This window comes from Microtus oregoni, unplaced genomic scaffold, assembly GCF_018167655.1.
Source record: "Microtus oregoni isolate MIOR12 unplaced genomic scaffold, Mior012 000013F_ref0000133, whole genome shotgun sequence".
Classification (NCBI taxonomy): Eukaryota; Metazoa; Chordata; class Mammalia; order Rodentia; family Cricetidae; genus Microtus; species Microtus oregoni.
Genome location: NW_024543072.1, coordinates 837,193 through 1,367,649, shown reverse-complemented (window position 1 = coordinate 1,367,649; position 530,457 = coordinate 837,193). Strand labels below are relative to the sequence as shown.

The 530,457-nt window shown below is 44.0% G+C and overlaps 5 protein-coding genes and 1 pseudogene across 14 annotated transcripts; 3 read left to right on the top strand and 3 right to left on the bottom strand.

Annotated features, from left to right (window-relative positions):
- Positions 1–22,483: 22,483 nt before the first annotated feature.
- LOC121455080 (UDP-N-acetylhexosamine pyrophosphorylase) lies at positions 22,484–64,932 on the bottom strand. 3 transcript variants are annotated; one of them, XM_041662618.1, is made up of 11 exons: positions 64,793–64,932; positions 58,556–58,878; positions 49,594–49,798; positions 48,300–48,475; positions 46,017–46,189; positions 39,735–39,928; positions 39,103–39,243; positions 38,016–38,204; positions 36,947–36,997; positions 24,726–24,792; positions 22,484–23,067 (listed from the first exon to the last, which is right to left on the bottom strand). In XM_041662618.1, the coding sequence occupies exons 2-11, from the start codon at positions 58,833–58,835 to the stop codon at positions 22,975–22,977; spliced, it is 1,569 nt and encodes a 522-aa protein (XP_041518552.1). In that variant the 5' UTR covers positions 58,836–58,878; positions 64,793–64,932; the 3' UTR covers positions 22,484–22,974. The 3 variants fall into 3 exon arrangements, with proteins under 3 accessions (XP_041518552.1, XP_041518553.1, XP_041518554.1); XM_041662619.1 differs by having other exon boundaries at positions 36,947–36,994; XM_041662620.1 differs by lacking the exon at positions 36,947–36,997.
- A 20,795-nt stretch (positions 64,933–85,727) lies between these two features.
- On the top strand, positions 85,728–86,322 carry LOC121455447 (annotated as a pseudogene).
- A 10,143-nt stretch (positions 86,323–96,465) lies between these two features.
- On the bottom strand, positions 96,466–122,100 carry LOC121455000 (serine/threonine-protein kinase Kist). 3 transcript variants are annotated; one of them, XM_041662463.1, is made up of 8 exons: positions 121,670–122,100; positions 119,530–119,822; positions 118,713–118,904; positions 115,858–115,952; positions 114,368–114,444; positions 114,141–114,239; positions 112,235–112,323; positions 96,466–96,554 (listed from the first exon to the last, which is right to left on the bottom strand). In XM_041662463.1, exons 1-8 carry the CDS (start codon positions 121,935–121,937, stop codon positions 96,489–96,491), a joined length of 1,179 nt encoding a protein of 392 aa, XP_041518397.1. In that variant the 5' UTR covers positions 121,938–122,100; the 3' UTR covers positions 96,466–96,488. The 3 variants fall into 3 exon arrangements, with proteins under 3 accessions (XP_041518397.1, XP_041518396.1, XP_041518398.1); XM_041662462.1 differs by lacking the exon at positions 96,466–96,554 and adding an exon at positions 104,852–108,289; XM_041662464.1 differs by lacking the exon at positions 96,466–96,554 and adding an exon at positions 108,927–109,045.
- A 40,501-nt stretch (positions 122,101–162,601) lies between these two features.
- LOC121455462 (SH2 domain-containing protein 1B-like) lies at positions 162,602–188,378 on the top strand. Its single transcript, XM_041663154.1, has 4 exons — positions 162,602–162,735; positions 182,613–182,676; positions 185,270–185,432; positions 188,341–188,378. Exons 1-4 carry the CDS (start codon positions 162,602–162,604, stop codon positions 188,376–188,378), a joined length of 399 nt encoding a protein of 132 aa, XP_041519088.1.
- A 10,786-nt stretch (positions 188,379–199,164) lies between these two features.
- Positions 199,165–485,978, bottom strand: LOC121454874 (carboxyl-terminal PDZ ligand of neuronal nitric oxide synthase protein-like). 6 transcript variants are annotated; one of them, XM_041662247.1, is made up of 12 exons: positions 485,496–485,978; positions 414,415–414,486; positions 290,429–290,521; positions 276,913–276,986; positions 247,872–247,980; positions 235,733–235,874; positions 228,336–228,496; positions 226,751–226,930; positions 219,620–219,785; positions 218,139–218,291; positions 203,495–203,822; positions 199,165–202,605 (listed from the first exon to the last, which is right to left on the bottom strand). In XM_041662247.1, the coding sequence occupies exons 1-12, from the start codon at positions 485,598–485,600 to the stop codon at positions 202,110–202,112; spliced, it is 2,079 nt and encodes a 692-aa protein (XP_041518181.1). In that variant the 5' UTR covers positions 485,601–485,978; the 3' UTR covers positions 199,165–202,109. The 6 variants fall into 6 exon arrangements, with proteins under 6 accessions (XP_041518181.1, XP_041518182.1, XP_041518184.1 ...); XM_041662248.1 differs by having other exon boundaries at positions 276,913–276,971; XM_041662250.1 differs by lacking the exon at positions 485,496–485,978 and adding an exon at positions 484,163–484,181.
- Positions 209,694–212,550, top strand: LOC121454876 (spermatogenesis-associated protein 46-like). The gene is made up of 2 exons (XM_041662253.1): positions 209,694–209,796; positions 211,811–212,550. Exons 1-2 carry the CDS (start codon positions 209,694–209,696, stop codon positions 212,308–212,310), a joined length of 603 nt encoding a protein of 200 aa, XP_041518187.1. The 3' UTR covers positions 212,311–212,550.
- Positions 485,979–530,457: the final 44,479 nt, after the last annotated feature.

Here is a 530,457-nt window from a genome sequence, read left to right as displayed (position 1 = left end):
GTTTAGGGACTTTACACCATTTTGCTCTTTGGGTGTCTCTCCATCCCGTTGCCCTGAGTTACACCATAAACACCACCTCCTTGCTTCTAATCTATTATGTACTTGACGGCAACAAAGAATTTATAGCATTGGTGTTAATTTTCTGCGTGCACTGCCAGTGTGGATTGTTCAGCAGCACTCAAATTCCCTTTCAGTTTCCGGCTCTATACTTTTAGGAAGGCTCAGATGTTAGACTTACAGATGAAATCAGTATTCTTCAGGGTCCTTCATGTCCAAGATAGAGAATAGTTGCACAAAAAAATGCTTTCTTTTGAACCACTGAAGAGATTTGCTGCTGATAAAATAGGAAAAAAATCAGCAAAGCATCTTGGACCTGTGAGGAATTATGGGAGTGAGTTGAGGGGTATGGTCTCAGTTGTCAACTTGGCTACATCTGGAAGCAACTAAAACAGGAGCAGCTAGGCATCCCTGTAACTGATTTCTCCTGATTTGAGGTCAGAAGACCCACCCTAAATCTGGGCCACACCTTCTGGTGGCAAGCCACATAAAGATAGGAAATCAGGAAACTTTTGCTTTTTGCTTGCTTGCCCTCACTTTTGCTGGCAGCTTCATCTGTCCTGCTGTTGAGGCTTCCCTTCACCATTTCTAGAACCACTTCCTCCGAGTTCCAGCACTGATGAAAGACCAACCGAGATATCCAGCCCCTTAGACTGAACAACTACTGGATTCTTAGCCTTCCCAGAGAGAGACAGCCATTGTTGGACTAGCTGGACTACAGCTGAGGGATCCCTCTAGTTAATCCTCTTTCAACACAGATTCATGAGGGATGGAGTCTGGAGAAAGTCAGCCCATGGGGTGTCAGCAGCATTGGAAAGCTCAGAAAGCTCACATTCTGCTGAGTCGATTGGCAGCCTTCGTTGCTTCGGTGGGATGAAGGTTAGACACAGAGTTAAATTTTCATGAGAACTCTGGGATATGCTTGAGAGTTCTAATGGGGATGGATGGTGGACTGTGTCCCAAGTCTTCAGACCCATGCTCACTAAAGCTGGGGCTCCGGATCCTTGCCTAAAGACTTAGTTCTCCCTCCCACATCTTTTTAGAATCAATCTGAAATGAACATCAAGACCAAACTCTGATCTTGTCTCAAACTCTAAGTGTCATTGTCATTGCTAAGACCAAGCATGACAGATGCCTGAAGGTCTTCATGGTCCACAGTGACGCTGTTATCACCGCAGTCATGCGGGTTGGACGGCTTGGATCTGTGCTTGCATTAGGTAACCTCTACTTCCACGGCCATAACTGAAGGGATCATGACTAGAAATCTATACAAAAAAAAAAAACAGAGCAGAGAAAACCCTCCCCCACTATACATTTGAAAGAGGAGAGATCAACCCTAGAGCCAGAAGTAGAAATATTCCTGTGTCGTATAGACTGTGGGATCAGCCAGAGGAAATAAGACCCCAGAGGGGAGATGAAATAACCTGCAGGAAAATGATACTAATGAGGAGCCTGGCAGTTTCCCAGCTCCCAATCCTAAATCCTCCCCTATAGAGAGCTGCCATCCTGGTTCTAGGATCTACACCACACTCTGAGTCCTTATAACACTGATATAATCCCATTTGCTGCTTAAGCTGTGACAAATGAATTTATGTAATTTGAAGTTAGATGACTTCCAAGACTCTCTCCTGGTGTGTTTGCTAACATTCCAACAGGAATGACAGGAAGGTATTACTGTTTCAATTAAGGATTGCTAAGAGACTCATGGGACTGTTCCCAGTAACTCTGTGACTACCTGCTGACTCCCTTGTTACTCCTGACTACTTTTCCTTAAGTCCAGGAGACAGAGTTCTATGTATTTCTGCATTAGTAAGAATGTACAAAGAGATTACTTTGAAGTTGAGAGTGCTTGCTACTTACTCAGAAGACCCAAGTTTATTCCCAGAACCTGTGTTAGGTGGCTCAGAACCACCTGTAACTCCAGCTCAAAGGGTTCTAATGCCTTCTTCTGACCTCCATGGGCACCAACACATACATGGTACAACACACATACGCACACACATGAGAGAGAGAGAGAGAGAGAGAGAGAGAGAGAGAGAGAAATAATAAAACAATTATTTTTTTTTTTAATTTACCCAGGGAGCCAGAGAGACGGCTCAAGGGTTAAAAGCACTGGCTGCTCTTCCAGAGGACCCACGGGACCCACGTCTGATTCCCAACACTCACATGGCAGCTCACAACCATCTGTAACTCAAGCTTTAGGTTATCCAATGCCCTCGTGTTATTATGGTGAACTGGTCGCACAGCTGCTGGAAGGCTAACCAGGAAATAATACCTTCAGACGAGGAGGGGACACCATGAAACTAGAGCTTGACATCTGAGGAGGTCCCCACATGGATTCTTCTGGCATCGTGAGTTGGCACTTTGAGGGCGACTGGTTCTCCAAACAGGAAAAAAGCTGGAGCTGGAGCGAGCTGCCACAGTAGTGTGAAATGCCACATCTGGAGCAGTGACGCTAACATCAAGGAAGCGACAACGACTTCTTTCTTCCTCCTCTTGACTCTGCCCTCTGCCTCCCCTGGTCACAACCCAAGAGGAAGCCTGTTGCAGAGAGAACCCCTGGGTCTGGTTTGCAAAGAGGAAACCTGTTGCAGAGAGAACCCCTGGGTCTGGTTTGCAAAGAGGAAGCCTGTTGCAGAGAGAACCGCTGGGTCTGGTTTGCAAAGTCCTGGCCGTGTCATCACAGAACAGAGCACAGAAGGACGACTTTAAAGCCGAGACAACAGGCAAATTGCAACCACTCTTTTAGGCCACTTGAATGTACCTTCTCCACCCTTTCCCACCCTCTTCCCAGGCTCCCACCCATATAACCTCCGGCCTTGGAGACCAAGCCTTCCAATGACAATCCCTAAAACAATGCTTCAGATACCATGTTGTCTCACGTCATATTCATAAGCCATAGCCCACCCTGGGGATCTCTATCTTGCTCCAACTAAAAGATAGTTAATATTTCTCAACCCAGAGAGTACAAGCAGATACTTTCCTAAACGATTGCACAACTCAAGTGTCTCTGACAAAAAATGATCCAAAGACAGAAAAGGAGGATCCTTCCTATAGGTCAGGGGGTAGTAACTCCCCAGGATGCATAGTTTTCCCCCATAGATGCACATTTACTCTGGTTCTTCTGTCTTTTATCTATCGTTGGCAGGTTTCATCTCTCCTTCCCCACACCTCTCCATGTTGAAAATTCTAATAAATATTTTCTCTACCCGTCTCTAAGTTTCTTTCTTCTTAATTTTTTTTGTTTTTTTTATTGATTTTATTGACCTATACATTTTTCTCTGCTCCCCTCCTCTTCAACCCTCTCCCATGGTCCCCATACTCCCAATTTACTCAGGAGGTCTTGTGTTTTTCTACTTCCCCTGTAGATTAGATCCATGTATGTCTCTCTTAGGGTCCTCATTGTTGTCTAAGATCTCTGGGATTGTGATTTGTGTACTGGTTTTCTTTGCTTTATGTCTAAAAGCCACTTCTGAGTACATATGATATTTGTCTTTCTGGGTCTGGGTTACCTCACTCAATATGATGTTTTCTAGCTCCATCCGTTTACTTGCAAAGTTCAAGATTGCATTATATTTTTCTGCTGTGTAGTACTCCATGTGTAAATATATCACAATTTCCTTATCCATTCTTTAGTTGAGGGGCATTAAGTTGTTTCCAGGTTCTGGCTATGACAAACAATGCCACTATGAACATAGTTGAGCACATGTCCTTGTGGTATGATTGAGCATCCTTTGGATATATACCCAAAAGTGGTATTGCTGGGAAGGCTATTTCCTAATTTTATGAGAAATCGCCACACTGATATCCAAAGGGGCTGTACCAGCTTGCACTCCCACCAGCAATGCAGGAGTGTTCCCTTTACCCCACAGCCTCTCCAGCATAAGTTGTCATCAGAGTAATGACCCTTTCCAAGAATTTGATCTTGGGAAATCTCAAATCCTTTTGCTTTCCCCTGTTGTTGTAAAATTTTTGCCTCTTCTCTCCAATAACATTTCCAAAGCAGCTGAGGTCTGTCTTCTAGGACCACTGAGATTAACTGAAGCCAATCATGTGATGTAGCCTTACTGTTTGAAACCCATGTTTCCCTAACAAAAGGTGAATGTAATCCATAAATACTATTGCTTGTTTAATTTTTTTTAGATCACTCATACATATTGGTTCCCATGTATATTCTTTGACTACTTTAGGGTACTTTGTACCGGATGGTCTTTCGGTGGAAATTACCAGACAGGCAGTTAAACCTCTGGGTAAGTCAACCCGGAGTCTGGCACTTATTGATGAGACTGAATTCTGTCATTGTACCCTCTGTCTCTGCTCATCAGCTTTGATAATTTCCTCACTCTTTTCAAATCTTTTTTACCACTGCCTTTTGTAAAGTCTGAATCTCCTGTCCAGTGTTCTGTTCTAATGCCCTCACTGAGGATTCCAAGGTATGAAATTTGTCCTGTCTTGGCAGGATGAGATGATTGAGCCTCCGGTGTGTAGTACCATCCATTTCAGGCAGCTGATGAGGTGAAATGCAGTTTTTGCTCTGTGGGTGGCTTTGTTATATCCAAAGGCAAGCCTCCAGAAGGAAGGTCTTCTGCAACCATGCATCTTCTTGAGGAGTTATAGAATGCTGGCGTGTGTTTCTACCATAAGAAGCTCTTTTGTTAAAAGCCATACTCTCAGATCTGTAAAGACACTGGAGAATCAGGGTACCAGAAGATTAGAAGGAATACTTTAAAAGCCAAAGTATATTGGATGTGGACCGATACTCTTAGCAAAGATGGTACTGAGGCTTTTACTTTGACCTCAACCAAAAATGGCAGCTATCACATATTTGTATTTTTTCAGAGCCATTGTTACAAGTTTTACGTATTTTAAAACAAGCACACATACACACATAAAACAAGTATACTGTGGCCACATTATTTACACATATGTATTAACAGACAGAAGAACAAAACTTTTTCCAGGAAACTGTGTCTGCTGACCAACTTAAAGATCCTGGAGTAAGACCCAAAAAAAAACAAATATGGTATGTATTCACTCATAAGTGGATACTAATCATAAACAAAGGGCAACGAGCCTATAGTTCAGGATCCTAGAGAAACTAAATAATAAGGTGAACCCAAAGAAAAACATATATAGACCCACCTGGAAATTGGAATCAGACAAAACTTTGGGAGCAGGAGAGTGGGGGTAGAGAGTGAGGAGAAGGGGGATTGAGGAGAACTTGAAGGGAACGGGATAGTCGAAATGGAGGAAGGACAGATACGAGAGCAAGGAAAGAGATATCTTGATTGAGGGAGGAAGCCATTATGGAGTTAGCAAGAAATCTGCCTCTAGAAAAATACCCAAGAACTCACAGGGATGAACCCAGATGAGACCCTAAGCAATAGAGGGGATGTCTGAACTGACCTTACCCTGTAGTCAGACTGATGATTATCTTAAATATCACCATAGAACCTTCGTCCAACAACAGATGGGAACAGAGGAAATTGCCCATATCAGAGCACTGGACTGAGCTCCCAAGATACAGTTGAAGAGTGGAAAGAGTGAGAATATGAGCAAGGAATTCAAGACCACGAGTGGGTCATCCACTGAGACAGTTTGCTTGAGCTAATGAGAGCTCACCAACTCCAACTGGACTGGGAGTGAACAAGCATGGGAACAACCAAGCCCTTCTGAAGGGGGTTGACAGCTAGGGCAGACTGAGGGGCCACTGCTAGTGACACTGGGATTTGTCTCTACTCAGATACCAGCTTCATGAGATCCTATTCTCTTTGGATGTAAACCTTGCTCAACTTAGATGTAGTAGGGAGGGCCTTGGACTTTCCGCAGGGCAGGGTGCATGGCACTCCCTTAGGGTTGGAGGTGTGGGGAGGAGGGTCTGTGGAGGGAGAGGGAGGTGGACTGGAGGAGGGAAGGGAGTGGGAATTTGGATTGGTATTTTTTTAAGTAATAATAAAAAAGAAAGGGAAAAAATCCTGGAGTATTTGCAGGATCAAGGCGAGCATACAGGTGGTTCCATTGAGGGCCAGATCAGTAGATGCTGTAAGAGAGAACAGAAACATAAGGATGGAGCACCTATGTAGCTCAGAGTAGGAGGACGACGGGGGTTGGGGGCAAGGGGGAAATTGATCCATTGCAGGGAGAATCCCAGAGTGACCAGATCACATGCTAGGAATGCAGACAAACAGCAAACACTGAAAAAGCAGGGAGGGGGTGAGGAGTGGGGGCAGGAGCACAGTATCCAGAAACTATGGGCATATGGGAGTTTTACTAGTTCCCACACCAGCAAAAAGTTTTTAGGCATCAAGGACATACAGTGTCAGATAGCCCCAATTTAAAAGATTTTGTAAAAGGCCACCCAAGGACATTTGGGGATCAATCAGGCTTTGAATTGCAGGTGCCCAGTTCACAAATCTATGTCAGACCCAAAGCCTAGTGCAATGTGTCCACTGTGGTAGATTTGGGGTCAAAAACAAACAAACAAAAACACAGAGGGGTGTGAGAAATTCCCTTGAACAGAATGCCTGCTGAAAAAGTGATCCCACAGAGCAAGGTGCGTCCTTGTCTCAGCAAGAGGTCAGGAACCTGACACAGCTGTATCTTTTGCAGGACAGTCCAAAAATCACAGAAGGTCCTGAGCCTTTAAGGCAATGACTGGAAAGGACAACTTACCCAAATAAAGCCCATCTTAGCCTGGCGGAGAGCAGGTGTCGGGGAGGCTCTGGGCTGAGGAGAAAAACAGTCCCTCGATGGAACCTCCAGATGAAATGTTTCTGCACTCCAATAAGCCTCTCTGCCGACGCAATAATTTGAATCAGACCAAATCAAACTGAATTAGAAAAAGCACTGATTTAATGGATACAAATGCTGCTGGATGGCTTGCCAGCCCACCAGAGAGGGGACAGGAAAGGAAGACTGAAAAACTACATGTTTGTTCTCTGGGGGCAGAGTTTAAATCCCCTGTGCGACTGTTCTTTAGCATCTCTGGGGCAGGGTTTTCATTTGGCGGACTTTCTCAGGGGCAGAGTCTGGAGTGAGGCAGCCCCGGGGGAGGAGGCTTGGACGGGAACCCCCACCCAAACATTTAGGTTGACAACAAGTGGAAGAACAGCAACAGTGTCTACCTCTGGCTAAAGGATGCGGAAGATGGAGAGACAAATGAACCAGGTGCTCTGTTTCTTAAAGAGGATGGAATAGCAGTGGGGGTGTACACCTTTAATCCCAGCACTTGGGAGGCAAGGGAAGGCAGATCTCTGAATTCGAGGCCAGCCTGGTCTACAGGGCAAGTTCCAGGCAGGACAACCAAGGCCACACAAAGAAACCCTGTCTTGAAAAACAAAAAGAGATAAAGAGAGAGACAGAGACAGGAAAAAAGAGAAACAGAGAGAATGGAAACAGGAAGCTTGTTCACAGAACTGAGAAATAAGTGTGGAGAGGAGAAGGGAACTGACTGAAGAATGATATTTTGTTTGATTTTACAGGGAAATGATTTGGGTGCCTGTTGAGCCAGCTGCCTGGCTGTGTTCCTGCCACCCGGCTCCCGGCCGCCTGGCTAGTTTATGCCCCGAAATAACAACACACAAACTGTATTCTTTTAAACACTGCTTGGCCCATTAGCTCTAGCCCTTACTGGCTAATTCTCATATCCCGATCAACTCATCTCTAATAAACTGTGTAGCACCAGTCTTACCGGGAAAGATTCATCATGTGTGACCTGGTGGCTTGCTTCATCGCATCTGCCCTAGAGAAGAGTGGCATGGCGTCTATCTGAGGCGTCTTACCTCCCTTCCTCTTCCTCCCAGCATTCTGTTCTGTTTACTCCACCCACCTATGTTCTGACCTATCAGGGCCAAGCAGTTTCTTTATTAATTAACCAATGACCTTCCTCCATCAGGTGCCAATATGTAACATGAGTTCTAATAGGTGTTAATAATAAAAGCCCAGAGTCAGATACAGGGGGAAATGCTGAGAGATCAGAGAGACAAAGGAGCAAAGCCGCAGTCACCTTACCTACTCAACTTCTCACCCAAAAAGAGATCGGGTTCCTGTCTCCTCCCGCCTTATCATTTCCTCTCTCAGCCCAGCCATATCACTTCCTGTCTTTCTATATAGATCTCCAGACCTCTATAGCTAATGCTAGTGACTAGTTCTGCCCTCTGATCTTCAGGCAAGCTTTATTTGTACAAACAAGAAATCACTTGATCTCCTTTTTTTGTGTAAAAATTTTTTTAAAAAGGTTATAATTAATATAAAAACTTTTTACAACAATTACAATAACTATATATAATATATGCAGGCAATGAATACATCAATAATGTCTAGTCTATTAACAACTGACAAATTCAGAGAAAATATTCCATATCTTTCCTATTGTGGTGAGTCCAAAAGTTGTACCTAACTCACTTTTATTCTAACTCACAGAAAGCTAGTAGTATGATTCTCTGTTAAGAGGAAGCGTAAAGCTGAGTCTTGTGTGTACAGCAGCGTGGTGTCATGGTCACTACCACAATTCCTAGTGAGTATGGATTTTAGTTCAACTGCATGCTGTCAGCTTGATTGTGAGCAAGACTCTCAGTCTCTTTGTGCCTCCTTTCCATGAAGCATGCCCTGAATGGTTGCTGTGAGAGTTAGCTGGGCTCATCAATATTTTGAAATAACTGCAATAACATTGGTATCATAGCGATATAATATACATTGGTAACCACTAAATAAATGCTAACTAGCTATTATGTGGAAAGCAGAGGATATATGTTATACATGTGTGTGTGCATATGTACTCAACGTATACTAAATATCTATAGAAATGCAGAGAATGAGGAATACTCAGGAAATCCAGAAAGCTCCAATACTGGGTAACTTAGGTTTCTATTGCATAATTAGAAAGGTTTCTTTCCTGGACTACAGAAAAACATAAATAACATAAAGAAGGTTTTGAAGCTCTTTGAGTCCAACTCCTCCTTTATCCTCCCTCCACCACTGTCTCTTTCATATCACAGAAGAGGGAACTGAGGTTTGAACAACACGATGGCACAGCCCTGTAGTCCTAGCGCTTGGGAAACTGAGGCACGAGGATGAATAGTTGAGTCCAGGATGGCTAAGTAAGGAAATCTGATCTCAAAACAAAAACAAACAAAAAAAAATTTTTTAAAGGGTGAGAGATTGATAGCTTTAGATTACAGAGCAGAGTAAGGTATCAAACCTAGAGCCTCCTGTATCACACACACACACACACACACACACACACACACACACACACACATCTGCGGCCACAAAATTGATTTTCAATCTAGTGTACAGCAGCCATCTCAGAGAAAACGCCATAAAGATGACCTTGTCAGTTGGTCTGAATCTAAAGTAATTTATGAAATCTGAAATAATTTACCAAGGGGTAATAAAGGAAAATGAGAGGAGACCTCTGATGCTAAGAGTGCAAGGGAACACAGCTACACCACACAGACTCCTGTCTCCCAATCCCAGTTCTCCAACTATTCTATTTCTGCTCTGGAATCAGTTAAAAAGACCATGTTGCTAGACGCAAGCCACAGAATATTTGATTCTGAAACACAATATTGTATAATCAGAATGTTCTCAAAAATGTATATTCAAGGATAAAGAAAAAAACTGCACTTCAAAGAAAAATTTAGAAGTAGAAAAGAAGCAACCACACCCACCCCCCAAAAAAATCTGTGGAATGATAAAAACACAGGCCAAACTTTTAATTTTCCGTTTTGGAACTTTATCAAATGATATAATTTTGGTGTGTCCTATTTTATACTAAATGGTCTCGGTTGTATATGGGAAGCCAGATGAGGTTCCACGAGGACTGGCTGTACTTACTCTCAGATATACTAAACAAAAATTGCTTACCCAGTAGGTCAGATTTTGTTTCTGAATAAACAGCTTGCTGGTTAAATATAGGACTTGAAAGAGTCCAGATCACTGCTGGTTTGCTATTGTTTGGTTCTTCAAAAAGGAGTGATTATTTGGAAGAGAGGGATGGAAGAAATAAACAAAGCCTTTTTTTTTTTGGAATGATATAAAAGAACTTAACTTGTTCTTTTCAGGGAAGAATCCAATGGGAATAAAATTGGTGTTCTGGGTTTGTGGACCTGAACAGACTCAATATTGATGAAAGAAACAAATATTCTAAGGGAATGTGATACTATCATAAAAACTCCAATTGAACATTTGAAAAGCATATTAAGAGGGAAAGTATCTAAAACAGAACTTTTTCACCCAGCTGACTGAAAACTGAGGTATTTGTTCTGCTTGGTTTGTCGGGCTGACAGTGTGGTGGACTTCGGCTCCGTAGTGGGATGGTTTTCTCCCTCGAGAATCTGTTGAATGTTACAAAGAACAGAATATATTAGGAGATTATTTTTTTTTTTGAGTTGCAGAAACTGAAGCCTCTGGGATTCATCTCCCATATTCTTAGAAGGGTGTAAGGCAGCTCTGGCTCCCACATAACCACTCATTACATCCCTTTTGGGTACACTCTGCGAGCCTCAAACAATCACATTTCTTAGATAAGCATTGGTTATATGATTTTGGTCTAAACCATGAAACTCGATGCCTGAGTTTACCCACCAATAAATATAAAACGCCTGTGCGATTCTGTCTTGTTTATGTCTAAGGGGATCGTCAAGAGAAAAACAATGCTTGTACCCTTTAAATTGTTTAAGCAATTGGTATCTGAGTGGGTTGCTTTACACCAGCTGTGTCCCTCCTTAGAAATCAAAGTCGCTGGATCAGCCACAAGATGTGTCCTGTAATAAAGAAAGACACATGTTCACAGGCCTTGAAGCATGTCTATAAGGTAACTTTTCTATACACTGTGTTGTAGCTAGCATTTTAGATGGGAAACATGAAAAAGCTAAGACATTAATTCAACCATTTTCAAGATCATCAACACCCACGTGCTTGTGACCCTACTGCCTGAGAGCACAGTGAGAAGCCAGCAAGCAGGAAGAATCTACAACCGGGCAGTGAGTGCCTCTAAAAACCTGCTCCACAAAACAAGAGTGCCGCAGAGACTGCTAAAATCAACTTTCCAGACTCTTGGAACCATTGAAAGGATGATAACTAAAAGCCTTTAAAATTAGATAAGGAAAATAAACTGTGTGCATTCTTACTTGCCCTGTTCTTACTCTCTGCTGCCCAGCTTGGCAGTAGCCTCATAAACCAGATAGAGAAGTCCATGCCTATCATCTCAGCTTTCAGGAGAAACAGAAGGTCCAGGTTATCCTTGACTTCATAGCACACTCAAGACTAGCCTGGGCTATATGAGACCTTGCATGAATAAAAGAACTGGTGGGATATACTGCTAAAGAGATGGCTCAGTTGGAAAAGTGTTTGCCATAAAAGAATGAGGCCATGAATTCAGGTTCCCAGCATCTGTATAAAAGCTGGCAATGGCAGCATGTAGCTGTAACCTAGAAGATCCTGGCACCTGCTGGCCAGCCAGTCTAGACAGTTGACTAGCTGTAGGTTCAGTGAGACTCTGTGTGGGGGCCCACAGAAGTGGGTCCATCCCACCTTGACCAAAGGTCCAAGAATTCAAGCCTATTCCTGCTCCTCCAAGGATATAACAGGAGGCTTGACCCAGAGAGTTGTTGCCTACAGGATACTTGGTCTAAGGTGTGGTCACTGCACGTCCTGCCTAAACAACAGAATACTTAACTCGGGATATAGTTGCTTGATGCTTCAGGTATTAAAGCAAGTAATTGCTCTGTTTATTCTTTGTATCATGTTAGAGCAGTCTTGCCTTCTTCCCCCCTTTTTGGGTTGGAGTATATAAGCATGTGGATAATAAAGGCAGGCAGATTCAGTATTCACTGGATTGCCCTTCCAGATCTATTCTGCATCTCTGTTCCTTTTCTCGTATCTCTTTTCCTCCTATCGAATATTTCTAACTCAGTCGCCCCTACCCTGGAATGTGTGAATTCCGTTGAGGCTGGACCCCACCAGCCCTGCCTCAAAAAAACAAGGTGGAGACCAATCAAAGAAGACACCCAACATGGATTTCTAGCCTCAACACACAACTGCACACACACACACACACACACACACACACACACGCCTGCTGGTATCCTTGATCTGGGAATATTGCTTAGAGGTAGAGAATTTGCTTAGCATGCACAATGTCCCAAGGGTGCTCCCAAACCACTAAAATGGAAGAGTCAAACTAGCAACCTCAAAACCATACCTGTGAAAAGAACTACCCCCTAGTCTCTAATTCACCCATTAAGACCTCCTGAGACAGCAGGAGGTTTGGAAGGTTTTTAAAAGATACCATCTGTAATCCTTACATTACCATCTGACATTTGTCCGGAAACTCTATATTCTCAAGAGTTGTCTTTATTTGACCTGACTCAGGCTTCACTCCTTGGGAAACTGTATCTTTAACATGTTTATCAAAAAACAGGCAATGGTGTGTGGCCTATAGCATCAATACACATTGAAATAAATAAGAAACTGGTCAAAATACTTAAAAGAAAAAGCTAAAGAATGATGTATCTATAATGATCATTGAAAAATTCTTCCACTATTTTCTTAGGAATCTAAAAGACTCAAAATTGCCAGGCAGTGGTGGCTTATGCTTTTAATCCCAGCACTCAGGGAGGCAAAGACAGGTGGATCTCTGTGAGTTCAAGGCCAGCCTGGTCTACAGAGTGAGCTCCAGGACAGGCAGAGCTTCATAGAACAATTGTGTCTTGAAAAACCAAAAAATAAAAGCTTCAAAATCAAGCCCATAAGTATGCCTGGGAAAGGTGTATCTTCTCAACTCTGGCAAACAATAAAATACTGGGCAAGCAAGAACTGGAAAGAAAAGAAGGTATAAGCCTCTGGACAGTTCATTGAGAGTGTGCCCCAGTTCTCATACAGAATACAGTATCAGAAAGTAGAGAAGCATTTGGTTTAAACTATCTTAAAAAAATTCTCTTATAGCTGGGCACTAAGTCAATCTAACAGAGGCATTAGTGGCCACACATGCTTGAGTAAATGAAGACCATTAAATTAGTAACAATGAGGAAAAAGAAAATGTGATTTTCAGGGTCACTGTGTTGCATTGTATTAATTGTCCAGTATTTTTTAAATGACTTCCACACAACTAAACAAGTAAGTCCATGTTAGAGAAAAAAGATAGTTGATAAAAATAGTCATGAAGGAAGTCAGACTTACTAGTAAAAGACCTTAAAGCAGATATCACAAATCTTATCCATGAAATAAAGAAAAAGAAAACTCAGTCCAGATAGTTAAAGGCAAGTCTGAGAACAATGTCTTACCAAATAAGTCATATAAACAAGAAGCTATTTTTAAAGTAATTAAATAAAGCTTTTAGAAATGAAAGGTACTACAAATAACCAAAATTAAAATTTCATAGGCAAGAAAACTGAGTTTGTAAAATGCTTGCAAAAAGCATGAAGATTTGGATTCGATTCCCCAGAACCCATCTGAAGGGACGTAGGGCATATACATAGATCATATGACGTTATTACCAAAGAACCCACACATTTGGTTGCAGGACATAGGGAAACCAAAGTGGAACTGACCAGGAAGCTCCCTCCTTGGCTAGCTTTCAGAGTACCAGAAGGTGCTATGCAGGCAGCTTGGGAGAGAAGATATGGGTGGTCTCCCTCAGCACTAGACCCTGCAGGCTACAGCCCTGACTTGCGGAGGAAAGCTATGGACACTGTGCAATTGTGGCGTTAGTTACAGAGTAACCAACCACTTTCTGGAGGCCTGCTCTCCAGGAAAGAATTCATCCCCAGAACTGTAACCTGATCAAAACCTCAAGGCTGGGGAGACCATAGGCCCTAGGTGTGGGGAGTCTACTATTGTTGATTTGCTAAATGGTCATGCTATCAAATGTCTTTCTAAATATGTGGTTTTTTTCTACTCACAGACCTGGGCTACTCATAACCTTGGTCAGAGAAGGTTTGGGGTTTTGTCTTAGCGTTTCTATTGCTGTGACAAAACACCACGACCAAAAGGCAAGCTGGGGAGGAAAGGGTTTATTTGGCTGACACTTCAGCATTGCTGTTCATCTCTGAAGGTAGTCAAGACAGGAGCTCAAACAGGACAAGAGAGACCCTAGAGGCAAGAGCTGATGCAGACGCCATGGAGGGGTGCTGCTCACTGGCTTACTTTCCCTGGCTTGCTCAGTCTCCTTTCTAATGGAACCAAGGACCAATAGCCCAACTATGGTACCACCCACAATAGGCTGGGCCCTCTCTCATTGATTGCTAATTGAGAAAATGCCTTACAGCTGGATCTCATGGAGACATTTCTTAAACTGAGGCTAACTTCCTCTCTGATGACTCTACCTTGTGTCAAGTTGACACACAAAACCAGCCTGCACGGGTTTTGCTGTTTGTTCCTTTGTCATAGCTTGCAGCGGTTAACGCAGAGATTTATAACTAGTCAAAATGCGAAGAATAAATGATTGTGAGTGTTTCACTCCCAATGAGACGTCTCTATCACGTCTACACCCAAGGTTCAGGGACCAATGAAGAAGAAAGGGCCGAAAGAATGTAAGAACTGAAGGGGGGATGTGAATGCCTTGAAATGTTGTCTTCTGCACAAGAGATGGTCGTTGTACTCATGAGCTCACGTTAGCCGTGGTTACCCACACAAGATCAAGGCCATCAAAACTCCGTGGCTGGGGTAAAGACAAGGCCTCACCACTAGCTGAGAAGCCATTGGCCAGTAATAGCTGTTGGTGGAGGAGGAGTCATTTTTCACTGTGTGTTTGGCTGCTGGTAAGTGGCACCAGTGGATGGGCTTGAATCTGTGCGCATGCAGACGGCACTAATTGTACTCTGTGGGTTATTTGGTTATTTTTATTTTCAAAGAAAAGGGGGTTGTGAAAAGGCCATAAAGTTGGAAAGGGACCATCTTGAGGGGGGGCCATGAGGAACTAAAGGAAGAAAACAGTGGTGGAATCGTGCTGCCAGATTCAGGGCAGGTCCGGGAATGTCCCTTCTGGTGAAGGTGTGCCTCCTAGGTAATTCCAAAGTGCAATCACATTGACAAAGAAAAGTAACCATCACAAAATCTATATATATTTTAAGTCTCTTAAACCCCAGAGCCAACCCTGGGAGATACCCCTGCTAAGCAGAGCACAATTTCCTGAGAAAGGTTAGTCCTGGGATGCCACCTGTCCTGGAGTGCAGGGATGAGGCTTGGGGCTGAAAAGGAGAATGTTTGGGAAAATGTTTGAGACACACACAGGAGGATTAAACCCTCCTCCTTAGCCCAAGCAGTCAACACCTCCAATTCTACCTGCTCTGCCATAGGAGAACCAGGGCTTCTTGTAAGAATGCCAGCAGATCATATCAGAACTCAGAAGAACGAAGCAGAGAACGGAGCAGGAAAGGGCACTAATTTGAAAACAGTGCTTGGTGGGGAACGTACATTGTTCCTCAAGCACCTCAAAGTCCTGCAGTAAAGTTCACCAGAGCATGAGCCTCACTGCATATACCTTCCTGTTTTTTCTTTGGAGCTATGTCATAAATACAAATAATTACATAAATAAGACAATATCCCGTTCGAGGGCATGTTCCCAATGATGTAACTTCTTTCCCCTAGGCCCTACCTCCTAAAGGTTTCACTGCCTCCCAATAGCACCAAAAGGTGATGATCAAGGCTTCAATGCTTGGCCTTTGAGGGGCATTGAAGAACCAAACTATAATAATACTAAAATAAAAAGCTAAAAGAATTTAAAGGGGGGCCAACATTATGGGTCAGAAGGAAAAAGCACTTGTTGCACAAGGCCAATAACCTGAGTTCAAGCCCAGAACCCACAAAAAGGTAGAGGAAGAGAACCAGCTCTACAAAGTTGTCCTCTGACCTCCACAAGTCTGCCAGGGCACGCGTGTACACACACACACACACACACACACACACACAATGTGGGATTCCCCTCTGTATGCTGTGAATACGGTTGATTAATAAAGAAAACTAGTTTGATCTGATAGGGTAGAACAGAGGTAGGTGGGGAAAACTAAACTGAATGCTGGGAGAAGGAAGTTGGCATGGAGAGAAGCCATGGAGCCGCCGCCAGAGTCAGACATGCCAAAACTTTGCCAGTAAGCCACTACCACGTGGCAATACACAGATTAATGGAGATGGGTTAAATTAATATGTAAGAGTCAGCCAATAAGAAGCTAGAGCTAATGGGCCAAGCAGTGATTTAAATAATACAGTTTTTGTGTGATTATTTCAGGTCTAAGTTAGCTGGGCAGACAGGAACCAACAAGCAGCCTTCCATACTAAACACACACACACACACATTATAATAATAATAGTAATAATAATAATATGATAAGCCAGGCAGTGGTGCACACACTTTTGCAAGGAGATCTCTGAGTTCAAGGCCAGCCTGGTCTACAGAGCAAGTTCCAGGTGAGATTCCAAAGCCACAAAGAGAAAGAAACCCTACCCTAAAACCAAATAATACTTTTTTAAAAAGAATTTAAAGTGGTCAGTCATTTCTAGAGAACAGGACTTTGGGAAAGTTGAGCCTGGGCAAGGCAAAGAATTAGAATTTCTTATATCATCATTTAATTTTCTAGATGCAAGAAAAATAATACATTCAGTGAAATGACAAGTCATATTTTAGCTTTGATTAATTTGCTATAACTTTTGGGGGAGGCTCAAGGCTTCAAACCTGGGGCTGTGCATTCTAGACACTCCACCACTGAGCTACACCACCATTGCCCCTCTTTTAAAAAGGGCTTTTGCTTAAGTTAAATCTAGAGAAGACATACTAAAGGGGAAATGTCACCAGTTTGTATAATCCTTGCTATTGCTATTTCTCTGCTGTAAGCTCTGTCCTTCGTCTTCTCCTATGGTCTCTGCTATTTACACTGTACTCAGAGTTGAATTACTCTCGGTGAACCGTTGGTGCCTAAATCCTGAGCCCAGCTCAGATCTACCATCTTATCTGAACTGTGACACATCCTTTAAGGGAGTCGCTTATTTTAGAACCTCAGTTACTTATGTACAAAACAAAGCGCTCTAACTAACCACTCTGGTCTCCTACAAGTAGGAGAAGTGACACAGACATACCTGTGGGCGGAGGGGGGGACAAGTTGGTTAGGGGTAGGAGGTGGTGACATTAATTGCTCCAGAGCCAAAACCCTGTGGTTCTAGGTCCAAGGCTGAGCGACTATTCATCTAAGCATTTGTTTATACTGCCCTCTGCTGCTCAGACATGGCTCTTCCGCGAAAGCCACAAAGAACCATGGCCTGCCAACAGAACTGGGGCGGAGGGGGTGGAGGAGGACAACACAGCTAACTCACAGGAAACAGTCTATAACACAGTCAGAAGATGTGAAGAACCAAGCCTGCCAAATACATTCTGCTTCAGGACCTCCAATATTACCCTCATATTTTATATTTGTTCATGACAGGGCGGGCTTCATGTATTCAAGTTCGCTCCAAACCCACTGTGTCTTTCAGATCCTCCTGTCTCCATTTCTCAGGGGCTGTAATTACAGGTGGGCACCACCATACTGGGTTTGATACCCTCACATTATTATTAACCTCAAGTTTTCTTTATACTAGTCCTCCTGGCAGCTGGGCATAATAAAAGTAGGTTAAGTCTTGGGGGAAAGACAACAGCTACATTGTAGAGGATTCCAGGCAATTTTTTTTTAAGCCCCATACACAGATGCGTCCAATCTTATGGACATTAAGACATGATATTATCATCTACAAAGTTCATATTTAAGAACCAAAGAATCAAATTACAAGCACCTCGTCATAGCTTTCAATTGATAAATGCTATTGAAAGAGTACGTTTAACCTTTAATTGGATCTCAATTGAATATGCAAATCTTTGAGTTGAGAAGGAGCCAAGAAGCAAGGCAGCTAGTCTCTCAAGAGTCTTATTTTCAAAGGTAGTCAGTTTTCCCCTGCAACCGAAACACAAATTATAGGCTTTTTCTTCCAGTCTCCTATATTTGAGCTAACAAGATTGCTCAATGAATGGGATTGGGTGGGATCGTGTGCTCTCAGGTCCTCTCTTCTGCAGTGACCTTATCTGATGTGTGTCAAACTCAGGCTGCCATGTGAACTACTCTTCAGGGTATCTCTTATGAGCAGGTGGACATGTGCTAAGAATGTAGGAACCCTTCCCCTGAAACAATTAGATTCACCTAAATATATAGCCTGATTCCCTCAAATGTTATTAATTATTCCCAGAAGTGCTCTGCTGTTATACACACACACACACACACACACACACACACACACACACCCCTTCCTAATAACAAGGAAATGTCACCAAGCCCAGGAATAACTGACCTTCAGCTGATGTTGTATATACCTTGTCAAGATTCCTACTACTTCACAGTAGCCCAAGTATATGGCCCGGGGGCAGCCATCTGGCCACATAGTCTGGCCCTTTTCTTGTGTTATAATCCATCCCAACTAAGACCGAAGGTCAAAGCTTGCCAACTCGCCTTTTCCTCGAACTAATGATAGTGAAGTTCACCCTTCTTTCTATCTTGACTTTCCCATTTCCTCTTGAGCACACAGAGCTTAACTCTTGTAAAACACAATTGATTCCTCCTATTCTTTGAAAGGCTTTAGATTGTACTCAACATTTTCTGAAAGCTATTTGGATTGGACTGTGTGGCAAGATTTTAGAGTCAGAAGACTTGTGTTTTAATCTCTACTCTTCCGTATACTAGTAATGAAATTTGACTCCATCTTTGATCAATGAATTAGAATGCATGAAAGAAAAATGCATGAGAAGATGCTTTTCTTCTTAATTGAGGCATAGCTTCAAAGAATAAGCACAAATATTAACTGTTTGGCTTTAGGATTTGATTTTTTTTTTCTGTGCATGTCTCCATGACCACTGCCTGAGTACAGAGTATTTATAAAACCCGGAAAGTTCCCTGTGCTCCTTGTCAGCTGATATCCCTTTATAGGACTTTGCTCCTCTGCTTTTTCTACCATGAATTCATTTTGCCAATTCTTGATCACTGTATATTTGGAATAATGTCATTGTAAAGAGATAAAGATTTCTCCTTAGTTCTCTCAAATGAGAGAATTCAGTCAAAATTTGGAGACAATTTAAACATAAACTTATCTAAGTGGCACTAGTACATCCCAGAGTATGGAGCAGGCTGGCACAGAGGCATTAGCATCCCACTAACCTGTGTTGTAAACTTTAAAGTTCATATGTAGTTCATACATAGCAGGTGCCAGACATTTACTTTCTTGTTAGAACTTAATGCTCTAAGCCCAACTTATTAAGCATCTATGTTCCCACAGTGATGAGTGGATGCTAATTTTGTGTCAACTTTATTAGGCTACAGAAAGCCTAGAGAGCTGGTCAAATATTCTTTCCCAGTGTCTCTAAAGATGCTCGGGGAGGTGAGGGAAGGAGGAATGGAAGGCATTAGCATCTGAAACTCTGAATCAGTACACAGTAAAGATCTCTCTCATTCATGTGGGAACTACGGAGGGTATGACGGGACAAAAAGGCTGAGGAAGCATGCATTTACTATTTGAGGTGGAACAGCCATCTTCTCTGGTCCAGGTCATTGGCATTCCCTGTTCTCAACTCCTCACATCATGGGTTTTCCAGCTTGGCTTTGGATTGGAATTATAGCACTGGCTTTCTCAGACTTCAAGCTTACAGTCAGCAGGTCACAGAAGTTAGCTTCCACATCCTCATGAGCTGATTTGTCAGGAGACATCCCTATATAACTCTTGACAGCCCATCCCCCTCCTCTCTTGTCAGTCTCCTCTGAGTGGTTTCTGAAGAATTCTTGCTGCTAAACTCCAGTTGATGATGATCAATCACTTCGCTCTAGTTGAACTTTCTTCTAGCACTGAGTTATCTATCTTTCTAGGTATTACTTGAATTTTCTTTTCTTTTTTTTTTTTTTTGGTTTTTTCGAGACAGGATTTCTCTGTGGTTTTGGAGCCTGTCCTGGAACTAGCTCTTGTAGACCAGGCTGGTCTCGAACTCACAGAGATTCGCCTGCCTCTGCCTCCCGAGTGCTGGGATTAAAGGCGTGCACCACCACCCCCGGCCTTGAATTTTTTTTCAATTAAATGAAAACTGGGATGGTTTTTCTGTTGTTGTCTCTGTGTAGCTCTAGCTGTCCTGGGAGCTGGGATTAAAGGTGTATACCATCCACCACTGCCCAAAAAAATGAACACAGTTCAAGAATGGACTCTGTACTGTATTTTTTTTATGCCTCTGTAGTGCTAGATGTGATGGGCACTTACACCTCATTGACTGATGCATGCATCAATGCTCGGGGTGCTTTTCCTAAAAATAAATAAATAAATAAATAAATAAAATGGGGCTGCAAGTCAGGCCATAGTGACGCATGCCTTTAATCCCAGCATTCAGGAGGCAGAGGCAGACAGATCTCTGTCAAAGGTCAGCCTTCTCTACAGAGTGAATTCCAGGATAGCCGGAACTATAACATAAAAAAACCATGTCTCAAAAAATAAAAATAAGAAATAAATAAAAATGGAGCTGCAGAGGTGTGAACAAGAATCCCGAGAAAGCCAGCTGAGCAGCCAAAGTTGGTGGGCTAATTAGAATTTCAGTGGTGTGGAAGCGTTGGAATGGTACAGGTCATGGCATTACAACTTTCTTATCTATCTTGCAGATGGCCATTCCTCACCCACCTGTTTCAGGTCTAACATCCCGTGACTAACAGATTTTTTTAAAAAATACCTTTGGGATCTATTAACCTAACAAAACCCTACTCTTACCAAACAAGAGGATGGATGATGCATGCAGCTCACAACTGAGATTTCTGATTCATTTTCATCTTCAGAGTATTTGAAAGGCACCTTGATTTACAACTGTCTTTATTGTTACAATAAAAACCTCATAAATACTTCCACATTGGAACATGGAATTTGGGGTAATCTAAATCTGTATTTCCGAGATGCGATCACTCATATTCGGCTCCAGAATAAACTGTCTTAAGACCTTTGAAGTAGAAGTTGTCTTACATCAACAGACTGAATTGCAAAACCACCCATCTCAGGCAGCAGAAAATCAGAATCCAGAGCTAGTGCGACGGCTGTATTTCAGTTACTCTTATGCTATGCATGTTTTTCCCGCCTCACCAGCAGAACCGAGGCCAGACTCTGCAGCAATTGAGTCATTAGGAAGAAATGCTAGGATAAGCTGGGGCTAGAAATAATACCTCCCAAAGCTAGGAACTTATCTTCAGGCCTAGCAATGGAGATCAGGATTGGCAATCCTTCTGTTGTCTTCCACTGGATGCATGGAACACACCCACAAGCTTCATTTGTGCACTGTTACTACCAACCAAGTTATCATAGTGTGATCTAAGTGGTCTATTTAAGTAACTATTAAGTCTCATGTAAATTCTGTGCTATTGCCAAATGATTCCAATTCTCAGCCCACAAATCTCTTGAAAAACTGAATAGACCGGTGTTGTTGAAACAGGAAATATGCTAGATATGCTATTTGGGCCTTAGTTTAAAAAAAAAAAAAAGCATAGGCTCTGTAAAAAAAAAAAATGACATTTAACGCTGGGTGGTGGTGGCGCACACCTTTAACCCCAGCACTTGGGAGGCAGAGGCAGGTGGATCTCAGTGAGTCTGAGGCCAGCCTGGTCTACAGAATTAAGTTCTAGAACAGCCAGAGCTGTTACACAAATAAACCCTGTCTTGAAAACAAAAACATTTAAGGGTTCACATGGGGGGTCCATCTTATGATAGCTTATTGGAAAATAAAATGCGTTGGTCTCTAAATAGAATTTCTAGATGTTAATTTTTGTTTGAGACAGGGTTTCTCTCTGTAACAGCTTTGTAGCCCCACCTGCCACTGCTTCCCGAGGGCTGGGACGGAAAGTGTGCATCACCACTGCCTGGATGACGCTCAGTACGTTCATGCACGGTGAACTTTTAGACACGAAGACCCTTTCTTTATCAGCAACAATGACTTACTGCAGATTCACGTTTGCCTTTATTGTTCAGTCCTCTAACTTAATAAAATCAGAACCGCAGTGAGGAGCTTGCTAAGTTTTATGTGCTACAGAATACTGAGGGACAATAAAGTGAAGAACGTGTGTCTCAAACTTGAATATGGCATGCTGGCTGGACGAGCTGTGGCTGTGGGAACCTAGTCATCAGTTATCAATGGATCTACTTGATATGTTAGTACTACCCATCCCACCTGCCCAGCCAGGTACCAAAAAGGTCTCCTGACATGGCCATGTGCCCTTTGCAGTGGGTGGGGCAAAGAACATCTTTGTAGGGAGAAACTCTAAAGTGACAGAAGACAGAGTCCACAGTCAGCTGCCTGCTCAGCAAAGCTCCTTCTGAATCTGTTTGTATTTATGCATTATCTCCAAAGTTCAGCCAAGATTTGTATTTTGCTAATAGAAAGTTCAAGTACAAATAACTCTCCAGAGACAAAAAGATAATTTTATTTTGCTGTCCAGTTATTTTCTTAAAAAACTTTAATGTCTGGTAAAATAAAACAAAATTTTAGTACCATAGAAACCTTTTGAAATGTACAATGACTTATTATCACTATGTACAACTTCAAACAAATGCTTCCTGATCCAAGTGAAGTCATGCTCAACATCCGAAATAGAGTCAAGCTGAGGAAGCTTCCTGGATGGCCAATGTAAGACTTGGCTTGGAAGAACTTAACAGCTTATAGAGTTACAAAGTATAAATAAGACCTTCAATGAGTTGAGAATCATAACAATGCTGTCTGAAGTCCAGACAGCTGGTCTGGGAAGTTTGTATTGTTTACCAGATACCAGCAAGCAAAATGAAACTCTATGAATAATGTCCAAACTTCAGCCTTCCAGGAGAGGGAGGTCCCGCACGTTCACAGTTGGTCTATTAATAATAAAGGTTCCCATATGACAGAGCTCACTTTAGGATTCATATGCCATTTTTCACCAGCTCATGAACTCCATTTTCATCGATGACTAAAGGTGCATGGAACTCTTTATCTGCCACATAACCTTCTAGCCCCTAAAAGGATTGAAAAGAAGCATAGTCAGAACAGTAGCAGGTGTTGCAGAATATTGCTTTAACTATGTAAATATGTGTTGCATTTGTTTATGTTGCAGAATACTGCTTTAACTATTTAAAGGTATGTTGCATTTGTTATGTAAAGATGTGTTGCTGTTTTACCTTGCCTGCCTAAGGCACCTGATTGGTCTAATAAAAAGCTGAACAGCCAATAGCAAGGCAGTAGAGGGATAGGTGGGGCTGGAGGGCAGAGAAAATAAGTAGGAGGAGCAAGGATAAGTAGGAGAAGGAAACTAAGAGGGAGGAAGAAGAGAACAAGGGAGGGAGAAAGAGGGAGAAGCTCAGGCCAGCCAGACACTGAGGAAGCAGTAAGAGTAGGACATACAGAATGAAAGAAAGGCAAAACATAGATGAAGAGAAACAAGTTAAGTTATAGGAGTTAGTGGGACAAGTATAAGCTAAGGCTGAGCACTGATAACTAGTAATAAGTCTCCGTGTCATGATTTGAGAGCTGGTTGGTGGCCCAGAAGAAAGCCTGCTACAAGTGGTCTTTGCCTCACGGCACTGGCCCGGTAGGTGCACTATAGAGTTAAAGTATGAATCCCAAAAGTTGGCTGGAGAGAAAAAAATTAGAAGTCCACTTCACATACTTTCTAGACTAGATATAATACCTGATAGATGGAAGCATAAGGTAAATACCCAAAAAATGTATTCAAATTTCTTTATATTTGGTTTGTGTTGTTTTGCTTTGTTTGTTTGCTTCACTAGTATGGCTGAAACCCAGAGCCTACACATACTTTCCAAGTGATTATAATGCAAGTTCTACATTTACTAAGATGTTAATCATTCATCCCACAATCATCAGTAAAAACAGTTAATTTTCTAAGCAAGATGGTTATAAGAAACTCCAGGAAATTTATGCAACCAGAACAAGAGGGAACTTCAACCCCACAGGTCGGTAAGGTAGCAGTGCTAAGTGTATGAACAAAGCTGATAGGTATCTGGGGGAAGAAAACCGTAGACTGCATTTAAAAAGCAGCCAGGTGATTATAAAACACTTACTTTATTTTTAAAAGCCCACATAGGCATTAATGGGCAGGTAAAAAATATTATATGTTATAGATTTCTGTTAATGGTAAGTAGTTCATTTATGGTATAGATCAGTGGTTCTCAACCTTCCTAAGGCTGTGACCCTCTAATCCAGTTACTCATGTTATTCTGTCACTACTTCATAACTGTAATCTTGCTGTTGTGAATAGTAATGTAAGCATCTGATCTGCAACATATGTGATATGTGATCCTCAAAGGGATCATGACCCACAGATAGAGACCACAGCAGAAGTTACCAAGCATTCAGAACAGACACAGGTCCTCCTGCTCCTTCCCTGGAGGAGTCCTCAGGAAAACACTACATTCTCGGAAATAACTCTACTGCAACCTAGGGCAACACTAGATCCCTGCTTTTGTGAGGTTTTTTAAACTGGTAATAATACGTATTCACAGGGTACTAGCATGTGCCGTGGCATGATCCACATGAGCTAATTAACATATAGACCTCTTCAAATACTCTTTCCACTTCTTGCTGGTGAAAACGTTTAGCTATCTGGAGAAACACAGTACTTTGTAAAAGAACAGAAGGAAAAGTGAAGTCAACTTACTTCTCCAGCATAGGAGATGAGAGGAGAGATTTCACACTGGATTGGCACATCGTTGGCATCTTTCAAGCTAAGAAAAAATACACATGCATGTTAAAGATTCTACTTCCCATGTTACTTGCTAGTATGAAAATAAGACCATAGCTTTCCTCTGAGAAGCTTGCAAGTCACAAAATTCTTGTTAAAGAATGAAACCCAGCCCTTGCTCCACTCATCCTGTTGGCCCTGGATCATTGGGCTACCGGCGGCCCTGTTTAGTTGCTGAGGAATCCCATCAGGACGGGTGAGTGTGCGCTATCCAGGGGCGGACTGTCCCGGAAGAGAGCACAAACCCCCTCCCCCAGCTCCTTCTGCAGGGCTGTCTTTCTTTCGCACGACCCAGCCCCCCCAGCACCCCTCCCCAACCCTGCCCTGCTGTATTCTAGGACCAGTGCTCAAGTACAGTTTCAAGCTCCTAAACTAAGGCGACCCACCCAGAGCGGTGAGTGCCTGCCTACCGGGCAGGCCTCAGGGTCCCCTGTAAGGAAGCCGGGCACCTTCAGCTCCGGCGCCAGGCTTCCTGCGCGCTTCTGGATACCACCACCACCACCCCCCTTGCTCCATTCATCCTGTTGGCCCTGGATCATTGGGCTACCGGCGGCCCTGTTTATTTGCTGAGGAATCCCATTGGGACAGGAACGGTTCCTGCTTCTACACTGAAGAGATATACCCAGAGAGTCAATCACAGCAAAGACTGGACCAAGAGACCAGGCCTCTCCTGGCTCCATTTGAAGGAAGAGATGGGAAGGCGCCAATACAAGAATTCCTCCAACAACCTGAAAGGCAACATGACACCACCAGAAACCAGGGATCCCGAAATAAGAAGAATTGTACACCCTACTCCTGAAGAAATAGAAGAAATCGACTCAAAAGTGAACTATATGAAAATAATAGAGGACCTTAAACAGGAGGTGAAAAACTGCCATAAACAATTAGAGATTACAAACAAAAAGGTAGAGGAAATGAATAAATCGCTCAAAGACACGCAAGAAAACCAAGAGAAACAAGAAAAAGCAATCAAACAGGTTAGGGAAGCGGTTCAAGACATGAAGAATGAAATGGAAGCAATGAAGAAAGCACAAACCGAGGGAAGAATGGAGATGGAAAATCTGGGTAAACGAACAGGAACGACAGAGACAAGTACTAACAACAGATTACAAGAGATAGAAGAGAGAATATCAGACACTGAAGATACCATAGAGAAAATAAACACACTGATCAAAGAAAACAGCAAAACCAACAAATTCTCATCACAAAACATTCAGGAAATTTGGGACACAATAAAAAGACCAAACCTAAGAATAATTGGAGTAGAAGAAGGAGAAGAAGTGCAGCTCAACGGTACAGAAAATATACTTAATAAAATTATAGAAGAAAACTTTCCCAACCTGAAGAAAGAGGTACCTATGAAGGTCCAAGAAGCATACAGAACACCAAATAGGCTGGATCAAAAAAAAACATCCCCTCGCCATATAATAATCAAAACACAAAACATACAGAATAAAGAAAGAATATTAAGAGCCGCAAAGGAAAAAGGCCAAGTTACTTATAAAGGTAAACCTATCAGACTTACACCTGACTTCTCTATGGAAACCATGAAAGCCAGAAGGTCCTGGATAGATGTACTGCAAAAACTAAGAGATCATGGATGCAAGCCCAGACTACTATATCCAGCCAAGCTTTCGTTCACTATAAATGGAGAAAACAAAATTTTCCAGGATAAAAACAAATTTAAACAATACGTAGCCACAAATCCAGCCTTACAGAAAATTATAGAAGGAAAATCACTAACCAAGGAGTCCAACAATGCCCACAATAACTCAGTCATCTAGAGACCTTTCACCAGCGCAACTCAAAGAAGGGAAACACACAAACCCTACTACTAAAAAAGTGACCGGAGTTAACAACCACTGGTCATTAATATCACTTAATGTCAATGGGCTCAACTCACCTATAAAAAGGCACAGGCTAAGAGATTGGATACGAAAACAGGATCCAACATTCTGCTGTCTACAAGAAACACACCTCAACCAGAAAGACAGGCACCTACTCAGAGTAAAGGGCTGGGAAAAGGCTTATCAAGCAAATGGACCTAAGAAACAAGCAGGTGTGGCCATACTAATTTCTAACAAAGTTGACTTCAAACTTAAATCAATCAGAAGAGATGGAGAGGGACATTTTATACTCATAACAGGAACAATTCATCAGGATGAAGTCTCAATCCTGAATATCTACGCCCCTAATATAAAAGCGCCCACGTATGTAAAAGAAACATTACTAAAACTCAAGGCAGCCATCAAACCACACACACTAATAGTAGGAGACTTCAACACTCCTCTCTCACCAATGGACAGGTCAATCAAACAGAAACCTAACAGAGAAATTAGAGAATTAATGGAGGTAATGAAGCAAATGGACTTAACAGACATCTATAGATTATTCCACCCGAAGAGGAAAGAATATACCTTCTTCTCTGCAGCTCATGGAACCTTCTCGAAAATTGACCACATACTCGGTAGCAAAGCTAACTTACACAGTTACAAAAAAATATTAGTAACCACCTGCGTCTTATCAGATCACCATGGATTAAAGTTAGAATTCAACAACAATGCTACCCCCAGAAAGCCTACAAACTCATGGAAACTGAACAGTCAACTACTGAACCATACCTGGATTAAGGAAGAAATAAAGAAAGAAATTAAAGTCTTCCTTGAATTCAATGAAAATAAACAACATACTCGAACTTATGGGACACTATGAAAGCAGTCCTAAGAGGAAAGTTCATAGCACTAAGTGCCCACTTAAAGAAAACAGAGAAAGCTTGTATTGAAGACTTAACAGCCCACCTGAAAGCTCTAGAAAAAAAAGAAGCAGACTCACCTAGGAGGAGTAGAAGATTGGAAATAATCAAATTGAGGGCTGAAATCAACAAAATAGAAACACAGAAAACAATCCAAAGAATCAATGAAACAAAAAGCTGGTTCCTGGAGAAAAATCAACAAGATTGATAAACCCCTATCCAAACTAATCAAACAGCAGAGAGAGAATACGCAAATTAATAAGATCAGAAATGAAAAGGGGGACATAACCACAGACACAGAGGAAATTCAGAGAATCATCAGATCTTATTACAAAAGCCTGTATAACACGAAACTGGAAAATGTAAAAGAAATGGACACTTTTTTAGATAAATACCATATACCAAAGTTACACCAGGACCAGGTGAACAATCTAAACAGACCTGTTGGTCGCGAAGAATTAGAAGCTGTTATCAAAAACCTCCCTACCAAAAAAAGCCCAGGACCAGATGGTTTCAATGCGGAATTCTACCAGAACTTCCAAGAAGAGCTAATACCTATACTCCTTAATGTATTCCACAATATAGAAACAGAAGGGTCATTACCTAATTCCTTTTATGAAGCTACAGTTACTCTGATACCAAAACCACACAAAGACTCAACCAGGAAAGAGAATTACAGGCCAATCTCACTCATGAACATTGACGCAAAAATCCTCAACAAAATACTGGCAAACCGAATCCAAGAACACATCTGAAATATTATCCATTATGATCAAGTAGGCTTCGTTCCTGAGATGCAGGGCTGGTTCAACATACGAAAATCTATCAATGTAATCCAGCATATAAATAAACTGAAAGAAAATAACCATATGATCATCTCATTAGATGCTGAAAAAGCATTCGACAAAATTCAACATCCATTTATGTTAAAAGTCTTGGAGAGATTAGGGATACAAGGGTCATACCTAAATATAATAAAAGCTATATACAGCAAGCCGACAGCTAACATCAAATTAAACGGAGAGAAACTCAAAGCCATCCCGCTTAACTCAGGAACACGACAAGGATGTCCACTCTCGCCATACCTCTTCAATATAGTACTTGAAGTTCTAGCAATAGCAATAAGACAACATAATGGGATCAAGGGGATTCGAATTGGAAAGGAAGAAGTTAAACTTTCGTTATTCGCAGATGATATGATAGTGTACTTAAGCGACCCCCAAAACTCCACCAAAGAACTTTTACAGCTGATAAACAGCTTTAGTAATGTGGCAGGATACAAGATCAACTCCAAAAAATCAGTCGCCCTCTTATACACAAAGGATAGGGAAGCAGAGAGGGAAATCAGAGAAGCTTCACCATTCACGATAGCCACAAACAGCATTAAATATCTTGGGGTAAATCTAACCAAGGAAGTGAAAGATCTATTTGACAAGAACTTTAAGGCATTGAAGAAATTGAAGAGGATACCAAAAAATGGATGGATCTACCTTGCTCTTGGATTGGGAGGATCAACATAGTAAAAATGGCAATTCTACCTAAGGCAATTTATAGATTCAATGCAATCCCCATCAAGATCCCATCAAAATTCTTCACAGATCTGGAGAGGACAATAATCAACTTTATATGGAAAAACAAAAAACCCAGGATAGCCAAAACAATCCTATACAATAAAGGATCTTCTGGAGGCATTACCATCCCTGACTTCAAACTCTATTACAGAGCTACAGTAATGAAAACAGTGTGGTACTGGCATAAAAACAGAGAAGTCGACCAATGGAAGCGTAGAGAAGACCCGGATTTTAACCCACAAAACTATGAACACCTCATTTTTGATAAAGGAGCTAAAAGTATACAATGGAAGAAAGAAAGCATCTTCAACAAATGGTGCTGGCACAACTGGATGTCAACCTGTAGAAGAATGAAAATAGACCCACATCTTTCACCGTGCACAAAACTCAAGTCCAAATGGATTAAAGACCTCAATATCAGCCCGAACACACTGAACCTGATAGAAGAGAAAGTGGGAAATACCCTACAACAGATGGGCACAGGAGATCGCTTCCTATGTATAACCCCAGAAGCACAGACATTAAGAGCAACATTGAATAAATGGGACCTACTAAAACTGAGAAGCTTCTGCAAAGCAAAGGACACTGTCACTAAGACACAAAGGCAACCTACTGACTGGGAGAAGATCTTCACCAACCCCGCAACAGACAAAGGTCTGATCTCCAAAATATATAGAGAACTCAAGAAACTAGACTTTAAAATGCTAATTAACCCAATTAAAAAATGGGGCACTGATCTAAACAGAGAATTCTCAACAGAAGAAGTTCAAATGGCCAAAAGACACTTAAGGTCATGCTCAACTTCCTTGGCAATCAGGGAAATGCAAATCAAAACAACTTTGAGATATCATCTTACACCTGTCAGAATGGCTAAAGTCAAAAACACCAACGATAACCTTTGCTGGAGAGGCTGTGGAGGAACAGGTACCCTCATCCATTGCTGGTGGGAATGCAATCTTGTGCAACCACTATGGAAGTCAGTGTTTCGGTTTCTCAGGAAATTCGGGATCAACCTAGCCCTGGACCCAGCAATACCACTCCTGGGAATATACCCAAGAGATGCCCTATCATATGACAAAAGCATTTGTTCAACTATGTTCATAGCAGTATTATTTGTAATAGCCAGAACCTGGAAACAACCTAGATGCCCTTCAATGGAAGAATGGATGAAGAAAGTATGGAATATATACACGCTAGAGTACTACGCTGCGGTAAAAAACAATGACTTCTCGAATTTTGCATGCAAATGGATGGAAATAGAAAACACTATCCTGAGTGAGGTATCCCAGACCCAAAAAGATGAACATGGGATGTACTCACTCATAATTGGTTTCTAGCCATAAATAAGGGTCACGGAGTCTACAATAGGTGAATCTAAAGAAGCTAAGTAAGAAGGGGAACCCAAGGAAAAACATATAGTTATCCTCTTGGCTAAGGGAAGTAGACAAAATTGCCAGGGAGAAAACTGGGATCTTGGGGGTGGGGTGGGATGGGGGTAAGGGGAGATGGGGAGAGAAAAGTTAGAAGGGAAGGAGGTCGGGCCTTGGGAAAACAGGTGGATTGGGATAAAGGAAGGTTGGACAGGGGAGCACGGAACCACAATTCTTAGTTAAGGGAGCCACTTTAGGGTTGGCAAGAGACCTGACCCTAGAGGGGCTCCCAGGTGCCCAAGCTGAGGTCCCCAGTTAGTTCCTTGGGCAGTTGAGGATAGGGAACCTGAAATGACCCTATCCTAGAGCAATACTGACGAATACCTTACATATCATCATAGAACCTTCATCTGGTGATGGATGGAGATAGAGACAGAGACCCACACAGGAGCACTGGATTGAGCTCCCAAGGTCCCAATGAGGAGCAGAAGGAGGGAGAACATGAGCAAAGAAGTCGGGACCACGAGGGATGCACCCACCCACTGAGACAGTGGAGCTGATCTATTGAGAGCTCACCAAGACCAGCTGGACTGTGACTGAAAAAGCATGGGATAAAACTGGACTCTCTGAACATGGTGAACAATGAGGGCTGATGAGACGCAAAGGACAATGGCACGGGGGTTTGATCCTACGTAATGTGATGGCTTTGTGGGAGCCTAGCCAGTTTGGATGTTCACCTTCCTAGATATGGACGGAGGTGGGAGGTCCTAGGTCTTACCACAGGGCAGAAAACCCTGACTGCTCTTTGGACTGGAGAGGGAGGGGGAAAGGAGTGGGGGGAGGGGGAGAAGGGTGGGAGGAGGGGGCGTAGGGTGGGAGGAGGGGGAGGGAAATGGGAGGCTGGGAGGAGGTGGAAACTTGTCTTTTTTTTTTCTCCTTTTCTCAATAAAAAAAGGAAAAAAAAATGAAACCCACCCTAAATTCCCCTAAGGTTAACACATTCTCATGGTCAGATACAAAATACTTGACCAAGTACCTATAATTCCTTCCAGCTCTTTATATATGACCCTCTTACACAATCTCATTTCCAGTTTCAGAAAGGTCGTTAAGAAAGGACTGCTGATAGACACATCTAAGTGCCAGGTGCACTGCTAGGTCTCTTAAGCCCTTCACATTTATTTTAATTCTCACAAAGCAAACTTGCAAGTCAGATCCTAATGCTAACAAACACTCTAGAGTTGCACGGTCCACACAGTTGGCCACAGAGCTACTTAAAATGAAAATATTCAAATTAGTGAGAATTTCAAACTTCAGTTTTTCAGTCATAATAATCCCATTTCAAGCACTCAGGAGCCACAAGTAGGTAATGACAACCAAATTGGACAGCACAGTTAGAAAACATTTCATTCCTTGTTCCATGGCTTTCCAGGACAAGATTTTCTCATACAATCTAAGTCTCCTGTATTAGCTCAGTTCATTTACTGATATGTCTAAAAATACTTGTGTTACCAAAAATCCCTTTTAAAGTACTGAGCAGAAGAAAGTGTCAAGGCAAAGTCATCATCGGTCAATTCTCAGTCTGGTATCTACAGACATTTGTAATTCAGAATTCCTAGATAATCTAAGGTAAGTCAAGAGTGTTTTCCTTATAGTCAGTCCTTGGAGAGCTGTGCTATTTGTTATCAAGAATCTTGCCAACAGTAGGTTCAGAATGTAGCTCAGCTGGTAGACTGCTTGCCTACCATGCGTGAGGCTCTGGGTTCAATCCCAGCACTGCATAAATCAAGCACCGGTACTACAGGTTTGCAATCCCAGCACTCGGGAGGTAGAGGAAGGAGATCCAGAAGGAGGCCAGTCTGGACCACAGAAGGATGTGATAATGGTAACCAGCAGTTCCCTAACTTGCCTGATCATCTGCTTACCAGGGGAAAACTACACCTGGTACTGGAAATTCAGCCAAACACCATCTAACACAGGGTAGTGAGGATGTGGAGCTTAGAGGAGAGCCAACCACCATTCTCTAAACACCACATTCCTAACTATATTCTAAACATCCACCCTTGTGCTCACAGGCAAGTACAGCTCTCAACCTCACCAAAGACCCTCTCTGTGCAACAGAAGGAAAGCACCACAGGGCACAACTCCGAGAAAAGAGAAGTGATGGTGGGGTGTCCTGCCGCACTTAATACATCTACAATAGGGCTCCAATACAAAGGAACACCTCGGAAGATGGGGCAGAAAGACTGTAAGAGCCAGACAAACAGGAAAAGTGCTATGAGATTGTCTCCTAGAAATGACAGGGAAGCTTCACACGTGATACCTCAACAACATGACTGCCTAAACACAAGCTGAAGAAGGAAGAAGTACACTACGCTAGCATGGAGGGGAGAAATCTCACCTGGCCCCACTCCTAGACCAGGAACTACAGGCAACAAAGGGATGCTGAGAGCTGGAGAAAAGTCTTCCCCAATACCAATACCAAGTGGTTGGCCCTGAAACCATATACACACAGGAGACACCAACAGACAGGGATAGAGCAGGTTGTATTTAGATTTAGATTATTTACATACATATATTAACAAGAGGCCATGATTTTGAGAGAAATCAAATGGGTATTGGGTATGAGGAAAGGGCTGAAGAGGGGAAAGGGAAGAGGAAAATGATGCAAGTATATTTTAATTTTAAAAATATAAAAACTTTTTTTCTTTTTGATTTTTTGATACAGAGTTTCTTTGTAGCTTTGGAGTCTGTCCTGAAACGCCCTCTGTAGACCAGTCTGGCATCAAATTCACAAAGATCCACCTGTCTCTGTCTCCCCAAGTGCTGGGATTAAAAGCTTGCACCACCACTGCCCGGCAATAAAATAATTTTTAAAAAAGAGGTTTGAAAAAGAGAGGAAAGAGGGAGTGAGGGAGAGAGGGAGGAGGGAAGGAAGCCATATGAAACATGCTTGTAATCTCAGCACTTGAAGAAGCCAAGGGAAGTAGATCACTGAGTTGGAGGCCAACAAGGGCTGTACGGCAAGAGCTTCTCTCTTAAAAACAGAAAAGAGTCAGCCAACAGGAGACAGCACAAGCTACAGATCTCTCCTCTTCCAAGAATGAATTCTTGAGCCAGGCGGTGGTGGCGCATGCCTTTAATCCCAGCACTCGGGAGGCAGAGACAGGTGGATCTCTGTGAGTTCGAGGCCAGCCTGGTCTACAAGAGCTAGTTCCGGGACAGGCTCCAAAGCTACAGAGAAACCCTGTCTCGAAAAACAAACAAACAAACAAACAAACAAAAAAAAAGAATGAATTCTCAAACTGTGGAAACATCAATAAAATCAGAGAGCTCCTAAGGCTAGTTGAGACCAGTCTTTCTCCAAGTAGGTCAACTGAGTATACCCCAGGCACTGTCTATTCCAATGCCCTGTATCCTGCTACTTCCACACAGAACAAGGTGCTATAGAATAATGGATTAATCCAAGTTATCCCAACTATGGTCCATCTGATCATACCCATCCTCAACAGTTTAGCCCAGGCCTCAACATCCCCTTGCCATCTCTACTCATTTCAGAGCGACTGCTGCTATTCATTGATAAACTAAATGAATTAGATACCTAGCGATCCCAAGACTAACGATGACTTAGGCCACATGGTCAGATCATAATCTCGTACTGCTGATAACATCTCTATATTTCTATGGATATGGGCCATGAATTCCAATAGGCTGTCAGAAATGACTATTTCTCCTGCATATGATGCTTCAGAACCTAGGAGACTGACAGCAGCTGCAGGCTGAACTTGCTGGACATATGACTAAACCAACTCCAAAGGTAAACGACAGTCTAGAAAAGAGACACAGCCCCCCACATATGTGTCACAATCTTATGACAAGAGGACTAGCTCTGACCCTCTGGGGAAGCTCAGCCATACTAACCAAGTGGGGAAATGCAGGCCTATCACACTGATAAGATGCATAGAGCCAGTTTCATTTCATCCCCTGGAGTATTCAGTTATGATGAGAACGTGGTTGGAACCCAAGAAACAAATACATAATGGGTCTGAATATATAACTTCTGTTCTAGACCTGCAGTGGTAGCCCTTGCATCCAAATGGGACAAAACCAAGAAATTGGACTTCAACAGCTAAGGAGGAAAGACAGAAGTGGTCATCACCAAATATAGACTCCCAGCTTATAGGTGAAGCGGCCCAATTAACAAACTGGTCCCTAATTCTCTCACTAAGCAACCTCTTAGTAGCTAATAGTAAGTTAAGATGAAAAGTAAAAACATCTCTTCTGTCAGCTCTACAACCCTGCTTCCTTTCTTCCTAGTCTCTCCAAGCTGTTTCTTCTCTCTCCCACATGAAGTATTTCCTTTTACTATCTCACTCTTTTCTTAACTTTTGTATCTATCACAGGGTTGTGTGTGCGCACCTCTATGTGTGTACATGTGCACGGACAGGCTTCCCACAGTGCATATGTGGTGGTCAGAGGACAACAACTTTGTGGAACCCTTTATGTGGGTTAGGACATAAGACTTAGTGGCAAGTGCCTTTACCCACCCAGCCATCTCGATGGCCTTTTACATCTCATTTTCAAATAATCTTTCTGAACTCTCTGTAGGCATCTTTGGTACTAAAGATTTTTAGTAGTATTTTCTTATGAGCCCATGATGTCATTTGGTTTGATTATTCTAAAAAGAAAGAAAGAAAGGAAGGGAGGGAGGGAGGGAGGGAGGGAGGGAGAGAGAGAGAGAGAGAGAGAGAGAAAAGGCAATGGAAAGAAACACTTTTAAAAAAATCCAAATAAGTTAATAATGTTGCTTTTAGCTACATCATTACAAAACTGTTTTTGTTTGGTTTGGTTATTTTGTTTTGTTTTTGTTTGGCTTGGTTTGCTTTTTCAAGACAGGGTTTCTCTGTGTAACAGCCCTGGCTGTCCTGGAACTAGTTCTTGTAGACCAAGCTGGCCTCAAATTCACAGAGCTCCACCTGCCTTCCAAGTGCTGGGATTAATGATATGGTGCCACCACCACCAGGCAAAACTGTTTCAGTTTTAAAGTAACACTATAGTTCAATAAGGAAACGCAGAGCAAAGCTATATTTCCTAAATTATGAAAGCAGTTTGTTTACATATTAAAAATAAAGGATGTGGCAGAACATGATAAAGGACTCTGTGCCCCAACTCCCACGGTGTAAGTGGCAACAGTCATCTATGACTCCCGGAAGAAACTAGACAGGTGTATAAGCTGAGATCCCTTTCTTGTCTACAGGGTCAGAGGCACAAGGCTCAGAGCCTTGCCCCCTGGGAAAACGAGTAGCAGGACGAGAGGCACCTGGCTGGGGAGCGTCCTCAAGAGTGGTCTGCTTCTGAGCCAGTGGCTCTGCTTCCACCTCCAGATTCTTTGCCCTGGACGTTGTTCTAAAACTACCTAAAAATCTTAAAATTCAAACCAAATCTAGCAACTTTTAAACATTTATTTTTTTTAGTTTGTACTTTATGTGTATAGGTAGTTTGTCTGCATAGATGTCTGTGCACCACGTGCTTGCCTGGTGCCCAGTGCTCAAGGAGCCTAGAAGGAGGTCTAAGACTCCTGGAGCTGTAGTTACAGAGAGTTCTGTACTGCTGAGAAATGAACCTGGGTTCTCTGTAAGAACAATCAGTGCTCTTAACCACTGAGCCATTTCTCCAGCCTCTAAATCTAATTAAAGGGCAGTAATAATACCAGCTGACCTTTTAGCTACAAAGATAATGGCAAAAATAATACAAAAACAAAAAAATCTCTTTAGTAACCAGATGAGAGGTTATATATACTAAGCTATAAAATGGACTGCTGATACTGAAAAAAAGATACATGATTTAGAATCAAAATAACTCACAATGATGAAAGCACAATTAGTATGTGGCCATAATCCCAGCACTTGAAGGCAGATAGAACAGACTTCTAGGCCAGCCTTGGCTATAAACCAAGACCCTTTCTCAAAACAATAACAAAGACAAAACGTGTGCAAATAAAATAAAAGAGGTCCCCTCCATATTAGAAGCTGTTGAACATCAGGAGCAGTCAGTCACCCTCCATATTGAAAGCGTATGTATTCAATTCAGGATAAAATCACTGCACAATGCTATTTTCACACAGCTTATGCTACTGGGCTCCAACTTTGTTCGCCCTGCCTGTCACCTGTCCTGGATCCCAACACCTGTAAACATGTCACTATGGGCTCAAACACCCGTGCTCAGATTCTTTAGTAAAGCATGCTCCCCACTTCCTGCATGCACCGATTCTGAGTTAGTGTTATCCAGATAGATACCTGCCACCAGGAAAGCAGCGCGCCCACACCAGAGCTTCAATCATCCCCCCTCCAGAACCCCAAAAGACAGAACACTAAACTACGATGCCAGTTAGTATGGAGAGAAGCACAGCCCCATCACCATGCACTGCAGGCAGGCTGGTATATTTACTTGTGATTGACATCAGCTGTGATGGTCTCAGACTTTCCATTTGTAGCACTGCTATGTAGGAATAAAAAGCATTAATGGGAATGGAAACAAATAATAACAATGAAATGGAGGTGCAAAATACACTTAACCAAATGGCATGCCCTTATGGTAAATCATAAATTGGGCTCTATAAACAGTCAAAAAATTAAATTAAAAAACCAAACTCAGTAATCAAAGATGAGCATGAGAATAATGTGACATGTCACAGAGCAAGCTTATTAACAAGGCAGACCTGCTGTAAGTGGCCTTGACTAAGAGACAACCAGGACCATTCCTTCTAGTAGATTCTGTAAGGGGACAGTGCACACCACTGCCCAGTGGCCCAATGTTTGAGGCTTTCTAACACTTTGGTGCATGCAGCAAGGATTTTACCTTTTATAAAAAAATTAAATGGCAAGATAACTCACCTAAATACAAAAACACAAAAGGTTTATAAAGGGATATTGTAGGTGCCAATGAGTTCTATTGTAAGATAAAGGATTTAGACTAAAAATGCTTTATATAAAATTGGAAAAGCTCCAAGTGCCTTTTTTCTTAGCCTCTGAAACCCACAACATTTCTAAAGCTTGTGTATCACTGAATGTAACTGGCATTTACTTCCCTTCACGGCACCTTCTCTAGTGTCACGGTAAGAGAATGCTGCAGACAGCCTGTAGTTGAGAAAGTTTTTGGTAAGTCTCAAAAATAGACAGGGCAGCAGAAACAACTTCTGTGACCCAGAATCAGCTATGTGACATAAAAAATACTATTGTCTGACCATTATTTAGTGGCAATTATTTCACTGATACAATGAGGACGCTTCAAAGTAGACAGACAAGATACTGAGAGCTCTCCAAGAGCTTCCTCTTAAGGAGAAATGAAGCTGACCTTCCCTTTGTAAAGGGGCAAAGCAGTGGTCACTTTTCGTCAGTAACTACCCACACAAAGGTATTTTAAAAATAAATAAACAAGAAAAGATCTTGGGATACATCAGGCAGGAGAAAGAAGTTCAAAGCAGTACACACATACAAAAGCAAAGACCGTAACTTACCGAGGAATTGCTGGGAGGCGAGAGCCATTTTCATCTATGAAATGTCCCCCAGCATTGAGGACCCAGCAATGATGAAGGGACATCAAAGCATGCCTTGCAGTTGTTGGGTTGTCCTTCCCATTCTGACTGTCTGCATTCTTGAGCGGAGAGAACTCATCTTCCCGTAACACTTCATACACCACAAACTTCCTAGAGTGGAGCCACGAGACTTCATTCATAGGAAATCAAACTACCCACACAGCCTGACTCCTCCCAGCATCCCAAGGCCTTCAGTGACTAGATTTCCAGTGATCGCAAACAGTGCTCATCACTAATAAAAAGAGAAATGGAACCTTTCTTTTCCACCGCAGAACGGAAACTCCTTTCCACAACACTCATTTTACATGAGATAGAAAAAAAATATGTAATGTCCAAGATCACATTAATTTCTATTTGGGGCAGATGAAAAGGGCCTTAGTAAAGCATATGGAAGCAGGAGGCTCACTCATAACCCAGCATTCAGGAGTAGAGATACAAAGACCTGGAGTTCAAGCACACCCTGGCTAGTACCCTGGCCTACATGAACCCTGTCTGCAAACAGAGGAAAAAGGGAAAGGAAAGGAAGGCACATGGTTGTATAAGAATGATCTTATACAACTAACTGTTTCAGCATTTTCATATTGGCCAAATTCTGAAACATATACCTCATTATGCAATGTGATCTTTATCTAGTCTAAAGAGTTCACTGAACACACACTTACAGGTGGACTTGGTGAAACAAAATTAGTCAACTATTTATATTACCCTCTTTCATCTCTGAGTAAAAAACAAACAGCTTTAACAACTTTGCAACAGATTTAGATAGTATACTTGATTATTGTTAATATTGTGCTTTCCGGCCACTCAGACCACAGCACACCTGGACAGTGGCGTTAGACTGGAGAGTGATAAGGAATTTAGACTACACGCTTGTGATCAAGACGTCTGGAGGAAATAGACACTCTCGGGGGGGGGGGGGGGGGTGGTCCTGGGCATAGCTTCTTAGCTAACAGGAAAAAGAGGCATTTCAAGGCATATATTTGGTCTTACGGTGCTATTCAAAGCATACTTTGCAAACTGGAAGATGTCAAAGACAAATTTTTCCATCTTTATTCCATTTGGCTTGTCTGGCTTAATTAAGTGCCCCTGGGAATCCACATATGGAATCTTCTTTTGAGCCACATGGTGCTGCAACTGAGGTTCATAAACACTGAGAAATAAAAGAAAGAAAAAGATATAATCACTTTAAAATCCAATTTAAAAGAGATAAAAATCTGAAAATACTCAGGCACAAGTGTATCAATAAGTAACCCTGAGGTTTTCAGAGTGAAGAACATTTATTAAGTTTCAGTTCATATGTAAAAACCATAACTGGAATCCCCAGTTATATTCAAATGATTTTTACATTAAAGAAAACAAAAGCAAAGCTAGCCATGGCAGTGCACATCCAGCCCCAGTCCTAGCATTGGAGGCAGGAGGCTCCCTTGGTGGCAGGGGGATGATGCACAGGGAACAGCCTACACCCAGCACCTGAAACAGTTGGGGAGAAGCAGTCACAAGTGAGGCGTTTTCTGAGAACACAGATTCTCAAGAAAATGAGTTCTGTGGAGTGGAACTTGGAGTTTCTGCCGATCTCCCCAAAGGTTCAGTCTCTAAAAACAACTAAAACAGACAAGTTGAGGGTCCCTATTCTGTTCTTACTTGACAACATCTTTCAAGAACGGGACAGTGAAGAAATGGTTGGCAATGTTCCCTGCGTTGAACAGCAGGCGTCCATCCGAGCTCCGCTTCTGAGCTGTTGCCAGAGAAATCTCACTGTACTCTACCACCTGGTAGACTCCATCCACTCGGCAAACCACCCCAACTGGCTCTGTGGGGTTTGTTTTCTCTACCACCTGCCCATCAAGGAAAGGCAAAAGCAAAGGAAAAATTAATTAAAGGTTCTTTTGGAGACATGCACACGAAAGGCTAACTTTACATTTTACATATGCCATTTTTAAATACAACCCAAGAGAAAGCTTAAGCTTTAAAAGAATTCCAACCAGAAATCAGAGACAGTGTCCTTCCTACTTACCAGAGCAAAAGCACCACTACCTACGTCCGGCCAGAGGAAACCAGGACGGGGATAACTAGATGAAGAACTGATTTCCCCAAACAAGGAAGGGAATAATTAGATGAAGAGCTGACTTCCCCAAACACCTTGCATTTCTAATTTAATTCATCCTTAACCACACTTAAGTACTTGGAAAATAAATTAATTTCTCTGGGAATCTGACCACAACAGATGCAGGGAAGGCATTCTCTCTCACTTTAAGATGCCCAGATTACTTCATTTGAATTCTGTTTCTTGAATTTTCAGTCAACAATTAAGTCTTTTCCTTATTTTTCAGAAACCTGGATAGGAACTAGGAAGGTAAAAGCAGGAGGAAACCTGGCTCCACCAACTCCAATCTGAAGACGACTCAGCCCACACTTACCCACTTTGTGCTGGACCTCACTTGAACTACAGGAGTCTAGGCCTTTACATTATATGAAAACCAGTGATTTGCTCATTTGGCTCTAAGCTGACAGAGGAACTGAGGAAGTGTCTATCAAATCCAAGGACAAAGATAAGAACATGCAATTCTCAAAATCCCTCAGATGAGCCTGACCTATTACTACTCTAGGTCTCAACATGACCCAGACACACACCTGGAAACTATGGATCAACTCCACATTGCACTAACATAAAATCAACATTCCAAACTGACTTGTGGTGGGTTATACCGCTGTAATAGAAGCTGAGGCAGAGGGACTGTAAGGTGATAATTAGTTATAATTAAATGTTCAGATGAGGTGATGAATAGCCCGTACAAGAATCAAGTAAGAATTATTTGACGGCCTTGTTTTGTGTGTAGCAGAATGAGTTGTTTCTTTTGTTTTGTTTCTCAAGACAGGCTTTCTCTGTGTATCAGTCCTTGCTGTCCTGGAACTCACTTTGTAGACCAGGCTGGCCTAGAACTCTATTGCCTCCACAGTGCTGGGATTAAAGGCATGCAGCACCACTACCGCTTGCCGGCAGAGTTTTTAAAAACCTGTCCCAGTCTGAAAAGTATACCCTAAGTCTATATGAAATATTACCAGTAAGCGTGAGCCTCTACTTCAGATATTGACTCCTTAAAATACACAAGACCAGTCCTGATCTCTGGCAAGGAACTAAAGTCACCATTGAGGACCTCATTTACACAGCAATTAGAGGCAGGGGCAGAGTCTGGCTGCACCAAGAGGGTCCTGTACATGGAAGTGTCTGTGTAGTCAACTGTCTGCTGTAGTGAATCAAGGCTGTTTGTAATTCCTGTCAATCAACCTCTCGCCGCCCTCACTCCCCGCACTCTACAACAGATGCCTTACTAGGCGGAGAATTTCCAGTTTTTAAATGCATGTGAGGTTTATTTTCCAGTCACCACAATGCACCCTCATATCCAACCAGCCATGAGAGATAAAAATAATCATTCTTTTACATTGTTCACATTATTAGTATAAAACTCTAAATTACAAAATTGTTTGTCAACTGCGTCATATTGAAAGACAGCTGTACTATACAGAAAATCTCTATTTAATTTATAAAAACTAAGAGAGCTGGCCAGGCAGTGGTGGCGTACACCTTTAATCCCAGCACTCAGGAGGCAGAGGCAGTCAGATCTCTGTGAGTTCGAGGCCACCCTGGTCTACAAGAGTTCCAGGACAGCTAGGGCTGTTACACAGAGAAACCCTCTCTCTAAAAAAATTAAAAATAAAAATTAAGAGAGTTGATCAATTGTTTATAATGTTCTGAAAAGCAAGAGTCTAAGATAACACAATTACTGTAATTATTTCACAAAATAGCATTCATTAATAATGGTTCCTATCTTTCTGTATTTGTGCTTTTTTTTTTCAAAGATTTATTTATTTATTGTGTACACAGTGTTCAGCCTCCTTGTATGCCTGCACGCCAGAAGAGGGTACCAGATCTCATTACAGATGGTTGTGAGCCACCATGTGGTTGCTGGGAATTGAACTCAGGACCTCCTGAAAATCAGCCAATGTTCTTAACCTCTGAGCCATCTCTCCAGCCCGTATTTGTGCTTTTTTATAAACTACCTCAGTCTTCAAGTTTGCCACTCCATAAAAGAATATTTAATGCATCAAGATAAAGAAAGAAGCTACAAAATACTATAAATAAATTTACTACCATATGCTAGGGCAATGGTGGCACAGAGCTCTTGGGAGTAACCAACCAATAACTGATTTGACTTAAGGACCAATCTACAAGATGTAACCCATAATCAACACTGCGGGAGTGACCAAGAACCTGAAATTAGATAGTGCAAGGACCTAGGGTAATACCAAATGCTACAAAAGGAGAGAGAGAGAGAGAGAGAGAGAGAGAGAGAGAGAGAGAGAGAAATAAATGTAGTGATAAAGTGACTCCTAATGAGATTCTGCTATACTCATAGATCAGTGACTTGCTCAGCCATCAGAGAGACTTTCTCCTGCAGCAGATGAACAAAATGACCCACGGGCAGACCTCTGGACACTCAACCATAAATGAGATGCCTCTATCAAATTCTTCCCCTCATAGCTCAGGCAACCCTGCGTATGAGGAGGCAGGAGGAGTGTAAGAGCCAGAGAGACTGAGGCAGTGTGCACAGAGCCTGCATGGGTCCGCACTAGGACCTTTGCATATGTTATGGCTTCCAGCTTAGTGTTTTTACAGGATTCCTGAGTGTGCAAACAAGTGAGTCTCTGATTCTTGTGTCTTCTTTTGGGTTCTTTTCCTTCTGTGGGTTTGTCTTTTCCAACTTCAATGTGACAGTTTGTCCTATTATATTTTGTTATATGCATAAAAAAATGAATGAGTGGATGGATGGATGGATGGATGGATGAGAGAATGCAGCCACTAGGGTAAAGGTTAACAAATGAACTGTCATTTATGCCTCCTGGAGAGGGAAGGTCAGTTTTCTCCAATGGAGTGACACTGGGTATACCAACTACTCCAAGGTTAATACTCAGGCTCAGGGGTAGTTGACCAACATATAATGGATTTCACAGGGGCTTTGGGGGGGGTGCTTTTATTTGATTACAGGCCGATGGCTTTTTTTTGTTTGTATTCTTTTTGAGTGGTATTTTATTTTGTTTTCTTGATTTTGGGAGTTTTGTTGTATTTTTTTTTAAAGAAAGAACTTAAACTTGGGTATGTAGGGAGGAGAGGTTCTGGAAGGACTTGAGAGAGAGGAGGAATATGATCAAAATATATTTAAAATTAAAACCTATTTAAATAGCAAAAACATAACAAAAAGAAAAGAATATGTCAAAATATATTTTAATACCTTAATTGTCTTATTAAAAGAAAAGGCTAGCCAAGTGGCATATATCTATAATCCCTGCACCTGGAAATCAGAGGTGAACTTACACCTCAAAATACAAAGCTAGGGAAAGCAGTATTTGCTAGCATTTCTAAAAACCTTAGAGCTATGTCAGTCTAGCCTTAGCTTTACTCCTTCTGAATTCTTTTCCGTTCCCTGAATGATGATAGTCTTAGATGACAGACCTGAACAAGTGGTGAGTGTACAGAAGACACAGCTGGACTCTGGCCGCAGGCACAGCTAACAGACAAGTGGCATTCCCATCTCTGTGTGACACTCACAAAGTCAGCACACAAGTCCACAATTCCTAAGCTGCCAGGAAACACAGGCGACTCTCCACATGGGCTTGTGGAATGGAAGTGAGCGTAGGGGTTGGGAAACATGGATTTCTAGCCCTGCTTCTGCAGACACCATTAAAGACCCTGAATCTGGGACTTGGAGAGTGTCTGAACAAAGACTGACAATGTCTTGGATCAAATAGGCTAAGGAGATCACCTCGGATGCCCCTTCTACGTCTACTCTGGTAGTGTAATCTTTCCACTAACAGAAGAGTACAGCAGTAGAAATTACATTTCTATTTCAGAGAGAAGAGTGACACTAAGTGGAACAAAGTCAGAAAGACACTGTTTGGCTTTGATGGTTCTCAAGCTTGGTAGCTACTTAAATCAATAATGCTGTTTCAATTACGACTCAGTAGCTATAGCACATAGCATGTGCTACTGAGTATCTGATTAGACAGATGCCTTAAATAGATTAACTACATCAATTATTCTCTTCAGAGCCAGAGAGTCTTGTGTGGTTCTGTACCTATAATTCCAGCCCCTTAGGAAGGTAAGTCTCAGCTGACAGCAATACCCTATCTCAAAGAAGGAAGTCAATCTCCCAAGCCCTGTTTTGCTAAATTGAGGACTTCAGCTTCTGAATATGACTTATTATACTTTTAAACTAATGTGGTGAGAAATGACTTTTAGTAATAGAAAATCCTTTAACCAAGATTATGGTATGTCTCTGAGGTCTCCATTTCTAACAAACATTTCAAATTCATATGTGATTCACTTTTGGTCAGAGCATGTGTCTCTACTTTTACATCAAAATCACACACACTCTACATTTTAACATCTTTATAGTTTAACATTTATATTTAATTACATGTCTTTTGGGGGGTGATTTTTGAAGGAGAGAGGAGTTTTACTTAACCAGTTTCCTCATTCTACAATTTGAAATGCTCTATTTTTTCAATTTGCTTCATTTTAAAATTATTTTTAAATTTTTAAAATTATTATGATTATAATATAGTATAATTCAATAACTATATATGTGTAATGGTCAAATTGGGGTTATTAGAATTGCCACCTCTTTGTTATTACTTTATAGTCAGCCTAGTTAAGATGTATATCATCAAAAAAAAGAAAAAGTGATATATAGAAAGGGTAACGTTTAAAAAAAATCTATTTTATTTTGTTTTTTTTTTCTTTTAACCTGATTTTTTTAAATTTATTTATTTATTAAGGATTTCTGCCTCCTCCCCGCAACCGCTTCCCATTTCCCTCCCCCTCCCCCGATCAAGTCCCCCTCCCTCATCTGCTCGAAGAGCAATCAGGGTTCCCAAGGACCGCCCACCTCTATCCAGGTCTAGTAAGGTGAGCATCCAAACTGCCTATGGATGTTTTGCCTGCAGGTTTGTATGCATTCCCCACAGAGGCCAGAAGAGGGCACTGGATCCTCAGGAACTGGAGTCATAGACAGCTGTGAGCTGACAGACAGGTGAGTTCTGAAAAGGGAATCCAGGTCCACTGGAAGAACAGCGAGTACTCATAACCACAAGCTATCTCTCTAGGGCCTAGAAAGGAAACTCTTACACACTGTTGGCAGAAACATAAATTCTGCACAGAAACTATGCAAAGCAATATGAAATTCCTTATAAAAACCACAAGTGTACTCATCATGTGCTCCAGCTCTAGCGCCACTGCATACAGGTCCAAAAGAACTGCAGTCAGCGTCTCAAGGTTATTCTGTGTTCCTGTGTTATTGCTGCACTGTTCATGACAGCTAAAATATAGATCAACCCAGATACTCTCCAGTGGGTGAACAGAGCAAATGCTAGCCGTACACACACCACATTAGTAGATCACACGTAAAACGAAAAACCTATCATTTGCACCAAAACAGATGGCTCTGCAGGACATGTTAAGTGAACCTGTGTTTTATCTTGACCGTCTTCCCATGTTTATTCCAAACTTTTCAATCATTTCGTCAGTCTCCATGGGATTTAACATGATCGTATTATACTTTATTTGCTGAGAATAGAAGCTTTAAACCCTTTCAGATAAAAAGTGTTTATATCAATATATTTTTTTTTTTGGATTTTTCGAGACAGGGTTTCTCTGTAGCTTTTGGTTCCTGTCCTGGAACTAGCTCTTGTAGACCAGGCTGGCCTTGAACTCACAGAGATCCGCCTGCCTTTGCTGGGATTAAAGGCGTGTGCCACCACCGCCCGGCTATATCAATATTTTTAAATCTCCTGAAATCTTCAGGTCTCTTCTGACTGTCTTATTCCTACCCTCATCTATGACTGACAGAGAATGGCCATTCGCATTACCTTTGCCCCACAGTCTGCTCCTTTCTGAATGCAGAATCCAATGAACCGTGGGTCTGCCACTTTTACCAGTATGTTGTCCACACAATAGACATGAATACTCCAGATGCCTCTTTGCTCCATGTCCTCCACAATGTTTTGGGCTGCAAGAGCCCGGTAGAGACCACCATTCCCATCTGAAAAAGAAAATAGCCCACTAGTAGCATACCATGACCCACTGTGAAGGGAACCAGAAGATTTACTGGAATGGCTTTCATAACAGTTTTAAAAAATTAAAAACTGAATAAGCACTGAGTTCAGGTATCAAAAGTTACAGCACAAAGCTATTTTGAAGGCTTTTTAGTATAATTATGCATAGAGTAACATCAATAATATAAGTCCAGCAAACCTCAAACAATAATTTAGCCTATAATATATAGGACAATATAACACTTATCAAGCAATGATTATTTCAGACCATTTTAAGTTTTATTAATATTTATGATTCAAATCAGTCCAGTATGTATATCCCAAACGAACTTAACTACAGTGATACTTTGTTTATGATCTATCAAATAAAGCTTACCTGAAGATAAGTATGCAAAGCTATAGCCTCACTAGTCAGTCATAAGAGGTCAGGCAGTGGTGGCACACACCTTTATTCCCAGCAGCCACACTAGTTAGCCACAGAAGTTGGGCGGTGGTGGTGCATACCTTTAATATCAGGACTAGAGAGGAATTATCAGGCAGGAAGACGGCACAGAGGTAAGAGCCCTCTAGTGGCTGGCTGCTTTGCTTTTCTGATCTTTCAGCTTGAACCTTAATTTCTATCTCTGGGTTTTTATTATTTGTGCTACACTTAATTATCTCAAAATAAAACTATTTAAGCATTTTATACTAATTCACTTGTTAAGAAGCCAGATTTATACAAAAACCTATTGAGATTTAAACTAAATGTAAGTAAAAGACTTTTTCTGTTTTCATTGCTGTTTTAATATATTTCTTTCAACAATCTTGACCATTATTTAAACAATAATGAAAAAGTTCCCAAAACAGCTAAGAATATCAGTAAACTCTTCTACAGAGAGAGAAATGTAGGGACTGGGAACGCAGTTCAGTTGGTAGCCTAGCATGCATGAAGCTCTGGACTTGGTCTCCAGTACCTTCTAAAACAGAGTATGGCTACACACACCTGTAATTCCCGCACTTAGGAAGTAGGGGAAGGAAGATCAGGAGTTTAAAGTCCCATCAGCTACATGATTGCAGACCAGCCTGGGTTACATGAAATCTTCCCTCAAAACAATAATATTCTTCTGAAAATAGAAATGCAGATGAAATAGAGGCCCACACATGGCGAAGGTCACCAGTTTACTATCTATTGATTTCAGTCCTTCCGCCAAGTACAGACTCACATAGATGCAGGTCTCACAGTTGAACTCACACTCCGGGTCACTTACTGTGTGTGGCTATATAAGCAGTACTTTTAGTGGAACTGAAAAGCCATCAACAAACGGTGACATACGTATACTAACTTCATATATACAAGCCAGAGACCCTACTCAGCGTATACAGTTCTGCATTGTACTCTCTTAATGTATCAAGATTTCTCTTAGACATTTAACGTCTCTAAGCAATTACCTCTACACGATTGAAGAGCTAAAGTCATTTGTAAACTACCATTTAGCCTCTGCTATTTTGAAGCTTTGTTTTGTTTTTCATTGTTGGCATGTGAACCAGAACCTTGTGCACACCAGGCAAGCAATGTAGCCTTGCTCCACTAGCCACGTCTCCTACTTACTAAATACTGAGGCTTTCCAGTTTTTCACTACAGTAAATAGTGTGCTGAAGACATTGTTGTATATATGAGGGAATATATATGCGCGCACACACACACACACACACACACACACACACACACACACACACACAGAGGAAGAAAATGAATATCCAGAAAGCTGCTCAGGGGTACAATCACTGGATCCATCCATTTCAACTTTTTTTTTTTTTTTTTTTTTTGAGACGGGGTTTCTCCATAGCTTTTGGTTCCTGTCCTGGAACTAGCTCTTGTAGACCAGGCTGGCCTCAAACTCACAGAGATCTGCCTGCCTCTGCCTCCCGAGTGCTGGGATTAAAGGCGTGCGCCACCACCGCCCGGCTCATTTCAACTTTTTAAATCACTCTCAATTTGAAGGGGTGGGAGAACCTGATATTTTTAACAGCCAAATCAATACATAAAAAAAAAAAATCAAAAGTTAATGGTTTGTTCCTTTACTATCAAGAAATCATCAAATATAGATGATAACAAACCTGGAGCCATAGAGACTTTGTTTTTCTCTTCCAAAATAATTTTCCCATCAAAACTCATAGCAGGCAGCATTCCCTGCTGAAAAAAGACCACATTCTCCTTTTTTAAACCAAAGTACTTGTGCTTTGTGAAGAACTCCTTTGTAGACTCCATTGTTCTACCGCTGGTCATTATATACCTAAGAAAAGAAAAGCCAGTTTTCTAAGCAATGGTATTGTGTGAGTTAGGCGAAGGAAAGCGGGCCCACTTCCTAAGCTACACAGTCTGCGAGAGCGCCTGCTTCTTCCTCATTTGACTCACCTCATCTTTTTTTCTATAAGGCACATTAATTAGCTGCTAAATTTCTTCCAGAAATGTTATCAATCCTTATGCACAAAATCAGCCTCTAACAATATCAGACATGCTTCCAGAAGCCTATATCTAGCGGTGTAAGTAAGAATTTAGAACTCTGTGGAGATGCATGCTAAAGTTAAAAGCTTTATTCTAAACAGAGGGGGAAAGATAACATCAATACTGCAGGCTAATGTTCTCTTGCAGTTCTTAATAAAATCTGAACTAGACCCCAGACTTTGATCACCATCCCAGTATAATCACATAAGTAAAATTATACATTTTATTGCCACAAGACTTTAATTCAGGGTCTTGAGAGATGGCTCAACAGTTAAGACCACTCTCTGCTCTTCCAGAGGACAGTGCCCGAGTCTCAGCATCCACATGGTGGCTCATAACTATCTCTAACCCTAGTTCTAGGAATGGAGTGCCTCTTCCTGTCTCCCTGGGCATTGGGCACACATAAAAGTGCTCAAACATATATGCAGGCAAAACACTTATACAAATCAAAAAAATATGCAAATCCCTTTTTTTAAATTTTTTTCAGCTGAACTCATGATAGAATGGCAAAGGAAAAAAAAAAACCCTATCTAAAAATTACAATTAGAAACTGTAGTGGTTCAGGATCTTACTAGAATATAATCTGCATAAATGTTGGAATTTTTGCTTCAGTTAGTGATTAACACTTAGCACTTAGGAACAGTACCTCAGTTAATAATCACTGAATAAATGAATTGATAAAGAAGGGGCTGGAGAGATGACTCATAGGTTAAGAGTACGTGCTCTTCCAGAGGGCCCAGGTTTGCTTCCCAGCACTCACTAGGTAGTTAACCGCTGTAACTCCATTTCCAGAGGATCTGAGGCCCTCCTCTGGCCTCTGCAAGTACTGCAAGCATGTAGAGAACATGTACTTCTGTACATTTTGAAGGTTATGGAGCAGATGTTTCCACATGAGACTTGGCTTACCATGGGATGACACACTTGTTGCCATAGCGTTTTTCAGCTAACTGCTGTAGTTTCAGAATGCGTTCTGCTTGAATCTGAAAAAGGGTCTTGTGGGATGGCAAGCCAACATCATACATGCCCTTCGGATATGCAACTCCAAGTCTTGTCCCCTGACCACCAGCTAGAAGAAGAACTGCTACTTTGTTCTGAGAAATCTGGGAAAGTCCTGGAAAAGAAATCATTTGTATCACAAAACTTCCATAATCAACATACAGAATAAAGCTTAGACAATGCATTCAAACACCTAAAAACTAGACAGAGGCTTCAAGGAACACATTAAAGTAGGTTTCTAGGGCTGGAACATTGGCTCAGCTATTAAGAACTGTTCTTCTAGGACTGGAGAAATGGCTCAGAGGTTAAGAGCATTGCCTGCTCTTCCAAAGGTCCTGAGTTCTATTCCCAGCAACCACATGATGGCTCATAACCATCTATAATGAGGTCTGGTGCCCTCTTCTGGCCTTCAGGCATACATGTAGACAGAATATTGTAAACATAATAAATAAATAAATATTAAAAAAGAAAAAAAAAGAACTGTTCTTCTAGCTGGGCGGAGGTGACGCACGCCTTTAATCCCAGCAGAGACAGGTGGATCTTTGTGAGTTCGAGGCCAGCCTGGTCTACAAGAGCTAGTTCCAGGACAGGCTTCAAAGCTACAGAGAAATCCTGTCTCAGACCAAGCAAGGAGAAGGACATATGTAGGTATATGCAGAAACAGTATCATTTTACATAAGGGACATAAATATCCACACATTTTAGAATGGAAGTGAGAATGAACCACCCAAGAATACCAATGGATGATTACATCATTGCTTTCAAATTCATATGTAGCAAGCTTTCTAATTTGCTAACTTTACATTTCATATATTTTGTATATTAGGTTTTCAAAAAGATAATATACTAGGTAGAGCAAGAATTTAAACATTGATACCTCTATAAAACAGGAGTACTCTCCAGTTCTGAGTCCACATTTTTCTTAATAACCATAGTCCAAGGACCTCCTTTAGCAACACCAGCTATTTTTTAATTATATATTTAAAGCATATTGTGTTTCCACAACTTTCACCCTTATAGTAGCCTTAGCTAGCTGAGATTTAATTTTCTTTCTTGCTTTTTATTATTATTTCTATATAATTTAATTGTACCTTATAAGAAGCCAAAATTAAGAAAACTAAATGGGGTAACTTAAGTGGAGAAAGTTCACCCCACTTAAAGTTTATTAGGTCAGACTTTATGACCGATCAGAACTGAAGACAGAGGACTGCAGTCTGGACCTCCGCAGGTGTCCAGAACCAGACATACTTCTGAACATCTTTTCCACACACACATTCCAGACAAAGGCTTTGCTTTCTAAACTACGTATTCTCCACACATTTTTGGTTGTCTTACTGTTAATGTGTCTTTTTCTATCTTTCCTAAGTTTCTCATTGTCCATTTTCAGTATGTAAGAACATTACTTTCCTCAGCTATTCCACTCCAAAGCCAGCGCCCAGCAGGCAGCTCCATGCTTTAAACACCAGCTTACCTAATGCCATCAACACCACTTCAATGCTTTCTTCAGCTGCAACCAGCCATCAAAATATCCCTATGAAGTCCTTCCCCCGACCATGTCCCTAAACTGCTGCTTTACTCCAGCTTCCCAAGCGAATCAGCTTTGATGTTTGCACAGTAACCTCATCCTTTACTCAAGTGATCAGCATTTGTTTCCTAGACCCAGCTTGTCACTCTTGCTCGGTTCTTTCCATCTGTGGCTGTGTACCCAGTCTGGTCATCCCAAGAGGGACAACTGGGATTGTGCCCAGCAGCTGCACATTCCAGATTGAAATATTTTTATGTCTGTCTTGCCTCCATTTAACAACCACTATTATTATATATAGTTATAATATAATCTATATATATTGCAATTTAATAAAAAGGTTTTCTGTGGACCTAAGAGAATTTACTCTGTATGCAGAAAGGCCTGAATTCAAATCTCTAGCACACACATTAAAAGTTAGGTATCATTGCATGCCTGTAACCCCAGCACTGGAGGAGACAGATGGATCCCAAGAGCTCACTGGCCAACCAGCCTAGCCAGCCAGCCTACCTGGTAGAAAAGGTGAACTTCATTAACGAACTCCGTCTCAAGGCAGTAAGGGGGAGAGCATTAGCAGGAGACACCTGGGTGTCCTGGCCTCTGCCTGTGCATGCAACAGTTCACACACTCACATACTTATGAGCATATACCACACACATACAAAATACACACGCGCAAAAGGTTTCTATATTCTTGACTCTAGCCTATGAGTGGACAAAGAAAAACGAAAGGAGAAAGGCAGTCTATGGAGAATCAAGCCCAGGACAGTTCAAAATCAAATGTTTTCATATAGTTCATATAGTTGTTCACAGAACCCAAGGGTGGGTACCCAGCTGTGTAACTACAGCATGCTTCAGTGCTTACCATTAGTATGCAGTGCTAAAATCAGTGTCTGTCTTATAATGACAGATAAGATACCGCTGGAAATCAAGTAGTCAAAAAATTCAGTGACTTTTTCCAGGTATGAAACAATGATACATTATTTCAAACTCTATGGTAGCAGCATATATTTCAGACAGGGAGCACTGACAAAAAGCTAACTAACCATAAATGTACTTGGCTGAATAAGAGTTAAGAAACTACAAACTTCATATCCTAAAGCAGTCTGGGCATGGTTTTTCACACTTGTAATCCCAGCACTTGGAGGTAGAAACAGTTCAAGACCAGCTCAGTCGTCACAGCAAAACCTCGTGTCAAAATTTCTTAAATATATATGTGTGTGTGTACTATATATATGTATTACATATGTCTCAAGAGTCTTCAGAAATATGAAAGTCTGAATAATCACACCCCTTTATCCCTTTTCACCTCTTCATAATAGGACCCAGTTAGACTTTCTTACAGGAAGGATTTTAACACAGAGAAAAATGGTAAGCAAGAGACAGATCCAGGTCTAGAGAAAATCTCTTTAAAGATCCGCGCACTGTGAGCCCAGAAGGCCCGGAAGGTTTACAGTGGCCCTGTTAAAGGTCAAACACTTCCTGCAGGACGTCCTGGCTGGACTAGTTCCTCTCCAGTGCTTTAACTTGGACAGGTGCCTAAACAAGGATGGTCTCACCAGTACTTCTGAACAGAGCGCAATGGAACTTCCATTTAAATTGTGAGCACTCCAGGACAAGCCAAGGGGCATCAACAGGCGATTTGACGAGCGGAAATAAAGGAAAATTATCCAAGCCAGCTCGTCAGAAATAATACTGAAACACGAGGGGTTTGGCTTTTTGAGACAAGGTCTCACATAGCTCATGCTGGCCTCAAACTCCCTTTACAGGCAAAAATGGACTTGAACTACTACTGATCCCCCTGCCTCCACATCTACGCACTGGGACTATAGGCATGTACCACCACACCCACCTTAAGTCTTTACATTTTAATCACGTTACAATGGAAACTGCTTCCCAGAATGCTGAGCCCAAAAAAGTAGACTAGTCAAGGACACTTCTGTCTATCTGAACTACCTCTATAAACTAAGGCCTTACCATAAATTCCCCTAGGCATTAAACACGAAGTGCCTGTGATTAGTGTGGGCTGGAAAGACCACATTTGGCATTGTATACATATTTAAAATCATATATTGAACTATGATGACAAAAACAAAATAGTTGGGATTTGCCTTAAAATACAGCAAAGAAAAAAGGGAACAAAAGGAAGAACACATGAATCAAAAAGAAAAAGTAATTTTTTGTCAAAGCACCATATGTAGGCATTCATTATACCATATTTGTCTCAAAATATAATCATAATATACTTCTACTATTTCATTAAAAGTCCATATAACATATATACTGTGTGTGTACATAAAAAAATACTACAAAAGATTACTAGTGGTTATTTTCCTCTGGATTATGGAACAACAGAAATTTATATTTTTTTCCCATTGACATTTTTAGTATTTTCTAGTTTCCTTAAGATATACTAGATTTAAGAAAAATTAGGAGATAATGCTATGAGTACATTTCTTCTGCACAAGACAGTTCCTTTCCTACCCTACAGTACTATAAAGTCAAGAAACACCCCTGCATGTACTAGCCGGGCACTAGCACCCAGGAACATTACAAATCCTAGGAATATACCTCATGGCAAGAAAAGGGGAAGCCTGAAAAGTTATTAGCATAATAGTGGGAGATTAACTTTTATTTAATTAAATATGCATTTTAAATAAAGAATGATATTTTATATTAACCAATCATATTTTCCTAATTTATCTTTACTAAAATGCCATTCTTCCCAAAACTTCTAATTCCTTCTCTTTCAAGCTCTCAACAGTTCCCCACTATTCTTTTTTTTAAAAAAATTTTTTTATTATGCGTACATGTCTGTGTATACGCCTGCAGGCCAGAAGAGGGCACCAGACCCCATTACAGATGGTTGTGAGCCACCATGTGGTTGCCGGGAATTGAACTCATGACCTTTGGAAGAGCAGGCAATGCTCTTAACCTCTGAGCCATCTCTCCAGCCCCCCACTATTCTATATGTAGCCAGAACACTTTAAAACTCAAATTAAAGCCAGGCGGTGGTGGCGCACGCCTTTAATCCCAGCACTCGGGAGGCAGAGGCAGGCGGATCTCTGTGAGTTCGAGGCCAGCCTGATCTACAAAAGCTAGTTCCAGGACAGGAACCAAAAGCTACGGAGAAACCCTGTCTCGAAAAAAAAAAAAAAAAAAAAAAACTCAAATTAAAGTAAGATCTCTCGTCAACAAAGAGATTACATAGTAACCCCTAAGAGACAACTTTCTACCCTTGGTTTCAAATGTTCATTATCATTTCAATAAACAGGCATTTTGAAACTACTACAAAATACTTTTTCCACCATCAGGAAAAAAACAGAGTTGTCCTTGAGACATTATGAGATTCCTCACAGTCTTCACAATGGCGATCTCTCTCCTCCAATTAACTGCAGAAACTTCTTTTACTATGAATGTGCAAACACACAGCAGTTTCTGGCTAAGTGAGAAGGATACAAAGTCAGCTACAAAACAAACCTCCACCCTACTGTTAAGCCACAAATAAATACTGTTCCCAGACACTGAGCCAAAAGGAAGTTTGCTTTGCTCCCTCTTGGGCCATACTTGGTCCTAACAACTGTGGATATAAATGTAGACAATAAACATAGATTAGTTCTACAGAGCCCATTAAAAGCTAAAGAAGACTCAAACTGAATGATGTCCTGCTTGTTGCTTGTGGCCATTTCACAAGATTCCTGGGGTGTTAATGCTAAGACTCCACCCTCCTCAAATGCTAAGGAGAACCAGTGGGCAGCTGGGACACAGGTTGGAAGAAGCCCAAGTGACTTCTGGTTTGGAGGAGAAGGCTTTTGAAAGCCAGGAGGAAGGCAGGGTTAGTGATTCCAAAGTCAGTATAAGTCAGGGCATCACCCAAACTCTCCTCTTGCTCCTTACTGGTCCTACCCAATTCTCAATAGGAGGCTAGGAGGATAGGTTAGCCATGCCTGAGCACTTCAGATCTGAAAGGCATCCTCTGAAGAAACCAATCTTTCCCAATCTTTAACCATTGAATACTCTTGAATAAAGCCTCATAGAATGACTAAATACACAGAACAGAAGGGAGTAGAAATATGACAGATGTGAAAGGTTAGAGACCTGCCTAGTTAGAATCTACTTCCTCTTCCCTAAATGAAACAGTTGTCTTAGACTGAACTCCCTGGAGCTCTTGAGAACAGTTTAAAAATCAATAACTCTGTCAGTCCAGAGGGAGACAGAGGTACAGAGCATGCCAATGGTGCCAGTTATCTTCCTTTTTCAATGAGCAAGAGATGGGATGACAAAAAGTCAAAGACAAAACTAGTCACCAATATAAAACTGTAGCTATAAAATTATTCACATCTATAAAGTAAACATGTGGGGCTGGAGAGATGGCTCAGCAGTGAAGAGCACTGGCTGATCTTCTGGAGGACCTGTGTTCAATTCCCAGCAACTACATGGCCACTCACAACTGTCTGACTCCAGTTCCAGAGGATCCGATATCCTTACACAGACATACATGAAGGCCAAAACACCAATGTATATAAAATAAAAATCAACTATTTTTAAAAAGTAAACATATATATAACTAGGTAATACAAGAAAATAAAAATAAACCAGGTGGTGGTAATGCACACCACCTTTAATCCCATCACTTGGGAGGCAGAGGCAGGTGGATATCTGTGAGTTCAAGGCTAGCCTGGTCTACAAGAGCTAGTTCCACGACAGGCTCCAAAGCTACATAGAGAAGCCGTGTCTTGAAAAACCAAAAAAGAAAAAAGAAGAAAAAGAAAATAGATCTAGAGCTGGGTGGTGGTGGTGCACACCTTTAATCCCAGCACTCGGGAGGCAGAGACAGGCGGATCTTTGTGAGTTCAAAGCCAGCCTGGTCTACAAGAGCTAGTTCCAGGACAGGCTCCAAAGGAGGGAAAATAGATCTAGGTCTGATATAGTTACAGGCAATTTCTGATATTTTGATATTCATTTCTGTGATAAAGTAGATTAGTTTCATTTGTTCACTCAGTTCAGAAAATGAGGCAAATTTAACAAGAAGTGTAGACAAACATTCAAAGGTTCTGTTGAACTGTTCTGGAATAGAATATTTGATTAACAATGTAAAAATGTGTTGCATCTGTTTGTGTTGCGGAATTGTTTAACTATGTAAAGATGTGTTGCTGTTCTACCTTGCCTGCCTAAGGCACCTGACTGGCCTAATAAAAATCTGAATGGCCAATAGCTAGGCAGTAAAGGGATAAGCAGGGCTGGAAGGCAGAGAGAATAACTAGGAGGAAGATTCTAGGCTAGAGAGAGAATGAGGGAGAAAAGGAAGCAGCAGCCAGGGGTTGGCCTGCCAGACAGACAGACACAGAGGAAGCAGGAAAGTAGGACATACAGAATGAAAGAAAAGGTAAAAAGCTCTGAGGCAAAATGTAGATGAAGAGAAACAGGTTAATTTAAGTTTTTTTAAAAAAAAGTTAGCTAGTCAGAAACAAGCCTAACCTAAGGCTGAGCATTAATAATGAATAATAAGTCTCCATGTCATGATTTGGGAGCTGGCAGTCTGAGAAAACCTGCCACATTGATCTGTCTTCACTGTCAACCTGACTCATCTAGAATCACCTAGGAGACCAGTAAGACCCATTTCTGGGTATATCCAGGAAGTATTTCCAGGGAAGATTAAATAAAGGAAAAGAAGCCCCACTGTGCATGAAGATGACATCATCCTATGTGTGGGAGTCCCAATAGAATCAAAGGGGGAAAGAAGGAGCCAGTGAAACAGTGGCATTCTTCTTTCCTTCCAGGTCAGCCATGATGTATGTGAACTGCTCTGCTCCAACATGCCTTCCCAATCAGGACGGAGGGAACTCTCTGAAACTGTGACCCAAAATACATGTTTCTTCCTTTAAGCTGATTTGTCTGGTAATTCGTCAGAGCTATGCATAGATCTAGGGTATAATATGTAGCAAACTTCTTATTACAGAAGAGTACTTACTAAATTTTAAAACAACAAAATTTTCAACTCTACCAAAAAGCTACAATTGAGCTATTCTGCCATTCTCAAATTACAAATTAGTACTAGACATGAGACTAAATTATAGTTGTAAACAAGAAATCTTTGGAAAAAAATAACACACAATACTGATCAATGTATAAGTGCAAATTTTCCTTCTAACTGATGTCTGACATGCACAGACAATCAGAACACACACTGCTCTTCAAAAGTGTATGACATAATGAGGGAGACAAATGCAAACAGCTATTACTAAAGGTGGAATCAAATGCAAGCATAAACAACTAAATCCAACTTGGGACACTTAAGAAAGCACTAAAAATAGCAAATATGGTGAATCTTAAAGAATGAATAGAAGAAAGCCAGAGTGAAGGCTCAGTGGTTTAGAGTACTGACTGCTCTTAGAGAGGTCCTGAGTTCAATTCCCTACACCTACACAGTAACTCACAGTCATCTGTAACTTCAGTCTCTGGGGATCTGACACCCTCCTCTGGCCTCGAGGGCACTGCACACAACTGGTATGCAGGCATACATGAAGGCAAAACATTCATATATATATAAAATAAAATGAAGGAAAAAATTTAAAGGAAAATGAATGTAAGAGTTGGGTATGTAACTCCAGCTACTTAGGAGGCTGAGGCAGAAGGGCTGCAAATTCAGTCTTCCTGGCCTTCAGAGCGAGCACAAAACCAGCAGGCAACTACCAAGACCCTGTCTAGATCTATAGCTCAGCGCAGTGTACTTTCCTGCATGCAGAAAGCCCTGGGTTCAAGCTCTAGTACCTCACAAACAAAACTAAGAATGCCAGTTCACAGCAACAGAACCATTGCCTGCACAACTCCATGACCTTCAAGGTGACCCATTAAGCAAAGGCACAGGCCAGACTAAGCTAAAGATAAACATAAACACAGGAGAAAATGCATAACAGAACACCTCAGCTAAAACAAGTGCAGCAATAGGAAGGGGAGCAGTAATGCAGAAGAAAACAAAACTGAAATACAGGCATGGGCCAGCTTAAGGCCGTGCAGATGAAAGCAGCTTAAACTGGAACATTTACTTTGTGCCACAAAACTTCAGGGAAAGTAACCTAGCAAAGGTATGGAATTTAAAGACAAAAAGAGACTGGGGCCAAATAAAGACCAGCATGAGAAGAGCTTTGAAGCCAGGCATCAATAATTCAAGCAAAGCACAGATCAGCAATGGTAGACACTGCAGCTACCTTGGCAAGGCTGTTTGTCACTTCTAGTGGGTCACTTGGTTTCTAGTATGACAGGCACAGTGTTAGCTATATGATCCAGCAACTTGAATGATTTCAGCATATCTCACAATATGCTGTGTAAGACATGAGCCCGTGCTCAGTACCTTCATTCTCCCAGGCCTGCAGCTGGTCTTGATCTCTGGTGGCACTGCCCAGCACCTCTCGGGGCACAGGCTCCATTCGTGTATCCACCTTTTCTTGATGAGAGGAATGATCAAATCCTCCAATGGCCTTCTGGAAAAATAAGTTCAGCTCTTCAAAGTTCATGGCCTGGAGCTCCATATAAAGGTCTGCCTGTTGGGCTTCCTCCAGCTCATTCCAAAACTGCAGTAGGTGCTCTTGTCCAGCTTTGGACAACCTGAGTTTGAGGTCATTAACATTCATCGTGCGCTGGTAGCAAGACTTTGTAGAAGCAGAGTTGTGAGAGCTGTGAACCAAAAAGAGAAAAGGAACTAAAAACAGGCAGAAGTCTAGCTCCAACCGGATGGGATTTTCCTTACTAAGAAATCATGCACAGCACAATGACATTTTGGTCAACAAGACTATTTATTTGACAGAGGTCCCATGAGATTGTATCACCCCATCCTAACTACCTAACTACACAATATGCTGTGACGCCTGCGCAGTAATGAAATAGCCTGGTGACACTTCTCTCACAACATAACCCCATCATTAAGCTATGTATGACAATAGTTTTTTGTGTTTTTTTTTTTTTTTTGGTTTTTTTCAAGATAGGGTTTCTCTGTGGCTTTGGAGCCTGTCCTGGAACTAGCTCTGTAGACCAGGCTGGTCTCGAACTCACAGAGATCCGCCTGCCTCTGCCTCCCGAGTGCTGGGATTAAAGTTTTAAAAGCTCAACATTTAGAAATGAGCTTCTGCCTTTCTGACACTCACTGTTTGTGAAAGCGTATACTCAGAAGACAGTAATTAGCACTGTGAGCCAGCACCATATGAAACATTTTACTCACAGGCCTTGTCGAACTTTCTAGCCTTTCTGTCCCCTGTAATTGTCATCACTACTCATATCATGGAGACTCTAGCACAAACTCAGCAGTGTGGCCAGCAGTGTGGCGCAGGCTGCACTACTCCTCTGAACGCTAAGCTGCCACTTCATATTTCAACTGCTCTCCTTTTGCCATTTTTAAGCACTGTTGTATACAGAGCACAACAATCTTCAGTAGGATAGGACCACGTATAACCATGAAAACTATATTTCAATAAATAGCAACTTTACAGGAAAACAAGTGAGATCACATGATTATCTCTACTCACTAAAAACACAGACCCTAATCGGGTGGTGGTGGTGCACACCTTTAATCCTAGCTCTAGGGAAGCAGAGGCAAGCAGATCTCTGTGAGTTCAAGGCCAACCTGGTCTACAAACCAAGTTCCTTCACAAAACAGAAACCCAGTCTTGAAAAACAAAAACAAACAAAAAGCCCACAGACCCTAACTGAAAAGAAAATAGTAAGCACACATAATAGTCAGAGATGAAGACCTGTTAGTCACAAACACGAGTATTCTATGATCACAAATCAAAATCTTAAACCACACAATGCTAAAAGGTAAGAGAATGAAGAAATATTTAGTTTACCACACACCTAGTATTGATAAATGCAAGATCTGAGATAGGCACTGGCTGGCAAAAGTTCACAATCTAGCTCTATCTACAGGGTCGAGCAGACTACACAGAGGAGAGTAGGAAACAAGGAGATCTTGATGGCCCTGGGGTATGAGCGGGAAGAAGAGAAGTAGCAGTCAGAAAGTGACTAGATACAGTGTAGGGCAGGGCTATCCCATGAAAACCAGGTAACGGGTCAGAGATCAAAGAGTAAGCAATAGGAAGCCAACAGTGGAATGCTACACAGGGCACTGTCACCATGTAAAAGATGAGAGAAAGAGCCCAGCAGTGGTGGTACATGCTTTAAATCCCAGCATTCAAGAGGCAGAGGCAGATGGAACTCTGACTTTGAGGCCAGCCTGGTCTACAAAATCTACAAAGTGAGTTCCAGGACAGCCAGAACTGTTTCACAGAAACTCTATCCTGACAAACAAACAAAAGAGAGAGAGACCAAGAGAGAGAGAAAGGAAGCAGTGATACAGAATATATGGTAAAGATAGCTAGAAGAAGGAAAGCAAGCTAAAACACAAATGTGGGTATGAAAAACCAAGGGGATCCAACTAGAATGGCTATTATCAAAAAAGCAAACACTTGTAAGACAGCTCAGCAGGTAAAGGCACTTGCCTCCAAGTCTGAGGATCTGAGGTCTATCCCCAGAACTCACATAGTGAAAAAAGAGAGCTGACTTTAGCCTCTACACATTCACTGTGGCGTGTGTGGCATGTGTGTACACACACGCACACACACACACGCACACACACAGACACTGAAACTGTAAAAAGTAAAACTTTAAAAACAATGAAAAAAATGCTGGTAAAGATGCAAAAGGAAAGGAACCCTTGCATGACATGATGCTATAGAACTCAGGATGAAGGTTACTCAAATACTAAAAGTAGAACTACCATAGATCTAGCTATCACCACCTCTGGGTATCTAAGTCAGCATCCAGGGATAGCTACCTGCACATTCACAGTTCTTGCGCACAATCAGAATAGCCAATACACAGAACCATCTTAGACACCTATCAGCATATAAACTGAGAAAGAAAATATGCTACCTAGACCAATGGGATTTTATTCAGTCATAAAGACTGCAATGTCATTTTCCAGAAAATGGGTAGAACTAGTAGTGAAGAAAGCCAAATTCAGACAAATATTTCATTTTTCTCTCATATGCAGAACCTACACTTAAAAAACACATACATACAGGTCTAAAGTGAGTAGAATGAGGAATGAACAGACCAAACGTATGTCTCTTATATGCAATCTAGACTTAACTACAGATACCCTTTATACATATGTATGACATGAATACAGAAGAAAGACTACTTGGAAAAGGGGACTAAGAAGGCAAATAAAACAAATACGAACCAGGTAAAATGATACATGTCTAAAAATGCCATAATCGCCCAGCGATGGTGGCGCACGCCTTTAATCCCAGCACTTGGGAGGCAGAGGCAGGCAGATCTCTGTGAGTTCAAGACCAGCCTGGTCTACAGAGCTAGTTCCAGGACAGGCTCCAAAGCCACAGCAAAACCCTGTCTCGAAAAACCAAAAATAAATAAATAAATAAAAATGCCATAATGAAACCCATTATTTTGCACGCTAACTAAAAAAGAAAAAAAATAGAGAAAAAGACAAGGGCATGAGCCAGACTAGTTGGGGTGAGGGGCTCATTTGAGGCTCACTAAAGAAACCTCATTGCATTCCAACTGCTTAGAACAGGAGCTAAGGAGAAGATACCAAACAAGCAACCTATTCTTCTCCTTATACAGAATGGTACAAAGTGGTACAGGGTATCAACACTCCATCTGCATTCCTGCAGTTCCCCATGCCTCAGGTCCATTTCCTATGAAATGAGACACCCAACAGTTCCTACCTCATCACAACCATTCAGCACCCAACAGTTTACAAGGATGAGAGCCTACACCTGGTGTCCACCAAGGCACTATGGCTTTTGCGACCAAAGGCAGCAGGTGCAGGCTCATCCACTGCCATACCAGACACAGAAAGGCAAAGGGTCTACCCCACAGGAAAAAGGTGGCAGCCACCGGGGAGAACCAGGTCACCTCCTGCTCCCATAAGAAGTCTTGCATGGAGAACGGACTGTGCTGCAGCACCCATCTCTTCCTAGACTTTAGACTTATGTAGGGCTCCAGAAGTTGTCAGGCTTGGGAACAAAATTCCCCTAATTTCATTGTCTATACCAAGTCATAAATACTTCCAATACTCGAGTCTATAAATGGGAATAAAGTTTTCATTCAATGCTGAGGTCTAACTTAAATAATTTTCACAACCAATGAGAAAATGAGGCTGAAAGACCCTAAGCAACTTGCCTCGGGCTACATTAATTACTAGTACCTAGAAAGAAGGGAATTTTTCTTTTGTTTTTGAGAAAAGGTTTCTCTGTGTAGCAGCTCTGGTTGCCCTGGAACTAGCTTTATAGACCAGGCTGGCCTTGAACTCACTGAGATCCTTGCCTACCTTGTAGGGATTAAATGGGTGGACCACCACACCCAGTAGCTGATGTGTATCTGACTCCAAGTCTATCCTCTTTCCCTGTCCTCACAAAAGCAGGGGAAATACAAAGAATCCAAGGAGAGGTCTCACTTAAATACAGGCAGGATAATTAGATGGCAACCTTCACTCAACTTTAGAATCAGACGAGGCAGGTTCCTACGTCAACTCTACTCCAATACAAGTTTATGATTTTAACTCTTCAATGCCCTAATTTCTTTTCCTTTCTGTTTTTTTTGGGGGGGTGGTGTTTTTGTTTTTCCAGACAGAATTTCTCTGTAGCTTTTGGAGCCTGTCCTGGCACTCAATCTGTAGACCAGGCTGGCCGCCTGTCCCTGCCTCCCGAGTGCTGGGATTCAAGGCCTGCGCCACCACCACCTGGGCAGTAGAACTCTTCCTTAAACAGCCATTTAGAGCTGGGCCAGCCTTTAATCCCAGGCTGATCTCTGGGAGGCTGAGGCTAGCCTGATCTACAGTAGGGCAAGTTCCAGGACAGCCAAGGCTCCACAGAAACCCTGTCTTGATAGTCTTGATAACAACAGAGTCATTCAATACCCTTCCCCTTTAGGCACTTGAGAAAACATTATTTGTGCAAATAGAACAATTCATGGTAAACTTTGATATCTGGGCCCAGAAAACCAACAGTCTACAAAGGTTACCAAAATCCTATCAGCTCATTCACATGTTATGTAACACTCATAATAATCATGACTTGTATTTACTTGACACAGCTATAACCATCAGTATAGTACCATATTTCATACTAATACTGGCAAGGAAGCTATATGGAAGTAAATGGTATATAGCAACAGAGAAAAGAATTAAAGACATGAATTTTTATACTGACAACAAAAAAATCTAAGAGCTAAAAATCTGCACTAGAAATTATGACTAAATTTGATGTAACCTAACACATCAGAATCAATACAAATGGCAAGCCATTATCAAACATGCCTTTATTAGATTTTTTGTTTTGTTTTTTTCGAGACAACATTTCTCTGTAGCTTTGGTGCCTGTACTGGAACTAGCTCTTGTAGACCAGGCTGGTCTCGAACTCACAGAGATCCACCTGCCTCTGCCTCCCCAGTGCTGGGATTACAGGTGTGCGCCTGGCTGCCTTTATTAGAATTTAAATGCCAAATTAATGATGTTCAATATTTCCCATTTCCTCCTCCCCCACCTCTGCTGTTATATGTCCTCAAAAGAAAAAAAAAATTGGGGTTAGTAAACTCCTTTTGAAAACAGGTACCAAGTCAACGGTGGTGATACATGCCTTTAATTCCAGCATTTGGGAGGCAGAGGCAGGTGGATCTCTGTAAAACTCGAAGCCAGCCTGATCTACAGAGTGAGTTCCAGGACAGCCAGCGTTACACGAGGGGGGGGGGGGGGGGTGTGGTAAAAGAAAAACCGGTACAGAGACTGAACCTAACCACTAACTGACAGCACAGACTAGACTATTAAGTCTTTTCCCCCAAGCCAAGTGAGTCAACTAACAGTGAAATAGACAAATGTCTTCAGTTCCCTGAAAACCCTTGGGTCCATTCCCAGTGAACTTCACCTCCAACTCCCTAAACTACTTTTGCCTCACATAAATACATATTAGCATAATCACTACCACCCGATTTCAGATTTCATCAGGCCAAACTTTAAAAAATCTTCAAGAGCATATGTATGCTCTCAGCCCTCCAGGCCTATCCTTCTACCAGACCAATAGAGGGGGAAACCCTGAAATTTGAACGCTCTCCCTTTATCAATAGCAAGCGAGGCAGGGAAGTGGCAAGCCGGCTGGGTGCTAGCCACATCCCCCATTGGGATCCCCTGTCCTCTGAAGCTCTCAATTTTTACTCTCGTGCTTCCAAAACGCCCCCAACTCTTTGCCTTGACAACTCCAGAGACCGCTTATTCCCACCGGGGACCCCCAGATATGGCACAACTATTCCCGATCCCTGACTTGAGACCCTCATGGTTCCTCTTCCCCATCCAGGTGAGAGCCCACTCGCAACAGCGCTGACTCGAGTCGGGGACTCCATCACCGACCCAGCCTCCTCTCCCGGGTCTCCCAAGTCCTTCCGCGCGTCCCAGCCCCGCCGTGACAGAGCCCACGCCCCTCGGGAGCACCGGGCAGCTGGCGCGGTGGTCGGTGCGGCTACGCGTGGCCCGGTCCGCGCGCTTGGCACGGGAGCGCGCGGTGGAGGGGGCCCCTACCTCCCTCGGCGTTCCCCCGGCTCCGCCTGGCTCCGGCTCCTGCGGCTTGACTACTCGCCGGCGTCCCGCGCCCTCCTGGAATATATACCGTCATCCGGGGAGGGGGGGTGCCGGGGCGGTGGGGCGGGCCGCAAGCAGCAGCCGAGAGGAGCGTGGGCCCCGGCCACCCCGCCCCTCTCGCCGTGGTGAGCGCCTGCGGCCGCGGGGCGGAGCGGAAGGCTGCCGGTCCGACACGTCAACCTCCCGGAGCGGCCAAAGGGGCGGGCGCCTGCGAGGGGAAGGCGCGGTCGCTCGCGTCACTCAGATTTCTGTCCAATGGGATGGCTCGCGGTCCCGTCAGTCTGCGGCACCGCCCCCTCACGCACTGGCGGGGGCGGGGCCCTTTGCGCGCGCTGCCCGGGGGAGGGTGAGACCGGAGGGAGGCGCCACCTTGAGGACAAGCGGCCAAGCGGGGCTTCGGGGTCATCCGGGGAGGGTCGTTGTGCCCCGTGCTGGAGAGGAGCGCGGGCAGTGACTTGGGGCGACGGATTTCCGAACACCCACGGGTGTGGTTGGGAAAGACCCGCCGATTTCTGGGCAGAGATCCCTCTGAGGCGGGGCTGTGACCTTAGGCTAGCTGGTCTGGTCTCTGATTCTCCAGATACCTGCCTGCTACTGCCTCCGGCTTCCTCTGTCATTGTCTTCCAGGATCGTGGGTGCGAAGCCAGCCGGGTTGCCTTTGGCACAGTCACAAGTGAAAGAAGAAATCAAGTAAAAGGGGCTGGATAACCCGAGGTCGTGCTGAGTGTGCCAGTGACAATGAGTCCAGGGTGCGGGATTTAGCTCAGAGTATGTGGACTTTACCTCGCTCGGAGGGAAGAGCCAATGTGCAGCTGTCCTGTGACACCATCAGCAGCGGGTGTGCACATGCAGGCTGTATTCTCAGTGTTATGAAGTTGCATTTATATTTAAAGTTATGTTGAGTTTTTCAGATTCTGAAAGAGAGTCCCAATTTGTTGAGCTGTCAGAAGCACCTAAATTTAGCATATCTGGTAGACAGGCTTCCTCAGTTAGATTTTCAACGGTTTCCTTAGTCGTTCTTGGATATTCATTTTCATTCAGACTTTACTATCAATCGATGTCATTTAGAGATTTTATTATTTAGCAAGGGGTGCTATTTGTAAATTAAAAGATAATTTTCTATTCGTTAAGGAACTGTTGTGGCTTTGCAGTATTTAGACGACTGCCCAGACACATAAGAAAATCTTTACCCTCCAGAGGTTAAGTGGCTGGATGAATGGGGGTCAGAGAGTTAAACACAGTTGGTGGAAAAGGATCAAGGACAGAGGTGTAATATGTTAGCAGTATTTGCTTGGCCTTGGTCTGGCATGCCTTCTGGTATCCTGTTTATATGCCACGTCAACTGAGAAACTGTAAATGCCAGGCGTGCCTTCTTGGAGCGAGAATAACAATAGGGGAGTGTTCTCTGGTGTTCATACTTCGTTTTGAAAACACTGAGTCTTCAATGTAGAATATAGAACCTGGCACAGTGGGGATGGCCCAGAATCCCTTGATCTTTGCATATGCATGTCTCTGGGGTTGAACTATTCTCTTGAGAAAACCCAGCGGCTACAGCAGTCAATGAAGAGCAGATTGTTCAAAATGCATTTGTTGAGTTATTCTCTGTTAGACCTTATGATAGATACCACGGGGGATCAAGAGTCTGTTTCTTCCAGGAGTTTCTAGTACAGTAAGAGGCAAAGGAGAGAAATGCTTCTTTTTCAAAACGAAGGGCATGAGTACAACAGCAAATACTCAAATAAAGGCCCTCAGAGCTCAGAGGGAGCAAAGGGATACCGTTTCCCTCCAAAATAGGCCTATTGAGGGACCACCTCATGCTTCTGAGGGCTGCCCTTTGGTACTCAGCCTCTGTGATAGAGGCTTTGTTGTATCTTTCCACGGGCAACTTCAGTACCTTTACCAACTCCTATTACCTCCCGATACTAATAATTTTTTTAAGACCAGGAAATTTGTCCATAGATTTTTTTTTAATTGGGAAGGGAAATATCTACCTAAGAGCTGCTATTTAAAAAAAAAAGGGGGGGGGGCTGGAGAGATGGCTCAGTGGTTAAGAGCATTGCCTGCTCTTCCAAAGGTCCTGAGTTCAATTCCCAGCAACCACATGGTGGCTCACAATCATCTGTAAAGACGTCTGGCGCCCTCAACTGGCCTTCAGGCATACAGACAGAACATTGTATACATAATAAGTAAATAAATATTTTAAAAAAAAATTAAAAAAAAACTAAAAAAAAAATAAAAAAATAAAAAAAAAGTTGGGCAGTGATGGCATTCACCTTTAATCCCAGCACTCAGGAGACAGAGGAAGATAGATCTTTGTGAGCTCGAAGCCAGCCTGGTCTACAGAGTGAGTTCGAGGCCAGCCAAGGCTATTATTGCACAGAAAATATCTGTCTTGAATGCCTCCACCCCCCAAAAAAAGGAATACTAGCTAAAAGTTACATATTTTAAGTAATAGGAGCTCAACCCAGTAATAACAAATGGGTAATACTATCGTCTATTAGGTAGATGGGTGGACAGATGAATGGGTGGACAGATAGTTAGATATTCTGAGATCTGAAAAGATCAGCTGGGCGGTGGTGGCGCACGCCTTTAATCCCAGCACTCGGGAGGCAGAGGCAGGCGGATCTCTGTGAGTTCGAGACCAGCCTGGTCTACAAGAGCTAGTTCGAGGACAGGCTCCAAAGCCACAGAGAAACCCTGTCTCGAAAAAAAAAAATCACCCTGAACTTCAATTCACACAAAAAGCTTTATAGAGTTGGAAAGGGAAAAGAGAAAGTGCTGGCCTACAGGCCTACAGTAGTTAGATAATAATGTTAACTAGGAAAAGGATAAAGGGAAAAGGAAAAGAGAAGTAGGCTGGTTGTGTGGGAAAACTCCAGAAGGGACTAAGGCTGGGGATAGAGCTCACTAAGAGCAGTCACCTAGGGTGGATAAGCTGAAGCCCCAGAAACACACAGAAAAAAGTAATGTTGGGGGGCTGGAGAGATGGCTCAGAGGTTAAGAGCATTGCCTGCTCTTCCAAAGGTCCTGAGTTCAATTCCCAGCAACCACATGGTGGCTCACAACCATCTGTAATGAGATCTGGTGCCCTCTTCTGGCCTGCAAACATACACACAGACAGAATATTGTATACATACATACATAAATAAATAAATATTTTAAAAAAAAGTAATGTTGGGATGTGAGATGCTTTATTTTTTATTATAATTGCTAATGTATATTTGTTACTTATATTAATGAATTCACTGTGATTTTCCATATATAGATAAAGGTGTGTGTGTATATGTGTGTGTGTGTGTAGCTACCCTCCTTACTACCTTCTGAGAAAATATGCTTTAGATGAACCATTATTGTGAAACAATTTAAAAATTTTTAAATGTCATATATTATTAATAATAGATTTTATGTTTTTTCTACACAGACAATGAAATTATGGTCATTTTATATTATTTTGGGTGGACATATTTTGCTAAATTGTAAATTATTTTAATCTTGTGAAATGTTACTTAACATAAACAGCCACTTGGCTTGACTGATTTCCCCAGTGATGTGTCACGCATGTGCCAGTCTGCCCAGATTTTCTTGTTTCTCATCATCCATTATGACCCACCTATTTTTTTCTAAGTGTACCAGTACTTGGGGCTGCCACACCAGAGGAGTCTTCCCTCCATTGTCTGACCATGACAGCCTCAGCTGGTTCATGGAGCTTTTTGCCAGGAGGTTCACAATGCACCAGCAGAGTCTGGTTCGGCTCAGATGGGTCAGGGCAAAGCCTGAGCACCTATGACGTCACTGTTTCCAAGAGCGTGCAGACATGCGGATGGTGAACAGATTAGCGTTTTGACTTTCTTATGACAGTTGCCTCGGACGCAAGGAATTTCTTCCCTTGGGAGATGACACAGGTTTAGCTCACTGCTCCTCCCACACTTCAGTTTTCCGTAGTTCAGGGTGTGTTTTGGAATATTGTGAAATGAAGAAAACACCCTGTTAAATGTCAGAGTTCTCACTCAGTTTTCTATGCCTTCCTAACGTTTATACAGTCCTTTAGAGGATTCTGAGCTAGACAGTTTATCTAGGATGTGTGGGATGCCAGGAGTGATACACAAGAATGGGTAAATGTATAGCCTTCCTTCCTTCACCACTGACTCTCACCTAAGAGGCACTTAAGTCACTGAATGAAATGAACTAGAAAGTAAAGGAGTGTGTTGGTCTGTGAGGACTCCAGGGAGTGCAAAGCTATAGAACTCACAGGGAGGCAAGCTTTGATAGCTTGAGACTCTGCATTCCATCCCGGTGGGGTTGGCGAGACACGGTCTGGTCTGCCCCTTAATAAAGAAACAGCTTTGTCAAAAGTGAAGTGATTTACTTAAGGACAAAATTGATAGGAAGGCATAAAAGCAAGATTCAAAGCCAAGCTATCACTATATAGCAGCATTTCTTCGCAAGTAATGACTGTGAAAATAATCCAATAATTAAAAAGTTCAATGATAATAAACTTCTCTGATATTGTAAACGGAGCCTTGTCTCCCACCTGTCTGTTTCCAAATTTCCAGCAACCACTTCCCAAATTACCACAGAGAAGCTTATATTAATTATAAGGGTTTGGACAATTACTCAGACTTATTAATAACTAGCTCTTACATTTAAATTAACCCATTTCTATTCATCTATGTATTCCCACATGGCCATGGCTTTACTAGTTCTTGGGCAATTGGCTCAAGTCTCCCCAACTCCGCCCTTCTTTCTACTTGTATCTGTTTGGCTTTCCCACCTGCCTTTATTCTGCCTGACTATAGGCCAAATCAGTTTTTATTATCAACCAGTGAGGGCAACACATATTCACAGAGTACAAAAAGATCAACCCACAGCATATTTTTTTCCTCTTAAAACTAAACGGCTCATACTGTGATAGTTATTCTTCATTGTTAACTTGACAAGATTCAGAATAACCATGGAAACAAATATCTGGGCATTTTTAATGAGGGATTTTTTAGATTAAGTTGAAAGACTCATCCTAAGTGTAGGCAACACTATTCCATAGGCCATGATGCACCTGAAAAAAAAAGGATGAGGGAGCCAAAAAGCAGCTTGTATCCTTCTCTGCTTCCTAACTATGGACATAAATGATGAGCTACCTGCTGCTCCTGCCTTCCACACCTTCCCTGCCTTGACAGACTGCATTCCCACGAACTGTGAGCCAAGACAGATCCTTCCTTTAAACTGCTTGTACCAAGTGTTTTATCTTAGCAATGAGACAAGTGACTAAGACATCACCATTGTGAATTCTAGGTCAAATATTGAATGTGTCTGCTGGGGAAGCTGTTGTCTGGAACTTCTAATGCAGACAGCCTCGTAGTGATGTGGTCTCCAGGGGATGACATTTGCCCTACGGATGAAACTAGAATAGAGATATATTTTCTTCCAAACCTGCCTTCCTACAGATGTAGTGACTGTTGAACCTCTCACCTCTGTTTTGCTACACAACTGCCCATAATACTGTCTCTCAGATGTAAATGTTTCTCAAAATGTAATTTGGATTTATTGTACATTTTACCTTGGAGGCATCTCAGCTCAGCATGAATAATGTACATAAGGCTATCACAAGTTATTTTTGTTGGAGATATCACTTAGTCTCATAGTTTGCCCTTAGGTAGACCTACATATTAATATTGCTTTATATTGTCTCATGTGATATCTCTTTAAATTAATTTATTTTCTGTGTATGTGTGCTTTTTTCTGCATTCATGTCTATGCACCATTTTCATGCCTGGTGCCTGCAGAGGCCAGAAGAGGACATCAGATGCCCTGAGACTCGAGTCGCAGGTATTTGTAAGCTATTGTTTGTACACTAGGAATTGAACTCAGGTCCTTTGGAACAGTACCTGTGCTCTTACTGCTGAGCCATCTCCCTGGCCCCTGTAGGTAATATATTTAAATAAAGAAAGGATTTTAAAACAAACAAACAAACAAACAAACCTGTTCTGCCCTCTACAAAATCTCAGACATAGCAAGAAAATTCCTGAGCATTTTGTTCTAGCCCCCATGTCTTCCCTTGGTCTGGGTCACTTAGTATTAATTAGGGCAGATAGGACCTGTGTCCCAATGAAAGTCTCAAGCAATGCCTGTTGGCTTTACATCAGAATTAAACTATAGAACTATGGTCTTAAAGCTTACTGTGAAGGAAAATAATTCCAGGAGTCAGGAGTATCTCATGTTCCAGACCAGACTGGCTTCATAAACAATATATAGAAAAACGGGAGGAAAGCCAGGTGGTGGTGGCGCACGCCTTTAATCCCAGCACTCGGGAGGCAGAGGCAGAGGCAGGCAGATCTCTGTGAGTTCGAGGCCAGCCTGGTCTACAAGAGCTAGTTCCAGGACCAGAACCAAAAAAGCTACGGAGAAAACCTGTCTCGAAAAGAAAGAAAAACAGAAGGAGGGGAAGATTTACTTGGATTCTCAGTGTCATTGTCAAGTTAGTTTCTATGTCCCCACAGCATTGGCTTGTTCACTTAATTTGTTCAACTCAGCATAATAGATGAGAACGTGAACTCCAATGCCAGACAACGTGAGTTTGAATTGTGGCTCTGTCTGCAGTCACTACTTTAATGCCATTAACAAGTTTCTTAATATCTTTGGGCGCCATCAGGGATAATAATAAGACCAACCTATTAGGGTTGCTGTGAGGATTATTGTTTTCATAATACTTCAGAGTAATTTTTTTTTTTGTTTTGGTTTTTCGAGACAGGGTTTCTCTGTGGCTTTGGAGCCTGTCCTGGAACTAGCTCTGTAGACCAGGCTGGTCTCGAACTCACAGAGATCTGCCTGCCTCTGCCTCCCGAGTGCTGGGATTAAAGGCGTGCGCCACCATCGCCGGGCCTTTCAGAGTAATTTCTAACACATACTACTCTAAAGTAATTTGTGCAAATCGTTGCTTGAAAAATAATATTTGCTAAACTTAACTAGGTGTCAGGAAATAAGGCATGAGTTTGAAAAGAGTTTATTTACTCCCCTCTCCTGGAGTTTGGGCAGGATTCTTTCCTAATTAATACAGTTTACAAAAGGTGATGAGATGTTGTTATGGTTTCAATGTTCCCACCAAAACTCATTGAAATTTAATCTCCCTTGTAAAGTATTAAACAATAAACGGAAAGGGGCTGGTGAGATGGCACAGTGGTTAAAAGCACTGGCTGTTCTTCAAGGGACCCGGGTTCGATTACCAGCACTTATGTGGTGGCTCACAACCTTCTGGAACTCCAGTTCCAGGAAATCCAGTGCCCTTTCTGACATCCATGGGCAAAAAGGCATGGATGTGTTGCAGAAGAAATAAATAAATTTAGGCAAAACACCCACAAACTTAAATGTTTCTAAATAAGTAAATTTTTTAAAAAAGAAACAAACTAAATGGGACATAGAAGAGTTAATTAGATCGGGAGGACTCCCTGGACGTGGTGGCATATGCCTTTATTCCCAGCAGGGAGGCAGAGGCAGGCAGAACTCAGTGAGTTTGAGGTCATCCTGATCTACAAAGTAATTTCTCAGACAGCCAGGGCTGTTACACAGAGAAACCCTGTGTCCAAAAGTCACACACACACACACATACACACACACACACACACAAGCACAAGCACACACACACACACACAAAGTTAGATCATGAGAACTCAGGAATGGTTTAATAAGCTAGTTTAATGGTAATGGATTAGTTTTAGAACAGGTCTGTTATAAAATGTTTGGTTCTGCTCTTCTGCATACACTTCTTGCTTTGCAATGCTCTCTGTGCCTGGGGACTCTGGAGAGTTCCCACCCATTGATCTTGGAGCTACCAGCCTCTAGAATCGTGAGCTAAAATCCCTCTATTTATATTTATAAACAACCCAGTCTGCAATATTAAATTATAGCAATAGAAAATTGTGTGATATGGCAAAGGGGTTGAACATCCCATTTGAGAACATATTCTATTGTGCTAGACTCCTTCCTAGTGTACTTACCTTCATTATTCTGCTAGCCTTGAAGGGAAACAACCTGCCATGTTGCCAATGGTTATGGATTGAACTACATGGCAAAGAATTCTTTGTAGCTTCTAGATGCTGAGAGTAGCCTTCAGACAACAAAAATATAAATAAGGTGCAAGCATGCTGGCACATTCTATAATCCCAGCACACAGAGAAAAGATCACAAGATTCAGTTCCAGTCTGGGCTACATAGTAGGATGCTAACTCAAGACAACAATACTATCAGTGAAAATATAAACAAGCTTGTAGCTTTCAATAGTGAAACACAAGGAAACAGTTGGATAGTGCCTTTGTCTCTGGTGGCATCTCCAAGGTAGGAAGCCTCAGATCTGATCCCTGATTGCAGCCTTCTGAGAGAGCTTCAAAGAGTAGCTACAAGAGTAGACTGGAGGGGCTGGAGAGATGGCTCAGTGGTTAAGAGCATTGCCTGCTCTTCCAAAGGTCCTGAGTTCAATTCCCAGCAACCACATAGTGGCTCACAACCATCTGTAAAGAGGTCTGGCGCCCTCTTCTGGCCTTCAGGCATACCGACAGAATATTGTATACATAATAAATAAATAAATAAATAAATATTTAAAAAAAAAAAGAGTAGACTGGAGAAAACCATACAACCATGCTGTCTGGTCTGACTTTCTGACTTTAAATTCACAGCTGAGACAGCATGGTGTTTCATTAGGTAAAGTGCTTGCCACCAAGCCTGACAACCTGAGTTCAATTTCCAGGTCACACGTGGTGGAAAGGCATAACTGACTTCCGAAGAGTGGTCCCTGTCGTGCTGCCATGCGCGTGCGCACATAAAAATAAATAAATAGACAGACAGATAGTGGGATGTTTGTATACTGTGTGATTGGTGTAATGAAAAGCCGACTGGCCAATAGCTAGCTAGACAGGAGGCATAGGTGGAACGTCCTGGCAGAGAGAGGAAGAAGTGGGCAAAAATCTAGTACATGAGAGAGATGCCAGGAGTCATGGAGGAAGCAGAATGGGTGGTTTGTAACAGACCATAGATTAACAGAAATGGGTTAATTAAAGTTATATGAGCTAGTTAAAAACAAGCCTAAGATATGGCCAAGCTTTCATAATTAGTAAGTCTCTGTGTTGTTATTTGTGAGCTAGTGGCCCAAAGAAAAATCTGACTACATTTGGCATCCAACATATGGCCCATACCCAGAGCCCACTGCTCACAGCATACAGAGGCCCAACTTGTTTTAAGAGGCCCTAAGGCTCATTTAAGAGGCCCTGCTATGAACAGCCAACAAGCTACTCTGTAGCAGGAAACTTGACAGAAACGCCGGCTCCAGTGCTGGGGTACTGCAGCTTCCCAGAGCTGGGACAGTTAAGTGAAGATGGAAAGATTATGCAGACCTGAAGGGGGTGGAGCCAACAACCAGTGCCATAAGCCAAAACAAGGCAGCAGAAGGCCTAGGCAAACAGTTTAAGATTTCTCTCACATGGTCAGAGAATACCAAAGGTGTTTAGTAAAGTCAGGTATAGACTGAAAAAATATCTGAACAGATACAATGTATCTGAATAGGTTTAGTTGCTACAGAAAAAAAGGAGGAAAAAAATGGGTATAGACAGTCATAGAAAAAATAGTTTAAAAATAATAAAGTGCTTAAATAAAAACTAATATAAAAAGATTAAGTCACATAAAGATGGGAAATACACAGGGTGTCTGGATCCTGTATGATGCTTTGTTGACTTTGAATTTTTTAAATGCTAGTAAACAAAAAACAATAGGTGCTGAGACATTGGATTATATTAACTGCTAAATTAAACCAACCTATATATTTTTAAAATGTCTTAACTTCAGAATGAACATCATAAAATAAGTTGCACTGCTAGCCTCAAATATTTTACATTGGTATGGATTTTTGTATACAGGTGTGGGAAGTTCTTCTGTCTATGCGTTGCTTTTATTGGTTAATGAATAAAGAAGCTACTTTGGCCTGTAATAGGGCAGAATAGAGCTAAGCAGGGGTGAGGGGACCTAAACTGAATGCTGGGAGAAAGAAGATGGAGTCAGAGAGAAGCTGTGTATCCCCTCAGGAGACAGACGCCAGATGGAACTTTACCAGGTAAGCCACAACCATGTGCTGATACACAGATTAATAGAAATGGGTTAATTTAAGATATAAGAGTAAGAGAGAAATACACTTAAGATATTGACCAAACATTATTATTATTATTATTAATTTTATTGCAAATAATATAATTTCTGTTTGATTATTTCGGGTCTGGACAGCCGGGAACAAATGAGCACTTTCCCAACAGTATAGTGATACAAATTTAAAGTTGTTTTTGTTATACTGTATATATGTTTAAGCTATTATATACTCTTGTTTAAGGTATTGTACCTATTCAGCTCATTTAACAATGTAATGTAATTTTCTAGTCCTTGAAAGCTATTATTACAAACTATATAGGATAATTAAGAAATACAGGTTAGTAATTAGTCATCTATAATAGTCAAACTTGTCATGTTAGGTATGTTGTCAACTTCAAACAGATTGTGGATAGACAGGTGGTCTTCAAACACTTCAAAGACCTATAGAATATGGTATTTATAATGTTTTACTAACATAGGTTTATAATTCATGACAGGGAGATACTTCTGCTCCTGGCAACATCAATTTACTTCATAAAAGGATGCTGCGCATTGAAGAACCTACATATGGAGTTTGCTTTTACTATGCAAAGTTAACCACTGGGCAAGAAACTTCCCTTGCCTTGACTGCTTGACAGTATGTTGTCCAAATTGGACAAATAGGCACAAAAGAAAGCTTCTGCCAAATTTCACCAAGACAAGGTAGGACAGTCCTTCAAAATTCATGTTTCACACAAAAGTCTGTCATATATTCTTGGCCTGTAGGCTGAAGATGGATGCCCCAGAATTGCAGAGAAACCAGGCATCCAGATATCAGTGGTTTCTTAATTTTGGGAATTGCTTGCTCTGTACTTCCTGTTTAATCATGTAATATTATATCCTTCTCATGTCTCTGATAGGGTTGAAGACAAGACAGCTATAGTTTTACAGTTTTTCCTCTTACTAAATTCTGAAAAGAAACTCACAAGAGTTGTAAAGCTTAAGTTGTTTATCTAAGAAAATGTTTTGAAATCTAAAAAGATAGTTTTGGGTTGGTAATACAAGTTAGGATAAAAAATAAATTAGATATAAAACTTTAGACTCACCAAGATAGGTTAGATAATGGATTTTTTGTGAGATTGCCAAATATAGAGAGAATATAATGTAATTCTTACCTGATAATTGTTCTCATTATATAATTTTACTATGTTAGAATTAAAACCTTTCTTTTAATTTTGACAAAAAGGGGGAAATGCTGTGAGATATTTATACACTGTGTAAAAGCATATTTCTTTGATTGGTATATAAAAAGCTGAATGGCCAATAGTTAGGCAGGACTTCCTAGCAGAGAGAGGAGAAGTAGGAAGCAGAATCTAGCCACATGAGAGAGATACAAAGACACACAGAGGGAGCAGGATGGGCAGTATGTGACAGACTATAGATTAATAGAAATGAGTTAATTTAAGTTATAAGAGATAGTTAAAAACAAGCCTAAGCTAAGACCAAGCTTTAATAATTAATAAGTTTCCATATTGTTATTTGTGAGCTGGCAGCTCAAAGAAAAATCTGATTACATAAATAAGCAGACAAGTATGAGTTAAAATTAAATCCATAACTATTGCAATACCACAAACTTCTCTAGTCTCCTCATATTGCCATTCTCTTTGGTAATTCCTATATTTTCCCGAGACTCCTATTATTTCCCATATACTTACTTACTCTTAACAGATAACCTTGTTCCTTTCATTGAGACATGGTCAGAAGAGAACTTTCACAGACCCCATACAAGCAAATCCACCCAATTACTGTATCAGTGCCAGTTTTTTATTCAAATACTCATGATAAAATGCCCATGGTCCAATCCCACTACCTGTGTATGAATATTCGTGCAGAGGTCAGCGAACAACCTCAGGCGTCATCCTCAGGACCACCTTCCACCTCTCTCCTAGGTCTGGAACTCACCAATCAGGCTAGATTGACTGCCAGTGAGCCCCAAGGATGCTCCTGTCTCCATTTTCCCAGTGCTAGGATTACGAGACCATACTATTATGCTGACTCCTTTTAAATCTATTTTTGTTTTTATGTGTTTGAGTGTTTTGTCTACAGGTATATGTATGTATACCATGTGTGTACTTGGTGCTCAAAGAGCCCAGAAGAGGGTGTTTGAGCCTCAGGTATGGGTGTTTAAATTGGTTGTGAGCTGCCACGTGGGTAATGGGAATAGGACCCCTGCCTCTGCAAGAGCAGCAAATGTTCTTAACCACGGAGCCAACCTTCCATCCCCATACCTGACTTTTTGTCTGAGTTCTGGGGATTGAATTTACAATCTCATGCTTTCAAGGTAAGGATTTTATCATCTAAGCTAACCCAGAGGCTTTAATAGAAGATTTTTTTTTTTGGTTTTGATTTGTTTGGAATTATTTTTGCAGGAGGGAGGTTTGAAGCATAGCCTCACTATGTAGTCCTGGCTGTTCTGGAACTTACTAGATAGACCAAGTGACCTTGAATTTGGGGTGAACTCCTGCCTCTACCTCCCAAGTACTGAGATTACAGGCATGTATCACCATGACAGGTCTTAGAGTCTTTGGTATTTGTTTCGTTTTGTTTTTTGTGTTTGTTTGTTTGTTTTCTCAAGACAGGGTTTTTATGTGTGTCTTTGGTTGTCCTGAAACTCCTCTGTAGACCAGGCTGGCCTCGAACTCACAGAGATCCGCCTGCTTTGGCCTCCTGAGTGCTGGGATTAAAGGTGTGCACCACCAAGCCAGGCTAGATATTTTTTTTATTTACATAAGCATTCTAAACATAGAACTTTAAATATATAAAAGGGAAAAGAAGAGGGAAGAAAGAAAATAAGGGAAACACCCTCTGGGTCTACCACACATAAGAATTTGTGTGAACACTTCAGTTTCTTTCCTTACAGGCTAGAAATTCTAAATACTTAAGTACTTTTAAAAAAAGTATTTACAGATCATTTGTAGCATTCTACCCCTCCCTGTCTTCCCCTGAGGAATGAAAGGAACAATTTGTTTTTTTGAAAACCTGACTTGGTGTTTACAAACCACACCCTGACCCAGCTGAGCTCATCTCCAGCCAACAGGCTTAAGAAAAGACTACTGAGAGCTGCTTTGTCTGTGAGCCCTGTCCCTTCCCAGAACCACACAGAAGTCATTTCTCTTTTTCTTTCTTTCTTTCTTTCTTTCTTTTCTTTTCTTTCTTTTTTTTTGTTTAGTTTTGTTTTGTTTTTTGAAACAGAGTTTCTCTGTAGCTTTGGAGCCTGGCCTGGAACTCGCTCTATACACCAGGCTGGCCTGGAGTTTATAGAGATCTGCCTGCCTCTGCCTCCCAAGTGCTAGGATTAAAGGCTGTGTGCGCCACCACGGCTCAGCTTCACAGAGTCATTTCTGACAAGGCTTTCTCAACCATGAGGCTGTCCAGATTGTTGCTCTGAAAGGGAAAGAAATTTTGGCCCTCAGGCAAGTGCCTGAATGTTAAAGGGCCCCATGTGACCCACTTGTGTACCTGTATAGTTCCATCCACGTATGACTCAGCTAAACCCTTATGAGCATGCATGAGCCCATCATTTGCATATGACGTAGTCATGCCAACCCCCTGTGCTAGGCAGCTTTTAAAAGCCGGACGCGCCATCTCCCTCTCTCTGCACACAGATTCCCCCTCTAATAAACTCCTAAGCGGGTTTGTTGCATGTTCCGAGTTTCCTTCTCGCTCATACCAGGTAACTTCACTTTCATTGAAAGGGAGGTACAAACCAGGTACGATGTCATTTGCAGGTGGGAAGGCTGAGGCAGGAAGAGGGAAGCTTGAAGGATAGGCTGAGCTAGTTCCTGTACCAAGATAGAGGGGAAGAAGGGTGGGATGGAGATAGGGGGAGGTAACACAAGAACCCTCATTAAATTACAGTGTGAGGAGTTTCACGCTTAATCTGTTTTTATAAATCCCAGTGTGCCTTTTAATGTTTGTTTTTGTTTTGTTTGGGGGGGGGAGTACGTGTTTTGTTTTGTTCTTTCTTTTCCCAATAGAAACTGTTCTATTGTGTCAGGTTTTATTTGATTCTACTAAAAAGGGGACTTTTTTTTTATAGATTTAGTTTCAAATCCGGGACAAATGGCTAAGATGCCTATTTAACATACCAAAGCAGACCTGGCCACCAGGTTCTCCCAGCATCCCTCAGTCCCTACCTGGTACAGGGTATGACTGGTTTACCTCACCCCCTACCCTGAACTCTCTAGCTCACTGGCTGGGCTGCCCTTCCCCCCAGAGGGTCTTCCCTCTATTATCCAGACATCTTAGTTACCACCCCTTTTGTACCTTTGTCCTGGCTGCGGTTCCACTCTCCCTTCCTCTTCCCCTCCCTCACCCTCCAAGTGTCAGGACCACTCTGGACTCTCCCAGATGCCCCGCCTCTGACTAAGCTCTCCCACATCCTTATAACAAACTTTCTCCTCCACCATGCCAAGAACAGTCATGTCCTATCAGTTCTATTGATTTTTTCATTCATAGATGATCACTTATTTAAGTAAGTATTTTAAAATTATTTGTTATTGACTTTAAAAAGGAAGGAACTGGAATCCACAATTTAACAGACAGAAGTAGTAATTTCCTCGTAAGTTACTAATAGATCTAAAAACACAAATGCAGCTTTTCACGTGCAGCTGGAGGCTGGCACAGCGTATGCGAAAATGATGGCCTTTGTGTTACGGGAGACGGTAGACAATGTGCTTGAGTGTTATTACCATGAAAGTTGAAATCAAAAGGAAAAAAGAAAATACCATGTTCTAGTAATCAATTGATCGTATTTCATCACTCCATCTCCACACCGTCCATCAGTAAGCTGCATCCTAAATGTAATTTACTGCTATGGGATGGGAAGAGTTCCAGAGTCCCATCATTAATTACATCAACTTGCCATTTGTTAAGCACAGAAAAATACTTTTGGAATCTTTTTTAAAAAGATTTATTTTTATTTTATTCCAGAATTGGCTGAATTGATATGTATCTATTATTTCCTAGACACATGTTATGAGACACTGAGTCCAATCCTAAGTGTGCTAACAAAGCTAAAGAGACTTTTCAGTGATTCTCAAGAAGCACAATGTGGGTGCTGGGTCCATCCGGGGCTCAGGTCATTAAAGTACTTGCTGTCCCAGCAAAGCAGCTGTAGTTAAAACAGGTCATGTGGCACAGGCGGTTGAGACAGGCAGATCCTACGGCTCAGTGGCCAACCAGCCTAGCTTCATCAGCAAGCCCCAGGTCACAGTGAGAGACCCTACCTCAAAATTCCTAGTAGATGAGCTTGGTGCACTTGGGAGGCAGAGACAGGCAGATCTCAGTGACTTTGAGGCCAGCCTGGTCTACAAAGTGGTTCCAGGACAGCCAGGAATATTACACAGAAAAACTCTGTCTCGAAAAACAAACAAAGAATCCAAGAGGAAGGACATTCAAGGATGACTTCCTACCTACACACAAACACACAGGTTAGGGGGTTGTGAAGAAGGAGGAGGGAGGAGAAAGAAGAGGTACGAGATGAGAAATAGATGGCATGATGTTTACAGGGAAAAAAATATGAGAATTGTAAAACAAATCTACATCTAAAATAAACACCTGGCACTTCAACATCCTATTGACAAGTAGTCAATAATCATTTAGTGAATATAAAATTTGTTTTTGTTATTTTGCTTGTTTGTTTTTGTTTTGTTTTGGTTTTTCGAGACAGGGTTTCTCTGTGGCTTTGGAGCCTATCCTGGAATAGTTCTGTAGACCAGGCTGGTCTCGAACTCACAGAGATCCGCCTACCTCTGCCTCCCGAGTTTTTGTTTGTTTTTTTAAAGACTTAGTTAGTTCATTAGTTATGTATACAACATTCTGCCTGCATATATATATATGCTCACATATATATGTAACATCTCATTATAGATGGTTGTAAGCCACCATGTGGTTGCTGGGAATTGAACTCAGGACCTCTGGAAGAGCAGCCAGTGCTCTTAACCACTGAGCCATCTCTCCAGCCCTTGTTTTGTTTTCTGAGACAGGGTTTCTCTGTAGCTTTGGAGCCTGTCCTGGAACTAGCTCTTGAAGACCAGTTTGGCCTCAAACTGACAGAGATCCACCTGCCTATGCCTCCTGAGTGCTGGGATTAAAGGCGTGGGCCACCACCGCCTGACTCATGAATTTGGAATTTGGCAAAGCTCAAGCAAACCAGTTTTAAGTGGGGTCTGAATCTAGAGGAAGAACAGTCTATATATTTATTCCATTTCCTCTCCATGAGCTTCAGAGAATCTTCAAGGATAACCCCTAGCACTGCATAATTGGGGTGTGGTGGTGCTTACCGTAATCCCAGCTCCCAGGCACAGACCTAGGATTACTGTAATCCAAGCCCCCAGGCACAGACCTAGGAGGTTATGGAAGATCAAGGTCATCCATTGCTACACAGGGAGGAAACACTGAGCCTAAGATACCTGCGACTGTGTCTCAAAAACAAGTAAATAGAAATGAAGAGATGAAAACCCGTTTCTCAGCCTTCTGTGTCTCAAAAACAAGTAAATAGAAATGAAGAGATGAAAACCCATTTCTCAGCCTTATTTATACACATAGTTACCATTTCTGGGACTCTGGATTTTCCTCTTATGGCCTAAAATGCCATCTGGGCCACTTCCTTCAGCCTAAAACACTTCCCTCGCTGTAATGGTCTGTCCTGTCCCTTTAAGATACAAACCCCGCCCACCCAACCCCCTCTGCCCAGGCAAACTGATCTTCAGCTTCCAGACTGAGCCCTTCCTTTCCAGCTCTCCCCCAAAGATGCTGCTTCTGCCTCTCTCCCTTCTCCCCACTTCTTCCCACCCCCTTGCTTTTCTCTCTCTCTCCTTCTCTCTCTCCCTCTCTGTTCTTCCCCTTTCTCACCTTCCCTTCCATAGCCCACTAAATAAATATCTAACCTCACTCTGCATGGCGTGCCTATTCATGTCTCTGTCTCTCACCTACCGCATGGCTCCCTGCATGGGACCGGCTGCCTGCCACCACTGGGAGACCTGCAGCATGGTCTCATGGCACCATTTAGGAACCTACAGCGTTTCTGCCGCTGCGCCCCTCAGGGAACAGAGCTGATTTTACTTAAACCATAACACTCAGTGTTTCTTGAAAGCAAGCTTGCTGCAAAGAGTTTTCTCACACATGTCTAAACCCGGGAATATATTTAGCTTGCCTTCATTATTTAAAGCATAGCTTTCCAGAATATAAAGGTCACCCGTTTCTTTCTGATAAATTTTCATATTTTTGCTGAAACATGTTTCTCACTTTCCACCCAAATAAGCCAGAACCTGCCAACAGGGAAGCTTGTGTTCTGTACTGTGAGTCCTGCAAGGGTGTGTGTGCACGCATGTATGGCGGGAAACACACACACACACACACACACACGTAGTAGAAGAAGGGGAGGTGGGAGCGCACCTGGTAAGAACACCACAGGCTCCACACTCAGACAGAAGTGCATCCCTTTCTCAGATTAAATGCTTTTAAATTTGCTGTTTGCTTTTGGTGTTTGCCTCAAGCTTGTAAACAATTCTTCTCCTTAACCGCAGGTGTGATTTTAGAGCAGTCTGGGAGGAAGGACTTCCCACCATCACACTGCTCTGGCATATACAGATTAAGTGTGTGCAAAAGCTTGGATCCTTAGAACAGCAGCCTGCAGCTTGAGAACACTTGGTTGTATGAGTTGCTTGGCTCCATCACGGAAGCCTAGCCCTCTGGAGTATGTCACTTTAGGGTTTTTTTTTTTCTTGTTGGAAACTAGAAAAAAATTATCTTTTCATAGGGGATCACGGGGGACTCAGATGTCCTGAGTGTCTGCTGGGTTTCTAGTGTGACATGTTATTCATGTACCATTGCTCTCAAAAATAGAAATTTGGAAGCCTCAAGTCACGGATCGTGCTTGTAATCTCAGCACCTAGGAGACTGAAATGGTAGACGAACCATGAGTTCCAGGCTAGCCTGGGCTACAGAGTGAGAGCTGATTCAAAGACCCAGATGATGTTGATGACAATAATGATGAAAAACTAGGGCTTTTTTTTTAATTTTAGAAAGTTTTAAAAAGCACAGGAAAAATTCACCTTCAGAAATGTTTTCAATTGCTACCACTCCAGAGAAAAGTTTACATGTTTAATATTTGAGTCTATTTTAGACTGCCACCAAGAGGAAGATATACTAAACATATGTAGCATATTGCCTGTTCCCTCGTTTCTCTCCATCCCTTCCCATAGCAGTAGCCTGTGTTTGTGTGCGTGCGTGCGTGCGTGCATGTGTGTAGACATGGTCTGTTATGTAACCATGGGTATCCTAGAACTTGCTGTGACCCCAGACTTGTAGTGCTCCCCCTGCCTCTGCTCCCAGACGCTGAGGTTACAGAGATGCACCATCATGCTCTGTTTAAAGATTATTGCTGCTAGTAGGATCGATTTCCATCAGAACAAACTTGGAACAAAAAAGAAAAGAATTTTAATTTTAGTTCATACTTCCCCTTCTTTATGAGAAGAGCTAGGATATAATTTATAGAAGATGAGCCTAGGAAAGACCAAATGCTTCAATAGCCAGAACTCTCACTTTGCAAGGACAGCCACACAGAGAGCGATATTTAATGTGGGTTTTGTTTCTTTAGCCTCTGTCCCCACAGGGGTGTAGGGTTGGGCGCGGTAATTATTCTTTTCCGTCTGGGCTTCTGCTCATTTTTTGGAGTGAAGTCGGTGAGAAGTCATTGGCAGGAGGAGTGCTGAACTGGGAACGGAGTGCCCACCCTCCTCCGTCACTTTCCCAAAAAGAGGAGGATCCATCCCCTCAGGAGCTGACACAGACTGGGAAGAAGGGACCACCACTGCCAGAACCTGAGTCATTTCCCTCAGTGCTTAGGCAAACCCTGAAGAGCATTTCCTTCTCCAGCATTTGGGACTGAAATCTCATCATGGCTAAGAGTTTGGAGTCAGGGAAAGGAAAGAACAGAGCCTGAAGGCAGAAAAGTTGAGAGGGAAGAGAGATTAGTTAGCTGGACTCTAAGTCCCATTTGGCAGCCAAGGGCAGGATCTGCTCTTGACTCAATCCTAGAAGTTACTGTTCTCAAATGTACATGGGTACCAGTCCTGAGTTCAAAACTACATAAAAACACAACTTGAACCCCAGATGTGCCCAGGTGGGGTTTTGTTGTTCCTGAGAGCGTCATAGGTTATTTATCTAAATAAATAAAATAATCTTTGTGCCATGGCCTTGGGGTCCCCACAAGGAGAATAATCAAGAAATCATTTAACATTCTCTGTCTGCAAGTAAGAGAATCCTGTGTTCATGTGTGTGTGTTTGTGCGCACGTGCATGTGTGTCTGCGGTGGTGGTGGTGGCACCCAAGGTTTCATGAATGTTAGGAACCTACCACTAAACTTCCACAACTTCTAGAAGTTACTTGGTCTTTGCCATATCTATGCCCTAGTCTATGTATCTGTCTTTTCATAATCCAAAGGCCCACTGAATTGTTTCCTCCAAACAAACGCTAACTAATTCTCTTTAGAGTTATAAAGTAAAGTTTGCAAAATTATAGTGTTTTGCAATCTGTGGCTGCTATCCAAAACCCATTTTAAAATGACTGAAAATTTCCTGGCTTCTTGTTCAAAGTTTGTCTTTAGGCTCTAGGATCTTAATTTTCCCATCGAGAATATTTTCTTCTTTCTGTTTATTTTTTATTTTTGACATGGGTTTTTACCCTAGCTTAGGCGGACACTGAGTTCACCATGTAGGCCAGGTTGGTCCTGGGTTTGAATTGACAGCACTTCCTGTCTTGGCCTCCTGTGTGCTAGGATTATAAACAACCACTGTGTCCATCTGAGAATATTTTCTTTTAAAAAAAATACTCTTCTTATAATGAACAATGTCGTTGGATAGGAAAAACATCTACGCATTCATCATACAAATCCCTAGGCGAGAGTCACGTGATCCGGCTATTTGGGTATGGACTTTCAGTTGTGCTGCCTGTCCGGTGTGGTAGGGAGAACCCACCTTTTTCCACTCACAGGCTTCTCAGTGTTCATCTGGATTGTTCTAGCAAAGGTCACAATTGCCATAGTTAATATTTGACTAAGACTATATTTTTTATAAAGAGGGTGTTGCTTCAAGCTAGTTAAAAAAAAACAAGCTTCAGAAAGATTTAAGGTGGAGTGTTTCAAGAAAAAGAAAGGCTTGTGAACTCAGACAACTAGAAAACTGAGATGTGCTCAAATCATATTCAATTCATAACCTTTGAGATTAGTCTTTATTAGCTTTAATAACAGAAAATTAATTTTTTTGCTATTGTGTGATCAGTTTACAATTGCTATGACCAAAATACTTGACGGGCTGGGCGGTGATGCTCGCCTTTACTCCCAGCACTCCAGAGGCAGAGGCAGGCAGATCTCTGTGAGTTCAAGGCCAGCCTGAACTCTACAGAGTAGAGTAAGTTCCAGGACATCCAGGGCTGTTACACAGAGTCACCTTGTCTTAAAAAAAAAAAATACCTGATCCACCCTCCACCTCCTCCCCTGCTGCTGCTGCTGCTGCTGCTGCTGCTGCTGCTGCTGCTGCTGCTGGGCTCGCCATGCTCCAGCTGAGTCCTGAGTAGCAGCAGGACCAGGGCCAGGACTGACTCCAGTCCTTGGACTTAGGACACTGCAGCGCCTTCCCTTACGTGCCTGACTCAGTCACATATCCTTTCCGTTTATGCCTGGGGTGGGGAGAAAAATTCCAAACCAGCCGTGTAAATGAGTATGGAAGATTATGATTTCCTGTTCAAAATTGTTTTAATTGGCAATGCTGGAGTGGGGAAGACGTGCCTAGTCCGACGATTCACTCAGGTCAAGGAGCCACAATTGGAGTGGATTTCATGATTAAGACAGTGGAGATTAATGGTGAAAAAGTAAAGTTACAGATCTGGGACACTGCGGGCCAAGAGAGATTTTGTTCAATTACCCGAAGTTATTACCGAAGCGCCAATGCCTTGATTCTTACCTATGACATCACCTGTGAGGAATCCTTCCGTTGCCTTCCTGAGTGGTTGCGAGAGATAGAACAGTATGCTAGCCATGAGGTCATCACTGGGCTAGTGGGCAGCAAGATTGACCTGGCTGAAAGGAGAGGGGTCTCCCAGCAGAGGCAGAGGAATTCTCAGAGGCTCAGAATGTGTATGTATTCCCTGGAGACTTCAGCCAAGAAATCTGATAATGTGGAGAAACCCTTCCTTGATTTAGCATGCCAGCTCCTCAGTGAAGCAAGACAGAACACACTGGTGAACCATGGATCTTCTCCCTTACCCAGAGAGGGGAAAGCACCAGCTATTTGACTTGTAATTTCAGCTAAAGGCTGAGGCAAAGAGAATCAAGGGAATCAGTGGTTGCATTGGTGGGCCGTATGTTGCTAGGGAATCTGGACCTTCTGACTCCTGTAGGCTCCAGAACTTACAAAGCATGCAGGCCAAGGGCCTCGACTGCAGGCCAGCAACATCAGCAGAACACATAATGGTTTCAGCCTTTTGCAGTCTGGCATTGGAGCAAGGAGAAAATTGCAGTAAGCGCTCCACGATCTGCAGAGCATGTTGCTTTCGTTTTTAAAAAAGCAATTAAAATGCATTCCTGAACACAGTGGAGGGGATCACGTACTGTGGGAATTTCTCCTGTGTGTCAGCGGGTGCGTGTGGGGCTGCTCTTTAGACTTCAGTGGTTATCTGGTGCCCATGGTTTTCTCGTCTACCAGGTAAACCAAAACTGGAAAGGCCAAGGACTTATGGATAAGTACCACTCTTTGTGGTACTTATCGATAACCCCATGGAGACTTTGAAAAGTGCTGTTTCGGGGCTGGAGAGATGGCTCAGAGGTTAAGAGCACTGACTGCTCTTCCAAAGGTCCTGAGTTCAATTCCCAGCAACCACATGGGGACTCCAAACCATTTGTAGTGAGATTTGGGACCCTCTTCTGATGCTGTAAGCAGAATACTGTACACATAATAAATAAATAAAGAAATATTTAAAAAAAAAAAAAGAAAAGAAAAGTGCTGTTTCTTCTGTCCACAAGCACCTCCAAAACCTTTGGGCTGTAAAAACAGAAACCCTTCTCATGACCAACAGTAAAAATTATTGTTTAATAACATATACAAGCTCCATGACTCCTTTTGGTGCTAATCATTATGGTATTTCACAGACCAAATGTTTTACTACATTGATACCCTTAGATGTATTACCTACAAATAAAAAGAAAACGGAGGGAAAAAAACAATACCTAACAGAAATGAGGTAGGATTTCCTTATGATCATGGCTTCAGCAGGGAGTGGTGGAGAGGGCATGGTGGAAAGGGCAGGGTGGGCAGGACATGGTGGGCAGGGCAAGGCAGACAGGACATGGTGGGTAGGATGGAAAAGGCATGATGGAAAGGACAGGGCAGAGTGGACAGGGTGGAGTGGACAGGGCATGGTGGGCAAAGATCAGTACAGCAACACAGCTCACATAATTGTAGGCCAGGAGGCAGAGTGAGAGAGATAGGGATTGTTGATATTCTCAGCTGGCTTTCCTTTCCCCCTTCTTGTATATCTGGACTCCCAACCCATGGGATGGTGCTGCCCATGTTGAGGGTGGATTTTCCCTAGCAATTGATCCTCTCTGGAAATACCCTTACAAACACACTTATCAATTAATCCTCTCTGGAGAACCCGCCATGAGTGTCACAGGAAACTGCCAGGTGAAGCGGTGAACAGACACTTAAATCCCACACCTGCTCAGAATAGAGAAATAGGTAGTTATTTATTTAGAGGTAAACTCACAAATCAGAATCCTCTGCTTGACCGGTTGAATCACGTGATCCAAAAGGAGCAGCCGGCAGAAAGGAGCAAGGGGAAGGAGAAAAGGGACAGACCCAGATTTTTCATCCGTGTATATAGTATAAGAGGCCATGCCGTGCGTCAGTGGCACACACTTTTAATCCCAGTACTCGGGAGGCAGAGGCAGGCAGATCTCTGTGAGTTCGAAACCAGCCTGGTCTATAAGAGCTAGTTCCAGGACAGGCTCCAAAGCTACAGAGAAACCCAGTCTTGAAAAATAAAAAATAAATTAAAAAAAAAAGAGGCCACGCCCCAGTAGGTGGGTGCTTACAAGCTTCAGGTCTTTCTCAGCAGGAAATATCCTTACAAACACACCTATCAATCTCCTAGATAAGACTAAATGCAGTCGTCAGTGAAGATTAACCAGTTCATAGTCACGTTCCTAGAGCATGAATGTGAGCAATGAATGTGAGTGTGAAGTGTGCCAATGATAGAAATGGTCTGCAGAAGCACACTCACGGGGCACACATTCAGAATCATGAAGCTAAGTGTGAAAAGCACAATTAAAGAGAGACTTAAGCTTTGACATTCTGCCTACACAGAGAATAAAGTCTCTGAATTAATCTTTCTAACCTTGTTCCTGACATTAAACAAACACACTGACAAGCTACTGGCTCACACAGATCAGTACCTACATGAACTGTAAAATGTCTTTTGTGAATTAATAAACGCCCATGACCAAGATTTTCATCCAAGCGACGAGTTCATACTGCTGTTGGATATAATATATTGCTAGAATCCTCAACAAAACTCCTCACCCAGGTATTTAGACCTGATTTTGAAACTGAATAATTTAAATTCACAGTGGTGGTTTAAATAGGAATGGCCCCATGGGCTAATATATTAGGATGCTTAGTTATTAGGAAATGGCGCTACTTGAAAGAGGTTAGGAGGTGTGACCTTGTTGGAGAAAAGTGTGTCCTAGGATTTTGGGGTTTCAGAAGTCCAGGCCAGGGCAGTGATATTCGTGATATTCATTCTCTCTCTCTCTCTCTCTCTCTCTCTCTCTCTCTCTCTCTCTCTCTTCCGGTTGCCTGCAGATCCAGATATAGAAATAAATCTCAGCTAGCCGGGCAATGGTGGCACACGCCTTTAATCCCAGCACTTGGGAGGCAGAGGCAGGCAGAACTCTGTGAGTTCGAGACCAGCCTGGTCTACAGAGCTAGTTCCAGGACAGGCGCCAAAGCCACAGAGAAACCCTGTCTCGAAAAACCAAAAAAAAAAAAAAAAAAAGAAAAAAAAAAGAAATCTCAGCTACTTCTCCAGTATCATATCTGCCTGCATGCTGCCGGGTTCCTGGCCTGATGACAATAGACTAAACCTCTGAAATTGTAAGCCAGCCCCAATTAAATGTTTTACTTTATAAGAGTTGTCATGGTCACGATGTCTCTTCATAGCAACAGAACAATGACTAAGACAGAAGTTGGTACCAGGGACTGCAGTATTGCTGGGATAGGCTTTACCATGCTTTTGTTTGGAGAAATACGGAACACTTTGGGACTTTGGACTAGAAAAGAAATGAGACCTTTTAAGCCAGACTTAATGAGCAATCCTAGTAGGAGCATGGAAGACAGTGATATTGAAGGTAATTTGAACTGTGGGGGCCTGGATCAAGAGGTTTCAGAAGAGGAGAATGTTAGTGTGTTGGCGAGAGATCATTCTTGTGAAGAATGTGGCTGCTTTTTACCCTTGTCCAAAGAGTCTACCTGAGGCTAGCATGAAGAGATCTGGATTAATTCTGTTGACAGAAGAAATCTCAAAATAGCCTAGTAAGATTCTGTTTTGTGGTCATTAGTGGTCACTCTTATGTGGATCTATAATGAAAAAGAATGAGCTGAGCAAGGAAAACTACAAAGTGTACAGTTCAAAGATTAAAGGACACCAGGAAGTAGAATGGAGCTAAATTCTGTGTTCAAGTAGAGAAACAGAAAAGAGAAGCCCGATGGGAAGTGAAATAAAGGAGTGGTTATCTCAAGGCAAGATCCCATCCAGCCAAATTTCCTATTTGTAAAAAGGAACTAAAGAAAGGCTTAGAACTGAGTGTGGGGATGCACGCCTTTAATCCCAGCAAAGGCAGAGAGTATCTGTGAGTTAGAGGCCAGCCTAGTCTACAGACGAAGTTTCAGGACAACCCAGCTTAGGCAATGAAGGAAACCATGGAAAAGGGAAAGCTGGTGAAGATGTAATTGAACGAGGGGGCCATGTTCTGTCCCAGCAAGCAGAGCTTGGCAGCTTTGGCCATGCCATTCTGGCTTTAGAGCCAAGGATATAAGATTCTTCCTCTGAAACTAAAGAAAACAGAAGCCAGGTTTGTCAGGGATGTCCTTGTTGGAGGCCCAGAGAGGTCATTGTGTGCAGCTGTGAAGGGGAAGCCTGGGTTGCCCTGAAGACCCCAAGATGTTGGAGATGTCAGAGCCGTGGGATGTCTGACAAGGAGATCTGAAGGGTTCTTTGACATCAGACATAGAGATACAGAGTTTGGAGTTTGCCCTGTTTGGTTTTGGTCTTGCTTTCGTCCAGCATTGACTCACTGTGATTCCTCTTCTTCCTTTTGGAATGGTAATATATGTCCTGTGCTAGTACATATTGGAAATATGGGATCTGCTTTTTGATTTTTATTTTACGAGGAGTTAGAGTTAAGAGATCATCTTGAGTCTCAGAAGTGACTTTGATCTCTGACTTTTAAACAAGTTTGAGGCTGTTCTAGACTGTGTGGACTTTTGAAGATGGACTGAATGCATTTTTGCATTGTAATATGGCTACTAGCCTATGAAGGCCATGGGGTGGAATGTGGTGGTTTGAATAGGAATGCACAGGCTCACGTATTTGAATTCTTGGTCATGAGGTAGTAGGGCTACTTAACAGGGATTAGGAGGTATGTGGTGAGCCCACAAGTATTATACAGTTGTTGTTTTTTGAGACAGGGTTTCTCTGTGAAACAGGCGTGGCTGTCCTGGAACTCTCTCCGTAGACCAGGCTGGCCTTGAACTCTGAGATCCTCCTGCCTCTGCCTCCGAGTGCTCGGATTCAAGGCGTGAGTCACTACCACTTGGCTAAAGAGGGTAATGACTGTAATGACAAAATAAGAGAAAAAGAGCATGAGCAACTATGTTTCTGAATCCATTGCAATGGATGTATTGTACATACTTCTAATTAATGAGTTGTCTAGGAGGCTAGAGAAATGGCTCAGCAATTAGAAGTCTGTACTGCTCTTGCAGAGGACCTGGTTTCAGTTCTCCAAACCAATCATTCATTTGGCAGGGGTTCAATTCCCAGCATACACATGGTAGTTCACAACCATCTGGAACTCCAGACCAGGGGATCTTCTAACCTCTGAGGATACCAGACATACATGTGATGAACAGACATGCATGTGGACAAAACAGCTAAATTAATTAATTAATTGATTGATTAAAAAAAGAAAAGGTCAACCTGAAGCTTGACTGAGAATAGTTAGTACGGTGACAGGAACAAAGCAGGAGAAAATACCTCTGCGGCATTTCCTGTAAATTAGCTTGTGCTGTCCACACTGTCTAATCTTGTAAATTGTATTATCTATATATTATCTCTATGTTACAAAGGAGAACAAGAGGCTTACTGAGGTCAGTTCATGTGTGATCAAAATTGTGAGAGAGAATTAAACAAATTGCCTTATCATTCCACTTTACCTTTCTGTCTTCATCCATGCTACCTCACCTGCCTTGCCTTCAAATCTGTAACTGTGTGTGTGTGTGTCTGTCTGTCTGTCTGTCTGTCTCTCCCCCCCGCCACACACCCCACATTTGGCATCTCATCACCTCACTGTAGTAAGGGTAAGGAGCCCTGGGGAACTGTAAAACAAACAAAACTGGACAGGAGATTGATTACACGGGAAGGCAGTGAGTGACTCGAGGCTAGCCTGGGCTTACCCAGTAACCGAAAGTTACTGAGCAAACATGGTATTAAAAAGGGTCATTTATTTCTTAATCTCTATTTGCATCCCCGTGTGACGACCAAAGGCGTCACATTTCCAGCTCTTGATGGGTCCTCTCTGTCTTACTGACTGGCCAACTAGCTGATTTCCCTAACAGTTTCTTTGGCGAGAAGAAGTTGACTGTGAGCAGGTATGTGAATAAGTGGATTGATGCTATTTTGAATGATAGACTACCAGTTTGCTAAAACCTGGAACAAAAAGCGTAATACACGACTTTCCAGCAGAGCCTACCTCCAGATTCTTTCTTGACTTTGATTCAAAAAGCTGATACACAGGCCCCTGAGTGGGAGGCAATCAGGTAGTGAGTGCTTGACCACAAGCCAGGGGCCACCATGCCTCACGTGCTAATTAATGGTGAACTCTTCACAGCTGGTGCTCCGTGGGGAATGGGCCCCTTTGCAGAGGTGGTCTTGATGGCTCTCCTACCTTCCTCAGGCCTGTTCAGAGGAGTGATACACTGGATCATATGATCAGAGCGTACACAATGTGTGAATCGGGGCTCTGCAGAGAGTCAGAACCGATAGGACATAAAGAGAGGCAGAGACAAATGCATGAGGTGGGATTTTTTAGAATCACGTGAAGGCTATTCTCAGCTGTCAACCTGACAACTGAGAAAGAACTACAACCCAGAAATGGGAGGGCACACTCGTGATCCAGGTCTTGAAGCAAGACAGCACGCCTTTGTTCCAGATCTTGAGACAGGAGGACACGTGCCTTTAATTCAGAGCTTGAGGCTGGAAGGCACCTCTTTAATCTGGGCCACACCTTCTGCGGAAGAAGGAAGTGGGTGTGTTTGTTTTTTGCCTACTTTCCCTCCCCTTGTCAGCTCGTCCGTCCCTTCACTGGCATTGGAGCCTGCTTCTTCCAGATTCTAGCAAACACAGAGCAGCTGAGATCCCAGTCTCTTGGGACTGAGCAACTCTAGATTCTTGGATTTTCTATTGTTGGACTGTAGTCATTCCAATAAATTCCCATACGCATGCGCGCACACACACAACACACACACAGACACACACACACACACACACACAGAGAGAGAGAGAGAGAGAGAGAGAGAGAGAGAGAGAGAGAGATTCATTGCTAAGTTCTGTGACTCTAGAGAACCCTGACTAATAGAAATGGACTGGTATCAGTAATGGACTGATGTCAGTACAGGGATAAGCAGGCGGCCGGTGCCAGAGAATTTGAATTCTGATGTTGGAGAAAGTTGTCCCAACTACACGAGGGACAGCAAACTCACCTTCCCTCTGCTTTGTTGTCCTACTCCGTCCCTTAACTGATCAGAGCCCACCCACACCGAGGACGGACCTTCCCCACTGAGCCCACTGCCACAATGCCAATCCCTCCAAGAACACCCTCACAGCACTCCCAGAAAGAACACTTTACTAGCTATCTGCATCCAGCCACGGTGACATCCAGACATCTTCTCTCTTCTGGTTCTGCAGAAATGTGTGCAGGTAGACTGCTGGTGGGCCTGCAGTCAGCATGCCGTGTCTGTGGCAGGCAGGCTCACCAATTCGGGACTACTTAGAAAACATGTAGCTGCTGCACCTAGGCTGTGTTCTCCACCTGCTCTAGCGGGAGCAAAAGTCATTCGATTCCACAGCTGGACCTCCTCAGGAGGAGCAAAAGAGGCTCTTTTACTTATTGCCTCTTTCATTTATTTACTAACATAAAAAGCATTCAGTTTTGCTATGACATTTTTCCTAATAAAATGGTCTCAAACTCACAGGTCTGTGCGCCCCAAGTGTTGGGATTAAAGGCATGGACCACCACCACCCAGCTGTTTCTTGGGCTGTTTCTCCCTGGCCCTTTCTCCTCCTCTCTCACCCTCTAATCCCCTTCCCCATAACCTTCCTTTTGTTCTCATGTCACAGGTGTCCTTTTGCTCCTCTCCCTTCTTCCTCAACACACTTGGTCCCCTCCTGGGGTCCCCTACCTAGTGTCATATTTATATGCGTTCTCACGTCCCTCATTTACATATATGCAGACATCAACACATCTGCCTATGACAGAGAACATGTGATTTTTATCTTTCTGAGTTTGGATCCTCTCACTTAATATAGTATTTTCCAGATCTGTCCAATTTCCTGCATATTCATAACTTCATTTTTCTTTATAGCTAGGTAACATTCCATTTGTTTAAATTCCACTATACATTTACTTACTGATGGACATGTAGGCGGGTTCCATTTCCTTGCCATCAAGAATATAATGCAGCAGGAGTACAGATGTGTAAGAATCTCTGTGCTAGGATATAAAGTCTATCCATATGGGTCATTTTAGCCTACAGAGTTTCTCTGCATAACTGCCCTGGCTGTACTGGAACTTGTTCTGTAGATCAGGCTGGCCTTGAACTCACAGAGATTCACCTGTCCTGTCTCCAGAGCACTGAGACTAAAGGTGTGCACTACCACCCAGCAATTTTAATTTTTTTTGGTAAATGCCACACTGATTTAGTAATGTCTTATTAGCTTGCATTCCCACCAGCAGTGAATACGAGTTCCCTTTTCTCTACATTCCTTCAAGAAATCACATAGCATTCTGATTGTAAATGTATCCTTTTAGCTGTAAAATAAGCAAGCCATAACCATTGCTCTTAGAGCTCTCATGTACAACGGAAATAAGTAGGGAAATGTTACCAAGTGTGGACATAAACTTGTTGGGACATCAAGGAAGACTAATCGCTGAGTCAGCCTCGGAACCACAGGTCTGCAAACACCTGGCTCATGGCTGGATTCTTAAGTGGCAGTCGTTTCCTAAGCAATGAAAATGGAGGAAAAATTCTCAGCAGACAGCACAGCAATACCCAGGGGAGAGCTGAAGGAGGAGAGGCAGAGCATATAGAAAGTTTGGTAAGCAAATGAGATGTTAAATTAAAACACAAAGTAAGGCTAGCAAGATGGTTGGAGCAAAGGTGCTTGCTGCCTGAGGACCCGTGCGGGCTCCATCCCCAGAACCCACATGATGAGAACAAATGCCTCTATCTTCACAAGCACGCTGGAGCATGCATGTACTCACCCACTCACGCTCTTCTCTCTTACACACACACTAAAATAAACGAAGGCAATAAAGGTTTGCTTTTGCTTTGTTTTGTTTTTCGAGACAGGGTTTCTCTGTAGCTTTGGAGCCTGTCCCAGACTTGCTCTTGTAGACCAGGCTGGCCTCGAACTCCCAGAGATCCACCTGCCTCTGCCTCCCAAGTGCTGGGACTACAGGCGTGCGCCACCACCTCCTGGCTGGTAATAAAGTTTTTAAAAAGCACAAATTAGCAGGCTTTACTATAAGTTTGCCAATTAAACATCTCCAGAACGGTGATCAGAGACTCTGTCAGTCAGCATACCAAGTAATTGCTTTTCTTTTTCTTTCTTCCTTTTTTTTTTTGGTGGGGGTGGGGTGGGGGTGGAATACAGGGGCCTCACTGTGCTACAAAGTTAGTCTAGAATTTAACATCCTTCCATGTCTATAAACCTCCTAAGAGCTGGGATTATAGACACCTATCACCATTCTTGGCTACTGTAACATTGGTCAACACTGCCTAACTGAAAAGTCATTGAAGTGCTTCAAAACCAGGGGAAACTAATCAGGAGAGAAATTTCACTGTGTTGGTGGCATGGAGCCTGAAGTCAGGGAAACCACATTAATAGCAACAGATTCTAACTGCACAATAAGCTGCAATAAGTGCAAGCTTCAGGGGCTACATTTAAAACGCATTTACGGGGCCAGAGAGATGGCTCAGTGGTTAGGAGTATGTACTGCTCTTACAGAGGATCCAGGTTTGATTCCCAGACCTCAGGCAGCTCACAACTGCCTTTAACTCCAGCCCTAGGGAGATTCAAGCCCTCTGTCCTTTGTGGACATCTGCACATACCTACACACAGAGACATAATTAAAAAAAAAATCTTTAAAAAATTTATTTAAGGGCTGGAGAGATGGCTCAGTGGTTAAGAGCACTGCCTCTTCTTCTAGAGGTCCTGAGTTCAATTCCCAGCAACCACATGGTGGCTCACAACCGTCTGTAATGAGATCTGGCGCCCTCTTCTGGCCTGCAGGCATGCTTGCAGGCAGAATACTGTATACATAATAATAAAGAAAACTTTAAAAAATTTTATTTAAGAAGATGGATAAAGACATTTGTTGCATAAATTTGATGACCTGAATTCAATTCCCAGGTGGACGTTGTCTTGAGACCCACCCCTGGCGTGCACGAATTCCTCCCACATATACTTCACACACAATAATAGTAGTAGATACAAATCAATAATATTTGGGGGCATTTAAAGTCTAAGATGTGGGTGACTTATGACTGCATGTTGACAATGAGGAACGGGAGAATGAGAGGATGGCACAGTGGGGTCTTCTTTCTTCTCCTTCTCCTCCTTTTCTTCTCCTCTTCTTCTCTTCTCCTCTTCTTCTTTCTTCGTCTTCTGCTTCTTCTTTTCTTTTTAAAAGATTTATTTATTATGTATATACTGTTCTGCCTGCAGGTATACCAGAAGAGGGCACCAGATCTCATTATGGGTGGCTGTGAACCACCCTGTGGTTGCTGGGAATTGAACTCAGGACCTTTGGAAGAGTAACTAGTACTCTTAACCTCTGAGCCATCTCTCCAGCGCCGCACTGCTATTCTTACACCTGATAAACTCAAGGATCCCGATGGCAGACTTTTGTTAACTGTTCACGTCAGCTAGCATGTCTTTGTGTTGTTGATAGTCGAGGAGGAGAGATGATGAATGGAGACGGAAACAGCTATAAGACACAGAGGTGAAAACATCCGGTCGGGCTTTGACCTATGAGCATGGCACATGGAATGTAACAAGTAGTTGGTATAAAATAAATGTCTGCCTGTGTTTTGTGAATCCTGAAGGAATATGGTCACCTCAAAAGAGCAGAACAAGGGAGCTGGAGAGATGGCTCAGAGGTTAAGAGCGCTGACTGCTCTTCCAGAGGTCCTGAGTTCAACTCCCAGCAAGCACACGGTGGCTCACAATCATCTATAATAAGATCTGGTGCCCTTTTCTGGCATGTAAGCATACATAGAAGGAATGTTGTATACATAATAAATAAATAAATCTTTAAAATAAAAGACCAGAACAAAAGCACAGAAGAAAAATAAATGTAAAGGGAAAAGATAAAAAAATACAACTCAATGGCTCACACCTTTAATCCCAACACTCGAGAGGCAAAGGCAGGTGGATCTCTGTGAGTTCGAGGACAGCCTGGTCTACAAGAGCTAGTTCCAGGACAGGCTCCAAAGCTACAGAGAAACCAAAAAAAAAAAAAAAAAAAAAGGCAACTCACTTAGGACACTAAAATACTTAGGAAGTTAAATGTTTACTTCAGTGAATGTAGAAATGATCTTTTGGTTATCGTGGTAAAAACAGAAATGTCCGTCTTAGGATTATTAAATATGATTAAATCATATAAATAAAATGAAATGTATTAATGAGGAGAAAACGTCTCTCTAGCAACCAAGCATTACATGGCTTTTACTCCAGACGTGTGAAGCATCCACACTCAGTGTTTCCATTTCCGCGTGGGAAAAACCAGCCACTGGTGAGCAACGTCATGATGCCCGTTGGCTTTGCTCAAGAACAGGGGAGTAATTCCTAGGCTTAGCTCAAGGAAGGACTGGAATGCCTGAGTCACACTGAGCCATCCATCAGAAACCACAGCGGGGTGAGATTCTGTCTGGGGTGACTGCCAAACATGTGCTCAGCGTTATTTGTCTTGTAATTTTGTGTAAAAACTTTAAAGTTTATCATTAAATGCTCACTGCACTGGACTAGGGCATTTGTCAAGTATGATAATTCTTTGCCGCATATTTGTTCTTTTTCCTCTTATACTCAGATATTCCTTTAAAAATATACGTGTACATGGGATTTAGTTTTTGAGACGGTATCTCACTATGCAGCCTAAGCTGGACTTGGACCCACCATGCTCCTACCCCAGTCTTCTGAATGGTGTGATTACAGGCAAACTCTACCTTATCCAACTAAAATATATTTCTAAGCACAGCCTCTGAAATAGACGTCATTTCAGCATGCCATTCTCCTGGCACACAGACACAAAATTTCATATTGGCCCACCTGTACACACACACACACATACACACAGGCACACTCACAGAAACACATGCTCTTTCACCTTCCCACATACACAAACACAGGGCACACATGCACACGAACACAACACAAAAGTGCAACACACAAGCGCATGTACAAGCGCACATACATAAACCCTCTAGCACACCCATATAAACACATTCACGTATGTAGAAACATGTGTGCACACACTATCGGGAATAGAAGGTCATAAAGGACAATTAGAGTTTAGATACATGTGCTCATTTGACTATCCAGGATGAGACAAAGATGGCTAACACTGGACAGCCAGAGGGCCAGAGAGCCAGTGACTCTGTTATATAACTACTCCTGGAAAAATGCCACTTATTGTATGATTCTGTTTGAATACAGCCTAGAGAGCAAAAGCTTCAGCTGTCTATCTACTGGCCTGTGTGTCTAATTCTGTGCAGGCTGTGTGATGATGTGTTCTGGGTACCTGCCAGCATCTACCTGTGTTTCAGTAAATAAAGCATATCGAATTTGCCTATGGCTCCTTAGGTCTTTAATTTCCCAATTCCCTGTGACCTTTTTCCTTTTGTGGTATTGGAGCTCAGACCCAACACACACACACACACACACACACACGCACGCATACGCACGTACACAAGTATATATATACAAATACATCATGCAAATACACATGCATAATCACATGCACAATAAAACCACACACATACATAAGCGTATCCACAAACATGTACATAATACATGAAAACATACACACAAAACCAAATATAAATACAATTATGTACCTAAATATATGCACAAATAAATAGGATTCCATCACACAAAAGGTGAGAGGGCAAGGAGCTGAAAGGTGAGAGGGCTAAACCACAGGAACGAATTCGGAATTAGCAGAAATGTGAGTAGTTCCGCATTAGTTGAAGCGTGAAGAACAAGATGGGAAAGACACAGGCATTGAGGTTGGACTGGCAGGCAGGGCTAGATTGTGAAAAGCCTCACTAACAATGTAAGAGGATTAAATCACTAACTAGAAGGCAAATGGGCAAAAACAATGTTTGTTTCCCAACACAGGGTTTTTCTGTGTAGTAGTCTGGCTGTCCTGAAACTCGCTCTGTAGACCAAGCTGGCCTCAAATACAGAGATCCAACTGCCTCTGCCTCCCAAGTGCTGGGATTAAAGGCGTGCACTACCACGCCAGCTAAATGCAATGTATTTAAAAGCAGGAAATAGTGCAGTGCGGCCAGGCTTATTGTTAAATGCAAAGGGGTTGCAGAGATGGCTTGGTGATTAAGTGTACTTGCAGCTCTTGCAGAGGATCCAATTCCAGTTCCTCACACCCACAAGTAGCTCACAGCTGCCTGTACTCCAACTCAAAGGGATTTGATGCTCTCTTCTGGCTTCTGTGGACAAACGTGCGTGCACGCACACACACGTTAAATAAAACTTTTTTTTTTTTAAAGAAGGCAAACAGCAGTGGAGAGCAGAGTGTATAAAACTGGCAGCAGCTGGGCCTTGAAAGCAGCAGTAGAAAGGAGGGTCCAGGGACTGACGTGTTTGCACAGGAAATGGAAAGGCGGATGAGGAAACGGGGTTCTACTGAGCAGTGGTGCAGAGAGCACAGCACGAAGGCTGCCAAGATGGCTCGGCGGTTAAAGCATTTATGCTGTAGGCAAAAGGGCTGGACCTGGGACTCCCTAGGACCCACATAAATGATGGGTGGGTGTGGCAGTTCACCTGTAATTCCAGCCATGGAAGGCAGAGACAAAGGATCTCCAGAACAAGGTGGTTAGCCCAGACTGGTCATATTAACAAGCTTTGGAATTGACCGGGCACCCTTTTCAAAGACTAAGGTGGAAGAGTGATTGAGATAGAGTCCTCAAATCAATCTTAGGCCTTGACACACGTGCGCACACATGCACACCTCCTCTGCACACACAGCCTCACACACACCACACATATACGAGAAAGGAAAAACAAACACATGAGATGTTAGACGTTCACTGTACAGACCAGACCCTAGGTCACGTGAACCCGCTTCAACCATACAATGAAGGCTGGGTGGTGGTGGCACACGCCTTTAATCCCAGCACTCGGGAGGCAGAGGCAAGCGGATCTCTGTGAGTTTGAGGCCAGCCAGGTCTACAAGAGTTAGTTCTAGGTCAGAAATCAAAAGCTACAGAGAAACCCTGTCTTGAAAAACCAAAAGAAAGAAAAGAAAAAATCGAATGAGGAATGAGTACTAGCTATTGCACTCAGAGTTAGAGCAGGTCTAAGATTAAATGGAGGGGAGATATTGCACTTAAAACAACCCAAAAGACCTGTGTGAATGGTTGTTATTGTAGTCTCAAGTGTCAGGGGGTCCTAGGTAGCTTGAGAATTAGTACTGTTTCTGCTTTTTTAGCCTGCAACCAGGGTTGCACTTAGAACAAGGATACAACAGTTTTAAGTGTGGCTCCAGGCAGGCAGTGGCTGTACCTGTGAACAAGTCAGAGATGCAGTCTCAGACCTCGCAGACTAGTTAGGGCAGGGCACAGACTAGTTAGACCTCACACAGACTAGTTAGACCTCATACAGACTAGTTCAGGCAGGGCACAGCAGCGATGTTCTCAAAAGCTCTCTGAACTGACTCTATCGCGTGGTCTATCATGAGAATTGTTGATTTCAACACTGAAATTGCTGATTTCATTCATATTATTATTATTATTGGTTTTTAGAGACAGGGTTTCTCTGTCACAGCCCTAGCTGTTCTGGAACTAACTCTTATAGACCAGGCTGGCCTCGAACTCAGAGATCCGCCTGCCTTTCCCTCCCGAGTGCTAAGATTAAAGGTGTACGCCACCACCACCTAGCCTCAGATTATTTTTTTAAGGTACCAGTATTCCTCCTAAATCATAGAAAACTGGCTCAGTTTCATGAGACATTGAATCTCAGAACATTAAATATGACCCAAACTCTGGAAAATGTGTCTGCCACCTAACTGATATACTCTCACGAATCATTACTATCACGCTATTTCATTCACTCCTCATAAACATACAACTATTGGCAAAATAACATCACTTGATTAAAGCAATCCACTCTGCTAAAACACAGATTAGCATGCAAATCTCCCAACCGTGGATTTTGTTGAACCAGGTTATTTCTGCAATATCATATTTTTCCAAAATTAAAAAGTACAATTTAGTATTGTTAATTTGGGTTCAGTCGTTACTAAAATTAAACATATATAGTTTTTTGTGTGCATTTATTTAGTTGCATGTGTGCACATGCCTGTACATACATGTGCATCAAAGAACATCCTGTGGAGTGTCAGCTCTCCCTCTATCATGATTTGCAGGGAAAGTAGTTATTTACTCCATCACATGTGTGTGTGTGTCTGAGTATGTGTATGTATGCATATACATACATATATGTGGTGTGTGTATGTTTCTGCTGCTTAGAGAAGCCAGGAGGGGGCAGCACACCCTGGAACTGGAGCTATGGAGTTATAAACAATTATGGGAGCCAAATCTGGGTCCTCTAGGGAGCAGCAAATTCTAACCACTGAACAATCTGTCCAGATCTGGGGAAATTTTAATGAGTTAAACCTAGGGTCTTATGCATGCTGGGAAAAATTACTGTCGGAAACCTCTGAAATTAAATTAGGGCAATGACCTGTAATCCCAGGACTTGAGGTGGAGGCAGAAGGATCAGGAGTTCAAGGCCAGCCTCAGCTACATAGTGAATTGAAGGCCAGCTGACCTACATGAAATGCTATCTTATTAAAAAGAAGAAAAAGAAACAAAAGAGCAGTTCTTTTTTTCGTAAGCTTTATTTTTATCACTCTTATCCACCACACATCGGGAAGCTATCAACAGTGCATCGCATGGTGAGTCAGTTCACAACAAAACTCAACAAGGCAATTGTGTTTACAGAGGAGTTTTCAGCAGAAGTCCGCAATGCAGCTCGCTGAAACACAGTGCTCACACTTTATAGGGAGGTGGAGATAAAGTCCTCTGCTATCAGTAAGAAAACAGACGTCTGAAAGAGTGGTATGGAAATCAGAAATTTAGGGATTTGAAAAAAGAACACCTTGGTACTAAAACACATCTATCTACATTTATAGTCCCACTTAGTTCAAACAAACAACAACAAAAGCCCAACCATTCACAAGCAGTAAAACACCATGAAAAACAGAATCATGGCATCAAGAAGTGCCAAGACCAACACACTACTGGCACATGGGGTAGACTGTCAGAGACGGCCCCTCGCTGCGCACTGTCGCGCTCCTGTCTTCTGAGGTGAAGGTAGCCCAGCAGGAGCCAACGCCTTAGAACTGGCTTTGGTTAGGTGATCTTTCACGTGTTTTTAACCAGACCTTCTATGCCCAAAGCATGTTTGCAAGGGAAAGCAGTAGTAGGTTTTCATATTCAGAACCATTCACTCCGGTGCCGACATAGTCTCAAGTTCAGAAACCATGAAAAGGTATTGATAATAAAGGAATTCCTAGGAGTGACAAAAAAGATGGAAAAGATAGAGCCCTTTTTAGGAGGGGAAAAAAAGCCTTCTAGCCCAGATCTGAATCTACTTAAAGGAGATTAAGGAATGTTAAAGTATTTTAAGATTTTTCAAAATAAAGAATGAAGAATGAAAAATAAATTCTGATGGAAAAGATTATATTCTGCTAATTACAGACGTGAAGATTAAGGTTTTTAACATAATAATAAACAGTACTTACACTTCTTTTCACAAGGTGCTGTAACTCTGCAGTTAGTGCATACTAATGCCACTCACTTCCTGTGCAGAAGGAAGACAGATGCTGACCTTCAGCTTCCTTCTGAGTCTCAATTTGCAATAGTAATAAAGCACAAATGCCCAGAGCTGGAATCAAATACTTTACAAAATTAGGACAAACTCAATATGGATATTTAATCTGGCCTCATAACCCTGACAACAATCTGCTGGGGAACAAGGATGAGGAATGTGTCCGAAAGGCAATGTTTTCATGCTACAGGTAATAACCTAGATTTTTAGATTGTGAACTGTATGCGGAAGTTATGTGAACTAACGCAAGTAAGTGAGTCACTTTCTTCTTTTCTCTATCCATATTAATCATTCTCTTCCTTACTCTTAACTCTTGACAGCCTTCTGGTGACCCGCCTAATAAAATAACACAGTAAATGTAATTCAAGTAACTGAAGAGATTCTGAGAGGAGCTGACAGAGAAAAGGAAAGTGATTCCAACCAAGGATTTTATTTTATTTTTTTATGTGCATTGCTGTTTTTGCCTGCAAGTATGTCTGGGTGAGGGTGTTGGATTCCCTGGAACTGGAGTTAGACAGTTGTGAGCTACCGTGTGGATGCTGGGAATTGAACCCAGGTCCTCTAGAAGAGCAGTCGGTGCTCTTAACCCCAGCCCCCCAATGGAGGATCTTGAAGAATTACTAGAGGTACACTCCCTTATAATAGTGGCTGCAGGTGGTAGTAGCCTGTCTACACAAGTTGCTCAGTAAGAAACAAACAAAAAAGTAAACAATTCCAGTTTTCTTCTCAGAATGTAACTTGCTTTCATTATACAGAGAAGTAGAATAAAGCTGTCTTTTGCACAACAGAGAATAATGGTCACTCAGGCAAGTAAGAGCATGTCTTGTTACCTTTTCATTAAACACTAGAAACTCCGTTCACAGAACACACATCAATTTCTCTTCACACTGTTGTGACAGCTACCTAGTTTAATACTCATGCAATTGTTTAATGAGGTTCCCAGGAACGCCAGCATTTAAAATGGTGTTAACAAACACAACTGCCTTGGCTACAACTCTCTGAAAGGCACAAAAACAGCAAATTTAAAGCAATCATTCCTATAAGCAGCACAAGAAGCAGGGAAAGTGCTGAGCTACAGATAATAGTTTATCAGGATAACAAAATTTGTGTAAACTTTTGTGTTTGTCTTATATCCTGAAAAATTCCCTTAATGATCATCTATAAAGTTTCCTACAAGAGTTGGGCATGATGGTGCACACTGTGATAAGCAGCACTTGGGAGGCTGAGACAGGAAGATCCTGAGCTGGAGGCCAGTCTAGGCTACACTGTGAAACCCTGTCTCCAAAAAGCTGTTTATTCTAAATGCTCCCTGGCATATATGTATTTCTTTGACAGCTCATTTCTTCTTAAAGTCATAGCAAAAATAGTCTAAATTGTTTACCTTCTTAAATATCTAGTACCTGCCAGCTGCTGGTCATGGTATGAAGCACTAGTCACCAGACAACTTTAGACATAGTGAACACCATTTTGGGAAGGACAAAAATCATGATCCATCCTGTGGTATCAGGTGAAGAAAGGATCAAAATTCATTACAAATGGGGGGGGGGGGGGGCGGGACTCTAAAAACTAAAATATCCAAGCTTCTCCATGATTAAGAATCTAAAAATCCAAACACACCCAGATGAGCTCCACATGACAGAGACTCAAGATCAGGGTGTTCTTTGAGGAAGTTAGGACACCAGGTGGAAAGACCACAGACCCCTACTCAAAAGAAAGGCGAAAGCTGAGCACCTCAAGAAACAGGATTTCTTTTGAGCTAGCAGTGACCAAGGACTGGTCTGTATGTGACCACAATTTACAAGAAATAGAGAGAGCTGGAGCAATAAGGTTTGAGGAAAGAACCCTAACAAATGGAACGAGATCTCAGAATTCGATGTGCTGGATAACTGACCTTTCCATCCACATGCAATACTGAGATATATCAAGTAGGAATAGTTTTACACATACATACTTTTTAAGTAAGCCAAGGAAATTCTGGACTCACATGACTCAATCCAAGTTATTCCAAGAAAAGTGACAGTGTAGTCGTCACCTGGAGCTTTTGCCCAGATGAGGTTTAATATTCACCAGGAAACACAAGGCACTTGCTCATATGAGCCAGCTACACATCCAACAGATGGAAAGTCACGATGTGATCCTACCTGTACCCTAACCTGAAAAAAAAAAAAGCTAGCCCGTACTCTTTGAGTAAGAGTCGGTAGACCACACGGCTACAAGGGTCTCCCTGACTGATTCCCTCACCCACTATGCTGTTCTATGACGATGCTCATTTTCAAAAACTGCTGAAAAATACAATGCTATGTACAATAGGCCTAAGAAGTCAGAGTGAGAACTACCAAAAATGATAACAAACTGTTCGCCACCTGCCTTTGATCAACAAATTCAAAAGAGCCATGAAACAGTTCTGATGAATAGTCTAACCTGCCTTTAAAGTTACTCCGCAGCTGAAGCCCGTACTTGAGGGAAAGTCCAGTGTAATAAGACACCCGCAATTCTTCTGCACTTCTCTGTGAGGCAGCATGGTTGGTGGCAGGTTAACATATCTCAACACTCTTTAGCAGCTATAGATGAAAGAGAAGGCTGTGCTTCTCTCAATGAAAACAGAGGCAGATGAGTAAAACTATATTAGTCATATGATTCTAAAAGCAGCTGTAAACTTAGCTCAGGAGACAGCACAAAGGGAGATTTCCCAAAGATAGCTGCTGTGCTAATGGCCACAAAGGAAGGAGGGTATCCAGTGCTAATAAACCTCATACTGAGGTGCCCAACACTACTATTCTCTTCTAAATATAGTATTAGAGTTTTTATCATGGCTACTAGCCACCTCCTCCAAATACTTCTCAAGAATGCAAAATTCCCCAGGGGGCAATCACTTTCTATGCCTGATCTGGGACATGTGCCGCAGTAGAGTAGTACCATGGAAGAATAAGGAAGGAAGCGGGAAGGCAAGAGGGATGGAAGCACAAATACTAAAATAGGGAAAGAAAAACTACCTGAGATAAAATTTGCCCCCAGAGAAAGGTGCTTATATGAATCCTTGCCTCTTTACCTTGCCTGGTAAAAGAATTCTAGGTTTTTAATAACTTCAAAGAATTAAGATTTCTGTGCATATATTTATTGTGAAAATTACATCTTTTATAACATTTGGTCCTATTTAAGAAAGTCCTCATGGTATCAGAGGAGGGAGACTATGCAGCTGTCCTCTTTGGTAAATGGGCTAAGAACTAGCAAACAATGGTTTAAATTATAGGAGGGTAGCCTTTGTTTTCAATTTTGTGGCTTCAATATAAAATATTTAATTCAATACATTTACTTGGGCCCACCATTTACTTCCTTAGTTTCCTCAAAATCAAATTAGCATCGTCTGCAGTAAGTCTACAGAGTCAAACACGACACACATTTATAAGTACATTTGCACTGATGAGGATTACAGAAGGCTAAGTGCAGAAATGTTAGCAGCATCCACCCGACAGAGCTTGGAAGCCTATCTGCAGTTTATTTGCAAGGGTCTTTTTTGTGAGACAGGGGAACATATGTCAACCATACTTGCTCTTCCAAAGAACTCACTTGTACCCTGTGACCACAGAAGCAGTCCCTGATGTAAATATTTATGCTCTAGGAAAGCAAAGGGCTTCACAGTACATGCTCTCTAATTCTGACTTGAAAACCACCCAATCAATTCTCAAAGAGCCTTCTATCTAAATAACATATCAGGGACCATGATGTAAGACTATGACATAATCCCCTTAAAACAAATTTAACCTCATAAGAGGGAGCTCTGAATAATTTGATTTTACTAACAAATGTTGGACAATGTATTTTTCAACAGGGTAAAATAACTCATCCTTTAAAATGCAAATTGTAATGGAGCTTTCAGGAGCGTACATGGCTCGGACACGAGAAGACTATATAAGCAGGCTGCTGTCAGGGAAAGACACATGCTCTTTCCTAAGGAAAAATAAATAAATAAAACTTTCATTTAGGTAAGGAGACTGGGAAAATTCCAAACTGGTGTACAGTCTGTGGGTTATTCTGTACTTCCAGTGCTTTACTAAGTTACAGCTTTCAAAGCAACCCACTACAGAATAGGAAGAATCCACGCTCACAATCCTCAAGCCACAGTCCATCTGTGCCCACAAACTCATGACAACAGGCGCCCTCTAAACAAGGACACATCAGATCACTACAGAGCTTTTAGAAACTCAGTTTTGATTCCTTTCTACTTCCACCTCATAATATCCCAACCTTTCTTTACTCCGTTACAGTCAAAAGCCCTCCAGCTGCAGACAGAGGCAAAGGGGACAAGGGATGAAGGTGCAGGGCAGCAGGGAGGACACAGGGAGGAAAGGATCCATGACTACCTTCTTTGCACTTTTCTCTTTTCCCTTCACTATACAACAAACTTTTTTCTGATCCACCTCAATTTCCCATTACAGCAGAAAAAAAAAAACTATATCTGAAGAAATTTTACAATTATCACAAGAGGTTCAGTACAAAACAAGATGAGTTAATCTTGGGTCTAAAGTAGACCAAAGACTGGGATAATTTACATGTACAAAACCTTCTTTGTTCCAGTCACTCGGAAGAGTTTCAGTGTAACCCTGGTCTAGACTCCAGTTTGTTCTGCACTTTTTGTTATTTACATTCTATCAGTCAGACCAACTTTCGAGAAACCTGTTTGTCAAGTCTCACAAGTGTGAAACAGGCAGGAAGAAATGGTTATAGACTGTATTAGCTCACAAAACTCACACTATAAAGTACACTGACTCCAATTTCTCTATTCTTTCACACCTGCACACCCACTCAAGCACACATACTAGACATAAAAATTGTGCAAGATCAAGCATCAGCTTTCTATTGTAAAAGCCTTAATAGTAATTTTAAAAACATTGATAGGCTCACTGCAGTTTCTTCAGAGGAATATTAAGTTCTACAGTACTCCCTTAGAAAAATTCACAACTCATTGTTAAGAACACGGTAGGTAACTGCTGCTTGACAATGACTTAACATTATTAGAGCATCCAGTGCCAGCTAGAATAACAATGAGATACACCTGACAATACAAACAAATAATCTGTGATGTCACCAACCCTAACAAATTTGTTAATAATATTCACTATGACAAATTACTCATCATTGCTTCATCATCACATGAAATGACATCTCTTTAGGTTACATACTAAAGAGCAGCACCTGCCCTACTGCACAAGTTAAGGGTGCCCACATGGGTGCTCTAACCCCCTCAATGTATAGCTGAGAGGTCTTGTCCTACTCAATGCCAATGTTTGCAATGCAGTCACTGTTTGGGCAATGGCTGCACATTAGTAGGATTAAATAAATGTACAAGGTACCCTTTAAAATGGGTAAAGGGGTGCTCCTGCATTCAGCTGTGGAATATCCAAGAAATGGAAGAGGAGAAACAGGAAATAGTCCTTAGGTTACTAATTAAAGCAAGGTTTGATACAGGTATCCCCTCTTGTAGGCACTCAGCGGGTAGAATGTAGCCACAACAAACTTTCCATCAAACATCCTCCCAGTCAGCAATTTCTGAGCAGCTTTGGAATCCCCAGCATTTGCGTACTCAACAAAGACCTGCGGGAGGTTAGAGAAGACAGCATCATTTCACAGCAGTGAGTTCAGATTTCGATCAGTACTTTAATGTCTACCCAGTTACATGATACAGAAAAACATTAATTAAAGACATGTGAGACACTGGTCCTTTAAGATCATAACTGAGTTGGAAATTCATATTGCCTGGTATTTCACTGTACCTTTCTGGCATTTACACCAGTGTTTACCTGTGTATCACAGCTGCCTACAGTATTCAAGCTAGTAATATCCCAGGTTTGTAGGTCAGCAACAACAGACTACAACATGCAGTCTAGGTGTTTTGTAGGCTCTAGCATGCAAGCATAAGTGTGCTGTGTATCAGTTTGCACAACAAAATCACAGAAATACATTTCTCATACCATTTCCTATTATTAAATGACACAAGTGTGTATCACTTGGGGATTTTGTTAAAATACAGACTTTGCTTCTATTAGTTCAAAGTATAGCTTCAGTGTCTGTAATTTTTTTAGAAATTAATTCTCTGTGTGTGTGTGTAAGCCAGAGGATAACTTTCAGGAGACAGTTCTCTCCTGCCACCTTATAGGATCCTGCAATTGAACTTAGGCCATCTAGCCTACCCACAAAAACCTCTACCCCAAGTCATCCTACCTGCCTGTGTCTGCTTCGTCACATTTCTTAACAAGCTCTGATGGCAATGCTGATAATCCACTGAGCACACTTTATAGTAGGTTAAAACACTTCCTTAGAACTCAGCTCAATTCATCAAATTCTTAAGAGCTATCAAAGACAAGTTAGGTGAAAAAGCATACGAGTTTTAGTGAAACTCAAAGGAGTAAGAAGTAGTAGATGACAGAGCCAGGTAAGGATGTAGAGCCCAGAGAGAAACTAACACCACAATAAAGAAATCTACACTCGTAGAAGTACGTGATAGAAAAATATCTGAACAAAGCTACTAGCAACTATGCCTGTCAAAATATTTATACAAACTACAGACTGAAACTATAATAAAGAAGTTCAAACCCAGTGATTTCCTTTCCTGGAGCATCTGAATCCTTCCCAAAAGTAGAGATTGGAACAAGGAACCATGGACATTCTCTTTGCTGCCCTAAGCAAAAGGACAGGGAATGGGAATGATTTGGAACGACTTGTTTTCAGTTATCCCACACATCAGAAAACTAATTAGATTCAAGAACTGCCTCTCTGCTCTCTCTGTCACTTACTCATTATGTCAAGAATTACCACCTGGCGATGGTGGCGCACGCGTTTAATTCCAGCACTCCGGAGGCAGAAGCAGGCAGAACTCTGTGAGTTCAAGGTCAGCTTGATTTACAGAGTGAGTTCCAGGACAGGCTCCAAAGCTAAAGAGAAACCCTGTCTTGAGAGAGAGAGAGAGAGAGAGAGAGAGAGAGAGAGAGAGAGAGAGAGAGAGAATGAGAATTGAGGGAGGGAGGGAAGAAAGGAGGGAGGAAGGGAAGAAGGAAGGAAAAAAGGAAGGAAAGAAGGAAAAAAGAAAGAAAGAAAAGAAGGAAAGCAAGCAAGCAAGCAAACAAAAAAATTCAGAGGCCTTTGAAAGCAATGTGAAAATGGATCCTCACCTTCCAGTTAGGTTCAGACAGGGTCCCAAGTCACCCAAGCTGGCCTAAACATATTTTATGTAGCAAGAAACCTTTCAACTTGTTTTTCTGCTTCTGCCTCTGCTTCTCAAATGCTGGGATGATAGGCATGTGCCACCATGCCTAACTCTTTTATACACGTTCTTCTGTGTTTTCAAACTAATTCACCTACAAATTCAGGCACATTCCCAGTTTTCACCTCTCCCTGTACAGGAACCCTTCTCTCATTAAAAAAAAAAAAAAGAAAGAAAAAAAAAAGCCAAGTTCGCTTCCATGGAGTATAAAAAAACATTTCTAATAGAGCTTCATATGCATGCATGTGTATACGTGTGTGTGTGTGTGTCTGTCTCTGTGCGTGTGCACAGGGGTGCAGGTGCAGGCCAGAGGCTGAGGACAGGTGTCTTCCTCAATCACTTTTCCACCTTTTTTTTTTTTTAAATGACTTATTTCTCACTGTCTAGCTACAATGGATGACCAAAAAACCCCAGGGATTCTCCTGTCTCTGGTTCCTCAGTGCTGGAATTGTAGGTACATGACAACACATTTGGCTTTTTACATTGATATTAGTGATGTAAATGGGTCTTCATGCTTGGACAACAAGTCCTTTCCCCTCTGTGCCATATCCTCAGCCCCTAATACCCAATCTTTTATGGAATATTCCTAGGTGACCTATGATTAGTCATACCATCTCATGCGAGTATTCTGTTAAGCATGGTGTGTGTGTGTGTGTGTGTGTGTGTATACATATTTGTATTTTTGAGATAGGGTTTCTCTGTAGCTTTGGTGCCTGTCCTGGAACTAACTGTTGTAGACCAGGTTGGCCTCGAACTCACAAAGATCCTCCTGCCTCTGCCTCCCTAGTGGTAGGATTAAAGGCGCGCACCACCACCACACGGCTGATGTATAAATTTATACCTAAAGAATTTGGACCTCTGATAGAATTTTCTAAGTTTATATATATATATTGGAAAGTGGAGAGGTGGTACTAATTTTGCTCCTTCAATATAACTATGTTTAAGGTATGCACTGCTCTTGAAGACAAAGCAAAGATTAACCAATAATAACACTAGCCATATATATATATATATCGATGTCTCACTGGTCAAATTACTTGCCCTAAACAGTAAAGGCTGGAGTTTGGATCCCAAGAACCCATGTAAAATGACAGGCAGCCATGCTGCTTTGTCTTAATTTCATCCTCAGAAGGCAGAGGGCCAGAAATCCCTGGAATAAGCCAGTCCAACAAGACTAGCCATATTTGCAAGCTCTGGGTTTAACGGAGAGACCCTGCCACAATAAAGAGGAAAAGAAATGGGGAATGATTCCCAACATCAGACTTAGGCCTCCAAATGTACAAACATGCACGCACACAAACGCACACACACACGAAAATGAAAATAAAAAGTTAGGTAAAATGATACTTGTCAGCTATTCAGAGACCTCATTTCTAAAATATGTTATTAATTGAAATAAAAGCATTTCCAAATGGCCAATGAGCTATAAGATATTATCTTCAATCAGCAGCATGGTGGTGGCATGCGTCTGTAATTCTAGCACTCAGGATGCTGGAACAGGAGGATTTGGTAGAGTACATAGTCAAGTGATGGCACCACTCCAGATGAACATGTCCACTGGGAGACGGTCGGGTAAGAGTGGCAACCGCTGCGCAGAGGCAGGGGCTGCTGCTACACAGTCTACACTCTACAGGGCAGTTCCCTCAAAGTGATATGCCTTGAATGTTAATAGCGACTAGAGGAGAGACCTGAAATGTATTAGAGTAATGTTCCGTTTCTCCAAAAGTAAAAATAACATAAACAAAGCATTTGCATGTTCTTATCCTTTTTTCCTTGTGATTTATTAGAGAGAGACCTTCTAATAAAAATGATGTGATCACAGTTTTCACCCAGACAACTGACTGAGGACGTATGGACCATCACAGGCTGGTCAAACTGAGACACCGCTCAGGAATGAGTCTCCACCCAGCAATGCTGTATTTCTTTAAATCATCACTAATCATTTTTATTGTAGTCAGAACCTAATCCAACTGGTTTTTCAAGTGTACTTAATATGAACAAAATTGAACCAATTAGCTCTCTAATTAAACCTAATCGAAATGAACACACAATTCAGCTTGTGTCACTGTCTACAATGGCTCAAAAGTACATTTTTTAAAAACAGAGTTTAAGTGACTACAAAAGTCAAATATACTGTAAAATTTCTAGATGGGTAAAAAGCCTAAGAAAGTAATTATAATCTATACCGAAAAAAATTCTGTACACCTTCCCACAGAACCCATCTAACACACAATTTTAATAGTCTCCAAATAATTCTGCAATTATAAAAAATGGCTTACTTGTCCTCTGCCAGGATTTTCCTTTGGAACAAGCAGAGAAACCACTGGTCCATATTTCTGACACTCCTCTTTGACATCTTCTACAATATCTGGTGAGAGAACCACATAACAGCAGGCCGGTTGCCACGTGAGAATGCAGGGACACACAGCTAAGTAGGGAAGCTATTTTCCTTACCTTAGGAAAAAAAGCTTAAAATATATAAAGTCAGAGCATTAACAATTTAATAGTCTATATTTAATGTTTTAAACTTCCCAACTGTCATTCTGTTTTTCCTGTTAAAGTCAACCAGCACCATGAAGTTACTACTGTATCTGCCAGAGTGTTATCAGCGCACACAAGCAAATATAATTTTATGTAGTTTAAGGAACAATTTCCACTTTAGTGTTTCTTAAGTATATCTTTGTAGTTTTCTAGATTTTATATTTATTTTAACTTATTACTTAATTTAATTAGTTTATTTAAGTGTTTTAACTGCAGATATACATGTGCAACATGTGACTGCAGAGCCCCTGAGGACAAAGAGGGCACTGGATCCTCTGGAACTGGAGTTATAAGACCACTGTGAGCTGCCATGCGACTGCTGATCCACCTCTCTGGACAGTTTTCCATATTATTAAATGAAATATTCTCATTTGGTTTTATGACTATGTACTTTTGGACAGTTTACTATATTCAAGAAATTACCCAATGTCTCCCAACTGATGACTACTCAACTATTTCAAAAGTTCTTGATATTGTAGACAATACTATTTACAATTAATTTCACTTCATTATTTCTTGCAGCTGATATTCTAGAAATACCATTGCTAGGTCAAAACTGACATAAACTTGCAATGCTGTTACAATTATCAGGCTGTCTTTCCTAAGGGTCTAACATAAACTCTTTTAAGCAGTGTAATCAAAAATTTGTTTTCCTATTCCCTATAGTTTTTGCTGTTTCTGTGCCCAGCAACAAAGACATAGCAGTTTGGATTGAACTGACATAAACTCACACCTTTCTACCATAAATGTTTATTGGGTGCCTACTATGCATTCTTCCAAGCATGCTACAATCCAATTCTTAATCACAGTCATCAAGCCTGTTAGGTATGTGCACATTGGCTACTGTTACAATTTTAACTGTTTTCCACAAGTAAGTTAAGATACAATCATGCCAAGCTGCTGCCCCCTGAACATGGCACACTTTCTACTTGATGTTACTTCTTCCTACCACTCACCTTTTAGGTAACTAATCATTGAGCTCAGCTGTAACCACTTCAGTGAAAGCCCTCACTTATAACTCAAGCTAGGCTGAGCACCCTTTTTCTGTTGTCATTTGTATGTGTTTCTCTTGTATTAAAAACAAGAAATAATCCCATGTGTTTGAATGAAAAGACTGTTAAAAGGCGCAGAGAGAGAGAGAGAGAGACAAAGAGAAGAGAGAGAAAACATAAATGACAGCACAGAGGAGGGACAGAAAACAGATCAGAGACAATCTTATGGGTAAATATTAATTTGGTAAACTAAAATGTCAGAGTCCAAATGACTTTATGAATCTACAAATCACAAATATTTGAGACATCACAGAGTTCAATGGCCTGTTTAAATTTTGTGTTTAGAGGGGGCTGAGAGATGGCTCAGAGGTTAAGAGCACTGCCTGCTCTTCCAAAGGTCCTGAGTTCAATTCCCAGCAACCACACGGTGGCTCACAACCATCTGTAATGAGATCTGGTGCCCTCTTCTGGCCTGCAGGAATACACGCAGACAGAATACTGTATACTTAATAAATAAATATTAAAAAAAAAAGAAAAAAATTTTGTGTTTAGAAAAAAACAGAAGAATCCTATGAATAAAATTCAAATTATACAGACATTGGTCATATTGTGTGTGTAAGAAACACTACAGTGAAATTTGGAAAGCACTAACCTTCATATTCATCTTCATTTTTAAGATAATCATCATCTAGCACATTGAGGAGTCTGAGCACTGGAGTTGGAAGCATCACCAGATCTTCAATATGAGGGGCTGTGAAGGTTCATGACAGTATGGTTAAATGTAATAAACTGAGGACCTGATCAAATAAGGAACCTGAGAATATATACAGATAATTGCCAAAAGACCGGGGAGGGGACATAATGACAGATACAACTTACCAAAAGGGATGCTAAAGAATGGGCTGCACAATGCCATCTCAGCAGGAATCCTTCTGCTTGGGTCATCATGAAGCATGCTGAAACATAACAAGTCATTATGATTACTGCCAGATCTTCTGAAAGTAAAACTATCAGAAAGACAAAACAAACTCAGTGTTCATCTCAGCACCTCCTTTATTCTCGTGGATTACTGAATCATTCCCCCGTGGAGAACAGAAAGATCACCTGAGTAACAAAACCATGAGACATTTCTGACATAGTATCATGCTATGATTTAATGTTTCTAACTAAAAAATGAAACAGGAAAGCAATGCACACGCTATAGCACAGTGGGGCAGGGGCTAGACAAATGTTTGAGATAGCACAAAAAACAAAACAAAACAACAACAACAAAAAAAAACCAGGCAAACAAAAAGCAAAAACAAAAACCAGAAGATAGTAGTAGGGTAATTGAATCTTGCCAAATTCTCCTAATCTTAAAACAATTTTATGTAAAAATTTATAGGCAATAATACCAGAAACGGCCGGGCGATGGTGGCGCACGCCTTTAATCCCAGCACTCGGGAGGCAGAGGCAGGCAGATCTCTGTGAGTTCGAGGCCAGCCTGGTCTACAAGAGCTAGTTCCAGGACAGGCTCCAAAGCCTCAGAGAAACCCTGTCTCGAAAAACCAAAAAAAAAAAAAAAAACCAGAAACAGACTATTGATATATATTTCATTTATAAGAAAGTAGAGAATAACAAAAGAAAGTAAGACAGGAGAACAAAACAACAAGCCAAACAGATATCATTGGGAAGTGCAGCAAGCCAATTTTAAAAAAGCAGATTAAACTACAAGGGACTACTGCACTTATACCAGGTAAATATAAATGAGTCTCTGGGAAATCCTAAGAGCAAGAGTAACCCAGAAACTAGGATTTCCTAAAATAAGCAGCCAAGACACATGGAAAATTCCAGTGAGAAAAAAATATTGGGAAAAGAATTCAAATGATTAAAATGGGGGAAGACAGGAAGACAGACAGAGGGTAAGTAAGATTTATTAGAACAAAACCAAGGAAGAAGAGTCAGATTGCAGGATAGGGAAAAAACACACCTTTTCCCCTCTCTTTTGTGGCTATGAGACAACATCTCACGAGTAGTTTAAGGCAGCCTCAAACTACAGCTCTCCTGCCTCCACCTCCCAAACACTGGGATTACAGACATGCACCATCATGCCTGGCTTTTCTTTAATATTACATAAAAACAGCAGAAGAATGACACTTATATAACTAGAAAGGCTATCTTAATTGCTCTGCTTTGAGACAATGTCTCACTAAGTAGCTCTGGCTGGCCTGGAACTCTCTTTGTAGACCAGGCTGGCCTTGAACTCACAGAGATCCTCCTGCTACTGTCCTGGAGGGATTAAATCAGTAACACAAATACAAATTTAAAAAGGAAAAAAAATACTTTAACTGGTAAAGTCTGAAAAGCAAGTTATACTACGTCTAACATACCTTTTGATAAGGTCTCTGAGGTGATAGGCTGGAATTGCGGCATTCACCACTGCTTTACTGGCAAATATATGATCAATAATAGCAGAACTGTTTGCCTAAAAGAGGGATAAAAGTCTTCCTTAGGTTATTCATCTCAGCTTGCATTTATTGAGCAGTAGCCACGTGGCACTATTCCATGAGTAACATGCGATACCTCTTCCAAGAACTTATAATCTTAATGGAGGAGACTGCATTATAGTGAATTTCTAGAGGCACTAATTAATATAATACCTGGCACTATTAACATCTTCAAAACTCAAGAAATCACATTGAGATGAAATTTTATGAATGACTGTAATAGGTGGGTCATAGTGCCTAATGATGAGTCTTTGTTAGTATTTAGGTGAAATAAACTGTCACTGAGAAAAAGGAGGAAGCATGAGAATGTTGTTGCCTTTGTTACATTATCCACATTCCATTTGTAGCCGATAGATAGCACTTGCTCCTTGAGCACTGTGATGGTTAATCTTCAATGTCAATTTAGAATCACTGAAGACACTGGTAAGGTATACTTCTTGGGTACACCTGATAGTGTATGTCCAGAGATTAACTGAAGGGAGAAGGCCTACACAGCATGTAGGCAGCACTATCTCACGGGCTTGAGTACAGAATTAAGGAAAAAGGGAGACAGCCAACCAGGCACTAGAATGCCCCCTCTCGGCTTCCTAGCCACCAGGATGCAAACTGCCCTGCCACATTGCTACACTCTTCCTGACAGCAGGGACCAATCCCTCTGAAACTGTGATCCAAAATAATTATTTCCACTAGATATAAAAATGTAACTAACAATATGCAGTGAATACTATACTAACTCAGAATGCACAACTGTGTAAATAACAAACATTCAGACATCCACAATAACTAGGATCTACTGGTTACTTTCCATGGACCACACACTATGCTGAAAAACTATGCCAACATTTCTTTTTTAGTTTTAGTACTCTTATAAGATATTATATTCATAGTCTTCTTACATTACAGGAAAGTAAAAGGTTTAATGAACCTAAATAACTTAGTAAGAGTTGAAAGTAATATACAGTTGAGCTTCAGAATCTATGCTCACACAAGCTTGGCAATTTTGCCTCTGCAGAAGGTGATAAAACAGATTATGACACTTTACCTAGAGAGACATACATTTGAGATTCCATTAGTATATGTCATGCCTCCAAATTTCACACAGATTTGAGTGTGACTTATCTCTGACGTGCTCTGGGCCAACTAGATACAGTTCAAAGGGCCTGAACACAGTCTAAGCTAATTTAAATGGCTGACCCATATTCAGATAGACACTAAAGAACACTTGGCTTGTTAGCTATTGGGAAATATCATTAATAGAAAGAAAATAACATTGGTTTTATGCCCATATATGTCATTTTTTGGGCCAATAATAAATTTAAGGTAATCCCACTAGAGAGTTAGTGTATTCTTTCCAAGAATCACTAAACCAGAAATCAGTGACTAGGGTTTAGCACAAATGAAACTATATTATAATGGCCACCTACTATTTGTTAGATGTTTGTTTGTTTATGCTTTTTCAAGACAGCATTTCTCTGTGCAGCCTTGGCTATCCTGGAACCCGCTCTGTAGACCAGGTTGGCCATGAACTCAAAAAACTGTTTGCCTCTGCCTCCTGAGTGCTAGGATTAAAGACATGCACCACCACTGCCTGGCAGCTAGACATTTATTATTAAAATATTTAATTTCAAATACTTATTGCTTAAAACCAGATTCAACGATAATGTCAAAGTATTACATACAGAGATACTGAGAACATCATCATAATAAAACATGACAATACATCTAGAAAACTAATTAGGATGAATTCCTAACTTAGAGACATACAAAAGTTCATTTCAGCCGGGCGGTGGTGGCACACGCCTTTAATCCCAGCACTCGGGAGGCAGAGGCAGGTGGATCTCTGTGAGTTCGAGGCCAGCCTATTCTACAAGAGCTAGTTCTAGGACAGGTTCCAAAAGCTACAGAGAAACCTTGTCTTGAAAAACCAAAAAAAAAAAAAAAAAAATTCATTTCAAAGTCTGAGGTTTGGAATTTAAAACCATGCTCCCGCAATACAACAAAAGCAGTAATCGCTATACCAGTCACATAAGCTAACTAGACAGTGCAGAATGTATAACAGCCTATGGAACAGTAATAAACACAAAGTACTATGGTGCTATGGAAAGCTTCTAGAAAGAGAAGCTAACACATGACCTGGAACCAGCTATATTATACAACTCTAGCAGCCAATAGGACTGTTCAGAAAAGTTAACAAGATTGTGCTATAAAGTACCTTTTAACCGTAAAGCATTATAAAAAGACTATTATTTAAATTAATACCTATAATTTTGCTAGTAATATTTCTAAAGCTAAGATAACTAACTTGATCAACAAAGGAAATTTCTTTTTTGGGGGTGAAGGGGTGTTCAAAACAAGGTTTAGAGCCCTAGTTGTCCTAGAACTAACTAGCTCTGTAGACCAGGCTAGCCTCTAACTCACAGAGATCCACCTGTCTCTGCCTCCCCAGTACTGGGACAAAAGGCGTGTGCCACCATGATCAGGGAATTTCTTTTGCCAGTTTGGGAAAATACATTCAGACATTTCAGCAAATGCTTACTATACCCCAGGACCTAGATGAACAGCTGCGAGGCAGCAAGTCAGTGCATCTGAAGCTGTAGGAATAAGGAGAGGCACTGAAGTACATAGAAAACATGAAGGAGAGGAGGCAATCAGATTCTCTGACCAAAACCAAAGAAAACATCATAAAGCAAATTACTAAACTGATGAAGACCCCAAAGCAAAACCCTCGTGCACTTTACCTTCCATTCCTGAGATCTGACTGTATGTTTCAGTTTCATTCCTGAGAACATTTCCAGTAAAATGATTCCGAGGCTCCACAGATCAACAGCTGAGGTACATTCTGTATCACTCTGCAGGCCAGCCTGGGCTAAGCAATTTTGCAGTTCTGCTTCTGGAGCTCGATACCCGTCTGTCTGAATATACTTTACATCCTACGAAGATGAAGACACACTGCAGCAATAAGAAGGCTCTCACTTTCCATCCTTCTCTATCATTCTTTAAAGGCACAGCAGTGACCGACAAAACCAACACCATAAGCTCTAGTCCTCATCTACCACAATCCTTCAGCTCCTTTTAAGTGAGGTTAGCACAGAAAAGCTGCACGCATTCCATACAGTTGCTCAAAAAGAAGTTGTTTTTTTAAAGACAGTTTCTTACCTATTATGATAAAGACCCTCTGCAAAACCCTGATAAATCATAGAGAAATAGGGATTTGCCTGAATTGTCACATCTGCCATCAGTCATGGATAAGAGTCCCAACACCAAAGAAACAGGAACAGCAACCCGGCAACTCACCTAATGCTGACAGACAGAAAAGCTTTCTATGTGGGCTAAGCAAGCTTATTAATTTCTGAGCTTTCAGGAGACTTACTAACTCCTTCTACCTGACCCAAATTTATGTCCTTGTTTCACAGAGCATCACTGAAGTTCTTTTAATTTCTCTCAGAAGCACCGCGGTACTTTGCAAGTGTCCCTTTAGTCTCTAAACTGCCACTGTTATTAAAAACATTTGGCTTGGATCATCAGAATTTATAATGGAGAAGAAAAGAATCTTACTTGATTGCCTTCTTTGAAGCTAAGTCCAAAGTCAATAAGCTTAAAGCACTCATTCTCTGCACTCCACAGAATGTTTCGTGGTTTGAGGTCTGCGTGGACATAGCCCTCGTGGTGAAGGAAAGCAAGGGCCTCCAGAACATCTCTGGCACAATGCTGTATCATCCACATGGAGCAACCCTGGTGACTGGAATATAAAAGCAATTCCGAAACACTGACATCCAGGAGTTCAAGCAACAGACAGCGTGATGGCACATTTGGAGGTAAGTGTATGGTAAAGACTCCATATAAAGTCACTACAAAAAGAAAAAAATTACAGTACTTTAAACGTCAAATTCATAGTAACTCACTACCAAAGTAGTTACCTCTTCTATATAAAATCTAATTTTTATGTGTGTGTGTGTGTGTGTGTGTGCGCGCACACACACATGTGAGAGCTACTATTATAGTAAAACAATGGAATTTCCCTCTAGGTAGACCTTATTTACCCCCTTAAGAGCTAATCCAGTTGGTGGGTCGATGACGGTCTAAGGGTCTAGCCCTAGCCATGCTAAAGAGGTAGGAGGTATATTAGTCCTTTCATGAGATATTTATTTCCCCAGAATTCCTGCCCCTGTCTCTTGCAAAACAAACCATGCTTTTCTTAATCACTTTCTTAAAGGGACCTCCAGGCTTTGTGGTTGTGTGACCACCCCATCTCCCTACCAAACACGGCTGGCCCCCACACTGGCTCGCCACTGGCAACATGGCTTCTTCTTTTATTTTCATTTTCTCCTCCTCAGAGCAGCTGCTGAGATTTCAGCTTGCCTTCCCTGGGATTTTTCTTTTAAACTCCCAAAGAAATTGTCCTCAAGCATTTCCCCAGTGTCATGTGACCACTGAGGCAGTATGCCCCCAAATCTCCAGCAAGACTGGGAACCGACCTCGGGTCCTCTACAAAAACAGCTGAGCTACCTCTTGCTCCCTCCCAGATAAGGATAACTATGATCAGCAAGAAACTTCCACTATTTTCCAGTGAGTAAACTCTTTGGACAGTGGGGTTATTTAAATTAAATAAAATGCTGTATATGGCAGTAGTGGGTGAATATGCACTTAAGATGTCAAGAAAAAATTATTTAAAGTAAAAACCATAATATTAAGTAACCCTTAAAAACAAATTGATTGGTTGATTCATATCTTAAATAGTAAATAAATAAATCAAGACATTGCAGATAACATTTTTTTGTTTTGTTTTGTTTTGTTTTGTTTTTCGAGACAGGGTTTCTCTGTGGCTTTGGAGCCTCTCCTGGAACTAGCTCTGTAGACCAGGCTGGTCTCGAACTCACAGAGATCCGCCTGCCTCTGCCTCCCGAGTGCTGGGATTAAAGGCGTGTGCCACCACCGCGTGGCTGCAGATAACATTTTAATGTAATCTCGCAGGGAATCAACAAGTAAGGAGGCTTGCACGAATTTTCCCTGACAAACATCAAGGTTATGGTGATACTCCACTTAGCAAGCTTAACAAAAGAAAAACACTAGTATCCGAAAATTCTTCTGCCAACAAAGATGTATTATAAGAAGGTCTTCAATTTATCCATGGATTCTGTATACCACGATGTATAGCCAATACAAGCTTGCATTCTGAATATCTGAGTCACGAAAGTCTTACTGGAGCAAACACAGAGCTCCTAAATTTCACTCTTCCACAACTTGTAGGTAATACGATATCCCCTCTCTCAAATCCACACTAAATATGTAGCATTTGAGTTGCTAGTATGTCATAAGTGGTCACTGATGTCACTGGATGCCACAGTCCTAGAATATTTTCCATTTTCTATTGGAAGGAAAAGATGCAAAAATTTCCACTCAAGACATGACAACCTAGCAAAGGAATGCCTTTCGCTGCCGAAGGCATTTCTCTATATGCTACTAAGTATAGGCTGAAAACCGAAGCACTGCTATGTGATAATCACCTCCACCATACCTCAGAGCGCTGCAAAGGAAAGGCGGAGGGGAAAGGGACCTGCAGCGGGCGATAAACCAGTGAGGCCCAATCCTCTCCTCCCACCTAAAAGGACCAAGGGCCGGAGGGGCGAGGGCGGCGCTGAGGACAGGTATGCTGGGAGCGGGACCTGGGCAAGAGACGGGAGACGGCCACAATTACCGATGTTCCTGTGACCCTGCAACTGCTCCAGCGCTGCCCTCTCTTTGCGGAAACCATACTCTGCGGCCGACGCCGCAGCCCCGGTGGTTCCCGGAGGCAGGAACTGCTTGAGGGCTCCGGGGGGCGAGCCCGGGTTGCCGCAGCAGCGCACCCGGTACACCGAAGCCGACGAGCCGCTGCCTAGGCGGCTCTGAACCTGCCACAGCCGCCCGAAGGCCTCCAGGAAGCGCGGCGGCTCGGCGCCCCAGGCGCAGCCGGACCCCGCCATGGTGTGGGCTGGGGCGAGGACACGCGAGCCGACACGACGCGCCAGGCAGGCCCGCGGCTCCCGCCGTCACATCCCCGCCCGGACCCGCCGCTCCGCAGGGAGGGGCTCGCAGAGCCAGTACCGACTCCCGGGACCTCAGGCCGCCATGACACCGGAAGCGGGAGTGCACTCAGGCCCAACTACCGGAAGTGGGTGAAAAGCCAATCCTAGAGGCTGAAGGAGGCGGGCCTAGGAGGGGCGGGACCTCCACGGGGGAAAAAGCTAATTTGTTTAGCAAAAAATGACTGTGAGATACTAAACTTAATTATTTGTCCTGGGAGTGTAGTGCAGTAGTCGAGTGCTTGCCTAGCATACACAAGGAAGGCCGTGGGTCCAGTACCCAGCAACACATACGTCAATATTTTTTTGGTTTTATTTATTTTATTTGTGAAGATTTATTACATTGAGATTTTTAACTTTGTGTGTTTATGCCACATGTGTGCGAGAAGGCAGAAGATATCATCTCTGGTGCTGGAGATACAGGTGTTTGTGAGCTGCCTTGTTTGGGTGATGGGAACTGAACCCCTTATCCTCGGGAAGAACAGTATATATACTCTTAGTCACTGAACGGTCTGTAAGGCTATCTTTTTTTTCTGCTCGAGACAGGGTTTCACTGTGTAACCCTGGCTGTCTTGGGTCTCACGCTGTAGACCAGGATGGCCTCGAACTCACCAAGATCCACCTGTTTTGCCCTACTGAGTCCTGGGACTAAAGGTGTGCACCACCACACCTGGCCTGTTGGCTATCTTATTTTTTAATTGCCTGTTATTGCAAGCCCAGTGCGACCTACCTGATTGTTAGTCAGCCTGAAATCCATCATCACTATCTTCCTTTCTAATATAACTGTGATTTTTGTTTAGGACAGTGACATGCATAAACGAAATACAAGTACTCCCTCAGAGCCGGCTTTGACCACACCTACAGGTCTGGTCAATTAAACCTTCCCGCATAACTGCCAAGGAATGTTGGAAAGTTTTGCTTGGCTCAGGTAGATATTGTGTTTTCTTCCCCGATGTTTTCTTGTCCATAAATAAATAAATAAATATAAAGTTAAAGACAGATTAGTCATCTTGTGTCCATGCAGCAACTGAAAGAATGAAAGTCAGATACTTACGTATTAACTGTATATAGACCTATTGTTACAAAGAAACCCAAAGTACAGCGTCTTAAACATGGAAACATCTAAATTAGGGTTCTGCCATTTTCTATGGGGCGTCTATCTTTGGGACCTATGTGTTTATTTTGCTTTTCAGCGTTTCATAGTTTTGAGAATGGGGATAGAGACCAGAGAAGCACAAACCTTATCCCATTAGCTAGTGCTTAGCTAGTCATATGACCTTAGCTAGCCAGCAGACAGGCTGGAAAACCCAAGCATAATTCTATTACTAATGGAAAAAGAGAAGAAGGGATGTTTAGGGGAAAAAGCAAGTCTACCTCACTCATGCTCCAGCAGAAATACAGAAGGCTTCTGCATCCTGGACAGTCTTGTAGAAATCCATTCTGCTTCCCATAACCATCCTCCACACATCTTGTTGTGTGTGTGTGCATATAGGAGACTTGGGGGAGGTCTATTGATTTAAGCTTCTTACTATTTTAGCAATTTGTCAAGTTTTTAATGCAGGCAAATATGCGTAGCAAAGCATTTAGCATATTAATAATTTTTAACTATATGGGTGAGCGATATTTGCACATTCACATTGTGTAAACATTACCAACAACCATCCACAGAACGTGTTTCATCCTGTAGAACTTATTAAATAAGTCTCCAATCCCACTTTCTCCAGCCCCTGACAAGCCACCATTTTCTTTTGATTCTCATCCATAGGCCTCCCTGTAGTCTATCTCTTAAATTGGCTCATACGAATCACCATCCAGCATACCACTCGGACTAACACGGACAACCTCTTGAAGACCGAATACAAATACCAGCCCACAAGTCAAGAATTACTAACTGGGCCGGGCGGTGGCGGCATACGCCTTTAATCCCAGCACTCGGGAGGCAGAGGCAGGCGGATCTCTGTGAGTTCGAGACCAGCCCGGTCTACAGAGCTAGTTCCAGGACAGGCTCCAAAGCCACAGAGAAACCCTGTCTCGAAAAACCAAAAAAAAAAAAAAAAAAAAAAGAATTACTAACTGGTGTGTGGTGGCACACACCTTTAATCCCAGCACTCAGGAGACAGAGATAGGCAAGATCTCTGTGAGTTCAAGGCCAGCCTGGTCTACAAAGCAAGTTCCAGGACAGTCAGGGCTGTTGCACAGAGAAACCTTGTCTTAAAAAAAAAATCACTAGCTGACCAAATGGCATGAGAGAAAAGGGAGGGGAACTTCACTTTAGCCTCTACCATGCTCCAGTTTCAGTAGGAAGTAGCCAGAACTGAAACTGATACCTATAAATCCCTGGGCCCCATCTCTCACGACCTCCTCTTCTAGAAAGTCTTTCTTTTTATATATGCAAAACGTAGGAATATCAGATTACAGAAGCACCTCGGTGGAAGAATCAGTCATGCCTTATATTTTCTGTCTAGCATACCCACACACCAAGCTGCTAAATTCTTAGCATGATGCAAGCCCAAGATGGGGTGAAAAAATAGAACTAACTTCCTAAATTATGGATTTTTATTCTTTACTACTCAGAAAACCCCTTCCTTCCAAACTCATAGACCCTTCCTTCTAAAGTCTATAAATGTAAGATAACTAATTCCTTTCTACTGTGTGTTGCTATTAGATTTCTTATCCCACTATCCAAAACTGTGAGTGGCTGGCCTTACTAAAAGATATTCTACCTCAAAGAAAACACAAATGAAGAAACCCTCACTGGGCCTGGTGGCACAGATTTGTAATCCAGTTTCTTAGAAGGAGGATGTAGGAGAATCTCAAATTCAAGATAGGTCTGGACTATTAGAATAGGCTCCAGGCCAGACTGTGAAATTTATCAAGACCCCATTTCATAATATATATATATATATATATATATATATATTTAAAACTTTTATAGTTCTTGAGATACATTGTAACTCAGATTGTAGAATATTTGTAGATTATAAGGAGACTCTAGATTAACTCTTCAGTACCACCAACATCAAAGATCTAAAACTATAAGTAGTTTCGAAATAAAAAATTAAATGCATAGTAATTTTTCTTACTTAACAGTGTCTGTTTCAAAACCAGCAGTTTTTTTTTCTGATTCTGTTTACTCAGTGAAGTAATTCAACATAGCCTGCTTTAAAATATTGTCACTTGGTTTAGGCTGGAGAGATGTCTCAGCAGTTAAGAGATGGCTGCTCACGAGGTCTTGAGTTCACTTCCCAGCAACCACATGATTTCCCAACTATTCTATAATGGGATCTGATGCCCTCTTCTGGCATGAAGACATACATGCAGACAGAGCACTAATAAACATAAAATATATAAATAAATAAACATTTAAAAATTATTGATGGGACGAGGGGGGTGGGTCATTGTGCAATAGCACTTTCTGCACTAATACATGGATCTGAGATCAAGTCTAGAGTACTTATGTAAAAAGCAGACATGGGAGGTATGCCTGACATCAGTGCTAGGGACCCTAGGAGACAGGAGGACAGTTAGGGCTCGCTAGATGCCAACCTGACGCCCTCCTTTGACTTCTGCACGTACATCACTTACCACAGAAAGGATATACAATTTTACTGAAAGTTTTAGTTTTAAGAGTTCTAAATTTAAAATTAAATTTAAATTTAAAAAAATCTAAAAGGTTTTTAAAATCAGAAACAAACAAAAAACCAGGAATAGAAGATGGCAGTGTTTGTTACAAACAGCTAGTGACCACCTGAACATTTAAGGATCTGGAAAGAAGCATTGAGGAATGTTTGAGTCTTTCTGATTAAACCAATCTCGCAGGTTAAAAGCATAGTGGCGAGCCGGACAGTGGTTGTACATGCCTTTAATCCCAGCACTCAGGAGGCAGAGACGGGCAGATCTCAGTGAGTTCAAGGCCAGCCTGGTCTACAAAGTAAGGTTCCAGGCCAGCCAGGGCTGTTACACAGAGAAACCCTGCCTCAAACACAACAACAACAAGCATAGTGACAGTGTTAAAATCAAGATGAACTTGGGAGGAACATTTCAGCTTCATTATCTCTTGAAGGGAAGGAAGAAAATCAAGTCTACCCCAATGCTTCATGCACACTAGCTTGCAAAAGGGCCCAAGATAGCGCTCAGAAACATAAGACAAAAAGGTTTTCCTCAGTTCTCCAGATTCGTTTCTTGTCACGATATAACCTACCCCCTGGCTCTGGTCCTTCCTGACTGAGCCCCTCCCAGGGGTGCCTGGCACCTGCTCAGCATCTTCCTCCAAGATGGAATAGAAGAGATGGCACATCATCACAGGTCCCGACAAGGATGACCTCCTCAACCAATCTCTGTAGGTGTCTGAGGGTGGACTGTCACCGTCACCAGTAATTCAAACTTCAGAAGTGCTTAGTCTGTGACAAGAAGCTGGTACTTCTTTCAGTCTCCATAACAACACAGTAGTTTTTTATAGTAGGAGAGGTGGATACTGAGCCAGAAGTCATTTGCCTAAGGTCACATGCATCATGAAAAAGTCACAAACTTAGGGTTGAAAGCTGGGCAGTCCAACTCCAGAGCCTACGTTCTCTCCTGTGCTTTTGGATAGAAATCACATTCTGTTTTCTATAGACCATATAGTGGTTCACCAGTTAACAAGAAATTCTGTTACCTGTCAGTTCTGCTGAGTTCTGCTGAAGCTTACAGCTGATCTTAGATTAATATTTTAGGCACTAGAGTGACCACTAAATACATCAGTGATACTCTTTTCTTCAGACTGTATTTCCTAATTTATGTGTTTTTCTCTTTAAGAATCCACTAGCCCCAACACTCCCTAGCCTTCCATATACATCTAGGAGAGGCTAGTGGTTTTAGCTAAGGCTTTCTGGCTTCTTGGAGCAGTTCTAAAACTACTAAAGACGTTTTTCTGATTATTAGCAGAAGTTGGAGAAGAAAGCAGGGAGACTGAAAAGTCATTTTCCCCATCACCATGTAGACAGATGGTTGAAAAGTTTGAAAGAGATGATTAAGGTCCCACATTTACTTTCTTCACTCTGCTTTGCCACATTTTAAAAAAATATTTATTTATTTATTTATCAAGTATACAGTATTTATTCTGTCTGCATGTATGCCTGCAGGCCAGAAGAGGGTATCAAGCCCCATTATAGATGGTTGTGAGCCACCATGTGGTTGCTGGGACTTGAACTCAGGACCTCTGGAAGAGCAGGCAATGCTCTTAACCACTGAGCCATCTCTCCAGCCCCTTTGCCACATTTTAAAGGGGTGAAAATCACAGTTCTGCTCTTCTTCATTGGTGTGTGGCATGAGTGGAATACACATCTTTTCTTTACTACACATCAAATTAGTGCCCTTAACAAACTCAGTCATTGCTTTTTGTATGCAGCTCTGACACAGCCATAAAGGGAAAAGACTTCCCACCTTCTCTCTGCACCCAACCCTTCCCCATGGAATAAACACATCAGAAGGTAAGATATTAAAGTATGCTCAGTACTGTAGGCCATGGCAGGGCACAGCTCTAATTTACCCAGCACTGGGGTTTTCCTGATCACCTTTTCAGTGTTTATTAACAGTCCCACCAGAAGGTGGAGATAAGAGCAGGGAGATTAAGAAGTCTATATTGCTCAACCAGTACCCTGGGGGAAGTGGCTTTCCTAAGTCTGAGGGAGAGACTGTAAGCAAAGAAAGCCACGAAAGTGAATCACTTGCTGTGTTTTCCGAGCCCCTTTCCATTGCTGCTTCCTCTCCTTACCTTGCCTTCTCCAAACCCTTCCTATCTTGAATCTGGTATTGTCTTAGTTAGGGTTCCTGTTGCTGTGATGAAACCAAGCAACTTGGGGAGTATGCTAAACAGTTTCATGTCAACTCCACACAAGGTAGTCATCTAAGAGGAGGGAACTCCAATTAAGAAAATGCCTCCACACTGGACTGAGCTCCCAAGGTCCCAATGAGGAGCAGAAGGAGGGAGAACATGAGCAAAGATGTCGGGACCACGAGGGGTGCACCCACCCACTGAGACAGGGGAGCTGATCTACTGGGAGCTCACCAAGGCCAGCAGGACTGTGACTGAAAAAGCATAGGATAAAACTGGACTCTCGGAACATGGCAAACAATGAGGGCTGAAGAGATGCCAAGGACAATGGCACGGGTTTTGATCCTACTTAATGTGCTGGCTATGTGGGAGCCTAGCCAGTTTGGATGTTCACCTTCCTAGATATGGACGGAGGGGGGAGGACCTAGGACTTACCACAGGGCAGGGAACCCTGACTGCTCTTTGGACTGGAGAGGGAGGGGGAAAGGAGTGGGGGGAGGGGGAGAAGGTTGGGAGGAGGGGGAGGGAAATGGGAGGCTGGGAGGAGGTGGAAACTTGTTGTTTTTTTTTTCCTTTTCTCAATAAAAAAAAAATTAAAAAAAAAATGCCTCCATAAGCCCAGGCTGCAGGCAAGCTTGTCGGACATTGTCCTAATTAGTGATTGATGAGGGAGGGCTCAGTCCGTTGTGGGTAGTACCATCCCTGGGTTAGTACATCCCTGAGTTCTATCAGATGGCAGTCTGAGCAAGCCATGTGTAGCAAGCCAGTAAGCAGCACTCCTTTATGGCTTCTGCCTTAGCTCCTGCCTCCAGGTTCCTGATCTGCTTGAGTTCCAGTCCTGATTTCCTTTGATGAAGAACTGTGATGTGGAAATGTAAATCAAATAAACTTTTCCTCCCCAACTGGCCTTTGGTCGTGGTGTTCCATCACACAATAATAATTCTAAAAAAAAAAAAAGAAAAAGATAGGGAGGAAAGAGTGTTCATCATCAAAAGCAACGAAGGCAGGAACTCAAGCAGGGCAGGAACCTGGAGGCAGGAGCTGATGTGGTAACTATGGAGGAGTACTGCTTACTCACTTGCTCCTCGTGGCTTGCTCGGCTTGTGTTCTTACAGAAACCAGACCCAAGCATGAGCCCACCCCAAATGGGCCAGACCCTCCCACATCAATCACTCATTAAGAAAGTGCCCATCAGCCTTGCCTACAGCCCAATCTTTTGGAGACATTTTCTCAACTGGGACTCCCTCCTCTGATGACTCCAGCTGTGTCAAGCTGCTATTAAACTAGCCGGTACAAGTAATGCCTTTAAAAAAGTACAATAAATCTGTAAGAATTCCCCTCTGTCTGTAAGAGATAATGTTTCTACATCAAAGGAAAGGAATTAAAGTTTTTTTTTTGGTTCCTTTTGAAGTCCTTTTAGTCCTACATAAAAAAATCAGGGTCCAAGATTGAGGATCAGAAAAAAGCAAACAAACAGCTAGCCAAAAATCCCCCTGCTTCAGTGAGGACTGTGGTCTCAGGCTCCTCAAGAGGGTCTGGGTCACCCCTTTAGAAGTCACAGAAGAAGCAGTGGCTGGTTAGCTCAGGTGGTTAGAGCCTGGGGCTAATAGAAGTTACGGATGACTCTGCTTGGTCTGGGGAAAAGGAATATAGAAAATTAGACATGGAGCTATTTTAAAAAAGCAAGAATGGATCCCATAGGAAGCGAATACTAAACAACAATCCAACAGACTGTGGGGGTAGCCCAGTCGGTGAAGTGCATGCAGGAGAAGCACAGGAACTCAGCTTCAACCTCCAGAGCCCACACGAAAAAGCCAGGTAGGGTGGTACACACTTGTAATATTAGCCCTGGATGCTGAAGACGTGAGTATCCTTCAGGCTTGCTGACCAGCCAGCCTAAACTAATTGATCAGTCTCAGGCTACTGAGAGATTCTCTCTTGAAAAACAAGGTAGCTCCTGAGGGACAACATCTGAGGCTGACCTCTGGTGTCTGCACCCATGCAGACACAGTATACCACACACCCATCCATGCAACTGCAGGCACACACGCACTTAGAGCCCACTCGGCTGATGGGGGAAGGTCATTGGCTAATAAAGGAACTGCCCTGGCCCATTTTATTGGTTAGGACATAGGTAGGTGGAGTAAACAGATCAAAATGCTGGGAGGAAGAGGAAGTGAGGTCAGACTCCACAGCTCTGCTCTCCTCCTGGGAGCAGACGCCTGAGAGAGACGCCATGCTCCTGGCTCCTGGGCAGACACACGCCATGAAGCAAGCCGCCAGGTTAGACATGCTGAACCTTTCCCGGTAAGACCGGTGCTCACCGATTATTAGAGATGGGTTGATCGGGATAACAGAATTAGCCAGTAAGGGCTAGGGCTAAAGGGCCAAGCAGTGTTTAAAAGAATACAGTGTCCGTGTAATTATTTTGGGGCATAAGCTAGCCGGGCAGGCGGCTGGGGTGTTGGGGACACAGCCCCGCCGCCGCCCTTATTACTACACTCGGCCATACCAAGGAAGTTGGCAGGTACACTATAGCAGTAGTCCTGTACCTGAAGCTTCCCTTAATTTAGGAGAGGATCTGAGAGTGCTGTTTCCAAGGAGCACAGAGGATTTCTCTAGAAACTAAAATTCCCTGTGGACAATGCCATGCCCCTGGTACCCAACCATCCTGCTACATTGTCTGTTGCATGTAGTTTTTACTTGTCTAGGAAATCCTCCTCGGTAGCAAGAAATTGTCGGACTAGCTTTGGATCCCCAGCCCACAAATAATGACACAGAGACTTTTTGATTCGTTTTTTCTTTTCTTTTTGAGACAGGGTTTCTCTGTAGCTTTGATGTTCTTTTGTTGTAATAGGAGTGGCGGGGCTGCATCCCCAGCACCCCGCAGCCCGTACGGCTAGCTTTACCCGAAATAATTACACGGAAACTGTATTCTTTTAAACACTGCTTGGCCCTTTAGCTCTAGCCCTTACTGGCTAATTCTGATATCCCAATCAATACATCTCTAATAATCTGTGAGCACTGGTCTTACCAGGAAGATTCTAGCCTACGTCCATCCTGAGTAGGAGCTTCATTGCCTGTGTCTGCCCAGGAACGTGGCATGGCATCTCTCTGAGGCATCTGCCCCCCGAGAGGAGAGCTGTTGAGTCTCTGAGCTCACTTCCTCTTCCTCCCAGCATTCTGTTCTGTTTACTCCACCCACCTATGTTCTAAGCTATGAGCCCAAGCAGTTTGTTTATTACTTAGCCAATGAAATCAACAGATTGATATATGACACTCCCACATTCTTTTTTTTCTTTTCATTCTTTTTTTTCCTTTTTTAAAAAATTTATTTATTTATTAAAGATTTCTGCCTCCTCCCCGCCACCGCCTCCCATTTCCCTCCCCCTCCCCCGATCAAGTCCCCCTTCCTCATCAGCTCGAAGAGCAATCAGGGTTCCCTGCCCTGTGGGAAGTCCAAGGACCACCCACCTCCATCCAGGTCTAGTAAGGTGAGCATCCAAACTGCCTAGGCTCCCACAAAGCCAGTATGTGCAGTAGGATCAAAAACCCATTGCCATTATTCTTGAGTTCTCAGTAGTCCTCATTGTCCACTATGTTCAGTGAGTTCGGTTTAATCCCATGCTTTTTCAGCTGGCCTTGGTGAGTTCCCGATAGCACATCCCCATTGTCTCAGTGTGTGGGTGCACCCCTCGCGGTCCTGAGTGCCTTGCTCGTGCTCTCTCTCCTTCTGCTCCTGATTTGGACCTTGAGATTTTAGTCCGGTGCTCCAATGTGGGTCTCTGTCTCTGTCTCCTTTCATCGCCTGATGAAGGTTAATATTCAGGAGGATGCCTATAGACTAGTTCTTATAATACTAGTTCTTGTAGAGCAGGCTGGTCTCAAAATCACAGAGATCCACCTGCCTCTGCAGGATCTTGCTGTCGTGCTTGCCTGAGACAAACCCCTTGTTTGTTGTGCTAGAATAGTAAACATCATCTTCTGAACTTTTGGCATAGCCTATGAGGATAGCATGAAGAGTTTGAAATAAGAGAGAGAAGCTACAGAGAAAGACAGCCCAGGAGAAGACAGCCTGACCAGCGAGCTGTGGCAAGAGCAGACAGGAAACCATAGCTTATCCCTCAAAACACGGGAGCTAGAAAAACTCATAATAAATGTCATTTGTTTAGTGTGACTTCGTGAGTACAAGGAAACTGAAGCTGGGTCTGCCTTTGTAATCTGTGGCGTCTAATGAGAGATATTGAGGGGTAGGAAGGATTGGCTGGTGTAGGCAGAAGTTTGCTATACCGCAGTTGCTCACAAACACACTAAGGTTTACATGAATTATAAATGCTTGGTCGTTGTGGGAATTCATTCAGTCAATAGCTTTTGGGGGTACTGGAATCAGGGGCATGGTCTTCTGTTTGTGGATATGATCGCTTTTAAAAGGAGGGACTTGTTCGCTTTCTTAGGTGGTGGTCGGAGATCTGATCACAGCTTCCAGCGCCCACAGAGCAGAGGACTGAGGCAGCTTTCTATCTTGTTGTTAGTGAGTGTTCCCCAATAAATATTTGATAACCCCTTTATCTTGGGCTCTTGTGGATTCATTTACCCACACCTGTATTTGGCCAATAGCTCAAGCTTATTACTAACTAGCTCTTACATTTAATATTAACCCATATTCCTTATTTATGCTCTGCCATGTGGCATACTTTTATTAGCACAGCACATCCATCTCCTGCTCCCTCTGTATCTGACTGGCAACCCCAGAATCTACCCTTCTTCCTCCTCCCAGCATTCTTAGTCTGGCTCTCCTGCCGAACAATAAATTTGTGATTTGAAACCCTGGTTCCTGGTCCTCTGTGCTGGAGCTACAGGAAGCTAATACAAGAAGGAAATAAGAAATTTATCTAGAAAACATTCTAAACCCTCCCAGTCATGTCAGTCGAACAGAGGGGCCACCTTAAAGAAGAGCTATCCATTCCCCAAGACCCTGAAGGAGCCTTCCTAATGTAAGGAGGGGAAGGGAGAGGTGTTCTAGAAGCCAATGACATGGTCTGGGCCCTTCAATAGGACTATACAGCGTGGAGCTTCCAGAGATAGAAACGGGGCAGGTCCGGCAATCTTTCCATAGCCATGTGCTTTGGCTTTTTTTTTTTTTGATATAATGGGGCGAGAAATATAAAACCAAGAAATTAGGTGAGAAGTGGGATTAATGTTCTTATCTGTATAGACGCTGGAAGAAGAGACACCAACTCCTTCAGACTCTTGTCAGCTGAAATTTATTATGAGAAATTAGATTTCCTGTAGCCCAGAAGGGAATTTTCTACGAGAGTTTCTCTATGGCAACTTTCTACCCCCTTCGGCAGGAGGTCAGAGGACTGTCAATAGAGGAGGGATAGGAACATAGATTCACATTGCCATCCTTGGAAGGCATCCCCTATGCTTATAGGAATCCCAGCTCAGGCCAAATCTGGATTCCTGGCTTCAGGGATGGAAGAAATTTCTCAAACTAGCTGGTATTGTAAAGCAGAGTTGAAAATTTTATTAACCACATACCTAATAAATTTATATAATCTTTTTGGGGTTTTTTTTTTTGAGACAGAGTTTCTCTGTGTAACAGCCCTAGCTGTCCCGGAACGAGCTCTGCAGTTCAGACTGGCCTTGAACTCACAAAAATCTGTCTGCCTTTGCCTCCTGAGTGCTTGGATTAAAGGCATGTGCCACCCCAACTGTATTAATTTATATAAATTAAACATATATATTTGGTTTTTCAAGACACGGTTAAACATGAGGGTTAGGAGAAAAAAAGAAAAAGAGGGGATCTGAAAAAGCAAGACACACCCACACCCAAAAGTATGAATGTGGGCTTCTCGAAGAAGTCAAGGAAAGTAAGATGAGCTCAAACGTGGCTATGGGCTTCACCAAGAGAAAATAAGCAATTCGTTGCCCTACCGTTAGCCCTGGGTACCATTTAGTGGCTTGGAGGTAGTGGTTCTCAACTTGTGAGTTGCAACCCTTGGGTCGCATATCAGATATTTACATTACAATTCTTAACAGTAGTAAAACGACAGTTATGAAGTTGCAATGAAACAATGTTATAGTTGTGGGGGTCAGCATAACATGAGGAGCTATATCAAAGGGTCAAAGCACTAGGAAGGTTGTATAAAGGGTCACAGCACTAGGAAGGTTGTATGAAGGGTCACAGCACTAGGAAGGTTGTATAAAGGGTCACAGCACTAGGAAGGTTGTATAAAGGGTTACAGCACTAGGAAGGTTGTATAAAGGGTCACAGCACTAGGAAGGTTGTATAAAGGGTCACAGCACTAGGAAGGTTGTATAAAAGGTCACAGCACTAGGAAGGTTGAGAGCCACTGCATCTCAAAATGTTGCTGAGAAAACTTCTGTTGACACCCTCTTGATGAGAGAGATGTGAGGTGGTTCGAGAGGCCTTACATGGAAGTCTAATATGATGAAATGAAGCCAGGAGCTACTAGGTTGCACAAGGAGTTTAGTATGTTTGTACTTCCCCTATACATGGGGACTCTGGTGCGATTTCTAGAAAACAGCATGTTTATGGCTGGGATGGGAGAAGACCTTGAGCAATTGTTACTGTGCCAGATTGTCCCTTTTCTGCTGGTGAGAAGCATCAGCCAGTTTCCCAAGTGAGGGAATCTTTTTCTTTCTCTCATGTCTCTCCAACTATTCTCTGCCCTTCCTTCCTGCCTCTGATCCTCATAGTGGAGCCGTTAGAAATGCTGGCCATCCACAAATATTTGTGCTTATGCTATAACTGAAGGTAGCCAATAACTGGAAGCTCTGAAGATTCCAGCTCCCATGAAAGCCCAGAAAACATATTTAAAAGTGACAGAGCCAGGAGTGGTGCAGGCTGGTAATCTCAGCATGTGGAAAGTGGAGGCAGGAGGATTAGAAATTCAAAGTCATCTTTGGCAATAGAGTGAATTTGAAGCAAGCAGGCACTGCAGGAGATCCGGTCTCAAAACAGCAACAGTAAACACCATATCAGAGAAGATAAGATCTGATATGAGGTTTAGGAAGTGGAGACCTGTGTGGTTTCCTCATGCTGACCAGGTGGCCCCTTCCTTGATGTTCTTTAGCATCTGAGTACTAACTAGGCCCAGCCATGTTTAGCTTTTGAGATGGGATGAGACGAGACTGGGCACACACAGGGTGCCATGGCCATACATCCCTCTTATTTCTCCTTCTACTTAACCTTGACATTTGCTTCTGCATCCTCTTTTGGTTCTGTTTCTTCCCTCTGTCAGATACCAAGTCTGATAAGCTAACTAATGGTCCTCTACGCTCTGAGCCATGTGGATATGTTTAGTTACTTGACCAAAGAAGAAAATGCCTTCTACTAGGAAGGGAACCACAAGACAGGGAGAGCCAAGAGGTGTGGAGGAAGTGGGTCTGGCAAAAGCATGTGACATGGCAGCAGAAAGGAAGCTACTGGGACAGGGTGCAAAAAGCAACAGGTGGATGGGAGAAAATCAAAACCAAATTTTGTTTGACTGTTCCAAGAGTAAACCTAATACTTTGTATAGTGATCTTAAAACTAGTTTTTAATCTAAAACTATGATAAAAAAATAAGAAAAAGATGCTTTTCAGGAAGAATTGAGGTTTCTAATCAGCCTGTTTAAAATAAGGAGATTATTCCAAATTATCTCAGATATATCCAGGGTGTAAACAGGGATGTTCTTAAAATTGGAGGAAGACAACTTGGTGGTCATGGATATTCGGTTAAGGGGAAGGCAGAGCAAGCATTTGAGTGGGGGTCAAAGGGTCAAAGAAGCTAATTAATCACTGTTATTTTCTCTGAGGATAGAAGAAGGTGATGAGCCAGGAAATGTTGGAAGTGTCAGGTGGTGTGGGAGGTCCTTCTGTCTATATGTTGCTTTTATTCATTAATGAATAAAGAAACTGGTTGGCTTGATAGGGTAGAACTTAAGCAGGCAGGGAAAACTAAACTGAATGCTGAGAGAAAGGAGGCAGAGTCAGGGAGAAGCCATAGAGCCCCCTCTGGAGACAGATGCTAGGAAGTTTACTCGGTAAGCCACAGCCTTGTGGCGATACACAGATTACTAGACATGGGTTAAATTAAGATGTACGAGTTAGTCAATAAGAAGCTAGAGCTAATGGGCCAAGCAGTGATTTAAACAATATAATTTCTGTGTGATTATTTTGGGGCTGAGCAGCTGGGAAGCAACAAGTAGCCTCATTCAACAGTCAGGAAATTGATAATGGTGTGACTGACAGCTAACAATAAAAACCCAACCATTAGAGACTTCCAACTGCAACTGCATGAAATGTGAGTCCACTAAAGACCCCAGTGCACAGAATGAAGGTGTGAGTCACAAACAATGCCACACCAGTTTGGAATTATGATTAATAGGGTGGTATTTATTTAAAGGGGAAAAAACTTACAGATCACTGTCCCAGGCAACAGCCCTCTACGAAACCAGGAAGGGAGTCTAGTCACTGGCAGAGCAGGAAGTGAAGAGAGAGAGGAGAGAGAAGTGGCCGCTTTTTTAAAGGGAGAGAGACCATGCCCCAATGGGCTGGTATCTCAGCAGCTGTAGGCTGGAGGAGCGGGAAGACTTCCCACAACACCTCCCCCTTTTGTTTAAATAAGAGAGTTCTAAACCTACTATGAAATTATATACAATAAGTACAAATATCCTATTCTAACTAGCTTAGGTCTTGTATAATAAATAACTTGACCAAGTCATGAGAGAAAGTAACTACATTTATATAGTCTTCAACCCCATCGAAGATCTGAGAAGGGAAATAATGTTACCTGGGTAATTAGGAAGTTCAGTAGAACAACTTCCAAAACATGCAACAAATCACAGAGACAACCTGGGCAATCACCCAAAGTCACGTTAGCAGCGTTGAAGCAACCAACTTTGGCTAAGGCCTAACATAACTGACATACCATTTTCAAAGGCAAGCAACTTTTCAAAACTATCTTACCCTGACTTGGCAGGATATGACAGTCCTGTTTTATCCATTGATGCATGCTCTGTATCTCTGTCAGTGGTTGAGGTATGGGCATTTCTTTGCCCAAAGGCCAGTTCTGCCTAAAAGAAAAGCTCCAGGTGGAGTGTCTTTGGTGCTCAACATTCTCTCGGGAATAGAGTGGTGTTGCCAGGAGCAATTGTGTCTCACTACCACAAAACTCTGAGTTAGATTAAAGGCCATTTTCTACAGCTCTTTGAAGAAGTTGAAGATTATCTATATATACTGAGTATAATCTCTATATATCTAAAGAACCAGATTAGTCTAATTATAAATGACAAACTTAGATGACTATTAATCTATATAATTCTCAATATTTATCTAACTTAAAGACTAAGAAAATAAATGACTGTGAAACAAATGAGGACAATGACCTCCAAATATAAACAATGTACAAATATACATTGCAGTAGGTAAATATATATCAATACACAAACATTATATAAGTATCTTAATCAGAGGTAGAAATGTACACTGCAATATGGTAAATATATACAATATATATATCAATACAATATATGTCAATACATAAAAAATGTTTTAAACAGAGGTAGAAACATGCATGCATACAATAGTCAATATAATTTAACTTTGTATCAATATACAAGAATCTATACCAATATATTTGTCTAAAAACAGTAACTCACAATTACAAATCTATTATTCCCATCATCCTTTTTTTTTTCAAAATGATCCCTGAGCTTATAAAATTCCTCCCCCAACCCTCAATCGTATACTAATTATAATCAACCCCTAAATGATGTCCCTAAACCCAAGGGCAAACTTTACTGGGAGAGGGGACGTCATCCTCTAGAATTACTTCCAGCTGTCATGGGGGCGACGTTCTTTCTGGGGGATCCTGTGAAAGTAAAATGACGGTTAAATTTCAAGATCAATGTCTTTTAAAATTGCCAATAGTCTCTGAGTATTTTGTGGAGGTCTGGCCAGAATGTTGTACAAGATTTCAGCTAACCAAGTTGGAACTGTCTTGTGCAGCTGGTACCCAAAGCAGGTCTTGTAGTAGCGCTATCGGTATCATGACGTCATATCAACCAGGTGGAGTTGTTGTTATGGGGCCCCATCTTCTTCCTGGAAACTCCAAATGTCACTTCAGGAAAAACTCATTGTTCATTGTGAAAAACTTAAACATTAATCATATAGACATATATAGACATACATATATATATATTCACTGAAAGGCATGACAGATATATTCAGTGAAAAGTATGATAGATATGAAGAAAAGCAAAGATGTTTTCTAAACTCATATTTCTTTCTGTCCCATATCATGGCTCTTGACATGAGACAGAAACTCTGGGTTTTTCTCTTACTAACAGGCTTGGAATTGGAGAGGGACTGAGCCAGAGTCCAACTTCAAAACCAGCTTTATAAATTTAGAAATATGGTTTAATATTACTTACACAACCCATTCAGTTTTCTTGATATTTCCTATTGGGCAGGTATTTTTCCATCTGTCAGTATCCAAACATCCAGGGTCCCTTGAATTTTTCAAAGATGAGTGTTTTCCTGTGGAGATAAGAACAGAACCCTGCCCCCATTCTATATGTTTTTCTTACCACCTGTATGAATATAATCATTGTGGATGAGTTGTCATTTCTCCTTTCCAAGAGGTTTCTCCTCTTCAAATTGAAACTTTATTAATTTTGATGGTATCCACAATTTTTCTTCTCCTGTGGAAACAAGAGCAAAACCCCTTCCCCAACGTAGCACATCTCCTGGCTTCCACTGAGAGGTCAGCACATCTTTGAAATAAATCGGTTGATTTAGTTCAGCAGACTTTTCCATTATCCAATGTCTTTCTACTGCTGTAGTTCCTTTCTCATTAGCATTAAGAAAATTCAAGGTTAATAAAGCATTATGTAATCTATTTCTGGGGGTATTTTTGGTCCTTTCTGTTTGTTCAGCATATCCTTTATAGTACGATTTGATCTTTCTATAACTGCCTGACCTGTAGGATTATTTGGTATACCTGTAATGTGTTTTATATTATAATAATCAAAAAAGCATTTCATTTTCTTAGATACATATGCTGGACCATTATCTGTCTTTATTTGTGCAGGTATTCCCATGATGGCCATAACTTCCAGTAAATGTGTGATTACTGAATCAGCCTTTTCTGAGCTCAGGGCAGTAGCCCATTGAAAACCTGAATACGTGTCTATGGTGTGGTGTACATATTTTAATTTACCAAATTCCATAAAGTGGAACACATCCATCTGCCAGATTTCATTTCTCTTAGTACCCTTTGGGTTACTCCCTGCAGCCAACGGTGTTTGATTATAGAATGAACAAGTAGGACATCTCTTTATAATGTCCTTAGCTTGTTGCCAAGTGATGGAAAATTCTTTCTTTAGGCCTTTACTATTGACATGATGCTTCTTATGAAATTCTGAGGCCTGCAACACACTTCCAATCAATAATTGATCAATCTCAGCGTTGCCTTGGGCTAGAGGACCAGGCAGACCTGTATGGGACCCGATGTGTGTTATGTACATCTGACAAAGCCTGTTCCTGATTATGTCTTGTACCTGGATAAACAATGAAGTCAACTCTGTGTCATCTGGTATAAATTCAGCGGTTTCAATATGCAAGATAACTCTTTCTGCATATTGTGAATCTGTAACTATATTAAGAGGTTCTTTAAAATCCCTTAGCACCATAAGAATGGCATATAATTCTGCCTTCTAGACAGAATTAAAAGGGCTTTGTTCCACCTTACTCAATTCATCTGACTTGTAACCTGCTTTCCCTGATTTATTTGCATCAGTATAGAACGTACAGGCTCCAGTTGTTGGAGCATCACGTACAATTCTAGAAAGAATCCAAGAAGTTCTTTTTATGAGGTTAAGTCTACCACTTTTGGGATAGTTGCTATTAATTTCTCCCAAAAAATTAGCACAATCTCTTTGCCACGGTTCATTGTCTTCCCATAATTTTTTATTTCTTCAGTAGTAAAAGGCACTATAATTTCTGCTGGGTCTATACCTGCTAGTTGACAAAGTCTCAGCTTACCTTTTATAATTAATTCAGAGACTTTTTCCACATAAGTTTTTAATTTTTTACTTGGTTTATTAGGTATAAATATCCACTCTAAAAAATATCTTCCCTCTGCATTAGAATCCCTGTAGGAGAAATTATGGAAGGCAATATGACTAGGATGCAGCTAAGATTTGGGTTCACCCTATCCACATGTGCCTCCTGTAATTTTTCCTCAATCATTGTCAGTTCCTTTTCTGCTTCAGCTGTCAGTTTTCTTGGACTATTCAAATCTTTATCACCATCTAAGGTTTTGTTTAAATGAACTATTAGATCAGGTGTTATCCCAACAGCTGGTTGTAGACTGGAAATGTCTCCTAACAATCTTTGGAAGTCATTAAGAGTCTTTAACCGGTCTCTCCTAATTTGTGCCTTTTGCATTTTAATTTTCTCTAACCCTTTTCTGTAACCTAGGTAATTAATAGAATTTCCTCTTTGAATCTTTTCAGGGGCAATTTGTAATCCCCACCTGGGCAAGACTTTCTTTACTTCTTCAAACATCCTTTCTAAAGTATCTTTATTTGAATCAGATAACAAGATGTCATCCATGTAATGATAAATTATGGACTTGGGGAATTGTTTACGGATTATTTCCAATGGCTTACTTACAAAATATTGGCACAATGTAGGACTATTGAGCATACCCTGTGGGAGGACAGCCCATTGATATCTCCTATTAGGCTGAGAATTATTATAAGTAGGCACTGTGAAGGCAAATTTTTCTCTATCCTTTTCTTGTAACGGTATAGTGAAAAAACAATCTTTCAAATCAATAACTATAAGAGGCCATCCTTTTAGTAACAGAGAAGGCAAAGGAATTCCAGATTGTAGTGGGCCCATAGGTTGAATTACTTTGTTTACAGCTCTTAGATCTGTCACCATTCTCCATTTACCAGATTTCTTTTTACAACAAACACAGGAGAATTCCAAGGGCTGGTTGATTCTTCAATATGGTGAGCATCTAGTTGCTCTTGCACCAGCTGTTCCAATGCCTGTAATTTATCTTCAGCTAGAGGCCACTGTTTGATCCATATTGGCTTCTCAGTTAGCCATTTTAAAGGTAGGGCTGTTGGTACCTCTAAAGTTTTGGTATTTGCTGTATGTTCTTGTACAGCCTGAATGGCTGGTGACCTTTTTCCATAATACCTCATCATATCCTTCCCAGAATTATGAGTTCCTGGAACTACAGGAATGTTAATCTGGGTATTCCATTGCTGTAGCAGGTCACGGCCCCATAAATTTATGGCAATATTAGCTATATATGGTCTTAGTCTTCCTATTTGCCCTTCGGGTCCTATGCATTCAACCCATCTTGTGCTTTGTTTTACACAAGATAGGGTTCCAATTCCCAGGAACTGAACATCTACCTCTTGAAGAGGCCAATTTGGATGCCAAGATTCTGGGGTAATGATACTTACATCCGCACCTGTGTCTAATAAGCCTTCAATAAAAGTGCCATTTATACAGACTCTTAGCTTTGGTCTTTGATCATTAATAGAAGTCTGCCAAAATATATGTTTACTCTGTCCTACTGGGTTTTTTGACTCATCCTCCACACGTAATTCGTCATTTAGACCAGTATTACTTTTTACAGCAGAAATTGGAGCTTTTAATTTTTTTGGTGAGGCATGTTCTCCACTGTGACTGGGAATGACTGGGCCACTGTTGGCTTGGGGGCCTGCGAGAGGCCCCCCAAGGAGTTTCCTGATGATATCGGATTGCCCCATCTGTCTGTTGTTGACCTACATTTGTTGGACCAATGCCGGCCTTTACCGCATCTCCTACATTAACCTGAAGGCCGAGGTCTCCTATTTTTGTCATTCCCAGAAGAGAGATTATTCCTAGAAATTCTTTGCCTGCAATCCCTTTGCAAATGTCCTAATTTACCACAATTAAAACACCTGACAGTTTGATGTCTCCTCATTGCTTTGGAAATCGCTTCTCCTACCCAAGATTCATCATTATAGCTAAACGTTTCAACATTCATCGTATGCTGAATCCATTCATCCATAGGTTCTGATCTAGAGTTTAAAGGCCCAATTATCTTTTTGCATTCTATGTTTGCATTCTCAAAAGCTAGAGATTCAAGAAGTATTCATCTAGCTTCTGGGTCTGTTACCCCTATGTCCAGAGCCTTAATTAATCTTTGCAAAAAGTCAATAATGGGTTCTCTCTGTCCCTGCCTAATTCTGGTATATGATTCAATCCTTTTTGCTGGATCTTGTATCCTATTCCAAGCATTTAAAGCTGCTTGGTGACATAGACACAGTACTTCATCGTCATAAAGAGCTTGGACCTGTGGATCAGCATATTCTCCTGCACCAAGAATTTGATCTTGGGAAACCTCAACACCCTTTCCTCTTCCATATGTTTGGATTCTTCTCTGAAATAAATTCCAAATATCAAGGAAGGTCCATTATCTAAAACTGCAGACACTAACTGATGGAAATCATGGGGGGTAGCTCTAGCATTAGAAGCCCAAGTCCTTATCATTTCCTTTACATATGCATTGTGCAAGCCAAAATTAACAACAGCTTGCTTAATTTCTTTCAGATCATTCATTGCTATTGGCGTCCATATAGCTTCTCTGACTCCCTTTGAGCCTTTAGAAGTTGATGCTTTGTCAGAATTAAGTATAGGGTATGTTGCTAGAACCCTGGGTAAGCCAGTTCTAATAGCTGGTGGAGGCATTGTATCCTGTCCTTGTGCCTCCTTACTCTGTACACCAGCTGCAATAATTTCTCCAATCTTTTCAAATCTTTTTATCATTGTCTCTCTTAAATCCTGAATCTCCTGACCTGTATATTTCCAGTGATTTCACTGAGGCATCAATTTTTTGGTCCCCATTCTGCACCTGTGATTCCAAAGCTTTAATTTTTTCCTTCAAAGATAACATGTCCTCCTTAAGCTTTTCTTGTATATCATGTAGATTCCCATCTTGGAGGTACATTCTGTCTGTTACCTTATCAAAACTTTGTGATAATGTCTGAACGTCAAATTCAACAGCCTGAAATCTTTCAGGTAACTTTCTAATATCCTTGGTTATGGAGTCAATTTTGTCTGTCATAGTATCCACTTGTTCAGATAACCTCTGATTTTCAATAATTTTAATCCTGTCAATTAGTTGTTCATTATTAGTTTGTAAAGATTCTATCGTTCTTAGGAGTGCCATATTCTTCCTTAATGATAGAATATGGAAAAGAAAACTGAAACCTAGTAAGAAGCAAATTAAGGTATCCCCATAATCATATAAACCTTATATGACGTAATCCATTGTATTAGTAAATATAAATTTACTAATCCATTGTATTAGTGAAAACAAAGCAGTAAAATTTGCGTTAGAAACGAAAACTGCCATATTACCTATTATCCAGCAGGTAACGCTGTTGCCGAGTCACGATGAAAACAGGGTCCTGTTTCAGTGCCTTAGTAGATGTTAAAAACTGGAAAATGCAAGTTTCTCAACAAAGTAAATGTAATTAAATCAATTCCAGAGACGGAACCAGAAACCCAGAATCCAGGGGTAGAGAAGAGCAACCTGGAAGCTGCTTATGCCTCCACGTGACAGAGTCACCCTGAGGGGTTGCAGCTTTCAGCAACCACGTGCTCTGGTTCGTGCCACTTAAGAGCTGTGCTTGCAAGGGAGATTTAAAAATGACTCAGAAAAGAGCGAACCACGTGGGCAGAGACTACGCGGGCCTGAGGAGTTTAAATCCACGTGGGGAGGCCAAGGCCACCACTGCAAGGCACAGGCGGAGGCTGAGGAAGGGAGGGCTCCGGCCAAGATGAACTCGTGGCCGGCAGCCGAGCGGGGAAAGGAGAGGTCCTAACACCAAACGTTGGGCGCAAACTGAAGGCGTAAGTCACAAACAATGCCACACCAGTTTGGAATTATGATTAATAGGGTGGTATTTATTTAAAGGGGAAAAAACTTACAGATCACTGTCCCAGGCAACAGCCCTCTACGCAACCAGGAAGGGAGTCTAGTCACTGGTGGAGTAGGAAGTGAAGAGAGAGAGGAGAGGGAAGTGGCTGCTTTTTTAAAGGGAGAGAGACCACGCCCCAATGGGCTGGTATCTCAGCAGCTATAGGCTGGAGGAGTGGGAGGACCTCCCACAACAACAGAAGATGGATTTTTTTTACATAAAACCTCAAAAAAGAACAGTTCTCTGTGAATATCACAATATTTTAAAGAATTATACTACTTTTAATTAAGTGTATGCATGGGAGCAGTACATACACATGAATACATGTGCATGCCCATGAATGCATGTACATGAGGGAGCCAGAGAGGTGTTGTATCTCGTGGAGCTGCAGTTATAGGCATTGTGAGCTGTGTTTCAAACTATACTACAGAGTAATACTAGAAAACAGCATTGTACTGGCATAAAAACAGACACATAGATCAATCACATAGGATTGAGAACCCACACAGAAGTCCACACTCCTATAAGTCAACTGATTTTTTGACAAAGGCCAACGATACACACTGGAGAAAATAATACATCTTCAACAAATATTGCTGATAAACATATAGGTAATTATCTGTAGGAGAAAAAAATCTATCTTTATCTCTTATCTCTCACTTTGCACAAAGCTCAAGTTCAAATAAATCAAGGACCTCAATATAAGACCTGATATCCTGAATATGATAGAGGAGAAAGTTGGAAATCTGCTTGAACTTTTATTGGCACAGGAAAGGACTTGTGAACAGGACTCTGAGAAGCCACCAAGAACAGCTAATAAATGGGACCCAGTGAAATTTTTCAAAAGCTTCTGTATAACAAAGGACACTACAGAGGGAGGGACCAGCCTTCTATAGGTCAGGGAGACTGGGAAAGAAATGCAGAGGAGGAAAGTAAAACCACACAGGTTTCTTTTCTGAGGGATATAAGTTTCTTCTTTTTCTTATTCTTTCTGTCCTTGTTCTATTCTACTATTTTTCAGTTCTGCCCTTTTACCCTGGTGTTTCCCTTCCTTCTCTCTCCTGATGCTTCTTCTCATGACTTCCCCATGTCTTCCTTTTCTCTCTTATTTTTTCCCTTGTAGCCAAAAACCCCAACAGAATCTTTCAAACATTATAAAATTACAATGAGTAAAAAGCAACATGTTTCCCATCTCCCTTTCATGGATAAACACTTTACATATTGCAGGTAAAAAAACAAATTATCCTCAAAAACCCACATGTAGTTAAACATTTATCTTTTAGACTTCTCATAGATCAGAAGCCTTTCAGCCATAATTGTTTACATACGCAACAGATTTTATAATTGCCAGAAAAACAAGTTACTAGTTTCACTTTTCATATTTTAGAGTCCTGTCCAATTATCTTTATTTTTTAATTGATTTTTCTTGAGCTCTACATTTTTCTCTGCTCCCCTCCATGCCTCTCCCCCCCCCCCTTCAACCCTCTCCCAAGGTCCCCATGCTTCCAATTTCCTCAGGAGATCTTGTCTTTTTCTACTACCCATGTAGATTAGATCTATGTATGTCTCTCTTAGGGTCCTCATTGTTGCCTTGGTTCTCTGAGATTATAATTTGTGGGCTTGTTTTCTTTGCTTTATGTTTATAAACCACTTATGAGTGAGTACATATAAAAACTGTCTTTCTGTGTCTGGGTTACCTCACTTAAAATGATGTTTTCTAGCTCCATCCATTTGCCTGCAAATTTCAAGATGTCATTATTTTTTTTTCTGCTCTGTAGTACTCCATTGTGTAAATGTATCACATCATCCATTCTTTGGTTGAGGGGCATTTAGGTTGTTTCCTGGTTCTGGCTATGGCAAACAAAGCTGCTATGAACATAGTTGAGCACATGTCCTTGTGGCACAATTGAGCATCCTTTGGATATATACCCCAAAGTGGTATTATTGGGTCTTGAGGAAGGTTGTTTCCTAATTTTCTGAGAAATCGCCACACTGGCATCCAAAGAGGCTGTACCAGCTTGCATTCCCACCAGCAAAGCAGAAGTGTTCCCTTTTCCCCACAGCCTCTCCAGCATAAGTTGTCATCAGTGTTTTTGATCTTGGCCATTCTTTCAGGTGTAAGATGGAATCTCAGATTTGTTTTGATTTGTATTTCTCTGATGACTAAGGATGTTGAAAATTTCCTTAAGTGCCTTTCAGCCATTTTAGATTACTCTTTTGAGAGTTCTCCGTTTAGGTCTGTACTCCATTTTTTATTGGGTTATTTGTTCTTTTGATGACCAATTTCTTGTGTTTTTTGTATATTTTGGAGATCAGACCTCTGTCTGATATGGGATTAGTGAAGATCTTTTCCCATTCTGTAGGCTGTCGTTTTGTCTTGTTGACTATATCCTTTGCTTTCCAGAAGCATCTCAGTTTCAGGAGGTCCCATTTATTAATTGTTTCTCTCAGTATCTATGCTACTGGGGTTATATTTAAGAAGTGGTCTCCTGTGCCAATGTGTTCAAGTGTACTTGCCCACTTCCTCTTCTATAAGGTTCAGTGTGGCTGGCTTTATGTTGCAGTTAGCCTGGAATTGGCATAAGGACAGGAGGCCCAATGGAACTGAATAGAAGACCAAGATATTAATCCACACACCTTCGAACACCTGATTTTTGACAAAAAAAAAGCAAAAAATATCAAATTGAAAAAAGAAAGCATATTTAACAAATGGTGCTGGCATAACTGGATATCAACATGTAGAATAATGAAAACAGATGTGTACCTATCACCATGCACAAAACTCAAGTCCAAATGGACCAAAGACCTTAACATAAAGCCAGAAGTTCTTTTATTGTACAGGATTGTTTTGGCTATCCTGGGTTTTTTGCTTTTCCATATAAAGTTGAGTACCGTTCTTTTGAGGTCTTTTAAGAATTTTTCTGGAATTATGATAGGCATTGCATTGAATCTGTAGATTGCTTTTGGCAAGATTGCCATTTTTACTATGTTAATTCTGCCTACCCAAGAGCGTGGGAGATCTTTCCACTTTCTGGTGTCTTCTTCAATTTCTTTCTTCAAAGATTTAAAGTTCTTGTCATACAAGTCTTCCACTTGTTTGGTCAGTTACTCCAAGTTATTTTATGCTATTTGTGGCTATTGTGAAGGGCGTTGATTCTCTGATTTCTTCCCCAGCCCATTTATCATCTGTGTACAGGAGGGCTACTGATTTTTTTGAGTTAATCTTGTATCCTGCTACATAAAGTGTTTATGAGTTGTAGAAGTTCCTTGGTAGAATTTTTGGGATATATAAACTATCATATCATCAGCAAATAGTGAGAGTTTGACTTCTTCTTTTCTGAATTGTATCCCCTTGATCTCCCTTTGGTGTCTTATTGCTCTAGCTAGGACCTCAAGAACTATATTGAATAGATATGGAGACAGTGGACAACCTTGCCTTGTTCCTGATTTCAGTGGGATCGCTGGGAGTTTCTCTCCATTTAGTTTGATGTTGGAGGTTGGCTTGCTATATTTTGTCTTTATTATGTTTAGGTATGTTCCTTGTATCCCTGCTATCCCCAAGACCTTTATCATGTAGGGATGTTGTATTTTCTCAAAAGCTTTTTCAACATCTAATGAGATGATCATGTGGTTTTATTTTTCAATTTGTTTATATGGTGGATTACATTGACATGTTTTCATAATTTGAACCATCCCTGCATCTCTGGGATGAAGCCGACTTGATCATGGTGGATGATGGTTTTGATGTGTTCTTGAATTCGATTTGCCAGTGTTTTATTTAATATTTTTTGCATCAATGTTCATGAGTGAGATTGGTCTGTAATTCTCTTTCTTAGTGATGTCTTTCTGTGGTTTGGTATCAGGGTAATTGTAGTTTCATAAAAAGAGTTTGGCAATGTTCCTTCTGTTTCTATTGTGTGGAATAATTTGCGGAGTATTGGTATTAGTTTTTCTTTGAAAATCTTGTAGAATTCTGAGTTGAAACCATCTGGTCCTGGGCTCTTTTTTGGTTGGGAGACTTTTGATGACTGTTTCTATTTCTTCAGCAGTTCTAGGTCTGTTTAATTTGCTTATCTGGTCTTGATTTAATTTTGGTAAATGATATTTATCCAGGAAGATGTCCATTTCCTTTAAGTTTTCAAATTTTGTGGAGTACATGTTTTTAAAATGTGACCTGATGATTCTCTGTATTTCCTCCATATGTTATATCCCCGTTTTCATTTCTGATTTTGTTAATTTGTATATTTTCTCTCTGCCTTTTGGTTAGCTTGGATAAAGGTGTGTCTATTTTGTTGATTTTCTTGAAGAACCAACTCTTTGTCTTATTGATTCTTTGTATTGTTTTCTTTGTTTCTATTTTGTTGATTTCAGCTCTCAATTTGATTATTTCCTGCCATCTAGTTCTCTTAGGTGAGTTTGCTTCTTTTTGTTCTAAAGTTTTCAAATGTTCTGTTAATTCACTAGTGTGGGATTTTTCCAGCTTCTTTATGTAGGCAGTTAGTGCGATGAACTTGCCTCTTAACACTGCTTTCATTGTGTCCCATAAATTTGACCAATCAGCATTTTATTAAAATATAATTGACAGAATAAAAACCATTGTCACATACCACTATATTTCCTGGATATATTGGGTTAAGCTTTTGTTAGATTTAATGTTTTCTTTGACTGATGAGTCTATTTTCTCTATTTTATCTTCAATGCTTGAGAATTCTCTCTTCCATCCCTTGTATTCTGCTGTTTATGCTTGCATTTGTGGTTCCTGATAGTTTTCTCATGATTTCTGTTTCCATAATTCTTTCAGCTTGTGTTTTCTTTATTGTCTCTATTTCAGTTTTCAAGTCTTGAATGGATTACTTTTTCTTGGTTTTCTTTAAGGGATTTGCTGATGTCTTCCAATTTTTTGTTTGTCTTTTCCTCCATTTCCTTGAGGGAAGTCTCATTTCCTCTTTAAGAGTTTCAAACATTCTCCTGAAGTTATTTTTTAGGTCATTTTCTTCTGCTTCATCTATATTTGGTTGTTCAAGTCTTGCTGTTGTAGGGTCTTTAGGTTTTACTGGTGTTGTGTTGCTCTTTGTGGCATTGTGTGTGTTTTTACCTTTTCTACTCATCTTTTCCTCTAATAGGTATGGTTGCTGCTGTCTGTGATTCTGTTGATTAATCTCCTAGGTGCCAGTGAATCCAAGGCTCAGATGGTTGTTCCTTGTGGTACAGTCAGTGCCATGGTTCTAGTTACCCCTTTGGTTACTCTGTGTTCCTGGAGGTCACTCAGTGCTCCTGGGCTTTCTCTACTCCCTTAAAGTTTGCTCTCTCAGGCCTGCTCTAGCCTAGGTTGTCGGCTCAGACCTGTTTCTGCAAATGTCCCTGGTCTGGATCCATTCCTGCAGAGTTCCCTGGCTTGGGATTGATCTTGTAAATGACTCTGGCTCCAATCTACTCTCTCAGAGTTCCCAAGCTCAGGTATGTCCAGATCCTCAAAGGACCTGGCTCAGGCTTACTCCCTCAGAGGTCCCAGACTCAAGCTTGGACCTGCAGAGGTTTCTGGTTCCTGGCTATTCTCTTTGATGTCCCAGACGAATGCCTGAACTCACAGATATCCTGGCTCAGGCTTACTCCATCAGAGGTCCCAGACTCACACCTGGACCCACAGAGATCTCTGGTTCCTGCCTACTCCCTTAAAGATCCCAGATTCACACCCAGACCTGCAGAGATCCTGGCTCAGGCCTAGTTCCTTGGAGGGCCTAGACTCATGCCCAGACCCACAGGGGTCCTGGCTTAGGTCTAGTCCCTTGAAGGTCCCAGACCCGCAACAGTCTTTGGTTCTGGCTCACTCACTCAGCCATTGCTTCCCTGCACCTGTTCCTATGGAGTTCACTGTTTCAGGTCTGCTCTGGCCCAGGTTGCTGGCTCAGTCCTGGTCTGCAAATGACCGTGGTCTAGATCTGCTCCTGCTCTCATGGAGTTCACTGTCTGAGGCCTGCTCTGGTCCAGGTCGGTGGTTGAGTCCCACTCCAGTCCTGTCCAATTATCTTAACTAATCATCTAATTCTTTGTTTTTTTAGTTACATGAAGTCATTACTTAAAGCTTTTTTTTTTTTAGCTATAGTGCACACAGAAACCTATCAACACATTTCCCAATATCAAAAATTACTTGAGTTAACTCCTGGAACTCAATTGTTTTCCTTAATCATTAACCTAAACCATAGCTTCTATGACTCTTCAAGTAAAACTCATAAGTCCTAGCTGTGTGACACTCCTTCGTCCTTATTTTCTATCCTCTGCAGCCCCTGCTTTATGAAGGGCAGGGGCAACCTTATGACCTATCTTTACCTACATTAATTTTCTCACTAAATTAACCTCTATCACAATCCTTTACTACTGTTGTTCCCACATTGAGAGACCCCTCCCCCCAGAGAGGCCACCAGAATCCAGTCAAGTCCAGAAAGCAAAAGTAGGGCCTATTTCTTATGCCAGCTAGCTGGGAGCTCTCCCCAAATGCGATGCAGCACAGTAGGGAGAGCTCCCCCTCCTCTTTTGGGATTGACATATATAGGCAAAAACCACAAGCCAGGGTTATTTATGGTCAAAAGAGTTAGTCTTTGCTAAATGCAGGGTATGAACCATTTCTACATCCCCCTTTCTCCTTTAAGCAGTTACTTCTGCTATTGTGCAAGCCTCCCATCCACTCCTTAAGCAATTATTTCTGCCTCTGTCTGGACCGCAAAGCTAGGTGGCTAGCTGCTTCGGCACTTTTGCAAAGGTTCCTGTTTTCAGCTGACTCTTAATGCTGCAAAGAGTTGTTAGTCAGTGTCTTGACCCGCTCTTGACCAAGCAAAGCTTTTTAAAATTTTATGTCCTTACAACTGCATTTGTTAAACATCCCTTAATCATCAAAATTCTATTTAAACTAAACTATTATTGTATAAAATCATTACTTCAGTTAAACAGTATAGCTTAAGAGGAAATTATCTTCATATAATCCACAGATAAAAAATGCTCAGTAGAACGGGATAATCCATGAGATAATCACACTACATTAAAGGCACTGGGAATCCCCAATGCCCAATTACACCATGCCAGATACCAGAGAAAATTACAGCGGCAAATATGTAAAGGCAGAGAAGTAGCAAGAGACAATCCAGTGCCAAAGCCTATGGGGCCTTGCCTATCCGAGATTCATCCAGCAGTGTCTTGCATTCTGATTGGCTGAACTCCTGAAATCAATTACTACCTGCTGCTATTCTGACATGGCCACCAGCCGGACACCATCATTGGAGTGAAGAGGCAGCCCATAGAATGGGGAAAAACTTTACGATCTATACATCTGACAAAAATATTGGTATCTAGAATGCACAAAGAACTAAAAGAAATTAAAAAAAAAACAACAAAAAAACACCCCTAAACATCAAGAAAAAACAACCTTTTTAAAGAATGGGGTGTAGTAGTACTTTCTTGTTGGGACTTTCAGCTCACAAATAACAGGCTTCTTATTAGTTATGAAGGCTTGGACTTAGCTAAGTCCCAACTAGCTCTTATAACTTAAATTAATCTGCTTCTGTCCGTCTATATTCTGCCACATGTTTCAATTCCCTGTACTGTATGTCTGACCTCTTCAGTGTTTCCCTGGTGTCTCTACCTCTCTTCTTCCCAAAGTCCTCTCTTTCCATGGAAGTCCCGCCTATCCTCTTCTGCCTCGCTATTGGTCATTCAGCTCTGTATTAAACCAATCAGAAGGAGCCTTGACAAAGACACATCTTCAAAGTGTACAAAAAGATTATTCTACAACATTTACCCCCCTTTGTCTAAATAAAAAGGAAAGGTTTTAGCTGTAACACAGTAAAATTGAATACAGTAAGAACAATTTTTAATTAAGAATTATTCACAATGTCCAGTCCATTTGTATTTATTCTTTTAGAGAAAATATTCTTATTATGAATGCGAAGTTTTATACCTAAACCACTTGTTGTCATAACTTATATTGCCAACCTAAAAATATCTTTTTAGACCTTAAGACATTTTTTTTAGATAAAAACGCTTAAACATTTATGTCTCTCAACATTATAACATTATACCTCTTTTGTGAGTTTCTTTTTTGAATTTGGTAAGAAGGGAAATGCTATAACTATTTAGTCTTCAACCCCCATCAGAGACCCAAGAAAGATATAATATTATCTGAGTAAATAGGAAGTACAGAACAAACAACTTCCAAAGCTACAGAAATGACAAAGACAGCTGGCTGCCTGGATAGTTACCCAAAGTTCCTCTGCAATGTTGAGTATCCATCTACCACCCACAGGCCTACAGTATCTGACATGTGGAGGCCCCAAAAATGTAAGCCTATTTCCACCTTGTCTGATGGTCACAGAGTTTGAAGGTTGCTTAAAATTGTTAACAACAACCAGAGTTACACATCTTGACCCAGGATGTGGTTGTTTGGTTCTTTTGACATTAAGATCGTGCATACAGGTAGATCCACTCCATCCTGACAGATGGTCAGAATATGCAAACATACTTCTGCTCCTTTTGTAACAGGAATTTTGATCTAGGGAATGGCTACCTTCAGGATATTTGATCTAGGGTGGCTTCACTGCCTAAACAACAGAATGCTAATAACGTGCTGTCTCAAAGTATTGAAGCAATTAACTGTTCGAGTTGTCCTTTGTATCATGTTAAAGAAGTCACTGTTATCTACTTTCCCCTTTTGAATTGTATGTATGAAAAAAGAAATAAGCTGTATGAAAAATTAAATGAGGGTGATTTCATTATTCACTGGGACTCCCTCCCAATACTATCCTATGTTTCTGTTTTATTATTTTTACTTGTGTCTTCATCCTCTTTACTATTTTTCTGATCCCCATACCTCTACCCTGGCAAGTGTTATTTTTGTTGAAGCTAGTCTCTAACACTGACAAGCTTTTCTGTGAAGCAGGAATTTTAAAGGACTGTCCAACCTTGTCTTTGCAAAGTTTGGCAGTTGCCTTCTTTTGTGTCCTGTTTTTTCCAATTTGAACAACATATTGTCAGCAGTAGAGGCAGGGGCAGTTTCTTGCCCAGTGGTTAAGTTTGTCACAATAAAAGCAAACATCATATGGAGATTCTTCAATGCTCAACATCTTTTTTTTGAAGTATATTGTTGCTGCCAGGGGAAGACATATTTCACTGTCATGAAAAGCCTTATATTATTAAAGCATCTTTTTTTTCTGATTTTTTTTCCAAGACAGTAGCTTTGGAGTTTGCCTTAAACTAGCTCTTGTAGACCAGGCTGGCCTCGAACTAACGGAGATCCACCTGCTTCTGCCCCTGAATGCTAGAATTAAAGGCATGTGCCATCACCACCCAGCAAAAAGTCTTATATTATTAAATCATCTTAAATGCAATATTCTGTAGGCCTTTAAAATACCTATGTGTCTAAAATACATCTCTGTTTGACCTTGAAAACATATATAACATGGTCACAAATTTGATTGTTATATTATAGCTAATCTGTAATTATCCCAAATAGTTTGCTATAATAACTTTTGAGGACAAAAAATTTACATTACATTCTTAAACAAGCTGTATAGTTGTAACACCTTAAGCAAGAGTAGAAACATACATACAGTATAAAAAAATAACCTTAAATTTGTATTGATATACAAAAATCCATAGCAATGTAAAATATTTGAGATTAATAGCTAGGTTTTAGTTTAAAAGTAGATTTAATAATCTACTCTTTTATCCTAGCATTTCTATGTCTCCACTTTTTATCTTTTTAGAAAAAGATCTCTGAATCTAACCTCTGTTTAGTTTCCTCCCTGACCATGATCAATAACAACTTGCAATTAATCTCTCTAAACAGTTACCAATATTCACCAAATGACCAGAAACCATCTACCCTACTTTGGGAATGGGGGTATCATGTTGTCTATATTGCTTCCTATTATCTAGGGTGAAGGCATCTTTAGGAGACCCTGAGAAAATTGGGAAAATGGTCAAGCTCTTGGAGAATTAACTGTATTATTTTTTGTTTAGTCTTTGTGTGGTGGGAAAGGGTAGAGATTATCTGAAGTTCTAGCTCGAGTAGTCTGTGAGGCTTGACCATCTCAGCTAGTAGTTTTGAAGTTGTTCTAAATGTAGAATTTTGAGAAAACTGCAGCAGAGACATTTTGAAAGGCTGGATGACCACGCCTATTCTCTTTATTGATATCTGGCTCTTTTCTCTATAAATATGCAAACTTTTAAGGGAAATACACATATATGCATTAGCACAAGTATGGAATGTGCAATATGCACAAATCAACCAAAGGTAATTCTTTGTTCTATGTTTGAGAAGGTAAAGGAATCTGACAACTTTATAAGTCCATTAGGACTACATAACCAAACTGCAATACAAATTTCCAGCTACACCATATGAAAGGATTCTATGTAATAACAAGTCATGAGTACTCTGTAGCCAACAAGATTTATCATGTTTTATCTAGTCTCAGAGTCATTCCCATGTAGAGAGTCAGCTTAAATGTCACCTGTCTTATAGTTTTCTTGTTTAGCCAAGATTTCATGTCTAGCCAAGATTTTCAGGAGGTCTCCTCCAGTCAATTTGATCTTTATTAATTTTAAATAAATCTATAGCTTTTTGTTTTCTGTGGAAATAAAAGCATAACCTCTCTCCCAATGCAACACAGTTTTTGACTTCCATTGTAAAGTTAAGACATCTTTATGAGATGCCATGTAGCTGCCAAAGGAGTCAGATGTCAGAACCTTACCGGCAGGCCATAGCCTCATGGTGATACATAGATTTATAGAAATAGGTCAATTTAAGATGTAAGAGTTAGCAAGAAATAAGCCTGAGTCATTGGCCAAGCAGTGTTGTAATTAATATAGTTTCTGGGTGATTACTCAAGTCTGGACAGTCAGGAAACCAAGGCTCCTGTTACATAATGATGCTCAATATTTGACAGTGTACATCCACATAAAGCCTAAGAAAGCTTTAAAAAAGTACTTCTAAACCCACAAAAACGAAAGTCAGTTGGAGTTTCTTCATAGCCACATATTTTCAGATAGGCTTTGTTTGCTGGCAGTGAGCAGAGGCATGGTTCCTTTTAAGAGAAGTCTTTCTGATTCAGCATTAGCAGCAAAGACTGCATGGCTACTTTAAGAGCTGGCTTCCTGGTTGGTGCTGGCAGCATGACTAGATCTGGTTCTTTAGGGAGGTTCTGTTACAGAGCACTTAAATGGGGTTTGTGAGCAGAGTTCTACAATTTGCTTAATGGTGACATAGATCAACTGCATCCCTGGAGCTGGAGTTGTAAACATGGCTCACAGAGGTGGTGACCATTCTTCTGTCATGTTGGACTGAGCAGGGCCAACAGACAAAACCACAGTGTTAATCCTAGCTATGCCCGCTTAGCATTTCAAAAACAAAAACAAAAACAACCAAAAAAAAAAAAACAAAACAAAAAATCTCTCCTGGTTAGAAAATGATCACAGATATACAATAAGACAAATTCAAATGAAAAAGACCTCTGAATGGGTTATAGTTATGTATCTATAGTTAGATAAATGTACATGGGCTTAAGAGAAAGAAAAGAAAGAGGAGTACAGATAGTCATAGATTAAAGAAATAAAAAATAACAAAATAAATATTAAAAAGTAATAGAGTAAAACAAATAAGACACATAAAGATCAAATATATACAGTTAGTCTGATTATGCATATTACTGTGTTTTCTTGACAGCAGAGAGACATTTTATTCTGGAACCTGCTAAACTAAACCAGTATAAAGGTATCTTGACTTCAAAATTTGAGTCTAAGAATACGTTACTTTGGAAAAGAGGCTCTGCTTTTGTTTCCACAGAAGATAAGAACCTGTCCTTCTAGGCTATTGTGGTTTGATGGAACAAGACACTGAAAGGTCTCTGTGAACCCTAAGAATACTTGCCCAACAATCATCAGGAAGCAGTTTGGAGAAAACAATGCTGAAATTCCCAAAATGACTGTTTATAAAAGTTTGTTTAAAGGGGGGAAATGGTATAGAAATGAATACTTTGCATTGATATGGATCTTGGTCTATTGATACAAAGCTTAAGGTTGATTTTTGTTACACTATGTATATGAATATTTATACTCTTGTTTAAGGTATAATGCTTATACAACTCATTTTAATATGTAATGTATAATTTAAAATTATAGATTAATAGGTAGTCATTTATAATAGTCAAAATTATAGTCATGTTAGTTAGGTTTTTAGATATACATAAATATTTCACTTAGCTAGATAATCTTCAACACTTCAAATACCTACAGAATATGGCATTTAAAATGTTTTAAGAACTTGGAATTTTTTCAACAGTGAGACATGTCTGTTTCTGGAACCACCAATTGCTTCAGAAGGGTTGATGGGCATTGAAGAAACTTGTTATGGAATTTTCCTTCAATGTGGCAAGGCTAGACATTTAGGCAAGAAACTTCTCTTGCCTGGACTACTTGATGGTATGCTGTATGAACTGGACAGTCAGGACCCACAGAAAAGTGACTGCTAAACTCTCAATCACAAAAGATGGGATTGTTCTTCAGGATTCCTACTTCACAGAGAAAACTGCCAGACATTCTACAGAACCCAGAAGAAAGTGCTTCTTGACAAACTGGCAATATAGACAAAGCAATCTTTCAAATTTCATATTTCATTAAAAAGTCTGCCAAATACTATGGGTCTGTAAACTGAAGATGAATGCCCCAAGATTATAGAAGAACTTTGCGTGACTGTCCAGACAGTGAAATGTCTCTGTCAATTCGAGAATGTTGGAAGTTCCTTGTAATGCACTCCCATTTACTTAGGTAATATTATATCCTTCTGGGGTCTTTGATGGAGTTAAAGACAGATAGTTATAGTTATTATAAAAGATAAATTAGATATAAATATTGGAAGTGTAATTCTTGCTTGATACCTGTTTTGTTATATGTAATTTTGCTATGTTAAAGTTAAAACCTTCCTTTTTATTTAGATAGAAAAGGGGAGATGATGTGGGATTTCTTTCTGTATACTATGAATGTGTTCACTATTACTGGTTAATAATGAAGCTACTTTGGCCTATGGCAAAGTAGAATATAGCTGACAGGAAAACTAAACTGAATGTAAGAAGAAAGAAGTTAGTGTCAGGCAGACATCATGTAGCCGCCAAAGGAAAAAGATGATAGAAGCTTAAAGTAAGCCACAGCCTCATGATACATAGATTTATAGAAATGGGTTAATTTAGAATTTAAGAGCTATCTAGGAAAATGCCTGAGCCATTGATCAAACAGTGTTGTAATCAAACACACACACACACACACACACACACACACACACATCTTTAAAATATGTAGGCTGGTTCAATTTAGCCATTCTTTTCACAATCCATTGTCTCTCAGTAACGGTTGCCTTTTATTCATTGATATTTAAAAAATTTAAAGTCAATAAAACAACATACAGGATCCAGATGCCCTGTGTATCTTCCATCTTTCCACAACTTATTCTTTTTACATTACTTTGCTCTCTCTTTAAAGACTTTACTTTATTATTTTCAAACTATTTATTTTTTCTGTGTCAGTCTATACCCATTTTCTTTTTTTCTTTAGCACCTAACTACATTTTAAAACATATTGTACCTGTTTAGAGGTTTTTATCAGTCTGGACCTGATTGTTTGTATGCCTGTAGCTGTGTACTTTGAGAAGACAAATCTTTTTTTTTTTTTTTTTCTGGAGACAGGGTTTCTCTGTAGCTTTGGACCTAGCTTTTGTTGACCAGGCTGACCTTAAACTCACAGAGATCTGCTTGCCTCTGCCTCCCAAGTGCTGGGATTAAAGGCGTGCATCATCACCACCCAGCCTGAGAACATAAATTTTAAACTGCAGGGCTATACACCGGTGCCTGCCTCCATCCCCTTCAGTTGATGAGAGCAGAGCCTCATGCCTATGGGGACCAACCTGGAGCTGGTCTATCCTCCCCAGCTCTAAGAAATTTCTGGGTCCACTGTGTGGTAGGCATTTTGACCTAGTTTCCCACCATCAAGTAGCGCTACTCGCTGCTCATCAACCTCATTCAAGTGCCTGGTAGCAGAGGCTCTTAATAGATATCTGCCTCTGTACACAATGACTCATCTTCACAGTGTCGAAAAAGATTATTCCACAACAGTGGGGATGGAATTAAGCAGAGAGCTCTCAAACGATGAAATATGAATGGTGGGGAAACATTTTAAAGCGTTTAACGTCTCTAGTTATCGAGAAATGCAAACTAAAAGTACATTTTAGTTTATTCCAGTCAGGGTAGTTAAGATTAAAAACCAATGATGGCAGATGATGTCATGAACATGGGGAAAGAGAAACACTCATTTGTCATGAACATGGGGAAAGAGAAACACTCATTTATTGCTGGTGGGAGCACAACCTGGTGTCACCACTATAAAAAATCAGTGTGAAGGTTCTCTATTTTTTTAAATTTATTTATTAAAGATTTCTGCCTTTTCCCTGCCACTGCCTCCCATTTCCCTCCCCCTCCCCCGGTCAAGTCCCCCTCCCTCATCAGCTCGAAGAGCAATCAGGCAGGGTTCCCTGACCTGTGGGAAGTCCAAGGACCACCCACCTCCATCCAGGTCTAGTAAGGTGAGCATCCAAACTGCCTAGGCTCCCACAAAGCCAGTACGTGCAGTAGGATCAAAAACCCATTGCCATTATTCTTGAGTTCTCAGTAGTCCTCATTGTCCACTATGTTCAGCGAGTTCGGTTTAATCCCATGCTTTTTCAGCTGGCCTTGGTGAGTTCCAGATAGCACACCCCCATTGTCTCAGTGTGTGGGTGCACCCCTCGTGGTCCTGAGTTCCTTGCTCGTGCTCTCTCTCTTTCTGCTCCTGATTTGGACCTTGAGATTTCAGTCCGGTGCTCCAATGTGGGTCTCTGTCTCTGTCTCCTTTCATCGCCTGATGAAGGTTAATATTCAGGAGGATGCCTATATGTTTGTCTTTGGATTCACCTTCTTATTTAGCTTCTCTAGGATTGCGAATTATAGGCTCAATGTCCTTTATTTATGGCTAGAAACCAAATATAAGTGAGTACATCCCATGTTCCTCTTTTTGGGTCTGGCTTACCTCACTCAGGATAGTGTTTTCTCAAAAAGTTAAAAATAAATCTACCACATGCCCAAACAATATAACTATTGGGCATATACCTAAAGGTCCCTATATACTTCTGTAGAGATACTTGCTTATTCATGTTCATTGTTGCTCTGGGTAAACTGAAACATCCTAGATGCCCATAGACTGCAAAACAGATCATGAAAATGTGTTACATTTGCTCAATGAAATATTATTTAGTTGTTAAAAAGAACAAATTATGAAATTCTCAGGAAAATGAATGGACTTGGAAACAATCATTTTTTCCTTTTTTTTTTTTTTGAGATAGAGTTTCTCTGTGTAACATCCTTTGCTAACCTGGTACTCGCTTTGTAGACCAGGCTGGCCTTGAACTCACAGAGATCTACCTGCCTCTCTCTCTGGAGTGCTGTAATTAAAGGAGGAAATAATCATTCTTAATGACATAACCCAGACCCAGAAATACTGAAGTCGTATATTTTCTCTATTTGTGGGTGTTAGCTTTGAAGCTTTACATATGTATGTTATATTTGGAATACCTATAGTGATGAGGAAATTAATAAGGGCCCATGGGTGATATTTCAAGAGAGAGGAACTAGCATGCAGTGTTGTAAGAAAGGGCTAAAAGAAAATAATGGTACAGGAAGGGTTAAGTGAGGAACCGGATAGGAGGGTAGGCTAGAAGAGGGAACACTGAGAGGGACAACTAACACTAAAGGCATTTTGAAAAAGTTCTTTCTACTGTAGAAGTTTTGTGTGTATGTGTGGGTATGTATGTGTGTATACATATATTAAACACTGTGGTGGCATTTCATTTGTGTTTTAATAAATAAAGGTTGCTGGAGGATCAGAAAAGTAAAACAGCCACACTGCTCAGGTGGCAAGGACACACACCTTTAATCCCAGCAGCCACACTAGTTTGCCATAGAAACCAGGCGGTAGTAGTGCACGCCTTTATTCCAGGAACTAGAGAGGATTATAAAACGGGAGGAGACAGCTCTCAGGCTCAGTCTCATTGTCAGATTCCGGGAGGCAGGAACGCCATTTCAGACTGAGGTAGAGGTAAAAGCCAGTGGCTGGCTGTTTTGCTTTTCTGGCCTTCACGTTGAACTCCAGTTTCTGTCTCTGAGTTTTTATTAGTCGTGCTTCAATACACATAAAGAATTAAAATGGCATTACCTGTAATGGTGCACAAGGCCCCGTTAGACAGCACAAGCTAACAACTAAGAATCCTAGTGCCAGGAATGGCTTACTTATTTTGGAGTTGTTGTCCAGTGAGACCCTATCTTAATTATGGTTTCTATTGCTTTGAAGAGACACATAACCATGGCAACTTTTATTAAGGAAAACATTTAATCGGGTGGCTTACAGTTTTAGAAGGTTAGTCCACTATCATCACGGTGTGACATGGTGGCCTGAGGCATAGTGCTAGAGCAGGGCATGAGTGTCTTCACACCTTGAACGGAAGGCAACAAGAAGTATTCTGAGACACTGGGTAGTATCTTTAGCATAGAAGACCTCAAAACCCACCCACACAGGAACACACTTCCTCTAACAAGGCCATACCTACTCCAACAAAGTCATACTTCCTAATAGTGCCACTTCCTCTGGGGGCCATTTTTTCAAACCACCACAGGTCTTCAAATATTATAGGTTACTGTCATTGTTCTTGGTTACTCTCCAGAACTCTATGGTGAGTCCCTGACACTGAAGACATCGTATACTTGAGCCATAAAACACAGAGAAGATAAACTGCCTCTCATCTGGAAGCCTCATTCTTGGCTAGCTTTCCCAGCGCTGTGCATGCTACTAAAGAAGAAAAGTCATCGTTATTTTTACGCAGTTGCCAACTCTATGAGTTAAAATAATGACCAACTGTTAAGATATGTGCACTGGTGCAGTAGCAGCACAAATGTCATAGAACTAACCCACCCAATTTCTGATTGGATTTAAAGTCCACTGCACTAACTGAAGTTATAACATGTACCCGGATACTAGTAGGCCACTCGAGCTTAGCGTACTGATGCCATGATGAAAGTACCACTGAGGCCATAAACCTCAGTATACAGACACTGCCACCTGTCAAAACAGTACTTCCCAACCTTCCTAATGCTGTGATTCTTTAATACAGTTCCTCATATTGTGGTGACTCACAACCGTAAAGTTATTTGGTTGCTACTTCATAACTGTAATTTTGCTACTTTTATGAATCATAATGTTAATATTTGATATGCAGGATATCTGATATGCAACCCCTGTGAGGGTAACAATCCACAGGTTGGGAACCTCTGTGCCCAAAACGAATACAAAGACCTAATCCATCAAAGTGCACAGATCTGGGAAAGTCTCTACAGGTACTAAGCTTGCATTTTAGTTTCTGTAGTCCTGTTCTGGTGGTCCTGGAACTCACTCTGTAGGTCAGGCTGACCTCAAACTCACAGAGATCCCCCTGCCTCTGCCTCCCCAGTGCTGAGATTAACGGTGTGCACCACAACACTCAGTTTAGGCTAACTCTTCGTGATAAGGTTTGTTAAGCCAGGATGTGGTTTTGTGTTTTAAAATTCACCCTGAGAAAGGCTTGGGGTGGCACAGGGATCCTGAGCACCCAAAGTAGTTACTGCTCAGTTAATAAAGACTTTCTATGGGGACCTGTGTCCAAGTAGTCTTCTCTGATGGATACTCCCAAACAGAAACTTGTGCTTAACACTGTTACTGAGGTCAAGAACCTGTGGCTAGAGGGTTCTTGTACCAGGGGGAGACTATGACTTTGTGAAATGGACATGGTATTAAACCAACACCAAATGACTTATTGTATCCGCAGGTCAGTGCAATTCTCAACCTTCATCAGAGCTTACTTTTACATAGATGTTGATGAACACAGAGTATGATCAGAGAAAGCCCAAGAAGAATATGGGTATCCAGTACTGTTGGACACAGTAAAGTTGCGCTATGTAACAGGGCTTACATAGGAAATTATGTAAGAGGAGAGAAAAGGGAAAGAGAAGGGGGCAGAGGCCAGTTCCTGGAAATAAGAGTGGTGGAAGAGAAAGAGAGAGAAGGAGAGGGAGAGGGAGGGAAGGAGGGAGGGAGAGAGAGAGAGAGAGAGAGAGAGAGAGAGAGAGAGAGAAGGGAATGTAGCAAATAGCAAATGTGCCCAGGGGATGCTCTCAGTGACTGCAACTGAGGATATTCTGCTGTCAGGACCCAAGGGCAGGCCAGTACAGATGCCTGAATACTAGCAAGTCCAGCAGGATCAGTAATATGCTCGTTAGAGAGCACAATGCTAGCCAGAAGGGATGAAAACCAGTGGGAGATATGCTGGACCAGGGAGCTTGACTCTAGTGTTGCTGCTGCGGCCACGAACAGCATTGCCTGTGAGCTGGAGGGCACTCACCGCCTTCTGTGAGTCATATTTGAGACACCCACCCCTAGGCTGAAATGCCTTGGTCACTTTATCACCCCTCCCTTCTCATTTCCTGTGTCTGCTAAAGCTGACTGAACCCACAGAGCAATTTCATCTTGTTTGGACAACACTTGAAAAAGGGACATTTCCCTTCCACCACTCTCTCCACTTCCCTCTTCAAAGTCACGGCTTGGCCCAGAGCTGGGTCTCAGGTTGCCAGGACAGTTAAAGCATAACTTAGCCCTCCATGGAGCTGCCTTACTACCACGGCCCGCTAACCAAGCAAGAATGTGAGACCCTGCTCCTCAAGGGCGGGGAGGATGGCAACTTTCTGTTAAGAGACAGCGAGTCTGTGCCAGGAGTCCTGTGTCTCTGCGTCTCGTGAGTAGCCTTGACTTCATGAGTTGAACCCTGATGGCAGCCATATAATCAAGGAGTTGAGTCTAATTCTACTTTGCAGTGCTAAGGAGTCAGACATGGCTAGAAGGCTGTGCCTACCCAGCTTTTTGGCTTTCCTTTCCCTCCCAGCTGTGGATGCTATACGAGCAGACCCTGAGATAGCAGAAGTAGGGATGGTGGAGAAGGAAAATCAGAGGGTGATGGGCAGAAGGAAGAACTGTCTTTTCTCCGTATCTCTTTATTTGATACGGAGAAGTCAAGGGACCTTTTAGAATGCTTCAGGCTGAAAGGCTCTCTGGCTACATTCTCATGCAGTATCTAAAGTGCTAATATTTCATGCTTTGTCTGGTTGGTAAAAGACTTTATAAGCTGCATTTCTTTGTTTCTTTTTATCCTTTTTGTGACCTTTTTGAGGCAAGCAAACATGACTGTCATTTTTATAGATGAAGAAATAGAGAAACAGCGAGTCCTTGATCATGCCTGTTTGAGACATGGAGGAGGACTTTATGGAGGGCCTCCTGAGAGGCGTAGTGATGGATGCAATGGTGATGCCAGTGGGAGAGGGAGAGTGGGCTTAACTCTGAATCTAGAGTGAACAAGTAAGCATTCGTAGCGACGAGCAGGATGGGGGGGGGGTCAGTGCACGGAAAAGTACTAAGAGGAAACTTTTGAGAGAAGAGAAGCGCTGGCTGAAAGGCACCCCGGGTTTTAGCTGAGTGAAGGCCACCATGATTAGATATCATCTGGCAGACGGCGGCAGACGAAAGAAGCCGATGAGATACTGAGGATGCTCAGATAGTACCAGGATCCTCTGATGAAGCTGAATTTTGTAACCAAAATGCGCAGGTGGGTTGGGGAGGTTTAGGAGCTCGGCTGAAGTCTGGGCAGACAAAGGGTTGTTGTCCCTGTAGGAGAGCTCTCTTGTGCTTCTCAGAGAAAGTTTCTTGGAGAAAGCTGAGAGGGCAAAAGTGACTGTCATTGCTAACTGTTATGGGGGGACCTTTGTTTCTTTAAATGGTGCCCGGAGAAACGGGGGTGTGAGAAAGTCAGCATTCAGTCCTTCCCAGCTTCTGAAGCTAAACGTGATTGTCAGGTTGTTTGTGTGTTCATCTGTGGTTCCATGTGTCAGAGTCCTGGTCCCCAGGTAGTAATATTAAGAGATGGAACAAGGGGAGACCATAGGTATTGGAACTATTACCTTTGGAAGGATCTTAGGAGATGCTGGGCTAGTTCTTCCTAAGTGGGCAGTTATAAAAATAGTAAGACTGGCCCTTCCCCTGACCCATGTTCTGGTTTACTGTCTCTCCATGTGATCCTTCCCTCTGCATGATGTCATCTGCCCCTATGTGATACAGCCAAGTGGGCCTTCGCCAGAACTGGGCCATACTGAGCAGATGAGTGGCGAGCGCTGGGATCTGGAACTTCAAAGTGATAACGTGGATAATAAGACCACTACCACAGTTTGAGCCAAATTTAAAGCAAGCTTGATTTTTTTAATGGGGTGCATTGAAGAGCTGGCTAATGACTGCCTCCTAAATTGAGTTAAAGAGAACAGTCCTGAATCCATTTCTTGGGCACCTTTTGAGAAGTAAAATCATGAGTAGTTTTACAGAAGAGAGACAATGGGGCAATAAGGAAATTTAAAAAAATCTCAAAAAAGAAAAATAGAAAAATAAACATCATATGGTTACCATGATGATTGTGGTTACCTGATTAGGGAAGGTTTAGAGAAGGTTCAGGGAGGGTCAGGGAGGGCCAGAGAGGGTCAGGGAGGGTCAGAGAGGGTCAGGGAGGGTCAGGGAGGGCCAGGGAGGGTCAGGAAGGGTCAGAGAGGGTCAGGGAGGGTCAGGGAGGGCCAGGGAGGGTCAGGGAGGGTCAGGAAGGGCCAGGGAGGGTCAGGGTGGGTCAGAGAAGGTCAGGATATTCTTAAAAACAAGTCCAAGTCATGGGTTGGGGACTGTCAGGTTCCTGGAAACAGAGAGCAACTCAGCTTTTACAGTAAATTGAAACTCATGTTTAACAATATAGTACAATGGCTCCTGCCTTCAAAATAGAGCCAGGAAGATTCCTCATTAGTCCTTAAACTAGTGCTACACCATTGCACCTCTGAAGGAAGTGATCAGAACTACTTAAGATGGGGTACATGGCAATAGGAAAAAGTGAGACTGGACCCATCTCAGCCAGGATCCCAGAGCACATGGTCTGCACTGAGATTCTCTTTCAACTCTTAGCTTCCCTGAGGTGTGTCAGCCCAGATCATATATTCATGGAGAGCAAAGGCAACTTAGACTTGTTTAAAAACAACAAAAGTCAAATGAGAAAAGGAATAAATGAATAAATATTTGCTGAGCACCTTCAGAGGATCAAGTGTCACCCTCCTCGCTGCCCAGGTCATGGAAGAAGAGGTCATGTCCTCACCCACGTCAGAGAAGAGCCGATGTCACGTGGGCTCAGACATCAGGTGTAGGTCAAATGACCCTAGTGACCTCATCATAGACTATGATCACCATTATTTTTTTTTATTATATCCTTCCTGGGTCTTATTTATTTATTTATTTATTTATTATGTATACAGTATTCTATCTGTGTGTATGCCTGCAGGCCAGAAGAGGGCACCAGACCTCATTACAGATGGTTGTGAGCCACCATGTGGTTGCTGGGAATTGAACTCAGGACCTTTGGAAGAGCAGGCAATGCTCTTAACCACTGAGCCATCTCTCCAGCCCCTGATCACCATTATTTAAAGTTTCTCACAGGCCAAGCCCTGTGCTATACTCTCGCTGATACCTTCACTACAGGCTTGAGCCTGTATTAGAGGAAATTAAGAAGGCAGTGGACCCTGTGGGGCATGCAATTGGTATGATGATTAGACAGAGTATTGCGGTGCACTGTGGGAGCTGACAGCGAAGAATGACCAATCCCTTGAGGAGCGGAGAGCCTCACGTTGGTGCTGAGCCTTGGAGGATAAACAAAACCTTCTTTTATTCATTCAGCAAGTGTACGCCGAAGTTCTTTAGGTTCCAGGCATAGCTGTAAGCATTGGAATCCAGCAACAAGTAGTGGAGGAAACGCCCCTTTGCCGAGTTCCTTGTAGTAACTAATGTTACCCTATCTTATGAGGGGTAGCAAAACCTTGTTCTTGTTTGTTATTTGTTTTTTGTGATGTGTGTGTGTGTGTGTGTGTGTGTGTGTGTGTGTGTATTTGAGACAGGGTCTCACAAAGTCCAGGTATTCATCACTATGTAGCTCAAACTTATTCCAAAATCACAGAACTCTGCCTGTCTCCACCTCCTAAATGTGATTATAAGTATCCATCATCCAACTGTTTATATAGTATCCTATGTTTCAACTTTACTAATGCCCCCAGAGTCACTGAAATACGTTCAGGGTGGTTATCTCAGAACTAGGCTATAAAGTGCCCAGGGAACTCTGCTATAAAGTGCCCAAGCAGGGGACCTGAGCCCTGACTGTGCCCTCATATCCAGAATCTTGCCATCCTGCTTGCCAGAGACAAACCCCTTCTTTGCTGCACTATATGGACTTCTGGGCTGTTACCAAACCAAACGAGGAAAGCAAGAAAAGTCAGAGATAAAGGAGGGAGGACAGCAGTGGTGGCTCATGCTTGTGGACCTAGCAATTTGGATTGCTAACCTGGCTTATAGAATGAAGCCCTGTCTCAAAATTCCAAAAAGAGAAAGGAAAGAAGGAAGGAAAGCCGGAGGGAGGGAAAGAAGGAGGGAAGGAAGGAACAAAAGAGGAAAAGAAGGAAGGGAATGGAGGGAAGAAAGGGAAGGGAGGGAAGGAAGGAAAAAAGGAAGGGAAGGAAGGAAAGGAAGGGAAGATGGAAGTAAATAAGGAAAAACCATTTAGCCAGGCATGATAATGTATGCCTAGAATCAATTCCAGCCCTTGAGAGGGAGAGGCAAGATCTGGAGTTCGAGGCCAGATTTGGCTGCGTAATAAGTTGAGGCTAGCCTGAACTATACAACATCCTGTTAAAAAATAAATAAAAGGAGGAAGAAGATGAGGCGGATAGGAAGAGGAACTAATGAAAGGCGTGGGAAGCCTCAGAGAACGTCAATCTTGCAGAGAGCTACAGTACATATGGACAGGAAACCGCACCTGGTCACCCAAAGTCATGAAAGCTAGAAAACCTCAATGTGTGAAATGCCTGTGCAGTGCAACTTCATGAAAGGGAGGAAATTGAAACTGGCTCTGCCTTTGTACCTGTAGATTCCAGGCAGGATACACATTAGAGGGTGAAAAGGATTCATCCGAGGAAAGACTCCATCAAGGGAAGGGCAGACTTCCTGTAGCCAGAGAGGCTGCAGGTGTTGTCTGCATTGAGGGGATTGGGGCAATGACTCTCTGTCATCAGAGTTGCAGCTTCCAGATCTTTAAAAAGGGTTCAGAAAGAAAAGCAATAATCTGAACAGCTATATTGTCCTTAAGACATATGCAAAAGCCTTCAAGAAAAACCGAAGGGCTGGTTGAAGTTCACTGGTAAAGGATTAGTCTATCATACACAAGGCTCTGAGTTCAACCATAGTACCAAAATACAATTACTACTACTAATGTAATTCTCAAAATAAAATTTAAAAGAGGGGGGCTGGAGAGATGGCTCAGAGGTTAAGAGCATTGCCTGCTCTTCCAAAGGTCCTGAGTTCAATTCCCAGCAACCACATGGTGGCTCACAACCATCTGTAATGGGGTCTGGTGCCCTCTTCTGGCCTGCAGGCATACACACAATATCAGAATATTGTATACATAATAAATAAATAAATATTTAAAAAAATTTAAAAGAGGGCAATGGTGATTCTTGCCTGGGTTCCCAGTATGTAGGAGGTTGGGGTAAAAATGATGGTCACGAGTTTCAGGCCAGCCTGAGCTACACAGTGAGTTTCAGATCAGTCTGGAATATGGTGTGAAACCTTGTCATAAGGGCAAGAAGAAAAAGAAAAAAAAGAAAGTGGGAGGGAAGAAAGGTAGGAATGAAAGAAAGAAAAGGGGAAAAAAAGAAAGTAGAAAAATAACCATTTACACTTATAAAAAGGGAAAGAAAAGCAGAAATTATTTCCCTCCAAATTCAGAAGTCATTTACATTTCAACCCACATCAGCAAACTTTTTGCCAGCACACATTGCAATTGTATATGTAATAAAGGGCTCTCAACACAAAATAGTTTTGAACCCATTTTTCTCTGAACATGATGTGTGTGTGTTTTTCTGTTTGTGTGTTGCTTTCATTGGTTAATGAATAAAGAAACTGCCTTGGCCTAGTTGAAAGGGCAGAACTTAGGTAGGCAGAGAAAACAGAACTGAATGCTGGGAGGAAGAAGGGCAGAGTCAGAGAAGCCATGAATCCTCTACCAGAGATAGGCGCTGGTTAGAATCTTCCGTAAGCCACTGCCACATGGTGATACACAGATTAATGGAGATGGGTTAAACTAATATGTAAGAGTTAGCCAATAAGAAGTTAGAGCAGTGTTTTAATTAATATAGTTTCTGTGTGGTTTTTCGGGTGTAAGCTAGCCTGGTGGCCAGGACAAACAAGGGGCCCTCTCCCTTGTAATGTGTGTGTGTGTGTGTGTGTGTGTGTGTGTGTGTGTGTGTGTGTCTGTGTGTGGGGGGGAGCAGAGGTCAATGTCAAGCATCTTCCTTAACTGCTCTTCACCTTATTTTTTGCGGTAGGATCTCTCATTGATCCTGGAGCTTACTGATTTGGCCAGACTAGCTTGCCAGCCATCCTCAGTGATCCTCCTGTCTTCTCTTCCTTGGTGCTAGGAATACAGGCACACAATGCCATGCCCAGCTTTCACACGGGTGCTGGGGATCCAAACTCGCTTCCTTATGTTTGCGCGGAAGCGCTTTACTGACTGAGCCATCTCCCCAGTTCAACAAACCTGGCACTACCATCCTCATGACTGAGCAGCATTTTGCTGGCTGCAATTATTATAACTGATGTATCATCAAAAATCTAGGTTATTTCCAATTTTTATTTTGCATTTGATCTGGCGAATTAAATACAATTTGGAACAATTGACAGCTTCGTACTGACATCTTTGAAAATTTGCCTTTCACGGAAGTCTAAACATTTGAGTTTTGTCATGCGCATCAACAAACTGATACAGCACCAGCTTGCACTTACTTATGTTCTAATCAAGGGCAGGAAGATGATGGACAGTCAACAGACTCAGAACATGACTTATAACCTTGGGTTCTCCAGAGTTCCCAGACATGGTGTGCAAGAATGTAATCCACAATTGTTTGACACCATGGGGTCCAGTAGGTTCTATTTCCTTCCACTAATATTTCAAAGTCTGGTTAAAATGAAACGAAAAGGCTGACCACAAACGTGCCTTTCCATAGTACTGGCCACAACTTGGGACAAAATACTCATGAATGAACTGTTCATGAATCAGTTGAGATTTACACGTACTGTTTCATGCTTCAGCACCAAATGACCATTCCCAAGGCTAGCCCATGCTGCAGTGAAACAGTTCAAAATAAATGAAGCTAAGCGAGACTAGCCTTTTCCAAATGTTTTTCTCTTTGATTTTCTTTGTACTAAAGTTTCTTTTCTTCTGTGACACTTATTCTGCTGCTAACCCCATCTGGTATACTCTTCCTTTCGGACTCAGTGGCCTTTTACTTAAGGAAGCTTCATCCATTAATTTTTTTTTGCATCACCATTATCCACACTTTAACTTTTCCTCTTCCCTCCAGATTCTTAAATATCTGGAATAAAATTGTGTTCTTATCTTTTTCTGCTTCTCCTATTATCTGTGTCATTCCTGAGTCTATTTCTATTGATTATCTTATTATGGGTTTACTTCTTCTCATTGTTGGTTTTATTTTCTGTCTTTATTTGTGCTTGGCAAATTTGGATTAGGTGCCAGATACAGCGAATTTTACCTTTATGAGTGTCAAAATTTAGTGTTTCCATGAATGTTCTTGAACTTTGCACTAAGAGGCACTAAGTTACTTGAAATGGCCTCATCTTTTGAGGTTTAACTAGATCCAAGAATAGCTTTGGTTCCAGAGCAACTTCTGTTTCTCTATGGGGTAGAGGTAGGCTATCTTTCTGCATAGCCCACTGATGGATGTACAAGATGGTCTCCTTGTTCCATGAGAAAGAGAACCATTTTCAGACCACAACCTTGGGCTTCTCCTAGCTCTAGTTCCTCTTCACTTTAGGGGAACTGTTCGATGTCCCTGCACTAAGTCACCTCTGTCCTTGCCAGGCCATAGGGTGGAAAAATGTCTTTCAGCCAAAACTAATGTAGCAAGGCCGCACTTCCCCCTTCTCTTGGGGATCAGTGTCCAATGTAGCAAGGCTGCATTTCCCCCTTCTCTCTGGGAATCAGTGTCCAGTATTCAAAGGCCGCAATTTTGTGTATCTTTCCCCAGTCTCTCAGGGTTTTTGAGGAGAAGGGATAATAAGTATGGTCTCATTATTCCATCTTGGCTGGAAGCAGAAGCTATAATTGACGTACTTTTAGTACTTATCATATATATCGCTTTAAAGTTAGAAAAAGCAGCCATCACATATGGAGCATTTACTATGCACCAAGCAACAGGTTCACCACTTAACACAACTATTTTGATCATCAGCTCAATAATATAACTTAGCAGAAAAAATGGAGAATTGAAGGCAGGGGATCATGATGTTTTGATTTATAATAAAAATGAAATATATCCATAATAATTTACATACCTATTTATGTACACAATTGGTGTTCATCCCTTTTTCTAGTATTGATTTCTAAAACTCGTTGGGTCTCTAGGATAACGAGTGGCTTTTATATGTTAACAAAACAATGCCAAAGATAGTCTTGGAACGGAGACTGGCTGCCAGAAAGACCTAGGGTGGATAAACTATTCAAACTTCTCAAGGCATGTGGAGAGAAACAGGATGATGTTGCTGGGTGTGGTGGTGAACACCTTTAATCCTGGGACTTGGGAGACAGAGACAGGTAGATTTCTATGAGTTTGAAGTTACCCTATTCTATGTAGTAAGTTACAGGTCAACCAGAGCTACATAGTAAGATACAGTATCAAATAAACAAATAACGGTTGTACTAATGTATAATATTGTTGAAAGTGTTTATGAAGTACAAAAGGGAGGAAAAGGAAGAGAATACAGAGAGTGCGGAGAGCCACTAGTGGTTTGGGGACCTCTATGAGCAACTGAAATCAGACACACTGAGGAAGGGTGAAAGAAGTCAGCCAATAGAAAGGGAGCAGAAAGAAGCAGAAAGTGAGGTTGAATTTGTGGATTCTGTAGGCCATTGGCTGGTGTGGGAAATCCTTCTGTTTATGTGTTGCTTTCACTGGTTAATGAATAAATTTGTTTTGGCCAGTGGCTTAGCAGAATAGGGCAAGATGGGAGTTCAAAGCAGATAGAGGAGGAGTGAGTAGGTGGAGTCACAAGAAGCCATGGAACTGCCAGAGGAGAAAGAAGCAAGCCGCCAGCCTGAATCTTGCCAGTAGCCTACAAGCCTCATGGTGAAATATAAAATAATAGAAATGGGTTAACCAAAGATTTAAAACCTAGCTAATGATATGCTTAAGCTATTGGCCAAACAGTATTGCAAATAATACAGTTTCTGTGTAATTATTTTTGGTCTAGGTGGCCAGGAAATGAACACGCAGCCTCCCCCAACACTTGGCTACTATCAGGGCTTCTAGTTTTATTATAAAAATAGTAAGAATTGAAAAGGGTTGATATTTGTCTATCATCTATCTATCTATCTATCTATCTATCCATCAATCATCTCTCTATCTGTGTTTACCTATCTATTACTTACACACTGTCTCAGAATATCAGACTTCTGTGGATGTGTGTATGGGTGTGTGTATTGCTTGTGTCTGTGGCTTATCATTTATTTATTTATTTACTTATTTATTTATCTCTTTATTTATTTATTTAGTCTCACACCCTAGTTTAGGCTGACCTCAAATTCATGGCAATACTCCTGCCTTGGCCTTCCAAATACCAGGGTTGTAGGTGTGCCATCATGCCGGGTTTCTGGTGTGCTGTAGACAGGCCTCGGGGCCTCAGGCAAGCACTCTACCCACTGAGCTGAGTTTCTTCTGTTGATCTTACTACTAATTTCACTGACTTGTTCTTTTACTTTTCCTTGCTTGGGGGTTGTTGCCTACACTCTTTCTGGCCCTTCCCTTCTTCCCTCTTCTCTGGACTCCTTCCTTTTTCCCACTCTGCGTCTTTACCTCTATATCTAATTCATAGTTTTAAAATATTATTTAGGATGCTGTGTGTGGAACAGACTGAAAAAAGTTACATATTAACACAGAAAGGTTAGGAGAGACTATTGAAAGAGTCTAAGTCATCAGAAGTTAGTGAAATAAAAATGGAAGCGATGTGATGTAATTCAATCAACATATACCATGAAGGTACTTGGCCAGTATTATATATTATATGACATGAAGATGACTGTGGTCCATTTGTACATGATTATGAGCAAGAAAACAGGCATAATATTTGAGGCAAAATCGTGGCTATTTTCTGATATTTATATCAGATGAAATCAAACAAGTGTTGACTACATTACTGTGAAGAATTTTTAAATGGATGAATATACACATACATATATAAAGAAAACATTTTTTTGCTTGGTCATATGGGATTATTCAGTCTAAAAGAGAATATGAAATTGTGAACTGTAATTATAAATACAGTAATATGGGCTGGAGAGATGGCTCAGCCATTAAAGGATAGGCTCACAACCAAAAAATAAATACAGTAATGTTTAATAAGATTGCAACAATTCATCCACACTCCAAGATATATTTAGATTTTGTGCTAGTCAAAGACTCAAGTAATGTAGTGTTGATGTGAACATCAACACTACACATAGTTCATTTCTTTAAGGTGCTTAGTACAGACAGATATTCTTCCAGAGATGATTTGTATTATGGTCTTAGCAAGTAAAATTGGTGCTTTAGATGGGGTTCAGTCAAAGGGAGACATGTATACACACAGTATATATGTAGAAATAGAATAAGGGTATTCGATCAAGAAGGATGAACTAAATAATAGCTGGAGGTTGTAGTCATCAGAACACAGAGCAGTGTGGAGAAGGTTGAGAAGGGGATGTAGGACACAGAGCATCCAACACAGGGGTCATTTTGGGGTATTCATCACATCAAGTCTAAGAAAAGTCACAGGTATATAAGAGGAGACATGAAATAGACAGAGGGATAAATGAATCTGGGATTCAGGGGCAAGTTGGAGCTAGGAACACAAATTAAAATACAATTCAATAAAAATATTTTACCGGTGGTCCTTCTGTTTAAAAACACTACATCTTTCTTTATTTGATGAACTGTTCTTTCAAAACCTCCTGGTAGCATTTCTTCAAATAGATTTAGCACATTCAGTGTAAGTCAAGAACTGAGTGCTGGGCCTGTATTTAGAGTCAGGCATTGTGCTAGAATGGATAGGTCACACAGAGTGATTCTAAACTTGAGGAACTTACACCTGAGAGTAAACTGTAAATGGATGCATGGCTAATTAAAGTTCAGTATGTTAAGTCCTGGATATGGATAGTAGCGGGTGACCCCCCCCCCTCCAGAAGTCTGTCTCCTTTGCTCTATCTCAAGACTTTTCACTGAGGTTCTCAGTGCCCAGAATCATCAACTCAGCTACGTTGTATCACCAGCTGTCTGCACAGAGCTCTGGGTGGAAAGATAGTGTGTAGACTAGTTATTACGGCATGTTGATTGGTAGTGCCGTGATATCTTTACTGGGATAATAATCATAGTGTGATGGTTGGTCTTAATTGTCAATAAGACACAATCTAGAGTCACCTTGGAAGGGAGTCTTAAGGAAGAATTCTCTAGACCAGGTTGGCCTGTGGGCGTGTCTGTGGGAAATTATGCTGATGGAGTAGGAAGGGTCACCCCCTGTGGAGTCCCGAACTGAGAACAAGCCAGTGCCCATGGAGTTCTTGCTCTTTCCTTCTTGACTGTGGATGTCAGTGTGACTTCCTACAATGATAACTGGAGCCCTGAACGAAGATAAACCCTTTCTCCCTATGTCATTTTATTATGATACTTTATACCCGCAACAGAAATGAAAGACAGTTTTATAAGAAGACACCATGCACCTATCAGCTCCTCTTCTTTCCTCCACAGGAACTACCTCTGACTATCTCGTCCCTGCCCCCACCCCCACCCCCAAACACACAGGGGAAGAAAATTAGGGGTACAGAATCTCTTAGATTGACATTTTAGGTCAGTTTTTTTAAAGGACATAAAGAATTTTTCCCCTGAATGTTGAATAAGATCCACAGCCCCCCTCCCCCAAAGAACTGTTAAATAATAAAAGCATAGCCTGACTCACGCCTTTAGTCCCAGCATTCAGGAGGCTGGAAATCTACACAAAGGCAAATCTTCAGTGGACACCGAAGCCACTGATGAACTCCTCCTTACCCCTTCTTCCTCTCAACATTCCTGCCTGCCTGACTTTCCATCCCTTCATCCCCCCCTTCTGTCCTCCCTAGTGTTTATCTTAAAATCTGCATTTGAATAAAGCCATTTTCTTTCATTTGCTCCATAGTGAACAGCAACTTATTAATGATAAGTATTGAATCCCCAGTTATTGGGTTCCTCTGTCAATGCGATATGCCAAATCAGATCAAATCAATAAATCTGGATTCCATAAACAGAGCAAAGCAACTCCTGGGTGATTCTCAGAAAGGCAGGAGAGAAAAATCCCATGGCAGCTCTACCCTGTAGGCAGTCTTGTGCAGTTCCAGGGGAGGAACCACCACACTTGGGTTTTCTGAGGGGTGGTGTCTGGATTTGGAGGCGGGGAGGGGAGGCATTGGAATTGGAATGGGGGAGAGGGAGACTGGAGTGAAGATCGCCAACAGTTAGGTTTATGGTGTTTTAATCCTTTTTTTTAGTGTGTGTGTGTCTCGGGTGGGGGGATAGGTACACATTTGTGAAGCACAAGGAAGCCTGAAGTTAAAGTAGGGAATCATCTGTTCGTCTGTAATTGTTTTCTCCTTATTCGTTGAGGCAGGTTCTCTCAGTCAAACCCAGAGCTGACAGATGAATCTAGTCTTAATGAAGGGACCATTGCACTGTTGGGTACAGACCACACCCCGACACAATTTCCAACAAAAAGAGATCCCTGATAAAGAGATAGACGGTGGTGGTTGAATCTGAATCAGGCAGAAACAAGTGGCTCAGCAGAAGACAAAATGGAAAACCCCTGCTAGGGCAAGTGACTGGAAAAGTTGGTCAGTGTAGGCAAATAGGGATGTTGATAATTGGACATTGGTGGTCAGCCCCGGGAATGAGGAAATGGCCAAAGAAGGAAGAAGATGGGAAGAGCAGCCTGCCAGCGTTATGTTTGGGTTGGTTAGGGCCATTAGCTTACCAGCTAGCTTGCTCTGGGGATCCCTTCAGAGGCTGGGATTACAGGAAGTCACCCCCACCTGGCGTTTTCAGTCCTCATACTTTCATTGTTAGTGCTTTAACCATGGAGCCATCTTCCTAATCCCTACTGTGGAGTTACTTTAATAATTTAATTTAATCACATTAGAGATAATTATGTAATCTATTACTTTAAGTATTTACTTGGTTTTTATATTCATGAATTTTTAATATTTTATTTTATCTTAAAGATGCACTTATTTTTAGCATTTGGGTTTTTGCACCAGGAGTGTGCATAGTCCCCACAGAAGACAGAAGAGGTAAATTCCCTGAACACCACACGGCTGTGAACTATGTGTGTGCTGGAAACTGAGCCTGGGCCCTTTGTCAGAGCAGCAACTGTTAAGTCATGTCTCCCTTTTAAAGCCCCTTTTCCTTTATTTCTTTTTTCAAGACAGATTTTCTCTGTGTAACAGTCCTAGTTGTCCTGGAACTCATTTTGTAGACCAGGCTGACTTTGAACTCACAGAGATCTGCCTGCCTCTGCCTCTTGAGTGAGCAATCATGCCTGGCCCTTTTAAGTATTTTAAATAAATTAAATATACAGGTTCACCAATCTTTATGCTTTTTCTTTTGTTTGGTTTGGTTTTTCAAGACAGGGTTTGTCTAAACTTTTACTTTTTAATAATCGATAAAATTATTAAAATGACATTATCTACAATGTTGCTAGCTCATAAAATACACATTTTCTAATTTTACTAAATTTTATCAAATTTTTCTCAAAGGCATTATACCCGTGGCATATTAACCTTTCTCTAAGGTGTCATCAGACCTATATTTGGCATTAGTGAGTTCCTCCAGCTCTGCCCGTCTGGTATGAGATGGGTGTGACAGTGTCTGGTATGAGGTGAGGCGTCAGTGCTGCTGAACGTGCATTTCTTTAGCCAGCTGTGGAATGACACATCTTTCACGTGTCTCCAGACATCTCCTTTGTCTCCTTGTCCTCATTGTCTATTAGTGCTGTAATCGACTTCTCCCAGTCTCTGGACGTGTCCACTTGTTGGCTTTAATTAAACAAACGAACAAAGAACAAACACATTACTCTGTTTTGTAGCTTGAAATTTTTACCATTGAAAGAAAAGTCTTTCTTACTTCAAGGTCATTAAGCTGTTCATTTACAGTTATTTCTCCAAAGTTTAATGTTTTGTTTTTTCCAAAACAGAGTCTTTAGAGTATGGAGCAGAGGTCCAAGTTCATGTGTTTCCATGTGGAGATGATGCTACCTGTGGTCTCTCTCTCCCGGCAATCTGCGGTGGCAGAGCTGTTGCCTGTCAAGCCGTCACAGCTGCGTAGCTGTACACCTGAGCTAGCCTGTGTGGTAAACTCCGTTCTCCTTGGAACCAGCTCCTCACTGCGTTCTAAGAATCCTTGGAACCATCGAGACGGGACCTTCTACCGTGCACACACACTCCAATCTTTCGCTTCTCTAAAACTGGTCCGGCTATTCCAAGCTTAGAGTCTGTGTGTGCAGAGGAAGGACATGATCTGGCTCACAGTTTATAAAGGGACCACACAGGCTGTTGAGTAGACTAGTGATGTCAGAGAGAGGGAGCAAAGAATGCCTGGAGCTGTGTCCTTGCAAAGGGAAAATGAGAGGAACTTGATTGGGAGAAGCAAATACACTGCTTGTCTACAGTGACAATGGCGGAGAATTTGAGTTATAGGCTTTGATGGGTGCAAGCACGACAGTGACAGGTGTGATAGTGATGGGTGTGATAGCAATGGGTGTGACAGTGATGGGTGTGACAGTGATAAATGTGATAGTGACAGGTGTGACAGTGATAAATGTGATAGTGACGGGTGTGACAGTGATAAATGTGATAGTGACGGGTGTGACAGTGATGGGTGTGACATTGATAAATGTTATAGTGATGGGTGTGAGAGTGATAAATGTTATAGTGATGGGTGTGACATTGATAAATGTTAGTGACGGGTGTGACAGTGATAAATGTGATAATGATGGGTGTGACATTGATAAATGTGATAGTGACGGGTGTGACAGTGATAAATGTGATAGTGATGGGTGTGACAGTGATAAATGTTATAGTGATGGGTGTGACATTGATAAATGTGATAGTGATGGGTGTGACATTGATAAATGTTATAGTGATGGGTGTGACATTGATAAATGTGATAGTGATGGGTGTGACAGTGATGGGTGTGACAGTGATAAATGTGATAGTGATGGGTGTGACAGTGATAAATGTGATAGTGATGGGTGTGACAGTGATAAATGTGATAGTGATGGGTGTGACAGTGATAAATGTTATAGCGATGGGTGTGACAGTGATGGGTGTGACAGTGATAAATGTGATAGTGATGGGTGTGACAGTGATAAATGTGATAGTGACGGGTGTTACAGTGATGGGTGTGGCAGTCATCTGTGTGGCAGTGGTGGGTGTGACAGTGATGGATGTGATTGACGGGTGTGACATTCATGGGTGTGGCAATATCTGAGAAGCAATATTGGTGAGCACATGGTAGAAGGCTGGGATTCTCTTCTGATTGCTTTCCTTCTCTCCGTTCCCATTTCTCACAGAGAACATAAGAGCAATCAATAAGACTCTCTAAAGAAAAGGAATGTTGTTCCACAAGGAAACAGAAATCATGGTACATTATCTAGCTAGGCTGAAACAGTATTTATAATGTCATCATAATGTTAACATTTAATATTAACTTACTTAAAAATTATGTGATAGCTGAGAAGAGAAAGCAGAGACAGTAAGAAGAGGCAGAAGTGCACAAAAGATAAGCCCTCTAAAATTAGAGACAATATTTTCAAAGAAGGCAGTTAACAAGTCTGTGTACAAGATTTTGAAATAAGGCAAGTACAAAAAGGTACTAAGAGAGACAGGAAGGACTGGGCAAGGAGCAGTGCCTGATACTGAGAATGGAAAAATAGGCAGGAAACTGCCAAATTTGGTTATAAATTTTATAGTTGACTTTTAAACTGCATGCATATATTACCCTGGAAAAATTAAATGTAATTGGAAAGTAAAACCTATAAAGTCTACCACCTTCAAAAATATTTCTCCCTCCACCCAGCAACTGAGAGTACTGGCTATCTTGGCACCAGATATGTATGTGGTACACAAATCAACACACAAGAAAAACATCCATATGCATAAAAAAGGCAGATGATGGATTTAAGGAGAAAAAATAAAGAAGAAAATTGTTTCTGAGGAACATAGGGAAATTATTGATTCTCTGGAACTATTAGGAGTTTAAGTGAGTGGGGTAGGAGACAGAGGCAGGTGGATCTTTGAGTTTTAGGCTAGCCTGGTCTATCTATAAAGTGAGTTCCAGGACAGAGAAACACTGTCTCAAAAAACAAACAAAGAGGGCTGGAGAGATGGCTCAGTGGTTAAGAGCATTGCCTGCTTTTCCAAAGGTCCTGAGTTCAATTCCCAGCAACCACATGGTGGCTCACAACCATCTGTAATGAGGTCTGGTGCCCTCTTCTGGCCTGCAGGCATACACACAAGAGAATATTGTATACATAACTAATAAATAAATAAATAAATAAATAAATAAATATTTTAAAAAAACAAGCAAGCAAACAAAAAGTTATTTTTGTTATACTGTATGTTTTTGTCCTTGTTTAAGGCATTATGCATATGAAGCTCACTTTAAAATGTAATATACAATTAAAAAATGTAGGTTAGTAGTCATCTATAATAATAAAACTTGTCATGTTTTCAAGATCATACAGGGATATATTTTAGATAGATAGGTGATCTTTGAACACTTCAAAGGCCTACAGAATATGCATTTAAGGTGATTGATCACTTAAGATTTTTCATGACAGTAAGACACATCTACTCCCAGCAGCAATAATCTACTTCATAAAAGTATGATGGACCTCAAAGAACCTCCATACGGAGTTTGCTTTCACTGTGGCAAAGCTAGACAATTGGGCAGGAAACTGCTCTTTCCTTGACTGCTGACAGTATGCTGTACATACTGGACAGGCAGGACACAAAGGAAAAAAATACATGGTTGAACTTTGCCAAGACAAAGTAAGGAAGTCCTTCAAAAGTCCTGCTTCATAGAAAAGTCTGCCAGACATTCTGCAAGATACACAGGAAAGTGATTGCTGAACATTGCCAAGACTAGGTGGAATAGTCCTCTAAAATTTCTGCTTCATAGAAGAGTCTGCCAGATATTCTAGGACTGTGGGACTGTGGCTCAAAGATAGATGCCCCAACACTGCTGAGGAACCTTGGGTGATTGCCCAGGCAGCCAGATATCTGCCATTTCTATAGTCTTAGAGGTGGTTTGTACTATACTTCCTGTTTCCTCAGGTAATATTATATCCTTCTGGGGTCTTTGATGAAGACTAGATACTTTTTTTTTAAAGCAGTCTTTTTTTCTTTCTGCTTATTTATTTATTTATTTATTCCAAGACAGAGTTTCTCTGTAGCTTTGGAGCTTATCCTGGAACTAGCTCTTGTAGACTAGGCTGGCCCTGAACTCACAGAGATCTGCCCGCTTCTGCCTCCCAAGTGCTGGGATTAAAGGCATGCACTACCACTGTCCAGCCTGAAGACTAGATACTTATAGCTACAGTTTTCCTTAGTTATGATAGAAAATAATTTAGGTACAAAACTTTGAACTCACCAAGATAAGATAAAAAATACTTCCTTTGAATTTGCCAAACACAAATGGACTCAGTATTATAAATGTAATCCTCACTTGATAATTATTCTTGCTATGTATAGCTTTACTATGTCAAAGTTAAAACCTTTCCTTTTTATTTAGACAAAAGGGGAAATGTTGTAGAATATTTTTTTAATTAGGCAAAGATGTGTTGTTACATTTATGCTGCATTTGTTTAATGATGTAAGGATGGGATGTGTTGTATTTGTTTCACCTTGCCTGCCTAAGGCACTTGATTGATGTAATAAAGAGATGAATGGCCAATAGCTAGGCAGAAGATGGATAGGTGGGGCTGGCAGGCAGAGACAATAAATAGGAGAGAGATCTAGGCTCAAGGAGAAGAGAGAAGGAGAGAAGAACAAGAGATGAGGAGAGGGACATGCCCAGGGCCAAAAGCTAGGCAGTCACCAGTCAACCACACATGAGAAGCACTAAAAGTAAGATATACAGAAGGAAAGAAATGTAAAAACAAAAAACCCCAAAAAAACTGCATTAAAACGTGGATGAAGAGAGACAGATTAAGTTATAAGAGCTATTGGGACAAGCATAAGACAAGGCCAAACTTTCATAACAAGATGTCTCTGTATCACAATTTGGGAGCTGGTTGGTGACCCAAAAGAAAAAGCCTGGTACGAGATGGAAATAGCATATTGATTGAAATTTCAAGATCTGAAGTGTAATTTCTACTGGCATGTTATTTTCATACTACATAAACCAAAGAAATCATAAAGTTGAAGTTTGTAAGCCAAACCATTGTATTAGGCTACACTTCCTTATAAAGTCACATAAATCATTACGTGTGTGTACACATATATACATATATACACACATATATGTGTACACACACACACACATAATTATATATATCACCTGAGTATTAAAGGAAATAGTGATAATGTTAAGTAAATAATCTAAGAAGGATAAATATATTAGCTTGGTTTCTACTGCAGTGATAAATACCATGGCCAAAAGTAACCTTCGGAGAAAATAGTTTATTTGGCTTATATGTCCAGATCTCAGTCCATCACTGAGGGAATTCAGGGCAGGAACTCAAGCAGGAGCAGAGGCAGGAACCATGGAAGGATGCTGCTTACTGATTTGCTCTTTAGTCTCATGTTCAACTACTTTAAAAAAAAATCTGGCATATTCACATGTAAAACAGTGAGTTCACATGAGATATGGAAAAACATGGTTATTATTAGTGATGAGTGGGGTAGGGTGGTAATTTGTGGCTAGAAAAAACTTGCTCCAGGCTATCAAGACTCAGAATATTTCCTACTGACTTGATAATGATGCATGCACGACTCTAAAATAGCCCACCTTTCTCTACTAGGGAACCACAGTGAAATGATGTTCTCCTACAGTGGTAAATATTCAAAGAAGCTATTTTGTAATGCTATTTTTTTTTGAGACCGGATTTCTCTGCGTAGCTTTGGAGCCTGTCCTGGAACTCACTCTGTAGCCCAGGCTGGCCTCGAACTCACAGGGATCCACTGCCTCTGCCTCCCACGTGCTGGGATAAAAGGTGTGTGCCACCACCTCCTTTCTTTGTAATGTTATTTTAAATATTGTGAGACAATATTTGCAACAAAAGAATATGCCCTTGAAAATTTAAAGAGTTTTTATAAAAATATATATCAACATAAGTCAGGGAAATAAAAGTGTTATGGAGTTCAAGACTCCTGGAAAAAGACCACAGAATCAATCTGGATAATAAGGAGTTAAATTTGTGAAAACTGCTAGCAGGAGAACAGTCTCTGAGTCAGCCCTGAGATTGCCATGAGAAGGGAGTGGGGGAGGGTTTTTAAAGTGAAATGACAAGAAAAAGCAGAAGCAGGTTCTAGAAGCCAAAAAAGGCAGTTAGACACATCATAACAAGTAGATGGTCACTGAGCCTGAACATTTTGGGGTAGGGGGTCACTGAGCCAGGGTTCCTGGGAACTATCTTCCAGGGACAGGCATCAGAGACAAGCTAGCCAGGACCAAGATGGATGACCATCGTAAATGGAGCTAGTCAGGACCACGATGGATGGCCAACATAAATGGAGTTTCTTTTGCCATCACAGAAGGAATCATCCTGTTTCTCCTCTGTGTGTTTAAACCAACTGCAGCTATCTTTTTTATATGTAACAGGACCTGCCCAGGGAAGGCACAGCTCATAGTGGGTCTACCCCCCTACATCCATCTTTAATCAAGAAGAGGCCCTACAACTTTCAAACAGGCCAATCTGATAAAAGCATTTTCTCAGTTAAGGTTTCCATTTTTCAGAGGACCCTTGCTGTGCCAAGGTGACCAAAAAATTAACCAGAACAAGCAAGGAAGGAGTTTAGGGCACATAGGTGAGAACAGAGAAGAGAGAAGAAATTGGTGGATTGGAAAATTCATGGGTCAAGAAATTGTGGAATTAGTGAGCTAGAGAAAGAGAGGAGAAACAATAGAAGAGCAGGATTCTCATTATGAAGTAGTTGCACTTTCTGATAAAGATCAAAATGTAAGCAAGGACCTTCAAATCTTCCTCCTCATCCTCTTTGCTAGAGTTCACACTCTGTTATCTCTAAGAGGCTCTGTTTCCAAAGCTTTCTTTCATTCAAATTCAAATGAGAGAGTCTAGGAATGGTCAGTTTCTTTCTTAGGATCTAAGACGGAAAAACACATTGGGTCTGAACTGCATAGACAGCCATCACGGAGTTTTGAATATAAGAACATCAGTATTTACGAACTCATCTTTCCATAGGTTTAGAAAGTTTGTCTACACCTACCGAATCTTCAGAGAGAAATATGGATATTACAAGATACAGGTAAGAATGCATAAGGACTGTCACACAACAGTGTGGGAATTAGGGGAAAGCTGGGGTCATCTCCTGAATCTTTGATGTGACCACGCGGAGATTTTTACAAGCAGGAGTACCACATCAAGTTCAATAAGCAGCGAGTGTCACCTGTCTCTGAGAGAAACAGGCCAGTGCTGGAGTGGAGTTCCACACTTTAGTAATCCTAGCTGTTGCTCCAGACTGTAGAGACAGTCAAGCCACTCCCATCAAGGTCAGTCCCAAGAACCTGGACACCATTGACAACTGCTCTATAAAACTAAACCATATCCCAGGACAGGAATGGGAAGGCAGGTGGCTGGAAGCTCAGATGTTCCAAAGTCAAGCGTATCCGCAGCTGTCTGAAAATAGAATAGGAGCCATTAAGTAGCTGGAAGTTTTAGGGACTCCTTTAGTTTCTCTGGTTCCCTGTGAACTCAACAGGGAAATCTCTTTGCTTCTTTTGAATTTAGTTATGCGCTTTAAGAAATTTAAGTATAACAAATGTAATGGAATTCTTAATTACCACCATAAGATTCTAAAATACATTCTGAGAAATATCTTCAATATGCTCACGTAACTGTGAATATCTGAAAGAGATTAAAACATACAGCGATCCCTAAAATACCTAAGCATCTTTTTTTTTCTTTTTTCTCTTTTTTGCTGTGGAAGACATCCTCGAGGCAATTGATAAAATTTGAATTAGTTTCAAAATTCAAACAAGATTAGTAAGTAGTACTTCATGAAAGTTAATTTTCTGATTTTAATCATTATAATATGGTTATGCAGTGTCTTTGCTTTTTGGACTACTGAAATACTTAGAAGTAGTTAAAGAAATATACCTTCAACTTTTCGAAGGCTTTTGAATATTTTTTTGAGATCATACTTTAATTGCATCATGGTCCCTGCCCTTTCCTCCCTCCAGACCCTTTTTCTCTTTCATGGCCTCTTTTTACATTGTCGTTACACACATACACACACGCACGCACACACACACACACACACACACACACACACACACACACACACACATCACCTAAGCACATAAGTATACCTACTCAGACTGCATTATGTCACTCGTATCCATGAGTTTTCACTGACATGACTGACATCCATATTCAATATGGATGTCACCGATAGAATACTAATGAGGATGGCGGAAAACTCCCGAGGCCTCAACTCTACATAAAGAAATGCAGGCAACCGAAGGATGCCGAGAGTGGGAGAAACAGTCTTCTGAGGAGAAAAATCACACCAGACTGGTTATTGCATACCAAATGGTCAGCCCTGAAAACTATTTTTAAAAAAGAATGTTCATATGTAGACTGGCTGTGGTGGCTCATGTCTGTAATCCTAACACTTAAGAGGTAGAAGGAGGAGGTTCACAAGTTCAAAGTCATCATCAGTTGAGGTCAGCTTGGGCTACATGAAACCTTTTTTTTTTTCAAAAATAGAGCAATATATATATATATATATATATATCCATTTATTTTAGAGAGAATAAAAAGGCAAACAAAATGTTATTATGTAGTATATGAATGGAGAATTTATGGGAATTTTACTTTTACTATTTTTCCAATTTGCCCATGTCTGTCTGCACTTACCTCAAAATAAAATACCTTCTATTAAGTAGACCATTTTGAAAGCCATTTTTCTTTTTTTCTTGTATACATTTGGGAATTCTGGATATTCCCTCAGAACCTGCTTTCTCCCTCTTGTTTATGTTTCTGAACAAACTGGAGAGCTCTCCACGCGGCTCATAACTCGGATCCAGAGAAGCATTTGGCTGAGGGAAGGTTGTACCCTCACAGGCCTGCACAGGCCTTCGAGCTGCAGCGACGCTCACACAGGAACACATGCCGAAGTGTTTGCATCTCTATGGAGGTTAAGCATGTGCTTCAGAAAACCTTCCAGCCCTATCTGTTAGCCAATGCTCGGGCCATAGATCACCACAGTGACGACCAAGGAAACCATACACAAAAGGGCAGGAGAGAAAAACTCTTCTTGTTTTTAAGGTCCTATCAGAAAAGTTGATTTTTTTTTTCCATTCTGGTTGCTAACCGGAAAACGGGTCTGCGATTTCACTAAGTCACGTTGACATCCTACTCTCAATATAAACTGGGACTTGTTTCTCTTTATGTGCGCCCTATGGAGAGCCCACATGCATCTTATAGCTCAATTATTTGGCATTTTCTTCCAGGAGTCCCCTCACTCAGCGAAGGTCAGGAGCACGGCACAGTCTGGTAGGGGACTCCAGTAGGGCTACAATAAGAACCACCCCGGACGAATTGCCAAGGAGGGGGCTCACTCAACACAGTGGCCGAGGATCTTTTAAGTAGATCTCCCCTTTATAAGGGGTTGCTCGGTCACGAGCTTCCTTTCCAGAATGAGGAACCTCTCTGTGAAAGGCCGTTGGTGAGATCACCGGGCCTGACCTGCTAGCCTCTTGCTTTCCACTTGTCAACTCAACTCTCAAAAGCAACCCTAAAAAAAAAAAAAAAAAAAAAAAAACCACTGTTGCAAGAAGTGTCACATTTCACCCACAGCCGCACAGTGACCAGTGACCTTTCTTATGTCTTTGCAGACTGTGGAAGGGGCACCAAAACAGATCTTTCCAAACCTAGAGGAACTAATCTCCAAATTTGAAAAGCCAGGTCAAGGACTGGTGGTTCACCTTTCAAACCCAATAACGAGAAAGAGCTCCTGCCCAAGAGGAAGAAGGATGACGTTAGAGCTGAATGTCTATGGTAAGAGCCCTGACAAAGTGTCAGAACGGACCCCAAACCCCACATCCTCTCATAGGGAGAGGGAAGGCCCTGAGCGAAAAGCTAACGTGGACTTCATTCTGGGGCCATGTGCAGTCCACTCATGGGAATAAATGTACAGATGGGCAGGTTTTCACTGAAAAAAAAATCATATTAAATCACCCACCAAGACTTCTGTTACATTTTGCTCCATTTTTGCTAAGCTTTCATTGTAAAATGATCAGGAACAAATTATTTCATATATATCCCAAAAAGAACGAAGCCATTGTGATACATGGGGTGGGGGCTTCAGTACCTATGAGTAAAGTCTACTCACAGGACTTGCAGATCCTATTCCAAGCTTACCCTCACCTTCGTCATCTGCCCATTGCAGCGCATTTGGAGAGAATCTAGCATCTGCCCGTTCTTGGGAATTTTGAATTAAACACAGACACCCAGAGACATTTTTGGTCCCACCCAGTTCCCCATGACCAAGTGTGTGGCTTCATTCTGTGCCAGAGGGATTGCAGTTGTCTGTGGGTGGCAATGGTAATGACAGCAGGTCTGCTAACTAGGGAAGGGTGAGAGGGCATGAGTTCTCAGGGATCCTGGAAGCATCCCTATCCATGCTATTCTGTGTGAGCATCCCTATCCATGCTATTCCGTGTGAGCATCCCTATCCTTGCTATTCTGTGTGAGCATCTCTAACCATGCTATTCTGTGTGAGCATCCCTATCCATGCTATTCCGTGTGAGCATCCCTATCCATGCTATTCTGTGTGAGCATCCCTAACCATGCTATTCTGTCTGAGCATCCCTATCCATGCTATTCTGTGTGAGCATCCCTATCCATGCTATTCTGTGTGAGCATCCCTATCCATGCTATTCTGTGTGAGCATCCCTATCCATGCTATTCTGTGTGAGCATCCCTATCCATGCTATTCTGTGTGAGCATCCCTAACCATGCTATTCTGTGTGAGCATCCCTATCCATGCTATTCTGTGTGAGCATCCCTATCCATGCTATTCTGTGTGAGCATCCCTATCCATGCTATTCTGTGTGAGCATCCCTATCCATGCTATTCTGTGTGAGCATCCCTAACCATGCTATTCTGTGTGAGCATCCCTATCCATGCTATTCTGTGTGAGCATCCCTATCCATGCTATTCTGTGTGAGCATCCCTAACCATGCTATTCTGTCTGAGCATCCCTATCCATGCTATTCTGTGTGAGCATCCCTATCCATGCTATTCTGTCTGAGCATCCCTAACCATGCTATTCTGTCTGAGCATCCCTAACCATGCTATTCTGTCTGAGCATCCCTATCCATGCTATTCTGTGTGAGCATCCCTATCCATGCTATTCTGTCTGAGCATCCCTAACCATGCTATTCTGTGTGAGCATCCCTATCCATGCTATTCTGTCTGAGCATCCCTATCCATGCTATTCTGTGTGAGCATCCCTGTCCATGCTATTCTGTCTGAGCATCCCTAACCATGCTATTCTGTCTGAGCATCCCTATCCATGCTATTCTGTCTGAGCATCCCTAACCATGCTATTCTGTCTGAGCATCCCTATTCATGCTATTCTGTCTGAACAAAGTCACTCTTTAGGCTGCTGTGATAAGCTTCTCAATTCTCTAAAACGATGAAGCATGGGATTTTAATGATGAAAAGAAAACCTGTCCCATACGATTGTTCCCATACATCCACCTTCATTCGGGGGATTGTGTGATCAGTACAATCTGGTCATTTCCTACAGGCCCAGCCACAGACACAGCCCTACTTCTCTTTTCCACAAAAATTTACAGAATTCAGAAGTATAAAAAGTCTTGAGAAATAGCCTGGTTGGTAAAGTGCTTGCCTTGACTGTGTGAGACCCTGAGTTGGATCCCTACAAGTGATGGTTTTAAAAATCTGGACATGGTGGCACAAGCTTGCCACCCCAAGGCTGAAGAGGCAGACACAGGTAGATCTGTGGAGTGCCCTGACCATCAAACCGGTGAGCTCCAAGCCAGGGGAAGGCTCTGTTTCAAGAGAGAAGGTAGATGGAACCCGAAGAACAACATGTAAGGCTAATCTCTGGCCACACACACAGGCACTCATGTGCATACACACCTGCGTCCATGCATACATACCTGCATACACACCTGCGTCCACACCTGCGTCCATGCATACACACCTGCATACACACCTGTGTCCATGCATACACACCTGCATACACACCTGCGTCCACACCTGCGCCCATGTATACACACCTGCATACACACCTGCGTCCATGCATACACACCTGCGTCCATGCATACACACTTACACACAAAAGTGTTAAGGGGAAGAAGAGGAAAGCATAAATGTGTCAAAGTCAGATGCTAGTGCAAATCAAGATGAGTTGCTGGGGATGGCTGGGATGGTAATAGTATTGCCTAAGCTGTAATAAAATGCTACCAAATCCCTGGAAATTGGTAGAGAATGGGCTTGGGATAGATCTTTCCCAAGAACTGTACAAGGAATTTTTCAAGCGTGATCAGACCTGGTGGAATGTGCTCCAGGTACTTAGCTACCAACGGGGAAATGCCTTCCCATGGCTGGAATTCTTCCTTCCCTTCCTCTTGTCTCCTTAGAATAAGCTCCGTGCAGAGCTACATGGGATTTTCACTGGTGAAGGCAGACATTGAGTATTAGAAACTAAGGCTCCACTTATCAAACAAAACAAAACAAAAACAAAAAAACCCCCAGAAAAACACAAAACCTCTATTTGGCCAGCCAAGTTCCATAGTGCCACTGCAGCCTTTGACGATGTCTCTGTGATGTGGAATTGGCACTACTCTGTGCATGGTGCTCTTTCCCTCGAGTCGGGCTGCCTAGTGGGACTTCTGGGTGTGACATCTCATGGCTGTCCTTTGCTTATCCCCAGAGAACACTAGCGAGGAATACGTGGATGTCTTGCCTTGAAAACAAGAACATAGGAGAAAACAAGCTGACGGAAAGGTGGTAGAGTTCTCCGCCGCCCCCACCTCTGCAAGTGTTGATCGAAAGTGTCAGTTTCTAGCAGGCCTTTGAGACTCCTCTGATCTGGGTAGCAGGATCTTCTCTACTGAAGCCTTGGAGAAGTCCCTCCCCATATCCCGGCCTTCAGGCACACTCATAAAAAGCTCCAAAGCCACGGCTCACCTGTCACTCTCCTATCTTGGGATTGGACAGCCAGAATCCAGTCTCCTGACTGGCTGGTCAGAGGCACCACCACTGATCCTGGCTGGCAACATCTAACAGGACACTGGGAAGGGCTGCTTCATCGAGAGGGAAGAATGTTCTGCAGTGACTCCAGAGTCCCTGTCCCATGGTTGTGTGACTTTGGACAAACCACACTTTCTGGTGTGGTTGAGTGGTTGATACACACTAACCTGGACCCTCTGTTGAGCCTGGTTGTCCCGGGTGGAGCAGGGGTCTGAGCAGAGGAATCAAGATCTAAGGATACTGAAGAAGCAAACATGTCCTCCCCCTGTCTTGGTCTTGATGAGGTCTGTGACCCACCTGTGGTTCCTTTCCCTCCAGTTTGGGCTAGGCTGACTTCCTGCCAGACTTTCCGCTGGCCACAGTTTTTCCCGATTTTTCCCAATTCTATATATACAGCAATCACTTTGCCATCTCTGCCTTCTGATAAACAGGATAAAAATATTTATTTTTTTAAATAATTTTGTTGGTTAGCATACAGAGAAATGGGTTTCATTCTGACCTTTTTATACCTTAAATCATCATTTTTCTTTCTTTTCTTTTTTCTTTTTCTTTTTTCTTTTTTTTTTTTTTGAGACAGAATCTCAGTCTAGCCCAAACTAGCTTCAAACTCAAACTTCCTGTCTCAGCCTCCCAAGTGCTTGGATTACAGGCACACATGATCACATGTGGCCAATACTTCATTCTTGACCTTCCATTGTACTGCCCCCCCCTTTCTCCCTCTGTCCCCTAAAGAGACTCCCTTCTGCATATATTCCTTTGCCTTCTCTGTTTGTGCTTCCATTTTAGACCTCTTCCTCCTGTCTCATAGTCTGATTTCTGAACTTTCATGTCCTCCAAATGTATGTATGTGTTTATTCATATAAATTTAAATCTAGATTTTGCATAGGAGAAAAATGTGGTTTGTCCTTCTGAATCAGATAAATTTCACTTAACATAAATGACCTTCAGGACTGTCCGTTTCTTGGTGTGTGTGTGAATGCTATAAATTCATTGTTCTAATTCCATTGCATGTGTGTATCAATGCATGGTTATTTTACAGATGTTTTCACATGGGTGGTCCTATTCCTGCTTGTGTTCTAAGTGCCATCCAAGTATGGCTGTGCCCCCCTTGTGGGAACATGATGCACAGAGACATGCCTTCCCTGCACACAGGAATTATGGAGGAATGGACACATTTTTCTGAAGGGTTGGATGTGCTGACTTTAAGGCCTCTTGAATTTTTCTGCTGGTTTAAAATGTTAAGCAACAGCTGGACATGTAGCTCAATGGTGAAGCACTTGCTTAGCCTGTGCAAGGCCTCGGTTCAATCACCAGTGCCTATGAAATAAGCAAGCAAGCAAACAAACAAACAAATAAATATTAATTAAGGCCGTGTTAGAAGCCAAGTGTGGGTGCATTTATCTGAAGCCTTAGCCACTGAGGGGGACTGAGAATTTGAGGTCAGCCTGGGCTGCGCAGTGAATGAAAATGAGGCCATGATTGCTCCAAGGTAATGATGAAAGAGAAGGTTTTATTGTAGATATGAGGGAGAGAACAGCTACAGTCATCTGGAAGGGTCAAGGCTGAACCGGGCCAGCAGACTGAAAGGGCCATGGGAGGGGGACAGGCACATGACACGGGGTGGATGGGACAGGACAACCCAAGAGAGGAAGTTTCACTCAGTACTTGTGGTACTTTCCAGTATTTCTCACCCTGCCCCCTACCCTAAACCTCTCCAGCCCAGGGTCTGGGCTTTCTCTCTCCCAGCTTCTCTTTCCCTTGTAAACTTAGCCTTGTGGCTATGGCTCTGGGGTCTCGGTTCCTGGTTTCTCCTTAGTCTCTTGGTTACCATGTGCTCTATTTTTGTTTCCTCTCTCTTCTCTTCTTCCTCTCTTGTGTGCGCAAATGAAATAAAATGAACCTTGAGTCAGGAGGCTGAGTTAACAACTAGTTGGTAGAAAGTAATCAGAGAGCATCAGAGGGCATCTGTGAGAGAGAAAAAGATGTACAGGAAGTAGTAGGGAGGGCTTTTGAGTGGTATAGCCTTTTCTGTTTTGGTAGAGGAGAAGGTTGTGCTTTTGGGGAGATACCAGTAATGAGAGAAGGTTAGCTAGTTGCTACTCAACCTCCCTGAGCTAGCAGGTTTTCACCCCAGCCTTTGAGTCTGGGGTTTTATTTATAAATAGAACAATAGAGATTCTGTTAAAGCTACCTTTATCGGCAGCGGCAAAACCAGGGCATGTGGGAAAAGAATTCGCACCGAGCCACTGCCAGAGAAGCCAGCCGGTACCTGCAGAGTCACAGTGGCTGAAATAGCAGTGGATTAAGGTGCAGCCACTGTGCCAAAGAAGAAACTACAAGTAACAAATTTTACCATACAGGTTTTGTATATTTTATTAATAATTAATTCTCCTTCCTTCCTTCTTTCCTTCCTTCCTTCCTTCTCTCTCTCTCTCTCTCTCTCTCTCTTTCTTTCTTTCCTTCTTTCTGGCATTTCGAGACAGGTTTTCTCTGTGTGGCCTTGGCTGTTCTGGAAATTTGCTTTGTAAACCTTGAACTCAGCGATTCACCTGCTTCTGCCTCCCAAGTGCTGTGGTTAAAAGCATGCACCACCACCACCTGGCCAAGAATTAATTCTTAATTAATGTATTAATCATTTTTAATTGCCATAAATTGCAACTTATATTTTATTACTTTTTACTAGTTTACAATAGTACCAGGATACTTTCTTAGTAGACCTACTAGTTTACCTATTGGCTCTGGGTTTGTACTGTGTAAATTTCTTTCCTCCCCTTTTTTCTTTTCTTTTTTTTTCCTTTTTCTTTTTTTTTCTTTTTGGATTTTTGAGACAGGGTTTCTCTGTGTAACAACCCTAGCTGTCCTGTGATGTGGGAGTCTCCTCTGTGTGCTGTGATTACCATTAACGAATAAAGAAACTGCCTTGGCTTGTTGATAGGGCAGCACTTAGGTAGGCGGGGAGGACTGAACTGAATGCTGGGAAAAAGAAGGGCAGAGTCTGGAGCCACTATGGAGCCACCAGAGATAGACATGCTGGAACTTTGCTGGTAGGCCATGACCTTGTGGTAATATACAGATTAATAGAAATAGATTAAATTAAGATGTAAGAGTTAGCCAATAAGAAGTTAGAGCTAACGGGCCAAGCAGTGATTTAATGAATACGGTTCCTGTGTGGTTATTTCTATTCTGGGCCACGGGGACCAACAAGCAACTCCTCCTACTATACTCCTACTATAGTCTACCTTTGTAGATCAGACTTACCTCGAACTCACAGAGATTCACCTGCCTCTGCCTCCCGAGTACTGGGATTAAAGACCTGCACACCACTGCCCAGCCTATGTAAATTTTTTTGAGGGTGTATTTAATAACATTTTGTTCTCTTTCTTTTCAAAACTGACGTGTCCTCTTTTTGAGTTTATTTCATTGGCTAAGGTTCCTACTATACATTAAGCCCTAGACCAGACTGGCGTTGAAGTCACTGAGAACCACCTGTCTCTGCCTCCCGAGTGCTGAAATTAAAAGTGTGTATTACCATCGTCCAGTGACATTTCATTTTTATTGACACGATACCCTTTTTATTGTGTTAATGCTCCTTTTGCAGCTACAGATGTATCTTCTTCATTACTCTGTATATTAGTTCTGTCTTTCTCTTTTATATTAACCAGTTCTATCTTAGTCCTTTCAAAGCCAGATTTTTGTTTTATTCTTTTTGCTTTTGTTACTGCTCTTAGATTTTTTTTATTGATAGGTTTCCCAACCATTGGGGCACCTAAACTGTCTTCATTATTTGCCGTTTCCTGATTTACTTATTTATGAATTTGTTTTATTTATCTATCCATTCATTTATATTTATTTTGAGTCAGAGTCTTCCTATGTAGCTCTGGTTGATCTAACATTCACTGTGTAGCCCAGGCTAGCCTCAGATTGGTGGCAACTGAGTTTTTACTTCCCCTCCTTTTCTCCTATCTGCTGAGAAGACCAAGTTTATTTCTTTTAATATGAAAGCACTATTAGAGTGTTTTGGTTTACTCATAGCTTATTATGACTTATATTTCTGTTTTTCTCTATAATACTGTAGTATTTTCCTTTTGACCATCACCAATCTTGCCTGGTTTCTTAATATTATCTAAAATGTAGCCAATGTATTTTGTATCCTTTATCACTTAAATGACAGTAAACCTCGAAGCCAATTACCCATTCTTTTCTCTTATGGGATCTCAAAGCACACAATGCCCTTCTAATGTGTTTACTGCAAGGGGACGTTTGTATCCTGGCAAATTTCCAGTGTTCTCATTAAAGCTGATCTTCGAGTGGTGAACCTTCTTTGGTCCTGAACGTTTTCTAATGTCTTTTAGACATTACACTTTTCGACATTGTGATAGTTGAACCAAGAAGCAAATAGCAGATTAAAAGCTTACAAGGTAAAGAGGCGAAGCCACTGTCATCAGCCTCTTTACCTTGGTGCATGGGCATCTTACTGAGAACACACGTCAACGGCATTCTCCTTCACAGCTGAGTTTCCTCCTGGAAATTTAAAGGATGGTTTGTCTTTATGATCTGAGATTTCCATGTGATGTGCCCAATTGTAACATGCTTTAAAAATATTCTCTCCCCCTCTCTGTTTTGTTTTGTTTTTGTTAACGCTACATTGTTGATTCTCAGGATCTCAGAGTTTTGGAGACTCTAGTCTCTGTCAACAGGTCATCACTATGTGGCTGAGGCTGCCCTGGAACTTGCTAGGTAGCCCAAGCTTGCCTCAAACTCCAGATTGCCTGATGCAGGCATTATAGGACAGCATGACCATTCCAGGCCCTACACTTTATTATTCTCTCTCTCCATCTAGAATGTCTAGTTAGGGAGTGTCATCGCGCCTTTATTTTTCTCCACAAACTACTTATGTGACGACAAATGAGCTTAGCATAAATGCAAGCAACTCCAGGCAGAGGGCAGCATTTATCAATGCCATTTTTGTCATGAAAAATGTTCCTTTTGTGGAAGGGATGAGAAACTGCAATCCTAAATCGATCCACAAGGGGTCAGCTGGCCATCGCGAAAATGAGTGCCACAAGGATTTTTGTTTTATTTTGTTTTGTGTCAAGCACTGTTGAGTAACCATGGTAGCTGCAAAACCTGAACGATTTCTTTAGCAGGTATTTGCCAAGCGGGACTCAGCGCCTGGTTGAATAACTCCAGGGTCGATAACCAGATACGTGTGTAAGCCAACCCTCTCCGAGTTTGTAACAGAAGCACCCCTGCCTCTCGATTCCCGCCACTCTTCTGCAAATGGAAACGCTTGCATTTCAGAGTGGATTCTTATTAACCCCCTTAAGAAGGAATGTTTTGGGAGAGATGGCTCAGTAGTTGAGAGCACTGGCTGCTCTTCCAGAGGATAGGGTTCAATTCCCAACACCCACAAGGCAGCTCTGAGATACCTAGAAAACAAGGATAAGGACTATTACTGCTAAGGGTTACTGTGGGGATTGTTTTTGTTTGCTTTGGTTTCTTTTCCTTCCTTCCTTCTTTCCTTCCTTCCTTCCTTCCTTCCCTCCCTCCCTCCCTCCCTCCTCCCTTCCTTCCTTCTTTTTCTTTCTCTCTTTTTTTTGGGGGGGGGTGTTTCAAGGCAGGGTTTCTTTGTGTAACAGCCCTAGCTGTCCTGGAACTCACTCTATAGTCCAGGCTGGCCTCGACCTCACAGAGATCCGCCTGCCTCTGCCTCCCAGTACAGGGATAAAGGCATGCGCCACCACTGCGATTCTTCCTCGCCCTGGTTTCAAAATGCAGTCTGTTGACTCCGCTTCAGGAAAACAAGGGCAGAGGAGAGGGTCTCTAAATTCCCATACTAAATAGAATATTCAGTGTTCAGGGAAATTGCATTTATCCCTAGAAAAGGTCAAACTAAAACAGATTATTTCTGGGCCGTGACTAGTTCCCGGACTTCTTATTCGCTGGTGTGATGGAAGCACACAGCGCTGTGAGTCAGGGAAGGGGAGCAATCCCCCAGTCTGAAAACCTCGGCCTTCGGGACCCATTCTGCTTTTCGTCAGTTGTAAGGTTCATTCTCCCATCCCTCAGTGCTGCTGAAATACCCCTCTCAAGATAGGAGAATTAACAGACTCGTGTGGATTTTTCTGAACATTGTTAAAGAGTACGTGTCTGAAAGCTGGGCTTCCTCAGATTGCCTGTGCAGTGTTCCTGAGAAAAGCGTATGAGATGGTGTGTACAGATTGATCAGAACGATTGCTGGACTCCTCAGAAGCTTTGGAGAATACAATGACTTTCCCACGAGGGCCTAGGATAGCAAAGGGGAGTACTAAGAACTGGAGCTCAGGGGGCAAGCATCTATCTGGCATCAATAGGTGCTAGCATTCCTGCCTTAGCCTGAGTATCAGCATGTTTCTGGGCACCCTGTGGCAAGGTGGCACCCGTCTACCCAGGGAGCAGAGTTAGTAAAGGCTCTGAATGGACATACATGAGCTACTCACTGGCCTATTGGTCAGTTTCCATTTTGAGAATGGCCTCCCATAGTCCACTGCACAGTGACCAACCAGGCCCTGAAAGGCTGCTCTAGACAAAGACACTGAGGAAGACAGCCAGCCCTGCAAACCACGCGGGAGACACATGATCAAAAATGTGGGGTGCTGTGGCGGGGGGGAGAGGGCATGGGGTGTGTTGTGAATGTAAATATTCCCCACATTTAAATATTTGAATATGTGGGTCCCCAGCTATTGGCCCTCTTTGGGAAGATAAAGCTCAGCCTGGCTTGGAACACATCATTTCACATTCAAAGCTCAGCAGGATGTTGTCAGGGCAGGAAGCCTAGCGGAAGGGAAAAGTCCCAGTGGAGATGTGAAGGATGAATTACCACAGCCTGACCAGATCAGAGGAAAGGAAAGTTAAAGCTTAGATGTGGCAGCCGTGGTGGTGAATGCCTATAAGCCCAGCACTTGGGAGGCCAAGGCAGAGTGATGGCAAGTTCAAGTCTAGCCTGGGCTATGCAGTCACGCCCCATCTCAAAAACGAAAACTAAAACAAAGGTAGAGAGGCAATTCTGGGCAATTTGGGGTGCTGGGGTTCTGGGGCAGAGATGGAATGGTGGTACAGGAACCTGGAAGGGGAGTTAGGTTGGGGCCTGGCAGAGAACCATCTGACAGCTCACTGCAGGCTTTACAACAGGGTCCCAGGCCTGGTCGCAGCATTTGCTACCCACAGTCACGGGTTGATCAAGGCCTGGCCGAGGTCCCTGAAGCCCCCTCTTCCCGCTAAGCTGTAATGCACACGGTCACCCCCCACAGACTAAAAGATACAGCTCCCAGACAAACCTCACCAACTACAGAGCATTCTCAAGCTCTGCTGACTCTTCCAGACAGAGGACCAAAGACTGAGCTGGGCCAGCAAGACTGACTGGAACAGAGTTTACCCAGAACCATGAGCTGACTGGGTCTGCCCATTGCAGGAATAGGGAACTCATCAATGGTGCTTGAGTCTCAAGCCCTTCACGGGTCTGGTAGAATTTACTTCCCTTGGCCACAGAAGTCCACGAAGCTCCCTTTGTTATCCTTCAGTGGTTGGGACCATCCTAAACCTCCTGGGAGTTGTGGGTTGGCCCACAGTGTGGGCTGAACACTTGGAGGTGCTCGAACATCAGACTGAGCCAAGTAGAATTACATAAGAAGCACAAGTTTAGGAGGGATAAGGTGGCAAATGGAGGGTTGTTTTAGGAAAGAAGGTAGCTAAGCAGATGGCACTAGAAACAGCTCACTGTTGAAACAGTCCAAAGGGGTGGGGGAGCCACAGTTTGTTGGTAGGTTTCATTTGTAGGCCTTTTGCTTTTCCTATAGCAAAGGAAAACACAAGCCACGTTCCCTGTGCCATGCAACCAACATAAATCTTTAGCAACTCCCACGGGAGAGAATGCGGTCTGCTGTATTCAAGTTGGTCCTTAAATATTTCTTCAGGACTGTTTTCCCTGTCGGTATTAATAACCGAGTTTCCTGGCGGGGGGGTAGAGCTGCCCCAGGCTCCCTTGGGCTGGTCTGTTCATCATGGCAGCAGCTGGGGATAAGCTGGACACAAAGACTTGTGTCTCAGGAGGGTCGGTCCCTAGATACGGAAAGTGGAGGAATTTTCTCATTAGTTTGAAGTCTGGACTTTCATCAGGTGCCCCCTGTGCAGATGGCAGCAGAGAGGAAGGCTCTCTGCGGGGGAGGAGGGACCTCCACAGGGCTTCCACTGGACAACTGGGAGTTTTCAAAGCAAGCTTTCTTGGGAGATGAAGAGCAGACATGCCATTGGTACTTAGGGAGGTAGCGAGTCTGCCCATAGGAGCTATCTGTACTTGTCCCTACTTCCAGGAGCGCCATGGTAGGGGGTGTTCCCCGTGAGGCACCCTAACTCTCGGGGGCAGGGGTGTGTGTGGGGAACACTACTGAGTGAATCTAAGGAATCTCAAGGGCCAAAATCTTAGAGATAATCATTATAGCCAGGCTGGACTGAGAAACCCAGAGGGGTGGGACGGCAGGGAACGAAGGGGCAGTGGAAGCCTACAACTCTCCCGAGCACTCCTAGCACCCCCACACCTCAGGGGGATTCCAAAATTGGTGAACAAACTGACCAAGAAGGAATTCTCTGAGTTTGGGACAGGATCTGGGGCTGTTTAGAAGTGCTAATTCCATTACATTTGAATATCAGCTGAGGTTCCCCACCAGCATTGCACAGACCCTGGGAACAAATAAGAGTTCTTAAGGCCCTCCAGTAGACTACTGGTGTCCCTTCGGAATCGCTGTAAACCTGGAGGAAACGGACATCCCTACAGTGAAATGAACTGGCCTGCTTTGGGTGGCTCTGCCATGCTCTAAGACATCAATGTCTGGATAAAAGTGCAGTCTTTGTCCCTTTAGTTTCTAGACCAGTAGTTCACCTTAGAAGCCAGCACAGAAAAAGAATCACGTGCACATCCACTTCCACACTTAGAATTTCCCCCAAAACCTTTTTTTTTCATAACCATTTCTGCACACTTGTCTATAGGCAAAAACAATAACAAAAAACCCAACCCAAGCCAAAAAAACCCAACTTTGCACAGCAGTGGGAAAGGAGGGCTCGTAACAGGCAAATTTCACACCTGAATTGATGACGGAAGCAGATCCCAAAACCATCCCATGGGAGAGGTCGCCTAAAGAACGGTCACCAGAGCACACGCTTAAAGGCAAATGTTGCTATTGTAAGCATTTCCAATGCATTTCCCCATGCATGGACTACCGCTGGGTCGGTTTTTGTGTTACTCCTGTTTTCTTGGAATAATATAGCCATGCCCCACAGTGGGGCAAGCAAGCTCGCTTAGAAAACCCAGTTTTTCTCTTCTTTGTTCCCTTGGGAAAACACAGTGAGATGCAGAAAAGTTCAGAGCCTTCACTTGATGGAGAGATGCTCCTGACATAGAACCAGGGAGCCTCAACATACTGGGCCATAGACTCCAAACCCAGGTTTAGTCACGGCAGCGAATGAAAGGTCTGGACAAAAAGGCCCCTATCTTTCCCCTCTGGTAATGTGGATGGCTTGTGTGAACGCAGTGGAAGCCCCTTTCCCTCCCTTCCCTTTTCCTCTCTACCATCTTCCTTCTGAGGAAATCAAAGCCTGACTCTCTAGAGCAGTGGTTCCCAATCTTCCTGAGGCTGCTACCCTTTAACACAGTTCCTCATGGGGTGGTGACCCCCAACCATAAAATGATTTTCATTGCTACTTCATAATTCTAACTTATGAATCATACTGTTATGCTACTGCTATGAATCATAATAGAAATACCTGTCTCTCTATTGGTCTTAGGTGACCCCTTGTGAAAGGGGAGTCACGACCAACAGGTTGAGAACTGCTTCTAGAGCGTGAGTCCTCTGGACCTTGAAATCTGACAGCAGTAATGGCAAAGGGACGCCACACCAGTTCTTGTCCATGACGTCAGCAAATGTCACCAAGGGCTGTCCCAGTCCAGAGCAGCTATGGGAAAGCAACTTCCCCCAAGTCGACAGCTTTGAGTATTTCCCTGCTAGTCCCTGATGCTAACTAACTCCTTTCAAGGGAGCTGCTCTGGTCTCTGTGGTAAGTGTGCACACAAACATGTCGCTCCATCCCTCTGTGATGGAAGCAGGCTGAAGAGCCTAGGGTAGGACCTTCAAAGAGGATTCAATGGGCATCTGAGTTTCCTTACAGCTTCCCCCCAAGGAGGGCTGGACATGTATCCATCATGGTGATGGTCCAGAAAGTCACAGGTGGAGACCCTTGCAGCAGTCAGCTAGTCAGTGGCATAAAACACGGTCCATCCTAAATGCATTCTTGTTGCTCTAACAGTGTCAAGTTGGAGGTTTGTTTGCAGTAGCCTCCTTCACCATCTCTTCCAGCTCCCTCATTCCTCCATCTTGCAGGTTTGCAAAGCAAAATTTCATGGTTCTGCACCTACCCAGGGACTCTTGGACTCCAGAATTTTCCACTAGTCAGGAGGAAAAAAAGACAAGCCAGCAAAACACATTACCATTTTATTATGTAATTTCCTTCTACAAGAAAAAAATCTCTAAAAATATAAATATGAACTCTCTAAAAAATACCCAGAATAGAACTATAATCTTGTTCTTCCGAACAGGGACCAACCCTGCTCTGTAAAAGATGATGGATTCGAAACACATGTCTTCATATCTCCCAGATACAGAACATTCACAGATACATTTCTAGAGAGAAGAGTGGGCTGGGACAGGGGAGGGGACACCTTCTCTCCAGGCTTCTAGAAGCTTACTTTGTGATCGCTCTATCACGGTAAAGCTATGGACTGAACAGGGGTATACGATGGGGCTGGAAAGAAGTGGAAGAAAAGGCTCAAAGGTCCCAGCTTCTTTAAACATAGAATTCATATCCTTCATTCCTCTCCATTAGCCTACCCTCACCCCCATGCAGATCAAGCTACGCAAAAAACTAAGCCCCCCAGGGGATCTCGATTCACTGTGAAGGCTGCCGTGCTGCAGTCCAGACTGCTGAGATGGTCAGTGAGCCTGTCGCGGCCCTAGATGGAAGAACTGGTGTGAGTCAAAGCCCTCAAGAGGATTTGTTCCTGCTGGTCCCTGGGAAGCACTTAGCCCCTAGCACCAGGCCATATCTGCAGCATTTAAGAAAAGGCTCAGTCTCAAAGGACCTTCTGAGGTAGCAGCATCACTTCTGTAGCAGGGAGATGGCCAAGACGACATCCATGGCACCTAATTCAACATCAAATGCCATCTAAAGTACTGTAAAGTTTCCTTTACAGGGGTCTTGGGACAATATGGTGGGGTCTCTTGGCAAATCTGGGCCCGAGGGCCAGGACTCCAGCAGTGGCCTGATTGCTTAGGTAAGCCAAGCCTCATGTTATCGGTCTTAGGCAACCTTATCACTCCATCTTTGGGGAGGAACAGCCCCATTGGGCAGCCACTGGCAGAGCTTCCCATTAGAGGAGCAAACCAAGATTCTGGTATGGAGAGCTCAGGTTATACTGGACTTGTTCTCTGGTGCATGCTTAGACTTCCCACCCCACAGCCTGAACTCTCTCTGTTTTGCGTAATCACAAATCATTCTGGGAAAATTCATAGGTCCTCAAAGTCTAGTTCTAAGGACTTCTCCGACTTTAGGGTCAGATGTCACATCTTTGGGATGCTCTTGGAGCAAGGCACATGTGATACATATGTGCTAACAGTCCTGTATACTCCACCAGGGCCTTCAGATGCCTGGCTACACGGGTTCTCATCTGAGAGGGAGAGATAGGACTTTGTAGGGAGCTGGGATGGGTCAGAGGGCAGAGATGGCTGAAGCCATACAGCTGCTTAAACAAGTAAATGAGAAAAGAAACCTCATCCCAGGGATCCTGCTGAGGCCTCCTCTTCTGGTTCTGTAGGAGTTAGCTCAGATGTCTGCTGGTTGGGAGGAGGGCAGCCCATTGGTGATGCTGAACTGGGAAGTGAGACCCGTGAGCCAAGCAAGCAGAAAGGGGAGGACCACAGAGAGTAGAGAAAACTGCTACATGGCCTGCCCTGGCTGGATGTACCATCTCCAGCCTTCTTGTGGGGCTCTGACCTCTTTGTTCAAGAATAGGGATGTCCTCTTCTGGCTACAAAGACCCTTGTGGCTGGGGTCACTACAGAGCCTCCAGGCCACGGGAAGACAGCACGATAGGGCCCCTGGAGGGAGAAAGGAATACAAAGCAAGTTAACCTGGAAGGCAGGGGCTGGTCAAGGGTCGATAAGCCTTGTTGGTTCCTTACACAAATCCTGCGAGCAGAAGCAGAGGAAGATTGCCCTTACCTGGATGAAGGACAGCAGCTTGGGTATCTCTGGGCAGGCCTGGGGCTGCAGGGAATTCAGGCAACCTCAGCACAAGCATAAAGCAGCACACACACACACTCGCCAGCATCTGCTCTGCCTCCACAGCCCTCAGCACATTCCAGTCTCTCACATGCTCCACCCTGGCTCCCACACACTCTTCCCAGGCCCTGGCACTGCCTCCTTCTGGGTGGGGAGTGGCCTGAGAAGCTACCCTGATTCTCAGTGATCCCCTTCTCAGTCCTGACTTCACTCTTCTCTGTGATCTCTGCTCTTGGCTCTTATAGGCCCAGTCCATGTTCCCAAGCTCTCCTTTTGAACATCAGAACACTCTCTGCTGCTTCTGCAGGGGCTTGCCTACCCCCGTCTTCACACACACACACACACACACACACACACACACACACACGAACCCCAGCACAACTGCCCATACCATTTTCCTAAGTGTCTATCCAGAGAGGTAGGGCTACATCTAACTGGATGGGAAAACCCTGGGGACCCTGGTGACAAGGTTCAACCTTTGAGGTAGTCCTCAAGGTCCCAAGCCTGGAAAGAACATCCTCTAGCCCTAACCCAGAAACAGAGGAATGATGGTGGCTCGGGCTCCACGTGGCCTAGAGACTGAAGGAACTATGATCAGGTTGCAGTCAGGCCTTGCCCATTACCAAGCCAAACCTACCAATCTTCCCTAGCAGTACTGCCATCAAGGCAGGGAGTCCTGGCACCATTATGGAGGAAAGGGGCAGAATCAGGGATTGGGGTGGGGAATGAAAGAACAGAGAGCATATGCATCTAATCAGACAGCAAAGAGAATTTCTGCCAGGCCCATCCTCCTAGGCTGGTGGCCCCATAATTCTGTAGGAAGCTGGGACAAGCCTGAGAGTGGATGATGAGTCCCAGCAACAGCCAGAAGATCTTACAGAGAAGTAGGATCCTTTGCCATTCTGCAGACTCCTTAACTGGGACTACTTCTGGCCATCTGGTCCCGCAAATCCCTTAGGTAGAAAAGGGGGGCTCTGCTCTGCCTTCCACAAGGAAGATGAGGGCGTGGCAGAGCTGGGACAAAGGACCTGTGTGCAGTGGAGGACACAGTGAAGAACGTGCTCAGCAGGGAAGACAAGACGCACTACTCGAAGGACAGCAGGTCTGGGTGAAGCCCCTCCTTGTCAAGGCTGCAGGTCCGTGCCTGTGGAGGTGGGCTGTTGTTCTCCAAGGACTCAGCCAGGCTGATGGGGCTCAAGCTGAGTTTGAGGCCATTCCTCTCAATGGGAGCCAGGGAGGAGGTTTTTCTGCACTCATTAGCTTTCAGCTTGGGTTCCTCCTGGTTGCTCTTGTGTATTAGGTCAGGCACCAACAGGGACACCTCCCCATTGGGCAGAGCCTCTTCCCTGTCTCCCACTTCACTGATAGACTCTGGCCGAGAGGTATCTGCAGAGACAGGCGGGGCAGTGGGGGGAGAGTCCTGGGCCTGCTCAGGTGACAATTCCGTCCCGTATTCGAGACTGCTTAGGACAGGCTGTGATGAGATCAGCATGTCCTGGGTGGTCTTCAGAGCCCGAGGGGTTCGCTTCCGGGTTATGGGAGGTGGAGGTTCTAGCAGAGGGAAGGCTTCTTGGACAGACCTGCAAGACCGTGACAATAAACACCCAGGCTTTATGATGGCTGAAACACCGATTTATACACATTCTCGGGTCTCTACTCTGGCTGCTCGTTCAGATTGCCTCTCCTGTCTTTCCCTAGTATCTGCTTCCTCTGTTGAGTGCTCATTCTGGGTTTAGAGTGCAGATTTTAGCAACTTCAGCTCAGTTAGCTACAGGGCTCTTCCCTCCTCATTCAGTGCTCAGAGCGGCAAAGAGTGCTGCCTCTGTGAGGCTGGATAAAGATCCCAGTCCTCGTGGAACCCGAGTACTGGGCCTCGAGAAAGGGCGCATGAGCTCTTGGTATAGGTGTTGGCACCAAGGCCCAGAAAGGAGCTGTTGCGTGGAAATGGAAGTAGTGGTAGCAGCTGGTTTCTCCCTTCCTATTAGGCACTCAGGCTATAGCAACAGTTCTCAGGAATGGCTGGCATCAGAACCCACGTGGGGAGTTTCTGGGCAATACCAGGCTTCAAATTCAGTTCCAAATACTAACTGAGAGGCACAGCTATCTCTCTGAACTGGAGTCACTCGCAAGGGAAAATATATCTACACCTGCCATGGGGGCTCACATCTATAATCCCAAGAAAGCCAAGACAGGAGAACTGCCATGAATTGGAGGTCAGTTTGAGTCAGAAAGTGAGCTTCAGGCTAGCCTGGGTTACAGTGTGAAGCAGAGCTAAGGCCATAACACCCAGTCAGAAAATGCTTTCTCTGGCTATAGAGGCTGAAGTGGGCTCTCAAGAACACAGGTCTATCTCAGTTTTCCTTGCCAACTGCTCATCCCCTCCTTGGGTCTGTTCTCCTCTGAAGACAGTATAATCTGCCCATGTTCCTACCCCTTCAAGTGGGATAACGGGCAACTGAGAGGCCTCACCTTTCATCCTCTAGCCAGGCTCCACAGGCCACATCTTCCCCACCAGCCAGCTGGGCCCCAGCGGTCTTGTTAATCTCCGTCACACCCACACTGCCCAGGCTTGAGGGCTCCTTTCTTCGCAGGAGGTCATTGACCTTGGCCCCCATGGCTTTGCCCAGGTTCTTAAGGTGTTGACTGCTGCCCACCCTCAGTCCTGGTCCTCCTGGTTCTGCAGAGCCAGGGGTGATGGAGTTTGGGGCCATAGTTCTGGACAGGTGCGGGAAGGAACGGCTGGACTGGAGCTTTGGAGTGAGGGCTGTGTTCAGATTCTCAAACATGCTGTGGTCAACTATAAACAAAGAAGAGAGACATGTAAGCAGAGGGGAGGGGCACTCTGGTCTCTGTTACTCAGCTTTCTTTCTTTTATAATACACTCAACATTTATCAACTCACAGAAGTTGGAAGTTTCCCATAAAGATGCCTTTAAACTTTCCAGGGTAGTTTCTTGTGATAGGACATGAGACCAAAAATTCCAGTTGTTCCCCACCCTGGTCAATCAGTAACTGACTCCAGTCATAAAAAGTCAAGTATATTCCTTGAAACCAGCTTCCTTGACTCATGGTTTGACCTCTTTGGCCTCAGGGTCGCCAGACCCTTTGAAACAGAGAGAAAATGAAGATGAGACATGAAAGGCAACCGGGTTGCACTGGGGCGAGCACATGCTGCTCTCTCTCCTCGGGCACTGGGCGCCGATTCTGTGTCGGGAGCTGCCTACTGAAAGACACCTGTGACACATCCTCTCCATGGAATATGGGCCAGCAGCTTCCAAGGTCTCCTGGGGTGAAACTTGGGAGAGTAGGTAAACTTGTAGACACAGAGATCAGGCAGCCAATCAGGGCCTTGCTTCCAGTGAAAGGACAAATGTCCCCATGAAAACCAACTAAAGAAGTTCATTAGACTACGGAGAGGCTCAGAGTGGTCATGGAGGGCCTGATATCACGATACTAGCTATTGATTGGCTGGGATCAGAACTCAGGCCTTCTAATCCAGAGTCTTGGGCTCCGTCCTCTACTTGGGTCATAGAATGGCTATGGAAGATGTTCCTCTTGGGACCTCTGAATGGCTTGAACAATTGGCTTGAGGGTTAGTTTACTGGGCGATAAACACTCCCAAGGCTGAGGCCACACATCATGTATCTTTGCATTTATATCCTTAACACCAAGCGTGGGCCTGGTACACAGCAGGTATTCAGTGCGTATCTCAAATGAACTACCCCAATCCACTTGGCCAGTGAAGCATGAGGAAGGGCAAGAGGCAGCAGCCCTGAGGTCTGTTGTTGAGACAGTTAGAGCTCCAGGCTCGCCTATGCTGCTCACACACTGGGTGCTGTATAATTTTATGTCAATTCGACACAGGCTAGAGCCATCAGAGAGGAGGGAGCCAGCCTCAACTAAGAAAATGTCTCCATAAGGTGACACCCTAAGCAAGCCTGTAATTTGTGACTGATGGAGGAGGGCCCAGCCCATTGTGGGTGGTGCCATCCCTGAGCTGGTGGTCCTGGCCTCTCTAAGAAAAGCAGGCTGAGCAAGCCACAGGGATCAACATAGTCAGCAGCATCCCTCCACAGCCTCTGTATCAGTCCCTGCTTCCAGGTTCCTGCCCTGTTTGAGCTCCTGTTCTGACTTCCTTCAGTGATGGTCTATGGATGTGAAAACGTAAGCTAAATAAACCCTTTCCTCCCCAACTCGCCTTTGGTCATGGTGTTTCATCACAGCAATAGTAACCCAAGGATGCGGTGACTCCTAGGCATTCGTGCAGGTCATTAAAGGAGCCAGACTTGGAGCCTCAGTTATCTGTGACCATTGTTATAGCTTTATTGTCTATCTGGACGAAGAGAGGTTGCATGTGGTCCCTGGACTGTCATTGCCAATAGTTCTGCTAAGGGTCTATCTCAGTAAGGCTTTCCTATGATTGCCTGAGGATACGCCTTCATGTTCTGTCTCATTTGTCCTGAATTGCTGCGTTCCAGATCAGGGGGGGATGCTTTGCTTCCTGTGATTTGAGTTAACAGATCCCCCATTGGATCAGTCACCTAGATTCACTTGTATTTGAAGGGTCCCTGGGTGGCAGGGCAAGTGCGATGGGAAGAAGAGTGGAGTTATCACCCATGGGTGACTTCCATGGTCTTTACCTCTGAGTAGCCTTGACCCATGAACACATTTTCTCATGGAATATGGGCTGGCAGATCCTCAGGGCTCCTAGGATGGAATTACTGTGTGGTGGTAGGGACATGCCAGGGAATTTGGGACAAGTCCCCAGCTGTTTGGACTCCAGATGTGCACCCAGTACACTGGCACAGCTCTCAGCCTACCCCATAGCTGTTCCTGACCATTCTCTAAGAGTGTATCTTACCATATCATACACTTTGGCCTAATTTGCCTATCATGACTTAAATCCTTTCGTTTTATTTACTCAGGTACTCCACAAGCTGGCCAAGGTTATTTGGAAACTAATTTTACTATCCCTCTCCCCCGCCCCCATCCAGAAAATGCAGAGAACAGAAAGGAATTGTATGCAATGGTCTATAGGTGTGTAATAGGAATAGCAAGTTCTCCACTGTTTCCTGGACCTCCTATTTCTCTGGTGGTTTCTATATATTATTAGAGCAAACACACCCAGTTTTTAAGGTGGAAACCCTAAAACTGCCTATCAATGTGATTTGTAAATCAGGAGAGCTTTTGAAGCACACCTTTAACCAACAACTTAGATGATACCTCATCTGGATTTTCTGTACTTCTCTGTGAATATTTTAAACTCAGCAATTTAAAGTGGATCTATTATATGATTTCTTTATCATCACCTCAGTTTTCCTCGAAAATACACCTGGTCTATCTAACAGAATGGGAATGCCCTCGAAAGGGGCTATAGAATCTTAGAGTATTTTCATTATCCACAAGGTCTTGCATAACAACAAGCATTTAATAAATTAGTTTAATTGAATTTGACTTTTATGTGAATTATGAAAAAAGAAAACCCACATGTCAATGATGGGCTGATAAATAGAAGCAGTCACTCAGGCTGGTTCCAGACTTGGGGAGAGTCTCAGGAAGCACTCAAGCCCTCGCTGTGGTGGTGGCTACAAGCACTTGTGAGCGCAGGCTAGGGAACATTATCTTCTCTGTCTAGCTGGCTTCTGTCGTCCCCACCGTGGGCCCCTTTCCTGCTAATGGCCCTCTCACACTCTGTCCCTTCAGCCCCAGTCTTGGTGACTGAGAACAGTGACAATGGTTGGCAGATGACTGGATCCAGCAGGGAGCCCCCCAGTCACACCCCATTACATGCACATACTCAAGCAGGGGTGGGGTATTTGGGAAAATACATCATCCACAAGGAAGAGGGGATCTTACCTGTCCGAGAAAAGGGCTCGAAAGGCAGGTGGGGAACAAATGAGAAAAAGACACATTTATGTAGTGACCAACCACTGTGAGAGAGGTATCTCCTGTTTGAGCCATCAGCAACAACACAGGAACAAGGCTGTGCCACAAACCTTTTTAGCAAACCATGGAAAGTCCAAGTTCCCACAGACTCTCCAGTAGCTAAATCAAAACAGGGTCGTGTTTTCAAAACAACGAAAAGACACTACTACAGCCTTCCCAACTTCCCTCCCGACATATTGGGCCCCCTTTACAAGAATTCTATGTACCTAGTTTGCACTTGAACCCTGTGCAGATAACTCACATCCATGCACCTTTCACATGTAAACTGCTACATTGTATCCAGGAAGACATCCATTCACACACTCTCACTCAGTCTAAAGAAACAGTACAGAAAAGCCAAGTGGCAGAGGCTGCCCACCACAGAGGCAACTGTTGGAAAAGGGGATTCAAAATCATGTAACCTGACCCCAAGACCCATGAGCTTTGCCTTACACCATGGTGACCCAAATGACATGGTCAACAACCTTAGAGCCACCAAAATATTAAAGTTCAGTGTACACTGCCAACATTCTAGCAGCCTTAGCCCACCACGGGGAGAGACAGGAGGGAAATTAGGTTCCCTCATTCCTTCAAATGTTCAGGAAGCTGGGAATAAATGCTCGGAGAGCTTCTACAAGCTGGTCATAGTCGGGAGTTTAGGATGGGACTGTCTTTCTCAGACAGTGCGTAAACATTGCCGTTTATATCCAAACCACTTCTGGGTAGCTAAATTGATGGACTTCGATGATCCAGAATAAGGCACCCGAATCTTCTCTTCCAAGGGTCACAATCATCTTTTACTCTTATTCTACGCCCTGCTAAGGCGCCAAACTGTTATATAGGAAAGGAAAGCAGAGAGATAAAGCGGCCCCGGAGTCCACAGTCTCATCAGCACGCCACCTGTCAATGAGGGAAGTAGGATGCAGGAAGCCACCTGCCCAAAAGAGCACCAGCAGTTAGAAACAATATCTGATCCCTAACCTTAGGAAATATAGGTTGAAGTGTTTAGGTATAAAAGGATATAGCGTAACTTACCTCCAAATAGTTCAAATAAACAAAGCATATTAAGGACTGGGAATGTTGTTCAGTGGTAGGGTGCCTACTCAGCAAATACAAAGCGTTGAGTTTCATTCCCAATCACAAACACACACACACATGCATACACTTCTGCATAATTTGTATACACACAAATTATGACTGGAAGAGGAACTGATAACACAAATGGGATAAAACGTTAAAACAGGAAAATCTACCTACACAGTATATGGATGTTTTTATACTAATTTTAAGTTTTGCAAACTTTAGAAATTAAAATTATTTCCCAAATGTGTATCAAAAAGCATGTTCTAAACAACACAACCAATAGAACAAGACAACAAAAATACTGAATAGAGGGAGAGGCTAGGAAAATAAGAAAGAAGGAAAGCAAGGTGGTCACTCTCAGAGGACGGAGGGTCCTAGATATGGGAACACATGGGGATGTTAACACGAAACGGGGACACGCATAAAGAAAATAGGGGACAAACGACACCACCGTCATGGCTCTACAATTGTCTTCCTTCTGGCTGGGCTCTCTCAGCCAAGATAGGCTACTGAGGAATGACAAAAACTAACAAAACAAACAAAAAACCACCACCACCAACAACAACAACGAAGACAGAAAAATAAAGGAAGAGAAAGAAAGAAGGAAGGAAGGAAGAGAAAGGAAGGAAGGATGGAAGGAAGGAAGGAAAGAAAAAGAAAGAAAGAAAGAAAGAAAGAAAAAAAGAAAGAAACCAAGCTAGCTAGATTCTGGCCAATAGCCCCCACCTGAAGTATGGGTGCCAGAGACTTTCTTCCATCTGTGGATACCTGTTCACTCCATCGAGAGTTTCTTTTGCTATCAGTGGCTTTTTAATTTCATGCAGTTCCATCCTGGGGCTATTTCCTGAGTCCCTGGAGTTCTGCTTAGAAAGCTCTTGACGATAGCTATACTTTGAAGTGTATTTATGTTTCCTCTAGCAATTCCAGCATTTCTGGGTTGTAGTTGTCTCTGATCTACTCTGAAGTCACCTTGGCATGGGAGGAAGGACCGCGGGTCTGACTATATTCTTTTGCAGACGGATGCAGTTTCGCTAGAACCATTTGTCTTTTCCCTGTTGCACGCTTTTGACACCTTTGTCAAAAATTAGGTGGCTACAGCTTTGCCAGTTTATTTCCAGGTCCCCTGTTGAATTAGTCTAGCACCTGTGGAAATTATAATATTAAACAAGGCGGCCCAACTCAGAAAGATTAAAAGCTGGACATCTTTTAAGAGTCAGGGTCGTTAAGGTCCAAAAAAATACTAGAAAAAGAGACCCAGAAATAATAAAAAGAGATGCTAAGGAAAGTGGAAAAGAACATAAGGGCACATGGATGTGAAAACAAGATGATGCTGGGAAGGCTGTGGGGGTTGGGTGGTTAGAGGGGGCAGAGAAGGGAGAAGAATCTACTAAAACACAACTTTGTTCAAAAATTCTATAATGATAACTAATCCTTTGCATAATGATTAAAAATTTTAAGAGGAAAAATGAAAACAAAAAAGTAGTTAAGTTTTTAAAAGGCCAAAGTCTTGCATCCAAGAACACTACATCCATCTTTTAAACTCGTAATGGAATCGTGGGACCTTGTGATGTCAGCTTCATTCAGAATGTTTACTGCCTAGACAATCTGGCTAGCTTCTTGGGAGCATCTGTGTGACCGCCATACCTCGTGGTAGTCAGAACATGGAGAACTTCTCACTTCTCACCATTTCTAGACCTCAAATCTCTTCCTCTGCCCTGAGTGCTTTTCCTGATATCATGTCCTCACTTGCCACCAGCTTGCCAGGTAAATGCTGCAGTCATTAGGACCATAAAGATGTGGGATTCCCTTCATTAAACTCAGTGGAGTTTTGTTTGAAAAACACGATCCTGTCAGATCATGCTATAGGATCATGATTGGTTGAGAAAGCCAAGTAATGTCGGGGGAGAATGTAAGTTTTCAAAAGACTGCATTCCTGGTAAATCTTGCTGATTCATAATCTCTGGCAAGGGACAGACGGCAAAAGCATTTGTGGCCATATTTCTTTCCCTTAGAGGCAGCTTCTATACAAAATCTCAAGTGGGTGATTTGCCTATATAGAGAGCAGGCCCTCCCATTAACTTGGTCTTAAATTGGAGAAAAAAAAAACATTAGTTAGTGGCAAATAGTAGGCTAACTGATGAGCGCAGGGAGGAACAAAGGGAGACACGTGAGAACTTGTCAACTGAAGTGTGATCCTGGCTCTTCAGTGTGAGTATCTTGGAAGCCGAGAAAGGCAGCTTCCCAGGCCTCGATCCCAGATGCAATGATTCAGAACAAGATTCTCTAGGGCTTCCTATGCTCGCTGGAATTGAGCTGTACTGCTGTGGGAGTTCTCCTAAACATCCCTTTGCCTCTACAGAGAAAAGTTTAAACTCTGTCTCCTCAAAGCTCAGCCATTGCCACGGGTTCAAGGCAGAGCCACCTAGTGGAGGTCAAACCCGGAGCCTCATGCACACTTGGCAAGTGTTCTCCCTCTGAGCTAATCCCCAACCCTAGATGACTGTAAACTTTTCTTACTGAATTCCTCATTTGAGATTTAGTAGCAACTTCAGCAAACAAAAGGCAACAAGGGCCCCTACACACCCTCTGAGAAATGCTTCAGTTGGAGAATGTGGCTTGCTTCTCATTCTCACAGGGACCGTGCAACTTGCCTGTGTGGGCTGTGACCAGAGCGTCCATCCTGGAACCTGTGTTCCAGAGTTTTGTGGTTAGGCTACATGTGATAAGCAGGAACATTAGGTGAGGCGTGGGCCAAGGAGAAAAGGTGCCATCTGAGACAAGTCCAGTGATAAAGTTTGAAACCAAGGCTTTAATCATGCTAGACATGATGTTGCCGGCTTGGCCAAATCTTATATTCTGGTTTCCAAAGTATGTTTCTTAGGTCTGAAGAAACGTCCCTATCTTTGACTTCCTGGGACACCACCTAGAACAGGTCAGCTTGTCTGAGTTCAGAGGTCACTGCTTTGCAACAGTTTTCAAATCCCCAAACACAGAGAAGGTGAGCCTCTAAAGTATATCTTGGAAGTTCCCCCAAAAAGGACTGTCAGTCTTGCTCAGTTCACCACTGTTTCTTCTGCAAAGACAGAGGTACCCACTGAGGCGTCTAGCCCAGCTCAGGCCCTGCCACCGCAGTACCATAGCAATGTTTTCTGGCATGGGATGCGCGGTCTCTCCAGGTGAGGCCTTCTCCAATTCAGGACAGGGCCATGTGGGAAGCTACAAAGGGACAGGAGCAGAACCCCAAAGGGAAGGGTGTCTGCAAATCCACTCACCACGTGCTCCCCGTCCCCGCACCTCCTTTAGAAGAGGCCCATAGGCCCATGAAGGCTTCTTACGTCCCCAGTCCTCTCTGCCAAGCTCATGTGGAGAGCCAGCTTCTGTCTCAGCAGTCTATGGATTAGAATGGGTACCGAGACTGGAAAAGTTGGTGGCAAACCATTGGTGGCAGAAAGATTCTAAGATGTCACATATCTGTCTACCTGTCCTTGCCTATCCTTAGAGGTCAGAAGTCAAGTGGTGTCTACACAGGGCGGCAGGGTCTGTCTCCAGCCCAGACACCCAGTGGCTATTTTCCCTAGCAGGAAAAGAATGCAGCAGGAATGGATGTCTTGGGCTGTTCTTCCCATCCCCTCACCACCTGAGGTCTCTCAGCCATCACCAAGGTGGAGCACAGGTCTCCTGAGGTTGTGGCTGCCTGTCTGTCTGCTTTCCCTGACTGCCTCCAGACACTTCAATCTTCCCTCAGCCCCAAACTCAGATCCTGCCCTTTCCTTTGCAGACTTGAGGGACAGCCAGAATGGGGAGCAGCTGAGGCGAAACTGCACCATCTACCGGCCCTGGTTTTCTCCTTACAGCTACTTCGTATGTACAGATAAAGAGAGCCACGTGGAGGCCTATGGGTTCCCAGAGGTGGACTGGGAAGAGGGCAGAGGGGACAACTGCTTTATTGAGGATGTGACTGAGAGTGTCTGCTCATCTTCCTCCTCCCAAGAGAACACATTCCCCAGGGAGGCCAACAGGAAATTCATGCATGGGTTGGAGTCTATTACATCCCAGGATATCCTAATGGCTTCCAAGTGGCACCCGGCCCAACAGAATGGCTACAAGTGTGCGGCCTGCTGCCGCATGTACCCCACTTTGCACTCCCTCAAGAGCCACATCAGGGGGGGCTTCAAGGAGGGTTTCAGCTGCAAGGTGTACTACCGCAAGCTTAAAGCTCTCTGGGGCAAGGAGCAGAAGGCCCGGCCAGGAGACAGGCTCTCCTTGGGTAGTTGCTAGGCCTTCCAGTAGTCTGCTGACACCTTCAGTAAATAGGGATAAAGCCTACTTGTGCCTCTGGAGAGGTAACAATAAATTGATGTTAGTCATAAACTTCTTTGGTCAAGTCTGGTCACCACCATCAGCTCTTCTTGGTACCCAGTGGATCTTCCTCATCTTCAATTAGTGATTGCCTAGCAACACCAGACCCACCTCTGTCCCCACCCCCCTCTAGATAAACACTATATATACTTGAAGTTTGAGAGCACCCTCTAAGCCACCATGAAAGCAAGGTACCCAGACTCGCAGTAGCGGCCTCCTCTGGAAATCAATAAGAGAAACAATTCTTAAATCATGCTCAGACCTACTTGGTCAGAAACTCCAGGGAAAGAGCCTGACCAGCTGTGTCATAACCATCCTCCATGATGACTCTGAAGTGATTCAGATTGAAAGAAACCACTGCTCCAGGGTGCTGGTCTATAGGAACAGTCCTTGCCCACACTGAGGACAAAGGGCAGAGAAAGAATTCCTGTAGTTTGAAAGGTGTCTTAGATATTAACCTTTTGACGGATTTGTACCTCTGAAGAGGAGTATATGACTCTGGGCATAAGTCAGGAAAGAGACAAGGAGTATGGGCTGTCTCCACCCCATGTACCATGACTATGACTCGGAGTGTGTACCTCTTGCTAAAACAGACAGAATTACGCTTATCCCAGGGGATATATTTCTATGGCTGTTTTGAGTCATTTCAAAATAGGTAAGCAACCTTGTGATAACACTGTATTATGTCCCCATACAATGCACCAGCTGGACAGTCCTGACCCTGACTCCATTTCAGGGCCATCCTCTCCGCTAATCTGAAACAGAAAGAAGACTGGGGCACTTCCTTTCGGGGACTGGGTACTAATTGTTTTAGTTTCTTTGTTTTTCCCATGATACACGAAGACCCTTCCTGGAGCCCGACTTTATGGTTCAGCAGCGCGGCTTCTGTGTATAATTGTGTTGTCAAAATATCAGGCATGATTCTTATGTTTCCCCAGCACGAAAAATGCTGTGCTCAAATCCCCATTACACAACATACTGTGAGAGCAACCCTGACTCTTCATCAAGTCCTGTATTTCACGGCTTTTTCTGTGCCCTCCCTTCTCAGCAAGAGTAGAGTCTTGACTGTCAGGCTCAAGAGCTGGGATTTTTAGGCCACAAACCTGGCCACTCAGAAGCCAGGTGGTCTCTAGGCAACCTGACATCACTCCCTGGATACCATCCCCCAAGGTATATATGTAGCTGGTGAGCCTTTCTAGCACCCATGCTGTGTTTCTTAACTGGAAAAGCCACTGAGCGCTGGAAGGTGGCATCTTAACATGTGTGGTTGTACATATATGGCATGTCCCTTTGATAGGGCTCCTTAGCAGGCACAGTGAGAAGCATACACAGGAGAGGCCTCTTGGGTTTACCACGGCCTGGGGAAATGAATGGGACCTCTGCCTTACAAGACCCAAGCAGCCAAGAGGAAGACCGGCCACCGGGACTAGAGAAGGGACCACCCTGTGCTCATTGCTACCTAGGGACAGGAAGGTGCCTTGAACATTTTGCATTTAATATACCGAAAGGCATCATAACTCCATAACCTAGGACCAAGCCCCATGTAGTTTTAGAACATAGAAAAAGGTGCCCAGCAGTTCCTGTACCTACCAGCACAGGTGTGGGAAGGAGGAAGCGCACTAAGATGCTGTACTGTGTCCCCTGGAGTGGTGTTAGCTATCTCTGCTGGGGTCTTTATAATGCAATCTCATATGCTCTCATGAAAGCTGCATAGGGCAGGCACCATCCCAGTGTACGGGTGAGGAAACAGCCCAGTTCACTTCACTGTCAGAGGAGAATAGAGGGCACATAAACCTGGTTAATGGCCTTCCTGGTCTTGCCTCTGGCCTGGGCCTGACAAAGCACCAGACTTAACAGCTGCCTGCCTTCAAAACAGCCAAAAGTCCCAGTTTTTGGAAGTCAGAAAAGTAAAGGCTGCATCGTGAGGCCCATACTCCCACATGCCAGGATTTATCGGTGAATCCTTGTCACTGCAATACTTTTGGGAAGAAATGAGGAGGAGCTTGTTTTGTTCTCTGTATGGCACTTGGTTGGAATGGGCACTTTGGGACAACTACCAAAGAGCAATCTCAGAGTTCGGGAGTCAGTAAAATTGCATAATTTTGATCCTAGATACTGTAGAAACAATGACATAGTGTTTTTGTTTTTTTTTTGTTTTTTTTTTTTTTTTTTTTTTTTTTTTTTTTTTAACAAATTCACTACCTGCATACTCTAATGGTATCTGGAGTCTGAAAAGACCTGGGGTCATAAGAATCTGAAAAACTGGGTAGAGGCTGGGGGATTACAATCTCTGTTTTAATGGCCTTGGACCAGATAATTCTTTGTCAAGGCTCTCCTATGTATGGTAGGATTTCTGATTTCCACCCTCTATATGCCAAAACCATCTATCCCCTAGCTATGAGCAATGAGGAAGCATCACAACACTGTCAAATGTCCCCCAGCAAAATTATTTCCAGTTAACAACAGCAGACTGTCCTACCCTGCAGGGCTGATTCACAGTCCCTGCAACCAAGGATCTACCTGGCTCCTTCCCTCCAGGAAATATGTATTCTTTCTATATTGTGTCCCAGAGCTGACGATACCTAGCTTAGGAAGTGGGTGCGAGGGAAGGGGACAGAGAAGCGGGTTAAATAGAAGAAGCAAGGAGAGACAACGGAAAAGCTTTTAGAAATAAGAAAGGTTTATTTAGCAAAAGCCACTAACTAGTGACAACATCCAGGGAGTAAGTGCACTTACATCAACAGAATCATTTCCCAGAGAGCTGATCCGACAGTTAATGACACACAACGGTTTCAGGAAGCAGAGGGCTAGCGGGGGGGGGGGGGGATGGGAAAGCAGTCAAGCAGAGTCTAAAGAAATACAACTCATAAACAAGGTTAGCTGAGAGGAATGAGGCTCAGAAAGGTTTTTACAGACAGCATCAATATAAGCAGGAAGATAAGGAATATAGTTTTCAGTTCCCATAGGCAGTCCATCCTGTGCAGAGAAATTCTGTCTTGCCTCTGCAGCTGAGAAGCTTTGTACGCCCAAGAGCTTTCTGGCACCTGGGGCAGGCTTCAATAAGGAACCCCTGGTGTCCGTTTGTCCTCCACAAAGAGTATGGGCAGAGTAGAAGGAAGGAGAAAGGCAGAGTTGAGTTAGCAGAGCAAGAAGCAAGGAAGGCGGAGGATGCTGCTGGGAGATCAGATCTGCAGCCTTGCCTGTGCTGTCCATTGGCCTCCATGGAGGGCTGGTGGCTGGTGACCCCACAAGACCACTAGGTCCACTCTTTGTGTCCCATTTCCACATAGCAAGTGTGTACAGGTTTAGTTCTTACCAGGGAGGGTACCAGCACATGAATGAATTCTCCAGAGAAGAAGGGGAGGGTCAAAGAAGGCAGAAACCAAGGGCAAAAGTGTTCCATGAGTCTCAAGTCAGCATCCATCCATTCACAGTCTCTCCAATTCTTCTACTTCTCCCTTTCACAAGCTTTTAAACAACCATCATCTTCCCCACGCACTTCTTCACTCTCCTCTAGCCCTATCCACTCGCAGTCTGTGCACCTCCATTGGTCCCCGATTTCATCCTTGGCCTCTGCTCACAAGGTGGCCCTTGAGGAAACAGAACACCCTCCCGCTCTCTCAGGTATACCAAAGCTTGGATCCAAAGGTCCTAGACTCAAGGGATCCTGGGTTGGGACTGAGTAAGTTAGACAGGCTCAGCCAAACTTGATTCCTGCCAGCTGCTCCTGCAGTTTTGGGAACCTCACATCTCAAATTCTTCCTTCCTTGTGTATCTGGACCTCCTTCTAACGGCTAATTAGAAAATCAACAGAATTTTACCTCTTCAACTAAATGCAGGGTGGGAAAAGGAAACAACGCTATTGTTCATCCCAACACTCTGGAGCTCTTTCTAGTCACGTCTCAAGTTCAAAAGCATGACTTTGCTTCCCTTACACACACACACACACACACACACACACACACACACCACACCCTGATACACTCGGGAGTAATAATGTAAACCTATGCCAATTTCCTTTAACTTGACTGTTTAGTTTAAAAGAAACTTCACTGTAGCTGTAAGAAAGGGCCATGCTTGCATTCAGATACTTCCAAAGCAAAGCTGGGGCTGAAGAACTCCATTTGGGCAACTCCATCCTTATTAACGGTCGGTATGATAACACTGCGGTTCAGCCTACGCTTGTCCAGGATGAAAATGAACGACCCCCCCCCCCAACCCTACTCTCCTACTCCTACCCCTCACCTCCCACTGCCAATCATATGACTTTGAACATGTCTCGGCTATCTTTTCAGGAGTTGGAAAATCTATGAAATCAGTTAAGGTCTTATGGGGGGCAGGTTTCTCATGAGCAAAGCCAGCCCATTACTGAGTGGAGACCCCTAGGCAGGGCCTAGATGGTGAGAGATTAAAGCTGCACTTCTAACACCTGTGCTCAAGGCACACACTCGCAGAGAGATGGGCTGGAGTGCCATGTCTGTGGTCCCTGATCTAAGTGGCAGTGATTCTGAAGGGTAGATAATCTCAGCCATGAGCTTGCATCCGTCACCGCCCCCCCCCCCACACACACAGCTGCACAGTACTGACCACTACAGCCCAGTGGAGGGGACAGGTACAGAGGTAAGGCAAGAGGGCTCTGGGCTCGGAGACTTGCGCAAAGGCATATCACTGTCACAAAGGAGTGTTAGGGTAGTTCTTGGCCTTATGTATATGAGCTGGGCTGCAAGCAGGAAATGGGTTGGGGCAGGGTTTCCAAAGTGAAGAATCAAACCTAAGTGAGCTGCAGCAGCAATGAGCTATCCTCCCCCTGGGCTCTCCCAGCAGGGTCCTGAACTGTCTTAAAACTCCCAGCTTCCTCAGAGGCAACAGCCAACACCCAGCTAGAGAAAACTCCTAGTTAGCCACTCTGACTTGTGACTCCCCTCAACTCCAGACTCAGGCATAGCCTCCCTTTCCCAGGAGCCCAGGGCATCCAGCCTCTATGGTCTCAGCCAGGGCCTGGGGAGGGAATTCTCTTATAGCTCAAGGGAGGGTTAGGCAACTTGTAGCATCCTGATATCCAAAAATAAAGTACCCGAGAAGGTACCGATGGCTTCCCGTACTGATCCGCACCACAGAGACAGGAGCGTGTGAGCGTCACAGGGGAGATTGAGTAGAACCTGACTATAGCAATAGCGGTAGCAGCAGGCCTTCCGGAACTGTGGTTCTGAAGACGGACCTTGTCCCAAGGCCCTAGGTTCTGGGAAGCCCTGCTTCCACCCCTTCAGTCGTTAGCATTATGCAGGCGCTGATTCCTGTCTCTGGGAATCCAATTTCTTCCCCGATTTACCTTCCAAAGCAAAATCCTGACCCTCTTCGGAAGCCCCACACTCTCCGCCATGGGTGTTATTCTCACGCCTTCCCTGGCCATCCCCTGCCACGGAACAGGCAGACTTGACCCCCTTGGCATCATGCTGCCACCTCCGCCAACTCCTTGCCCTGCACCTACACGGCAATCTCATCATCCAAACTGTCACCTAACTCCTGCCGCTGTAGGACATTGAGCAGGCGTGGCAGCTCCTCCTGGGACCATGAGTCACGCTCCTCGCTTTCGTCCGTGTTGGACTCATACTCTGAGGCGATGCCTGACTCTCGGAACTTGATGAGCTCCAGGCCACCCAGGAGCGGCTCACCCTGCGCCATCGGCCGGGTATCCTCAGATGGGAGGAAACGAAAGCACTCCAGCTTCACCAAACAGTCACGCCTACCTAAGGGACTGCCCGCTGGGTGGGCAAAGTCAGCCAAGCCAGCACCAAGCAGCGGCGAGTGTAGGTCTTCTGGCTTAGGGGTGGTGGGTTCACAGAGCACAGGCAGGGCACCTGAGCGGAAGGTGATCTCCAGCAAGCTGTCCTGGGAGCCCACTGAAGGGAGACAAGGGACAAGGAGAGGCAGTGTTAGGCAAGGCTTCAAATGGGAGCTTACTTATTAACCCTTGTGGCTGGGAAAGGCTTGGTTCTGGCAATTACAGTCCCTGAAAGGGTCCTTTGACTGACTCGGCAGCAACCCTGAGAGATTTTACAGCTTAACCCAGCACTTTGTCTCTTCCACCCTTGCAAACATCAGATGCACCTGGCTTCTGGGTGGGATGGGGCTGGGGACAGCTTTCAGAGAGTTGGGGAGGATGCTGAATGCCACATACTGGATTTGTGATGGGGAAAAGGTACCAACCCATCCACATTTCAAGTATGGGGTAATAGTGGAACCTTGCAAGAGAATCTGGACACCAGAGTGGGTTACACACATTTTAGACCCCCAGCCCTTTCTCTGACCACTGATGAGAAGTCCCTATAGGCTGGACTTATGAGATAGCTATGAGCTATTACGAAATAGCTATTAGGAAACCAATGGTAGAGCCAGAAAAACATCAGATTTGCAGTGAAGTCTTAAGTGTGACTAAGTCTCCACTCACTGTAGGCTAATTGTGTGAGCTACTTATTAAACCTCTCTTGAGTGTGTTTCCTCAGTTGTGCAATGGTCAGGATGGCATTTACTACTACAGAGAATAAAGGAACTTACACATTAAAAAATTCGGTCACAGTTCTTTGTGTAATAGCTGATTGGTAGGTATTTGCCAGTGCACAGTCAACACAGGCTTTATGCATGCCTAGAACCCACTCAAAGGCAGGTTTATGACAAAGGCCAGGACCTAGACTGCCTATTGCTTCCCAGTTCAGCTTGGAGGAGTCTGGTATACAGATGGCAAAGCATCTCAGACCAGGGGCTATGCACAGACTCTAGATACAGCCACATTTACTCAGCCGCCTTATCAATTAAGTGGACATCTACATAGTGCAGAGAACCAGCTACTAAAGAGTTTGGGGGAACCCACCGAGTTCATAACATGATACCCCATATGGGCTCAGTATATTTTCCTTGGGAAAATCTCTCTGAGAAAGAAATGGGCTTTCTTGGAATATAAAGTGACCGAGTTTTCTATAAGGAGAGTGGACAGATATGTACTAGTGTCTCCTAGGGATCTTCAAGGTCAAGTCTGGGTAGTGGATAGAAGGCAGCCAATATGGACTCTGGCCCTGTAATTCTATAATTTATGAAATGTACAGACTAGTAACAATGAAGCCTGTGTTCTATTGAACTATAAGGGCGCCATCAAAGCTCTGAGCAAACATCCCCCGGATCGTGGAAATAACTTATTTTATGAAGAGCGAGGCTGGATGGGACCCCAGCTTACTGGCATTCTGTCCTGACAGCTTCAGCTCCAGCTCCTGCACTTGCTTGACCAGCAGAGAGATATGCTGGAGCATGTCTTTGTTCTGCAGCAGGAGCTGGTGCACTCGCGCCTGGGCCTCCAGCCGTGCCGCAGCCTCAGCAGCCAACTGATCCTTCAGCAAGTGAACCTGCAGAGAGTGAAAGGCAGGAAGACAAAGAGAAGGAGGGACAAAGAAAAAGAGAGGGGCATTACTACAAATGACAGTTGCTAATGGATGGAGATGCCCCTATCCACATTCAATTCCAGATGAAGAAACCCTGTATGGAAAAAACTGGGGACCTAGAATTGTACTGTTGGAAAAGTGGCCAAGAGAATATAGGTCCCCAGCCCTGTAGACTTCTCTCTATACTTCAGGCACCACTCTGAGCCCCATGTCAAGTGCAAAAAGTAGGAAAGACATTCTCACTTCCTGCAGTGTCTGTGAAGATAAACTGCCCTCCATTCCTGTTTTAAGAACTTACATAGGCCCCACACAGCACATTTTTTTTTTAACTTCGATTTGTTTGTTTTGAGACAGGGTCTTGCTATATGGCCCTAGGTGGCCTGGAGCTGGCTGTATTGACCAGACTGGCCTTGAACTTGCAGTCACGCTCTTGTATTTCTTCCTCCTTGGTACTAGGACAGTAGGTATGTGACATCACACCCAGCATTACCCATATCTTTTAAAAAAACAAAAGAAGCCCAGTATGGTGGGGTACATGTTGTAATCCTAACATCTGGGAAACAGAAGCAGGAGAATTTTGAGGATAGTCCAGTGTATATAGCAACTTACAGGCAAGTCAGGACTAGCTAGCAAGACTCTGTCTTAAAATCAATAAAAAAAATAAAATATAAAAGTTAATATATTGACCAGACTATCACCATGTGACGCCTCACCCCAGCCCATAATCTTTCTTTCTACTTTCCTGAACATCAGTGCAACAAGACACAGGAAGTAGAACTCCATTGCTGTTAGTGAGCTGGTTGTAATAAAGCTTGGCTTCTCATATCTGGGTACCAGTTTCTCCATCTTTCAATTCTTTTCTTATTCTCAATGGACACCCATAGAATCCCCGATTCTTTCTTGGAAGGGGTTTAATGTTTGTTGAGTGACTAACAGTAGTGCTCTTCTGACAGCCATATAAAGCCAAGGTTGGTGTTCACAGCGGCCACTTCATCTATTCATATCCTTCTTGTGGTACGGGTTCAGCCACGGCACACTCAAAAGTCTAGGCTTATGGTGTTTACATGCTCATCCCTGGTGTGTAACCCTTGAATAGAGGTGAGATCACTGGGGAGAGATGGGGCATATAGCCAGGACGCTAGCTTCAAGAAAATAGTCAGAAGGCCGGGGTTCACGGACACAAGGTTCTTGTACTTAGGAAGGGGATCAGAAGGATTTCGGAAGGCTCTCGAGAAAGGGAATGAATGAGCTTGGTCACTTGGAACCAAGTCAGCGCATAGGAAAGATGGTTTTCTTGGAGACGAACCATGGTGTTGACAAAGAACCTGGGTAGGTGGGATGTGGGGTGGAAGAGGGGAAGCCTCCACTGTTCTCTAGAAATCCCCATGTTGCTGAGGCTGACCAAGGCATCTGCAGGCCTCTGCATCTGCTTTCTCGGGACACAGTACTAAGACGACTGTACTCAGGTGCAGCGGGTGCTTCCCTCTCTGCCCCGTTCCGAAGGCCTGGCTTCGCAGCTGGCTCTGCTTTGAACTGAGCAAGGGCACCAATGAGATTCGCCAATGCTTCCCATTAGTGGATCCTCAAGGTTGGGCTCATCCTCCCCGGGGAGATGAGACTTAATGAATCTAAAGAAAATCTGGCCATTTATAGGACTGCCAAGGACAGAACTCTTGTTTCCATCAGGATGATCCTTTGCTGTTTCAGATTCCCGGGAGAGATTCTCAAGAGGGACGAGACCAGGAAAAGAAGTGTCAGTAACACTGGAGCCTGGGGTTCTGATGGAGCGTGGTTATGAAACCTGCAGCTCCCTGGGAAATAGAGGCACGGGAGAAATTTCACCCAGGAGTCTAATCTAAGAAACAGGGAAATGGCTATGGGAAGCCCCAACCTGCACCCCCACAGGACAGGCAAGCTCAAAACTCTAGCTGCTAGTACTGTTACTTAAATGAAATAAGAGCATCAGGGAAAGGACCCTACCATCTAAGCAATCTCCTTACTAGATCTTTCACTTTCTACTTACTTTGGAATCAAACAGAAATATAAGACTGAAATATGGAAGGTGGCATTTCAGTGGATAAACAGAGAGCACAGAGCCCTGAACACCACTAATTAGCATCTGTTATAGGCTATACACCTGCTACACCCGCAGGTACCAGCATCCCAACAGAATAGACCATTAGGAAGCAAGCATGAGTCTAGCAGCTGGGGTGCTGGCGTCTTCGCTGACTCCTGAGACAACCCACTTTTCCCTGGGCTTCATCTGCCCCATCTGTCACGGGAGAGGACTGGCTAGGGGCTGAGATAGCCGATTCTGCATTCAGACAGTCATAAACACTGGAGGACACTTAAAAAAGTCCTCAGATCCCATGGTGACATCTGAGAATTGGGAGGGAGAACAAAAACAGAGGTTCCTTCTTGCAGAAGTTAGGGGAGTGTTGGAAGCCTCTCTGGCAGGTTTCCAAGTTCCAAAGGTGGAGTGCCATCAACACCCAAGAGACGACCCTTGAATACTATGCTTCTGGTAAAACCCATTGACATTAAGTGCCATGAGCAAACACCCCAGAGAGCGAGTGCCTCTTGTTCCGGATTACATAAGAATTTTACCTCTGCCAGCTCAGAGCGGTATCATTTCGTGTGTTTTTAAGCCCCACGAGCACAGAAACAACGCGCCGCTGTCACTGCCCAAGCCAGCACTAACGAGCCTCCTGCGTCTGCAGTCATCCAAAGTAGAATCAAGCATGAGGCTCAGACCTCTGCCTGCAGCACCCAAACCAGGCCAAGTGAGGACAGCACGGCTTAGAGCTCTTTAAACTCGGACGGGACTGCTCAAATGAGGTAGTGTTATCTTCACCCTTGGCTTGGGCTCTGTTTCTCAAGTAGGACAGGAGTAGAAGGTACCACCCCTACCCCCGACGCCCATGAGTGGCGGACATTTATCTTTCGACACTTTTCTTACAAAGAATTGAACATTTCCCACACAGCTGACCACAGTCCTTTCTGAAAAGGTGACTGTGGAATATCTCCTCTCCAGAGCCATGGCACGTTGAGTATGGACTATTCCATTCAGACTAAGCCAGAGGCACAAACACAGCACTGTGGCATCTAGAGCCACACTTCGTGTTGGCATCCAGCTCTGCATCCCAATCCCAGAACAACACGTATAACACCAACCCTGGCCCCTCCAGCCCTGTACCACTTCCCCAAAGTCTGCACTCACCCTCAACCCACCCAGCCACCTCAGACCATCGCCCCACTCACTCTCCGGCCTACTTGCCTGGACTCCAGCTCCTCCATCAGAAGTGGGGGCAGGGCCAGGCTGAAGTCAGGGAGTGGCAGGCACATGGAAATGGCAGCAGGGATAACCAGAGCAATCCCCCCCCCCCCACTTCCCTATACCAGATAAAGCAGAGGCAGGCAGCGCTGTCTCAGCATGCATTAGGCCAGGGACTTGGGCAAGACTGGGGACTGGGAGAAGCCACAAGAACGAATGCTACGTGGCAGGCCAGGCTGGGGGTGCAGTTTTCAGCGCTGTTTCTCTAACCACAACACACAATATCACAAAGCATAAATAACAAATTACTTGTTCCTAAATAAGCGGAAGTGGCAACAGGCAGAGGAGGTCTTTAAATAGCAACAATGAGCTTCACTACCATTTTCCGAAGAGCTAGGCTAGGGCTTGGCAAACTGTAAACATGTCTGGCCCACTTAACTGTTGTCAATCAGCCACAGTCCTGGAGCCAGGCAGGCCCAGCATGCAGCTATGCAGGCAACAACTACATCCCAGGTACGATTCAAGGTGTGGCTCTGTTTTTCATCCACACCCTTGAACTTCTGGTCCAGGTAAAAGCGAAAGCTAATGCAGCCAGGCGAGCCTCATGCTGGGCTGGGAGAGTCTCCGAGGGACTAGGGTAATTCGCTATTTACGCACTGCAGAATGACCTGGAAACCCTTTGGAGTTGGTTAATACCATCTTTGCTCATACGTGTTTAAGGCCAAAGAAGGCCTGATCAAGATCAGCACTGAAGGAATTGAGGTGAGGCTGGAAGAGGGCTTGAGATCTTAGAAAAAGTCACGACAACATCAAAAAGAACGAACTATGGTCCCGAAGGCAAACAGCCACATCAGCTGGGTGCGTGAGAGCCACGGCAGTGGGGGCCATAAAGAATGCAGTAAGCGGCTTTAAGAGCACACATTATTTGCAAGAAATTGGGGCTTTACCCTTAGATTTTAGACTAAGAAGGAATACAGGAGGGTTTGGGAGCTCAGAGAAAGGGAAACGTTCTCACCCCAAACCCTGAGATGACTGTTAGAACTGCTGAGTTCTGGGGACCACTAGAGTGATTCAATGAGACACCTTGCTGCATGCCAGCAGCTGGCTGAAAGAACAAGAGAAAGTTGACATCCCCCTAGGGAACTAATCGGTCCTGCGGAAGAACCAGGGGTATTGCAGCTGGTCCGTTGCAGGCCCATGGTAGATGCCAGGGTGCCCTGTCATCAGCCTGCTTGCATGCCATACATAACTGCTTAGACCCAAAGATGGGGACAATGACAGAAAGTCCTTTGATCAAATCCTACAGAGGAACGGAGGAACGGCGCTACAGAGGCTGGTTTAAGACTGAACCCACCTGCAAGACGGGGGACAAGGGCCAGCTGAGAGTACAGTTGTACCCTCCTGTGTCCCTGGCAGTAGATATAAGATGAAGATGGAAGGCAGGTGGCCAGAGAGTGACTTAAGGACAATGGCAGGGACAGGGTAGAGGACTATGCTCAAGAAGCCATCAGATGACCTTACGTCGAGTTCGACGGAAAGTTCAAAGGTCTACCGCTCAAAGTCGTCACCTACGGCAGCCTTTTGTCGTATTCCTGCTTGAGCCGAGGGTCCAGCCGCTCACTTGCCAGCTACACCCAATAGATTCTGAGCAAATGAGAGGCTTGGACTGGCCAACCTGGCGAATCGCCTACAACGTAGAGAGAGGCTCACGAAAGGGATCTGGAACACTACACGGTTCCCTTTCCTTAGATCCAACGCCTTCTAGGGGAGAGGCAATTAGAATAGGGCAGGGCAGGGAGGTTTTGTTAAGACAGATACTTGCTATGCCAGAAACCCACTCTTAGGTTTGGCCCTGATGGAGGCTGACCTGTGACAAGTTGTGTGTCTGACTGAGTGTAGGCTGAGTGCTTCCTTCCACTGCCACAACGCCGCTTGTAGATATGACACTTGCAACTGATTTCTCTCTAGCACTCAGCTGAGACTTCAAATTCAGATGCCCTTTGCTAATAAGACAGCATGAATATGCATCAGACCTACTCTTGGGTAAATAATAATTACTTGGGAATTGATATGCTGAAAGAGAATCATTCGGAGAATGGATCCACATTCAGTGGGAAACTTGGGGAAATGCTGAGCCTTGGGATGGGCCGGGGCTGAGATGCACAGGCTTTGCGTTGCTGTCAACCCCCACACTGAGGAGGAGAGTCTCAGAATGCCATGCTGTCATTAGCCAGAGATGGATTCTTTCATTTGACAAAGAACGTTTTCCCCCCTCCAAATATAAGAAGTCATTAATGACATTCCCTTTTCTCTGTCACTGATTTGGGAACACCTGCAAATCCTCCCACCAGCATGGCGTAGCCTTTGATTTCACAGTCATATCTCCCACCCCCATGCCGCCTCCAAGACTCTGTCTGCCACTTGGAGCATCGTCCCACTGGTTCTGCTCTCCTGAAATGTGGAGTCAAAGTGACCCACAAGGCACCAGCCTCAGGGACAGTCAGTGAAGGCTGGATGACAAGAGGGTTCTTTCAGGCCAAGCCTTAGCAGACGGAAGGATCACTCTTCTGGGGGATTTACTTCATCCAGGAGTCAGCGGAAGAGGAAGCAGATCGCACAGAAGGATCAGTAAATTCTCCCTGGAGGAGCCTATTTCCTGTACTGAACACGGAAAATCTCAGCACCTAGTCAAGCCTATCTGATCCAGAACACTGGTACACACAGTAGCCTTTCAAAGACAACTCTCCGACCATCCCATCCCATCCTCCTGACTATCTTCATCTACCCACCTAAGGCCTGATCCTGCCTGGCTCTGGCTTCATACTTCAGCTTTTACACGGAACAGATGCATGTGTCTTCACCATTCTCTGACCTGCCCATCATTGAGAGAAGGCTCAAACTACCAAACTCCAAGGAAGTATGGATGACAACGACCTCCAGTGGAAACCAAACAGAAGGGATTCCTGCTGAAAGCAGCAAGGGCAATCAATTCAATCCTCTCCCCAAAGCAGCAATGATCCAACCAGACTCCAGGGCACAAACTCCATCCAGATGCTAAAAGGTAGCCATTTCTCAAATGGCTCAGATCATCTAGCTGAATTCCCACGAGTTCATTGCTATTATAATGAATTCCTAATCAAATACTGTCTGGAATAAGTAGGTCACGAATGGAGGCTTGAGGACCTGTTCCGGTCAAGAGGGTTGGGATGCCTGAGCAGCAGTCTGTGCAAGGATGCTGGTCACAGATTTACACTTGGAGCTGTTTTAAGAGTTGTCACCCCTGTCCTAACTCCAAAGGCATCCCTTTCCACCCCAAACATGAGGACATAAGGTAGGGAAGGGAGGGTGGGACTGCGTACTTCTTTTTCCTTGGTACATTCAAATCATCATCCAACAACGTTCAGCCAAGCCAGCCAAGCCTAACTCAGAGCGAGGGATACACGGGGGAACCGATGTGTTTTTCCATTTTAACCATAGCTCCCACCTGTCTCCCTCCCCTGTCATCTCCTAGAACCCCAACAAGCAATGATCCAATAGCATGAGCAATTCCTTAGAGCTCCCTAGGTTGTAAACCTGCCCTGAGCCCCTTGCTAGGGAAGGCGCGTCAAGCCCATGAGAGTGGAGCCTGTGAAGAAGGGAGGAGGCTGAGGAGAACCTGGGCCACAGCCACTTGCGTCTGCTGCTGCTGCTGCTGGAGGAGCTGCTGGAGGAGCTGCATCTGGTGGTGAGTGGACAGGGGCGTCCCTGAGCCCAAGCCTGGTGGTTTCGAGGAAGCAGAAGGGAGCAGCATGCGGGGTGAGGCTGTCAGCATGGGCTCCTGAGGACTGGGTGAGACCTGAAGAGAAAAGACAGAACATGGCTCATAGGCAGAAGCCACCTCCGAGGGCCAGTTCCCTCTCACTGGAATGGTCGCGATGGGTACATGGGCAGAACAAAACCCATGTGCTAGAGATGCTGCATCTTGAAGGACAGGAATAGCTCCAGGGAGAAAATACTGGCACACCTGGGCTTGGACCACAGAGCCAGAAAATTCTATCTCCATACCTTGGGAACATCATTTGCCAATAGGGTAGAAGACGGGCAGCTGGCAAAACGTTTTTTTTCTTTTTAACCCCTCATTTCCAATAATATACCTTTCTGAATTGGGGTTTCTAGCTTTAGAATCTATGTTTGTGTACACAGCTTCCTATCACGTTACTATGGCAACAAGAGAGAGACGGTCTCAGCTCTTCCCCGCGCTATCCTTTGCTTCCTATTCTGGGGTCAGATGCTCCATCCTCTCCCATCTCGTCTCACAGTGAAGGAAGAACAGTTGGACATCACATGACCCAGAGGGACTTCGGTTAGCTAGGTAATCACAGCTGCAGTCTCTTTCGCACAAATGGTTCCAGTAAGTCAGAGTTGAACGCCGGGGAGGTAGGTTTTGTTTCCAGTGGCTCTGCTGATCTTCAGACATGCAGGAAGAAGGCACCTGGGGACAAATGCCTATGGCCCCTAGGAGTGAGGTCATGGGGCAGCAGAGAAAACTTTGGCACTGCCCGCCAAAGTACACAGGCGTTTCCTCATGAACTGGACTAATCTGAGTTGGAGGATAGAATGTGCCAGAGAGCTTCCTGGGAACCCAAGGGTCGGGAACTTCCCTTTCAGTTTTTATTTTCCTTAGCTTAGTTGCCTCTAAATTTGAATTTAGTCTTGGGGCTTTCGGGGCTTGTCTCATGGATCGTATCAGAAGCTCCCGATGCCTTAGTTGTCCTACCCGTGGAATGCCGGGCTGGGGTGATGAGGCCCCCCTTAATGTGGTCTCAGTTTCTAACATGCCGTGGGCCAGTTTCCAGACTCAATAGAGCTGTTACACAGGAGTTTTTAAGGCACACAACTGCTGGATGAGGCGAGAGGGCTCAAACAGACTGTTGTTGTTGTTTTTGCTAAGTCATGTGATTATCTGCATCACATGGGTCTGTTGGGTGGGCTCTGCACAAATATCACAAGACGCTGTTGTGTATGGAGAAAGGGACAGAACATTGAAGGGATCCCCCAGGCGGGCAATAAGCTTCAGACACAAGCTCCAAAGCACCCTCACATGTGTGCTGGCCTGTGGATGCTGAACCTGCAGAAGTCAGACCTCTGGGAAAGGTGACAAAATATGCTCTAGCACTGCCACTGGGTGACAGGGCACCTCACTTCTGAAGCTGCAGCCCGGGGAGCCATAAGGCACACAGCTTGCTCAAAGGATCACCTACCGTAGAGTCTATGTCTCCTTCCTTCCCTACAGCATCCAGGTCCGTCACCCCACGACTGAACTTGAGAATGTCATTCCCAGGGAGTGGAATCTCCACAGCATCAATGTCAGTTTCCTCAGCCGCAGCCGTGGAGGCCCTCTCGGCTCCAGGAAGCTGGCGGCCTGCAGAGACAACAGGGCAGGAAACCACGGCATAAGAAACAGTATTTTCGCTTTATTTTGTTAGTCCTCCGTTAGTCAAACCCAGGCGTGCCATGGGCTTCCTCTGACATTTACACGTCCTTTTGTTCAAGTACACAAACACACCTTTTCAACCCCATATGATACTTTTAGTCTTACATCATCGTCAAGTTCAGAAACAAACAAACGTTTGCTCAAGCTGGGTGCAGCACCTCCACAACCTGGAACATTTCGAACAGCAAGGTGTAGAGACGCTAGAAGAAAGGGCGCTGTCATCTCTAACTTCCTCTTAGCTCAAGCCTCAGTTTCCCAACCTGGCACTTACTCTCAAGAGTTCCACAGAGAATATTTCCTTACCCTATATTTGGGATTAGGTTTGTCACTATGTTCTGTTTTGGTGTTTCGAGATGGGGAGGGGGACTTTACTTTATAGCTCAGAATAGTTCACAAGGCCAGCCCCAAACCTATGCCTATCTTCCTGTCTCTGCCTCCTGAGTGCTGGGATTACAGGCATGTGCCACCATGCTCCTCTATGTTCACCACGATTTCTTCAAATACAATTTCCTAATAGCTTTCAGAGACCAAACAGCAACTGGAAAATAGAGTTGGGTGGTGGTAGCGGGGTGCACAGAGTGCTGATTCCCTAACGTTGGAACTAGCCCAGAAAACCAGGTGCCAAGCCCGTGTCTGCTTTGCAGAGCCAGTGGCTGTAAGTCCTTTCTATGCAGATAAACCTGACCACGTAAGGGAGCGAGCTCAATATTTAGAAGTCAATAGGATGCTAGGTTTTCCTCCTAGCTGATCCAGCTTTTTATTTCCTTGTTTGTATTGCGTTTATTTATGCACTTGTATGTCCGTGTATGGGTGAGTATGTGCCATGGCGCACCTGTGGAGGTCAGGAGACAGATGACCTGAATCGCTTCTCTCCTGCAGTGTGGGTTCCAGAGATCAGATTCAGGCTGTCAGTCTTGGCAGCAAACACCTTTACCTGCTGCGCTCTTTTGCTGGCCGCTAGCAGGTTTTATTTGAATAAAGTCCTTCCAAAGGCTTCCCAGTCTATGTACATGCTGGACAGTTGCTACATGGGAGAAGGCATACCTCCAAGGAAATAGATCTCTCCCGGGAAACCCTCCCCAGGGAGAGTCTGAGAGAGGGTAAACTGCACAAACAGGCAATAAAGATTTGAGCAGTGGTCCCACCTTGCTCTGAGCCTTGGGGGTGGCCAGAGGCAGCTGTTGCTAAAAGATATAAAAGGTATACCTCCCCCATAGTACAGGGAACGGGAGAAGAATGAGGGAGACAAGAAAGACAGGCACAGAGCAGGGAAGGAGAGAGGAGGCACTGGGAGGCCTGTAAGTGAGAAGTAACATACCCCCCCCCCCCCCCCCCCCCGCTGAATCCCAGAAGAGAAAGTGCTGACATCAAAGAAGCCAGAACAGCTTCCAGCACTTGCCCTTTTCAATTTCCAAGTGTAAATAAGTTTCCTCTGTACAATGAAGGGCCTGCCATCCCATCACAGGCAGGGCTCCTCTGGAAAGATAAACACTGCATTCAATGAAAAGCTCCCCAACACAGAAGCCAGATCCCCACAGGAAACCATCGGTTTTCCTCTGGACCTTCATAGGAAAATCCTTCTCAGGAGAGCAGATGCGAAAAGAAAAAACAGGTTTGCCAGCAGTTTACACACACTAAGAAGGTGAGTGGGAGGCATAAAGGAAGCGACCAGGAGAAGGCAGTGAGCAGGCTTCCTGAAGAAGAAAGGGTTCCACCTCCAGATCCAAAGGGCACCGACTGCTGACACTCAGATACGCAGCCTCATGGCCACAGGAAAGCCAGATCAACCACTCAGCTCATACCTGCTGTGAATTACAGACCTTTAGAGCATCCCCCCATCCATTCCCTTGTGCATATGTTCCATATGCAGAACCCTAGCTACACGGCTAGCACCAAGAGCTTACAATAAACCCCGTCCTGGGTTCATTCACCTGTGTTCTCCAGCGCCTCAGAGGCGAACTGGTACCCAACACATGGTTTGCTGGAGATCACTGAGTGGGCAAGGGTAGGGTCAGGATGAAAGTCTGACTGCCCTGTGTAGCAAGCCTGCAGCTCCAGTGACCTCTTGTCATGACTTTCTCACTTCCATAGCGGCCAACAGTCTGTGCTAAAGAGCCAGCCACCACAGAACCCAGGCATCTGCCAAAGATTATTCTAGAGCTTGCTGTGGAGTTACTTTTTAAATTGCAATCAATATTTAAAGCCATAGACCTTGTGTGAAGTGGATGCCCGTCTATGGGCAGACTGATCGGATCAGATGGAGGTTCAAACAGAACAAAGACGAATCTCCCACGAAGAACCGGGAATGACAGCAGCAGGTGGCTCTCAGACTCAAACTCAACCTTCCCCAGGTCTCCAACAGCACATTACTGATTTACCAGGCACGAGAAACAATTACTTAAAATGAACCACCCATTAAACACAAACACAGATAGAGATGGGAAGGAGGAAAGAGATTTCTGTGTAGCTATTTCTAGCCAAGTTTAATAGCCGGGGAGAGAAGACTCCTCAGGGGTGGTGTTCTTGATGCAGCTTCCTTTAAATCACCCATGGTCCTGGAGGAACCCCAGTAAACTCACTGGTTTTCCAAGCTAGACTTGGGTGTAATTATTCTTTACCATCAGGGCTTTGTGGGCTGAATGAACATTTGTTCCTGTCTCTGCAGGAGAAGCCACACAACACACACACACACACACACACACACACACACACACACACACACACGATATGTCTTTCTCCCTCACCTTACTATATAACCTCACCTTTGCCAGCAGGTGCCTTCCTCCCTCTCCCCCAGGGATGCCAGTATGAAAGAGTGTGCCAACTTGAGCTTGATTGGTTTTGAAAAGATACAACTAATGTATCTTTGCCATCTTAAACCTCAAAGCAAGCATGCTGGGAGAATTAGTTTGCTTTCGATCGCTGTGCTAAACGTCATGACCAAAAGCAATTTGGGGATGACAGGGCTGGCTTGGCTTATGCATCTCCATCACAGTCCATCACTGAGAGAAGCCAAGGCAGGAACTCAAGCAGAAGCAGCAACAGAAACCATGGAGGAGTGCTACTTATTGGCTTGTTCATCCTGCTTTCTTCTGCAACCAAAGAGGACCTGCCCAGGGATGGCACTGCCACGGTGGACTGGGTCTTCCCACATCAATCATTAATCATGAAAATGCCCTACATGACAATCTGATCTAGGCAATTCCTCAATGGAAGTTATCTCTGTCCAGGTGACTCTAGTTTATGTCAAGATGATACAAACTTACCAGCACACTGGGCTTGACACTACCTGTGGAAGGCCAATTATATAATTACATTCTTTAAGGTAGATAAGAATGCCAAGCAGATGACACCTCATGTATATTAATGCAAATTAAGAAAATTGTCTCTAAAAAGGTAACAGAAAAGGCCAGGTGTGCTGGTGCATGCCTCTAACCCTAGCACTCAGAAGGCAGAGGCAGGTGGATCTCTGTGAGTGTGAAGCCAGCCTGGTCTACATAGCAAGTTCTATACTAGACAGGGCTCCATAAAGAGAGGTAACAGAACAGAGGGATAGTGGTGCCTAGTATGGCTGGAAGGTGGGTGCTGACTTTTATACTACAGCGAGAAGAGAGTAACTATGCCGGACTCTTCAGTAGCCACCGTTTCCACCACTGCCTTCCTGGCAATCCACCGTTCAGCCTTCTGAATTCACTTTGCGTTTACCGCCTCAGTTGTATTAACTCCCCCAGCCGAGGTGTCATCATTCCTCATCAAAGAGGTGGCTTAAAAGTCACTCTGGTTGGAATCTCTTCTCGATCTTCAAGCTCAACTTAGCATGGAATAAGCACTTTATAGATGATTGTTGACAGTGATTAATACACACGCTGTCCCTTGGCCACACTTATTGACTGTTTGTCAGTTTATTCAACAAGTATTTATTGTGTTAGGAGGTCCCTATGCTCCCAAGGTTCGCAGCCCATTGAAGACAGAGGGCAGGCATCCTCTGCCTGGTACTCAGAGGGCTGGATGTTAATGTCAGTGGAATCCTCCAGGAGTGCCGAGAACACAGGCACACAGCAGAAAACAATGTATTCTGAGTTTCTGAAAGGGGAAGGGAAGAGAATGGGAGCTAGGAATCAGGCCCCCCGGAGGAGAACAAGAGCACAGAATGAGGAGGAACTCTGCAGGAAGCAGAGGGCACTGCACCAACAATAAGGTACATGAACTACCCAGAACAGGAAAGGAAGGAGTTTGGAGTACCTGGGGGAAATGAGATTGAAAGCAAGGAATAGGAAGTGATCCCTACTGGGAACTCCAAGGATTCCCCAGAGTCTCTTCCTCAGCATGACAGGAAATCTGTCATCTCCCCCAGCAGATGGCTGCAGGGGGCTGTAGGTGGAAGGACAGCACTGTTCCGATTGCAGGAAAATAAGACCTATTTCTTAGTGTTGCCTGTAAGAAAGGGCACTGGCAGTTCTTGTCAATGGGTCAGTCCAAGACATCCTGACCTCCATGACCAGAGGCTGAGGGACAGATCCAATTAACTACTTAGGAATTACAGTAACCTCCTCGGAGAGGACTTCTGCGGTGACAATGGTCATCTCTTTCACTCTAGGATCAAGCGGTTTCACCAGATCAGTGTCCTCTGCTTTCTGTGTGTGTGTGTGTGTGTGTGTGTGTGTGTGTGTGTGTGTACCAGCTGCCAGTGTGAGCATGGGCTTGAAATCTCTTGAGATTTCGGCTGCCACTCTCTACCAGCAAGATAGCAGGCCATTGGCAAAGTGGTGTTACCAGAGGCTGGGGATATGGCTCAGCCAGCCTATACAGTGCTTTCACGACCATGGCCTGTTATAAACCACAATTGGTCCAGTGCACAAGGGAAAATACAAGGCTCCATCTAGTGATGGTTATTATTAGGGAAGGTTACTGTGATGCTTGCATTAGCCAGAGGCCACCATCAGTTGGCACAAATGAGAGAGCCAAGAAAGAAGCATGATGATCCCCTGTGGTCACAGAGAAACAGGGCTCTAGATGAAATGTCATGTTTTCCTAATTTATGACTAACATGTGTCCAGGGTAGAAAAGTTATCAGTACAGTGGGGGTAAATCTTCTTGCCACCTCAGCCACCTAGCTCCTTTTCACAGAATGATCTATGTTGCCACTTTCTGGTGAATCAAGCTGTGAAGATTCTATGGTAAACTTGCAAGTGCACACACATGTACATACATGTATACCACATGTGTATGCATGAGTATTCCTACGTATTTACAATAAAATGTGATCTCTAGGAACCATAACCACAGTTCTAGAACTTGATTTTTACAAAATGGACAAAATGTCTTAAGATGGAGTCATATCAGTTCACAGATAACTGAGGATTCTTCTTAATCATTGAGCAATAGTCTACTATTTATATTTAAAAGTGACTTCATAGCTAGGCACGATGGTGCGCACCTTTAATCAAGAAGCAGAGGCAGCGGCAGAGGCAGGCTGATCTCTCTAAGTTTAAGGCCAGCTTGGTCTATGGAGTGAGACCAGCACAGTCATGGCTACAGAGCGAGACTCTGCCTCAGAAAGAGAAAAGAAACGAAACTGTCTTTTATAATCCTTTGGCTTTATAACTGATTCCTCACTTATGTAACCATGCAGAAGGTTAACTGTTTCACATGTATGCTCTATCTTTAGAATGCAGTCCTAGAGATACTACGAGCATGATTTAGGAGTCAACTGACATGTAGAATTTTGAGTTCTGCGGGTATTTTCACGTTATTCTCCCCAGGGATCTGCAACATATTAGTGCATGTGCCTGACTCGGGCTCTGGCCTCCTGCTTTGAGCGGTTCAGTTGCTTCACAACAGCACAGCTCTCCCTGGTCGCATCTATGTGGATATTTATTTAAATACAGAGTGTGAATGCTTTGTTACTCACTTTTCCTAGAAACTTTCTGCCCTTATTTAAAAAATTGTCACACATCTGTGCTCAAGTAACAGTAGCTAACATGTATGTATATATAGCTAACATGTATGCATCTATAGCTAACATGTATGTATCTAGGGCTTTCTGTGTGCCAAGCATCAGACTTGACCTTTTAAAATCTATTAGCTCACTGAATTATGTCATGACCCTGAGGCACACACTCTGAGCTATTCTCCAGAAGTAGATACTTAGGCTCAAGGCCGAGTAGAACTAACTTTTGCATGCCTAGAGACCGAGACTGTGCTGTCCCAATGCAAACCAGGAGCCTCTCTGTCCAGCCACGTGACAATACTGCTGTTTAAGCATAATACCTATTTTTGTGATTTTTAAAAAGATTTAATTATTTATTATGTATGGAGTGTTCTGCCTGCATGCCAGAAGAGGGCACCAAATCTCATTATAGATGTTTGTGAGCCACGGTGTGGTTTCTGGGAATTGAACTCAGGACCTCTGGAAGAGCAGTTTTCTTAACCTCTGAGCCATCTCTCCACCCCTATTTTTGGGATTTTTTTTAACCTTTTTCATTTGTTTTTGAGACAAGCTATATGTAGAATGGGTTGGCCTTGAATTCTTCATGATTCTCCTGCCTCTGCCTCCTCTGTTTTCTAACTCTGATGTGAATAATTAGTTCATATGACTTTTAGGATGTTTCATCTGCTAATGGAAATAATTGAATTTTTGCATTTTTCTTTGATTACCATTTTAACTCTTCCACATGAGCTTTTTGGATGTGAGTACCACAGGTTACCAAGATGTCCCCTTTGCTGATAGAAATTTGTGCCATGTCAGACACAGTATTCATGCTTATGACATTTAGGTTTTCCATTCAATACTATGGTATGTTCTTCCATTTCTTAAACTAAATATGTATATCTATCTAATCTTAAATACTTTATCTTGGTTAAACTGTCATATTAATGAACTTCTTTTTCTGCAGAAGAAATCATGTAGATATGGTTTCTGACTAGTTGTTATTGGGACATATTAACACCATCCCTCACTCGGGAAGCTAAGGTAGGAGAAGTCTAAGTTCAAGGTCAGTCTGGGCTACAAAGCAAAAACTTATCTCAAAGCTAAAACAGACAAAAATAGAACAAAAGGAAAAATGTAATCAAAGTAAGTGTAAAATTATTAGAATTAGTTTTTAAGTCACTTAACAGCATGGCCCCCACTGTGTCCTCTCCCTCTGCAGCCACGGTGCCTACCTGGGTCTCCTGAGCCATCGCTGTTCCTCTCACTCTCCCCGTCTTCCTGGCCATCTGCATTCTGCTGGGTGTGCTGCAGGCTCAGCTTGTGGCAGACTTCAAAGGCCTGACCCACCGTCCGCACAATTCTCATAGCTTGACTCTGGGAAGGAAGACGGAAAAGAAAGAGTGAAGGATGCAGAGACTCCACACGGGCACAGCAAGGGGCAGTGTGGCTGAGGATGTGCACGGTGGTCAGCAGCCTACGCAGCCAGAGAAGGAAAGGGGGAAAAATTCAGGATTTCTCAGATACAGACATACTCTAGAAATAGCACCTGTGTTACCATGTCTCTGAAGCAATCGTCAGCTGAAGACAGGCGCCAGAGGCAAGTGTTCCATTTCTGCACTTAGAATTGGACTTGGCCTCATTTGTTCCTTCCAGTATGAAAGTTGTTCTGATCCTTCAGAATCTGTCACCAGCCACTACCAAATGTCCAATGAGCCCATCAAACTAGGAGGGACTGGGCCATCCTTTGACTTCTAATGGCCAAGTTCCCAGGAGCTCCTACAGATGGGTCTCTATGGGGCTGAGAAGACAACGGTTAACTGCAGAACCAGCTGAAGACTGGCAATCTCACAGACCCACAGAGACCAGCAGAAAGGAGAGGCAACTCTTTACCAGTGCTTCTCTAAGACATTGGATACCCAGACCTGTACACACAGTGGGGAGAGTCTCTTCCATCAATGGCATTAGGAAAATGAAATATTTACATGCAGAAGAGTGAAATTAGACTCCCGATTTATACCACATATAGAAATTAACTCAGATCAGAGTCAAAACTGTAAAACTACTAGAAGAAAACAGGGATGAAGCTCCAGGGCACTGGTTCTGGGACATGGTGCAGCTCTTTCCTTGCTTTTATTCTGCTATGTAACTTCTTCCTTTAGGAGCCCAGTGGGTAAGCTCATAGGCTTCCAGGATTCCACCACTTAATAAGGAAAGATAGGGAGGGCAGAGAAGCGATTCCCAGATTGTCTGCAGCAACCCAGCACAGCTGGGCTCCCTAGGCATGGTCTCAAAGGTGTCCCGCCGGTTAGATAACATGATGATTACTTACCTCTCACCCACTTTCAAGTATTGAAAATGAAAGATATGTAAATATACAGTCTCAGAGCCCACAGTGAGGAAAACCAAACATTGCTCCATCGTCAACTCTGGGTTATTTCACTAGACTTTACGTTATGCCCAAGACGAGCACTAGCCATGTTTTCACGATCTGAGTTTGGGAGCGACTGCTACCTAGTGAGACCATATAGTCCATTGATAGTATTCAAGACCCCCAGGGGACATCAGCATGAGGTGGATGACACTGTATTACTACTCTAATATCTAGGGCTCTGACAGACCAAGGGGGTCCTGCTGAGATTACAGTGCGACTCATTTGTACTTCTCATGATGTTGAGATTTGTCTGTATCTCCCATACTACATCCGTGAACTCCTTCCCATTCCTAAAGCATGAGAATCTGCACTTCAGAAGGTATGGAGCCTAAAAAAAACCAATGATGAACACGCCCCAACTTTGTACATCTCTTTTCTATAATGATAATGATAAATCATTTGAGAATTTCATGAATCTCATACAATATATTTTAATCATATTCACCCACACTCCTCCCTTTAACTCTTCCCAGATCCACTTCCAACTGCTTACCCCTCCAAACTTCATGCCTACCTCCTCTTTTTTAATAACCCATAGGCTACAGTTTGTGCTGTTCAGATACTTCTGTGGGGCCATCAGTAGAGTGTGGACACCCTAGCTACTCAGAGATGGGCTCATAAACCACTCCCAACTCTAGAGTACCAACTGGACTGCCTTCTTCAGCAGGCAATTGCAGCTGCCAGGCTGTAAGGACATCCACATCACTTTTGATCATGAGGATGCTCCCTGGTCAGGGCTAGACCAGGAAGCTCCACCCTCAGATAAAAAGACCACTTGCTGTGGCCTCAGTGATGTTCATCTTCTAGTTCCCTCCCCGCTCCTTTCTGAAAAGAGGAGTAGGCTGCCTATGGCTTCTGCATCTTTCGCATCACAGCAAAGCTCATTCCCCAGTCACTGCGTGTGTTACTTTCTTCTGCCTGCCACTGTCCCTTAATGGAAGATTTCACTTCCCCTCCCTCACTAACTTTCACAGATTTTTCTCTCCTAAACATCTTTACATGATGCAGAAAAGCTAAATACTTTAGGTTCGCAAAACCAACAATTGCTAAGACTAAGCTTTTGGGCTTTTGTTTTTTTTTTTTTTTTTTTTTTTGGGTTTTTCGAGACAGGGTTTCTCTGTGGTTTTGGAGCCTGTCCTGGAACTAGCTCTTGTAGACCAGGCTGGTCTCGAACTCACAGAGATCCGCCTGCCTCTGCCTCCCGAGTGCTGGGATTAAAGGCGTGCGCCACCACCGCCCGGCTTTTGTTTTTTTTGTCTGTTTACTTTTGCTTTTGTTTTGTTTCAAGACAGGTTTTCTCGGTGTGGCCTCGCTGTCCTGGAACTCCCGCTGTGGGCTAGACCGGCCTCCAGTTCACAGAGATCCACCCCGGCCTCCAGTTCACAGAGATCCACCCCGGCCTCCAGTTCACAGAGATCCACCCCGGCCTCCAGTTCACAGAGATCCACCCCGGCCTCCAGTTCACAGAGATCCACCCCGGCCTCCAGTTCACAGAGATCCACCCCGGCCTCCAGTTCACAGAGATCCACCCCGGCCTCCAGTTCACAGAGATCCACCGCCTTTGCCACTTGAGTGCTGGGATTAAAGGTGTACACCACTACCACCTAGCTGAGCAATATTTAAATAGCAAAAGTTTAATTCTGTGACTTTCTTATATATAAATTAACCCAGAAATCTCATTCTGAGTAAATATTTTTAAGGAACGGGTGTCAGTTTTCCCCATCACTCCCAGAATAAAGACTCAGTTTCCCCCTTTAAAATGTAGTCAGATAGGAAACAAAACTCATTCCTGAGTGTGTTGCTGTAAAATCTCAACTTTTCCTAAGAAAGACATGGTATAACTTCCATCACCTCTGTAAGTCACAGGTATGTCCTCAGATTACAGGATTGGGCAGGGGCAGAGGAGGATTTATAGGCTTAGTTTTGGATTTATATAAGAGGCTGGGGTGGGAGGGAAAGGCCTTCATAGAAGACTTTCATCTCTCATGTATCCGCAGCTGATAATGGATGCTGGGGGATACTCTCAGAACTGAGTATTTAAAGCCTCTAAATTCTGCCTCAGTCTCTAGTCTTCCACCTTCAACAGGAGCAAAGATGCGGGCGGGCACATCTAAAGGTTCAGCTGTTTAGAAGCCCGCAGTGCTGTATGGAAGTGGACTGGCTTTAATGCTTGGTGCAAGCAGCATTTTTACACTTCAGTGCATCTTCTAGACTCAACAACCGACTCTGAGCTCTATCTGATTCCCCTGAAAATGCAGAAAGGGCTGCTTTCAGTTACTGGTTATGCCTTCCCCCATGTTGGAAGGGGCAAGTCGTCCCCTCAGCCCCTGATGTCCTTCTATCTTCCCTTGGTCACAGTTTCTCTGTTTAAGTTTCTCTAGCTCGCTATGGATGTGAACCAGTAGTGTGTGTCTCTCGCTGCATCTCGTCCACGGCACGGAGGACTGAGGTGTGGGGAACATACACGCTAGCTCCTCCCACAGGGCTCTCATGCAGCAGTGCCCAAGAAATGCTTTACTTTGACAAGTGTGGTATCAGATTTCTGTAATCCTAGTTCTTGGAGGGCAGAGGCAGGAGGATTGGAGTTCAAAGTCAGTCTGGGCTACATATCGAGGCCTTGTCTCAGCTCAGGGGGATGACCTGAGTTTGGTCCCAAAACCCAAATTGTGAAAGGAGAGAACCAACTCTCCCAAGCTGTTTGCTGGCCTCCACATGAATATCATGGCACACACACAAACATGCATACAAGCACACACAAATTAAATAAATAATGCAATAAAAATAAAAACCTCTATTCTGATTAAAAATTTATTGCATCAAAAGGTAATTAAGAAAAATGTAGATCAATTATTTAATTATATTCCTCATACAGTGTCCTACCTGCATCAATACCTGCACACCAGAAGAGGGCACCAGACCTCATTATAGATGGCTGTGGGCCACTATGTGGATACTGGGACTTGAACTCAGGATCTCTGGAAGATCAGCCAGTGCTTTTAACCTTTGAACCATCTTTCCAGCTCCCAAAAAGATAGATCTTGATAGGCTATTTGTGTTTTCTTTATTCAACAGCATGGAACATGAAAAATTTAAGAGAATCTCTTTTTCTTTATATATCCTAAGATCAAAAGGATGATAGCCATTGCCTCCTTCCTATAGCATAAGAGGAAAACCCTTGGGCAAAGGCATCTCAGCTCTGAGCTAGCCCAGCAGCTTCTGTGTGGGAAGACACTGGTGAACTTCTACATTTGCACAGTTGGTGTAAAATGATTTCATTTCAGTTTCTCTTACTCTTTTTAAAATAAAGGCTATGTCTCCATTCACAATAAAGGGGCATAGCGGCATGTTTGATGGACAGCTCTGTGTTCTTGAGGAGGTGACTTGCTACACATCAAACTAGCCTGTCTGTTCTGCAGAATGACTGCATACCCATAAAAGCCTGTCCCTCGCATTCACCACTCTGGGGGTCAAAACCAGCGAGCTAGCTCCTAACACTACTTGCCGACAGCTATATTGCGTCCAGATGCCTTTGACCTTTAAGACTTTCCTTTCATCACCACTGAACATCTTTTTAGAGGACTTTCTAAGAGGACCTTGGGAGGCAACAATTACTGGAAGGCAGGAGCTCATTGTCGCACAGCTGCTCTCTGCACAGCCCAATGGGCTCCTTTCTACAGGTTAACCACACTTGGTGATCCTAGGCAAGAAAACTGGTTCTGCTTGCTGCCTTGAAATGCAGGAGTCATGCAAGCTGGGACCTCCTAGAAGGCCAAGTCTGAACCTAAGAGGGAGAACTCCATTAAAGAGGAGCTCCAAAACGAGCTCTTTCAGAGGTTTCCACGAAGACAGGGTCTCCAGGATCACGTGGAAGCAGCTGCCCGGATCTCATGACACTGGGAAATGAAAGTGGAGGTCTGGAGATTACAGGCATTCACGCACACCGCGGAGCCAGCAAGTGGACTATTAGGAAGACAGCCTTTTCCAGCTTTCAGAGATCTGGCCACTCTCTGGGATTTACTAGGTTGGGAACATCATTATGCCGCATGATTTTTGTACAAATCCAGCTTAGTTTTCCATAATCCTCTGGAAGTGCTGGGTGGCGCATGGACCAAATCTTTCTGTCCAGGAGCCAATTTCTCTTAGCAGCTCGGAGCATGTGTGGCCTCGTGGTTATCAAGATTAGCTTGGATATGGCTGCTTTGATGTTTTCAGAGCTGGAAAGGAATACCTAACCTCAGAGTGGCTCTCAGCTGCAGACGGAGAGCACTGACACTCACTGGAAGTGCCAATTACAGGCAATTTTGTGAAATCATGCCTGGAAGGAAGCTACCCCAGTACCGTATGCCTCTGATCCCACCACAAACAGTGTTGCTTTAAACCATCTCCCTAGCCTCTTGATAGAAGCCCTCTCCCAGCCTACAATCCTTCTCACCTGGTACAGAAAGCAAGACAAGATGGATGAATTAGCTATTCTCCTCATTATGCCTAATGTGGGCTTCAACATAGCAGGTGTCAATAGTTGAAACACTGGTGCAATGAAAATTGCAGGATTCTCTGTGAACATGAGCTGTCTGCTCAAAAGGAGACAAAGGCTGGTGTCTTCGCCCCAGAAGGCAGAAATCAAATGTTGATTCTTGTACTTGATCCGTCCACAGGAAAACCATTTATGACACCATTTCACCTTCTCCATCTGATGAGCCCGTTGCTGGTTGGCTATCTATACTTGGGAATCTTTTCAGGATTGATGATTGCTGGCACTCTTCTGAATCTCACCGCTCTGGACAAAGCTCCTCTCTCCTTTACATCTTGTGGAGATGATTTTAAAACCCTCAGATGAGCAAGGAAAGCAGAGCCCAAAAGCACAACGTGCAAGGCACACAAGAGATGGTGAGAAGATGAAGCTGCCAGTGATGAGAAAAAGGAAGAAGCATGAGGCCTCTCCTGTCAAGAAGTCTTGCTATTGGCCCACCATCCCTTTGCTCTGTGGCTATCCCTCTCCATCTTCTGGGATTTATCTCCCAAGTACTTCAGAGCTCTAGGGAGTTGGCTTCCACCAAGTCAGGTGCGCAAGGACTTTTGTAATTCTCCCCTGCCCACAGCAATAAAGTACAGTGCCTTTATGTTGAGCTCAACTACTGCAGAATCTCACCAAGAATAGAACTGAATGTCATGTTTCTTTAATGTGTCACTTAAAGGCATTTCAGAAAGGAGCCAGGGAGATAGTTCAGCTGGGAGAGTGTTTGCCACACAAGCACAAGGGCCTGAGTTTGATTTTCAGAATATGCAAATACACACACACACACACACACACACACACACACACACACACACACACGGGGCAGGAGAGGTGGGGGAGACAGAGTGTGAGCATGAGGCCTGGTGGCTCAAGTTTATAATTAATCCCAGCATTAGGGAGATAGATACAGGTGTACTTCTGAGGCTTGCTGGCCAGCTAACCTAGCCTAACGAACAATTTCCAGGCCAATGAAGAGATTTTGTTTCAGAAAGCAAGTTGGATGGCACCTGAGGAATGACATCAAGGTTGACCTCTGGCCTCTGCTTGAACACAAACACCCACAATTCATGCAAAATAAATTAAGGGTACCTTCAGTTTGGCGTTGTCAGGGACTACGAGCTGAAGCATGGATATATTTCTATGTGGGCGTAAATATGTGAGGTACTAAAGGCTTGAAATAAATGATAGGTGGGTCAGGATTTTGTCCACTGTGTTGTTGATGGCTTTATTACACAGTTTGGTAGAGGGACCTCCTTGGACAATGAATCATTTGCCCGGTATGGAAAATTTACTTTCAAAGTGGGTCTGACTTGCAACATTGAGGGGAAATAATGGTCATAATCTCAGTGCTGTCAGTATCTAGATAGAGGACAAGGGATGGGTTAACTCACCTTTCCAAGTGTTACTAGACACGTCACTTTTTCAATATTTTTATATCATGTGCACTGGTATTTTGCCTGTGTGTACATCTGTGTGAGGGGTCAGATACCTCTGAAACTAGAGCTGTAGACAATTGCGAGCTACCATGTGGGTGTTGGCAGTCAAACCCGGGTCCTCTATGTGGGTGCTGGCAGTCAAACCCGGGTCCTCTATGTGGGTGCTGGCAGTCAAACCCGGGTCCTCTATGTGGGTGCTGGCAGTCAAACCCGGGTCCTCTGGAAGGGCAGACCGTGCTCTTAGTCTCTGAGTCATCTCTTCAACCTGACACTTGTCATTCTTTAGCACATGATTGTCACCGCCCTTCGAAACCTCCTGTAAACTCTAAAGGACAGCTCGGCTTTGCATCTATGGACCCCAGTTTGCTAGCGTGACAAAAGGAAGCAACTTCTCCTCACCCAACCCAATTGAACTGTGATTGCAGGAAAAAAAGGATGTCGAGGAGTTGACTTTGCGGCTGGTAGAACTCCCTGCCGCTCCCGCTAACCACTAACAACGCCTAGGGAAATGTGCTAATAAGCACAGCTATGTGCATCAGGCATGAGTGCATCCTCCGGGGGATGTGAAAAAAAATGCTAAGAGGGTGACATCCATACCACAGGACAGGTGGAGAGGCCAGGCAAGGGGCTTCCCAAGAGGGGAACAGTCTTGAAATGATACTATCACTATATCCCAGAAGGCGGGAAGCACAGGAGATACCAAGTTGCCAGGAAGTCATCATCAAGAGCTTCCACTGTTTCCTAGCACCAATGGGAAAGGTGCTGGGACCTCTTCATCCCAACCCTGACACGCAGAACTCGATCCTTCAGATCAGAAACACCAGTCCACAGCACACACAGCTAGCATTCCTAACATGCCTCTCGCCTTCTTGGATGACTGGAAGACTCAAGCCCTGAGAGGTTCCTGGGTTTCTCTTCATGCCACAGGGTTAGTGGTAACAGCTCTGGACTGTCAAGGAGGAAGCCTACCTAGTTCTAATTTCAGTGACTTTATCCATTCACTGTGTGACCAGGGGTAATTAACTATCCTGGGCCATTTCTTTTGCTAATTATAAAGTGGGGGCCAAGCACTGTTAACCATATAAGGACACTATGGGACGAATAACTACGTCACAGTGTTGGGGCACTCAGAGTTAAGGAGTTCTTTATAAGCAAGTAGTGATTACAGCAAAAGCCACTACAAATTGGCCTTGGGGACCAAGGCTACACCTTAGGTATATGATTTTCTTTTTCCTTATTTTCTTTTTCTTTCCTTTCTTCTTTCTTTCTTTCTTTCTCTCTCTTTCTTTCTTTCTTTCTTTCTCCTTCCTTCCTTTTCTTTTCTTTCTTTCTTCTTTCTTTCTCTCTCTCTTTTCTCTTTCTTTCTTTCCCTCCCTCCCTCCCTCCCTCCCTCCCTCCCTTCCTTCCTTTTTTTCTTTCTTTTGACAGGGTTTGCCCTGTCTGTCCCGGAACTAGACCAGACTGGCCTCAAACTCAGAGATCAACCCGCTTCTGCCTCTGCCTCCTGAGTGCTGGGATTAAAGGCGTGTGCAGCAATCTGCTGTCTAGCTTCCAGTGAGAACCCAACAGCTGCAAACAAACAGCTGCAAGTTAAACCTCAAGATGAGAAGCACATGGGTCATTCATGTGAATTACTAGAGAAAGATCCAGAGGTACAGAATAATCGTATTGGAAGCTAGGGGTAGGATTCCTTAAAGAGGAAGACCGAGATGTCTGGCCAGTATTCTCCATCAGCAGCAGAGACAACCCATTTTCTATAGCAAGGATGACACTGCATTAGAGGCCCATTATGAGAATTTGTCACCAGCACACAGAGAGACACGGTGTGGAACAGTGGTAACTAAATCTTAGGCACAGCAAGCAAGACACTTACTCAAGACTTTTCTATGCTGTGATCAATCCGAGAACTCGGGAGAGCATTGGGTCTCCTGACTTCCCACCAATGTGTCTCTTAATGGTCCACAACCATCCTTGCAAGATACATTTCCTTAGAGTCTACAGTTCTTTCTCTTAAATATGCCTATGATTTGCCCATTAAAACTCCTTCCCAAGCTGTTATCTCCAGAAACCAGAAGGGCTTTGTAATAAAGTTAAACACTTATTTGGAGGCCAACCAGGATGGCGCGCAAAACCTCCCAGACACATTCTCCACCCCTCCCAAACTGGGTTTCCTTTGCTGAACAACTCCTTGCTCTTTCCTGGCTTGGAAACGGGTCCTCCTGTCTAGAGTTTAACAGCAACAGCGCTCATAGTCCAGGCGGTCTGGAAATAATTCTCCTAGTTGCATGGCTGCAGGCCAGCACAGGGCCCGAGAACCAACCCCACGAAGAGCTACAGACTCAGTAGATAAGGGCAAAAGGGACACAGAAAGCAGGAGAATGAGAAGTAGCTCTGAGAGCTAGGAGGTGTGAAAGAAACCGGGGTGACCCGAAGCAGAGAATGTGTCCTTGGTCAATAGGAACTCGATTCGGTACCTAATTCTAAGACCCAGGTTCTAGGTGGAGGCCATTCTCACACACTGGTTTGGTAGCAGGACACCCCAACCTGCTGTGCCACCAGACTAGATCCCCCAAAAGGATCCAGGATCTCCTTCACCTATGCTTTTTTGCTCAAAATTCTTTTGTTCTGTGTGTCTTCTTGGTTCTAGCCACTGTCCTTCTAGGAGAACCTGGCAAATCACTCAGACTGAGTTTCCACTTACTAATCTAAGAAAATGAGAATAAAAAGCATTTATTTTACCTTCCTCAATACGCATTATAAAGATAAAATGAGATAAACAATGTAAGCAGTCGGTAAATGACTACGTTATCTATAACTCAAATCTCTAAGTTGTACACAGTCTATGTACAAGATTGCAATCACTGCATAGGTAAGAACTCAGCAGAAGGAAGGGCGGTTCACTCTTGGGTGGCACACGAGAGAACACTGCAGACAGTCCAGTAGCTATCCATCACTGAGTCTCTCACTCTCCTGGTCCCTAAACCTGTCCATCCCCAGTGACTAGGGCTTATTCTCTCTCCTTCTTCCTACTCAAGTTCCCTTAAGTTCTAACACACTGCCTAACATGGCCTTACTCACATCTCCTGCCCTTTCAACTGTCATATAGATGGTAAGCCTGGCAATTCATCCACCTTCTCATCTCAGTAAGAAGTTACTGCTCCTTTCCTACCGCTACATGCCTTTCTGGTTCTAGAACTTTCTGGTCCATTCTATGACATATTTCAAAAGGGCCTGAGAGCTGAAGATGGAGCTCAATGAAAGAACAGTTGGGAAAGATCCTAAACTTCATCCGCAGTATAGCTGATCAATCAACCAATCAAACAAACAAACAATACACAAAAGGCCTAAAAATAGTGTGTCTAAGGGCACAGATCTTAGAGGGCATGGTAAGTTAGCAGTGTGTTCCTCCTTCATAGGAAACAAGACATCTATCTGATATGAGTTATGATGATTTGATTTGGCAACTTTTTGACTATTTGATGGCGTAAAAGCTACATATACATATGGATGGATGGATGTATAGTAGAAATTATACTTCAAAATTTGAGTTTTTCCCCCTAGACTAACGGTGTTCAGTAGGAAATACTTGTGGCACTGGACAGTGGCAGCCAGCCACAGCTTCCAGAAATGGCCAGTCCACAGATACTGCGCTGTTGAGCAATAATGGATGCTACATTGGATATATTAAATACATTTTCAGTTTATAATATTTTCAACTTAAGATGGACTAATCATGACATAACCTCCCTCATGTCAAGAAACACATGTATTAGTGAATTTTGACCTTGTCAGGTTTTACTTGTAGTGTCCATTTGATCATGATAAAGGATCCACGAGTCTATGAGTGACATTTTAAGGCACAGGAGGAAATGTGCAGGCAGTGAACTGGAGTCTTATGAGAAGCCAGACTTGATGGTTTCTCTCTGAGAATAGAACTGTAAGGCCTTAGAAACTGCTGGGGTGCTTTCTAAAAACACACACTGCATGGAAAAATCATGGCTATGTAGCAAAATGAGTTTTTGAAATGCTAAACTAAATAAGTTAAGGGGCTTCCTTAACATCAGGGTCTCTCAGAAAATTAAATACAGTAGTTATAACATAGAACACTTTGGGTGATAAATGTTAAAAAATACATTTATTTTTGGAAAATGCTGGTTTTAAGGCATCAGAGAAAGTGGGAAGGGAACAAGGTGGGGTAACTGGAATGAATGTAATTGAAACACAGTATGCACATGTATGAAAATGTCATAAATCTCATTATTATGTATAATTGTATAATTACGATGTGCTAATAAAACATTTTTTTAGAAGAAAATGCTAATTTTGTCTATCCTCAATGTATCTTTAAAGAAGCTGAGACTCAGTGGGGTGGCAATTGACTTAAATCATTATGGACTACAGTAGGAGGGTGAAGTTAATTCTAGGTTTTCTACTCCCCAGGCAGGCATTCCAAATCCTAGTTTTGTATGTCAGGCCCTAGAGGAATGACAGAGAGAAAGGGCACCTCTATGGAAGTGTAAAATTTACATTTACCCAGTGTCAAGGTTGTCATATTAAAATAATTTCCCATGACAACCGATATCATAACCTAAGCTAAATTAGATTCCCCATGTCATGATTTACTAATACAGCTGGACTACTGAGTTACACGCAAGACTGGGGTTTAGGGTCACCTTAGTTAATGCTTCTTTCCTGCAAGCTAAGGTCAGTATCTCTGCTGGTTCTGCCTATCTAGTCCTCTCTCAAAAAATGTATCAAACAGTGGACCCCTCTCTATTGCTATATGTAACTAAGTACAAAGTTCAGATGATGCTACAATCAAAGAGGGTTTCATCGTATTGGAGCAATGACAGGTGACTAACGTGGTATTACCAGTTCTGATATTAAAACATCCACCTTCAAATCTCAATCAGGGAGACAAATTGATGACAGAGACAAGCTGGGCCCATCAGACAAAACTAGCAGACCACTCATGACAGCCCCCTTACCTTCTTTTTGGACTTAAAGACATTACACCTGAAGATATTGCTGGCCCCATCTCGTGCGATATAGCTGAAGATTTTCAAGTCTTGGGAATCATGGGAGACATAGAAGATCCTATGGAAAGAACAACAGGAAAACACACTGAATGTGGCATTCAGTCCAGGGTGTCCACAGGAAGCCTCTGATCACGAAGAGGCGGAAGGCGGAACTCACTGATGCCAAGTCATCAAAGAAAACCCTTTTCCTGTGGGATCCAAAAGCTGCTACGCAGGAGGCTCTACAAACATGGCTGCTCCTGTAAGGGACTTCCAGATTTGGAAGAGCAGGCATGGTAGGGTGTGGAAACCACATTCATATTGATTACATCCCGAGATGGCCAACCTCTGTTGGAAGGGGGAAAAATAGTTCCCATCTTTGCCTGAGCAATAAATCTATATTAAACCCAGGGAAACGTACACAAGTTTTCTGAGACCTGCTCACCTTTATCCCCCAAAAAAGAAGCCATGTTGAGAAATCTAAGACATTTGCATTATTACAGGTCTCCTGGTGACAGGGACTTCATTTCCCACCCCACTCTACACGGGCCAGGTTTCTAACTATTCCTCACGGGTCTTGGAAAGCATGGGCAGCCAGGTGCCATGGCGGCAGCAGGGCGCTGAGTGCTCCTGAGCTCACAAGACTTCTGTGCAGATATCAATACACAAGTAAGATGTGCTACGGTGAAAAATCCGGCAGTGGAAGCGGCAGAGTACGACGGAGGCCGCTGTTTTAGAAAAGATGGCCAAACAACGCACATGGATTCAGAGACCTAGACAACACATGCAAGGCAATCGCGGAGACTGCCAGGAAAAGGCACTTCAGGAAGAGGGAACAGAGGTTACAAGCCAGCCCTACACAGCGCAGAAGGTGCTAGAGGGATATGAAAAACGACCAGTGTGATTCAAGCAAGATCACAGAACTCAAGGTCAGAACACAGAGGAAGTTCAGAGCGTGTATTCTAAGTTGAAGATGAGAGACCACTGGGGGCTCTTGAGCTGACGACTAACTTTTTCATGCTTACACCCAAAAGTTCCCTCTGGCTGCTGGCTTGGGGCTTCAGGAAGGTAGGGACAAAAGTGGAGGCAGAAGTAAAAGGAGGGAAGATTATAAACGACGTCCTGGAGGCTGCGTAACACGGGCTGGTCCAGGGTTCCATCGGAGCATAAGGTGGAACAGTGGAGGCCAGTGGGTCAGCTCTGGGTGGCTGGGGTACAGCTCTTAATGAAGTCCACTGGGGCCTCAAGTTCTTCACAAATCTTTTTTTCCTTTCTCAATAATAACATTGACAACATTGGTAACATTGATAGGTAAGTTTCTTCCTTTCTATGTATCTATCTATGTATCTATCATCTATCTATCTACTATCTATCTATACTTATATCTATCTTTTCCCCCCTTTTTTCGAGACAGGGCTTCTCTGTAGCTTTGGAGCCTGTTCTGGAACTAGCTCTTGTAGACCAGGCTGGCCTTGAACTCACAGAGATCCAACTGCTTCTGCCTCCCAAGTTCTGGGATTAAAGGTGTGTGTTACCACCGCTGGGCGATCTCTATCTATCTTGAGTCAGGGTCTTGTTATGTAGCCCTAAAACTCCTATATAGCCTAGACTGGTCTCAACTCAAGGCTATATCTTCCTGCCTTCGCCTCCTGGGTGCCAGAATTAAAGGTGTATATAGATGGATGCTGCCACTCCTGACAAAAGGCCCATTTAAAAAAAAATAGTGTTAAGGATATGGGCGAAAGGATGGAACTTAGTGTCTATAACTTTATAAGTTTGTTATTTACTGAGCTAGAAGTAATGGAACCATTTAGAAGCTGAAATGTGTTGTCTACAAAGTAGGGCTGATCATAGAAATACCTTGTGTGGTTATCAAGAAGATGAATGTTTAATAACATACCATTTCACTTCTCTTTACCAATTTTGCTGCTAAGTAGTTTAGAAACTGGGACTACTCTTAGAAACTGGTAAACACTAAAAAGAAAAGTGGCCTGAGACTAAGAACACTGCAAAGGACCCTGGGAAGAGAACCACATCTCTTCTGCTAAATTCTTTTTGAGGTATTTTGGTGTGTCTCATCTTCAAATAGACACCATGGCTTCCTAGAGAACTAATCTGAGTTTGCAGGGTGCACAGGATCCCCCTCAGCCTTCTAAATATGTCAAATTATTAATATATTAATAGATATTAATAGCAGAGAAGCAATCAAGCCAACAGTTGGGTCACCGTTTCTACTAACTGAGCTCTAGGTTCATGAAGCAATCCCCTAGACATCCTCCCTCCTGGAGACTCAAGTTTCTCAGCCTTACCTGTCTTCAACCTACAGTCACCATTAGCCCCTCCCTGCCCTTCTCTTCTGCATGGCCTCAATGAGCACAATATCCACTCAAGACCGAAATATAGGGACCGGCCTTGAGTCCTTCCCTCTTCTGTTGCCAGTACCCGTTCCCCATGATCAGGTTCTCAGCACTTCTTCCCAGAGTGTCCCTCATTTGGTTTTCTCATCTCCACAGTCTGCTTTTGTTCGGTTGCAATGCATTCCCCAGGATGCGTCTCTCTGTTTCCTACCTCACTGCCAACTCATTCTTTACAGCGCTAGCACTGATATTTTAAAAAACAGGCTACACTCCACTATTTTTATCCTAAAACCATCTAAAGGCTTCCTACTGTCTGCAGGATAAAGCCCAGCCCCTCTACCTTAGAGTATCTGCCCTGTTTCCATCTCATTCCAGAGCCCTGACCTACCCTGGTCTGCAGAGCCAGCTACACACATCCTCTTGAGTTTGCAATCCCTGGGGACACCCTGCAGATCCTTTAAGACTTGGATCAGAGAAACCTTCTTTCTCCCTCAGCAGTTTGAGCTGCTTAACCCCCTGGGGCTCACTTGTGTCACAGCGTGCATCACACTATGACATTTGCACGGGAGCTCTTTGAAGAAACGAGGACTCCTCTTGGCATTCTCAGGGCCAGTACAGTGACTGGCATGTGGGAGACAGGCATTGCTGCCGTATTAAAGGAGAATCTTTAATGTAATCCGCCCAGCTACTCATTTTCCCCACAGGAAGTCAGGACCAGTTAGTTCAGACGCATCACACATAAAATTCCTTTGATCAAGTTTTTAATTTATTATGTAATGCCCTTAAGGACTGAGAGTTGGATTTAAAACTGACAGAGCAGAGATGAATGCAAAGTATCAAGCCAACAAGACACAGAGATACGGAAAGTATGCAGGGGCAGCGGCGGGCTAAGGTTAATGTAACCTTAATAGACAAAAGCTCCTTTTCAGACCATCTGGTTAACACCTCTGCATGGAAGCTGTCACTCTTTCTGGACTGTAGCTCTCTGGAGACCACTCTGCTTGCTGCATCTAAGTTCAGACATGCCAGGTGTTGTTATAAAAAGTAAGCAATCTCTATGCAGCCAAAAATAATTATTTGGTGAATAGAGACAACATTCTACCAGCAGGACCAAGAGTAGGACTCTTTCCCATGGGGCCTCATTCCTTAGCAAATGACTAAATCCAAAAATTAAAGGCTCAGCTCTAGACTTCTAGATACAGAAATACATACCGAGAACCTTCATTACTTGGTTTTCTGAAAAACTGTGGAAAGGGGGTGGGGTGGGTAGTCAAAACTGGGAGGGAGGAGGACCATATTTCAGGGATTTCCCTCCTCCCTCCTTCTCCCTCTTTCTTTGTCTTTATTCTTAAGATGAGGGTGGTTCTGAACCTGCTTCCAGAAGTGTCCTGGTCAGTCCTCTCACCCCTCACCATAATCATCAAGGGTATAGGGCACTAATGCAGATCAGTAAAGTAGTGATGGTCCTAAGGGTTTGAAAGGCTTTGCTTCCTCTTCAAGTTCAAAGATCTCTTGCTTTCATTTCATAATATGCACAGAATTATAATTTCCCCTTATTTAATAAAACATAACAATGAACCTGTACAGATTCTTACAGCCATATACTTTCCACAAAGAGTGAGAACTTCACAATCTCTTACATAAACTATACTTGGCACTTATCATTATGTTGGAGTTCAGGTGGATAAAGCCATAAAGATCCATAAGACTGTCCAGTAATACCTCTCCCCTGCTTCCTGGACTAGTAATTTACAGGTAAAATTGTGTTTCTGTTGAGGATGGTGGTCATAGAATAAAAATAGAATTTCAGATTAAAACACACACACAAACACACACACACACACACACACACACACACACACACACACCCAACAACCATGAAGACCTCAGGCTTGGAACCCAACATCTCAGTCAGTCAGGGTTTGTCAGTGATAGGCAATTTGTTTCCCGAGAGAGCATCCATTCCCTTTTGGGAAGGTTCTAATTACTTGGAAGCATTCCCTTATGTTGATTGGAAATCCACCCACGGGAATTCAGTGAAGGAAAATGGGTACGAGGACTGGCCTGAGGGTGGGACAGACCTGGATTTCAACAGAGGCTCTGCAGGGATGCTGGACTTAGCCACACCTCCTCCCTGCTCTGCTCCTTGTTCTCTAGTTGTACAAGGGGCGTGGTCATACTGCTGACCCTCATTTACAGGGCAGGGGGTTGACTTAGAGCGAGTGGTTGACAAATGGCAACTTTCCAGACTAGGTCCACCTTCTGTCTCTACTCTGACACCTTAAATAAACCTATTGACAATGATTCAATGTTTGTATCCAACTACTACGTTTGCATTTATTTTGTTAGTTCCCTCTTAGAGACAAATATTTTCTCTTCCTTCAGGAGTTTAATTAACCCATCTCCAGATCTCTTTTTGTTCCAGCAGATTGGCACAGTGGAAAGAATATGAGCTTTGGGATAAGAAAGAACCAGTTCAAGTCATAGGTTTGCTACGTCTTAGCTGTTCGGCTTAAGCAAGGCAGTTAAATGATGTGACCTTTTGTTCCTGCATCTAAAACAGCGCAGAAATGACTTCTATCTGATACCATCTTACACGTTAACATATGTACACAGCATTCAATCTGATGCCTAACACACAATGAGCTGCTTGCTGAGTAAACAGGAGTATCACTTCCCTTTTTAACCTTTTATAACCATGTAAAAACTTGCCATTGACTCCTTTGAAACAAATGCACTTCCACAAAGCAATCTGGAAAGACAGACAATACCTTTTGATGAATATTTTCTATGCCTGGGAGCTGAATTTTCATCAGAGATGTGTTTTCTTCTTTAGTTACAGTGTCTCACTGCTGGCTCGCATTGTGGTCAACTCACAGCTTCAAAGGCTGTTTGCACATTGGCTCTGAGGCAGATTTCCTGCACACACCTGGGTACCCAGCTTCTGGGACTGGCTTCTAATGGTCACTCTGTCCTTTTCCAAGCACTCACCGACCATCTGCTCAACTGTCCTCTAGATTCTGTCTATGGGTAATGATGAATCCACTCTTCTCCAGTTCCTGGACCTAGATGTCCCTTCTTTAAAAGGCTGGATGTCTCCTTATATTCTAATATACACACTTCACAATGTTACAAAGACAACCAAATGGTATTTTGGAATCACACGTTTGAGGATCCAAGGGACTGAGGAGGTCTGGGCACACTGAAAAGAGACACATTACTTTTTTGCTTTTATATTTTACATCTTCTGTTGTTCTACATCACATATGTTCTAGTATTTCTAACTTGAAGATCAGTTCTTTATGTGACAGTGGGGTGGGGGCAAAAAAGAGATGATTGGGAGGTGGGGAGACTTTCTGGTGTCTGGGCTTGGACTGAAACATCAGCTTTTGGGGCTGCAAACTCACCGGCTTTTGGAGTGAAAGTTATACTAGCGATTTTCCTGGTTCTCAGGCCTTCAGACTTGGTCTGGAACCAGACATCACCTTTCCCAGGTCTCCAGTTTCCCAAGTACAAATCTTGGAAATTCTCAAGTCTCCAGAATCACGGGTCAGTTCCTTATAATAAATCCATGTGTGTCTGTGTGTGTGCGCGTGCATGCATGCACATGTGTGAACATATACATCTGTATACATACATACTCATTCTGTTGGCTCTGTTTCCTATAGAACCTTGATTAATACAGCCATTGTCTTTGTTAGGGGTTCTATTGCTGTGAAGAGACACCATGACCATGGCAACTCTTATAAAGGAAAACATTTAATTGTGGTGGCTTGTTTAGAGTTCAGAGGTTCAGTTCATTATCATCATGACAGGAAGCACAGCAGCATGCAGGCAGACACGGTGTTGGAGCTGAGCGTCCTGCATCTTGCAAAAGCGAAAGGAAGTGATCTAAGATACTGGGTGATATCTTGAGCATATATGAGACCCAAAGCCCACCTTCACAGTGACATACTTCCTCCAATGATACCACACCTACTCCAACAAGGCCACACCTAATAGTGCTACTCCATTTGGGGGTCATTTTCTTCAAACTACCACAGCCATAATTTTCTGTGTGTTCACATCCTCCCTCCAATGCCTCTCACCTCCACTAAAACTGTCTGCTGGTTTTAGAACTCCATAGCTGCTGCAAAGAATGTGGAAAATCTTAAGCTCCCTGGAAGGTTTCCTACCAGGTCTGTATTTAAGCTCCTCCCCATTCCAGACTCACAGAGAAGTCTCCATCCTCTTCCTAGTCAACCCCTGCCAGGTCTCACCCAGCCATCCCAACCATGACATAAGTACAGAACCTGAGGTCAGAGGTCTGGACCTGTCAAGGGCCTTTGAGTCAACTCTGTTCCTTGTCTCAGACCTCATTTTTAATCTTAATTCTTAATCTTTGAAGTGATAATAGTAAAAACATTGTTTACTATTACAGAGGAGGCCATAATGTCCATGTTAGCCAATGATGAGGAGTGATAGGCCACATTGTACAAATATTTTAAAACTATAGAAATGAGCCCAGAAATATCAAATGAAATACCAAGAAACATACTCACTGCTCGCCCAATATTACTGTCTTTAGAGATAGGATAAGGTAGTTCTGTGGCTTGAACGTGGAGCTACCTTAGTCTGTTTTTCATTAATACAATGAAATACCCATGGCAATATATTCTAAAACAAAAACGAGTTTGTTTATACAACTCACAGCTTAGAGGCTGTAAGTCTAAACCACATAGCATATGATCTGGTGAGGGTCCCCTCTGGTTGTGTGACGATAGCGGAAAGCATATGGACTTCTACACGTCTTCTGGTCTCTTTCCCTCTCCTTATGAAGCATCATCATGTGCTTAGGGGAGTTCTACTCCAATGGTCTAATCGAATCACTTTCTAAGTCACACTTCTAAACATCATTGTCAGTTAAGTTTTCACTCGATACTGTTTTAATACAGTGTTTTAGGGATCAAACCTGGGCATGCGTTTGGGCTAGGGTGGGTCAACAGCAAACCACATTCAGAGCACAGTAGGCCGGAGACCTCTTTCCTTGAAGTTCTGTAAGACATGGGCATTCCTAACTCAGAAAGGCACCCATAGGATGGAGGAGAATGAAAGCCAAGGGAAAAAAGACAAGAGATGAAGTAACTACAGTTGGTAGGGACAGAATCAAGTCATCTTCTTCTTCTTTTTTTTTTTTTTTTTTTTTTTTTTTTTTTTTTTTGGTTTTTCTAGACAGGGTTTCTCTGTGGTTTTGGAGCCTGTCCTGGAACTAGCTCTTGTAGACCAGGCTGGTCTCGAACTCACAGAGATCCGCCTGCCTCTGCCTCCCAAGTGCTGGGATTAAAGGCATGTGCCACCACCGCCCGGCTTCAAGTCATCTTCTTAAGGGAAATTCCCAGGATATGTGAAGTATTGTGAAAGACTGCAAACCAGAAAACAGCCCCACCCCAGTTGGGTGACACTTGACTACAGAGAGCATGATCCTGACCCTGCACCCAGAAACATGATTCCCCAGATAGCTCAAACAAGTTTGGTGACCGACGCCCCAAATGAGGGGCTATCCCCAGAGGACCCTGGGAAGAGTTTGGAACAGATGCCAGGTCAGAGGGAGGCCAGCGTCCTCTCTGCTTTGCAGAAAGAGTACACAGAAAATCTGCATAGGAAGGAGCGCAGCGACCCTCACGCCCACCCTCCGACACTGCCTGAATACTCGCGTGTCCTTTCCCACTCCCACACCGTGTCATGGCATCAGGACTGTTTCACAGCCTTTCCCGGGTTGTCTCTCACTCTCTTTCCTGCACCACATTTATTTTTAGTCCAATCTTTAGAAAACATTGACCCACCTTGTGTTGATTGGTTTTTTTTCTCTTACTGCTGGCTCGATCTGTTTATCCTTCTCCTTCTCCAGGACTTACAGAGCTCATTATCATTTTGGCTGCTTCTCTTCTATTAGCAGGTACTTTGATTTCCATCTTTCACATCCCTCATGCTCAAAACAGAAGTCTGCTTTCCTCAGATTTCATTTTCTCAAGGCTTTTTGGCACGGAGCATGTGTGCGTGTGTGTGTGTTAGAATAACCCCCAGCAATGGTGCCCTTTAAGTCCCTCGTGGAACTTTCACATGACATGTAGGTATTGTGACACACTGTCCAGTATCTGTTTGTCACAATGAGTGGGATGTATGTCATCTGCCACAGTATGCTGTAAAAGGAAGTCTGGGATCTCAGGGCTGGGAGACACTTTGACAGCCAGGCTCATTTCCCAAACTGCAGGCAAAGGAAAGCAAATACAGGAGCTGGTTTATAAGGTCCTCTGCAGGAACAAATTCATAAATGTCTCCATTACTGCTGCAAAACATCTCCTGTGCACCCACAGAAAGGAATAAACACAACTGAGTTTTAAAATCTGCCGAGAGCTAGACAAATGTATGCTTATTTTTTGAGAGTCTAGTTAGGGCACCCTTGTGGTCTATCTCAGCTGTTAATTTATGTTTTAATTTCACAGCTGTTACCAAGTTCTTTCTTATGTCCCACTAAAATCTCCCCTGCTTTGCTTGAATCAACCACAAAGCATCACACAGCCCTTCCTAAATGCCAAGTGCGTGATAAGTTAATTTCTTCTTGTTCTGTACTTGACAGGCAGGAAAGAAAAGTCAGCATCCCTTAAAAACATAGAAAAATCCTTTTCATATACTTCAAGGCTTTCTTTCACTTCTTTCCAACACTCAGAATGTCTTTAAAATAACTTCACCTGCTGTTGGCTGTCAAGATCCAAATCCATTTATAAAACCTGCTAATTCTCTTTCCTCTAAGACAGAGTTAGAGTTTGGATACGAAGCTTCTTCCAACCATTGCTCAGGTGTTGGGGGCCTGGCCCCAAAGCAGGATTCAGAGGGAACTTGATCACAAGAGTTTGAACCTTATTAAGGATTAGCCCGCTCACGGACTCATACTTAGATGACATTGTGGGGAGAGGACAGAAACTAAGAGGTTGAACCTCGCTAAAAGAAGCAAATTCCTGGGAGCATGCCCTGAAAGGGTATCCTGTCCACAGCCCCTTCCTCGGTTTTCTCCTTCTCTCTCTCTCTCTGTTGCCCCTTTCTTTGCTTCCTGATTGCCCTTCTGCCATGATCTTTCTGCTATGCCCCAGTCCTAAGAGCAATGGAGCCCCTGATCTGGAACTGAAAGCTCGGCCATAGATGTTTGCTCCAAGTATTTCATCATAGAGATATAAATAAATAAATAAATAACAAATAATGCGGTCTATCTACTGAGTTTGCTCACATTTGCCTAGGGCAATCCCTGCTTTTTCTGTACTTCTTAGCGTCCTCTCACTTCCTGAAGACCCTTGTTCAAAGACAGAATTTCCAGCCACAACCAGAAAGCAGAGGGAAAGCCAGTAGTGTTACTCTGTTTGGTATATGTTGGGGCCCTTGCATACAAAACTGCGGCCTCCTCTCCTTTCTTCATGGGCAGTGACCGTGGTCATCAAGCATCCCATGGAGAAAGGCATTAGCGACGGATGTTCCTGGTAAAACCATGCACAGAGATGTATACCTTCCATCCTTGGCTCCCCACAGGCACACTGAGATCTCCCTGTTGTAGAGAAGTAGAACAGACAGAAGAGTCACAGCGCAGGCCACAGAGCGGCTCTACCACGTAAAGCTACTGAACATTCTGAGACTTGGTCTTTTTAACTGCAAAATGGGAGAAGAGGCTCATGGGATTACTCGAAGAGTAAGACTGTGTGGTGGAGACTGGGGGTGTTAGCAACCCAGTCCAGGTCATGAAAGCAACTGCATCCCTTGAGAATTCTGAGGAGAATTAACTGGAACTGTGGGGGGAGGACAGGGCAGAGGATAGGGGCATTGCTGAGGACAGAGCAGGTCCCTGGGCACCCTCAGCACCCTAAGGCGATGAGAACTTTCAGAATCTAAAGAGAGAACACCATAACAAATCCACAAAGGTAGTCTGTAGGTGGGGACCACAGTAGGAAGAGCTGGGGAGAACGTCTGAGGGGGACAATGGAAAGCTGTCAATCACAGAAGCAGAAGGGAGCAGTCGTCAGAGTAGATACTGAATGGGAAAGGCAGAGTCATGAGATGCAGTCCATTCTTGGGCAGGGAGCAGAGGGTATTTCAAGGGCCCACAGGAGCTGGGACCAGACGATTGTCAGGACCAATAGCGGTGAGGCCAACTGCATGCCTCAGACCTCACCTCACGAGCTAAGGGCACTGGTGGGGTTCTGAGCAGGGCAATGTGGTAGCTGAGGTCAGCAGGATAAATGGACTGGAGGAGGGTGGCAATGAAAGGCACGCTACAAGAGGGTGTTGTAACACAGTGTATGGGCACACAGGAGAGCCTGGACCTGGGGCTTGCCAGGTGGAAGGCTACACAGATCCTCTATGCCCAGCTGTGAGACATAGTACATATTTTAACTCTTAGGTTTTGCTTTGTTTTGATTTTTCAATCTATAAGCTCTGGGAATGTCATGATAATTTGAGTTTGTCATGTCAGGTGCCAACCACAGGCTAGGGAGAATGGCGTGCCCTGGTAATGTGCAGAATGCAGTCAGCATAGCTAGACTGAGCAGCTTGAGACAAAGCAAGAGATGCTCAAGTCCTAAGGCAAAGGCTGCAGTCACAAGTCTAAGGAGACAGACTTGGGGCATCCCTGACAGGAAGAGGAAAGAATAGCTGACTGGGTGAATGGCGAGGAGATGGGCTTGGAGCATTCCTCACAGTTAGGAGGAAGATAACTCTGACATGGGACACTTGGTAGAAAGGGACGAAGTGGGAAAAGGAGGCTGGGAAGGCAGAGGGTGGTTGGTGATGGACATGTCAAATTTGAGAGGTGGCAGTGACTTATAGCTGGGATTTCTCACATCTCAGGAAGCAGAGGGAGCTAGACCTGAACTAGGGTTGAGCTATACCTTCAAAAGCCTGCTCTTAGCAACACACCTTCTCTAGCTAGGCCCCACCTCCTAAGAGCTCTATAACCTTGCAACACAGAACCAGTAGCCGGGATCAAGCGAAGGACCCAGAGAAGGATCATCACAGCAATGACAGATTCAGAAAGGGTTGAGAAGGACCGAATGGCCACATAAGAGCTCCCACTGGGTATCAATGGAAAGAGACCTAGTGAGACATCACTGGTGGGTGACCTTGGTAAGGTCCATTTTGGTTGAGTAACTTGGAAGGCCCAGTTAGAAGGAGCTGAAAAGCTCAAGGGAGTTTTGGAAAGACAGACAGCAAATGCAATTAGTTAAAGAGCTTAGCCGCAACAGGCCAAGACTGAGGGACTGAGAGTTAACTTTCTTTTATAAGAGTGTGTTAACAGAAAGAAAGGAGGGAGGGAAGGAAAGAAGGAAGGAAGGACGGAAGGAAGGTAGGAAGGAAGGAAGGAAGGAAGGAAAGAAGTAGTGAATGAGTTTAGACAATAGCTCAGCCAGTAAAGTGATTGAACCTGAGTTAAATGCCAAAAACTCACATGAAAGATACTGGATGCACACAGAGACAGGCATAGAGACAGACAGACAGACACACACAGAAAGGGAGACAGAGGGAGAGAGGGAAACACACACACACACACACACAACACAGAGCCAGCCAGCCAGGCGACATGGACAGGGAGACAGAGAAACACACACACACACACACACAGACAGAGACAGACAGAGACAGACACACACAGAGGAAGACACAGAGAGAAAGAGGGAGAGGGAGACACATAAATACACACACAGAGACAGATGATGTGGATAGAGACAGAAACACACACATAGAGAGACAGACAAACAAACCGAAAAAGGAGAGATACAGAGACAAGGAGACAGAGACACAATTGAAAATAAGTATCAGGACCCAGGGAAATTACACAGTATATGGTGGCTCAAGATTTAGAGGCAGCAGAAGACAGGGTCTAAGTGGACGAGTCACCTCAAGAGGATGATCTGCCACTATGGTGGGGGCTGGCCTGGACTCCTTCTCACTTTCTTAGACAGCTCTCTGGCAGCCTTTTGAAGCAGTCCAGCTTTTCCCTGACAGGGAGCTGGAGCAGTTTGATGTAAAAATCGGAGTTGGGCTGGTGGCAGCGAGGGTCAGCACGGGTTTGAGGACAGTGTCCTGATCAAAGCCATTCACCTGCCCATTACTTAGTTGGCTCTTTTGAGGGTGGGGACAGCTAGCAGAATCGTGACCTGGGTCTGAAGGAAATCAAGAGGAGATGCGTACTGGCTTATCCTGGCACTGAACTCCCAAGGAACCAGGCTTGTGTAAATATGGAGGCTGGATACACCAGGAGGCCAGGCGCCAGGCAAGGTTCTCTTGGGACTTGGCTTCTAAACACTTGGAGTTTCTCTTTTAGAGTTAGCTTGTCAAATTCTTCTTCATCAACTGAGGTGTCTGACAGGCTTAATTATTTCCTTAGGGCTTAGTTTTTCCTTCAGTGAACAAAGGCAATTGGGAAGATTAGGCTTAGCTCTTTTCCTAATAAAGGATTCTTACCATGCAGATGTTCCCACACTGGCATACACCGAAGTTTGGGTACGACAGCAGACTGACCGGAGTACTCTCCTATTGTTTGGATATTGCCCCAAGTACAGGAGGAAATATACCCGTAGCTTCTCCCATCTTCAAAGATTAATTATGAGCTAAAAGTAGACAATGATCCCATGCACACATCAGAACTACTGGGAGCTGTCATTCTGGGGCCTTCCTGCTTATCTCCTCCAAAAGAAAATGTTGTATGAGGGCCATTAATAAGAACAAGAAGAGCCCACTTGCTGGTTTTTATGATTTCATCCTTTCACCTACTCTCCGAACGTCAGGAATTATCAGTGAGATTGTAGCAAACAGAACAGGAGGCGAAGTCAGAGGCCAAGATAACACACAGTCAAGCAGTGATGAATGCACAGTCGGGGGTCTTAGCCGGGCACCCTCCACCAGCGGCAGGAAGGAGCATGGGCATTTTCAAAGGCAGCCTACCTGGCTGTGAATCCCACAGCAGTAAGAGGTGCTGGACAGTCTAAGCAACAGTGAACACGATCATTTGACCCTTGTTTCTCCCTGTTCCCAAATGCAATGTTCTTTGGAATAGTAATTACTCAGTGGCTTGTTTTCTGTTAGGACACACATTTTCTTGGTCTAACATTAGTGTTGGTTTTATTATTCAAATACTTGCATACAGGGGAGAAATTCAGGGTTGAGTGAAAGGTATCATAGGTTGATTGGTGAGCTCATCTATTTATCCAATCTTAGACCAAGGTTTGAAGAAGGATCATTTCTACTTTGGAGGAATTTTGTAAAGATTCAAGAAGAAATCAATTAAATTGGACAAACATGCACTGAGCACTGTCATGTGTAAGAGCTGGAGGTCAAGCAGCCAGGATGATCATTAATTTGCAGTCCAATTTCCCTACAATTTTATTCACCATCGGGGCTGTGCGGAGAGCGAAGCTGGAGGGAGGGCAGGAGAGAGGCAGAGGTATGTGTGATGTGTAGATATATGAAGGTCACAGTACATGTGAGGAGGTCAGATGACAATTTTTGGAGTTAGTTCTCTCTTGCCACTTTGACAGGCATTCTGGGTATCAAACTCAGGTCTTTAGGTTTACACAGCAAGTATTCTTACTGAGCCATCTTGCTGACCCTCAAATGTTGTCCCTACTAAAATGTATTGGACAGATAAACAACTATTACCAAAGAGATTATCTTCAGGGCACTTAAGAGGCTGAGGCAGGGGAATTGCCGCTGAGTTTTGAGGCCAACCTGAGCTATAGAGCAAGTACCAGGCCAACCAAGACTATATAGCAAGAACCTGTCCCAGAAAAACCACAAAGCAAGGGAAGAGATCTCCACTGTGAAGGTAGGATGAAATAAGAAATTCCTGTGGGGTGTGGTATTTAAAATAAACCTTTTGAAAGATGGATAAGAATCCGGCAGGCAGAAATGTTAAGCCAAACACAGAGAATATTTAATTAATCACACTTTGATCTTGACTGCTGCGCAACTTGGAAAAGCCATGACTCTTTAATAGTCAGCCCCTCAAAATTTCTTGATAGAGGACACAGGCCTCGCAGACAAGCCAACTCCTCCTCTTCCCATCTCATCCTCCATCTCATCCCAACTCCCTGTCCATCCCATCCTCCATCCATGCAATTATTCTATCGCATCTCATCCCATCATTCCCTGTCATGTTCCATCTCCTTCCATCATCCCACCCCGTTTAAGGGACTACCAGAAAGAAAACCCAGGGCCACAATCCAGTGATGCTCCCCAAAGTGGTAAGACACAAGAAAGAGCCCACAGAAAGCTTACTAGCCAGGCCAGAAAACGGCACTACTATAGTGTCAGACTGGTTTTCAATGGAAGGTGTCTTAAGTGGCCAATGTGGGCTAAGCAGTGGCACTACTTACTGTCATCCTAGAAGCTGTCTATTAATATTAAAGGTCTGTCTGCAAGGGACTATATGACAAGTCAATGGCTCTTCATTTGCCTTTAATGTTGGTTACACAGTAGCCCTCCTCATGAACTATGATTTTTTTTTTTTTTGTCTCTCGAAGGCAGTAAGCCTTATCATTGTATCACCAAGACATCACCTGCTTTTTAGACCTGTGTGAGACCCAGGCCTTATGCCAACTTCCTCAGAATCCAAAAGATCCCAAGGACATTGAGGACACCATCAAGGCTACCCCTTATGCAAATCTGAGCTTTTAAAGCTATTTGAAACTCAACACAAGATTGGTTTGTTCTGAATAGAGAAACTCCTCTAACAAGCTATAAATGGCTCCTGGACTGGTGAAGGAGGCAGTTATCATTTGAACATTAAATTGTTAAGAAAACTCAATGCTTTGATTTTTGTTTTTGCTTACCAGCTCCTAACCAGTCTGAGAAGTAGGAGAGCTCATGACAAATCTTCTTGGCTTTAAAAGTAAATTTTTAAAGACGACACTGAACCCTTAGTGTCATGAAAGGCTATTCCTTGGGGCTCATGGGTCTGCAGGACAGTAGGTCCCCAAGTTTTCCTAAAATTGAAAATTCTGATTGGGGCATAGTAGCTCATACCTATAATTCCGGCACTTGGAAGGCTGTGGACAGAGAATGGCTGGGAATGTACAAGAGCATTCATCCTCCAGGTCTAGTCAGATTCTCAAAGATACTTATATCCTAGGGAGTATCAAGACCACGCAATGAACACCCAGGACAATGCCTGCCTGGCAGCAGGGAGGGAGGGGTTTTGATTCGCACACACTTTCCCCTCTGAGATTCCTCAGTGCCTCACAAAGCTCTAAATCAATTCTCTTGGCATGTTTAAGGAGAAAATGAAGCGCCGAGTAATAAAAATCATTTCATAGCAGAGCTGGCCCCAACCTGGCTTCCCAATTCCTTGCCTCTTCCTCCACAGAGTAATCCTCTCCCTGGAAGACAATGTTTAATTATGTGACGTTTGCTACCATTGGCCTAATTGGATTTTTCTTCATTAGTGTAAAAGATGCCCTGTAAGGTCAGGCCCAGAGAGGCTGCCGAAGTCTGCTTCAGCTGTCCTCCATGCCCGCCTACTCGCTCTTCAGTGGGCTTTGTGCCACTCTTGGGCTGCTCTTAGGCCACCATGAAGGACAAGGCCACTGTAGTGGTCTGAATGAGACCAACCCCCATGGGCTCATCTATCTGAATGCTTCGTCCCTAGTGGGCAGAGCTGTTCAGGACGGGGTAGGAGGCATGGTCTTGTTGGAGGTGTGTGTCACTGGGGTTGGGCTTTGAGTGTTCAAAATCCCACACCTGCCCCAGTCTCACGTTCTCTCTGCTGCCTACTGATCAGGATACAGGCTCTTGGCTACTGCTCCAACGCCAAGTCTGAGCCATGCACAGCCATGACGGTCATGGACTAACCCTCTGAAGCCGTAGGCAAGCCTCCAGTTAAACGCTTCCTTTTATAAGGTGCTTCCCTTGGTCACAGTGTGTCCTCACAGCACAGGATACTGACGAAGACAGCCACCAAGAGGGTATGTAAGCTTAATGGCCTTTCTGAAACGAACATTTTAAAGATTATATTTCTTAATTCACTTATTTTGATGGTGTTGGGGATCCAACACAGGATCTTTAAAAGAAAATTTTTTTACATTTATTTATTTCATGTGTGCTTTGCCTGCATAATGTTTGGTCTGCATGTCTCTGTATGTATATGAACCACATGTATGCCTGGTGCCTGCAGAGGTCAGAAGAGGGCATTAGATTTCTTGGAACTGGACTTACAGATGGTTGAGCCACCATGTGGGTACTGGGAAATGAACTCATGTCCTCTACAGGAACAGTAAGTGTCCTTGCCCACTGAATAACATAGGATTTTGCACATCCTACCCAAGCACTTTGTTTCTGAGCTAGGACCTCAGCCCTGAAATGAATGTTTTATCATGGCAAAGGAGCAGACCTAGCCTACCCCCGCTTTCATCATGCAGTGATCCTGAATCCCTGTTATATACTAAGGATCCTTCCAGGCACTGGAGACACAGCAGTAGACAAAGCAGGCATGGTCTCTGCCTCCACAGTACTTAAGGCTAAGGGTTGACACAAAGTTCTAGCAGGGAACCCTGATTGCTCTTTGGGCTGAGAAGGGAGGGGGACTTGATTGGGGGAGGGGGGGGAAATGGGAGGCGGTGGCAGGGAAGAGACAGAAATCTTTAATAAATAAATTAATTAAAAAAAAACAAAGTTCTATTTGTTGATCAGGACTGAATTTCCAATGAAGTGGGATGCCACAAGTCAAGAAAGGACAGTTAGGTAAGTATTGAAGTTCCAATGGGAGGTGACTGGATCCTCCTGTCCCTCCTTCATTTAGTCTCTGTACTCAGACATCACTGATCTGGTCCATGACTAGAAGAGCTCATGGGTTGGCGCATTTCTGCTGCTCTCACCTGTTTTGGTCCGACACTGATATCTCCCATTATATTCAGACCACAAGGCAACCTTTCTTGTGTTTATCTTGTTGACCCGACTGTCCACCCATTTATCGTACATTGCTCTCCAAGCCAGGTGAGATTCCCTGCAATGCTGCTTTCACTTTGGCACTTTCAGAGCCAAAGACATCATGGGGAAATTGCAATGTAGAATTATACTGAGCAAAAAAAAAAAAAAAAAAAAAAAAGAATTATACTGAGCTTTGAAAACACCAGAGTAACCATATATTTGCAAATATAGTACCCTAAACAGGGAGGTAAGATGGATACATCATACACATTGATGATACTGGGGGCACCCATAGCTTCCCCCTTAAGAAACTCGTATTTTACTTTATACAACAAATATACATTATTTGGGCATTTAAAAACTTTTTGTCTGAGGGGTGCCCAGATGGCTCAGCAGGTGTCTTAGTTTGCTTTCTATTGCCGTGAAAAAAAAAACATCATGACCAAAAGTAACTTGGGGGAGAAAAGGTTTATTTCAGTTCACAGGCTAGGCTAGGGTTCGTCACGTAGGGGAGTCAGGGCAAGAGCTTGAGGAATGAAAGCAGAGGCCATGGAGGAATGCTCTTGACTGGCTTGCCCCAACGTTTGCTCAGCTTGCTTTTTTATACAGTCCAGAATCACCCATCTCAGGGTGGTACTGCCCATGAGGAGCCTGACCTTGCCACGTTAACCATAGTCAAGAAAATGCCCCTGCAGGCTTGTCTAGAGGCCAATCTGATGAGGGCAATTTCTCAGTCGTGATTCCCTCTCCGCAGATATGTCTACATTTGACCCGTGCAGCAGGTAAAGGCACTTGCTGTGCAAGTCTGGTGGCCTGAGCTGGATCCCAGGAGCCCACATAAAAGTGGAGAGAACCAGCTCCACTAAGTTGTCTCCTGACTTCCATGTGTGTTCCCCCCACATGTAGACACACCATGTACACACACTCCATGATAAATGAGTGTAAAAAAAAACCCTTATATTTGCATCCCATTTCACTAAACATCTGTCTGAAGCCTGTCACAGGGAGTAGGGGCCAGAGCGAAAGCCTGGAGGATAAGTGCTAAGTCCTTTAGTCTTTCAACCCCCATTGTTTTCTATGGAGCAGCATGTCCTGACCGGAAAAGAAGTGATGAAAGCAAAGGAAGGAAGACAGAGGAAAAGAAAGGTCAGACACCTGCCCAATAGAGCACGAGGCTGCAGTTAGTGATTTACAAGTCATCAATCCTTGGCGGAAACTCGGTGGCCATTCTAGGTGTTTACTGAGACTCACCAAGCACCACTAGAATACGGGGACCCTTTCCCACCCTATGAAGAGGAATAAAGACAGTGCAGAACTTGGCCATAAAGAAACGTCAAGACTGCTCACAACTCTGTAGGAACGAGAACAAAAGAGGGAGAGACAAAATAAGCAGAACTAAGAGATAAGCAAGAGAGGCATGTGTGTTGAGATCACAGCTGGAACGATGAGAAGAACCTAGGAGAAATGTCTGTGTATATTGGGCATATTTCATATTTGGACATATGAAGACCATACAAATGAAGACATATGGAGCTGTTTCTATGAAGGATATCAAAGCCAGACAGTGAGGAACTGCCAGGGAGTGGGCTCTGATGAAGACTAAACCATGACGTTGGAAAGGAAGGGGAGTTGACAGAGGACACTCTTGCATGCTGTGTGATATTTTGATTGCATTCTGAAAATTAAGTTTATTTTTAATCAGAGGGCAGAGCTAGCCACTAGCTGACCAAAATTAACCACAGAGGTTTTGGAGGACTGAGGACAGATAGAGAGCCAGAAAGTAGTAAGGCGGGGCTTAAAGAGGATCTCTGCTCTTTTGGAGAGAGGAAGAGAAGAGAAAGGAGGTCACTGGTGGCTTCTCCACAGCTTCTCTGATCTTTTAGGGTTTTACCCCACTATCTGACTCCTGATGTTTTAATGATAAAGAAGAACTAGAGAAACACTTTATTTACATGAGATTACCAGGACTAAAGGTGGTTATTTCAGGGCAGGGGATAGCAGAACATGTGTGAAGAAAGGCAGGGAGCCATTGAGTTGAGAAAAGAAAAGACAGGAGCTGAAGCTGACCACGAGTGAGGGTGGGGCCCAGAACAGACACAGCTGGCAGTGGTATGAGGATGCTTTAAGGGACAAGGGAATCTCATCGGGGAGGGGTCTCCCACAGGCAGTAAGGGTGTAGGGTTGACAAGCAATAGAAGATGAAAAGGGCGGGGACATTAGTGAGGATTTCTACCAGAGTGAACAAGGGATCACAGGGCAGCTGTGGGAGGTAACCGAAGCCAGACAAAATGAATGCTCCCCCCCCTCCCAACCTCTCGGTTCTTTTCATAATGTTCTCCATGCAGAAAATTGGGTGAGTTATTCTTGCTCATGCATATGTATGAGATACTGTCAAGGAAAGGTCTCAAAGCTGGGAGAAATAAAAACATCAACTCTTCATGAAGCATTACTCATGGTTAGAGTGATAGAACAATTATATCTGTCAAATGAGCTGTCCAGAAATGACACAGGAGAGTTAGGGAGAGATCCCTCGGCCGGGTGGCTTTCATACTCCTGATAGCAGCGTTTCCAGTTTAGCAGAGGCCCCATAAGAACCTAGATAATAGGAGGTAAAAGCAGGAGGAGGGAAAGGCGTTCATCTAGAAACAGTCCAGGACTCTGCAAATAGCAACACTCATTTAGAAGATGACATAAGCAAGGGCTGGCTCAGGCTCCAGGTCTACACCTCCATCCCTGACCTTTTAGGGCTTTCTGTAGCCTGGGTTCCTTCCAGAGTCCAGTGGAAATGAACTGCACGCCAGGATTTAAGTTGGCTTGTGGTGGCTTAGAGGAAGGTACTATGGTTTGGCTGTGCCCTCCACAGTTCATTTGTAAAGCCATGGTCCTTACTTAGTGTGGTACCTGGTTGGTGACAGTCTTTGGGAATTGGGGTCTTATAGGAGACTCCACAGGTCACTAGAAATGTCCCCCAAAAGGAGACTATGGAATCCATACCCATGTTCTCTCTTCCTTTTCCCTGGCTCAAGATGTGTCCACTGACTCCGGTATGTGCTTCAGTCATAAGCAACCTTCACGAGAGGTTCAAACCAACAGAAACACCTGAACTGAGAGCCACAATAAAAATAACCTGGGTTGAGTATTTTTCTATTGTGGCAAGAAGCTGACTAATAGAGACAGGATTCTCCAGAGCAGAATCCTCCCTGATTCTAGAGAGGCAGTCTGAATTCTGGAGCATTCTAAAGGTTTTCTTTGTCTTCACGAAAACAACAGAGTGGCTGAGGATTAGTCCACCCACCATCTCTCACAACTAGCTATCTGAGGTCTGAGTTGTGTGTCATTACATGCCTAAACATAGGAGCACTCCAAAGTTGTCTGTACTTTACAGACCGCCAATCTTTCTTTGTCCCCTGCGAACTGCTCCTCTTCCCTTTGTGACCATATTACTATCTCTTCTTCTGCTCCACCTCATCATCAAGTTACAGTCCATTACATCATGATACCTCCTTCCGCTGCCAAGTAACTGAAAGATTCTACCCACACCCCTTGCTGAAGGAGCTTCTTTGACCATCAGATGCCCTCACATCATCTTTCCTTCTGTCTTAACTCTTTGGCCCAAACTCATCCTTTCAGGATGGATGCTCTCTTATTTCTAAGCCTCTCCACTAAGGTTACCTAGGATTTTTTTTCCTGCTTGATTTTCACGATTAAAATGTTTTAAGGAGCTCTTTCTAAGCTTCAGCACTTGACAGGTACTTAACTTAGCACATTCTTAATAATAATTCACTGTTTTCTGTCTCTATTCTCCTAAAAAATATGTTTCTTTCCAGCTGTTCTAGTTTCTTTTCTGTTCCTGCAATAAAATACCCTGACCAAGAGCAACTGCAGTGAGAACGGGTATATTTGGCTTACAACCTCACGTTATGACCATGACTTTCGGAAATCACTGTGGCAGGAATTTGGAATAGCTGGTCACATCACAACCACAGGCGAGAACAGACACAAATACACCCATGCTGCTCATGTGCTATTCATCTCTCTTCTTCTACTCAGACGAGATCAAAGAAGACCCCATGCCTAGGGAGTGGTGCTGCCCACAGTGGGCTGGGACTTCACACATGAATTATCAAGCAAAACCATTCCCCACTGACACACCCACAGGATGTGTTCTAGACACATCCTCAGTTAAGACTTTATTCTTGTCATTGTAGGCTTTCCAAATTGACATTTAAAACTAAGTGGTATAGCAGGCAATAGATTTTTTTCCAAGGCATGCCTAAAAATCTTTGTCCTGTGAATTCTAGAGGTTTATTACTATAAGCTCACAATTTAAGAATAAACTTTCTTTGCTTGAAATTTGGTGTCTTTCCTGAATTTGAGGAAACATACTATGCTGGCTAACTTTATGTCAAATCAACAAGAGCTGTAATTTTGGAAGTGGCAGCTTCACTTGAGAAAATACCCCCACAAAACTGGCCTGTGGACAAACCTGAGGTGCATTTTCTTGATTGATGATTGATGTGGGAAGACCCTGCTTACTATGGGCAGTGTCACTCTTGGGCTGCTGGTCCTCAGTACTATAAGACAGGATGGGCAAGCCACAAGGAACAAGCCAAGTGTCTTCGGTAATAGGATCTTATCAACCAGTTCTGATGGGCAACCAAAAACAGTAGAAATTGCCTGTATTGTTTTGGGGGCTTCAGTTTTGTTCCTAGGACCTTGACTAATAAAATTAACACATATTAATTATACATAATAGTAAATTTTATTAATTCTGACATTTACACAGACCTGATGTATTCTGATGATGTTTACACACATTCCCACTCTTCTATTTTGTTCTCCTTCTCCCCTGAATCCTCTTTTTTCTTAACTAATCCCGATCTTCTACTTACATGTCATTATTTATTTGTTGACTTTTGTGAACCAAAGACTTTCTTTAGGATTGTTACAGGTAGAAGAGTGAGTAAGACTCTGTTTACAGGGGCATGCACACCTTACTAGTGGCTACAACACACTGAAGAAAATGTCTCTCTTTCCAATCAACCATTATCTACATACAAATCTTGAGGGAGGGTTAGGGCACTGTGATGGCTAATTTCAATAGTCAGGTTTGTATTCTCTTTCTTTCTTTCTTTCTTTCTTTCTTTCTTTTTTTTTTTTTTGAGACAGGGTTTCTCTGTATAGCACTAGGTGTCTTGGAACTTGCCCTGTAGACCAGGCTGGGCTCAAATGCACAGAGATCCGCCAGCCTCTGCCTCCTGAGTGCTGGGATTAAAGGCGTGCGCCATCACAGCCCAGCTTTCAATTGTCAATTTGATCAGATCTAAAGCCATCTGAGAGATGACCCCTAAACATGCCAGTGGAGGATTATCTAGACTTGGTTACTTGACGTGGGCAGACTTGGCCACTGTGGGTGATACCTTTCCCTGACTCAGAACCCTAGATACTGCATAAAAGACAACCAAAGCATTCAGCACTCTCTGGCTTTTGACTGTGCCTGTGATGTGACCAGCTGCCTCAAGATCCTGCTGTTGTCACTGCTCTGTCATGGTGGACTGTACCCTTAAACTGTGGCACAAAGTAAACCCATTCTCCCTTGAGTTGCTTTTGTCAGGGTGTTTTATAACAAAGCAACTAAGGCAGCCCTGAAAGCCTCCTCCTCCTCTAAGCCAGGGTGGTGACAGCCCCTGGTCTTTTAGAGATCCTATGGAAGTGATCAGAGATGCTGTGAGTTCAAGAATCCAGCAGCCAGGTCATGTCCAGAAGCCAGGGCTCCACACCCTCCACACCACTACCCCCTTTCTTTGGCTCTAACATTTTTTTCTATCTCTTCTTCTACGATGTTCCCTGAGCCTTGTAGGCAGGATAGAGATGCCCCAGTGTGTCCAGACTTCAACAGTGGTTTATTCTCTGTACTTTGATCAGTTATGGTTTTCTGCAGTCAACACTGATAAAGAGTTTCTCTGACCCAAACTGACTATTCTATGAGCACAGATTAGAAGCCAATTAGACAGGCACACCATATTCATTTAGCAAAGTAGTGACCGTAGCATCCCACTAAGGCCTATCACCACTCCCAGCCATGGACTATAGCCATGCTTACAGCACCGCATGCCCATTCCCTCCTGTGGAATGGGCATCAGAAAGTGGTTGGTTGGTTACTCCTTGTCCTAGCTTTATTTTGTTGCTGTGATAAACACCACGACCAAAAGTAACTTAGGGGAGGAAGACATTTATTGGGCTTACATTGCCAGGTGATAGTCCACCCCTGAGGGACATCAAGGCAGAACCCTTGGAGGGAATGCTGCTTGCTGGCTCATAGCTGTTAGCTTTTCTTATATAGTCCAGGACCACCTTCCCAGGGACGATGCTGCCCGCAGTGGGCAGACACTCCTACATGCTCACAAACCAATCTGATTTAGGCAACCCCTCAACCGAGACTCCCTTCTCAGATGACTCTGCGCTGTGTCAAGTAGACAAAGCCAAGTAGGGCATTCCCATAATAGACTTGCCAGTCTATTGGACCACTGAATTCATCTTGTTTGGTTGTCAATCAACAAGGGTCACAGCTGGTTAGGACTGCAGCTGATTCTCCTCCAGCATCCTGCATAATACCTTCTGGCACTATGGTTGCTACACGGCAGAGAGGAAGCTTCCTGCCCAGTTCTAACTTTCTTTCTCTATGCCCTGTCACCAAGGTATGACGTGTCTTCAGCAATAGGGTCTTATCAGCCAGTTCTGCTGAGTAATTAATAACAGCAGTAATTGCTTGTATTGTCTTGGGAAAGCCAGGGACATTCCTAGTCAACAATTCTTAGGGAATTGACACTGGGATTTCCATTTGATAACCTATTGCTTATGCAAGCAGCTTAATAGCTTAATAATTATTAGAAAACTCGGTTTAAATCGCTATGGTTTCTGCCTCCCGACTGGCCTCAGCATGAAATACCACTGCTTATCCCAGTGTCAAGCAGTTTTCCACGCACTTTTTCCTCCCTCTCCAGGAAGCCCTGAGTAACTGATTTCTCACTTACTCAAGAATTGAAGCATGGATGGAGGATTAAGATCAATACTGGAATACACCTGCCTGACTTCAAATTACCATAGCAGCTGTTTGAATATTAATGCCATTTCTGAGAACTGTCTGGAAGCCTGTTGGGAACAAATCTATATGGTTTGGTCATTGAAAGAACTGGAGAATTACTCTAGTCTGCTTCCCAAAGACTTTGAGTCATATTGATTTACTTCCTTTAGCATTAAGGGGAAAAGAAGTAGGGGGGTTGTTTGTAGTTCAATCTCTAGTAGCAAGGAATATAAATATCACAGGGACGGATGTAGTCAAATATGCTAATTCTGTCTGTGCTCAGTACGAGTAGGAGAGGTGATTTCCAGGCAGTCACACTAAAATTCAAAGGCAATGGTTTCCACCATGTGAAATAAGTAAATACACTATTGAACTTATTTTTATCCTAGGAACTATGTCATTTAAAATAAAAGGTAAAATAAGCATCCTCACAAAGGAAATGAAATCCAAGGTTGCAAAGAGTTGAAAACAAAACAACAATAAAACCCTCATGCTCTTCCTTTTCCAGGCCTATCTTTGCTTTATTCCATGTGTGACTTGAAAGAAGATGTTCTCATTAAAGCCACATACACACACACACACACACACACACACACACACACACACACAAAACTAGGAAGGAGAGTCAGCCTGTTACTAGGTTGCTGTATAAATTCTTACCCAGTGAACTCGACCAAGCTAAACCTATGTGTTCCAGGATCTTCTTCCCCTAAAGACAGACTAGTGAGAAATTTGGATGGTGGAAGAGAAGCAACAGCCGTTCTCTTCTGGAGATCATCAGGGGTTAGAGGGAGCATCTGGGCATCACGGGTCCTTCAAATGATATTTTGGAGCTTGTCCTCACTTTTGTATGTCATGTGTCCAGCTCTCCTTCACAGCTGTCAGCTCTGCTGAATAGCAGGGGCCCAGGTCTGACATCAGAAGCTTTACTGCATTGCCAGGAAGAGCCAGCACCCTCGCATGGACCCTGCACTTGGTCCCCCTGCAGGTGAAATCCAGCAGACTCTAACTCAGGCTCCCGGCTGCTCCCGGCTGCTCTGACTCAGAACCCACAGCAGGCAAGGTGGGTGAAGGATTTTGCTCTGACCCTTTCTGGACCTTCTATTTGCAGCTTCCCCCGAACTGTGCAAGTCTACGTTCCACAGCAAAGTCCTTACCACAGTGATATGTAGACATAGTACCTTCATTTCTGTATTTAGGCTAAGAAAACCATAACACTAAAGAACACAGAAAGGATTCAAAGCAACTACTTTAAATATTCCTAAAAGTCTAGAAACTACCACAAGCTAAGACCTGTCATAGTTAGTTACATAAACAAATAATAACATGATGCAATTTTTAAGAACCATTAAATTCCACATTGTGGAAGTAAATGTATCATCTAGAATAGCCTATCAAATCCTAACACTAAAAAAATATCTGTGTGTGTGTGTATCTGAGAGAAAGGGAGGGAGAGAGGGAAGGAGAGAGGGAGAGAGGAAGGGAGAGAGGGAGAGAGACAGGAGAGACAGAATGTGTGCATGTGTTCTGAAGCAAAGAAATACTCATTTAAAAATTCACTGATGTTCCCCTCTTCAGGGTATATTTTTCTTTCTAAAAATGAATAGATGGGAAAAGATCTACACAAATTGAAGGAAATCTCAGAAATAGAAGAGAGTTGGAGGGTCATTACTATACAATTTCAAGAATCAATATAATTAGATGAACAGAATAGAAACTGACCATAAAGAAATGACTTGCTGATTTCTAATACAGATGCAACAACAGTTGAGTGGAGAAAGAATAACCTTCAACAAACGGGTCAAGACAACTAACTGGCTATCCATGGGTGGTAGACAGCAGTGGACAGAGGACAGTGGACAGAGTAGGGGAGGAGATCGACTTAGTCCACCCCCACACGGAACCAAACTGAACCATCCACATGATCATAAAACCTAAAACTGCCAGGTGGTGGTGGCTCACACCTTTATCCCAGCACTCGGGAGGTAGAGGCAGGAGGATCTCTGTGAGTTTGAGGTCAGCCTGGTCTACAAGAGCTAGATCCAGGACTGGCTCCATAGCTACTGAGAAACCCTGTCTCAAAAAACCTAAATAAATAAATAAATAAATAAATAAGGCCTAAAACTATCATGCCCCAGATGAAAACAGAAAGTCTCTGAGTCAGGGAAAGATTTTATGATAATTTTACTTCCACCAAAATTTGAAACTTAATAGACATAGTAGTGCCCATCTATAACCCCAGTACTTGGCAGTCCAAGGCAGGAGGACTACAGGTGTGAGGCCAGCCTGACCTACATAATGCGACACTGTAAATTAAGTTAAAAAACGTAATTAGAAAAAAAAAACTACTTATGAGATAGGGCTTCTCTGTGTAGTTCTGGCTGTCTTGGAGCCCATTCTGTAGACCAGGCTTTCCTCGAACTCAAAGATCCACCCATCATAAGCATGAAAGGGATTCTATTCAGGAATCTCTCAAAATTTAGTAGTGGAGTGGGGGTCGGCAGAATATGGAGTGGGATGAGGAAGGACTGGAGAGGGCACAAGGTGACTCTGGGGAGTGACACCAATGTCTACTATCTTGGCTAAAGTGATGGTTTCACAAATGGACATACACATCAAAATTTGTCAAGTTATTTGTTTGAAAGATAGTCTCATGTTTTTAAGAAATATCATTCTACCCCAATAAAACTATTTAAAAGTAAACAGTTTGTTTAGAATATATGAAGTGGGAAAGTCCTTCCAACCAAGAATAGGCAAAATTAAAATTCACAAACAAGCCAGGTATGGTTGTACACACCTTTAATCTAAGTACTTGGGAAGGAAGCAGAAGCGCATGGACCTTTGTGAGTTCGAGTCCAGCCTGGTCTATATAGTGAGTTTTGGGACAGTCAAGGCTCCACAAAGACACTGTCTCATTGTTTTATGTACATGGTGCAAGAACAAAAACAAAACAAACAAAAAAACCCCTCTATCTATTAACAAGATGACTCAATGTTCAAAGTACTTGCTGCTCTTCCAGAGAACACAGGACCCAAGTTTACAGCATCTATATCAGACAGTGAGTGTTACTCTAGCTTCAGGTGATGCGGTGCCCTCTTCTGACCTCGATAGCCACCCACGCTCGTGTGGCCTGCACACTCAGATACCACACATTCACAAAAAAACGTTCTTCCTTTACAAAATGCACCGTGTAGTAGTTTGTCTATTTATAGTCTCTAAGCTAATGCGATGTTTCTTAAAGCCTTTCCTCATCAATCAAATAGAAAGTAATTGTTCCCTCTTGTGAATTACCATAACTTATGCTAATTTTCATACTGTAATTTAACGCATTTATCTAACCACTTACTAAGTGTCTCACATGGGCCAGGCACAGGCTTGACACACCATATACAAAGGTTAACAGAGAATAGTTCCTCCCTTAAAGAGCCTTACAGCCTAGTGATGAATTACTTATTCAATTAGCTAACAGGCAAACAAACAAGTTGCAATAATACACTAAAACAACTCTTCCAAGAGCCCTTACCCACGTAGTCACCAAATGCATGGTAATAATCTGAGAGCTGGCAAAGGCCAAGGTGTAAGTCTAGGTCTCCAGACTCTCCTAAGGATAACTCCTTTCCCAGTGGAGAAAACAGGCAGAAGGGAGGAGGTAGATCTGCAGATGCAAGAATGATGCCCACAAGTCAGGGTTATGCCATGGTTCCAGGCACAGCCCTGGGTTTTGTGTTATTGCTACTGATTTTCTCATCCTTAGAGAAAACACATGGGTGGCAGCCATTGGACTTCTACGGGGGTTGTGCCAATCTAATTGTGAAAGCAACTTCTGAGGGTGTGTCAGTTCAAGGTGCTAAAATAGCACACCATAAACCAGATGGTTTGTAACCAACATCGTACTTCTCACAGTCCCTGAGGTTGGAGAGTCCAAGATCAAGGGACTGGCAGGCTCAGTATCTGATGGAGATCTATTTGCTGGTCCAGAGATGGTACCTAAGAGCCCCGTCCTTTTGTGGCGATAGGAGCAAACTAATAACTCTCTAAGACCTCTCTAACCCCAGACATCTACCCTCATGGCCTAGTTCCTTCCATATACCATCCATCCTCATGCTATCAGCTCAAGGGTTAAGTTATCCACAGATAAATCTTGGAGGATCATAAGCATTCAGACCACACATTGTCCTGGGGGTGTCCTTGGGACATTTTGCTTCTTCACATGACCAAAACCTCTTCTCTATGTTGAAATTCTAAGGAGGAAGAAAAGTGGAAGCGACAGCACTGGGGAGTTGGAAGTATGGGAGATGAGCTAACTCAGTTACCTCTCTTCCCATGATCAATATCTATGAAATTACAGAATTCCAAGTAGCACAAAACCCACAAATTGAAAAGGTCTCCAATTTACAATACGGCCATTGAATTAAACAGCAAGTAGAGATCCCTCAAACCCCCCTCAGGGCAATTCATCACCAGGAAAACTTTTAACCTTAAAGATAGTTCCATCTACATGTCTCAGAGGGGAAAGGAATTAGTATTTTATTTAAATTGGTCTGCACCCACCGGCAAAAGAGATGGCTCCAGGAGACAACAAGGGTCCCTGGGGCTCTGCATCCTCCTGAGCACTGGGCTGGGCTCTTACCTGTAGATAGGGTCCTGCATCACCAGCATCTTGCTCTCATCCCATGTCCACTCCTTTTTCTGCAATAAAAGAAGCTGTAAATGAATAAGTTAGGCTTGTCCTCAGGGCAGAACCAGGTCACACATTGTGCTACTAATGCATATGCAAACACACGCATTTGCGCCTGACATTTTCCCTCTAAGAGGCTCAGAGTTGATTGCTTCAAAAGGACAAGTGGAAAATGTCGTGTGTCTGGTCTGATCAGTTTCCTCCAGGCGCTTCAGGAAAGCGTCTCTCCAGGCACAGAGGATGGGAAGGAGCCAAGAAGGCCTCATGGGAGCACACAGGCGGACTCTAAATTTCTTTATAGAAAGTAAGGGGGCAGGGAGAAGGCTATATATCGATCAATCTAGAGGAGTGGAAAAGGGGGAATAAAACAGAGAAGGGGGCAAAGATAAACCTTTAGAATACATGGAGGATGTTGTCCAACCCAAGTGAAATGTAGCCCCAGGCTCCTCTGGGAGGGATAGGGACTGACCCCGTGTGTCAGGTAAGTTGACTAGTACCCTTGCAGTCCCTCATAAAAGGATATTGATGCTGGCTGCCACCAACTTGCTGTGACTACAGAAGAGACTGAGGATAAGAATGGGGATGAGAAAATTCAAACTGAAGCGCTCGAAGAAGTGAGCAGCACCCCAATGTGAGGAGGGAAAGCTCCTGAGATCAGCCACCTTCCCTCAGGCCTGACTTCCAGTGCAGGGACACAGAGAATCCTGCACCACCTTTCCTGGTCTTTGTCTCAGATACATAGTGTTGTCAAGGGAAACTGGGGGAGATTGCATTCGTCTGTGAAAAAGAAAAGACTCAAGAGAGCAGGGAAACACTGCGTTAATAAATGAGGTCTTAGAGAGGTGGAGTTTTCAATAGAAGGCACAGAATGGCTAGACACTCTCCAAGAGATTACAGAAGACCATCGGGCCCAGAGAGTAATATCAGAAGCAAGTAGCTTTACCAAGAGGAAAACACACACACACACACACACACACACACACACACACACACACACACCACACACTTGTTTCCTTTAAATACTTGTTTGAGAATTTCATGCATGCATGCAATGTGTTTTGATCCTTCTTTTCACTTCCTTCCCTACCTAACTACTTTTCCTTCCCAACATCATGAGCTTTTTTTTATTTATATTCACGGAGTCCATTTCATGCAGCCTAGGTGTTCACAGGTATAGGACCATCTATGGGAGCATGAAACTGACTCTCTCCGAGATGCCATCAATTGCCAACAGCTCCTCAGCTGAGGATGGAACTTCACGAGTCCCTATTCCATCACTGTGAGAATTTGGCTGGTGTGATCTTGTGCAAGCAGTTCCAGCCCTTGATAATGTAACATCAAAGCAAAACTAGAGGTAGATTTAGACTGGTTCACAAGTACTCAATATCAATCAATTAAAACAATTTTACAGCCCACAAAACTTCAATTATACCTAAATTGTAACTATTGTTTAAAGAGTCTTTTTCATAATGGCTATTCATTACCCTCTAATGTTCTAAACGGCCTATTTAAAATAGCACAGAATGGGGAGAGTAATTAATTTTCTAAGAACCTCTTCCGAAATGTAAACATAGCAGGTTCAGAACTTCTTTACTAAATAGTTCCAGGGTTTACAAACAGCCCTTACTGGACACATTTTCCAAGCTTTCTGCTATCATGGTTGGCACGTTTTGTACGTACGACACCTGCTCCTGCAACCCTGATTCTCTGAATCCCTTTGACTCTGACTCACCTGTGGTCTGGTCAGCATGGGAGGAAAACATGGCCCTTGCTGTGTTTGGTAAGGACATCACCCTGAACCCATCGGCCTCACCACTTCATCAGCTGCCTCACTACCCCACAGGCATCCATTGGAGCCATTTTCCAGCTGATGAGCAGAAATGTTTTCAAGGTTTAAAGTCCTAATAGCTGGATGGCTATTTCCAACCTACAAAAGTTTACTATATGCACTATTTAAAGAACAATATAAAATACATAAGGTGTGATTTGATTTGGGGGTGGGTGGTGGATTTTTTTATATAACATGAACATTAAATTAAGCCATGTCTGTAGTCATGATCTATTTTGCCTGACCTTTCAACTCAACCAGCAATATTTATAAAGCATCGACTATTCGCTGCTGAGGCCTTCTGGTGAGCTCATTTCAACTGTCAATTTTTTTTTGTTTCTAAGATTTCTATTTAATTCTAATTAGTACTAATTTCTTATGTACCTACTTTGTACTTTTTTATTTGTTCAAAGACAGGAGCCGGACATGGCGACACTTAAACAAACTGAGGCAGGAGGATCACTGACCCCGGGAGTTAAAGAGCAACCTGGGTAATATACTAAGGCATGTTCTCAAAATGAAAATAGAAACAAGAGTCTCTGTGGCTGCTCTAAGAGCATTTTTATGACTACTCTGTTAGAGTCTTTGTCAGGTAGCTTTACCAGAGTGTTTTGTGCTTGCCTTCCATGTATCCTTCACCTGATACTGCATGAAGCCTCATTACTTCATTACTCATTGGTGGGGGTCCAGGAGCCCGCAGGCCTTCACTGACATCACACAGGGAATAAGGTGAGAAGGTGGGAGGAGACATTACCATCTGGCCAGGATGGAAGGCTTTCAGCTTTCTCTGATGGGGTAGGGTGCCTGACTCTAGCCTAGCAGTGGGGAAGTCAGGATTCTACTTAGCCGGGTTGGCCTCACTGGGGATTTAGAGAACAACTATTTTCTAAGCATTTGCCTGGGAGAGCAGTCATGCTCAACTGTGTTCTACCTGGCCAAGGTGATCTTTTTCTTCTCCTTTGGCTAGAGAGCAGGCTGCATGTGCTCCCATGGCAGATCCGGGTTGCCAGCTTCTTTAACTGAGTCTGGCATAGATGAGGCATAAAGAAACTTCAGCCCACAATCCTTTAATTCCTGGTATCCATGGTCCAAGCCCCAGCAATGGCAGATGGTTTCTGTGACCCACATATATTTCTACTCAAAGTGGCTGTGATATTGAGACCGAATCAGAACCTGGATTACATTTCTGGCCTGCCCAGTCTGTTCATCCAATTCAAAGTTAACCCTGGGAAGACTCTTCTTTGCAACTCTAAAGAACGCAACCAACCTCTCCATTAAAAGGAAAGAGTAGAGAGGCAAAACAATGCGAAGCAGCTCTTTCCCTTTTTTGGCGTTCCTGGCAGGAGGATGGCAAGGCCAGGCTCCAGGCATCTTGTATGAGTTTCACGGGAATCAACCAATACTGGCAGAGTCTATTGAAGCCAGAAATTAATTTTAGGAGCAATTCCTGCATCCACAGAGCACATCCTTAGAAGGAAGGAAAACTCTTTGCAATACATTCACCCAATTATTGCCCTTTTTTGAAAAATCCCATTAAAACTTTCTCCTCTTCATTAAAAACCTTGCAGTAAGCCTTGGGTGAATCCAATAAATCTATGAGGAGAGCAAGAAATGAACACAGTAACTCAAAAGGTTTAGGGGAAGGGTAGCCTCTCCAAGGTTTTGATTACCCAAGAATTTAAGGTAAACAGGAATTTTGCTTTTTGTTTTTTCTTTAAACCCAGACTCTTCCATGTGCCAATGATACTCCAAAAGTATCAGGATGGGAAGGTCTGCAGCCCTCAACATTGTCACATACCTGGTGCTCTTCCTGCCCACCTCATCCTCAGAGCTCACCAGAGTAAGGTGTGGCTCCCGGTTTGCAGCCTCTTCAGGAAAAGAACTCAGTCTTCCTGGTTCTAAGAACAATGTTGGCCCCACTGCTGGGGATAATTTAGACACCATGCAGTGTTGGGAACAGCTCAACCCAGGGGAAGCTCCACACATCTCTGCAGTGCCTTAACTGAAGACCATGGTGGGCTTTTGTTTCTGCAGCACAGTGGACGGAACCCAGAGACTCCCGCAGCACCTTGCCACTGAGCTATGTAGACCCCAGCTTAACTGAAGGACTGTTAGATTCTCCTTAGTCCGAAATAATTTCTCATCTCCTCTATTTCACAAGCGTTTGAAAGACAAATAGACAACAACACAAACAAGCCACCTCTTCTCACTTTTCCAGATGGAAATACATTTTTCATGGAAAAGTAGCAAATAATAATAACGAGAGAATGAGATAGGAAGAAAGACTAATAACTGATCTTTACAAGATTATAAATTAAGGTTAGCTTCAAGCTTAGGCTAGAAGGTATAACTGAACAGTTATCATAGCCAAACTGGTTCAACCATCTTCAGCAAGCCCACATAACTCCAAGCTGTATCCAAAGCCAGCCTCCTCTTTTCCCCTCCCCTTCCTTTCTCCTTACATAAATGCTTGAAAATAGGCCTTCAATTCTTGGTAGCTGTGAGGACATTTTTAGTTTTGCTACTCTCCATCCTGGCTCAGCTGGAGTCTCCGAGACAGGCAGGAAATGAAGATGTTTCCAGTCTGGAGTGGAGTGGAAGGATAGAACAGGGGTCCAGGCCTCTAAACCTCAGCAGCACCCCTCTGGGTGCCCTCTGGGGACAGGGTGTCCTTCACCAGCATGGGAAGAGCAGCAGGGCTACCTTCAGTCTCTTTCTACCCCAGACATGTCTCACACGGACCCTCTGGGAGTGCAAGCGTTAACTGTAGAAAGGGGTGGTGGGTAAATTAGCAAAGTCTCCAGCAAGAAAACACTCACCTCCCACCAGCTCTGCAAATATAATATAATGGAATGGAGGCAAGCCACAAGTGTGGAGCTGGTTCCTGGCGAAACACACAAATACCTAGCCTCCAGCCACACCTTGTTCTGCAGCCCTAGGTGTAAGTCCCTTGCTTACCCCCAGGGCCCTACGGAGCCTTTTATGGGTGCTGTGAGCCCAAGTTTAATTAGCCTGACCATCTCTCTAAACATGACTCCCCACTTTCTTTTATAAGTTCTTTATTATAGAGTCTTTTTAATGCTTATTTTATTTATTTAATTCTTTTGAGACAGGGTCTTACTAATGTAGCCAAGGCTGGCCTGGAACTCACTATGTAGACCATATTGGCCTTTAAACTCATAGTGATCTGCCTGCCTTCTTAGTGGTAGGATCAAAGATGAGTATCACTGTTACCTGACTTGCAAAGTAGTTTAAAAAGTCATTTGGAAGGTGTGGGCACAAGAGCATACTGTAATAAGATCCAGAGAGAGTGTTGCTAACCTAGTGCCTGGCTGTTGTACCTTGCAGGCCATCATTACAATCAAGCAGGGATCACACAAGGCTTGGCTGCTCCTAACCCAGTGCTGAGGAGGGAAAGCAGTCCTCCCAGGAATAGTAGGGAGTCTCTGAGGAATGGCCTGCCAGTCCGGAGGTTGCCCGGCAGTCCCAGTGGCTCTAACCAAGCAGCCCCACAGTCTGGCACTCATCAGCCTTTCCTGGCTGCTGCCCCTTTACCCTTTAGGCCTTTGCCTGGCACTAGTGTCTTCTCAGACTAACAGGGCAGGGCAGGAAGGACAAAGAGAGGAAGGGAACTCACCTTTACCTCTTTCAGTTTTTATTTTCAGATGTTTCCTAGTTCCTACGGGAGAAAAACCCATTGGGCGCTTTTTGCTTGTTAAAAAGTTTTTTAGATTTATTTATTTTGCATGTATGAATGTTTTGCTTACAGGTATGTATGTATCTATGTGTACCATATGCACGCCTAGTTACCGTGGAAGTCAGAAGAGGGCATCAGATCTCCTGGAAATGGAGCTACTGATGGTTGTGAGTCACCTAGTGGTTGGGAATGGAACCTGAGTCCTCTGTAAGAGCAACAAGTGCTCTTAACTGCTGAGCCATCTCTCCAATCACCACCCCCCACTGGTTTTTGTTTTGTTTTGAGGCAATATCTCTTGTAGCCAGGGCTAGCCTTGAACTTATACAGGGCTAAGGATGACCTTAAACTTCTAATCCTCTGTCTCCAAAATATTAAGATGATAGGTCTGTAGGCCTACAGCTGGTGTGTATGGTGCTCCATGCATGCTAGGCAAATACGTTACCGATGGAGCTGCACCTCCAGCCCCCACTGATCTACCTAAGCAGGGAATTTCTGCAGAATATTTCCATATTAAAATTGGCCTCCTGTTTTAAAGATGAACACAGAGGCTGTGAGGGCAAATGAGTTCCCGCTAAGGCCCCTTCATCCTGTTGTAAACAGCCAGCCTTATCTGCTGCTAAACCCTATTCTTAAGGTGATGAATACAAATCTTTTCCTCTCCACTGCCAGGGGAGGACTCAGCTTCCAGCAGAAAGAGTGGGGGTGAAGGGCCTGTGTGTGCTTCTCTGAGTCTGATAACAGGGTAAGCACATCCCAGATCCAGAACCTTAATTCCTTTATGTTCCGAGTTCAGGTCAAGTCCTCTATGGAACGGCGTTAGAATATTTTCTGAGATCCGGTTCACAGGTAGGACTAGTTGGACAAGTGAGAGAAAGAATAGAGTGAAGAAGAATTAGCACAGTGTCCCTCTCTCCTTTTGAAAGTCAGGAACGTATATGGCACCTTCGTAGCCCTCTCATAAGAACCCAGAGGTAGTAAAGGAATGTGTACTGAAATTTATTTGCTGACCCTACTGGAGACCAGAGGCAAGCACATTCTAGCCTGAAGTTTTGGTATTATTCACTCACCAGACAGCAATGGCAGCTTATTTTAAAATAAATACAAAAGGCCTAGCAAGGCTCTATAAACCATAGGCTGTATAAACTCAGCTTGACACATTCCCCTGCTTTCAGGTGAACAGTTACTAGCCGGAAAATAAAGCTGTCTTCCACGCACAGGGAAATCAACGGCTCCAGGATAGCACATTTCAAAACTGAAGGGCTAATGAACCCCACACAGTGTGTGTGATTTCTAATGGGATTATTTTAAAACTACTAGGAAATAAAGTCCTACAATCCGATAGGAAGACAAGGTTTGGGCTGCGAATTCACAATCTCTCCCTGTCACTATCTGGTGACCTTGCTCTCATCCGCTCATCCTCTGTGGCCACAGCTAATCAACTTGGGGCAGTGGTAATAAACCGGATCATTTTTGAAGTTCTTCTAAACTCTGGTTCTGTAATTCTGAGGGCCTCCTTTCCTTACCCAGAGAGCTCAGAAAGAACTCTTTGTTTCCATAGTAACACTATCACTTGGAAAATACGGTATTTCCTTGTGCGGTGGTGGCCTTGGTAATAGGAGTTAAATATTAGATTTTGTTGGGGATGCAGGTTAGTGGTAGAATGCTTGCCTGGTGTGTGTAAGGTCCCGAGTTCAAGCCTCAGGTCTGGAACAATAATAAGCAAGGGATGGGAGTGGGGCAGAGTGTGAGAATGGTTTTTACATCCTGGGATACGTGAGGATGCAGAAAATCTGAGTGCACCGTGGACCACTCATTAGAAAGCGTAGGTGCTCAGCAGTGTGCGCTATTATTAGCAGCCGCTCCCATCATCATCTTAGGGTGTAATTACTGCTGTCCCTCGCTCTCTCTCTCCACCTTCCAAAGCAGATGAGATAACAAGTTAGAGAGGACATGCTCCCTTCCCACGAGAGGCTCACACACAGGTGGGGACAGAGATAAATTACTCTAATGTGGGATGGGTCCCTGGGTTCACCCTCCAGCACTCCAAAATACAACAAGATACCTTTAGTGCAGTTTTCCAAGAGCTGTAATGGTCTTCTGTGTAAATGCCATCAGAAGTAGTCAGTCTGGGGCTGGCAAGATAGTTCAGTGGTAAAAGCATTTGCCACCAAGCCTCACACACACACACACACACACACACACACACACACACAAATGTAATAAAAATTATTTTAAGAAACAGCTTTGGGCTGAGACAGTGTCCAAAGTCAAATATGCTGTGGAGGCATAAGGAACTGAATTTGGATTCCTAGTCAGATAACAGACAGATGACAGAAAGGCAGATAACAGACTCATACACACACACATGTAATATTTTTTTAAAAATGAAATAGCTATGTTAAGGCTGTGGAGATGGTTCAGTCAGGACAGTGCCTGCTACACATAAGCATTAAGAACCTGAATTTGGATGCCCAGCACCCGTATAAAAGGCACTGAAAGCACCTGTCTATATATAACATTAGTACTGGGAGGGCAGAGGCAGGGGATCAGCCTAGCAGAACCTGTGAGTTCTAGGAACGGGGAGAAATCATACATACCTCATACCTCAAAAATAAAGTGAAGAATGATAGAAGATACCCAATATGTGATACTCTGCCCTCCCACATGTCCACCTATGAAACATATACATACACTTCTCACTCCCCCACCATCCCCGTGTGTGTGTCCCGACTGTATGTGAGTCTTTCGTGTGAAGAGAGAATGTCTTCTCTAACACGTTATTTCATCTGCTTTGGAAGGTGGAAATAGAGAAAATCAAAAACCAAACCCCCACCGCCACACACACACTTGATTCCTCTATGCTTCCAGCCTATAGTTCCCAGAACTATAGATGGATCCACGGTAAGTATTTGTTCATTAGAATGTTGAAGACTTTCTAATCTGTCACCTTAGGGGATTCCAACAAAGTCAGTGGTTTACAGAAGAAATCTGAAAACACGAAACTGAGCTGTTTAACAGAAAAATTCCTTGGACGAAGTTGAAGGTTAATCTTAGTCGGGATTCTACTCCCAGCAAATGGTGCCATAGTGTGGTTCTAGGATTATAATAAATGAGCATGATTAGCTACACAGAAAAGATAACCGCTTGGGCCTCCTTGAACATTGAAAATGATGTTCTGATTGGAATACATCAAAGCAAAGGCAATTATCTTAGCAACTGAGCTTCTGAAACTAATTCAACTTAAGATTCATTATCTTAAGTTGGCACCAGTTCAGGGAGAGCGCATTCCTAAATGCTTGTTAGCAAACCAAAAAGATGGTTTTTACACAGCAATGGAATGACCATCTCATATCTGGCTATTGTCCTCACTAGTGGAATATGCATGAAGGCTTGTGCCATCTGAAAATCCTACTACTAAACACAGATCTTTCTTTGATAGATGTGTGTGTGTGTGTGTGTGTGTGTGTGTGCGCGTGCATGTGACATGCTTGCACATGTCAGTCCCAGGCGTCCCATTACTCAGGAGTCATCCACCTTGGTTTTTGAGACAAGGTCTCTCCCTGTCCTGGAGCTCAACAAAGAGGCTACATCGGCTGCTGGCAATTCCCAGAGATGCACCTGTCTCCGTCTCCCCTTTGCTGGATTGTACCATGCTCAGCTTTATATGCGGTGAGGTGTGTATACGTGGCATATATGCATGCATGTTTTGTATGTGCATGGGTGAATATGCATTCTATTTACATACCTGCACATGTAAAAGCCCAAAGTTGACCTCTGCAGCTGTCCTCCATCGATTGAGGCAGAGTCTTTCACTGAAACTATAGCTCACTGATTCCAGCTTGTCTAGTTAGCCAGGATCCCTGGTTCCATGTCCCAAGTGTTGGGGTTGCAAAGAGCCCACATGCCTGTCTGGACTTTACCCAGTGCTAGGGATCTTGAACTTCAATCTTTAATTATACCAAGTTATTTGCCTACTGAGCCATCTCTCAAGGCCCTCTGCTCAGTTTCTTTACACTGGTTCCGGGACTGAACTCAGGAACGTCCCAACTCCCTGCTCAGTCCCTTAAACAGACAGTGACAGAAAAGGAAAACGATGCTATGACCAAAAGCAACAGTTAAGACTTCACTGCTAGCCGGGCGGTGGTGGCGCATGCCTTTAATCCCAGCACTCGGGAGGCAGAGGCAGGTGGATCTCTGTGAGTTCGAGACCAGCCTGGTCTACAGAACTAGTTCCAGGACAGGCTCCAAAGCCACAGAGAAACCCTGCCTCGAAAAACCAAAAAAAAAAAAAAAAAAAACTTCACTGCTGATTTCTTTTGGATTTAATGACGCGACCGCATACAAATGACATCCATTCATACAGCTAGCCCACAGCCACAGGGAACGAAAACATTCTAGAAATGTCAGGCCACCCAGGAAAATGTTGAGCTCACAAAGATAGTCCTGGCCTTATAAAGCTCACTAGGCAGCAGGGGTCCCTTTAAAACATGTCTCTTACGGTGGGAAGAACTCCATCACTGATCAGTCATGGACAGATTGAAGACAAAGAGGCTGCCTGATGGCTGGTCTGGGAGGTGTGTGACCTCAGAGTGTCCCTGGAAGACTGAAACTGGCTTCTGAAGTCTGCTTTCTCTGCAGCCAAGTAGGTTGTCAGGGGCCTGAGCACATACATGTGACCTGGATCTACATACAAGCATTAAAAAGCATGGCTTCATGGCTTGTGCTAGGATCTAAATTGAAAAACTTACAGTAATCCTCGTCAAGCCATCTCTTCACTTCGTAGTTAAAAGCTGAAAATGAACTGCTCAGAACATATGTCAGGAAGGGTGGAGCCAGGACCAGCACTAGATCTTCTTGCTTCTGCTGCGGGCTCCTTTCAGCGTGGCACCCCGACCCAGTGAAAACCAACATGCTTCTTGCAGGAGGGAGGACCAGTCAACATCTCACAACCAAGTTACTGAGTACGAGGGAGGAGCGCCAGGCTCAACATAAGCTGTGCTGCTCTGCCCAGGGTTAGGGGGCAAGAGGGCCAGGCCTGAGCCATGGTGGCCTTAACTCCTGGCACTTGCTGACTGCTTCACTTCCTTGTAGAAAACTGAACAGTTACACTGTGGCATGTCACACCCTTCTCAGCCCTATGCGAGGGAGAAAGAGAGGGAGTGTGCCTGACTTTGGTGGCAGCACTCTCAGCTACGGCGACTGTGTGGGAAGCAGACGACAAAAAGGCTGATTGCTTCTAATTCATCTGCCAGAGGTGGCAGAATATGCACACAGTGATTAAAGGCATTATCCACAGCACAGCTCGGGCCCTGAAATGGACACCAGGCGTGGGTGGAGGAAATAAGAAAGGAGGCTCCTCTTTCCCAAGCTGGCATGGGAAGAATCAGATCTAGGACTGACCTGCTACCCTGCCTCCTTCCTGGGGCAGGAGGGCAAATGCTACAGATTACCAAGCATACAGTTTCAGAGTGAGTCACGAGTCCCCAGGACTCCCTCAGGGACATGCTGCCCTAGCTTAGCTTTCATGTACTTAGGGAAAGAGGGGGTGGCTTCTCTCCCAGGTAACACCCCGGCATTCTGCTGCCCTTGTCGGTGTGTGAACCAGCCTGTCTCCCAAGACATGATGGAGATGGCACCACACATAGTACCTGATACAAGGGGGAGCCCTGAGTGAGCTGGGAAATAAGACCATCCTGTAAGGACAAGACCTGAAGCTACTCCATAGTGGACGGTAGCAGAGCTATACTAAGTCATCTAAAGCGGACACAATAGCTCCCAGGGGCCTAACTAGAAGTAATATGCACAAGGAGGGTGGGGTGGAGATTTTAGGAGTGTTAGCCATAGATGAACAGAAGTCAGACCGTCATGCAGAGAAGCTTTGTCCAGGACTAACTAGGTCATTCTGAACATCCAGTGGACCCAACACTCCTAGTGGAGAATAGGCAGAGCAGGCCTGACTGTGTCCACCCAGCAGCCCTGCACTAAATTGCCTTCTCATGTGCTTTGCCTCAGATTGGTAGGATAACCTCTGGTCCAGGAGACAATTCTACTTCAGAGTGGATTAAGAAACTTGTTGGCCCAGTTTATACGTCTTCTGCCTTGAGCTGGTCATGTGACTTAGCGTCCCGGGGATCATAGCTTCAAAACTGTAAGTCTGGATAATATTTCAGGCCAGAGGAATAAGTTTATTATGCATTTTTCTCCTTTTTAATTTTTTGACAAATTTTTACATGTGTACAATGTATTGTGATCATATTTGCCCCCATTGCCTGCTCTTGTTTCCTTCCCATTCCTGCTGACCCCTTCTCCTCCCTAACTAGTCTCCCTCCTGCTGACCCCCTCCTCCTCTCTTACTACTCTTCCCTCCTGCTGACCCCCTCCTCTTCCCTTACTCATCTCCCTGCTGCTGACCCCTCCTCCTCCCTAACTAGTCTCCCTGCTGCTGACCCCTCCCCCCCCCCCAACTAGTCTTCCTCCTACTATCATATCCTGTTGCTTCTTTGTGTAGACCATATGCAGGCAGCCGCAGCTGCAGTGTGCTCATGGTTCCCATACCTCCGGCATATCCAGAGGGCAGATTTTGGAGCACTCTTCCCCATCTTGGTCTCCTATCATCTTCCTGTCCCTCTACAATGCTCCCTGGATTTTGAAGTTTGAAAGACTAATAACTCAGCCCCTGGCAAGGGACAGGGAAAGTCTGTGAAGAGATCACCAGCCAATGACACGGCCACAATGACTGACTGGTGAAGGGCTGTGTAACAACGGGTGTGAAAACATCCCATCACCTGGATAAGCGCTCACAAATGACTTTATCAGTGGAGGATGCTGAGCCACCAATTCCCCTCATGTGAAGACCCGAGGACAGCAATCTAACATACATGATAGAAACCAGTCTCCTTGGACCAAGATCGTGGGTTGGACTGGTTCTGCCAACTCTGAAAAGGTCTTCCTCAAGTTATAAGTTCTTTCTTCACTTATTTCAACCCCAGAGACTTAAGAGGCATCTACGTCCTTCATCATCTCTCTTAGTCAAGAATTTCCCAGAAGAAACTTCAGGTCTACCCCACGCCTATGTGCAGACCTGTGTGGATAGGGAGAAGGCACTGCCCAGGGGCAGCAGCGGCTGTGAAAGAAGGCCACAGGTCACACGGAGTGGGGGCTGCAGAACACTTGGGGTGGGGTTGAGTGGTCCAGGTAGCTGCCTCCTCTCTTGTGCTCCCCCCACCCCTGAAGCTTGTTACTAATTTCAGGTTGACAATCTCTATCCCAAACATTTAACACTAGCAAGTTTCCCATTTCAGAGGACTGGGGGAGGGGATGCTATTCAGGAATGCTTGTGTAGACTTGACCAGTCTGGAAATCTGTAATTTGAAATGGCCCAGCATCTGAAACGTTTGCAGTACTGTCATGATGCCCCAGAAATTTCAATTTTGAAACATTTTGGATTTGAGTTGAGCAATGCTCCATGAGTGTCACTTAATGTGGAAGCATTTCCCATTATGGGACTCAGATAAACCAGGTGTGAGAATATACCTGTCAGCTCAGTGCTCAGGAGGCCAAGGCAGGAGGAATGCAAATTTAGGTTCAGTCTAGGTTACATTATGAGACTCTGTCTACACATACATGCACACACACACACACACACACACACACACACTCACACTCACTCATGCACGTGCACACACACACATATCAAGGGTAAAGATATTCAAATGGAGGAGAGACTTTCAACATGAGGTTTCTGGGAAATGACCCACAGGCTATGAGTTACTGAGACTCATTCTGAGCAATAGGCCCAATGGGTCACAGGCCTCTGCCTCACTATGCTCCAGCTGTGGGTTAGCAACATTACTGCTGGACAAAGCAGAGGCCATTGGATAATGTTCTAGAAGGAAACGATGGCCCATGCCTAGCTTGCCAGTTTCCGGTCCAGAGTCACTCACCTTTTTCTTCTTCTTCAGAATCACTTTCACACCATCCACGGAGACCATGATGCTCACTTTCTTCTTCTTGATGTTCTTGGCTTTAAACTCATACTGCAAAGAGAACAGAGAAATAGATTCCAATTAGACCAGCCTTTCTGCAGTGCCACAGCTGGCCACCAGCCTGGCAGCAAGGGCTGCAATGCTGTGCAGTCCGTAACAAGCAGCTCTGGGGACGAACGAGCATGTGGACAACTCCAGAGAAGACTCTGGGGGAAGGAACCTCCAGGTTAGAACAGGGACCCGAGTAGTCATCAGCTCCCACTTGGCCCTCACCTAGGACCATGTCAGCGGACTTAAACATCCTCAGATGGACCTAAGCCATTCCATGAGATACAAATACAGCCTGCCTTGAAAGTCTCCCCTATATACCAAACCTTCTCTCAATAATTCACCCTGCCGTGTAATGACTCACTGTCAGGCAAGTATTCCTTGTGTCTAACCAAATGCTAATGGCACACCACTCCACCCCCAGGGAAGATTAAGGGCTGGAACCAGGCTTTTTGCATAAGAAAAAAAATTGTAAATTCCAAGCTATGATCCAAGAGTTCCACCTCCAAAGTGCGGGTCAGTCTCCAAACCTACCCACAGTTTAATCCATCTGAACATTGCCAGGCTGGAAGATAGTAGGGTGCGGGAGGAGCTAGACCAATGATACTCATACAGTTTGCATTGGAAGATGGAGGGGAGGAGCTAGACCAGTGATACTCATACAGTTTGCATTGGAAGATGGGGGGAGGAGCTAGATCAATGATACTCATACAGTTTGCATTGGAAGATGGGGGGAGCTAGATCAATGATACTCATACAGTTTGCATTGGAAGATGGAGGGGAGGAGCTAGACCAGAGATACTCATACAGTTTGCATTGGAAGATGAGGGGGAAGTAGATTAATGATATTCATACAGTTTGCATTGGAAGATGAGGGGGGAAGTAGATTAATGATATTCATACAGTTTGCATTGGAAGATGGGGGGAGGAGCTAGACCAGTGATACTCATACAGTTTGCATTGGAAGATGGGGGAAGGAGCTAGATTAATGATACTCATACAGTTTGCATTGGAAGATGGAGGGGAGGAGCTAGACCAATGACACTCATACAGTTTGCATTGGAAGATGGGGGGGAAGTAGATTAATGATATTCATACAGTTTGCATTGGAAGATGGGGGGAGAGCTAGACCAATGACACTCATACAGTTTGCATTGGAAGATGGGGGGAGCTAAATCAATGATACTCATACAGTTTGCATTGGAAGATGGGGGGAGAGCTAGACCAGTGATACTCATACAGTTTGCATTGGAAGATGGGGGAAGGAGCTAGATTAATGATACTCATACAGTTTGCATTGGAAGATGGAGGGGAGGAGCTAGACCAATGACACTCATACAGTTTGCATTGGAAGATGGGGGGGAAGTAGATTAATGATATTCATACAGTTTGCATTGGAAGATGGGGGGAGAGCTAGACCAATGACACTCATACAGTTTGCATTGGAAGATGGGGGGAGCTAAATCAATGATACTCATACAGTTTGCATTGGAAGATGGGGGGAGAGCTAGACCAATGATACTCATACAGTTTGCATTGGAAGATGGGGGGGGGGGAGTAGATTAATGATACTCATACAGTTTGCATTGGAAGATGGGGGCGAAGTAGGTTAATGATACTCATACAGTTTGCATTGGAAGATGGGGGAGGGAGCTAGACCAATGATACTCATACGGCTTACGATGCCTCCACCTCCATGTTTTCAGCTCGCATCTGAAGTCCTGAACAGGACGTTGCGTCATTCTGCCTCGCTGCAGAACACCCACTCAGACTACACCCCAAGTCTTTCCATGAAATTTCCCCAATCACAGCCACTTTATGCCTATACAGATGTTTATTGCCGGCAGTCCAATTCATCATTTTCCTCAATGAACTTCATTCTGAGTACTCCTCACATTTAGCAAAACCATTTTCAAGAGGCTTGATGAGCCATGCCCATAGTTCTAGCATTCGAGAGGCTGGCGAGGGAGGGTTGGCATGAGTTTGTGGCCAGAGTGGTTTACATAGTGAGCTCCTGGCGACATAATGAGACCTTGTCTCAAAAATACAAAACAACAAGAAAACAAAAAGTACTTTCATTTGGTCTCCATTTTAGTATCACCACATTAAAAAAAATATATCTGGAAAGCTCTCAAACATGTATGATACAGACTAAAATAATCAATTGCTTCAGACACAGAGCCAAGACCTCCAGCTACGCCACCGTCCAGTCCCGGTTAAAGGCACCCAGTTCCTCACTTGGCTCCTGAAACGCCACTATTTTGAAATGAGTATGCTGCTAGGAATCACAGGAATCCGTCCCAATAGAAGGAAGAAAACACATTGATAACCTTACCAGAGGCCATAGCCTGACTTTCCTAGCCACGCCCTTCAAGAAGCAGACCTCAAGAGATGCCAAGCTGGTGATGTAGTCCATCTGGAAGAGTGCTTGCTACCGTGTGGAAGGTATGGCGGTACACACCTGTAATTCCAGCACTTGGGAAGTGGAGGCAGGGGGAGCAGAGGCCAAGGGCCATCCTGGGCTAGATAGCAAGCTGAAGTTAGACTGGGTTTGAGGTGTAAAGGCACTTGCCAAGCAAAGCTGCTGATGTGAGTTCCATCCCTGGAACCCACATAAAAGTGGAAGGAGAGGACTGATTCCATGAAGTTGTCCTCTGAGCTCTGTATACATGTAAACACACAAATAATAAACACAAGTAAACAAGCAAGCAAATAGTTTCCTATTGCCCATAGTCTGTCCCTTACACCAAGATTTTTTTATTCTAAGTCATTTTATTTTATAGGAATTTCAAGAGCCATAACATACATGTAAAAGTACATTTAAAATATGGACTGTTTGCTCATTTATTCAGGCCAGTAATAGACAGACAATAGAGTAGGAATTGTGGCATAAAAAACAAAACCTAAACAAATGCGGCACCCTTCTTTAGCGCCTAGACCATTCTCTCTGAATACAGGAGAAAAGGAGAGAGAAAGGAGGGAGATTTGGTAACAAAAGACAATAAAGATTTCACAAGGAATCACTCTTGTCATTACTGGCCAACGCCATTAAGTAGCATTGCAGTTTAGAGCCCCTATGTTTGGGAAAAAAGCCAAGTATCGTCAATAATAAAAATAAATTACATCCATTTTTTGACTTGGGTTGAAGCTGAACTAAAATATAAAGCAAATATTTGGGATTCCATTTTTTTCAGAAATTTGATTCACCGCTATGCAAATAATCTGACATTTCAAAAATGTATTTTCAGTAACATTTGAACCACCAAGAATTTGCTAATCCTCCTTTTCTGCTTACAATGCTCATACCTCTTGGATACCTGCTTCCTAGAGACAAGGACACAGCCTAACAGAGGTCGTATATCCTTCTTTCTATTATCAGCACATGCTGTTGATCACAGCTGAATAATCTCTAGGTGTCAATACCATATATCTCTCAGTCTGATGGCCACACACACACCCCCAGCCTCAATCACAGTACCCTGCCAAAGAAACATCTTATCATGGGGGCTGGAAGAAGGGCAAATCCAGGTAACAATTACAAAGAAAACAGCGAAAGTCTTCCTCATCCAGAATCCAAAGCTAAAGGAGAATTAAAGGGAAGAGGAGGGTGGTGTGTATGGAAAGGTGGGGAAGGGAGTCTGGCTTGGGACAGGAGCTCAGCATCACATCACAGTGCCCTCTAGCTGTGCAGCACCCGCACCCCTGGTGGACAGAACCGGAACTGCTTAGCAGGCACCTGGGGAATGACTCCAACTCAGTTTGTCTCTGGACTGCAGAGTTCCGTTCAGCTGCGGTCTAGATGAACTAACATGACCTTGGGTGAGAAACCAGTCGTGGCAATCTGCAATACAGCTGACTTTGGACTTATTCCGACCAGGAGAGGGGAACCTGCCCTAGTTCCTGACCACACCTTCCTTTACCTCCGCTTACTCGAACTTGAATAAACACACCTTCCAGCTGCACCCCTTTCTGAACAGGCCTTCAAAGTGTAGGCTGCTCCTGCAGTCACACACATGTTCAAGAGGCATGGCAATAAACTCTGGCAGAAGTTACGGGCACAAGAGTTTGGAAAGAGCCAGTGAAGGGCAAAATATGCCCCCACGCAGGGCAGTCTCAACTGCTTTTCTATCTTTGGTTTCTTCAAGGATGCCCCTTTCACATTTTCCTACATATTTCCCTTTTCCCCCTTTATAGCAACAAAATTAAAGCAGATCCATCAGTACCTGCTTCTGCTAGGTACTGTGCCATCTCTTCTACCCTCAATTTTACTGTATTTGGGTGTGTACGGAAGGGGGTGGGTGCCCGTCTGCATGCATGTGAAGAACATCCGTCAACCTCAGGTACCATCCCTCAGGAAAGAACTGCCTTGTTTTTTAGATAATGCCTCCCAGGTAGCTAGACTGGACTGGCTGGCCAGAGAACCACAGGGATCTGCCCTGCTCCATGTCCAAAGTGCTGCGCTTACAAGCACATAATACCACCATGCTCTTCTTTCTTTCTTTCTCTCTCTCTCTCTCTCTCTCTCTCTCTCTCTCTCTCTATCTCTCTCTCTCTCTTTCTGGATCAAAGCCTGGTCCTTAAGCTTTCAAGGCCGTGCACTTTACTGATTGAGCATCTCTCCATCCACAGCCCCAATTTTAGATAACTAATTGCCTGCTAAGCCAAACACAGGTGCCTCCTATTTCGAGACGAATCTTGTAACTGACTGCATCTCTTTCCTATTTGGTCCACTTCTCTGCTGGAGTCACTCTGGGATCAAACATCATGATTCACCGCCTAAACCTAGAAAGATGTCCCCAGCTAGTTCCTTGTGATTCTGAATCTTACCTGTATTTTTACAGTTCCTGTAGAATGGGGTATGGTTGGTGCAGGCCTCTAATCTCAGCACTTGGGAGGTGGGGCAGGCCGATTTCTATGAGTTTTAAGTCATCCTGGTCTACATAAAGAGTTACAGGCCAGCCAGGGTTACATAATGAGGCCCTATCTCAAAGACAATCAAAACAGAACAGAACAATAATAAAAGAATAAAAAAGGCAAAACCCTCCACAAAATCTGGGGTCACTGAGATGACTCAGTGGGTAGGGTACTTGCCACCAAGCCCGGTGACATGAGTTCAATTCCCAGAACCCACATGGTGGAAGAAGAGAATAGACTACTTCAAATTATCCTCTAACCTCTTCACGAGCTTTGTGTCATAAACACACACACACACACACACACACACACACACACACACACAAAACAACAACAAAATTAAAACCACAAAATGGAACTAAACTTTCTTTCAACTGGAAGCACTTTCTGTCTCTATCACCATGCACACGCAGGGCTCTTATAGGTCTGTGGGTGCAACGATTACCAAAAAAGTGAGACACTATTTTCTCCCAGAACTCAGTGACATTGTCAACACAGGTGCCTCTTCTAACAGCTGGCAGAATGCTCTGGAGTGCTTCAAGTTGAAAAGGAATGAGAGACGCAGGACGCAGGCCCCTAGGTCCCATCACACGCAACTGCCAGCACTGCCCACACGCTGCCTGCAAGGGCTCCGAGCTCCATCACACTCTGCATTAATCCACCTGCCTCCTGATGTCCTGACCACTTTCCACCTGCAGAACTGGAATGGAGCTGCAACTCTTCTGGGAACTCCGGACATAAAAGCAAAATGCTGAAATACATTTGCCATTAAGCCATTTCTTTTCAGGGTAATTACCCTCCACTCAGACAACCGTGCTTTCATGCTCACTATGGGGAGAAAAAAGGGAAGGGGCTCCCAGAAAGAAGTCCTCCCTTTTACTGGCTGTTGTTGCTTTGAGGTAGAGTGCTGTTGGGTAAGCGGGCTCGGGAGGAAGCATCTGTGTCCCTCGGGACAAGAATCTTATCTGCTCAGGAGTTGCCAGGGGCTGAAGAACAAATAGAATCGCTGGTGCTACCACTGTGGATCAGGCCAGCAGCAGAGTGTATGCCAAGAGGCCTGGCCCTCCACCCACTGTGGCCAGACTCTTTTGATACATTCACTTTGCTGGCCACATTAAACCGGAGGACTCAACATTTGAGGGAACAAAACAATACAAAGTCCTGGAACACCAACCCCTTGGAATGTCAAAGGGAAACTATGTGAGGTTCATAAAAAGCCTTGGGATCTTGTATTGGAATGAAGGCCATGGAACTCGGTGTGCTGTGCCCGTCAGTGAGGCCCAGGAAAGGGGAGGCTGGCTAGGGGATGCCAAAGGTGTCAGGAGGACGCACTTGAGAAGTGACATGAACAAGAGGATTGGCTAGAAGTCAAAGTTGCGTCCAGACCAGCACTCAGGAGGCAGAGGCAGGTGGATCTCTGTGAGTTTGAGGCCAGCCTGGTCTAAGAGTGAGTTGCAGGACAACCGAGACTACTGAGAAAAAAAAAGAATGCAACACATTTTTCCATCATTAAAACAAATGGTTCACAGTATAAACAAATGTAACACATCTTAAAATAATATTCCACAACAATATGACTCAGTCAAACCCAATGAGGAGGGCAATGAGCTTCTGTTGTCTAGGGTACCCAGCTTCTCTCAGTTCCAGCTCCTGTACATATGAAATAAGAACTTGAAAGACAAAGGCCCTAAAGCAATGGTCCTGACACTGCTGTACCATTCAGTGGCCTGTGGGGTTTAGTTATAAGAAATCTCAAAACCACCATTAAGACCTAAAACAGAGAAGATGCCAGATCTCATCTGCAGAGTCTATGAGGATTCCTGAGAAATTAATTTTTCCTCCATCAGCTTCAATACTCTAGCCATTGGCAGATGACAAAAACTATTCCATGGGCTTGAACTTTGGGCTCAGTCACTAAGAGGCCTTGATTCTACATTTGAAAGATTGACTGGTTTTGATGTAGCAGGGTTTCTAATGGACTAATGAAACATTACAAATTTTATTAGTTTAAGAGAACAAAACTGGATCTAAATAATAATCCATATAATCTGCAAAATCCTTTAAAGAATGTTAACAGAAAAGTTATCTTTAAGAGGATAATTATCAGCCCAGCATGGTGGCATAGGTTGTTAATCTCACCACTGGGGAGGTAGTGGCAGGAGGATCACTATGAGTTCAAGGCCAGCCTGGACTACAGAACTAGTTCTAGGACAGCCAGGGCTACACAGAGAAACTCTGTCTCAAAAAACAAAACAAAAATACGTATTGTTCTCATGACACATGGAACTGCAGCTCTGTTCAGGTTCAGCTCTGTCAACCGAGGAGATCTGGAGTTAAGTTTTAAACTATATATTGCAAATAAACACCCATACCCCCACAACAACAGACAGCACAAAAGATGCCAGACCTAATCAGTGATGCTCATCCAGGGGATCTGGTGGAAAGGCCATTGTTGCTTTTCTTCTTGTTTTTAATGTGAATGGTGGTAAGGCAGGAGGATCCAGTCACGTTGTCTAAAGGACACAGGTTTCCTCTGTAAGTATACCTGACAGGGTTATATAGTGAACGAATGTAAATAAGGTTTCTCTCCTGTTAGAGCTTCAAGTGATGAAAGCTGTCAGGCACAGACTGATCGATCGAATACTGATGCACTGTTCTTCCATGTCTGGCCAACAGACAGCAGACCCAGGTAACTGCCACATACAGAAAGGGACAGTGACAGATCTGAAACTTTGCTGTTATCTTCTCGGTTCCCAAGTCAAAGACTGTAAAAGAGACTTTTGTCATTTCTAAAAGCCCCTGGGCCTATGACAATCACAACTTCAGACCCACTATTTTCACAGAACCCATGATCTAGGCTGATTACAAACTCTGATTGCCTGGGATAGTGGCACATAACTATAACCCGAACACTTGGAGAACCGAGAGAGGAGGATCACAAGTACAAGGTCATCTTGGGTAACACGGCACATTTAAACAGGCTTGAGCATAATAGGAAGACTTTGTCTCAAAAACACAAGGGCCAAGAAGCTGGGTGTGGTGGTGCACAGCTGTGGTGCCAGCATTTGGGAAGCAGAGGGAGGAGGACTGCCTCAAGTTGGAGTCCAGCCTGCATAGACTCAGTCTCAAAAACAAGACAAGCAATAACCAAAGGCTAGAGGAATAGATCAGTGGTAAAACACTATCTTCAAATCCTTGGGTTCAATCCTTAGCAGAAGGGTAGAAAGGAAAGGAAAAAAGTGAACATGAGAAATAAAAACCTGTTGGCAATCTATGGGGACTCCAGTCTAGCCCACTGATAATGCATATGGGGACCACACTTTTGTTTCCTGGCTGCCCAGAACTTAATAATCACACAGAAACTATACTAATTACAACACTATTTGGCCAATGGTTTAGGCATATTCCTAGCTAGCTCTTACATCTTAAATTAACCCATTTCTATTAACCTATGTATCGCCACAAGGCTGTGGCTTACAAATAATGTCCTGGCATTTTTCTCCTTTGGTGGCTACACGGTGTCTTTTCGACTCCACCTACTCACTCTCTCTATCTGTTTGGATTTTTCGCTTGGCTTTACTCTGTCAAGCCATTGGCCAAAACAGCTTTATTCATCAACCAATAAAAGCAGCACATAGACAGGAGGATATCCCACATCACACTGATGTCAGACAAGAGATCTAAACAGTCATTGCTGTCCCAAGGGAACTTGTGTGTTCCAGCTACAAGATTCATCACACTATGATAGGCACCCCACACACCCTGTACTGGCTTCCAGACTGTGCTTCAGCCTTGATGGATTCAGAAGACTTTTAAATGACTCTTCTTATAGCTATTTCAGATGGTCACTCAAGACCTGCCCACAGCTGTCTTCAATAGGTTCAGAAGGATCACTTCCCTTCGCCTGTGACATCCAGTGTGCTTGTATGATTAGATCTATAAGTAAACCTCTTACTCTCAGCACAAAGTGAGAAATGTGCTCCCTGCCATGATGATCAGTTTTGTCTCAGTCCCATAGTAAGGGACCCAGCTGGCCATGGACTGGGATTTCCAAGACCCTGGACCAAAATGAGCCTTTCTTTCTTTAAGGTGTCCCTGTCAGAGGCTTTTATCCTAGTGATGAGAAACTCACTTACCTTAGCACACATAAAAACAATAAAAAGAGTCACCTTAGAATAAAACAATGTGTCAGGATTACAGGTACACTACTTTTTAATATATATTACTGCAACCGTTGAAACACAGATTCTTAAGAAAGGATCATTGTTATTCGCCACCATCCATCTGCTAAACGGAAGGCTGTTAAAACCATATTACTAGCATGCTGGAAGCAGCTTCTGCTAGGTGGTAGGTGTCAAGTCCTGCCCATACACACACACACACACACACACACACACACACACACACACACACAGAGAGAGAGAGAGAGAGAGAGAGAGAGAGAGAGAGAGAGAGAGACTCATACCCTTTGTATGCCTGTATGTTTAACCTCATCAAAAAAGATTTTAGAGGAAACCTGTGTTTGAAACATCTGGATTCACAAATGTTGTCTAAGATTTTTAATCACACAGATGAGAAGCTGGTGCCCAGGGCTGGTAAAAGACTCCCTTCCAGGTCCCTCTGCAGAAAACCCAACCCACATCTCTTGATTCTTAGCTTTGTGATTTTTATGTTGCCTGACATCTGTACTTTTCACTGGCCTCATATCATTGCTCCAGGAAGTCAAATTATTCATTAACATCTCCATTCATTCATGTATGTTTAATGAGTTCTTTGATGTGTACACAACCCTATCTTAAAACAGGAAGCGGGAAGAGGAAGAGGAACTCATTGGAAAACATAGGGTCAGGGACATTTCCAGGGTCTTAGTTGGAAATCTGCAACATCCTCCCCACCAGTGCTTCCCACCCTAATGGCACAACCTGCCCTCATTTCTTTTGCTGCTTCCCACCCTCTCCAACGCTCAGGAACATATGCCAATAACCCGGGGAAAGCACTGAATACCAACAAGGTCAGAAAAACAAGGTCCAAGGACCTGCTGAACGGAGATGGCTTCCAGGCAGGAAGTAGACAAGTCCATTGCTGTCTGAAAGACAGAGAAGGCAGAGGAGAAGTTTGTCCAAACACAGATGCTTTGTGGGTAGGAGGCATTTTCATAGCATCAAGAGACCAGAATGATGGAAGAGGGCAAATTAAAGCGGGCCCTCAGAGGAAAGGCAGTGGCAGCCTCGAGCATAGGCAATTTGGGGCTGTGTTCTCAGGGGAGCGCCAGAATGGCAGCTGTTCCCTGTAGAGAAGACACAAGACATGCCTTGGAATACAGATATTGCTTTTTTTTCCTGGCTGGGAGCATGTTGACAGGTCATGGGGAGCTGAACAGCCATCCCAAATGATTGAGGGCCTGACGGACTGATTTATCAAGCAATGTAAGTACCAGCACTAAAAATAACCCGTTGCTTCCAGGTTGCCTTTCCTTCTAGAAACTCCCACAGCCCATCAGAAACAGGAACAGGCCTCCCTCAGTCTGTGGCGTTGGCCCCCTGATCCACGGCAGATACCCTAAAACCACAAAGGCTGAAGTCCCTTATATAAAACAGCGCACTATACACACATAACCTTCGCACAGCCTCTTGTATATGTTAAATCATCTTTGGGTGACTTACAATCCATTATTTGGTGCAAATTCTATGAAACAGTTGCTGTGCTCCTTTTTGTTAGGGACTAATGAGGAAAAAGTATGTACATGTTCAGGACAGATGTTCAATTTTTCCTCCACGGTTATGTGGCTCACATGTAGTTGGGAAAGCACACTACATTGGAATCTTTCTTTAAGTCCATTCAGAGACGGAGGAGGACCAATCTAAAAATGTAACGCAGTTAACTCAAGTCCAGCCAGTTCTGTCTTTCTCTCTGCTCTCCTCTAACTAGCTCATGTGACTTAGCACACAAGTGGGAGGGCGAGACATCAGACTTGCCGTTCAGAAGCGGGAAAGGCACAACACTGCTCTCAAGGATGGCTCAGACCTACACTCTCACACAGCAGAAAGCTTCCCCAGGATTGAGTAGAGTCACAATTTCAGGTGTTCTTCCTTAAGGAAAAGTGGTTACAAAACAAATGATGGACCCTTTTGTCAGTAATGTTTGACTTCCCTCTCTCTGTGAGGGCGTGTTTCATGGTCCCCAGCACCTCTCAGTGTCCACCACACACATCCCCACCTACCTTAAACAGAAAAACTTCCATGAAGTCCTTTGACAAAGCCACGCTGAACCCCAATGTGAGTTCCATAACAAGCATCTGGATTGCTTTGTGCAACCTGGACAAGTCCTGTGACCTCTCTGGGTATCATTCTCTCTTTTGCACACTGAGTACATTGGTTTAGATTGCATCTGAGAAACTTCCTGGAGAACACAAACTTCAGAACCCTTGTCAGAAAAGGTAGAATGGGCACATTTAAGGAAATAAAATAAACGGACAGAAACAAAGAAATTAAGGAGTTTGGTGACATCAGATGGACCTTAGAAGCAAGGGACAAAGATGGAGAAAGAAAAGGGTGCAGATATAGAGGAAATGTGAAATGGAGCTTTGGGATGTAAGTAGGAGGGCGTCTCAGGCTGAAGGGTTTTTTTTTTTTTTTAAAGAGTGAAAAATAGAGAGGCAGATGTTGAACATGATTTTGGCACCAGCACTGAGAATTCAGAAGGAAAGACACTGGGAATAAGAAATTCAAGAAAGAGCAGGAACATGTATCAAACATTGGGTTACACGAACTTCTTACTTCTGGATGAGATCACTTTATAGGCTGAGAAGCAGGATGAAGAAATGGTCTCTAAATTTCACACCTGGAAAAAGCAGCAATGCATTCGATGAGCACATGAGGGCACAAAGGATGTCCTATGCATCTTGCACCAGAGAACCAGGGAACAAGAGTCAGAGAAAATTTTCAGAGGCCCAGAAGTCATTCACTGGGATCTCCCCCCCCCCCCTTCTTAGGTCCTTGAAACACTGACTCTCGTCTACAACTGAAGGTAAGTAAGAGGTAAGAGACTAGGTTGTGTTCATCTCTTAGGACCTAGAGAGTTCCAGGCATGAGGCAGATGCAGAAACCACAGGAGGAAGAATAGAGGCCTTGGTGAACACCCAGGGTAAAGGGGAAGGCAGGATGAAGGAAGGATTCTAGGGAGATGCTGAAGAAATTATGAGGATGACACTAATAAAACCAGAACTGACCCAGTACACCTTTGATCCCAGCACTCAGGAGGCAGAGGCAGGCAGATCTCTGTGAGTTCAAGGCCAGCCTGGCCTACAAAGTAAATTCTAGGGCATCCAGAGCTACACAGAGATACCCTGAGTCTGCTTGGCTGGCTGGTCAATGAGCTCTGAGGATCCAACTATGTGCCTGTTGCCCCCAGCTCTTCATGTGGGTTCTGGGATCCAAACTGAGATTCTCATTCTTATGCAGCAGACACTTCACTAAGTAAACTGTCTCCTCAACTCCAGGACTTAGTTCTAGCCCCAGCAAAGTATCTATTATAACTCATGCCCAGTACCAGCCACAGCTGTAAGAGTCAATAAGTTTTTTTCTAATCAAGATGTTATTTTATGCTTTGAGGGCCATGGTTTTTTTTCCCCTTTTGGCTATGTAACTCCACCATAGAAACATGTAAGTAACAACAGGCCATTACAGGTAAATATATGCAGTTATGTATCAATAAAACTTTATTTATAAAAATGATCAGATTTGACCCATGAGCCATTATCTGTTGCCCACCTGTGATTCCAGCATTCAGGAAGCTGAGGCAAGGGAATCACAAGTTTGAGGTCAGACTGGACAATATAATAAGACTGTCTCAATTTTTAAACATTTATCATGCAAGAAATGGAAACTATGTAGTTCATACATGATACAGTAAAACTAAAGAAAATTTCAAGTGAATAGTAAAAATTTTAGTAAAAGGATAGAACTATTGATATAAGTATTGGAAAGCATAAATAGATCTCAAAGACATTATGCAGCTGGGTGGGAGTCAGTCTCAACAGATCACATTCTGTTTGATTCTGGCTGCCTGACATTCTCCATAGGGCAGAACTACAGTGAAAGAACAGATCAGCATGGGGCTGGAGTGATAACTCTGTGATTAGAGCACTTCCTGCTCTTGCAGAGGACCAGAGTTTGGCTCCTAGCACCCACATGGTGGCTTACAGCTGCCCATCACTCTAATTTCCAGGGATCCAGTGCCTTTTTCTGACCTCCATGGGCATCAAGGACACACATGCTGCACACGAATGCTTGCAGGCAAAATACTCTGACGCATAAAAATAAATATATAAATCTTTAAATTTGAGATTTGAAGACATACAAAAATAAAACCGAACTAAACAAATATCAGCAGTTGCTAAGGATTAGGGGAAGGAAAAAGAGACTGCCAAGTGACAGCACCAGGGACATTTTAAGGATGATGGAATATTCTTTAGTCTGACAGTGGGGGTGGTTACACAACTCAGAGATTAAAATTTCCCAAACTGCAGCCACAACATCAATTTCACCGTGCTAATTTCCAAAGCAAGGGGAAAATTAGACTGGACCACACGAGGATAGGGAGCACCTTCCCAGCTCTCCCCATTCTTCCAGAAGGTTCCAGACTGCCAATCTTAGCACAGGCCAAAGAGCACCATGCCCTCCACAGCAGAAACTAGAGTGACAATTCTGGACTTGCTGCCTCCAAGGTCAAGGTCAGGGTCTGCAGAGTCTCCCTGAGGAAAACTTCACAGTGACTGAAGAAGATGCGGAGGTTCCCTGATGCTGGGTTCCCTCCAGCACATAGGCAGTCTGTTCAGGTAGAGACAAGATCACCCAGGAGGGCCACAGCATTTTGAGGGTCATTAAAACTTTCTGCTACCAAGTTATAATTACTGCACTCCCTGTGGGAAGCCATCGAGATGCACTATTATCTCAAGGAGTTGCAATCAGATCTGGACACGTCTCTATAGGCGCCAAGATTCCGTATAAAGAACTCTCCCATCTCCATGTATGCAAGTAATTGCCCAGTCTAGTTTTCCTGGTCAGGTGTCTTACCCGCTCCATTCTGTTCATAGCAAGGCTGCCTAGTTGGTTTCTGAACATCTCTGCCTCCTCACGGGGTGTATATCAAACAAGGGCTTACAGAGAGAGAGAGAGAGAGAGAGAGAGAGAGAGAGAGAGAGAGAGAGAGATCCAGCTCAGACACAAGAGCACATGGAATAACAGATGTGTGTCTTGGCAGACAGTGGCAGGAAGGTCCTCGGGGTTGTAGCTGATGAAGTCATCAGGCAATCATAGGTTAGAGAGGAAGGGGACACCATCTCTCCCATTGGCTCTCTCTGCATATGCTTCCCCTACCGAGACATCACGTATCCGCGCGTCCTTCTGTGGAGCTCAGAAGACACACGACCTGTGAGCTGGAGAGAGTCCCAAACTTCAGTCAGCATTCTGGAGCACACAATGCGGAACCGCCTTCCTGTTCTCCACACACCAGAAAAGAAAAGGGGGAAGCAGCTTTTCAGGGCAACAGAGTGTTGTGTTCCTCCAAATTCCTGTCTGTGGCCTAGTTCCAAGGAGGGGGGAAGTTTGGACTATAACTGGGCTGAGATGGGGTACGAGTGAGGGGGCTCCTAAGGATGGGATTGGTGTCCTCCTAAGAACTTGACTGCGAGGCTGGGTGTAGCAGGACATGTTTGTGATCCGATTTTATCACTTGGGAGGCAGAGGCTGTAGGGCTGAAAGTGTAAGGCCAACAGCCCTGGTGTCAGTGAAGAGGAGAGGAAAGGGTAGGAGGAGGAGAAAGGCTTGGCTGAGGGAAAACCATGTGAGGAAACTCTGCAAGAAAGTGGCCACCTGCAAGAGGGCCCTCACCACAGTCAACCATGCTGGCTCCAAAAAGACTTCCTGCCCCCAGGCTATGAGAAATAAATGCCTGCTATTTGGGCAACCCTGCCTATCTCACTTTTTTATCGAGCCCAAGCTGATTAAGACAGAATTGGTGGAGGAAATCATAAAAATTATCAGTACGAGAGGCAACAGAGATGGCGGCCCATGATAACTTATGCAGAACTGAGGTCAAACCCTGGGAACAGGCACAAACAGGGCTGCACTGGGCTCTCCCACTTAAAGGCCACCTGTTCGCCCTCACTCTCTACCGTAATCCCATAATAACTCTCACATAATTTAATCATTGACCCCAATGATCTTTTGTAAACATCAGGGTAACTATCATAACTGTTAGCCTATTTAATATCCTCTTGTACTCATCAACTTGGCCCTTAGTTTCTTCCCATAAATCATTTCAGTCACACTTGCTTGCTTTTCAGTGTGAAAAAGTAGCCACTCTCCCCTTCACCCCTGGGAATATTCCACGGATCATGCTGGGTATCAGAAGAGTGGGTACCTCCTCTCCATCTTCATCTCCTTAAAACACTGTATCTTAGGACCTGACTGAAAACATTTCACGGTACCCCACTGTCTAAACGATGTGATCAAACGGATACTGAACCACCAGACTCAAAACAGTTTTCTCTTTCTCACCAAGCAGCTCCTCACGACGTGTGGCTTCTATGCTGTGTCCTGTATGTGATATGAGGATCTCAGAGACCCCACTGGGGCTGAGACCCCGGCACGGATACCTAGCTCTGCATCCTACTCCTCAACCAAAGCTGCAGTCCTGGCTTTTATATGTAGGCACCCCACATAATGTCTCGTTGAACAAAACCTTTCACTTTAGACAGAAAAACATAAAAACCACTGATTTGCTGCAATGGTTCAAATGCACTATCGCATTCTGTCTATCCTGAGGGTATTTAGTTTTTTTCGACGTCTAAACTTGGACTTGGCATTTACTACCCTAAACTCCCACTCAGTCCCTAGTCCATCTAAAACATCCTACAGTTCTACTACAATTAAGACTTCCTCTGGCTATCACAGCCTGAAAGACAGCAGCAATTAGTACTCAGGGGGCTAGCTTTACAACATATATATACATATATGTTTATATTTATATATAATGTCTTTATATAAAGCATATATTTGAAATATAATAATATATTTATTATTTAAATATAAATATATATAAAACATATATATATATTCTTCCTGCACTTAACACAGCTCTTTATCTTCCTTGCAACCAGAACACTAGCTCTTTAAAAAGAGACATATAAGGGTCTTTGAAGGTAGACGTTATGTAAGGTCAGCCTCTTGCCCTCTTTAGTGCCTATTCATAGAATTTTCGACTAAGAACAAGGAGTTCCTCTGACAATGTAGACGGCTGGCTGGGGCTGCTGTGTTAAGACTGTGAAAAAGCAAAGCACAGAGCAAGGAAGCATTACAGAATCCAGCTGTCCCCAGTGGGGCAGGAAAGGCGTTCACGAACTATAAACCCAGGCTTGCTAGCATTACTCATACCCGAAGAAAGAAGACTCCAGGCAGGAGGGTCTCTGGATAGCCCCTTGTTAGCCACCATTTAATGTGAAGAAAAGCAGCCCACTCCATGTCCTCTTCCGTTTATTTTTAATGTATCTGGCTACTCTAAAGAATACAGCCTAAAATCTCAGCCCTGATGGATCTACGCATTTGATCAGTGGTTGCTCAGTGGCCCCCAGACTCCATGGCCAATGTCATGTTTTCCTGTGCAAAGACCACAGGCTCGGCCTGTGTAGCCTACTGCTCTTTCTCGATGACTTTGAGGTGATGGGGCTACTGCGTGGATCATGGGTAAATGTTTCTCTTTGCTACTTTTTCAAAAGAAAATTGAAAAAGGAAAAAGAATCGTAGTGACAGCGCTTTGAAGATCACTTCTAATGGCCACTTGTTTTGTAGCAATCAGAATACTCTGAGCCCAAATCAAAGATCTTTTATGACTAAGCTCCATAATAATATGCCATTAAACAATTTATTGGTGTGGAATAATTGTGCCAAAAGGAAAACAATTTTCCTCCAGGCTAAAAGGAGCTCAATTTCAACTACTTTTCCCCCAGCTCTATAAAAATGTATAATTAGGAAGATACTCGGTTGCAACCAATCACATTTAGATCACAGCTTAAAAATAAGCCCTTAAAAAAAAAAACAACCTCATTGTGTTTGTCCATTTCCTAAAATGTTGAAAATCACTTCTCAAAAGGTCCCTCATTTCACATCTCCTTATCTCTTACCGGCCTCTCCAGTCACTACTGAGAATAAAGGCGAATCCAATTTAAAGGCAGGGATCTTACATCTGATACTGAGCAGTGCATTCAAGAACCTGTAAGGGGCTTTGCCCTTGAGAAACTGGCGACAAGGTGGCTTACACTGCTCAGACCCAATGAGCTTAATAGGCAGGGCACCCCCAACCCCAGCCTGTTTCTCTGGACATACCTAAGCCTCTTCTAAGTCAGAAAGGACAGCTACCGAGAAATGCTCTAGCACACCAGTGGGGCGGGGGGAGCCCATCTCCGTGGGCCTTTTGCCTAAAGCACCTGGGGTACTTGCTGGGTCCTCTCCATTTGGAACTAGCAATCTGGTAACAGAAAATGTTTTCTCCCATGTTCCCCTGTAACAGCCCTTACCCCACCCCTCCAGGGGCACCTTTTCCTTGTGCTGCTTCGGTATTCGATTAGTCAGATGCTGGGCTTCTCAGATGGACCCAGACTGGCTTCTGGTTCGCATTTCTAGTCTACTCTTGCTGATTTTAGAAAACTGTAGCCATTCTCCTATTTCATTTTTAGTTTGGCTCTCATGGTTTCCATCCATTTCTGGGCATTCTATGATTCATTTTTTTCAGTGTCCCTTTCTTGTTTTAGGAGACAGTGTCTTCTTAATACCAATTTTATTGTCACCACCTCCTCGGTTTCTTTTGTGATTTCTGCTATTTGCTTTTTTTAGTTTAGCTTATCATGTATATATTCAGATAGTTAAATCTATATTTATATCTATCTATCTATCTATCTATCTATCTATCTGCACACACACATACACGTGCACACACGCATGTGTGAGTGTATGTATAACTGTTTCCTTAAATAAGTTGCTTCATGGAGTTTGGCTGCTGACTCAGATTTACAAAGAACAGTCAAAGTGGAAACACTGTGAGGAGATACTTGTTGCTTGGAAGGCTTCACTGATACCAAGCTTTACTGTAAAGTAACCAGAAGATGCACTAGGCTTTTATTTGTAGAAACCTCCATAGATAAAGACCTGGAGGTATTTCCTCTGGAACCATTCAGTAACTTCAGGCATGGGGCAGGGACCTTCCCTGTCAACATTCTAGAAACACAGGAGGTTGAGGATTTGCCAGTTCAATGTGAACACTCCTCCCTCGGGCACCTCAGTCTTGCCTTCTACAGCAATGTGTACCCCAAACATTGAGCCTTACCAGATCGTCTGGTGTCACTCACCTTCCCTGCAATCAACACCTCTTCCTGCAGGCCTTGGGCTGAAAAGGTTTCTCTGTTCCAGTGAGGCCATCAGTATCATCTGCCCCTGCACTCTGTCTTTCAAGCAGTCACAAAACTCTCTTCTTTAAAGTTTTATTATTTTTATATCTTCTTTATTTAAATAACATTTGTCATTTATTTTACATACCAGCAACTTTCCCCTCCCTCCTCTCCTCCTGTCCCCCCTCCTCTTCAGCATCTACCCCCTCCCCATCCACTCCTCTTCCATCTCCAGTCGGAGAGGCATAGGCCTCCCCTGGGTTTGTGCATCAACTTGATGCAGGACAGCTCTTCCCCTTACAGGGAGGAGGGGCCAGGAAATGCAGCATGGGGAGCGGGTTACCAAAAGCCAGCTAAGTTCCAGGCTCTGGTTCTGCTCTCAGTGTTAAAAGCCTTACTAAGTTACTAAGCTACATATTGTCACACCACATGGAGAGGGCCTAGGTTGGTCCCATTTAGGCTCCCTGAGTGTTGTTGGTCCAGCGTTCAAGAGCTCCCACAGCTTAGGTAACCTGTCTCTGTGGGTTCCTCCATCATGACCCCCTTGGCTGGTCCAATACCTCCTCTCTTTCTTCGGCAAGACTCTCCGAGCTCTGCTCACTCCTTGTCTGTGGATCTCTGCCTCTGCTTCCATCAGTTACTGGATAGAGCATCTCTGATGGTAATTAGGGAAGTCACCAATCTGCTTACAGTAGATCACCAGTTCAGGTACACTCTCCACCATTGCTGGGAGTCTTGGTTGGGGTCATACTTGTGGGTTCCTGGGGGTTTCCCTGGCACCAGGTTTCTCCCTAACTCCAAAATGCCCCCTATCAAGACGTCTCTGTCTCTTTTGTTACTCTTCCCCTCCATCCTGCCTCCAACCTGCCTCCTACACCTACCCAACCTGCCTAACCTGCTCCCTCTAGTTCCCATCTCTTCATCCCTCCAACCCCTGCCCCAGTTTATCCAGGAGATCTTTTCTTCTTCCCCTTTCCAAGGAAATCCATACATCTTTCTTTGTGCTCTCCTTGTTACCTAGCCTCTAAGGGGCTGTGGATTGTAGGTTGATTATTGCTATCCTTTACTCCTAATAACCACCTATGAGTGAGTACATACCATGTTTGTCTTTCTGGGTCTGGGTTACCTCACTCAGAATGATTTTTTTCTAGTTCCATCTATTTGACTCCATATTTCATGAGGGCTTTTTTTTTTTTCAACAGATGAGTAGTCCTCCATTGTGTAAATGTACCACATTTTCCTTATCTATTCTTTGGTTGAGGGGCATCTAGGTTGTTTCCAAGTTCTGGCTATGGCAAATAATGCTGCTACGAACACAGCTGAGCAAGTGCCCTTGTGGTATGATTGCACATCATTTGGGTATATGCCTATAATTGGTATAGTTGGGTCTTGAGGAAGATTGATTCCCAATTTTCTAGGAAACCATCATACTGGTTTTCAAAGTGGTTGTACAAATTTGCACTCCCATTTGTGAGGAGTGTTCCCCTTACTCCACATCTTCTCCAACATAATCATGAAAATCTCTTAATTGGCCATTTCTCCTCCCATTTTCTTTGCCTGAATAGTTATTTCAGTAGTGCTTCAGAGATCGAGGATAAATACCCACAGCCAACCCACCAGGTGACCTGACATTATCTAACATTGGTGAGGACCTCTGGGAAAATGGTGGCATAACTACCTATATCAGTCTCAGAGTTGCTAAAATTCTAAAACAGGTGGTCTCTTCTCACCACAGTCATTAAGGGGCAGGGCTGGTAGTGGATACAGGGAGACCAGTCTGATGGTACTGCTGAAGTCCTGTGAACCGAAATGCCTAGGTGGGTGGAGAGGGGCAGAAACAGCTGAGTTTAGTAACTGGTCCAGAAGTAAGGACCAACAGTACCTGTTCCAGATTAGACATGCATAGCAACAAGAAGGTGTGACCAAGAGGGAGGTCTTGGGGTGTGAGCAATTGCCAAGAGTGGTTCCAGGCACCAGATCAGTGTAACTGGAATAGAACTAGACTGCCAGGAGGACAAAGGGCTTGACTTCAGATCAAGCCTGGTGGTGCTGGTTTCATAATGCTGGCACTTGAAAGGCTGCTGAAGGAAGATCTAAAGTTCAAGGCCAGCCAGGGATGCACAGTGAGACACTATCTCAAAAAAAAAGTTTGATTTTGGCACAGGAATTTTGAGATGCCTTGGAGAAATCTAAGAGATGTTACACAGGAAGTGGTTTATATAATTAGAGTTTGGAGTCAGGAAAGAGAGCTAAGCCAGAAATACAATTTCTGGAAGTCTGTGCAAAGTTGAAAATCATCTGAGATTGGGCAGAGTGATTTTAAGAAGAGAACAAAACGATACAAATAATGCATAGACGCCAACAGGCTGGCATGATCCTTTCTGATACAAATAATGTATAGATACCAACAGGCTGGCATGATACTTTCTGATACAAATAATGTATAAATACCAAGAGGCTGACATGATCCTTTATGATACAAATAAGTATATATCCCAACAGGCTGGCATGACCATACTTTATGAAACAGCAGGAAAATGGTATTTTGTAGTATTCAGGGTTGATCACCCCTCCGAAGATTTGAATGTGTCTTCTACAACTGAGGAAGTCAGAAACTTAATCCCCAGTAGAGCCGTGGAGGTTGAGCCTAATAGGATACGTGTAGGCTGCACTAGCATTCAATGGCTTAACGCCATTCTAAAGGGGCTCTCTTGTTTTCTTGTGCTTCCACTGCATGAAGAAACAGCAAGAAGCCCTTCATCAGATGCCAGAACCTTGATCTTGATGTCCCTGACTCCAGAATTGTGAGACATCAATTTCTCTTCTTTATCAATGACCCAGTCTGTGGCACTCTGCTTCAGCAGCACAACACATCCTCAGGCAACCCAACATTTTATCTCAGTTCAAACTCATGGGAGGGATGCCACAGGTGATAAAATTAGGGTGGTGTGACAAATGGGGAAAATTAAAAAAAATCAAAGAGGCAATCAAAATCCATGCTAACAATCTAATCCTGAGAAGCCACTGACAAACATCCTGTAGGGCTGGAGAGAGTGGAGCAGGGCCAACTATTTTATCAAGACTTCCTGTGGCAAAACGATACAGCTAAAAGCCCACTTAAGATGAAAAAGACAAGAAAGGGAATATGAACACAGGAAAAGTAAGCAAGAAGCTTAGTAGCAGTGGGTTTATTTAAGGTCTCAATAGATGGTTCAAATGGTTAAATACAATTTTTATGTTGCGTCTAAGATTACTGGTACCTTTGGGTCTCGGGCCACTTACAATGCTTTGTAGTTAACAACATCCAGCCAATTATTTGGATAGGAATAACTGTTAGGTAGGAAGAAAAGCATTCTAAACCATTGTACATAATTTGTAATTAAAAGGAACTATACATTCCTAGTGAATCAGATGGCCCATTTTCCTCCCATAAAAATGTAAGTTAATCTAAATATGATTCTGTGTTCCTCATTCTCTCATTCTGTAAATTAGCAGAAACTCTCTCGTCAGAATGTTATTGGGCTATTACCATGATAAAGTTCCTCCCCTCAAAAAGAAAAAGTCCATTAAAAGAGATGCTGTTCTGTGACACAATCCACCACCAAACAATTTAATAGGAGAGGTATAAGGGTCTCCAGCGTCTGGGAAAGGAGCTGATTTCAGGGTTACTCCTTCTGAATGAAATGAAAACACAGTGGCCACAGGCTTAATCCTTCAGTAGTTTATATTTTTCATGCCTTTCTTACCCATGAGTGACATTTCAATGTGAAGAGCAAAAAGGAAGGAAGACCTTAGGAACCAACACAGTTCCTGAAGAAAAGGAATTTGTACTCCTTGCTTTGCCTGATATGCCCTTTCCCATCTAGAACTTAATCAGACAAGCAGGCCTCTCTTGACCCCATGGCCACTGTGACTACACACACACACACACACACACACACACACACACACGCATCCCATCAGACATATCAACATGACCTTCCACAAGACAGTCACCTTGCTGTGAATTGCTTCTTGTGTTCATTCATAATTTAGCTTCACGCCCCCAACCCTGGCTTGCAATGGTTAGTTTCCTGTCTTTCCCCAGCCTAGTCTTACAACTGGACCATTTCTATCATAAAGCAAGATCTGAGGACATAATGTTGACTTCTTTCCATTCAGGTCACCTTCCATATAATTGATAACAAGGTTTTCGTGAACAGGTGGCATGCTTCTAACAAACTGAATCAATGTGTTCTCCTGTAGAAAGTAAGAAGAAGGTCAGTGTCTTAGAGTCTTACTGCTACTGTGAAATACCACCACGAAGTTAGTGGTGTAAAACAAGGCAAGTGTAATCTCCTTCAATTCTGAAGGTCAGAGTTTAAAATAGCCAGTATATGGGGAGATAGTCCTGGGGAATCCTAGGGGGAATTCACTCATCTTCTTGACTCTTTTAGCTCCTAGGAGCTTCCTGTATTCTTTGACTCCCAGCTCCTTCCTTCATCCCAAAAGCCAGCAACAGTTTCTAGATCTACATCTGTCATGACAATGTCATATGGCTTTCTGACCTCCTCACTGTCAGGACCTTTCTGATTAACTTGGAACCACCTGGACGATCAACACTAACCCCATCACAAGATTCTTAATCCCACCTTCAAAGTCCTTGTTGCAAGGCAACAAATACCAGAAAATATTTGGTTAAAGGAGAGCATGACATAACAAAATACTTCAATTAAACAAGCATTAATTTTGAAAGCTAAGGCTGATGTTTAAAAGAAGACATTTTATTGTGGTTATATAGAAAGCTGCATTATCTGATGCTAATCTAATATGATATTTATTCTATTTATCAGAGATTTATTTCCATCAAGTGTTCTTAAACTTATGTAACCAAATACATGTTAACCCTCAAAGTAGTCACCTTGGAAATATGATAAATCCTATTGAAATAATTATTGATTAAAACTTAGAAGAAATTTCCCCATAAAAAGGCATTTTTAAACTAATATATAAACAATTGATACAAGTGGCATTGCTTCAAAGCCAAACCTTAGCTTTTTTTTAAAACAAAACAAAAACAAAAAACTAGACTAGCAATAAATCAAAATGATCAAGGCAGGTAACCGTTAGATTTAGCTCAAAATGAATGTTTACCCATCCCCAAGAAAAATATGCATTATCTGCCCCAATTATAATAAAAAGAGTGGGCTACAAGATCTAGATGCTAAGAACAGGGGATCCAATTCTGAAAGAGAAGTGTCCAAAGCAGAGGCCCAATTGCTGCAGCTTCCACAAACAGTACCACACTCCTTAGAAAGAAGTGATGGAATGTCGTTCAATACGATTCTGCCTCCAGTCAAATAGTCTCCATTTATATGGGTCACTCATCAAATTTCATTTATGTATACAGAAATACAAATTCAGGCAAGTTAAACTAGATGATATCTACTTGTAGTAATACCTGCAGATGCCCCCTGACTTTACAAAGCTCCCCTCTGTATTGATGCTGATGTCAGATACCAGGTGTTTCTGAATACCATGACAAACAAACATAAATTTGTCCCCCTTTCCTCCCATAGATGTTAGGGACATGACTTCACAGACTTCGGTTTCTACCCTGCAGACCTGGGAACTGATGCCCTACTGGGGTGTGGGATGGATGCATTTCTGCATCACACACGCATGGCTTCACAAACACACACTCCACATGAACTGCCCAGAATCACTCTACAAATCTCCAAGTTGTACATATTTCAAGTTTCGGACAGCAGACCCCCACTTGCAACTTCATAGGTAAAGCCGGGCTCTATCAGTGGCTTGATATATGGCACTCTTGGTGGTCACTAAAGCCCCATTCATAGCCACGACATCATTGTTTCCATAGAAACAACATCACCACATTTTCAAAGGAGAAAAAACTAGAAGGGATTCTCAGAGAAGACAAAACCCGAACAATTGAACTGGAATAAGTAAGCTATTGCTAATGTGCTCTTTTGAGGGTCTCAGTTTCTTTGGGGAAAAACCATAGATTTTCAAGCATTACAAATAACTAGAAATTGTAACTGCTAAATTTCTTTCAGTAATAAAATTTATTGCACCTTGAATAAGTCAGTTTTATATTAAAAATTTATTCTTCTTAAAATAGGACCCATAATTCTCCTATGCCCATGAATGCTTGAATGCTTCTTAAAAACATTAAATGTTTTAATGTCCCTTTTGACTTTGTATATATGCCATGAATTGAATATAATTGAAGGTATATTTTAGTGAATTTTTGGCAGTTCAACTAGAACTAATCTTACATACAGTTAAATTACATAATAACAGGAAAAAACAGAATCACAATTACAAATACTGAACAACAGAACTATTTTTATGAAGTTTCATACACAGACTGGCAAAGTTAAAGTATTACGTAAACTTCGATCAAAACATTTTCTAAAATAATCATGACTGACAAATCCATAGAAAAGGGAGTCAGCCACCAGCCACATCCTAAGACTGTCTATTCAAACAGAAGAGTGCCTGTCCATATTGTTAGAAATAGACCATTGAGCTTAGAGAGGGAAACCAGCTCATCCTTGCAAGTGTTTATAATTAACAGTCTGATTTACAGCCCCGGAAACATCTTAGGAATGCCTTTCTAAGCGTGGGACCGTCTTTCAACAGTGTGGAAATATTGCTCAAGCCAGTCACCCAAAAGCAATTTAACTTAGAAAAGACAAGAGTGCCACTGGGGTGTGGCCACAGGGAAAATGCCAGTCCAGATGATAATAATCACCACCAGATACCAACAGCCACTCAGAGAGCTCCTTTCCTTGTTGACATCAGCAATGGTGAGGCTAAGCTTCGTGGCTAAAGTTACAGGGAAAGGGTTCTGTATTATGCGGAACTGTCAAGTGTATACATAATTTTAGCCATCACAGTACTTCACAGAAACAGAAAGACACCATTCCATATCCCATGAACCTTCATGACACCCTCTGCCAATCCCAAGATTATGCCTATGTACTAATCTCTGGTATTAAATAACTCCTTCAAAGATCTCATTGTGTAACAGTTTCCCCCACAATTAAAACATTTCATCCTGCAGGAAGATCCTTAAGCACCGAGGTAAACAATTCAAAATCGCTTCAGGAAGGCCCTGAAACCAATCAGATTCACTAGGTCCCTTCCTGCCAGAGTACGCAATAAAAGTTGAGAGCCCTTGTCAGAGAAGAAAAGTTGTGAAGAAGACTCTGAGACAAGTTCCTGGAAGAAGCAGAAGCCAGCCGAGCTGCCTGAGAGAAGTGGAGACCAACGGAGGCTCCTGGAAAGGACACCCTCTAACTTGTGTAGCTGCCTGAAGGCTGTGCAGTGTGCTTCCGGTTGCCAGCTATGTGAGCTGTTACCCATGTTGGGGTGGCCTTTGGTGATTCAGCTGTCTTTGAGTAATTTCTCCTCCTGTAAGGAAGCTTTCACCCATATTCCTGTAAGTAACCCCAACAAAACTCCCTGGTTCACCGAACTGGACTTTGGTGATATCTGTACTTTGGTCTGTAATAGTATCCCTATCTGGGGTGAGTAGAAGTGTGGGTTGCATCTCCCTAGGAAAACTTAGTCACAGAACAAACCTGTCTACTTATCTCAGTGGCAGACTGTTTTGGGAGCACTCTTACCTCCCCTAAAAATGCATCTGTAGTGGGGAAACAGTGACAGACAGCATAGAATGAACATGATGTTCAGAACACCATCCGGTTCTACAACAAGTCAGATAAAGATGGTACCATGATGGATGTCCATGTCAAAGGCTTGATCCTGAGAATACACAAACTCCTGGAGCTTGAAGCTGGGCTAGGGGAGATTAAGATACACAGGACTAGCAGATATTCCTGTGTCACCCGGGGAAATAGAAAGATATAAGGAGAGAACAGAGAGAAGTAGTGGTGGATTCCTTAGAAGTCAAAGATGATAAATTTGTGGTGGGTACCATAGATCCCATTCATATTTACAGTGTAGGACCCATGGGTAAGGAGGCTGCCTATAAAACAAAGCTATATAAAATTATGAAGGCATGGTTCCTGTTCTCACAAAGCTCAGAGACATTCCATTGTTATAATACCATGTCAGGACATAGGCTGACTAGGTGCTTGCCAGAAACAGAAGAATTTGAAGGCTGGAAAAGACTGGGAAGTGAGAATATGTGTAGAAAGCTCTAGATATCCACACAATAGTAAAGAAATGCTAATAGCAATACTCCACAGGAAATCACAGGGGTGTTGCTTGCCTGTGACACGAAACAGTTCATAGACAATGGAGAAATCAAAACAGGGTAATAAATCTGAAATGCTTGATTAAAAGGCAGGAAATACACTCATAGAGATTTGAATTAAAGAGAAATGGCTATGATAATGAAAATCTGGAAAGATGAAGATTAAGCTGAGTCCAGCAACCTCAGGCTACACTCACGGTGATTCACAGCACTAGGATGGTCACCCAGGCATCAAGATGCTACCCGAGCTACAGAAAGTCACTACCCATGACGGAGGTACTGTCTTTATACATGTGTGCTAGACTCGAGACCGGCTTTCTGCCTCCTCTTCAGCTACTTCTAGTAGCACTTAGAAAAATGACAGAGAGACAGCATAGAGAAGCCCACCCTCTTCCACTGTACCCCCAGCATGCCAAATCCTTGGCCTCAGGCAACCTCACTCTCTAAGATACCCTTCCAGCCAGCTGTGCAGAGGGCAAACACCTGTAATTTTCTTTGCATTTTAGAGGCTGAGGCAGGAGGATCCAAATTCAAGTTCAGCCTGGACTCCACAGAAAGACCCTTTATCTAATTAATTGATAAATAACTTAACAATCAATCAGTTCTCCAAACAAAAGGCTATGATTCACTTATGAATTTGAGAGTGACTGGCTGTGTATTAGATTAAAATTTTAATACTCTTTAGGCTCATCTATCTTTCTATACTTTTATTTTCTCTCCATTAGCCATTTTACCTGTAACAGCTTTATCTTCTGATTTATTCTTATAAAATGGCTGAACAAAAGCTAGTTTCATCCAGAAATAATTTGTAGGAAGAAGAAAAGGCCTTTAGCACCCAGAAGACAAAGCTAGGAAGACCACAATTTCAAGACTAGCCTGGGCTCTCTGGAGGGGCTGACTCCAAAACAAAGGGACAGAGGATAGAGACTGCCCCGAATGTGACAAAAGCTTTAGAAGTGTTAAGTAACTGAAGGATTTCAGTTTCATCTAAGAGAAGTGATTAATTAAGGTAAGACACAATCATAAGCAACTCTGGATGTCTGGTTCAAGGTGGCAGGTTCGGGACCAGTGAGATGGCTCAGTAGACCAAGTCACTTGCTATCAACCCTGATAGTCTGAGTTCAATTTCTGGGACTTACATAAAAGGAAGGAATTGACTCCTATAAGTTGTCTTCTAATTTTCATATGTGTACTGTAATATACACACAGATACACACCATGTAAAAGAAAATGTTTAAAAAATAAGATATGGCTAAAAAAAAGTCCTTGGCATGTCAAGTTTCAGACTAAATTCATCAGGGACTCTAGGAATTGATGAAAAATGACTTAGATATCATACCATTCCATTCACTAAAAATATACTTTTTATTTTATTTAATGTGCATGCCTGAGTGTATATATGTGCACCATTTGTGTCAGAAGTCAGAAGAGGCATCAGATCAAATCTCCTAGAACTGGAATTATAGATAGTTGTTAGTGACAGGGGTGCTGAGAACCAAACCATCTCCCTGGTCCCAGCCCTCTATTCTTAGGTACAGGTTACCCTGTTACTCCATCAAACCATATATGTGAGTGTGCATGTGCACATATGAGGGCACGTTTATAAGGAGGAGAGTAGCAATGTGTTTCTAAAACAAGAAGAAGGCAAGTGAATGAGCAGGAGGAAGAGCTGATGTGTCCAGAAGGTGAGTCATGCCAGGGCTCAAGGACAGTTTATTTATAGAGGAAACTACATTCAATAAGGTTCAAAACCAAGGCAGTTTTGGCCAACAACTGGGAATCTCAAGGACTTGTGAGCAACTAGGACTTACAAAGACCTTGGAAGGGGTGTTCAATTCATTAGATTAAATTGAACTCAGTAGCCAAAGAAAGCAGCTGCAGTAAAACCTAGTAGGTATACCAGATGGCAGAAGAATGGAATTCTCGCTCAGATGCACTGCCATGTGCCAGTGTCTTCATGGGCTGGACTGGGTAGATGATGTTTTGTCTGTCTCATTACCACTCCTCCCATTTACCCAATTCCCTTTTTTCTTAGTCCTTCTATAACATCTGGGTCTGCTTGCTCACAGAGAAAATAATCACAGGCATAGCTGTCTGGTTCTCCCATTCCACCCTGCCCTACTGCAGCACATCACATGTGTGCAGTGAGTTTACAAAGCTACAGAAATCATTCCCCAAAGAATTCACTTGACCTTGCTGTGTTCCAGGCCACTGAATACAGCGTTCACCTTGGCTGGGACTCCTGCCCCCATCAGCACCTTATATACAGCAATGGAAATTTGAAAGAGAGGAAATCAAAGAATGTGACTATTGAACACAGAGCAGTTCCTTACCTGTTCTGAAAAGAAAAAAAGGCTGTCTATCAGCAAATAACCCACGTCTGAACCATGTTCCCCATGATACACCTTAGCCCCACAGGTTTCTGGGAATAAAACATTTGGAAGAAGTCATTAGAGAAAGGAACACTGCCTGGGGAAGAGTCTGGGAAGTTGCCTATTTGGGCAAACCCACATGGAACAGGAGAGTGGAGATATTTGCAGTCCTTTGCTTCCTGTGAAAGAGCCATTGTTATCAAAGAAAGTTCTCAGAGGGGAAATGGTTCAGTCGATAAAGTGCTTGGCCATGAAAGCATGAGGACCTGTGTTCAATTCCAATCATTGTGTAAAAAGTTGGGTGTGATGATATGTATCGGTCATCCCTCCACTGGAGAGGCAGAGATATGAGGATTCCTGGAGCTGCTGGCCAGCCAGCCTGGCTGAATCTGCAAGTCTCAAGTCTTAGAGAGCAATCCTGACTTAAAAAGTCAAGGCAAATGACTCCTGGGGAACAACACTGAAGGCTGACTTCTGGCCTCCTCATACATATACCCACAAGAAAGGGAAGGGAGGGGTAGGAAAAGGAGGGGAGAAGAAACAGAAGGCTCCCGGAACTGTTATGATGGGACACAAATTCTAGGCCAGCCTGGACTATATGAAAGACCCTGTCTCAAACGAAGAAACAAACAAACAAAATCAGAGGGTGGCCACTCTGCTACATAAGCCCTGTGTCCTACTTTCATTTCTATTGGGAGAATCAAATACTCTGACCAAAAAGCAACTTGGGAGAGAAGAGTTTTCCTTTAGCTTACCACTCCAGGTCACTGTCCATTCTGGAGAAAAGTCAAGGCAGGAACCTGAACTGATTGCTAGTCCACACAGCCTTACCTTAGCATGGAACTCACCCCACAGCCATAGAAGCAAATCAGAAATCACAAGGATATGGAGGGTACTGCTTGTTGACTGGTTCAACTAGCTTTCTGACTGTGCTCAAAACCATCTGCCTAGGTATGGTGCTGCCCACAGTGGGCAGGGCCCTCCTACATCAATTAACAACCAAGATAACCCCCATGGACATGCCCACAGTCCAATCTGATCTAGGCATCTCCTCAATGAAGGCTTTCCTCTCAGATAACGCTAGGCTGTGTCAAATCGACAGTTAAAGCTATCTAGCAGATTTGGAATGCCTCTCAAAATGAGCTGTTCCTCAAGGTCATCTCTGAGGCCTTGGACTTTAGATCTGCCTGACAAACACCAATTAATTGTCCTAATCCCACAGCCCCAAGCGAGATGGCAAACATGTTAACAGATGAACACAGTCTGCACTACCCTTTCAACCCCAACAGCTTTTTAAAGGGCCCTTTGAAGAAGAGCACTCTACAGCATCATAGAATGCTCACACTGAAACGAATAAGCAAAAGCATAGGTCAGTCATCTACTACTGTGTGGGCCCTGGAAAGTTAGTTATACCCACTTTATCTACAAAAATCCACACGCACCACAAAAAGTATATTGGTAAAATGACATGCTCTTTCCAGTTTATAGTGACCTATGCTTACAGCAAAACTGGTCATGTTCAATAAACTAGAGCATATTATAAAATACTGTAGTTTGCAACAGAGAGACTCCTTTCTTTCTATGCACTCACTAGTCCGATCTTCATGTAATCTAAACATGTCCATGTGCTCCTAAGACCTCATATGTCCCATCATGCTCAGCAAGGTGGCAGCACAGTCCCCTTGTCAGCTTCTCTGCTGGAACCCAAGTTTTCCAAGCGTTCTATCTCCCACTAACAGCCCTATGCTTTTCCCTTGACACATCCTCACCCTGGCCCTCCCTAATTGCCTTCTTGCAGCCCAGTTCATACCCACCGGCCTCCAGAGAATAGGGTATGCTAATATTCACATCTCTCTGCTTATAAATACACCCAGAATGTTATCCCAAGCTATTTGTGGGAAATTCCAGTCCTCTGTCCTGCTGTTATAGAAACAAACTAGCTTCCAATTACAGAGAGCCCATTTAATGGGGATTGGATCTACAGACACTTATAAGGACCTACTATGGCCAAACTTTAGAGACAATATCACACACACACACACACACACACACACACACACACACACACACACCAGAGCGTTAAGATGTAATGTCCATTGTTTAAGGTACAGGTGGGAAGACCAAACTGTCTCATTGCCCAGATCCAGAATCCAGTAATTCTGATTTTTCCTCCACAGGAGCTGACATTGTCTCTCCAAGACGGCTATCATTGCTTCTTTGATACAGGATATGACTGATTGTTTTTCAGCTGTCTCTAGGCCATCCATGCTGTGAGAACCAGAATGAAGTATCAGGACTTTGACTGCAAGAGTCCTGGGGTCACATCCCATGGCTGTCAACAGTTTGTGCAAACTATGGGAACATCTTCAAGTTCTAAGTCTTTGCTTCATATGTAGAAGGCTTTGCTGACTACCATTCATCCTTTATTTCTAGAAGGTGTCCCCAAGAGGTGATATGACCTATCACACATATGAATATCACAGCCCTTCTCCTGGAGAGCAAATCCAGGTCAAATGTTCATACTCATCTGCAATTATCTGGCTAGCCCTCACCTTCCCTACCCCTACCTTCATTTTAGCACAGAAATTAGGCCCATTTCCCCATCACAACTGAATCCAAAACTCCAAGGGAAGACGGTGGTTTCAAATGAAAATGTGTCGAACAATTGAGCGGATGAGCTCATGCATGCAAAAATGATCTGTAGAACACAAAGCAGAGTGGAAATGTTGATGGTTCTTATTTGGTGTGGATGGAGGGAAATAATTCTCTTAACTGCTGGAAACCATTCTGCTCCCATTCAAGTAACAAACTGCTCCATTTGAAAGACTCCAAAAGGAAAGGGACTCTGACATGCTGCCCCACAGTGCCCTATTTCAGGATTCTCTCATGACCATGCCTAAGCTTCCAGCTCATCTGTGTTCAGATAGAATTTTTTTTTATTCTGATCCATAGATGGTCACTGTGGGAGGCTGGGTTGAATTACATGAGTATCCAAAAGAGTGAGATGTCTATTGGCTAAATCGGCAGGGAATCTGGTGCTGGACCAGGGAAAGTGCATTCCGACCATGAACAAGTTCAAGAAAAGCACTCTGGGTCCCTCCGCCCCCCACTTCTGGTTAAATCCAACTCATATCTAAAATGCTGTGCACATCAGGAGCCAAAGGAAACTGTAGTGGCCAAAGCCCGGGAGAGCTTGCTCCCCCATGCTGATCCATTCAAGGAAACAAAGCCCTTCCAAGTTGCGCTGAGCTGGTCTGGAGATGGAAGGCCTTTATGCAGGTTTCCAAGGAGATGAGTCAGATGTTGTTACCATAGAAACTATTGCTACCATTTATTGTCCATCACCCCCTGACAGTAAGGGAAAGGAGGGCAGTGTGTTTTGATGGAGACGGAAACAAGAAGAATTGGATTTAAGTCAAGATGAAGAAGCATATTGAGATAGGTCCCTGAAGACTTCAATGGCGCCAATAACAAAATGTCTAATTTCCAAAGCAAATGATTTAGAGACATGAGTGTTGGTGGTTTGTTGTGATTCGTGTTGATAGAGTTGGGCTGAATAAAGCGGCACGTGAGAATGACCTCTGTCCATCTGTTGGCCCTGTCAACAAGACCCTCCAGCAAACAAAACAAAACAAAACAAAACTAGGGGTGTGAGGCTTTAAGAGCACCACAACCCATGAAAGCGGCGGGGTTAGAAGGAAACTGAGGTAAATTGTCTGCTTAATCCTTATCTTGTTTAAAAAAAAAAGGCATTTTTAGAAGTCCCTTTGATTTTTGCTACTACCAGTACTTTAGAGATAGTATTCTAAGGTAGAAGCAGAAATCAAAGAGACTTCCAGGCCTACAGAGATGGCACAGTGGGTAAAAGTGCTTGCTGTGTAAGCATGAAGACCTGAGTTTGAAACCCCAGCTCCAACATAAGAAGCCAGACACTGCTACACGTGCTTATAACTACAACTTTAAGGGACAGAGACAGGAGGATCCCAAGAGCTTGATGGTCAGACAGCCTAGCCAACATAGCGAGCTTCTGGTTCAGTGAAAATCCTTACCTCTAGCCAATGAGGTGGAGAGAAACATACCCAGCATTCTGCTCTGGCTTCTGCATGATCATACAGGGGCATTCATACCCCACACTTAGTATGAACACAACCAACCAACACACACACACACACACACACACACACACACACACACACACACACCACACACCAAAACAAACTTGCTTTCAGCTTTTTCTCATCTTTTATAAAGACAACCTCCACCTGGAAATTCACCTTATGGCACCTGCACTCAGAAAGCTGCCTGGAGGGACCTGCAGTGCTCAGGGTCTGTTCCAGGAGCGGTTACTCAACCCTGGGCACTCCAGGAGCCAGACAAAGCAAGCATTCAGGTGCCTTGGGATCAGGTAAGGAAAAGAAAACAGTTCAGTCCCTCTGGTTCCTCATTTATGTTTTTCTTTCAAATAACACTGCTGGGCACTGTTGGGATCCTCACTGATCAGAAGCGTCTGTCTCAGGGTTCAGTTCGGAGGGATAATGGAAGAAAGAGGCAGAGAGAGAGCCAGTGCCTTTCCAAACACAGGATTGGAGACATTGACTAATCCTAGATGCCAGGCAGGCAGGAACTAGGACAACTCAAAACACCAGGAGTTGTAGCCCTCCCGTGCACATCCCTTCTGATGACCACTGGAGAGCCAGCAGGAACCCCACCCACACAATTACAGAGAGCTGCTGAGGTCCAGTGGTAGAGGGAGCTAATGCCCTTGCTCCCAGAGAGCTGATATTCATATTCTAATTCAGCTTTGAACAGACTTCCCACAAGAGGACTTGGAGAGACTGACAAAGTGAGTGAGTGTGGTGGTTTGGAAGATGATGGTCCACAAAGAGAGTGGCACTCTTAGGAGGTGTGGCTTTGTTGAAAAAGGTATGACCTTGTTGGAGGAAGTGTGTCACTGTGGGGGTGGGTTTTGAGTGTCTCAGTTCACTTTGGATCAAGATGTAGAATTCTCTAGCACACTGCGTCTGCCTGCACATCTCCATCCTTCCAGCCTCCCATGCTCCCCGCCATGATGATAATGGACTGAACCTCTAAAACTGTAAGCTTCCACCGCAGTTAAAATGTTTTCCTTTATAAGAGCTGCAGTGGTCATGGTGTCTCTCCACAGCAATAGAAAGCCGAAGGAAGACAGAGAGCATTGCAGTTCCTTGGTATCTTCACTGACTCTCACTGTGAAATCACTATTACACTACAATCAACATACAACTGTATACTGATCTCACCTCTCTTTAATTGTATCACAAAGGCTAAGACAGGGAGAATGATAATTTTACCAGTAGTTCTAGATAAAAACCATGCTAGGACATCTAGAAAAAAAAAATACTAAAGTGTTTCCTGGCCCAACCCTACCCATTCTTCATTAGGGATTCAGCCCCTGTCCTCCCCTAGGGGTATCCTCACTATGGCTTTCACCACTCTGCACTGGCCTGTGTGGTCATTCTCTCTGCCGGACTGTAAAGGTTTTTGAAGACAAGACTACATCAAGTCTTGTTTCCTGTGTCTCCATACACTAGGAGCTAAAACATGGACTATAAAAGGATTCTGATCTACACACATCACACAACGTCACAGTGGGAGGTAGTCACATCCCCCCCCCCCCCCCCAGCACACTGCTTGGCTCTTTAGAAAGAATTCAAGCCACAAGATCATCTGGCCTACTTCCCTAATGTTTAATACTGGAATAAATAAAAGGAGTGAGTGGTTGGAATTACATATTTTCTTTTAAAATTTTCATTTTTTAGGAAAAACACAAATCTTGGTCCGGTATTATCCATCAGCAGTAAATAGCTCAACAGGGAGACTCAGGGAAAAGAATTGCCGAGTCCACTGCCAAAGAAAATGCTTATTTTAATGACATTCTGACACACCTCCAAATCCAGCTGATATGTTGGCTCAAACAGATGCTCTCAGTTTGACCCATTTCTATACCAAACCTGACTAGTTGGTGGGATGTCAAGGAATGTCACAAAGGCAGCTGCTGGCAGGCAACTGGCCTGCCTCCTGCCTTCTCCTTTATTGATAAGGCTGCTGTGAACCTCCATGTATGAATCTCTGCATGGGCATATGCCTCCATTTATCTCAGGGAATGGCTGGATCTTACGGGAAGGGAATGTTTAACATTTCAGGGACTGTTAAATTGTTTGTCAAAGTAGCCATTCCACTGTGTATTTTTACCAGTAGGGCATGAGAGTTCCATATCCTCCCCCTGACATTCTCACCTACACCTGATATAATCTGGTTTTTCATCTTTAGCCATCTTATAGTTACGTGTAGGAACTCATTGATTTTCATTTTTCTTAAGACTAATGACATTGAGCACCGTGGCAAGTATTTATTGGTCATCTCTATAACTTCTCCGATGAAGTGTCTTTTCAAAACATTTGTCCATGCAGGTGTGTGCATGGTTTGTAAGGGGTGTGTGTGTGTGTGTGTGTGTGTGTGTGTGTGAGAGAGAGAGAGAGAGAGAGAGAGAGAGAGAGAGAGAGAGAGACTACATGGAGGCCAGAGGCAGGCTAAGCCAGCTGGCTGATCAGTAAGTCCCAGGGACCTTCATCTCCCCAGCACTGGGATTACAAGCATGTGCAACCATACCCAGTTTTTCACCTGGGAGTTAGGGATCAAGTTCAAGTCTTCCTGCTTGCACAACAGGCACTTTATTGAGTGAGGCATCTCTCCAACCCTTCACCCACTCTTAACATCATTTTCTTAGCGTGTTTTAAGGATCATATGTATTTTCCAGTCTAGTCCATAAACAAATATTTATAGCAATCGCTTATAGTACATGAAAACTTAAGCATCCTGCCGGTCTCCTCTCTTCCGTCATCCCACCTTTATCTTCTGCTGCATCAAACCAGAACCACAATCTTAGCGCTAAAGTAAGCAATGCAACAGGAAGATATAATCTTCTCACGTCCCCTGCCACCCTGCAATGACCAGCACCCAATTCTTCCTGTGCAGCCCACAGGGAGCTAACCTAAGTTATCTGTAAACGCTCCTCTACTAGCAAAGATACACAATCCCATGGCTGTTTACTCAAAAGGACACACAGCTCTTAGAGCAGGCACGAGGGTGTCCTTAAGTTGCAATGCTTACAGAGTTTGACAAAACATTCAACAGAATAGCTCTGAGAACATCAGCAAAGCCAAAGCAAAGCAGATGGCCCCAAGCACCTGCCCAGCAGCCTGAAAACCCCACCGGTCAGGCTTTCTCCATCCTCCAGCCTACATACACAAACATGAACTCAGGGGCAAATGTGACTGTCACTGCTGAGCAGGTGCCAACCCTTCGGGGCCTCACAGAGCTGGTTTCCTGACTTGAAAGTGAAAAGCATGGCAACCATGTGGTTGGTCTTTGAAAAGCCAGGTAGAGTTCTCAGAGGAAGAAAGCTGCCTCATGGCAAGATCCTGGGACAACCCTCAGTCAAGAACAGGCTTCATTACAGATGAGTCAATGAGAGCCTTGGATCCTAATCAAGTTTCTGCCACTCGTACCCCCTTTGAGAGGAAGGAGGTCTTTCAACAAAGAACTCTTGTGACAGCTGTTGCGCAGGTTTAATGAGCTGGGGAAAGGCTGCTGTGGGTCCCGGCAAGGAGGAACAGCCAGTTAGCATCTTGGATGGTCCATGAGTAAGGTTCTTTCATTTCAAAAATAACTGAAAATTAGAAGTACTCATAACAGTCACTGGGAATGTCTGCCTCTTGAAAGTGATCCTCCCAGCTATGCCGGGATGGCTACTCCTCCAGACAGCCTCATGACTTCTGCCTGAGTCGATGGAGCAAGGCGGGGAGAAGGCCAGGCCCTGGTGAGGATGATGGGATTTTGCTCCTCAGAGCAGACTGATCTGAAAGGAGATGACTCTGTTTTCCTGCCTCTTCCCAATAAGGTGAGTGTCCATCACTCAGCAGAGCCTTCTCTCTTCCCTGTTTCTCGCCTGTGGAAGAAAAGGAAGACTCCCATCTGCACGCTTCCTGGAAATCAAAGGCTAAGTCTACACAGGTTCCAGAAGTGGATGTTGTAGTCTTTGAGCAGACGTGTTCTTTCTGTGCAACCCCATCCCCGCTGCTCCTCACACTCCCACTTGCTTCTCAGAGGAGCTGGCTTTTCCCCACCAACAATGGAGCGCTCACTCTTCTTACCTACCTAGGCCTTGGCTTGCCACAGTCACCTGCATGTCCCACCCCCAAGCAAGACTACTGCAGACATTAGAAAAAGTTTCACCCACTGAGATGTCAGGTCTAAATCAAGAGCAAGATTCATTACCAGCTTCCAGACCGAGTGCAATTGGTCTCCATGACAGACACAGAAACTTCCTGTTTTTAATCAGATTTCTGTTTTGCCTGATGCATGTGCGGGTGGGTGTGCAGGGGTGCCCAGGAGGGTTGGGGTGTTGAGCCTAGAACACCACGAAAAATCAATTCCTCTCCTTGATAGAATTCTCCTTTTACTTTTCCCTCTCTGCTTTTCCCTGCTTCCTCCTTCCCAGAGACCAATTAAAAGAAAAGTGGGAGGTACGGTCAGAGCTCAGAGCCACGCTGGAAGTCTTGAGCAGTTCTCTCAAAAGTTGAGTCTTTTCTCTACTGAGTCCCGTTAAGCTGCTGCTCCCTTCAGATCGTGGAGCTGAGACTGTGTGTGTGTACATGTATGTGTCATGCATGGTGAGCTAAGCAAGTGCTGCGCTCCAGCCATGACCATTCATTTCACTTCTTTTGAGACCCCAGTTTTCCAACGATAATTTCTATGTAACTCATGGCATCTACAGTCCAAGCTCCATTTTATTTTGTCACACTTGTGGGCTGGAAATATGGAGAGGCTGGGTTGGGCAGATCGCGCTTGGGGTCATCACACCGGCACAGTAGGCTGCTGGCTAGGGCTGCACCATTTGAAGGCTCCACGCAGCTGGGTGTCCAGCATGGCTCACTCACAAGCTAGCGGATGAGGCCGGCTGTCAGCAGAAAGCCCAGCTGGAGCTGCCGCCAGCATGCTGGCACACGGCCTCCCCAGCAAGTCTGTATCCAGCCAATCAATTTCTTAGCAGCTAGTATCCCTCAGAATGAGCAGGGGTAGCCTGGTCATGAGAACAAACCTCAGAAACCACATATTTGAATTTTGCTGGTTGTAAGCCAAGTCACTAAGTTCAGGCTAGATGTAAGGGGAGCAGTCAGAGACCTCACCTTCAATGAGATGGATGTCAAAAACTTATACATTTAAAAATTTTCACACTGACCTGTTTTCGACGATTTAAAAATCCTCACCCATTTGAGGTTAGGAAATCTGTTTATTGTTATTGCTTTCAAGTCTAGCAGAGTTCATATACATACTAGACATGCAACAAACAGATTTTTATTGTTTTTTGTTTGTGTTTTTTTTTTTTCTTGAGACAGGATCTTATGTAGTCCAGGCTGGTCTCAAATTCACCACGTAACCAACGGTGACTTTGAACTCCTGATACTCCTGCCTCTACTGGCTAAGTGTTCCTAGGTTCTGCTCACAGGACTAAACGCTAAGAATCCCAGGCCTCTCAACCAGGCAAGCGTTGTGTCTCAACACAACTGTACGTATCTTCTGACCACACACTGATTCAGGAAGGAGACCTGACCACACACTGAATCGGTGTGGCCCCGTATTTGGGAAGTGGGAAGTAAATGTAGTTCATTAGGGAGTGACCATAAAGCCATCAGAAGACTCATCCGCACTGCTAAAAACACGGGCTCAATAAGTGTGTCAGGTGCAAGGCAAGCAAATGGATACGGCAGCAAGATGCAATTCTGTTTGAAGAGGCACAGACTGAGGCACCGGAATATGGGCTGGGAGCTCTGGGCTTTCCATAATTACATAATGTACCCTTGGCTCTCCATACATGTCCTCAAGGGTTAGCTAGCAATATGGAGGCCTTCCTAATTCCTGGACCTATTTTGAGAAGAAAACCAGACAGATGGAAATGAAAAGAATATGAAAGCAAATCACTCTAGATGCTGCCCCTCCTCGAATCTATGTTTTCTACTAGGATCCTCTCCTGCTACTCTCACCCTTCACAACGGCCACTCCCCCATTTTTTTTCTCTCAGGGGTGCATGACTCCACCAGGCTCATTCCCAGGTGACCCAGGGTCAATAAACACACATCATGGGTTTTCTGGGGTCCTTGGCACACTGAAGACTTGATGAAGACTTGCTTCCTTGAAGATGATCTGAGTTAGTATATGTACGCACACTTACATGTCCTGCATTGGTATATGTGCACACACATACTTGTCCTGCATTGGTGTATGTACACACACATACATGTCCTGCATTGGTGTATGTACACACACATACACGTCCTGCATTGGTATATGTGCACACACATACACGCCCTGCATTGGTATATGTGCACACACATACATGTCCTGCGTTGGTATATGTACACACACATACACGTCCTGTGTTGGTATATGTACACACACACACACACCCTGCGTTGGTATATGTGCACACACATACATGTCCTGCATTGGTATATGTGCACACACATACATGTCCTGCATTGGTATATGTGCACACACATACATGTCCTGTGTTGGTATATGTACACACACATACATGTCCTGTGTTGGTATATGTACACACACATACATGTCCTGTGTTGGTATATGTGCACACACATACATGTCCTGCGTTGGTATATGTGCACACACATACATGTCCTGTGTTGGTATATGTGCACACACATACATGTCCTGTGTTGGTATATGTACACACACATACATGTCCTGTGTTGGTATATGTGCACTCACATACATGTCCTGCGTTGGTATATGTGCACACACATACATGTCCTGCGTTGGCATATGTGCACACACATACATGTCTTACGTTGGTATATGTGCACACACATACATGTCCTGCGTTAGTATATGTGCACACACATACATGTCCTGCGTTGGTATATGTGCACACACATACAAGCCCTGCGTTGGTATATGTGCACACACATACATGTCCTGCGTTGGTATATGTGCACACACATACATGTCCTGTGTTGGTGTATGTACACACACATACATGTCCTGCATTGGTATATGTGCACACACACACATGCTCACTGTAACCATCTTCAGAGGATCAGACCATTGGAAAAACAGATGAATTCCTTTGGTGAACAGAGACCAAAGGGTGGAGTTATTGCTTGTAAATTTTTTCATTGTGCTCAAAATAGAGTTTCAATGCATTGGCTTGTACAGACCATTGAATTCTAAGAATATTTGACATGTTAAAATCTAATCCAATCCAGTAACTGGGGAAAAAAAAGGAGACTTGTACTAAGATAGTACAGTGGCATTTCATTTGTATTTTAATAAAGAAAGCTTGCATGGGGATCAAAGGTAAAACAGCCACAATGGCCAGCCTTACAGACCAGGCAGCAATAACACTCACTTAATCCCAGTAGCCATACTAGTTTGCCATAGAAACCAAGTAGTAGTGGTCACGCCTTTAATTTCAGAACTAGAGAGGATCTTAAAATGGGAGGAGACAACTCTCAGGCTCAGTCTCATTCTGAGGTTTCCTGGAGGCAGGATCACCATTCTGGACTGAGGTAGAGGTAAGAGTCAGTTTAAAGCTAGCTGTTTTGCTTTTATGATCCTCGAGCAAGTTTTATTTATTAAAATAAAAATGAAATGCCGCTACAAAATAGTGTGATCTGTCAATCAGATGGCTCCTTCATGACCTTTCCCCAGATGAACTTCCACAGATCACCCTAGAGGTAGCAGCCCATGTCGAGGGGCCACTCACACCTGAGCTGACTTCAGTGATTTTCTTATAGTGAAATACTTTTTTTAAATCAACACAATCATATATAATATATAATATGTGCACACCTTAAACATTACTAGAAAGCATGAAAACATACATTTGCTCACTGAAATGCTGATTTAGGTTGGACGTCTTCCCTGAAGGTGGAGGTCCACAGAGTAACTTCCCACAATATTCGTTGCACAAATAGAAGGCTGGCTCTGCCTCCGAGTTTTGCGTCTTTCCAAGTGAATTAAGAGCTAACAGCCATTGCTAATAGGCCATCTGAGTGCGGAGCCACTCTATGGTTCCTAGTTTCCCCCCAGTCTTCTTGGTTATTTTCTTCATCCCTAATTCATGAACTAACTGGCAGCGTCTCTTGCAGCAACTCACTCTTACCCACTGTGTTCCAAACACTCATCTTGGTTTTGTAAATGCGGCAAATGGAGGAGAGTATGCGTGAAGCTTCTAGAAGAGCGCCTAGCACCTAGAGAGTGATCAGTGACGGGTAGCGACTCTGCTCGCTCATGAGCCATTCATACGTAATAATTATTCAATTACAAGAGCGAATTTAGCTGACACAAACAGGGTTAGGAACTCACCATTGGCTCTGGGTATGAACTAATCCCTAAAGGGAAACAGGAAGTTCCTGGTGAAGCATCAAGAACAGCAGCACCAGCATGCAGCAGGACTAAGTAATATATAGGTTCACACAGGAATGGAGATAACCAAGTTAGACGGAGGTCACTTTAGAAGAACGTCCTTTCTGCCTCCTTAAGTCCTCCAGACTCCTACCCCACCCCCCACAGTGGACTCCATTCCCACCAGGGCTCATGATAAGCTAGCACAGTTAACAGCCTGACCAAAGGCACTTGGGAAAAGGGCAAGTTAGTCAGGAGTGAAACCTATCCTACATTCCTCTTCTTATTGCACATCCTGGCACGTGGCTACCTCCACAGAAGGAAGAGGCGGCCTTCTCCAGCTCCCACAGCTGTCCTCCCTCCTCTGTGTGCTCGCTCAAGCCCACACTCTAAACCAGTGGCTCTCAACCTGTGGGTCTTGACCATTGCGTGTGTGGGGAGGTGTCGAATGACCATTTCACAGGGGTCACCTAAGACCATAAGAAAACACAGATACTTACAACAGTGGCAAAATTACAGTTATGATGTAACAACGGAAATAATGTCGTGGGGGTCACCACAACATGAGGAACTGTATTAAAGGGTCACAGCATTAGGAAGGTTGAGAAGCACTGATCTAAACAGAATGCAGCTAAGCGGACCTATTAGAACGAGACAGCAGTGTGCTGCAGGGGACACCTCCATTACAAAAAAATAGTCAAAAACACATCTCATTGAAAACAAGAGATCACAGGGAGATGTGATCTCCTTTCGGGCCTGGTCCACTAGACCCGTGGTTCTACCACCAAGCCATCCTACCCCAAGCCTATCTATGGCTGGCCACACACCACACCTGTGTAGCATGGTCCTCTCATTTCATCCCACAGACGGACGAGGAAACTGCAAAGGACTCACATCTCTCTGTGTCCTCGAAAAACCACTTCTATTTCTAGTAAAGACCAAAAATAACAGCGACAAAGGAGTCTTTACTTGTAGCGTACACTTAACGTTTTCAAAGTATTCAGGCAACAATCTCCTTGCTAAGTTTCCCTTTCGGTGATGGAGTGCTGAAATGGCCGCTTTGTGTCCACCCAAGATCCCTTCAGGAATAAAAGACTCATGTGGATGCTTTAATCCTCCAGACCTTATTTTTAGGTTTATTGGCCGATGAACCATCTCCCATGTTAACTTCAGGCAGTGGTAATAAAGTTGATCCCCAGTTATAGGACTGCTAAACTCTAGTTGGAACAGGGCTGGGGGATGAGTTTGCTCTGAACCTACAAGGCCCGTGTGTTAGAGGCACAGTCCCTAGGGTGGCATTAGTAAGATGTGATGGAAGGTCACAGAGTCACTGGAGCCCCTATAGGGGCTAGAGAGTGACCACTTTGGTAGTTCTTGCAAAAGGGTTATCAAAAAGCCTGGACCAATCTCCGTCTAGTTGGTCTGGTTTCCTGATTGGCAGTGTGATTTCTTGCTACTTAGTGTACATGCCCTTGCCACTGCTGTTTGCCATGATGTGGTGTATTAAGAGGGACCCCACTAGAACTGATCAATACAGGTACCTTTGAGCCTCCAGAACTATAAGCTAAGCAAATCTTGCTTTATAAAGTTAGCCTGTCTCAGGTATTTTGTTACAGTAACAGCAAAACTGACTCTACTAATACTACCGGCACCCTCAACAAACCAGTCCTTGAAATAAAACAGGGATGCAACAGTCCTTAGTGCAAACAGCTTGATGCACAATGGGAAAACAGTGACAGAAAGCGGCTGACCGAAGGTCCGGGAATGACTAAGGGACTGGCAGAGGACTGGGAACCAAACTTAAATCTTCCAACCTCTAACCCCAGTAGCTGTTCTACCTTCCCAAACTCCAATTTTACAGCCAAACAGTTTAACGAGAGCGCTGCTATTGGAGGGCAAAGTTGCAAGACATCACATGCCCCCAAAGCAATCTCCAGCCTTCAACTCTGATGAGAATTTGCCCAATTAAAATCCCAACATCAATCTAACCTAAGGGATGTTGGCTTTCAGCCCAAAGCTCTTGAAAACTCTCGACTCAGGAGTTCCTGCCACAAGGAAAGATTTGAGAGTCCTCTAAGGCAAAGGTAAGCTGTCCTCAGCAGTGAGTTTGGAGCAAAGAGGTTTAAATCACCGCCCTCACCAGACTCCAAGATGAACTTCTGTGAGGGCTGGAATTGCCCAGAACTGATGGAGAAGCTACCACCAAGATGGAATCATTTTGACTCTTGAAAAAGTAGCAATTCACTGAGATGAGGTTCTTCTGACTGGGAAAGGCGAGAACAAGTCAGTGAGTCAGCACAATCCTGGGGGTAGCTGACAGGAGGGCTGTCAGTTAGGGGTTCCATTTTACATGGCTCGCACTTCCAGACAACAGAAACGACAAGCAGAATAGAGGAACAATACCCCCCCCCCAAGGCTGGAGAGTTTTCCTTCCTTCCTTCCTTCCTTCCTTCCTTCCTTCCTTCCTTCCTTTCTTTCTTGAAAGCAAAGAAGCAAATATGGCAACCTATAATCCCAGTACTTAAAAAACTGAAGCAAGAAGGTTGCAATTCAAGGCCAGCCTGAGCCAGAGAGAAAGAGAAAGACCCGAATTTTTTTTAAAGGTTGGGTTGGCGGGGCTGGAAAAAATGGCTTAGCAGCCAGATAACCTAAGTTTCATCCAGGGGACCCATGTAAATATGGAAGGTGTCCTCTGACCTCCATGTGCTCCACGGTAAGTATGCCCCTCCCCTCCATGCCACTGAACACACACACACACACTAAATTCATAAATTTTTAAAAAGAGAGGGGTAAATCCCTATGGGAAGCAAGATTAGAAGACAGAGAATGAAAAGATGAGAGAGGAACAAAGGGTAACTCGCTCTGCCCCCACCAGAGATTAATGAGGGAACACACAGGCATTTGCCATTATATTGGGCACACAGGAATGGAAATCCTTGGGCACATTCTCAAGTTATGTCCTTTGACTTTAAATACATGAGTGAACATGAGTGGCAGTCAGGTGTTGGTGGCGCACATCTTTAATCCCAGCACTTGGGAGAGGCGTAGACAAGGGGATCTCTATGAGTTCAAGGTCAGTCTGGTCTACCAACTGAGGTTTAGGACAGCCAGAGCTATTAAACAGAGAAACCCTGTCTTGAAAAAACAAAAACCCTAATTATAATAATAAAAACACATGAGCGGCAAACTGTGAGGACTAAGCCAGCTAACGTCTCCCTTAGGATTAAACGATAACGTTTCCCTAAGACACCTAATATTGATACAAGCACTTATAAGGGGGTCAATATTATAAGCTTCTAAAACTGGCAACCAAGGAAAATGTCCACAGTGCGTAGAACATGGCAGGTATTCAGAACGATTCATTGGTTGTTGAAACTTGGGGGTTATACACAGGAACTGGATTGCCCTAATGCTGAGTTTCAAGGTACAAAGGAATCCAGTAAAGAGGAAGTCAGCAACAAAAGCAAAGACTTTCTTTGACAGTGACTGATTAATAAACAGCTGTGGAGTGGATGGCTGAAAATCTAAATAAGCAATCTGTATTTAACATTCGAAACCTAACTCTATACCAGGACAAGAGAAGTGACATGAAAATTGCCTCTGCTCTTCACCAACTCTCTCAGGGCATCTGTGGGCTTAGTTTCTCTAAGGGGTGGAAAAAACGACCCCTAAGTCCCTTCCTGCTCTCAGACTCTGTATTTCTATGACTCACTCGGCAAACAGGACAGGTGTAGCATCGTATCTGCCCATAGTCTTAGATTCCTAAGTGTTGGCAGGGGTGGGGGTGTGTGCGCGCATAAATATGATGTGACATGAGTGGGTGAGGCAGGCCAGTGCTCTCTGCATACCAGCTGCCTGTGGACCAAACGACAGAATGCCAAGAATCACTCACCCTTACCTTTGTGTGTGTGTGGGTACCTACCCCTCGTCTCTAATCACACTGGCAGGCACAGGAGCCTGATTTTAATTAAGCCAAGCGATGACCGCATCTGTCTACCATCAGAGCTTTGATCTCCCTATGGGGCATGTTTCTGCACTGTTGCCCACACTCCAAAGAGCCTGAAACGAAAGCCAGAGTGCCTTTGACAATTCAGCCTTGACAAAACTCTGAGGGGTCCATCTACAGGTATGAACAACAGTGGGGGACTCTGAGGTACAGAAGCCATGGAGACTGCGGTGCAGTAGGGCAGGGAGGGCTTGTGCTGCAAAGCTCCTAACCCAGAGCCCGAGGAGGATGTGGGGAAGCTTTAAGCACTGTCCCAGCAAGGTAGTGAATTGCCACAGGGTATGACATAATCGTGACAGAGTGGCTGCTGTGGGGGAATGACTAAGTGCAAATTCAGGATCACAAGTCAACCCTTCTATAAGGGAAAAGTCTCTGGGTCACCAGGAAGTAAACATCATAACAACTGATAAACAAATAAAGTCAAAGTTTAATACTAATCATCATCATTATCATCATAAACCCTTTCTCTCTACATCACATCTCTTCCTCCACATAATAAGGGCTCCCAGAAGGAACTCTTAGGTTTAATAAAAAGTACCACCTACAACTACATAGAAAAGTTGACAATGGGACCCGTGAGGACTGCACACAGGCAAGGCAAAGATGGGCTGGAATCAAAATGGAGTTCTGCCTCGTTTGCTACTGGCACAGGCAGCTTGTGGGACCCCAGGAGTAACACGGCTACAACTTCAACATGCACTGCACTTAAGCACAGGAGAGAGGGCTGGGGTTGTAGACAGGTGGTCCTTCTGCGGAGCTCTGGAACATGTCCTGGACCCGTGTGGGAACAATCCGTTCTTCCCACGATGGGAGGAAATCTCTGGGACTGGACGAGAAACATACTGGAGAGCAGGGTGGTGCCATTAGAGAAGGCAGAGTTAGAAAGGACAGGGACATAAAATCATATAAGATTCAGAGAGGAACAGACAGGCCTCTTTGGGAAGGGATTTAGGAGATGGAGGCCCTGGGCCACTTAGAGGAGATGCCAGAATGATCTTGCTAACTTCACAGACAAAAAAGTTCTATTAAAAAGACCTCTTGGAACACAGACTTCACAGGGCTGTTCTCAGATCCAAAATAAATGTTGGATTTGAGCCTGATATGGAGCTAAATGCCTGTAATCTGAGGACTTGATTGTCTAAGGCAAGAGGATTACAAGTTTGAGGCCAGCCTGGGCTACACAGTGAGACTTCATTGACAAACTGACTTTTCCTACTGTCTCAACATGGACACTTAATCTTTGCTTCCTACCCTGTAAGTGCATCATAGTTCCATCTTTAGCTCCATCTCGTTCCCAAGGACAACTCACACCAGGACTCTGTACCTGGAGTCTCCCCAGATCTGGGTGTTGATCCCTCTGCTTATAGCTTTTCCTCATCTTCATCTACTGAGAAAAACACTCATTTTCAAGGTCTGCTTCCAACACCTTCTAATGTAGGAACGAAGTGAGCTTCCCAGGCACCGTGTAGCTCTGTCGCGCTCTGCCTTGGGTTCCGGCCCTCTGCACATAGTCCTTCCTATAGACTTTCCATGACCTGCAGGTAGAGACAGCCTGTTGTGCGGCTTCATAACTTTCCAACAGCAGACAGGAAGCCCCCTCAACGGAGGTGATTAATATATGATAAACAGCTTAGTTCTTAAGGGCACAGATTCTGGAGACAGATTGAACGTTGGAATCATGTGTCAGCCTCCTACAGGCGGTGTGATCTTTAACAAGCTATCAAACCCCTGTGTGTGTTAGTTCACCACATACGAAATAGGGGAAGCCACTGTGTATGATGGGTTATTATGATGCTCATAGGATTTAATTCATGACAAACACTTAGAACAAAATGCTTTTTAAAAAACGCGTAGCCACACTCAGTATTGGCTTCATGTTCTTTCAGCTTCCCTGGGACAAACTAGCAAGAAGATGAGGTACGAAATCAAAGCACAATAGAAAATGCCACAAAACAAGCAAGCTCTCCTGCTGCTGTGCTCAGACCTCCCCACCAATGCACACCCCACCAAAGATCACAGCATTCCCATCTTCAGTGTCCCCAAGGAAAATACAAAAGCATCTTTACTTTTTATGAAAGAGAATAAAATGCTCTATATAGAAGAGGTGAAATAAATCAGTTCTAATAACAGCCTTTTAATCCCCTGGTCCCCAAGGAAGAAAGGAAATGAACAATGCCAAGCATTCCGAGCCCAGCCATCACCGAGCAACTTGCGGCAGGAGCTGAACAGGCTACCATCTTTCCCCCACAAACCCAGAGAGGAGGCTTCTTCCTCCTACTTCAAGGGTCCTACTCATGACTTCAAGCTCAAAACAGCAAGCCTTTCCTTACAAACCTTTTTTCTTAAAACAGTGGAGGCTTGAGGACCTAGACTCCCTCCCTCTCTCTCTCTCCCTCCCTACCTCCCTTTCTCTCTCCCTCCCTCCTCCATAGATAGGGCTCAAACTCAGATCCTCAAGAACTGACCTATCCCTACAACCCGACCTAAGCCTTTAACCAAATTCTTTCAACTTTTTAGAACATCACTTTAAGGTATGCATCATATTCTACCACATGGCATATTATTGCTAATCCTGTGCCTGTTTCCAGTCATTTCCTCTGCACTTCACATCCATGTTTTGCCCTGCTTTCTAACTCTGGCGCTAACCCCTATAAACTGCCCTGAGCCAAATGCGTTACTGGGCAGTTGAAAAACAACATGTATGAAGTAAGCGAGATGTTCTGTAAGTACAAAACACACACCAGATTCTTAGTTACCAATGCAAAATAGTTCATTCATTTATTTTTATTTTAAAATACATTGGGCTAAATATATTCTTGAGATTAAAGCAACAAAATAAAAACAAATAGAAAAATACATCAGAATTTAGAACTTCCATGCAGAGAGCAGAGTGCAGCTCTCTCTCTCTCTCTCTCTCTCTCTCTCTCTCTCTCTCTCTTACACACACACACACACACACACACACACACCACTAAATAAAGTATCCTTAAAAATTTTTCAACATTGTCTGGGTGCTGGTGGTGCACACCTTTAATCCCAGCACTCAGGAGGCAGAGGCAGATGGATCCCTGTGAGTTCAAGGCCAGCCTGGTCTACAAGAGCTAGTTCCAGGACAGCTAAGACTATTACACAGAGAAATCCTGTCTGGAAATACCAAAAAAAAATGTTTTTAAACATTAATAATCAACAGCGAAATGCAAGTCAAAGCTCCAATGGCATGTTACCTGGCATCTATTACGATGGCTGCTATCAAAATTAAATAAAAATAACAAGTCCCAGTGAGCTTGTGGAGAAACTGGGAGACTCGTGCACTGTTGATGGGATGGTAAAATGGTGTATCTGCCACAGCAAGCAGCACGACAGCCTCTCAAGATTAGTGCTAGGGTTGGTATCTGATTTAGCATCTCCACTTCAGAGAACATGTACAGAAGAGCTGGAAAGATGGCCTTAAGGATACATTTATACACCCATACTCATTGCAACATTGTTCACAACAGGCAAATATGGAAGCGACCAAAAAACATACACAAAAGTGCTACACATTTACAAGAATGACATTCAGCCTTCAAAAGAGGAAACTTCAGGCATATGCCACAACAGGATAAAGTAGGGACAATATACTAAGAAACAAAAAGACATCACCATGTGACCCACTTGTATGAGGCTCTTAGAAAATTCAAATTCAGAGAAACAACAGGATGGTTCTTGCTAGGCACTGGTGGGTGCTGATTAATGGTTATAGCTTTAAATCTGTAAGTTGAGAACTTTCTAGAGACCGATTGTATATGAGCTACTAAACCACACATTTAAAACTAGTTAAGACAGAATCGCATGCATTCTTGCACAGTATTTCCAATGGATGAGCTGTTCTAGACATCCCTGCATCACCGGCAGGCACCACCTCAGATCTTGTCAGCAGTTGGAAAGAAGAGGGAAAAAGAGCCTCCCTTCCTGGACCCAGTGCTTCTCGTCTACCTTCTAAGGCACAGGAGGCAACTCCCTGACTCAAGGGAGATCCAAGGCACACACCACTCCAAGTCTGTTGGCACCCTAAGGGACAGCTTCTTGTTTCACAGCCCTGTCCTAAGGTATCCCAGTGAGTTCTCTGCCACTGGTGGGCAATCATCCACTCAGGTCTTCAAGGAACCCCACATCTCAGTTTTGGGGGATCTTCCTTTTCACATTCTTCTTTGGATATGCTTCTTCAGCATGAGAGACAGAAACTGCTAATCTTTGTTAGTTAACATTCCAACACGGTGACAAAAGACCTAACCTAGTCAACGTATTAAGAAAAAAAGGTGCCTTTGACTCACGGTTTTAGAAGTTTAAGTTCACAGTCACTTGGTTCTGTTGCTTTGTGTTTCTGGTGGCACAGTAAAGCATAGCCGGACCACACAGTGGAGGAGATCTGTTTGTGGTATGGTGGCTCGAGATAAACACACAGAAGGGGCCAGGTCACAATACCCTCCTCGAGGACATGGGGTCACTCCACCCGGACTCAACATCTACAAGTTCTACCATATGCCTAGAGTGCCATAGACTGATGTCTTATATGGGCCTTTTGGGGACACTTCTAGACTGTAGCATATATACATACATACACACATATATACATACATACATAGGTGTGTTTGTATACATATGTGCACTTTATAGTTCTCTCTAACCCTTCTTGGGAGTCCATTATCATTTACTGGTTAATAATTACTTATATTAAAATTTCCTCCAAAGCATACATATGAGCCTGTGTAACCCAACATTCAGGAGGCCGAGGCAGGAGTATTACAAGATCCAGGTTATCCTGGGCTACAGAATGAGTACCAAGCTGCCTGAGCTATATAACAACAAGACCCCATGAAGAAAAAAGAAAAGTACAGTTATAGACTGAACTTCACCAGATACAGCTAGAAATGAGGGAAAACAAGTTGCTAAGGGAGCAAGAAACGTGTTTGCAAAGTAACTTTTCTTTCCTCTCAATGATGCTCACCTCCTCTGCTCTAATTTTAATGCCCCCACAGTAACTGTGTTTTCCATGGCATATCTACCACCCTGGGGTTAGCATACATTCAGAAATTTTTTATGGAATCAAATTAATAAGTCAGACGAGAACGATACTTCCTGCCATTCCTTCCATGGGGATTTACTCTCTAATGATGGGAGGGTGAAGCTCTACATGAGGGGAGATGGTAGATGAGGGAAGGGAGAAAACTTGACCTGCAGAAAATAAAATACTAAATGGTAAACAACCAACCAAAAGTAAAATAAACCCAACACCACAACAAGATAACAACATAAGATACACTATAGATGAATTTTCCTAACTACCATGGTGTTGTGGGATTCCCATCTGTATGCTGTGAGTACCATTGTTAATAAAGAAACTGGCTTGGCCTGATAGGGTAGAACAGAGCTAGGCGGGGAAAACTAAAGTAAATACTGGGAGAAAGGAAGCAGAGTCAGGGAGAAGCAATGTAGCCCTGCCAGGGACAGATGCCAGTCGGATTCTTGCCAGTAAGCCACAGCCACGTGGCAATACACAAATTACTAGAAATAGGTTAATTTAAGATGTTAGAGTTAGCCAATAAGAAGTTAGAGCTAATGGGCCAAGCAGTGATTTAATTAATACAGATTCTGTGTGGTTATTTTGTTTCTGGGCGGCCAGAACAAACAAGTGGCCTCCTATAACACCATAGGTATAAAAATTCCCCATAAAACACAGATAGTTCAGCACATGAAAAAGATGATTCACTATGATCAAGTTTGTTTCATACTATGATGCAAGGATAGCTCAATATAAGAAAAACTCATAAATGTAATACTGAACATAAATCCCAGACTCAAGGACAGGAACCATATATCATCTCACCTCCCCTTCACAGTAAAAGTCCTGAAAAACCTTGATGGACACATCTCAACATATCAAAGTCACAAACAGCATGGCAAGCCTGTACCCAACATTATAATAAACAGAGGAAAATCTGAAAACATTTCTCCAAAAATAGGAATGAGAGAGGGTTGTCCACACCCTCCTTTTCTATTCAGTATAGTTTCTGAAGTCTGAACGAGAACACTAAAGGTAAGAGAAAAGATAGAAATGTGAAAATGGAGAAAAGAAGCTAAATTATTTCTAGACCTGATAAATATTTTCACCAAAGCAACAGAGCACAAAATAAAACAAAGTAACAGTTTTACTATATACCAACAATAGTTTTCTGACAAAGAAATCAAGAAAAAAAAGTCACTTCACGTTTTTAAAAAGAGGTGTAAGGCCTCTGCGGTGATAACTTGGAATCACTAAAGGCCTAGAAGAAGCTTCTAGAAGATGGAAAGGCCTCCAAGGCTGAGATGAAAAAAACTAATTATAAAATGGTGATATTACTACAAGCAATCTATAGATTCAATGCAATCTCCATCAAAATTACAAACATTCTTTACAGAAATAGAAAAATAATCCTGAAATTCATATGGAGGCATGAAAGACTCCAGATAACCAAAGCAATCATAACCAGAAAGAGTAATGCTGGAGGCATCACAATTTCTGCTCTCCAATTATACTACAGAAGACAAAGTAACAAAATGCATATCACTGGCCATATAGACAGGCACAGCAGTGGAGCAGAGTAAAGGTCCCGGAAGCTGACCCACACTGTAATCATCATCTGATGTTGACAGAGGTGCCAAAGCATACATTGGAGAAAAGTCTTTTCAACAAACGGTGGTGAGAAAATTAGAGCCTGACACACAGAACAGGGAAACTTCAGCCACATGCCCCACTCTCTGAAAACACCAATTAAAAAAGGGATCAAAGACCTGAAACTTTGAAACAGCTAAAGGAAAACATAAGGGAAATCCTTCATGCCCCCAGGCAAAGGCAAGGACATCTTGAAAAGGAAATACGAGTAGGAAATGACAAATGGGATTTCACAAGACTGAAGAGCTTCTGCACAGCAAGGACAACTGCACAGACTGGGAGAAAATCTTACGCAACCAGAAATCAGACAGTAGGTTGATATCAGGAATGTGTAACTCCAAACGATAAATCCAAAAGAGGAAATAATCCAACCAGCAAGTAGGCAAGTGAACCGAGCAGAAAGTTCTCAAAAGAAGATATATAAATGGCTAATAAATGCCTGGAGGAAAATAGTGTGGTGGTGTACCCCTTTACTCTTTGTCCCTGGGGAACAGAGGCAGGGAGACCAGGCCAGCCTGGTCCGCATAGTAAGATCTTGTCTCAAAGTTTAAAAACAGTAAGTCCACACAATTAAAACTACATGGAATTTTCCATCTCACTCCAGTCAGAACGATTATCATTAAAAGAAGAAAGGGTACATGATGAGGAGGATTCAGGAGGAGAGGATTATGGATTCAGGGGGGAGAGGATTATGGATTCAGGGGGGAAAGGATTATGGATTCAGGGGGGAGAGGATTATAGAAGGGTAAACTAGTTCAGCCACTGTGAGAGTCAGAATGGAGAATCCTCAAAAATTCTAGAAACAGAACTACCACATGACCCAGCAACAGCGCTCCTGGGTGTGCGCCTGAAGGAGTCTAAGTCAGTGCACCACAGAGACAGTCTATCCACAACAGGAGAGAAACTATCCACGCTGCCAAGAGGTAAGGCCAGCCTGACGTCCACCAACTACATACAGATACAGCAGGTGTTTCATTTGGCGGTAAAGAAGAATGAAATGATGTTACTTCCCGGATAATGGATAGAACTGGAGATCATTGTATGAAGACTTGGGCATTCAAATATTGTGTTTTCTTCCAAAAGCAGAATCTCAAATTTAATATTTGATTTTTAGGGGAAAGACTCAGTCATCTGGAGGGGGAAACAAGAGAAAGTAAAGAGACAAAGGGAATATTTGCTTTCCTCTCCTATATATGACATGAAAGCAGGACCAGCAGGGGGTAGTAGAGACAAGAGTAATGGGGAAGGTAAATACAATACTATACACTTATGAAAAGTAATACTTCTTAAATTAACGTAAAGCAGGAAATAAACTACTACTCGTAGTACCCTAACTAACTACAGGAAAGTTCACGAAGCTTCCCTCCCTCCACTCCATGACTTACTAACCAAGGCTTCAGTAGAACCTCACTCAGCAATTCCAGATGCAGTATATGCATACAACCTGTACACACACACACAGCCGGAGCTCGGTCTCCTGGTCCCCATGCTCGCCTCTGCTTCCTTCCTGAATCACAGGCCAGCGGCAAACCCTGAGGACCATCCTGAACAAACAAGAGGCACTGTTCCATCAGCCAGGGTCCCAGCCCAACTCTCACTCCCACCTTTAGTAAAGAAAGGATTAAAATGTTGCCTCTCCTGGGAAAGTGTTTGTGTTAGAATCTCCACGCTATTTCTTTTAGTGGATTCCAATTCCCTGCCGAGTCCTGTCTGGTCCTTGAACTTCTCGACCACATTTGTGTTTGAAATCCATATGGAAGAGTTTCAGTGTATGGGGTTTACCTGAAAGTCTGTCTCATTGGTTTCCTTTGCCTTAGTTTTCAGTTGTTTGGTTTTATCCTCTCAGCAGCTAGTGTTTGATGTCTAATAAGTATTGCATGTGACAACCAGTAGCATCACTGTGAGGTCCTTATTGATGCCATCACCCTCCAGGGAAGGCTTGTGTTTGCTCTAGGCAGGCAGGTGGGATTGAGGAAACAACCTCCATCTTTAGCTGACCAGAAGCCTGCTTGACTTTGCTGAGGACAGCTTTATTTAAGGGTTGTCCTATTCCCAAGAGAGATAGAAATATATTAGATAATAGGCATCCGCAGGGAGATTAAAAGTTTCCTCTATGATATTAGATATATACATTCTGCGATGCTATGTGATAATTATGAGTGTTGAAGCTATGAGGTGATAGATCAGAGTGTATATGTGTGCTATGTATTTATTTCCATGTATATATAATATATTTTCTTAATATCTTAAACATGTACTAATTATTATTGTCCAGGATGCCTTTCTTCTTGAGCCTTCAACCAAAAAAGGGAACAGACATGATTTCGGGCATCAGGATGGGCCAGATATTCTCTCCCACCCCTCCTGTCACAAAAATTGCTCTTTGGGAATTAAAAAAAAAAAAGTGGAGGCATATAAGGTACACTGGAGGGAGAAGCCTCAAGAGCTGAAAGCACAGTCTAGCATCAGAGTTGATTAAAGAGGGGAGAAGCGAAGAGCTCCCCAAGGGGAACGCTAGCTTTAGAAAGCCAGAGTGTGCTAATGGAGGTGTTTATCACTTCTTCCCTAACTAGCTGCTGAGCTTAGGAAGAGATGCAGCCCAGAGTTAGGAAACGTGACTGAAGCGGCCCAAGGGGGAAAGTAAATACAAGTCCAACAGCTCCAATGCTTATTTAGAACCAGAAGCATTTCAGATTAACAAGTGTTTCAGATTTGGTGTTTGTGTAGATGATACCAGTTAAATACCCTAAATCTATACATCTTAAATCTAAAGTGCTCTTTCTTGGTATGGGAGCATTTCAGAACACTATGGGTTAGGGAAGAACAATCTACAGTTTGAAAAACTGGTATTTAAAGGTCAGTTATAGCTTTGCTGGGTCCTCCTGGTATGTGTAAGCTCGATCAGGTAACTGTCAACCTCCCATTGCCCACTTTACTACGTTGCATTGTATTTCAGACCATTGGCAATGTCATACTTCCTGGAGGAACACTTGTTTTAGTATTCAGATCCCTAGTGCCTGTCACTAGAACAGTACCAGAAAACAGTTCTTAACTGAATGTCTGATATAAGCAAAAGTATTTTTATTTGGCTTTATTTTCTCCATTTCTTCTATATTATTCCTTATTCCTAAACAGAGAATATATTTAACCAATCATTTTTACAAAAACACAGTCTATGCTATTAACACTTGATGGCTGGAACAGAAGGGTCTCCCGGGCCCGTCCTATCCTGAAAAGCACCATTAGCAACAATCCAAGGATGGCAAAGATGGAGAAGGGCATGGGGGGTTGTGTGAGCCTCAGGAAGACCAGGTTCCTAAAACCGCACCCCTTTAGATGCATAAAATCTCAGAGGTTTGCAAACTCTCATCTGTAACTTGAATTCCCCAGATCTAGGACAGGGGAAACAGAAGCGGGTACAACACTGGCTGCTCATGAAACGCCTGGTGACACATGGATGGTCTCTGGACAACGGAGCCAAGATCACTCCCGACACAGCAACTACACAAACTAACTGAAGGAAGAGGTGCTGTGGGCGCTTGTAGTAATAAAGGCGACGGCGGGGCTGCGTCCCCAACACCCCAGCCGCCTGCTCAGCTAGCTTATGCCCCGAAATAACAACACACAAACTGTATTCATTTAAACACTGCTTAGCCCATTCTCTTCTAGGCTAATTCTCACATATTAATTTAGCCCATTTCTAATCATCTGTGTATGGCACCCTAAGGTGCGCTTACCAGGAAGATTCTAGCCTATGTCCATCCTGGGTCGGAGCTTCATAGCGTGCGTCTGCCCAGTAGCCAGGAGCATGGCGTCTGCTCCAGAGAGGAGAGCTGTCGCGACTGACCTCACTTCCTCTTCCTCCTGGCATTCTGTTCTGTTTACTTCTCCCACCTAGCCTCTAACCAATAAAATGGGCCAAGGCAGTTCCTTTATTAGCCAATGACCTTCCTCCATCAGACGCTGTTCTCTCTAGTTCGCAGGCAGAAAGCTGAGGTTGTGGAGAGCAAATAGAGCCCTTACTATGGAGGGTTTACGCACCTGTTGTGGCAGAGGAGGCCAGGTCAACAAAACAGGAGCCCTGAGGAGAGGGTGGGAGAGGTGGAGACAGGACACGCCCATGAGTGCTCATGGCTTGTGCCAACGACAGCACTCTGGGCCTTTGGAAGACCAAGACTCTTGAATAAGAAACGAAGAGGAGACCTCAAGTAATCTCACAGGGAGAACCCTGGAGACAGAGGACAGCCATGTTTGCAGGCCTTTCTACCACAGCAGGCTCAGGACTGGCCCTAAAATGTAGCGAGCAGGTGGGGCAAGGTGGGGTGGCCAAACTGCTGAGACTCCAGCATATCACAGGGAAGATAGCCATTTCCAAGCAGAAAACTAACTAGAACTTTCTATTTACTGAGATGCTTTTTGTTGAGGTGGGGGGGTCACATCTTCCCTGTTTAAGACTCCCCAGAGCTGGGCATGGTGGAACATGTCTTAAATTCTAATAGTCAGGTGTTGAGGCAGGAAGAGCACAAGTTTGAGGCCAGCCTGGGTCACACAGTGAGACCCTGGCTCAAACAGACTCTCTAGGGCCCTGCTTTTATTCTATAATCACTCTGTGATAGAGGGGAGGCACTCTGGACTGCAGAAACATCAGCCCTAGCCAAAATGGCAGCGGAAAGTCTAATCTGTCACCCTGGCAACAAGGCAGTCAACTTCCTAATGTCGTCCCAACATTTCTCTTGCTCTCTACCAACGTAGCTCTAGATTAAATTAGGTTTCATAATCCATAGACTATAGATGGTCCATAGCATTTCTTATCCTCTTGTTCAGAAATTTTATTTCATTTTTCATTAGTCAAAACCAGAGTTTCTATCCGAACGATAATCTCTCTCCACATTGCTGTGGCGAGCCTCAATATGGTGCTTATATTTTATGTGCCATTTCCCCAAACTTCTGTGGTTCCAGCTTTAAGATAGATTCTCATCAAGATCTATGACCCTCAAAACTAACAACTCTTGATCCTCTCTACGAAAGTTTCTCATTCTCAGGAAAGTCATGAAGTCATGAAGTAATATACTAAGGTAAGGAGGACCGTGTGGCTGCCAGAAGCAGTAAGGAGGTGCTAAGTCAATTCTAGGTGTGGTGGCATGTGCGGAAACACGGTTGGGGCTACTCCTCGGGAGGCCGAGACAAGAGGGTTCCTAAGACAGGAGAAGAAGGAGAGAGACAAAGAGGGCAAGGGAGAGATGTAAGGGGAGACAGAGAGATGGAGGAAGGGAGGAAGAAAGGAAGAGAGGGAGGGAGGAGGGAAGGATGGAGGAAGCTGTCTTTCTGGTCTCAGATTCCTGTCTACGAACAGCCCAGGTGACACCAGCTCTATCCTGTGAACGGAAGACGTTCTACTCTTTTTTTCCCTCCAAACACTCTTGTGCTCTTGAACAAAGTGTGAGGATGGCAACGATAATTACAAGTTAATGACTCTACAGTCTTTAAACCTGCGAATGAAAACTGCCATCTACCACAAATTAAACAACTCATTATTTACATACGCTTCCTAACAGTGAACTAGACATGGCCCCTAGCAAGATTGTCTGACAGAAAATGCATTACTCCCAGGGCTCGCAGGCAAAAGGGAAGGGAGTTCTTTGGATTCAGAACAAATCTCCCACACACTACACCATCATGCACGGTACTGAAATATTGACGTTCATTTGTCACCCTAAGCTTCAGCCCTTGCCTTCCAAACCATCTACACTGTGAGCTGTGTGCTAGGTGTGCAGAACCACAGGATACCTGGTTCGGCATTTTACTGATTTTCTATATTCCAACTGCAAAATTGATACTATTAAGTTTAAGAATAAATACTGTTGAATTTAACAACAGATGACTAAAAACAAAATCTTTCATGAAAGCAATAACAAATGAAATTGGGAATTTCGCCTTCCAAGTCGCTGAATCACCATTTAACCAGGCTCAGAGTTTAACCTTCAACTTCTTGAAGTTTTCTCTGGGCCTTATCCCTGATACCCCATTCCTAGACCTTCCAGGCATTCAGCTCTGCTTCTCCCACTACCCCCATGCACCCCTGGGTGCTTTTCCTTGAACCATGCCGCCTTAAGCTCCACCCATGCCCTCACTGCTCAGTGTAAAATCTACATACACCATGGCTACATGGGAAGCTTAGGTTTTCATTGTTTTTCTATCCTCAAATGAGTTTCTGGCTTAGTTTCAATACAGAACCTCATAAAAATGTTGAGGAAGGGAGATATGTCATGGGGTTAGGAGAGAGATCTTCAAACTCCACTTCAAAGTCAAAAAACTTTAGAATTCTTAAAATAGGTAGATTCTCTCTAATCTAAGCAAGGTATTTGTTGGGTTCTTTAAAGTCACATAAGCATGGAGAAAAACACAATAGTACTGGATATAATTTAAGAATCTTTTTTCTTTCTTTTTCTGTCGTTTGTTTTAGTTTTTATACACGGTCTTAGCTCTCCTAAGCTTGCTTTCAACTCACTGTGAAACCAAGTCTTAACCCTGATCCTCTTGCCTCTGCTTCTAAGGAGCTAGGAGTAAAGTTTGAATCACCATGCTGGCTTTTAGAACCATTTTCTTCAAGATTCTCATACCATACACTCAATATTTTGAACAAAATGTTAAAATGTCCACAGGGGATATATATCACATACTGCCTTGTAATTGTTGTAGAAGGAGAGGCGGTCTGCGTCCCGCAGCCCAAGAGCAGCACGGACCTTTTGTTCCAGCTGCCCGGCTAGCTTATATCCGAAATAATCACACAAAAAACTGTACTCATTTAAACACTGCCTGGCCCATTATATCTAGCCTCTTCTTGGGCAACTCTCACATCTTGATCTAACCCATTTCTAATAATCTGTGTAGTACCACAAGGTCGTGGCTTACCAGGAAAGATTCTAACCAGCATCAGTCTCAGACAGGAGCTTCATAGCATCTCCCTGTCTCTGCTTTCTTCCTCCCAGAATTCTGTTCTGTCTTCCCCACCTACCTGTGTTCTGCCCTATCAACTAGGCCAAGGCAGTTTCTTTAATAACCAATGAAAGCAACACAAATACAGAAGGGCCTCCTACACCATGTAATGCCTAAGAAAAAGCATCAACAACACTTCAACAGCAGAAGCTCAAATCCTTGCAACTTTTAAAAAGCAATTTGTTAATACCTAACAAAATTGGCATAACCAGGCTGGGGATTCAGTTCAGTGAATAATGTCTTCATTGTTCCAGCATGGGAACCTGAATTGGATCCCAGCAGTCCATATTAAAAAAAAAAAAAAGCCTGGCATAGTGACATGTAACTGTAATCCCAGGCTAGGAGGGTAAAGACGGGTAGGTGATAGATCCCTTGGGGCCACCAGCTAGCCAGTCTAGTCTACTAGGCAAGCTCCAGGCCAATAAAAGACCCTGTCACAAAACAATAAGGTGATCACTCCTAAGACAACTTCTTCCTAACACACACGCATACCCACATACACATGGGTGTACACACACACACACACACACACACACACACACACACACACTGGCATAGTCTCTAATTCCACTATTCCACATCTCAGAATAAGGCTGTAAAAATATAGAGTATCATAACAGACAAGAACATTCATTGTTAAGTTTTTATAGTAGCACAGAATGTTAATGCAAATATTTAGTGGGCAAATGGTTAGATATGTTATAATTGTATTTATAAATCAGAACACTATGAGGCCATTAGAAAAGGATGAAGTGTCTGTATGCATCATCACAGGAAGGTGTCTATGATTTATAACTAAGTAAAGAAAAACAAAGCTATAAATATGTATATATTATGATCCTATTATGCTTAAAAAATCAGAAGCTGACATTCATTAAATCTTCATGTTCCAAACACTATGTTAAAATAGCAACATGAGTTTGAAATTTAATAATTGCTAATGATGCTAAGTTATTTAATGTTCTCCATTTGAAATTGTAAGAAAGTAAGGCTAGGAGAGGAATAGCAATTTGTCACCAGACCAAGAAATCAATGAGCTGTGAAGCCAGGCTTTGATGGACACACACACACACACACACACACACATATACACACACACACACACACACACCAGAGAGAGAGAGAGAGAGAGAGAGAGAGAGAGAGAGAGAGAGAGGAGAGAATATACCAGTCAGCAAGTTTTCATTGTAAATTTCTGAATAGGTTAACACCATGCAATTAACTTAACCACTACCTCCAACATGTAAAATAGTGTTTAAAGGGGTTTTGCTATGTTTTGTTCAGAACAGAACCCTGATCATTAGTTTAACCTATTGGGGATAATAAGATCTATTATCTCATATACATATTCAAATAAAGGACCACACCAGAGTGTTCTACCATTAGCCCAAACATTCTAAAAGCGTATGTTAAAGAAAACCAGCATGCATGTGTAAAATAATATGGCAGTCTTGGGATGGGGCCCCCCAGGGAATGAATGCATTTGCTTGAAGGAAGCCAAGTGTGGAAATTTACAGCTAGATGGAAAAGTCACAGTCCGGGTAACACCGCAAGGCCTGGGAAAGGTCCATTTGATGGACCACTGAGAACCATGGGCCCCACACCCACTCTATATAGCTAGGTTTCCTGGTTACCCAGTGTTGATCATAGAGGCACACCCTTCATCTGTGCAGGGCACCTAGCAACTGCCTCAGATTCTGGCCTATGGAAGGGAAGGAAGAGATGCTGCTGAAGAGAGTCCCTCAGCATCCCTCACTCACACCCACACGATGAAAGCCTCTACTTCGCGTGTCAATATTTACTCTTCCTCAGGGGCACAGCAGATTAAAGCTGCCTCCTGAAAGTGAAGTTACAGGCAACATTTTTCCAAGCCATCAATCTTTCCTTCCAGCAACAGAGCGATCAGTCCAAGTCAGGACGATCACAGACTAGAGCTTAACTCATGATGAGTCCTAGGAGGGCCTGCATCCTTGCTGGCTGACTGGAGGTGAGCAGGGATGCTCTCTCAGCACTCACTGCTCCCCAAGGGGTGATAGATTACTCTGCAAATTAACACTGCCCTTCAGTTATGTGAATGAGTAATTACTACACCCTGTCAATTTCCTGATGAGGCCTGCAGCAGTTCCCCTTTAAAAAGAAAAGGAGGCTGGAGAGATGGCTGATACCTGAGAGGGTAAGGGTGATTGCTGACAAGGCTGATGACCTCGGGTCATCCCCAGAAGCTACCTATATTATATAAGGAGAACAACTTCCTATAAATTGCCTGTCCTCTGACCTCCCTCCATATACAGGCCATAGTACATGTATGTCTTTTCTCTCCTCTTTCTCGCTCTCTCCTCTCTTACACACACACAGATTATATATATATATATATATATATATATATATATATATATGATAGATAGATAGATAGATGGATGGATGATAGAAGGTGATAGATGATAGACAGATAGACAGATAGGCAGATAGACAGACAGACAGAAAGACAGACAGACCGACAGACAGACAGATGAAATGTAGAGAAAGGGAAGAACCTGGATCCACGGCTCCTAGGTAGAGCAACAAATAAAGGACAACTGATTTTGTTTTTTAAACAGAAACAGCTTCTAGGATGAGAGATGAAAGATTGGCAAGCCAAGAGTCAATCCAAGGCCTAAAAAGTCATCAGAGATTTAAGTCTGAGTTCTCATGTCCTTGGAGGCAAACTACTAGTAGAAGCCAATTTTGCCAAGTGCCTATAGAGTAACCAAGAACAACAGCCACTGTCCAGAGCTCCTGATATTCTTCATGGCATGAGAAACAATGAACCAGTGAGATAGGTGAGGAGTTCTCATTCCCACTTTATACGAAAGCCAAAAGTGAAGGAGCTTGCTCGGGGAGGGGCAGCTGATAACAGATTTAGGATCCAGCTGTCACTTAGCACCCATGCTGTCACCTATTCCGTGATCATTTCTCACTGCTAACAGCTGCACCTGAGGTCTTCCTCTAGGCACAGTGGTGAATATCCTAGGACAGCTCAAAACCTGTAACAGAAAGGCTGTTCCAATCCCTAGACATCAACAAATCCTCTGGTGATATCAAGCCAGACATGGGTGGAAGAGACATTCCAAAATAGCTAGAGAAGCGAGGTGGAAGATGTAGCACTTGGAGACACACCTGTCTTCATGTCTAGCATCCATTTTATCGAGATTCGGCTTCTTCATCTGGGCTGTAATTGAATAGAGATGCTCCCCCATAGACTCGTGTGTTTGAAAACATGATGATGCTGTTCTGGAAGGTTGTAGAACCGTTCAGAGGCAGTCTTGGAGGAAACGGGTCACCGCAATTTCACAGTCATGCCCCATTTCCTGTCTGTTTTCTTCCTGACTGCCAACCCAATGTGTCCGGCTGGGTCCCCGGGTGGGTCGTACTTCTGCCACCATGCTTCTCCCCCCTGGTAGACTATATAACTCTTCTTAAGCTGTAAGCCAAAATAACCCCCTTCTCCCTTGGGTTGCTCTTGTCAATTATCGTGACACAGTGGTGAGAAACATGGTCTTAGTAAGGGTAACAGCTGTTCTTCTTACAGCTGGCTATCAGCAAGAAACAAGTGCATGGAAAGTCCCCAGGCACCTGAAACACGGTGCTAACTATTGTTACTATTACCACCCTGCCTGCAGGTTAGAAGGAAGCTGACAGCATTTACCAAACCGGGCAGCAGAGTGGCCAAAGGCTCATTATACAAGCCAACCAGATGGAAAGGGGTAAAGATTCAGGGAAAAGGTGAACAGGTGACTAGTTATAACTAAGGAGTGAAAGTACAGGCTATGGCCTTCATCCTGGCATTACTGAGTCAGTACCATAGGCTCATGTTGCTTCATCGGCACAGATGGTAATCAGGGTACCCGTGCTCATGAGATCACAGCAGTGACTGAGCCAGAAGCTGACAGCACAGGTTTGGGGACACAAATGGGAAGTGGTACAATACAATAAAACAACACCAACTTGGAGCTGGGGAAGTTGGAGTCTTGCCAAGTATACCTCAAAGTTTCAGCTTTTTCAGCTGAAGGAGATAAAGCAAGGATATTATCAAGTTGTGCATCACACAGCGAGACACCAGCTCCCTTCCTTTTTCTGCGTGAGTCACTTGGGACTTTTCTATAAACAGCTGACAGAGGCTGTTGACAAAGGGCCATCAGAGATAATAACAGCAATAATACTTATAGATGTGCTAAGTACTATTACCCCACCTTGCCCATTTGAAAGGAGAGGAATTCCTGGGAAGTGCAATCAGGAAACTCACTCAAAGTGAGCTAGGAATGGCAGCGCCATAATGTGAACTAAGGCTGCTGGCTCCATAGTCAGTACTCCAATATTCTCATGCTGACACACCTATTTTTAATATAATTATTTTTCTCTTACATTCCATGGCATTCCTGGAATGGCAATAGGCTTGGCACACTATTTGCAAACAAATGAATAGGTTTATATTCCCATTTGACAAATGAACAAAGTAAAGCACAGGGGTTAAGTAACTCACCTATAGTATCTAACAGGCTAAGTGGCAGAGAAAAGGCTACAGTTCAAATGCAAGTTGCCAAGATTCCAGCTGTAAGATATCAGATCCACTCTAGAGGGAAAGAATTCAATGATCATCAGTGCACAGATTCAAGTGACTTTAGCCAAACTTGACAGCACACATCTACAATCTCTATTATTCAGGAGGCTGAGGCAGGGTGATCGTGAGTTTAAGGCTAGCCCAGGCAACTTAAGTCCCTGCATTTTTTTTTTGTTTTTTTGTTTAAAAAAAAAAAAGAAAATCAAGAAATCAATTTTACCAACACTTTCCCTATCAGCAGCACCTATTCCCCTGTAACTTTTAGCAGGACAGAGTTTAGCTTGCACAGACCCTGAGTCAAGCCCCAGCCGTAGCCTAGGCTTCCTCTGTCATGTCATTTTAGGTTTTGCCCTTGGCTTGTAAGCCCAGTGAGCAGCCATCAGAGGAAGAACCCAGTTGGGGGGTGGGAGAAAGTAGGAATGGGGGACTGGTGGCTCAGGATGGTGAGCCACCAATGACCAAGCAACCTGGGAAGGCATTTGAGGAATGAGCACAGGGCAGAGGCAAAGGAATGTAAACATCTGTCACCAGGCCCAAGAGTGATGATGGAGAGGGGTATTGGGAGAAAGAAACAGAGGTGCACGAGGGGCTCCAAGCTGGTTCTGCTTGCCATACCACACACTGGCAAACACACCAGAAGCTCCACACACACCATACCACACACACACACACACACACACTCTCTCTCTCTCTCTCACACACACACACACACACTCTCACACACACCAGGGGATGGCCTACAAGCACCTTGGCATAGTTACAGAATGAATACTTGCGTAAGAAGGCTGATGGAAATGCAAACAAAACAAAGATAGTGAGCTGTCATTTCTCCTCTCCTTTGTTTTTCAAATGTTTTCAAAGTGTCTCATGATCATTGCAACTGTCCTTGTTTGAGCCTAGAACACATTTACCAGACGAACCAGGCTGATCTGAGAGTAAGTGAAGGACCCATGGGGCCATTCTGTCAGGAACCATCAAGATGATGGACAGGAGGACCTGTTGGAAGAATCTATTCTTCTGAGGTAAAAAGGGTTGGGTGCTCAAGATTGGGCCAGACACGGGGTGGTTCCAAGCATAACACATCACCTGCCACTCAGACTGCCATCTGATTGGCATTCAGGCTCTCTCATTTGCTTAGGAAAAGACCAAAGAGAGGTATGTCTGAGAAACACAGACAACAATGGCCCTGGGCTCAAGCAATGAATCCACCCAATGCTGCAGGTTAAAGTGACATCATTTTAATAGAGGGCATAACAGGGTCACTACCATCCCAACATGGCAGTTTCAAACAGGACCACAGCAGGGTACAAGGCCCAACTCTGGCAAGTGTCAGAGACAGCAAGTCCCAGGGCCTCTGGGAGGTACATCCTGGAACTTGCTGACTCCGTAGCTGAGAGTACATGCAGGCATTATAGCTGAAGACAGCCTAGATATCTCTCGGTCTTGAGAACACTTGAGGTATCTACCAGGGACATTAAAGAATTCTTGGGAAAACTCTTAAGGAAATCATAAGATTATCATAGTGAACAGGTGCAAAACCAGAATATTTTCTGTTATTAAAGTTTTTCTGGTTTTGGTGTTCCATCCCTGATATGCCCTAGAGTGTGTAGGGGGAGTAACAATCTAAAATAATGTTAAGAATTAAAAACAAAGGTCTATTAGTAATTAAGGCAAGCAACTACAATATGCAAGAGAAACACACAAATCTAAACACAGGGACAGTAATCCCATGGGCTGTCAGCCATTCCTTATAGAAAAAAATAGATAATTCAGATATAAAAATTAAGCAAACTGACAGCTCTGTAAGGTGTTTCCTAAGAACAATGGGAAACAGTAAACATCTGATATCCGATGAGAGGTAAAGGAATACGCCTGGCTAACGTAGATGAGGATTTCACAAAACGAACAAGACCAGCGGGTTGGCAGAAAATGATCCGCCATTTGAATGGTGGGCAGATAAGGTAGCTGTTTTGAACTATTCTGAACCGAAGACAGATTATCAAGGCAAATCAAAACCTCGAAGCAAAGCAGCTTTTCCACCCTAGTTTACACGCTATTTCATTCCTGCAATGACTCCAATGACGGCTCAGCTGCATCCTCACCTCTCTCTTTAACCTCCGGCTAGACTGTGGGCTTGGGGACCAGCTGTATACTCACCTCTCCAGCACCTAGCACAGAGTTTGGCAAAGAAGACACGTTACACTGGCAATGAATGAATGAATGAATGCTTAACAAGCAAGTCCATCCAAAGGGCTGAGCAGAAAGACTCCCTCTGAGAGCTATGGGAAAAGGAAACTCAGTCCATATCGTACACATACACAAACAAAAAAAGGACAACATGTTCACTTGGCATTGAATTAAATCTAACTTAATTCTTTGATGGTTTTGTGTGCATATACTATGCCTCTACCAAGAAGTCTTAGGTCCTAGAGGGCAGGAACTACAAACTTCTACTTCTCTGCCTCCCATTATAGCGCCTGGCACAGCACTAGATCAATGGTCTTAAATAAACATTCATTAAACAGGCTTGAATGAAGAATATGAGAGAGGACGAGTAAAGTTACTTCTAGCAGGAGACTTTCATTTCAATTTCCAGGAGAAACGAGCTGGCTATTTAACAGGCTCCATTGAGACGGGCATTCCTCGGGACAAAGGCAGCCTTTGAGAAGGACAGGAGTGGCAGCGCCTTCTCCAGAGATCCACGCTTGGCATTTCCAAGGGAGAGCTTGGGGTCAATAGTAAAATCTGCTGGCATGAGTACATGCCAGGCAGGTTGGCAAAGCACCTGCCCAAGCTGGGACTGACTCCAGGCATCCTGACCAAAGTCAAGAAAGCTCATAATTCATCCGATGGAGAACCTAAGAACTCTCCAGTTCTCTGGATAGGAGGGTAGACTGGACAACCAGATGTCAACTGGGGGTTGGCACATCCTCGTTCACTAAAGCACACGGTCCAGGTGAAGGTGGAAGGTCTCTGCTTCCTGCTTTTGGAAACTCTAGCTGTGGAATTTGTCAGCAAACATGCCCGCACAGGGTCAATGGGAGACTCCTATGACGCAAAAATTCCGTGAGCGGGTAGCACCCGGTACATCCACCACGGAACAAAAAGGGCAGAACAAAGGAGCTAATTATTAGAGAAGGAAAGGATCTACGCAGGAAATGAAGATGGTTATTATGGCTGGCGCTGTGGATGACTGTTGCCAATCTACTTAAACACTATTTGAACACATTCGGAACTAATCAAGGGGTCATGATCACAAGTTCATTTCCTTTCTGAGGAAATAGGCCAAAGTTTCATGCTATCCCAGACTCCCCAACTGCGTATGGATTCCTGGAAACTGGGATAAGCAGCCAGCCCTGCTGTGATGCCCAGAGATGCCAATCACCTACTTTGCCTAGACAAAATGTCTTGCATTGCCCCATATTGCTCAGAAGAGTCAGAAACGACAGTTACACCGGGCAAGTATTGGTAGCTTGTGGCTTTCAAAGAACAGTCTCCAAACTTCCAGGAACTGTTACGGTCCATGAACTGTACACTGTGTGTTCGTATGATTAAGTGTTCACTAGTTAACAGTCAAAGTCCAGGGAGGAGCCGGGATGGAAGAACCAGCCTGGGTGGGAGCAGAACGGAGACAGGACATTCTTCATGGCCATACCATAAACCATCCTCTCCCTAACCCCACTGCACCTTTCCCAGATCCCCCGTCCATGCTTAGGTCTCCTAAACTGCTCTACCTTACAAGAATTCAAGTTTTCACAGTTACCATCTGGTGTCACCTTGTAGCCCTCTGTTTTGCTACCACTGCCAAATGCACATATGTAACCAGGTTGGCAGGGGAAGATGGGGGACTCAGACTATACCCCAAACCTCAGATGCTCAGAGATTCCCAATCCTATGTGTCAACGAGGATGTGGGTAAGAAGGGTATGGATGCACAGAAGTGGACTATATTTCCTTTTTTTCCTTCATACTTTTTATTACATATACAGTGTTCTGCCTGCGTGTATGCCTGCAGGCCAGAAGAAGGCACCAGATCTCATCATAGATGGTTGTGAGCCACCATGTGATTGCTGGGACTTGAACTCAGGTCCTCTAGAAGAGCAGCCGGTGCTCTTAACCTCTGAGCCATCTCTCCAGCACCTTGCTGTTTTTTTTTTTAATTTTGGGAATTATAATGTAATTACAACATTTCTCCCTTTCCTTCCCTCCCTCTAAGCCCTACCATATACATATATACTCCCACCAATCTCCTTCAAATTCATGGCTCTTCTTTCATTAATTCTTATTGCATGAATATACATACATACATAATACATTCCTAAATATAACCTGCTCAGTCTGTCTAACTTTATTTGTAAGCATGCTTTTCAGGGCTGACCATTTGGCACTGGAAAGCCAACTAGTGCACTCTTAACTGGAGAAGACCACCTCTCCTGTTCCTAGCTTTCCTCAGTTGCTTATAGTTCTTTGTGTAAGGATGAGGCCTTGTGGGCACTACCAGTCCACTTCGGCAAGACCATTGCTGTCACCTGGCTCAGCTTACATTTGGGCAGCCATGTTGGTGAGACTTTATGGGTATAGCTACTGACATTCCTAGGAGAGACAATCTCACAGCATGCTCCCTGCTCCTCTGGCTCTTAAAATCTTCCTCCGACATCTTCTTCAATGTCCCCTGATCCTTGGGTCCAGGACTGTTTTATAGATGTATCCACTGGGATTTGGCTCCGCAACTCCACATTTTCATTAGCTATGACTTTCTGTAGTGGTCTCTGTCTGTTGTAAAGAGAAATTTCCTTGATGAGGGGTGAAGACTACACCTATCTGGGGTATAAGGACAAATATTTATAAATTGTTGTTAAGGATTATGCTGGTTTAGGAAATTAGTGGTTGTAGATTCTTCTCCAATAACCATGACCACACTAGTACTGAGTAGTTAGCTACGTTTCCAGCACCAGGCTTATCTTCCCTCTTGCTGAGCGGGTCTTAATGGATATGTTTCTTGCAAGTGGGGCAAGCTGTCTTTGCTCACCACCACATCTGACCAGGACTGAGGCAAAATATGTACTGTCACCTGAATTAAAAGTAAAATTAATTGTCCACTCAATATAACAGGCACAAACCTTCACGAGACCTGCTCAGACATCTAGCAGTTCTTATGGTGACTAGGAATAGTGACAGTGTCAGCTGACGATGATGGAGACCCAGCTGGGAGATGGACCTCTGGGACTGTCATGTGGGAGACTCCACTGATCACATTCACGATGGAGGAAAGGACCATTTCCTAGGCAGGGTCTGTGAACTGAGAGAGCTAGCTAAGCTCCACCATTCAGACACTTGTTTCTCTCTTCTGAGTGGGAACATCAAGGAGCCAGCTGCTTCAAGTTCATGCCTTTGTGACTTTCCCACTGTCATGGGCTGGGTAGCTTGGAACTGAGAATCAAACAAACCCTTCCTTTGGTCATATTTTATCACTTCAGCAAGATATGAAACTAATACAAACACGGTGGCAAGCTGAAGCAAAGGCCAACAGGTGAAGTGACTCACTGCTCACTGTCCCTTCAAACATAAGGTAGCACAAGGAAGGGGGTGAGTTGTCAATCCATGCAAATCAGCTCTTTCCACAGTTTCCCTAGACGATCACGGCTGTACCATCAACCGGAGGTGAGGAGCTAAGTATTCTCTTTCCAGCCATTTCATCGTTTGAGCCTTTGCTTTTCTTCCTTAAAAACATCATTTTTAAAAGGAGGGAGGTTATAAGGACTGACTTAAAACATAAGCCACTCCTAGGGGGTCAAGGATGACTCAAGACTGGACACTCTTAGTTTAGCTGGCCTTCTTAATGGCAGGACATGTAGAAAAGCTACACCTTTATTGGTTTTCTTAAACCACGAAACAGTCAGCTGTTTTTGACAATAGAATCACATGGGGAAGAAGGAAAGTAGCTTGCTAAACAGAAAAAAATGCCAGGGGAAAAGAGAACCAGGACTCTAACAGGAAGACCCTCACTGAGTTTGTTTGTTTCTTTTGAGCCCTAGAAGGTTGATTGGTTCTTTGGAAGATGAAAACAACAAATGAAATAGACTACATTATGAAAATCCCTGAATCTGTATACTGAAGCATTCATCCTCAGTGTTATCATAGGATTTTAGGAGACAATGATTAAATGAGGCAGGGAAGGTCTTAATCTAACAAGGTTGCAGCCTTATCAGAAAAGGAAGAGAAGGCTTGCAAGATGGCTCCACGGGTAAAGTACTTGCCACATAAGCCTGATGACCTGAGTTTGGTGATAACAAGAACTCTCATAAAAGTGAAAGGACAGAGCTCACTGCACAAAGTTGTCTTGTGACTGCATATCTCCCCTGTCACATAATAGATGCTTTTATTTTATTTTAAGGAACAAGATGAGATTTCTCTCTCTTCCACACCCCCATCTCCCCATGTGTATATGCCTAGGAAAGAACCAATGAGGATAGAGGAAGAAGGCAGCCATGTGCAACACAAAGAGATCGTTCTTATTAGATATCAACCCTACCCAATGCCTTGACGTTACTATCCTCCCCAAACTAGCAGAAAATACTTACTATTCAAGACACTGGTCTATGACAACCCAAGCTAAGACAAGAGAACCAAGTAGCCACTAGCTCTTCCAAGCCTCCAAGGCCACTTACCCTCATTTCCAAGGCTAGACAGGCCTATGGGTTCAACACTCCCACATGAAAATATGTGCTTAGTGGAGATGAAGCATTGAAACAGCAAGACACAATAGGAGTGAAATAGGAGGTGGCGAAGGAAAAGTTGAGAAAGTTCTTCCAAACTTTCCAGGTTTGAGGGCAGCAGTGAAAGTTGGCATCACGACAGGGTGGGACCTGGCAAAGTACGCTGGTGACAGTCAGTTCAGTTGCTGTGCTACAGTGGTCATCTACAACGGAGATAAAATAAAGGAAGTGGGTAGACTGAGAAGATAACAGTGTCACATAGGCATCTGGACGTGTCACCTTCTCCCTAGATTTGAATTAAACTGACCTCCTGTGCCACATTCAGGGAAGCACTGTTTTGAGTGCATAGGCAAAACACTCCTGAGTAGCCACTGCTGCGGCCTGGCAGATGGTGATTACCTTGAAGTAATTACAAGTAGCAAAAAATATGTCTAGTTAATTACAGAGTGGAACAGGTAATCTATGGAGTCCTACAAAAATATGTCCATGAAAACCAAGGACATCACAGGAAAGGGCTGGCCTCTGACGGCTCACAGCTGAGAAAATCGTGACTCCAAAAGAAAGAATGTTCACAGAAAGGAGATTAATTTTGACTCCTGGTGCCGGACACCTCCTATGACAGCTGATTTAGAGCTACAAGGAGACAGACAGTAGATAGCAAGGAAAACAAGTTTGCATGCTGCCCAGTGAGGTAGGTCAGCTCACAGTGAATGAGATGGAGCTGGAGGTTGGCAAGGGGGCAGTCACTGTGCAAATGAAGCTACCAGGCAAGAGTTTACTCAATGTTCCCTTGAGCCCCTATACCTCAGGTTGCTCCCACTCTAAAAGTCTTTTTAAAAGACACTCTACAGGTAAAGCAGAGTACCCACGAGTCTGAGACTCCATAATGGTGCACATCCCTGGAGTAGTAAAGCAAGGATCACCATACCTGCAGTCATAGTTGCTTTTCTCAAAACTTGAACATTAACAGTTATCCCTACAGAGGATTCATCTCCTGGTAGAAAGATCCCTCCCTCACCCTAGAATTGAGATATAACTAAATGTATATATTAATATATAATATTTAAAAATCTCGAGGGCCAGGAAGGGTTTTAAATCAGCTACTCTCATTGCCTCATCATTCACAAGTCTTCATGAGCTCCTACTGCAGCATCTCCAGTGATGAGAAGTGCCCCAACAGTTACTATAGCATCCCCAGTGATGGGAAGTGCCCCAACAGTTACTATGGCATCCCGTCCCGAGTGATGGGAAGTGCCCCAACAGTTACTACAGCATCCCCAGTAATAAAAAGTGCCCCAACAATTCTGATGGCCTGAAAATTATCTTTATATCTATCCAGAAGCTGTATTCTTTTCAACTGGTTCTACTCTCAGCACCTTAGGCTCTTTGCTATATGACAGTCCATCTAGGGCAGAAGATGACTGGTCCTCACGGTGTTAGGGGGACCCTGGTCCAACTCTGCCATCATGTTTTCTTCTAGGAATATCAAAGACATTGTCGTTAGAGTGAATTTTGCATTCACTGAACTTCACAGAGACCATTGCATTTATCCCTCTTCTTTCATGGGTGAGATCCAGTCTCAAAGAGAAAAATCGGCTTAGCCCAAGTCCTCACAGACTTTCCCAGAAGCTTAGCCTCTATACTCTTCCTTTTCAAAGGCAATCTGAACAAGGGCTGTGGGGCTGCCTCATTTCTTTGCAGTGCTGACACTCTTAATGTCAGGGACTCATTCTATAAGAAAAAGCAAAATGACAGCCAGGATATTCTGAGTCAGAGGCTCTCAACCTTCCTCATGCTGTGACCCTTTAATATAGTTACTCATGGTGTGGTTACTCCCAACCATAAAATTATTTTGCTGCTACTTCACAACTGTAATTTTGGCACTGTTATGAAATCACAATGTAAGTATCTGACCCCTGTGAAAGAGTCATTTGTCTGCAAAGGGGTCGAGACCCACAGGTTGAGAACCACTGTTCTGAGGACCTATGTGCTAAGTATGTGCTTAGCCAGAAATTATTGTGTTCTTCCAGGGATCATCTGGCAATGCTGGGAGACATTTATTGATAGTCACAACAGAAACTGCTGCTAGCAGTCAGAGAGCAGAGGGCAGGTGTCAGGGATACTACTGAACATCCTACAAGATGGTTCCTCACATGAAAGAATTTTTTGGTCCAAAATGCAGAAATGAGGGTGAGAAAGCCTAAAGAGAATGTTTAGGGGATGACGGCTCAGCTCAATCAGAATAGATCCATTTCAGTGTTTATTCAGGGTGCATCTGTGTGAATGAAAGATAAACAGGTCTTTTCTCAAGGTTGCAGGAAACCATGGTGAAAACAGAAAATGCAAGGCTAGGAATGTGGCTCAGTTAGTAGAGTGTTTGCTCAGCATGCCAGCATTCAGGAAGTGGGACTGGGAAGATCAGAAGCCCAAGATCATCCTCTTGCTTGGGTACATAACAAATGAGTTCAAGGCCAGCCTGGGATATATGGAACCCACTCTCTCTCCCCGCTGCCTGCCCAAAACAAGATGAAGTGTGACCCAAAGTTAAATCGTACTTTAGGATTTGAGAAATGCATGACAACTTACAGCCAGCATCAGTCAGGAAGAAGGGTCCATGCTTGATCTTGGAATAGAGACAACACTTCAATAGGAAGTCTGGGAAGTGAACAGTCTGAGCTACGTGATATTCACAACATCCCTAACCTTACTAGGGGAATCCATGAAACATAGTGTGGTCCTCCCACACCACAGGGGGCTGGCAGAAGTCAAGGCTGTCCAGAATTAGTATACAGTTTCCTCCCACGTCTGCCCCCATGCCTGAAACAAGAGAGGAACTCAATGAACAGGAAATAGCATAAAATAAAGACTACCATCTACTCAGCATCTATTCCACTCCAAGTATTGAGTAACAGTTCTCCACAGTATCTCACTCAGTCCTTGACCACAACACTGTAGAGGACCTAGAATATGAATGAATGAATGAATGAATGAATGAATGAATGAATCGATCAGTCACAGAGAACCAACCTAAACAGATGAACTTGGCATCTTGCCAGCTCCTAGTGTTCCAGGTGCCCTGCTCCGTTCTTCTGTCCATCCACACATGTGGTGTCTGTCCAGCACCAGCTGTCCACTACAGATGTGTCTAGTAAGTCGGTGTAAAAGCATTTCAAAGGCCATTGTGATACTAGTGCTACACAATACCCAGAACTTGCCAGGGTTTCTGTTGGCCAAAAGCTGTATAACAAAAGACATCAGAGCAAGGACAGCATCTTGGGGCATCCTTGGGGACGAAGTCCAAACCCTGGCCCGTGTTAAAGCCAGGCAGTAGAGTGCATGCAGCTTCTTTTCATTCACACATTAAACACACTCTCTAATTATGTGATAAAAATCCCACTGGCAACTCTTTTCCCAAAGCAGCACATAACCACGATCCAAATATTTCCCAGTCTCTAAATAATAGGGTAGTTTTATAAGGCATGTATTGGCAGCAGCTGCAACTGCACAAATGGGTGCTGGCTAATTCCTTCTATTTATACAGTGCTCCTGCCATTTATAGGAGGCCCTGATGGTCTAACTTCACTAGATCCAAGCAATCGTGCTGCAAGACCCACAGCCTTATCATCATCTTACAGCTAAAGAAATTGAGGCTTGGACCTAAAGAGATGGTTCAGCCAGTAAGAGCACAGCCCGAGCTGAAGGGATGGCTCAGAAGTTGAGAGCACATCCTGCTCTTGCGGAGGACCTGAATTCAGCTGTCAGCACCAACATCAGGTAACTCATGACAACCTTTATGTCCAGCCTCAAGGGACACCACACTCTGACTTCGGAGAGCACCGACACTCATGTTCACACAACCATACACACACATACATTTAGACACACAATAAAAATAAAATTACAATCTTTTAAAGAAGAATTTTAAAATTTATATGTCCATGTATGATCCCATCAGAGTTTGTGTACATGTACCACATACGTATCTAGTACAGGAAGACACTGGATCCCTGAGAACTGGAGTTACAGGTGGTTGTGAATCACTACACGGGTGCTGGGAAGCGAACCTGGATCCTCTGCAAGAGCAGAAAGCACTCTTAACTGCTGAACCATCTCTCCAGCACCTAGCATCTTTTTGTGTTATACTTTAGTGTTTTAGCTTGAATATGTAATTTATGTTATTTCTGAGATGTTGCCTTCTTTGGTTCTCAGGGTTGATATATAAGAGGGGAAAAAACCAGTGATCTTGCAGCATGCTGTTCCTACTGATTCAGCCTTTAGTCAGTCTGATCTCTTCCATCTGCCTTACTGAATCTTCTTAGTCTAATTCATAAATAGTGTTTGGGATATCTAGCAGCAAACATCAGGAATAACAGGAGGAGGTGCAGCAGGGATTCTAATTGTTCTTAATAATAAAAAAAAAAACAGAGTCAGATACTAGAAGGTGAAAGCTAAAAGATCAGAGAAGCAGAGTGGCCAGCCACCAGAGAGACCTTTTACTTCTACTGATGCTCAGACCAAAGGAGCTATCTGGTCCTCAGACTGCCTCCTCAGAGTGTGTCCTCTGACTGACTGCTTCTCACACCTCAGACTGAATTCTCAGACTACATCTGAGCTCTTGTCTCCTCCCACCTATATTCCTCTCTCTGCCCAGCCATATCCCTTCCTGTCTCTACCTCCCAAGTACTGGGATTAAAGGTGTGAGATAATGTAGGAAGTCCTTCTGTATATGTGTTGCTTTTATTAGTTGATGAATAAAGCTGTTTGGGCCAATGGCTTAGCAGAGTAAAGCCAGGTGGGAAATCAGAACGGTGAGAAAGAGAGAGAGAGAGAGAGAGAGAGAGAGAGAGAGAGCAGAGTTGAGAAGATGCCATGTAGCTGCTTAAGGAGAAGGACACCAGAACCTTACCAATAGGTCACACCCTCGTGGCAATACACAGATGAATAGAAATGGGTTAATTTAAGATGTAAAAGTTACTTAATAAGAAGCCTGAGCTAATTGGCCAAAGAGTGTTGTAATTAATATCATTTTTGTGTGATTATTTGGGTCCGAGAGGCCAGGAAATGAACGAGCAATGAGCAATCTCCGCCTACAATGAGCCACCACCACCTGGCCCTAGTGGCTTTAGCTATGCACTCTGGTCTTCAGGCAAGCTTTGTTAAACACAAACAAAATACCACTACAAAGAAGTCTCTCTATTCTGTCTTCGCAGCAGCCCTACTGTTCTAGTTATAAGATAGGATAAATCATTCCATTTCTCTATCAGTCCCTGATCGTCAAAAAGAGTGCATGACACTCTCTAACAGCACTAACTCAGTAAACATTAACGGGCTTAAAATTTTACTCGTATATGGCATTGGGGGAAATTAATGGAGATGCATTCCCAACACAATGGCTTTTCTAAGAATTTTTTCCTTTGCGTATGAAAATCAGTAACTGGTTCCAACAGATAGGTTTACCTTTTCTGTTAGGTTTCATTTCTATTTTTTTTTATTCAGTATATATTTGTTGATAGCCATGTAAAAAGACCTAATTAAATTAATAAAAAATTGAGGCCAGGTGAGTTGGCACACATCTTTAATTCCAGCACTCAGGCAGCAGAGGCAGGTGGATGTATGAGTTCATGGCCAGCCTGGGCTACATAATGAGTTCCAGGCCAGCTGGAGCTATGTAAAGAGACTCTATAATCATCATCATCATCATCAACAACAACAACAACAAAAAGTTGGATTAAAAAGAAGAAAGAACAAAGACAAAAAGGAAGGAAGGGAAGGGAAGAAGGAAGGAAGGGAGGAAGGGAGGGAGGGAGGGAGGGAGGGAGGGAGGAAGGAAGGAAGGAAGGAAGGAATTGAGGCTCAAACAGACAAGGTGCATTGCTCATGCACACACAGCACAATCTTCTCACCACAGTGGCCTTGCCCTGGTAGTGATGCCATGAACCAGCCATGGTAGTGATGTCTTGAACTCTGCAAGGCCCCTGTGTATAGTTTTCACCCCTGTTTTCTTTCCTATTTTATTTTCTACTGATAACAAACAATTTGTACTTGGATGTCTATAAAGATCATCATGAAACATCTGGCTCCTCCTCGTATTCCTATTGTAACAAGGCTTAGCCAGTTTCTCAGGTAGCAAAGTTGAGACCAACTTGGCTTTGCAGGACAGACTGGAGGTATCACAACCACTCGCCTCTACTCTTTGCTGAAAAATCAGTCGCAAACAGGTGTGGATTTGTTGCAAATAAAAATTCATAAACGCGACGAACGAGCACAGATCTTGTGTAGAGGGTTAGCCTGCCAACTCCTGAACTAAATGAGAGGGGTCAGCCCATCCTCTTGCAAACGGAACTGACTTTCAGGAGTCAAATCTACAAAACAGGAGTCTGGAGAATAGGAAACAGTGCCCATCTCATCCGATCCCACCCCCAAATGGTTTTAATGGAAGATTGAGGCCTGGGCTATAGCTGAGTGGTAAGGAAGTTGCCTAATGGAAACAGGTTAAAAATACCTAGGCCATGGCCCTCTTCAGAGTTCCCTGAACTAAACACTTCTTTATCCATTCCAGCAAAGGGCCAAATTATCGTGATGTGTGTGTCTCTCTGTATTTCTGTCTCTCTCTATTCCTCCCTCCCTTCCCTTCCCTCTTTCTTGTTTTCCCACTCTCTGACACACACACAAACACACACACACACACACACACACACACCATTTTCCTTTCCCCCTGTTCTGTCCAATTTCCTCATTTATGGTATAATATTCTCTAGGCAGCTTTCTGGCCCTGCTTGGCCTTTTTAAGTGGGAACAGATGGTTCCCAGGTACTTCCCAGAGGGGTCTTCACTGTATGAACAGGAGCAGCGACTCTGCCGATAGATACAACACAGCCAAATAAAAACCTTTATTACTCCTGACACCAGCAAAGAACCTTAAAGACCTGCAAGGCCCCAGCCGGCCCCCAGAGCAAGGTCTACTTTGCAAGTCGGCTCACACACATGTTAGCAGTTGTAGCAGGGCTGGCCTAGGGCTACAATTCTGTGCCTGTCACCCCTCAACATACTTCTCTGCCCCCCCCCCCTTAATAAAGATCCAACAGGGATGAGGTGGAAGGCTTCCTGGAAAAGCCTCACATCGTTCTGCATAGAAATGCAAATGGTGGGATGAGGGCAGCAGGATGAGGGCGGAGCTTAGATGGAAGGAACCCCTTTAATGTAACCTCCCTTTCTCTGGTCCCCATTCACTTGATGGTCATCATCCACCAATGAACAGATTAGAGGTATGGTGGCTGCCAAGAGGGCCACACTCACTTTCAATACTCTGTCCTGCAAGGCAGTGACACAAGCAAGCCCCACTCTGAACTAAACACACGGCATCTGTAACCAAGCCAAAACACTCCTAAAAGGGAGCACAAATTCATGTAGCACCTGGGAAAAGAGGTGATGTGTACTGAGGTTCAGGCACGCCTGACGAACAGTAACCAACAAATGTTTGCTCAGCTCGTGGATGCATAGCCAGCAGGAACCAACATCCTGTCTGGGACTCAGTCATCTTCTTTACATATCCTAATTTGTTACAAGGCTTTTGTCACTAGGGCCCATTTATTAGCAGTGTGACTTTCAGCCCTTGATCTGTGGGAAATCAAGAATCACAAGGCAGTTCCAATGTTGTTTAGATTCTAGCTGAAGGGAGTGTGGCAATGACAGCATATGCTTGTGAGCCTAGCACAGGGGGCTGAGGCAGGAGAAGTCAAACTAGGCTACACAGTGAGTTTTAGGGCAGCATGGGCTACAGTGTCACACCTTGTCTCACAAAAAGATTTAAGATCAAATAAAACAAATGTTTAGTTTCTAGGTTTTATATATATATAAAATCTGATTCAACAAAATCTGGGATAAATGTGAGTGGCTTTTTCTCAGCCCAACTCCCCCCCCCCCCCAGCAAACAAATCATGATCCATTCGTGTCTCATACACGCAGTCACAGCCACATGTGCCCGCACAGTCTGAAGATAACTGCAGCATCACCAATCAGTGACTCTGTTTCCTAATGGTTTCTAGGAAATCAGAAAGCCCGAGCTTGACAGACCCACTCCTCCCATCCACAGAAGCCACTCGAACAGATGAGTGCAGCTGCAAAGACCAAACGGCTAGGACTTCACGCACAGTGGGGCAAGAGGTTCTAACAGACTGTGCCTAAGGCAGAAAAGCAAAGGATGGTACCCCAACATCTCCATCTGGCCTCCTGTTGTGAAGCAGGCACAGAGCAGCTACACCATCCTGACATCCTCCTGCCAGTTGTTGGACTTGGGTTCCAGGCCAGTGGCCACATGCCCACATCAGCAACAGAACAGCAAATGTCTCCATCAGTGACTCGCTATGCACGGAGAAGTGAAAGACACCATCGGCAAACAAAAACCTGACAGATGACCTACAGCTTCAGGGTTGCAAGAGCTAAGGAAAAGTGGGTGATGTACAGGAAGGCCTGAGGCAGGTGAACTCATAGTGTCGAGAGAGAACAGTGGAGAAGGAAGGGGAAAAACAGGCCAGGTCACTCTCGTGTGCCCTTTGAGGATATGGGAGGAAGTCAGCAGCCCTCGGAGCAATGGGTGATCATTGCAGAGGTGGAGCAGGGCTAGATATTTAGGAGGAATGCTTGGGTAAGCTGTGGAGGAAGCTGAAGAAGTCTAAGCTAGCTATAACCCTACCATTTGGGAGCTGGAAGCAGAAGGACCAGGAGTTTAAGGTCAACCTTAGCTACATAGCAAGTCTGAGGCTAGGCTGAACCACACAGGGCCCTGTCTCAATAAAAATAAATAAAAATAGGAGCCAAGCTCAAGGAGCTGAGTTTGCTCCTGAAGATCCATATGGTGGTGGAAGGAGAGAACCAACTCCTACAAGTTGTCCTCTGCCCTCCCCACAAATGCTGTGGCACATACATGGTGGTACTCACACAGACATACACACACCAGAAATGAAACGTAATTCAGAATGCTTTCTTTTGATTTATTTACTTTGTATGGGTGCATTGTCTGCATGTATGTCTGTGTACTGTTTGCACACCTGGTGCTCCCGTAGACCAGAGAGGGTGTTGGATCATCTGGAACAGGAGATTACAGATGGCTACAGTCCATGATGTGGGTGCTGGGACTCAAACCCAGGTCGTCTGAAAGAGCAACCAGTGGTCTTAATCGCTGAGCCATTGCTCTAGCCCAATTTAAATTTTTTAATGGATTTTTTAAAAAAATGGAGAGGGAATGGGGGAGGAAAGGAGGGAGCATAGAAGGATCTAACTCAGGCTCGGGAACTTGTGGCAACCAAGGGGACAAAGAAAACTCTGCTCTTGTGGCATGCTTTTGTTTTTGCCTTTTGAGACCAGGTCTCACAGGTAGCCCAGGCCAACTTCAAATACACCATCCTTTTGCCTCAGCTTCTGAGCACTGGCATCGCAGGTGTACACCCGTCTGGGTTGTGTGCAGTGGGTTTCCTGTGTCTCGCTGTCTCCCCATGCTGACTCTCAGTGCTGCTAAAATTCATCTTGTGCTTCTTGAAAAAGACCCTCTCTTCTGGGGCCCTGTTGATCAGGTGGGAGAATTCCCTTCAGAAGCAAGACAGAACTGTGTCTTAGAGTTTCTGTGGCTGTGAAGAGACACCATGACCACAGCAACTCCTGTAAAGGAAAACATTTAATTGGGTAGCTTACACTTCAGAGGTTCAATCCTTCATCATCATGGTGAGACATGGCTGAGTGCAGGTAGACATGGTGCTGGAGAAGCAACTGAGAGTTCTAGATCTTGATCACGCAACAGGAAGTGGTCTGAGATACTGGGCATGGTTTGAGCATATATGAGACCTCAAAGCCTGCCTCCACAGTGACACACTCCTCCAGTAAGGCCACACCTCCCAATAGTGTCACTCCCTATGAGCTTATGAGGGCCAATCACATTCAAACTCCCACAAGCCGGATGATCAACACTTAAGAAAAACCTCAAGTCACACACATGGCTGTTTGTCACTTGATCTCCTAAGTGGCATTGGCCCTTTTAAATATTGGAGAAATATTCAGAAAATGCACACAAAGACAGGAGCTAAAGTCAACTAGAGGGAAATGTCAACAAGTCAATTAAAAAACAACAACACACAGATACACACTACTGCACGTATGAAGACTGCCCTGGGCAGTCCTGATACTCCTTTTCTCTACTGCTGTTTGTCATAATGCTGTTGTCTCACCTTTATAAAACTGCTCAGAGGAGACACTTTTCTGGGCATGGTGGCATACACTTGTAATTCCAGTAGTTAGGTAGTTAGAAAGGGAGGGATCAGTGATTCAAGATCATCTTCATCTCTGATTGCTCAGAAAGTTCAAGGCCAGTGTAGAAACTATGAGACTATCTTAGAAGAAGGAAAAGGGAAGGGAGGGTAGAAAGAAGATAGGAATGAAGGAAGGGAAGGAGGGAGGGTGTTGTAATAAGATTGCTTTTTGTTCTCAGCTCCGAAATAATCACATAGACACTATATTATTTAAAACACTGCTTGGTCCATTAGTCTAGCTTCTTATTGGCTAACACTTACATCTTAATTTAACCAATCTCCATTAATTTGTGCATTTACCACGAGGTCGTGGCCTACCAGCAAAGTTTCGATGTGTCTGTCTCCAGTGAGGTTCCATGGCTTCTCTTTGACTCCACCTTCTTTCTCCCAGCATTCAGTTTAGTTTCCCTGCCTACCTAAGTTTTGCCCTATCAATAGGCCGAGGCAGTTTCTTTATTCACCAATGGCATTCACAGCATACAAAGGGGAATCCCATATCAGGAGGGAGGGAGGGAAGGAGAGGGATGGAGGAAAGGAGATAGGAAGTAAAAAAAGGTGGGAGAGAGGGAGGGAAGTAGAGAGAAAGAAAGGGAGGAGGGATATTTTAGAGGACATACTCCAGGAAGAAAACTGTTCCTCTCTATGCTTTGGTCAATGAAATTAAGGCATGGAACAATGAGGGGACCTAGATTAGAACCCACACCTCTACTTCCTGGTCCAGGGCTTCAGTCCATCCTCATGGCTGGACAGATAGAGAAACAAGCTTGAGATGGATAGCCCAACGAACAACACTAGAAGGTCCAGTGTTGCATCTCCTTTAACTCATAGACCTTTGTTCATGTCAAGAAGGCAGACCTAGTAAGCAAAGGAATGAGAATTTCCTCTGATGGAGGAGTCACACTGCATGACTCAGACTGCCTGCTGACTCAAGTTCGGCTACAGTTTCCCTGCACAAGGCCACACGAAGACTCCATACCCAACAAGTCCTTTCTGCATCGGTAAGGGAAGAACAGAATTCTGTCAACATTATTTGAGCCCCTTTATCCAACAACATGGGATGCTTAAACTAGCATTACATCTGCTAATAAAGATAGTATATTCCTGAATTTTTGTTGGGGTTTGGGTTTTATTTGTTAATATTTGAGATAAGGTCTCACTATGTAGTTCAGACTAGCATGAAACCTATGATTCTCTGCCTCAGCTTCCCAAATATTGTGATTATAGAGTGCTGGGAATAGAGGGAAGTAGTGCTCTTTTTATTCAAATGAGATAAAGTTAGGTCTTCTGATTATTTGAAGAAAAGCTGGTTTTAAAGATCTGCTCATTTTTACTTTACATATAAGAGTGGAGTGTTTTGCCTGCATGTTTGTTGTGTGTACCATGTGTGTCCTGGTGCCTGGAGAGGCCAGAAGAGGGCATCGGATCACCTGGGTGCTAGGATTCAAGCCTAGGTCCTCTGGAAGAGCATCCAGTGCTCTTTGCATCCAAGCATCCCCAGCCTCTGGAGGGAAGCATCTAATTAACACAAAACAAAAATTAGGTATTTTTGTGAAACCACGTAGCAATGTATATCAAGAGTTTGAAGTTGTTCTTATACGTTGACCTGTCAACACATTTTATTTGTTCTTGACATGCCTGGACATTCGATTCTAGGACACACTCAAGGAAATATTCTGAAATGCATGCAAAAATGTGTGCATGATAATGTTTACTATAAAAGGACAAAGTGGGACATAGACTTAATGACCCACCTTGGAAGAAATGATTAGATAAAATTACTCCACAGCTTTAGGATAAAATACTAATGAATTTTTTAATGGAACCATTAAAATGTGTGTTTTCCATAAGTGAGTAAATTTAATGTTAAATATTTTGCCTATGATCAGGCATAAAAGGATTCAAAGTGCCTATGTTCTGATTTTAACTTTGTAGGAAAAAAACCACAAAGTACAGAAAACATTGTATCAAAGGAAAGTGGTGGCTGCTTCTATATAGGATATTACAGGTGTTCTGTTTGTCATTATTATTTTTCATTCATCAAATATTTTGTCATGAGTATATAATGCTTTGATTATGAAGAAAAATGAACAATGTATTTCTCAAAATGGAAGAGGCAGTTCTCTTTATATTAAAGACTCTCCCCTGTCCCTAAGGTATTTGGGTTAAAGTCTCATAACTCCACTGCAAGCATCTCTGGTACATTTTCGACATGGATGTACCAATGGCCTTAACCTGATATTAAAATTACTACCCTACCTCTCCCATGCCTGCAGACCAGAATGAGTTCTTCAATTCTTTTCTGAACATGTTCTAATATGTTGTTACCCTCTAAAATATGCTGTTCTGTCTCATTACAATACTTCAAGTGTAAAAAGTAAATTGTATCAAGAAAATGGGAATGTCATCTCTCTTGTTCTAGATAAGCATCTTGATTAATACAGCCTAAGCTTCTATTTCTTCTTCTCAGGAGGGGAAGAGTGCTAATCATGACCTGAGACTCCACCAAAGATACTTTCCTTCTTTTTGGAGACTGCTGATTCTCCACAAGTCATCCTTCCCCACTGGAGGCAGCATCAGTCTGAACTATATACTGCAGCCCTTTTGGAATCTCAGGGCAACAGAAGCCCTATGTTTCAAAGCTCTGTGGAGATAATCTTCTCCGTTCCCCAATGCCAGAGGTCCAGAGTCTCATAAAACACAGGAGTCCTTGGGACAGATTTTCTTTAACGTGCTTTCCTGGGCCCAGGACGGGTGTGGTGGTTTGAACAGGAATAGCCCCACAGACTCATGTGTTTGAATACTTGGCTCATAGGGAGTGGCGCTATTGGGAGATGTGGCCTTGTTGGAGGTGTTGTGTCACTGGGGGTTGGGTTTGCAGTCTCATGTGCTCAAGCTTCACCCAGTGTGCCAACAGCCTTTCCTTCTGCTGCCTGCAGGGCAAGAACTCTCAGCTCCTTCTCCAGCACCACGTCTACCTGCACGCTGCCATGTCCTGCCATGATGATAATAGATTAAACCTCTGAAACTGTAAGCCAGCTCCAATGAAACATTTTCCTTTATAAGAGCTGGTATGGCCAATGGTGACCCTTCACAGCAACAGAAACTTTAACTACAACAAAGGGTGAGTGGTCTTTGGCCCCAGAGTAACAGAGAGTGCCTCTCTTGTTTCTGAACAGTATTATAGGAAGTGAGGTTCTAAGATATGGCAGGGCAATCCTGTGTCCTCATCAGATCCTGAGTAAGGCTCAGGAGATGGCTGTATGCTGCATTCTGGGCCTAGTGAAACACACATGCATGTGCGTGCACACACACACACACACACAGAGCCCAAAAGCGACACACACACATAGACACACACACGAGAGAGAGAGAGAGAGAGAGAGAGAGAGAGGGAGAGAGAGAGAGGGCGCTCTACTCTTTGTGAACACCTCAGCTTGCTAAAGTAGCCCTGGAATGGGGGTGGCAACAGGAGCAGCGTTTCTTCACCCAGTGCACAGATGGAAAAATTGCACAAGTGAGTTGAGTTCCCAAGACCTCACATTGAAAGGCACCCCAGTAACAAGCAGTGCCCATCTTAGAGCATACACTCTGGTTCCACCAGTACCTATTGCGTGGGTATCAACTGCTTTCTGGACATTAGGACTGAAGCATTAACTTGCATTTCACTTACTCTACATTTGCATACAGAATTAATAGTCTCTGATTTCAAGTGGTAAATTAAATAATTAAGTCATGTCCACTGCAGTTGTCATCAAATCCAAAATTATGTGTTTTAACCATAAAATATTAAATGTTAAACTGATTTTGTTTAATTATGCCCCTGGGAATCAGAAATCCCTGGGGGCTGGCTCTTAAGACAGGCTGTTTCTCTGCAATCAGGGTGAATTTACTGGAGAATTTACAAAGATAAACACACACACATACACAGAGGCATGCACACTCACACACATGCATGCACTCATGCACACACACGCACATGCATGCGCATACACCCAGGATCAACTACAGAATCTTCAAAAGCTCCATTGTCCCAAGCAGTCCTTATAGAAACCCTGGGAACTGCTCAAGCCTATGATTTCACCTCCCTGTCCACGTGTTAGGTTGCCAATCAGGGTAGAAAACCTAGGAGAGAAACTTCAGCCAGCTCTGCCTGTTACCTGTTGCTAATTCTCAGCAAAGTAGGGACGACATCATCTACAGAGCCTTCTAAAGGTTAAAAGAGCACATTAAACCCGTGTGGGCAATAACTGGTACAGAGCAGCTCAGCCTAGCACGGTCTATGATCGGTACTAACCCTTCTCCCATCCTTTCTTTAATGATAGCTTTGCAGGTTTCTCTTGGAAGAGTAAAGTCACCCTGTCTCTTGCTTTGAGACACACACAATTCTAGAAACAGAAGGAACTCTGTTGGCCAAATGACAGTTGAAACTGTTATTGGTGAACTAGGGGAAATGGCCAAGTCTTAGGTGCTCAAGGCAGGAAGCCATAAACTTCTCTAAATGATGCTGTAAGGGATATCTGCCATATTTAATTGATGAGTCATTAGTTGTGTGACTATTCTCTGCGGGGCAAGAGGCTAATTCTGCCTTCCAACTGCTTACCTGCCAGCTGAGAAAACATGGCCCCAAATCATGGCCTCTTTGGGGATGACATCTTCCTTTCTGGCCTCAGAGGCTGCATCTAAACAGAGTGGAACTGGCTAGGCAGTGTCCTGCAGGTCCCATGTGAGCTCAGAAAACAGGCAAGGGGTAACCCAAGTCTGTCACAGCTCTTTTAGGGCCCAAGGGTGACATAGGGAAGGGACTCAGCAAGTACCAGGTTAATAAGTGAGTCATTGGAAAAAAAGAAATCCAAGCTAAGTAGGAGAAATACAAACTGGCTTGTGCATTCCCAATGTCTACAAGGAGGAATAAAGTGTCCTCGGCCCCTGGGACCCATTGTCTCAGAAGTCAGGACAACCCATAACCCTGCACTGCTTGCAGATATCTCTTGGGGGGGGGGGGTGACTTTGGGTTGAGTTTCTTAAAAAGCCACCTAGAAATGCCCTAATCAACTCCCTTAGATGTCAGTTACTATACCCGCTCCTTTCGCCCAGGACAGGATCACAAAGGTTAGAATGCAGGCAGCTTCACCACAAACAGATAGTTAAGCCTTAGCTCTAGCTTCTGATTCATATGCAGATACCTCTGGTGACTGGAAAATAAGAAGTATCACAAGAGATTATAGGCTTGACAGCTCATAGTGTGATTAAGATGTCATTCTCACCCTGGCTCCCCTGGTCCCTCCCAAAGCCCCGATATGAGCATCACTCTCTCCCACACTCTTGGCTCATCCTTCTCTCATAGTTTCTTAAAATGCCTTCTAGGTCAAACCTGGAGGAGGTGAGTGCAGAAGCCAGCCACACTGCAGTAGCAGCAGCAGAACTGGGAAACCCTAAGGGCAGCCTGGTGGAGACTCTGTCCCTCTTCACCATGCCCACACAGGCACAAGTCTCCAGGCACAGCCTGGAAGAGTAGCCACCTGGGAACACAAGCTAACCTGCAGACACTGATATGCAAGTGCAATTGGGTCAGGGAAGGATCCAGGAAGGCAAGTGCTTTAGTCCTGGCCTCTGGGGCACACGAGGCCCAGGCATCTCTGCTTGCTCACTTAGACATTGGCAACAGAGCCTGGTAGTGGGATGAGAACTCTACGCAGTATTTCAGCAACCCCAGCCTATGGGCCTGTTGCAGGAGATTTGATCACACTGTGTGAAGATATGTCTGTTTTACCTCCTCTGCCTAAGGCACCTTCTTAATGGATTAATAAAGAGCTAAACAGCCAATAATTAATCAGGAGAGGATAGGCAGGACTTCAGGCAGAGATGGGGACTCTGGGAAGAATCTGAGGCACCCAGGATTCACCAGCTAGACATGGAAGACATCGGGCATATGATACTGAGGAGAGGTAACAAGTCATGTGGCAGAATGCAGATTCATGTAAACGGGCTAATTTAAGTTTTTAAGTGCTAGTTGGGAATAAGCCTAAGCTAAGGCCAAGCTTTCATACTTAGTAAGAAGTCTCTGTGTCTTTATTCGGGAGCTGGCAGTCTAAAGAAAACCCAACTACATGGGCCTGATCCTGAGTGAGCAAAAACAAGCATTTTCCCTCTCCTGGGCCTTAAAAGAGCTGGCTAAGAGGAGCCCCGAGGAGCCTCCCAGCTCATTCGTGTCCAGGTTCTTCCTCCACAGGCTTTCAAGCGAAAGGCGCTTCACTTAGGCCTTACCTTATTCCTTAGACAAGAGCAGGCTCAATTCACTTGTTCACTGCATAGACCCAGACCTGAAAATTCCCAACTGAAATCCACAGTAGGAAACCACCGTGGCCTGTGTGGCCACTGGCAAGAACCTCAGTTCCCACCCCCTCACTGGGAAGGACACACCTGACCCTATATGTATGCCCTCCACTGTACAGGAAAACATTAAAGGGCAAGGTTAAATGTGGCTACACAAAACCAGGAGGTTTTCCCACTGATTCATCAAATTTGGTCCAAACATCATTGTTTAAGCTTGTCTGTGCATGGCCTTTGCCTTGGCCTAAAAACTCTCCCTGAGGGAAGATTGTTTCTTGAGGCTTTGTAAAAAAAATACCCAAGGCAGTGCCACCAGCAGTTAATTATTAAACACATGGACTCTGCCCCCAAACGTTTATTTCTATGTTCTTGTCAGTAAATATCTACATGCAAGGAGCTCTTCAGGCTCTTCCTCCAAAGGAATAGGAGAAGAAAGAGCAGCCCAGAAACTCTATCCTAGCTACTCTGGAAAGTTTTCTGATCACAGAACATGAAAAGTTACTGCCTATACAAGGAGCTGGGGTAGGTACAGCAAAGAAAAGTCAAGACATGGTGGGGCCCCCAACACTGTACCCTAGATTTGCTCATGCAATAAATGTCTCCTTCCCACCTGCTAAGGAACAGGGAGTCTGTTCCCCCAAACTGCTGTTAGTCTATAAAGTTAGTGATTACTTACATGTTGATTTTATAATAGAATATGATAACTGCATGTGTCCATCTTTTCATTTTTATCTTTCCTAGAGTTGACCTTCTACAGCTGACATGGTCACAGGAGGTTCACATAGCATCTCCTGCCTATTTCCTGTCAGGTCACCCTTGAGAGCTGGTACCTTCACCTGTCATCAGATATCCCTCAACCCCATCATATCCCCTGATCCCCCATTACTGCCACACACACACACACACACACACACACACACACACACAAAGAGAGAGAGAGAGAGAGAGAGAGAGAGAGAGAGAGAGAGAGGAACACCTGGTAGTTGAAGGATGGTGATAGGAGCAAAAGCACAAGGGGCTCATGAAAGATTAAACCCTGCACCACGCTCACACAGTCAGGGAAGCGGAGGGAACTAGAACCAGGTATGGTCATGCTAATATAAGCCTATAATCCTAGTACCTGTGTGAAGATATTGTCCTCAATGATGTCCACTTTATTTTCAAAAGAGAGTCTCTCATTAAACTTGACATTCTCTAGTTCTAGACTGCTTGGCCAGCAAGCTTCAGGGCTCTTCCTATCTCCTACTTCCTGGTATTGGGTTTACAGCCACCTACCACTGCATCCAGCAGGCACCACACCAAAAACCTTAGGTATTAACCCAGTGAATTGAAAGAGGACTCTTTGGTTAATTATCCTATACTAATGTGCTAGCCAAGGAAACAGTAATGTTTACCTTCCCCCCCAAAAAAGCACAGAACTTCTGAGCTCAGGGGCAGCCTTCTGAACTCAGTGAACAACACCGTATCTGGCATTTCCTCTACCAGTTGTGTGGAGCACAGAAATCCCAACCCAAACAGACTGCTGAGAGCAATGGGTTCAGCCTGACACTATGCACCCAAGCAATGCTGCAAGCCATGGTCAACAGCCAACTCTTGCTGCAGACAACACGCTCTTTTTTTTTTTTCCTTCAGGACACAGTATGCCAACCCAATTTCAAATACCTCAAGGATAAAAACACAGCTCTGCTTTCTCAAAGCATTCCAGTCCCCCGCCCACCTCCCCTTCTTCTCTTTCTATCCTTGTCCCCAAGGACAGCCAAGGGCTATTGGCAAGACACCATCTCAGTCCTGCAATCCCAGACCAGAGGTAAAGGGAACATGGGCAACCTGGCCAAGCCCTGGGAGCAGTTTTTATGTGATTCTTTTGAAGATCTATGAGATCATTTAAGAAAAAAAAAAGACCATTTTCATTCCTAAGCACCCCCTGGAACACAGTACAAATTCCAAAAGGTTGCAAGGAAATTTTTCCACAGTCACTAAACCAGTAGGGAAGAAGAAAGCACATCACTCTTTGGAAAAGGACTCAAAAGAGGGCACTGAAGGAACTGAGGTTCCTTCAACAGGGGGAAGACTCCTCAGGCGGAGAAGGGCCCACCCAGGGCAAGGCCCAGCCAAGTTCTCAACAACACGTGCCAGACAAAGCAAACCCACAAACCTGCCTGGGCAGCACAGCAGACTCCTCACCCCAGAAACGCGGTAATGGCTGAGTTCTTCACTTTATCAGACGAGAAAGGTCTGGACTAGGTAGGAGACGATCCAGGGAAGTGGTCATTGGGAAATTAAAAAAAATTATGTTTGAGAAACAGAGCCATGGTGGATTACACGTATAAAACCAGAACTTGGGAAGCTGAGGCAGGAGGCTGGCTGCAAGCTCAAGGCCAGTTTGAACTACACAGTGAGTTGCATGCCAATGTAGTCTATAGAAGGATAAGTTGTTGGGGTGGGGAGGCAAAGGGAGAAGATGACAGGGGGATGCTGGGAAGATGGCTCAGTAGAGAGGAGAGCTTGGTGCACAAACCTGAGAACCCAAGTTCAAATTACCAGTACCCATGTAAGTAACTAGGCATGGCAGCAGGTGCATGCCTGTAACCCAAGTGCCGTGGGATGGAGACAGGAAGAGCACTGATGCTGGCCGGCTGCCAGCCTGTCTCAGAGCAAGGGACTAGGGCAGAGAGTGATAGAGCAAGACACTGGATGTCCTCCATGCACACACATGTCACATATGACACATGCACCCTGAAGGAAGAAAGAATGATGCGGGTGGGAGAAGGGAAACAGAACAATATGTCTGGGATTCTCGTTCAAGGCTGCAAGCACCGTGTTATGTGGCACTTGCTGAAGTGTCAGTCCTGGATCTCCGCAGAGCTTGTGAGACAGGCAGCCTTAGAGCTAAGTCACACTCCAGTAAGCTGCCAGCTTTGCCTTGGCTCTCAGGCAAACTCGCCAAAAGCTCAGACAGAAAAGCAATGTCTTAGGAAGGAAGAAAGGAAGGAAGGGAGGGAGGGAGGGAGGGAAAGGAAGGGCAACAAAAGGAGTTTCTAGCAGGTATTAGAGGGTGAGGGAAGGATGACCCCAGGCTGTGGAACAAGGGCATCATTTCTAAGATGCGCCCCTTTCCTCCATTTCCCTTCCAAAAGCAGGTGAGATTCCTTGGGGAGTTATCTGGGAAAGGAACAGACAGCCCAAACAGATACAGATGAAAGCTGTGGGAATTCGCAGTCTTGGCTGCTAGTCAGCAAGACAGACAAACATTTATGAAATGATAAAAAGGAAACAAATTAATATTATCCACAAGCATAGATTCTCCAACACTCTCTCCTCCCTCCACTCCAACTTGATTGCTTGTCTAGTTCCTTCCCAGCCTTCACCCATTCCTCTTTGATCTCTTTTAGGGCTGTTTCAACAGCTCCATGTCCAACAGCTATGAGAGCCAGGGCACATGCACCGATGTAACGTGGCACAGAATCTTATTTCCCATCACTTCGGCTGGCCTCTACTTTATCCTGGAAGAGTCCTCAAATCCATATTAAGCCCATGTACAACAGACAACCGGTTGTTAAAATCAACCTAAAGTGGGGCATCTAAGCCAGATGTTCCAGCACCTAGGAGGGGAAGCAGGAGCATCAAGGGTTCAAGGCCAGCCTCCGCTACCTGTTGATAAGGAAATAAATGTAAAATGGGGGATCTAGCACTCTTGTTATGACAGAACAAGCCACAGGATGCTGGCTAGAGCTCTGTTTGGGCCACTTCAGTATTGTCCCTTAACTTCCTTGGAATCCCAGGGTCATCTTTTTCGGTTACAATTCAAACACTCCCAGGGTTAGAACAATCCTAAAGAGACACTGAGGATTCTCAAAAGGTCAAGTTGAATTCTCAACATACTGATGTTATCAGCTGTGACTAGCTGACTCCTCACACATGGACACCTCCTTGATATCCATAAGTGGTATTTGGAAGGCAGAGAAACCAGGCCAGCTAACTTCAGGGACTGTAGACAATATAAAGACTCAGTTTGCTAGGCCCCAGGACAAGGACACCAGGAATTCTGCTGAGCACCAAGCTAAAAAAGCAAACACAGCAGATACAAAATCACCCAAAAGAAACAGAAAGGTACCCTGGCTGGTAAACACTGGTATTTTAAGATAGACCCACTATCATAGGCCAGTGGCAGGTAGATCCTTGCTGTGGAGGTCAAACTAGTCTTTGAGGTTCCTTCTTCCTCTAGTTGAGCTAACACATCTTACCAACAGTTCTCATCCTGTGGTTCCCAGCAACCCTTTGACTTCTCTTTCTATCCCTTCTGGCCTACTCCACTAGGTCTTTCTCATGCTCTGCTCAAAATGTCACCTTTCCATCCAGCTAACAGCAACAGAGAACCCAAACAAACTCTTGGAGAATTCTCCAGAGCCTTTTCCCATCCAACAGAATCATCTTCAGAGTGCCAACCACCAGGGCTGGGTGGGCTCAGAATATAAAGGTGCTTGCCCCAAAGGCTGACAGTCTACATCCTTGGTCCCCACATGGTGGGAGGAAAGCATGGACTCCCACGAGTGGCCTCCTGACCTCCACAAACATGTCACAGCATATGTCACACGCACAGTAAATAAATGGTTTTAAAAGAATGTCAGCTTTCATACTGGCATTACACAGATCCCCAAACCCCTGTGCACTTAGAAGGGTGAAACAGAAGGATCACAAGGTTGGGGCTAGCCTGAGCTACATAGGAAGAGTCTGTCTCAAAAACAAGAACAAACAAAAATCTCGAAAGAAATCAAGGCAATGACTTAGATGATATAACAAGCAAACATCAGAACCCCTTGAAGGACCTGTTACAACACATCTTGTTAAGTCCCATCTCTGGGGTTTAGGGGATGGCTCAAGAATCTACATATCTAGCAAACTCCCAGGTGAGTCTGACAATGCTAATCTTATACCACACTTAGAACCATTGTGTGTGTGTGTGTGTGTGTGTGTGTGTGCACGCATGCATGTTTTACACATGAAAAGCACGCTACCACTGAGTTACATTCTCAGTTTTTAAAAAAAGCCATTGTTTGAATATCCTTAACTATTCCCTTCAAGAGGACAATCAGCCCCTCCCTGTGAGAAGCAGCAACACAAAATCTATGAGCTGAGCAAAAAACCACAAGCCAGAATCTACACAGACACTTCAGCTTGCATTATCTAATTCCAAACGAATAGGAGAGTGCTGAGTCTAAACGAACGGTGCAATTGCAATGACAATAATTATTATTATCACCATTATTAAAATTAATTGGTCAATAAATCTTGATCAAAAGGATCAAAAGCAGACGACAAACACAAAGAGGTCAATTTCTGAATCAATTTGAGCTCAGCCGTCTCCTGCCCCCAGGCCTCTTTAAGGGGTCAAGTAGAATGGGGGAATGTAGCCAGCTATCTGGGAAAAGGCAGCAAGAATTTCTGGAATCCCTTATCTTCTCTGCCAGGCCAAACACAGATTCCTCAAGCAACTCAGTAACTCAAAGAATACAAACTAACAGTCCCGAGGAGATATAGGACTCCCCCACTACACCTCCTGGCTGGTGCCTTTTCTCTCAACTCACCGTGATAGAGAAGAAACAGAAAGAAAACAAGCTAGCAGCTCCCTTCTCAAATCACTGCAAGGCTAAGATGCTTTCAATCAACTAAGGCACTCCCCTCCCCTCCCCTGCAAAGAGTGTTAGGAGAAGATCTGGAAGACCCAGTACCCTGGGGAAGAGGAGAGCCAGCTTGATGAAGCAGAGGGGTTGCATAGAAAGAGCCACAGAGCAGTTTTCATTATTATCTAATTATTATTATTAGTCTATGCATGTTCATATATGTGTGTGCATGTACATGTGCGTGTGTGCGTGTACGTGTGTGTGTGTGTGTGTGTGTAAAGCAGAATTCAATCTTACATGTCATTTCTCAAATGTTCCTTAGGTGTCATCCATCTTGGGTTTGGTTTGTTTCATTTTGTTCTGTTTTTTGAGACAGTGTCTCTCAGTGGGGTCTGGAGCTTGCTTATGAGGCCAGACTGACTAGCAAGGGAGCAGAAGGAAACCTTTTTCCACCTTCTCAGATCTGAAATTATGAACAAGTTTCACCAAGCCAAATCTAACAATCTAAGTTCAATCCCTGTTACCCATTTGGCAGAAGGAGAGAGCCTCGCCCACCAAATGTCCCCTGACCTCCCTACTTACTGAGGCACATGTGTGTGTGCTCACCTGCATACATTCAAATAAACAATTTTTAAAAAATAAGTTAGTATACCAAAGCCAAAAATAGCAACATATGCCTTTCACCACAGTATTTGGGAGGCAGAAGCAAAAAGATCTAGAGTTCAAGGACATTTTGGCTACACAGTGTTTGAGGTTAGCCTGGGCTTCATGAAATCCTGTCTCGGGAAAAAAAGAAGCAAAAGAATTAGCAGATAGCTAACAAAAATGATACCATTTCTTCCAAAATAAATTATTAGTAAATAAGAACTTTAAATGCTTTCCTGTTTCCAACAAAGCTGGCTTAGATAAGCATGTTATTTTGGTTTTTCATAATGCTGGTTTCAAGTGATAATTACTGGGTAGTTATTAATAGCCAAAATGTTCAGCATGAGAAAGATGAACCTCTAGGTGTTGGGTTTGTTTTAAATTTTTGTTTTTCAGCAATGCTAGGGATGAGCATCAGACCCCCGGGAGGCCAGACATTAGCCTACTACTTGGCTCTACACCTGACCCCAAAGATCATCCTTAAACAAAGGCTTCTGTGGAGATCAGAACTCTGCTTTCCTTTGGCTATGGCATTTGTTTGTCTTAGAGGGGATAAAGAAGCTTTGGAACTCTTTAAAAAAAAACTTTCTAGCATAAGGCCAAAGGTCAGGATGTAAGTATCCTGATACATACATGCCAAGCTGCAAATGCAAACTTTGCATCTCTTCAGAAAATGTGAATTTTAATATCAACCAAGTAATAAAAAGAAAACTGAAGGTTGGCATGGTGACTTAAACTCATCATCTCAGCATTTGAGAAACTAAGGCTAGCCTGGGCTACAGAGGAAGAACTCTTCTTTTAAAAAAAAAAGCAAAATAAAACAAAATGACTCAAAAGAAAAGGGAAATGGAAATATTTATCATACTGGGGCAATTCAACAAAATTTACCGTACTTCTCAGCTGGCATGTAACACTGCCACACAGGCAGCCTATGGTCAAACTTCCTCTGTTCGCTTTTCCCAAAGATTTGAGAGCAAGCTCTCACACTGCATGGCTTGGGCACAGAGCCCATAAACATGATTGCTGGCCCTGCACTCTTAAGAAACCAATCAGTAAAGCTAGCGATCTGGGTCTTATTTGGGACATTAGCAACCGAGCATTAATCAAGTGTTATAAAAATGGCCTATAAAGAGACAGCATGTGAGCCTGTCTCTGGCCTCAGAAACCCGAGGAAGAATTATCTCATTAGACACAGTTTGCGGAGGAGCCCACTGAGCAGTCTCCCAGCAGGCCACAGATAATTTACAAAATGATTACAAAGGGGTTATTTGCTTATGCAAACCAGTACCTTCTATGCGACAAGTGCAGTGTGCCCCTTGACCAGGAGCTATTTCCATGGGTGTCCTAAATGTGAGTGAAAACCGATACCAATTTTACGAGACCAGCCCCTTTCTACACCCAGCAGATGAGAAGTCAGTGGGTGGTTAAACTGGTCACTTTGACTGCTACTGGTTTCTCCTGTGAGGAAAAGACCCCCTCATAGACAGAAAGACAGGGACAATGACCGGAGATGTTTTCCCACTATACCTATGTAGCCCTCAGAACTCCCCAAAGTGCCTTATTTCTGATCTTACATGATTGAGAACGTATCACTGCATCAGGCAAAATCTGGAGCATCACACGGCATCTCAGACACGGGGCAATTCTCAAAGAGTACAGCAAGGAAGTAAGTGGTCACGACTGAAAGGGTCATAGCTCTGGATGTGACCGCAACCACAGGATCCCTGTGACTCAGATTCCCGCTCAGAAAGAATCTGCCTATATCCTCCAATCAGTGATCCACATTGCCATGAATCATCACCATGCTCGGCCAGAATCATGTGTCTCTGCATCCCCCTGCACGGTGGAGAGGGAAGCAGGGACACCCAGAGAACATGATGTGGAGGCAAGGGTATCTCATGCATCAAAAGGCCTAGAATTCTGCAACCCTTTGAATACACGTGCATTTAGAAATATATTCTAAAGAAATAATGGTGAACGTGGTCAGTGATAAACCAGAACGAATATGGTCTGGGATAAACTAGAAACAAGCTAAATGTCGAAAACCTTATACTAAGTAAATTATACTATACCAGCTTAGTAAAACACAACGGGCTGGTGAGATGGCTCAGCAGGCAGAGTGGCTGTGTTAAGAGTCTGGTGATTTCAGTTCAATCCTCAGAATCCATATAAAGTTGAAAAGAAAGACCCAGCTCTGCAAAGTTGTTTTTTTGACATGCACGCACACACACACACACAGACATACACACTCACATGCATATTTCACACACATACTCACACACAGTCACATACACACATCATGGTATGCATATGTGCGTGCATGTGTATGCACATACATGTGTACAAATGTACATGCATAATGATAAATATTTTAAGATATGCTAATAAAGTTATATAGCCATTCAAAATGTTAAAAAAATTAATGATGCTAGAAATAATTATTTAAAGACATAAAATTACTTTATAAAATAGCAAGTGAATAAAGATTATAAAATATTCTGCATGGAAACATCTCGTTTTATTAAAAATACTCCATGTTTTCAAAATCTATTCTAAGCCGGGCGATGGTGGCGCACGCCTTTAATCCCAGCACTTGGGAGGCAGAGGCAGGCAGATCTCTGTGAGTTTGAGACCAGCCTGGTCTACAGAGCTAGTTCCAGGACAGGCTCCAAAGCCACAGAGAAACCCTGTCTCGAAAAACCAAAAAAAAAAAAATCTATCCTATTTTATTTTTGGATTTTGAGACAGTCTTATGTGGCACAAGCTGGTCTCCAACTTCACTGTGTACCTTAGTTACACTTAAACTTCTAACTCTCACAAGTGCTGGGATGCTGGGTTTACAGGCAGGTACCACCACACCCAGCTCCGTTTGCAAAAATTATAAGCTGAAAATATCTGTCTGTTGCTATAACAGAAACCCAGAGACTCCTGGTTTAAACAACAAACACTTCTGAAATTCTGAAGGCTAGAAAAGCCAACATCAAGATGCTGGGAGGTCCAGTGTCTGCTGAGAGCCTGCTTCCCAGTTTCCAGACAACCATCTCCAAACTGTTTCTTCATATAACCAAGAGTTAGCTCTGATCTCTTCAAATTCTTACAAGGCTACCAAGCCCCTCATATGAGCTCTGCCCTGGAGACACTACCTGGACCTGAGTCTCACCTCCTAATACCATTTCACTAGGAACTGGGGTTTCAACACATGAACTGGAGGGAAGGGGACCACAGACATGCAACCCATAGCAAGAAAAATGCACAGTGATAATGTTAGGTCAGGGGAGATCTGCTTTGCTTCTTTCCCATCCCCCCCCCATTTAAAAATAATCTTTTTATGAGAAATGTGATTCAGACTTTGCATCAAAGCAAACAGAAATCGCTGTTTAAAGATAATTAAATGTACCATGGAACATCTCACAGGCTTCCAACGCCCGTGCGTGGGAGACTGTCACAGCAACTCAGGAACAAGTGCACCCGTACTAAGATTTCTGCCCAGCGACAGGCATTAGAACACAGTGCCAACCACAGTGCAGCTTTGCTGCATGCTTCCAGAGCTTAGACAAATGCTGCTGGATAGAGCCCCGTCTTGGTGCCATAATTACCAGTGTTATCTTAACATTCACAAAAAATATGTCAACAAAACGTTAAGAGAAGCAACTAGGGAAAAAAGGAGGAAGATCTGCCCTGGCTCCCCGGCTAAGCTTATCAGATTGACTCCCTTCCTGGGACCTGGCACTGGGGAAACCTGAAGGAACTACAGAAGCTCAGAGTGTACTCAGAAAAGGACAGGAGGTGTCAGGCAAGGGGTCAGAACTGGAATCAGGTTCCAGGAGGAGACGTCCGTGCACATTCTTCTAAGTGTGTGTGTGTGTGTGTGTGTGTGTGCATATGGTTTCATCTCCTCCATCACGAAGCCCATGGCACTCCTCCATATTCTATTTGCTTTTATACTGTGTGCACATGTGTGAAAATGTTCCTTTAGAACATGCATTATAATCTAGAGACTCTAGCAGCTCTGGAGGTGGGCGGGAACGCTCACTCCTACAGAAAATCAGAAGTACAAGCCAACGCAATCTGTCTCACTGCACACGGTGAGCTAACACGAGAGCCCATGCTTAAGGACACAGCTCCGACTCAGTCACCTCCTTACTCCCCTGCCCTTTACCCATACTGGCTACCCAGAAAACCCTGATCAGGACTCTAGAGCCCCTCGAGGCACTAGAGTATTGACCAAAGGCTAAAGTGCTCTGCTGTAGCAATGAGTTTGGGGAAGTAGGGTAGAATTAGTTTAGCACAGAATAAACATGAGGTGCCAACTAATGCCACCAGGCAGAGATAGAGATGCCTGCACCTGCACCATCTCTCTCACAAAGGTGTCCACATGCCGATTCCCAGGACAGTGAACATGTAATCTAACACTATGAAGGGACCTTCATAGATTATGACTGAGTTAAGCGCCTGGAGACAGATTACTTTGTCTGAACCACCACTGGCCAATGTAAATTTCAAAAAGTCTTAGACATGGAAAAAGAGGCAGAAGAGGAGCAGGGGAGACGCGCGCGCGCGCACGCACACACACACACACACACACACACACACGATACAACAGCTCAGGATCTGAAGATGCAGGAGGGGGCCATAAGCCAGGAAGGCTGGTAACCCCTTGAAGCTGGAAAACCCAAGGCAAAAGATTCCCTAGGCGTTGCGGAAAGAAATACAGCTTTGCTGACACCTTTATCTTAGTTCAGCGAGACTGTTAGACCTCTGACATACATAATCTTACAATAAGCTTATTGAATTTCAAAGTTTGCAGTGATTTATTACAGCAGCAATATAAAGCAATATAGATACTAACTTTGTACTAAAATGGGGTTTCTCTCCATGTAGCCCAAGAGGGCCTGGCTCTTGATCCTCCTGCTGTGGCATCTGGAGTACTGTGATTACGAGCATGTACCACCACACCATACTGAACAATTGCTATCACGATTTTTCAATAGCTAGAACCTGGTCCCCACTGCAGCACAATGAACAAAGCTTCTTAATTCAACCCAACACTCTCAGTCAGTCAGTCTCTGGAGCTCCTGTAAATCAAGACTGCTGACTCTGTACAGGCATCCTCTGGGGACCTTGCCAACTGTGCTGGACACAAGATTGATGGAGCAGAAATGACTGTCGGAACGCCACACGATACAAGAGAGAATAAGGTGTCGGAGACAGGTAAAACAGGGCTTAAATGTTGCTTGCTGCGTGGTGAACAGCAAGCAACACACCTAAGTCTACTTTTACTTTTCACCTGAAACAAGGTAAAAATACCAGCTAAACAGTATTGTGACCAACTATAAAGATGCGTATGACAGCCCCCTGCACAGTGCCTGTCAGGGAGTAGACACTCTAAATGGGAGCTGCCATAATCATGGCAATTATTATACTCTCTCTCTCTCTCCACTCCCAGTCAGGGTAAGGAGTGACGTGACCTTGACTCCCTTTCTCCTTTGGTAGATAAAGAAAGCAGACTATCCCCTAACCGCCTTGCTCCGTTCCTCTGTGGATCAAAACAGCAATGGCAGTGGAAGCACTGTAAACAACACAGGCCCAACACAGACATAAAGCAGGAGGATTTTCATTTCTGTACATGAACTTTCCAGAGTCTTCCAGAAGAGCTAGCCTTCTCAGGTCAAGGCCAGAAAAGAAGCTGCACAGCTGTACACCCTCGGTTCTCCTCAGCCCATTGTGGGAAGCCCACCATCCTTTCCTCCTGGTATAAGGGGCACGGCTAATAGAGCTCATGCATTTTCTGAGGTATTGTTCCTCATAGAGGCCACAGATGAAATAAGCTGGCCACTCTGGCCTCTGGCCTCTCCCCGCTCAAGCCCATTCTCTGATTCTGGGCTGTCGGGAAGCATCCACACCCAAAGCGGTACAGGTACACTCTGCTTACCTATTCAGAGGGCCTTGGAAATTGTGGTCCAGAAGCAGCGGGCACCAGAGATGCTCTCAACACAGGAGCTGCCTCCCAGTAAATAATGGAAAAACTGAAAGGAGCTGACAGAGAGGCTTCATCTTTTCAAATGAGAGAATTATGCAAATAAGTTATTTTAAATGGAAATCATTATTTAAAACATGGGACATAGAGATTATATTGAATTTTGCCTAAATTTGTGGACTGGGCTGAGTTAATTAACTATTGATTTATAGTAATTTTTCTGACATAACATGATGACATGACGTCCTTTATTTCACCTCTGACTATGACAACTCTCCTACACAGAGGCAAATCCTCACAAAAAAATTATGTAAGGGCTCCTGCTTTCTCAAAGGTGTGTCTTAAGATCCAAAACTATTCAAATCTTCCTCTTTTGAAGCTGGCTTCTTGTCAGTGCGCCACATGTTTTTCTCACCAATTATGTGTGGCTCTCACCCTGCCTACCTCTCATTTATCTGTGAACAGGTTTGAGCTGTGCCCAGGAACCCTTTTATTGACTACCTATAAGCCTAAGCCTTCCACAAGACTTGCAATTTTACTTTGAAATATATTTTGATGAACTTTGCATTGTATTGCCAGATTCAAAAGCTCAGGCTTGGATAACGGAAGAAAGCAGTTGACAGAGAATGCACAAGAATAGATGCTGTGCCAGGGGAGGGGAGGAACTGCAGAACGGGGACCCCTTTAGTTTCCCACTGACCAATAACCAGTGGCCACCAAACAACAACCTTTGTTCCCTGTCAGTCTCTCTGGGGTCCTTTACTGAGGATCTCACAAGGCTTCCATGGCAGTGTCCACAAGGCTGGGATCCACTGATGAGCCTGGCATCCTCTAAACTGACATGGCTGTTGGCAGAACTCAGTTCCCTGCAGCTACAAGACCACTGTGGTTTGAAGCCCCTACTGGCTCCTATTTTCAACACTTGTTCCCCAGGGCTGGGGCGGTTTTGAGAGACTGTGGAGAGTTAAGAAGATGGGGCCTAACTGAGTGAAGTCGGGAACTCGGCACAAAACCTTTAAAGGTTGTAGCCCAGGCCTTGGATCAGTTTCTGCTCTCTACTTCCTAATCTGCCACAATGTCTTCCCATCACCACAAGCTCCGTAATGTGTTCTATGCTACAATGACCTAGAACCTCCCAACTGTCAGTCAACATAACTCCCCTCCCCCCCCAATAAGTCGATTCAGGCATTTTTTCACAGCCACACAAAGAAACACGGAGGTCACTCTCAGCAACTAGAGACTCCTGCATTTCCTCCCACACATCCCTCTCGCAACATGGCTTTTTAGGTCTCATATTCTGGGATAGTTTTACACTGTGTGAAGATGTATTTGCTATGATTGATGTAATAAAAAGCTGACCAGCTAATAGCTAGGCAGGAAGTATAGGCGGGATTTCCAGGGAGAGAAAGAACAAGGCGGAGAATTTAGGCACACGGGACACACCAGGAGACACGGAGAGGAAATGAGGTACAAGATAGAAGAGAGGTAATGCCACGTATAGGATGAAGATTAATATAAACGGGTGAATTTAGTTATAAGCGCTAGTTAGACTGGCTATAAACGGAACTTTCATAATTAATAAAAATTTTCCATTGTAGTATGATTAATAAAAACCCAGAGACAGAAAAGTCAGAAAAGCAAAACAGCCAGCCACTGGCTCTTATCTCTACCTCAGTCCAAAATGGTGATCCTGCCTCCAGGAATCTCAAAATGAGACTGTTAGGGGGCTGGAGAGATGGCTCAGTGGTTAAGAGCATTGCCTGCTCTTCCAAAGGTCCTGAGTTCAATTCCCAGCAACCACATGGTGGCTCACAACCATCTGTAATGAGGTCTGGTGCCCTCTTCTGGCCTGCAGGCATACACACAGATAGAATACTGTATACATAATAAATAAATAAATATTTAAAAAAAAGAAACAGCAAAAAAAAAAATGAGACTGTTAGTGAGAGCTGTCTCCTCCCATTTTATAATCCTCTCTAGGGCTGGGATTAAAGGCATGCACCACTACCGCCCAGTTTCTACGTCTAACTAGTGTGGCTACCGGGATTAAAGGTGTGTGTCACCACTGCCGGGTTTGTAAGTCTGATTAGTGCAGCTGTTTTACTCTATGAACATTAGACAAGCTTTATTTATTAAAATACAAATGAAATATCACTAAACTCCATGTCATGCCTTGGGAGCTGGCCGGTGGTACAGAAAAAGACTCCTTACCGTCTACACCACCTGCAGGAGCAATAGCAATTCCGGTCTGCTAAAATGGAGTTTTATATTATACAACTGGGAACTTTATGCAGTGGGGTCACTGGCTACTTCTACAGTGACTGTCTCAGGAGTTGACTGTGCTGCTGTTGGGGCCACTCCTGCTTTCCAAAACACAGGATACTTCAGACAGCCACACACAGAAGACCTTCCTAGCCTGGTCCTCTCCTTTCAAAACACAGGATACTTCAGACATCCACAGACAGAAGACCTTCCTAGCCTAGTCCTCTCCCCTCATCTCATCATCCCCATCCTACTCCGGGGCTCTTATTTGGGCCTTGACAGTCTTTCTTTCCTCCTCTGTCCTTGACAGTGTCCAAGAGCCTACAGCTCTCACCATGTTTCTTCTGACAGAAACATCTCAGGAGCCCCTACCATCAGCAGGATAAGCTCAACTTTCAGCACACACGTCAGTACCTCTGTGACCTCATTATCTAAGAGGTTAAACGCCAAGTGCCTCCTTGCCCAGTCTCCCTGTGCTCTATTCTGAAGGCCCAGGATGTGCTGCCCTCTGTCTGGACTCTCCTCTTTGTCACCTGTCCTTAGCTGGAGGACCACAGCCTCTGCGAAGTCTGCCTTGATCTCCCCAGGAGGCTCTATGTGATTGTTCTTCCACTCACTCCCTGTGTGATTAGCTCCTCGCTCCCTCTGCCCTCCATGACAGTGACTGATTTCCAGGGTCTTTTCACCAGACTGGGAACATCTGAAGGGAAACAGCTAGGAACTGTTCTCCTTTCTGCATTTTCCATAGCAATGGCTGCTGAATTTATCATATTTCCAGCCCAGCATAGTGAGCGAGACACAGACTGTGGGAAATGTGTTTGGAGACCATCTTGATCCCCAAGAGCCGTGTTCTATGGCTTAGATAGATTTTGAGTTTCACTCAACACTTCATGTGTTGAAACTTAGTTCCCATTGTGCAGATTTAAGAGATGAAACTTCATCTGACTCTGGTATTGAGAGGTGGAGCTAAGGTGGGGCCCTTAGGAGGTCACTGGGATTGGATAAGGCCCTCAGGGTGGAGTCCCTGCAACTGCATCTATACACACAGATTTGTATATATCTATCCATCTATATCCATGCGCATGCATGTGCATGCATGTACACACACACACACAAAGAGAGAGAGAGAGAGAGAGAGAGCATTTATTGCCATGTGAAGCCCTGTACTACCTCAGGACTCTGCCACAGAGAGCCATATGCAGCCCCTCCAACTCTGACCTCCAAAACCTCCTTCATCATTTATCTGGAGTATAGGACTATGTTCCTGGCAGCAACAACAGCAGAAAAAGGCTAACACACCAAGACGCAGGTCAAATTACTCGCCTTCTTTGTGCCATGGTTTCATCACCCCTAAAATACGAACAGTGTAAAACTAAGCACATTCTTCCCCTAAGACCATAGCCTTACTGTTTATCCAAACGAAATTAAAATGTTTGCCTGCACAACAACCCGCATACAGATGTTTGCAGTAGCTTTTCTCATAATTGCCAAACCTTGGAAGCAGCCAACATGTGCTTCGGGCGGTGAATGGATAAGTAAACTGTGGTGTGTCAAACAATGAAGTAGTAATCACAGCTCAAGAGGCGTGAGTTAGAATGCTTTGAAGAAACACCGGAGCAACCTTAAACATGCCTCCTCCAGAAAGAAGCCAGTCTGAAAGACTATATTCTGTATGATTCCAGAGGCATGACTTTCTGGAAATGTCAAAGATTATGGAGGCAGTGAAAAAGATCAGTAGTTGCCGGGGGGTGGGGGGGTGGGGGGGGAGCAGGCAGAGCAGAGAGGGTTAGCAGGACGGTGAACGTCCTCCACCCAGACCTCCGGCCCTGAACATTCACCACCGTCTGTTTGTCCAAAGCAAGCACGACAGCAAGCGTGAGCCTGACATGACACATGGACTTTGGGTGATAACAATGTGTCACTGTAGGGCCATCGATTGTCACCGCTGTGTCCCTTGAGTACGTGATGGCAGCAGCTGCAGAGATGGAATGTGGGAGTGGAACATGGTTTTCCTCTGTGCTTTCCGTGCAGTGTTTCAAAACTTGTTCTCAAACACTGGTTTATTAATCTTTATAAAGTAGAAAACTTTCCATCTTTATGCAATTAAAATGTGTATAAATAAAAAGCCCCATGAGCGCGCCAAAATAAACAAAAGAGTGGGCAAACTCTGGATGCCAGCATCTGGATCGACAGGGCAGCGACCTGCCGGGAAGTAGAACTGTGAGAAAAGGCAGAGCGGAGGGTGAACTGCCAACCACTCAAACGGCAGACTCCCTTCCAACCTACCTGGAAGGCCTGCTACCACAGCCTGCCCCTGGACCGGAAAGGGTCATATGTGGGCCAGTTCCTCTTCTGAGTCACGCACGGTGAGTCACTCTTGACACAACCACCCCAGGGTTACTGGCCCTTTGGACCAAAGCAAAGGGGAATATGGCTCGCGGGACTGAACTGCTCAACACTAGAATGGTCCTGAGCTCCAAACCCAGAATTACCCTTCTCCTCCACATCACTTCCTGGATTTAAAAGAGAACATTCTCTAGGCCGGCAGAATGGCTGCTGGTCAAGGTGCTGGCAGCCATGACTGACAGCCCGAGTTTAACCCCAGGGACCCCCATGGTGGACTCGAGGAATTATCTCCTACAAGCTGTTCTCTGAGCTCCACACGAGCTATGTGGAACATGCGTGCCCACACACAGCCACACACAAATAAATTAACTTTTTTTTTAGGGTCCTAGTATCCTATTTATTTATTTATTTATTTATTTATTTATTTATTGAGAAAAAGGAAAAAAAAAGTTTCCCCCTCCTCCCAGGCTCCCATTTCCCTCCCCCTCCTCCCACCCTTCTCCCCCTCCCCCAAACTCCTCTCCCCCTTCCTCTCCAGTCCAACGAGCAGTCAGGGTTCCCTGCCCTGTGGAAAGTTCAAGGTCCTCCCCCTCCGTCCATGTCTAGGAAGGTGAACATCCAAACTGGCTAGGCTCCCACAAAGCCAGAACATGAAGTAAGATCAAAACTCCATGCCATTGTCCTTGGCTTCTCAACATCCCTCATTGTTCGCCATGTTCAGAGAGTCCGGTTTTATCCCATGCTTTTTCAGTCATAGTCCAGCTGGCCTTGGTGAGCTCCCAATAGATCAGCTCCACTGTCTCAGTGGGTGGGTGCACCCCTCGTGGTCCTGACTTCCTTGCTCATCTTCTCCCTCCTTCCGCTCCTCATTGAGACCTTGGGAGCTCAGTCCAGTGCTCCAGTGTGGGTCTCTGTCTCTATCTCCATCCATCACCAGATGAAGGTTCTATGGTGATATGCAAGATATTCGTCAGGATTGCTATAGGATAGGGTCATTTCAGGTACCCTATCCTCATCTGCCCAAGGAACTAACTGGGGACATCGCCTTGGGCTCCTGGGAGCCACTCTAGGTTCAAGTCTCTTGCCAGCCCTAAGGTGGCTCCCTTAACTAAGAATTGTGCTTCCGTGCTCCCTTATCCAGCCTTCCTTTATCCCAATCATCCTGTTTCCCCAAGTTCCCCCCATCCTCCCCTTCTCACTTTTCTCTCCCCATCTCCCCTTACCCCCAACCCACCCCACCCCCAAGATCCCACTTTTCTCCCCGGCAATTTTGTCTACTTCCCATAGGCAAGAGGATAACTATATGTTTTTCCTTGGGTTCACCTTCTTATTTAGCTTCTTTAGGTTCACCAATTGTCGACTCCGTGACCCTTATTTATGGCTAGAAACCAATTATGAGTGAGTACATCCCATGTTCATCTTTTTGGGTCTGGGTTACCTCACTCAGGACACTGTCACTAAGACAAAAAGGCAACCTACTGACTGGGAGAAGATCTTTACCAACCCCGCAACAGACAAAGGTCTGATCTCCAAAATATATAAAGAACTCAAGAAACTAGACTTTAAAATGCTAATTAACCCAATTAAAAAATGAGGCACTGAACTGAACAGAGAATTCTCAACAGAAGAAGTTCAAATGGCTAAAAGACACGTAAGGTCATGCTCAACCTCCTTAGCAATCAGGGAAATGCAAATCAAAACAACTTTGAGATATCATCTTACACCTGTCAGAATGGCTAAAATCAAAAACACCAATGATAGCCTTTGCTGGAGAAGCTGTGGAGGAAGGGGTACACTCATCCATTGCTGGTGGGAATGCAATCTTGTGCAACCACTTTGGAAATCAGTGTTTCAGTTTCTCAGGAAATTCGGGATCAACCTACCCCTGGACCCAGCCATACCACTCTTGGGAATATACCCAAGAGATGCCCGATCATATGACAAAAGCATTTGTTCAACTATGTTCATAGCAGTATTATTTGTAATAGCCAGATTCTGGAAACAACCTAGATGTCCTTCAATGGAAGAATGGATGAAGAAAGTGTGGAATATCTACACATTAGAGTACTATGCTGCGGTAAAAAAACAACGACTTCTCGAATTTTGCATGCAAATGGATGGAAATATAAATTAACTTTTAAATAATGGTTTAAAGTTCTCTGACATGAGGACGCTTGCCACTTACAACTGGAAAAGAAAAATCAGTCAATAGGTCAGTATAGAGGCAGGTCAATAGCAAAATCGCCAGTTTTCAGAGTGTGCTGGTATTGCCCTGATAGAATTAGGGGAAAGCAGACATTAAACAAGGAAAAGTCCCTCTATGTGTTTATCTAATTGATTTGAAAACTTGAATCTACATAAAAACCTGCCTAGGAGTGTCTTTATCAATTGTGTTCATAACCATCAAATTCGAGAAGCAACCACAAGGCCTTTCAGTGGGTGACTATATAAACTGTGGGTACATCTGGAATATTATATGGTAACCAAACCAATGAGCTATCATACCACAAAAGAGACATGCACCTCAAGTACATCTTGCTAAACAAAAGAGGCGGCTCTTAAAAAGCTACACACTCTGTGGTTCCAATTACATGACAAAGACAGCACTATGGTGACACTGAACGGACCAGTGTCCCGAAATCTGTAGAGGCATGAGAGATGAAGCACAGAGGCTACTCAGAGCTGTAAGATTACGAACAGCCAGTCCTGCTGCCCTACGCAGGGGTCCCCAGCAAGCCACAGTCCCCCAACCTCCTCCTCGACAGAAAGAGACTTGACGGGTTTGGGCCCTGCATCTCCCCACTCTTGCCCTTTTGATAAAAACATCTCATTTAGAATATCTGGAGTGACCATACTAAGTGGGACAAGAGCCAGGTACAGAAACTCACAATTGCTGTGTCCCTGCCAGCACCAGGAGGGCTTATCGTCTCAATACCTCAGACATACTGCACCTTACTCCAAACGCTTGGTTAAATCCACACCTTCCCTGGAGAATTAGTTCTACCCTCTGAGCAGCCTGCCTCTTCTGTCCCATGATGCTCCTACCTGATCACTGTCCTTTTCCTTCTCCCCTCCCCTTTTCTTGCTTCTATTCCTGCTCCTCTTCATATCCCATCATCAGTACAACTTTTATTTATGCGCATGTGCAGGACAAGTACCTATGATGAAGGATATTACACAGCACAGAGATCGAGAGACTGGAGTCAAAGGCCATGGAGTTCTGGAGGAGCCCCCAGCTCTGCCACTTTAACACACACACACACACACGCACACACGCACATGCACACGCACATGTACACATCCTGTGGCCTTCAGCAAGCTATTCAGTCTGTTCTCGCTACCTTATCAGTCAAACAGCACTGAGCAGAGCGCCTCCCATAGGAGTTTTTATAAAGACGAGCATTGTGAGCACCCATGGAGTCTTGAGAACAGAACACTCGGGAAATCTTAATCACTGCTTCCTGAGCCCTGTGTTAGGAACACACATGAACACAGGATCACCACTGTCAGATACCTCAGTAAGAATAAACAACAATCAGGGCTGGGAATGGAGCTCTGTGGACAGCATGCTTGTCTAGCTTGCCTGAAGTCATGCATTCAATCTTCAGTGCCATACAAACAAGGCATAGTGACACATACCTATAATCCACCAATCTAAGCAAGAGAATCAGAAGTTCAAGGTCATCCTGGTCTACAATGCAAGTTCATGGGCCAGCCTAAGCGGAATAAGACCCTATCTTAAAAGTTAAAACCATAATACAAAGCAGATTGAAATATCTGCAGTACAGAGAGGGTAGCTGTGGTGGTTTGAAAAAATAGTGCCAAAGGGAGTGGCACTATTTAGGAGGTGTAGCCTTGTTAGAGTAGGTGTGGTCTTGTAGGAAGTCTGGAAGCAGGTTTTGAGGTCTCATGTATGCTCAAGCCACGCCTAGTGAGACAGTTTACTTACTATCGCCTCCAGATCAAGGTGTAGCTTCTTCTCCACTCCTAGCTCCTTCTCCAGTACCACATCTGCCTGCACATGGCCATGATGGTAATGGACAAAGCTCTCAAAATTTAAGGCAGCCCAGCAAAATGCTTTCCTCTATAAGAGTTGCCATGGTCATGGTGTCTCTTCGCAGCAATAGAAACCCTAAGACAGTAATAATCTACCAGGTAACTATAGCTGAGAAATTGAAAGACTCAAGCGTGAAGGTTTTTAGTGTTAAGACGGGCTTTGAAGAAAACATACCAGCAGGAACAAAGAGAGAGAGAATTCCAGAGAAAAGTAAAACCACAAAGGTCAAAGAAGGTCAAAGCAAACAGGTCATCCTGGAGGGTTAGTAGGAATTCATTCTGGCCAGAGATCTGGGTACCCATGCGAACATAATGGAAAACGACTTTGAACAGGCACGGTAGCACCAGATCAATGAGCTCCTTATGGCAAAACTATGAGGAACCCCTGAAGGATTTTGAGATGAGACATGACAGAACTAAGGCTTTAGTGGGTGACACAAAGTGGTGTCCTCTGTGGATGAGATGAGCTCCCAGCTTTCCACTGCATGACTGCTCTCTTTGGGGACAGGTAGATGTGCATGCGCCAGGCACAGAGGTCCGTCTTATACAATGTGAAGGGGTTTTCTCACTGCAATTGGGAGGTAGACCCTCTATGGAGCTCTCAGGGTGCCCAGCCATTCAATTAAATGCAGAGAATCTGGGACAGATTTCTTAAGTGAAAATCATAAATCAATACGATCTCTTTCAATAAACAATCTAGCTACTGAATCCCCATCAGCCTCTCAGCGGGATTCGGTTGTTTCGTTTAGAAGCAGCCAAACTCTTACTTAAATTAAGTGTCATCCTCCTAAATGAAGACCAGATGTGTGAGCCAACAGAGACATCTAATCAAGTTTGAAGAAAGGATTGCTGTAAATGAGAAAACCGAGGGAGGCTGGGATCCAACTGAGCAGGGCAGGTGCTAAGGGGGCAGTTGGACCAGGGAAGGTCACTTGGCAAGGGAAGGGTGATGCTGTCCTAAAGCCCAGACAAGAGGGCCTAAGTGGGAAAGCCACCTCTGGTTTTCCTCTAGGCAGCGAGAATTCCAGCACTCTTATAAACCCCAGCCAGGAGGGTCCATCTTTTACTTTCACCTCCAAGTCCACTGAGAACACTGCCCCAGCCGAGTTCCCAAATCAGGTGAGAAATCTTTGCTATAATCGTCACACTAACCCGGGCTAACCTATTCCAGAGAAGGCCTGAACCAAGCCTGATGTATCTTCAGCCTTTTGCTGCCTCAGCCCCTAAAACCTCCCGCTTGGCAGCGAATAACAACTTAGTCCACCACAGAGAAGAAGTGGAGTTTTGAAGACTCCTCGGCTCCTCCTGGACCGAGGTCTTCACCGGGACCTCGTCTTCGTTTTTGTCTTTCTTGTTGGGACAGGCTTTTACAGTGTAGCACAGGCTTGTCTTAAACTCCTGACCATTCTGCCTCCACCTCCTCAGTGGTGGAATAGCAGGCATGAACCACCATGCCTAGCTCGTTTTGTTTTGAGGAAGGAATACTCATGAGCATGTGTCTGTGTGTGTGCATTTGAGGGACCATGCTCACAGTATACATACATACAGGCCAAAAGTGGTCGTTGTCTTCTGTCATCCTCCACCTTATCTGTTTAGTGTTGGTTTAGTGGGTTGTTTTTTTATTTGCTATGTTTTGTTTCAGAGAGGGTCTCCTGTAACCCAAGCAGGCCTTGAACTCACTATGTAGCCAAGGGTATCTTTCCGCAGCTGACCCTCCCAGTTTTGAGTTCCCAAGTGCTAGGATTATAGCTATATGACACAATGCCTAGTTTATCCAGTATTGGGAATCAAACCTGGAGCCTCATGCCTGAGATGTAAGAACTCTACGAAGTGAACTATACCCCCAGCTCCCCACCCTATTTGTGGGACAGAGTTTCTTCACTAAATCGGAATCTTGTTCATAGACTGGCTGACCAGAAAGCTCAAGAGATCTGCCTGTCATTGCCCTGCCCCCTCCCCAGCACGGGGGTGACAGATGTCAACCACACAGAAGCCAGAAATCCAAGCTCAGGCCCTCAAGCTTGCACAGCAATGTCTTTACCCACAAAGTCATATCCCCAGCCCCTCCTTTCGGTTTTTCAATGGAGGAAGGAAAGAGAAGGGAGAGGGTAGAAAAGGTGTGTATCCAGGCCCCCACCAGTTTCTGAGCCCCAGCAAAAGGTCCGGCCCATGGATTTCTAGCCTGACTCTGTCTCCACAGCTGTACCAGCTGATGTCACAAAGCTTGGCTGTGACCCAAGAGGAACAGGTTGTTGTGGAAGTTCATACCTAAGCAGGCCAGCTCAACAAGCAGCCCCGAGAAGTGTGGAGGGCTGAGACTCGTTTCAGCAGGATAGGCCTAATGTGGACCAGTTCTGATTCTATGCAGGACCAAGCCTAGGGAGAGGTCACACCCACACTTGGCAAGAAACACGCACTGACTAAGTAGCAGAGGCTCCCCATGGGGCAACCCAGCAGCTACTTCTATCTGCCTTAGAGGGGCAGCACAGCGGTCAGGAAGCCAAGTTCTAGGTCCCAGATCTGGGCAGTGACCAATAGAGCAATGCTGGGCAGGTTGCTTCTCTTCCAAAGCAACTCTGTAAGTATGGTGAATTTCCTGTGGGAAAACACACAGAGCAGCGCCTCTCCTGTAACACCTGCTGTCAGGGATGTGTGTGGTACCGATGCTTTTTAACTAGATACTTGGATGCTGATATGGCTCAGCAGGTCACCTGGAAGAAAGAAAGCCATGCCAGGAATCATGCAGGGTTCAGGCCTATAATTCTACTACACAAGAGGATGAGGCAAGAAGGTTGCTAAGAGTGCTAGGCCAGCCTACTCTACAAAGTGAGATTCTGATTCAGATATCAATAGATACACATATACAGACAGACAGAGATGATAGATGCATAACACATATTTACATACATACATAAATACATAGAATGTTAGATGGAGAGATATTCATACATACAGAAGACAAAGATGCACATGTGCATATATACATACATAGATACATAGGATGATAGATGGAAACAGATAAGAGGCAGACAGACAGACATAAAAGCATAGATGATAGACAGATAGATACATACATACATACACACATACATACACACACATACATACATACTTGTTCAAAAGAAATCCACCCCCTAGTCTTGCTGTTTCCTGATTTTTCTGTGAAGTGACTTTCAGGCTCATATTTCTAAAATTCAACTCATATATATGCCCACGCTAGTCAACTTCCTCCCCTCCCAGTTCCTCTTGGGCCAGAATAAACAAAGACCCACTTGGCTCCACAAGTGATAGAACAAGGCAAAAGAAGACAAGGTGACAACTGACAAAGATATATGCCAGCAGACTGTGTCTGATCTAATCCCCCTTGCTGGGAGAGGCTGAGGCAGTGGGGGAATATGTGAAATGGAAGGCAGGTGGGGAGGGACAGTGGCCTGGTGGGGGTCTTGGGGGGTCCAGCTTGCCTTTGTAAACAAAACAAAAGTACAACACACTAGCTCTTCCTCAGCCCACAGTCACCCCGCAGTAACCTATCAGGACAAGCGTCTTTGGTAAGCCAAGACCCAAACCACTAATTCCCTGGCCCCCTGCCAGCTCTCCCTGTGATCCAGGCCTGGCGCTCAGCAAGGAAGCTCAGGGGGAAGCTAAGGTCAAGCTCCCTCAATGGCTGTTTTCGGGAGGCCAAAGGCAGGTGAGAGCTCACCTATTTAATTAGCCAGCGGGCATGAGATGAAGGAGAACAAAGAAGGTGCCAGGTCTCATCAGGAGAGTGAGCAGGTGAGGAGGGGCAGGGCACACTGCTAAGGGCACCAACATCACATTAGCAAGGTAACTACCACTGTAGACAACGGGGTTGAGAGGGATGTGGAGAAGCCATTTGTCATTCCACCGCCAACCACCGAGTGGTTAAAAGGCCTCTCCAGGGCTGTAGCTCTCATGGAGCCCAGAGAGCTTGCGGGAACAGCAGCTACTCAGTATTGTTGACACCGATTCAATACCAAGGGGCTGGGTATGCACAAGGTACACCGGGTGGGTCAGCAGTCTCTGCTCGGCAGGCTGTCAGTCTAGACTCGATGGGGCAACAGAGACGAGCCAGGGAAACACTACCAGACGGGGGCGTCCTCCTAGCCAGGGCCCTGAACAAATGGCTTGTGCTGCCAACTCCTATGGCCCTCTGTGCCCAGCCGTCACCTAGCGGTACACACCCCGATGATTCACAAACCCCTCTGTGAGGTCTCTCACCGAACTCCTACCAACCATTCTCAGAAACTATTTCAATATCGGAGACAGCTGGGCAAGGTCACAAGTCTTTACAGAGTGTGGTGTCGACATAAAAGACAAGAAAGCTACTTTGAGGGGTCAAGAGAAACTTGTAGATTTAAAAAAAAAAAAAAAAAAAAAAAGGATACCAGAACTGGGCTCATGGAGAAAGGCAGAAGTTGAACTGGGTCCTGAGGAGACAGGCTTCAGCTACCCAGGAAAAGCTTCCCAGGCAGAAAGGAGGAGAAGGAGGAGGGAGCAGGAATATAAAGATGCTCCGCACCTTTCCTAGGGCCTGAGCTACCAGAAGAAGCTGATGCTCCTTGCTCAGAACTCGGAGTCCAATCAGGAGATGGCAAAGCATCACAAGTAGCTGTTAATGGAACAACGCCAATAGGACTACCCTCAGAGGATAGGCTGGGCAGCAGGGAAAGGATGGGCCAGAGAAGCGATGGTAAGGCACACTGATACAGAGGACCTCTGCAAGGCACACACTTGACCACTTCCTACACCCCAACCACTGCAGACATATGTGCAAAAATAAATAAATAAATAAATAAATAAATAAATAAATAAAAGGACAGGCCTCCCCTTTACTTGTAGAGGGGGAGAGAGATCTACATATTTGAGACGTATTTGTTTAGCAGGCAGTTTGGCATAGTTGGCTCGTGGGAAGACTAGAGATAGAGAAAGAAGGTGAAGACGACCCTGAGCTTGGAAGCTTACATTCTGGGTGGGCAAGATGACTTTCACTGGCATAAGCTGGAATATGTACAAATTCAAGGGAGAAAGTTCAAAGAGGAGAAACTGCTGCAGAAATAATAAATCTGGGTTGTGACACACTAAATTCAAGGTGGCTTTGGAACACAAAGCGGGGAGGTGGTGCCACACAATATATGGATTTCAAGCTCTGAAAAGAAGTTTATAAAAATCAAATAAAATGGCCTTATTTCCATCTAGTGCTATGCACTGCCTGGCAGTGTTCCCAGATGGAAGGCAGACACAATGAGGGACACAGATGACACTGTCTGCCCAGACACTGGGGAATGAGGAGAGTCAGCCTGCTCTTGTAGGATCCCTGAGCCAGATGCCAGTCTTGGTTCCCAGTCACGGCAACACCACGCTCAACCTCTGCCATGAACTTACCAGCTCTGAGCTAGAGCAAGCTATTTAACCATTCTCTGCCTCAGTTTACTCATCTATAAAGTGGGTGATGGTTACACTCACACCCACACAGAGGGGTGGTGATTGACACTTCTGCAGTGCTCTCTGCCTATGGGTCAGATAGAGCAACATGGCACAGTGAAATCTAGACCCATGTCTGCTTAGACTCCACAAGAACAAGAACACGGAGCAGTGACTCCACTCCTATGACCCTTTTCTAAAAACAAACAAAAAAACAAAGCAGCAATACCCACTCCTGGCAGGGTTATTGGAAGCTAAGATAAAATCACAGTAGGAAAAAAAAAAAAACCACCTAAGCCACTGTGGAGAAGAAGGAAACCACAAATGGAGACCTCTCCACACAGGTCAAAAGAATGTGCTTCTCAGAAGCTGAGTCTTCACTGTGGTACCAACGCTATCTCATCAGGTAGCACAGCATCTTTATCCTATGGTGTGTATGATCCCAGGAACACTCTGGCCATATATCAAAACCACTGTCCTATGCTAGGTACAAAGGATCACCAGAGACCAGCCCGGGCTCTCAGAGTCTGGCTCAGAGAAGTCACAAGAGAAAACACTTTCTGGCTAAACACAGGAGTGAATTGCTAATGCATGTTATGACGTAGATGGGCCCTGGAAACATCTCATCCAGTGAACTAAGCAGAAACAGGTGACAACTCTGGCATAAGAGTTCACTTGTGGGAGGTCCCTGGAAGAGATAAATGAAGAGACGAGACCCAGGCCAGAGTTCCAGGCTGGGATGGGGTTACTGATTAATGAGCAGGGTTTATAACAAGGATAATGAAAGGCTCGGGATATTGACAGTGGTAAAGGACACAGAGTATTGTGGTGTATTTAAACCCACTGATATGTATACTTACATATATTTAAAACAAAAATACCTTTATACATGAATGTGTATTTAAGGCCAAAGAGGTCACCAAAGTAAGCATGTACCATGTCACCTGCTGCCAAAGCCAGAAAGTTGAGCGAAGGACCCCTCAAAAGGCTGCTTAGTGTAGCAGCCACTAACTGGCATTCGGTACTTACTCTTTCTACAGCAGACAGACTTTGCCAAAAGGATACCCAAATGCCAGGTTTGGTGTTGTTCACCAATAGTATCAACTACTCAGCAGGCTGAAGCAGGAGGATCATGTGAGCTTATAAGTTCAGAACCAAAGTGAGACCTTGTGTCAAGAAAAACCTCCCGTTCCAAATGAAGCGGCTTATCTAAGAAAGCAGACTGAGCTGGATGCATTCAGGCATTCCTGCGGAAACTCAGAGATAGCCCCGCTTGCTAAATATGTAAGGCTTTAATAGAGCCAGTGCCTTATTTAAAAGCAACTGTATGTTTTGTCTTGACGACTCTGGGCTCTAATAAATCATCTCTGCTCTAGTTATTTTAAAAAACCATTCCTGTGTTGGTATAGTGACTCACATTTAATCCCAGCACTCAGGAGGCAGAGGCAGGCAAATCCCTGGGAGTTCAAGGTCAACCAGATCTACAGAGTGAGTTCTAGGATGGCCAGAGCTACACAGTAAGACCCTGTCTTAAAAACACAAAACAAAACAAACAAAAAATGGAAAATAAATTACTGAATTCCTCATGTTAGAAACATACCTGAATTAAGTGACTTTTTCATTCTGGTTCAAATTTAAGGAAAGATAAGTGTTATTCATGTGCAATCCAGGTACTCAGTAGGCTCTTAGGGAATTAGCTTCTCTTGAGATGTGACTCGCAGGGAAAATTCCTACAAATAACCGCCCATTCCAGCTCAGGTTTCTACGCCGCCATTCATACTTCCCCCCAGGCTGCTCCTTGAACCTAGAAACCTATCCTCTGCTCCAGCGTTTAGTACTTACTGTTCCCTCTGTGGGAAATGTTCTTCCTGCAGAGAACCAGATGGCTCATTCCCTCTCTACCTACTCACATAACCAAGAGGTCTTCCCCAGCTAGCTATACAGAAATGGCACACAGTCTCCCTCCTGGTACTACCTAATCTCATTCTGCAGAGAATTTCCATGTGATTCTGTATGTCTAGTCTCTCCTTCTGTTCTTTCTCAGCCATCAGAATGTAAGCTTCATCCAGGTAGGAACTTCCTTTCTTAAGACTCCAAAGCCTAAAATAATGTTGGCTCAGAAGTGGAAGTCAATATCTCCCTCCCAACGAGTAAGGGAAAAAAAAAAATCAAGGTTGGCTGTCTGTGCATCAGTGCTTCTGTTGATGAAAATGCCTGCCTCAGCATCCCTAGGGATGCCAACTTGTGTCCTTTGGTAGAAAGGAAGACAGCTGTAACATGCTGCTGAAGTGTTTTCTTAAGTTTAAACAAAGCTAAGCCCCTTTCAAAGAGACCCAGAAAGACAAACACCCAGTATTTGATAGACTTGTGTCTAGTACTTCAAAAGTATAGTGTGGAATGCTAGCCAGTAACAAAGAGAAATAAAACGGCGAAGCATGAAAACCCACAGGGGTACTTTGCAAACACTGAAAGGGGCCAGACACAAAAGCCCACATAGTCTCTGAGACCATCAGTAGGAACTGTTCAAACTAGGCAAATCCATTCAGGTAGGAAGTAAATTGGTAGATCCGTGGGGCTGGGAGTTTGGGGAGATTGGGAGATGAGATATCAGAGGTGCAGAGTTGCTAGAAGCAACGGTTCTCTGGTAGAGCACTTGTCCAGAATGAGGGAGGCCCTGAATTTGATCCCCGGTGCTACAAAAGTTTCAAAAATTCAATAGCGGTTCAGAGTTTCCTTTGGGGGGAAAATAAGTTCTATAATAACAGTTGTACAACGCTGCATATGAATATATAGTGGATCCCACTGCTAAAATTGTTTAGTATGTGATGTACAAATTATAATAGCATATGAAATATATCTCAGTAAAGTCATCACCTAAAAAAGTATTGACAAATTATAATATCATTTAAATATGTAAAACATAGTCTAGATATAAACTACTTATGCATACAGGCCTTAATAGATTCATAATTTAAACCCAAGTTATATTATGTAACCAATAAATTCAAATAAGTCAGAGAAAACTTTGCACTGAGATCGCATCACTGCTCTCAGCAGGGATCCACAGCGGATACCTTACCCGAGATCTCTGGAGTCCAGAATAAGCAGACTCCAGACTCAGCAGTGTTACTCAGAATGTCCACCACCAGGACCCCACAGGCACTAACAAGTCAAAAAGCATAGCAAAAGCAACAAAAACAAACACTTAGCAAGCAACCCAAATGGCCATGGCCAGGCGTGGGCTGCTGCCAGTCCTATATACTGCCTACTGTGCCAAGAGCCCACAGATCTGTTTACCTTATGAAAATTCATTACATACAGATGAAGAGCTCTTTTTTGAAAAAAGATTTATTATTTATTATTGTATATACAGTGTTCTGCCTGCAAGTATGCCTGCAGGCCAGAAGAAGGCACCAGATCTCATTACAGATGGTTGTGAGCCACCATGTGATTGCTGGGGACTTTACTCAGAACCATTGGAAGAAGCCAGGCTGTGGTGGCACAGGCACGCCTTTAATCCCAGCACTAGTTGGCAGAGGCAGGAGAATCTCTATGAGTTTGAGGCCAAACTGGTCTACAAGCGCTAGTTCCAGGACAGACTCCAAAGCTACAGGGAAACCCTATCTCAAAAAACCAAACCAGACCTAGGCCAGCTGGCCTTGGTGAGTTCCCGATAGAACATCCCCATTGTCTCAGTGTGTGGGTGCACCCCTCGTGGTCCTGAGTTCCTTGCTCGTGCTCCGTCTCCTTCTGCTCCTGATTTGGACCTTGAGATTTCTGTCCGGTGCTCCAATGTGGGTCTCTGTCTCGGACAATGAGGAATACTGAGAACTCAAGAACAATCGCAGTGGGTTTTTGATCCTACTGCACGTACTGGCTTTGGGGGAGCCTAGGCAGTTTGGATGCTCAATTTACTAGACCTGGATAGAGGTGGGCGGTCCTTGGGCTTCCCACAGGTCAGGGAACCCTGATTGCTCTTCGAGCAGATGAGGGAGGGGGACTTGATCGGGGGAGGGGGAGGGAAATGGGAAGCGGTTGCGGGGAGGAGGCAGAAATCCTTAATAAATAAATAAATTTAAAAAAAAAACAAACCAAACAAACAAACAAAAACTTCAGAACCTTTGGAAGAGTAGTCAATGCTCCTAACCTCTGAGCCATCTCTCCACCAGGCCAGCCTCATACTTAGCGATTCCCCTGCCTGTGCCTTTTAAGCACTGAAATTGCAGGTATGCAAAGGGCAAGGCATTCTGCTGCTGGTGGTTTGTTTTTGCAGAGCAGGGCTACCGTCTTTGTGCATACCAGGCAAGCCTTCTACTATTAAGGTGTAGCTTCTGCCTAGTACTGTCATTTAGGGCACACAAGTTCATGGGTCAGGCACGTCTCTTTGTACTGTGTATGCATTCACATATATCTGGTTAAATCTATCTACTGAAAAGACATCATATAAATTTTATTGATAATTAAACAAAGAATGAGGGGTTGAGTCTGTCCAAAGTCCTATGATCACAAGCAGAAGAAATGGGATATGAATTTCATTCTGCCTCATTTCATACTAGAAAACTTTCACAAGAGGGTGGGACCTTCCCAATGGCTAGAGCCCAATGCTCTAATTCACTGTGATGATAGACAGACTAACACCCCCAGGCCTACAAAGGTGCTACAGTCTAGACAGAATGACTTTGCGGGTGTGATGAGAAGATGAACCTGGCAGAGGAATAAGCTGGGATTCTTGGGGAAAAACAGAAGTGAGACTACAGAATGTGAGGTGATGTACTGATGGGAAGAAGAGGTCACAGGGGCAGGACTGCAGGCTGTGAAGATAGAATGGAGGTACGTGCTAAAGACATGGGCAACCTTTGGGCATACCCAACCTTTTGACATGTGACACCATGCTGTCATCTGAAAAGGTCACATTTGAAAACCACGCAATTAGAACAACAACAATAAAACTCTCGCTGTGTTGTAAGTTTATAACTGCATGTTAGGTCCCTTTCATAGATATCTTCAGCTGAATGTGCTCAAGGGACCACAGGTTGGATCCACTTTCCAGGATGCTGGAACAATATGAAGCAGGCTGTTCTCCAGGTCCTCCAGTAGGAAAGTGGCTCCATCAATGCCTTAGCAGTTCCCCATTTCAGGCTTCCGAGCCCCCAAAATGACAAGATGAGAAGTTGGAGCTATTTTAAGCCGTTGTATATAGAATGACTGGTTACTGTGTCCTCCTATGAAGTGAAAGGGCCAAGCTAACACAACAGTGTGGTACTTAGACTCTGAACTTGCAACAAAAATGAGAGCACTTAGTGACAAAGGAGCCCAGTGCTGACCAAGGCAAGCTACCAGGGAGAAAGATGATAAAGAGGCCACATTAGATCCACTGTCATGGGGAAAGGGACATGTAGACAGGACCCATACCAGTGCTGACCGAGGCAAGCTACCAGGGAGAAAGATGATAAAGAGGCCACACTAGATCCACTGTCATGGGGAAAGGGACATGTAGACAGGACCCATAGATCCAGTCACAGTCCTCAAAGCTACCAGTCCCCCATGAGCACCAAGAATACATCTAACTCAAGCCTTTCAAAGAAAGCACCCATGGTCTTTTATGGTTTTCCATCCTTTGGTTTTCCTTGAGAAAAGTTCTGGGAAAGCTAACAAAAGTGGCCGCTGCAGGGAGAGGTGGAGGACAGGGCCAGTTCCTGGTTATTAAGCCACTGACAACATATCCCACCTATGCAACCACACTAGAGGAAATCAAGGCACATTAGGTAGGAAACATCAATTCCATGTTGCACCATTTTGGAAGCCATTTGCAGTGTGGACCAGAATGCACCTAACCTGTGGTCAAAGTGGCCAATGGGAGCCAGGATCATGTGCTGGACACTAGGAGTGCAGTCATTCCTACGCTACCAGTGACCGGGTATGTGGCAGGAGCCTGAGAGAACAAAATGAGCCACTCAAGATGGCTTCCCTGAGGAAGGAACGCTAGCGCCGACAAGGCTGGCTGTTAAAAGCAGCAGGATGAGGAGCTCAAAACCTCAGGGTATTTATCTGCATGTATGAAATGCTTTGAAACCCAGAGGAAAGGTCTACAAAATGATAGCCATGAATATAAATAGCCCTTTATGGTTTAGAAAGCATTTTTTTCACGCACTATCCCAGATCCAACAATAGCACCAGAGAGACAGGATGAGAAGTAGCTTGCTGTCTTTTATGAACGAGAAAACGGAGATTAACAGCAGACAGCGGCCTTGCCAAGGTCACACATTAACTCAAGGGGAAAACTCCAGCCCAACTCTCATTACTCTTTGTTGAGAGCCCTCTCGACTATACTGAGTACCCTTCCCAAGGAGACTACAGTGAAGTGGTCGAGACTGGTGTTGACATTTGAGAACAAAGGACACAGGAGAGTTGGGCATCATGTTAGACACTGGAAGTTCAAAGGATAGTTGTGACAGGATGTGGTCCCGTCCTGCAGGACCAGACCTCTCGGAGCTGTGACAGCCTCGTCTCAGGGGCCATCTGTCAGCAGCACTTATCACTACTGGCTCATCTCTGTGCGCTCCCACAAAGGCTTTCCTGTCTCCCCCAAATTGGGTGTAATCTTCCTGCTGGACACACACCTTCTGAGCCTCTTTTCCATTTACTAATAATGTCCAGAACACATATTGCTGTGCATCATAGGAGGGAAGGCCAAATGAAACCATTATTGAAAGCATGGCGGAAGTTCCTCCAAGAACAGAGCTACTGCCAGGCACAGTGGCAAGCCTATGGGCCCAGCTACTCAGGAGGCTAAGGCAAGAGGATCACTTACACCCACAAGTTCAAGACCAGCCTAGATACCATAATGAGATGCCAGGTCAAATATTCAATTTGTCATATTCAGAAATTCCTTTTCTGAGTATATAGACTAAAAAATCAAAGTAGGTTCTCAAAGAGGCATTTGCACACCCATGCACACTCGGTACTCTTCACAATAGACGAGAGAGAAGCAAATTCCCATTAGTAGATGAATACCTAAGAAAAACGTGGCCTAACCACACAAATACAAGGAGGCCTTGGGACGGAAGGAAATCCTGACCCTATACCATATGGATGGACCATGAAGAAAGACATCATGCCAACATAAGGGCCAAATACTGCATGGTTCCTTTCTCATGATACCTTCAAAGTAGTCAAAACTGCAGAAATACAAGGTAGAAAGATGGCCACCTAGGGCTGGGGAGAGAAAGGATTGTATTTAATGGTTATAGCATCTCAGCTTCACAAGAAGGAAAAAAAGACTGGAGATCCTAGATGCAACAGTGAGAATACATTTAACTACTAAACTGTCCACCTTAACTGCTGAGCCTTTGAAAACCCTTTGAAGAGCAGAATTTAGTGCTATGCACTTTTACCATCCATTTCTTAGAAGCATATTAAAAAGGGGGGGGGATGTCTATGACCGAAACCATAAATTGTAAAATAATGTGAAGAAGGTGAAAAACCAAATGAGAAATGAACAGAGGGCAGAGGAAGCATGGCAGTCAATGATGAAGTCTGCATGTATTTGACTGCATCCACACTGGGGCATGAGGTTGGAGCTAAGCAAGAATGCATCTACCTACAAGACCTCAGCTCCTAAGAGGACCAGGGACACCATCAGACAGACCCATTCACTCCCTGAATGGATCCTCTGGGAAACATAACAGACTCACAGCCACTTCACAACACAGCTCTCCAGAGAAGACCAGGTGATGAGATCTACAGAGTTTAGCAATGATAGGCATGGTGCCCACACCTGTACCTGAGCACTCGAGAGACAGGCAAGGAGATCTTAAATTCAAGGTCAGACTGAGCTACACAGTGAGATCCTATCTCAAAAATATGAGATGAAATAAAATAAAATGAAGGCCTTGGCAAGGCATCTCACCAGTGAGGCTCTGATTCTTATCAATAGCTGCTCTCATCTCAGGACTACCTACTGCTCTTTGGCCAAGCCCTGAGGCCTGGGACTTCTAAGACCAGCAGAGTACCAGCAACCAAAGCCTGCCGTGTCCGACCCAGCATCAGCCAGGCACCACTCAACATAAAAGGACAGTGTCAGCTGTAGTCCTTTACACAGAAATCCCATGCCCTAGTTCTTGACAGCTGTAATTACAGCCCAAACAGCTTTTGAAAGGCAATGAGAAAGAAGAAAATAGCAGCCTGGACCCAGCAGTGAATTGTGGGGCTTAGGGTGGAAGACACACAATCACAGCTCTTACTTCTAATGGCAGCCAGTCCACACAAGCAACTGGACAGCCAGCCCAAACAACTTTCTAACCAATTAATTTCTCCTCCTAATAAAATGAGCTTGTCATTAAGCTCTGGAAACAGCTCCCACATGGGGGGGCTGGAGGAAGAGGCGTGCGGCTGCCAGAGCTGGCAGGTAATGGGAGAAAAGGAAACTGCCACATTCCAGTCCCAGATGCCTGCAGATCCCATGAACAGCTAGCGCCTCGCCATGTCTGGCTTGCCCCTGCTTCCAGGTAATGTTTTCCTATGCCTCTGCCCATCCTAAGTTGTGCTTCTGCCATGGGCTCCCTTTCTGTTGCAGTTATTTGGTTCCACCCAACTAGGGTCAAGACTCATAATCAGAATTCCAAAGAGCCCTCAGCGGGGAGCTAGGGGCCACGGCACAGTCTTGAGTACGAACCCTTAAGTGTGGAATACTCCCTTATACTGTGTGAATATATGTCGCTGTGATTGGTTTAATAATAAGCTGACTGGACAACAGCTGGACAGGATAAGGTGAGGCAGGAGAACCAAACTAAGGACACTGGGAAGAAGAGTGTAGAAAGAGGAGTCACTAGAAAAACACAAAGAGGAAAAGGATGTACAAGATGAAAGAAAGGTAATGCCAAGTGGTAAAATGTAGATTAATATAAATGGGTTAAGTTGTAAGAGTTGGCTAGTAACAAGCCTGAGCTATTGGCTGGGCATTTATAATTAGTATTAAGTCTCTGTGTAGGTTATTTGGAACTGGCAGCCAGGAAAGGAAGTCCACTTACACCCAAGCTCTTGTCCTCATACACGAAATGTACTAAGAACATTCTCACCTCATCTAAAGTAGCTATAAATAATATATTCAATATCAAAATATCTAAAAATTCACCCCACACAGAAGTAACCGTTACTATTGGGGGAGCTACTGCTTTCACACTGATGGTAATATCAGCAACAGCCATTCCCTCCCTTATCAGTCAAACATAAATAAAAGAGGACTTTGGTGAACACCCAGAGTGCGGGCCGCTCCAGGCCCAATCTTTTGATCATAGCAGCAGTGAACACAACTCAGGGCTTCAGCTTCTATCCAATAGGGGGACAAAGGAGGACTGAGGCTCTGTGCCGCAGATCTGCAGTCAAAGAGGGAGTAAAACTTACAACTTTTCCATGAGACCAAGTGGTAAGTGACAGAATGGCCACTTGCCCATTTCTGGGCCCCCATGACTTCTCATGACACCATCCTCTGATGCTGTGACCATTCAGTAACATCAGATTACTCTCATCAAAGTACTTTAGGTTTCCTAATTACCAAATCCATGAAGACAGCACTGTTGTCTTCAATATAATAATAGTATCAATAAATTCACCTTGGTAAAGAAGAAAAGGCCGAATGACTGGGAGCATCATTGAGCCACACAGAAAGCCAAGGGCAAGCATGTTTACACTCCCCCAGCACTGATGTCATTGCATTGAGGCTTCTGTTGACAGGGTAAAGAACCAGCTCAAAGGAAAACTAACCTATTGTGTTTTTCCTCGTAGGTGAACAGATCATTCCAAAGAACAATGACCCAAACCAGGCTGCACCCGGAGATGGTCAACCCAGCCATGCTAACACCAGCTCCTGTCAGAACACACTCACAATACACCTCAGCTATCCCAAGCCCACCTCCAAACTGCACAGTTCTCTCATTCTGGTGTCCCTTGATTCAGGGAGCAGAGTCAGAAAGCAGTGGGTTGCCATGTGTAGCAAACTCTCCCAGGAGATACAGGAAAGAGTGGCAGGGGGTTGGGCGAGCACAGCATCCAAAAAGGTTGACACATTCTGAAGCCTCAAGCAGCTGACCAAATAAGGTTTGTTGAAATTTCATATCCACTTAAAATTCCAAGCAAACCTTCTATTCTGTGCCACAATCAATTACTTTTAAAAATGTTCTGATCAACTACTAGAAACTCGCTAAAGTTTGTTCAACCTTTTACCATTCTCCTTCACTGCCTAGCCAACCATCACACACACATGGCGGATGGAAGAGCTTCCAGACAAGAGACAGGGAGGATGGTACTGCTCAGACATCACACCTATTCCAACCTTTGGCCCCTATTGCACAAGTCACAATAGTCTCCCAGTGGTGTCGGAATATGGACTCTGGGGCCTGGAAGGGTGCAGCCATCCATTCTGCCTCTCAGCTCTGGCTGAAAAGGCAAGCGGCAAGGAAGCTTGACTCCAGGGTCATACGCAGGGGCCACTCACCCGGATTCTGCGCATGGCAGCCACGATCTCCACCCTGCTGTTGGGTCTCGGCACATCCAAGCTTCCCACGTACTGTGGAGAAGAAGCAAAGAGAGAATGAGAAGGGGAAGGACATTGTCCCCAACCACAGAACGTCAGGAGTTCAAAGACTCTGAGGCCGCACGCTTTATCTCCCCATTTTACAGAAGAGGAAATTAAAAGCCCAACGGGTATCATCTCCTTTGAAATAGTTTCTAGTTTTTAATAAATAAGCAAGTTAACCAGAAATTACTGCTTCCATTTCCATCTTCTTCCCAAGGTAGAAAGGCCCGTGTTGGCTAAGAAGGCATCTGAATAGGAAAGGCTCTTTATAGGGATTCTTGTCAACATCTACATGGCAAAGTAGGTGGCTTTTTCCTTTATCTCCCTTCAATTTCTTCATCTATAAAATCAAATAAATTAACACACACACACACACACACACACACACACCTCTCTTACATAAAAGTGCTTGCAAAAAAATAAAAATAAATGCACTTAGAGAAAAATAAATACTTTTGAAGTTGTTTGTTGTTGTTACAGGTAATTTTTTTTGCTTTGTTTTGTTATTGTTTGTATTTTTACAGGACTTCAGTCTTAAATCTAAGCTGTAGCCTATTATGTAGCCCAGGCTGGCCTGGAGCTCATGTAGCCCAGGCTAGACTGAACTCACAGCACTTCTCCTGTTTCAGCCTCCCAAGGGCTGTGATTGCAGCCTGAGCCCCTATATCTGGCTATTATTTTTAATTATTAGAATTTTACTGAGTTATCCCTAGACATATTGGAGACCTCTGACATTTTGTTAAGCTCCTAAATGGAGAACAAATGGACTACTAAATTTTTTATGTAAAATTTTTTTATCTAATTGTACTTTTATTAACTTTTTTTTCCAAAACAGGATTTCTCTGTGTGGCAATCCTGGCTGTCCTGGAATTCACTTTATAAACCAGGCTGACCTCGAGCCCTCAGAGATTCGCCTGTCTCTACCTCCCTGAATTCTGGGGATTAAAAGCGTGTGCCACCATGCCCCGCCAATTGTACTTTGTATTTATCTTTGGTTTTGGAGACAGACTTATCATCTAACTCAGGCTGACCTAAAAATTGCCTATTCTCCTGTCTCAGCCTCCTGAGTTGGAACTACACACGCACACCCCACACCTGCCCGTGATTATACTTAAAAATTACCCACCAAACCAGACTGTGTTCATGTTAATGTTTAACATGAAATTCCTTGCTAAAAACTAATCAAATAATGCAAAATTAAGGAAAATAAAAAAGTCCCCACTCTCAACAGGTTAGTACCAGTCAGTCTTCTTTTTCTGTTTGCCAATAGGCATAAACTCAAACTATTAGTTCTACAGAAAAAAAAGGTTAGATTATTCATGACTTTAAACACAGCCTAGGTATCTGTCTATGCCCATGCGTACAGGTGGGTCATAAGGAACATAACACCTCTTTTCCCAATGGATCTACCACACGAGATTGCAGCACTTCCCTGAATCATCTCATCTACAGATCCGAGAATTAGCTAAGGAGTCAGCCTTGGATAGCTTGCTATGTACCTAAGCAAAGATTGCATTGATAAAAATAGAAATGTTCAAAAGATAACTCCCGTGGTTTCAAGAAAAGAGAGTTTTACCCAAAACTTGGAGCTAAGGACTGGTTCCAGTTAAGAGAGTTTCACAAATGACACTGGGAACAAGCGGATTTCCCCTAGTATTGACCAACAGCTTCTGTTGACACACTGAAGAATGAAGTTCCCAGCAGCAGATCAGGTGGCTGCAGTCTGGCCCCTGGGGGAGCCCACCAAAGTACACAGGCTAATTGGCACAGGACCTTGCACCTTGCTGAGGCAACAAAGCCCCTAGATCGAATGTGCAGCCATGGCTTCTCTGTGATTAGCAATTCTCCCCAGTGAGCTCTGCTGGAGCTGCCAGGGCAGCAATATGTCAGTGACCTATGCAGCCAGGGATGGCATGACACCATTCATGATTGCCCAATTACAAACGTCCTCCAGGCCAGGGAAAGTGTCCACGATCTCTCTCCTGCCTGTTCCATGCTGCTCTGCCCTGAACCCATAGCAGTCAGAAACATAAACCTTCTGAGGCTCAGTTCCTCCACAATCATATGAAGGCCAAGGCCTCAGCACTCAGCAAGGCCATCCATTGTACAGGAGCCTGAGGGGAAGAGGAGGTACATATCCTTGAATCACTGCCAGCCCAGAAGGGAAGCTGCTAACCACAGCGCCTGGCTACTGTACCCCAGCCCACGTCCTTCCTAGGGAGGGGTGCTGCTGGACTGGTAATACTGGAACAGTGAGGAAACTGGGGGGGGGGGGGGGGATAATGTGGGATACCCTTCTGTATGATGTGTTTATGTTTTATTACCATTAGTTAATAAAGAATCTGCTTTGGCCTATGGCAGAGTAGGATATTGCTAGATGGGAAATCCAAGCAGAGATGAGAGAGAAAGAAGGCAGAGTAGTGGGATTCGCAAGAAGACATGAGAAGCAAGATGTGAGGTAACAAGCCAAGAGCCTCAAGGCAAAATATAGAATAGAAATGGGTTAATTTAATTTATAAGAGCTAGTTAATAATAGCCTTAGCTAATAGGTCAAATGGTTTGTAATTAATACAAGTTTCTGTGTGATTACTCCGGACTGAACAACTAGGAAACAAAAGCGTAGCCTCCAGTTATGGAGGGGGGCACATAGGGGGACACAGCACAGGACAAGGAGATGTAACGTAGAGAGAAGTAGTTCCCCAGCGAGTGTCCCTATTCACACCCATTTTCACACTCCAAGGGCCTGCCTCACTCCACCAGCCCCTACCCAAGCAGCACACACCTACACACGCACTTGCTATACGCATGTGTGTGTGTGCTGACATAACTCTAACACACACCCACTCATACTGCACACCCACTAACTCATCCCAGTCACACCACACGCCCACTCTCTCCTTCCTTGCAAAGAAAAATCACAAATCTGCCTTCCCGAAAGTGGGCCTGCAGGAGCCAGCGCAGCTCCGTCAAGCTGCACCTGAGGGTCCACTGAAGAGATTAGAAGGATACACACGAAGGGGCACGCTAGTCTACCTCTCCCAGATGAAAGCTAAAGATCCACATTAACAATGTCAATCAAAATGAGAGCCATGATGCCAGGGAAGGAGAGAGGTCAGAAAGCCAGCGCCTCAGGCCAAAGCAGAGGGTGTGAGCACCGCAACCACCTTCCTTTCAACCACAGCCAAGTAAATGTACCTGACCTAACCACCATCACCCCCACAGCTAACACTTCTATCCTGAGCAGGTCACGAGACTGTCCACATCTGCCCCACTTGCCTGAGGGTCAGCTCATCCTGCTAATCGCTCATTTTTGGTGGTCAAGTTCACGTCATTTTTAGAAGAAACTGAACTAGGCTAGGACACCCCACCCCCACCACCCCATTCTAGACCAGAAAGGTGATTCCCAGGCTGAGTTAACAAACTGCTGCTCTCCCTTGCTACCTTTCTCTGATGGTTGGGGGAGGGGTTACCAACTTGAAATCTCCTTCCCTTTACCTGCATTTAATGAAGAAGCCTTGTTCAATACCTAGAAATTAAAATCCTTTCCAAAATGGCAACTGTTTTCTTCCCTTCAGCTCCCCACATCACATCCCTCCCATCATCCCCCTCGCCCTCCTCACTCTGGACAGTCAGACAAGGCTGGAACTCAGGCTTCATCCTTGAAGGACTTCTCCCCGATTGTTACAGTTCATGAGTTACTGAGACTTGTTCATCTCTGTCCCTTTGGGGATGGAGAGATGGCTCAGCAGTTAAGAGCAATGGCCACTTTTTCAAGGGACCCAGGCTTGATTTCCACCACCCATGTGATGGATCGTAACCATCCATAACTCTAGTTCCAGATGATCTGATGCTCCCTTCTGGCTCCTGTGGGCACTAGGCATGCACGTGGGACATTAGCATACAGGCAAGATACTTGTACACATAAAATTAATTAAAAAAAAATCTTTAAGAACCTTCCATGATGGCTTGCACCCGCTCTGAAGATGACAAATAGTGGTCTCAATGTGGCCTTATGGTCCATGTGGCCCAGCTTCATGTTACACCAGGGGACTCCAATGACTCCATCCTCACATATACCTTACTTCCTCCTCACATGCTTTTCCCTGCACACGGAACACTCCTGTCTCTGCCTAATTAAACCGGATCCCCACTCTCCATCCCTGACTTCTAAGGAAGCTGAACTCTTACCTTGAAGACTCCATAACACCCTACAACTCTCTTTTGAGGCATCCACACGGGACTGCATACATGTATTCATGGGCTGAACATGCCCATGACTTGTACCTCTGGTCGAGGTGCAAAGAAGATGTCCAAAACTCATCTGCTTGACCGTCATCTCACAAGAACGGATGTCTACTTGTCCCGGATGCTTACGGGAGAATCTCTCTGCTTGGGGGAGAGATGAAGGGAAAGGCCTAAGCACTGGCTTCTGCCTGGAATTCCAACACTGACATCACTGCTCTGCTTCTCAGTATCAGCCACCCCCTTCCATTCTATTGTGGCTTCATAATACACCTGACTGTCATCTAGATGTGTGATGTGGATCAAAGCCAGGTACTCCTGAGTACCATACACGATCCCCAGCTTACCAAAGGACAGTGGTATATTAAACCCTGAAGCGGGTGGGTTTCTAAGCACCTGGCTTTTTATACATCTACAGAATCCTGTGTCCTCCTCCTTCCAGGAATCCCTGCTGCGAAACATGACATGGGGACTCTATTCAGAGCAGCTACCACAGAGCAGAGGGAGGACTCAAGTAAAAGAGTTTAAAAATACCGCAGCTTACAATGTTTTCATTATTATCTAAAATGAAATAAAAAGCCCAAGAACTCCAAAAGAAAAGAATATCAGGTGTGGTAACTCATAGTTTTCAACTTAGCACTCAGTAAGCTGAGGCAGGAGGATGACCATGAGTGTGGGGCCAGCCTGGTCTACTGAATGAGATTTTATCTCAAAGACATTGAAAAAGAAAAGGGAATAATTTAAGGGCAATGCAAACTGGATAAGTAATCGTGATAATGAGGGTGAGACAGGTCTTTTATTTGCAGCTTCAGGTTTCGGGTAAGCAGGAATTAACTTCATAGAAGATTAACAGAGCTTCAAATGCTTTTCTGCAAATTTCTGGATAACTTCAGCCTGGGTACCACACGACTGCCTTGTGAAGTACTTCAATAGTCCTGATCCACCTTATTTCCCAGAGATTCACTCCTGTAGACGGCCAAGAACTGAACTGCCTTGTCTCCTCGCATGTGAGTGATAATGCAAACAGCAAAAAGACAGAACTACTTGTCGTACCCACTCATGGAACGCTCACCACCCACAGATCCCTGTGATGTCTGCCATCACCCTCCCCTGGGGGATCCCTCTGTTGACAGAGCTCACGTCAGATGTCTCCAGAGACGAGGAAGAAAGTTCAGAGCACAAAGATGAACACTGCATGATTCTACTTCTGGTAGAATCGAACCAGCAGGTACCAGACCAAGCCTCGCATAGACACTGGTCTAGGGGAGGTCTGTATAGTGGTCAACTGTGTGTTAATGAGGTGATTAAGAAGAGGGTGTATGGGAACTCTGCTTCAGCCCATGAATTTTCTGGTGTGTGAACCTAAATGGACTTTTAAAATTAACTATTCATTAGAACAGTAATAATTTGATTGTTCTGGAAAATCCAAAACCAAGACGAGACTGGCAGGTCTCCAACTCCAGAGAGGAAGTGTGCTGGGGACACATGAGTTCTGGCCTGACATCACCATCACAAAACGATGGTGATTTGTCTGGAAACAGAGTTAGGGTTAAAGAGCAACCAATTCAACTCTTGAATTGGTTCAAGGAACAAGAAAACATCCAGAAAGCAGGATCTTCCAGCATGATCTGTTTTTTTTTTTTTTTTTTTTTTTAAATCCAGTGGTTGTTCAGCAGAAGCAGGGCCACCCCAGCAGGACACAGCTCCACCAATGAGCCAAACATAAAGGTTCCTGGTGCTGCTGTATTTCCAGTTCTCTTCTCTCTGAAATGTTCTAGAGTCTCAACCCAGTCTCTGCCACGCGGTGCCATAATAGCCTCCTCCCTTTACAGAGAGTCAGCTCTAACAGAGCCAGCCAGTGACAGTAGACAGAAGGTAGCACATCCCTCCCCGGCCTCCAGCTTCTAGTGCAGGACCCGCCCCACTGTATTCCTCAGGAACCTTTCTCTGAGAACTCCAAACCAGGTCTGCTTTCGGTGCTGTGCACCGCCTATCTCCTCTCATCCCTCTGGTCTCCTAGCCACAGCCTGTCCTCTCTCTAACCCACACATACAAAGTCATGTGACAGCCTGCATGTGGCTAGAACTCACCAGCTGGAATGGACCATCTCTGAGTTTCGGGATCTATCCCATGTTCTGACATCCTACAGATGAGCAGAGTCACAGGGAGTTGTAGGAGTCACACCAAGGTTCTTAAAGAAAAGCGTTGAGAACTCACAAGAGTTTAGCTCAGTAGGGTCATCCTGCTGGAGTGAAGGAACACACACTACTGTGACCCCAGCTGAAACCTCTCTTCTTATTACCCTGTTCGCATCTTTCCCCACACGCTCTGCAAGGGGAGTTGTATCTGCTTCGCACGGTTCCTATCTTCCCCAATACAGTGTGAGACCCTATCAGGACCTTGCTCTTATTCTCTACTCCAGTTCTTAGAACAAAGTCTAGAAAAGGAAGCCTCAACTATCCCCTGGGCTGGGCATGGTGACATATACACTTGAGACTGAGACAGGAGTATTACTGTGACTTCAAGGCCAGACTTTGGTAAAGAGTGAAACTAAGCCAGCCTAAGCTACAGTGAGACTCTTGCCCTGACCCCTGTCCCACAGTCAATAAATAAATAAAAATAAAATGCAATAACAATAAGGAATGCTCCACTGAACCAGTGCAGGAGAAAGGGAGCCCACTGGAGTCAAGCACTCAGCCCAAGGACACACTCCTGCAGGCCCGTGGCTCTGCTCCAAAGGGAAAGCCCTTCCTGCCTTCAGATCTGCTCTGTGTGCAGTTGAGTGACCTGCTGAGCTAGACTGCCAATGTGACCTGGGCCACAGTTCTCGCTTCATTTACCATGGAACAAAGCAGCATTAACCACAGCGGCCGGAGCAGCCCAGATTCCAGAGCACACTCAGAGAATGACCTTCTAGTAACTGCTCTGGGGGAGGGGAGGGAAGAGAAAAGATGCTGCACTTAGGGCCCCACTTCCACTTCTGAGGCCTGCAGCATTGGTTCCTGGGTGCTGAGGTGCCAGGGACCTGGGGAGCAATAAGACATACACCACAGTCCTTTCCGCTACAGTCAGGTCCAAGCCTCAGTACCCAAACCTGCCCAACTCTCTGTGCTCACAGGTATGTGCCTGTACACACATACACACGCACACACACACACACACACACACACACACACACACACACTTGCACATACACACCCCGGAAAAGCTTCAAATGCAGCTGTACACCACATCTTTATTTACTTTTAGTCAAATCACTTATCTTTCTTCGTCTCTCCTCTAGTCACTCAAAAAGGCAAGCATTATGTGAAACCGGTCTGATGTGACTGTCACTATTGATTCACAGCAAAACAGTGGGACAAATGAGTATGTCAGAGATCGCCATAGAGTCCTTCTTATTCCTCACATTTGGGGCTGGGTGTATTAACTGTGGTGAGCTGTCTTTAGGCTAATGCTATGCAATCCTCTAAGAGGGACAGAGGCAGGACAGAGCTATCAAGGGACTGTCTCTTAGTCACCATTAATAAAAGCTTAGGAATGCTGGCCTGGTTATTCTTTATGAGGACTTGACAGGTAAAAGCTGTAAGACAGAAACTGCTCTGGATTTTCAGCTACTGGATGGAAGCCTCTGTGCTGCAATTAACATCCCTGGATCTCGTCACAGATGCAGGTATGGGGCAAAGGCCAGGGCAGCATCCTGGGCAGGCAGCACTCTCCACCTGCCCCAAGAGCTGCCTGCCCACCCAGAATTCTCACTTGGTCAGCAGGGAAGAAGAGAACGTTTAGAGCATGGGGAAGAGAAACGCTGACCCAAGCTGCACAAAAGTCAAATTCCCTGTGAAACAACCAGTCAATCGGGAATGCGGACATGAACCAGGAACACTTCAAAGTGACAGAAGCCAGGTCAATAGTGTAGCTTAAATAGCAGCCTGCAACGGCATTTGATCCAACCCTTCATTTTCGTACAGGGGGAGATTGTGACTTAGAGATAGCATAGAACCATAGCTTTTGAGTGGCAGAATCAGAAAACAGTGTGGGTCCCTTCCTCTATCCCATACTCCAACAGGAAATAAAAGCAATCAGGAAGAACATGGCCCAGTGCCCCACTAAGGCCTGATTCACTGCATTGGATGTAAATTAAGCTGGATAAGGATATGTGTGCACAGACATTCACATACTAGTGAGGTCAAAGCCAGTGAGAAACTGCAGAGCACTGAGGTATATGAGCAAAGGGCAAAGGATCCTTATTTGGCCACCTTAGGGGTGGAATGAAGATACTCAGCAACAAATATGGAGTCATGTCACTAAAGGAGAGGAGAGAAGGGGTCCTACTATTACAGAGGAACATAGAACCAAAGGAGGTAAACAATGAGGAGACCCGAGGACAGCACTAAAAACAACCTCTTCTGCAAATAAGAATCAAATATTTAGTTTTGGGAAGGACCAACATTCTAGTCAACCAAAGTCTAAGTTTTCAAGCTTCTGTTTTATCCCTGAAGTACATGCTGGACTTGTCCTAGGAACATCTAGTGTGTGTACCACCAACATGCCAGACCTGTCCTAGGAAAAATTAGACAATACCTGCTGAAGATGGAAGTCGGTGGTAGAGTGCTACAATCAAAGTTACATCATTTATAAAATGCACAATGGTAAGGAGATTTTCATTTTTTAATTGGTTGAGAGGCGAGTCTCCTAAATGTTTTAATCTTATTCACCCCCATAACTCTTTCATCTCCTTACCCCTCCCCTTCCTTATCTACCCAACTTTCTGTCATTTTAGAGGTTATTTTTTTTCTCTTTGGTGTGTGTGGGGGGTTGTTTTTGGTTTTCCTTTCAGGACCAATTTGTGTTGTCCAAAATATTTTTGGATGTGTGGTCTTCCACTACAGAATGGCCAACTTACCAGGAGCTATAGTCTTAGAGAAAGCTGACCACTTCCCTCTTAGCAGCTAGCAATTGCCAGTCACTCCATGGCTAAGGGTGGAATCGTATGTCCAACTCCCTTCTCTGTGCTGATATTTGGTCTAGGCTGGAGGCATTGTTCTTACATTACCATGTCTTTGTCCTGAGCATAACGAGACCGTAAGGACACATAATCTGTGGCTGTAAAGCTCCCTCTTTGAATCAGCATTGACTAATGGGAGCATGGGGCAAAGTGAGCCAAAGTGCCAGAAAAGTGAGCCGAAGGGCAAAGCCAAGACATTAGACTTCACAGAAACACCGTGCATTAACATGGAGTGAGGGAATGGGGTGAAGGATACAAGCAGATAGCATCACCAGTGACCAGACCACACAGATAACTGACAAACGTCCTGACTCACCAACCCTCCTCCTCAGAGAATGACCACATGTGACATCGTTCACAGGACAGACTCAACTGGAGGGAGGCAAGCAGCTTGCCTCCTCTCTGAGCCGTGACAAGAAAAGCTTTCCTAAGACTGGGGATATGGGGACTTCATTGATCAGTCATCAGCCTTGATGCTAAATGAACCCCTGCATCATCCCCAGACAACCAGCAGGTAAAACCGCAGAAACATCAAAGCTTTCTCTATTTTAAGCTCTCTTGATTAGAAGTCTCCCTCAAGTCTATCATGCACTGCCCTAAATTAAGAATTCAATGGACTTCCTCGGGATCAGAGAAACCACTAATTATCCCCTTCCATGTATAAGCCAAAAACACAGTGATGACCCTGTGAGAAACAGCCCCGCCCCACTGCTATACCTTGTTGAGTCTCTGAAGGTGACTTTCAGGATTTTCCTGATACTTTCTTTCCCTCATCGAAATGAAACTTCTACCGTTAGCAATGACTGTCTGAAATCTTCAAGAAAGTACCACCCAAACTAGTCCAGCAACATGTAAACAGGATTATTTACAATTGCCAAGAGGTGTTTATGTCAAGAAGAAAAGGTTTGTTCAATACACATTAAAAATAATAAATCTTCATGGAAGAAAGGACAGAAGATCATGCATGTGCTACTCTCAAAGCGCAATGAAAACGAATTTGACAAAATCCAATATCCTTTCATGATTTTAAAAAAAAAAAACAGGCAATAAACTAGAAACAGAAAGGAAATTTCCCAATCTTAATAAAGGGCATTTATGAAAACTTTATGACACATCTAGTGTGAAAGACTGAACATCTTTTCATTAAGAAGAAAAGGGTGGAGGGGAAGGACAGGAAGAGACTATCCAATGAGAGTATGCACATCTGTGTCCCAGGCACTCAGAGGCACAGGCAGGAGGATCAGGAATTGAGGCCAGCCTGGGCTACATAGTGATTTCAGAACAAGACAACGATGCCCACCTCATCACTTCTATTTGGTACAGGATTGGAAAGATGACTCTGGAAATAAAAATCAAATAATCTATATTTATAGGTAATAATTTCATATGCAGAAAACTCTAAGAATCCACCAAAAGTAAGGTATTGAACAATAAATGAGTAGATTCAAAAAAAATTAAGGATATAACCCCATCTGCTACATTATCAAAAAGGACACAATGTCAGGATTAACTCTATCAAGATTTATACACTGAAAATTATTAAGTGTAATTGAAAGTATAATTGAAAAAGATACAAATCAACAGGAAGACATTCCACGCTCATGAGTTAGATTTAAACCACTAAGATGAGATATTTCCCAAGTAGGTCTACTGAGGAAGGGTAATCCCTAGCAACACCTCACTTGTCTTTCCTGCAAAATTAGCCAGTCAGTTCTAAACCTCATGTGGAAATGTAAGGAACCTAGAACAAAGAAAACAATCTTAACAAGGGACAATGCCAGGGATCCAAAACCTAATTTGACTGGCAATCAACAACACAGTGTGACTTTGCATACAGTCATGAATGCAGGTCGAAAGAGTAGAAGAGTCCAGAAATAAGTCCTCATGGTCATAGCCAGCTCATGTCATCTCACCATGCAGCCCAGGCTGGCTTTAAATTCCTGATTATCCTTGTGATAATAATGCTTTGTCAACTGGACACAAGCTAGAGTCTTTGGAGAGGAAGGAGAGAAAATGTCACCATAAATTCAGCTGTAGGTAAGCCTGTAAGGCATTTTCTTAGTTAGTGATTGATGTGAGAAGATCCAGCCCATTGTAGGTGGGGCCACCCCTGGAATGGTAGTCCTGGGTTCTATAAGAGAGTAAGCTGAGCAAGCCATATGGAGCAAGCGAGTAAGCAGTTGTCCTCCCAGGCCTCTGCATCAGCTCCTGCCTCCAGGTCCCTGCCCTGTTTGAGTTGCTGTCCTGACTTCCTTCAATGATGAACAATGATGGGAAGGGTAAACCACTTTTCCTCCCCAAGTTGTTGCTGGTCATTGTATTTTATCACAGCAGTAGTAATTCCAACTAGAACACTCCTGTCTTCCATATCCTGCGATTACAGACTTGTACCCCCACACCCAGACCATCAATTGACTTCTGACAAGAGAGCCAAGACAAGTTCATTTGTGAAAGAATGGTCTCCTACACTGGTACTTGGAACACTGAATAGTCACATGGGAGAGAATGAAGTTGGACCTCTCCTGTGAACCATGTGCAAAAGCTAATTCAAAATATATCATGCATTTAATTTAACATTCTCAGAAGAACACAGAATCTGAGTGAATGGTTGCCTAGATACAACAATGAACAAAGGAACAAAAGAAGACTTAGCTGAAATGAAAAACACTGCTTTGACAGAGTTTACCAGGACATCAAGAAAATATGGGCTGGGCAACATGGCTCAACAGGTATAGATCACTGTTGCCAAACTGGATGACCTGAGCTGTATTACTGGGAAGTACATAATAAAATAATAGAATCAACACTTTCATGCTGACCTTTACACATGTTCTGTGGCAAGTTTTTACACACACACACACACACACACACACACACACACACACACAGTGAGACAATAATTTAAAATAAGTGGAAAAAATGGAATAGGACAAAAGTTTTAAGTTTTATTTATTTATATTTTTGATGTATGTGAGAAAGAGAGATGTATTTACTTTTCCTTGAGGCCAAAAAGGGGTGTCAAATCCCCCAGAAGCTGGAGTTGTGAGCCCAACATAGGTGCTGGGAACCAAACTCTGGTCCTGTGCCACCTTTCAACTGAGCCATCTCTCTAGCCTCAGGACTAAAGTCTTCACAAATCATATCTCTAAAAAAACAAATACCCAGCTGGGCAATGGTGGTGCACACGCCTTTAATCCCAGCACTCGGGAGGCAGGGGCAGGCGGATCTCTATTAGTATGAGGCCAGCCTCATCTAAAGAGTGAGTTCCAGGACAGGTAGGGCTACACAGGGAAACCATATCTTAAAAAACAAAACAAGCAACAAAAAAATGGGTGTCTTAGTTAGGGTTTCTATTAATGTGAAGAGACACCATGACCATGGCAACTCTTATAAAGGAAAACATTTGATTGGTTGGCTTATAATTTCAGAGGTTCAGTCCATTATCATCATGGCAGGACATGAAGGCATGCAGACAGGCATGGTACTGGAGAAGGAGCTGAGAGTTCTTCATCTTGCAAACGATAGGAAGTGAACTGAGTGTCACAATGAATGAAGCTTGAGCAAAAGAGACCTCAAAGCCTGCCCCCACTGTGGCACACTTCTTCCAACAAGAGCATAATTACTTCAACAAGGCCATACCTCCTAATAGTGCCTTTAGGGACCATTTTCTTTCAAACCAACACAGGGGGACACATATCCAAAATATAATGCAACAATAAAAAAATAAAGAACTACAAAAAAGGAAGAATAAGGATGTAAGAAAGAAAGGATATGAACAACACTTCTCCAAGGAGATACACAAACAATAAGTGATGTCATGTGATCAGTCATTTAGGAAATATAAATCAAAATCATAGAGAGGCCAGGCTCCATGTGCATGCCTGCTACTCACGAAGTCGGGAGATGACCACAAGCTCAAGGGCAGTTGTGGTCCATAGTGAGTAAAAGGCCAGTATAAGCTACATAGCAGGACCTGTCTCAAGGCAGCATTAGAGCTATGATGCACTTCACAGACCCAGTGGAATAATAGCTTCAGACAACAATAATAGAACAATTTAGATAAGCGTTTCACCTAGGTCAGTCCTCTCCCCCTCCTTTCTTTCTTCCACCCTCTTCTTTCCCTTCCTTGCTCCACACCCCCACTCTAGGACATATACAACTGTCCTGTGCTTCACAAACATCCCTCTCTCCCCACCTCCTAATGTCTGTTCTTGAGTCTATATTAAAACCTCTTCTTAATAAACTCCAACTTAAAAATAAAAACCAGAATTCATGAGGCTGTGTGATGTGGGAGTGTCATATATCAATCTGTTGATTTCATTGGTTAAGCAATAAAGAAACTGCTTGGCCCTGATAGGTTAAAACATAGGTGGGAGGAGTAAACAGAACAGAATGCTGGGAGGAAGAGGAAGTGAGCTCAGAGACGCCATGCTCCCAGCTCAAGGACAGACATGATTCAGCTCCGACCCAGGATGGACGTAGGCTAGAATCTCCCTGGTAACAGAGATTATTAGAAATGGGCTAGTCCAGGTGCAAGAGTTAGCCTAGAAGAGACTAGATATAATGGGCCAAGCAGTGTTTAAAAGAATACAGTGTCCGTGTAATTATTTTGAGGCATAAGCTAGCAGGTGGCCGGGGTGCTGGGGACGCAGCCCGCCGCTCCTAATACTACAGCTGTGGAACTAGAATCCTTTCTCATCTACAGGTATGGAAAGTAGTTCAGTCACTTTGGGAAATGGATTAGCAGGTCAAGGCCCGATAATGCTAGATGTTAGAGTTAACATATGAGCCAGAAATTCAACTCATAGTAGATATCCAGGAGAAATGAAGACAGCTGCACAAGAACTTGTAAATAAATGATCTCGTTGCCTTGATTCGAGCAGCTAAGTCATAGACACAATCCAAACACCTATCAAATAAAAAATGGATGGTGTAGAAGGACACATCTTCATGCTCACGGGTAAGCAAAGAGAAACTAGGGTGATCAAGCACACGGGCTGTCTCTTCAACAGAAGGGATGTATGTATACCTGTTTTCCACACACAAGGCTGGGAGCGAATTAGTTAATAGCCTGATGACCTGTGCTATTGGTAGGGCCAGATCACATCTGAATCCCTCAGATTACTGTATTTCTTCCAGACTCTTCCTCCCTAGACCTTTATCTTGAGTGCTGCTTCTCAATCAATAGAACCCTTCTTCCGGGAAATGTCACATGTACTTTATAGCCTCGTGACCTCTATGCATCTCCGTCAGAGACCGTACCAGATCCAAGGTCCTTAAGCTATAGAACCCATCCTCAGGGTAGAGGTCACATGAGCTTTGCAAAAGACTTTCAATGTAGTCACTCCTTAAGCTTTTTTGTGCACAGGTATTAAGATCCTTATTACCGAAAAACTTTTCTTCCAAAATTGTATTATATTTAAATATGTCTAAAATAAACTGCCTGGGGTCAGACTCTAGAAGTTTGAACCGGTTCAGCTAAGCCGTGCTGAACCAGATTTCCTTTCTTGACTCTCATGGTTCATTTTCCTGCTGGCCATCACATTTTAGGGATCCCCACATACGGCTACTTATGAATGATGGGACACCACTCAAACCAGGGAACTGTATACACTTGAAAGGGTAAATGTAATAAGTGAACTCTGTCTCCACAGAGCTATAACATACATGTGCACACAAGCATACATCATGCGCAAGCATGCCCATATAGATGCATGCGTGTTCACATACACACTCTCCTCTCTATCTGGTTTTCTGTGAACTAGTACATACACCTACAATCGAGCTTGGCTTTGCATGAGCTTTTGAAGCGCATTTTTTTCAAGTAAAGGCTATGAGCCTCCATCCATTTTGGCTGCTAACTATCTTTTCTGTGGATTTCTATGATACTGGCTGTCATCTGGATGTTTGAGTTCACTAGATAAATAATTCATGGGAAGCTAAGCTATAACTATACTAAATTTTAGCTCTTCCAGAAGATATATTTTCCTCTCCCAAAGACTATGAGGGTTTTTTTCTTACACTGTAAAAGTATAGCGATCCCATTTCATATACTTACTCCCTGAGGCAGTAAATGGGACAGAAGCTCACAAATGAGATTATTTCTACATCACACTGAAACTTCCAGAACAAATTCTCCAGCCACTGTGCCTTTTCTGGGACTGCCTTAGATGACCCCAAGTGGTTCCATTTCTAGGTCTGCTTCTTACCAGCACCAGTCTTCAGGGACAGAATGCGTTTTTAAAGATTCACTGAGAGGGAATTAAAAACATATTACACATTTTCCAACTCATAAAGCTTAAATATTCAAAAGCAGGGACTGAAGTGAGAGTGTTTCACACTGTGGTAAGAATTCAAAACGGGAAGTATAGCCTCAGGGTTGGAAGAGCCCTTAAGACAACCATGATACCAGGCATTGGGGCACACACATGTCCAACACTTGGGAGGTGAAGGTAGAAGGGTCACAAGTTCAAAGCCATCATGGGCTATAAGACCTTGCCTCAAAAATAAGAAGAAAGAAAAGAAGGAAGGAAGAAAGGAAGGAAGAAAGAAAGAAAAATGAAGGCTAAGATAAAGTATGAAGACTACTACCAGTCTCAGGCTAGCTTGGGCTACATATTGATTTTCAAATAGACCAGACTGGGCTACATTGTGTGACCCTACCTACAAAATTCCTCATATGCAAGCTAAACAAGGTCTCTGTGCATGTGATTTTTTTCTCCCAACTTGGTAACACAGTCTCTTCGCTGCGGTGCCCATGGGCTCTCTTCTGTGCAGGGCAGCCTTCTCCTCTCTAGACCACTTTGTGGACCAGGTTTCATTCTTCTCAAAGGTTATCTGCCCTGCCAAACACGACCACTGCCGTCACTCACGGCAGGCTGAGGCATAGGAGGGCAACAAGGCTTGAAAGCAGGGAACTGAGAGGAAACAATACAAATGGGTGGAGAAAGAAAGTAGCAGAGAAGAACTAAAGAGAGGATGTTTCCTAGCTTCACCTCCATGGCTATGATAAACCAAAGAAACTTACGGGAGTGTATACCATTCTAATTGTGGGTGTGAACCCTGGAGAGCAGGGCCAAAAATTGAGGTGGACTAAATTCTCATGCAATAGCCAACTTTATTCAGAGCGCCAGACAATTTATACTCTGAGGTTAATAAGAATCCCCTGAAAAAGCATACAATCACAGGGACAAGCCACACGTGACAAAAACGTGTTCCTTCCATGGAGCCATATGAATAACAACTGAAGGGCACTCGCTCCTCTTTGCTACACCTTGGAGGAGCACGAAAACACATTCCAAAAACAATTCTGTGTTCTGGAAAAGCTGAGGCCACAAGACTCATGTCTTGTTTTCTAGAAGTTTTCTCACAGGCCCTCGGAATTGTCCTCACACAATTCCATTCTTGGAATGCGTTCCGGCAGGGAGAAAGGGTTGATTTGGTTTAGAACTCCAAGCTGCAGCTGATGGTTTGAGGAAGTAGAGGCAGAGCCTCAAGCACTTAGAGATGATGCATCCATGGTCAAGAGCAATACGGGAGGAGGAGAGGATAAGCAAGCAGCAGTCCTCAGCTACTCATGAATCAGGACTGCCCACAGTGAGCGGCTCACATCAACTAACAATCAAGACAATCCCACAGGCATGCCTAGAGGCCAACTTGACCTACACAATCCCTCAGGAAGAATCTTTTCTCAGGTGATTCTAGGTTATATATAATTGACCTTTAAAACTAACCAGCACAGGGCCCAAGAAGTTACCCTGGATAGAAAACCAGCCCTGGCTCCACCCAGTGACACCCAAACCCCAAGTGCACAAGAATCAATGTACTCTAGGCTCAGCCTGTCCCTGTTATATTTGCCTATTTTTTTGTTTTGTTTTGTTTTGGAAAAAAGGTCTCACTCTATAGCCTAGGCTGACTTTGAGCACCTCAGTTTGGTCCAAACTCTCTTCTACCTCAGACTACTGAATTCTGGGAAATACAGACCCAAACCACCGCACCCAGTTGGTTGACTTGCACTTCACAGAGTAAAGTATCCTCAGAGGCTATTGGTCCTCAGGGTTCCAGCACTGAATGGCGTGTCAGCAGAGAGTGTATGCAGAGACGGAGATGCCAGAGATCACGGCCAGGAAATGATCAAGTGTGATGACAAAATGACTCTTGCACAGAGAACTACGGGGGCTGAGATGAAAGCCTTTTAGGGAGTTAGCGAGGCATGGCCCGAAAGGCCTGGGCTTTGGAATTGGATCTGGACTGAAGTTTGAGCCTTAGTGCCTTCTATAAGACGGGAAGAGCATCATCTCGCTCAGAGAGCCACCCTGGAGTCAAACTGTGGCGAGTGCGAGACAGCTCTTCCCCTTCACAGCTGCTCTTGGCTCTCTGTCTGGGTTAGCATCTGCTTGATTTTGCAATTAAACCGTCTCCCTGCAAACAGAATTCGCTGTCAACTCTAAGGTGTCGCTGTGCACTCCTGTGCCCTGAGCATCTGGTCCAAAGCCTGGCCCATCCTCCAAATGAAAGGTAGCAGTCACTGCTTTTCCTGTTCTTAAGCAAGAACCTTTAAGATATGATCGCATTCTTTTACCTGCCTTCAGGCGGTCCCACACCTCCCACACTCGAAGGACTCCCTGTGTTACCCAACTTCCTACAGCGACCCACCCAGGAGTCCTCATAGCAGAGGTCTTAATCATTCCTATTAACATAACCATCACAAACCAGCACATACTTTTGCAAGGTCTTTTCCATGGGGCAATCCAAGTAACCTATAGGAAAGAGGACGTCAGAGGGCTATTCCTCCCTGCCAAGAAAGATGAAAAGGGAAGGGTTAAGAAAAGGATAATGAAGTCCAATCAAAGGGGAAAGAGGAGCCAGCAAAGGTGAGGGGCACAGTATACTGTGGATGTCTGTCTCCACAGGAAAGGAAGACACCCAGGAAGGCATGTGCTGGCCCAGGTCTCTGGGACTTACCTTTTGCTTTACTCCAAAAGGGTCCAATGCTGATGTCTAAAGAACAAGTGTTTCAGGCAAAGTAGCCCAGCTACAGTCTGTCAGACTGTGATCCAGGGGCACTGCCTCAAAGATAGTGCTCTACAAATACCACACCAGACAGAAAAGAGAGGGTCAGTGCTCCAATCAGGCCCAAAGGAAACTCCAGCTCCCTAAATTCCAAAAGGCAGAAGAGACAAATGGCTATCTGAGGTGCCTGTTAGCCTACCTAGTATCACACTGACCTCCAGGCTCCCTCAGTATCACAAGCAGCTATGATACATCTCACAGTCCCTTAGCATCCTAGCCCTTCTCACCTCCTCCCCTGCCCTAAACTCCCTCCAGCTCCTGCGCTTCCCTTCTCCCAGCTGTTTGTTCTCAATATAACCCTACGATTTTCTCTCTCTCTCTCTCTCTCTCTCTCACACACACACACACACACACACCACACACACACACACACACACACACACATACACACACACACACACACCTATAATAAAAACCTTCCTCTTCCCCATACCACGGAGCAGTCACATCATCCGCTCCATTTCTAGCTCAACTACTTTCAGCTGTTCTGTGAACTCTACAGCGCTACCTCAGTTTCTCACCCATGAAATGGAATGCCATGGTTTTGAGGCTGGATAGAAAGATGGGAAATTTTAAGGAACATTGGAAGGAAAGTAGTTCTTTCGCCCTAAGGATCTGGCTGAGAGTTAAGAATTCTGATACAGCTGTGGACAAGGTAGTGAATGCCTTTAGTCCTAGCATGCAGGAGGCAGAGGCAAGTGGATTTCTGTGAGTTTGAAGTCAGTGCCTACATAGAGAGTTCCAGGACAGCCAGACTACACCAGTTAGACCCTGTCACAAAAATGTAAAAGATTATGATAATAATAATTTTGGCACAGTTGACCAAAACCCCTTCATTGGCCATAGCATCTGCCATCACCACACCACCACTTTCTTTTGGAAAGATATTTCAAGCAGGAATGTTAAAGCATGCTTAGGCCAATATGTGCATGACCTTTCGTTTTTACCTCGTCAACATTCCTTTCTCACCTTTAAATCTCTACTTTTCTAAGTAAATATCATAAACAAGATTACGAGCCATATTCACAGTCAAAACATATCTTGACTTCTTTGTGGCTGTGTGTAGTAAGGCTTCCTTTGACTTTTTCACCTTTTTTTAATCAACAAACTTATCTGTAAACCTTTCAGTACAAAGTACTTTATAAACCATTTTTGTAATCTCATGCACTACAGAAAATTCACTTGATAAAAGTAAATTTCCTGGCTAGTTTTATGTCAACTTGATACAAGCTAGAGTCGTCAGAGAGGAGGAAGCCACCACTGAGAAAAGCCTCCATAAGATCAGGCTGTAGGAAAGCCTATAGGGCATTTTCCTAACTAGTGATTGGCCTGGAGGGCTCAGGCCGTGGTGGGTGGGGCCACGCCTAGGCTGGTGGTCCTGGGTGCTAGGAGAAAACAGATGGAGAAAGCCAGTAACCAGCACTCCTCCTTTGCCTCTGCTACAGCCCAGGTCTCCATGTTCCTGCTGTTTTGAGTTCCTGTCCTGACTTCCTTCAGTGATGGATGACAATGTGGAAGCATAAGCCAAATTAACCAATTCCTCCCCCAACTTGTTCTTGGCCATGGTTCTTTTTTTTTAAAAAAAAATATTTATTTATTTATTATGTATACAATATTCTGTCTGTATGTCTGCAGGCCAGAGAGGGCACCAGACCTCATTCCAGATGGTTGTGAGCCACCATGTGGTTGCCGGGAATTGAACTCAGGACCTTTGGAAGAGCAGGCAATGCTCTTAACCTCTGAGCCATCTCTCCAGCCCTTGGCCATGGTTCTTTATCACAGCGACAGTAACCCTAAAACAGCAATCCACTTCATCTTTTCAATCCCTCAGACGCTGTAACTCAAAATCCACCACAATCCAAACTGAGGGCTAGCAAGATGGTTCAGCACACATGTAAATGCCCAGTAGGTATGGCAGCTTGCCTGTAATCCCAGCACTTGGTGTGTGGAGACAGGATTCTCCAGGGCAAGCTGGCAAGCTAGACTAACCAATTCAGCAAGTTCATCATCCAGAATGAATGGCCCTATCCCAAAATTTAAGTGGACAACAATTAAGACATCTGAGGTCATTCTTTAGTCTCCAGCTACACACACACACACACACACACACACACACACACACACACATTTTTAAAAGCACCAAATATACATTACAGTAATTCTCTCCTTTTGAGAAGCTGGAATTCACCTATCTTGTTCTATACTACCTCCTTTCTTAAGAGTGCGCATATGTCTTCATGTCCTTGACCAAAGGCATAGTGTGAGTTAACTTTTTTCGTGTTAAACAGTACACTCTCCTTTACCTAATAAATCTCAAATTTGCTTTCTATGACTCATTCTGAAATTTTTTCCGTTACATTAATCAAAATTCCAGCCTCACCTAGTCAGAGGTCGGAGAAACTAATTCCTCAGGATGCTACAGCCCATGTGTCAAGTTGTGTTCCTGGCAGTGTTTACATCTAAAATGTCGCCTGAAGCCTGCAGTGTTGGAGGTTCGGTTGGCAAATGATAGACTTTTGGGAAGTCACTGGACCATGAAAGGTCTGGCTTCATTGATGAATTAATTTGATGGAATGATTGGGAAGTGACAGAGACTTATGAGGTCCTGCCAAGATGGAAGAAATAGGTCACTGGGGCCATGCCTTTGAAGGGTATCTCTTGTCCCCTGTCCCTCTCTGCTTCCTGACTGCCAGGAAGTGACCAGCCATCCTGGGCCATACCCCACCATCATGGCACACTGACACCACAGAACCAGAAGCAAGCAATAGACCCAAGTGACTATAAACAGAGGCTGTGAGCCAGAACTGTGTTTTTCCTCCTCTATCTTTCTCAGTTATTTCTAGGAGCAAAAGAAAACTAACACAGAAATTAAGCAACATGCTAGAAAAGCATGCAGTGCCACATAAAACTCCATTTCTTTATGACAAAGTCGCAGAACACTATATATTTGTTGAAGAAAACACAAATATGCATATGCACACATACACACACACACACACACACACACTCAAAGAGAGAGAGAGAGTTGGTGGCTTAGAAATGACAAGAGGACCTTGCATGAGTCAGTAAGAACTGGGCTAAGGAGAAGAATTCCATCCAAGACAGAAGAGGTTCTAGGCAGGAGTCTTCTTTGGGACATAGAGGAATATTGTTGGAAACCTAAGCAGGCTGTACCAGGCCTAGCTTAAAGATGCTCTCAGTGCACGCTGCCTACCTCACACTCCAAGACACCAAGAACCAACAGCAAGGGTCCACACTTGCATTACAGGTTCAAAAAGGAAAATACAGTTTTACGGAGACACTGATATTTTAACAAGAATATTTTATGGGGAGGAGCAGAAGATTCATACTGCTTATAGCAGAACCACACGCCATCTCCATTAGACATCTTTGTTCATCTCCCCAACCAGAAGTCACAACCCATCTTCTCCTCTCCACGAGAGGTCTCAACAGTCACCCTGCACACCCCATACAAGCAAAACTTTAGAAAGGAGTACACCTGAGCATCTACCTGTCCTTACACAGACCAGACAGCTAGCTGCCATGACGTCACTTCCAGTCATAGAACACCTGTCAATCACACAGACAAGGCTTGTCCCTGGAATGGGTGAAAAGAATAGGGAAAAGCTTGCCCTCGCAGACAAACAGGAAGCAAGACACAAAGCTTAGGTTGGCTTCTGGCCCGGTATCAGACAAAAACACAGACCCTTGGTGGTTAGAGCCTGTGGTGTTCAACCGCCTCATCCCTGGAGTTATGGAAGGTTCGCAGAGCAACACTAACAAGGAAGAGATGAGGCCAGAACTCAGGACAGGCACAGGCAACTACTGAGTCAGAGGAAATGCTGCAACATCTCCAAGCAGGGCCCTGGGCCACAGGATGCCTCAGCCACATGCTTGCCTCTCCGGAGTTGGGAAGTTCCTGGGGGCAAGAAGCAGGGGCAAGGACGGTTAGGTGCAGGGCTAAAACAGGAAGCAACATTAGGCACAATTAGATAGAAGAAGCTGTCCAGTTTTCCAGGCCATATCCTGGTTTTAGCCTTGAAAGACCATATGCCAGGAATCCCCAGTCCTAGATAACAGTGGAATAAGGTACCCTCTCCTCCCCACCCTGAGAGCTTCCAATTGCAAAGGGTGAAACACCCCTGGTTAGGTGCCAGGGGTGCCATAGGTGCTGCTAACATCCATATGCGCTAAGCACACACCTTCCTTGTGCTCCACACAGAAATGGGAATAAAAGGGAGATTCTAGGAGGGAAAGAACAGCCCTTTAGGGTGATCTGAAGTAGCTGTACTTTGAAAGTTTGTGCCCAAGATTTATGTGTCAGAAACCTAATCTTCAAAGGTCTGTGTTGGTGGTAGTTGAAGGTAGGGCCTCTGGGAAGTGATGGGGTGGAGAGACTGCGGCCCCTGTGAATGGATTTACCTATTCCTGGGTTAATGAGTGGGTTATTGTGGGAATAGCTTTGTTTTTAAAACTCTTCTGATTTACTTGCTCATCACGGGATGCCCACTACCGTAATGTTGTAACCCTTCAGGAAAGCCCTCACAGGGTGCCCTTGGACTTCTCAGCATTCAGAATACAAACCTAAATAAACTACCTTCCTTTATTAACTATCCAGCCTTGGATATTTTCTTATAACAACAGACAATGGACTACATTGACTGACCTCATGGCCTGGCCGGCCAGGACTACAGGGCTACCCTCTGAAAACTGGCATTCAGTCATACCAGCTTCTCCACCCCCTGCCAAGGTTGGATCTGGTATGTAGAGCAAATGAACAAAATAAAGGATCTAGCACCATAATTATTAACATCAGTGCTTATATTTTTATACACATTCTAAGAACTTTACCCATCTCATCTCTACAAAGCCTTATCCTCTTGGGTCACTGCACCCACATTTACAAAACCTAACCAAAGGAAAACCACACATCCCATCACCACTTGGCCCCATGCACAATAGGGGGACAGACTAAATATAATCTTCCAAGACCTTGAGCAAGAACCACACAGTCACTTTCTTCCTGTAAACCCAACCCATAAAAACTATGAGAATAAATGGATTATAATAACTTCCAGTTGATAAGGTTTTATTATCTCTATTATATCTATTTATTTAGTTAGTAAGTTATGGTGAGGGGCACAGGGTCACAACACAAGTGTAGAGGGGTCAGATGACAATTTATAGAAGTCAGATTCTCACTTTCCATAATGTGGGTTCCAGAAATCAGACTCAGATCATCAGGACTAGGGGCAGACACTTTACCTGTTAATCCATCTTGTTGGCTCTCAACTGATGAGTTTGAGGCAACTGGCTATTAACTCGGAGTATATACTTGCTATAAACTACAGTTCTTCTTCTTCTTCTTCTTCTTCTTCTTCTTCTTCTTCTTCTTCTTCTTCTTCTTCCTCTTCCTCTTCCTCTTCCTCTTCCTCTTCCTCTTCTTCTTCTTCTTCTTCTTCTTCTTCTTCTTTTTCAAGATAGGGTTTCTCTGTAGCTTTGGAGCCTGTCCTGGAAATAGCTCTTGTAGTCCAGGCTGGCCTTCAACTCACAAAGATCTGCCTGCCTCTGCCTCCCGACTGCTGGGATTAAAGGTGTGCACCACCACCGCCTTATTTATCAAATCAACATATTGCATAGTTAAGAGGAAAACAAAGGAGCAGCATAATATAGTCTGTTCCCTGGGTGTGCTCTTAACCTGGACTATAAGGGATGGATAGTGACTTCAAAGACCATTCCAGCATCCCTCTTACATACTAGTCTCTATCACAGATCAACATGTGCTTATGTGCATACTCCAACCCAATCAGAACTGTTGCTTCTTGCTTTCAGTTAAGGAGGGTATTCTGTCTGTGGATTCCCAAATTAATATGCAAGATAGAGATATATATCAGCAACCATAACATTCTACATATATGACAAGACAGCCACACCCAACTACACGTGCAGCTGTACACATGGGTTACTTAAAATGAGACCTAAGTAATCACAGCAGAAGGAGGCAGAGGCTTTTCATTAGCTGGACAGCAGAATGCAGAGCAATCAAAGGGATGTTGGAGAACGTGGGCTTAAAAATGAGTGGGATAAAAACAGAGAACTAGTGGGCAAAAACAGCTCCGTGACTTACTTCTAGGGGTCTTGGAGTTCCCAGACCACCTCAGCTTTAAAGCAAAGAACACAGTAGCAAAACACATTGTGCCGATCCTAGACAGCACTCCTAGAAACCATGGTGATGGGTGTTAACTCAGACCAGCCGATAGGAGGGCTTCCAGAGGCACAGGCCAATCCAATAAACTGCAAGAGCATGGTAGATCAATAGTGTTAGAGAAGTGCAGAGGACAGAGAAACAGCTCTGGGGTGACAAGAGTGGTCCAGAATTCAAATGCGCTCATCAGTGTAGCTAGAAGGATGCCACTGACCATGAGGAGACGGATGGGCGGAAAATGTACGAAACTGACCTTGCTTCCTTCAGAAGGTGGTGGGAAACTGAATCGTGCATTGCTTTCTACATTTCTCTATTAGGGGCATGTGCCAATCACAAAAGTAGAAAGCCCAAGAGTACAGACTCCAAATTTCAACTCTCATCTTCATTACTAAACCTAAACTCTGAGAGGGCTAGAGCCTGCTATCATGAAGGTTCAAGGTCAAGTACTAGGTTGAGCAGAATCTTAGAGAGTCCAGGAGCAAGCCCTGGGGCTTTCACTAGTCACTCATCCCTCAGCGGGCCAGGAGCTGCTGCACTCTAGCCCAACTCAGGTTGGCCTGATAATCTTCATCTCTCAGCATAGCAGGGCATGGCTGGAAGGGCAGTCTTTATCCCAGAAGGGCTAAAGGGGCCTCTCAATAACCAGATATAATAAAGGCATAGAGAGGAATGTATACACTTCTGCAATTGAAACACACACACACTCACACACACCTAGAAAACAGTGGGGAAATGAGCAAACAAGCCCACTGAACAGAATCTCAAATTTTAACTTTATATTCTAATTTCTAAGACCTGTAGCTGGTTCTCTGCTTTTCTACACAATGTAATGATCAATGAGAGTTAAGCTCTATAAGGAAAGGGTGGTGTCTTGCTATTCCTTTCTACCCAGGTATAGTGACTCTACAATGGACAATTAGGCATGAGTAAGGGGATGGGAAGATCGGGAGCCTAGGTTCAGATAATGCAGTACTTGGTTGGGCATGTTGGTTCGTGATCTTGAGTTTGAGGCAAGTCAGAACGACAGAGGAAAGCCCTGTCTCCAAAGGAGGGGGTCTATTTATAACATACCCTTTCCTACACAGACGTAGGAAATTCAAACAGATCAGAGAAAACGTGGTCCACTAAGTTCATTTACTAAGACACCTGCAGTCTTCTCAAAAGTAGGTCTGCCCATTGGCCACTGGTCTTGGAACCAGATACTGTCACTGAGTCTCCAAAGTCAGAAGTGTGCAAGACATTGTCATGCTCTGAGATAGAGCCCCAGATGGCCACAGTAATTGCACTACAAAGTAACCCGTCTCCCTGCACAGACTCTGCTGTACCCTTAGGAGACATGAAGGCTTCTGTTTCTCAAGGTCCAAAGAAAATGCCAGTTTTGTACCCAGAGCAGGTGTCCCCATATCAAGATGACATCTACAAATCCAGGACATTTGTACCAACTGTTCCTGTCCTCCAGTACTGGAAATCTTCCAGAATGAGAGATAAATACATCCTCTCATGATTCCAAGAGCCGATCTTTCATCCTTGCCGTACACTGAAGTTGAAAATCTTTGCGGATTCTCAATATACTGTGTCCTTGAGGATCTGGCAGCTTGACATGACCCAGTCCTTCTTGGAGCCAGCAATGATTGCCACAAAGCAGAGGGAAAAAAGACACTAGTCTTTTAAGTCCTAATAGGACACAAAAGACTGAGAAGAGATTCAACAGTGACATCACACAAGGGTCACAGATATGATAAGGAGATAGCGACAAAGTCCAGCACAAGTTCAGATGGACAAGCACCTAATTCACTTGGGCACTGGTCAAAAGTATCAAAGAGGTAGTTTTTGAACTTGAAGGATGAGTGGTGGCTACTGGGTAGCAACAGAGGAAGGGGCCCAATTCTAAGCAGGTGCACAGCACGCACAGAAACAAAAGCTAGGCCAGCATGATTCACTGATGTGTTTGGGATGCTACCGGCCTTAGACCCACCAGTGTAATGATGCAGAGCAGGTGGACAGAGCAAGGCAGGAGGGTTTCATATCCTTACTGAAACCATGGACAACCAGTTAGGGTTTTGTGCAATAAACTTCGTGGGAGTTGGGTCTTAGCAATCCAACTCAGGTTGTCAAGTCGCCTTTACCCACAGAGCTGGAATACACTTGACTCGGATGTATCTGGCGGCTTTGTGGATGATGGATCAGAGAGGGGACAAAATGAGAGGGACACCGTGAGAGACAAGGAGGATCTAAACCAGCACCAGAGAATCGGGAACAGGATGAGGGGATGTCCAGGAAGTCAGAAAGTCCAACGATGTAGCCACGAGGTAGGGAAAAGAACCCAGCATTCCAGGATTCTTTCCTCTTACAGCACACTCGCTGTTTCCTCAACTCCTTCCTCCTCCCCCACTTAGACCTCTACAGTCTTGCTTTGGATAAGTTATGGGTCGTACCTGGCTTTGCTGTCACTCACACCTCAGATCTGTGTCATTTACCCCAAATGCTGACTGGATGGCTATGCCACCGAATTCCTGTGACCTTTTGAACTGAAGTTCATCATCTTTCCTTGTTAAAAAAAAAATGGTTTTGTAAAAATGTATCCTCTCCCTCATCCTTCCCCACTTAGCCCAAATCACATCAAGTTCACAGGGCAAGAACTGACCTGATTCTATGTTCCCCTTCATGCCAAGCATGTTCTTGGCACCCAGGGAACACTGATTACTTCTACCAGCCACAAAAATAATAATCTATAAATACCTTGGCTTCCTGCAGTTGAGAGGAATTAACCACACTGCAATTAAGAAAAAAAGCTGTAGAAAACATTTAGTTAGCAACTTTCTGATGTAGACAACAAGATTAAGGCAATAAATACCAGCTCCAACATATTTCTTTGGTGACATTCTATAAAACAGTCCATAAAATACTAAGGACTGCCCAATGCCACAGCAGAATGCTTGTAATGTATGAGTCACCCATAAGCTAAAACTGAACAGATTAACCCATCATGTAAAAGACAGAATAATAAGCATCAACAAGTTTTACTAATGCCCAAGAAGAGAGATGTTTCCTCCCCTAAAATCTCATTGATATTTCATACTTTATGCCTCAGTGGGTAAAGGCACTTGCCATAAAGCCTAGCGGCCTGAGTTTCATCTCCACAGCCTATGTGGTAGGAGGACAGAACTGAACTCCTGTTGGCTACCCTCTGATTGCCACATGTATACCATGGCAGGCAGGCAGGTGTGTGTGTGTGTGTGTGTGTGTGTAAAGCAATGTAATAAAAATTTAAACCATACTTTAGAACAGCAGTTCTCAACCCCTTTGGAAAACCTCTATCCCCAAAAATATTTATATTACAATTCCTAACCGTAGCAAAATTATAGTTATAAAGTAGCAATAAAAGTAATTTTAGAGTTGGGAGTCACCACAACATGAGGTATTAGAGGTTCGCAGCATTAGGAAGGTTGAGAACCACTGGTTTAGAACAATAAAACAGTGTTATAGTATGATCTTATTTATATACTTCAAGAGAAGACTATAAATGGCCTCTGGATTCAGGCACAATAGTAACCAGAAAAGGACATGAAATCTACCAGTCTTGGTTCTGGCCAAGAATAGATAAGATAATAATATACACCTAGAAAGAAATGTAGGTCCATAGCTGCTACAGACTGAAGTCAAAAGGACCTTAAGTCATGGACCAGGCATCTAAGGCAACGGGTAATACTATATTACATCAATTACTATCACACTGAACCTCGCTGGCACAAAAGTTTCAAGGACAATCAAAATCTATCACAAAGAAAAGACAAAAACCATACAGCTCAAAGAGAATGGCCAGAGAAACAAGGAACTGAGGATTCAAGGAAGAAGGGAGGGAGTCCCAACAAGAATGGAGCGTCAGGTCTGGAACGAATCTTAAGCCATAACAGCCCCCAGAGCCTCGTAACCAAGGTACACTGAAGGGGTTCAGAGGCACCCTGTGTCACGGGGCTTCAAGACTTGATAGAGATGTGACTTGGGAAATTCTATTCTAAATTTCTGCCATGACTTCAAAAAACCTTTTATCTCAGTAACAAAGCTTCAGAATAAGGTTACCATCACTTTACATGTTACTTTAGTGAGCTGAAACTCAGTTGAATAATTATGAAGTTATCTTATTGAATAATAAGTGTCACATTCCCATGAGCTCATCTCACTGCATAATTAAAGGCAAGTCTCCTAGTTCCATTACACACACGGGCCACTCAGGGAGGACTCTGAATTATCTTGACTATCTCTCTATCAAGGTGTGGTGGTTTGAAAGAAAATGACTCCCATACGGAATGGCACTATTAGGAAGTGTGGCTTTGGTGGGTGGCGTGGAGGAAGTGCATCACTGTGGAGGGTGGGCTTTGAGGTCTCCTATACTCAAGCTATGCTCAGTGTGGGACACAGTTGCTTCTGTTCCTTGTGGATCAAGATGTAGAACTCTCAGCTGCTCCTTCTCCAGCACCATGTCTGCCTGCATGTCTTCATTTCACACCATGCTGGTAATGAACTAGACCTCTGAAACTATAAGCCAGTCCCAATTAAATGTTTTCCTTTATAAGAGTTGCTGTGTAGTGGTGTCTCTTCACAGCAGTAGAAACCCTAACTAAGACATAAGGTGATTTTACCTAAGTTGTGATCAATGAAGATAGAAAATGACTAAACACTAACTCCCTCTGCATCCATCTACCCTACGCTCCCCGGAAGTACCTCTGCCCTCCTGAGTGTCCCTTGCCCAAAGAGGTATAACTGACATGCACTTTCTTTTTCCCCCAAAGTCCAAGATGCCATCACTTTCGGGGAGAAGGAGTAACACATTTGACAGTATTTAACGAAGTCTACCCCATGACCTTCACCTTCCAACAACCACATTTGAAAACTTCCTATAACCCTTCACGACAGTCAAGTGTTTCAGCCCACCTTCCTATGCAGGGCTGAGGGCCACATGTCTAGGATACACATATGTGCCATCACTACTAGACTAGATTTGTTGTGCAGCTTCCACTTTCAAAGTATTTCCGTATTTCCACTGTCATTCCACCCAAGCAACGCTACTGCTTCTAGTTCACATGCTAGCAGCTTAAGGAGTGGAGAAACGCAGACACTTCCCCAAAGTGCCCAAGGATGCACAAAGGACAAAAGCAGATTTCCTCTTCTGTTTATCTTCATCACATCCCAAAGACGCCACCAAACAACACTAGAGCCCACAGAATGACCCAAGAGGCTTGTTGTGTAAAGCTACAAATAAGACTCTAAGACCAGACCCACTGCCTGGAAGAGGTTTAGATCAACTGAGGCACCTGGAGAGGGCACTCTCCAACCTGGTAAGCTGTCTGCAGTCTGTGCTCTGTGCTCCAGGTTCCCAACTTTGTGATCCGTCACCACGCTGGGGTGGGCCTTGATGATGCAGCTGCCTTTGAGTCATTTCTGCTCCTATAAGTAACCCCTCCCCCCATTCCTGTATAACTCATTGGTTCACCAAACTGAACTTTGGTGGCATTCCTACGTCAGTCTATCATGGGCTCCCGATCCGGGGTGAGTAGACATATATGTTGCATCTTCCCAGAAAAAGTTCCATCACACAGCATGCTGCAGAGCTTGGACAGTAGATGAATAGAATCACCTCTGAATATTTTCTAATGGCACAGGGAAATTTCCCTGCAAGGACACTTTGCTTAGATCGGGCTGTTTACAACCATAACCCAAACACAGCTCTCGGTGGGAAGTCAGAGTTCTAACTATCACCTACCTCTGAAGCTAACATGACGAAGACCCTGCTCTCCCTACTGAGCCCACTTCATGCCTTATTGGGCCCTGTCAGCTACTGCACAATCAGCTGCCATCTAAAGGGGATTATGTGCTTATATATCTACTTTTAATTGCACTGTGAGGCCCCAAGACTGAGAAGATTCTGTGCGTTCCCATACTTGACAACGGGGACAGAACACAAGCTGTCACTCAAATGTTCAATCAAATATAAAATATATACAAGTCCTGAATGCTCACATGTCCTATGGTATTCATTGACCTCCACCTTGGAGGAAACCCCTCCAGTTGTAAAAACAGAAGAAAATAGGAAAGCATTTTTGCTTCTTATAAATTTTAGCCACATCCTTTAATCTTAATTTTTTTTCCATTTACAAAATGACAGAGGGGAACTAAAATTCTGACCTATTTGTCCTAAATTAGCAAATCTTAATCTGTTAGGTCTACAGAGAAGTCTAGGGATTGGTCTCATTTTTGTTCAGCCCTCAGGAGACTCTGAGATTAGCAGCCCATTCACCTACTAACTACCATAGCACACACTGCTCAAGATTTTCTCTAATGTATCCAGTGCAGGACCTGCCTAGGGAGGCCAACCACACAGTCAAGTGTGAAGGGTGCCACTCATGGTAGCCTCTCAGGGTTCTCATTCTGCTCAACATAAAGGAAGTTTCTGGAAAGACACTCCCCTGACTTGGCCAATGACTTGCCCTAATGAAAACCACAGCAGAGACATTCTAATGTCCTTATCTGTCCCTCGTGTTCTTGGGAAGTGGGAGCTGAAGACTCGACACCTATGGTCCCAAGGCGGAGATGCTACAAGACTCTGCTGGATGCAGAACACTGGAGGCAAACCACGCACTCCTACACTTGCCAGGGAGGACTGCAGTCCCTAGGATGTATGTAAATTACACTGCTGCCGCTTATGAGCCTTGAGACTTTGGTCCAGTTTCTTAACCTCTTCCTTCCTTTGTTTCCTCATCTGCGCAATGGAGAAAATGCTCCCTCCCCTACAGGCCTAGAGCCACTGTTAGAACAGGGACTCAATGGATGGAAGCCATTGCTGCTGCAATATATTTGACACTAAGAGGGAGACTTGGTGGTGCAGGTGGCTGACGTGGGAGAAACGGGAATTCCAAGTCTAGCATAGCAGTTCTCTACAGAAAGCCATATACTCTACAGCTAAGCCAATGAGTACATGTGAGTCTCAAGCAATTTATTAATCACATTCATTACTGCAGGAGTTAGAAAGGTCCTGGCCTTAAGTGACATACAATTTAGATAGAACTAATATGATAAATCAAATCACAGATACGATCTGCACAGGATCTGTGTTCTGCAGTCACTAGCTCTCCAAACATTGCCTGTGTTTTCAAAGGGAAGAACTTGTACCCGAGAAAAATGTGGATTCATTCATTTTTCAGCACACGTGGAATCCGCAGCATACTTACCAAGAGGGAGAGAAGCCTAATAAAAGATAATGTCCAACCTCAAGGAGCTAGAGGCCGCTCAAACACTGGCATTGGTGTACTGAGGACTCAGAAGGGATGGCACAACTTTGTACGGAGGCTGAGGTCAGAAACAATGGCAGAGATGCAGCATTTGATCTGAGGGGATCAGAAGATACTGGGGTTGGGAAAACATAACAGGCAGAAATGTAGGAAAGGATGCTCTGAGCTCTTGGAGGTGACGAGACTGGCCGGAGCGGCATACGAAGTTTAAACTGTGGGGTAATGGGCTATGATGGGGGGGGGGGGGGTGCTAAAAGGCCAAGGTGGATGGTGTAGAGTCTACCTTTACTTACTGAAGGGAAAGACAGAGGAAGCAGCAATACGATGACGTAAGGTACATGTGACCATAGGACAAATCTGTAGACAGATAACTCCATGGAGGGCAGATACAGAGGGCTAGAATTGTCAGGTGAGGCCTTTAGTGGCATTGGGGAGGAGGCATGAACACAAGAACTGAAGATAACACAGGAGAGAAAGCTTAGCTGGGGGTTCAAAAAGAGCTTGGCATGAGGATGTTCACAGTGGCTAGGCAGCACAGTCTGCTCTGGGATAGCTTGGAGTAAAGCACTGTCTCAGAAAGCATAGTTGGCAGAGATGCTTGCCTAGCATGGAAAAAACCCGAGTGAGACCCCCAGCACTGCATACAACTGACCATAGTGGCACACACCTGTAAATCTAACACTTGAGAGGTGTGGACAAGGATCAAGAATCCAAGGTCATCCTTAGCTAAACAGCAAATTTAAGGCTAGCCTGGCATATTCTAAGATCCTGTCTAAATAAATAAATCAATGAAAATGAAGAAAGGAGCTGGAGAGGTGGCTCAGTGGATAAGAGCACTTTTTCTAACGAAGAACTGGAGTGTGCTTCCCAGTGTCCACAAAGCAGCAGACAACCTCCTCTAACTCCAGTTGAAGGGAATCCAATGTCCTTCTTCGACCTCTGCGGCTATCAGGCACACAAGTGGTATACGTAAAGATGTGCAGAGAAAATGCTCATACACATAAAAGAAATACATCTAAGATTTAATTTTAAATTTCACAAAGAAATGGTAAATTCAGCTTATAAAAATATAACTCATTTAAGTTCTCATGAGTCTCTGTGTGCAGAGAAAAAGGGGGAATCAAGCCAGGGGTTATCAAAGGAAAATGAGACTCCCCAGAGACTGAGAGAAAGAACCAAAGGATTCATCAGACCCACCCTGGACTGACTCAACAGCCACAAAACTGACCAGCCATGGAGAAGTCCCAGGCTGTGTCTGGCTTGCAGCAAATCCCTGGAGGTTCAGAGCATTTCTTCAAACAATGAGAGGAGACAGGGGTCAACCATGGAGCTGAATCTTCCCCTGCTTATACAATCCATGCCCTGTCACTTGCTGACAAATTACCTTGCAAGCAGCAGACATTTAAACATCTGCACTCACAGGACGAGAGAGGGGGAACACCGACTGTAGTGAAAAGGAAGGAAAGCTGGCTCATAGCAAAGGAAGATCAGAGAAACACAGCTAGAATCCAGACATTTGTGTGAGGAGTTCTCATTGAGAGCTGTTGAACAATGATGAAGAAAATTATCAATATTTAATATAACGTTGAATATTTCATCGTGGTATGATGACATTTTTGTAAATATGTATAAGGAATAAGAGTCTGTGATCAGAGTTAAACAATGGCAGACTAGAGACAGCATTTCCAATTCAATTGAATGAGTGTATCCCCGAGGACAATGTAACGTAATAGTATAAAAACCCAAGGTTCATATGGAAACGTGGCGTATAATAAAGTCAGTATTTTCTAAGTGGGAAAAATTAACGTAGCAAATACTATTGGGAAAACTGAATTGCAACTTAGAGAAATATAATTTAGATGGGGGTGTGGTCTGGAGAGACGGCTAAGAGCAGGTACTGCAGAGGACCTCAGTTCAGTTCTCAGCGCCCTACATTAGGATACCTGATGGACTGAACCCTACAGCCGGGAGCCACATGGGTCCTGGGATCAAACTCTGAGCCTTGGGCTTAGCAGCAAGCACCTTTATCTATAAGCCATCTCGCCAGCCCTTGTTAAAGCAAGCAGAAACCTAACTGGTAGGTATTGCATCGCTGTTCATTTCCTCACTTGACAGTGGTGCTCTATGTGAGGAAACACCCTTGTTCTTGGGAATCTGCACAGAAGTACGGATGGATAAAGAAACTCGGGTTAGCAAGTCACTTTCGAATGATTTGGGAAGGGGCTCAGCAGATGGCTCAGAAGTTAATATCTGCTGCTCTTCCAGCAAATCAGAGTCCAATTTCCAGGACCTGCAACAAGGTGGGCTCACACCTACCTGTAACTCCAGATACAGAGGACCTCATTGTCCTCTCCCAACCTCCACAGACACCATACACATGCGGTACATATACACACACTCAGGTTCACACACACACACACACACATACACACACTCAGGCACACAAACACACACATACACACACTCAGGCACACAAACACACACATATACACACACTACACACACGTCCTGTTTTATACTATTGCTATTTTGCTATTATATAGAGGGAAATTCAGTAAATAATCCTGTAAATAATAGTCAACTGGAGCTTTCTATTTAAAAACATCCTGAAATCAATTGTTTAATAAAGGGAGGGGTCACTTTAAATTATGGTACCCACCCAAATTTATGTGCCCATAAATTCTAGCTTTTAAATATGAGGTTGTTCATCTGTGTTACAACAATCTTGCTTCCAATCTCCTTAGCTTCTCATAAATGAGTTAGTCTGCTCTGGCTGCAAACTTTCAATTATGTCTCCATGCTCCCTGTGTGGACATATTAGCTAAGCACTGATCCCACACCTGCAGGGAGGTGAGGTGCTAAATCCTCACCCCGTCCAGACAATGACAACAGAGTTCTTCCTCTGGGGTAGGAAAGGGAAGAGTGAATTCTCGCTCATTTCCACCATAACTGTTGGTTCTTCTGATGACAAAGGGACATAGCGCTGAGGGCCTTGGAGATCGACTTCACTCGACAAACGCACCTACTAAGACCCTGTGCAGCTACACAGCTAACTAAAGGCACCGCACCCCTCTGAAAGTGGGGGTACTGTCCCTGTCACCACTAGCTGCGAGATTTGGGGCAAGTCACATGGCTTCCATTTCTTCATCAGCAAAGATTCAGCTCCATGAATGGATCTGTTGCCGACGAAGGCAGTGTTTCAAGTGAAAAGAGGTGGAAGGCGCTGAGCTTTCAGTAGCAAACCTGATACTCAGGCCTGCACAGCATGGGGAACCCTGCCCCTGCAGCAATGGAGTGAAACGGAAACCCAGTGTAGGTCTCGTGTGTGTGTGTGTGTGTGTGTGTGTGTGTGTGTGTGTGTGTGTGTGTGCAAGCTAGAAATCAGCCTCTGTGCCATCCTCAGAACATACCCCACCTCATATTTTAGGCAAGGTCTCTCATTTGCTAAGCTGGCTGGCCAGTTGAGCCAGCTCTCAAGGTTGGGATTTCAAGCACGCACCACCATGCCTAGCTTTCTTCCATTCACTCTTGCTATGAAAGTCAGACCCACATGCCGGTACAGCAAGCACTTTACCAACTAAGCCATGTCTTCAGCCTGGCATGGCTCTCTTTCAGAATCTGTCTTAGTTAGGGTTTCTGTGGCTGTGAAGAAGCACCATGGCCAAAGCACCTAGGGAGGAAAGAGTTGGTTTCATCCTGCCCTTCCAGGTCACAGTTCATCACTGAGAGCAGTCAGGGCAGGGACCTGCAGGCAGGAGCTGATGCAGAGGCCATGGAGGGGTGCTACTTACTGGCCTGTTTCCCATGGCTTGCTCAACCTGCTTTCTTATAGCACCCAGGACCACCAGCCCAGAGGTGGCACTGCCTACAGTAAGCTGGGCCCCCCTCACATCAATCATCTATCAAGAAAATACCCAACCGGCTTGCCCACAGACTAACCTGGGGGAAGCATTTTCCCAGCTGCGGTTCCCTCTTCTGAAAGGACTCCATCTAGCCTGTGTCACCGTGACACAACACTAGCCAGCACAGTGTCCATATCCATGAGAAACAAGCTCCATGGAGAAGGGGAGGCATCCACACCCTGCATAGCAGCAGACTGCTGGGGAATGCAGTCACGAGAGGGGAAGATTCAGAGACAACACCGGGGAAATGGTACACAGTGCATATAGAGAACATGTCTTTTAAAATGAAAGAGAAAATCTAGAACAATCCTCTGCCTAGTTCCTGGACCAGATTGCCAGTTCTGTCCTTGGTAACTGCCAATCAACTAAACGACTGCACAGATTTCCATCGGCCAAAAGACTTCACTTGCAGAAAAATTCCTAAGTTGTGGACATCCAAGCGGTATTTCCGCTTTCCATTTCCACATTGTTAAAACCATAGGGATGCAACTGTACATGCATAGAGCAGTTGGTCATATCAGGCTTCCTTTAGGGTCGGTTCATCAAGTCATGACAGCATGATTTGATGAAAATAAGAAAGGATGACAGAAGGCAGCACCCCGATGCACATACCTGCATGCGTGCAACCAACACTCACGGCCCACACATACGCGTATGCACCTTTCTTAAGAGGTTAGAGGAAGTCGCACTGCCCCCAGCAGCATCAAGACATCCTGCCGCTCACATCGGATCTCAGTGTCTCCCTTGCGCTGGTGCAGACTGTGGCCACCCATGCCGCCTCCTCCTCACCATCCGTTCCCGGCATGCTGAGCCAATGATCCCTGATATGCCTCGCACTTCCAGTCCCAAGAGGACAATTCCAGGCAATCCCATGTGTCCCTGGAAGTCTCCTTACTCACTAAGAATCCCTGTCCTTGCCCCTGGTACCTTAAGAAACAAGACTGAGGTCCCAGACCTGGAAGCCAAGTGCTCTGGGATTCAGATGGAAGCTGGAGCTGCACAGGAAATTGGGAAGACAATCACAACCCTTTTCACAGAGAAAAAAGCCATGCAGGCAGGTCTCTACTACTTCTTTTGGACCGAGCCCTCTCCGTGTGAGCGACTTTTCAGTGAAATTTCAAAACAAACAACAACAAAAAGAGCAGCGACAACACCAGCTCTCTGCTTACATTTTGCCATTTGTTGTTTTTGTTGTGTTCTCTTTTGTGGGATGTAGAGGACCCAGAAGAGATTTCACTTTTAAACAGAAGCTGGGAGCAGAGACACGCCAGTCCCCAGGGAAACACTGGCACCCGGGCTCCACACTGGCGTACTTGCCTCTGGTAAACCCTTCCCGGTTAATCAGGTTTCACGTTGGCTTGTGTCTGTAAACCCAGAGTGTAAAGCCCTTTTTGGAATGTGTCCACAGGCTCCCCAGACCGGCTGTGCTGCCCCACAAGCTACTAGAATAATACCTGCCAGAAGTCCCTGAGTAGCCAGCCCCTCTTTGTTTGTTATGGTAATAAAGAGCTTCTGTTTCTAGATCTTTCTTTAAAAGGAAAATACCCAGGCCAGGTGAAATGGCTCAGCAGGTAAGGCTCTTGTGGCCAAACCTGAAGACAGAACCTACATGATAGAGAGAACCAGCTCCCTCAAGTTGTCCCTTGACCTACACACGCACACACACACACACACACACCATGGTGCACACACTAAATAAATAAATAAATGTGATTTTCTTTCTAAAGAAAGAAACTGGTATCTCTACCTTCCCCCAAAGTCTGCAATTGATGGCAGATTATCATGATTCCAGTATCATCAAGTGACCCTCATACTAGGGTTCTAGAAACCCTGGCGAATTTTCCTATTGGGGCCACAGGCTCCCTGAAACAATACAATAAATGCTGTTTAGGGGCAGTTTTCTGAGAAGAGAGGCTGTGCTGGCTAGTTTTATGTCAACTTGACACAAGCTATAGACATCTAAGAGGAGGAAACCTCAGTTAAGAAAATGTCACAATGGAGTATTACTCAGCTGTAAAAAAAAAAAAAAAAAAAAAAAAAAAAAAAAAAAAAAAAAAAAAACAATGACATCATGAAATCTGCAGGCAATGGATGGAACCAGAAAGACCCAGAAAGACACACACGATATGTACTCGCTCATAAGTGTATACTAGATGTAAAGCAAAGGATAACCAAACCACAATCCACAGCTCTAGAGAAGCTAGTGACAAGGAGGACCCTAAGAGGGATGCATGGATTGGCCTGGGAAGGGGAAACAGATGAGATCTCCTGGGTAACTGGGGAGGGGCAGGAAGTTGGAGGGGATGGGGGACGAGAACATGAGGGAACAGGATGGTCAAGTTGCGGGAGTGAGGGAGTAAGAGAACAGTGAAAGAGGTAACTTGATAGAGGAAGCCATCATGAGATTAGGGACAAGCCTGGTGCTAGGGAAATTCCCAGAAATCCACAAGAATGACCCCCCAGCTAAGACTCCTAGCAATAATGGAGAGGGTGCCTGGGCTGGCCTTCTGTAATCAGACTGGTGAACGCCACAACTATCATCATGGAGCCTTCATCCAGTAATTGATAGAACCAGATGCAGAGATCCACAACCAAGCACCAGAATGAACTCTGAGAATCCAGTCAAAGAGAGGAAGGAGAGGATATATGAGCAAGAGAGGTTAAGATCATGAAGGAGAAAATCTACAGAGACAGCCGAACCAAGCTCATGGGAATTCATGAACTCTAATCCAACAAGTGTGGAGCCTCCAAGGGCCTGAATTAGGCCCTCTGCATGTGGGATACAGTTGTATAGCTTGATCCGTGGAAGTAGGACCAGCATCTATCCCTGGTGTATGAGCTAGCTTGACAAAGCCCATTCCCTATGGTGGAATGCCATCTTCAGCCTTAATGCTTGGTCCTCCCTCAACTTAATGGGCCAGACTTTGTCAATTCCCCAATGGAGATTTTACCTTTTGGGAGGAGTAGATAAGGGGAGGGGATTGGGAAAAGGCAAGGGTGGGTGGGTGGGAGGGAGAACTGTGGTTGGAAGGTAAAATGAAATTTAAAAAAAAAAATCATTAAGAAAAAAAAAAAAGAAAATGCCTCCAGCTGGGTGGTGGTGGTGCATGCCTTTAATCCGAGCACTAGGAAGGCAGAGACAGGTGGACTCTGATTTCTAGGCCAATCTGATCTAGAGAATGAGTTCCAGAACCCTGTCTTGAAAAACCAAAAAAAGGAAGGAAAAAAAGAAAGACGGAAGGGAGGAAGGAAGGAAAAGAAAGGGGAGGGAGGGAGGGAGGGAGGGAGGGAGAGAGAGAGAGAGAGAAAGAGAGAGAGAGAGAGAGGGCAGGCTGAATAAGCCAAGGAGAGCAAGCCAGCAAGCAGCATCCTTCCATGGCCTCTGCATCAGCTCCTGCCCCCAGGTTCCCGCCCTGTTCGAGCTCCTGCCCTGACTTCCTTCAGAGATACATTACAAAATAAACCTTTTCCTCCCAACTTACTTTTGGTCATGGTGTTTCATCATAGCAATGGTAACCCTGACTGAAACAGAGGCCAAAGCTGCCAAGACTCAGGGGAACTCAGAATGCTCCCAGAGGACATGTGTAACTTCCACCTCTACCACAGCCTCTGCACAGCCCCAGCCACCTACAGGGCCCATATGCAAGCAGATTTAAAAATATGATTGATTACTAGATCAGTCCAGAGAAGCCAGGATATGGAAAAGCTCTCACAAATACAGGTTCACCATACAGAAAAACTGTGCAGAGCACTTTGGTTTTTAAGAGTGGACTGTTCTATTGGCAAGACAACACACTTTGTAAGCATTTGGGATTGAGGAGACATCTTACAATCTTTTCAGCTGCATCTTCTCTTTCCATTGTGAAATAAAAGACAATTCGAGATGCACAGAGAAGCGACAGGAAGTTGTCTTGACTGATACATAGTAAAAACGTGGAAACAAAGGGCAGGAATGTGGCCTGTGCATCAGATGACCAGCAGTCACAAGGGTCTTTAGGCTGCCAGGAGACAGTAGACCCTGTGTCCTGATGCTCTCTCTCTCTCTCTCTCTCTCTCTCTCTCTCTCTCTCTCTCTCATTCTCTCTCTCTTGCTCTCTCTCTCTCTCTCTCTCTCTCTCTCAACACACACACACACACACAGGCACGCACACACACGCTCCTGCTCAGAGCCTTCCTGGAAGAGCTGGAAGGATAGCCGGGCTCTTCACAGGAAGAACTAAAGGGCATCCTAGCTGCAGTCTGGCAGGACACCAGCCCTTTTTATTATGGGGCACACAATGACACATTCCTTCACCACTGAGCTCAGCAGTATGTCTAAAATGTGAAAAGGAAAGAAGCCAGCCAGCCAGGCTGAGGGGTAGCTGAGGGATCCCTGGGCATATTATTTGACCCCTGGTTTCTTATGTCCCCCTTTCTGCTCAACAGGAGAACACAGCAAGAATGGCTCACTTCACGCTTTCTGTCTAGAGAAAGAAAAAAGTGATGGTAAATTCTCTATCTGGAAGCGGGGAGGAGGGAGGAGGAGAGAGGGGGAGGGGGGGGAGCACTAAAGTGTCAGGCACAGGCTGTAATCCATTAAGCAGCATCAAGTAAATCCACACACAAATCTAGTCACAACTGGCCAGCATTAATCTGCTGACGATAGGACCGAGGTAAAGCAAGCCAGGCTATCTGGAGAGACAGCCCCGAGAAAAGAACAGGGTGCATGGAATGAGGTCCTTTCCCCAGGAAACTGAAGCCAGCATTTTCTGATTATTAGATTAAGCCCAAGAAAATGTCTTAATGCTATCCATAGGGGCACTTTTAGCTCCCTTCCTAGTCCCTGGTGCTTTGAGAAACGCATAGCTGTTCAGGAAGCATCAAGAGAGCTCAAGTAATGTAAATGAAATGGGTTTAACTCAGATTCAGACAACGGAACAAAGGCTGCCTCTTTTCCAAAGCTGGTGAAATATAAATGTCCCTGTCCCCTAAAAGAGCACAGTTCCACATAGATAGGAACATCAAAGAGAACTGAACCAAAAGCTCTCCGAGAAGACTCCACCTACACAAGAGCTTGTGCAGAGGAAGAGCCAAGTGAAGCCTCCCCCAGAGAACTTCTAAGACACAACCCACACAGAGTCTGCACCAAAGCTGGAGTTTCCCATCTTCTGCACTGTCTGTGGGACACAAAAATATTTCAGGAGGGAGAGCTCTCACATCAACAGCCATCTCTAGCTAGGACTGATGTCCGTGTCATGCACTATGACATTAAACTACCAGCTCACGGGTTTTTCTCTTGTTCTCCTGAGACCTGTCATACTCGAGATATTTACTTCGTTCAACACTACCTTGTGCTCAGCACTGCCCTGGCCCGCAGTGTTTACTCATAATCAGACAGATCTTACAGGTGCTCTTAGTAGCGAGCCATCCCTCCAGCCCCAAAACCTGTTTTCTTTTAAGTCTGTTCTTCAGAGATAGGCCTCACTTTTGGGGGAGGGGGAGAGAACCTGTCTTTAGAACTCACTCTCTTCTTATGCCCAGCACTGCCCGAGCCAACTTCCACGCATGTGCAATGTTTTAGACCCAAGTTACTCTATTAGCTTCCAAACTGTCTGCAGCCTCTTACTGAAGTGTTTCTCAATATGACTATCAGGCCCACTTGGTAGCTCTGGTAAGATGCACATCTGACTCAATGGGTCAGTGGTTCTGACAAGTACCCCATGACACTGCATGCTGGTCTATAAACCACACTCTAAGGGAATGCTTTAACTACCTCAAATGGCATTTCCAGACAATTCCTCTTCCTAGGATCCTGTTCATAAACACATGCAATGATCCCCAAAATCCAAATCTCTCATTGATTTTTGTCTTTTTAAGTTAATATTCCAATGGAGATTCTAAGAGCTGAAGTCATTTGCCCCGTATCACGCAGCCAGCAAAACATTTAGACTCAGAAAACACCTACCAAATTTAGAGTCACATTAAACTGCTTTGATTTCTTCAATACACTGAACTCTATCTGAAATTACCTCAATCATTTTACTTATATTATTATAATTTGTCTCCTTTTACCCATATCTCTAACACTGAGGCTAGCTTCTAATTCTCAGAACTAACAAGGGCTACTTCTGTTGTCTTCGCTGTTAAAGCCCCAGATGTAACTCAAAAAGATTTCTGGCTCATAGGATAATACCTGTTGAATGAAAAAGTAAATGCTATCAAAATGAAAGACATTGTTGCTTCTTCTATAAAGAGATAGGCCAAGAATTGGACCATTCTGGAAGCTTCGGTCAAGTCATAAGCATGAGCCACTGGTTTCTGAGAAGCAGCTCAGAACACTAGAGCGTGAACACGGGACAAAGATGGGGAAAATGCCAACCCATCTGTTACAGTTTAGATACAAAGTGTTCCCGTTCCCACAGGTTCACACATTTGAATAGCTCTACCCGCTGGGGGCTGCTCGGGAGTTGTGACATCTTCAGGAGATGGGGCATAGCTAGAAGAAGTGAGTTGATGTGGGGGAGGCCCTGAGGTTTACAGCCAGGTCCCAGCTCATCTCTTGTCTCTGCTCCCTGGCCCACTGAGATATGAGGAGAAGAGGAGCTGCAACCGTACTCACCCACCGATGTGGATCCGCCTATAGCCACGCCTTCCCCGCCATGACGGACCATATCTCCTCAAACTATAAATTCTTCAAATTTTTTTCAAAATAAATTCTTCCTTTCCTAATTTGCTTCTTGTCAGATGTTGGGCCACAGCAACAAGAAAATTAACTAATATACCTACTTGGCAAGACATTCCTTCCATTCTAGGGAAGGGGTCTTAGATGTGCAAGGCAACCAACGCAAACCTAAGAAACAGAACTCCAAGTCAATAGGATGGATTGGATAAAGTTGCCCCCCAAAAAAACCCAAAACAAACAAACAACAACAACAAAGCCCTGGGTGAATGGCGCAGGTGAGATCAGGTCTGAGCAGGAGAGCTGCTGAAAGGGGGGTTGAGAAACACAAGTGCATCCAACCCCCAAGATCAATGCAGAGTATGAGGATGTCTTCATGTCAAGCTGGTGAGCATGAAGCCCCCTGACAATCAGCCAAGCACTAAATAGCTTAGGTGTCACCGTTAGTGAAGATATTCATGCATGTGATTAGGAGTTCTAGTCTTGGATGTAAAGGGGGAATCTCCTGGGTGATCTGGATGGGACTGATTTGCTCAAAGACCTGCAGAGCAGAATGGGAGCCCCAGAAGGCACTCCGCCTATGAACAGCAGCTTGCCTTGTTCCCACGTGATGCTCTGTCCTGGGACTTGTCTAACAACTTCCACACTCACATAAGCCAGCTCCCTTCTGCATGTCTCTCCACAGACGCTGCCTAGTGGTCCACTTCTCTAGCTGAACCCTGACTGAGGTCTCAGCTGAGCAGGATGACCGTGTCCTGCTGAAGAACAGCATGGCCTCTTCCACCACCTGCATCCATAATGAAAGCCACCGTGGTCCTCCCCATTCAAACTGTTTGTGTATGTGTGGACACCACACCACCTTAAACTAGGACTATGGACAAGTAAACAAAGCCACATTGACCATCCCATTGCTTGCAACAAGGGGCAGGTATTCTACCGTGGCTGCCGTGCCTCTGAAGGGGAGAAGAGCCCATAGGCAGAGGAAGAGATCCTCCCAGACAGCCTAAGCCCCACACTGTACCACATCCCACCAACAGGACTCTACTGTGCACCCAGACTCATTCCTGCGCTTGATATGTGGATGTCCTGCCAACTGAGTCATGCATGGCCACCTGCCAGTCCTTCTCCTTCAGAAGCAACTGTGCTCACTACAGGAACCAAGATCACCCACCACAGGCCTGCTGCCAGTCCCAAATGTCACCTCCTCCAAGGCCTTCAAGAGGAAAGGGGTATGTGTGCTCTCATCCTTGTCTCTGGGTGCCAAGATCCTGTCAGCTTGCTGCTTCTCAATGCTCTCTGTGCCACCATCTTCTTCTGACTCACTTTGGGCCCAGCATGCCCACGTAAAGATGGAGCGCAAACAGCTAACGAAGCACCAGGCTCTGAGGGCGACATGGTGGAACCTTCAGGATGCTTCACCCTCCTGGAGTCCTACACATTTCATTGGAGCAGAGCAACTCACTCCGTAGCTTTATTAAAGACTCAAACCATGTGGGCAGACGGTAGAACGAGAGCTAATTCTTAACCGTCGACTTGAATAGATTGAGAATCACCTGGGAGACACAACTCCGGGCTTATCTGTGGGATGTTTCCAAGAAGGTTTAACTGAAGAGGGGAGGCTATCCTAAATGTGGGTGGTGCTGTCCCACAGACCAGGGATCCCAGACTGAGTAGAAAGGGGGGGAGAAGAAAAGAAGCTGAGCCCCAGCATTCTCCCTGCTTTATAACTAGAGACACAAAGTGACGAGATGACCGACATCCGAGCCACCACCCTGAAGGATGTACCCTCAGACACAAGCCAAAATAAATCTTTAAGCTGATTTTTGTCAGGTGTTTTGTTACCTCAGTGGGAAAAGTATCTAATACAGAGGCTACTAGTCTGCCCCTGGCCTACTTACAACACTAATCCACGCCGTCTTTGGTACAAGTACGCCTGCACTCTAGGGACCACTTAGGACAAGTGACTTGACTTAAATAGCAAAAGTAGCAGGGAAAACTTACATTTCTTTTTCATAAATGACAGTTTTAACACACTACTGACAAATCTACTCAACAGGGTTTAGGATAGCTATCTTTTAAATGCGTATCCGTGTCGGGATTTCTTATGTCTCAAGCTCGAAGGAAAGAAAATCTTTCTAAAAGTCCCTACGTATCACTGTTATTAAAAGTCGAATCAAAGGACATCTTGAGATAGGGACAGCCCCTCCAGGAACCACTGTTCTAAGCTGCCCAGCATGTTTGGACATACATCGACTGGAGATGAAGAGGACCGAGAGAAGTGACCTGGGCTACGCATTCAAACCCAGTGACACATCCTCAGGCACCTCCCACTAGAAGCTCCTGGGATGGTAACTCAAGCCTTTCCTTCTGAGGTGTTTGCTGGCATCCAGGCACTGCCCAGTGTACCTCTGTTGGCCACACCAAGAAAAAGTTCTGAAGTAGAACACATTTTCAGAGACTACCACTGGTTCCCAACCACCAGAGAGGCAGGCGAGCTCCTTAAGGAGGCAGCTCTAAGAAGTGCAGTTTTTGACAACCAGGTAGGTGGAAAATCTAGAACGACCTTAAATAAGGCACCACAGTAAATAATAGAGACCTCAGGATAATTCAAGGCCTCCCCAGCTTAAGGATAGTGAGAAGAGTCAGGGCACAAGGAGATAACACCATGAACTGTTAGACCCAAAGGGTCATCATTGGGGATCTTCCATGAATCTTTACTACCGCCTATGTCTACTGTCTATGAGCTGATGCCTTGGGCAATCAGCTCCCAGGACTGCAGGATGGAAGACTTCAGAGATCAACTGATCCAAGTTCTCCTCCAACTCCAGTCGGGCTTGACTCATTCTGACAAGGAAGAGGGTAACTTCTCGACAACCATGAAGGAACACAACAGCATCCAAAACCTTCATGTCCATTTCCGTCCAGGAACACCAGCCTCCTACTTGGCAGGCATCAGCCTCTCTGTATCTCATGCATCAGGAAAGGCTCTGACTGCCACAGCTTTCTGGCAACCGTGTCACTCTGTTGACATTGCTTTCATGACATCATTTAAGAACCCTAAAACAGTTTTCACACTTGCAAGTAAAGCCAGATCTCCATCATTCATACCATCCTATTAACTTTGAGACTAGAGTTCCAAAAGTCCTAATATAAAAAAATAAAAATATTTTTAAAAAGACATTCTTGTGGGATGGAACGTGCTTCTCAGATATGAGTCTTGTCATAGGTCAATGGGCTCTTCTCCATTGTCAAAGGTGGCACTCCTCACCACAGCCATGGCTGATCACAGGGACCCCCTGCAGATTTCCCCTCAGCACTAAACAGACAATCCTGACTCTAATAGCTCTGCCTCCTCCCCAAACACACCACACCAGTTCCCACTACAGGGCCTCTTCCCACTCGGTCCCTCTGTCTAGAACATTCAAGTCCTGTCTAATTTAAAGGAGCCCCCAGCCAGCCAGAAGAAGCAGCCCCAGTCACCTACCTTGAAGACTTCATGTTCTATGGCCCAGTTACTTTAAACAATTTATCCCTGCCTACATCACTTTCTATTAGCCTCGGAACTTGGATTAGGAGAAAAGATTATCTTGTCTTGTTTACAACTATATCCCTGGTGCCTGGCATACAGGAGACAAATGCTCAATAGATATTATTTGAATGAATATCCGTGAGTAATTTCATGGCTGTAGCTCAGACCTTGACATCTCTAGATACCCTTGGGTCAAAATCCTGGTTCTGATGTTCATTAGTGTTATGAGTTGGGCAAGTAGCTCATCTACCTCAAAGTCACAATGTGGTGTTTGTCTTGTTTTGTTTTGTTTTGAGACCCCTACATAGCCTTGGCTAATCTCAATCTTAACAGTCCTTCTGAATGCTAGGATTACAGATGTGTGCACCAGTTCCAGTCACTTAATGTAATCCAGTTACTTAATGTAATCTTAATATGTATACCACAGACTATTAAAGGGAATTAAGTCTTATTATTTGTAAATATTAGGGTTAGGATCAGGGTTAAGGACTCAAATTCCCAATATCCCTGGAACACAGTTATGTTCTGAGTTGACAATAGTAGAATTTGTTCCTCTTTTGACCGTGGCAATCATTGTGGTTGGCCTGTGCCATACAAATGACCAGCCACTGGCATCACTTAGGCTATTTCAACCTCTGCTATAGGAAGGAGGAAGTATGACAAAGCAGAGACAGCAAGGAGTTTGCTGTCAGAAGACAATGACTGGAGTCTCGGGCGTGACCAACCAATCACCGCGGCACCGTACGTGGGCGTGTTGAAGAGGAATGTATGAGATGGTACAATTGTGTGAAAAGCTTCCTGAATTGAAGGGTATCATTTATATGAAAACTTCACTCATCTATAGTTTAACATTCTTTGGGTCCCACAGGCTCAGCTCACTTCCTTGGACAAGTTCAAAGTCCTCCGGCTGCCGAACCAGGCAGGACAAGCCTATAACCCCAGCTATTCAGGAGGTGAACTAGAAGGATCACAATTTCAAGGCCCACTCTGGGATACACAGTGAATTCAAGGATAGCCTAGGCAACGTAGAGAGAACTTAAAATAAAAACACGAAATGTATCTGAGGTAAAACTCAGTCATGGAATGTGGAAGGTCGTGAGTTCAATCCTCTGTACTAAAAAAAGGGGGGGGGGGTGGGAGCTAGTGAATGTGGGCCTAGACAGACAAGAGTCATAGATGACTTAATGTAACACTAAAACAGCATGCTAGAGGTTCAACAAAAAATGCAGGCAACCCCCCCCCCCCTACACACACACATGGGGTAACCTACTTGATTGCAAAGCAGGAGGGTGCAGAGCAGTGGATTTAACCCAAGTTAAATCCCAACTCTTAAGAAGTCACAGCCCCTCAACAGGCCTGTGAATCTTGGGGATGAGAAAACAACCCAGAGACACACACCCTTTAGCTGGCTGAAGAGGACAACAGAGTGAAGGAGAATCAAACCACACAGTGCGAGGTTCTCGGGTGAAAGGCCTCCCGAGGAAGCAAGCTTGAGTCGCCTTCCTCTCACGAGCTGACGGCCTGGTGAGCACGGAACCAAGGAACCCAAATGGGAACAAACTCAAGCCACTGTGTGTGCTCTGTTCCCTCCAGGAACTTGTCTCTAACATACAGGGACAACATAAGAATGAAGTCCCATACCATTTGCACAGAAGTTTTCAGACAGTCCCTGTTTGAGCTGGGTCTATGCCAAGCGCTCCATTTTCATTTCAGGTTTTACCGCGGATAACCTTCAGCGCACAAAAGCGGAGATAACACAGTGACGGACCCCCCAGTGGTGACCCAGTTTCAGAGCCACTTAGTTCTTCCCATACCACAGCCCAGATATCATATTATTTCCAAAGTAAGCAATTCAAGAAACACAAGATAAAGATCGTGAGTGTGTGTGCACATGCGAACGCAGACGGTGCGCATGCGTGTGGAGAGTGTAGCGTTCCTCGGGTGCTGTCCACCCATTCCACTAGACTGGCTGGCCAGCAGGCCCGAGGGATCCGCGTGTCCCCACCTCCCCAGTGCTAAGATTATTTGTCTGAGTCACCGCACCCAGCTTTTTAATGTGGATGTTAGGGATCAAATTCAAGTTCTCATGCTTTCGTAGTAAATGCTCTACCAACCAGGCTATCTCCCAGTCCACAATCTTTCCTTTACAGTATCATTACCAGCCGGGTGGTGGTGACGCACACCTTTAATCTCGAAGGCAGAGTCAAGTGGATCTCTGTGAATTCAGTGCTAATCTGGTCTACAAATCAGTTTCAGGACAGTAAAGTCTACGCACAGAGAAACCCTGTCTCAAAAAACCAAAGAAATAAATAGAATAGAATAGTATTGTCTCAATATCATCCATCAGTGCCCGAGTTTCCCATCACCACCTCAAAAACATTGTTACATATCTCATAATAATTAACATTCAAATGAAGTCCAAATTACAACTGATTAATTCATTTATTTTTAATTTTCAGGTTCATCTCGAATTTTTCTTCTCTGTAGTTTAGGCAATTATTAGAAAACCCAGATCATTTTCCTGTGGGTTTTCCATAACCTGAGTTTTGCTAACTGCATTCCCTTGGTAGTACTGAGGTCCTCTGTTCCTTGTAGATCTTTTAATCAGTGTGGTGGTACGCACCTGCAACCCCAGCACTTGGAATACAGGTAGACGTCTCAGAAGGCTAAGCAGGCGTGGCTACATAGCAATTACAAGGAGAGCCTGGGGTAATAAGACTGTTACAAAATAAACAATTAAAAAATTCTTAAATCTTAAGTTTGGAGGTTTGGTTAGATTAAGGCATTTTGGGGCCAAGATAAATCCAGAGACATAGGAAAAATGACTCAGGGGTAAAGGTACTAGCTGCCAAGCCTGATGACCTGAAACCTCTGAAACCTGAATCTGACTCCAGGCAGTCATTTGATGGAAGGAGAAAATAAACTTCCGCAAGCTGTTACTGACCTCTGCACACACACACACACACACACACACACACACACACACATACAAACACACAAATACACACACACATACACACACACACACACACACACACACACACACAAATGACTTAATAATTGTTTTTTAAATCCAGAGACACACAAAGCCTGGCTGGCTCCCCTCTGAGTTGTCAGTGTCTTAGAATCATTTCCTAGATCCACGGATTTATGGGACATTAGCGGACCATGGTGATCCTGTTGCTTCCCCCTTCTCCTAGCTGCCCTCTCCTCCCAGGACATCTGGGGAAGTTCTTTCTTTCCCTTCATTTGCCAGTAATCACAGTAATGAGCTAATATCCAAGCAGCCAACAAAACACAGAGTTTTTTCTGGGTATCGTTTAATTCATCGCCATGTTAATTTTTAATGATGTCCAAACTGTCCCCATTTGGCCAATAGAAACATCTCCAGTTGATTTTAAAGCCTTCTTCAACACGACCTTGGAAATCCTTGATGGATCCCCTGCTTGCTAGTGTGACAAGAAGCTCCAGGCACATCCTACTGCCTGCCTCTGACCGGAAAGCCACCACTTTTCCAAAGAGTCCCTGGCTGCTTTTCTTGGGAAATGATCCTTGTCAATCACAAAGGAAGGCTTCCTGCCACTGGGTCAGCCATTTGGAGCCTTGCCCATAGTCAGAACTCAAGTATTAAAAAAATAATAATAAAATGCTTCATGAGTTCCTACCATGAGCCATCAAACTCAGGACGGCGGGATTTCCGTCACCTCATTGTCCTTATGTCAGCACTTCCTTCCTCCTGCCAATATAATTAGCTGTTTACCCCACAACACATGTAGGAATCTCGGAATAACCCCCTCAACACTGCCGCCAGCAATGACAACTGGAGAACAGTCTAAAATGTTTTCAGAAGCATCCTGACATGCTTCGTGGGGATGCAGACAATTGTGATGGGTGTCACGACGCCAGGCATCTGAGTTCTACTCCAGTAGGTCATGCCAAACACCTCAAAACAGGGACATTTTTTGGCTTTCTCGGAGCTCGCTTTTTATTGTACAATTATGTATAATTTTATATTTTTCCAAGACTAAATAAGCAAAGCAAGGTATATGAAGAAAAGACTGCATCGTCCCATCCCCTCCAGGCTGTTAGTTCTTTGCTCCTAAGGGCAGCCTTTCGCTATTATTCTGATTATATTATATGACTCACTCTGCCATTTTCAAAAACAAATCAACAAGAAGTAAACAAAGCCACATAGTCTCTTTCTTTCTAAGATAAATAGTATCTTGTGCTTTCATCTAACATATCCTAGAGAATACTCCACTAAGTTATAGTGCCTCCCTCTCCCTCTCCCAACACAAACACACACACACACACACACACACACACAGTGCTGGGGATTGAACTCAAGGCCTTAAGGCATGTTTGGTAAGCATGCTTGTCTCCCCCCTCCACCCACTGTTTCTGAGAAATGCCTTAATTTCAGATCTTTGTCTGATCTGAATCACTCTGAATCAAGTTGAGCATCTTTTCATAAGGTTATGATCCATTCATGATAACAATAATCCATGTGTCAAGGATTTTATATCATTAGTGTGTATGTGGGTGTGTGTGTAACTATACACACCATGCCAAGGCACACCTTTAGAGATCAGAGGACAACTTGTGGGACTGTTCTCTACTTCCATGTGGAGCTTAGGTATGGTAGTCAGGCTTGGAAGCAAGTGCCTTTACCACTGGTCCTACTGTTCCTCATTTTCCCTTCAAAGGTCTGTAGCTCAACGGTCTAAGCAAAGGGAACAAAAACATGCACTGAGAAAGCTGCAAATCTTTTGAAACCTCAAAGCCTGCCCCCAGTGACACACATCCTCCAACAAGATCACACCTCCTAATCCTTCCCAAACACTTCTACCAAGTGGGGATCAAGTATTCAAACATAGAAGCCTATGGAGCCATTCTTATTCAAAACCACCACAGGAACTGGAGATCAAACATAGTCCAAGGGTCTGAAAACTTGTGAAAGTAAAGAGACCAGTTGAGGGGGAGGGAAACAAAAGGGGGGGGAGGAACAGAACACATACACCCCTTGATGGGGCTGAGGCAAATACATTTCTCTTATCGTCGTTCCTCTCACTCCACAGCTCCTCTATGGCAAAGAACCTGAACAAAGGGTGCACTGGAGAGCATAGAAGAGGGATTAATACTCAGATCCTCCTTACCACGTTATGTAGAAAGCCCCCCTTCCTTTAATGTCGTATAATTTAATACTCAATTACGCATGCACGGTCAGTGACTTCATTCATCTTTTCTTTTCTTCCAAACAATTTCACCCAGTACATATACACCAAATGTAAAGCAAGTAACAGACATTGATACACAAATATAAATTATTATATTCCTGGTCATCTGTCTTTACTATCCTCTTAACCAAGGGAAACAAAACCACCGGGATAGAATGGGTGCTGGCAGTCATAAGGTCAACTCATTAAGTCAATTGTCCAGAATCATTAATCAATAGGAATCCCTTTCTTGGAAATGTCACCAATCCCGCGTTTGCCACCTGGTGCAGTGAGACATTCTCTGGGACCCCTTAGCCAGGCCTTTCAGGTCTGCCCTTGCTTCTACCATGAACGAGCTGGGAGACTGCTTCAGAAATTCACCACCCTACTCCATAATTACCCCACACAGACACCAAATTCCGTGTGCCTCTATTTTAAGTAAAGCCACTATTTGAAAGACTGAACTTCTTAAAACAAAAGAGTGAATACCCTCCAATTTACTCTGCACAAGCCCTCTTCGCTCTACAATGGTCTACTTAGCAACTACTCACCAGGAAGCCTGGGGCTTGAGTCTGGCATGGGTGAAGGAGCCTAGACTGGCTGAAGAGCCTACCCCACCACCTGGTTCATCAGTGGCCTTGCTTTTTGTTGTTGTTTTTTGTTTTTCCAGACAGGGTTTCTCTATAGTTTTGGAGCCTGCCCTGGAACTAGCTCTTGTAGACCAGGGTAGCCTCGAACTCATAGAGATCCACCTGCTTCTGCCTCCCGACTGCTGGGATTAAAGGTGTGTGCTGCATCAGCAGCAATGAACAAGACCCTTTCACCTCTTTCTACCCAAGTCCCCTCATCTATATATAATGGATTTGACTCAGAACCTGAATATTAGAATAAGGCTCTGACATTCCCCCCTCTCACACACACTGCCAATTCTATTCTATCTCTCTGGGGCTCTTATTCATGTTCTCAGTAAACAACGTTCCTTTGCCCCAGTAAAGTCAACCTCCATCATCAGGCCCACGCACTGGGTCAGTCAGAGCAAACAGCCAGAACCCAGCGGACTGCTGACTTCCATGGGTTCTCGGACTGTGTAAAGTGTCCTCAGGAGTCATGGAAGGGGACACCCGAGACCTTCCTTCAGGATCTTCATCAACACATGGATCAAACAGAAAATGGAACCACATGCAGGTAAAATGGATGTATAAACTGTCCTATGTAAATATTTACATCATTTTCTGCTTCAACAGGGGAGAGGGGGCTTTAAACAATGATTCGCCACGGTACGGTGAAATGTTTAAAAAATGATACGCCAGTGTGCTTTAGGGGTCTTCTGCATTCCTACAATGGAGTTAACAGAGCAACTAAGCAAAACTAAAAACTCAGACAACATTCAACAAAATTTTGTGACAATGTGTTACCACGAGCTCCAAATTACAAGCAAATCACCAGAAGCCAGTGTGATACTGATGTCTGTGTGCAATGAAACAGAGGCGAGGGGGCCTGGCGTGCAGCACAGAGGGAGGACACTTGCCTACTGTGACTCTGGGCCCGTTCCCAGCACTACAAAAACTAGAATAAAGAGGTAAAGACATGAGGTCCTGGTAGACTTGGATGAGGGGAGCCCCAAGAGAACCAACGGAGGAAACCGGAGCACTATAGCTTCACACAGAACTGCAAGGGAGCCACAGTGTGGCCTGAAGGACTGGAGTGCCCACCCCCTGGAGCCTCCAGAACCAACTCCTAGGGCAGGACAGCACTGGAAACAGAATCAGAGCTGAGCGAAGTAGGCAACGGTGGTAAAGGAGTGAGCAGATGCACAACACTGGGAGATGAACTGTGGAAGCAGGGTCACTATTTTGCTTTGTTTCCCAAGCTCAAGGCGTTGAGCCTAGGGCCGCATACGTGCATGCCAGGCAGCTGAGCTACAGCCCCTGCCCACCAGATTTTTAGTCCACATAAAAATAGAGGAGCTTTGTTAAATTAGAAAAGTCACCAAACCAAGACCCCTTTCAATGCCTATGACTAGTTTGCCTGCCTGTGTGCCTATACACCGTGAGCACGCAGTGTCCATGAAGGCCAGAAGAGGGCATCAGAAACCATGGATCTGGAGTTATATATAGGTGGTTGTGAAACGACCAGTGGGTACTGGGAACCAAGCCTGGGTCCTCTGCAGGAGCAACAACTTAACCACTGAGTCATTTCTCCTGCACTTGAGACATCTTTTTTAAACTTCATGAAAACTAGTTACATAAATATTAACAGAGAAGCAATAAATCTATCAGCATTTCTATAAGGAAAAGCGAGGCTAAGGGACAAAATTATATCTCTAGTGGTATGTGGCAATGAACGCATGCCAAGAAGACATTTAAAAAAAAAACACATGAAATGTAACATTTCAAAATAGCCTATAAATATTTTAAACTATGCAAAGCTTGGAAGGAAAAAAACATAAATTAGAATCAGGAAAATTCATAAGTGAAATGACAGATTTCAAAAAATAAATGGAAGTTGAAAAAGTTAGTTCAGAAATAAAAACTAAGACCTAAGGTATGAACCCCTGGGTTTGATTCCCAGCAGTGAGGAAGGAGGGTCGGGGGCAGAGAGATGAAGGTTAAGATGGAAGAAATGAAAGAAAAATCCGACATAGCAAACATCTGAAACTTCGGGGGAAATGGTTACCGGGAAATATAGAAAGAGAGGAGGAGGGTTTAAAATGGTGAATGTTGAGGATGAGCAGAGAACCAACATACGGACGAGGACGCCCCTAGGGCACAAACTGAAGCAAAGGGCGATAACCCACAAACAGTGACTTGAGAAAGCTTTTCCAAAGAAGAAAATAAAATAAGAGGATTGGAAATTTCATACTGAAAAGAGAGACCGGGGCTGGACATGTAACTGAGCAGTACCGCCTTACCTAACCTGTGCCAGGGCCTGAATCTGACCTCCAGCATGGGAAAGGGAAGCACACTGTACCCCAGGGTACCACCTAGAACAAGGTGCTCCCTAGTGCTGAGTGTGAGGGCGCATACCTGCAATTCTGACACTTGAGGAGATCAGGCGGGCAAGGCCAACCTTGGTCACATAGCAAGCTGAGGCCAGCCTGGGCTATACGAAACTGTTTTTAAAAGATAGGCACCTCATTTTTTTCAAAGCACAAGAATTATTAGGAAAGATTAGGTCAGCTTACAACAAGCTTTAACACCAGGAGAGGGAGAAACATTAATGAAAATGTAAACTAAAGATTTTATATCCAGTCGTTTTGACCTTTCACAGACAAAAGCTTAATAATATGCAGGAAAATAAAAAGATTATTGTCCCCATGAGCCCTTCTTATAGATACCAGAGAAGAACTTTACATGAGCAAAATGACTATGCACGGATCCAAGTTTTAATAGTGTTAAGTACGTGGTTACTGAAGAATTAAACAAAGGTTAAAAAGGAGATTTTTTTTTTTAATGTGTCCTGGGGAATGCTGGGCAAGTGATGTATCATCACAATTGATCACAAAGTCAGTAGCTTAAAACATTAAAAATTTATTCTTTCTCCATTTCAAAACCAATTTTACCTGACTGGTCACAAGGCGTCAGCAGTCTATGCTACCTGAAGATGTTCTGGGCAGGGTCTCCTCCTGCTTCTCCTCCTGCAGTTTGACTTGTAACTGAGTCACCCCAGCCTCGGTCTCCATGGTTACACATCTTCCTTCTGTGTATACTCCCCCTCTGCCTTCCTTGTGAGGACAAGTAGGATTTATTTAAGGGCCACCCAGATCATCGAGGGCAGTCTCCTTGTCTCAAGCTCCTCAACACAATCATGGATGCAAAGCCTGCTGTGGACAGTGACAGTCACGGGTGGGTTCCAGGGGTTAAAGAGTGGAGTGCTGTTTAAAGGGCCACTGTCTAGCCCTTTGTGATGGCAGGACTTGTTAACATTCCATTACTGTGACACATGCCTGAGACTAACCTTTTCTCTTTATGAACAATATCCAGCTCAGTCTGAGATGTTTCCTTCATGGTAATTGGGCCTTGCTGCTTTGGGGACCCAGAACAAAGATGAATATCACAGCAAAAGCCAAAAGAGAAAAGCTGAGTATTCATCTCGCCTTCAGGATATGAAAAAAAGACAGAACTTCGAGTCCCACAGGCCCCTCTAAGGGCACTTCTCCAATGACTAAGCACCTTCCACTCGGCCCACTTATTTATTTGTCTGACTGACTGATTTTTATATTTATTATGCTTATCTGTGTGTATGTGTCTGTGTGACTGTGTGCCACATGTGTGTAGTACCCTCAGAGGCCAGAAGAGGGTGCTAGATCTCTGAAGCTGGAGTTACAGGTGGTTGTGAGCCACCCAACTCAGGTGCTGGGAACTGAACTCTGGGTTCTTTGCAAGAACAGTGTGCTCTTAATCTTCGAAACATCTCTCTACTATCAAGTAGCCCAAGATGGCTTGACATTCATTATGTAGTCTAGGATGACCTTGAACTTTTGGTCCTCCTGCCTTCACTTCCCAAAGGTTAGAATTAGTTGTGGAACACCACTCCAAGCAAGGTCCCATTTCTTTAAGGTTTTACAACCTCCCACAATGCCACTCTGCATGTGGCGACCAGAGGGCCACTTTGTTTTTTGGAATCAGGCTCTCTCTAAATCTGGAGCTTGCTGTTTCAGCCAGATCACTAGTCATCAAGCTCCAAGGATCCTCTGCCTCCCCAGCATCAGGCTTTTACACAGATCAAACTCAGGTCTTCATGGTCATAGGGCAAGTGCTGTACCAACTGGGCCATCTCCCCAGCCTAACTATTTGAACAGAGAGTCTTAGGGGCCATTCCTCATCTAACCTATATCAGACCCCCCAAAATAATCTTTTTAAGTATTTGTGTAATATATACACATTTTAATTATATGTATATGGGGGGGATATGTGTGTGTCCATAGAATCAAGATAAGAGTATCAGATCCCCCAGAGCTTGAGCTATAGACATGTGTGAGCTGCCCAAGGTGGGTTCTTGGGACTAAACTCAGGTCCTCTACAAGACCAGCATCCAGTCTTAACCACTGAGCCATCTCGCCATCTCAACAATTGTTCCTTCTTTTATTTTTAATGGTACTTGAGACTGAACCTAGGGCTGGCTCTCCTACTGAACTATACACCAGTGTGCCAGGTCCTTTCTTTTCTTCTCCTTTTCTTTTTGAAAGTGACTCTCACTAAATTGCCCAGGCTGGCCTTGAACTTGCAAGCCTCCTACTTCAGTCTTCAGATTTGCTGGTCATTGCAGGACTGCACCACTAGGCTCTGCATATAATCACTTTTTAAATGGTAGAATATAGATGGCACATGCAAAAAAAGTGTTCAAACTGTTTTCAGCAATCATAACAGTTACTGATATTAGTATCATTAGTCTGAGAGTGCTAATTATGTGTTACAGAATAAAACAAATGTGTAATTATGGGATATTCAATTGTTAATTTTTATGTGTACAAAACCTAGAAATATTGGTGTGGCAAAAGGAACCAGTAAAGTATGAAAAAATATCAAACTTCTAGACTCAAATTCTATCTGGAAACATAAGTGTCCACTCACTCCTGCCCTACTTAGTGTGCATGCATTTCTGCCCTTCTTCTGTTTCCCACCTCTGTCTCTGAGAAGTGGCTCCACCAAGCAGTGGCCGTCCAGTAAAAGTGGGCATTCGCGATGCCCAAGATGGTGCTTCTGCACCACTGCTGCCCAAGATACCAGGTCTTCCTAGAGAATGGGTGGTCCCAGGTTTGAAGCAAAAGCACACTCGAAGTCTAAGGGGAAGTGAAAGGAAGGAGAGCAATGAGAAAACAGGTGACAGAGAGGAGCATGAAGGACGCCCTGGACCAGCAGACAAATCAGTTCCTAGACTACGTATTTACAAATGCAAGCAAAGACATGAGAAAGGCCTAGACTGTATCTCAAGCATTAAAAAAAAAAAAAAGTAAATCAAGCCTTGCCCAAGAGGAGGGGAGCATTACTCAGCCTAAACACAACAGGCACAGACTCAGACCAGGGAGGCATGTCACTCCAGAGGCTAAGACAAGAGGATCACAAATTCTAGGCCATCCATCCATCCATCCATCCATCCAACCAACCAACCATCCATCCCTCTATCAATCAACCAATAAATCAATCACATGTTTTTAAAAGGCCATGTTGGCAGTATCTAATCAAGACTGCTGGAGTGAGCTTTGGCCTGGAAACTTTGAAGACTCTAATCCCAACTAGGAAAGTAACAGTACAGTGTGCACATCAAGCCTCCCTGGCCTGCTGCCATTAACATTCCCCAACATTCCATCCTCTCCTAACCAGCACGCCATGCCTGAAGGGAGATAAGGGCTGGTTTCATATCTACTGAGTTTATCCAGTATCCCATCCCATTCTGTATCCCATCGTAAACCCATAAAAAGAGCACTCTGGACTAATTAATCAGGTTTGACAACCTGGATAACCCAGGTCTGTCCTTGAATGTCCCCATTCTGTGTGCAATGCTCACCGGCGCCTATCTGGACGCATCCTGTCTGTAATCACCCTAGGAGTTTTTAAAATTCATAATGCAGGTGGCACCTCCAAGTTAAACAAGAAATAAGAAGCCATGGGTACAAAGGAACACATATTTTATAAGTTCCCTAGATGATTATAGGGTTCAGCTAGATTGCAAACACTGTTATACAAAATTCCAATTCTGGAGCAACAAGGTTAACTGTCAAGACTTTTGAACTATGGGCTACAAATGCCACCATTTAAGGCCAAGATCTTGACCCTGGGGCAGTCCCTGGGGGTGGAAAGTACACATAGGCCTCCTTTTACTTGAACTTGTCAGAATTCAAGATCCTATCTCCAACTTTTCTTTCTTTCTTTTTTTATTTCACTTTTCCTTTCTGTGGAATTTGACCCTATGGCATTCTGCTGCTTTCAAAATTCCCCCTTTTGGCTCTAATAGGGCAAAACTGAAGTCTAAGACATACATGCCCTCTCGTGAAACAGTAAACAGTATAAATATTTGAGAGTTAAGATATGTAAATTAAGATATATAAAAGATATAAATATTTGAGAATTAAGATATGTAGAGAGCCCATTCTGCCTGCATGGACTTCTGTTTGAGCCACACGTTGAGCAAGAGAGCTGGAGGAAGGAATACCACACATCCCTTCCTCTTCGTCTTGATCACCGAGGGCACGGCACACAGCCCGGGAACCCGTGCAACACTGTGCAGCCTTGCTGGGCTCCGGCTGTTTGTGCTAATTGATCTGTCAACCCATAAGTGGGCTTGAAATTATGGAGATGTCACCTCACCAGGGCCAGGGCACATGGTCTGTACAGAGCAAAGGAAGAATTAGCGAGCCCCAGAGATGTGGGGCTGGGGGAACCTCATTCTAAAAGTCAGGGGCTGACTCCACTCCATGGCTTACAGGGGAGGGGACTGGGGTACAAAGAGATGGAAGGGACGTATTCAAGGCTGCTGATGCAACAAGGGCTGGGGTTGGCTCTGCAGTTGTTCAGAAGGTTTCCCTGCCTCCACGCTAGACCTCAGGCCCAGTTTCCTGCTGAGAGTTCTTATCAAGGACGGAAAATGTAGGCTGCAATGGGGACTTAGGAACACTACAGCCCTCCCAGCTGACATATCCAAGACACCAAGGCTCCTCCCTTAGAAGAGGTGAGTCAGGAGCCTCAAGTGTGTGCTTCAGGCATATTTTTAATGAAAAGCAATTTCCAGCTACTGCTGGAGAAGGGAAATAAAGACTCAGTAAGAAGCGTCACGGTCACAAGATGCCTGGTACCACTAGAGCTTTAAGGATATTGGCTTCGCTCTAAAAAAGCAAGAGCCTCACGGAACCTCAGCCACCTCTACGTGCCTTTGCAGCCGCTGCATGCCAGTGCTACAGAAAACATAAAAGTAGAACCGTGTCTATGGAACTATGCTACTCAAGTACACAAGGAAATCTAAGACTGTAAACCAAACGCTATAATAGCAATTCAAGGAGGGACACACGTTTAGATGGAGGGAAGGGAGAAACCAGTTTTTGATGGGCTAAGCCTTGCCAGCATGGGGTTGGGACACTTAGCGTCTTAGGCCTCCAACAACAGATCACAAACTAGCTCACCACATCAGAAAACTCCATAGCCTTGACAAGGGAGAGCCTAGAAGTGGGAGTCAAACAGCACACTCTCCCTAGAAACCATTTCTGTAAACTAAAACCAATCCATCTTTGATGACCACTGGGCTGGGCACGGGAGATGGGATTTGTACACTGCAAAAGAGCCATGTTGGGTGGCTGTAGAGATCCTCAGTGGTCAAGAACAGTAACTCAAGCGGGAGTGATGGCACACGTCTCCTTTTTAGACTTTCTTTTCATTTATTCTTTGTATCTTTTACATCATGCATCTCGATCCCATTCATTTCCCATCTCTTCATATCCACCCACTGCCCTTGCAACCGCACCCCCAAAATAAAATAAAATAAAATTTAAGAGAAAAAAAGGTAAAGGTAAAAAAAAGAAATCTCATCACGGAAGCTGTAGTTTGACATAGTGGGGCATGCAGCAAATCCTTGTATCCATTGAGCTTTATGTGCAAATGTTGGTTGCAAAGGGTCTTTGGCCTGGCTTGAGGCCTCTGGTTTCTTCTACACTCACTGGAACTCCTCTTGGTTATCCCGTCGTTGCCCTGTGTCATGAAGATCCTGCAGCTTTGGGTCTGTGGGTCAGGCCCCTTCATGTGCTCTAGCAAATCACAGATGGGGCGAATGTTGGGGTAGGTCAACTCGTAACCCTGGTTCTGAGCCTGGGTAGTTGCAGGGTTGGTCAGCCTGCCAGTTTCCCCTGTCTTCATCACCAGGGTGAGCTAGTTCTGGCTAGTTCACCCTTTTCAGCCATGGGCAAGAGGCGGGGCCAGTTCTCCTGCTTTCACATTCTCAGAGTTGGCTCTCTTTCACCTACACCTCAGAGCCAGTTCGAATGTGTTGTCCAGGTAAAGTATAGGGGCCGCCCTCCCAAGTGTTGTAGCTGGTGAGGGACAGGGCCAGCTCTCCCACTCGTATGACCTCAGGGCCAGCTCTCCCACCTGCTACAGGCAGCAAGGGGCAGAGGGTGAAGGCATCTCGCTCCTGCCCACATCACCATATGGCAGATGAGGGGTGGGGCCAGATCTCCCATGCTCACATTCTTGGGTCAGTTCACCTGCACCCCTGTCAACAGGGTCAGCTCTACTGTGCTGCCCAGGCAGGTGGCACACATCTTTAATCCTAGTACTCAGAAGGCAGAGGCAGGCAGATCTCTGAGTTTGAGGCCTACAGAGTGAGTCTGGTCTACAGAGTGAGATCCAGGACAACCAGACAACCAGAGTTATACAGAGAAACCCTTTCTCAAAAAGGAAAGGAAAGGAAAGGAAAGGAAAGGAAAGGAAAGGAAAGGAAAGGAAAGGAAAGGAAAGGAAAGCAGCAGCAAGATTTGGGGGTTCTCAGTTTCAGAGGTTTGGATAGGAGATGAGATGAATGGAGACACATTCCTTCCATACTGAACAAAGGAATCTGCGCACACACACCGTTATTAGTTTAGCGCATCCACCCTGACAACCTTCTTTGTTCTGACTCTCCAGTGCAGGGGGCACCTGGAGAAGTACGGGGTCAATATCTACAGGTACTGACTAGACTCCATGACCCCAAAGCACCTGAACCCAGGTATGCAGGAAATGAGAAGGTATCAAGGATGACACCACAAGAGACTAAGAAATCACAAGTCTTCAAAACATGGCTGACCACCTGATCAGAGGAGAGAGAGGAGGTCTGGGTTGACTGACTGCCTTGGTCCTGCTCCCAATAAAACCAGCCAGTTGGAGGCAGGATGTGAAGGCAGTGCCTCCAAGGGTGTTAACCGGTCACCTCCACAGACTGCCAGCCCTGAATAAAGCACAACTTAAGATGCGTTCCTGCCTTTCCTGCTGGTGTTTGCAGGACAGATATCCAAAGCACGTTGTGATGTTTCCTTTGTATTTTAATAAATAAAGTTTTCCTGAAGTTAAGAGAGTAAAACAGCCACACTGATCAGTCTTACAGACCAGGCAGTGGTGACACACATCTTTAATCCCAGTAGCCACACTAGTTTGCCACAGAAACCAGGTGGTAGAGGTGAACGCCTTTCATACCAACACTAGAGAGGAATAGAAAATGGGAGGACACAGCTCTCACACACAGTCTCATTCTGAGATTTCTGAAAGCGGGATCGCCATTTCGGACTGAGGCAGAGGTAAGAGCCAGTGGCTGGCTGTTTTGCTTTTCTGTCCTTCAGATTGAACCCCAATTTCTGTCTCTGGGTTTTTATTAATCGTGGCTACATTCCAGTTGCAGCTCTAGTCCACGGTCAGCTGGCCTGGACTATTGCTCAGGTCTGTGCAGGCACAGTGCAGCATGGTGGGGACATGTGTCCCAGGAGGTCTTCTCACCTCATCTAGCCAAGAGGCAGAGAGAGAAAGGGGTCCAAATGCCAGGGTTTCCATGTCATCATCAAGGAACCTCCGGTAATCATCTTCTACTGGACTCCACCTCCAATAGGGCCCACTGCCTCTCCATGGTGCTGCGGGTCAAGGACCATGCCTTTAACACATGGGCCTTTTGAGGACCCAAGGTCCAAACTATAGCTCCAGCCATATGTGGTTTCTCCTCTTATTTTATTTAACTCCCCCAGAGAGTCCAACTAGCAGTGTGTCTGAGAAACAGTGTTCCAGTGCCACAGCTCAAACACTCCATCACAGCAGCGAGGAGAACCTCCAACATCACCCATGCCATCTCAGCAAGCCTGGGCCTGGAGGCTTTCTTCGTTCCCTTTTCATTTCATAATATTCCGATATAGACCAACTGAGAACAGCTGCTTAATTGATCAAAGGCATCTACAGGCAAAATTCCCTTCATATGCAGAAACTTCAGAACTCCTGACCACAAGGAGAGAGCTTCATTCAAGTGACTTGATGAAGGCCGTTTCCACCAAACACTGGCTATGGGTGTCCAGGATGTGCTTAGCCTGGGCTGCCAAGTTAAGGAGGAAATTCACACATATCCAGGAGCGAGTTTGAAAGTATCATTCCAGGACAGGTTATGTGTGCTTATGGGAAACAGTAGGGTGGGGGTTGAGCTAATATATTATCTGTCACTCGGCCCATAAGAGACATTGGTCTTCCTCTTTGCAAAGAATAATGAAAAGAAAATGCTTCCATGTGAGTCGCGTTTCTTCCATCCAGAGACCAAAGGACAAGAGTTTACAACGAACATGGGCAGAAAGGTACAACCAGGTACCCACAAGGCACTGTGTCCCTGTGTCCCAGGAGAAGCATTTCAGCATAGACACTGTCTCTGCAGTGTGTTCATCCTCTGACTCCTTTCCTTCCCCAACACACACACATACACACACACACACACACACACACACACACACACACAGACAAACAGAAGTCAGTATGCTCTCAATTCAGGGTGCAATGTGGGAAGTGCCCTCTTCTTGGCCATTTCCTTACACCAAACAGACCCTGGGAGTAGAGACTCTGGAGGCATATTATTAAACTAGCCTCCCACCAAGGGGTGTGGCTTCAGGAATAAGTCGGGGTAGGGGCCAGGAATACGGCTTAGTAGGTAAAAGCAATTGTAGCACAAGTCTGCAGATATGAATTTGATTCCCAGAACTGACAACCACCACCAACACCACCACCACAACAATAACAAAGCCAAACATGGTGACACATATCTATGATCCGAGCACTCCTACAAAGGGATGGAGAATCAGCTGCAGGTTCATGGGCCAGCTAACCAGGATGCTATCAAGTGGCAAAATCAAGACCAACCTTGCTGTAACAGGGTAGAAGGCAAAAACCGACTCCCAAGAGTTATCTGATGCACCAATATAACATATGCATGCAAGTACTCCAACACAAGAACACACACAAAATAAATTAATTTTAAAAGTAAGATTAAGAGGGGCATAGCCAATGTCCTCAGTTCTCAAAGGACACTCAGATCCTACCGTAAGAAACCAGCTGCAGGGTTACATGCCAGGGTATATGAGGATTCAGCTTTCTGTGGGCACGGAACTTGCTAGAAGCGCCTTTTTAAACAACTTTAAAGCCAGCTGCTCTGATGTTTAAAAGTAAACATGGTGCTGAGCATAAAAACTGAAAAGGGAAATGTAAGCATCGCAAGGTATTAATTAATCCCAGGCTGCAAGATTCCTTCTGCTTAGATTAGCTCTGCTTAAAGAAATATTTACCCAAGAAACTCAAAGACAAGTGAAGACAGACAGCATGCCATACTTAAGATGCTGTGATTTTTAATCATAACAGGGATTAAAAAGCTGGAACAAATGTGATTGGGGCTTACACCAGAACCTAGTTAACCCTTCCCCGCCCCCTTCCAAGAAAGCTGACAACTATTTTAAGCCCACACAGCAGTCTCGCTGTCTGATTTGCAACTTGAGGAATCAGAGTAATTCTGCAGCTAGAAATTTTTTTAACCAGGCATGTATAATGAAGTTAATGTGTCACCAAATCTCAGAGTTAAAAAAGGCAACGATTAGAAAAGACAAAACGCTTTTCTGTGGATTAAACCATGTGCGGACCAAACAAGCAAAACAAACTGCAAGTTGTAGAATTGGATTTAATGAAAACAGCAAGCCACTCTGTGCCAAGCACTGTGCTAGGCATTTACGTGGTCAGTTCCCTTCACCCTCCCACCCACCCTCTGGGGCATATGATGCGCTGAACCTCTCTTCCAGACGAGAGACGTGAAGGAATTCATACGCGGTCATAAGCAAGTAAGGGGCAGAGTCAGGGTTTGTAGCCAAACACAGCATGGGCTCCTGAATCTAAGCTAGGAGTTCTTGACAGCCAAATTTATATGACATAAAATAACAAAGTAAAGAAAATAAACAGAGAATTGTGTGTGTGGGGGGGTATCTAGTCATTAATGAAAACATACGTAAAGGACAATTAGTAAATGATAACTACCTATTCCTGAAATTAAACACATGTTCTAATTCAAACTCTAACTCCTTTGTCCACCACTCATTGGGGTTTCCTTTCAGTCAGGAAAAGACCTTCTTGGAAAGCAGTGCAATGTAAACCGGAGGTGAGGGGAAGAAGTAGAAAGACCCCATGGCAGAGGAGCAGCTCAGGTTACTGGGAACCAAGAACTGCAGGACTAGAGCAAGAGAAGCAGTCAGAGGTGACTAGCTCCCACTGAGGGGAGGCCAGGGAGGACCCTGGCCGTCGTCACAGGCAACAGCTAAGAAACCACATTTATTCACTCATTCACGTTATATACACGCAAGACACTGCATTCACCACTGTGGAGGACACAGGACTAGCATGGCGCCAGGACAAGCAGCCCTCATCCCAGGCAGGGGCCCTGAACTTTCAAAGTGAGTGGACAGCACAGACTCATTGCTCTCTCTGTTCCCTGTCTCTGGGCGCAGGGTGATCCACTCCACTCAAGTCCCTGCCTCTGTGTTTTCCCCACCGTGATGGAAAGTCACCTGAGCCATGAGCCAGAACAGGCCCCTGCTCCCTGAAGTTGCTTTTGTCAAGGTATTTTACCACAGTGGCAATAAAAGAAACAAAGACAAGGTCAGAACCAAAAGATCATAGGTATTATATGTTTAAAATCATGGAATGTCCAGAAGAGGAAAACCTAGAACCAGAACATGGAATAGTGACCACTTAGGACTGGAGCACAGGGGTCCCTTCGAGATGATGGAAATGTCCTCAAAGGACTGCGGGAATAGACATGTTTGTGAATATACAAACATCACTGAATTAAACATTTTAACTGGTGGATTATATGGTGCATGAAACATATCTCAGTAAAGCTACAAGAAAGGGGTTGGGAAGAAGGCTCAGTCAGTAAAGTGCTTGCACTGAGGACCTGAATCTGGATCGCCAACACCTGTGTTATAAAAACAGGAACAGCAGCACACACCTGTAATCCTAGCCACAGACACAGGCAAATCCCTGCAGCTCACTGGCCAGCTGTTCTTCTAAGTCTCCAAATTCAGCAGGAGACCCTGCCTCAGAAAATAAAGTGGAGGACTCCACAGCTATGAACACGCACTACTCTCTCAGAGGACCCAAGTTCAGTTCCCAGCACCCACACCAGGCATCTCCCAGCTGCCTGTAACTCCAGCTCGAGGGAAGTCACCTTTCCCTGGCCTCTGGGCACCGGCACTCACCATGCCCATATACAGGGCATCAGTCTCTGGTCTCCACATGCACACAAATACATACGCCACAGCAAGAAGAAGAAGAAAGGAGGAGGAAGAGGAGGAAGAAGAAGAGGAGAAGGAAGAAGAAGAAGAAAAGAAAAACTAAAGAAAAGGGGGATGGACAGCAAAGAGAGGAAGTTTTTCTTAAAAGAGAAGAGGAGGAGAAGTAGGGGGAGGAAGAGAAAGAAGAAGAAGAGTATCAGGAATCAAGATTTCAGTGTAGGGCAGGAAAAAGTAAAGCCTGCTTCTTGGGCATCAAGGGTAAGGATAGCTCAAAGGTCCCCAAGAAGCTCCAGGCAGCATGCTGTAGTGAAGAGGAGGTCGGTAATTATAGCTAGTGATAGCACTTAATGTTCCAGTTCTTTGAAGCACCATATGAGTAAGCAATAATAAACACTAAGTCGAGTCTAATTAGGGTCCTATACATAGGTGACTGGTCAGCATTATGCCTGGATGCATGATTTTGACCACGAAAAATGACTATGACATGTTGGGCGAAAGAACAATGACCAAATGCCACAAAATCATGAAGTTTACAGCTAAGGTAGAAATAGATTTATCCCAGGACACTTGGGCCTATCTACATTTATAACAAAGACACAGCTCTATGCATCAGTAAAATCTCTCACCCCACATGTAATTTTACAACTTGGCTTTGACACTCCCTCATTAAGAAGTGGGGTTTAGGAAACTGCGGATAGCTCATTTGATAAAGCGCTTGCCTCATAAGCACAAAAACCTGAGTTTGATCCCAGGGACCCAGGGAGGGTGACGCATGCTTGTAATCCAGTGTTGCAAATACAGAGGCAGGAGAATTGCTGAGGCATGCCAGTGAGATGAACTGGCATCCTGGGCCCAGTGAGAGACTGTCTTCGAATTACAAAGCGGAGGACTGGAGAGATGGCTCCACTGTTAGGAGCAGAGGTTCTCTCGCAGGGAGCTCAGATTCTGTTCCCAGCACCCACTTGGTGGCTGTTGCTAATTCCAAGAGGATTCAATGCCCTCTTCTGGCCTCCACTGGTACTGCATATATATGGTACGCAGACACACACACACACACACACAGAGAGAGAGAGAAAAAACAAAGCAAAAACAAAAAAGCAAACAAACAAAAAACACACATAAAATTAAAAATAATTCTTTTTTTAAAAGGTAAGCAACCCCAAGGAACACTGTACATATGCGCTCACACACTCAAACACACATCTAGAAGGGGAGCCTATTTCTAGTCCCCTACAGTCATGAGCAACAGAACATAGCAGAAGAGACCTGTAAAACTCAGAAGGCCAACCTTGGCAGTGTTCTCCTTCTTATAACATGTCCTCTGGAAAGCCAACCACCAAACAAAAGACCCACCATGCTAGGAAGAAATATAAGCCAGCCAGTAGATTCAACAATCACATGGAGAATCTACTAAAGCCGAGTAAGAGAAGCCTTCTAGGACTTTCCGGTCTGCTCACCAAGAAAAAAAGAAAAAAGAACCCAACAGAATGTTTGTCATGTGCACAGGAAGAACAGTCCAGCCAAGCCCTGCCTGAGTTCCCAGGCCACAGATCAGGAGCAAAATACACGGCTGTTGTTCCCAGCCAGTCTAAAGGTAGTTTGTTAGATAGCAACAGGTAACTGGACCCAGAGATCCCCAGTGGTTCTGTTACTGTGTGGCTATGGACCTTAGGTCAAGACTTCCCTCTGGACCTCAATTATCCATAAAGTGAGTCTATACTAGATGCCTAAGGTGCTTTTCAGCTCTGATGATCAGAACCACAGTCCAGAGAGTATGGCTAGGAAAACGGAAAGAAAAGCTGTGTCAGGGGTAGATAAGGCAGTCGCAGACCAGGGGTCAAATGCCCTGGAGGGTGCATATCCAAGAAGGCAGAGGCTAGAATGAAGTAGGGCGCGTAAGTGTTCAGTAAATACATTATGGTTTGGAGATGCAATGTTCCCCATAGGCGTGTGTGTTAAAATCTTCATCCCCAGCTGGTGATGCTATGTTAGGGGGTGGTAGAAATTTCCGGGAAGCGGGCCCGAGCTGGAGGAAGGAAGTAATGATGATAATGCCTTTGAAAGTTAGACCTTGTCTCCAGTTTCCTCTCTCTGCTTCCTTTATAGCACAGGTGAGTCACTTCCGCCACATGCCCTCACCATCATGGTGTGGGCAGTAAAAGCCACTCCAGCGAGAGGAGCATTTGCTTCTCTGGGCAGTGCACACCTACCTGCATGCTGCCCTCCTGCTGGCCGCATGACAGGTGTGTAAGCAATCCTGGGGAGGGGGGCTAGGGTTCCCCTCTGCTACCTCAACCAACAGCTAGAACCATCCGCTGAAAGCTCTGAATCCGTGAGCTAAAATGAACCCATCCTGCTCTAAGCAGTGTGAGTCAGGAATTCCATCACAGAGACTGAAGTCTGGCTGGGGCAAAAACAAGTTTTCACTGTTTGATGCTGACACACTCTGTGAGGCTCATCACCAAGTTTTCCATCTGAAAAACAACGCTAACGTTCCTGTTTCTGAAAGCCCCTGGAAGGCAGCAGCCTCCCCGAGCCTATATCCTGCTTCATCAAACAACATCTGGTAGAAAGCGGTGAGACTTGAGGGAGATCTTGCAGGTGAAAGTGCACAGATCGGGCTTCATCATTATATGCATTTGGGATGGGGTGCATGCAGAAAGAAGGGGTCTCGGGTATCCAGATCTTCCCTATACTTCCTGGGTGTTGGGATTGCAAGCATGCATCACCACACCTGAAGCAATGGTGCTAAGGATGTAACCCAGAGCTTCGCGCATGCTAGAGCAAGCACTCTACCGACTGAGATACTGGCAGGTATCTATGTTTCTTAAGTAGGCAGAGGATCCTCCAGGGACATACTGTCCCACCTAACCCTAAATCTTTGTGTCTCCATGGAACTCTGAAAACTGAGAGGCAGATGTCCCGAGAATCACTCCATCCAGTGTTGATTCTGAAAAATTGCCAGCCCTTGTTAGAGGAAGGCTCTGGCTCTTTTTCCAAGGCACCTAATAGCAAGGCAACAATGCATTTGCATTTTTACGGTCTGTGCTTTTCCAAAACAAGGAGCAAATGGCTGTGGCTTTAACCCTGAAATTCCCACGGTGATGCATTTCCAGGGACAGACACGGCTCAGTAAAAGGGTGGAAGCTAGCTGCAGAAGGTACTTACTGGGGTGCACAGGGGAAACAGAGAACTGATCTTCTGCTTCCACCCCTACGCATGTCTTGGCTGACACAGGATTTGAATATGCCAGAGTCCAGCATCAACCACAAGGAGCCAGGAGGAAGGACCTAGTTCATCAACTCAGTCTTGGCCTATGGAAGATCCACCTGCCCTTGTCCTTTCTTTTCCACCTCACCCTTCTCAATGCTGAACCCTGGTCCCCTGTGTTGTCTGCCTTAGGAACACAGACCAGCCATGGCTTTCCTCTTATTGACCAGCACTATCTCTGAATCCAGAGTTACTATAGAAACCACACTATGCAGCCCCCAGACATTTGCTCAGAAAAGAAACTACATGTTTAGTACTAGAGAGAAAAAAATAAAGTGAGATCCAAAAAGTTGAAGGCAAGCGTCAAGCCCAATATTTCTTAAGGTCTGGTTGCAATCACTTCATTATGTCACCCAGATACTCGTTAAAGGTACACATGTCCCCTAAACACATCAAGCTAGAACTGTTCATTTATTTGGTTTGTTTGTTTGTTGATTGTTTGTTTGTTTGGTTGGTTAATTGGTTCATTGGTTAGTTTTTCCTGATAGAAGTATGTGGCCCAAGCAAGTCACTAATTCATGGCAATCCCCCTGCCTCACCATTCCAACTGCAGAAGATTATACTAAGAATGGGACTTTACTTGAAATTTGTATGTACTTACTTTAGATTTTGACAACTAGCTATGACCAAATGCAGAGGCCCGTGAGAAAAAAAAAAGCAACTTTAAATCTGACTAGTCTTTTTATCTGAACTCTTAAAAACAAAACAAAACAAAACAAAAAAACGCGCCCATTGGGCTGGAGAATCCCATCACACAGCTCTTGCAGAGGAGTGGAGTTCAGATCAAGCAGCTCAGAAGTAAATAGATGTAACTCTGGCTCCAGGGAGATCCAGTGCCTCCGGACTCCGGACTTCATTCGCATGCACATAACCACAGACAGACATATAATTAAAAATAATAAAAATAATTTTTTAAATATAGCACTGGTGAACCAAACAAGACAAAAGCCAATTTCTCAGTGTATGTCTATGCAAGAAAATTAAAGCATAACCATAATGAAAAGTTACACTCTTAAGAAGCTGCTTACCGAATCCACAGGCCCAGACACACAAGCCCAAACACTGAATATCCTGGGCCAACCAGATCTATTCTGAGACAGAGAAGTGAGATAAGATCTTGGCTGACAGCTTCCCTCCGGTCCCAGTCATACTCAGCAACCCAGTCTGCACTCCAAGGTAGAGTTTGATAACTGCAGGATGAAGGGGTGACGCCTCTAGTTCTAGCAAATGTGACTGAGAAAAGCTGTTGGGGGTGGGGGTAGGATTCACCAATCCATACTTTGGCATGAGAAAAGGGACGCAATTCTAAAGACATGTGACCTCTGGGCTCCTAACTGACACTCCAAGGATGTTTTGCAAATCGAAGGAAATGGACACCTGAGGGCAGTTCTTGCACAATTTACTAACCTGTGGTCATCCAAGAAGAGAAAGCGGAGCAAGTTTGCCTCCGCGTCAAAAGTGCTGTTCTCAAAACCATCCAAACCCAACCTAAAACAGAACTCGCTTACATTTCACTCGGTGACAAGCACACTGTACATGCTGAGTGTCCCTGCGTCTTTCTTTAGGCTATAGGTGTGGGGGGGTAGAGCAGCGGTACCAATCAAGAGCCTTCCACTGGAAAGGACCGTTCCCGGGAAGAGCAGCGGGAAACTCCACTGCAGGCTCACAAGCCAAAACTCCTCTCACAGCCAGGTGCTTCGCCATTCCAGGATGGCCAGCCTTTTACACAGCCACTGGTCCAGCACGCAGATTTCCACTCCCCCCCCCCCCAAGGGTGGCTTTGGGCTTGGCCCTGCAAATGTCAGTCGTCTGGGCTAAATTCTTCTTTAGCAACTGCTGAGATTTAACAGCGCACCACAAAACTGGAAAACGGGTTCCACCCGACCTCCACACCAGTGACTGGCACATGTGAAAGAATCGTTGAAAGCAAACATTTGGGGAGTGACTTTAGCAACTAGACCCAGCTACTTGGAATTTTTTTTTCTTTTAATGTTTTTAACTGGTCAGGAAACAGGCATTCTCGTCTTAAAACACCTCCCGAAAGCACCTCTCCTGGAAGCCCAGGAGGTAAATAACACCAGCGCTTCCTTAAAAGCTTTCAAAAGAACCAGGCGGTCAGGCTGCGCTGCTCAGGCTGCTCCGGGAAGTAACTCAATCCAGCCTTGGCGGGCAAGGATGGGGTGTCTGCAGGTGGGAGAAGGGGGTGAGGCAGTACACCTCAAACTTTGCAGGTGCTCTTTTTAGCTGTTCTGGGCAGGAGCTGAGAAAGGCCTAACCCACCTGCTCTGCGTCCAGGACAGCTGGCATCCCAACCACCCAGACCTGCCCCCTCGGGGTACTGCCCTCCCGGTGGCCCCTCACCTTGGCCTCAAAAGAGATGCCATGCTGGAAGGCGTCCTCGTTGTGCAGAGGGATCCTCAGGTCGTGCCCGTCGTCCACAAGGTTGTACTTGGTTTTGCTGGGCATGGTCACCCGCGGTGGACCCGCTGCTCAAGGGGCGGCGGTGGCGGTGGCGGCGGCAAGAAAGAGCTGGCGAGACCCGGGAGAGGGAACAGTGGGGCCAGGCGAGGTGGCGGCGAGGACCCGGGTCGGCAGTGGGTAGCCTGGGTGCCAGGCGGTGGCTCGGGGGGGGGGGGGGGATCCCGGAGCGAAGCGGAGGGCCGAGCGGCAAGGGCGGCGCGGATGCGGCTGGTGTGAGCTGCTTGGTGGCTGAGCTCTGGCTACCGGGAGGCGGCCAGGCGGCCGGGAGGCGGGAGCGGGTGCCACGGAGCCCCAGACCGCGACGCCGAGCGAAGGGCGCACGGCCCGGAGCGGGGCTAGACCCGGAGCCCGATCCCGAGCTCGGTGCGCACAGCCCGGGACGAGGAAGAAAGGCAGCGGCGGCGACGGCGGAGCAGGGTGCCTGTCACGGAGACGCCGGATCGGCTGCCAGCCCGCGGCTCCTCCTGCGGGGCGGGCCCGGGCCGACTCCTCCCGCGCGCCACAGCCCCGCCCGCCCTTCGCCGCCGGGTCCGCCCCGCGCCCCGCGCGCGCCCAGCAGGTGAAAGTCCCCGCAGCGTCTAGCCGGGACCCGGGAACTTCGCCCCTGCCTCATGAGAGGACTAGGCGACCCAGCCTGCTCAGCTGGTAGCGGCGAAACAGCATCGCCTTGCATTTGTTTGTTTGTCTTGTTTTGTTTTGTTTGAGGAGCGGGAGAAGAGCGATGGTTTTTGTTTTGTTTTGTTTTGTTTTCCCAAGAAGGCCCAAGATCTGTCCCAGATACTCTAGGTCAGAGCTGCATTAATTCTGAGATCCCTGCTTCTCGTAAGAATCAAGGCGAAAGGGGGGGGGGGGGGGTGTCTCTAGTGCCTTTTGTCCCTTTGGGTGTGCTGCTTGCGTTTGGGGACACAGCAGGGTGTCTTTGGGAAGAATTTAAATATTTAAGAGTCAGCCTTGTTGAACTGAAGTAGGCGGAAAAGGGAGCATTAGGAACAAGAGATTCCAGAGTGTTCTTGTGCCCTTAATTAAACTTCTGTAACTGAGCATTGATTTAAAAAAAAAAAATGTTGCCAAAATTCTGTGAGGTTTCTTAGTAATGAGCAAATGAAGCAGCCATAGGAGGATTTAGAGACTAAATATTCACTGTGTGTCAAAACGTCATGGATAGTGTTGTATAACAGTTTCCTCTGAGATTGACATAGTCCGTCCTACTGGGAAGTTCCTTAAGCAGGAAGGTAAACAAGTCAAAGTAGCTCCAGGAAGTCCCTGAAACTGGTCAGACCCACTAGGCCCCTCCCTGCCTGAGTAAGCAGTAAATGCTGAGAGCCTCAGCAAAGACTCCCAGAGCAGACCAGCTGCCTGGAAGAGGTCTAGACCAGAGTGGCTCAGCAAGGGCACTGTCCAACCTGTTGAGCTGCCTGCAGGCTGTGCCGTGTGCTCCAGGTTCCTAGCTCTTGTGGACTGTCACCCATGCTAGGGTGAAACTTGGCGATACAGCTGTCTTTGTGTCATTTCTGCTCCTGTCAGTAACCTTACCCATATTCCTGTAGGTAACCCCAGTGAAAGTCATTGGTTCAACCAAGTTGGACTTGGGTGGTATCCATTCATTGGTATGTAGTGAGTTTCCTATCTGGGGTGAACAGGTATGTTCGCTGTGTCTCCCCAAGAAAAGTTTGTCACACAGCTATGCATTTATAGATGCAATTTATGTCTTCATAGCACCAGACGCCCCAATAGTAACCAGCCCTGCTGGTGTCAGAGCTAAGATCCCCGGGATGAAAATGACCGGTTTTGGTTGTACAAACATGTGATTGCTAACATCGTCAACTTAACCAGATCTAGACCCTCCTAGGAGACAGCCCTCTGGTCAGTCTGGGAGGGAGGCTCACACTGGGGAGCTGGGATGGGAAGACCCACCCTAGAGGTGGGTGGCACCATTCCATGAGTTGGGGTCCAAAACTGAATTAAAAGGGAGAGGTGAGCTGAGCACCAGCACCCATCTCTCTACGCCTTCTGACTGCAGAAGCCATGGGACCAGCTGCCTCCCACTCCCATCACCACGCCTTCCCCACCATGACAGACTATGCGGGAATACTGCAGCAAAAGAAATCCCTCCTTCCTTCCATAGTGCTTTATCAGATACTTCATCAGCGCAACAAGAAAATTAGCAAGTACATCTCTTTTGTTTGGTTTTGTCTTCGTTTAGGCTTAGGTTTTCTTCTCCTAGTACTAGGGATTGAATCTACCTTTGAGCCCACTCTTTATTTGCTGTTTTCAAACAGTCTCACCAAATTGCCCAAGCTTACCTTAAGCCTACAATCCTCCTGCCTCATCCTCTCCAGTGGTGGGGATTACAGACCAGCATCACCAGGTCCAGAATAACTCTGCCTTCAATGCTCAGTGGACACCACCACCCAAACCATCCTTAGACTGTTGCTTGTTGCCTCGGCTACCCTTAACATCCCCAAGAAATACCCCCAAAGACACCGCTCTGTGTCATCTCCGTGATGAATTTAGGCGAGCGGATACATTATTGTCCTGATGGTATTTCTTATCTTGTCTCCTAGGGTGAAAAGTACAGCTGCCCTTAGCTGTACGCTGCTGTTCCCTGTCTGCTCAAATTCCTGTAAAGAGATATCATCTTTCGGGGATATCTCCCTAAATAAAAGCAAGCCAGTGACTAGGACAAATTAATCACACACATTATGCTGCAGAGACTTTATTATATTCGTAAATATTAGTAAGAGCCAAAAATAATTTGCACCGAGGAAATGCACCAGTAACCTTTTTATAAATACGAGCCCTAAAGCTCTAATCAGGCATGTAGGGTTCTTTGAATGTCACTGTGGCTTTAATATGCATCAGAAATACACTTTGTAAAACCCAACTTAAAGGCAAGATATTAAATAACTGTTTACATCTCATATTCTCTCCCAAATTAATCATGTTCCCTGACCCTAACAGACCTTTTCTCTAGAGTAAATTGCACCTCGCTGGTCTGATGAATTTGCCAGAATTTCTCAACTAAGACTGTAACGCATTGTGTCGAGACATGACACAAAAAAGGCAAGAGGCCTCAAAGGTCTGTCAGGGCCTAACGTAGAGAGCACCACACAGAAGATACCCGGTGATGACTTACGAGGCTGGTGTGTGGCACCCTGTTCTCACATCTTAGCCTTGCCTCGTGTGATACACACAGCAGCCCTAACGTAGCAGACTGCATGAAAAAGCTGGGACACAGAGAGGTTTTCACAACTTGCCGAGGTCACACGTACAAAGGAGAGGACCGGAACCAAGGTGCAGACTGGCCCTGCAATGCTCCCGTGTGTAGATATGACTCTGGTGAAGCTCCAGGGTTATGGCTTGCTTTGGTGTGTATTGTTGCTCGCCTGTGTGCACTCTGCTTCCCTGAGATGGAATGTTCCAAAAAGGAGAGCCTGTTCCGATGTGGCCTTTGCCTTCTTTCACGTCAGCACCAGACAGGCCTGCAAACAGCCTTCTTTCAGAAAACAATGGACATCCACAGTAATTTCCTTTTTTAATATTTTTAAAATGATATTAGCCTTTTTATTTTACACCTTTGATTACCGTCAAATAATACCTCAGAATTTCCAAGTCCGTTGAAGAAAAATAGCAAATAAACTTCTGAGTTCTCTTGCTCTATAATTTTCAGTTTGTTCCAGTTTTTATGATTTTATTTTGCGATGGGCTCCCACTCAGCAGCCCAGACAGGACTCACACATTTGCTGCCCTGCTTCAGTCTCCCAAACTGCTGCAACTTCAGAGCAGTGCCATCAGGCCCAACTCGTAGTATTTGAAGTAACCACTTGCTGTGTGACTCAGACTGTCCTGGAACTCCTAATTCCCCGGCCTCAAGCCTGACCAAATCCTGGGGTCGCAAGTGCAGATGACCACATGGAACTCCCTTGTGTTAGTATTATCTGTGTATTTGTAAGAAGAAAACAATGTATTTATTCTCAATGCCAGGGAACTGAATCCAAGGCCCCATACACATCAAGCAAGTGCTGTATCCCTAAGCTGCATCCCCAGTTAGTGCCTCTGGTTCTTAATTACTACATAATAAAACTCAGTCTGAATTATATTTCCTTTAAATAGATATTGTTTATTCATAAAAAACTTCCTATGCTAACTTTGTTTAGTTATTTTTTAATTTATACATTATTTTATGTATATAAATACCTTGCCTGAAGGTATGTTGTGTGCACCATGCTGTCCTGGAGCTGGAGTTACAGACAGTTGTAAATCACCATGTGGGTGCTGGGAACCAAACCTGGGTCCTTTGGAGAAGGGTCATTGCTTTAAACCTTTGAACCAGCACTCCAGCCCCTTAACTTTGTTTAAAAATTAATTCTAGAGTCTGTGTGGTAGCACATGCAGTGATTCTGGTACACAGGAGGCTGGGAAGCTGAGGCGGGGGGGGGGGGGGGGTCAAGAAGTCAAGGCCAGCCTTGGCTATGTTGAAAGTCCCTGGTTCAAACATAAATAAATAAAAATAGGGGGTTGTAAAAACGACTCAGTGGTGAAGAGCACTGGCTGCTCTTTCAGAGGGCCTGGATTCCACTCCCAATACCCACATGGTGGCTATAGTCACCTGTAGCTCCAGTCCTAGGGCACCTGTTGCCCTTCTCTGGCCTCGGTGGGCATCAGGCATGAAAGGGATTCTCAGATATACATGCAGGCAAAGAACCCACCCATATAAAAGTAAAATAAAACTTTTAAAAGTCAAAATCAGGCTGGGCTTAGTTGTGCACACCTTTAATCCTGTTATTCAAGAGGCAGAGGCAGGTGAGACTCCATGAGTTCAAGGCCAGACCCTTCCTCAAAAAAAAAAAAAAACACAATTGTAAGAGCTAGGATTATGGTTCGGTGGTAGAACGCCTGTGTAGCAACTGTAATCTTCAGCAATCTTTTCATTACACAGTCATTAATGAGTTAAGAATCAATAGCAAATCTATTTTTTTTAATTTTATAACATATTTGGAATTCAAAAAAAAACAGATTTGCTCATAAATTTCTACTTTATGGGGCTATAGCTTAGGTTCAACCCCAGTACTGCAAAAATAACAACTAGATAAGCCTTGCTCTGACTTACTAATAAAGTCTTACTTGGCCATATGAACTGTTCATGTCTTCATTTGACAGATGAGGAAACTGCAGCCAAGAGAAGGAAATCCTTTACATGGATGGAGAAGCAGTAAGTCCTGGGAATCCTTACACAAACATTAGCCAACAAAAACAAAAAATATATTAGCTTGCTAAATGCTACCCAGACACTCTATGATCACTAATCTTGGCTGCTTGGCTGTCAACTTGACTCCATATGGACTCAACCAAGCCCCAAGCATCTTACATCTTACACACCTTTCTTCTTTTTTCTCTTCTTCTTCTTCTTCTTCTTCTTCTTCTTCTCCTCCTCCTCCTCTTCCTCTTCCTCCTCCTCCTCCTCCTCCTCCTCTTCCTCCTCCTCCTCCTTATCTCATCTGTATTTACCTTTTAAAGAAGAATGGCATTGGGCACTGTATTTCCACTCACAAGCCTTGCTGAGTTACAAGACCTAGGGAAGCTTAGGATTTTGATCTCGGTACCTTGGAAAACGAGCCACATGGACAAATCCTGTTTTTTAGCTTGGGTACTTACTCCTAAGACTAGTAAATGCAGCATTGACTATTGGAAATGGAAAATTTTAAGATGAAACCTAAGCCTTCTTATTTTTTTCCTTTTAAACTTGAAGTTATATCTCAGAACACTTCCAAGTGACAAATTTTCGGTCTACTATGGAATCCAGCTCAACAGCTAAACACTTCAGACCACAAAGTTAATAGGTTTTATTATATCTCACAACAAGTGTTCTACAACCTATTGAATCGGACCTCTAGTATCCCAGGGTCATGTAAGTAGAAAGAAATTTTATCTTCCTCTTAGTTTTCATGCCACACAGATGTTTTAAATGTTAATAAAAAGTTCCAGAAAATACATTATCAGAAGGAATCAAAGTAAGCATCAAACATGAAGTTCTGGTGGCATGAATTCATAGCCACAAAACCAAAGATCCTATGTCAAAACATATACCCATCACACTTGCATGATGGCTCACAACAGTCTGTAACCCCAGCTGCAGGAGATCTGACGCCCTTTTCCGACCTTAAAGACCACGAAGCATGCCATGTATACATACTACATGATGCTATTATAAAATTATATAACTATAAAAAATCATTATTTAAAAGATATTAGGTCATTTGATTTTAGGGAAGAAAAATAGCATACTCAGTCAGGTATGGTGGTGCACGCCTTTACTCCGAGCACTTGGAAGACAAAAGCAAGCAGATCTCTGTGAGTTCAAGACTAACCTGGTCTACATAGTGAGTTCCAGGTCAGCCAGGACTACAGAGTGAGACCCTGTCTTACTAACCCTTTCTAGTACGAGTTTGGTCTCTAATGGTCTTTACGATGTGACATGTTTTCCCAGTAAGAAAGATCACCCTCTTGGGTGTGGTGGAGCATGACATACCTATCAGGATGATTACTGAGAATGCAAAGCACCCTGAGCTCCAGAGCAAAGCCCTGTCTCAAAAGAGCATAAAACAAATGGCCAGGTATGATGACTCATGCCTGTAACCTCAGCACTGGAAAGACTGAGTCAGCAAGGTTAGTGCAAATGCAAGGCCAGCTGGGGCTACCTGGCTGAGAGCCTGATTCAGAGAGGGAGAGGAAGAGAGAGAGAAGGGGAGGGAAGGGGAGGAGAGGAGAAGAGAAGAGAAAGGAAAAGGAAAGAAGGAAATTTACTCTAAAAGGTATCACATACTGTTTGGAGACTATATATTCTACCTGCAATACCACACCACCAGTCGTTTTAAAGTAAATCTCTTTTTAAAAAGTATGTGCATAGTCCGTTTTTATAAACCAAGTATCCTGTCAAATTCACTTCCTAATGGGAATGCCTCTGAGATGTTAAGCTTTCCCCAACAGTCAAGGAAGAAGAGGGAAGGCAAACTGAGTGGAAGCATGGGGAACATGCCAGGCTGGAGCATCTTCCTCCTGGACTGCCTTCCCACACACATCCCTGGACCAGAAAGGCATGATACAAGTGCTGTGTGTCAAAGGTTATGGCCCCTGGGTCCCATGGGGCACATCTGTGGTCCCAGGAACTCAAAGGCTCCAAAAAGAGGACTCCTGAAGCCCCAGAGTTGGAGGCCAGCTGCCTAACGGGGGTAAGCAATTAAAAGAGGTGAGAAAAGGAACAAGGTCTTAGAAATTATGAGTTAAAGAATGAAATTAGGTTCTTAGCATGTTTAGAATTCCCTTCTTCACGGATCTCTCTTAGATAGTATATAACTATCCCATCCATCCTTTCTAACTCACAAGTTTAATTTTTACATTAAACTTAATAATTGTGTTTCTTGGCCCTACTTAGTCTTTCAGGCAAGAAATATTTGTTGATTCACGAGTTTGTGATCAATAACAGCAGCATCGCTTTTATCAAGTGTTCCTGCTGTAAGATTTCCCCAGCAGGAGCGGTGGATGTGAGCTAGTGTTGCGCCTTTGATGAAACAGACTTTGAAGTCAGAAGATAGCATGTAGTTCAAGCACAAGAGGAAAGGCAACATGTCTACGTAGCATGAAGAGGAGAAAATCTTTGGGGTCCCATGACCAGGCAAAGTTCAAAGAACAGGTCTGGTTTGAGTTGCGTTTGAAAGGGGGGCAGGAGTTTGATAACACAGCAGACGAGGAGATGTGGAGACAGGGTCTTTGGAGACATTTAATCTGCGAAATGTCCTTAGGGGACTGTTGGAAGATAAACTCACCGGAAAGAGGGTCTCCTGGGAGCAGCTGGTGATAAAGCTGGTAGCTGCTGGAGACAGCAAGGGGGAGGATGCTGGGACTTGGCTTGATGACTGTACTTTATGAGTCTGAACTGAGCTGTGACCCAGTGTGCTACACACACACACACACACACACACACACACACACACACTTCTTGTTTAGTTCTTCCACTAACCACTGATATTCAGACCTCCTCTACCTTTCGCCCTCTAAACTTCACAAACTCTGCTCCTAAATCCGGGGCTATTTTCATTCGCTATCTATTTAAAACGCAAAAAGAGACAGCTGTTAAATTTAGAAAATCGGGGCTTGTCTGTTTGACTAAATCTATCCTATGGCATTGTAATGGATCTTGGTTCCTCTTTATAAAAACCCACATTCTTAGGATGATACAAGGTTTGTAAAATAGACCATCGGGACAATTGGGAATGTGATATTAATATAGCTCATGATATTTTCCTTGAAGATGTAAAACATCTTTACATCTTTAGGGAGTATGAAGTTTTTAGACAGTTTAAAGCTGTTTTTGTTGCTGCTGATGTTTTGATAGATAAATAGGGTCAGGGAGATGGCTCAGCAGGTAAAAAGATTTGCTACTCAGGCCTGATGACCTGAGCTTGATCCCCAGAGTCTCTGTAAAGGTAGAAGGAGAGAACCAACTCCACAAAGTTGTCTTTTGACCTCCCCAACATGCCCCCTCCACCTATCATACACACACATACACAGTAACAATAAAGCTTTAAAAAGATGGCTAAGTAAAGGAGTTGGGAGATAGAGTAGTTGCTTAGCATGTGTTAGACCCTGAATTTGACTCTGGGTACCACAAACACTAACTAAACAGAAAACATACAGACCACCTCAAACCCACACGAGGATGCTAAAAAGGAAAAAGAAGACTCCAAACACAGTTCAGTGGCCTAAGCAAGTCCCTGGATTCTGTCCCCAGCAAGGTAAGTAACAATAAAAACCTACAAGCAAATGAGCAAGGAAGAGACAGATGTGCAGTACCACCAGGTGTGTTCCCACTTGCAGGGCCAGAGTCATGTTTCTGGCTCCGCGTGCTCTGAGAGCCCCAAGTGGTTACTCAGAAGCAGGTTCAGTCCTCCGCACTCAACTGCTGTCTTTCGAACTTCACACAAAGGTGATGGCACAAGATGTTTTTCCAGTTACCGGCACCTCGGCCAACGAGGCAGGCGTTCATATTCAGCTTAGCAGTTTTCCGTCATTAGCAGCTGCCTCATTCCCTTAAAAGGTCCTGTAATCTCTTTTATAAATCCCTTGACATCACCAGCTGGCCCCTCTCCACACCACTCAGGGCATTTTTCTTGCAATCATGCTGGAGGGGCCTCCAAATTTTCCACCTCTCTGAGCAAACTCCCTGTGCTATTCACTGGCTGAAGGCAACCTCTGTAATTTGAGCTCCATGTACGCGATAACACTTTAAATGCAGCCAAGTTTAATTCAGAACAAATGTTCCTCACGTTCATACCTTTTTAGAAAACCATCCCAGCCTAATGGCTAGAACAGTGAAGCGGTCAGGGTGAGGGCGGGGGTGGGGCCAGGTGGAACTGCCCAACAAAAATCTGATGGCCCACATGAACGCATTGGGGTACCGACCACAGTCCACTAATCCCCCAGTGGCCCCTCTCACCTTTCCTGAGATGACAACAGAACTCCTTTCACGGCCTATGTTGTGTATCTGCCGCACACAGCAATCCAGGAAGAGTCTGTCCCATGGTGGAATGGAATCCGTTAATGAATCAAATATCTGAGTTAGTAGAAGTTGCCATGGGTATAGGACTTGCCAAGAAGCACACCCGTAAGGCAACCAGAGCACACTCCTTTCTGAACAGGTGGGTACTTATAGACCTGTGCCCATAGCACCAATATCCGCCAAAAACTTCAAAGCAATTCAACTTGTCAATTGAAAGACGAATGGATAAACAGCAGCAGCAGCAGCTGCAACAAATGGTGCCTACATGTACCAGAGCTACAGCCTCAAAAAAGGAGGGAGATCTTGGCAGCTGCTTCAACAGGGATGAATCTTGAGGACTTAAGCTAAGCGAAGCAAGACAGTTGCAAAGAGCCAGATACGCTGTTATTCCCCTTAGATAAGGTACAGTTTGATGGATACAAAGTTTCTCTTCAGGGTGATGGTGTTCAAGAGATGGGTAGGGACAGGCCTGCAAGATGACTCACTGGTTACAGATACTGGTTACCAAGCCTGACAACCTGAATTCAGGCCACCAGAGCCATGTGGTAGAAGGGGAGAACTGACCCCACAAAGTTGTCCCTTGACCTCAGTTCATAGAGTGTTTGCATAACAAGCACAAAATCCTGGGTTTGATTCCTAGCAACACACAACCTCCGTGATCCCAGCACATGAGAGGTAGATCCAGAGAACCAGAAACTAAAGGTCATCTTCAGATACGTAGTGAATCTGAGGTCACCCTGGAACACATTAGACCCTGTCTCAAAAATAAAAGAAAAAAACCATGCTGGCCAGTTGGCTCAGCAGATAAAAGCGCCCAAGCCTGAGGACCAGAGTCTGACCCCTGGGATCTGCCTGGGAGAAGTGGAAAACCATTTCCTGCAATCTGTTCTCTGACCTCCACATAGTATCATGGTGCATGCAACCACAATCAGTCAATCAATGGAAAACCAATACTCATTCTGCTGATGAGAAAAAAATTTCTGCCTGATCCCTATCTCCTAATTGAGACAACCTGAAGTCAACAAACATGTCCTATTTTGGGACATTCGAGTTCTTCTGGAGACCAATTGAAACAGTAAAATAAGCAGACACAGACATCACACTTGAGCATATTGGATTCACCTGAGACTCCGTATGTGGCCAAGCAGTAGCTATCCAAGGCTCGTTTATTGTTATTTCTTTCCATGGAAATTCCTGTTGCCTGGAGCATCACATGACGCTGGTTTCAAGCTGAATTCCAAGGACAACATTTTTCTTGTATTTACCAGGTGCCTGGAGGTTGACGTTACCTCATTCTGAATGCGTTTAGTGAGTGTCTACCAGATACCATTGTTATGTGAGACATCTGACCACGTGGCTAATAGATACGTGTTCATTGCTGAGTGTGCTCTGAACAATAGGAAGGAATAGACAAAATAATTTCTCTTCACAAGTAATTCATCTTGACCTAAACAAGGAGTTAAGGCTGATATCATGCCCGGAGTAAGTAGTGTATGCCTGGAATCCCAACACCCAGAAAACTGAGGCAGGAGGATTGTTTTGAGTTTGAAGCCAGTCAGGGCTCCATAGCAAAGCTCTGTCTACATACCCAGGGAAACTTAGTATCCAGGTATCCACATGGTACAGAAAAAAAAAAAGAGTCAAAGAGATGCCATAGGGGTTGGGAGTAGGAGAGGGTAATTGGTATGGTAGCCAGGGTGAGCGTAGGGAGGATGGAGAGCCAGGGAAAGTGTGTGGTACAAGCACTACTCGCATCCAGCATTGGAGAGTTATAGTACTTCCCTAAGCAAGGACAGAAAAGATCATTCTGGGCAGAGAAGATTCAATCAGACTGTTGTCATCTGTCCATCTGCTTGAGGCCAGGGCACCCCAGCTGCCTTTGCAGACGCAATTTGACTTCTAGTCTATCAGTTGAGTCCTGTTCGGCTGTCCAGTAAGCTCTTGGGTCTTTCCCAAATTAACTCCAGAACCCTGATCATAGAGGTTAGAAGGACACAAGCCAGGCTTCACAAGTCACCTGAACTCCGACCTCTGTCCTGTGGCCATACATCCCTGGCCAGAAAAAGAAAGAAAGCTCTACCAAGGACTTCCCTTCTTATTCTAACCAATAGAGGGAAAGAGATAGAAAAAAGTAGTTGCTCATTTTGAGATCACAATTCTTTACAGAAAATAAAAATGACAATGTGATTCCTGGGGCAGAGAACTTGTTCATGGTATTATTTCTTTATTTGTACATAAAGAGACACACACATCCACTAGACACACTGTACACAGATATGGCACAGATACACAATGTAGACACACTGTATATACATGCTACAGACACATGTTGTATACACACACAAGACATACTACACACACATATGCTATACACACACACACGACATATTGTACACAGAAGTACAGACAGGCAGACACACACATACACAATTCCAGCAGCAAAAACTAATTATATCAGCTATGCTCTGCCCTCGCTACACCTCAGAACAAAAGGATCAAATCCTGGATTTCACGGCACAAATCCCTCCTTTGAGCTATGAGGGGCACACTCTGCTGGCTCAGGGTTATTACTATCTGTGGAGGAAAGAAGGGACTGTCCCACAAGGAAGAGAAGGAAAAGACATGTACCGATGCACCCCACTATTGGAGGCTCCCAGCACTTACACTGAGCCAAAGATCAGAAAAGATCATTATCTCGTTTAGACTCACAACTCCGAAGGCCAGAGATTGCTAAACAGATTTACAACGAAGACATAAGACTTCAGACTCAGCTCACCCCCATCACTTCCAAAGTTCACATGACAGCTGTTGTGTGGATCTTATCTGGTTTATGATGTTATAGGTGGAGCACAGCAGGTGGAAACAATGAAAACCCAAGCTTTATATAGGGTCTCGTTTTGTTCAATTGAGTTTAGGGGTTGTTTAGTGGGTGGTTTTTTGTTTGTTTGGTTTTTGTTGTTGTTTATTCCTTTTGGTATTGTCCATGTTTTCATATGTTCAAAAGATTCCATTTTTAAAATGTTTTAAGGCAGTCAGGCAGTGGTGGTACACACCTTTAATCCCAGCACTTAGGAGGCAGAGGTAGGCGGATCTCTGAGTTCAAGGCCAGCCTATCTACAGAGTAAGTTCCAGAACAGCCAGGGCTACTCAAAGAAACCCTGTCTTGAAAAACCACAAACAAACAAACAAAAGTTCTTAAAGCAGGACTAGAGAGCTTGCTCAGCAGGAAACGGTTTGTGTCACCAATCCTGAAAACCTGATTTGGTCCTTGGAACCCAGATGGTAGAAAGACTCCCACAAGCTGTTCTCTGCCCTCCACACATGCCTCCCATAATATACCAAATGTATACATTTTATAGTTTTAGAATGTTTTGATTCAATTCATAACAACTCAAAAGTCAAAATAATTCAAATATCCGTGAGAGGATAAATATAATACATTGTATATACACATGAAATAAGGAATATTGAGTAACCCTAAAAAGAAAAGAACTCCTAGAGCTGGAGATGTGGCTCCAAAAGCAACAGTTTCTCTTCCAGAGGACCCAAGTTCAGTTCCTAGCACCTGCATGGTGGCTCACAGCCATCTGTAACTCAAGTTCCAGGGGATCTGGTAGCCCCTTCTGACCTCTGTGAGCACCATGAGTGGGGTACACGGAAATACATGCAGGCAAAGCAATCGTACACAACAGAATAAAAGAAAAGGAAGAGAATTCTTAGCTGAGAGCGGTGGTGCAGACCTAACGTTCCTGCACTCAAGAGGGAGAGACAAGAGGATCATTGCAAGTGCCTGACCAGCCTGCTCTACGGAGCATCTTTAGCAAGTTCCAAACTGTTACATGGTAAGGCCCTGTGTCTTGGTTAGGGTTTTTATTACTGCGGAAGGACACCATGACCATGAGAACTCTTATAAAGGAAAACGTTGAATTAGATGGCTTAGAGTTTCAGAGGTTTAGTCCATTATCATCATGTGGAACACGGCAGCATGCAGGCAGACGTGGTGCTGGAGCTGAGTTCTATGTCTTGATTGGCAGGCAAGAGGAAGTGAACTGAACTAGTGAAAACTGTGCCCATATTCCCAAATATTGTCTAGAAATATTTGTTTACATTTAAAGGGGGGTATGATATAGATATAAATAATTTGCATTGGTATGGATCTTGGTTTATTGATACAAATTTAAGGTCAATTTTGTTATATGTATATGCATTTCTGATCTTCATTAAGGTATTGTGTTTGTGTAGTTCATTTAAAAATGTAATGTAAAATTGAAAATATGTTAATAGATACTCATTATAATAGTTAAGATTGTAGTCATGTTAGATTTTCTAGATGTACAGAGATATATTTCAGATGGATAAGTATTCTTCAAATCTTTCGGGAACCTTCAGAATATGGCATTTAAAATGTTTTAATAACTTAGGACTTTTCATGACAATGAGACACATCTGCTCCTGGTGGCACCAGCTACTTCAAGAGGAAGATTGGCTTTGAAGAGGCTCCTTATCCATTTGGGCAAGAAACTGTCCCTGCCTGGACTGCTGAACTGGACATGCAGGACCCACAGAAAAAAGACTGCTGAACTTGACTAAAGGTGAGACGATTCTTTGGGGTTCCTGCTTCATGAAAGAGTCTGCCAGACATTCTGCAGGACACAGAAAAGAAAATGACTGACAAACTGCCAGTTTAGGCAAACCTGTCTTTAAAATTTGCTGCTTCGTGGAAAAGTCTGCTGGATACTATGGACCTGTAGGCTGAAGATAGATGCCCCAACAGTACAAAAGAACTTTGGGTGACTGTCTAAGTAGCGAGATGTCTCTGCCAATTCTAGAATTTCGGAAGTTGTTTCCAATGTGCATCCTGTTTACTTAAGTAATATTTTTTTTTTTTTGGTTTTTCGAGACAGGGTTTCTCTGTGGCTTTGGAGCCTGTCCTGGAACTAGCTCTGTAGACCAGGCTGGTCTCGAACTCACAGAGATCCTCCTGCCTCTGCCTCCCGAGTGCTGGGATTAAAGGCGTGCGCCCCCATTGCCCGGCTACTTAAGTAATATTATATCCTTCTAGAGTCTTTGATGGAGTTGAAGAATAGATACCGTTTTCCTTAGTTATAATAAAAAATAAAGTAGATATAAATATTTTAACTATAATTCTTGCTTGATAACTGTTTTGTTATATGTAATTCTACAATGTTAAAGTTAAAGCCTTCCTTTTTGTTTAAACAGAGAAGGGGAAATGATATGGGAGGGCCTTCTGTCTATGTGTTGCTTTTATTGGTCAATGAATAAAGAAACTGCTTTGGGCCTATAGCAGAGCTATAGGGGAACAGAGATAGGTGGCAGGGTGGGGGGAAACTAAGCTAAATGCTGGGAGAAAGGAGGCGAAGTCAGGGAGAAGCCATGGATCTGCTGCCTGAGACAGATGCTGGGAACTTTAGCTGGTAAGCCACAGACATGTGGCAATATACAGAATAATAGAGATGAGTTAGTTTAGAATATAAGTTTATCCAGAAATACGCTTAAACTATTGGCCAAACAATATTTCAAATAATATGGTTTTCTGAGTGGTTATTTCATGGCTGGGAGTTTGGATTAACAAGTGACCCTTTTCCTGACAAACTAGGCATATCTTAAGCATATATAAGACCTCAAAGCCGATCCCCACATGACACACTTCCTCCAACAAGGCCACACCTTCTAATAGTGCCACTCCCTATGTGCTTATGGGGGCTAATTACATTTAAACTACCACACCCTGTCTTAAAAACCTAAAACACATAAAAACAAAAATAAATCTTAACACCTGGAAAAACACTGGAGAATTATACAAGGTATTAGAGCAATTCAGATACTTGATAATGACGAGCAAGCAGCCAGTCTGTGGCTTCTGGCTGTATCACAGCATCACACAGGCACCCCTTCAAGGGCCTGTCTTTGGTATGTGGAGAACACGTTTCTGGTAACCCTGTCAGGACACAGGATGTTTGTGGTGAAGAGGCTGAACCTGGACCAGGAACTCATTGACATCTGAGCTTGCAGAGCTCAGGGCTGGACAGTGGGCTGAGTCTGAGGCCTGTGATGGGGAGGATTATGTCTTCTACCTCTTTCTAAGCTTGCTAGAACCATGGCCTTGCATTCACTGCCCCTGCTCCCAACACGCAACTGAAGGTCGGATGCTTGGGAATTTGGTGCTATGATGAGGGAACTCTAGCAAATAGACTTTCATCTTCCTTTTCCCCTCCTGATCAACACGAATCTGATCTTCCAAAGAAGAAAATGGCTAAGGTAAAAAAATTTAAAAGTATGGTTTTACCAATTTAAAACAATGACATTATGCTTTACTGATAAATACACATCACACTTTCCACCCTGTTGTGGGCTCCTACCTAATACTGGTTGTCAAAGGCATGTCATTGCATCCACAGTGCTGCACTGAGATGAGAGATCCCACCCAGGACCTGGAGATGGAGCCCACTGGCAGAATGCTCACCTCACGTGTGCAAGAAGGACACACCTGCTGTGGAATAATCTGTCTGTACTCTGTGGATATGCATTTCTCTCATTGGTCAATAAAAAGCTGATAGGCCAGTAGCCATGCAGGAAGTTAGGCAGGAAAGCCAAACTAAGAATGATGGGAAGAAGGAGGGCGGAGTCATGTGTCACCAGCAGACACAGAGAGAACAAGATAGATGTGTTGTACTGAGAAAAGATACCAAGCCACGTGGCGAAGTATAGATAAGAAATAGAAATGTGGGTTAATTTAAGTGTAAGAGTTAGATAGTAACAAGCCTAAACTATCAGTTGCGCATTTGTAATTAATATTAAGCCTCTGAGTTTTTTGAGAGTGGATTCAGGACAGGAAATCTCCAACTATACATACCCAACCTTTCAGAGATGTGTTTTAGGTCTGTGGATGCAGCTCAGCTGACAGAGAGCTTACCTAGTATATATAAAGCCCTGGATTCCATCCCATCTCCTCCTAAAACCTGGCATAGTGGCACATGACTGTAATCTAGGTCTTGGGAGATAGAAACAGGGGAATCATGAGTATGGACATCTTCAGCTACTTGACAAGTCCAAGGCCATCCCGGGATGCATGAGATCCTTTCTCCGTGCGCACACACACACACCCCAAACAAACAAACAAACAAAAATGGATGTAGCAGTTTAGTAATATAGCCCCCAGGAAATCTCCTCCTAGGTCCTATGACTAGACTTGCCTGTGAGTGTCTGTATTGTCTGGTTCTTCAACCATAGTATGTAGGTGGGATTGTGTGCTCCTCAAGGGAGGTGGTCACGGTCTACTGGCCTTCTGGTCTCTACTGATGGTTAGTTGCTGTATAAATTGTGGGGAACGAGGCAGAAGGTTCTCCTGTGCAAAGTATAGAGCTACAGACAGTACAAGTAGATTTCCTTCAGCCCCTCCCCCAGTCTATGACAAAGAGTGATTTCTGACAGCTAGAGTACCATGCCAGACTAGAGAAGACGAGGGCAATGGTTCAAGCCCCACACTGAGTTCTCTTGAACCCATTTACAAACCCAGTGTGTCAGCACCTGAAATCACCCCGTAGAAGGGCTTCTGGGAAGACCTCAGGGGTCTCTAAAACACAGAGTGGGAGGAACAATAGTTCTGGCACTTTGATCCATGCACTCCGCTTCTGTCGTTCATGGTGTCTTATTTTCAACCACTCCTTCCAGCTTACAAAGCCCCTTTTTACACATTACCTCATCTGATTCCCAAGAGACACCTCTTCTGGGGGAGACGTGATCATGGTAGCCCCTATGTAGACAAAGAAACTGAATCTGAGGCAGGTTGTGAGATTTTTCCGGGATCAGGTAGATGGGGTCAAGAATGGAAGGCAGCCCTGCATGTCGGTAGCTGTAACAGTGGGGTCTGTGGCAGGCTTTCTTGGACCACCAGCCGCCAAATCATGACCCGGAAACTTATTATTAATTATGAATGCTTGGCTTTAGTTTAGGCTTGTTCCACTAGCTACTATAACTTAAATTAACGTGTTTCTCTTCATCTACGTTTTGCCTCAGAGCTTTCTACCTTTCTTTCATTCTGTGTGTCCTACTCAGTGGCTGGCTGGCTGGTGTCTCCCACTCTTCCTCCCTTCTTCACTGCTGGAGCCTAGATTCTTCCTCCTACTTATTCTCTCTACCCACCAGCCCCATCTATCCCTCTACTGCCTAGCTATTGGCCAGTCAGTCTTTTATTAGACCAATCAGGTACTTTAATGCAAGCAAGTAAAACCACAACACATCTTTACATAGCTAAGAAAGTGCAGCATAAACAAATGCAGCACATCTTTACATAGTTAAAGTAATATTCTACACCAGGGGTCAAGTGTAAAGGCCAGCCCTGCACGTCCAGAGCAGCCTTCTCAGGGCATTCCTTCTCTTCAGGTTCCACCTTCTGCTCTGTAAACCTGTTTGCCCTTCCCTTCATGGGAGGAGCTTTCTGGAAAGAGCAACAGCCGTGAGGCCAAGGCCAAAGGAAACATAAGTTATCTCCACATAGCTCCCCTGGGAGAGTGGTGAATTAGCTGGGGTGCCAATGGCTTAGAGAAAGGCTCCCAGAGGCCTCATTGACGCCATGGCTCTCTGAGAAATCTTCAGCCTCTAACATCAATCTCACTTTACTGGCCCATGTTCCACCTGACATCCCTGCAGGGCAAGAAGCCCAATGTTTGTGATGTCCCCAGCACAATGAGTACCCAATCCAGAATCTCCTCCCCCTGTCTGTTGTGTTCGCAGCACAGAAGACCTCGCATGTTTCCCACAGGCTCTCTTGAGTCCTATGCCCTGGATTCCAAGTCCCACCAAGGCGCAAGCTCAATCCGGGACCGGGACCCAGGCGCCTGCTTGTCTATTCATTCTCTTTGCAGGGAAGAGTTCCACTCCTAAGATCTCTGCCTGCATCCCTACAATCTGCGCCACCGCCCCCCCACCTCCACCCCCACCCCCGCCCCAGGGCCAGCCCTTCAGTGTTTGCTTGCTTTCACTCGGTTAACTCATTCACTCACTCAGGAGCAACGCTACATACACGTGTTTTCTCTTCTTATACCAACCAGTGAGTCACTGTGAGGCAGAGCCTTGCGTACAACTCAGGTGCGAAGAGGACGCTCATCGGAGACAAATGCTGGGGTCCGAAGAGAGCTGTGAGAGAGCCCGCAGCCCTGAGCAGGCTCCGTTTGTGCTGCTCTCTGTTGAGAGCTCCTGAGATTTCCAGCCTTAATCCATCTCCTGAGTCTCATTCTCCTCTGTTGTCACTGATAGCTGATACACTGGCATCCCGGCCATCTTGCTGTAACTGATTGCTAGTCATGTTGAGATAGTGCCCACGGCCGGTACATTTTCAAAGGCTTCAGGAAATAAGAACCCATGCTCTTTTATTATTTGTAGGCATTCCTTTCTATTACCATCTTTTTATTTTTCTAAATAATTACTATAACACTGAGCTGTGTGTCTAGACCTCTTTTGTACTTCTTAGTCTGAGATCGGGTCTTGCCAATTTGCCGAAGTTGGCCTCAGACTCGCAACCTTCCTGACTCCGTGCCCTGAGTAGCTGCAATCCCGGGCGGGTGCCACCTAGCGTGCCTTTCCTTTCCTTAGGAATCTGGAGAGTATGCCCACCACTCTTGCATAGGAAGAGGCCTAAGCCCCGAGCGCAGGAGATGGGACCCAGAACCACACAGCCAGCTGACTAAACTGAAACTACAGCTCAGACTTCCCGGGTCCTGTCACTATCCGTGGGTTATCTCCCAGCTACGAAGGCTTCTTCAGAGCCGTGCCCTGGCTCCCGGTGCTGGGTGCTGACGGTGCATGGTCTCCACAGGTGCCTGCCCTCCTCCAGCGCTGTTCTCTGTAAAGCTGACAGTCTCTGGTGCCCTCCAGGGGCAGAACTGAGAAGTGAAAAGCTCACACAAGGTCTATATAGAGCTGTGGTTCTCAACCTTCCTAACGCTGCGACCCTTTCATACAAGTCTTCACGTTATGGTGACCCCCAATTACGAAATTGTTTTCATTGCTACTATGAAGCTGTGTGTTGCTACTGTTATGTGTTGTGATGTAAATATCCGTGTCTTCTGATGGCCTTAGGCGACCCCTGTGAAAGGATTGTTCCACCCTCACCCCCAAAGAGGGCACAACCCACAGAGTGAGAACCGCTGGTTTAGAAGTTCACTGAGATGTATAGGCTTTGGGTCTGGTTATTATCAGTGTGCGACATTTTTCATTTGCAGGTTTTTTTTAATAACCAAGTTTATTTAAACGTTTTAAAGAAATAAAACGATGACTCAGGAATCTGCTCCACCCACCTGTCATCTTCACAGGGCTCTCCGTGTCAGGTCAGGTAATAATTCTCAAGTGAGGAGAGAACTTAGTCCCCTTAGGCCAGCAGCGTGCTTCACCTTTGCTCAGAGTTCTCAGAGAGGATTCGTTACCTTGTTCCGCTTACGTGCACTGGCCACTGAAACGGGGCTCTCTGACGGGACAGCTGCTTGCCGTTGGGGATTCTTCATATTCAGAAGGGTCATAAATTTTTGTTATAATCGCCTATGCCAAAGCAATGTTTTATAGTAAGTAGACGCTGCAGTCTTGTTATGAGAGAAGTGAAGTCAGAACATTATTTGCCATATAAGTGCTATACTGTGGGTCTGGGGACATAGCTCAGATGATAGTCTAGTTTAGGAAGCCTGGGGTTCTATTGCTAGTACCACCTAAACTGGGCGTGGTGGCTCAGTTCTGAAATCCCAGCCCTGGGGAGATAGCAGCAGTAGAATCAGACATGAAAATCATACTTAGCTAATAATGAGTTCAAGATCCCAGCTCGGGATACACGAGACCCCGTCTCAAAGTAGATGGACAAGTTAAGTAGGTTTGTGGGTAGGTAAGCAGGCAGACAGACAGACAATAAGGAAGACAGCCCGGGACTGGGCAGGTTTATGAGCAGCCTTATCTACAGCACCATAAAGATAGTCACCAAGTTGGAGCTGGAACTAAAGTTACAAGTACTGGGACAAGAGGGAGACCAAACTGCCCTTCAAGACTTGCTGGAAAGATGGGAAGGGCAAAGAAAGCTGCTGTGGCAGTCTAGAAAGGAGGCTGGCATTTTCCTGGTGAAGATTCTGTTTCTTTATAATTTTACACAGCAAGGAACTGTGGCACACCATGGTTGGTCACCTCCCTAGGCTGGGGTTCCAGGTTAAGTACATCAATTAGATGAAACTTCTGGTACCAGAGGAAGAAGTGGTGTAAGGAATCAGGTTGGGAGGGGAAGAAAACCCTGACCCCTCCCTCTGATGTCTTCGCTAGCCCCCCAAAAACTGAATTTGATGGCACTTGTGTCTAGCTCTTCCCTTAAAACACGAGACCAGCAGACAATTTGAAAGGTCTCTAGTGTGACATGTAGTTTCCCATACCCTCTCTAGAAGTGATCACTTGAAAGTGATACACTTTTTTATCTGCTTACTTGTTTTTAAAATAGAGTTTCATGTTGCCTGTCTAGCCTCCAACTCATTTGCTACTGGGGAATGACCTTGAACTTCAGAGGCACCTGCCTCTGCATCCGGAATGCTGGGATGGCAGGCACTTGCCCCCATGCCTGTTCTATGTGGTGCTGGAGAGGGACTCTAGAGCTTCCTGCATTCTAGGCAACATTCTATCAACTGGGCTACATCCCCGGCACCAGCCCATTGAATTCGATAGAAATGAAAATGATTTCTAACAGCATCCAAGAAAAAGAAAATCTGGAGGTTTTGGTCACTATGGGAGAAAAAGAAAGACAGACCAAACACCCTCAAGAATTTACTGGCCTCCTTGTCATAAGATTGGCGATTTAAGCAGATCTGGTGGATATCCACAGAGAGCTTTGGTAGAAAAGATTCCTCTGTATTTATATTAGGGAGCAAATCTTTCTGGTTGCTGCAGTCGATTCTAGATGAGAAACAAGGCTTCTCATGCACCTTGCAAATAACACAACACCCAGAGAAGAAAGACTTCAATATGTTCCTGGAAAGTATACAAGCGCTCATATGGAAAAGCCATATAAGTGATCTATGCCATTTTTAACATCAATAATTTTATATAACAAGTTTCCATGACTGAAATTGGAAACATTCATATATTTGCTTGAACGTATGCTGTTTCATGTGCCCTAGGCGGATTTTTATGGCGCTATCTACTTTTATTCCAACTTGTACAAAGATCTGAGAAACCAATGTTTGAATATATAATTAATTAGGTTTTCTGACTCATATTTTATCTCGTATATGAGCTCCAGGTGTGTGTGTGTGTGTGTGTGTGTGTGTGTGTGTGTGTGTGTCTTAAAAATAGAAAAGGGAGCTAAGGAGATGGATAAGTGATTAAAGTGATCGTAACAACAGTATGGGGACTAGAGTTTGGTTTGGTGCCTATAAATGCCAGGCTTGCCTGTAACTTCAGCCCCAGAAGACAAAAAGGGATCCCCAGAGCCGTCTGCCTAGAGAAAACAGGCACACAGGTGAGCTCCAGGTTTGATTGGAAGACCTTGCCTCAGCCACCTGCACACCCACACACGTGCCCACATGTGTACAGCATGCATGTAAACATACACTTGCACACTACAACACCCATATGAAAATGGAAAAAGAAAAAAATAGAGCAGGGACTATGAGAGGCCAGGAAGGGAATTCAAAGGGCAGAGAAAGAAGGGAAGAACATTATAGAATACCTGTGACATGACAGAAAAAGGAAGCAGAGAGTACTTAGCAGGGAGAAAAGGACCATGAGAGACAGGCAGGAGAAATGAGAGCGGGAGGGGGAAGAAGATGAATAAATTAATATAAAATATATGCCATAAATGTATGAAAATACCATGATGAAACCTGCCACTTTGTGTAAATTAAAAACAAGTCAAAACTGTATTTTCTTTGAAAAAATATGCATATGTGTATTTTTTCTGAATGTATGTCTACCTACATGTAGTGCCCATAGAGGACAGAATCCATAGCACTGGATCCCCTGGCAAACCGACAGTTATGAGCTACCATGCAGATGCTGGGAATCACACCCAGGTCCTCTGGAAGAATATCCAGTGCTCTGAACTGCTGAGCTATCTCTCGAAGTTCTCTCTTCTAACACACAGCTAACTGGTCAGCTGTTGCACCTAGAATATAAACCTTTGCCCCATGGTCATGGAAGATGAGCAGACACATAAGCTGGTGTGCACAGCCAACGGAGCACTGATGCACTGTGAGTCCAAACGCATCCCTTGCCGTCACAGTTCAAACTGGGGGTACCAATCTGACCTTGAAAAACTCCCTACCATTCCTGAGCTTTCATTTCCGTTTTAAAAGTAAAGCACACAATAAGAGCATATTTGGCATCATCTGGAATGTCAACATATAATCAAACACTGCCACAGACTTCAAGACTTGAGCCTGTGTTTGCTATTGTACATAGACATAGTCCAACTGTGTACAGGAGCAAACCCTGGTCATTTAAGTAGAGGAATCGAGGGGAGAGCCGAGTTAGCCCCAGATATGCTGAACTCAAAATAATCTGCATGTTTCCATCAATACTATTTTTAGAAGGTTCGTTAAATGGTGCATCCACACTAAAGAAAACATAATTGAGTTTACAGCCTAAGTTATCGTTAAAGAAGAAACGCTTAGCCCTTGAGCCATTCACACAATTCCACAAGATCACAGCAGCAGTGGGTCAATGGCATTTTGACGTTAGGATATCTGTGACTTTATCACACAAAGAATCAAGTGCTACACCGGGTGTGGGAGTGAATACCTGTATTCCAAGGGGTCAGGTTGAGGCAGGTGGATTGTTCTAATACTGAGGCCAGCCAGGGCTATAGCAAGACCCTGTCTCAAGTAAACAGACAAATGAACAACTAAGCAGGTAGACAAGTAAATAAGAGACGACGCAGAATCAACACTATCACACTGTATCATCAGGAACCTCACGATCATACATGTACCCTAAAATCACAGCTGTCTTCCACACTTTAGAATACCCTAGGCATGACCTTTAGAATATTTTCAAGATGAAAATATTAAGATTAAAAATTCTACCGAGTGGTAGTGGCACACACCTTTAATCCCAGCACCCGAGGAGGCAGAGGCAGGCAGATCTCTGTGAGTTCAAGGCCAGTCTGGTTTACAGAGTAAGTTCCAGGACAGCCAGAGCTGTTACACAGAGAAATCTTTTTCAAAACAAAACAAAACAACAAACAAACAAAAACCAAAAATCTGATGAGATTTAAATGCTAGCAAAATTTTCTTTTAGTTTGGTTCTTGGGATTTTATTTTTGTTGGGAGCAGGTTCTGACTATGTAGCCCAGGCTAACACCAAGCACGCATCAACCTTGCAGCCTCAACCTCCTGAAGGCTGGGATTCCAATGAGCAGCAGCTCAGAGCTTTCATTAAAAGGACATCGGTTGTGGGGAGGAGGCAGAAATCCTTAATAAATAAATTAAAAAAAAAAAAAAAAGATCACGGACGAGAGTCAGCCTGCGCCCAAGACCATCGGAGCCCAGATCATGAGTGAATCCTAGGCGGTGGACAGTAAGTGATTTACACTGTATGAGTTTTGTTTCACTTTAATCTTACTGTTACTGTGTCCTGATTCCTCCCTCTTAGAATAAAAAGTAGTTTAAGATTAAATAAACCCTTCCCTCCCCACAAAAAAAAATAAAAAAAATTAAAAAAAATAAAATAAAAAATAAAAGGACATTGGTACTATCACAATGCAAACTTTACACTCATTTTACTTTCCACGTAGACAGGTTATCACAGGCCGCATGAGCAGATATATGTAGCATATTCTGGTGAGACATTTACAAACAGATATACAATTGAAACAGTATAGATAAAGAACAGGCTAACCCTGTGACCAAGAGAAAGAAATTAGCATAGAAAATCACAGCTAGACGGTGGCTGGAGTTTAGTGGACAAAAGTGCCAGCTGGCAAGTCTGAGGACCTGAGTTCAGTCCCCAGAACCCACATGATGGGAGGAGGGACCCTGCTCCCAAGAGTTGTCCTCTAATCTCCACCTTCAGACCATGGCTGTTGTGCACATGCATTCATTAACTTGAACACACACGCGCGCTCGTGCACACGCACACACACACGCACACACACACACACACACGCACACACACACACACACACACACGAACACACACACACGAACACACACGCGCGCTCGTGCACACGCACACACACACACACACACACATTTATACAATGTTTTTGCTTTGGGACTTTTATTGACTACATGAATTATTTCTCCTGGTTTCTTCCCACTATGCTTCATTGGCCAGATGTGCAGTACCTGCTCACGGAAGTGACTGGCAAGGAAAAGGAGCCAACAACAGCGTCTGGAATCTATCAAAACAACTCTGGGAAGCAGGTGGCGTTACCATGAGATAAGTCACTTGATAAGCATTGGAAAATGAGTCTTGGGTGTGCATCAGTAACCAAGCTATTGATTCCTCAGGGAAATGCCTCCAGCCAGCTCCTCTCTACGACATCTAACTCTATTGTTCTTGATGCCCAAAGAGACCTCTAATTTCAAACAACTGGCTACTCCACTGAGGTTTTTATAATTGACCTTTATTTCCACTTTGGTTGCATTAGACATATGAGGTTGATGGTGTGTCCCCCCCTCTACAAAATTTACCCCACCAGAAACTCAGAATGTGACCTTATTTGGAAATACAGTCCTTGCTAATATAGTTAAAATGGTGTTCGTGTGGCTCCTTCCTGTGAGAACAGACTACAGGAAGACGTCAGGTATGGCTACGGTGACACCGTTACCATTCTCACAAACCAAGGCAGGCCATAGATTGCTGGCCTCCTCTGGAAGCGAGACAGAGTCAAGGAAGCATTCTTTCCCTAGCCTTGTGGTAGACTGCTACTGCAACCACCAAGCACATCAGCCATTGTTCTCTCTCTTTGTTCTGTCTGTCTGTCTATCTCGGTCTCTGTCTACCCCAACTTTGCTACTTTTGCCTAGCCAGAAAAAAAGTTTAGCTTGGGATAGGGATTTTATACTTTAAATCATTCATTACACCATTTCCTAATTTGCATTGTTTATTCTAAGAATTTGAAGTCAACCTGGACGGGGTGGAGTGAGGGGCTGGAGATGTAACTCAGTGAGTAGAGAACTTGCCTAGCATGCACTCAGCCCTGGGTTCGCTCCCTGACATTACCTTCAACCAGGTATGGTGATGTGTACCTGTGATCTTAGCAGCTGGGAGGTGGAACAGAAGTGCACCTTCAGGTACATGGCAAGTTCAAGAACAACCTGGGACACAGAAAAGATAAAAGTTTGTACCACTGCATAGAATGTGACTTTTTCCTGGTTGTTGTTTTCAAGATTTCCTCTTTCCTCTTGGCTTTCATTGATGGAACTATCACATCCTTTTGTTTAGCATGCATATGTATGTGTTTTCTATTGCGAGTTCATTTAGCACCTGAGTTCATTAGTTTTGGGGTTTTCATCCACATGGAGGATTTTCAGCTACTGTAGTTTGAGGTGTCTTTCGTTTTCTGCATGTGACTGCAGCTCCAGGTGTGCTTGACTCCTTGCTATTCTCCTGCAGCTCGCTGTGTTCAGGAAAATTCTCTGGTTGTTTTGTTGTCCTCCCCCCAGCCGTGTATTTTTCTTCCTCTGACATTGACTTTAGATAACCTTTATTGCTGCATTCTCAGATTTAACCATCATTTCCTATAGCACCTCGCATGCTGTCTAGTGGGTTGGTTTTTCCATTTTTAAATGCTGTATTTTAAGCTCTTTTCCCCTCATATTTATGTTTTTCATTTGTCAAAGAATGTCAAATATATATACAGAGAGAGAGAGAGAGAGAGAGAGAGAGAGAGAGTTTTATTTATTTTACTTGACTTTGGAGTCAGGTAGCTATCATTCCCTAAAACAGAATAAGTACATTAATATGGAAACAGAGAGCGGGAGAGACAGAGAGAAAGACTGAAAACACACACACACAGTGGGTGGTGGTGAGAACTTAAAAATAACTTCCTGGTTTGGACAGGATACAGGGTTATGTCAGAAACACTTCCTTATCATGCCAACTACAGCTGCCCTGTTTGGGAAATGGAGTTGTTATCGCTCTACCCCTGACTGCTTGGGCTGGTCAGATACACAGCTTAGCATGAGGTGAGCTATTCCATGTTCACATTTGCCCTCATCTGTGGGAGCCACATATAGAAGCTTAGACCAAAGCAATGACCTTTCTGATACACCAGCCACTCTCCCTCTTCCCGCCTCAGTACTGGGGCATTGAACCTAGAGCCTTGAGCTCAACAGGCAAGGGCTGTGCCGTTTCGGCCACATCTCAGCTCCTACATTAAAATTCTTAAGGTTTCCTTTATTGAGTGTTACACTAGCTACTCTTCTTCAATTGCTTGGATCTATTTCTATTGACTGTGTGTGTTGTATTTTGTTTTGTTTGCTTGCTTTGGAGACAAGGACTTATTCTGTAGCTCAGGATAGCCTTAAACTTGCGATCTTTCTACTTCTACCTTCCAAGTACTGGGATTAGAGATGTGACCACCGTAACAGACTGATGATGCTCCTTTTGATGATGAGCTAAGTTTTCTTAGGTGTGTGTGTGTGTGTGTGTGTGTGTGTGTGTGTGTGTTTAGGAATATTTTTTGCTAGGTGCTGGACATTCAGGATACTACGCTGTGAGAGTGCATCAATAGCTTCCTTTAGCAATAGTCTAAACTCCATTTTGCTTTAGAGACAGGGTCTTGTTATGTAGCTCTGGCTGGTCTGAAACTCACTATGTAGACCAGGCTGTCCTCAAACTTACAGAGATCGGTCTGACTCTGCCTCCCAAGTGCTGGTATTAAAGGCGTGTATAACTAGTTTACTTTTCTTTTCAGGGCTAGCTAAGTTTTTTGTACATCAGCTCTATCTTCTTGACGCTTACTTATTTAATTTTTTATGGTGAATGTTAAGACAGTTTTCCTTAGTGATACTGGTGGGATTTTTTTTCTCACTCACCACCAACTGGTTCTGACATCAACTGGTGTCCTGTAATTTAACTCTAATGACTCAGAATTTGCATCAGATTCTATAGTTCAAAACCTATAGTCCCACAATACTGTATTTACTTCATGTGCCTGTCTTTATCATCCAGTATTTATAACTCCGCTACCAAATCGAGGGTCCCCAGCCACCTGCCTTCCGGTGCTAAAGTGACCTGAGAAACTCACAGGAGTGCTTTGCTGATGTCACGATAAAGGAATGCCTTATGGGGGCAACAGACAGGACAAGGACTGTGGGGAACCATGCTTTCATACCCAGGTGTGTGCCCCTCAGCATGCCAATGTGATCAACTGCCTAGAAGTAAGATGACTAGGGACCACCCGAAAGGGAAGATTGTAAAATGATTCTAGTTACGCATTTAAAAGCATGCTCTCACCAGGATTGCCTTAAAACACAGATTAAAGCATAAGACCAGAATGTTTGCACACCAGGAATGCCTCTTACACCTTGCTGACACCATGGCTATACAAGGGGCTCATTACCAAGGAAAAACAGCATCCCATAAAATGTCCTTGTAAGCTCTGCAATCAGCTGGGATGGCAGATGATCTGTCAGAACAAAACCACAGCCTTCATCTGCTCACGTTTTGTTTTGCTTCTTTGAGACAAGGTCTCATTACATAGGCCTAGCTGGCCTGGAACTAGTGTCAATCTGCCCCAGTGTTAGGATCGCAGGTGTGAGCCACCATGTTCAGCTGGATTTGCTCTTAGTTGTCTTATAAAGTCACTATATTTGGAGACTGCACAGACTGGTGTTAACGTCTCTGATGTGAGGTTGTAACACTTGCTACAATGTTTACCAAAACATAAAGGCTGTCTTTGCTAAAAACACTGGCTCTTCACGACAGCATGAAGATGTCGGATGAATGACTCAAATGGGATAAGAGGCTTGACATCTCTGCCTTCATACTGTGTCTGTTCCCTTCCTATCTTCACCTTCACATTCCTCCCAGATCTGCATGTAGACAGACACTGCCATTTCAAAATTAACACACAAAAATCAGTAGCTTCCTATATACAAATTACCAGCATACTGAAAAGAAATCAGAAAATAGTACCTTTCATAATAGTCTCAAACAAACAAACAAAACTTGGGATCGCTCTAACCAAGCAAGGGAGACTTCTATGTATAAAAAAGACTTTAAGACATTGAAGGAAGAAATTGGAAGATATCACAAGATGGAAAGATCATCCATGGACATGGATTAGTAAGGTTAATATTGTGAAAATGATCATCTTACCAAAAGCAATATATAGTTCACTGTAATCTCCATCAAAATTCAAGCACAATTCTTCACAGTAACTGAAAAATAAAAACTTCAGCTTCATGTGGAAACACACACAAACAAACAAATAAACAAAGCAAAACAAACAAACAAAAAAACAACCCAGGATAACTAAAACACCAAAACCCTAAATAGTCAAAGAACCTGGAGGCACCACCATCCAGATTTCAAGTTATATTACAGAGATATTGTAATAGAATATCTCCTGTCTTTGGGGATTGCAGGCATGCAACATCATGCCAGACTCTGGGACCCTGCACATAAGAATCAACTAGTCAAATTAAGAAAAAGGTTGACAAAACAGAAATCAAGGACGCATATATAAAAATGGGCATTCCATGTGCTAGGTAACAGTAAAAGGAATACAGTTGAGGCAGGCTGAATTTATCAAAACAAGCTGTGGTAGCGTGAATGTAATTGACCCCCATATGCTCATAGGAAGTGGCACTATTAGGAGTTGTGGCTTTGTTGGAATAGATGCGACCTTGTTGGAGGAAATGTGTCACTGTGGGCCCTCAAGCTTTGAGGTCTCATATATGCTCAAGCCAGGCCCAGTGTCTAAGACCACTTACTTTTGCCTGTGCAAGAGGTAGAACTCTCAGCTCCCTCTCCCAGCACCATGTCTACCTGTGTGCCTCCATGTCCCACCATGATGGTAATGAACTGAACCTCTGGAAATGTAAGTCAACCCTTTGTAAGTAGTTGCCATGGTCATGGTGTCTCTTCACAGCAATAGAAACCCTAACTAAGACACAGGCCCATTTAGAAGCAATTTTGTCTTTAATTCTAGTTTGGGGGGAAGATAAAAATGTTTCCTACTTCTTTGATTGATTGACCCTGAGTGAACCGGAGATAACTGATCCATCTTGGTTTAAAGGAGGCTCAGGGAGGCTGGAAAGCTAGCATGAACTCGAACTCATCACTTAGAGCTATAGGCACTCACCTACTTTGAGAGGGTCCACAGCATGTATATGGCTTTCATCAATACTCCAAGAACAACTTGTAGTGGAAGATTAGCATCCTGGAAGGGCACTGAGCTGATGACTTTTCTCTGTAGCTTGGCCTTAAGTAGCAACCTGGGCTCATGAACTGCTAAACTTAAAGACAATGAAAGTAGTTGAACCTTGGAGTGACAGGACCCAAGTGTCAGCATTGAACCCATCAGAGACAAAGCAGTTATTACTGCTATAATAGACAGCAGAGACAAAGTAATAACAGACTCCTGCCTTGTGCTAGGTGATTGTGGTTATTTGACTAGGTATGGCCCCATAAACTTATGTGTTTGAATACTTGGCCATAGGGAGTGGCACTACGTGTGTCCCTGTCGAGGCGGGCTTTGAGGTCTCATATATGCTCAAGTAACACCCACTGTCACAGTTTGCTGCCTGAGGATCAAGACGTAGAACTTTCAGTTCTTTCTCCAGCACCATGTCTGCCTGCATGCTGCCAAGCTTCCCACCATGATGATAATGGACTGAACCTCTGAACTGTAAGACAGCCCCAATTAAATGTTTTTCTTTATAAGAGTTGCCATGGTCATGGTATCTCTTCACAGCTATAGAACTCCTAACTAAGACAGTGATCATGGAATTCCTAGAGGTGAAGCAGGTACAAAGGCTACTACATTTTTACTTGACTTAGAAGAAATGTCCATTTCTCCCAAAGATGTATCCAGTTCACTCTTCCCATCCTGATGTGGGATTTCCCTCTGCCTTCCCCAGAAGACTCATGGTCTTTCACAAAGGTGGCTGTACATTGGAGAAAAGGATCTACTTAGACCTGGGCACTGCCTCTGAAAAGACATTGATTCTAGAAAACCCAAAACATCACTGTAGCCCTCCAACCAGTGTTAAGAGGTTCATGGAGGTCATGTGATCAAGGGGAAGTTTTATGTTAAGTTTGACTCATGGTTGGTCCAGTATGTTCCAGCAACTACCTTGAGGGGGTTTCTCTAGGTGTTAGTGCTGGGTTAGACTAGACATATCCAGTCTCTGTAGAATCTGCACATTGATTTCCTAACCTATGGAGTAAGGGTCTTTATAGTGGGAGAGATTAATTAGAATCATCAGAGATGTCTCTGTCTGGGAAAATAGTTACCCCAAAGCGATGCTACATTATTAGGGGGATTATAGAATGTGTGCAATCATCAAGTCTTGAAAGATGGATGGGAAGCATTATGGTCTAGATGTGAAATGTGCCCCCATGAACTCACATGTTTGAATATTTGGTCCCCAGCCAGCATCTCTGGTTTGGGAGATTGTAGAACCTTTAGGAGGTGGCCACACCTCTTAAGATCTCACAGCGGGGATTCTGTTTCAGCCGAGTTTGGTGAGGACATTTAAACCACGGCAATGCTTTAGAAAATTGTGCAATAAAAGATGAGCTTACAAGCCCCCGAAAGGCAGTAGCAAGAAGCAGCGAGCTGATAATCACACTGGTAGACCTGGGCATGAGACAAATTTCGTGATATGTGCGAGGCTTCCTGCTTCTCAGCTGCCTCTACACAGAGAAGTGAGAGGGAAGGGTGGAAGTGGGCTTGGGGCTAGAGAAGAATTTAGCAATTTGATGGGTTTGGAAAATAACACCAGACACCAGGTGTCACTATACCCCAAGCCTGAAAACCGCCAAGCAGCCACGGAGCTGCCGAAGGATTTTCCAGAGTGATGTGAGCGCCATCTGCTGGCTGGGCTCCATCCTGCCAGGCGTTCTCCTGCCGGGCTGGCTTAGAAATTCTACTTACACTAGAGATTCAAAGGTGTGCTGGACACTGAGGTTGGCTCCCTAGAAATCTGAGCAGTATGCCACCAAGTTCTATAACTGAAGAACCAGCACTTTGAGCCCTTGGGGGAAGTTAAGACTTTAAGCCAGGGTTTGCAAATTTGCACTAATGTAGTTCTCGATTTTGATCTTATAAGGGAAAGAAAAGGGCTAGGCAAACTAGACACCGTCCACCCCCTGTGGTGGTTTGGATAAGAATGCCCCTCATAGGCTCATATATTTGAATATTTGTGTCCCAGTTGTTGGACTGTTTAGGAAGAGTTAGGGGGTGTGGCCCTGCTGGAGGAGATGTGGGCTGTCTGACATGGGGGCTGGGACCCAAGCTCAGGTCCTCTGTATGTAGTGTGTGCTCTTAAGCACAGGGCCATCTCTCCAGCCCCAATGTGCTGTCTTCCTAACACATCTCAAAATGCAAAACAAAACCAAACCTGCAAGCTATTACAATTGAAAGTGAGTATCCAGCGTCTGAAATATTTTCAAGTCCTCCCAGAAGGATGAATGCCATGGGCTGGGGAGCCCAGGAACAAGCCCTCCCTTCATGCTGTGAGCCAGTGAGGGTGCACTGTGAGCAGATACGCCCTGGGCTCTAAGAAGGGCTCTGAACCGTGGGCTACTTACTTATACTTCATGAGTTTTTGTTCTCTCGCCTATGACACAGAAGACAGAAGACATCTGTCTTCCAGCAGGACTTGGAGAAGTGCAAGGCCAAAACAAACAAGGAGTTACACCATCATCAGCTGCTGTCAATACTTAACCTGTCCCCAGCTACAGTTCAACACCAGGACCACCTGAGACAGGAAGTGTCCACCAAGAGTGACCAGCAAATTCTCTCATCCCAGCCAGACTCGGGGTATTCCTGCTAGTCCCCCACCACTTACCTGGTACACAATAGCTATACAGTCATCAGATTAGAATTTAAGGAAGCATAAAGAGTCGTTGAGGGTAAACCATGAAAACACAGAATGTCCACACTTTCCATATCTCAGGTATTCAACATTTTCTGCAGCAATTAATGAATTACAGGAATATGGATATAAGGCATCCGTTTTCTGTGGAAAACTATATTTAAGGCCATTATGTTTTTTTTTCTTTTTCATTGTTAAGTTTATTTGAAAATTATACCATCCTTAAAAAAGAAAAGAAAATTATACTATCTTTAATTATAAAACATATGTACAGATGACAAATAAATCATATATTTCTAAGTTATTAGTTTATTTCTAAATTTCTTCATAATTTTGTTATATTTTGGTATAATTTTTCATTAAGGCCATTATGTTTGAGAACACACAGTAGGATCAATAAGTCAAGATGCTTGGTTTTGCTCAAGAATCTGGCATCTTGCTGTGCAGTGATGGCCCATACTATCATTTGGGAGGCAGAGGAAGGTGGGTCTCTGTGAATTCGAGGCCATCCTGATCTACAAAGTGAGTTCCAGTATAGCCAGAGCTACACAGAGAAACCCTATTTCAAAAAACAAATAAAAAAATCTGGCATCTTAGGTTTAAAAGGAGCCATTTAGGAATCATTTGATCAAACCAATTTCTTTTCTTTCTTTCTTTTTTCTTGTTTTGATTTTTTGATTTTTTTAATTTTTCAAGACAGGAAGCTTTGGAGCTTGTCCTGGAACTTGCTCTGTAGACCAGGCTGGCCTCAAATTCACAGAGATAAAAAATCCACCTGTCTCTGCCTCCCAAGTGCTGGGATTAAAAGTGTGCACCACTACTGCCCGACCAAACCAATTTCTTAGCAAGTATACAAAACCGAGGTCTGAGACTTCCAAGAGAGGTCAGTGGCTTTCCAAGCACACACCACTAAAGTGGCAATGCTGGGACCAGATGCCAGGTTTCCGGGCTGAAATTATCACACTACCCACAGACTACGTCAGCTATTTTTGTGTGAACCTGCTGTTTCTCATGTAGTGAAAGTACAACGTAGTTAGAGTATCATTAAATGTGGAATTGTAGAGAAAGATAAAGTATGTGGGTGAGGTGGTAAGGCCAGGCTTCTAAAAGCCAAGCAAGAATTCAGGATAGGGCATGAACTGGAGTCAAAGCTAGCTAGAGTGAAATGGGATGTCAAAATGAGGGGCAGAGTGGATGCAGGTGTGGTATTTTGTTCTGTATTTCCTCCCGTTCTTCTCGCTCTTGTTTTTCTTTAGGACCATATCAAGTTTCAAGAGAGCTTGTTAGAATCAGAAGGTATTTTCTGTACGCTTCGAGGCATCTACAGAACAAAACTGTGTAATAGACACACCAGAATGAATCAGCAAGGAATCTAAATGCACCATAGAATAAGTCAGTTACCACAAAAGCAGGCTGCAAGAACAGGGAAAAGAAACAGCAAAAATAGAAAAAAAAGTTATAAAATCATTCTGCTTACTGTGGGAGAAATTCATTCATTGCTGGAAGCTTCATTTTTATTTTTTACTTTCAAAAATCAGGGTTAATGACAAAACTTCAGTTGACAAGCCCTCAATAATGAAATATACTGACAATTCACAATAGTGCAAAGGTCTCTCTCTCTCTCTCTCTCTCTCTGTTTATATTAATTGCAGCCATGCAGTTCCATCACTCAATACCTTTCCACATACCCGTGCTCTAGTACAGTTTTTCAAAGGGAATACTAGCTAGAGGCAGGCTCCCCCCACTGGAACTTTTATCATACTACAGCCCAGTAAGGGGCCGGGCACTCATGACTAAAGTATGCGCTAAAGCTGAGTCTGTGGAAACCTCCGTCATTACGGCAAACGCCCAGTTCCATGAAGTTACAAAGAGTCTTCTTCGGATCACAGCTTTAAGGCCTCTAGTCCATGTTGAGGGGACCCATGCCTTTAGAGCTCTATTATGGGGGTGGCACATTTTGGTAAGAGTGGAGAAAAGCTGATTACATCATAGCTAAAAAGGAAAGAAAAGAGGTAGGGTCTGGGGGTTCTACCCTCCTCTTGGGGGTTCACCTCACGGACTTGGAGACCTCTTAATAGACCCATTTCTCAAAGGCTATGCCTCTCCCCAACAGAGCCACAGGCTGGGACCAAGCCTTTATGCCCATGGGCCTCGGGACACTGTAGTGACTGGATTAACTGTCCTGTTGCTGTGAAAAACCCCCAATAAAGCAACTTAAGGAGAGCAGTGTTATTTTGGCTCAGAGTTGAAGGGTGCAGTCTACCATGGCGGGGAGTAAGGGCAGCAGGAGCTCCAGGCAGCTGGTCCCATTGCACCCCAGCCCGGGATTTGGGGAGTGAGGAATCAACATGCTTTCCCCTTTTGATTCAGCCCAGGACCACGGTGCCGCTCACAGTTAAGAGGCTGCTCCTTTCCAATCTACACAACACCTCACAGACATACCCAGAGGCTCTGCCGCTAGCTGTAGCTCCTGTCAGGTTGACCACAGACGTTAACCGCACCAGTAGCATGCTGGAGCAGAATCTGGAGTTAGATGTAGAAATTTCTCTCCTAGGTTCAAGGATTCTTTTCGGTCTTACTCTGGAAATGCTGTCTTCTTACATGAGGGCTTCCCTCTGTTTCAATCCAGTTTTGAGAACACAGTTCAGCTTAGTTCCAGCCACCCCTCAGACACAACTGCGTGCCAAGACAGAGGGCACTCTCTCAGACTCCAAGTGTGTGGTATTTTTGGAATTCTAAGCTACGATAGGGAAGTTCAAATGAATTTTTGCCTTTTGTTCCCATTTATGGTTTTTTTTTTCCTGAATGGACAAAGGAATTCCTGTCAGGAGAAGCACAGCTTCCTATAGGCAGAAGCAGACTTTGCAACTGTTGCGATTGTGAAAGGAGACACACTTCTATCAGGTGGGGGTAGCGCTCGCCTTTAATCCCAGAACTCAGGAGGCAGAGGCAGGTGGCTCTCTGTCCCTGTGAGGTCATCTGGTCTACAGAGTGAGTTCCAGGACTGCCAGGGCTGCAAAGAAACCCCAGCTTGAGAAACCAACCAACTAATCAAGCAAACAAACAAAGGAGGCACACTTGATAACAAATTTAACCCTTTCATACAGAAAAAAGGCAGAAGCCTTAAATGTATTGATTTTTGCCATGTGCACATGAGAAAATACAATCCATATCAAGACACAGAATGTTTCTTCAGCCCCAGAAAGTCGCCTTCTCTTTCTTTCTGTCAGTATCAACATCTCTGAAGAGGTAACGGCACAATATTGTCAGTATGGCTTTATTTATTTTGTCTGGCCATTTTCATTTGTTTATTTTCAGCACAATATTTTTGGCTTTGTTTCTATTATTATCTGTACCAGATTTTATCTTCTGCATTTTTCTATAGGAAAAAATTAAATTTTGCTATCAAACACACCTCCTGTCACAACCACAACAGTCGCAAAAAGTCTGTTTTTGCCATAGGAAGTTGTGCTTTTCCTGACTCGGAGACCCTTTGTCCACTCAGAAAAACCATAAATGAAACAGAAGGCAGGAATTCATTTGAATTTTCCTATCACCACTTAGAATTCCAGCATGCATTTCTTTCACTGGATATCAGTCCACTGAAGAAATATATATCGCATTTTTTTTAAAAAAAATGGTCTTTAATTCATAAATAAGAGTTATTTTTAGTTTAGGCTCTTGTGAGCAAAATTGTCCGTAGCTAGACACCGTAGCACTGGGAAGACTGAGGCAAGAGAACCATGGGTTGCAGCCCCTGTGGGCTACACAGAGAATTTCAGAACAGGCAGGGTACACCACACCTCAGAAACAAACCAACTAACTAGCTTGCTTCCCCAGTTGTTTCGCCTTCAACAATTTAGTCTGCTCTCAGCTTCATTTTCTCCTTACCTGCAGCCTGAAGGTCATGCCCACTCTGTGTGATGGTTGTGAAGACTAAACAAGATGAATTGTTTAAGGCCTCTGTCTTTGTCTGTCTTCTATTGCTGTGAAGAGACACCGAGACCACACAACTCTTATAAAGGAAAACATTTATTTGGAGCTGGCTTACAGTTTCCGAGGTTTACTGCATTATCATCATGGCAGGGAGCATGGCAGCAGGCAGACATGGTGCTGGAGGAACTGAGGGTTCTACATTTGGATCTGCAAGCAGCAGGAAGAGAGAGACACTGGGCCTGGCTTGACCATTTGAAAAATCCCAAAGTCCATCACACTTCCTTTAACAAGGCCACGCCCCCTAAGCCTCCTAATCCCTATCAAGTAGTTTCACTCCCTAAAGACCAATTATTCAAATCTATAAGCATGTAGGGGTCATTCTTATTCAAACAGTCACATCTTGTCAGCCTGAAGAGACCTTGTGCACCTGTCGGATCCCCATGCAGGTGCCGAGAGGCAGTGCGTTTCTAGGCCATCAGCGCTGGGTTTGATGCTCTGGGGAAGGAACCCGGCCCTTGGCTACAAGCGCTGTTGCTCAGGAACCACACGCACCACTTTTAGATAACAAAACTCCAACTGTTTTTATTTCCTCCCCAGAAGCGAGTGAGGAAAAGAGAAAAACAGATGGTGCATTGAATGAAATCAGAGAGATGAAGGAAGGTTAGGGATGGGGGTGGGTGGGAAATCCCACGATGGCTTAAGCTGCTTTAAAAGAAGGCTGTGTTTTGTGGGAGAGAGAAGAGATGCTGGCTGAAGATGAAGAGGAAGCTCCAGAGGTCTTTCCAAATCTCAGTCGTGTGGTTTTTATTTCAGGTGTCTCCCTGGATGAGAACTTTGGCTGGGTTTCTTTCCGTCTGGAGTGAGGTGACTTTTCGCTCAGGTCCCAGCTTAGGTAGAAGTGCTGGTGCCACTTCCACTCAGTCGCTTCCTTGATCCGCCCTGCGATAGAGATGACCCCCACCCCCACCCCAGGCTACAGCTACCTGGGCATTGGCGTCTGGCTGCCTTTGACAGCAAAGCTGAGTGTTGGCAATTGGTTCCAGGGTCTAGGCTCTGCGATCACCCCAGATATTGCTGTAGCTTTAGAGAATTATTGGTTTGGCTGGGGGGCAGCAGGTGACTCACTCCTATAATCCCATCACTGGGGAAGCTGAAATGGGAGGAACTGCAATCTCCAGGCAGGTTTAGCCGACTTCATAAATTGTGGGGCCTAGATTACGACCCTGTCTGAAAACAACAGAAAGAAAGGAGTGAAGAAGAGAAAGAGGAAGAGGAAAACGAGGAGAAGAAGGTAAAAGGGAGGGGGAGAAGTTTGAGGAGGTGGGTTTCTTTGGAAAGGATAAAGACACATGGGCGATCGCCGCACAGAAGAAGCAGAGGAGAATAGTATTTTAGTTTTGCTGCTGGCTTTTGAGACAGGGTTTCACAATGTAGCCCAGGCTACCCTTACTGTGTGTCTCAGCATTCTGACACAGGAGGAGTGTGATTCTTCCACATTAAGATGGAAACTGAGACCCATAGACAAACACAGTCACTAGCGGCAAACACTGGAGTCCATGCTGGACACCAAAGTCCATAGAACATGTTCCAGAAAGGACTAAGGTCAACTAAGTCTTGACTGCCTGTGGTACCTAGTGTTAATTGCCTGTCAGCTTGGTGGAAGACGGGCCCCTAAGCATGCCTGGGATTAATAATCTCGATCACATTGTCAGTGTGGGGAGACCCATCTTTACAGCAGGCAGAACCATGCCCTGGCTGGGAGACCCTGGACTGCAAAAGGAGAAGGCAAGTTGAATGCTAATTCTCCCATCTCTGTTTCCTGAATGTGGATGTGATGAGAGCAGCTCTGTCAAACCCCTGCCACTGTGACTTCTTTGCCACAAGGGACAATAGTCTGGAGCTGTGAGTTGAGTCCACTCTCTCCCTTACTCTGCTTCTTGTCAGACTAGTTCATCAGAGCAATGGTAAAGCGAATAAGGTATCGCTTCTCTGAATCACTTCGCTTTCTCTTCCCATTTTTCTTATTTTTTTTCTCTGCTTTATGAGACAAATGTCGGGTAGCTCAGACTGAACTTAAATTGGTTAGGTAGCCAACGCTGGCCTTGAACTCCTGATGCTCCTGTCCCTACCTCCTGATTGCTAGGAATACAGATGAAACCCATCGTGTCTGACCTGTACTCAGTTTTCTCTCTCTGTTCTCAGATAAAACGTTGACTTTCTCTCTGCTCCAAACAAAGGAACCAGTGCAAGTTTTTTGTTTGTTTTTGTTTTGTTTTGTTTTGTTTGTTTGTTTTTAATCTTTGATCTTTGGGGGGCCTGCCATCAGCTCCCAAAGAAATAGAGAGACTTTTTCTTACTTATGAATGCCCGGTCATGGTTTGGCTTACTTTAAGCCAGTTTTTCTTAACTAATTAATCTACTTTTTGCCTCTGGGCTTTTTGCCTTTATTTATTTTGTATATTTTTCTTCCCTTCTTACTCCGCAGCTGGCTGTGTAGCTGGCCCCTAGTTCCTCCTCCCCTACTCCTTTTTTCTCTCTGCCCTCATCTCAGTTTCTCCTCCTATTTATTCTCTTTGCCTGGCGGTCCCACCTATCCTATCCTTCTTCTGTTGGCTGTTCAGCTCTTTATTAGACCAATCAGGTGTTTTAGGCAGGCAAAGTAACACAGCTTCCCAGAGTGAAACAAATGTAACATAAAAGAATGCAACACATCTTTACATGTTAAACAAATATCCCACAGCATAAACAAATGTAGCACATCTTAAAAAACTAATATTCCACAGCACACCTGCTGTCCTGGTGCTGGTGAGGAAGTCAGGCTGGCCAGCACACTGGCTTTCCCAGCTTTACCCCAGACCCCAGTGTGAAGGTATCAGAGCTGGATCACTGAGTTGAGTTCCCCAAATTCACCAACAAAGCAGAACCTGGCTCTAGAGTCTCTCTGAAATCAGAGCTGCCCAGAGGGTGGGAAGACATTGGGCTGGGAGCAGATTCACCAAGGTAGGAGGGAGAGGCTGTCTGTCAAAGATAATAAACATCTGGATATGCTGACCAAGTCTCAGGGGATAGGGAGGAATAATGCCCTTTGTGGAATACATAGAAAATGCGAGAAAATAGAAATCAGGAAATATATTTTGGCTCAGCATCCAGAACCTAAACAGCATATCTTTATTGAAAACATAATTTGTGCTTGATAAGCACATGCTGATTTGATTTTGACTTAAAGTTTATGTTTTACTTGGTTTAATAAAAAGAGAAATGTCAATGGTTGGCAGAGTAAATAAATATAAATGTCATTAAACACTAGAGAAATCCAAAGAAGAAACACATATTCTTACTTGACAAAAAAAAAAAATCTGTGGTTGGAAAAAGTTCTTTTGTTCCCATTCCTAGGATCTTACAGGAATACTTTCTTTTTGTGTGTGCCCCCGAGTGCTTATATGGAGACCAGGCTCTGATATTGGCTAACTTCAATTACCTACTTTATCTCCACTTTATATTTTGAGACAGGCCCTCCACTGGCCTGGCTGACCAGCAAGCCCCCAGGATCCTCTTGTCTCTGCCACCCAGTGTTGGAATTATAGGCACACACCACTCTGCCAGCTTTTTATGTGAGTGACGGAATTCAAATGCCGGTCCTCTTGCTTGTGAAGGAAGTTCTTCATCTTTACTGAGCCATGTTCTCAGTCCCTATCGTCATGATCTCTAGAACGTGAGTTCCTGAAGTCCGAGGCCATGCTGTAACCACACTGTATCCTAGTGTGCTGTGCCCAGTCAGGGCCCCTGGCCCCCCATGGATGTTCAGGAACTGAGTTAAGCTGAACTGAAGAAGAGAGAACAGAAGACCGAGGGAGAAATACGACGAGAAAGCAGCGAAGCAGAGAGACCAGGGAAGAAAGACCTCATTTTCGACTGCGCTTTCCTCCCTCCCTCCATCCCGCATTTATTGCAGCTCCCTGGCCTGGCTCAGACTCTTAGCCAGCCAGGGGAGGGAGATGGCAGAATGATGTTGCTCATGGGACCCTGCTATGCTCTTTGATTCTGCTGCTGTGGGGCAGGTGCTTTTTCTAAATTGCACACGGAGGTGGCAGGTCATTTCTAGCCACCAGCCCCACCTGGCAAATGAAGCCCTGGTTGGCAACAGACTGATATTTCAGAGGAAAGCCAGGGGGCTCCTGGGTAAATGGGAAAACAGACGCTCGTGCCAAAAGCAAACCTGGCGGGGGGGCTGGCAGCAGGGTGACGGTTGAGGTAGTCGGGCAATCCCATGCATGCAGCAATATACTGGCAGGCAAAAATGGGAAGTGTCTCGGGTCTCTGAGAGCTGAAGTGGCACACTTGGGGCTTCTGAGACCCCCCTCTTGAACATTTCCACAGCATGTCCCACTCCAAATCCATTTCCACGTTTTTAAGAGGAAGTGATGCCACTGATTTGGGGATTGAACATCACTTGATACCTGGCATAGGCTTGGCTCTCAGTGCAGCGTTGCCATCATGCAGACTCTTTCTTGTCTTAGCACCTTGGTGACTTCATCTGTTAGGCACGGAAGGTTGTATTTACTTTATACGAACACACTGAGGGTTGAAGGACTTGAAATCAACTGGCTCTTAGCAAGGGAACTGGGGAGTCTACAGTAGGTAACTCTGCGGCTTGAAAGCCAAACCAAGCCCAACTCAGTATCTTCAGGCCAGGGTACAAGATTAGTAGGTAGAAGGATGCTCTGGCATAGAGATTTCCAAAAGACACATCACAAAGAATTCCTGGGGAAATGCTTGAACATGTCCTAAGAACATATGGTCTGGGCATCAGCATCTTTGACTGGCTGCTCAAACTCCGTAAAGGAAAGGGGTTGGTAACTTGGTGGGAGAGTCACAGCTTAACCAATGTGAAGGCCAGGATTCAATAATAGACAGGGAAGCAGGGAGTTAGGGAGGGAGGGAGGGAGGGAGGGAGGGAGAGAGGGAGGGAGGGAGGCAGAAAGGTAGGGAGGCAGTCAGAGAAGGAGGCAGGGAGGCAGGGAGGGAGGCAGGGAATCAGGGAGGGAGGCAGGCAGGAGAGGAACACTGGGGAGAGTCTTTTTATGGTGGGTGTAAGGCTAACCACACTAACCCCATTTAAATGAGCATTTTTTTAAAAATGACTTGAATACAGATAGAAATTCTACTTATTAAATCTGGAACTCACCCAAAGTTAGAACAAATATTTTTTTAAAAAAAAAATCATGCTTTCAACAGGTTGAAAATGATGGGCCAAACCCACCCTAATTTTCAGTGTTAAAAATGTAAAAAGTCCATACTTGGGTTAAACAAAAATCACTGGAATGCAGAGAATAGAAGAAACCAACATAAAACTTACATATGAAAAATGAAAACTACATTCAAAAAATAAATCAACGTGAATCACTTGTGAAATGTGACTGCCAAAAAAGCTGAGGCGGCCGCGTGCCTCATTAATGAAAGAGCAGTACCAGGAAAGCAAGGGTGGCGACTCACACTGGTACCATCAGTGTTACAGAGGCTGATGCAGAAGAAATGCCGTGAGTTTGAGGCCAGGATGGCCGACATACAGAGTTCTGTGCCATCGTGGGCTAGAATGAGACCCTGTCTCAAACACCAAAACCAAATGCTTTCTTAAAAGAGCAGAGTTAAGAAAAAGTAAACCTATTTTTCTGTGTTCCAACTTTTCTTCAAACTGGGAGAGAGAGAGAGGAGAGAGAGAGAGAGAGAGAGAGAGAGAGAGAGAGAGAGAACTACAGTAATGGAGGATCTGGAAAGCTGCATGATCTGAGAAAGATACTAAAACGGAGGAAGACCATAGAGAACAGGGACCTATTCAAAGAATGAGGTGATTTAGAAGGTGTGTAATTTGGATCATCATGCGAAAAAAAAAGTCCTCTGGTGGAGACCTAATAATCACGTTCTTTGGGACCACAGAGTTGAGTATTTCAAAGATACTTTAAGAGTGAGTCTTAGAAAGAACAACAAAGAAGACCCTAAGAGAGACATGCATGGATCTAATCTACATGGAAAGTAGAAAAAGACAAGATCTCCTGAGTAAATTAGGAGCTTGGGGATTATAGAGAGCGTAGAAAGGGAGGGGAGAGAAGGGAGGGGGCAAAGAAAAACATATAGCTCAATAAAAACAATGTAAAAGAAAAGAGTGAATCTGAGAAAGGAGTTATCCTCCAGATGAGGAAGATAGAGATTCATGGCCTCAAGAACAGCTGCTATAGCTCCAAGCACGATGACCGCATTCAAAGGTGGGGGGAGCGTCAGAAAGCCCCCACTTCCCCCTTGGTCTCTCATCAGAAATCGAATATATCTTCCAGAAACTCCTTGCAGACTTATTCAATTTGTTGAGCAGCACAGAATCCTATGGCTACATTTTGCTGTACAGGAGACAAGAAAATTGAGTATCTGACTATGGGTAGCCAAATCAAGCTTAAACCAATTATGATCAGGTCAACATGCCGATACCCTAGTAACAGTGGAGTAGATAATGAAAAGCGTTTGGTACGTTTCTTGATTACACGACTGAGCAGCTCAATAGCCAACTCCTATAGTTAGGGAGAAACTATAGGTCATTGCTGGTAGGAGTCTCTGGTACTGCAGTCAAATGCACATTAGTGAATACAAAGATGCTGTTGATGAAGGCAATGGGGAATAAATCCATCCAGTTATACTACTTGTAGCTTCCATTTATTCAACCAATAGTCATTGTGTGGCCACTGTGCTTGTGGTAGTTTGAATGAAAATTCCTCCTTACCCCCATGGGTTCATACATTTAAATGCTTGGTCCAAAGTTGATGGAACACTTTGGAAAGGATTAGAAGCCGTGGCTTTGTTGGAGGAGGTGTGTCACAAGGAGTGCGTTTAGGTTGCAAAAGCTTATGCTAGGCCCAGTTTCTCTCTGTGCCCTTTGCCTACAACCCAGGATGTAAGCTCATAGCTATTGCTCCTGCCTACCTGTCACCATGCTCCCGTCCATGATGGCCATGAATTCTACTACCCTCTGGAACCATGATTCCCAATTAAATGCTTTCTTTTTTAAGTTGCCTTGAACATGGTGTTTGGTCATGACAGTGGAAAAGTAACTAAGACAGTGTTCCAGGTACCAGTGGCATTCTGAAGATGTAACAGTTCCTGCCATGTTACAGTGGGAAAGACAGATAAATTCCCAACAACCAGTCCTGTAAGAATACATCACCACAGAGGAACCATCGTGGGTCAGGAAAGGCTTTCCTGACTGGTGACTGTCATCTGAAAAGAGAATGTGAAGATCGAGGCTGCCATCTTCCCGGAAATGCATCCGGGATGCATTGGATCTATCTCCTACCTGTTGAAACAGCCTCACTGTGATGATCACCCTCCTCAGTCTCGCTCTTCCATCAAATCCTTCCTGACCTTGTTGCTAGCATGGCCTGCTTCTTCTTTAAGCTATGCAGGATATGGTTGCATTCTGCCTTAGGGTCCCCATTGCTTCTTGCACCTCCCAGATCTACCCAGGAAATGCCTCGCTGACTATCACCTTGGATGTATTTTAAATGGACTTGAAAACGACATTTATAGCATTAATCTCCATCTAGTTTCAGACAAGATCGGATAATGTTCATAGAAAAGCGTATATGTAGCATTCCTGCAAAAGTACACATCTAGAGGCTTAGATTTTTCTACATAATCGTTTTTTTTTCTTTTTAAGAAAATACTAATACTTGTTATTATTAGGGTCAAGGGTGTGGCCAGTGTCAGAAAGCTTGTCTAGGATCCAGGAGACCCTTAGTTGGATCCCTAGCACTGAAATATTAGTAATGGCGATTAGTAAATGGTAACATTACATTTCTGTCAACTATCATCATATCTAAGCTGGAGTCTGCTTGATTTATTACATTTATTCCAACCTTGTTGCTTAGCTTTAGGAACAAGGTGTTTGGATTTCTCAAGGAGGTCCAATCCTTGAATTGATCTAGCTCCATTGAGCATCTTCAGAGAGACAATTGTCCTGGGCGATAGAATGTTCTTCCTGAAAGTGACACATTGTTAATCTTTAGAATAGGCAAATACAGGGGACACTAATTAAAGACCATGGCGGTATACTACCAAGCCCTTGCAAGTATACACCCTTTAAAGACAGGTCAGAGCCAGAGAGTGGCCTGGCCATTCGTCCCAAACCATGAGATTTTTAAGAGGTGTTCTTTGTGGTAGTTGTTTGGTTCTGGGAAGTCACCAGGACAAACAGAGCGCTAGAAACCTGTAGCCAGTATCCTTATTTTAAGTGTTTATCTAACTCTGCCACACGCTGGCAGAGATTCAAGAT

Excerpts from the sequence above, each read along its gene's own strand:
- LOC121455462 (XM_041663154.1), top strand. The coding sequence starts at position 162,602 with ATGGAGCTGCCTTACTACCACGGCCCGCTAACCAAGCAAGAATGTGAG. Across the intron at positions 182,677-185,269 it reads ATGGATATTACAAGATACAG|ACTGTGGAAGGGGCACCAAA; the intron begins GTAAGAATGCAT and ends ATGTCTTTGCAG. Across the intron at positions 185,433-188,340 it reads GTTAGAGCTGAATGTCTATG|AGAACACTAGCGAGGAATAC; the intron begins GTAAGAGCCCTG and ends GCTTATCCCCAG.
- LOC121455000 (XM_041662462.1), bottom strand. The coding sequence starts at position 121,937 with ATGGCGGGGTCCGGCTGCGCCTGGGGCGCCGAGCCGCCGCGCTTCCTG. Across the intron at positions 119,823-121,669 it reads GCAGGGTCACAGGAACATCG|TGACTTTATATGGAGTCTTT; the intron begins GTAATTGTGGCC and ends TTCTTTTTGTAG. Across the intron at positions 118,905-119,529 it reads GCTTCAAAGAAGGCAATCAA|GATGTAAAGTATATTCAGAC; the intron begins GTAAGATTCTTT and ends TCATCTTCGTAG.
- LOC121455080 (XM_041662618.1), bottom strand. The coding sequence starts at position 58,835 with ATGAATGTTAATGACCTCAAACTCAGGTTGTCCAAAGCTGGACAAGAG. Across the intron at positions 49,799-58,555 it reads GCAGGCCTGGGAGAATGAAG|GACTTTCCCAGATTTCTCAG; the intron begins GTACTGAGCACG and ends TTTCTTTTCCAG. Across the intron at positions 23,068-24,725 it reads TCATCTCCTATGCTGGAGAA|GGGCTAGAAGGTTATGTGGC; the intron begins GTAAGTTGACTT and ends CAATCCTTTTAG.
- LOC121454874 (XM_041662247.1), bottom strand. The coding sequence starts at position 485,600 with ATGCCCAGCAAAACCAAGTACAACCTTGTGGACGACGGGCACGACCTG. Across the intron at positions 228,497-235,732 it reads CGATGGCTCAGGAGACCCAG|GCCGCCAGCTTCCTGGAGCC; the intron begins GTAGGCACCGTG and ends TTGTCTCTGCAG. Across the intron at positions 203,823-218,138 it reads CCCAGCGGGCAGTCCCTTAG|TTGACCACAGCATGTTTGAG; the intron begins GTAGGCGTGACT and ends CTTTGTTTATAG.
- LOC121454876 (XM_041662253.1), top strand. The coding sequence starts at position 209,694 with ATGGAGAACTTCTCACTTCTCACCATTTCTAGACCTCAAATCTCTTCC. Across the intron at positions 209,797-211,810 it reads ACTTGCCACCAGCTTGCCAG|ACTTGAGGGACAGCCAGAAT; the intron begins GTAAATGCTGCA and ends TTTCCTTTGCAG.